The 576,716-nt window shown below is 38.1% G+C and overlaps 5 protein-coding genes across 12 annotated transcripts; 2 read left to right on the plus strand and 3 right to left on the minus strand.

The window, feature by feature from the left end:
• Positions 1–410: 410 nt before the first annotated feature.
• GLP1R (glucagon like peptide 1 receptor) lies at positions 411–86,833 on the minus strand. Of its 3 annotated transcripts, XM_074579714.1 has the most exons (14): positions 86,670–86,833; positions 56,291–56,387; positions 54,886–54,996; positions 30,264–30,373; positions 27,557–27,663; positions 23,951–24,104; positions 22,241–22,400; positions 14,125–14,185; positions 9,905–9,974; positions 9,086–9,174; positions 6,542–6,680; positions 5,599–5,640; positions 1,914–2,092; positions 848–1,790 (listed from the first exon to the last, which is right to left on the minus strand). In XM_074579714.1, the coding sequence occupies exons 1-13, from the start codon at positions 86,757–86,759 to the stop codon at positions 1,925–1,927; spliced, it is 1,398 nt and encodes a 465-aa protein (XP_074435815.1). In that variant the 5' UTR covers positions 86,760–86,833; the 3' UTR covers positions 848–1,790; positions 1,914–1,924. The 3 variants fall into 3 exon arrangements, with proteins under 3 accessions (XP_074435816.1, XP_074435815.1, XP_074435814.1); XM_074579715.1 differs by lacking the exon at positions 86,670–86,833 and adding an exon at positions 86,188–86,297 and having other exon boundaries at positions 411–2,092; XM_074579713.1 differs by having other exon boundaries at positions 848–2,092.
• A 10,360-nt stretch (positions 86,834–97,193) lies between these two features.
• DNAH8 (dynein axonemal heavy chain 8) lies at positions 97,194–229,594 on the minus strand. The gene is made up of 89 exons (XM_074579718.1): positions 229,472–229,594; positions 227,936–228,125; positions 227,403–227,566; positions 226,447–226,623; positions 226,001–226,114; positions 223,747–223,854; positions 221,147–221,248; positions 219,533–219,679; positions 218,380–218,577; positions 217,756–217,832; positions 217,189–217,288; positions 215,313–215,432; positions 213,179–213,314; positions 211,992–212,179; positions 211,373–211,453; positions 209,098–209,214; positions 208,277–208,396; positions 207,300–207,429; positions 206,052–206,161; positions 205,026–205,132; positions 203,509–203,611; positions 200,751–200,946; positions 198,818–199,014; positions 197,077–197,203; positions 194,707–194,942; positions 194,024–194,128; positions 192,869–192,982; positions 192,213–192,275; positions 190,955–191,055; positions 189,883–190,020; positions 186,629–186,869; positions 185,413–185,612; positions 184,909–185,062; positions 184,642–184,805; positions 184,384–184,486; positions 183,664–183,768; positions 183,227–183,388; positions 181,143–181,367; positions 179,868–180,040; positions 177,844–178,022; positions 175,735–175,922; positions 173,745–173,831; positions 173,540–173,647; positions 172,635–172,769; positions 171,832–171,993; positions 168,025–168,271; positions 167,218–167,459; positions 166,997–167,137; positions 162,080–162,317; positions 160,850–160,992; positions 158,125–158,259; positions 155,329–155,451; positions 153,357–153,570; positions 152,699–152,808; positions 151,974–152,137; positions 148,714–148,906; positions 148,180–148,302; positions 146,342–146,472; positions 145,874–146,027; positions 145,248–145,412; positions 144,464–144,690; positions 143,948–144,066; positions 137,990–138,093; positions 136,081–136,257; positions 134,589–134,756; positions 133,168–133,380; positions 131,640–131,777; positions 131,181–131,308; positions 129,952–130,123; positions 129,004–129,159; positions 126,720–126,875; positions 125,139–125,321; positions 123,501–123,606; positions 122,383–122,635; positions 122,094–122,284; positions 121,178–121,299; positions 118,458–118,573; positions 116,964–117,166; positions 115,936–116,009; positions 112,444–112,596; positions 109,816–109,971; positions 106,804–106,920; positions 105,977–106,078; positions 105,426–105,586; positions 102,172–102,328; positions 101,486–101,638; positions 101,202–101,391; positions 97,567–97,688; positions 97,194–97,481 (listed from the first exon to the last, which is right to left on the minus strand). The coding sequence occupies exons 1-89, from the start codon at positions 229,577–229,579 to the stop codon at positions 97,194–97,196; spliced, it is 13,488 nt and encodes a 4,495-aa protein (XP_074435819.1). The 5' UTR covers positions 229,580–229,594.
• Positions 229,595–236,245: 6,651 nt separating this feature from the next.
• GLO1 (glyoxalase I) lies at positions 236,246–245,562 on the plus strand. Its single transcript, XM_074579723.1, has 6 exons — positions 236,246–236,591; positions 237,725–237,807; positions 240,063–240,203; positions 241,033–241,100; positions 242,204–242,293; positions 243,508–245,562. The coding sequence occupies exons 1-6, from the start codon at positions 236,511–236,513 to the stop codon at positions 243,594–243,596; spliced, it is 552 nt and encodes a 183-aa protein (XP_074435824.1). The 5' UTR covers positions 236,246–236,510; the 3' UTR covers positions 243,597–245,562.
• Positions 245,563–247,700: 2,138 nt separating this feature from the next.
• BTBD9 (BTB domain containing 9) lies at positions 247,701–366,047 on the plus strand. Of its 4 annotated transcripts, none has more exons than XM_074579719.1 (12): positions 247,701–247,871; positions 249,801–249,967; positions 254,416–254,626; positions 255,722–256,085; positions 258,046–258,310; positions 260,529–260,748; positions 263,421–263,540; positions 320,565–320,674; positions 331,068–331,257; positions 340,914–341,021; positions 357,985–358,063; positions 363,370–366,047. In XM_074579719.1, exons 2-12 carry the CDS (start codon positions 249,886–249,888, stop codon positions 363,562–363,564), a joined length of 1,944 nt encoding a protein of 647 aa, XP_074435820.1. In that variant the 5' UTR covers positions 247,701–247,871; positions 249,801–249,885; the 3' UTR covers positions 363,565–366,047. The 4 variants fall into 4 exon arrangements, with proteins under 4 accessions (XP_074435820.1, XP_074435823.1, XP_074435822.1 ...); XM_074579721.1 differs by lacking the exon at positions 247,701–247,871 and adding an exon at positions 248,078–248,096; XM_074579720.1 differs by lacking the exon at positions 247,701–247,871 and adding an exon at positions 248,905–248,985.
• Positions 366,048–411,063: 45,016 nt separating this feature from the next.
• ZFAND3 (zinc finger AN1-type containing 3) lies at positions 411,064–561,105 on the minus strand. Of its 3 annotated transcripts, none has more exons than XM_074579725.1 (8): positions 560,671–561,070; positions 527,216–527,268; positions 525,301–525,341; positions 523,194–523,220; positions 467,244–467,423; positions 455,694–455,759; positions 438,824–438,994; positions 411,064–419,591 (listed from the first exon to the last, which is right to left on the minus strand). In XM_074579725.1, the coding sequence occupies exons 3-8, from the start codon at positions 525,326–525,328 to the stop codon at positions 419,437–419,439; spliced, it is 627 nt and encodes a 208-aa protein (XP_074435826.1). In that variant the 5' UTR covers positions 525,329–525,341; positions 527,216–527,268; positions 560,671–561,070; the 3' UTR covers positions 411,064–419,436. The 3 variants fall into 3 exon arrangements, with proteins under 3 accessions (XP_074435826.1, XP_074435828.1, XP_074435825.1); XM_074579727.1 differs by lacking the exon at positions 560,671–561,070 and adding an exon at positions 560,484–560,594 and having other exon boundaries at positions 527,216–527,341; XM_074579724.1 differs by lacking the exon at positions 527,216–527,268 and having other exon boundaries at positions 560,671–561,105.
• Positions 561,106–576,716: the final 15,611 nt, after the last annotated feature.

The following is a 576,716-nucleotide window of genomic DNA, read 5'->3' on the forward strand; positions in this document are numbered from 1 at the left end:
AAGAACCTGAGGTGCTTCATTGCAAGGTCAACTCTGCAATCAATGTTGGCCTGCGTAGAAGCCAGCACGCTAAACATACGTAAGCCAGCCTGAGAACTGTGGTGGATTTCTACAAACATGTCAGACTTTCCCCCTGGAGCTCAATTACAAGCATTATGTCAGAAGAAGGTAACCCATCCTCTGTAATTCAATTTTTACCTGATGACTGTAAAACTAATCCACCCTGTTGGCAATTTGGATTCTAATACAATGATTAAATAACACCATGCAAAGCAATCTAGCTTCAGGCAGGAAAGATCCTGAATTACATCCCAGAATATCCAGTCCACTTTCTTAGCAATGGGGGATGTGAATGCAAGTGCAAAGAGAGACTTGGAAATAGTTTGGATTTTTTTTTTTCTTCTTTTTTTCTCTCTGCTGAGTAGTCTAACTGCTATGCCATGGAAGTTACTTATTACAAGGCGGCTATGGACAGGGATATTCTCAGAGCTAGTCTTTAGCACCTTGTCTCTTTCTTGTCAAGGGAGGCCAAATAACAGCCAAGTAAAGCTATGTAAAGCTTGTTATTAAGTGATGCAATGGATCACGCCCTGCTTGTAAAGGTACCTCTCTTTTTTCCTTCCCCAGCAACTCTTGTAAACATCAGGGAGGGTAACAGATAATTAGCAGTGTAGACGCGTGCACTGCAAGAGCCCTGGCAGTTTTAAACAGAGAAAAAGGCCGTTGAGTTTAGGATAGCGTGGGGTTTTTTTTATTTGGTTGTTTTTCTGGGGGTGGATTTTTTGAATCCCACTGAGGGCGGATGGGCTGTGGAGGAGGAGGAGGAGGAGGAGGAGGGCAGCCCGGCTCAGGCAGGGCGGGGGCCGGGAGCTGTCCGCCGTGCTGAAGCCGCATCCTGCCGGAAAGGCGCCTTCCCGCCACCCTGAGCGCAGCTGCGTCCGCAGGCACCCCTCGTCTGCAGAAAAAGAAACCAAAAGCGAGCCCACACCGCGAACCACCGCATCTTCTCCAAAGAGGTGGAGGCTGGTAAAGGCCAGCTGTGGCCGCAAGCTGACTTCTGTGCGTTTGCCCCCCACAAGAAGCAGAGCACAGCTTAGAAAGAAAGTGTCCTCTTGAGGCGCGTGTCATTACCCTGTCCCTGTTAACACCCGTGTGCCAGAGGCAGAGTACCACATAAAAACAGGAGGGCTGTGCATTCAGGGGATATTTCCATCCATATCAAAAGAGATAATGCACACCTATTAATAACAGAAGAGGTCCCTACCAGATACTGGTTTTGGTTTATTTTTTTTTTCAAGTGAAGCTTAAAAAGAGCATACAGAATTGTGTGCCACGCTCCCTGCTGTATTGATAGACCTTCAGGATGCTGTTCTTCACCTACCCAGAAAACAGGTAAGCACATTTTCAACTTTAGCTTTAGGAAGCTCTTACCACAAAACTGATTTTTTCCTAAAACACAAGTTGTGTCCCGCTAAGTTCTCTGTTTCTAAAACTAGTGATAGCACCTTGCCTTATCCCCATAAAAGTCTAGATGTATTTTTTGGCAATAATCATATTCTGTATCCTTGTAATTTAATCAGCTGATCACTCAGCTCGCCCACTCAACAGTAATAAGCCATTGACCCTGTGGTTTCAGACTGGATCAATGCTATGCCTAAGTTTTGGACACCTGGAGGCCTTGTGTGCAAACAGGAAGAAATTCTTAACTTACTTTAGATGTGATAAATTTTTCCTCTGATGTGTTGATTACATTAGCAGATTGCTTTCCCTAGAAACCTTCGTCCAACAGCCTGCAGGCAATGAGCAGCATATGCTTAAGTTTCTTGCTGGAGATGGCATACTTAAGCCACTTGCTTGGGTATTTAAGGGTTTTCAGGTATATTATACAGTCCATTGTTCTCAGTCTGATTCACCTGCAGAAATCTTAGCTGAACGTGGCCTGACAAGTGGCAGCATAGACACTACTGCCTACCGTGCCTCCACTACTGATGCTATTGGCTGGACACTTTAGAGGTTTCATACTGCTGTCTCTCTGGACATACAAATGTTCCAATCTCCAGCGCTCCCAGCTTTTCCGAAACTCCATCTGAACCTAAGAGAAGCAAAGAAGGAAACAAAAGGAATGAATGTAGAACTAATCAGATCTTTAAATGACTCCACTAGAAAAGAGCAAGGAAAAATAAAGATACCAAACTACTGAGAAAAGCTGGCAATGCTCTAAACTGCAATAATATTGCTTAAAATTGTCCAGTTATCTCCTTAGTCCATTGTAGGGTATTCTATATTGAAAATAATGACAGCATTCACTTTTACTTGTAGAAATAAAACTCTTCTATGCACCAGGAAATCTTATCTTCATTATTTTATTCTAAATTGTACTCAGCTGCTATACTGAATGTACTGTATGCCCTACCAGTACTAACAGTTAAGCTGATTTTGCTTATCAGCCATGAAATGACTAAAAAGACTGGCTTCCTGCTCAGTACGGACCCCACAGGTATTCCTAAGAGTTCCAATTTTAACTTCTGGTTTGATTTAAACAGCATTATGTCTTGGATTAGTTTTGTTCTTTGAATATTTACTTTTTTTTTTTTAATTCCATATAAAAATTAAGATTTGTTCAGAATTGAAAAACCAGCAATTAAGCATGTTAAAGACTGTACTTTCCCCCCTCTTTTTAAATAACGATTGCAATATCTTGTTCCAGATATTAGCTTTTTTTAAGTTCGGAAGTTTATCCAGGGTCTTGTAATTGCTGCACAATCAAGAACAGAATTTAGATCTTCCTGTTCCACAGGCAGAGTTCTTACCACTTGACCAAAGTAAGAACCTCCATTAGCTTTTAACACATGAGGCAGAGGACAAAATTGAACCTTTTTTACTCTATTTAGAAAAAGGTATGAGTGCAACTATAGTAATCAATCACAGTCATTATGCTGTGTACTTCAGCCTGGAAGTAAATTCACTATAGGTGGGTCACTCAAGTGAGCCTTCTCTGGAGGCTCTTTTTGTTTCCCTTCAGGGTCTGGTACTGACCATCAAGAGACGAAATAGGTTGATGGCAGTTCCAGTGCAGGTCTGTCATCATACCCACGCTGCTGAAACCTTCATACTCAGAGAGACTTCCTAAGGAACCAGCTGCTGTATGTCTGTCTTGTCTGCTTGTTCATTGTGAAATAGTGAATCTGGGAGGCAGCCTTAAAAAAGGAGCAAAGCCTTACAGAACCACTTGTCTTCCCTTGGTGGTTACCTCTAGCAGTGCTTGTCAGCTCTGGGCAACAGCCATCACACTGAATACTGTCCTGGTGGGAACCAGCTGCATCTCTGCATTTCTGACAACAGAATCTGTCCCTCTGGTGTCACTACCAAATGGGACATAAAGAAAAGATGCTGAGATAGAAGCTTGTATTTTACAGTGATAACCGTGGGTCGTTGTGCCAAAAGCTGCACAAAGACACCAGAAAAAGACAGTGTGACTTGAATGGCTTGGCATAGAAGAATGAGTGAGAACAGCCCGATAAAGACAGAAAAGGAAACTGAAATACAGGGACCATACTGTCTGCAGGAGAAGAATTGACCGTATTACCACCCCAGCACTTGGTACTTTTTGTGGGCATGGAAAACAGCTAGTTTAATAGGCAGCACTGGGAAAAAGCAGTTTTAGACATTAACAGGCAGATCCTGAAAGAAAGCATGAACATACTTAATGACAGAATAAGTCAATGAGCAACAGAAATGGGTATCTTAAAACCAGTCAAAGGGAGGAAATGAGTCTTCAATCCGGCTGGACATGACAGGCTGTATCCTAGAGCTATGATACAAATAGCCTGCAAGATTGAGATGAAGCGAATGGGAAGACCTGAACAAAAGACTATCAGAGATGATGTCTTAGGAATGGATCTGAATGACAGAATATTATTTTTCTCTCCAGAGGTTAGGAAAAGGGTAAAGAACAGCTGTGCTGTCTGCATTGAACTGAGTTTTTGCCTAGATGCCCAGTGACAAGTGGCATTCCTCAGGGGTCAGTACTGGGACTGGTGCTGTTTAACATCTTTGTTGGTGACGTGGACAGCAGGATTGAGTGCACCCTCAGCAAGTTTGCTGATGACACCAACCCGTGTGGCGCGGTCAACACACTGGAGGGAAGGGATGACTTCTGCTTTAAAAGACTCTCTCCTGACTGCCGGACTCCTGAATTTTTTTAATTACTGCCCAATCTTCCTTTTTTCAAGGAAGGAGGCAACAAGGAGAAGCAAGGCTACAAAGAATGAAACCTGAATCACCTTAAACTAATTCTGGTGGAAATAATGGAAACTATTCTGGTGGAATATTTCTTATAGAAAGCAACACTAACAGAAAGACTGATCATATCAAGCCCAGCTTATTTTTCAGAGAACATTGGTGATAACAGACAATCTGATAAGACCCTGCCACATTTGCATCCGAGCAACATCAGAGAAAATTCAGAATCCTTCAGGTGAAATATAACTGAAATATGAACATATTTCAGACCTGTAAAACTGTACAAGGGATTTAAAACAAATATTCTCTAATTCATGCCTGAGCGAAGCCTGCTGCTACCCACCTCTGACTTTCGTAAGCAGTACAATTAACACGTTTGCTTAAACAAAATCTTACCCACAAGCTACAAAAGTGAACAGTCTCCTGCAGGGCTTAATTCAGGATGCCTGCTGCTTTTCTGTTGACTCCAGCCTGGCCATAATAACACAAGTAGAACATTTTTCCATTGATTCCAATTGCTTGATGAGGCCTATCTCTCCATAGGTGATCTTGAATTACTATGTCATATTTAAAAGTAGATTTAGCACGATTGTAAAACACATTGTTGTGCACTAAGCTTAATAATGTGATGCCAAATTAGTTTGCTTCCCTTGCAAACCTGGTTGCTGAATGAATGAACAATAACAATCACTTAAAAGGTAATATGAGAGATTCCTGCAATACAGAAACAGAACAATACTCTTTCCCCCAACAGGGCTGAGATTCAGCAGAAGCCATAGAAGGTGCTACTTGCAGTCAGTTAACTCAAAGCCCTGGCTACATTTCTTCTGGGCCTGTGGGAGACACCTCACCACTCCATGAAGTTCAGTTTGAATGAGAACGCGACAAAGTCTTCAAATAGCTGGGCCACAGGAAAACCAAACGAATCCAAACTATACAGGCATTAGCCAAGAGGACTCTCCAACCTCACCAGCCAGCTGAGCTGAATTCTCAGAATAAAATGGGCTCTGCTCCCACATTCACCCAAACAAGCAAATAAGAAGCACTGTGAGATAAATTAAGAACAGCAGCTATAATTCTTAATAAAAGAAAAGCTCCAGCAGTGCAAACTATACAACTGAGAGCAAGACAACTTGCATGATTTCACATCCACAAATAGTGGCTCTAAATTATACTGCCTGAATTTCCCCCAACAACATTTGTCTGAGGAGTTATCCTGTGCAGCTGTACAGAGGAGGGTCTGTAAAAAAGAGAAGTCCTGAACAAGGACAATTTAGCGGTTCAAGACCATTTTCAGTTTCCTTTTCCTATAGTGGATGTTGATAAGGCAAATTGGAATGCTAGTGTCTTTCTTACCTCATTATTGATGAAACAGTAGAGAATTGCAACCATCAGCCCCTGAAATCAACAAAAACCAGAAGAGCAGTGAGCAGAGCAGAGCAATTCCCCTGCTTTGCCAAACAAACTTGCAAAGGGCTAGCAGCTCCACACTGGCGTGGTCCCATGGTGAGAGAAAACCAAGATGGAGACAAATGGAGGCAATCTGTGGTCCCCAACAGCTCTGAGGGCAGAGGAGAGGTTTGACCAAACTATGTCTCAAAGCACACAATCTTAGGGAAAAGAAATTATTGGTTTTTTCAACCTGTTATTTTTTCTAAGGATTCCTTTCCCCTTACCTGGTTTCTAGTTACGAACACTTCATAAGTGAACAATTCACAGTGATCTTAAACAGAGCTCTGTTCTTGATAAATAGGGAATGAGTGGGTGAGCAGAGAAACTGGAATAATGATTCCCTTACACAAGGGGACTCTTTTGAAATGGCCTTACCTAAGGCAACAGCTAAATAAAAATCACAGTAAACTTAATCCTTCCTCACATGCGGTTACAGCCGTAGAGCTACCTCTCACAGCACAGATTTTTCCAAGGAGTATTAAAAACACTAGAGAAAGCACAAAATTTGCTTTCAGCAATGCCATTATACAATTACAGGAAATCACAGGCAATTTCATTATTGGCTTGAGGTGTCCCATAGGAAGTAGCTATTAATACATGGATAGGAATACCAGTTTATTACCGTAAATTTAAGACATTGAAAATAAGAGTATGTGACACTAACATCTAAGTTGGCTATTAAAAATTAGTCCTCATACTTTCCCTTCCACTGCCATAATCCTGTAATATCCAGTGCTAAATTAAGAAATATAAAGAACAGGGAACATGCAATGAAAGAGAGAGAAAGCAGGTCCCCAAACAGCAGTTAAAAAATATCTTATCCACATGGGCACAGTGTGAGCGCTACCTGGAAAGAAGCAAAGGAGAGTTCAGTAAAAAGCTTCACAAAGCGCAGCATCCCTCTGGCATGCTCATCAGTAATAAAGGCAAAGATGACCTCATGGGTCCCCAGCAGCGGGATCAGAGTCAACGTAGACTTGGCCAGCCTAAGATCACAAAGAAAGAAAAAAAACACAACAATGCCACTGAGTAGATCATTGTTGATCCCAACAGTCACTTCTGCATTCTGCTTCTGACGCACTGTCAACTTTAGTATGCCACTCCACCAGTTTATGTCGCAGGGTTCTCCTGCAGAGGCGGTACAAAAAAGAAAAAAACCAAATCCTCAAAATAACATTAGTAGGTTTCAATATGTTTTAACTGCCCCTGCCAATCCACTGCAGACCACTTCCTGCTGGGAGCAAAGCTCTGCATTCAGCTGCTGGCTGCATTTCGCCTGGAAAATCTTCTTCCAAACTCAGGAGCAGGTCATGTGCTTTCTTGAACCTGAGAGGTCATCTTGTTTATCCTCTTCCCCACCTGTAAGTGGGAAAGATGACCAAAACCTACCTTGTTGATGGCCTGAAAAAAAATAATCTATCAATGACTGGAGTCTTTCAAAAATACCTTGGCAAAGGGAGGAGTACTTGCTATTCCTTCCCACCTCTGTGGTGTGTTAAACCTTCAAAACGTTATAACTAACCGTAACTGCAGAACACTTTGTAAAAGCAGTTAAACTGTCTTAAAGTGAGCGATGACTGGATGATTTAAACAGCAAGTTCAAAGACACAGCTAGCAAAGGAAAAAAGACAAACCAACCTGAAATAAAACATTTTTCACCAGTGAGAGAGCAATGCTGAGGGATGCAACCACAGGAAAACATTCACAAGAATGGTCCTTAACTCTCTTTTGATAGACATACGCACCAGCCACCCAACAGGATAATGAAAGATGCCTGAGTCTCACGTGGGAGTTTATAGGGCTATCGTAGGCCACAGAACCTATCAAACATCTCACAACAACCTGTCTTGAGACAATTCAGTAGATACAAAAATCACTCAATCAGCAGGGCTGCCAGTACTTAGTAGATCTTGCGCACTCTAGGGCTGCTGGCTGCTATTCTGAATCATGTAACCATTCAGGTTGGAAGGGACCTCTGGAAGTCTCTGGTCCAACTCCAGTTCACAGCAGGTTACTCAGGGCTGTGTCCAGCCAAGTTCTGAATATCTCCAAGGTCCTCCACAGCCCTCTGGGCCTCTCTTCCAGCGTCAGACCACTCTCACTGTGATTTTATTTTTTTTCCACCTCTGACATGCAATTGGAATTTCTCTTGCTACGACTTATGACCTCTGCCCCTTGTCCCTTCATTGTGCATCTCTGAAAAGACTCCAGATCCATCTTCTGTATAACCACCATTAGGTAACTGAAGACTGCAATTAACTCCTTGCTTAGTCTTCTGTTCTCCAGACTGAATAAACCCGGTTTTCAACACCTCCTTCTATGTCACCTGGTCCAGCCCCTGAACTAGCTTGGTGCAACACTGATGCAAGTCCCATGGGGTTGGAGGGGCAGGACACGATGTCTTTCTTGTACTGGGGAGCCTCAACCTGGACACCAGAAGCAGTGTCAAAGGCGCTGAATGGAGGGGATCAGTCACTTTCCTTGACCTTCTGGCTATGCTCTTGCTAGTGCAGCCCAGTATGCTGTCACAAGGGCACACTGCTGAATCATGTTCAACCTGTTGTCCTGCAGCATCTCTGGGTCTTCTGTAAAGTTGCTTTCCACTCAGTCAGTGCCCATCCTGCAGCAGTGAAGTACTCAACTTCAAACTAGCTAAGTCAACCATCAGTAGCAGTCTGGCTACCACAGCACGTAGGCTCCCCACTGTTTAATTTACCCTATTGCTAACTTGTTATTTCTACATTATTTTTCAGTCTGTGGTACAGACATATTCTCCAAGATGAAGAAATGAAAGATGTGACCATGAATCTTAGCAAGGTGATTAAATAACAGGAATAATACACACAAAGACAGGATGAAGCCTAAAAAAAAAAAAAAAAAAGAACACTTCTGTGATAGATCTGAATCTCTCTTGAAACATCATATGCATTCGAGATTGAAAGTTTGTCCTAGTAACAACTGGGAAGAAGAACAAGGAGCAATACTCAAAATGATCTCCATCTTGATCTTCATTGAAATTAAAGCTTTTATTTCTATCACTCACGTGATTTTTTCAAATTATGTGAAGTACCTGCATATGCTACAAGTGTTTAAAAAATACCTGCTTAATTAACATTCATCCAGTATTATGGAAGACTGTAAAGAGATGAATTCAGAGATCAAACCTTTTGTTTATCTATAACGCAGGTATAACACCTACCCTGGCTTCACCAGAAAGCTTCTCTGGGGACTGATTGTCCAAGCAGTCATAGCAATGTGTGACACCACACCTGTGCATTACTCAAGGCCTGTGATCTTTAATCGCCTTTGCCAATCCACTCCTTTTCATGTACATCCTTGTCTACTTACATTTCGAGAGGCACAGAAAGTGTCGGACCACTAAATGACATACCTGCATTTTATGTCAGTTTTGCACATCAAATTAGCCTGTAGTTTGGAGATGATGATGCATATAACTCTGATAAAGATCAGGAAATTTACCTGGAAAAATGAAAGATGGATTTATGTCATCATAAAGAAATACACATGCATAAGTGTTCAAAAAAGCTGGTTCGTGTATGCACACGTAGGTCCCTGTGCATCCTGCTGCTCTGCAGCTGCAGAGCTTGCCACGGAATTCAACTCCTTAATACGGAATTGTGCTCTAAATACATCCTCTGGGAATGCACAAGTCACCTTTGAAAGTGCAGGCAGTTCACTGAACAAAGTAGGGGAGCTTACCTACACCTCTGGGGCGTGAGACACAGTAAAGGTGCGGGCTGTCCCACTTGCCTTCTCTGGAGGTCTAAGACTGCCACCGTATTGTGGCTGCAGAACATGGAATTTCTCCACAATACCACACAATTTGCTGCTCTTCAGTAGCCCAGTACCTGCAATATTATCTTCTGCCTCCCTGTACTACCTTGTCACAGCCTTCCCCACACTGGGGAGTTAACTGGATTGCTGCGGCACGCTGTGTTGTTATCATGTACTACCACTGCAGCAGCATGTGGCCAAATTAAACACACAAAACGCCAGTCGGGAATTCCAGTGACAGAAACCAATTTGGTTTCATAAAAATCACGTTTCTGAGTGAAAATGTCAATACCCTCAAAGGTTATTAGCCTTTGGACATACACAACGGCCATGTGCACATCTGCTCTCTGTACTGGACCGTGGTGTCCTGTTCCCATGGCAATCTGCCAGCTTGCTGCACGCGCCCCATACTTACCCCAATGGCGATGAGAATGGGCAGTCTGATGATCAGCCAGTAATTCATGTTATAGTTTCTGGTCCAGCAACTAGGCAGACGGCAAAAAGAGGGAGACAAGAAGAAAAAGTTTCAGTACATTACTAAAATCTCCCGCTTTTCGTTCTGTCAGAGCAGTGCAGATGGAAAACAATATTGAGGACTAGATACCAGGAAAGCACATCATGCTGACATGGAAACAAATGCATTTGCTTCTTAGAAACACTGAACGCTTTGTACTATTGCAGCTATCATAATCCAACTGGATACTACTCAGCTGCCCTTCTTGCCCACTAATGGCTAGCTCTCCTCCACAATTTGCTATGAATTATCATCAGTTAATTGTGAAGATTTAGTCCACTAAAACCAAGGTCAAATTTGTCATGCGGCTGAAAGGAGAAGGGGGGAAGCTGAGTCAGACCTTTCCTGTGTGGTTCCTATCCTCCTCTCTCTGCATTATTTTTTATTACTCTTCACTCTCCAATGCCAGGTCATCTTACTATTTAACTGTTTGTTAGTTCCTTATCCCATTACTTACTTTTCTCGTATCAATATTTAGATCAGTCATCTATTTTATTTGTTCTTATTTTCAAAATGGACCTACTAATTTCAACCAGGAGAAAGCAACTAAGGCAGCAAATTCCAGTTCCTTCAGTGTATATGGACAGGTATCAGGCCCAAAGGGAGTTTTAAGTTATAAACAAGTAAAAATCAAACAGGAGCAATAGTTCCCAACTTTTGTTGGCCAGCTGAGCCCTCTGCCAACTAAATAACATGCTGCAGGCAATATAGTACATCATTGTCCCCGTAAGTCTCACTTTAGCTTTTTAAATTCCTATGTCCTTGAGCAATATTGGAGAACAATCACAAGAGAAGTGATGCCTGAAAGCTACAGTTTGGGATCACTGGTTCAAAGTGAACTTTACACTGTGGGGTTTGTACATCTAGTTCTTTTGGGTCCCACCCTGGCCACAGCCAGCCACCCCGACTGTAGGATACACGTGTGTGTGTACAATGGCCCAAGTGTTGGGGCAGCGGTCACATGCCACTTCACTTGTTGCTGCAGTGATAGCATTCTTAATATTTCTATGAAATAACTTTGTTAGCCTCCTGCCATATTGCTCAGCATTACTCAAAAGCAACAGTCAGCAGGAAAGCCAGCAGGTTTCTGAGCTACGCAGCCTGTGAAACAAACTATGAGGGCGCACTACAGAAAACATAGGTTCCTTCACGAAACAAGTTTCCCTTTCTCTCCAAATCTCACCTGCCAAAACACATACGTGCTCAGTTTTCCTTAAGGTTTCTTAACCGGACTGTGAAACTTCAGCTTGGGTGATGTTGGTGGAGAGTAAACCGCTCCCAACCTTGTAATGGGACAGTCAGCTTGAGAGATACGAGCAAACCATGGAGCAAGCGGTAGGGATCCATGCCCCAACTGCACATCCAGAGGCGCTCACATACTGGAGAGTAACGTGAAGCAGCTTAGCTGTGGCAATTCCATATGCCCTTGCAGGTAATTTCATATTCCCTTGAAGGGCTCAGGATTTAATTTTTCCTTTCAATTTCAGTTTAATGCATATAACAAGCATATTATTGCAACCAGCAGCTCCACAACCTACAATTCAATTGCATCTTAGATACTGGAGAAACAAGGTGTACAGATTGTGTGCAGTCAGCGGACCTGAGCTGGAATCTGAGTAACAGAAGAACTTAATTGGTACGCAGGACTGGGAGCCTTTAAAAATAATTTTATTTGAACCTCTCAAGACTGGTGGGATAATAGGCATGCCTGGAAGTGGCATTCTAATTTTCTGACTAGCTGCAGTGGAAGCAGAGGCAATTTTTAGAAGTTCCTGATAATGACAGAGGCTGAGAAATGATTCTTTATATTAACTCTGCTACATCTCTGTGTGTATTAATTTGCTTCCTGTGGCACTGAGCAGTTTTAGCTACTTTTAAATTTATACAAATATGTGCAATAAAACTGCCATTACAGCCCAACTGAAGTGTCACAGCTATTAAAGTGTCCAGAAAATAAAATTGATAGATCTGTATGATTTCTTGTCCATTGGTCCTTTCTGGGATTGCCACACTGATAAATACACCAACATCTATGGTGTTTGGGATCTATCCCAGCACTTTGCGCAGCATCTCTCAGAAGATGCTCGGCAACTCATATCCTCAGAGCTGTGAATAGAGACTTGGTCCAGTGAAACAAATGCTACTGGGAAATTTCTGCTTTTGCTTACCAATCTAAAAATGAAAACACTGAAATTTTACCTTGAAGAGGTACAGCTGAACAGCTCCATTTTTAAAAAAGATTGTAAGCTGGCTGCCTTGTTCCCATAATTAATTGTAGATAGAAACAAAGATGTATAAGCATCAGCTCTTTAGGCACAGTCTAATAACTAAGCAGCACAGCTTGCCTTTAATTGTATTTGTGATGTAGACAAAGTCTTTTTCAATAGCTCACTTTTTAAAACAGCGATTGCTTTCTAAAGGAGTTTATGCTTGCACGTGTAAGGAAAGGAGGCAGCAGTCTGCGAGTAAGTCTTGCAGGCTTTGGTCCTTCATTCAAAGCTCTGTGTTCACAGGGCTGCCTCAGATTCCCAGCCACGAGCACATTTACCTCCAGTTATTCCTCGTAGCCGGGGAAGTAGTTAAGTCACAAATGAAATTTATAGCCTGCTGCACGTCCATGGTGACAGCGCTATGGCAAACAGCATGAAAGATATCCCTGCCTGCTCCAGCAAATGCCCGCCCAAGGCACAGAAATCTTGCCTTTCAGAGAAGCTGCTGCACGTGGTTATTTATTGCTGTATTTTACAAATATTTATACAAGATTTAGAAAATTCAATAAGGTGCAAAATTGCCCCTTTTAAGGTCTGCTGAAGGCAGTGAGTGACAGTTTTCCTTAATAGAAAACATAAATCAGCTCTGAGCACCGCATAATGTAGAAGGCTCAGCATGAGCACTTTGAATACATTTTCTACATCAATGGGAAGATATGCCCGTGGAACGACGCCTGTTCAGTGGCCGCATGTTCTCTACACCTATTCTGATAATTTCAACAAAACTCGCAATACATCAGTACGGCCACAATCTTCCTACAGAATATTATCAAGTCAACCTCGAAAAGGAGTCAGAAAATCCTAACATTGCTTAAGCCAGAAAAGGCAGCTTTGACTGACCTGGTTCAGAACAATGGAAGACACTTAAAAAAAAAAAAAAAATAATAAAAAAAAGCAAGCCAGTTCTTAGTACTCATGAACACCAGAAAAAAATGCCTGGGCGTGTCTCTGACTACACTCAATTTTCATATTGCAGCATCTCTCCAGCAAGGATTGTGTCAGGGGGGCTGGGGCAGGGAGGGGGGTGTGAGGAAAAAAAAAAAAGGACCCTCTACAAAAGCACTGGCTGGGCTGTTTGGAAATTAAGAGGAAGACCCAATAAATAGTACATTTACAATAAAAAGGAAATAGCATAAAGTTATTTATTTCATCACAAAGAAAGCTACCCAAATATTTCCAGGCAGTCACCGTCACAAAGAGGAAGCCACTTTCCTCCCTTTTGTTTCTAAAAAAACCCCCTATTTGCTACAAAAGCATATGCAATTTTTCAGAACAGCTACAGTAAAAGCAGACAAAAAGTATTTTGTGTTTTGCAGCAGTTTTGTATGTGGTATATTTCACTTCAGCAAGACTAACGCAAGCAGACAGAGAATGCGCCTTTATTACAAGAAGATCTAAACAATGGAAGCTTGAACAAGAGCAGGCAACCGCATCTCTGCTGCTAGGCATAAGCTAACCGCTACAAATCGCAGGCAGAATCCCGTGGGAGGATTTTGCCTTCCTCTGAAGCACAACTCAAAAGGCTACCGCCAAAGGCACAGTATCAGGAGTGGTCTTGGTTGGGTATGATGACTTCTACTGTTGATACTCTAGCTACAGAAAAACAAAACATACCTTTCCTTGACCTGCAAAAGGATAGATTCATTCAGACATGCAGAAAATTCTGATCAGAAAGAAACACATGCCCCTTTCTGAAATGTTATGCAAGACCTTCAGACAAAACAGAAGCAATTACGTGAGGTTTCCGCACACTGCCAAAGCAAACCGCATTGAACAGAAAGCAAACAGTGACCTGCCGGTGCACACAGACAGCACAAATGAGATAGCTAGAAAAATCAGAACTAAACCAACCCCTCATCTTCATAAAGGTACTTGACAGTTCCCCAGAGGATAACAAACAGCATTGGCACACCTGGGAAGAGAGGAGACAAGGTTGACACTGACATTAAGAGACAGGGAAAAGCAGAGAAAAGGACAAACCCCTCCCCCCCCCCCCCCATAATGATGAGCAACATAATTAACTGATGGCAGCTCCTACCCAGCGCAGCTGGCTGTCAATGGTGGGAGGAGGAATCTAACCTGCACGTAACTAATACACAAAACTCATTTTGCCTGGGCCCCTGCCTAACCCCTAACAGGCATGAAAAACAAACAACAACAGACCATCACTCCCATACTCGACATATACCAGCTTTTCCATGGAAAGTTTCACCGAAGGGCCAAGAGAATGAAGTTCCTGGAAGCTCTGCTAGCCTCTATATTTGCGCTAGAGAGGAGCATAGCATGCTCTGACCCGAACCTTGGCATCCACATTTCTGCCTGTGGGTCAGCCACGCTGTATGCAGGCAGCACCAAGCTCAGGCTTGTCTTCTGGCGCCAGGGCTGGAGCACACTCAGCCCCACATAGCCCCCATGGCAAAGGGGAGCTGTAGCAAGTGTGCTCAGGCCTCCCCTGCAGGGAAGTCCCAGTTTTGGGCTGCGGTATTGGCATGGATCTGAGTGGCTGCAGCAAAGACATCAGATGCAGCTGGTCTTGGGAAGAAGCCTGGTCCTACGCTTACCCGACAGTGCATGTGCTACGGCTGAGTCAGTTTATCTGGGGTGTAAAGGGAAGAGAGAAAAGTCAAATAAGCTGGCAGTTGTTACTTGCTTTACAACGTCAAAGGCTCTCAAATTATTTTCTTTCATTTATGGAATGCCTAGGTCTTGAAAAAGAATTTTAAAGTCCATCTACCAAGCAATACCGAGTATGGGGAATGCCAAAAAAGCCCACAAGGAAGGAAAGCAGGTTGAGACTCAGTGAGCAGGATGAGGAATTTCTACCTAAGGATGGATCAAGATGGGCTAATTCCTCTGTGTACCTCCTTGGACTGTGACAGATGCTGTCTGTACATTGTATAGGTAGGGTAACATTTAATGTGCTTTGTTATTGCATTCTTAAGAACCAATATGATCAGGGACCATAAGAACATCAGCGCGCAGCAGTAAGCACTGCACAGGGCAAATAAATACACAGTTCCTGACAGCACAAGCCACAGGGAAACTGGTGATCTCTTGCAGTCTGGAAATCTACAAGCAGTATCTGTAGTGGCTATTATCAAGAAAATCCTTCTCTCTCGTTGTACTGTATTCTTTCTCTACTACCAGAACAGCTGAATACTACAGACACAAAAAACCAACTATTCTCCTTAATCAGTTAAAAAAAAAAGGGGGGGGGAATTAAGAGCAGGAAGAAAAAAATACCAATAATTAGAATAATAGCAAAGATAATGAATTGAGTAGAGCTTATTGGGGCAAGCGGTTAAACACGTTCCATGGATATACCTGATACTGAGAGTACACAGTATTTCGGAAGCAAAGTTACTGAGAACTCTGTGCTGCTTTGATAATGGCATAAGAGATTAAGAACAGGGTCACTGAAAATCACTGCCAAACACAAATGAGCCTTTGATTCACAGAAACTAATTATAGTTTGAATTATTCCTTTCTTGACTTTACTGAGAACTGAGACATCTTAATATGAAACTTACAGGATAAGACACGAACACTGAGAGCACAAAGGCTGTATGTCAGTGGAAGTAACCGATGTATTGAGCGGTAACGATAATGATTTGTGGATATCTCCATCTTCTGGATACAGCAGAAATCTCTCCATATTTAATCGCATTACTTGACATATGAATTGAGAATCTGTTATTAATATTATATTTCAAAAAAGCCTAGCTAGAGAGAGGCTGGTATTGTTGAACTGCATCAGTATCCTGCTATGCAAATATTATACAAATGAATAGGCAGCATGTACAAGGTGACTTGTTCAACATCCTCCGCCCGTTCCCACTTGTGATGCAGGCCTATGGTGCCTTGGTGTTGCAACACCGTCAGTCATATCATTTTCCATGCTAGCAAGGCACATTTTAATGTGAGACGCCCAGACTTAACAGTGCAATACATACACATAAGCTTTGAACATCAGTGCAAATTCTGCATGGATACCATCTGACAACTACCGAATTCACAAAGTCTTGTCCTAAAAAATGGGTAGCTCTAACAACTCTCTGGAACACACTCTCAGCAGATGGGAATGCATCCAGTTTTCCAAAGCCCTAGTCAAGATCTAAAGAGGAGACTGCCCCAAGAACACTCCCTAATCCACCTCAAGTCTGTAGAAGTTGGTGACAACAGCAAAAGAGCAAGTCTCTTGCAAAGATCACTGAGGCTCTCTATAGATTAATTTACAATCTTGATACCTAATTAACCTGCATTAATTGGCACAAATGCAAATATTCTGGTTACTTCACTCAGTCAAGAGAAATTTGTCTGGCTTAAGCAGGCAGTGGAAGCAAACTGTATACAGCTCCTTGAATAAACTCTACAAATGACTATCACTTATTAACAGAAGCAGCGTTGTATTCCAGTCCTGGGCTCACAACATGCAGCTCTTTTGGTGCATCTGAGTTTCAGTCACACACCTCTTCATCTTGCTGCCGCTATTCAAAGAGAATCAGATAACTGAATAAAAAAAAAAAACAAACCACCTGCACCCGCTTATAGGATGGACTTATTTAAGATATAGGCTGAACTCTTTCTGATTTTGCTTTATGTCATACAGAAAGCTCCGAGACTGATTTTTTCGCAGATGAACTGAGCACAGAAAGGTCTCTGAATTCTGGAAATGGTAACGTCGACTCTTGTCTGCACTGCATCACTGCTGAAGATGCCAGAAACTGCAACAGCCTGCTCATAAGAGCCTCTGCCATGTTAATTCTTGCAGGCTGATAAGTGACTAAAAATCTTTGAACACTACATGGCGATTATGAAATCTGTCAAGTGTACTAGGAAATAAGCATGCCAAACAGCTCAGCTAAAAAAAGTTCAACTTCAAACAACAGGGGACAGGGCATCTGAATTATAGGCTGCAATAATAACGTGTATTATAGATGATGAGAAAGTAATGGAACTATCAAATCAACATCTTAACACCCCACTGCATAAATAAGCAGCACAACCTTCTTATTTTCACTCTAGCTTAAATATTCTGCACCTGGCCAGGTGTCTGCATAGTAAGAAAAAAATCAGTTGGAAAACCAGACATTATCCATAACGATAATAGGATGAGGTAGGTAAGAGAAGAAAGCTGTGAGAAATTCTGCACAGGAACCACCATTTGGTTGACATTTTCACAATGCTCCACTGTCCCTAGTGAGCAGAGAGGAGAGCAATTCGCGTTGCTGCTAGTGGAAGCTACCATGTCCTGGTAACACCAGGCAGAAATCACTCTCTCCATTTAATGGGTCTGAGGTATTTTGGAATAGACCAGAAAAGCTCAGGGTTGTTCTGGAGTCCACTAAGTAGCAGTTACTATGAAAGGTGTCACCAGGTGGTGCTGTTCCATACCGCCTTTCCTTATTTTCCTTTACCTCGATGTTCAAGCAAGTTTTCATTCTTACAAACACATGATATTTCTAGCTTTGCATCGTACGCAAAAGCAATTTCAGGGGAGAAAGATGTATGGGGAGAAAGATGTATGTGGAGCAAGAGAGGCTCCTCTCATCCTTACCTGCTGATTAGAGATTCTTCCTGAAGTAAATTGGTCTCTCTAGGACTAGAGCACTGCCATCCTGCCGAGACCCTTAAATAAGGACATATTCCGAATACAGCATTTTAGGACTGTTGAGTTTGCGTATAAGCTCCTATTTCAGATGTAACCTGACATCACTGATTTCCACATGGTAAGAAGTTCAACCTCTGACATAATTGGGCAGGACAAACCAGAAGGACACTACTGCCGTCGGAAGAACTCCGATCCTCCCCTTTCTCTCAGAAACCATCCAGGAGTCTGACTTGATCAACTGCCTGACATATAAATGCAAGAAATACGTGATGAGGAACTGAAAGAAGTGGTAAATAAATATGACTAGAGGTAGAAAGAGTAAAAGCACTGAAGACGTGAGAAGAAAAGATGAAATGCTTTTCTTTCTAAAAAAGAAAAAGCACAAAAGAGTTGAATCCACAAGACAAAGAGTGAAGAGAATTAAGAGAAACACCTGACAGGTGTGTTTCCTACCAGGATCAGTCTGGACACAAAAACAATTTTCACATTCTTGTCTGAAACACAGTTTTCATTTGAAAACAGACAAGAACTGGTTAGTGCAATGAATGCATCTCCTGTTGCCACAGAATTCACATGGGGCTTCAGAAGGAAGGTTTCTTACTGACTCTGTTCCCGTCAGATCTTCTTGGCAATCAGGATGGAGATTGACACCCTAGCTAGGCTTCCTGCCTTTAATAGCTTCATTCCCTCAAAAAATTCTTCCTTAGAACAAGTTTGGATTGCCAAGGGTTGGAAGGAGGGGAATTATTTACTTTTTATGGCAGTTTCCCTGCTGCAAGTGCAGCTGGGTGTAAAATTGCCATAGGAGCTCGGAGAATGTTTAGCTTTTTATTAACATTTTCTTCTTAGCCTTTAGTGCTGAAAATTGTCTCCTCCTGTCATTCTTCCTGCCTGGATGTCGCGCACAGTCACTGCGGGATGTTGCTGTTACTCCCCCATTCCTCCCTCCTTCCCCCTTCTGAATGCAAACAGGTCCTTCTTCCACTAAAAGCTGCTCAAAGACGCATGCAGCGGTGTGGTGTTACAATATAAACTGTTCTTCTCCGGAGACTGCTTTGTATGGCACTGACACAGCTGCCTGAAATCAGCATCAAGCTCAGCGACTCGTCACTTGGGCTCAGACACGATGAGCAGCGAGTTGGTGTCCCAACACCAGCAACACTTTTTTTTTTTTTTTTCTCCCTCTCCGAGTGATAATGACTATCTGAATCAACATCCTGTTTAGCTGCTGTTGTGCTGACCTCCAGACTGAAGGGAACAACTCATCTACCTGCTCTGCCATTAGCCTATTAAGAATTTTGTTTGTTGAAGCTGTTAGTGTTTCTGCTTTTTTTTTTTTTCCCCCACCCCATCAGCTTTGAAAACGGCGTTAACCATTGTTTCTGCAGTAAGATATGTGAACTCAGGGTTGACACAAATGTTTCAAAGTCTGCTTTTACAAAGAAAAAGAAGACATAAGCGAGGCATTTTCCCCATTAAACGAAATAGGAAAAATTTAACACTGCCATCTCAAAGCCTAGCATGGCGTGAAATCTTGGCAAGGAAGTAGCCATTATGGGCATAAAGTTACCTTACAAGTAATCAAGAAGGTTTATAGAATCCTATCAATATACATGATGTCGATATAAAAAACTCCCAGTTTGTAAAACTACATTAGTTTCCTGAGGTCTATCAAGATTTTATAACTTTTCTAGCTTTTGCAAAGTACAATAACACGAGATAAACAGATTTTTCCCCTTATGAAACACTTCAACAGCAAAGAATAATGACTCTTTTGAACTGATACTAAATGGAGTATGTCTAATAACATTAAGAATTGACCTGAAATTATGATATAGCAAAAACGTATTTGAGAAATATTTACTAATTTCACTTCACACTCTTCACTGGTTTGCTAACTGTTCCCAGGAAGACACAGACTAAGCATGGCATCTTTTAAATGCTTCTACTTGAAAAGCGGGTTTACCCTTTCCATGTTTTGAATTGATAAATTGTTTCAAAGAGCGGGACTCTCTCAGCTCAAACGAGAACCTACTGCGGTCTCTCTGAAGCCTTGGCATTATGCTGAGGCTGTCACACTGCTCATTGCATGCTGAGCATCGCATACAGCAGAAACGCACCTGGTGAGGGACCTGAGCAACCAAAAACATGGAATCCCCAGTGAATATGCAAGAAAGAGTGGAAAACAAAATAATCTTCATCTCTTTCCACTTGTTAGAGATGAAACTGTTATCTGGTATAACTAATCTGGGAGCACTGAAATAGCAGATGCTTCTGCATTTGACAATGGAGAATCCCTGGCAGGGCTTGCGCATGCAGCCATGGCTGGAATAGCAAGAAACTGCACAGATGAGGATTGAATGGCATGGGAAGAGCTCTTCTAGAAAGCTTGGATGAAACCCACGTATCCAGTGTGAACTTCTGGCACTGACACTCTTTTCTGCAAATTCATCCAGAAATTCAACATATGGTAGCAAAACTTCCATTGTGAAGAAAGAACAAAAAAAATTAGCATCTTCTGTCTCTGCCTTGTGCTTTTGCAACAGACAAACTGTAACTAAAAGTGATTCAGATCAAAACCATCCCAACCCTTACTTACAAAACGACAATATCCTCAGGATTTGGCTAGATATAATTTTGCTCTAATTTCTTTTCCATTTCTTCTCATGACCTCAGTCAGCGCTTCAGGATACCTCCCCCATCCTTTTTTTTTTTTTTAATTGAGGGTATGGCGATTCATAAAATATGATTAAAACATACATAGTTCAAATGTTATACAAGATGCTGTTGCTTTTGCTGCATGTCCTATATAAAACTATAATGGACGATACCGAACTTTTTAACTAAAACTCTCCAGAAGGAAACTGCTATTACTTTTATTTATTTATTCCCAACAATATGCTGAAAAGCCTTTGCTCCTCATATATCACACTTCAGTAGAATTGGGTAATTCACAGCAAGCCATTTATACGCATTTCACCAGTGAACTAATTTGCTAGAATATTCACAGTTGGCAAATCCATAGAGAGAGGACAGTCAAAGCAATTTAAATGTTCAAACTAGTATCTGTGAAAGTACTTGTAGTATTTACTAGGATTTACTTTCAGCTTTTCAAAAGTCACCTGATTTCCACCAAAAGGGGAGGGGGAAGAAGAGAAAGTAAGAGAATGCAATAAAAGCACACAAGAGATCACTCCAAAAATAAGATTAATCCTGAACAGTAATACATTTTCAGTCTGACTTGACAGTGAAAGAGTCAAAGTTTTAGCATATCTACAAGAAGGCAACTCTGGTTCAACCAGCTGATTTCAAGGCATTGCAGTCCTTAATCTCAAGCACACAAATCATAGAATGTGTTGGGTTGGAAGGAACCTTTAAAGGTCATGTAATCCAAACCCCCTGCAGTAAGCAGGGACATCTTCAACTAGATCAGGTTGCTCAGAGCCTCATCCAGCCTGGCCTTGAATGTCTCCAGGGATGGGGCCTCCACCACCTCCCTGGGCAACCTGTTCTAGTGTCCCACCACCCTCATCGTAAAGAACTTCATCCTAATGTCTAACCTAAACCTACCCTGCTCTAGTGTAAAACCATTTCCCCTCATCCTATTGCTACATTCCCTAATAAAGAGTCCCTCCCCAGCTTTCTTATAGGTCCCCTTCAGGTACTGGAAGGGGCTATAAAGTCTCCCTGGAGCCTCTTCTTCTCCAGGATGAACAACTTCAGCACTCTCAGCCTGTAATGCCCGTGGCACATGCACCCTGTCTACTCTTTGGCCCAATAATCATTACTTGACCTGGTCTGCCTGGATAACAAGCCTGACAACTCCCTGCTAGCCACCCCTTCTTCATCAGCCCCTTTTCATTTCCTGTCCCCCACCCCCCCTCAGCTCATGCTAACACCATTTCTCTACTGTTAACCTTGACCAGATAACAAGGTATCATCGCTATTTTGCGCCACAAGTAGTTAACACATCTTTGAGCGCAGCAGGAATCTATCACGAGATGAAGCAGGGCAGTCCAGGAAAGTCCACACTCACCTGGAATCACCCACACATCTTCTGCAGGGGGAAGCTGATGTCTTGCAAGAAAAGTACCACGCGGCTGCCACCGGCTTGGGGAGTTTCTGCGGTGCCGCGCAGCCCCCCCGTTATGAAGCCACAGCCTCTACGCTGCAAGCATCTGGGAGCTGGCCCAGCATCGTCCAGCTCAAGCAAGATAAGGGATGGGGAACACAAAGGGAATGGAAAGTGCAGGACTCAAACTGGGCAGCACTATGACAGACACACAGCATTTTTTCCTATTCCACCTTCTGCCTGTGCAGGCAGCCACAGGCAGACATACGGAAAGACCAACTTACCCCAGCCAATGCAGAGATAAAGCCGAAAAATCCTCTGCTCAGAAAAGACTGAAAGTACCAGCAGGGTGTAGAGGTACATGCCTTCCACCAGCAGCCAGTAGTAGTTGGCAGCCACGCAATACTGCATCATCACAAAGACCAAGCGGCAGCTGAGAGATTCCTGTGACGGAGGAAAGTACAGCCCAGATAAATGCAACAGGGGCTGAGAATAAAGAGATACTAACCCAAAAGACTAGTTCTCTCTGCTACTCTTACTTGCTCCTCAAAACAATGCTTGATAAATTGATCTCATTTGGGTACAGGAGGGACAGAAGCCAGTAACAGGTGCTACACACAGCAGATAGATGCTTTCAACAGCGTTCCTCTTTTAAAAAAAATTAAAAATTACATGTTCTGCATTTTCCCTCAAGCAACAGATTATAGTTTGAAAAGCACATCACAAAGATGAAAAGAAGGCAAGTGAAATGTACTGTATCAACTGCAGTCAGTGAATCTTTTCACTTCCCCAGATATTCTATTCCGCAGCTGAAAATTTCTCTATTAAAGAGCAAATAGCAGATGCCATAATGTTGACTATTTTCCAAAGAAAAAGATTTTTGATAGAACAGCAATATTGCCCACTGCATCACATTTAAGTGCAAAATCTCTCTTGGCTGCTAAATTACAGAGAGGTGGTCAGCAGGGCTTTAGATAAGTATGAAACCTGATTACCTAATTAACATATCCATCAGATCTGATGAAACCACTATTGGATAAACCATGTGTGAAAGCATAAAGCCTAGTTTTTTTTCGAAAGGAGGGAATGACTGACAATCCAATGTGAACATTTCCAAACCACTTAAGATACGTGTCACAAGATTATTTTCTGCCAATTAATACATTGCAGATGAGAAGAAAACAACCATCATATGTGACTCACTATGTGGTATTAGTGCTTAAGCCTTAGGCAGAGTGTCAGAAAAGGATGGGTACTAAGCATGCCTCAGAAAACATACCCTTTACCCTATATTGCAGCAGCAAACACTGTACCCGTGTTCCAGAATCAGGAGAGTTATACAAATAATGAAAAGCCTTTTCTTTGAAGATTAAAGTACATTTTTTATTCCAAATCTGAAGGGGGAAAGGCAAGCTTTCATCATATTCACAAGAGAGTTGTACATCCTCTCCTTCGATTAGAAGTATTTAATTAGCCTGTTCCTCCAAAGCTTTTCTAAATGCTTTCAAATTTGCATTTTAATCAGATGCTCCCCTTTTTTCCATCATTAACAGATTATAAAGATCTCCCAAGAACAACCAACTAATTTGGTCATTATACAAGACGGACGGTCTTATCACAAAAGGTGCTGGCTTAGGGAAATGAATGCCCACTTGTCACTGCTAGAGGAAACGAACCTGCAGCTTGGGAAGAAGATATGGGCATTTGTACGTCTATCAAAAATCCACCTCTTCATGTTTCCTCTATCTCCTAGGGGCAAACTTTCCACAGGCAGAGAAACATGCCACAGCATCAACTACTTGCCTGTACCAAGCCTGGGATGGCACAACCACAACCACATACACTGTGCTACAAGTTTCAGAGAAAACTCTGTGGACTAAAGAACAGCATTTTGTACAACCCTTGTTGTACAAAATGAAATTACCTGCTGCCATGCAGACACACCACAGTGATGACTGCAATACCCTGAGAACCACCACAGTGTCTGCCCCTACCTGGAAGGAGATAAGTCCTTCCCACTGGTGCTCCTGCGTGGCTGTGCTGTACATCCACTTCACCACCGAGTCTTTAATAAAGACAGATATAGCCCGGAGGATAAAAGAGGTGAAGAGGTTCAGGTGAATATAATTCCTCGTGCAATGCAGATGTCTGTAAAAAGGAAGAACCAGTCATGATCCGTTAGCTATGTAAAAGCTGCAGCATCACAGATAGGACTGAGGGAGGGAACAATGAGCCTTGATGGAAATGACGGGGTACCAGAGGAAAACCCATAGCTTCAGAACGGCTGCAGGGATTTCAAACTGCCTTTGGAAAGAAATCACTATCACCGAAAAGCCATTCAAAATTTCAGCACTAAGCGTGAGTCTTTGGGGGAAGGAAGGAGGATCCGTGTGCAAGGAAAAAAAATATTTTAAAAGTTTAAAAAATGTAAAAATAAAGTCATTTTCAGAAGATACATCTGAAAGGATTGAAAAAGTCAAGTTTCACATAATGCTGAATCTAATCTCCTTGAATTGACCCCAATGCCACTGCACAGGTTTGCCTTGGCAAGGCTCAGGAACTGGCGTGCAGTGCAGTTTCTGGCTGGGCTCAAGCTCGCAATGAAAAAACACCCACCTGTAAATTACGGCTTTGACAACAACAGAAAAATCTGTATTCAAATTGCCTCCTGGGGGAATTGTAAATACTTTCCTTAGAACTAAAAGGAACAGAATTTTCACCTCTGCATTCAGATTTGAAAACAGAAAAGAAAAACCCAAACAAAGCCCCAGAAAAAAAATCCTCTTGAATTTCAGCAGCCAGCTGCAAAGACAATAAAATTGCTACTTGTCAAAAAAGAGCATGTTAAGGGATAGCAAAAGAAACCGTAGTCATGTAAATGGCATCCAACGGCAGAGTGCTGCCAAAGTTTTACCAGCCTCATCCACAAGCTTTTTTCTGCCGGTACCGCAAGGGTACACTTTTTGCTTCAGAGGAAGTTACGCTGGCTTTGATTCTTTTTTGATGACAAAAGATACAGGTAACATATGATAAACAGCAATTGATCCAGCAAGAGTTTCAGTGAACTTATGCTTTAAATGTCTATTTTTACTGCTCTATAAATTTGAGTAGAAAAATAGACTTGGTCTGAAAGTCACCAGTTTTACACCGAAGAGGAAGAGCTTTTTCTTCACAGGTCAAATAGAATTTTTTGCACCACTTTTAAGTCACAGTTTATTTCAAAACTTACCTATGATTAATCTTTATTTTCCCTTAACTTAAAATTTATTTGTTGCTACCCTTCAGAACCACTACACATCTAAATCTGATTGCAAAAATTACGTAAATTAGCCTATTGAAGAAAATAGGTTGCAAGCAGTTACTGAGTATTTCTGCTACAGGCAATGCAAGTTATTCAAATTGTTTCGGTCATGAAGTTATGGGCCTAATTCAGCTTCCATCACTGAAATGACAGACTTTTCTTCCATCTCTTTTAGCGGATGAAAAATTGGACACTAGAGATATATTGTTTCCTCTGTTGTATCATTATTAAAAACAAATATAAAGGTTATTCTGTAGTCCAAGAACTTCAAAAGGCCTTCCTATTACAAAAGTGGAGAACATCAGCACCTTGGTGCCATTGAATTAGATTTCCATCCTCATTTGTTGAGGTTGCACAGCCACTGGGAGAGGGCATGAGTGGAGGTTCCTGTCAGAATCTCACAACTGCAATCCACGTAAGGGTAGGTCTCATGTATTTCATGAGATCAGGGACCAAGTTGACTCCAGATAGATAATTTAGACAGGAAAGCACAAAATGGTCTGATGGCATAGTTTTAACAAGTCTCTCAGCCCCTTTAACATCTCTGAAACCTCATTTTCAAAATCAGAAGCACACACTCGTCTTACACTTCTTCAGTCCCTGCTTCACAGCTAAAGGAAAAAATGCTAAAGCATTACTCTACAAAAGTCAAGGCATCAAAATTCCCTCTCTCCTACCAGTCCTCGGTGACAAACTTGCTCTTTGTTCCCTGCCAAAAACATGCACATTCTTCCTTCAAAAAGTATATGGTTGCGCTCTGTGACCTTTACATTTGGGCTGCTAAGGCTACTCAAAAGAGTGTTATTGATAGGAGAAACAAGGGGAAAGCACTTATCCTGGGAGACATTTGGAGACTTCAAGACCATCTGGTGTTTTGTCAGATGAGTCCCACAGTTGCACAGGTACAACAAGTGCATAATTATCACATGGCATTCACAGAGGGCGAGCATGTCTCTGCATTTCTGTAGTCATTTTAAGTCTTCTTTGAGATCGCTAGCCTATGCTTCTCCACTGGTAAGAGAAGGGATAATACAATGCTAAGAGGTGTGGTACAATATTAGAAGGCTTGGGTCATTTTAGTTTTGGAAATTAGAAGCTAAAAGGCATGACTGATCTTTTTAAGGGGTATAAACACTTAGGGGGAAGGAAAGGAGAGGGACTCGCATGCTAACAGAGAGTACTGGCACCAGAGCAAATGATCATTAATTGGCAATGAGAATTCTTTAGTCAGGGATGAAAGTTTCTTAAGGATCAGAGCACCGAAAGCACCTGACCTGATTTCAAATAAGAGTACCAGGAGATGGAAAACTGTACTTTTTTAGGAGGCAGCCTCATCAGCGTGTAAGAGGGATGATGGGACCTGGCCACGTTCAGCAGCAGGGAGCAGGACTTCATAGCAGAGGGACTTCTTTCCCAGAACACAGCAGGATCGTATCTTTGCATTTTCTAACCATCAGTCTCCTGTGCTCAGCATGCCCAAATGGCAAGAAAGCCTGGCTGGAATTAATACAAGCTCTTGCATTTACAGAGGGGAAAAAAAGACATCTCTCTGTTGGAGTCCAAAGTTGTCTTTTCTTCTTTTTTTAACCAAACCTACATAGTGTAGCATTGGCATGTACTACCAGTAGTCTCTTAATTTTGATGCACTCCATGCAATTTGCTGGATGAACCCCGCATGCCAAATCTGATCAGGTGACAGCAATTTATTTCACAGAACCTTTTCAAGTTTCAAAATTAGGTTGTCTTCCATATTGCAAAAGAAATAAGGATTTCTGAAAGTTCTCCAAAAAGAGAAATTATGTCAAAAACCCATTTCTGCACTGAAATACCCTGCATGTGAAGGCTGGAAAGTAGGCCAGACTGAGCTTTATGGACTGTGTAATTCCAAGCATGAAAAGATGAAAACTTCTGTCCTAAGTGTCCTCTCACACCCCAGACTAGTGCCCCATCTGCAAGGCGACAACACGAGGGAACACTGGAATGTCTGTCTTTTTCCATTTCTTCCGGTGGAAATTTCATTGAAATAAAAAACGTGACAACAAAATATTTCAACTGATAAAAAGCATCTGTTCCACACATTCATACTGGTAATACTTCAAAAATTCAGGAATTTTACTTGCTTTTTGAGAAGAAATGATCGTAGGAAGGAACACAGAAATGACGTAAGATAGAGAAATAATGAGGTGATGGAAGAAGGGGGGGGGGAAATAATCAAACATTTCTGTCAAAGTCTCATACTACCATATAGAAAAAAATCATAACACCTTTTCTCCACTCTCTTCAGAGCTTCGCCAGTTACCTGAATCCAAGAAGAATGGCAGTTGCTATTACAAGGGCAGAGAAGGAAAGAGCATATCCAATGGTGTATATGATGGACAAATTCAGGAGCTGTTCTTCTGGTGCATCCTGAGAGCATATAAGGGAGAAAAGATAAAAAAAATAAAAAAAAAAAAAAAGAAGAGGGAGGGGGTAAAAGACAGAGCTCATGGGCTTCAGTTCTTTTCTCTCAGCTGCTTTCTGACTTCTCTTAATGATAACCAAAAGTCATTCTCCTACTTCCAAGTTTAAATGCACATATCAAATCAGTTTTCCACTTCTCTTATGTTCTAAAGAAATAAAAATTTAATCTTAATTCCCCAGCTGCTCCCAGGTATTCACTCAAACAGTTGGGCTTTGCAGCCAGGCTAGAAAATAGATAATGTGACATTATTTCATAATAAAGTTGGAGAGGCATAAATTACCACACAAGCAAGCCTTAAACAGATGGCAGGAAGCATAGACACAACTCAGCCCTGCAGTAAAAATGGCAAAGCTGCTGTTTTCAGACTTGAAGACTTAAAGCAAGGAGGAGGGGGGTCCTTTGGCTACATCTAGACTTGGAAATATAACAAGCCAGGTCCCATTCGTTGATTCTGAGGCAAAGCATGCCTTGCATTCATGTAACTAAACTCTTTTCTGCCCCCAAATAGCCTCTCTTTTGCCTCAAATACACAACCTCCTGGTAACAAACCACAGCCCAACACCACCTCATGACCCAGGTGTTACAGCACTGGTGAGAGGGAAGAAGCCGACGTGAGCCAGAGCAGCAGGGATGCTCACACCCCCCTGACAGTCCTGGGCTGTGGCTCTCTTCAGGTTCACTGCTGAAGACATGACCACCGCGGCCCTTGCTTCAAAGCGCTGGCCAAAATCTTTAAGGGAGAAGCATCTGAAAAGTTACAGGCAACACAGGCTTATTGCTCAGGCTCTGAGGCACATTCATATTCTCTATCCTGGTTCATTTCTAAGCACGCATCCTTGTCTAAATAGACTCGGGCATTTTACTTCCCTTCTTCAAGCTGCTAATTCTGCAATTGACTCCCGAGACCTGTGCGGTACAAAGGAATATATTCCTTGCACTTCAGAAATAAGTACAGCTATTCAGATGTACTTTACACAGGCAGGAGGATTTAAGGTGAACATACAGGCTGTTCCTCAGGGATTTACTAGGTTAATGTTTTAAAAGGAATGATATGAGGACTGCCTTACGAAGAGAAAAATCTCTTCAGTATCAAAGCTCAGGCAAACTATTGAGGCCTGACAATTTAAAACATCTACGCAGATCAAAACCATATCACACACTTGAAGTAAACAATGTTACAACAATTCACTCACAAACCCTTTGGATCTTGTTTTAGCAACAGTCGTAACACAATAACAGCGAACTTATCAAAACAACCTCTTGTTCTCACGTACAAGATGCATAAAACAAAGGAGGTTATTAGGGGGCTCTATATACATTAGCTGGAAAACCAAACACGGCTGTTCACATTTCAGGGATTGACACCATGTACGCAGGGTTTCAGAATCCAGATCAGTTCATGGAAACTTGGAGGCAGGCGACAAATGACCAAGTGCTATCATTAGGTATCTCTCTCCTTGGCATGTCTCATCACAGCTCTGGAAGAAACCATAGTGGCAATAACAAGGAAAAGTCAAACGACTAGGCTTACACTTCGTGTTAAAATAACAAGCTCTGCTGGGATACCCAAGAACGTGGAAGGGACAAGGAACAAGGCTGCAAATTAAAGGATAAAGTGAAATTTAACATATTTGGAGAACTAAAAACTAACTCTTTTCCCATCTCCTTCTAGTCTGCAGCCATTTATTCCTTCTGAAGAACAAGGCACTGAGAAACAGGAACTCCAGAGGATACAGATCCCATAGCACTTGGGAATTTCATGTACTTGAAGTGTTTTGGCTAGGTACGTCCTAGTTCCCAGTACCCTGGGATGGAGAGAGTGCAATCAATTTACGTGAGGCAGAGCATCGCCCTTGGAGGCTCCCAGCAGTAACGGTATCACGTGTCATGGGAACGCACACAGTGCAATAGCTGACGCCAGTGGCTGACAAAAATCCCCTGGAAATCCCTATGCTCTCCTTCATTTGGTGCCAGGTGTCTCAGCTCCCTGTGGAGTATAAAGTACTAGGACAAGAAAATAACACTGACAAGCCTAATTCCATCACCCCTGGCAAATTAAGGTAAAAAGACCAAAAAAAAAAAAACCACAAAGAAAGAAAAAGCAGGGACCGCCCCCTGTCCAAAGGTGAAATGTAAATATCCTTCAGTTCAGTTCATCTTAATCGCCTTAATAGCTGCTAACAAGATAGAGAGAACAAACCGTCGCTTTATTGTAACGGCGTGACAATGGAAGAAAAGGCAAAGGAATAACATGAGGTCACTCCTCAGGTTTGGGTGGGCTGCAGTCGGGGCCCCTGCACCGCACCGCAGCTGGGACTACCCGGTTCACTTCTCTTGGCTCCCTCATGTACATTTAAACCTGCTCTCGTCTACCCTCCACGTTCCCTTTGTTGAAGGGGAGAGGCCTGATGTCCCTTACCATTAGGCTCGCTGAAGCAAGGCGATCACTTTGCCAGGACAAAAAAGTGTGGGCATCGACGGATGTATTTTTCTCTCTTCTGTTTTGTCCTGAACAACAACATCAGCAAGAGACGGAAACTCTTACCTGGTCAGAGGCCTCGCACTCAGACAGGTTCCTCCAGGGCAGGGTCGAATTCTCCTTCAGCAGCCACGTCCCCTCCGGGGTGCAAAACCGGTACACCTGCCCGTGCAGCACTGCCAGAAGCAAAACGAGCCACAGGGTTAACGGCAGGAGAGCCTGCTGCGGGGGCAAGGGGCACAGAGCTGTCGGAGGCTCGGTGCAAGCTTTCTTCCCCACTGATGGCTCTCCTGGCTGGAGGGGGAAGCCGCAGAGATGCTGGAGGAGGTGCTTTGCCCACTCCCTGCCTGTGTCAGTTGCTGCTGCTCGTTCTCAGGGCCAGGGCGCAGCTTGGGAGGACACGGATGCAGAAGGAGCGGATGGCGCATATGCCTGTACAACTGCTAACCAACCACCCAGCAGCAGCAACAGCCTGAAACAGTTGCTGCCACCTTTGTGTGTATTTTACAACACGGATAAATTCCAGTTCACTGAAATGCTAGCTTTTAAGTAAGACACACGAGTTTCGGAAGTGTTAAGCCTGAGCTACAAAATTCACAGGGAAAAGAAGGCACACAAAGAGTAAACATGCTTTGTCTTTTCAAAGCTCACGCAGACCCAGAGGCAGAGAAACCTCCCAACAGGTATGCTAACACAACCTCCCCAAAATGTAAATGCTTATACAAACACCTGTGCTACAAAACAAAGCTGTAAATCTTTGCCTAAACTACTCATGCATTCTTTTTATTCCTTCTGTCTACACGTTTGAATAACAAAACCAGGAATAAATAAAATGCCTTTCCAAAGCAGTTAGCAGATTGATCTTGTAAAAGCAGGTATGATGAAATGACTCATAATAGAATCACATGAGATCAAAGCACGAAAATAAAAGTGCAAAAGAGAAGGAGCACTCAACCATAGCGTACCAAAAGAAACCCTCTCTCTGGAGTATTGGGGAAGTCTAACAAGTTTTACCTGCTGTAGATAAGCAACCTGGAGGTGCCCCTGTATCAGAGCAGAGCTAGAGTAATGATGGTGGCTCCTTTGCAAACAAAGTTTCTCGCTAATCACATTTCTGACCCAGTAAACCGACCTATTCTACGTTATGAAGGAACCCCTCAGAAAGCAGTGCTGGGTCAATCACTCAAACGAGGGTTAGCCTCTACCAAGGCAATGTTCGGAAATAAACACTTATAATGTTTTGAGATATGAGAAGCTGAGTTAGGAGAATTCAGTTCTACACAGGTATCAAAATACCTCTCAATTACAGATTTTGCTCAAACCCAGCCTTGCCTGCTGCAGCCTCATCCTGTTGTCACCTCTCTCATTACTGCAAACCAGAACCCGTTAGAATTCGGTATTTCTGTTCAATAGGAGAATATTAAAACTTATTTGAAATTATAAAAACCCAGTAGGCTATTTACATATTAGTTGACATGTGGTAATTTGTTTGATAATTGTCAGCTAGTAGAAGATACTCTAAGCAAAGAATGATGTTTTAAAAAATAATACAGACATGCATATTCTAATAAGCCATTTCTAATGAGTATGCTAAATGGCATTGATAATGGTTTTGGTAGGCATAGTCTATTTGCTTTTGTAATTGGTGTACCGAATATACCAGTAAGAGATAATATAAAGTTATCCGAGATGCTATAAAAATTAAGTTATGCCTCATGGAGGTTTTTTCTTACTACGAAGGATATCTGTTGGCATAAGTTTACACAAAAACAGGAGGAGAGACTAGGTCAGCGCATGCAACACATACATTCATGTCCATTAACTTCTATGAATATTTTGTCGCTTGTTCTCGTTATCTACTGCCAGTGCCAACCACTTCCTTCAGTTGGGATGTTGCTACAGCATTAAGGATATCTCACCTGAGGGAGGGTAGCAAGTAGGAAAGCATCATTCCTCCCCCCCCAGGATTAATGGACAGTAAATTGAACAGATCCATAGAAAACATCTATGCAAAGGCAGCTCTAGGAATCAGTAAATATTACATATTAGAAGCTAATGAAGCTGAAGTCCAGGGGGCTGAAGTCCAGAGGGTCACAGGACTCAGCAATTCAGTCTGACTCTTTCTGCATGAGCTGTAATCAAGTAGTATTACAAGACAAAATTATTATGAGAAATAATCTCACAGAATAAAAAAATCCACTACAGTCCTGAAAAAAGGAAAAAGTTGCTAAAGGAGAATTGATTTTTTAAGAAATGTTATTTCACATTCTCCGAAGCTTTGTGAATTTTTTCCCCAGTATTTCTTACTGTCAGGGTCTATTTGGGATGAAATTTTAGCTTCAGGGTATTTATTTTCTCTCCAAATCAGTGACGCATTTTTAATTTTCTTTTTATTGATAACACTTCTTTTGAAACAATGAGGAACATCTATTGTATGCTGAAACCTGGCATATATTAGAGAATGAAAGAGTTTACAGTAAACGAAACATGAAATTTGCCATCAGACAGAAAGACAAGGCAACTCATTTAGATATGAAGAAAAACAAATGTAACCCTTCTACTCTGGAAAAGAGAGTTCTTGCCACCCCTAGGAGTCACAAACCCTCAAACTGGACTGACTGCTCTTACAGACTTCTGGGTAGCCACAAGCCAGCTGTGCCAGGTTGTTGTAGCCTCACCGCTTGCCAAAACAGTAGTGGGTCAGTGCAGGACCCAGAGGCACCTACAGACCACCCGCGCTGCCTGTATTCAGAAAGAGCCTTAATAAGCAACAAGAATTAAACAAACCAAAAATCCAAACAGATGAGACCGCACACAAGAGTGTGAGAGCGTATACATGTCTGGTCTATAGAACCATTTATCAACCAAAATGCTTACGAGATAGAAAAAGTTAAAAAAGAAAACCTAGACTTTAAGGCAGCATTGATATTCTGATTGATATATGGAGATGCTCATGAAAGAGCTGAGAGATCCCGCAAACCACGACATCAAGAGAGCACAGGCAGGCTGTCCTGGAGGCAGCCAGCTGCTCTCAGGAATGGGAAAACAAGTCTGATCATTGTGGAAATAGATTATTTTCAGTTACGCGTCGAACACCACAGAACTCATGCGACATCAGTAGAGGTTTACTACATGGCCCCCGAAGGGTTTGGTGGTGAAAACACCACACACAACAACCTTCATCCTGTGCAGCTGGGCACGTCTGACACCAGTGGTGTGTAGAACCTGGGAGGCAGCAGCCCATGAGGTGCTGGCATCTTTGCATGCTGCATGCTCGGCCGCAGAAGCCCCCCCCCAAACGAAGCCCAGAGCCTCAGCCCCACGAGCCCCAGCCTTAGTGCAGCACAGCTGCTGCGGGATGCACCTTCGGAGCACACCTCTCCTGAACTGCATCGTGCTGCACCTACTTCTGGTTTCTCTCAGTTTCCTAGAAGCACAAGGCAAACAGCCTCCATCTGCTCATCCTCAGGGCAATGGGCTCCATCACAGGCAGCCACCTGCTACCGCTCAAACACAAGAAAAAGGCTGTTAATGACTTACAGCCCAGAAGAGATGTTACCTTAACCGAACACTCTTCCCTGGTCTTGCTGCACTGAAGAGAGGGACTGAGAACAATCTCAATACCAGAAACTCTGCCCTGGTGCACCTCCAAAATAACTGATAAAAACCTGATGTGGAGAGTTTAGATATTTTTTGTTTCATATAAAAGCTTGTTATGGTTTCAGCTGGGATGGAGTTAACTTTCTTGCTAGCAGCTGGTGTAGTGCTATGTTTGGGATTTGGGATGAGAAACAGTGATGATAGCACGCTAATATTTTTGGTTGTTGCTAGGCAGTCAAGGCCCTTTGCGCTCCTCATACCACCCTGCCAGTGAGCAGGCCGGGGGGGCACAAGAAGTCCAGAGAGGACGCAGCCGGGACAGCTGACCCCAACTGACCAAAGGGACGTTCCCTACCACGTGGCGTCATGCTCAGTACGTAAAGCTGGAGGAAGAAGGAAGGAGGGGGGAGGGCATTCAGAGTAATGGTGTTTGTCTTCCCAAGTAACCGTTACACATGGTGGAGCCCTGCTTTCCTGGAGATGGCTGAACACCTGCCTGCCGGCGGGAAGCAGTGAGTGAATGCCTTGTTTTGCTTTGCTTGCACGTGCAGCTTTTGCTTTACTTATTAAACTGTTTTTATCTCAACCCACGAGTTTTTCCTCACTCTTACTCTTCCAATTCTCTCCCTCCAGTTACAACTGGGGGGAGTGAGTGAGCAGCTGCACAGTTCCAGCTGCCAGCTGGGGTTAAACCACAACAAAGCTAAATTCATCTTTGCTTAGTGAAAGCAGTTCCAACTAATTTCACAGGGATCCACTGGCTTTTAATCACGGACGTTTTGACTCAAGCACGGCAAGCATCTTGTCATTCATACTGCCCAGAGGAAAGCATGTGGTTTGCATTAAAACTACCTACAAGTGCTATTAAAATGATTTTTTTCACACGGACTTTTTACGACCCCCTCTCTGCACAGCTTGTCATGGTTTAGGATGGCAAAAATCTTCAACCTCCTAAAATGGATAAAGGGATAGTATTCGTACACATTCTCTCTTTGCTGTGGGCCTGATCCAAAGCTCACCAGGAATCTCATTCCCTTCAGCTTTCATATGAAGCCGTTGCTCAAAAAAATAAATAAATCGGTTATTAATACATAGGGAAGCAAGCTAACAATGATATGCTTGGAGGTTGCCTGCGTGCCATGACAGAAGCAAGGCACACACAGAGCTTCCCCCTCAACTGCTGAGCAGTTTCAGCTTCTTACTTGCAGGTGGTTTAGTCAGAGGTGATTCACTTTTGTCCGTGCCTGAGTTCTGCAGAGTGACTCAGGCCCTCTTACCTTTAATGCAGCGCAAATACCAAACATACAAGGATCAGCTTCAGTTCTAATAGACCAGCATGATGAACAATCATTTTTGAAGGTTCGAGTGGGTTGCTGTCTCCTCACAATCCTACAACAACTTTTTCCCTGTCTTGTAATGTTTTTCGTTACCATATAGTCAATATTTCAAATCACACTGATTATTACATTCTAGAACTAGCTATCATCCTCTGCAAATAAAACAAACAGACAATAATGAAATCTACAGCCAGTGCATAGGGAATCTGATTTTCTCTAACCTGTAAGATAGATGCATTCACTCACAGAGTTGCACAGCCTTTGGAACAGCAGCTTAACGAAGCCAGTTTATTTGAACAGTATCAATCTCACCTCGTTAGAATTACATGTTAAAACATGGGCTGATGCCCAACACTCGGTATTTGTAAACTGATAAAAGACGGAGAGGAGAGCCCAAGAGTTATCACTGAAGTTAATAACATCTATTTAGTTCTCTGATGAATCTGTAAATCAAATCAAATACTATATCTAGCTAAATACTTCTATATATGGAGAAAATATGTTATCGTATGGGCAGGAGGCTCACAAACATTACCTTATTAGCCCCCTTTTACTAGAAATAAAACCAAATTAAATGATTCCTCTGCTTAAAACAACCAACCTGATCTGCATTTTACAACATCAGGGTGCCAGGGTCGGTGTGAGATTACTCACCCAACTGTCCCTGAGGATAAACTGGAACATTATTCATTGTAAAAACAAATTACAACATGTCCTATCCAATCAATTCTATTCAGGCAGAGAGACGAGAGAATGAGAAAAAGAACAAGAGGGACCGCAGTTTTGTCTGGCTGCTGCGTGTCAAGTATTATAGACCTCTCCTCCGTTAATACCTCTCTCCTCTATTTCCAGCAGGGAATCATTTTGGAAGAGGCAGCAATTTTCTCAGTAAAACAGGGACCCTGCAGTATGAGAGCATCACGACAGTCTTCAAAGCAGGCTGGTTTGTTCCCGAAATCGGAAACTTGCCCTTTGATGGGGACCACAATTTATCAGAACTTAGGAGGTTGCACTCCCCATCAGCAGCTCTGTTCAGTTACCATTTGGTGTGACCAGGGCACTGCTCCTGGAAGGAGCCACTCTTGGGCTGTAAAAGCTGCTGCACAAGTGTCACTCAGTCCCAACCCCAGTGCTGCTTACAACAAAGACATCCTAAACCCGGGAGTCATGCACTTCGCCCATGAGCGTGCAGCTGGAAATAACGACGCCAGGGAGCAGCCTGATCACGAAGCCTCTGGGGAGCAGGAGGAGCTCCAGCCTGCACTACTGTCCAAGAATCACATTTATCAAAATGCGCATTTATGCTGGGCTCACTGCCACATCGTCCGAAATTATATTACCTCAACAGGCAGTTTAACTATGGGTACTTTATTTAGTATCCCTTCCCACTATTCCTCCTCCCTCACAGCGTATTAGTCATCCAAACCCCTTTGCTTTAGCAATGATAAAAAAAAAAAAAAAAAAAAAGAAGAGCTACGCCTTACATTTTGCCTTGAAGGCAGAAAGGCTGGTGGTTACTTCAAATTCTGGCAGCAGGAAGAAACTAATTTTCAATTATATTCTATGGTCTGGGTGAAAGGTGGGGAAACAGATCCCAACATCCCGATCACACTAGCTCCTAGCTTGAAAGATCCAGGAATCCCACCAACCTCTTCCAACAGAAAAATAATTGCTGCAAAGAAGAGGAGTGACAAGAGAAGACAGTCATGCATCCACACTCCTACCAAGAGATGGACGTGAGCTTATGCAGACCTAACAGATACCTTTATATGGTGCGAGGGGAGATCCATTTAAGCGGGCACAGGCCATGCCACAGGCTGCACAAGCCCACCCTGGGCGCCCTGCAAATCCTCAGTGCCCGAATGCTGTGCTTTGCTATCAAAATCACAAAGCCAGAGACTCTGCATATGGAGGTGATGCTGCCTCACGTCACCCAAGGGATATTGCCTACATAAAAATTCATATTTAAAAGTATTAGTTTTGGGATGTAATTAACACAACAAAACTAAACATTCAAGAATTGGGAAGTGTTAAGCTAAAGCTACTTATGTGGGTTTTAGTTCCACCCAATAACACTGTTTCTACACACACAGTCATACATTTTTTCCAACAGAATCCACTGTTTTATTCAGGATATAGACTAGAGGAAGATCATTAAATGAGAAATTATTCATCTTTAGCACTGAGAGATGTCAAGTCCTATTTAAGCATACTGAAACAAGTTTATACCAAATACAGTATTTTCTTATTTGTATGGTCCATTCAAAGACCACCAGTTCAGCTCCGCAATGAACACTGAATGCTATTATCTCATACGTTTTCACAGATGATCCAAAAAATAGAGCATGTTCTAGTCACATAGTAAAGCCAGATTTATACAATAAAGAAAATTATGCAGCCACAAAATTTGTTGTGCATGGGCGCTCAGTTTCTCTTAGTGCAGAGATCGCCCTTGCCAGCTCTGCAATATCTTGCCTCACTCAACACAAACTCCCACAGTTAAGGAGGCAATGATCCTGCAGAGAAGAGCCTTTACTATGTCTCTCACAAGCAGATCCATTCTGTATAGTGAAGGAATAAGAGATCTGTGGAGAAGTGACAGAATACAGCTTCATCATTAAAAACTACTTGCATAATGGTTGGCCAATAAAGGTTGTGTGAGCAGAGTAGACCATGCCAAATCACAAAGCATTCATTAAGTTGTAACCTTATACATCATTGTGTAAAAGTTAATATCTCATAAAAATTAAAATATCCTCCTGAAAAAACATTCCATTTTTTAACAGAGTATTACTCTATCCAAATATTTCAGCTGCGTAATTTGTATTGAGAAAGAGCTGAATTAACTATGCTAGACCACACTGAAACCTAACATAACTTTTTGAAATAGACTTTAAAAAACAACTCATAAAAATGCACACATGTATGCGTGCATTAGGTTTAATAGAGAGTGTTTATGAACTATAAAAGATATGTGAATCAATGTAATAAAAGAAGGTTGTTTATGAAAAACAAGTATTTATGATAATGGTACAGCTTTGTGAAGGTTTGGTAAGATACCAAAAAGCACCATTAAAAGTTCTGTTCAGAATAAGTAAAAGTGGGTTGGAATAAATTTATTGCAACAACGAACATGATTGGAAGTTTAATGCATAATAAACTTGTAAAAACGGTTCTAAGAGGTTTTGTGTTTTAAAGTTATTGGATCAGTTAGGTAATGTAATTAATAGAAGACATCTCATTAGAGGATGTTAAAATCAAGCAAAACAACATGCAATAAAAAGTTTTCCCAAAAGGCTACAAAAGACACAACTAAAGTCTTCCCAGGGCAGAGGACAGGTTCTATTTTACTATGCTCATGCTCCAAGGACTTATAAACACCCACCTCCCCCAAAAAACAAACAAACAAAACATGCAGACAGTGAAAGAAAAACAAGCTAAACGGAAAAGGAAACAACCAGCCAAATCATTAGCATGATGCTCGCTGAGCTAAAGCAAGGAAAAACAACTTTGAGAAAAAAACCAAACAGATAATTAGTATGTTAAACATACATACCTAGGAGGGAGAGGGACGTACACATGCAAATAAACACTAGTTGTTTGATGCAGCTTCTGAGCAAAACGAGAAGCTCCAGAAGATGCAGGCTAAAAACAATGCCAGGTGCTGCAAACAAACTGCCAATCTTTGGCAATAGGGAAATTAGTGGTATTCCGTTATCCTCAAAACCAGTAACACTAATTTATCACCTCTCACAGGATAGTTATAAAGATAAACCAAAAAAAAAAATCCTAAGCAACTGGAAGCTTTCAGCACAGGCAACTACAAAACATACCACAAAAAGGAACCCAAACCACCAAACTTCATTTAGAGATTACTATAATTCCACAAGCATTACCCACCATCTACAGAAAGTAAAGGAAGTGGATACTGCAAAGCAGAGCAAATACAATGAAGCATCTCATGCATTTCAAAGAGTGAAGACATACATTTTTATTGAGGAAGCTGTGCACTCTGGCATTGGTTAAAGGCTTCTTATCTCTGTATGCATGAGGTAAAGCACCTGAAGCCACAAAGAAAAATGCTATCAACCAGTAAAGGCTTTGCTACAGATGTCACTCTTATACTCTCCGTAAACCCAGAATTACAGATATAAGCTGCATCTATATGATAAGAAATAGTACTGTGCAATAAAACCCCAAGCCAGCTAGCTCAGGTGTAAGAAGACATACAGCCCTTGATTCCACTGCTGAGGACACTGCCCTGTGCCCCGCCGATACAGCCACATGCTTTGCCAATGGATTTCTCTGCTACACGACAAGGGGATACCAATTTTGAGTTTCAAGCTCTGTAGTAGATATATCCTAACACTATCATTCTTCTGTCGTCTTCTCCCAAATCCATCCTCTTCTCTCTACCTCCTTTGCCCCTCTCTCCTTCTAGCTACAGTTACAGTATTCTTCTTTCTCCTCAACTTGCATTCCTCTCCTTGGTCCTCCTCTTCAGCTTTATTCCTCCAACCCTCCCTGTTGTTGCAATGCTTACTTTTATGCTGCTGATCTGCCTACCCCACTGCTGACCCTTCCCCTTCTGCACTTTCCTATTCCTCTCACGGCTCCTATTCTGACTTGCCATCCTCCAAAAACACTGGAATTAAACAAAATAGCAACCTGACTGTAGCCTCTCGTATCTCCTTTCTTTCCGATCCATTCCTCAGCCTTCCTTACCACACCCCCAGCACCTCCTCCTGCTCCAGCCAAGCAGTGAGCAAGGGTGAAATCAATGAAGTGTCTCTGCCTTCCAATCTGGAGCCATATCTGACCAGCAAGGGCACGAGAAGTCCCACTCAGCCTGTCCACCAAAAGCATGTCTGGCCCAACAGTAACACAGGATTTGAAAAGAAAGGACCGCTGCTCTGCTGTCATGTGGCCTTTGAAAACTGTAGAAACTCTAGAAAGTCTAGGAGTGCGCATAAGAATTCACCCTCGGTGAGCAGCAAGAGCCGTATCACTAGTACCATAGGAGACCTCTTCTTCATCTACATGCTGAAATCCCAGAATGGTTTGGGTTGGAAGGGACCTTAAAGATCATCTAGTTCCAACCCCCCTGCCATGGGCAGGGACACCTCCCACTAGACCAGGCAGCTCAAAGCCCCATCCAGCCTGGCCTTGAACACCTCCAGGGATGGGGCACCCACAGCTTTTCTGGGCAACCTGTTCCAGTGTCTCACCACCCTCACAGGAAAGAATTTCTTTGTAATATCTCATCTAAATTTCCCCTCTTTCAGTTTGAAACTGTTACCCCTCATCCTATCACTACACTCCCTGATAAAAAGTCCCTCCCTATCTTTCCTGTAGGCCCCCTTTAGGTACTGGAAGGCTGCTCTAAGTTCTCTGGGGCCTTCTCTTCTCCAGGTTGAACAACCCCAATTCTCTCAGTCTGTCTTCACAGAAGAGGTGCTCCAGCCCCCTCATCATCGCTCCAACAGGTCCATGTCCTTCTCATGTTGGGGGCCGCAGAGCTGGACGCAGTATTTCAGGTGGGGTCTCACCAGAGTGGAGTACAGAGAGAGAATCACCTCCCTCGATCTGCTGGCCACACTTCTTTTGATGCAGCTCAGGATGCAGTTGGCTTTCTGGGCTGCGAGCACATGTTGCCGGCTCATGTTGAGCTTCTCATCAACCAACACCCCCAAGTCCTTCTCTGCCCAGCCTGTATTTGTGCTTGGGATTGCCCCAGTCCACAGGGACAAATGCAGAACAAGGTTTTGACAAAACATTCTTGAAAAACATCACCCTTAAACCAGAATTCTATTGTGTTGAATCTGTCAAGCAAAGTTCTGCAAACCTAGCAGCTACAAAGTACAAGCTCTTACAAATATTAAAAAGAGTACCAAGTGCTTTTTATTATGGAAAACATCATCTTTTCTGTCAATAATTACTGGAAACCACTAAAGCTGCAGATTTAGGTCTGGTTTACCTTTCAATTACACAGCCAATCTTTATACCAATCTCTGATTCTTACCCTCCATTCCAAAGTTGGGACCTACCCCAATCTAAAAATCAGGGAGTCTTGCACCATTCTATCGGTAATCTTCCACAAGTTTTCTATTCCATTTTTGTTTCCACTCAATTTTCATTGCTTGAAAGGTATTTGGATGAACATACCATCCTTTTGACTTCAAATTTTCTTTTCCTGCCAAGGTGCAATCCTTCCTTGAATAGCCACTGCCAACCCTACCCTCACATTTCTCAAAAGTTAGAGGCCCACTGTCATTTATCAGCCACACAAACGCAATCTTTTCCACATTTTTACCCATGCTTTCATTCTGTTTAAAGGAAATTGTTGATGCCCCGCTTCATTAAGCTCCAGGACAATTATCAGGCAGGTTTTGCATGTGGAAGCCAGTTTTTTTTGCTTTCAGAGGAAATATGCTGATGAGCACTTGATCCTTTTCTTGCTTAATTTGTTTCTGCTCATTTCAATTGTCAAAAAGTAAATTAGTTCCAGAAAGGTCAGAAGAGTCTGTCCAGGTGCCAACCACTGCTATCATTATTATTGTCATTGAACTAGTCATTTACCCAGGTTCTCTCATAAACATGTTGCCCAGAAAAACTTTGTTCTTATTCAAACTAAATTTAAAGCAATGTACGGGAATCCTAATAGTTAACATTTGGAGCATGTTTGAGGAGGATTAGGCATACTTTCAAAATTCATAGCAGGGACCTGGGTCTCTCAGGGAAAATCTAGTCTATTACAGAAAACTTTCAAGGGGAAAGTTACCATCAGAACAGGTGAGTGGAGAAGGGTAATACTGCAACAAAAATAAAACTGTGTACATGATTAACAAATACAATCCTTGTAGAAGTTAGCACGTTTTCAAGATACATCTGCATTTGTGAAATGGGCGTGAAAGGGAGGATGTCCTATAATTAAACTACTTACAATCTTTAAAGTCAGTCTACACTTTTTTTGCATGACTACTCTGTCAAATGAAAATATTATTAAAAAAAATAATCAAACACAGAGCTAATAACTTCAAAAGGCAAAGAGTGTGATTCACCTTTACAGAAAGTATGTACTTTTTTAGATATATAAGATTGAGTTGTATCTTCACCCAAATTCAACTGAGAATCTTGGGAGAAAGAAGCAACCTTTAAGCTCCGTATTGCAAAGTGTATTTGTTATGCGAGAGAACACACGTAGGTTGGATATGAGAGGAGCGTTTCCCGTCACACAAAGGGGAACTGCCAGGGATTCCTGAAGAAGTGTACTGCAGGTCATATGGCTCTTCTAGCAAGTTGGTCTCCACCTCTGCAGTTTTAAGATCAGGCATTCATGATTTATCTCATCTTTGGGACTTGGAAAGAGAAAATCAATACTTTACTAATTGGCAACATTTAAGTAAGCCAGAAAGATAATAAGCTGTTTTCAACAAGGTATTTAATTATGTAGCACACAAAAGTACTATGTTTATTCAGGCCCCTAATTAGTTCAATTTACTCTTTGTCCACTGTAATTAAAAACTGCAAGTTCTTAGGTGCAAGTAACATGAAGAAAGGTTTGAGGTTCCTCCATTTCACAGAGTATACTGCTACCACAAAGAAATAAAAGTGGGTAGATAATACGTACTTCAGTTATGCAAGACCTGTAATGAGAGCATAGATGAAGTTTAAGGTAATTGGTGAGCTCAAACATGTTTGTTGGAAGCTAAGCTACCTGCTAGACTAGCATGGGCAAGGCACAGAGGTAGTCCAGTAGCTTCTTTGCAGCTGGGTGTAACGGTGTTTATTTCTCACTTAAATGTCTTATTCAGTCAGATCAGCTGGAGGCAACTTCTTGAGCTGCCACAGCACCAGGCTCAGCTCTGTCTCTACAGAGACGTGCCTCGGTATCCTTGACACTACATCTCAAGGAATTATTTTTTACAAAACAAACACACTATACAGTTATAGCTGAAAAATTGCTGGGAAACACAGAGTCTTGCCAACTACTCTAACTCTCACAGACGCAGTCACAGCAAACTGATATCCTAAAGCAAGGCCATCCAGCTTTTATGCTATGCCTAGCAACGCAGAAAAGTAAATTCTTCCTAGAGGGCCTCAGGTGACCAGATCTGCACCTGATCGAGCAAAACGCAGCCGCTCCCATCACCTATACACAGAATTGCCTAGGTTGGAAGGGACCTTTCAGATCATCGGGTACAACCATCAACTTAACACTGACAAAAACCATCACTAAACGATATCGCTAAGCACTACGTCTATCCATCTTTTAAATACCTCCAGGGATGCACCTCAATATCTGGCCACGTGCAAAGTTTCCTTCTGTTCCTATCAGGATGAGGAATGCCCATGTCCTGGCTGCAGCAGAGTCGGAGCATACAGATTTCACTGTCCCTAAAGGAAATCACAGGTCTCACCCCAGCTGAAAGTTCATAAGCCACTGCTCTGTTGCATGTGCCTCGATCTGAAGTTAACCAGCAATTTATTTAAAAATACATTTTATTAGTTTAAACAAATAGAACTGATAAAATGGAGAATGGCATTGCCACATGGCCCACAGTAGATGCACATTAATATCTATCTGTTAATGATTTTTTAAAATTATTTCTTCCAACAATCCCTATATCTACCCTTGAGATGAGCAGCATATGTTCTAGAGTTCTCTGGTGTACTACCAGATGGAAACTAACAGACAGAGGCAGAGATGAACTTGAAAGACTCGAGGGTTTTATTTATTTATTTATTTTTAAGCAAACCGAGATTGCCAATTAGTTTGAGACAGCTTTTAGTGCAAGGAAGTATAAATTTTGGATTGCTTATGGGTTAGCAAATGCAAAGCAACATCTTTTTCACTGAAAAGAAGGTCACACCCCTTTCCAGCATTATGGAGAGCTTTCTGTAAACTTGGTTTTATTAGAGCAAAGAAGGGAAGAAATGTAATAAATGTCTAATCATCTTCACTGTATCCAATATTTGAAGTGAAATTTATTTTCTTGCATGTTAAAAGACAAACAGGTAGTTTAGCCATATGCTCATGTAGCCATCTGCTAACTACCTTGGTTTTAAAAAGATCTCAAACTATGGAACTGGATGATTAAACAAAAAGTGAGAGAGATTAAACCGGACAAGATTTAATCTTGTCCCCCGAACCAAACGTTCCAAAACTCACACAAATGTCTGGTTCCTCAGCTGTAGGGCTTTCTGCAGACCCCTCTAGAAAGCAACATATGTTGGTTCCTTTGGTGTGCCTTGCACAGGCGGCAGTAGAGTTTCACCACCCCAGCATCGCTACCCATAGAAGGTCTCGCAAACAAAATTGAGCGTCGTCGTTCTGTTTCTGCTTTTTGCTTGTGGCACTCTGTCCCCAGACTCCCTCCCACTCCGAGCCTGAACAGTGCCCAAACACAGGCAACCCTGGGGAAAGGGAAGAGGACCAGGACACAGTGGTTTTAATCCTGCAGCACAGCAGATGCCCCAGGAGTGCAGACACTTGGACATCAGCCCTCCACAACCACATTTGATGGCGGGATGCAGTGGGGAAGGCACTGAATCACTTTTAGGAAAAAGCTGGCTCCAGAAGCTTTTCCAGAGGCCCACACACGGTGCGCCCAGGAGACTGGTCGGACCACATTGCTCATGGGACAACATTTGAGCAAGACTTACAGATAGATGAAGTCAGCCACAGGACTCCCCTAACCCCAAACCAGTGCTTACCACCAACCTGCTCCCTCCTGACACTGCTGCCTGCCCAGTCCATGAGCATTCTGCTGTGGAGAGAGCATTACACTACGGGACATCCCCACCACCAGTCAATGACCCAAAAATCCCTGCTGAGGCAGAAGTCTACTTGTAATCCTCTCTCACCTAGGTGCAATATGGCATCTCACAGACCCAAAGCACTTGTGGCAACACCTTGGCAAACATGACAAGGCTCTCTTTTCCTTTTTCTGCCCTCCTCCTTGGTGGGCACAACCACTACAGGTGAATCTCTCAGATCCCAAAGTCCATTTCAACACTTATGTTTGTGCTGCTTGTGTAGCAGGGAATGGGATCTGCAGTATTGCCGTGCGTGATGCCATTACAACTGTGTAAGTCTATAACCACAGCCTTCGGGGAGGGGAAGACGCCACACAAGGGGCAAGAGTCAAGGCTTGCTGCATTCATGATGTAAACAGTAGCCTGGACTAAGCTAGACACTAATGCAGGGTGGGGACCGTGCAGACAATTTCCATCATCTCTGTTGCACCACAAGAAGGTCTGCCTACATCTCATAACCCTAGGGGAATTGCTTTTAAAAAGCATAACGTTCTCATGGTCAGACCAGTAACCTCCGGTGCTTGGCAGTTCCCAGGCAAATGCCCCATTTCCATCCAAAGCCTCATGCGGAGCCCACACTTACCTAAAGACACAGCAGGAAACGCAGTTCTGTCACCAGAGAGGGAATGGAGAGTGCTAGAAAAAGGGTTTCAAACGTAGGTTACAGCAGAGGGAAATGGGAAACAGCTGACCCGGATGTGTCCTTGCACCTAAAGGCACTCTGGTGCCGAAACCCAGTCTCCAGCTTCTGCATTACCACATCCCCACAAGAAGCTCAGTTCATGCAGTCTCTGTGACTGGCAAAACTATTGCGTGAAGTACAGCTGTGGTCCCAGATCTCCACAACACCCCCTTCGCTTTACTAGATTTAATCAGACTCTGACTGCACCTCTAGTAGCCAGAGGCAGCCACAAGGTTACTATCAAAGATCATCTGATATTACTGCTGGGTTATTCTGCCACTGGAGAGGCTTTCAGGTCTTTCACGTCACAGGCTGAAAAGCTATGTTGTTTTCAGGGGTCCCCAGGCTGTACTTTGCCTGGTCTTCTGGGATAACAAAGGACCAGGTGTCACCACTGCAGTATATAGTGTAGTAAAGAGAGGATAATACAGAAAATAAAATGAATTATAGGAGACGAGTGATTCAAGCAAAGGTGAATGACAACGGAAGTTATTAGTTAAACAAAGGAAAGGATTTTAAACTAGGAGAAAGGTGGATCTAGAGAGCATGGGGAATTACAAAGCATTGAGGCCTCACAGTCAACAGCAGTTAAAGGCATACAAACCATCCAGCCCTTTACCTGGCACAAGAAACATCCTGGATTTAACAAGAGCTTGGTAGTTCAGTCCTCCTCCAATGGCCCGTGTATGGTCACATTGGAAGAATTCAAAGTAATACAGACAAGCCATCAGGCCTTATGTCTCCATCCAGGACTGAAGAGAATCCTACGCACACATAGAGCACAGCATCTGGTTTAGTTTTTTTCCAAAGAAACAGACCCCCAAACTGCTCAAACTAGCTCAGTCACAGCAAATAGGACAACCAGGGGCTTGCTTCAAAATTCACTACAGTGCCAGAGCAAGATACCAACACAGACACAGACCAGCAGTCTTCCGATACAGTTATCAGACACCTCAAAACCAGAGACAGGTCCTAAGCTGAAACAAAAGCATTCAAAGAGATTAGAAGATTTTGAGTGGAGATCTGAATAACAGCCACATCTGTGTTAACCCAAGTTTGCAGCCAGCCTTTGTGCAGCCCAGTACGTATAGGAGCAACTGATGTGTCTCCTGTTCACATAACTCGCCTGAAACTAGTACCCCTGGAAGGTTTTTTAATTAAAAAGGATTTAATGCTATTAAACAATAAAATATCAGAACCCCAGAGGGGGCATAATTGCAAGATGAAGTGTGTAGCTCCATGGTTTCCAAATCCACATGGTGTTATTGGCAGCTGGCCTTCAATTATAAGAAGGTAACAAGAAAAAGCACACAGCCACTGACAGTGAGGCGACGTGCCCGCCGTCCCTTAAAGGAATACTGCTCCCCTCGGAGGTTTCTGCGCTGATTGGACTTTGGAGACAGCCGCTGCCCAAGTATAACTCATGGTAGTCTCACTAACTACAATGTCAATAGCAAAATGTGCAAAGTTTACCCAGTATTGACCTCAGTGCTACCAGAAACTGAGTAGGCTTTCCAGGTTTCCACTAAGGGCAAGATTTGGCCCAAGACATGAGACACATATGGGAAACAAGAGCTTCAACTCAGGCAGCCAGAAGTACATGAAATTTGCCTTCAACAAGCTTTGGCCATGGTCCAAAAAATCTGTGCTAGAAGCTTCACAGAACAAATCCCTCTAGCAATAACCTCCCTCCCCTCCTGCTACTTCAGCATCTCCCCATAAGGCCCTGCCCAACAGTGGGAGCACAAACAGAAGCAAAACAAAGACCTGGAGTGAAGTAGCTCATACAGGTTTGAAATTGCTGCAGTTTGCTGTTTTGACGACGTATAAGCAAGCTACTAGAAGTACAAATACAACCTTTCCTTACCAAAAGGAAAGGGGGGGAGCGCAGGGAGGTGGGTAAGCAAGGCATGGCATAAACTAAGCATGCATTTTTTTGGGTAATTAAGACATTTTCACTTCATATTTTCAAAGCACTTCAAAACACCCCTTTGAAACACAAGAAGTCTTCCCAAAGAGAAGGTTTATGAATTATACCTAATAATCCTGAAGAGAATGCTTTGTTTGACCAAAATTTGATTTCCCCTCCACCTTGTTTGCCCCTTTGCCACGGCTTCTCATTGTCCCAAAGGGCTTCCACACCACATGCACAAAGCTGTTTTATACAGCACCAGAGGGACGCAGAACTCCTACCACCCAGTTACAGCCCAGCAGTGACTGGGGTCCTTATTTTCAGTGACACCAAACCCCTGCACTGTGCTGTAAGACACATTAGCCACCTATTTCTCATTCTAGTGACAATTGTTTAACCTGCATTGAAGCAGAGGCTACTCTAAACCTCAGCTGCTTTGGCTTCAGTGTGATACCAAGTACCCAAATATGTATAATATCCTTATTTCATGATTTCTTGGTGAGTTAGGGCAGTTTCATAGAATACCATGGTGACCAATGTAGTTGAAATAGATACACGCTAACGCAGCTGCAGTCACGCCAATCAAGAAACTGATCTGCATGGAGTGGGGGGAAATACTCAAAGAAATTAAGAACTGCCCCAACATTTCAGTTGGTTGAAGTTCCCAACCTATTTTGCTGCACAGCTACGCAAATGCTTATTTAGCAATTAGGTGGGAAAAGGCAGCAGTGAAGTGCCACTGAAGAAACATGTAATAAACCAACCTTTGGGCCACATCCCAAAAGGGCACTGACAACTCAACGCCCAGTACTTCAGTGTGAGCAATAAAATAAAATTCCTCTAGATATTCAGTTTCAGTTTACTTGGCTGTCACAAAGCCAGTCTGTAGCAGTACAGGGAATACATGGTTTTGAGCATAAAATCTTGGTCCAATGTTCAGTCTTTTTTCTAACCAATTACCACAGACACATTCCCAGCTTTCAGACTGTCCATCCTTGCAGACAGCGTGCCAATACTGAGTTTGGCAGGGATGCTTACACACAGACTAAGTAACACAAAAAGAAAAAGTCTCAGACTCAGCATTTTTAAAGAGATCTGACCACACGCAGGACAATATTGATTGTCTCTGCTGTTCTTTATAGGCCACCTTATCAAGTGGCACTTTCAAAAAGGGCAGAAGACAAATGTTGTCATCACAAGGTGAGTGATGCTGCAAGACAAAAGCCTTGCAACTGCACCCATTGCTTAGCACAAGAGACCTGCAGGCTCATCCTCCATGGATTTGTCTTGTGAAAGACTGGTCTTGAGTCTCTCTACGCACACAAGTCTGGATAGACAGTGCTGAGGAAGCCAGTTCTATGCTCAAGTTATTCAATGAGCAGATTCCCATCTCCCCACAGTTGCTCTTGTACCTTGAGAGAAAGGAACAATCTGAAGACCTGGAGAAAGCATTACTGCTGAGCCCACACCCACAATGCAGGCAACGATTCCAAAGCTGCCACACTGAGGAGGCAAGAAGAAAGTGACACCTCAGTGAGCACTTCTGCAGCAGCAAGCAGAGACAAGAACCTCCTAACATCATGTGGGGCTGGACTAGTTGCACAGCACATACCTGCTGAGCAGGTAAGAAGTTCTCCATATCATTTTCAGCTTGCCAGTCTGCTAGGCAACCTGCTGAGCTACATCTGCTGTTGAGACTTGCAGAAGGACAGGCTCAAGACTGACAGCTGCTAGCACAAGAAGACTGGGACACAAACAAGAATAAAAGCTGTTAAAGTATAAGGTTTGCAAAACCTGTAATTGGTCAAGGAATGCTTCAGCATTACAAACTCTTCCCATACAAATTATTTTCCCTATCTCCTATTCTGGCTGACACCAATGGAAATTTGTAACATCTGACACTAACTAGTTACTGAGGCTTATAATGTTAAAAAAATTAACAGAAACAGAGAATCACAAAACAGCAAGGACTGGAAAGGGGCTCTGGAGATTTTCTAGTGGAAAAGTTCCTGCTCAGAGCAGGGTGAACTAGGGAAAGTTGCTCAGGTCCATGTCCAGTCAAGCTTTGACCATCATCTTCAAGGACAGAGACTCCAAAACCTCTCTGGGTCACCTGTTCCAGGTTTGACCAACCTGATGCTCAAAGGAAATTTCCTGTATTTCCATTTGTGACAATACGCATTGATAAGATCCCCCTGAGTCCTCCCTTCTCCAGGCTGAAGAAAGCCAGCTCTCAGCCTCATCTCATGAGGGACGCTCCCAACCATTAACAATCTTCATGATCATTTGCTGGACTTGCTATATCATGTCCATATGTGTCTCATACTGGGGAGCACAGAACCGGACAGAGCATTCCAGATGTGCCTCAACCCCCAGAGTAAAGGGAAAGGATCATTCCCCTCAAGCTGCCAGTGACACTCTCCCTAATACAGCCCAGAAGGTTGTTGGTGTTCTTCGCCTCAAGGCCACATTGCTGCTCCTGCTGAGCTTGGTGTCCACCAGGACCTCCAGAGCCTTTTCTGCCAAGCTGCCGTCCAGACAGTCAGTACTGGTGCATGCAGCTATCCCTGGACAGGACTCTGCATTTCCTTTTGCAGAACTTCACAGGATTCCTGTCGGCCCATTTCTTCAGCCTCTCAAGGTCCTTCTGAATGGCAGCACAATCATGTGGTATACCAGCCACTCCTCCCAGTTTTGTTATGGTCTGCAAACTTGCTGAAGGTACGCTCAAGTCCCATCATCCAGATCATTAATAAAGACGTTAAACAGTATTTGTCCTACTACCAGTCCCTGGGTACACCACTAGGGACTGATTTCCCATTGGACTTTGTGCTACTGACCACAACCCTATATGTCCAGCAGCTCAGTCAGTATTCAGTTTATCTCATGTTCATTTGTCTAATCCAGACTTTATCAGTTTTTCAATGAGGATGTTATGGGAGACAATGTCAAAAGGCTTTCTAGAGTCAAGATAAACAACATCCACTTCTATCCTCTTATCCACCGAGCTACTCATCTCATCATAGAAGGCTATCAGGTTCGTCAAGTATGATTTCACCTTCACAAATCCATGCTGACTGCTCCCAATCATCTCCTTGTTCTTTATGTGTTTGGAAACAGTTTCCAGGATTATTTGCTCCATCACCTCCACGGGGACTTACACAAGGCCAATCACCTATAGTTCCCCAGATTCTCCTCCTTGTGCTTCTGGAAGACAGTGGTGGTGGAATTGCTTTCTTCCAGTCCTCAGGAATCTCCCTCAATTGCCATGACCTTTCAAAGATAATAAAGAGTAACCTCATAATGGCATCAACCAGTTCATTCAGCACTTATTAGTGCACGCCACAAAGTCCCACAGACTCGTGTATGTCCTGTTTAAGTGTTCCATAATCTGATCCTTCTCCACCAAGGGTAAGTATTCCTTGCTTGAGATTTTATCACTTTTCTCAGGGGCTCAGGATTGCTGAAGGCGTTTTACCAGTAAAGGCCATAGTGAAGAAGGCAGCAAGTACCTCAGTTATTTCCCCATCCTTTGTCACAAGATTTTTCTCATATCTGTTTAGAAGCCCTTTTTGTTGCCCTTAAATCACTTGTCAGATTCTGGGTAGGCTTTGGCTTTACAAATCCTATCCTTGAATGATCAGCATTTCTATATGCCTCCTGGCTCACCTGTCCCTGCTTCCAACGGAAATGGGCAGGTCATAAAGACACTTGCACTCAACGCTTGTTCCATTTTAGTACCCCATCACGAGCAGTATTCAGTTTCAAGTGTTTCAATTTATTCCCTAGGGAACTTCTGGGGGTATGAAGTTGCCCAGCAAACTTTTCACTTGAAAACCTGACCCCTAATCAAGGGAACAGTAGTCTTAAATGAGTAAGCTTGGCTGAGCATTTCATACTTAATGATGACCTTCACTAAACATTTTTTGAAGGTACTTCCCAAACAAGGTCTCATCTTTTCATTTTCTCCATTTTCATCAAGTGAAGAGATGGAAGCCTTGCAGTGCTAGAATCTGTTTCAAGTTCCAAGTAGGGGGCTAAACAAGAACAAGTAATAAGCATGCTTTAGTGATTACTGTAAATCACAGGGTATCCAATTCCCTATTGCTGTAGATCTTCCATTAAAAAGATGTTACCTCTCCATTGTGGCAGCCCATTAGCATTCACTTTGAACATGACTCCACAAGACATCACAAAATAGTGTCAGGTAATTCAGGCTCCTAAATTGCGTACCTGGCACCAATACAAACTTCTTGTTTTATATTAGACAACGAAAGGCCTCCTTGTTCCATTCTTGTTCCTCACTGATAAAACAGAAACTGAAGTATATGCACAGTATGCACAACAAGGGAACACGTCCAGAGGTCTAATGCCTTTCTGAAGTAATTTTGCAATCCTCCCTAGCAAGGGGTTATACAAAATGCTGTTATTCTTTTCACTGAAACAAACACTGTTTTCAGGATAATTAATTTCATAAAAAACTTATTTCCAAAAGTATGAAAGATATTGCGCATTCCAATAATTTATTAATCTGCAGTACTGTGTTAAACCTTGGCTCTCTCCAGCGACGATATTTCAAGAGCAGTTGGAAGTCAAATAACTGTGTCCAGGGTCTTAAAGATTGCAAGTAAACAGGTTTAGAGGAAAGAAGTTTAATCCTGTGAAGAGTTTTTAGATACCCAGAAAGATTAGCATCACTGAAAAAATTCTGCAGCATTCAATAGTTTTGTGTCAATTAATTATGAGGTAAATATTAAATTTCATACATTTATAAAAGCTTGTTTATCCATTTTAAAAATATAATATCTTGATTAATAAACTGAAGAGGATTATCAAACAGCGTTTTAGTTTAAGAGGTTATCAAATTGGCAGCTACTACCAAGGCAGCTGAGATAATGCAAAAGTTGTGCAGAGGTTAGAAATATGGACACAGTAGTATAATATTCACCCAGTAGAATACAGGGTAATACATCAGGGGAGGGGGAGGTGGGGAAGTCACCCCAACATCAATGTTCATCACAAACAAGACAGGAATAAAACTGCCAAGGCACGCAGGTCACTTCAGAAGGCAGGCAAGGCAGAAGAGGTAACCAAGTGGCAGCAGGACCCCAGGGGCAGAAAGAATGGAGCAGATGATCTCTCCCAACACAGCACGCATGTCCCTAACCACTAAGTACACCGTAATGTTGGTTCCCATCTTTTCCCTTGAAACCCTAGTACAGAAGATGCACCAAGTTAAAGTGAAAATAGCAATCCAGACTTGGCAATCTTGTTTTAGAGACTCACCTCTGAGACGAGCTTAAAGCTAGCCAGACAGTGAAAGCGTTGTGATAGCTGACCTGACATTTCCCCACACACCCCATTACCAAATTTGTACATTTCCAAGCATCTCTCCCACTCAACAGTAAGCGCTATAAAGTGCCACAGCAGGTTACCAAGTGTCCTGGCTGTCTGTGTCTAGGTGCTGGCAGGGGAGGACGGCAGGGGAGCACGGCAGGAGAGCCTCTGTGAGGAGACGCTGGAGCTGCCCCATGCTGGACACAGATGGTTCCAACAGATCTACCGCAGGGCGCGGCTGACAGCCGAGATGGTGCCGCCTCAGGGGAAATGTATGTAAGAAAGGGCCAAATGCTGCCCAGCAGTGAGGGAGGGTGGGGGGTGCGTGGAGAAAGTGTGAGAAACAGCCCTGTGAGCACTGAGGTCAGAGGAGATGGAGGGGAGGAGTTGCTGCAGGCACCAGGGAAGAGACTTCCTTGCAGCCCCTGGAGATACTGTGCTGGATGTGATGAGTTGACCGTGGCCAGCTGCCAAATGCCCACCCAGCCACTCCCCCTCCTCCAAAGGATGGGGGAGAAAATAAGGTGGAAAAGCTCGTTGGGCAAGATGAAGACAGTAACCAGGAGCGGTAACAGGCAAAACCGGTACTGGATGTTGCCAGAGGAGGGAATAATTGTGGGGAATCTTTTGTGGTTGTGAAGCGGTGAAGGGACAAAGGGTGGAGTTTTACTGTGTAAATTGTCTGCTTTTGTCAGTGTTGTGATGACATTTTGATTTTGGTGTGAGCATTTCTCAAACCCCCCACCACCCCTTCAAGATGATGACAGTTTAATAAGAAAAGCAAACGCTGCGTGTGTAAAGCAAAGTAAAATAAGGAATTTATTCACTGCCTCCCATCAGCAGGCAGATGCTCAGCCACTTCTTGGAAAGCAGGGCTTCCGCACGCGTAATCATTACTCCCAAATTCCTGCAGACCCCCAGCCTACCAGCCTTAAGCAAGGCATGGGTTGGCGAGAGCTTTGATACCATGCAAGCACTGTTCAGCAACAGCCAAACCACTGGTGTATTATCAACACTTCTAGCCAGAAATACAAAGAACAGCACCATACAGGCTGCTATGAAGAAAGTCGCCCCCACCCCAGCCAGACCTGGTACAATCTCCACTCCTTATGCCATACCATTTACATCATGCCCAGGTCCCATATTATCCAGTACATCTAAGTGTCCTCTGACCATCCCATCCCTTTTCTTTCTCATTCCTGAAATCCCTTCGTACCAACACTTAAACTATATTTACATCCAGCAGTCAGATTTTATACATCCTTGCTAACCAGTATCCTCTGTCCCTTAACAGGGACCAAAGCCAATTTGCCACACCAAGGTAGCTAATTAATAAACTGTTTTGTTTAGACTTCAAAACTTAGAAAGGTCTTCACAAAGAAGCAGCCGTACAAGTCACTGGTTTCAAAGACAGAATACTAGGCGAAGCGAATTAATACACATTACCTTCAAGTGGCATCAAGTGTACGTGTACATAAGGGTGTAAAATCTAAAGGTGACATTCAGTCCTTCAGAGAAGAAGTCTTTGCAACCACTGACAAGGCCTTCATCCTGCAGCATTCTGAGAAATAAGTTTATCTCGGGAAGCAGCACAAACCTCTCTCACTTTAGACCTTTTTGTCTTTATCTACCACAGAACGACCTACCATCTAGCTTTGCTACTTTTATCTTAGTTTTCAAACTAAACCATTATTATTGTTAGATAGTCTTCAACAAGCACCACAGTACTATTTTATTAAGTCACCACTACTCAAGCAGCAAAAACAGGCGAGAGCACAAAAATACAAGTTAAACACGACCCTTAAGAACAGTCTCTTCTCTCATTTTCATTTTCTCTTGCTAAACAAAGATAAAGAGTGTATCATATTGAGCCTCATTCCTACTTTTATCTGCAGAGAACTGACTGCACTCATAGCCAGTTAAGCAAATTTTATCCTTGCTAAGACTGTGCAAGGAAACCAAGGTTAGTTTAAAGCTGTGCCTGTAAGGAAAGGTTCTCACCTGCATTAGCCCAGGGGAGATACCAGGGGCAGCTGACATTGACATAGGTGCCGGGCAGTCCATCCGGCCAGCAGGCGTAGTTGTCAAATGTTCTGTTGCAAAACTTGCCTTCTGCAGAGAGATGGAAGGGAGGGTCATGCCACTGCCTTGTATTAATACTGCAAGGAGGAAAAGACTGAAGAGCAGAAGATAAAAGGAAATGCGGACACATGCATTTAAGCCATAACAGCATTATGCAACTATACTTCGATGTGGAGTTAAACAAAATTTATTTTTCCAAAAGAGTTTATTCCCCACACAACAAGAAACTGTTGTTTCAGTCGGAAACTAAAGAACAGATTAGGGTCTTTGACTAAATCAAGGGACAAGAAAGGTACATCAATACTGATCCATTCCAATCTTTTCTCTTTTACACTCTTATGTGTCTCACTTTAAATTAAAATCATTTTTGCTATGAATACCATAGATAATAATTCCTGAGAATGGTTCACAGTCATGCAGTTCGAAAGTCTAGCCTAATATATAGATCCATCAGCAAAATACCTACACACAACCATAACTTTGCATTACAGCTTAATCAACATGAGAATACTTCAACTTCAGATTTATTAAACTGTCATTCTTAGAGGGCAGCACTCAACCACTCAACAGGATAATGGAGCGGAGGGAGATGAATGTTTCCCTGCCGTTGTTGTCATCAGCTACTGCTCTCGCTCTGCCGTAATAACGTACCTAAGAGAAGGATAATTAACCGTTTTGAGATAATTCTTCACAGATACAACTCAGACCCATCTTATCTTTCTCACTGTGTCACAAAGCCACTGAAGCATAAGAGAGGCCGTACTGTGTCCAGTTGTGAGCATCATTCACAAGTCACCAGTGTCCTCTAAACACCATGATGCTGGCACATCGCAGCTGCTCTCAGCACATTACAGCAGCCCAACTGCTAAGACAAGCTGCATTCTCATTTTCACTTAGGCACTTTTTTTTTTTAAAGACATTCCAGCATTTTACAACACTCAAAATAATTTATAAGCTTTAAGGCCCACAAACTGCTAGGTCAATATGAACAGCATGGCCCCACATTCCCTAACACCTGTGTGATCTTCTCAACCCTGACCCCTAAAAAAGCTTCAGGGGAATTGCATTAGTGTGCTGCCGTAATGTGCTACAGCCACCACTTAGCACTGCAAAACACTCTGGAACTAAATACTAACATCTTTACAATGAGATTATTCTATAAAATGCTTCCTCAGCAGCAGGAAAAGCCCCACAGAGAGCAGGTGGAAGCAAATGGACTGGAAAGCAAACTGGAGAAGTATTTTCAAGTTCATAATCACTCCTTTGCTACTGTTATAATGCATTTTAAAAATTAATACATCCTATTCCGACCAAGCAGGCTTACCTGCCGCAATGGGGGGTGCCTCATACAAATATTTCAGACACTGGAGCTGATACTCCTTCCACTTCTGCATAACCCCTGAGAGGGACCCGTCTGAACTCTGAAAGATAAATCATGAGTCTCAGAAATTGCAGGGATTTAAACTGTGTATTTTTCATGCAGACTGAGTGGGGTGGGCGTGAAAACGACTACCACAAGCCAAAATAGCATTGCTTATCGTAAAGGGTACAAGACGCTGCTATGCGTTTGCCTCATTGCATCCAAAGAAATCCTTTTCTGTTTGTACCACGAGGAACTCAGAAAAACCTCACAAACAACTATACCGTGTCCTCACTGAAACCCAAACCAAGCTAGCCCTGCTCTCTTGAATATGCCCCAATTCTATGATTTATTACCTCATGAAAATACGGGGACAGCAGAAAGTCCGTTTAGGAGAGGTTTTCTTTCCAACAGCAGTATTTCTGCTATCCCATAAATGAGAGCAAGTTAATTCACTGTATTCAGTGGATATTCCCCAAGCAGTCTTCCAGAAGGTGGATGAATGCTTTTCCAGCTCGGCTTTTCTTCCATAAACAACAGCTTTTCCCTGCATCCAGCATATTTTCCCCCAAAACCGCAGAAAGAGCAGGGACCTCCTTTCTTGCACAGTTTGACAGGCTGCGGGTTCCACCATCAGCTACCTCGAGTACTGAGCAGGGGGCAGGGGAAAAGCACGCACAAACTCTGACTGAGCACAAAGAAAATTAGCTGTTATTAAACTGCAAACTTCAGCGCTGGCTGCTCGCGCAACCCTAGCGGATGCCCCACCTGGCTCACAGAGGCCCAGCTTACTCAGAGCATCTAAGCAAAGAGGCGTCAGGCCTTCTCTCCCCTCTCCGCACTGGTATAAAATGAATTACGAATGTCAGGACTAGCAGGCTGTAAGCGATCAATAACGCAGCTAACTCGGCATTCTTTTCCCAGAAAAAAGGCCCAGCGTGGATGTCTCAGAGGTACAATCAACAGCATGAACCTAACGGCACAACACACTAACGCCGAGTGGAGGAAAATTCATTTAATCCTAGCTGTCGATCAGTTTATTAAGTGAAGCATGAGGGTTAACAATCCTTGTAATTTTACCCTTGCAGCTTCAACTGCTAGTTTTTATTTACCACTTGGTGCTTCTAAACCTTTTTCAGATTGTTAGAGGAAAGCAGGGCACGTAAAGGATTGTTTTAAAACAAGGAAGTCATTTTAAACCTATACTGCACTTCAGGAGAGCCGATCTCAATGCTTTCCACTACAATCAACGTGACTAAAATTCAGACACCAGGGGAATCTCCTTGGTATAAGAGAACAGAAGTAGAACTGGTATTTAGGGACTACAGACCTCTCAAGTCCTTTTCTCTTGCGTCCTTCTGATTTAAAAAGTGTTTGAAAAAAACCACACCACCATATGTGTCATGCTTCTGCCTGGATTAAGCAACTACATTTAATTACAAAGATTCTCTCTTACACATGATGAGAAGTATAACATCTAGTAGATGCATGTAAATATAGGCAGTTATTCTTGAAACACAACACAGGTAACTGAACTGTAGCTGGGGCCTCATGGCCATAGTTTTAGAAGAATCCATCCAGCTCTCCCTGAAGTCAAAACAAGCACAAGCCTGTGGATCTTTGAAACTCTGACCCTTGTCTGCCTGATTTAAATCATCTTATCTATGCCAATAAATGCGGCCAAAGCCTGTCTATGCTAAAGTCCCTAGTGTAAAATGAGTGCATCCTACTGATTTTTAACTCCATGGGCCTATGGAAACACACAAACCTGTAGCATAGTGGTGTATGCTCAACATACTTGAAGAAGAAAGAAAACACGATCACCTAGATTAGGTCTACAGGGGTGTAGAGATACAACATAACCAGCAACTCTAAAACTAGTATGCCATCTACAGATCTGTGCAGGCTGAATGAGGATGGATGACCGGAGTACAGGGAGAGGGAACAACTTCCAAACCTAAGTTTCTCTCAGGCAGTCTTTAAACAGTGACTTTCAGGTTATGCATTGTCCAAAAGGTCTTCATTTTACAAGTGTGGTTATTGAAGTTTTACAGGACTGTTTCACCACCCTCTCATCACCAGGTTAACACTTTAATAAATGAACTAAAGGGAAATTTTTCAGGATGAACTCTTAAATTATTGATTCAGAATAATTTCAGAAGCTACTAAGTATCACGCATCTTCCCAAGAAGTAACTATTGATCATGCATGCAGATGATCATATCATGTTAATCCAAATTCAGCTTTTAAAATCATTACAAGATAAAGATGCATACAGAGTTTCATTTAGAAACAAGACTCTGCCTTTTAAAATACCCTGAAAATATCCTAAAACTGTTTGCACTAAGAAAATTAGCTCTTTTGGAGTCAGCAAGTCTTGAAGTATTTTCTTCTAAATCAATTTTTCATCTACTGCCTTCATGAATGCAGGAACAACCAGCTTTAATTACAGCTTCAGAAAAAGCAAGCCTCTATCCCTCTATTTAATGAAAAAGTTGAAACATTCTACTTATATTGGTTTCTCATAATGTGAGAAGACAACTCTAACCAGGAGATTAGCAAACTATAAGAGTAAAATAATTAGACATGCCTTTTTGTGGAGATGACTGTTTTGGTAGACAGTTTTCTATTATCTGTAGTCTGTTACAATAAGACAATCAAATATAAATCCCAAGACTACATTATTTGTTCTCTCTATGCCTCAGTTTACTCTGGTTCAGCTAAATACCATGTTTTATATCAGACAAATTGCCTTAAATTTTATTTTAATATATACTAATCCTCATTTCCCAGAGATTTTGGCCTACATGAACAAGAATCACAAGTTATACAGTGCCATAGATTTATAATGTAAGTAGTTATTCGAATAAGAAATACTGTGCTTTCTTGAAAAGTGATTCAATCCCTTCTGCAGCATCGAAGAACTAAACACACATATACAAGGAGAAGGTTCCAGTACACAAAATTTGGGGCAAATTCCAACAGTTGAAATAGCTTTATTAAACACAGGACTATATTTTTGTTGCTAAAGGCACTGGTCCTTGCATTTTAGTTGTGGGTTTGGTTGTTCTGGCGTGCGTGCTGCGTCGCCTCACCCGCCCCGCATTCCCCCTCCAAGTTATACTCAACCACAGAAGGAAAAACAGTAGTAGTTTTGCTGTGGCAAAACTGTATCACAGAAGAATAGTGGAGGAGAACAGGATGGAAACATGGCTGACTGGTTAAGGTGGAGGAGTCAAAAGGTAAGAATGGATGAAGGACATTAAGGAGGTGAGTAATGGTGCAGCCTAAGTAGCAAAAAAAGAATGCAGAAAAATTAAGACAGGCAAGAGCACTTTAAATATTGGAGCCTTTCAGTGTACGTATATAATTCAGAGTAATTAATCTCTAGTGACAAATTTAGCTCATTCAACAGTCTGAAGACAGAATTCCTTAACGCCTTTATAGGAAAGCCTCTTTCTATAGCCATCGTTTGTCTTCATAGACACTACTGTAAAAGGAAGCATTTTAATCCCTTTTCCACATCTATGAAACTATTCCTGCTGTGACAAAACCTTCCAACCCAAACTACTCTATGATTCTACAAAAAACGGCACCCACACAGATCCAAGGTGATCGATGCTACAAAAGCACCGTTCTAATACAGTGAAATCTGAGTGCAGGGGGCTGAGACCAGACAAAATGCAGCACAAAATGGCACTGTTCAGAGTGGAAGAGAATTCTCAGAGGTTCAGAAGCAGCTGATGACTCCTGGGGTTATCTTCTTCCCTCTTCTCCCATCACCATATAAAAGGTCTTACACGCAACAGAATGAGAAATTCCTCCTTATGTTTGTATTTCTTATGTCTCTGATTGTCTGCGTTTAAATGGGACCACTTAACGTTACAGCTTTTTCACACTTTTAACATTTCAGGATAATAAGCAAGGCTTCAACTTGCTGCTAAAGGCTCATATGTAATGATTACAACCACTGGGACCTCCAAAATGCTAATCTTAAGTCTTCAAAAGCAAAAGCTAGGCAACCTGGCATTGAACCATACTTTGGTATGGCCTTGGTATTTTTCCCCTCAAATAGTAACAATGACATATCTACCTCGTGAGAGGAAGATTCAGATTACATTTACTGCCTTTTATCTCAGAAGCATCAGTGAGTGACTTTTAAACTTTACTGCCCTTTTTGAAAACTCAAATATGACACGTTATTTCAAGGCTCTTCTGGTTAGGATCGGCACAGCAACTAAGTCAAAGGCAGGTGAAGACTGCACGTTCCTAGCTTTACGCTCATTCTGACTTGACTTTTTTTCCCCCGTGTAATATGGATCTTATTAAATCATCTGTCATGTCCGCATAAATTATAGGCCTGCATCAATAAAAGCCAACACAGAGTAGAACTAAACTGGCCACCCTAACAGGTTTATTCAATTCACAGCACGGATTATAAGCTTGAATTTACAAGACAGGTTTATCGTCAGCTTACAGCCCAAATGGGGTGGAGCACAGCACTGCTACCCCAAAAGTTTTGCTGTGACCCAATATCACCTTGCATTTCTTGGGATGAGATTCCTCCTGTCCAAGAAAGATCAGTTTCCAGGTTTCAAACTTAAAGGAATTAATTTGTGTGGGGCTTAATAAATACAGTCACCTTCCTGAAAGCACTTTCCCACCTAACAAGATGCTTTGGCTTGCTTTGCTGTAGCACAGCACAACAGACCAAACCTATCTCCCCCTGCAATTTGTCATCACTTTTCTCCACTTCTGATTTGAAGTAAATACGAATGCATATGAATGGCAGAACGCTAATACTACCTCCCTAAGCCCATCAGTCAAAATCCAATTTCTTGGCAGTTACTATAAATTTGTCAAAAAAGTCTTGCAAACGTTGATGCTCCAACTACCACTTTGTAAGAACAGTTCTATTTCTGTAACTGTTTCAGAAAAAAAGCCCAACCCAAGACTAAACCAAAATATCCAACACTGAACTTCATATTAATATGGGGTCCTTTGACCCACTGTTCACCTCATGACAAAGTAATATGGTTGAGGATCAGTCCTTCAAGTACAACGCTTCGTGAAAACCAAAAATGATTCTGGAATTGTGTTAGCATGGGAGCAAGCTTTATTGCTCAAAATCTCCCTCCTCTCGCTCCCCCAAAGAGATGGGGCTTTAATCTAATTTTATAACTACTTAGTTCAACTTCTGTGTAATGAGCTAATCTGAATCCATCATAGGCAACATCTCCAATAGTCCAGTTACTGTCCTTTAAGCACTGAAGGTATGTCAAAGGAGGAGATACATCAAAAATGACAGTGCTGTCTCTACTATAGATAGGACAAAAGAAATATCATTAAAAGATACCTGAGCAATACCTTTTCCAGAGATCATAAAAGGAGATCATACTTTAGGACGTTTTGACCTCCCCCAGATTTTCGTATCTATTGCATTCTCTTCCCATATTACATTGCCCATATAGACTTCAATGTAGTCATCTGACATTATGCAAGACCTGTGAAGTAAAGTTGTCATTCTTGGTCCCTTCTGTAGGGCTGCTTGACTGATCAGGTGATATAATATTAATCATGCTTCCCAAGTCACATTTTACAAGGTACTCCGTCAGCAGTTGGGTCACTCTGGACAAATCCCTCACCCTTTAGAAAAAAAACAGGGGATCAAACCAACTTTTCTTTCAGAGAACTCTATTGCCAGCTTCTAGGAGATTTTCCTGTAAACACTTCTGTTCCTTAGTTACTAATGAACCAATGACTTCAGTAGCTCAAGAGCGCCAGAAAAAGAAACCTTTCAGCATCCTCCCTGCTAGTGAAAAGCAGCAAATGAGCTCCCACAAAAGCAGCTACTGGACTCAGTGAGAAACTCCCTGGCGACACCTGCCAGATGAGTTTTCTCAGCTGCAGCAGTTTAGCACTTGCAACAAGACCCTCAAGAAAAACAGAAAGTCCTAGGACTTCAATAACAGCAAATATTGAAAAGAGTGTTCCACCAGCTGTCTAACCATGGGAGAGCCCCCTATTCTGTCACTAAGACTTCAAGTTTCACGGCATCAAGCTTTTGAACTCAGAGCCACAAGAGCAAGCTCTCATCAGGCACATACATCTGATCAATGCATGGAAGAGACCCTCCTGCTCTGCCTGTCTCTTCAGAGCTCCTCAGCCCAGGCCAACAGCACACCTCTGGTCCTGAACAGCAGGGGCTTTCAGAAACTTCTCAACACACCCCAGATCCCTCTCATTCCATTTCATCCTCTGCCTGAGCAGCTTCAAAAACAGTATTTTGGCCCATCCAGTGAACATCCTGAAAGAATGAACGACACTCTTGTCAAAGACAAGAGCATGTATAAAAATACCCTGCGTGGAGTTTTTTTGGTTTGTTTGGGTTTTTGGTTTTGGGGGTGTTTGTTGTTCTTTCGGGTTTTTTGTTTGAAATCAGAGGCTGAATTCTCAGGATTTCTCTCTCTCAGCTGAAAATAAGCACTGCCCCACATGGTCCCACATCCTGGCCTGCCTGCCCTCATGCCTTTTTCTTCCTCTTTTGCACACCTGCACAGCTTCAGAAGGGAGGGTTGGCTGTGCTCAGTCCCATAGCAGCCTATAATAGCACAGGGCACTAATTACCCCCCCCGCCCCCCCTCACCATTCTTAAGACCTGTTCTTCCTAGATAAGCATACACATCTCCTAAAGAAGGTTTGGAAACACAGAATGCTTCTGCCCCGAGTCTCAAATAAGGCATTTCACAGAACAAAAACAAAACTGACTTGAGGCATATTCCTGATCTCAGGACTTCTGTTGACTAGGCACAGGCGGCTCCCAGTTGAGCTGACTTATCGTTTCATAGATTGTTCCAGATACATAAGCTGTCTCAACAGGCAGGAGAATTCAGCCCTGACCACGAGGGTTTCCACTCTGGGACCAAACATCCCAGGTCTGTCCTGGGATGCTTCATTCGTTCTTTGAAACTGAGCAGTTTTCTCATCCCCAAAATTTTTGTTTTGACAAGGTGCACTTCAATGGGAATAATATCTCTTGGCCCCTAGCATTTTCCGGATCAAGGCAAAGTATTTGGCATTCAGAGGCACAGATGTCAAAGCAAGCTTTTTTAACACCTAAATCAACTTGCGTAACACAGTCTCAAAATTAAGAGAATAAAGTACAGCCTTGTATTTCAGCCCGCTACGAAACTAAGCATACTCTTGTAAAGACGTAAATAAATAAAACCAAACTCCTGTAGGGCGGGTAGGATAGACTGAAAATGTGTTACAAATCTTCGTTCTAGGAGCTATTCTGTTTTTTCTGTCTTCAATGATGGACAGACTGGGACAAGAACAGTTACCTGCAGAGTTTTTCTGACCCATGTCAGAAGAGCTTTTTCCAGCCTGGAAAGAGGTTTCCTCCTTGGTCACTGTAGGACCCATGAACCCATATGCTTACAGTTGAAGCAGACACATATTTAGATTGACAGCTGTTGTTACCAGAATATGTTATTTTCATTATGATATCTTTCATCTGTTTAGTAAATGTTGCTGTCAAGGGTGTACTACATGAGCCAGTCATAAACATGACAGAAGACACTACTGAGCAACTGTGCAGAGACACAGAAGAAAAAAAAGCAAAATTCAAAAGCAACTATAACTCAAACTCTTGGAGAGCAGAATGCAATCCCACAATTAGTGGGAGACAGAGTGTGCCAGCGCTCATTAGAATTAAATGATCATAGGGCTCCTGTACAAGGAGATTTTACTTTGCATTGCAGATCTAGACACATGCTTTGTGAAGTGCTCTTTAGAAGAGGACTTTTATTGATGCAGTTATACAACAGAGCAAGCAAAACAGCAGAATAGAGTTTAAATTACATTTTTAGACAGATACAAAAGGTGTAGCATTAGAAACACTATGGAAGGAACAAAGGCAAAGTTGAGTAGTGTTGTGAGAGCCGGGCAAGCTACAAAGCTGAAGATGAGAAGAGTGCTTTAGATCTACCCTCACAGATTTAGAAAGAAAATGTAACCTACGCTACTGGAAGAGGAACTCAGCATTTCATTACAAGAGTTGTAATAACATAGTATTCTAGAATGGTTTGGTTTGGAAGGGACCTTAAGTTCTAATTTCGCTGCCATGGGCAGGGACATCTTTCACTAGATCAGGTTGCTCAAAGCCCCATCCAACCCATCCTTGAACACTTTCAGGGATGGGGCATCCACAACTTCTCTGGGTAACCTGTTCCAGTGTCTCACCACCCTCATACTAAATAATTTCTTCCTTGTATCCAATATAAATCTACCCTCTTTCAGTTTAAACCATTACCCCTTGTCCTGTCACACTACAAGCCCCAGTAAAAAGTCTCTCTCAGTCTTTCTTATAAACCCCCTTTAAGTACTGAAAGGCTACAATAAGGTTTCCCCAATGCTTTCTCTTCTCCGTGCTGAACTACCCAAGTGTTCTTAGCCTTTCTTCACAGGAGGGGTGTTCTTGCTCTTGGATCATTTTCATGGCCCTCCTCTGGACTCTAACAGGTCCATGTCTTTCTTGTGCCGGAAGCCCCAGAGACGGATGCAGTACTCCAGGTGGGGTCTCATGAGAACAAAGGGGGAGAATAACCTCCCTTGACCTGCTGGCTGGCCATCCTTTCTTTTTATGCAACCCAGGATACAGTTGGCTTTTTCGGCTGCAATCACACATTGCTGGCTCGTGTCAAATTCTTCATCCACCAGTATCCCCAAGTCCTTCTCTGCAGGGCTGCTCTCAATCCATTCATCACCCAGTCTGTACTGATACTGATGATTGCCCAATCCAGGTGCAGGACCTTGCACTTGTACTTGTTGAACTTCATGAGGTTCACATGGGCCCGTCAAGGTCCCTCTGGATGGCATCCCTTCCCTCAAGCAGGCCAACTGCACCACTCTGCTTGGTGCCATCTGCAAACTTGCCAAGGGTGCACTCAATCCCACTGTCTATGTCATTAATAAAGATATTTAACAGTACCGGTCCCAGTACAGACCCGAGGGACAATGCTACCGTGTACTATCACTATAGAGTACAGGGACAGTGAGGGGCATATTGGGCTGAAAAAGTAGAGGAGATTTAGGAATTCAGATGCCTGATCACAGGCACCTACTGTTCCTCTCAACATGCACAAAGTGCCTTGCTTTGTCTCCTGCCACAGCTGCAGAGAGAAGGTGCCGGGGAAACCTGCACCTTACATCATATCTGTTAGTGCCATACAGAGTCTTGAATACTGTAGCAGCACTAGATGCCTACATTTGGGCAACTGACTCATCCTGAAAGCCTCTGAGCTCCTGAAGCAAAACAAAGCAAAGACCATCTGCCAAAAGCTGGACTTCTGGCTCCTCTTGCTGTGGTTTAAAAGGCAATTAGTTAAGTTGGTTCTTTATGACATACCAGACCAAGTGCATTTAAAGGGATCTGTTTCTTAAGCTTGTAACTGACTGGTTTCTCTGTAACAGCCAGCAGTGGTCCGGACCCAGAGCTGGCTGAGCAAAGAGACAGACACAGCCCCACAGTGCCAAAGAATTGCAACATTTGAGTTTTCAAGCACAAAAAAAAAAAGAGGATTAAAAAAAATAAAAATCCCAAAAGTAATCATCACAACCCCAGGGACTGAGGGAACATCACTTTGTTGTAAATAACCTGTATTTTCACTCGGCAAGAAAAACTCTAAATCTTCTCACCTTTCACACCAAAGTGTCCTAAGGGAGTTAAGCTCCCCCCCCAAGTTTTCAAATGAGTATTTAACAGTCACTCTTCTTAAAGAGCCATGGTGCTGCATCAGAAGGCAAGGTGTAGTGGTTTCCCTGCCCGCCTTCCCCCAGGATCACAAATCCTATAGCAGTATAAACCTGTCACCAGTTTGTCATCCCATCACTGCAATCCCTCCAATAAGCTCGGTAACATGAAAAAACCCCAACTAAATCAGACATATTAACTTTCACAGACCCTCCTCTCACTGAATGCGTTTCCATTTACACTTTTTTTTTATTTTTAAACAAACTCAGTTCTCCAATTAAAAAAGAAAAAAAAGATTTGATAGAAAAAAAACAATTGCCACAAAGCTATTTAAAAAAAAAACCCACCATACACAAGACTAAAAGTTCCAGCATATAATTTCATGGGTACTGCATCCACTGTTGTATAGAGTGCTAGAGAAGAATGCAATCAAATCATTATGGCTTTTTGCAGTTCTAGTCAAGAGCAGTAGTTTATTTTTGTTTTAACTACTGCAAATTAACTCCCTCAGCAGCTCGTTGTCACAGTGTCTCAAGGTCCACTGTCCCACCATCTTCCATATTGCTCTTTCCTGCCTACCCATCCCCTTGCCAAGACAGTTACATGTAGCGCCCTCGCAAATTGCTAGTGTTTTCATCAACAGCTATGACACATTTGAGAACAGAGCATACAAGAGAAATTCTGCCAGTGAAGCTCATTCTCCAGACGTCATCCGTTTTCCTTCCAAATGTTAAATTAAAGGCAATGCAGACGTACAGCTGTGCAGAACACAACGACAGGACAGAACCCCAACAACGATATCTTTGCAGTACCACATCGTATACAGTGGAGTTCACTTTTACTTGGTTGGATGCAGAGTGGTGTTTTACAGCCTGCATATAACCTTACACTTCTCAGCGTTCAACCCGCACGGCTGCCAAGTGTTATGTTCCAAGGGCTTGATTTGTCAAAAGCAAGACAGGAGCAATGTTGCATAAAGGCTAGAGTCTTAACGCAGCCCAATATGGAGAAACACGGAAAATGAACAAAAAAAAAGAGAGTAATAAGACAAATGAAAAAGGTGCACTGAGATGGTACCCAGGGACTGCGCTCTGATCACATGAAACACAGAAGTCGCACAGGTTGACAAACAAGGACCAAATCAACACGCATGAAGTTAAGCTCACATTGGGTGAACATGTTATTTTATCCAAAGTTTGAAGGGAAGATCTTGCACTCCCTCGGCATCAGAATCAATAGGAGCCATAAGCTAGAAAAAAATAATCTGGTACCAAACTCAACTGCAGCAGCATCCTCAGAACTGTGTTCCCAGGCAGAGGGAGCCAGAGGACGTTACCACTTCCAGAGACCACCCAAGCATGGAACTTGCACTTGCATTGCTGCCTTCATCCCACCTCCCATCTCCCTCTACTTTCTTTTAAAAGAGAACTTAGAAGAGCTTAGCTTCCCTATACAATGCTGCCTTTTTTTTTTTTTATGCTCCTGAAAGCCTCTAAGCAGAGAGGTAATTTAAAGCATCATCTTAACTTGACAACAGCCTGCTGCATTTGTGAGGTCTTGGGAGCTAAGGCTGTATGGTCATCTTTCTGCAGAACTGATGGTACACGTAAGAGTCAACAGCTGGTATGAGTGTGCTACAATGTTTGCTTTCATTTTTTGCACAGTTTTGCATTTGCTTTTACTTGCAGAGGCCAATTCAGCTTCCTAGAAGGCAAAAATAAAACAGCTCCACCCTGAAACCTTAATTTTCTGCTTTCTCATTCTCTCAGGACAGTGAACACCGCCTTCTACAATATTTAAAGTTACAATCAGACAGAATTCATCTAATTGCAGGACACAGGAATGAGAGCCATTAAAACCAGAAGCCTTCATTAACACATTAATTGAAATTAGCTTTTTCTCTTTTTTTATTTGGGGGGGAGGGGGACGTCTCTATTACAGTACTGATTCCTTTAGAGCTCTCCATAGGACTAAGCAGGCTCAAGACTTTGAAATCAAGAAATTCCAAACAATTCTTAACTGGCTCAGTATTCACTGTAACATCATTTGTTATCACCTTTGACTCAAATGATTCGGAAGGTCAATAACACCCTCTCCTCCTCCCCCTTTATACAAGTAAAAGCACCTATCAAATTTATCCAGAATAGATTTATTTCCCAGTTTTTCCTACAGTCCGGCTCAGTCAGGGAAGCGGACTATGGAAATACAGGCAAGTCAAGTTGAATTACAGACTTTCCTTACTCTAGGACTGCAAAGCAACTTATGAACCATGCTATTACTATAGGAATCGGATCAGGCTTTTCCTCAAATCCGAATTAGTCTACCACAATACCTCTTTCAAAAAGACCACTGTAGTTTTTTCATTTTGGAAGTACAGCAGAAGTTATTATGAGAGATGCCAAGTGTTACAGCAACCAAATGGGTGACCAAGACACAAGCAGACTCCGGGAGTTCCTTCTTCTCCTAGTTCCCCAAGGAACAAAAGTGACAATAATATCAGTTCTGTGAAGTTGGTACCATGACAGATGCATGTGTAGATGACACAGAAGTTCATACAATTAAAAATCATTCTGTATGCTTAATCCCGAGATCTTGCTTCAGTACAAGCTTTCCTTGAGCTCAGATGATTTTGTAGTTTAAGAATTTTAATAAAAAAAGCAATCCTCAAACATTTCTTTCAGTAATCAATACTGGGACAGTTTATCAGACATCCTACACCAGGAGACTCTCAAACAAACAGAACAGCAATTTTCCCAATTCCCTCTCTGAGTATTTTGATTGTGTAAGAAATAAAATGGGCAAGCAGCCTGCAACCCATTTCAGTATCACACATATATCAGCGCTCTGTTCTCCCTATTCCTCTACATTCTCACCTCCGCTGCATTAACCTTGCATACACAATATTCAGATACTAATAACCCAGTCCCTCTTCTGCCCAGAGATCCTGGCACTGACTGCACAAGTTGAATCCGTAGCAAAGGGCCTATGAATTCGTTCTGCAAGGCAATCCCGGCAGTAGCAGAAGAGAGGAACTCAGATGCAAGATGGAACCTCTAGTTTTTCAGAAGTTTATCCTTACCCCATCTTCAGGCCACTTCTAACAGGCTTTGATCTTTGTCAGTTGGAGTCTCACAACATCATTTTCCCGATACATGGGAAAATGGGAGAAGTTTTCAGGGATGGAGCTTATTTCTTTACATCTGACAGATATCACAGCCTTCAGCCCTGCACATCTGCTGTGGCAACAGCTCGTTTCAAAGACAGTCATAACTCCCTACAGAAATCAGCCTGTCTCCCCCTCAGCCCCTCCTTCCTTTCCATACTCTTGCAGAGGTACACGGAGCTAAAGAGGTTTGTGGCTTACGCTGCAAAAGTGAACTGCAGTTGTACTGATGTTAAATCTGAGTCGACTTATATTTCTTCCCACCTTCTCCAGTGAGACCTTCAAAACAAAGGGGAAAAGTGAGCAATGGAGGAAGACTGCTGTTTGGGCAGCAAGCACCCTGGCTTTCAGAAAGCAAGAGATAAGATAAAGCCCAAGAGCAGGGTGAAACAACTCCATAAGCCAAGCAAAGAAAAACACGCAGAGAGCCTCTCAAGAAAGCTGTCCAGCCTGGGCAAATGGAAACCCAGAAGAAAGAGCTGCCCCTCCAGTCAAGTCTCTAACCTTTGTCAACACGAATATTTTAAGTTGTGCACAAAGCTTCCCCTCCCCCAGCTCCAATTTTCAAAGCACTGAGGGAAGCAGTGACCATGCGGTAATAAAGCTGAAAATGGATAGGTCACTTAAACGAATTAAAATCATTCCATTAGTTCCATGTTAGTAGTTTCACAGCCACATATTTCCCATCTGACATTAACCTTAAATCAAGCAGCACTTGTAGGAACAGAATAGATTCACAGAGAAGAGGCTGGAGAAAAAACTTGGGAACTTAAATTGCAGTGGCTTTATTTGACGTGTCTTTTCTGAGGAAAAGTGTTTTTTCTCTGAACTAACTTGCTCTGCAAAGGATTTTTATGTGTTACATCTCAGTTCATCCTTCAGACATACTTCTGGAGCACGGAGTCATCTTGCAGCATAACTGTCAGCATTAAAAACAGCATCAACCAGCACTGCTGTTGGAAGAAGTGGTTTCTCTGTCCCCAGAGAAAGGCCGTGACTTCCTCCCCCACGCCTCGCTCCCCTCTTCTCCTTATGCCACCATAATCACTCGTGCCATCACGCTGTGAGCTGGACGGGCGAGCTCTCCTGGGTAAAATTAAACAGACAAAATGTTTAAGAGGGTAAGAGTTGCTGCAAAGCAGGGGGGAAAAAAAAGCAGCACAGCTCACAGCGAGGTGTAAGAATAATCTTAATTATCCACCATCTTAGAACTAAGAGGAGCCTGAAATAATGCCCACTACTTGTATAAAAATGTTAAGCTAGCAGTCAAGTGTTTATTACTCACAGATAAGCAAAGACTTGAGGACTTCAGCTATTGGAGAAACAGCCCTCAAGGTCTCTTCATCTACACTTGTTACTAGACAACTCATGATTTTTCACTGTTTGGTGAATGGTACATGGTACCATGGCAACCTCGAGGCCAGAAGAACTCATGACAATATCATCATCAATTTCCTGCATAGTACCTTCTAGAGCCTCACATTAACTTCTCCACCCACCTCACACCTGCTAGTTTAACCAGAAAATACCCCTCAGACCCGCATCTAATCTTGAAGACTCCAAGTGCCAGAGACTCCACCGCACCCTTCAGCAAGCTGCTACTGTGGTTAGGTACCTTCAGTATTGCATTCTGCACTCATGTCTGCTCTGAGCTGAATTAACCATGCAAATAAGTTTTCTTAAAAGGAATTACCTTGCAAAACAGGAAGGACATCACAATAGTTTTAATTCATAAAATAGGACTGATATGATGAAGATACACCCAATTCAATTTCCCCTAGGTAACAGGTTGGTTAGTAACTGTGACGTTAGATCACTTCTCAGCCATTTTACAACACTGTTGGGCGAGTATCAGATTAAACAGCCAATAGTTATTAGTGAAAGAAAACACAAATTGCATTTTTCAGAGCGTTGCTGCCGTATGGTACCGTGCCAACACTCCAGAGCCCTGTGGAGGGGAGGCCAGGCTCCTCCAACCCACAGCTATTAAGACCGAGTTGGTTTCTGACAAAGGACCCAGCTGTCCTTTAGCTTCAGCTGCCACAGACTTTTCGGATACTTCAACCTTCATTAGCATTTTTTAAACTGTTGGTTTGTACCTGTTGCCATCAGCTCCCTTATCTTTTTGTTATACATTATCGCTGGAGTTATTTTAGCCATCACTTCCATTTCTGACAACAACGGTTTAAGTTGTTACAGAAGATGACCACACAGATGGAGGTACTTGGGACACCACCAGCATCTTGCACACCTCAAAGTTAAAAGTATTTGGGCATTTATATGATGATTTTTTCCTTTGACATAATTATTACACTTCGAAGAGGGACTGGATTAGGTAAACAAGATAAAATCTGTAGATGGAAGTGCTGCAGTATCAGGGCTGTCATCTGCTTCCAGAGATGGGTAAAAGTCTGGACTACCCTGCCCAAAAAATAAGTTTGTTCCTCGCAGCTAGCAAACTAGCACACAGATATACTACAGACAACAGCTCCTCTTCCACCTTGGGTAGCCTTTTGCTTTAGCAGCATAGATTTTTGAGGACAGAAAGTTCACCGAAACATCTGAGTTTAAAGCAGGCAAACTAGCCACTGTATATGAAAGTTCTGCTCAAACATCAGACCAGCCACATACATACGCGCGCGTGCATGCACACACACACATTCCCCTTTCACCCTTCCAAAGCACCCAGAGAATACAGCATTAGATGTCTTTTGACTTTCTCCTTTCTTGCTGTCTTCTTCCTCTCTTTCTTACTGAGTGTACTTGGAATCTAGGAAGACGTGACTCAAAGCACAGGGCTGTAAGTGGATTCACAGTTTGGAAGCATTAATAGCCCCTGTTCACTTTCCAGCTTTAATTATTGGATTCTGTCCAAGTTTGTCAGCCTTATTATCTTCCTTTCTTATACACACACCCACATGTAATACTGAAATTCATTTTTCCTTTGGATGTTATGAAAACGCAGCAAGTCTCAACCTTAAGATTAATATTTTCAAAGCTGTCCGAGATTGCTCTTGCAGTTTTATTCAAAGAGCACCTTTCAAAAGAAACAACGCAGATTCTCTCCTCCATGTGCTATTACTCTGTCACAGCTAGCTCTCAAAAGGCTGAAAGCAACCATTGATATTCCTTTAAAACAGACCAACACCACACACAAAATAAACCAAGTTATTCTTTATCACCAAGTAATAACACCACAAATTTTAAACCCTACAAGGCATAGTCAGTAGATCAGATAGACCCTTAAGATTAACATGTGGTACCATACACATTGTAGAATATGCTGCAATGAAGACTTTGGCTAGTGAGACAAACATTCTTGATACCCATGTAGAGTTCTAAGTGCTAAGTGGAAAGTAAAGGAAAAGAGAGCAAAGAAAGTTCAGCTGTGAGTATATTCCTAAATCCCGTAGCCAAAAATCAGGCTAGCATTGTCGGGTGCATGAAAAACCTTGTGCTCCAACAACCTGCAGGAACAGCTTCTGCTCAGTTCATCGTAAGGTGCATTCTCCTCCTTTACGACAACCAAGATTTATTCAGATCCTGTGAATAAGTCTTCGTGTATACAAACCTCTCTCAACCTCCTTTACATAAGTTTCCAATTAAAGAGAGTCACAAATTCATTAAAGTTTCATCCTGTGCACTTCCTATCTCCAAGACGAAGCCTCATTTTGCTGTATAGACTGTTTAAAAAAAAGAAAAAAAATACAAAAAAGGACATTTTTATTAGCTTTTCAAAAACAAAAGGAACACCAATGCTCATCACTACAACCCAGCAAGGCCCCAGTTGAGTACAGGATGTCACTAGGCTGATCGCTATATAAACAAGTGTTTCAGTCAAAAAAAAAAAAAAAAAAGAAAGAGAAATCCTGAAAGCCTCAGTCTTAACTGGAGCTGTTCAGAAGTGTCCAGTTTATGGGATTCAAGGACAGAAACAACACAACCGAAAAAGGCAGTAACTCAGTCTATGGAGGACAGGAAGACAATCTGGCCAGAGCTGGGACATGCTCCCTGGAGGAGCCCATTAGATGAGCGGCCTGGGCAACCGGACAAACACACAGCAGACCGGCCAGCTCATCTGCTTTGTTTCTACCAAAACTTTTAATGGAAAGGACACTAACCCGCAGAACATTTCTCTTGTCAGATTACTTGGACCAGAAATGGTCAAAAACTTAAGAAGGCGCCGGGGTGGAGGAAAAGACAGATGAGAGGGGAAAAGAAGGCTAAAGAGAAAGTGATTTAGTCAAGACCAAAGTAGGCTGACACTTTCCATTCCCAACTGTTCAAATACTTTATTTAGTTTTATGATCCAAACTGGAAAATAAGAGATGAGCATTGCAAAATAATCACAAAACAGTTAGCTTGCAAGGGTATTGAAAGTTGAATATTTCCACGTCGGCCGCCTGTCATCCCATACTTGACAGTCTTCCAAACTTGCTACGAATTTGCTATGAAATTATCTTCTCATTTCCCAGTGATACAGTCTGCTGCCTGTACTGCCTTTCAAGAAACACTTTTCTTTTGCGCTGATCCCAGCTGTCCATTGAGGAGGATACAGACACTTTGAACAGTGTAATAAATCTGTTTATTTCCAGAGCTTGATTCTGCTCCAAATATTTCCAGCATGACAAAAATAGAGGAAAGAGGGAAGAATAAGAACAGCTATAAATTAAAAACAAACCAAACAGCTCCAAAGGCCAAAAAGTAGCATCAACATAAAGATCATCATCTCAGATGCAGTTTGGGGACAAGAGAAAGTATTTGGAATTCAGGATTTTTAGGCAAGTTCTTTCTAGCACATTAACTGGAAATTTAGTCTCGATCAGCCAGTACACAGGCGCTCACCATCCCTCCCCTTCTCTGAAGTACAGGCAAATTCATGAATTACTTGAATGTATGATTTTTCTCTAAAGCTTTATTTAAGCATTGTGCCAAGCAGCCCAGATAGAATGGCAAAGCCAAGATTAAAAGAGGACTGTATGTGCTTCTGTTGAAGAAAAACTATAGAGTATTTTCAAAGGGGACAGCACACAAGCAAAGATTAAAGCCAGGCTGCGAACCAAGTAGCTGAACCCGAGGAGAACTCGGCAAGCAAGGGGCAATACAAGGGACAGACATGAAGAAAACTAATTATCAAAAGCTTGAGCAAGTAGAAAGTTAACCTCATGAACTATAAAGGATGTTTATATTAGCTTTGTTCTCTCAATATTACGGCCTTTAAGCTCCCTAAGAAGTACGCGTAGCACCGACTGACAGCTTACTTTGTTATTTAGTGCCTGGCTGTAAAAGAGTATACTGTTTGATAGTACAAATAGTCTCATTGATCAATATGTCCACCATGCAGCTGTAACCCCTCCTCCCCCCCAGTCAATTACACAGGAACTGAGAACATTTTCAGGAAAACATAGCACTTCAGTCCTGATTCAATATAAGGAGGGATTCATACTCTACTGCTCTCTGTAGCTATTACAGATATTTCCAAGGCACCATCGTATTAGTACCCAAGCATGCGGACTCGGCAAACTAAGTGCACACAGAAGAAACCTCATCACTATCACTCCTTCCCCAAAACAGGTATTTGGAAAGGGTCATCTCACTACATAGAGTACGGCAACATGCACCTGTGGTCATTCTACTTTGTAATTAACAGTGGCAACCGCTCCTATTTTCTATGCAAGATGCAAGACAACACTGTAATCCATTTCCCTATTTAATAATTAAAACATATGTCCACAGGAATGTTAATCACCCAGCTCAATCTCCCTAAAATGAAGATACCAAGTTTGCAACTTAAAATCTTTGTGCAAGATAGTCAAGGAAACAATGCAAAACACACACAACACACACCCACATGCCCCCCGCAAGCCCAAACTTGGGCATTTTTGTCATCGATCAGCCACAGGATGGTCCACCAGAATTGCATAGGGACCACAGAGACACATTTAGCAGAAATCTTGAGCCAGCTCTGTTTCTTCTCTTACCTGACTATTCCAAAAAAAAAAAAAAAGCAAATGCGGATTAAAAAAAGAAAACTCTAACAAGAGCAGCTTGTGAGCGAGCCACTAGCTTCAGTTTGGCCAGACTCCTTGCCATAAAGGACCACTGTCTTGGAAGACACGTCTCCTTTGATTGCCCAGACTAACCATGAATGGACAGCAACATGGACAGCTTGTTACCCATCTTGTCCTCCTTTCCTGTCTACAGCAGTCAGAGCCTGGTCCCCAAGGAGGACCCCAACTACTTGTTTTAGCTGAAAGCAGGTCCTTCCCACCCATCTCCACACAGAAATTTCTGTTGAAAACAAGGAACATTTTATCCTGAACAGGATAAATTGAAGGAGTTTGCCCACAATACACTCCCCCCTCCTCCCCCAAGTCTCTACTATTGTCCCTCTGGGAAAAGAAAGGGCACCCTGGGAGATCACTATAAGGGTCCAAACAAGAGACTGCTGTTGACATTTGAAAAGCCTGTGACACCCTTCTGCCAAAACCAAGCAGAAATAAACCTGCGCTAACTCAAGGCTTCTTTTACAGAAAACTAGTAGTCTACAACTGTAACAGCTTCCTCTAGAATGAATACGTAGGGGAAGAGATTAATCCGTGTAATCACGTACCCATTCACCTACTCATGTTTCATTGCTGGTGCAATCACATAAAGGCTTATCCGAGTCCAATCAGGTGATTGTAAGTCTGTTGTATGGAGATTTATTAGAGCCTCGCATCTCTTGGGGAAAAAAAAAAAAAAAAAAAAAAAAAGAGTTGCGGATGGTGAAACACCACCTGTAAACTCAGTTCCTAGCTAATTAAGAAGGATGAAGGGTGGTAGAGCGGGGAAGAAGGCATGAGTGAGGAGAAAGACGAAAGCTTCCCTGAACTGTCAGAGGATGTCCCAACACTCCTTTACCCTAAGCAGCAAGGAAGTAGGAACACAGATTAGGAAATACAGAGCTCTTTGGCTGCTCCACATGGATGCTATCTTACCACAGAAGTAAATAAGTAAATAAAATTTTCCACCACAGGGCCAGCTCTAGGTGGCTCTGCTTGAGCAGGGAGGTTGGACCAGATAACCTCCAGAGGTCCCTTCCAACATCAGCCATTCTGCGATTCCAGCCTTGAGACACCAATGTAGCTTAGACACCAAAACAAGTGGAAAAAAAAAAATAATATCAAGAAATGCAGTTTAAAACCCCAGCTTTGTTTCCTGCAATTTACAGCCAACTTAATAGCTTTGCAATAGTAGAGATAAGAGTTCAAACTATAAAGCTAACATTCTTTTATCCTTACATCTCATTAGTAATAGAATCAGTTTTATTCTAGAAAGCTTTAATAGCCTCATTCATTACCACCAGGTGTCTTAATCCCCAAAGAGCAATGAACAAATTCAGAGCAGACCGAATTATTCTACAGATACCTTCTAATGCAAGTTTATCCTTGAATGAACAATAGCTGCCCCCTACAAGTCCATAGGGAGCTGAACGGAATGAGACTGGATGCAGGTTTTCTTTCGCTGTTTGTGTCTTTTTGGGGGGAAGTTTTGTTCTTTTTTTTTTTTTTTGTCAAGCTTCCTGTGTCAACTTTAGTTAGATTCAACTAATAAACAGCACAGGAGTGCTAAGACATAAGCTTAAAGTGCATCTATCACAACACCAAGTATGTTGGAACCTAGTTTTCTGAAATACTGCCCGAATAGGATGTTTCTGAACACCTTTATACCTGAATTTAGAGAAATCATACATATTAGGGATTTGGGGCTTTTTGAAAGAAGCCCGCTACAAATAAAAATTTTTTGACATGCAATTTATAACTACGCAGTGTCACTGTAAACAGCATATAACAACTCCCTGTCTTTTTTCTTTCCCCCCCCCCCCCCAGAGTGTACTCAGCTTGCAGTGTCACCAAGTTTAAAAGGAATAGGATCCTTTTGTTATTCTTAGAGTGATGCACTTCAAATGGTACTTGATGAATTTTTCTTCATTAAGAAACAGTAAATGAGAAGGGCAATAGATTAGAGGACACCACAGCATCTGACAAAAGCAAAGACCAATAGCTATTTCAAAAAATTCAGATCAAATCCTATATCCTTAATTTTCCCATCTCAAGGGATAAAAAATAAAAGCCTCCTTCATTCTGTATAATTAGCTTTGTATAGCAGAATACTTTTTATTTGGCAGGAATGGGACTGAAGGAGGAAGATGGGGATTGACCTAACTGAGTATCATTGATCCAACGATAGAGGGCTGTATCTGTTATTTGTAACCCACGCACAACTGTATGTGTGCAATACCCACAACACTTTTAAAGGCGACTTACATGGAAGTGTAGGGGTTTTTTTCCAGGTCTGACTCTTTCCACAACAAGAAGGTAGGCTGTTAAGTTCCTAGATGTTGGCGTTCCCTTCAAACTTTGTGCTTCCTACTCAATTTCACCTAGTGAAACACAGTTGAAAATTCAAGCGTCGATACCTACATTCTCACCCTGTCTGAAAGGGGCTGAATTTGGATTTTTAGATGCAAAACTCAGCACAACGATCAGTCTGTAGAGGAGTCACAGCCAGCCATAAAGGCAACGGACTTCTGGACTTCCCAGACCAGACAGGTACCTTTCCCTGCCAATCTATTCCAGCTCCCAGGGGACTCGCTGTAACTGAGTCTAAACACCACAAAGATCAAATCAGGATGAGTAAATTCATTCATTTCATGAAGTAGTAACTAGAATAGAATATTCTGCAACTTATAAACCAAGTCTTTTGAAAGCTTCCTGGTCTTCCCCCTCCAATTCAGCATCAAGACACCTGACACTTGCCAGTGTCTTCTGTACACCCAACTCTGTAAGCCCAACCCTTTACTGTATGTCAACATGTCTTACAGCAACAGCTTCTGTACAGCATGCTAAATGCACCAGAGGAGCAAACAAAGTTACCAATTTCCATCTTGACAGGTTTTCTCCTCAAATTTCCATCTTGAACATTTTCTTCAATTTTTCCCACATTGCCAGGAATCTATGCATGTCAGGAAATGAATTTTATGAAACAAGCCGTCAGACATCAGGCATGTCAGTCTCTCCCAGAAGGTTTGAAATAATTACTAGTTTGTCACACGACAGCTGAGTAGTTATATTAACCCCATACTTCGGAATTTCTACCAGGCACCTGCGAAGCAGAAAACTAGACCAGAGATGCCCTCCAAAGGGAGCAAGGCTTCTGCCATTACTTTACCTGCAATAGTTCCGAGTCTCCTTTACAGGAGGAAACAAAAAAAATCTGCTGGGTTGCTGAGAGCACATATGGCATGCTGTGCCTGGGATTTCTCTTCTCAACAAAAAGCTAAGAAAGATCCAAATATCAGAGAAGGACACGAGACAGAAGTCAAGAGAAGGCTAGTCTAACGTTTCCAACCCCTCCCCAAAGATGGGGCTTTAGTGATGAACAGCAGCACAGAATACAATCTTCAGCCGCATTCACCGAGGCTCCTGCTAACATGCACATCAAATACTTTCTTGTATACTCTGTGCATATGTGGCCTCAAATCTAACAACCAACTTAAAAACAGTCTCTCGCAGACCCTATGTCCTTTCTTCTCTCCATTAAAAGCTGACTATGTCATCTTGAAAAAATAAAAGACTTTAGTGATGAGATCTCTGTAATTGCAGGGACACACCAAATCCTCTCACTTGCTATCGTCCTAATGCCCTGTACAGTGACAGCAAACTTCAAAGAAAAAACCTGATGTCCTACAATGCTATGGAAGTTCAGTTCTGTTTTAGGGTGGGGGTTTTGGTTTTGTTTTGGTTTGTGGGTTTTTTTTGGGTTTTTTGTTTGGTTGCTTTTTTTTTTTGAAGGGGGTTGGGTGGATTTTCACACCTATCAAGATAACAAGGTAATCCTCCAATTTCTTTGCTCTAAGAGATTTTTAGAGGACTGAGTCACACTTGCTGCAGTTCAGAAGTCATCTACTTGCCATCCCTCCTTTATTCCCCCCAGTCACACCCCTACATTGTCATGCAGTCCAGTTACACTTGTTTTATATTAGGGCTTTTTTCAGATTCTGAGAAAGACTGAACTGATGAAAGATGAGCAGATGCGAAATGTGACTCATAACCTGACCGCATTAAAAACAAACTCTTCGAAACTTAGTTGCAAAGAGTTGACCTGCAGTGAAACAACTGAAATATGCTTTGAGCAAAAAAAACCAAACAAAGACACACAAATATTCTTCAGAATGAAACAATACATAAGGATGAATACAGTATCCAGGAGATCCTGGTCAATACCATGAGCAGTGTTGCTATCTATAGAGCAGAAAGGGAATATTAGCAAACGCAAAAATAAGACAGTAGTTTCCTATGGGAAAGAAACACATGGAAGTTCATTGCTAGCAGAATTCAGAGGAAAAGAAAGTTTGATGCTACGTATCCTGAAATATCCCGAGTCTGATTTTAAGAGGTGCAATCCACACACTCCTTTGGAAGGTGTTTTGTACGTCTCCTTTGGTTATCAGAGCTCAGCAGACAACATGGTAAATCTTGGTTATGGTCTCAGCTGCCGTTCCTCAATTGCTTCAGCACATAAAATAATGCTCACAAGTAGTTGGACCATCTTTCAAAGCACCAAAGAAATACCCATTATGAACAACAGCCAGAGCACTCAGGAGGCAGCTCTTCTGGTAGCTGAGCTTCTCGCCTGCATTTGGCTTGCCCACACATAAGAGCAAGCCACAGTCTAAACAAACTACTCACGCTGCCCCAAAAACATGCTCAGGTTTAGGACTGTTCCGTAAGCTTCTGCCAAGCACCAGAGGTGCGCTCAATGCAAGAGTCTTGGTGGCCACCATTCTTCACATGTGGAGAAGGATCTATATGAGAGCACTGTTTTCCCTCCAGCTTCTCCCTTAGGCTGGCCACAGCAGTGTTTTGGTTTTCCTGGCACTAGGCCTTTCAGTGTGGCTCACTTTTCAGACTGATGTGCTGAGCAGCACCAGAACTGCAGATGTCAGAGGGGTTACCAAAAAGTTCTAGTCAGAAATGCAGCTCTTTAAGAGAGCAAGATTGTCCTATGCAGATACGTCCATACACACCCCTCTTCCTGTTTGCCCTGAAGACATTAAGTCTAACAAATTGGCAAGAAACAGCTTCTCAACTATTCTCAAGGAGGTCACAGTCCAACATTTGCAGAAGGTTCTTCCACACAGATCTTTACTCTTTAGCCACTTCCAAGGCACAACCAGAAAGCAGGTTCACTTTCCTGAACTCCTCCCATGGTACAGCAGAGAGAGCGTGTGGGAACAGCAATAGAGCAAGGCAAACAGCAGCAGCAAACAGCAGCTGAACCTACACACCAAAACAAGAACTCAAGTTTCAAAAGTTGTCCCAAAGGCATCAAAGAAGGCACTGGGAGAGTGGCAGGGCCTGTGCCTAAGTGAGACAAGGCAAGAACAGAAAAGGAGAAAGCACATGAGCTCAACAGACAGAAGAGACAGAAAAATATGGCGACAGGGAAAGCCAGCATATAACAATTTTGGAAAAAGACAGTGAGAGGGTGAACTAACAATGAAATACAATCAATTGCAAGAAAATCAGCAGTCAATGCCAGACTGCACTAAGACATCAAGCCATTAACAATCAATTATAGCGAAACAGCAATAAGACGTAGTCAGTAAAGTGATCAGCTGAAGGAACTATTCTTTTCGACGTGTGTAAACTACAGTTTCCTTTACCCAGCTACCACTTTTAATTGTTCATTCAATTGAATTAAGCCTGCGTCTATTCCATACATAGCTTCTGTATAGTATTCGATACACAGCTTTGCAAGCTGTATCAATTCATTCACATACATCGGAGGGCAGGGGCTGTTGCTTGTTTCTTTAAGAAGATAAGACCATAAAGACTAAGGGCAAGATAACTGGTAGAAAGCCACTCATGCCCTCCTCCACAAAGATCTGCCACACTGTACCCCTGGAACACTGTAAGGCTTACTGAAGTCCTGATAAAACTGCAGGGATTTTCCCTTCGCATGGGTCCACATTCATGGCAGTAAGAGTAGAGTCATCTACTTTCCTTCAGCAGTGGAAGAAGTGGACTTTACACCGTTACAAACCACAGACGCTGCTGCTGCAACTTTGCCTGGAGATTCTCTTCCTACCTGTGAAGATGGACACACATTTCATAAGCTCCTCCACATTCACACCAAAGGATCACTGAAATGCAGATCATACAGGCCAGCGTGCTTGCAATTTACAAATACCAGTTTCCAGTAGTGAACAGAAAGAAGCATCAAAGATCAGTATTCAGCCACCAGCAGCAAACCTATAGTCACCTATCGTAAGCTGACATTTGCTGCATTTTGTATAAACTATGACATTTGCAGGGGCTACCTTCCATTTGGCAAGCTAGAGATCCCTAGATACTGTTTACCTTATCCCTTTTCTGATGGGAAGCATTGGATGCAAGCATTAAACTTGGTCTTTTCTTGGGTAGCCGGGCTAGGAAGATTTGAATCAATTAAAGGAGTTCCTGAACAATGTTTTAATTCAGCCTCACAAGAAAACAAGATTGCAGGGCTCAAATGGAAGGTCTCTTCTCTGTTGAGCAGACAACTTTTTTCCATAGCAAAGACATATCTGCTATTGTGTAAACTTACTTTTGTTAAGACACAAACTAATAGAACCAATATGCTGCGCCAAGGAAACTTGAGCAGACAGCCTTGGCGGCAGTACACACGCTGGTTTACCACAGAGAAAGAAATACAAAAGCTTTTAATGAAAGAAGTGGAACGCAAAGATAATAGCTTTCATTTCACTACGGCACTGCAGAAGGAAACAATCAGGTTTCCAAAGGACTGCTCCAAGTTATAAACTAGTGAAGGCCCTGTGGATTTCAGAGATAACAGCTCCTCCTGGTTTGTCCTCTCAAGTAAGTGGCAATCAATCAACAGCAAATTAAAGCTCGATTTAGTTTGACAAGTTAACAGAAACAGGATATGATACAATACCTTTAAAAAAAAATCTCTTTGACAGCCAGCAGACAACTGTTTATGCTTTGTATATCAGGCCTGGTTTCACTGAACTTTACTGCAGCTACAGAGCTACAACTTTTGAAGGGCAGGAGTTTTAGTTATGCAAAGCTCCATCACTTTAAGACCAAGTGTTTCTTCTCACAGAAGAGCGCTATACGTGCTTCACTGCCGATACAGCCATGAAACGTGCCCTTCCATACCCAGCTGAATCTGCATACACTTCATCTCAAATACTTTTGTCCAAACTCTTTCAGACTGCCGCCTAGTTTGATGGGGGGGGGGGGGGGGGGATGTACAGTAATGGCACTAGAAATATGGGGAAAGGTAGAAAGATTTGACAACTGTTTCACTAACTTAAGCTTGCCCGGACCAGACGTCAGAACTTTAAAACAACACAAAGGGCCAAGTCATTGTTCTGCTGCGTGAAATACAGTCCTTTCCTTTGGCCCTTGTAGATCTGATATCCTAGGCTCCTTAAGCCTGAAGTGTTCTCCCCCTCGCCCCCGCCTTTAGGTTTGGGATATTATAACAAGTAATTAAGTATCTTCTTTCTAGTATGTATAATCACATTTGCCAGGTTAGGGCATCTGGTTTTATAGTACAGACACTGTTACTAACTTTACAGAGTTTCTAGAAAATTAGAGTTGTTTCTGACAAAAAAAAAGCAGACAACAAAAAAGACATTATTTTCTGAATACATAAAGGTGTTAGTCATTTGGGATGCCAATTCAATCTGTATTAATTTAGATGATTATACTATTAAGCAATTTAAAGTTCTATACCATATTAATATAGTCATGAATATAAGTGGCCTGCAAATATTAAGTTTTGAAGAACCTGGCCATATTCCCGGGAAAGGAGCCCATTGCCTAGAAGCCAGCCAAGTATCCTTTGATAACCACAGCAAGGTGGCAGAGTGTCAAACCTTGTCTCTTCATCCTTTTCTCCATTGCTTTCTATACCACTGCCAGTATGTGCTGCTGAGGCTTGTCTAGCACGTTTTGATTTTCAGAGTTCAGGCAACAAGCAAACCAGCTCCAGGCAAGATTTTGGGTGCAGAAAATAAAGGAAAAGAGGAACGCAAAACGTCCAGCCAACCTAAGCATGGAGGGGGTTTTGTCCAGGTGAAGTAATCAAGGCCCTTAAACTTGAAATTTAAACTACTTCTTCAAGACTTTGTCCAAGTAATCAAGATGCAGCCCAAGCCCCCATCCCTGCTTCTCCATGGACTCACTAGTCTCCGGGTCACTTTTCTATTTGTTTTTCAGCCAAACACCATAGCCATTTTCCCACCCTAATGACTTCTAAGGAACACAAATCTGCAGGGCAGTAGGAGTCAGGAGCCTTAGTTCAGTTCTCTCAGGATTAAGGGAACGCAACAGAAGACGAGAAGTCAAAATATGCATGGTCCCGGAAGCTTGTGGCAGCAGTACAGAGGCATTTGAAGCCACTCCTTCACATTGCATCTTTTCATTTTGGCTTATCAGGATTCAAAGCTAGTCCTCTCCAAGACAAGTACCTGATCCTAAATACAGGTGCTGCAGAAGGAGAAGCAGCCACAGGAGGCTTCAGAAGGCTGAGCAAGTAGCAGTAACTATATGCGCCCCTAACACCTGCAGCCTAAAGAAGTCATGCTGACCATTGCTTTGGAAAACAGACTAACAGCTGTATCTAAATAAGCCTAAAAAGCACAAGAGTAATTAAGAGAGTGCCAACAACATACACATACTTAAATGCTCTCACGCTCTAATTAATGGTAGCACTGATATCGATGCAAATACTTTTCTATTCCCATACAAGAGCACTTCAGAAATAATAGCTGAGGAGAGCAGAAGATCTGCAACCTTTCCACTGAATTCAATCGTTTGTACTTCCACCCAGGAGCCTGTGTTATTCACATTTCAGCCTGAGGAACAAAAGCACCAGGGCTGTTTGAAGAGCAGAAACCCCAATTAAGAACAGTGGCATAGCTCCTGTCTGCTCTTCACTGAGATTTAAACTACTTTCTTCAAGATTATCTTTATCAAACCTTTGAGCCTAAGTACTACATAGAAAACCGGGATCTGAAATCCAAGAGAGAACCGGATGGTAGGGAACCTGCTGTGTGTCAGCCCTGGCAGCAGCATGACATTGCTGCTCAAGGCCAAGCAGGGAAAGGACACAGGCTTGTCATCAGTAATAGGAGTCTGCAATGCAGCCATGTGCTACCAGCTCTTGGTCATTTTACTACTCTCAATGCAGCAAGGAAGATCTAGACAGTTATTTAGCAATTTCCAGTCACCCTGCATTTAAGATGATGGCAAGTACAAAGCACTACCTCAAATAAAAACTCTGGATTTTTTTTTCCCCGTCTATGTACATTTTCAGCTTCTTCTCTTTCTCACTTGTTTAAGGGGTTGTGGGGGAGAGAAGGGAAGGCGGAAGTGAAAACAGTAGTCACAGCACCAATAAAATAATTCCTCCCCCAACTCCGTATCAAACCATTCTGCCTTCCTCTCACACCTGTCTTGCCCATTTAAACCAGAAGACCTTGCAGCTGACTGCTATCACCTGAATTTCACTACCCACTACTAAGCAGTCCTATTTTCAGTTTAAGTATTACCTTTAACATTATTCTGAGGTGAACCTGAGGAAAGACCTCTGACCACAAGAGTCCCATGCTTTTGTATACTTAGGACTGAGCAGAGTATTCTGTACATTTTCTCAGCATACGACAAGCACAATCACTGCTCGAGACAAGTTGTTGGATAAGACCCTCTAGTGTCAGAAGAGGTTATAAAAGTAGTTGTTTTATTGCAAGGCTGAAGTCAAAGGGTGACCACAGTGTTAAGACTAGAGAAGTCTCTTTCTTCTCACCTCCCCCCAGTTCTGTGTCCAGTTAAAGATGACCCCTTTGCTAGGAAAGGTACCTCATGTGGATTCTCCGCCTCTGGCAGCCCCACGATTAGTTTGCTCAGTGCCTTATCCTGTCAAATAACAAATGCCTCCACGCATGGAAGCTCCCCTGCCCCTCTTGGGTCCCATTTCAGTATTTGATCCTCTTCATGATGGAGAGATTTTCCTGACTGGAATTTTCCTTGATGTAACTTTGTGCCTGTTGCTCCTTTAAGGGCCTGACGTCCATAACAAGGAAAAACAAACCCGCCAAAAAACCCAGAAGCCAAGAACCTAAGACAACCTTACAGACTTCAACATAGTTGGGAACTAAACAGATCACCTTCTTGCTGTTCCTTCTGTATAAATCAGTAACCTCAAAGACCTCCAGCAACTGAAAAGAAGTTGCACAGCCAATAAACATGGTCCATCATCAGCTTCGCTTTCCCTCCCTTCACCTCTGCAGCCCACCACCTCTTCAGACTTCTTCAGAGTCTGCCCTTGCTCACCCTACAGTAGCAGCCCTCCTCCCACCACATCCACACTCTCCTGTCTCTCTCCCTCCCCAACCCCACCGAACTGCAGTCACCCTTCTCTGTCCATTGCCCCTTCCCTCTTGCCCATCGCCTCTCGCTGCTCTTCACAACGAGTTAAGACTTTGTCTTCCCACCCCTCGCACCGTGTGTGCCCTACGCAGCCCCGCTCCTGCCCGAGCGGCCTCCCCCCGAGCCTGCTCCGGCCTCTTCCATGGCACAGCTCGGCCGGGCCGGCAGCTCCACGGCGCCCACGGAAGAAGGGGAAAACCCCAACGGCCTCGTTTGCTCCACCCGGCCGCTGCCGGGGGAAGCATCAGGGCGATTCTCCCGGCGCTCCGGCCAGGCAGCGCTGAGGAGCCGCCCGTGGCGGATCCTGCCCGTCCCCCGCCTCTCGGTTCCAGAAAAGGGGTTTCCCACCCGCGTTCCCTCCTCCACTTCTACCGCGTCCCCGCCCGGCTCGTCCCGCCTCACAGGCGACGCCACCCCGCTCCCCCTTTCCCACGGCACCGACTCTGCCTGACATTACCGACAAGCCTGTTATTTCCTGGGGGCGAGGAGGGGGAGGAACCGCTTCCTCGAGGGCAACGTCCTCGCAGCAGCGTCTCCGCTTCTTCCCTTCCCTCGCCCAGAACCCAAACTCTCCCCCAGAGACGCTCCGCCGGGGGGGGGAGGCGCGGAACGCCTCCGCGCACCAGCCCCGCGGCCGCTCGTTCTGCTGCCGAGCGTCGGCGCGGGCTCCCAAAAAAGTAACGCGTTTAACTTCTAACCCGGCTTCGAGGCGCACCCGGGGAACCACGAGCAGCTGCCGCCTCCCACAGCCCTCCCGCTCCGCGGGCGCGGAAAACCGCGGCGGAGAGCAGCCCCCCGGGGCCGCCTCCACAACGAATAACCTCGGGACGCCGAGCCGGGCAGCGGGGGGATCAGCCGGGCAGGTGCCCGCGCAGCCACAACGCCACAGCGCGGCCGCGCAAGTTGAGCGGAGGGCGCCGGCACCTCCGCGGCACTCACCTGCCTCAGCGGGAGGGACCTTCCCGCCGCCGCCAGCAGCAGGAGAGCGAAGCCGAGGAGCGGCGGCGCCGCCGGCAGGGAGAAGGGCATGTCCAGGGCGGCCCCCCATGCGCAGGGGCCCGGCGAGGCTCCGGCTCCCCGCGGAGGCTCCGCGGAAGAGAAGGGCAGCGCGGTGGTGAGAACTCCGGCGGCCGCTTTTGTAGCGGCGGCGGGGGGAGGCGGGGACGGGGCCGGCCCAGGTGCGGCCCGGCCCGGCCCGGCGGGGATGGGGAGTCGCCGCGGCGGGGGTCGGGCTGGTGGCGTCAGCGCCAAGGGATGTTTCGGGGAGGGGAAGGGAAAGCGAAGAAAAAAAACACCAAAAAAACCAAAACCTGAGAAAGCGGCTTTGCGAGCCTGTCACCCACCTCTTCCACTTTTTTTTTTTAATAATTTTAATCTGACTTTGTCCAGATGCTTGGGCATCTTGGTGGCCTTCACGCTGTTCGTGACGTCCAGGTTTTATGAGTTTTTAATAACAGTGAATGTAATTACCCGTTTATAACACGAATTTGCAGATCTGCACGTCAGATCAGAGCTTGGTTTCTAAGTTGAAGTCGGGGCACAGGTCAATTCTAGCAGTAGGATGATGTGTAATTTAGAATACTTATTTGCATAGCAAAAGAAGTCTCTGTTTTGTACTAGGTTTATACTATTGTCCTTATTTATTCACTGTAAAACTAAACCTTTACTAAATCACACATATTTGGTGAAATTATACACCAGAATCTCAACAAGAAAGTGTAGACAACCTAACAGATTTAGAAGGAAAGGTCAGAATTGAACTGGGAACCGGGGAAAAGATTTTACATCGGTCTGTTAGATGCTACTGGAATATAAAGAAGGTAATAGCTTAAATAGTAATGATGTATATTAATTTCAAATATACCACAGCATCAGGCTGATTTTTTGGGAATGTAACTAGTCTGAGCATTGATGCTGTGAGATTGTGAAATCATTAAATTCTGCAGTGCGTGAATTGCCACGACAGCAGTTACTTCTCAACAGCTAACTCCAATCAGAAAGATTTTCCATGGTGATTTGGTTAACTGAAAGGTGAAAAGGTATTTCCTTTGTTTTTTCCTAAATTGAGAGAAAACAAAGATTGAAGGAAAAAAAAAAAATACTGCCAAGAGGAGAGAAAGAACATACATTTTGGGTTGTTAAAAGAGATAATCCCCAAACACCCCAAGTTAGTTGTAACCCCTAACATGTGCCTCAGGTGATGCTTATTATGTTGTTCATTAATTCTTTTTTACTATCCCAGTAAAATAAAGACTTTGTTCCTGTAGAATAAGTATTGCTACTACAGATATTGCTGAAGACTTAAGGAACAGTTAGAAGGAATGAAGAATAAAGATCTAATTGAAAAAGCATGTTCACCCACAGCAATATCACCTGGAACAACAAAAAGACTCTGTGATTTTTAAAGAAATCAGTGATCCCCTGGATTTAAAAGATTTAAACCCACACCTAATGTTTGCCTCAAAGGGATGAAGATAATGAGACAGGGAAAAGCCTGCTTATTTTGCCTGAATCTGTATTCTTTTGTGCATGTGGGCTAAGACAAATTACACTTAGATATAAGAAACTCCTGTAAAAAACTTCATTTCTGTTACCTGTAGTTATCACACATCCTTGAAGCAAGCAACCAGAGAGCACCTGCAATACAGGACTGCTGAGAAACACAACTAGGAAAACTAATAATTGGCTGTTAACTATTTTATGTGGTTTGAATCCCCTGAAAGGCTACAAGACGACCCTGCCCAAGCCTGGTTACACCTCACAGGAATGTTTTACTTGAAGCCCAACACCTGATCCCATTTGGAAGTGCCTATGGGCTGGCCTTACTTCCTGGCACCTGAAAACCATGTATGTTACATCTACTTTCAGTAAACCAACAAAACCACCAAGCAGCTGAGCCAAATATCCTCCAGCTTCCTTCAGGCCAGGCAACAGAAACCTTTAAATAAAGGGAAAGAAACCTCTTCCACCTGGATAGCACCACCAGCCTAGCAGGGTGCACCTTCTTCACATGTAAATCTCTTCTGCTTTCTATTGCTTCTGTGCTAGGTCTTTTAATTAGGTTTTCCAGTTAGGACTTCTGCTCCCAAGATGATTCCCAGCACCTGTGTGCAGCAGAGGGCCAGCTGCTTTCGCAAGAGCTTAATAGGCTCATGTCTCCATTAAAGAGCTTTACAAGGGCTATGAGGGTGACATATACCAGTTTGGAAGCAGAGGTATTACTTTGGAATAATTCTGCTTTCCAGAAGTAATCGAAGGTAACTTTTTCGGTATGATGATGTCATACACTAGTGTTATCTACATGCATGTTTTTGGAGGGGAAAAAAAAAAAAGGATCAGAGTAAATTCTCAACAAGCACATTTTCATTGTGCTCATCAAGAAGCTATTATCAAATTTCAGAAGACTGAACAAATCCTCTTGACTTAAATCACTGTAATAAGAGAGAGGTCATTTTCCTCAAGATGGAAAGGTATTTGTCCAATAAATTTAAATCTCTTGAGAGGGAAATACTGATGAAAGTTATCTCTAAAACCTGGGTCTGCTGGATTTTTGTTATATTTAGTCATGGTTTTATTCGTACTAAAACAGAACTTGATCTTCTACCAGTGTTGATGTAAGAAAAGGACAGTTTGAAAATAGCCAAGTGAAGCATTAAAATGACGCTATCCACATTTGACAAGGGTTTTCAGTTTGGAAAATACAATGCAATGAGTTGAGGAAGCTTTGTCTGACTTAAGAATTTTGTTTGTTGAGGCAAACACCTCTTTTCCTATAGCTGAAGGACTGCAAATGCTATTTAAAATGCAGGACTTTGTAACTTCTCTCTTGTTCCTCTACGTCTAGGCTGGACCAAACCTCTCACACGTATTAAGGAGAAGCTATCTTTCAGTCACACTGCAACACAGGGATTATTGTAGTCCTATGACCGTTGAATGTTATTAATGCAATTTACTATATTTTGAGGGCAAAACTGCATCTTGAAAAAGCTCAGTGTCTCTTTTAATAACCTCCTCTGATAACCCTTTTCTGTGGAAACAGCGCAACCAGTGTCTTGCCATGGGAGGTTCCCATGGGTGAGAGAAAAAGCCTTTGCAAGAGTTTGGGCTCTCAGCTGCCTGGAAACACTATCACCACTAGCCTCGTATATGCAGAAAGTAACATCCCTGTCCCACGTGAGCCTGAATGCTTTGTCTCTGAAGCTTTCTAAAGAGAAAAATCTGTTTCGTAGAGGAAACTACATGTTTCTGCTCTGACATTTGCTGAGTAACAGACATTTTCCTATGCTGCCTTATGCAGTATCCTGAAGAATGTTACCAGTTTTCAGTGCAAGTTACGCACTTCGTGCTTCTCCACGACCAGTAATTATTCGCTTTTATAAACATTGTCTTTTATAATATGTTTGTTTATTGGATAACAATTCTTGGGGACAACTGCAGTGCAAATATATCTAAACTCTTAGCGGGAGCTGCTGCCCTGCACAGGGGCTGTGGAAGAGTTCTCATGTGCCTGAAAGGCTGTTAGCTCTTCTGTTTTGTAACTGTAGTGTGCCACAGCAGGGAATACACTTTGACTCATTTTTTTTCTTTACAAGGCCAAGAGGAACTGTCAATAAAGATCTTTCCAAGCACAATAAAAGCTGAAGTGTCTGACCTGAGTACCAGCACCTATGAAGTTATTCAAATATATCACTTAGAAATTTGAAATACGTGTTTAGGAAATGAAGCAGAAGAATTTTAGTGTTGAATCATTGAATGTGGATGGTGTTTGTAGAATTTTAATTCACATAGATACCTACTTAACTGAAATAAAAATTCATCTAAGATAAATCCTTCTGTAGACCTCCTGGAAAAAAAAAGTTAGCTTTGAGCAGTATTATGCAAATGACTGTTACAAACACGTAAGATACAACTGCGATTACAAGCACATTGGTGTTTAGAAGGGAGTTCATTTTGTCTTGGAGCTATATATACTTCGGTATCTTTGGAGAAACTAAATCATCTGAATTGTACCTTGAAACCTGGGCTTTGGGAAGTGGGTAATTTAAGCATCGTAGTAATATTCAAAATGATCTTACAGTATTCTGTATCAGAACAAGGCTACAGCAAACGTTGTGCATATGACAGACACAACACATCGATGTACAAAACTTTAAAAAGTGTAGTGCAGTAGAAAGCAGGAGAATTTCTTTTGGCTACAAAGTTATTGAGGATTCCTGTGGCCCTGTGCTGAGTAGTTTGTGAATCTGACCCAGACATTCCTGTATTTAAAAATCTTAGAAGTATAGAAATGTAAAGGTTATTTGCAGTCATGTAATATAATAGGAAACACCGTTATTACAGTTTGAATTACTTACAGTCTCTGACTCCTAATTCAAATTGCTTAATTAAAAATCCCCTGTTCAAGAATACTTTGTTAAGAATTGTATTTTGAACTATATAAGGCTGCTAGAGTGAACAAAATGGAAAGATGCCTGCACAAGGGCAAAGGTAAGAAATGCTCTGTAAAGCATTCAGTTTTCTTGTTTTTCACAAGAATAAAAGTAGGAAGCTATGAATCACAGAACAAAGGAAGAAAAGAGTAAAGTCAAATTATTATTTATTAAGTAAAATTGACAGAAATATTACCCTCCTCTATCCCTCTTCTGTAGTGGTAGCTTTTTTCTGTGAGGAAATTATTTGGAAATCACTCTATTCAATATCTTCTCACCAAGGGAAACCTTGATACAGAAAACTGCCTTGTACAGTTTGATATACGTCCTGTGCAATGATCATAATGCTGGTCTTTTCCAAAGAGACAGAGATGATTTCTGTCTACCGTGCTGCTAGATAGGTAGGTAGGACCTGGATTCCCTTGTTAAAAGGCTTCCCAAATGCTGAGACAAGCATTTAGTAGCTTGTCTGCAGCATCTGACGGGTTTTTGAGAAAACTATCCTTTGAAGAGGGACAAGATGTGTCTCTTGAGAAAGAGGTGATATTCTACAGCCTTGCATTTTGCATCAAAAAACATTCCCGGGATGAATGAGTGAGATGAGGAACCTGTTTCATGGGTTTCCCATGTGCTATCACGGCTAGAGGGAGAGAGAGGAATACTGTTTGGATTAAATTCTCTACATGGTAAATGTGTAAGTTAAATCCTTTCTGTTTCCATTTACTTGGCCATTTACATTACATCCCCCCCAAAAGAGGCTGACCCTAACCATCATTCACTTCCATTGCTATACAGCAGCCTGCTCATAAGTCACCTGCAGCTGCAAGGAAGAAGGACAATTATCTGTTTAACACAGTTCTCTGAATTACTATGTCTGTAAGGCAAAGAGTCATTCTGCCTTTGAGTATCTGTTCACAGAAATCCCACATTGGTGATTAGCCAGCAGACTTTGAGAAATTAATATTAGGAGTTTTAATTAGCTAACCTCTTGAACAACTACTTGCCTAATCCAAATATCAAATATAAACACTGGTAGGAGGAATTACTGATTAGTAAATCCATGCAGGAAGCTGCAGACAGTTTATCTGTTAAGACATGCTGCCAAGATTGCTTTGGAAAAACAGAACATAAGGTGAATTGGAGAAGTCAACCTGTTGATATTGTACGACATTAGAAGTTGCAGATCCACAAGGCAAGTCCAGTACTTGAGGCAGGGGGAAAGGCAAGGGATCAGAGAAGACCAGCTTTAACTTCAGATGTGTCGTTTTGTCCTAGGAAGATAAAAATGTTATGTTTTCCTCACATCCAGAGAGTGGAATCCCATTTCCCTGGAGCTGAATGAGGCTTAGGGGGAAAAGTACTGATTACTACATGTTACTTAAGGTAAATGTTGGAATAGACGTTAAGGATAAATTTTCTGTGAGATTTCAGTATTTATGAAAATAGTAATTTTGCTGAAGATAGAACCTCACCTGAATACTGTGACAAGTATCTTGATTAATAATAAAGAATACAAAAATGTAAGCAAATGATAGGTCTATCAGCAAGATATGGCTTAAGTTAAAAGTCCCAAAAAACTGGCAGACATTTGGGAATGTGAAGATAGCGGAAGTTGGAGAAGTCAGGTCTTGCATTCCTGGATATCTGTAAATTAGTAGTCATCTAAGTAATACCTTAGTTGACTCATTCCTTTATTAAATAGTCCATGCGGTATGTCAGAGTGTTCAGATATCCCCAAGGACCTTATTAGGATATATTTATATCTAATAAATTAGAAATTGTAATGGAAATAAAGAAGCATAAAAAGATGTCATACATAGAATCATAGTATCATAGAATCACTGCAGTTGTTTATTTCCCCATCCTAATCTCTGCTATATAAGAATCGTGTGGTACTTCTATTTCCAAAATCTGTTTCTGGATTTGACCTTTATAGCGGACTGTTACTAAGTTAAAAAAAAAGGTCTTCCTGAATTTCTAAGAGTTAATCTATGCAGGTTTCTTTTGTGCTCTGAAGCCAGCATTAAACACTGGAAAAGGTATCTCTTTTGGCTTTTATACAACTAGACTTGCCTCAGGAATACCCTGCTTGTGTGGTGCAGATGCAAGTACCACATCTTACAACGTCCAGTTTAGTATGCGTGATGTCTGCCCTAGGAGTACAAATAACACTAGAAGCTTCTGAAGAAATCTGATCAAGGGTCTTGTCATAGCAGTGCAATTACACTCCAATATGAAAAAAAAACAAGCAGAAACATAACTCTACTTAAAACTGCTGCTTGCACATTCTATACACTTGATTTTCAGTACTTGTGTCAACAGAATTGTATTTACATACTGCTGCCAAGTGTTATTCCAGACTATCAAAAATATAATGAATTAGTTTAAATATTAATACTAGATACAGTCAGTGAATGAGATTACCGAACAAGAAAACTGCAGGTCTTTCCATAAAATATTTCACCTTGAAAATGAATATTCGGAATCTCTGCTGAATAAATTTTATTTACAACCAACTAGAATCTAGAGGCAAAAACAGAAGGTGTGGATAAAGAAAATTATTCTATGGAATTAACAAATCTTTTAAGTGAAAGTTTAGCTGAAATCTTACGTTCTTGGCACAAGGTCATTCCAGTCAGTGGTTTTGTGAGATTTAGCAACCTGACCAGAAAACAAATCCCTTCCCCTGACATTTGTGAGCTTTTTTCCATAGTTTTTATTAACTCTACCCATTGTTACATAAAAGCTCATCATTCAGCCATGTTCCAGACTCCTCATAAATCATCACTGAAGAACAAACAATTCTACAAAAAGTGAGTATCTTGACATACTGGCAGATCAATGGCTCCCAATTAATGCGTCCACTCTAAAGCATCAGGAAAGGGTATGCCTTCCCTAGTCTTACCTGCTTGAACTTGCCTCTGAAAATCAGAGGAAATGGTAGGAAAACTCTTCTGAGTTTCAGTTCCACCAGGCAAGGAAAGAATAACACAGACTATGGATGCACCCACTGAGCTAATTCCGGACATGTTCTTCTTTACATACTCAAACACAGATCGTCATGAATTAGGCCCTTGCTTTCACAGAGACTAGTTCAATGTCATATTTCAAGTATTTGTCTTTTTTTGATCATCTGTTAAACATCTGTGTTTAGCTGACATGGCATTCTTGTCTCTGCCAATTCAGGGACCACAATACCGTCACACAACTTGAACAGCAGCATCTCAAATGGCAAATGAGCATAAAAAGGTTCAGGAAGCAACTTGATCAGTAACTTAAAAAAAAAATATGTTAATTTAGGAATTTGAATGCTTGTTACAATATTCTGGACGTATAGAGCATTCCTGGGAGTGAAAGATCTTGAATTGAGGTTTTGAATTCCTATAGATTATGTCAGCTGGGAGGAATAATTTATGGTGATTCAAGTAATTAACTGCACCTTGGTAAATGTTTGAAGAGCTGGCTGTCACCAAATTAAGTGTAAGAATTTACTATCCCATATATGACTAGGACAGAGAAATACTTTGTGTGTATTCTTAAAGCATGCAAAGACAAAAATGGAGTCTTTTGAATAAATAGAAGATTGTTGCTGTCACAAAACATAGATTATTTTCATAAACTAACTGGAAAGCTATATGGAAATTAACATTCATTGTAACCTGTAAGTAATGAGCCAGTGCATGGTACTGAGGAAACAGGATGGAAAGAAAACCCAGACAGGCTCAGAGGAGATGGGAAATGGCGACTGGACTCTGACAAAGAGAGGAAAGAGATGCTCTTAAGAATCTGAAGCAATATGTGAAATAGTTGAGATCAACAATATACAATTCATCTCTATTCTTGATATTATACAGGATGGAGAATAAAATCCTCTTTGGTGTAAGTTATGTATCTCAGCACATTATTAATTGGCATCTTCCCTGGTATTTTCCCATATAGAGTTTCACTTGTAAATGTGGCAATGCACATCTTGCACCCGTGGAGGCATTCACAGGGTTACACATTGTTTCCCTGCTGTAATTAAGCTGTAAGGCCAGACCAGGAAAAAAAAAACTTTAGGAATAAATACACTATAGTTGTTGTGCTGTTTTTTGGATGTGAACTTCTATCCCTCTCTGCTGCCACAGCAAGTCGACTGGGAGTGCACAGGAATGTGGAAGGGGAAAAAGCCCGGACAGCTGACACAAACTGTCCAAAGGGATATTCCATACCGTATGATGTCAAGGTCAGCACCAAAGGCTTGGAGGAAAGAGAACGAAGGGGGATATTTGTGCTTACTGCATCTTGTCTTCCCAAGTAATTGTTGTATGTGCTGAGGCCCTTTTTCCCAGCAGGCGGGAAGAACATCTGCCTGCCAGTGGGAAGCAATAAATAAATTTCTTAATTTGCTTTGCATGTGTGTGCAGCTTTGTTTCATATATTAACCTGTCTTCATCTCGACACATGGGTTTTCAGCTTCTGCTTTTCCAATTCTTTCCCCATCCCGCTGTGGCAGGGGAGCAACTGGGCAGGTACTGAGCTGCTGGTCAGGTTCAACCCACCACAAATACTGTCACCAATTTTTTGATTACTTGGAGCAAAATCTCTTGCAGTTGCACAGTCAGATTTTTTCCCCCCTCTGTGCATATATAGTTCTGTAGTACAACTTCTAACTTTCACAACTTCTGTGTAATTTTACCTAACGCTTTAGCTGGTTTGTTGTATTTTAATCTAAGTAAGTCTACAGAGGAGAGAGAGAAGAAACTTTTTAGCTAATTGCAATTGGAGATCTTCTTTTTTGTTACTCTGATGATTATTTTGTATCTATGTATTGTCATTTCCTATATGCCACCGCCTTTCTGCAAGAGCATATCCTGGGATGGTGACCTCCAACAGAAAGACGTAGGATTCTAACTCAAGAAAAGCCTTTTACCATCCCATCAGATGCCCCAGGATTTCATCAAATAGTAGCTGCACTTTGCCACAGCAGATGCATTTGATCAGTCTTAAACTGCAAAAGGAAGAACATAGTCCAGCCACGGGGTGTAAGTGAAAAACTGTGTTGCCACATAAAGCTATCGGAAGGAAGAACAAATTTTATGCAGATTATTAAAGAGATAGCATAGACTGCATATTTTGTTTAGTATTACATGCATAGAATTAGTTTAATACTAATTATGTCTGGAAAATTCATGGATGTTCATCAGGTTAATTGCGGAGTAATGCTGTAACGCCACTCCAAGGATTCCAGCCTGTATTTTAAGGCTAAGATAAGATGCAGGAAAATAATTGTACTTGTAGGTAATCTGGTTCTCTTTTTTAGTTACAAAAACATCCATATTAAGTAGCTGGCACTGTTCTACTTCTGTAGCTATTTTCCCACACAGCTAAACTGGACAGAGAACATATTGGTCTCTGTCAGACATTCCAGACACAAGCATTGCTGGTGTAGTTTTGCTTCAGCTATATATTTTCACAAGAACAAGTGAACCCTGAGAAACCCCAAGCAAAAAATATGGATGAAATAGACTTTTCTGTCTTAAATATAAAGTTTCCTGCAGAGTCAAAGAAAATAATATATGCATCATGCAGAATCCAGGAATATTTTAAAACTTGTATCTAGGAGAACTTAAATTTTGTTATGTTCTATATCGTCTTCTGTTGTCATCATGTGTCACTGGAACACAAGCTAAAAGCTGTATATGTGAAAGAATGTGAAAAAGCTAAGTTTTTCTCTTTTAAGGTTTAACAACATTTTATTTTGCATTAATTGTATTATTACACAAATACTCCTTTTTAAAGAAATACAATGGAAACATCAAAGACTATAATCGGTGAACTTATTTTGAAAACTTTTCTTTAAAACTGTGACCAAATAGCCAAGACAAACTGAATTTACTGGAAGCAGAGAAAAAAATTAATTTAGCCAAGACTGAAATGAAAGTTCTAATATGATGACCAACGGCCACCAAATAAAAAGCAGTAGAAAAATTACACATGTAATTGGTTACATGTGCCATATATATTCTGTTTCTGTTATGGTATGAAAAACAGTTTACTTTATGTCACACAGGAGAGCCACTCCTCTCAATATCCAGTGGTCTGGAGACACCGCTGACCTTAAATAGATGACTGTAATATAGTTCAGATCTGTCCTCTTGGGCTTCTTGTAAAGAGGACAAACATAGAGCTTGGGATCCTTAGGAGTGGTTGTGTTAACAGCATATATATGCACCACAGGCAGCTGCACAAAAAGAATCTTTGGTGTAGATTCAATGAGTTTGCTATTTCGTCTGTCCCAGCCTGCACCTTCCAAGTATAGCCCATAGATATATACTCCTTCCTGTGTGGAGAGTAAGTAGATACATCACACAAAATAAATTAAATACCAAAATTAATAATGAAACATCTTTGCATGTCATACGTACAGAAGGAGGTGCTGTAATTTCTTCTTTGTTTTGCTTTAGCACTTCGTTATGTATTGTAACTGTATCTAAAGCCCAGCCTTTATGTGCTCGAGTTGCTTCTTGTCTCATTGCTGTCAGGAATCCTTGAGAAATTAAGCCAGAAATTTAGTATATATCTCACATGACGAAAAAAAATAAACCCTTGCTCTGTTATCTGCCGTGGTTCTGCACCGGATGTTATAGACAGATATTCAGAGTCCTATTGAAAACAAGCACCTTGACTAATGACAGCAAACTTTGCTTTGGGGCTAAAAGAGAAACAAATGACAAAAGTGGCATAGAATGCATTACACTGAGAAAAATACGTTTAAATGGCGCATAAAATAATATACTTTTTAAAAATATACTATGATTCTATGAATTACTCAGTTAACAAATGTTTGCTCAGGATACTGATTTACAAATTATCATGAGTTAATCAACTATAGGATCCACGGTAGATTTGTATTTCAAGAAGGAATCTGAAGGCAGACAAGATGTCAATTATCTGAGCTGATATTTATGTAAAGGCAACTTACAAAAAAGGCAATTTTTATTTCAAGTGAAAGAAGTAGAAAAATAAAATAAATTTCACTGACAGAAAACAGAAAAGGTGTGTCTGAATGTGATAATAAAAATAACTATATGAGTGTGGGGAATCTAGATAAGGCAGAGCCTACAAAGGATGAAAAATTTATGTTTTGTTAGTGAAGAAAAGGGAGTCCTAGACAGAAATGATGGTAGAGGATGACACAACCAAGCAGCGGGTTTGGAGATTTTTTTGAGCACTGTTTTGAACAGACTTTACAGGGGTTTGCAATAAAAAAAGGTTTGAGAGGTAAAGAGCTGAATATTATAAGCACAAGATGACGAATTAACTGGTGAGCAAAGAGGTTTGGATGTGTTATAAGGAAAAAGCTGCAAAAACGGAACACTTGTAGCAAGTACCTGGTTGTTTTTGTATAAGTGGCTCAGAAGATGACAAGGCAGTCATCAAAAAAACACTGGCTGCTATTTTATGCTAACAGATGAAGAACTGCTTGGAGTTGTCAGAAAGAGATTAAGGCGAAGAGAGAAAAGTTAACAATAGAGAACTGCATACTTCACAGTGATTACTGTAAAGACTTGAAGATGAAATAGCATCAGTTCCTTCTTGATAATGCATAAAGGAAAAGATGACTGGCGTTTTGTGCGCTGTCAAGTACCTACAAGGAGGTGAAGTCACTGACTGAAACAGTGATAAGCCAGGGGGGAAATCATGATTGTACATGGGCACACAGTAGAAGACAGCATTTCAAGATTTAAGAAGCGGTTTAACATGCTAATTAGGACAAAGCCAATTAGAAGCTAAGATATTCAGCACAGCTAAAATATTCATATGTGCTGTAAATACAGTTAATGTAGTACTTGAAATGAGCATTTATTCATTTCTCAAATACCATACATTCTGATAAAAATAAAACAATGTTATCCAGGTGTTTAAATTTTGTTAAAAGTAATTATATTCTATAATATGATATTTGTTTTTTCATAAGCATGTTAATTCCAAGTGCCATGTCTACTGAATGGAATATTGCACCACCACTAACATACATTCTCCCTTAATAATGATATTTTATAGGAGACAAACACTGATAATTGCTAAAAAAATCACAAGAGGCTTAAATACGATAATTGGTGTTACTTTATAATACTAGAAACAGATTTTTCCACTAAACTGATAAAATACATTCCCCATAATGTATTTGCCAATGCTATGTTAGATTTAGAGCTTGATTCACCAGTGCAATCAGTCTAGATTTTCCTGCAATGGCAGCACACAGTAGTCCAATTTCTGATTTGCCTCAGTCAATTTTTAAACTTTACTGCACGAGTTGATTTACTCAGAACTTCCTGGTGAGCAGTATTATGAATACAGAAACTATACTTACCTCATCCCTAGCCATAGCACACCTTTTGTGCTGAGCAGATTTTTTTCTTCATCTACAGGACTATTTTTTTGGAACAGAGAGGTTGAAGCAATCATCAAGTTCAAGACCATCTGTGTCTCAGGTTTGTTTGCTATTAGGTATTTGCTATTTGCTAAATATTTCCTTTGGACAAAAGCATCTGGTCCATTATCTTCTTTTGCACCTCCATGTGCACTGCTCTTGAATCACCAGAGATCAGTGTGCTTACCAGCTGTGCCATTTATGATACAACTGGAATGATGTTTTGACTGGCATCAATACTATCTTTTAATGATAATTTGGATGTGCTCCAGGCACCTTAACTGCTTCTGAGAGTGACTCTAAAAAGGACTTGGGTATTAGTACTTTTTACAGTCCTGGTCATAGAAAGGCCAGGAAGAATAGAAGCATCATAAAGTGAAGGTAACTCATAAAACACTCAAGCATTTCAGAAGTTAATCCTAATGAAAAAAGCCACCTCGTAGCTGTTACATGGGAGAAGTTTCTCACAATAATTTTGTATGGACAGTTGTGTAGGCTAAATGAGATTCTTCCATAAACATGCATCTAATAAGGTGACAGGTTTTGTTACTCATGAAGATGGTTACAATTTGTTTTTCTTCCTCTTTCCTATAAAATGATAAATATATCAAGCTATGACAGATAATGATAGATAACATTTACTTGTACTTTGCAGTATATCTTTGATTAATTTGGACAAAATTCATTAAACAATGGATAAATGGAAACACTGTGAAAACTACAGTTTGATGATTCTCTGTCAAAGATAGATAACTGCTATAAATTCTGGTATAGTTAAATGTTCATAGCATCATAGAACAGCCCAGGTTGGAAGGGATCTTGAAAGACCACCTGGGTCCAGCCTTTCATTGCAGAGAGAGCTTAGATGAGATCATCTAGCACTCTGTCCAATTGCATCTTGAAAACCTCCAGGAAAGGGGGCTCTACCGTGTCCCTGGGGAGGTTGTTCCAGTCAATCATTGTTCTTACTGTAAAAAAATTCTTTCTGTTGCTACCATACAGCATATAAATAACATATTGCTCTAGATTAAAGCCCTTCCATATGCACAATTTACAGTTTGGTACAAGTTAAACAGTTTGAAAGCACAGGAAACGCGTATTTTCTTTAAGAGCGGTGTCATTATCATTAAGGATATTTTCTTTAGAAGCTGTATCATATCATGCTACAATATGTCAACAGGATAAAGCACTTTATTTGTTAACTACATGTTTTCCTTCTTTTAATATAAAAAATGTGTTTATGGGTCAGACTAAAAGACCATCTGTACAAGCATCCTGTCTCTGACACTAGACAAAGGCAGATGCTTAGTGAAATAATATTACAACAGGCAAAATGGCACATAAATCCTTTCCCCTCTGTGTTCTTCCAGATTCTGGCAATCTGGAGCTTAGGGACCTCCTAACTCGAAGGTTAAGTTTGGACAGTCATGTTTATTGCTACCATTGGACCTGTTTCCCATGGTCCCTAATCTCTTTTTTCAATCCACTTATCATCTTGGCTTCTATGACATATTCTGACAGTGATGAAAACATTTTTTCTAGGTGTAATATTAAATTAGATACGTAGTAAAAGCCATTAAATTATGATTAAATACATTATTACTAAAGTCTTTTCAGTACCCTTACCTTGTGGATTAAAGAATCCGGTTATCCAAAATGCATTTGGTCTTCCTTCATATATCCAAGTAGAGAATTGATTATTTCTTTCCAAAAGTTCAGTAAACCAGAAGCCAAGCGTTGAAGAATCCCAGGATGCTCTTCTCCATAGTTGAGGAATTCGAGCATCATAGATATTATCAAGTGCATCTCTCAAATTCTGAAGTAGTGAAATTATAGTATATGAACTAAAGCAATCAAGGTGATAGTTTAAAATAGACTATTCCATATGTAGTAAATATGCTTTTACTTGCCTCACTCATAACAATAGTTCCTTCTATGGCTAATTTAAGATCATTCAAACTGTTGCGGAGTATTGTGATCAGCTTTTGCATTCGGTCAATTTCTTGCCGAAGAAAAATATTCATAGAGTTAAGTTGTCCCATTTTAATGAAACGAGCTTTTACCTAAAATACAGGAGTGCAGAAGAAGGAATTTAGTTAAACCTGAAATGTTGAAATACTGTTGTCATATATGACACTTTAACTTTCTTGTGTTCAGAAAAGTAATAGACTTGTACTTCACCTTATTCAACTAACACTTATCCCCTTAAAACTGTTTTTATTTTTATTTTTTTGTCGTGATACTACCCAATTATTCATGATTTTGCTAGAATAGGACTTCATCCAGAAGGCCCAGGAGACTGCTGTCACGAAAAGTCAAGACTGGCTTTTTTTTTTTTCTGTGTTTTCACATGCAGTTTTGGAAGCCCAAGCACAGTCTCCATGACATATCTTGATGATCAATTGTTAGATGTCTTGATTTTAAATAAAAAAGCATCATATTGATTCATGCTGATAGCAATAAAGATGTTGGTTCCTCGCTTGAATCTGCTACTAGGTACATGATCTTTCTGTACAGTTCAAGGTTTCTTTTTTGGAATATCTTACACAAAAACTCAGCAGAAAGAACAATAAGAAAACAACTAAAATTAGCTTGCCTCATGGGGTATGTAATCTGGAGGAAGTTTCTCCAGCATGTCTTCAGCTAAACGATAAACAATTGCTTCACGAGTTTCTCCAGCTCCTGCACCACTTTCTTTAGGCTGAATGTTGGTAATAGTATCTAGAACATCAGCTGCTGTATTACTTTGGTATCTGAGAGGATAAGAAATATATTATAAATTACACAGGATTTTTTAATAGTTAAAAGGATTCTTTGTAGAACACACAACTTGAAAGTTGAGGAAAAAAAACCACATCCTGTGTCACCAGGTTAAATCAAAACTCCCAAAAGAAATTGTTTTCCTTTGCGTCCTGCAATAAGCTTAACACACTGATAGTGAACAACGCGTGGTTTTCCATGGCTGCAAAGAATATGAACTTCCTTCTACACAGCCTGCTATACACTTGTTTTTGTAATTCAGGGCTAAGAAGAAGAAAGAGTTCTGCAGGCTGCTTCTCAACCTTTGAGAATGTGAGTTGGCAGTAAAACCGATCATATGATTTCTAGGGATTCCAAGGAAAGGGAAGAAAACGGCATACGCCTGAACTTCTAAACAGCTACTTGCTGGGAAGAAGCAACAAAAGTTTTGTAACAAGGAAGAATATTTCCCTCATTTAGTTACTTCTTAAAAGTGGAATGCAGAAGGAGGAAAAGATGGCAGCACAACTCTGCAAGCTGCCCCTTTATTAAATAGTAAATTCATTCTGCCTTGAGGTATTTCAGGATTAATGATAAAAGCTGCTAGATTTACAACGTTGGAGATTAAAACCTTCTATTTCATAGTACAGCATGGACAGTGCTAATGTAAATTTATGTTCTGAGTCAATACAAAAAAGTGAATTAAATTCATGTGGCATTTGATGGTAAATGACAGTAGACCACGTCAGTCCTTCAACACAAGCATAATTATAGGAGCACTTTTGCTATAATGCTGTCTAGTGGCATAGAGCTACGAGAGGCAATAAGAACGAAAACATAGCAGTGTATGCGTTGGTACTGCAGTGCTGGCATTGCCTGCTTTTACCTTATGGAATCAGCCACATGAGGAACACACAGCCTCAGTGTGACTCAGAACACGAACTTATACTGACTCAAAGCATAATTTTGCATGTCAGTTTTACTTTTTGACCTTCATATGACACCTATCTCCTTCTATTACTTTGTCATACATAATTATATAAGAAATGAAACCAAGGATTGTGCCACGGGATAGAACACGTGAAGTCCTAAAGGGGACCGAGTTTGGATTCAATAACCTATCATAGTTTGATAGCTGAAGTCTCTGCCATCAGGAATTCTCTGTACTGGAAGTTAAAATAAGAAGTTTACAGAAACATTACCTCAGCTTTGTGTAGAGAACAGCAACACTGTATTCAACACCTCATATATGCCAAGGAACAATGGGAGATTCTGCTCTGTCTTCATCTGGTTAATAACAGCTTGCAGTAACTTTACAAAAATTCAGATAAATTTAAGGCTTCAGTATGGAACCAATTGGAGAAAGGGTTTTGACAGAAGATTGTGAGAATATTCCTCACCTGCTCAAGTATGTGTTAACTGTGTTGCCTTTGCAGAGCCTGTGGTTCACATAGCAAGTGAAAATCAGTTGCAATGACTTCAGGTTTTAATCCCAAGTGGATAAAATTATTAACATTCAGTGAAGTCTTACAGTTGGAATCAATGGATCAAGCTTTTGGCTGAAGAGGAAGACTGTTCCACTAAACCAGTGGGAGACAAGGTCTTTCTTGTCCTCAGTAACATGGAGAGGTCCTGGCTTTTTCAGGGTTCCAATTCTAGCATTTTGCCTTCTGCATACTCTGAGATGACTTGATAGGATATTTTAAGGAGAATTTGAATGACACTTTATGGAATTGTATGAGATGCTAATCCATTTGGTCTGTGTGTCAAAGATGAAAATCAGACAGACAGTACATGTGCATAGTTGCCTATAAAAGACTGATAAGACATGGAAAAAAGCATGACGCTGTTGAACATTTTCCCCAAACCCTAAAGAAATACCTACAAAGAAAAATCTCCAGAAAAAGGACTAAAGTAGCAGGAATATGCTGATGTAGCAAGTGGAAGAAAAACTCAGTACTAGAGAGACATGAAAGAGTTGTTCTTACTAAAGCTCCCCAAACACTGTTAGTCTCAAGTTTTCTTCTAAAAATTAGCCCTCCTACAAGCCTACTTTTGAATCTGAAGCATGTCTCTCTTTAGGACTTTATTTAGTTCTCTGTTAAGTCTTGGCTCTTCTTTAATCAGTTCTGGAAGGGAGGTCTTGCAAGTATCAGAGAATGACTTGAAACAGAATCTACTCATAGATAATTTTTTTTACAATGATAGGTGCTAGGCAGAGTTGCCAATAAAACTGTGTACTGTTCTCACAGCATGCTTAGAATAGTGGGCTTTTGATACAGCATCAGCCTCTCAAATTTGAGACTGAAAAATTGTGGTAAATTATTTTTTTGTCCAAAAGTGTAAGAAGATATTAGGTTTCACCAGCAGTTGCACATTTGAATAACTTCTGTCTTGCCTAAAAATACAAAAAGCTGTGTTAAGAAACAATGAATGTGGACATAATGAAAATGCAATAATTCATGTCAGAATTATTAAGAACTTCAGTGAAAAAAATATGATGATGATTCATATCCTTTCAAAGGGCATACAACATTAGAAGGAAATAAAAGCCATACTGTTACACACATTACTTGGAATGAAAAAGTGAATTAAGTCAAATATTCTAATGGAATTAGTACTTGGTGAGGTTGAAAAGCCTCTTTTAAGTAATGGGAATGGCAGGGCTAATAGCAACAATACATCCAAAGGCATGTTGTAAACCAAAAGACAATCCACAGAATCATTTAACAAGTTTGCACAAAATAATAATACAGCACTTGGAACAGAAGGCAAACATTAGAAAATTTCTCTAGTTGAACTGTATAGAACCTTGTATCACGTGTTCATATAAAAGTTTTATAATGCTTTCAAATTTTAAAAACATTTCTAAACCCATGAGGAGTAAGTAATAAGAATTCTGACTGGTTTAAAAGAACATACAAAACATAGCTGAAGATACTGCATTCATAATCATGTACATGCACATCATTTTTCCACTTCAATAGTGAAATTCACATCAATCCTAGATTTCCTATGAAAAATATACTTTACTTAAGCATTTCATAGGGATTTGTTTCCAAATACTAAAAGAAAGAGTCTTTGTTTTCAAATATGTTGAGACCTACTTACGTAATATCAGCATTAGGATGGAGACCAAAGACCTTTGGGCTGTCTATGACAGGGAGTGACTGGATGTATTCAAAATACTGATCCAGGGTTTTGCACACTGGAATTTTATATCCAGTGTGAAAACTGAAAGTGCTGTCAAACATCTTTTCATTAAACCAAACCTATGAAAAATCCAGAGGGAAAAAAAAAAACACAATTAATTTGCGAGTCAGAAGGTTTTTTTTAATCTCATTTTTATTCTTGGAGAACTAGTGGTTTTGTTATAGCTGCTACATCTAATTTTACTTGAATACATAAGTAAATCATGAAAAGGTATGTCTTCTAAGTTTGAGTTCCAGCTAAGTTTTTTTAATAGTTTGTGCTCCTCAGTAAAGAGAAACCTAGGGAAGAACCTCACTGCCAAAGAACTATGTTTTGAAAAATTCATATTACTCTGAAGAGTCTTATAAACTGGTGAAGAAGTGCATATTCAGCAGAAAGAAGGCCTTCTGATTTCTGTACCACAGCTGCCAATAAAAATGACAAATAACTTTATTTTCAAGGTCTCTCACCCTTGCAAAGCAATTAAGAAGACGCTTATCAAAGTCATCTGTGACTCGGCCTCCATATTGTACTTCTCCAATCATGTAGCGTACTGTGTTCCATGATATCCCCTGGATGCAAGTAAAGTGAATAAAAGGCTTTAACATAACCCTTTTAACATAAAAGAGGAAGGTATCCAGCCTGTAATTTTGATGTCATCTAAAGCTCATAAGGCTCTGAAACGTAAGCTGAAAAGAACATTGTTGCAAAAAACCCAAAACCCAACAACTTTATTTCTAACATATTTTCTGAGCTCAGCTCTATAATTTTATAGTAGAGATGGGTTTGATCCTGCTATTAGAAATGTATCTCATTATTTCTTCTGTGATCTGAAATCTGAAAGAAATCTGCTGCTTCTCCTCTTTCTTTTTCCCCCCCCCTTCCCCCAGTTTCTCATCTTTCTCTACTGACAAAGTGCTGCTTTGCAAGGAATGGCTGTTCCCTGACAAATAGTAGAAGAACAAATGGCAGCCATAGAGAAGTTTTATTGGCTCTGTTAAACTCTGTAAATATTTTAGCTGCCTTACCAAAACAAGTATTGTATAGAATTGTTACTATTTTAGATATGGTACTGAAAAATATGAGGTCTAATTATGAAGTTCTTAACTATTAGGTATTTTTACATGGATGATAGCACACAAAATATTCCAGCTTGACTGTCTTACCGAGAATCTGAACTTTGGTCGTTAGAAGCTGCACTGAAAGAACAGCTTATAAATAGTAACACAAAGAAAAAACCAATTACAAATGCTGTACAAAACAATTAAATATACTGTATGCAAACTTTAGTATTTACCTTCTTGATGTCACATTCGTCTAGGTGATTTTGTATAAACTGAATACTGGCTGTAAAGTCTGATGAGTTAAATTCATAGGGAATATTCCAACCCAAAGGCCCAAACTTGCGTCGTTCCTGAGGAATACAATTAAAACCAAGTATGTTTATGAAACAACGTATAATTGTGTTTCATTAATGAGTTCAATAATAATAATAATAGTGGAGTAAATAATTGATCTGAAGAAGAAAGCTAGCCTAGGAAACAGCTGTGTGTGTCATACACATCAGTAAAAAATGAAGTTTCTTATTATGTTATACTACGAGGGATAAATATTTATAGAAAAAGCAACAGAATCATTTATTGCTACCTTTACTAATCAATGTACTAATCAATGTATCAGTCATAGGTTTGAAATGTCTCATGTCTGTGTGGATGATCAGATTTTTATATTAATTAATTTAAAGAATTACCAAATCTCTGCATTTTCAGCATGCTCAACAATTCTGAGTTCTACTGTTTTTAATTTTTTTCTACATATACCGTCTACTAATGATAGTTCCAATTTTTCAAGCTCCTGTATTAGTGCTCAGTTACCCAAAGGCTTCTAGGTTGCCCTTTTGTTTTACTGTTTCACTGTATTGTTTTAATATACGCTTTTCAAAATTCACAACTTTATAATAAGGCTGCCACCACTACATTATTCAAATTTATTACTGCATACATATTTGAAAATAAAATTAGAAGACTTGCAGGAACAGAAAAATAGTTGACTATAAAAGTAAGAGAATATAATCTGCAGCCCAAACATCTTAAACATCCAACACTATTAGATTTCTCACAACTTTATTTTAATCACCTCAGTTACATCACTCAATGATTTTGTTTAGAACATAGAATAAATTAATCCAGGAAGTTAAGAATTAAATTGCTGAATAGTGCTGTCATTTATTAAATGAATAAACAGTACAATACTGACATTTTAAATTAATTAAGTGATAACATATTTATTACAGTTTCAATTACCTGGTCAACAATGACCAATAGTCTTTGACATCTAGTTAAGCAACATTTAGGTACCTTAGCTACAGTGTTTAAAAAGAACTAGAACTGAAAAAAAAATATTATTTTTTCAAAATCAGGTATTGGGTTTTTTTCAAAATTAGGTATTGTTTATAAGCAGGTGAGACAGCATTAACCAATAATACTCTGCAGAAAGGTATAATGATTTTCTGCCAAATTCTCTGAATTACTTCTTAAGCTATATTTATCATAGCATTCTTGTCACCAAAGGATATTAAGAATTGGTCAGTTTAAAGGTAGGGCAATGCATATATTTCTTACTGATTGACAATTCATAAATAAATCTTCTGAACAGATGAATAGCTGTAATATTTTTAAGAAGTACTGATGGTTGAATAAGCTTAGGTGTTCTAGTTCCACAAGAGCAGTATATTCCTGAGGCAGTACACAGAACAACTTTCTCACTGTTTACAAAAAAGTTGAAAGAGGAAAACAATGCAGAATACCATATCTTAATAGGGACCCTCAACAAATTGTCTTTCTCTTTCACCATCTTTGGTACACTGAAAATACAAGCAGCTCAATAAAGCATAAGGCTTAAATATTATTTTATAAGTATTTTGAGATCCTTGCAGAAAAGAAGGTATATTCAGAGAGCTCAAAACGTTGGTATTAATCGTGATCTCAAAACTTACATATCTTCAAAGTACACAGCCAAAATTCGATAAAAAGAAGATGCTGTCATAGCATAGGCTTGAGAGGTGGGCCTGTGCAAACCTCATGAAGTTCAACCAGGCCAAGTGCCAGGTCCTGCACCTGGGTCATGGCAATCCTAGGCACAAATACAGGTTGGGCAAAGAATGGCTTGAGAGCAGTCCTGAGGAGAAGGACTTGGGGGTGCTGGTGGACAAGAAGCTCAACATGAGCAGGCAATGCGCACTTGGAGCCCAGAAAGCCAACCGCATCCTGGGCTGCATCAAAAGAAGCATGGCCAGCAGGTAGAGGGAAGTGATTCTGCCCCTCTACTCTGCTCTGGTGAGACCCCACCTGGAGTACTGTGTCCAGCTCTGGAGTCCTCAACACAAGAAGGACACGAACCCATTGGAACGTGTCCAGCGGAGGGCCACGAAGATGATCAGAAGGCTGGAGCTCCTATGCTATGAGGACAGGCTGAGAGAATTGGGGTTGTTCAGCCTGGAGAAGAGAAGGCTCCAAGGAGACCTTATAGCAGCCTTCCCGTACCTAAAGGGGGCCTACAGGAAGGATGGGGTGGGACTCTTTATCAGGGAGCGTAATGACAGGACGAGGGGTAACAGTTTTAAACTGAAAGATGGCAGATTTAGATTGGATATCAGGAGGAAATTCTTTTCCTGTGAGGGTGGTGAGGCACTGGAACAGGTTGCCCAGGGAGGCTGTGGATGCCCCATCCCTGGAGGTGTTCAAGGCCAGGCTGGATGCGGCCTTGAGCAGCCTGGTCTAGTGGAGGTGTTCCTGCCCATGGCAGGGGGGTTGGAACTAGGTGATCTTTAAGGTCCCTTCCAACTCTAACCATTCTATGATTCTATGAATTTTAGCCATCTAGAAGGTAAACAGCTACTCTAAGCTAGGCATCTGGATTGCCTTTAAAATCAACGGACAGAAAGAGTGATCGACATATATCCAGTAAATGATTCACTCAGAAAATCAGAAAAGCTGATTTTCTTTTTCAAGGTGTTTATCTATTTCTATTGACTACAGAGAGAGCTTTTTCCTTTACACTGAATAACTAAGTTTTGTACAGTTAAAATTACATGAGAAAACCCTCATTCTAAATGCCCATACTATGAAAATTGTGTAAAATTTATAAAACAATTAAGAGAATAAAGAACCTTGAAATATAGATTACAGAAATTAAAGCTTTGACCCTGAAACATGATGCTACAATAAATTTCATAGTGGGTATTTTCAGGAACCTCTGTTAAAATGACTCCAAATACTATAACACTATTTGCAAACCTTATAATGAATACCTGAACAGTAGAATGCAGGAAAGCTACAGTGTAAAGCAAAGGTTTCCACATAGGCATATTGCTAACATCTAACAGATCCTGATTAATTCCAGAAAATGTTCTTTTCAAACTGGCACGTACACCTTGGGGAGGTTCATTTGTGAACTTTATCGCAATCTGTCACGTGAAAAAGATAAAAGAATTGGATTTGTTTAGTGAACGAAACCAGCAACATACAAAAATGTCACAACTATTAGTTATAAATAAAATGCAAATAGTTGAAGCATTGTAGATACAAAGTTGAGATGTACTTTTACTATAAATTGCATAAAAGGAGTACATATTAGATTAGGTCACAAAACTCTGTAATATACATTACTTTAAGATTTTGAACACAGACCTTCAGTTTATGTTGGTCAGAACCACCACTGACGCTTGTCCATGGATCTAAGTGTTTCCATCAACCGCCCAGAAGCAGTTGCCATGCTTTTCAGAAGGCATCATGTGGCTCTCTACCCCTAATCAATGACTGAATGATAGAAGAGAACTATCCAGAGTAGATGACAAGAACTCTTGTATTTCTGGTCCCACGATTTCACAGTAAATACCACTAAATTCCACCTCACCTCAAATCATATCTTGTTCACAGTGGCTACTCTTGTCTCTGTGGCTACATCTGCAGCAGTAACTTAGATTCATCTGAGAATGTTCCCAGGTACTCCAGTCAGCAGGCATGGAATCTGCATTTGTGCTAGTTAACTGCCACAGTCCCTTAGAATCCAACCCCTTAGTTTCATGCGAACTGCCTAACGGGAATAGTTTCTACAAAATTTTGTCAAACCATGCCTGCAAATTATTTGAAAGAGTGCTAGTTAGCACAGGCTTTCACATCAGAGAATGTTGTAACTACTTACCCCTATGGACTATTGCATTCCAGTGGTGGGAAACGTTCATGGGCACACTTGAATCTATTAGTTCAGACACAGACTGGCCTCATCAAAATCTGCATTCCTTGAGACATTTTCAAATGCTGAAGGAACCCAAATAAAAAAGTATTTTTCTGCTCCAACTTCCACTCCAGTAAGTACGTGTCTGACTGGCTTGGGTAACACGGCAGCATGCACTGAAAGGCTGCCTACAGGCTGAATGCAAGCATGGCTCTGAACTGTTTCTACTTCCGAGAGACACTTAATGGAAGATGCTCATGAATATGTACTTCACCTGGCAGTTCTACTATCTCCATATTAGTGGTAAATGACTTCAATTATTTTTAAGGAATGACTTTTCAACTTCAGTCTCACAAATTTATTTCTGGGCTGCAGAGCCCAGGCAAACTGTCTGAGCTCCAGCCTTCTGCAAGGACCTATCTGCACATGAACACACTAGAGTGTTGGACTGAATGGGAACACTTGCTAACCAGTATTTCCACATTTCAAAGGATATCTTGTTCAGTTTTTTATGAAAGTTCTGCATAAAGCCCCCCAATTATTCCCTCCTTTCTTCTGAGAAAGAGCTGATCTTTGGTCTGTCAGTTAAGCATTTTCTGGAATGCCTGGATATGTTAATATTTTAACACCTAACATGACAGTGAAATCACATGTGAAACATTTGAGATAAACACAGTGAAGATTCATCTAGCAACCCTCTGTTTTCTGTTCTCACTTCTAGCAAACAGCATGTTTATATATGCCACTATTCATAAACCCCTTAAAAAGATGTAGGATGATTTCATTCTCTGTTGAGAGAATACAAGAGAATGTAGGTCCATACAGCTAGCTTTCTATACACTGCCCTTTTCCATGGTGACACACATTTCTTACCGAAGGCTGTCTCCTAGATTCATCCGAGAAAGGAACCCTTCTCCCCCTTCACATCCTAGATATCAGGAACTTTATCTATTTTTATTTAGAGGGAATGAGAATCACTAAGGAGACTCCCACTGCTTTTAAGAGGAAAGGGGTCTATGAACACAGAAGTGTCAACACACTGCCATTACACTAGATATTAACTAGCATTATAGCCTGCTGTGAGAGTGCTAGGAATAAGTGGCTTAAATGCACTTCATAAGAGCTTAGACAATTTTCCTGGTACTGATGAAAAATGTCTCCTTGAGACCTCCCCATGGAAGGGGGGTTGGAACTAGGTGATCTTTAAGGTCCCTTCCAACCTAAACCATTCTATGATTCTGTGACCTACAGAATAACCATTTATAGTTTATCCAAAGAAAAACAAGTAACTTCTTGGTAGATGATGTCCTTTGACATGTGCTGTCCATGCGTGTTCTGTCCCCCTCATCCTTTATTTCAGATAGGAAAATCTAAAAGAGTCTAAGAACAGTTGCAGGCATTACTCTGTTCACAAAGGCATCTGGCTGGGCAAAATGGGATACAGGTAAAGCCTGATAGTATTGATTTGAGTGTTTCTGTGTACAGAATTAGTGTGATCTCACACTTAATGTAATGCATCTTCGAGAACTTCCATGTTCCATGATTAAACCTTCCTGTTTAAAGTGATATTTGCATTTTAAGGTAAGTTCTTTTTTTCCTTGGGCTTTGCGTCCCTCCCTACTATTTCTTTCATTTCCATTTACACACTTAACCTAAATAATTTTGATGGCATGAGGTACCTGAATGAAATATTTGAACAAACCTGTAGCAGTGTAATTGGGAATTTAGGATGTGGTTCAGTAGTTATCCAAACTCGAAACGTGTCATCCTGTATCTCAGCAGTAAGAAGCGTCTCCAGGAGTTCATCCATAAAATCCAGTCCAAGATGACAATTCTGAAGTAACACCCATCCTCCCTATAAAAGAATATTCACAATTACCATATAAAAAATAGAATAAGTTATTCATAATGCTAAAACCAAGTGTCTATATTAAAACCAAATCTGGTCTTGCATGTTTGGGATTTTTGGTGGGGTTTTTTTGTTATTGTTTTTGTTTGAGTTTTTTGACTTTTAGTCTGTTCCTGAATAGGTTCCTGAATATGAATATATATCATTTGATTTGTATTGGCACAGTTAAAGCAAATAGGAAATGTTAGTGCAAAAGTTATTTCCACATCCTATTGTTCACGATGAAAATAATATAACCAGAGCCAATATTCTAAGTAAAGTAGCAGTGCTACCTAGTGGCAAAAAGAATTCCTGTCCTCTACGAGCAAAACAGCGGTGATAAGCAATCCTGCCATAAGATCCAAAAGAACGTGGGAGGAAAAGTAACAGCTGAAATCTAAGGAATAAATATTTTTTTTAACTTATTTGTTAATAACATAATCTAAAGTAAGTGTAAAGTGTTGGTAACAAAGACTCTCAAACTTTTCAACTGCAATTAGTTTATCTGCAATAAATGCATACATATGAAATTCAACCTCTGCGTATTTAGATCTTATTCAACTCTCAAGTTGCCTGAAAGCTCTATTTTGATTATCATCTCTCTGCACTTCTGCTTATGAATTTAAATTCAATCAACTTTTGTAGCATCACTTTAGAACCCTGATGAATCAGAAGCCTGATATTAAAATGGGGCATTATTTAATCAGTTCTAAACAGTGATGTGTGGATTTCATTACAGCTTATAATTTCATTTTGGTAATTTTGTTTTAGTTCATTTAAAAAGAAATAAATAACATTTGGTGACAAAATATAATAGAAATATTTACGCTGAACTGATGGATATATATAAAAAAAGAAAGATTAAATGAAGGGGGGTTTTCCTTCTTTTCTGGTGAACCACTTTTTTGAGGAAGCTCTTTAATCAATTTGTCACATTTCTAAATGAATCAGGCTCATTTTTTAAAAATTATCTATGCGTAACACAGCACAGCAGTTTTAATCATATTATATACTCTTGGCCAGAGGTAGGAAAAAAAACCCAGACATTTGTCTTCATATTCATTAATTGTTTTGTTGTTGCAAATCTGATGTTCACATATCCTTCCCCTGTAAAATTCGTACAGCACCAAGGCATTTAGTTTGTAAATTGTTACTAGTAGCACTACTGGAGTGCTGTTTTGAGTATCCTTGTGCTGTTTATTGAGGGCAAAGAAAGGCAGGGATGCCCCAGTTTTCACCATTCCAATGAACTAGAAGTTCATGATGACCATTCTAGACACACAAACACAAACAAGTATGAGAGATGTATGTGTGCATTTGCACATCATTAAAAATGCCATCTGCTATAAAGAGATTTCTTTTTAATCTTTTTCTGAAGTGGTGTACATCTATATTCCAAGTACTGGTGTCACAACATTTGTTAGGATTTAAGAGGTTACTGGGATACAATACAGAGAACTTCCATAGCCAAGGCTGCATTAGCTAGAGAACCTTGGATTATACAGTAATGTCTAGCAAGTATGCAATAAAGGCCATACACAAGTATTACATTTGTCCATAATAGAGAAACACAAATTAAGCAGACTGTACTATGGTCAAATGAATAAATATCATCTGGCAAGAGATTTTTCTTTTTTTTTTTTTTTTCCCCTCAAATGAAGATATCTCACAGATAGCAGGCAATACAATTGGAATTCCCTGAATTGATTCTGCCTGACCTTTTCTTTTTTCTGTATGAAAGACAGGAAGTCCTGGAAAGACCCTGAAGCACTTCAGTCGATCAGATTAAGAGGACAGGACTTTGCAGAAGTCTAAAGAAAGAAGCATTTCCTGATCTCATTGTGATTAAACATTGGAGAATAAAGTGACAAAAGAACTGCTTAGTTCAGATGGAAATCTGAAATAATCGTGATAATGAATCCGCAACAGTCTCAAAAGTACATTTGCTCTTGAAGTGTGTTCTGTGTTGTGATCTCATTTTCATTGTTTGTCCTTCCAGAACTCTCATGGGTGAGGACAGAGACCTGGGAAATCTAATGGATGTCATATGTCATGAGAAGTTAAGTTTTAAATCTCATAATGAATCCATCTTTATTTTTTTATTTAACTTTTGATGAATATTCACACTGGAGGTATGAATGCATATACTGTTTAACAAATTGGTAATATGGCACCAATCAAACCTTTTACTTTTACTTTTTGCATTTTCACCTTACCTTTTACACAAGTCAGTTCAGGTTTCTTTAGGTGAATATTACAAGCAGTGCTGTACTCCTGGTTTAGTAAGGACTAAAAGACGGTTATGGTCAGATGAAAAATATGTTTACTTTATCAATACAGTTCTTACAGTCTTCTACTATTAGTAGAGATATTCTAATCCTTCAGAATACTGGAATAAAACTAATACCCAATATTTTGAGTTTACAGGCAACTCTGGCTGTATGTCTTCATTTGAAACACTGTCCACAACTCCTTGAAGTGTCCAGCTGACCAGACTGTGCTACCTTTACTCTGTAACTTTTATATTGTATTTGAAGTGTCAATTACCATCTTTCTGGAGCTGCTGCTTAGACTTTTGATGTTTTTACTGCCTGAGAATATCATCTGCCACAAAAAAATATGCTACAATATTTACAAGAAAAATTCTTAAATATTGTTTGGAAATTCTTAGATATCCTGGGACTCAAAGCCAAAAGGACTGGCAATTAAAGAAACAAAGAACTAACTGCCAGTGAGCAAGAGTCCCTCTCACTAGCACAGATGTGAGGAAAATGTGAGGCAGCACAAGGAGACAGCACATCCATCTGTATCTACAGCTTTAAGCCATGTGTGCACTCACCATTTTATCTAGTAGAAACTATGCAACTTCTAGGTAGCTCTCACAGGGGACAGTTAAAAAAAAAAAAAAAAAAAAGAATTTCAGTAAACAGGTGGGATCTGCAAGTCCTGCAGGATAGAACATGATGTCCTTTTACCTTTGGATAACAGCACAGTGATAAGAAGGTAATGTGCTACCTTTGAAAAGCTGCTCGATATTATTGCTGGCAGAAGTATTGACTTGGACTCCACTAGCATGCATATTTTTATATATATATATATATATATATACACACATATATATATATATATATATATGTCCCACAGTGGAGTGTTTTTAGGCTCAGGCACTCAAGAAGACACTTTTACTCTGAGATATGCCCGATAGTAAGGTGAAAATGCAAAATATTTTTTTTAAGTGTATGCAAAAGAGGTGTAAAAGAATGCTAAAACAGACAATCAGCTTATATTGCAGTGTTTTTTCCCCACCTGTTGCATTGACATCTGTATGAGTTTGCGTGCATGAACTTCTTGTCCTTGACCCATAGAGATGGTTCTACATTCTACAACACATTTCACAATATATGGTTAATGAACTTACATTCTTCAGAAAAAGTAAGAATTCAAATTCAGTCCAAAAAAACAGTGATATAAATACAGCACAATAAAGTAAATTTTTATGCAAAAATATATACTTATGAAAGTCGAATCTCTTCACCATCATATTCTGCTACTATATATACATGTTCTAAAACATGGAAACTTTGTAAAACAACATTGAAATATTCATTCACAATATTTACACTGTTTGTAGAAGTGAAAGACTGTGATTAATGTTATTATTGTCAATGGGCATTTGCGCCAAATTTTAATGAAGTAAGCCACAGTATTTGAAATATGAACCCAGATTATTCCTTAAGTGTAGGTAATGAAGCCACGTAAATGAGCACAATGCATAATTGTAAAACTGTATTTGTGGACGTTTTAACATGACTTATATAATGAATATATGTATCTACTTCCAACTCAGTTTGTATGCACAATTTTTCCAAATTTCCATATAAGGTAGCCATAAAGTTCAGACTATGCAAACACAGATCTTGTGGATCTTCTTTGTTAAAAAGTAATCTTGTAAGCAGATTGATGATTTTTGTGTTATTTGCAGTTAAGAGTTAAAACAAGAAAACAGCATTGTCACCATGCCAGAATATATATATATATTAAAAAAAAATTAATATAGTCTTATAGTCAGGAATTAAAAAAATATCATTACTGGGAAGGATGATAACAATTTATAAAAGAAGAACGGAAAACATTACTTTCCAACTGCATATAGAATGATCCTCAGCATACCACCTTTTATTTAAAATATTATTTGATCTGTAAGATGACGGTTCAGGAACAATCAATAGTGCAACAGAATTTAAGAAATACTTTTCAGGAAAAAAAATATTCCAGAAATTACTTACATTGCCCTTCTGTATCTTAAAACATGACAATGAATAATTACTTCATACCTAATTTAAGCTTCCTAGCCAAGGAATCAATCTGAATAGTTGGGTCAGATCCCATAGACAAGAAACAGATGAGAGGCGTTCGTGTGTCACTTTCCTCCCAAGTTTTTTCTAAATTCAGAATCACTGGTTCTGTATATTTCTCATCCAAGGAATTTGCAATGTATTTTCTGGCTTGGGAAAGCGTTCGGTCTGGACACCAAGACCTAGAAATAAAATATATACCAAGATACAAATTCAATGCCTCTTCCTGTTGCAAAGACCAGATTTAAATTAGAAATTCTATTTTTATCAAATGGAGATTTTTTCTTCATAATGTTCATATATATACACACACACGTATTCATATGTAAGTTTGTAGGCTTGTCTTTACAGATATAATAATAGTGCTAGTAGTCTTCCCTCTACTTATGACTGTCCAATACATTTCAGTTGCTTACAATTTTCTCATAAGCAGACTATTTGCACTGGAGTTTTCTGTTCTGGGTACCTTTATCAGGTTGGGACATTCTTTATTTCAAACAGACCTTTTGTATCTGAGGTCCCAAGTAGGGGAATGTAGGATTGTTTTTGCCCTTTAGTAAAATTCTGCAGATGTTTCATTGGGTGCGTTAGTCTTTTAATGTACAGACTCAACTCTTGCACTGGATTGCACTTGTGTCAGAGATGAGTCTTTATTTTTCCTGTGGGGAAAAAAAAACCCAAGCAACTACTTTTGGATAAAAGATATGACTTTGCAAAGCTTCAATTTGTAGGCTTATTACTTAAAGGCTTAGGGCTTAGATGCTCCCCCTGCCCCTTTGGGGTGTGTAGCATAGAACAGTATAGTGTGTCTTCCATCAGATTCTGGCCTTTTTTTACTGCACAGGTTGAATCCACTCCAAAGACAAATCATGGTCTAGTAATTAATGTTGTTGATTTTTTGTAGTGTCGCTGATTTATTTGTTGCAGCACTTGGAAAGTATACAATGAATGTAGGAAGATATGATCTCATGCTTAAGGCAGCTGAATGCTGCTTTGGGGAGCTCCATTCTATCCCAAGTCCTGCCTCAGAGATCTTAGCTGATGCAAATAAAATAATTTATAGCACACTTTTCACATGGGGCTTTTGAATACAAATATCTTTTTTTATATAATTACTTATTTAAAGCTATTTAAAATAGTTCATTTTAAAAGAAATGAAAAAAAATTTGAAAACTATCTGAATTATTCTTTTTCAGCGGCTTGTTGGAGAAGGCTGCAATGTGGTTTCCAGTTTCCATTTGTCATGACATAAAAGCAAAACTATAAAAAATATTGTCTGGAAATAACACTTTTAGACTCTTCAGAGGATAGCTCCGAAATGAGTAAATTAAATCATATTTCATGTGAGTGAAATAATATTTCATGTCACCCCAAAATTAATAAAAATTACACTGTTATGATAATAGCATACCGATAGACTAAGACACGTGACGCAACCATATATGCATTTACCAATTTTCTGAAGATGCTCACCTGATGAGTAAAAGCTTGCGAAAGGTATCAAGTGAATCATATCCATCAGGTATAATTTCTTCCTCAGGAGCATCCTTATCAAACCAACTTTTCCATCCCTTTTCATTACAGGCTATCTAAATTTATTACATTAACACACACATAAATAAGCTGTAGAAAAATCCCCTTTTCTATAAGAGTCTATAGCATTTAAGACATACACCATGTGAATTGCTATTAAGATATTACAAACAGAAATTTTAGTATTAAGATCCAAGCTCTTAAGCTAATCAGTTATGCATGGATTCCCCTCCCAAATACATGCAGCTACTTAAGAAAAATCAATAATTAGCAGAAGGATTCTATACTACAAGAGAAACATACTATGATTAACTTATTCCTTCTGATCACAAAGTAGTAAGAGGAACAGAGAAATCTGTTCCAGTACAGTCCAGCCAGCCAAAGAATCACAAATTAAAAACAACAGGTTCTAGTAAGCTTTTGACTTGAGAAAGAATATATCTGACCAGAGATATGATCATTATTTAGGCATGTCTTAGAACCTATGACCTAATAGGACAAGGGATACTGGCGTACGGAACGTAGTGAAAACTGCTATGCAGTTGAGTCTTTAATGCAGTGACCGAGAAAAGTCAGCTACTGCAATATTCTCAGATCACTGGAAAGAGAACAAGGAACACACCAATACCATCTGTTCTGAAATACAGTTCCAGATGCCTATTATAAACCAAGGAGATCTGTCCAGTTGACTGACTTGGTTTCAAAAAGAAGCAGTTTCAGAACAACCTACACAAAGAATGGACTAGGAGAGGAGTGAGAAACCAACACACAGGGACCTCTTCCAACCACATATTTCCTATAATGAAACTCGTTCAGAGAGATTCATAAACATCAAATGTGCCTTTCTCAACCATAATCCAAGTCTGAGGAAAAAAAATGACTTAATAAGCAAATAGCTCAGTTCTGCATTAACCGATCTCAACCTGAGCAAATGCTAGGAGAGTATTCAGAGGAGGTACCTTCTCAAAGCTAGGCCACAGCTAGAGATAGGTTACTGAGCTAAGGGACTTTAGTTGGGCTCAGTACAATCATTACGCTTTCATTACATATTTCTTTTTACCACCTTTCACTCAAACACAGCTGGAAGTAGTAAGAGTATGAAAATGAACAGGGTCATCTAAAGGTTTAAAGAGGAATATGTCTTTATTAAATTAAGTTAGGCATCTGGGACTGGAGGACTCAATTTTTAGAGAAGAAGCAAATTTGTAACTGACAAGAAAATAAAAAAATCATAGGCAACCTCTTGAGAACTGGGAATGACATTTTCAAGCTTTTTTTTTCTTTCAATCATTTTCTGTTTGTATCTAAATGAATAACGATACAGGTGTATTTAATACGATGAGACAAATAGAACAGCACATCTAATAAATAAGTAAAAGAGTATTAAAAAGATGTTATTTCCATCTTTGCATTTTCTATGGATATCCTAGTTGGCTCCCTCCCAGATTCCATCTCTATCTCTTACTAAAATCACCTAATTGGCACTTTTCAACTTGTAAATATATGACAATTTTAAGTTAGTGCTAAAAGATTAGTTAAAAAAGAAGCCTTTTGGGGTAATGTGGACACCTAAGTATTTTGGAGTCTAAAATTTTGTTTGCACCAATTCTAGAAGAGTCCAATAACAGAACCATTACAATCTACAAATTAAAAGGAAAATACATGCTTCTTCACCCCATGGCTAAATTTAAATAATGTTAGCAAGTGTGCAGTGGCATGCATTTCTGATTCTGGTGCCCTAACAACCCAGAGTGAAGGCCTAAGCAGAATTCCTCCAACCTTTTCCTAACTCAATATCCTGTTTTCATATCTCCAGAAACCAAACTCTGGAGTAAATGGGCTGGTATGTATCCAGATTTTGCCTTGATACAGAGTTGGGAAACAGTCAGGACTACAGCCAGCTACAACATTTATATAAAATCTCTGCTACCCTTCAGGGCACTAAATGCTGTCAGAAAATGGATTTGGCTGACCAATGCTCTAACAGCAAGAACTTAGTGTCCTGGCTATCAGCCCGATCAACAAGGAGTGCTTAGGAGGTACAGAAAGAGAAAAACTTCGGGAGTGTCGTAACTGCACTAAAAAGGACAAATTTACCAAAGTAAAGAAAATAACTGATGAGCACGTCACAAGCTTATGTGCATATAAGTTCACATATGTCTTAATGAAACAAATAGTATTTTTACAGCTAGCTCATCATATCTGAATAACATGTTAACCTTAGAATGGAAATTAGTATTTAAAACCAAGCAGCAAACAACTTACTTGTAAAAGTCTATCAGACTCAAGATATAAAACATTGTGACTTAAAACCTGACACTCACAGATTAACTTTCTGAGCCTTTTTGATGCCTCTACTTTTTTATCCTTTCTCCTTATTTCTGTCCCTCTTTCACTGGCTTCCTTTTTTACTAGTTCTTTGTTCCTGTTCTCTTTCTACCTCAATGACTATAATCAAAAATACAATAAAGCAGATAAAAAAAATGTAGAGCCAATAAATATACCCTCATTCATGCTCCCCAACTGTTAATTTCTATGCCTTTACTCTCTGTTCTCTCTGGCCTTGTTGTTAACTACATCTCTTGTGCATTCTAAATGGGACCACAATTATGATTGGTAAACCGGTTATTAACATAAAAAAGATAATTTGTAGATATCACCTGATCCAAAATTTCTGCAAACTGTGGGATTTTGCTCAATTCTACTAGGTTTAACCACATCATGTCAAGAATCCAGCGGAAAGGTTTGGGTGGGCAAGCCTGTAGATCCAATGCTGCACCTCCTGTAGATAGAAGCATTCTGATGAAATACACATGATTTTCCAAGGTTCAAGACACATTTGACATTTCTTTTTAAATTATGTTTTCTGGCCCATGTAATTTTCACTGGAGTACTAATTGCACTCTTGTGTACTTAGCATTTTTTTCATAGACCATGGGATAATTTAATCTGAAAGGGACCTCAGGATTCATTTGAACACTGTAAAATTCAAACAGGTTTTATATGGGCCTCCACATAAGCAATCCTGACCGCATTTCATCAGAGGCACAAATTCACAGAGGAGGCAGACACGGCCAACCAGGATACAGAAACATATTCTCTAAAAGTCAGTGTTAGCTCGTTGGCTAAAGTCAGAGAAAGCTCAAGCTGAAACTGATAAAAGACTGTAGCACCTCCTGGACTTTATGTGAAATTGTTCTGGCAGCTTAGAAGATAGCTTTATTCAGCTCCATCAAAGCAGAGAAGCAGAGGAGCAGGAAGTCACCTCATTTATAAAAATAAGGATACAAATATAATACAAAAATATGCAATTATTAAACAAATTGATGGGGAGAAGCAGAACTACCATCTTGATCTCAGGATAGAACATAGCCTGGGTAAATGGCAGAGATAGAACTGTAATGGGGAACTGCATTTAAATTCACTGGACCACAGTGGGGATAAGGACAGAGGCAGCTCTCACAGAACTGCATGGTTAAAAATATGCAGCCAAAAAAAAAATATCATACTTTGAAATGGTATCAAAGTTTAAAAATTGAAATTAGCTCTACATATAACACAATTTTTTAAACTTACCTCTAATGAGTGCATGAAACTCTCTGTTTTTCACGTGTCCTCTCTCAAGATCAATTTTTAATGTCAGGAGGAGGGTAAAGAGGAATTTGTGGGTTTCATACAAGCCTCTAACAGAATATGAGTAAGTTTCAAAGGTAAGATACTCAATAATATTTGAGATTCTTTTCTGAGGTAAGGGAGATTTCTTAGATCTGAATTATGAAACAAAGCACAAAGAAAGCATGTTAATAACAGCAAATACATTGGAAAGACAAACATCCGAAGAGTAGAAAAATCTGTATCTCCCTACTTGGCCATGGATTGATCAAATAACTTCAAGAACTGAGCCAGTGAAGTCTGATACATATTATTGACCATGCTCATTTCTGTAATAAGAAAATAAAGAATGCTTCCACGTGTAGCAGCAGGTCGATATTCCTCCTGAGCAGTGTTAATCTTCACTTCAGTTTCCGCTGCCACGGACAACTTTTCAGCTACTTCAGCAGCTGTTTGCTTAGTTGTTTGCAGAACACCAATCAAGGATTCATCATCTACTAGTGAACCTAAGAAGCCAAATAATGGATGTTTAGGACATCTTTATAACATTTTTTTCACTTCATATATGTAAAAATTGAAAGGTCAGATTACAGGAATTATTTATAACAAATGGAAATGATTTACTGAATTGCTGAAAGTTTTTATAATGGAGACCAAACAGGATATGTAACACTAAAAATTATTTTTATATTCAACATGCTAAACAAATGCATTCAACCTATGTCAATATGAATGTATCTACACTAATGGCTTTGCAGTATGTACTAGAGAAGTCACCTTTCTTACGCACATAACATACATATTTATACACATTACTTCAACTATTTTAAAGTCTGTTGATTGGTACACTCAAAGTCAAAAAGACTTGGGGTCCTAAAGGCAATGGTCACACAACAGTACTCCTGCATCTCAAGTACTTACTGATCAATTTGCTGGAAGTTACCACCTTCTTTTTCCACCAAAGAGACAATAATTGATCATGTGCAGTCTCCTAATATACTGCAAAAGACTTTCAACACCATTTAAGCTAGCCCATTTTACTTTGCATTTTCAATGGGTTAAGGATTTGCCCATGATCAGATACCTTATCTCATGTGAGGGGCAGAACACTCTCAAGAAATTGATTTGTTTCACAAAACTTTTTTAGGTGTTAAAAATACTTAGTGTCTTAGGGTTGTATATAGTGTCATGCTATAGTACCAAATCCCTCAGACACTGATAAATCACTGCAATTCAGATTTCTACCATTGGATGACCTCTTTTTGTATCTCGGATGGATAAATCAATTTCTGTATGGAAATATTCTATTGTGAATCAGCTTAATCTGCCTAATCTGCTTAATTCTGATTCTTTTATACTCTGATACAGAACCTCTAGTTGCACTTAGTTTGTACAGAAGGTTGTCTTCCAGTTCTTTCATCTTCCTCTTATTAAAAGTTACATCTTCCATGAGTTTAATTCGTTCTGCCTCTAGTTCCTATTATTAAAAAAGAAGAAAACAGCATGACACTTTATGGACTGTACCTATGAGTCATACTTAAAATTCAGTTGCTGATTTTTCAAGTTCATGAAACATGCATTTAACTTTTTCAGGTATGTAAAATGTGTTTCTATAACAACCTTTTTTATAAGCGGTGTTTATTCAGTATCTTATCAATGAAGTATCTTATCAATACCAAATGCTTGTGCTTAATTTTTTGTGTCATACTGACAGCCATACATAGAATATCCTCTAAGTGTACTTTTGTTATTTGGAAATTTCTATACTGAATCTGAAAAAAAAATTAGAAAATGGCTGCTATCTTTTTTCCATTTGAGCATTTCTTCATGATAGAATCATAGAATCATCTAGGTTGGAAAAGACCTTTAAGATCATCAAGTCCAACCATTAACCTAGCACTGCCAAGTCCACCAATAAACCACATCCCTAAGAATCACATTTACATATCTCTTAAATACCTCCAGGGTTAGTGACTCAACCACTTCCCTGGGCAGCCTGTTCCAATGCTTGACAACCCTTTCAGCAAAGAAATTTTTCCTAATATCCAATCTAAACCTCTCCTGGCACAACTTGAGGCCATTTCCTTTTGTACTTGGAACAGGAGATTGACACCCGCCTTGCTACAACCTCCTTTCAGGTAGCTGTAGAGAGGTGATAAGGTCTCCCCTCAGCCTCCTTTTCCAGGCTAAACAACCCCAGCTCCCTCAGCCGCTCCTCATACAACCTGTGCTCTAGACCCTTCACCAGCTTTGTTACCGTTCCTTGGACACAGTCCAGCACCCCAATGTCCCTCCTGTAGTGAGGGGCCCAGAACTGAACACAGTATTCAAGGTGCAGCCTCCCCAGTACAGCAGGAGGATCACTTCCCTGGCCATGCTGGCCACACTATTCCTGATAAAAGCCAGGAGGCTGTTGGCACCAGGATGCTCTTTCACCTGGGCACACTGCTGGCTCATATTCAGCCGTCTGTCAACCAACACCTCCACATCCTTTTCTGCCTGGCAGCTTTCCAGCCACTCTTCCCCAAGTCTGTAGTGTTGCATGGAGTTGTTGTGACCCAAGTGCAGGACCCGGCATTTGGCCTTGTTGAACCTCATACCATTGGACTCGGCCCATTGATCCTGCCTGTCCACATCCTTTTTGTAGAGCATTTCTACCCTCAAGCAGATCAACAATCCCGTCCCACTTGGTGTCGTCTGCAAACTTACTGAGGATGCACTCCATCCCCTTGTCCAGATCACTGATAAAGACATTAAACTGAACTGGCTCCAATACTGAGTCCTTGTGAATACCACTTGTGATCAGCCGCCAACTGTATTTAACTCCATTCACCACCACTCTCTGGACCCGGCCATCCAGCCAGTTTTTCACCTAGTGATGAGTATACCCATCCAATGAGCAGATAGTTTCTCCAGGAGAATGCTTTTTCTACATGCTAAAACCAGGTAAATTAAAAAAAAAAAATAAAAAATTAAGTACCCTATGGTTTGTGTGTACTGTTGGTTTACCTGTTTTTCAGTAAGAATTACTCTTCTCAGTAACTGATTCTCGAGTCCTTTCATTGTAACAGTAAAATCAATAATTGATGTTTTTGCATTGATTTCAGGAGTGAAAGCAGGATTAGGTAGCTTTGTAGTGATGTACAGTCTAAATGAACTCATAACATCTACTTCCTTATCACCAACTTTCACCTGTGGAGTAAGTTAGAATAGTATTAAGCAGAGCAAAAGGAGCTTTATTTGATTCAATAATATTGACCAGAAAAAAAATTTACATTATTTGAAATGTCAAAGAAAGGAAGTTTATTTCACAATTCAAATTTGTCATGAAAATAACAATCAAGGACCAAAAGTAGCATTCCCCTCCAGGTAAATATAGGGATTATTTCTGCTGTGGATTCTAATTAATGGCTCCAGAACCATTTGATTTAGGTTTTTTGCTTCTAATCACACCTCACATGAAGACAGTAGAAACAACTGACCTTTGGAGAAATCATTGTTCTCTTGTGTTCAGGTAAAAAAAAGAAATTATTTCATCCAACAATGGAACATAAATTATTGGAAATTAATTCTACATATACTAAGACTAAGTGGATCTTAAATTTTTTTTTTTTTCTAAAGGAACCACAAATTAATTCAGATTTTTCCACAGAATTTTTTACTAAGTTAAGATATTCCAGATCAGCAGTCTAACTTGAAAGCTGCGTGTGCACAAGGAAATCTGATTACTGTCTATGACCCTCCAAGGACACTTCAAATACCTGGCTTAAGAAGGAGTAGGACCAAACCACTCCCTTAAGCATATTGTTTGGTCTGACGTTCAAATTAAACTACTCCACAAAAATAGCAATCATTTTATTTTCATTATCATCAACAATCTGGTCTACCATCTCTCTCATATCCCAGGCAGTTAATTAAGATTATTTGAGAAAAATACATATGGAAATATACAGCATGTGCAGGCATTTTATTTCAGGATGTTTGAAGGGAGGTTGTTTTTAAAATTTGGGAGTGATTTCTTTATCTATTGAAGGTCAGAAAGACTCATGATTTTTCAAGGTTGGTAATATACTTAATATTATTAATAAAACTTCATGCTTTCTGGCTTGTTCCATCAGAAAACAGTTCTATTCCAGATTAAAGATTCTGTAGTTGCTACAACCGGCGCTCCACACTAGGAAGAGTGAGATCTTATCTAGTCTATTCTATTCTTATTCTATTAATTCTTATAATAGTAATAATATAATTCTTATAATAATTCTTATTCTATTAATTCTGTTAAAGGATATAAAATTAAAGTGCTTGGAAATCAATAAAAAGTATTGTAAACATTCAATAGGATAAAGATAACTGGTTCCAGTTTGGAATCTTTAGTAGTAAGTTCAGTAGTTGAACTCAAATTTTAGACTCATGAACTTAATAGTCAGCAGAGGCTCTGTCTACTATATTTTATTAGTTCAGTTTGATTATTCACAGTACCCTGCTGAATACAGTGTTTACCTGATTCAGCAGAGGTTTGGAATAAAAGGGTAAAATATAATTCAGCACAAAGCTAACTACTTATTCAAGGTCATTTGTTTGATTACTAACCTTAAAAGAAGTTCCAGACTTCATGAAATTCTTTTCTAATATATTATCAAGGACTGGATCCAACTCTTCACCTATGTCTTCAATCACAAGTGATCGTCCCAGTGAAAGACTATCTTCTAGGTGTGTACGGAAATACTTGTCATTCAAAGTTGTTACCTCAAAAAGTAAATTATAAATTGATATAAGAACAAAAACATTTCTTCAAAGTCTTACATAAAAACCACAGATGTAACTATGAAAATTTTTCATTGATTTTGTTAGTTGCATTTTAAAGAACTAATGAATGTTGCCCGTGCAGCTATTTATGCAAAAACCTCGTGTATACAATGAAAAATACCATAAAAAGGTGATTTAAAAGATTGGCTGTAATGGAATCCACAAAACTTCATTATGAATTTAATAATGTACTAAATAAAACTGGTACAGTTTATTGGGAGCTGAAGATGTCAGATATATTTTTGAAGTCAGAGATACCTAACTTTTAATTTTCTATTCTGTGTCCAAGGACTAGATTTTCTAATTTTAGCTTTGAAGTATTAAGAAATTCTTTCTGGAAACCTGAATTCAGTCTAACAGATGAACTGCATTTAGAGTATTATGAACTCCGATGTTTGAAATATCATGAAATGGTATTCATAATATCTGAAATCATTAACAGATGTGAATAAATAAATAAAACACTAATTTTGTATTGCTTCCTAGATTCTGACTTTCAGAAAGTTCTCATATTATTTTCAAGATCTTCTCCACAGGTATCAAATAGGGACATTCTCCCGGAAAACAGCTTTGCAGAAAAGGACCTTGGGGTTCTGGTGGACAAGTTGAGCACGAGCCAGCGATCTGCCTTTGCAGCAAAGGCCAACAGTGTTCTGGCTACATTAGGAGAAAACATTACCAGCAGGCTGAAGAATGTGATACTTCCCCTCTGCTCAGTACTGGAGACACATATCTGTAGCCCTCTGTCTAGTTTTGGGTTCCCTAGTATAAGAGAGACACTGAAGTGAATCCAGCAAAGGATCATTAAGATTGTTAGGGGATTGGAGGACTTGACATATGAAGAAAGCAAAGAGAGCTGGGATTATTTAGCCTCAAGAAGGCTCAAAAGGATATTTACCTATGTATATAACCACCTGGTAAGTGAGAATGAAGAACAGGGAGTCCAACTCCTCTTAGTGTCAACACAGTAACAGGACAAGGTGTAATGGGCACAAATTGAAATATAGGTAATTCCATTTAAACTGAGAAAAAAACTGAACATTTTATTGTTAGGGTGGTTGAACACTAAAACAGGTTGCCCAAAGACGTGGTGAGGTATTCAAAACCTGACTGGACACGTCCTGGGCAACCTGCTTCAGTAGATCCTGCTCTGAGCAAGGAGGCTGGACTAGATCTTCAGAGATCCCCTCCAACCTCAGCTTTTCTGTGATTCTGACAGTTTGCTTTATTAATGATAAAATGATAAGCAAGAACTTCACATTCACTTTACTCCAAGACTTAAAATCTTCAAAATCTAGAGATCCTGAAACCCCCCAGATTTATTGAGATTCAGGAGGACATGTGAGATTTTGCAACATTCAGGTTAAGGGTTTTAAAATACACGTTCCTTTTCCATTCACAAATGTGAAAAATCCATTTGTGATGCAAACTACAGGTGACATGTCTTTATGTTATATTTCATGAGCAGACATTTAACCCTATTGGCTTAGGCTACAAAAGAGCTATTAAAATAGCAGTAACGTTAGGATAGACTGACTTGTCTTGGGTTTGGTTTCAACTTGTTGTCCTCAATTTACCTCTGTAGCAGTAACTTCATGTATGAATTCCATCTCAGGTTCTAAATTCTGGACTGCATCAGTTTTGTCTACATTTTCAAAGCTGTAAGTTATCCTGCCTTTGTCTGTAATCTTATAAATAGTCGCCCACTTTAGTCTCATTAAATAATTTCATATTACACTCTTTTGCTATACTTTTTACCACTTTGTCCTCTGTATAGGGAATGTACTCACCAATTTTGAACACAAGGTTACCTCCTTCTCTTTCATACTTCTTGCTAGATTTCATAACAATATTTACTTACTATATAATCTTTTGTAAATCCTTGAATGGGATTTACAGCTCTTGTCAAGTATCCTGCTGATGCACCTACATCATTGTCAGTCTCCGCACAAGTTAAAGTTATCCCAGATATGTCTGTATGAGTTACAGCGACTCAAATGCAGACACACCCTAAAGCAATATTTGAAGAATGTAATAGAGCACATTATTCCGTTAAAACACTGCTCACCTGTAATTCATTTTCCTCTTCTTTCTTTTTAATCCATGATTTTCCCTGAGTTTGTGGGTCTACCAAAAGGGGGTATCTAGTTGCCTTAGTTACAATGATACCATTCTGAATTGAGAGATCATCTCCAGGCAGTCCTTGAAGATTCCACTCACTAATCTGAATAATAAGAAAGTAGTTCGGAATAAAATCTCACTGGAATTACCCTTCAGCTGTGTTTGTTTGACGAAATAATGGGGACATCAAGCCAAAGGGGATGCATATCTGAACCTGCTGAAAAGTTATTAATGCAGATGGAAAAATATTTCCAGGATTTTATCTTTATGGATGTTTCTTACTACATAGAATGATAAAAAATATATTTTAAAAGTGTAAGAAAGTCAAAAGGAAGCTTGATAGACAAATTAAACATTGGGATCAATTAAGAGAAAACCATGCTAAGAGAGCTTTTGGGGCTTAATATTTACTGAAGAAACTTGGAAGATTCTGGCATTGTGCTCTGTTTGGTTTCTCATACATTCACATTGAATGAAAAGACTTTATGCATTCTTTTTTAAATGTTATCTTTGATATAAAATTTATTTTTGAAACCAGGCTCAGATAATATTGGCAGAACCAAAAGCTAACAACCAAACCCACTGTTTTAGTAGATATGTGATCTATAGCTGTGGTGATGGGTTCTCAAATAAGACACTTGGAAGTGCACTGCCTTACTGTCAATTGTCTAATACTTCATTTGTTTACAAAATATAATTTGTTTATCTATCTAAACATTGCTTAGTACTCAGACGTTTAGTGGAAATTGCCAAGAACGTCTGGAAACCCCAGAACTACACTGCACAGCAATATTCGGGATTATAGTTCTGTTCTAACCAAGCATAATGCTGGCTAACAGTCACAAAGTATGTTCATTAAAATAAAAATGAAACGCACTAAGCACCAAGAACTTACTGTTGGCTGATCTACCAACATAGAAATCAGGTTCAAGTTTTCAGAAAAAGGGATTTTATGGGCTCTCATCTCTGCTTCCCATAAATCTTTAAGCAAAATATTCCTGAAGTTTTGATTAAAAGGTCCACAGTATGAAAGAAAACCTGTGCAGAGCAGTACATCTCCCACAAGTCTAGAAAAGGAACACAATCACAATTAAAAGGTGATGTACAATTTCAATTTCTATTGATTTAGACAACCAACTTTTGAAACATAAGATCATCTGTTCTGAGGACAATTTAAGGAGAGAACTGTTGCTCTTTCAGAACAACAGTTTCCTTGTGTTTCCAAAATATTTTTGTTGCAAAACTTAAGAGTAGTATGGTATGAAAACATTATCTTCAGCCCTACAAAGTAATAAAACCCTGATGACCATTATTCCATTTTTCATAACTGAAGCAAGGAATTAGTTTATTTCTTAAAAATATGCCTGCAATACAATATTTATCAAAAGATACAAAATTAATTCTCTTGGAATGAGCTAACCTCACCAGAAATGCACAATTTCTCCATAGGAAATCTATGGAAACAGAAGCATTCCACAGAAGCTGAGCCTAAACTTTCAGGCTCTTTACCTTTATCAACCATTTTGACAGGTTTCATGTTTTCTAGACAGCTAGGACCTCTGGCTCCTGAGCTGCTCAACATTTTGTCACTTGGAGAGCGGCACAATGGGGACTCCCAAGTTTCCAAGTTTCTCAGAATAAGACCTACTGTCCCACATGCGTTTCGACACACAGAACACAGACTATAGGACAAAGGTTACTGTCTGGTCTCTAGGCCTCCTTCTTTTGTTCAAATATGACATATCAAAAGGAATGCTTCTTTTCATATCCAGTATTAGGGCAGGAATCCTTCCATTTTCCTTCTCAGTGTCAGCCTTAGATCATCCCTAGGTGCAGTGTTAGGGGAGCAGGAGAGGCAGCTGTAATACAGGCACATAGCTGTGCCTGAAATAATCCCTTTTGAAATAAATTCCAAAATCGGAGGTATTCTGAACTCAAATACAAGCACTCAGCACTCAGGTATTCACTTATAGGAGAAAAAGTCAAATTTCAGGATACTTCACTTACTTGTGTAACTATATTAAGATTTCCAGGAGGAAAACGAAATACAACTGTTGAAACTACTAAAATGTTTACTAATTCTTCAGGTTTTACACACTTTTATTTCGCTGATAAATTTGATACCTGTTAATCCGAGATTTAAATTCTTTACTTTGCTGAGTCCACCTAACTTTCTCTCCACTCAGTCCATCTATAAGCGCAGAGGCTGCTTGCATCTTTCTTCTGCATGTTTCTGCATCATTCAGTAAGTCCTAAAATTGAAAAAATGTGGTACTTAATTTAATAACAGAATGAAAAACTCTAAAGAGTTATTTTATATATTTTTGCATCCTCTTACATTTATTATGACCATTTTATTTATTTAAAACTCATTTTTGAGAACTCTAAGCGCTTCTATTGTCTAATATGTTCCTATTCACAGAAAGAAGGAAATATGAGAGAACATAGATTGAAATCTCTTCTTTTTATACCTGAACCTCATCCATGTCATTCAAGGTAGCAGGCCCTAAATGCGTGTATCAGTTCCTGATTACATAACAGTATTGCATCCAAGCAGTTTTCATAATACTAAAATACTCTTACCATTTTCTCCTTCATTGCTGCATCAAACTTTGCCTGCACTTTATCCAGTTCAGCTTGCTTTTCATCTAATGCCTCCTGAGCCTTTGCTAATTCTGCATTCGCTATTTTCAGGTAGCCTTCCTGTTTTGCCAAGTTAGCCTGCAAAGAGAAGAAATATCAAATCATACAAGATTTGAATATATCTTGATGAATTATTTTAAGTCTGATTAGTTTTTATTCCTGAGACAATAATACATCAAAATTATTTATATAAATATTAAAATATTTAATTGGAAAACTATGTCACATGTATATTGCAGATATGATTTAGTTAAATATGACAATATTATGACAATATGACAATATATGACAATATAACAGATATGTTAGTTAAATAACAATGTAGTACTACTTAAGGTTCCTACTATATATTGTCAACATTTTGTCTTTTAATAAAATTTACATTTAAAGAAACTGGTTAAGGAAATAAGGTTTATGATCTGTACATATTCATTAGCTTAGAAGAACAATCACTCAATTGTCTTGCTTGATTATATGCTTTATTATTTCTTTTTTATTTGTACATTCTGCAGCGATCAGTGATCACAACAACAGGAAATTGGTCCTTTATCGGCTAACAGTATAGCTTTTACCCACCAGAAAAAACATGGCCCTAAAACAGTGAGTCTTCCCATTCCTCCTAAACTGATATTTATGCTGAACACAGGAAATCCATTATAATTTTTATGAATCATCCACTTGCAGTTGCTTTTCTAAATAACACTTCTATCAGTGACAAAAAATGTGGAAAAGATTTGGAATCACCATTCACATGTTTTTTCCTTTTACTTTTTTCTTTGCTTTTTATTTTTTTTTTGTAAACTGTGCTACATGTAGGGATTAAATACTTGTTTTAGAATCCAAAACGCACAATCACTGCATTTGAGTTTCTATATGGTCTTTACCTCTGATAAAAACTTTCATTCAAATGTTCACAAACATCAAAAAGAACACCCCCACTAAAGTAAAAATTACTCTTACAAATGCTTTACTCAGTTTGGTTCCCGCTACTGCAACATATCTCCTTTATTGATGTGAGCTTTGAATCTCTTCAGAATGGGCAAGGTATCAGTCTTCCACTCCAAGTTATCGTGTGAAAGCAAAAAAGGTAAAATAGCTGCAAACCAATGTTTGCAGGACTCTTTATAAAAAGAGAAGGAATGAAGATTCTCTCCCAGTACAAATTTTTGAAACAATTATAAAGTAATTCTAACATAATAAAAACAAAGACTGAAAAAAACTTTCACTGTACACAGTAAACCAGAGCACATAAATTTAATGTAGGCTAATTTTTTGCTCTGTGTTCTGTCTAGAATCAAGAAGAGGATATGAGGTTTTTTCTGCTCTTATCGTCCTTAGCCAATAAAGTCTACAGACAATTATGTCTGAATAGATTTATCTAAATATATTTTTTAAATCCTACTGCTATTAAAGTAAACGAACTTAAATTACATGGAAATCAAACACAAAGCAAGAGATGATGTATTACCTTAAGAGGTAAGACTTCTCTGTTAATACCATAGAATATTGCCATGGCTTGCGTCCAAGAGAGGAGTCCTGCCACATTACCACACACCTTTTTACCATGCTCCAGTGTGTAGTCTTCCATGCTAAAGTAAGGCTGGAGTAGTTCTACTGTCTCTTCATTTATTGTATCCTTAGGAAACTGCTGTAGACTCTGCAAGAATGGGCCACTCATAAGCTGCAAAAAACAACACAGGATATTTATAAGCTATTTACACACTTAACATTCAAAAGCTTGTTCATAGGAGAGTATGTTAAAAAAGTGTTCCTAAATTTTTTTTGTAAAAAGAGGTAGTTGATACAGTTAATATTATAAGTGGGCTATTCAATTGTAACTTGTCCCACATGCCTTTAATTATTTTATAGTTTCAACCAGTTACACTCCAGTAACTAGGCTTGCAAGTTTTTGATGTACTTTCCATCTTCTGTATTCCTGTATTGCCATTTAAGAAGCGGCATTTCATAAAATAAAAAAAAGAAAAAAAAAAGAAAAAAAAGAACCAAGATAAAGCCTCACAGATGTATTTGTAACTTATCTAAAGAATGACAAAAAAGCCTGCTTATGGGCTTATGCATTTGTGAAATGTGATCTAAATTCTGCTGGGAAAGAAAAAAAATCACTTTTTTCTAACAACCGTTTAACATGTTAAAGGCAACTCATGGCATAACTGCTTATCCCATTTCACTATGTTGGCAGAAAATAAAAGGTTTTGATGATTACTTAATTTCTGGAAAAGCTTAAATAAAAAGAAAGAGCTCTATTCATATGCAAAATATGTACTTTCTCTTCATTTGGATAACAAAAAAAAGTTGAGGCAATCATATTGGCAAATTAATACACTAATAGTGGTATAATAGAATTTAAAGAATGGCAGGAGAAGGCACGGAAATAAAAGAAGATCAAAGTCCAGTAAGGAAAAGATGGCTGGCTAATCAAGGAATTTGGGCCAGGAATACTGAAATGCAGAATGCGAAAACCTATCTCTTAGTCAGTCAAATAATCTTTCAAACAACCAAGGAGCCTGGAACGATCCGAAAAGACAGTTTAAATGTGAACATGGAAGTTCCCAAGGAGAAAGGGATTTTCCAGAATGCCTTTATCTGATATATGGTTAAACATGATTGGTATCATTTATTTATTTGCTACCAGGTCATATGCCAGAAACAGGACAAGGAAAACTAAAGCTCCTGCTGCAAAAGTTTCTGAGCAATTAACCTACTACTTACTACCAAATAAACCCTATTTATATACTATGCCTATCTTAAAACCGTATGTTTGCTTTTTTACAAAATTCTGTCCTGTTTTGAGTAAACAGCATCATAAAATCTCTGATATTCAAACTGCTATTTCTGATATTTAAGAAACACTGTTTGAAAACTACTTACTTTTAATGATTCTCCCCATGATGGCTTGCAGCAAGGCTTTTCTGGATCCATAGTAACTGGATCTACTGGCTTTTGGAATAGTAGCAAACAACAGTCCATGATCCTCATAATTAGGTGAGGAGGTTTTGCAAGTTTTCTAACAGTAGCGACATCCACTGGTTTGATGGTCTATTTGAAGAAAAAAGTAACAATGCTGCATCAATACCATTATTCTATTTTCCCATTCAATATCTTGATTTTAATGTTTGTTTGTCGTACTTCTCTCTGAGGCAAGTTTGTACTAAGTACATAAAAAGAAAAAAAAGAGTAACTGGGCTTACTTTAATAAATTTCATAGTTTCATGAAACTTAATAATTTTCCTGGTGCTAAAGACATCACTCAAAATTTAAATACCTGGAACAGCAGTATTTTTTTAACTTGTCAGTCTAAGTGACTGAAGAAAAAGCATATTGTAAAATTGTATAGGACTTAATTAAAAGCAGTTTCCTTGGTAAAATAGTGTTTTGGGTTTTTAAGGATTAAGTATCATCATTTATTCCGAAATGGATTTGGTTATTTTTGTTGGGTGTTATTATAGGTATGAGATACCTCTTTTCTACTTCATTTTCTCATAGCATCATTGACGCTTTGCTTAGTTCAATAACTAATACGATAATAATACGTGATTGTGAACTTCAAAACTAACACATTAATTTGTGTCTACAAAATACACGCATGTCACTACCTGTCTAGAAGGAGTAGTTCCAGACACGTTATAGAAATGACAGGATAATGTATGAGTCCGCACATTTTATAAGTGAATTTTGTCACCATTTTTGGAAGTTTCATCTATCTCATTATCTAAATGTCAGTGTAAGAGCAAACAATGCTCCTTTTCTGACTTTTTCCACTCAATATTTTTTGTCACACGAATTCTGGTAACTGGAACAGAAGGCCTTAAAAATATAATACATCATTGATTTCTGATTCCAGAGTTCTTTACTTTTTAATTGTTCAGAGCAGAATAATGACATTATTTAGTGCAGCAATGCCTTCAAATTTCTTAATCCTGATTCTGATCGCCCTGAATACCCTTTGTTTCTTCTTTCTCCTCCAATGAAATGGGGTTTTTTTTGGTGAAGGAAGAGATAACTTTTTATTCCTCTTAAAAGAAAGATACAACTAGTTGAGTATGATGAAAAAACATCCTTCGAGCATAAGAAGTATTTTCTTGAATTCAGAATAACAGATATTCTAAAGGCGTGCATGACTTTTTGAAAGATTTACACCTTCATAATAATCAAGTATTAGGCTGGAAGCAGAACAAATACTATAAAACAATCTCTAAAGCAAAATGTGGGCTTTTTTTCGTCAGACACATGACCACCAACTGTGAAGAGCTGGCAACAGCAGTCAAAACCAAGTGACAACTGCATGTTGGTGGCTCTAGCCTTTCTTCCACAGGTGACTCAAATAGTACTAAACTAATCAAAATATAAGAATTTTACTTACATTCAATGCAGCTTCTGCTTCTTCTAAGGCTGGTTTAGCTGCCTCCAGTTTAGTTTCTGCTTTTACTTTTTCTAAATCAATTTCATCTACGATTTTTTGTGCTTTATCTTTCACACCTTGGACTTCATTTTTTACTTTAGCCGCAGCTTCAGCACTTGCTGTGACTTCTGCTAGTACCTGGAATTGATAATAAACACATGAAATGTACAGATCTAAATGGTGGAATAAGTGATTAAGTTATCAGACACAAGAGAAAACAGCTATGTAAAGGCTATTATATAGAAAAATACAAACTCTAACTATATATGGCATTATATAATTATGGAATAAAAATGAATACAATTTACAGAATCCCCACAAAGAAATATCATATGAGTCTTTCATCAGGAGTTGGTTAGTAAAAAATGAATTATTTTTTATAATGGATAGAAGACCTTTCAGTGGCTTTTAAAGCCCGTTTTTTATCCTATGATGGATTTTTATCCTATTTGAACCTATACTTTTTCAATACAATAAGTGTTTGCTTTTTTCATTACAATTCTGCAGAGAAAAATAAAAATAGTATAGCTAATAAAACGAATGGAAGATGGCAAATGATCTGCACCAATGGTCAGCCTTCCTTTTACTCCTTTAGTGTAGAAGACTAACTTTAATTAGTCTACTCAAAGAACAGTCTCATGTGAATTCACAGACTGAAGTTATCCATTTCTGTCTGGTTCTTCAGCAAATGTATTTTTAATTCTCTTGTGCATGTGTGACATACAGTTCAGAATGTTTTTTGACCAGTATCAGCTATAGGGTCAAGGCTAGCACTCTACGGATTTACAAGAATATAAACAATGCTCTCAAACACCTGTGAGAAAAAAGAATTTACAGATAAAATCCCCAAATCCCTCAATTTTTTTTTTTTGTGTGTGAAATCTAATTCTGGTTTCTATAGGGCTCAGTACTAAGGGAAAGAAAGAAATATGTAAAATCTGAACAATATTACATGTAGTTTAAATAAAAGTCTGTTCTTTTATTATTTTTCCATACCTCTTCTATTTCTGATGACCCAGAAGTAGTGCCCAACTGAAAAAGTTGACAACTAAGAGGCTATGTGAATGATTGCCAGAGAGCTATTTCAAAACGTATATCAAATCTAAATATTAAACAATATGAACTCTACCAACATATCTGTCATACTCCTGAAACGTGAGAAGTATCATTTCATCCCTTTCTGTAATGATTTTCTCTCTTACAAGATAAAAGGCCTTGAAGAATGCAGGCAGTCCCTTAGTCATCACTGGCCAAAAGTTTCCTCTCCAGTGCATATTAAATATGCACCACCATAGCATTATGGCATCTTTCTGAAAACAGAATGCCTACATTAATCTATTCCCTAACATACATTTCCAGAGAGTAATTTTGGAAACTAGATTTCTACCAGACCACCAATCTCATGAACACATGGACATCTTGTTAATGTAAAAGACAAAATATGAAACTGCACTGTGATGAACTTTTTTCTAAGGAATTTTAAAATACTGAAGTCCTGTTTTTGTCTGTTAACTTCTTACCTCCAAATAAGTGCACGTATACCCCCAAATTTAATAAATGTCAATCAAGCACATGAAAAAACATGAAACAAAAAAATGAAACCTGATGCTTATAGGAGTGGATAAGAAATAGGAGGAGAACAAGGCAGGCACTCAACTTCTGTTGCAGTCTTAAAGTACACTCAGAAGCACTTTCAGAAGCAAATGCTGAACCAACATGCTACAGAGAGAGGACTGAAACCTCATTTTAGACCATGATGCACATTTTTTGGCTTGTACAAATTACAAGAAAATTCTCCAATAGCACTTTATGCCCCTATATATCCCAATGCTTTCCCCTGCCTTTTGCTATTTAACACTCAAGTACTTACTTTATCTGCCTTAACAGATGCCACAGCCAGTTCCTTCTCCTTTACAGCCAACTCCTGAGAGAGTTTAGCAACAGATTCACTGGCCTCCATCAGCTTAGACAGACCTATTAAGTAAAAGATAAAACTCAGAAAAATGAAAACTGTTCTTTTCCTGGTTAGATAATACAATCTAGCTCTAGGATCCCAAATGCCTTGTACCTTGTGTCCTCATTTAAATTTGCTTAAAGGAGAGAAAGTGGGTCTAAGCAGTCATACCATTATGATTGTGCTTACTATTCAGTTTTCATGGATATGAATAATTTCACAAGGTGCAAAATTATTATAAACAAGGTTGATTTTTCAAAAGAGAAATCCATACTTCTTAGCTTTAGTTTCTTATAGCTGTAAACAGTACCTAAAAGTGTATAGCTGGGACATTACCTGCAATAAAATACATCCTTATGCTCACAAAAAAATTAAAAAGAGAAACTTAAAAACAACTTAAAAAGAGAGGAGAGAGAGGAGAGGTATGTGAAGGATATGTTGTGTCATAAAGGCACAGGACAGTCAGAAAATCAGACTTGATACTGCATTTGTATTGCTGCATGAGGAAATGACATAAATATTATAATAAATAAATAATATTGATAAATAATATCTATGAGGCCTTCTACAGATAGCTGAAAGTAGCCTCACAATCGCAGGCCCTGGTTCTCATGGGGGAAATTCAACCACACTGGTATTTGCTGAAAACGCAACACAGACAGGCACGTACAGTACAGGAGGTTTCTGCAGAGCATCGATGATAAGTTTTTGACACAGGTGGTAGAGGAACCAATGAAGAGAGGTGCCCTGCTGGACCTTGTGTTGACAAACAAAGAAGGACTAGTTGGGGATGTGAAAGCTGGGTGTAGCCTTGGCTCCAGTGACCACGAGATGATGAAGTTCAGGATACTGCATGGAAGAAGCAGGGCAAAAAGTAGAATTACAACCCTGGACTTCAGAAGAGCTGACTTTGGCCTCTTCAGAGACCTACTTGGAGGAATCCCATGGGCTCAGGCTCCAGAAGGAAGCAGGGTGCAAGAGAGCTGGTTAATATTCAAGCACCGCTTCGTCTAAGCTCAAGATCAGTGCATCCCTATGAGTAAGAAATCAGGCAAAGGAGGCAGGAGACCTGCATGGATGAGCAAGGACCTTCTGGAAAAACTAAAATGGAAGAAGGAAGTCTACAGAATGTGGAAAAAGGGACTGGCCACTTGGGAGGAATGTAGGAACACTGTCAGAGTATGCAGAGATGAAATGAGGCAGGCTAAGGCCCACTTGGAATTAAACCTGGCAAGGGATGTCAAGGGCTTCTTCAAGTACATCAGTAGCAAAAGGAAGACTAGGGAAAATGTGGGCCCGCTGCTGAATGAGGTAGGTGTCCTGGTGACAGAGGATGCAGAGAAGGCAAAGTTACTGAATGGCTTCTTTCCTTCAATCTTTACTGCTAAGGCAGTAAAGGAACTCAGGAACCCCGGACCCTGGAGATAAGAGAGAGAGACTGGAGAGAGGAAAACTTTCCCTTGGTCAAGGAGGATTAGGTTAGAAATCATTTAGGCAAACTCGACACCCACACATTCATGGTCCCTGATGGGATGCACCCATGAGTGCCAAGGGAGCTGGCAGATGTTATTGCTAAGCCACTCTCCATCACCTTCGAAAGGTCATGGAGAACAGGAGAGGTGTCTGAGGACTGGAGGAAAGCCAGTGTCATGCTAGTCTTCAAAAAGGGCAAGAAGGAGGACCCAGGAAATTACAGGCCAATCAGCCTTACCTCCACAGAATCACAGAATTGCTTAGGTTGGAAGGGACCTTTCAGATCATCTAGTCCAACCATCAACCTAACTCTGACAAAAACCATCACTAAACCATATCTCTAAGCACTATGTCTACCCATCTGTTAAACAGCTCCCTTTAAATAGGGATGGTGCGTCAACCACTTCCCTGGGCAGCTTGTTCCAACGCTTACTAACCCTTTCACTGTAAAAATTTTTCCTAATATCCAGTCTAAACCTCCCCTGGTGCAACTTGAGGCTGTTTCCTTTCATCCTATCATCTGTTACTTGGGAGAAGAGACTGACTCCCACCTCTCTACAACCTCCTTTCAGGTAGTTGTAGAGACTGATAAGGTCTCCCTTCAGCCTCCTTTTCTCTGGGCTAAACAATCCCAGCTCCCTCAGCCACTCCTCATAAGACATTCTCCAGATCTGAGGACAGATTTTTGGCTATTCCTGAGGTCCACATTGCATGCTGAAGCCTCTCTAGCCTCTCCTATCTTCTTCATTACTGAATCTTAAAATCTTGCAACTTGCCTGGAAGCATTCCCGTTATCTCTCTCCCTAAAGGCTATAGTCAGAGCACACTTGCAGTTATACATTTGATGTGCGATGTTTCTCTGTGAAGTCTCTCCACCTTTCTGTTACCACAGCCAAGCATTCTCTCCTAGCACATGTCTTGTTCTTCTAACATAGCTGCCTCAGATCAGCCTACTGCCGGTCTACAGGCTCTTTATTATTACTTGCCAAAAGACAAGTTATTTTGCCACTCTCAACAATAAAGTTCAAAGGTATATTCACTGAAAGACATTGACTGGGAGACAAGAGAGATATTTTAGAATCTTTTCTTTTCCCAGATATATGCCACTTCCTAAAATACTCTGAGGGATAGATGTACATACACACTGACATTCTACTCACCCCTCCCACTCCTCCGACAGCAATTTCCAGAATGGTTGTTACTTCACTTCACTGCAAAGAAAAGTTCTGAAAGAGAAGCTATGAAAGGGAAAGTGATACCCTTTGCTGCATTACCTTTCCCTGCTACAATCCTAGAATTAGAAGAAAGACAGATGGACAAAGAATGGGAATACGCAGAACAAGAAGTGAAGAATTTCTGTTATAAACAAGAAACCGTTACAGTTTCTTCACGTCCCCTACATATTTCCAATCACAAGAAATATTACAACAGTACCATGCCAGTAGGTAATGCTTTTTTAGTGCCTGTAGTCATAAATGAATACCTGATTTAGGCATTAGAAACACGACTAGTTCTTTTCGAAGAGATATTTAGAACTCTGTAGTTTGATGCCACTGCCAGCAATAGATGCGCAGAGCCTGGAGAGGCATCACAGGTCAGCAGGTGAACACCTGGAGTGCAGTACAAAGGAATTCCAGTGACTCCAGCCAGTAAGACAGCTTCATTGGGGGCCCAACTTAAATGCCTCTCTGCAAACGCACGTAGCATGGGGAATAAACAAGAGGAGTTAGAGATGTGTGCACGCCTGCAGGGCTATGTTCTTATTGGCATCACATAGATGTAGCGGGATGGCTACTATGACTGGAGTGTTGGAATGGAAGGATACAGGCTCTTTAGGAAGGACAGGCAGGGGAGGAGGGGGTGTCACCCTCTATGTCAAAGACCAGCTAGAGTACATGGAGCGCTGCTTGGAGATGGATGAGGAGCTGACCAAGAGTTTATGTGTCAGGATTAAAGGGAGGGCAGGGACAGGTGATGACACAGTGGGGGTGTGACACAGGGTGGCGAGGAGGACGAACAGCAAACTCACTACCCTGGACTTCAGGAGAGCAGACACTGGCCTCTTCAGGGACCTGCTTGGTAGAGTACCATGGGATAAAGCCCTGGAGGGAAGAAGGGCCCAAGAAAGCTGGCTAATATTCAAGGATCACCTCCTCCAAGCAGTGGAAATTTTTTGAGAAAGTTTCTTAGGACACAGTAAACAGTGGAGCACGTTTGGAGTCAGGGATGATGAGTATTTTTGTTGTTTTGTAATACATCTTTTCTATGCAAGTGAAACTATTTAGAATATTTTCTAACTGGCATGAATATTGCCCATGAGCTGACGGACATAATTTTCTGAGCATCAATGATATAAAGATGCTGCAGTAGAAGATGTATAAGTACATGGTCATTTTGTTTTGAATACCACATAACGAATTAGTTATCATATCATGTGAGAGGCTATGAAAATCTAATCTACACATGAAATTTTATTGACAGTGATGAAGATACATAGGTTACTTCTTTTAAATTATTTTTGAAAACAGAAGAACTGGAGAAAGAACAGAAACAAAACCCCACCCTCAGAAATCTTCAAGAATCTCAGACTTTATCCTCCTCTCAAGAAGGACTAATGATAAGAACTGGCAAAAGATCCATACAGGGAAATTTGCATAACATGAAAATATTGAGGATGACTTGGCCCTCTACAGTCCACTCTAATTCAGCAAACAGTTTATGAATAAAATAAATATCTGTATGTTCTTATTCTATTCTTTTCTTCATGTGACATGTACCAGCTGCATTGTTAATAATTGTTTAAATGCTACATCCTTTTGGCTTTGCATGAAGAACATTATCATGTATAGTTCTCTATTCTGTTAGACTGATATACAGTATCTTTTCCAATAAAGACTAAGTTTCCTAAGCTGTTCAGTTGCCTTTGTAGATTTACAAAAGCATGACTAGATGCAAACGGGTGAAAACTGAAATTGTATTCTGAACCCGTTAGGTACTAATCTAATGCTAAAAATTAGGTCATTTCAAAGAGATACACAAAATTAGAAGAACATTTCAATCATACCATGCTGGAGGGAAGGGATGCCATTCAGAGGGACCTTGACAAGCTTGAGAGGTGGGCCTGTGCAAACCTCATGAAGTTCAACCAGGCCAAGTGCCAGGTCCTGCACCTGGGTCATGGCAATCCTAGGCACAAATACAGGTTGGGCAGAGGACGGCTTGAGAGCAGCCCTGAGGAGAAGGACTTGGGGGTGCTGGTGGACAAGAAGCTCAACATGAGCAGGCAATGCGCACTTGGAGCCCAGAAAGCCAACCACATCCCAGGCTGCATCAAAAGAAGCATGGCCAGCAGGTAGAGGGAGGTGATTCTGCCCCTCTACTCTGCTCTGGTGAGACCCCACCTGGAGTACTGTGTCCAGCTCTGGAGTCCTCAACAAAAGAAGGACATGGACCCATTGGAACGTGTCCAGCAGAGGACCACGAAGATGATCAGAGGGCTGGAGCTCCTATGCTATGAGGACAGGCTGAGAGAATTGGGGTTGTTCAGCCTGGAGAAGAGAAGACTCCAGGGAGACCTTATAGCAGTCTTCCAGTACCTAAAGGGGGCCTACAGGAAGGATGGGAAGGGACTGTTTATCAGGGATTGTAATGATAGGACACGGGGCAACGGCCTCAAACTGGATGAGGGTAGATTTAGATTGGATATCAGGAGGAAATTCTTTTCCTGTGAGGGTGGTGAGGCACTGGAACAGGTTGCCCAGGGAGGCTGTGGATGCCCCATCCCTGGAGGTGTTCAAGGCCAGGCTGGATGAGGCTTTGAGCTGCCTGGTCTAGTGGGAGGTGTCCCTGCCCATGGCAGGGGGGTTGGAACTAGGTGATCTTTAAGGTCCCTTCCAACCTGAACCTTTCTGTGATTCTATGATACCTTTCTGTATTTCAGATCCCTATTTATAAAATGACGACAAGTAACAGCTACTTATTCTACAGCAGAAATCTGAAATAAATCAACTGTGAAGCACTCAGACTGTGCAGTGAGAATTTCCATAGACAAGTCCAGAAGTAAATTAGTAACTGTGTTTAGAGCTACCTCTCTCTACACTAGTAAATCAGATGTTCTCTCTGGCCATTTTCAGGTTCTACTTTCTATTACAAATGCTAAATTGGAAAATTTAATATAATGCTGAGATGAATGATTAAGCTGGAAGCTTCTTTGAGGCATTTTTTTAAGAGAATCATTGTGAACTGGTGATAGCTGGAATGCTTAGAAATGGTCCTCATATGCCACCAGTTTTGAGCTGTGATACAGCAGAACTGGTTATAAGTGATCACTGAATAAGAAGTCAAATATTAAAAGCACATACAGAGACCATACATGGAAATATTTATCCGTATTTTGCTTACCAATTTGCATTCGTTCAGCTTGTTCATTAATAATCGCTAACTGTTCAGTATAAACTTCTTTGTAGCCATTGATGAAAGAGAGATAGGATTTAGGTGTTACATAAGTTCTTCTTCGATACCTAAAACATAGTATATTAGCAACATCAGCTTAGTACATATTTTTAATATGTACTACATTTGATTACTTCCAGTGAAACAAAAGATTATATAAATCAAGTCTTTAATTCAGTCAAAATCAAAATCAAATTTCTTCATAATGCAAACCCTTAATTCCAATTAGATTGTTTTTATCCACATAAGCAATATTAAAGATTTTTGAATAGTGGGAATGAAGAAAATGAATTTGCAACATAATAGTAATTACTTTTCATGGCCTTTGCATATATTGACGTAGCAGATTTATTTTTGTATTAGCCTTAAGAGACACTTATTGATTCACAGAATAAAATGAATTCAAAAAACACTATCAGTAGCTATACTTTTGGGATTAACTATTGCATTTGTATAAAATATTACCTTTGGAAATAATTCTCACAGCTTTCTGAAACTATATCATGAAAGATACCCATGGTTTCCACTACTTGTGTTTTAACTGATGCAGAGCAGACCATATTAAATTCTGAAAGAAAGTAACTGGCTACAGCTACAAGAGCCTCCTTGGGCCATCGACTGAACCAATCCATGGTGCACCCTGATATGAGACCAGGAAATTTCAAAGAACGTGCACGGAACTTCTCACCAACCTAAAGAAAGTAATACTGTTAATTGATGATATGACACTTATCAGGTTGATCAAAATTTTTAATTCATATAAACAACTAAATAGTCTATTTTTTTCCTTGCTAATTTTCTACTTAGAACACTCTGTACAGTTTTTTCTTGCTACATTTCAACATTCAATATTTTGTGAAATTTGAAGAAAGAAGTTTGTGAAAAATATAAATGTTTTTAGTATTTTAAAACTTCAATTAACTTATTTTCATTTCCATTAAATTCTTGTTGTCAAGTAAAGGGCAAGAATTTCCCAAAGACACATTCATTGATTTGTATTAGGAAAGAATATGTCAGGAGGAAAAAAATACTACTTTAACATGTAAGAAATGACTTAATTTTTAGGTATTTTGATTTTACGTTCTGACAACTGTACTTTTATTATCTCAGCAATTACAACCAGACTTCAGTAATCTTTTTATACATCTTCAACTCTCCTTAAAAATATAAAGCTTGAATAATTCTGTCACACCTTATAGGATGGTTTGCTAATGGAAGTAAGGAAGGCAGATACGAAAAAAAAACTCACTGGAGAAAAGCAGAGGACAACATGCAAGTTCTTCTTTGCCCGAGTTAAAAAATATTCATAAAGATTATCAAAGGTAGGAGGACACCGAGGCATCTCTTTTTTCATCACAGGTACTAATCCTTGGGTGATTTCATCCAATTCATCCCGAGCAAATAAATTAGAAATCTTTTTATAAAATTAAAATTGATAAGAAAATAAATCACATGGATGTAATTATTACAGAGTTTACAAATATTTGTCTGTTTACACCTGTATCTCTCTCTCTGCATATACAGAGTTCAGACAGATTAAACCCCCAAATTTTGCCTTGATTTAGACTTCATGTAACTCCATTAAAAACTAGTAAGTCTAACTCAGGAAGAGTACAGATCTTGAATGGCCAGTGAATACTCATTTAATAAAGGGTACTGAAATACCCACCATAGCTCCTTATCTTTTCCGAGCTTACATTGAAATAGAGATAAAGGAAGTCATACTAATAACACTCCTTATTCTAAAAGTTGAGATATTTTAATCATTATCGATTCTACAATTTATTACCAAATTAAATAGAAATAAACTAGTGGGAACAGGTTCTGCAGTTTCCTGCTTCTAAAGTACATTGCCTGTCATGTTGAGACTCTTACCTCGCCTGAAGACAGCAGATTATTAACATATTCCAAAAATGACTCCTCTTTTATTTCATTATCAGTGAAAATAAAAGTGATACCTTTTCCTTCTAGTCCAGCTGTTCTATACAATGATTTTAAATCATCTGAAAGATTGCTTACGTTATAGGATCTAGGAGGAATAAGAAACATTACCTGTTTATTCAAAGCAACTCAGAATACTGCTATTTTCAGAATATAGTGTTTTATAAATGACAGTGCAAACATCCTTTGTAAACACACATATTTTGGCTCAGGAATAGCTAACACATAGTCCAGCTTTCAAACTTAATCCAATGTTATATACAAACCAGAAAAGAATTTATTGTTTTCCACATTTTCAAATGGTGACAAAATTAAAAAAAAAAAAGGCTGTTAAAAACATAAAGCTATGACAGTGTAAAGCAGCAGAATAAATTTGATTTAAATATTACTTGCAATTCTTACCTGGTTAAAGTGATCTGAAATATTTTATAGCCAGCAATAAAGGAGGCCAACCTTGAAAGACTTTGTTTTCCAGAACCACCAACTCCAACAAGTAAAGCATTTCCATATGCTGTCCGAATTATCCGAGAAATCTATGTAGGAAGAAATAGAAGAAAGGCTCATTAATAAATTTAAATTAAAATGTTAACTAGAAAAATTTTAAATCTGTTATACTCTACACTTGATTTACCAGAGCACAATGTAATGATTATTAAAAGGATTCCTGCAGAAAATTTTTCCTCTCAAAAGAAGACTCACACATTCTTTAGGAATTTTGTGTGGCTAATGAAAAAGCTGCATGTAAGGATATAGGGTGGTTATAATTAGTTACAAATAGGATTTGAATACATAAAGCAAGACATTCTGACCTCGGTTTTATGTTGAAGATATCATCCTGAATGTGTTTAAAAATATCAATAAAAAAACCTTTAGCTACAAGAATAAACATACTACATTCCTAATTTTAAGAGTCTGAAAGATTTAGACAAATTTAAACTATCATTTAAGGTTATACTCTATTTTATAATCTACCTTCAACATTTCCTTCGAGATAGTTTTCTTAACAAGTCTCCCAGACAAAAAAGCTGGATTACAAATTTACTATGTTGCTTTTTTACACGTCTCCAGTATATACATCACATCTTCCTTGGTTTTATTATATATTAGTGCACTATTCTTTTAAGATGCTACAGCTTGCTCCTCATGTAAATTACGTACAAAATGCAAGACATCGGCATCTACATCAAGCCTTTGAATTCGGTTCATTTTTTCCTTCAAAGAAATTTTGGTTTTATGCACAGTTCCCTCTGAGACTATCCAGATAACTATATTAAAATAGAAGTCTAAATGTGAAATTATGAGGGTGACTAAATTTATTGTCACCATAGTGACAGTAGGGCTCCCTTCTACTACCTAACTGCATATTCCAGATATTCTGGTTAAAACTTGTCAATGGAAATGGAGCACCAGAGACTTTAAAGGTCTTCAGAAATTCACCTTGCATCACACGAACGCTATTTAAAAATGAAGTTATTTTCTTCTATTTAATCACAAAGCAAACAAAATCATCTACTTCACTTGAGTTCATCTACAGAAGAACCAAACATCTCATTCTGTTCTGGTTTTACTGTGGCTTCTATGTGTCTTTCAGTAAACCACCATCAAGTTAATGTAATTCCAGAAATAACTAACACAACTTCTTAAACCTGAGGCACAGCGCTTGAAAGAAATCTCATGCTTAGCCATTTTTTTTCCCCATGGCGAATTCGATTCTGATTTGGATGAATTCTTTCCTTACACCTTCCATTCTGAATAGGGGTTCAACTCATTATAAACCAAGACTTTCCTCTACCCTACACCCTGATTCTACTGCAAGCCTGATTTATGTTTCTTTTCATGCCTCCCATCCAATCAGATTCTACCTCATGTTGTTTTGGTCATTTGTCAGGTATAGATATCTTTGAAGTCTTCTCTGAATTCTTAACAATTAAAAATCATTCTATATACAAAATATTAATTTGCCTCTTTCTGACCTTAACTTTCCTGCTAAAGAAAATCTTTGTATCTCTGAATACACAGAAGCTTAATCAAATATATAAAATAAGGTATTTATTACAAAACATGAAAGCAGGTAAAACAACTGTAGCTCCTTCCTAGTTCTCAAAAATGACTTGGCAAAAATGGCAAGCCAGTTTGGGCATAAGAGTAGCCTTTTCCGCGTGGGTCCTCCTGCATAGCTTGCCCAAATCAGGAACACTGTTGCAACAGTTAAACTACGAAAAAAGTAACAAACCCCAAACCTTAATAAGATGTGTCATTGCATCCTTAAAAAACACCAAATCAAGAAATGATGCTCTAATACATTCATTGTATTGTCTCTGATACATTTGCAATTTTTCACAAAGAAATTCAAAGCTTGGAATCTGGAAAAAAAAATAATGAAAAATCAGAAACAACTAGCATGGACCTTCAGAATTTAAAATGGCACTAACATTTTTACACAAACTTGAGTTCATGTACTGGCCACGCTTAATGAGATTGTCTAGTTAATTCACTGTAGAGATTGCAGTTGTGTTTAAGCAGAAATTTTCAGCTAATGATGGGTAAAAAAGGAGCAAGGAGAATAGAAATGAATAAACTACATTTATATGGCATTATTAACATCACTAAAATGATTTATTACATACTAACCATAAAAATCTAGATAGATCTTCACAAAAAACGTGGTAGGCATTCAACAAAACTTTCTGTTTGACATAACTTTAGCAATATAACATACTTAAGAATTAAAGGAAAACTTCAGTGCCTGGTATTATAGGTGTAAAGTGAAATACCTCCTCATAAATTTTTGGTGCTTCAAACACAAAATCTTCTGGTTCATCACCAGTTGGTTCAGGCATCTCCCGTAAAAAATCTACAAAATATGGTTCAGCTTGAAGAACTTCTGTTAACCCTTTATCCACATATTCTTCAATTGCTTTAGTAACAGTTTTATCAAACCAGGCTGTATCTTCAGGAGTAATAAATCTAAAAATCAGAGATTAGTACAATTTTTAAAAAAATGATTTCTAGTTATATAGGGAGAAAACCAGATTACTAAATACTAATTACTAAATAGAAAAATACATAATAGGCAATATACACTAGACAGCTGTCACAGAAATGGATTAGGCAATATTAACAGATGTGAAATGCGTCCATACACTGAAGTATAATAGTCAATCACATTAAACACAGAAACAACTCGACTTTCCAACTTTCCAACTAGAACTAGGCAATAACAGACCATTTAATTTCTCAGATGAAAAAGGATGAAAAAGGCTGAATGATTTCCCACATAACCACGGCTAAGTGACCCTTATCTTTCAACCTGCAGCAGAATAGCATAATTTATGTTATTATAGTACTGCCTATGAAACTGCAATGAGATAAGGAATAGTGAAAGGAAGATAGTATATATAACTATATATAACTATAACCCGACTTGATTCTCGATTCCTCTTACACTAAAATCTGTAATCATAGAGGGGAATATACACTGGAGAAGGGGGCAGGGAGGAGGAATAATGCAGACTGAAATAAAACAAAGTCTGCAAACACAAATACTGGTGACTACATTTCACGGTTGAAACAACTGTATCTGCTTCCATTGATAGGTTCAAGATGGTTTTAATACAGATCAAGATCTTTGACTACTATGATTATCTATCTGAGACGCAATCAAGAATGACTCTCAGTAGTAACTGGTAAACATTAAAACACCTCAACACCAGAAAAAGGGAATGCCAACTGTGAATGTCAAACTACAGAAAAAAAAAAATAATTCATCTTTACTTCTTTTCGTTTTCAGTGATACAACTGAGAGGAAAATAGGACAAACATGAAAAAGCCATACACAGTACTGTGAGTTTTCAAATAAGACAAAGAACACTAAAGAACTGTGACACAGAGACAGCCTAGATATACACTATATACTTTATTATTCTTAGAGGTTCTTAGTGATGGCATTATAATACTAACCATTATGGAATCTAAAAGCAGCACGGAAGAAGAGACTGCATGACTGCACTTACTCGCTCCTTCTCTCTAATATATAACATATCTGTACAAATACATATCATCTATGTATTTTTAAATTCCCCAAAACAACTAATAAAAAAAAGAACATTTCCGTAAATGTCAGTGATATTGCTCCTAACTTTAAAGCAGAAAATAATACACTCAAAGCTGTATGATACTTTTTCATCAGTGGATATGATCCTAACTTCAAATTAAAATTAAAGTTTTTCCCCCCTTTTTATATCAACAGCATTCTATCACACACATAAATACATAAACATCAATTTCAGTAAAATTGTATGTTTACATAATATATGGTAGTTCAGGCACTCAGAAATATCAGCAATGTTAGACTTTGTACGGGATTTGCATTGAGTAGGCTTTTTCAGATTATAGAGAAATAACTATTAAAGTCAGCAGAAAACCCTGGCCTTCATTTCTATATTCTTGAAAACTGATGGACTAGATTTCCTTTTAGATTTCCTGCATGCATTTTCTGAATTCAGCATATGTATCCAAAGAGAGAGGTGAAAGTGAGCAGGATTTTCAAATTAGAATTCCTCTGGGATATCAGAACTGGTCATAATAGCAGTCTTACTTCCTTGGCTCTTAACTCAAGTTTGTTAATGCACCTTCCTGGGGAAAATAAGGAGGCACCTGCCAGCTGATTCAGAGCTCTCATGGAAGAAAATGAGGGATTCTAAAGGTATAGGTAGGGATGGTGAACAAAACTGCTTGAGAAGGGTCTGTGTTTCGTTTGGAACTGTTTCTAAGGTTTACTTGAAATGGAGGGCAGTTGTTTCATCCACCAGTTTTAGCAACGTGTAATTCATCTCTAAATTTTATACACCTTGTTTTGTTTCTGTTCCAACTGAGTACATGCTAAAGTCCACATACCAATGTATACTTAAGGATTTCACTTTGTCCCTCTTATCTTTTGAAAACAGAGATGGAACTTCTTACAGTTCTTTTATACCTTTGCTCTCTGCATTATTTCGACAAGTTACTAAAATAATGGCAATTAAGCCTGACTGTGTTTGAATACTATACAGTCATTATGTATACATCTTGCCTGCTACCACACCAAATCATCTGCACCAGACTGCAGTTGGCACTTTAAAATAGATAAATTCCATTTTAGACTCCTGCAACTATGTTGAATATTGAAAAAATTCTGGTCATGGCAGGTAACTCCTAACCACTTGCCAATTCAAGGCCTTTAGGTCTAACTAAAAGGCAAAGCAATATAGTAAGCCCTCTTGTGTCCCTGGCAAAACATTTTTCATTCCTTTCACTTTGTGATAGCTTTATAAAGTAAATGCAGTGTAACAAAATACACATACATATTTTTAAGTCAACATTTAACTTCAATGCTTTAATTATAAAGCATTAAATTTATAAAAATTATGAAGGACCTTCCTCAGGACATCAGAATAAGAAATAATTATATTCATGAAGATCCACAGTAGTGGTGGGTATATGTCAAGATTTTACTTACACCTAAGTACTACACCTAATATTTCATAAGAAATCGAAAAACAAAATGTAAACACAAAAATGTTACTGGATCTTTAACAGATTCAGCTCACAACTGTATCTGTTTTATGAAGACTTTAAAGGAGATTTAGAGGACACGGGCCATTTTTTAATCATAGGCATGTGACAATTTTTTCTGTGAGGAGATCAAAGCAATATTAAATTATTGTCTGTGTATAAATTTAGGACACCATACAATCCACTATTTTACAGAGGAACTGTCTGAGTGTAGCCAAAGAGAAGAGCCAAAAAAATGTAGGTTACAGCATAGAATATGCATGTATTTTTGAGTTCTCCATCCAATTACTGGTCTAATCTATCAGTACATAGCATGACATTGTTGGGATAATACCCCAATGCAGACTACATGTAAAATAAGGCAAAATTTTTACATATTGGCATAAGAAGGTTTATCATATTAAGAAGTTTTACAGATGTATGAGCATAAACAAACTAAATGGCTAAACCTACTAAATACAAAATACAATAGTTATTATACCTGTCAGCAATTACTCGGGTACATTCATGTTTAAAAAGTGTTAGAAGGACAGTGCTGTTGTTGCATTCTTCTGCCTTTATAGTTAACATTCCTTGCCAAATTCTAGAAAGGTCTCGAAGATTGAAAATATAGTGGAATTTAGATGGTGTAGGCAGCATCTTTGTCTAAAGAAAAATATTGTTAGTATTCAAAATCAGTAACATTTAGAAGGAATCAAGAATAATATAAATTATAAATTTGTAATTACTCACTCATAAAATATAAAAATAACAAAACTACTACTTTTCACACATAATATTGTGGGAAAATTCTTTCTAAGAAGTCATCAAAAATATCTCATTTGTTTGGAAGCACGATCTATCACTAAATGTAAAACCCCAACTCATATAACATGTAATTATTTCATATGCTGCTCTGGCCTTTATAAACTAAAAATTATAATGTATAAAGAATTTCACTCCCTGTTCCTTAGCTACAGTGACTAAAGCTTTGGGTAACATGAATAAAACTATAGGAAGGAATGGAGTGGTATTTCCATTCATCTGTCTCACATACTGAAATCTGATATTTTCCATACTGCATCTCCAAAACTTTTTTAGCCCATTTTTCTTCTGTGTGTTTTTTTTTTTTGTTATAGATATGTTCTTAAGGAATACGTGCCTAAATTACACTAATAGATACTCTGTTCAGACTGATTGTGATAAAACTTTCCCTGTAATTTATACCTTTGTCCACTGCCACAATATTCTGCTTGTTGGGACCAATTTTTTCACCATATCACATACTTCAGGACTGAATTTTCTACATGAATGAAAGTATCCACAGCCAATAGCACCTGAAAAGGTAAAATACAATATACAATTAAACTCCAGCTGTAGGACATAATAAAGTAGGTTGTGAGAAAGACATATAAGTACTTATTTAAAGCATTAATTTGCTTTTAAATTACAATGAAATAATTTTGTCTCTCTTGTCCATGTCTTTCTGAACCAGTGTAGAAATAACTGTCAGGAACTGCTAGCTTTTAATGATATACTGCATTGACAAAGTTAACAGAACTGAGAACTTTAGCAACAGAGGGCATTTCAGACAGTGCAGAGGTGGAATGGTAACCTACATAGCAATAGGAGTGCTCATATTCTTCCAGTAAATGCCATTATTTTTTTTATTAATTATTTTGTATGTCCAAAACTAGAAAGACAAGAATTTAAAGGGGTTAATTTCTGTTTCATGGCACCATTTTTGCTGTAATACAGCTTCAGTTGTTTCACTGGAAATACTCTAATTTGCATGATGAAAGTGAGAAAGAGAACATACTTTTATACATTTTGTCAATTATCAAATTATGAAAAAAGATTATACTAAAACAAGAGAAAGAAGTACCAAAAATTTTGTCTATGGATGCATTGGATGGCAATGTACAATTGAATACACAAAACTGTCTTTTTAAACGCTGGGGAATATCGTTACGGCCTCCTCCAGGATGTATCATTGCTGCTATTAATTGTACATCTACAATTGTAGTGAAGTCTCCAGGTTTATCCAAGCTGTACATTCCTTTCATTTCCATCATCTGACGAACAATTTCATTTGTTACCTGTAAGGTTAGGTAACTTGTACAAATTAGAAATTCAAACAAGAAAAAAAGAAAATATACCTCAATAATTTTATTTCTTCTTGTAATTCTACCACTAATCCCTAGAAAGAGGTTTTCACTTGAATCTAAACTCAGATTAAACCATCTTCCTTAGTCTTACGGGAGATCTCAGTTCATGTGATTTTAAACAGCAGGAAAATTCTTTCAGAGCTGTACCACCACATATTATCAACCAAATGTGTTTGTATTCCTTTTGACTAAAGAAAGTTAAGGCAATGAACTGGAAAAAAAAAATTGTTTTGTTCCATATTTTGCTGCTGGACATTCAGCTCTAGGTGTTCAAACTATGCTTTTCAGTTTTCCCTTTGGCCTCCTTCAAAGCAAAACAACTAATTATTTTTTTGAAACAGGAAGCTGTTTATTCTGAAAAGTTTATTCACTCCACTCTACAGATCAGGGGGCACCAGAGTTTGCCCCCGTAGCAACTGCTGAAATGACATTCAGCAAGTCTCATGTGCTTACATACCCTAACAAAGCCACATGATACGCAGCAGTGCACCAGTCACAAACCATCATCCCATTAAAAATATTTCAGCAATGTCTTGGGGCCATAATGGAAGACTTAGTGGAGGTCCTTTCATAATGAAGATCCTTTCTATTATTGAACACTATCTGGGCCTGTGAGGGTTCTTCCTCAAACACAATCACCTATGTTCTAGACTACAGTCAAGCAGCTCAGTGTTGTGGGTAATTCAACACTAGTTTCAATTTAGAAAAAATAATTAAAGTTCTCTCAAGTGAGAGCAAATGATGTAAACCAAAGAACTGATATATATTGGCATTTAGGTAGAAAGCCAGGTTCCACTTCAGAGATGCTAAAACCATGCTTGGCTTCCATTTTGACAAAAACAGCTTGCTAAAGTGAAGAGGAGGAACTATTCAGTCTACATAGACTCACTTATATCCATACTGCCACTTAAATATGTGCCCAAGCCCACCCTAATGACCAGACCTCCTACCCACACTGTTAACAAACCAGATCAATGCTATGAGCAGCCTTAACCCAAACTGTGAGCCTTGCAGAAGCCAGAGAGCCTGAGCTTTCAAAAGTGCACAGAGGCCCCAGATGTCTAATTTATTTACTCTGAGAAATTAAAAAAACAGTAATAGTAAGCATACTTGGTCTTTATGATAGACTAGACATTCCAGAAAACCCAGCATCCTGGGCTGGAAATACTTCAGACCTCCTACGGGAAGGAACTGAGGGACTTTTGCCTGATTTTGGGTCTGTATAGGCATATGAATGTTACACACCCAAGCTGTAGATGGGCTCATCATAGCCAAAAAATCTTTAATCAAGTTTGCAAGCCAATGTGCTACCTTTGAATTTGGACACAGCCTTTATTACTTTCTCCAAGATAGCACACTTTCACTTCGCAGAAAGTTTGTTTAATAGTGCTCTCAAATTAATGTCAATCTCGAATTTAGTAATACAGTACTTTAGTACAGTGAAGCTTTTTATTTAATCTTACAAAAATATGACAAAGTGGAGATAATCTAAGATATGACACCATTATTCTACCTGTCTTGTCAGTAAACCTTTCTCTCTTTTTTCTTCACCAATGTACCATAGTTAGAAAGCATTTCCAACAATTAACAGTTAATTAAAATATTAAGCAAGTCCACTGGTTCTCATGTATATATAAAAAAAAGTGCACCAATTTGAGAATAAGTTGTATTTTTTAACAAACAGTTTACCTGATCTCCCCATTCATTGATAAACGGCATATTGATATCATCAATAAAAACAGTCATCTTTCTGCCTCCAGGAGGTCCATAGGTACTTCCAATGCGTTTGTCCACATAACTCTCTATTGTCCTCTAAAAATTAAAGAAAGTTCTTGTTTTGCATCTAAAGCAAAAATGTCGTGTTAAAAAACGTATGTCTTATTGCTTTCTGCTACAGCACTTATCCAATGATTTCTTCTTTTTTGTTACTAGTTTCATCTCTGATTCTTCATTAAGGAACCCTATTCTCCCGTTCATCACACTCATTCCTATGCAAATCCCCAGCCTTAGAACTATGTCCTGCAACCCAACTCTGGCTACCAGAGAAGTTTTTAAAAAGTTTTCAAACTTGGAAATTATTATTTCATTATCAGCATTGAAGCCCATTATTACCATGAAGTCACCAAACTAAAAGGGCATTAATTTTAGTATGATGCATTATCTCTGTATGAAACATTACATCTTCTTGTGAATTGTATTTCAGTCTTCAAACATGTCAAGATTAATGCAAGAGAAACTGCTAAGAGAAAAGAAAACGAACAAATGAGAAGTTGTGAATTCTGTTGTGTATCTTTTTTTTTCCCCTCTTGCTTCACAAATCAGTAAGAGATAGTAGGAAGACAGCACACACAATTTGGGAAATGAAGGATTAATCAAAATTGTATTAATTAAGAATAAGCTAGAATACCAACAAGCAGAAATAGTATTTTCATTATCCACAGCATAATTTTTATAAATATCAGACTTATTTAGAAAGGCATTTAAGAATCTCCCTTCCAAAGGGTAGCTCTGGAGAGGAATGGAACCTGGTTTCAGAGAGTCTGACATGCACTGTCTGAAAATGTTTATTGCTTTGGATTTCCCCTAGTTAAGCTCATATTTGCAGTACAACTGCAGACCACACAGAGGCAACTTAGATTCCTTTGACAGTAATTTCCCAAATGTCTTGTAAGCTAAGTAATGCAATATTTTAACACCTTGGTGGCAATAACCTTTTAAGACTGAGTTTTGAACTAAATAAGAAGCAGGATCCAATCGACTAATTAGACGTTGATATGTAATTGAAATATATCTTCGAAGTTCTACAGCTTTACAGTCTTTCTAAATGTACTTGGAACATAAACAATGGCAGAAAAAATGCCATTGAAACGTTTCCCTTAGACAAATAATTTTTTAGCTTCACAAGCATAACTATCATCCTATATGAGTAAAGTGGCATGTACTGTCATAAAGATAGAAGCATTAATAGCATTTTTGAAAGAGAAAACAGATACAAGTTTTTTCCAATGTTTTTGTCCCATTTTTTTCATGACAGAAAATAACTGTGAGTATGCTAAGATAAACACATCCAGAACACTGATAACGTTAACGTGTCATTTTGGAGATATGTGATTAAGGTGAAAAAGAGAAACTGCTAAGAGAAAGAAAGTGATTACATAAGAAATTATGAACTTTGTAGCACATCTAACAGATCCAAAATCACCCAATCTTGCAAATAACCTGAGAATGACGACTCAAAATTAATAAACTATTTTGAGTGTGGCTATTTCAAGTGTTTAGAAGCATTTCAACTGTTTTGTTGCTACATCTCCTTGGACATCAACAGAGTGAGCTATGTATTCAGCTAGCTAGCCAAAAAAGAAAGCATATCTTCTGAGGTACTACAGGACTGTATCAGAGAGAAGACACAGTAAGTTCCTTTCACAGACTCTCTGTACCAGAGACAAGGAAATCTGGGTTTTGTTTCCAAGACAGTAATGTTCTAGGGACTCATAATACACTAAGTAAAGGACACCGAGACAGAGGTACGTACTGACTGTTCAATTAATCTTGCATGCATGAAAGGATGCCTGATTTACTCTGTCTCACAGTTTGATATAAACCATGGCCAGAGATCTTATGCATAACAGAAAAGCTCAGCAAACATTCTGTGAGTTTGGAATTAAAAAAAAAAAAAAAAAGAAAGAAGATATTTAGAGCCATTACTTTTCACTGTTACATTTACATTAGCTTTTTAAAAAAGCCGCTTAATTTTGGGATGGAGTTCATAAGATTGTCTCCATAAGCAGACTTTTCAATGAATAAATATTCTAATATGATTACTTTATCCTCCTGGCAGATTATCACCATGAATTCATTGCATCAAAGAGGTAATGTAGCCAATTCAACTTATAGGATTACATCCTAGGAAATTCATAGTATTGAATCATAGCACAGTGGTATAAATCATCCTTTTAATCACTTGAAAAAACTATCGGTAGCATTTTTTTCTATTTATATGGATTTTTTAGTAGTTATATTGGGAAAGGGAAATCTCTACAAAGTTATGATGATAGAGGACCTTAAAGATTGTATTCCTGATGCTGTATTCACTCCTGAGCTGAGGAAAAATAAGAAAGTTGAAAAATGTTTTCATTTAACAAAAATAAAAATTATGGTTATAAACTAAAGAATCAGGAAAAATCTGAAGATGTATAACCAAAAATTTTCATTAATCTAAAATGAAAAAGAAATGTCTTCAGCAAAAAATGGATTCCTAGAATTCCATAATGAAAAAGCATACAAATACATGTATCTCCCTGTGAGTGACTATACTTAATTCTTATCTCAAAAATTATTTTTTATGGAATTTTCTGAAGTGACTCAGAGGAAAAAGATCTTTTAGACTTCATTTCTAAATAACTTCTTTTATCATCAGAATTAAGTACACTTTAAATATTTAGCAAGGAAATGATATGTAAGAATCGCTTAAAATCTATATTTTACCTGAAACATAAATGGTTCTGTGGCAGATGAAAAGTTTAAACATTTTGACAAATGCTCTTCTGGATCATATTTCTTCATATATGCCTTAATCATGACTGTCTTTGCAGTCCCTTGTTCTCCTGTAAGCAAAACCCCCTGTAACAGATAGTTACATCACACAACTAGCATCAAAACATATTTTGGTAGGTTTTCCTCTAAACTGAATGTGTGAGGAGATAGATACATAAAATTAATTTGCAGTGAGTATTGTACTGTTCAGGTACCCTTTTAGACAGGCCAGTGAAACTGGTAGAAGAAGAAGCAATTTAACATTGAAGCTAAAATGTGTTTTATGGTCCACTCACAAAAGGAACTGAGAACTACTCCTACTTAACAGCAACAAAGGAAAATCATCTGTTTCAATGCAGGCAGTTGTTCTTCAACTTTTCTCAAGAGAACACCATCCTTCCTTTAAGGAGCACTGGCTCCCATCCACCGCTTCTCTTCTCCTAAATTGGAATTTTAAATCTGTTACCCAGGTTCCCCAGCCTAATTATGCTGATATAAACTGACCTAGCCAGAAAGGCCTTCTGGATCCTTAAAGAGTCCATGTGTCCTCTGATAGCAGTATGTTTTTCAGAACTGGAACCAAACTTGACCTGCGCTTTTTGTCCTGAATTTCATCAACTGCCTATCATGGGCATGCTTGATTCTTTCTCTAAACACCCATGGAGGAATATGAAACCCATGCATTTTTTTCAGAATACTTTTAAGAACAAGATTATTGCTGTTGCATAGGGCCTTTAAATCACTTAGTCAGGATATCAAGCTTTGACAAAGCAATTTCAGGCAAGGATGTTCACAAAACAGTCAGAAAACCTCAGAAATTTTCCCCAATTTTTTTTTTTTTCTGTACTGATCGTTTTATTACTGGAAACAAGCTCCCTTTTAATTAGACTATAATTATTCTGTCTCCTTATTACTGCAGTATTTACAACAGCAGCATTTGATGCTTCTAATATGGCACTCTTGGCTCTTACAACTCATACTATCTTAATGTGTGCCTCATTGTATATATTTCTATTTTTCAAAGCATTTTTACTCCTCTCTGATGGCTTATTCAAATTAAAGGTGGAGAAAATTCTTGTTTCAAGCTAATATTTTGATAGCAAGTATTTTATTTCTGCTTTCTCTTAATATTGCATATAATATATATAGCATTACGTAATATATTTTCTGGTCAATTTGTACATTAAGTGTCATTTCCCTGGGGAAAAAAAAAAAAGCAGTAATAAATGTCTCAAGAAGGAAGAAAGCCCTTCCTGGTTTCCTTCTTATTGTGGTAAAATCTGAATGTAAACAGAAAGTTGCTGAACCAAAGGATTAATACTTCTTTCCTTTCTCTTAAACCTCATATAGAAATCTCCCATTTCATCTCATGAAAGTGAGCTAGTTAAGAACCCTGCTCTTTTTTCAGGCATGTAAGTATCCTCCATGTGTTTTTTTCTAGCTCAGATTTTCATCCTACTGATATTTTTCACAGATGGTATTATCTTCATTATTATACCCATTCCGTGAAAGGAATTTTTTCAGTTTGCAAAAGGGAGGATGTATTATTTATGACTGAGAGCACTGAAGTTGATAACGCAGGAGATTCCTGCAAGAGATTTGAAAAGCTCAGGTACTCCTGACTGACTTGCTCCTGCTTTAAATTAATGCTCTCCAACAGACAGCCACAGTGATACCACACAGTCTCATTCTTCACCCTGTTTTTGAACATCCAAGTGATCAACTAACCATGACAACACAGAGGACACTAATAAACTCGCAGAACCAAGAAGGGAAGCCAGACCTGTGAAACACCACTTTGGTTTCAGCTAATACATGTAATTCAGCTGGAAAGAAAGTTCATGCTGCTGGGATCTGATCCAGGGGAGGAACAAAAAAAATAATAAAAAATTTCTATCACTATTCAATATGTGATTAAATCAAACCTTACCGAATAAAAAAATGCTTAAAAATGCTTAAAAACAAAGCAAGCCTACTGCTTCCATGGAGGGGAAAATTCTAGTCAACAGGGACGCATAGACAAGTCCCATTGCACACTGAATGCTGAAACTTTTCAACTGAAAAGAGTTCATTTTCTTTCTAGTGGTTGCTGTGTTTCAGATTTGGTATGACAGCAGTGTCAATAATGCATATCATTTTCATTGTTGCCAGGCGATGTTTATATTTTTTCAAGGACTTTTTGCAGCTTTCCATAGAAGCTGAGAAGTCTAGACAGAATGATGGAATAGCAAATGGGATATTCCATACATAGACATCATACCCAGTGTATAAATGGGGTTATCTGAGGGGCAGATACTCATGATCATTGCTCAGGAGGGTACAAATTCACCAAGTGGTGAGAGTGACTTGCGTCATTATTATTATTGTTGTTGTTATTTTCCTTTTCTGTTATTGTTCTATTAAATTGTCTTTATCTCAACCCATGAGCTTTTTTTCTTTTCCCTTTCCCCTCTTCTCCCTACCCTTCTGGGGGAAGGGGAAGACTGCACAAGTGGCTGCGTGGTCCTAGCTGCTGGCTGAGGTTAAAACCAACACAAGCAATATGTAAATCATGATGCACCTAGCAAGTAACAACTAGAGAACATGAAGAATTACTGCAACTCCCATTACTGTATAATGAAGTTTCTACTTATTTCACATAGTAGGCATGTCCTTCAATAAGTAATCCTGTACTTACTTTCTGTTGTTTTGCGATTGTGTTTATCAAAAACTGAGTTCTGACATTGTCAACATTTGGAACTAGAATAGATGCATAGTCTGGGACACTATCTGATGGATAAACATATTCCTGAACTCTTTTACTCCAGTGCTCCCAGTCACCTGAAATTACAAAAGAGGAGGAAAATAACTCATAATATTTTGATCATGTTCAAAATTTTGTTATTACAAAAAAAAAAAAAATCCTAGACTTTATGGGCGAAGTACTACAAAGTATAAAAATGGATAAATTTTCTCAAATCTAGCTGAAACACATCTAACAAAGGACATACTTAGTCATGACTTCTAATTAGTCTTATATATGTATACACTGTATATGTATATACATATATGCATATATATACACACATTTTATATACTATTTATATGGTATATGTATATATGTATACTACTAAACATACACATATTTCTTAAATTATATATAGCTATCTAAATAAAACCCCCCAGAGAATGTTTACCTAGAAACTCATTCTCACACTACTAGTGAGGAATTATAGAACGTGCAAATACAGATTGTGTGTGTGTACGCTAAATCAACACTGCTGGCCAAAATACCTGAATTTGGGTACAAGAGAAATAGACGTATTCATGTGAGAATATATTCTTAAAGAACACTAAGTTCTTTGTGAAACTGGTTGTGTGTGTGTTATTTAAACTATAAGTTCATTGTGGAAAATATCACACTACCTAAAATATCAGTATTCATAATATTCAAAATATCACACTATTCTTACAGTTTTATAAACTTTAAGATTTATTACTGATTATCAGACATGGATAAATAATTTTTATTAAGTGGAATTAAAATCAGATTATATTTTTTAAAAAATAAATACTAGCTGTGAGGAAATTAAATATAAAATTAATATTAATTTAGACTAAATCAGTCAAAGCATAAATTATCTAAAAAATGCAGGCTGATTAAGTTAATAGAAATCTGTAAGAATAAAATTAAAAACAAAAGAAATACTAAAATGTTACCAATGAGCACTCTATCCCTTGTTTCTGACATCTCACTTGCACAGAGGTGCTGCATATAGAATCTGTATTACTACTATACTGTCATCAAAAATCTGTGCTCATATGACTGTGTAATAAGGACTAAAGGAGTAATTTTAAATTTCAAAGAAGCTATAACTCATTTTTAAAGTGTCAGTATAAAAAAAAGAATGTTAGTGCTTTTTCTTACCATAATCAGTAACATAAAAATCATACATTGTTTGACTGGTGCCAGGGGAGATTTCTGGTAAGTCTAATTTGTTATCATGAGTCCTCATGAAAGCCTCAAGTTTATCTCTACTGTCCAACTCCAAAAGAGCACCTAAACTCCACATTATTGCAAAGCAGAACAATTTATGCAGATGAGATATAGTTGATAAGCCACCTTCTTCCTTCGATGGAATCAAACCCTCCAGAAGATTAATAGACTGAAAATATTTTAAAATATTATGCATTAAGAAAATATTACACAACCATCTTTTATTTTTATACATATTTGCACCTGCATTATTTATATGTATTCAAACTTTAAACCATAATTTGAAAACCAATACAGGTTACCAAAGAATACCACAAAATTCAGAACTACAAACTCAAGAAAACAGATTACAGATATCTATATAAAAGTAGATAAAACTTCCAAAATTACTTATATAAATTTGATCATCAACCATCCTTCGAAATTATGCCTATATAATAAAGGTCTTTTAAGAGCTAGGGTAAGAGCTTTTAAGGGATTTTATAATATCTACTGGGATATTCAGAACTCCAAAAGTAGGTCAGGCCTAGCCATTTCTTTCCATTTTTAAGCATGGAAAAATTTTGAGCATCTGTTTAATGTATTTATCTTAATTACGGTCAATTGATGCATCTATCACATTAACTTGTATTTTGTGTTTAAAAAAAATAGATTAAAATATCCTAATTTATGATTGCTTCACTTTGTTTCCAAGGAACTAGATTCCAGATTCCAGAAATCTAGTAACTTGCTCTGCTCATTTTGAATGGGATAGAGTTAATTCTTTATGTATTAGCTTGTATGGGACTATGTTCTTCATTTGTGCTGGAAACAGTGTTGATAATACACAGATGTTTTTGTTATTGCTAAGCAGTGCTTACACAGAGTCAAGGCCTCTTCTTCTCACACCATCCCACCGGCGAGTAGGGTGGGGGTGCACAAGAAGTTGTATCCCACAGACACAGCTAGAACAGCTGACTGTAACTGACCAAAGGGATATTCCATGCCATATGACGTGATGCTCAGCAGATAAAGCTAGGGGAAGAAGAAGGAAGGGGGGGACATTCCCCCTCCATTATGCATGATGGAGCCCTGCTTTCCTGGAGATAGCTGAACACCTGCCTGCCAATGGATAGTGGTGAATTAATTCATTGTGTTGCTTTGCCTGTGTGCACAGCTTTTGCTTTACTAATTAAACTGTCCTGATGCACGAGTTTTTCCTCGCTTTTACTCTTCCAATCCTCTCTCCCATCCCACCGGGGGAGAGTAAGTGAGCAGCTGTGTTGCTGTGAGCTTAGTTGCCGGCTGGGGTTACACCATGACACTTGCTATCTACAATTGTCACTCATGAAACCAGACCTTTGACTGTCTTAGATAACATGACTAATATTCCCTTTCGCTATGAGGCAGTGTCAAACACATTGTTTTAAAATATGTCTTTTTAACAGTGAAGTGGATTTTTAATCAGATCTTAGAATTTGTACTCTTTATGATGTCTTGGGTCTCATACTTGAAGTGGGAAGTAATGCAGTACTATACAGTTTTAATGCAGCCTACACAAAGGACCTAAATAGTCAGAATACTTTTGGTTACTTTAAAATTCGGTTTTAAAAAAATGATTAATCAGTATTAATTACACTTTATAATGTTAAAATAATGGCACTTCTTTTTTTTGGAAGACAATTGATTTCTCTAATTATTTCTGGAGAGACTGTGTCCCAGTTTATCTGGACAAAATCCTTTTGTTCCCTCAAATACAAGATTGAGTTCAAAATTTCCCATGATGCTCTGGGTTTTAGCAATATTCTGTAACTAGTCTTTGGAGAAAGAAAACAGAAAAAATTAAACTGACTTATAAAACCACACAAATGGTTGCAACAAATCATATGAAAACTTCAGCTTGTCCGGCATCTCGTCTGCAGTAGTAACCAAAAGTGGACACTTAGAGAAGAGTAAAAACAAAAAAAAAAAACCTCTCTTGGCTTGTGGTGGTACTGGGGGTGTAACTTCCTGCTAGTAGTCTCTTCAGCTTGGGGCCTTCTGAACCAAATACACTTTTTCTGGGTTTAGTAATCCTCTATGGATTTTTCCACTTTGAAAATACCAAGACTGGTCTTGAACCTATATAAACTTTTATCATCTGTAACACCCTTTGGCAATATGTTCTATAGGTCTGTTATTCATGACATTGAACAATTTGTTTTTCCCTGGGTGAACCCGTTCATGCTTATGTTCACTGAATTTCATTTGCCATTTTATTACCTATTTACTCAGTCTCATAAAGTCTGTCTACAGTTCTTCATGGTTAGCTGTTTTGTCCTTACTACCCTGAATAATTTAGAATCATCAGTAAACTTCACCTAAAACTTTTCCAAATTGTTTATGAACACTTTGAACAGCATTGGTCCCAGCAAAGTTACTTCAGGATCAGTGGTAGCCTCTGTTCTTCCTAAGAACTGATACTCCAATCACACATTTCCTATCTTCTTATTAGTTATTTTTCTAGAAATGAACCTCCTATTTTCTGCTATGACTGCTTAGCTTCCATGAAAATCCCTGGTAAAGAACTCTGTCGAACACCTTTGGTCCCTCATGTAGACCATATCAATCAGATCTCCTTTAGCTACAAATTTACTGACTTTTCCAATAGGCTTGTAAGGCAGAATAACCCTAAACAAAAACTGTGTTGAACCTCCTAAAATAAATTCCATTTGTCCACCTAATGAGGTGGGCCAGAGGATGGTAAACAGCCAAAAGAAAAACGTATAAGTAAAAACACCAGAAAAAAAAAATCAGCCAGGAACAATACTAGAACATATACAGTTAGAAAGTCAGTGGAAATTACAAGGAGAAAAGCTAAGGGGAGATCACTTTTTATATAAAACAATTATGAAGCTGTTGTAGATTAAAAAATAGGTTAAATTGTGAATGCTAACAAATGGCAGATAATTTGGTAGATGTGCGTGTGTGGGTTAATATCCAAACCTGAATTTTAGAACTCAAGTCTGCTATCTGCTAGACGCAACTGGTTTGAGATGGTTGTAAATTTTGAAAACACCTGAACTAAAAAGAAGTGGCACATCCTGAGTCCCACTATTAATAAAAAGGCATAAGACAGAACCACCAATAAGGAAGCTGCTAAGGTACAGTGCTTCTGCACATAGACCATTTATGGCAAAACTGGGATCTTAAGGCTCTGGAAAGGAGAGGTGGTGCAGAAAAGAAGGGCCCCCCAAAGAAACAGCCTTGGAAAAAAAGGGGCCCAGAAAGAAGGAGGTGAAGATCCTGGTTGGAGAAAAGATCCTGAAAATGCGAGAATATCCTGGAAATCACAGATATGCACGTAGACAAATTCCGGAGGATGCCAAGAAACCTTGTCAAGTAATGCGCAATCCTGGTAGCTGCAAGAGGCTGCACAGTACAGAAACCAACAAGACTTTTTGCCCTACCTTCCCACACCAAGAAAGAAATCCTTGCTGGGAAGAGAAATCATCAAGACTAAGTGAATGTAACACCGGAGGGGGGAAGCAAGTAGGAAGTGAATTTGTGAAATGATCAAGTAGGGTAAAAGCTCTGGTCTCACTGGTTCTTAGATAAACCCCAGCAGAGAGATCCACTAAAGGTTATTTACTCTGTTTCACCTATGACAGAAACTTAGTAGAGATTTTTATTCACTGGAAGAAACACTCAATACAGGTTGCATCAGGGAAATACTCATCAGCAGTATGAGTAGGACACTGACTTGCTTACTTAACAACCCCTGATCAAAAACAACATAGAAACCTCTAGTTCCAGAAAAAGTCTTTCATGAAGACACCACCAACTCAGTCAGAGGTTTCATAGATAACAAATGTAGAAGAAAAAATTATCTCTCTCTAAAAATTTTGCACATATCATGTCCATCTTGTTTATCACTATAAATTCACAAGTTACATAGTTTCTGCCTATAGACTTCAATTCTACAGATCCCCTACTTCCATTTGATACTGCACGGTTAATCTTTGCAGCATTTACTGTGGCTATTAATTTGCAGCAAAGTACTTCAAACTGTTGAAAATCTGAAGCTAAATCCTTAATGAACAGTAAGTAAAGAGATACTGGGTGCAAACTGACTACTTTAATGTTAAATTGAAGTGTTACCCAAAATATTATCTTCTCTACCCTCTTATTCAAAGGCACTACTGCTTTTGTTATGAGAGTACCCATGTAAAACTGAGATTACATGGACAAATGGAAAAGTCTGGAAACAGAATCTGCAGATGACAACAGACAACAAATCAACTGGAGACACGCAGTACAGGAGTGACAGTCTTGCAAAATCTGCCAAACACATAATTTTATTATTAATAAATCACTGATAAACTTTGGACTCCATTCAAGGTAGTATTCCAATTGATAGAAAGGGACAAGCAAAAATTACTACAATGACCTTGGAAGAGCTGACTGACAATCACAGCTATTACATCTCAAGATAAAAAAACAATTAGAAATATTCTTCACTTTTTCTGCCGACGCTACCAGTAGGGTTAGACTGACCCTTACCAGAACTTCTTTGGTATTAAAAGAACTGAAATGAAACCAGTAGCTTATTAAACACATGCTTCTGAAAACTTACTGAAGCCTGCAAATTCCAGTTAACAGAAGACTAGTCTACATGTGAAACAACAGAGAGAAGTAAAATTTTCTTCTGTACATCTCTAGCAGTTTGTCTTATATTGCCTAAGAAACAAATATTGAGTTTGAGGTTCTCTTTGTTAGGAAATAATCTTTTCAAATTAAATTTTATTGCTATCAAATGTTCTTTTTGCTATATCGGCACACTTACTATAGTCAGTCAATTCATACAGACTTACACAGTATCTGTTTTACCTGCATAATGTAGTTACATTCCAGAAGCTCCATTTTTGGATTAAGGTTTAGTTTCATATAGGTATATGCTTGTTCAAAGATTCTATCATACAAACTTTGTAAAACTTCAGCTTCTTCAGAAGAACGTTTTTTCAGCCATGCCTGAAAAACATCCACAATCATTTTCAGTCTAAAATGTATAACAAGGTAAAGGTAGGAGTAGCCAGCAATGATAATCTTACTTGCAATATTGGTCTCCAGCTGAGGGCAGAAGAACTGATGTAGACCATACCCATTCGAGAAACTGTTGCTGGAGAGGCATTCTCAATGTTGTGGACCTCAAATAACAGCTTACATGTAGGAGACATAGGAATTCGATCTCCATTTGCTAGAGTGAGGGTCTTGTTATCATCCAAAACTGAGTTTAGATTCTCAATCCAGATTGCATCTACAGGACCATCTAAAATCAGAAACACATTTTCACCTGGAAAAATAATCAGAAGAGACATAGTTCATATCACCATGCTGAAAGAGCAAGAAAATAAGTTTACAAAAGATGGTCTAGAACTGTGGCTGCCACACAAATACTGCACCACGCTCTCACTCCCCCTCCTCAAACAGGAGAGAGGGAGAAAATAAGGTGAAAATGCTCGTGGGTTGAGGTAAAGTCAGGGAGTTCACTTACCAACTATTGTCACAGGCAAACCAGGCTCAACTTGGGAAAAATTAATTTATTGCAAATTAACATAGACTTGGATGATAAGAAACAAAGACAAAAAACTAAAATATCTTTCCCCCTTCCCCTTTTCTTTCTCCAGAATCAACTTCTTCCTTCCCAACCTAATCTAACTTTCTCCTTCTTCTCCCCACCAACCCTCCTGAGAAGCACAACTGTTGCCCTTTCCCGAGAAGTGAACTATAACCTCATCTATGTTCTCTATAGTTTCTCTCAAGAGGGAACTTCACCACACTTGCAAGTTCAAGATGCTTTTCTCAACATATCATTCAAGAGGTATTTTTATGGTACCACACAAAAAGTATTTATTTACCCTTTTTAGCTTTCAGTGTTTTCCTCCACAGTGTAGAAAAGATTCCATCTGTCCAATCATTAGTTGCAGCATCTAATTTTCCAAACATTTGAGGAGCAGTAATAGCTTTGGGGTTCATACGCATTTCTCTATGAGGTTGGCCACATTCTGCCAGAGATCTCATTAATATAGTTATGACCATTGTTTTTCCAGATCCACTAGGTCCAAGTGTCATCAACCCATGACGTACTACAGAAGTTTCGTACAACTATTAAAAAAAAATAAAAAAAAAAATTTTAAGAAATATATGCTTTTGGAAGAGTTTTGCTTACATTTAATACACTTGATAGTCGGTGATTATAAATTTACTAGACATACAAATTATATGCTCAGAACTGAAATTTGCATGCGTTTGTTGATTTTTACATAGTATATACCTTCACATCCTAATCTTCTAAGCACCAAGCAAGTTTACTATAAAACAGTTTACAGAACTAAACCTTGCCTAAACTTTTCAAAGCAACTGGAAATAATTTTACTAGATTTTTAAAAGGATTTTTCTGTATTATTCAAAAGGAAAAATAAGCAGTAGCAAAACATTAATGCAACAGAAGAATGACTAATCAATACAGCCCTAAAACTCCTGATTACACGAAATAAACATAAGGACCACACTTCCTTCAGGATTGCGGATGGGTTTAGGTTCAGCACAGTTCTTTAATGAATTTTCTATTTTTCTTTTAATATTAGCTTTAGGCTTGCTATGGAAGTGGCAGGGTCTGCCTACACAAGTATCTCCTTTTGGAGCAACTGAAAGGAACAAAAAAGTGGTAGTCCTCCTGGACGACAGAACCTTGTAAGGGGAAGCCTGTGTAGCTGCTTTCTCTGCAGGCTGAATAAAGGTTTGTATCAGTCCAGGATGAAGATCTACAGGCACCACAAATCTGAACTACGATCAAGTCCACCATGAAGTTGACAATTTCAAACTTCTTATTCCCAGTGGAAGATGGAATTCGTTAAGGCACGAGCAACCTTCATATGACCAGTGCTGCCCCCAGAAATACTAAGCTGTGAATAAAACGGTGAACATGACCTTAAGCAGGATGGTCAAAAGTATTTTCTCTCACACAAAAAAATTCTGCTGGTCATCAGTGTGAAGCCATGTGAAGGACAATATAGATCCAGCCTGCAGAATGTGGAGCAAAACTTTCTATAAATTAGGTGGTGTCTGAGCAGAGACATAAATATACCTCTGGTTTGATAACAGAGACATATTTCAGTTGCTGTGAAGTAACATAAGGCAAAATGTTGCACTTTGTAGAATACTACAATGCGTTGTATCCCTTATTCTCTTTCAACAAATCATGTGACAGTTTTGTCTTTTAAGTGAGACAAGTTTGGAAATGTTCAGAAATCTGGTATAAGTACAAAGGTCACAGTGCCTTTCTTAGTTTACATCTAGTTTCTTTAAAGGTTCTTAGATCATAAGAGATAATGTAGTTTCTATTTTAATACTGTACAGACAACAAACAAGCCTAGCACTTCAAGACCTATAGCTTCACTAAGTCTCTATTCTGAGGTTGCATTTCAAGAAGATGCAAGCATATTTCCACAGGGTAAAATGTTCTTCAGTGTCAGTTGGAGCTATACTTCATCTTGGCAGTCAGCAAAATTACAAATAAATGCTTGTAGAGCAATATAGTTTTCAGCCATTAGAAATGGTAAAGGTTATTAATCTTAACCATCAACAGTGTTTAACAATTATTAATTGACTATTTATTCAAAAAGTAGGGATAAGTAAAATACGAAAATTAGAAGACAGCATAATTCTGGCTGACAAATTTGCTGACAAATTTTACAAAGCAGAATTCAATTTCATCAATTAATGGAATTTTAAAAATCAATAATCAATCTCACTAATTAAGGATACAAGCTCAATTTCAATGAAATTAAATTAAATTTACAGTTTCAATATAGCCAATAAAGTAAAGCAAAGCTGATCACTCTTTAAAGCATGATGTTACAAGATAAAGTATTCACACCTTGCTGCTGGCATGCAGAAAAAACCCCAAAGAATCAGAGAACACAAGAAACCAATAAAATCATAATGTTTAAAAACATCATTATCATCAATAATTAAAGTGTGTTCTCAAAAAAGAGTAGAGCAAAAAGACAGAAGAGCAACAATTCTCTAGTTACCTTTCTAGCTTATCAATTTATAATTGTTTAGTGATTGTCTAATTATTTATTTCTTGAGTTGTGAGTCTGCTGCATTTGTTATGTTTGCTCTTTAAAGAAGAATGTTTACAGGGAAGTGTGTTGGCATAAAGATCATCAAAGCATAAGTTAACTGTCTTTAATAATAAATTTAAAGTTAGTTTCAAACATGATTGCATGTCAGAAATACAACTGTCAGCCATTTAATTGTTATGCTGGAGTACAAGTCCAAAAAGCCATTTAAACACCTTTTTTCCTTCATATTAAATAACTACATATTCATTAATCAACATCACATCATAAAGATTATCCTACACTGAACACAAATTACTGTAATCCAAAATTACATGAAGTCAAAACTATTTCTTGCAACACCTTAACGATTTTCTCTCTTTTGCTTTTCCATCAGAACACACTCCAGGTCTAACGAGCTTGCAACACAAGGTAAACAAAACATACTACACTCCTGGCAAGCTGCCAGGGCCCAGGGTCTATTTCTGGATTCCTTAAGAAACAAGTATTATTCATGTCAAAAGGAAGCAACTTTTTGTTTTATGCGAACAACATTGTTTGCAACAACTTTTTGCTACACAGTCTCCTACTCAGGTTCTATGTATTTTCTTACTAAAACTCTTGCATTCAGGTAAGAGAAGGATACACATTCCACTTAGGTGGGGTCTTTCCACAGTAGTCAGGTGGGTAATGCACTTCAGCAGGATGCTAGCTTTGAACACTACAGATACAAATTGACAGTAGCTGGGCTTGTTCACATCCTTTGTAGCCTAGAAAGCCTCTGAAATCTCTTTATAATTTTAATCTTCCAATCATGCATGTCCTTGAGAGAAACAATTCCCTTTGTATGAGTGTCATTCTTGTTACTGACACTATTTTTGGTTCTTCCATTTTATAGTACCTACATACACGTTCACTTGCATGCTTAACCTCATTATAGGTTTCCATAAGCCTGTCATAGCATATGCTAAGATCTATACATTCTTATACTTTAATTCTTTCAACTCAATAGAGGTAAACTGGATGATTACCCAACCAGTGTATAGGTTCTCAAAACTTATGTGAGAAAAACCTTGTTTACTACAATGTCTGCTCAAACTCATAATGAAGACTCTTCTTCATTACAGTACACATTTAAGCCAGAAATACATACCTCTTACATTTTTCTTTGCCTTTATAAAGGTCTTTTAGTTCTCTCCTCCTACTCAGCAGAAGTTTTGCCCTGGCTAGGTTTCGTCTCACTCTTTATTTACTGCTTTGGCCTTCAAAATGCCTCCCAACCCTTCTTATACCCTACTGTCCCTACTCTAGACTAAGAAACTCATGTTAGAGACCCATGTACACACCTTGCTGCTTCATTCATACCATATCCAGGAAAGGTTGGGGTAACAGCATGCTTTAAGGTATTTCTTTTTCTTCTTCTGGATAATTTAAAGAAATAAAAACATAAGTCTCTTGGAATAGCCTTCCTTAGTATGATGCACCTTCATTTTTCCCCATATTAGAAGCACAGGTCCTTGAGTGAGACAGTGGTTTAGATACTAACACGGTATTCTGACTCCTGTTTGTTTAAAATGTTTTGGAAAAAAAAGGTTTTACCTGAACAAGCTTAAGATTCCATGGTGGATGATTAATCAATCCTGCCTCTTCAACCTGATTAGCTACTGCAGACTGAAGCTCAACATAGGTACTAGTGTCTAACTGTAACCCCGGAAAGAGATCATTGATAAGACTGAGAAACAAAGGCTCATCCTCATCTATCTGAAACAAAAAAGTTATTAAGTGCTTAAAGCATGGTTATCTAAAGAATGCTCTCAAACCAAAATGAATCTCTATTTTAAAATCATAAACTGTATGGAAAGATTTTTCTAAATACAGATTCATATGTTCATAAACACAGCCAGCCAATAGGACAGGTCACTACCAAAATAGTATTTTGAAAATGTCATCCACATACCATGTGAGAAATAAATTCAAAATTGAAAGAAATTTCCCTCTGAGTAGACACTGGAATTTATTTGTAAAATTGATTTGTAAATCACTTGTAGGATATATTGGAAAGAACATGCTATCTGGAAAGAAATCTTTAAAAGTCTAATTTAGTAAATACCCAAATTATTCAGTTTACTTATGTTACAGAATCAGTCTGTACACAAGTCAGTACATAAAATATCATGCCCACAGCTAAGCCACTATTTAACCTGTTTGAAACTTTGCACCCTGAGCACTGTTTACAAGTCTAATAAACTCCCACTGCTGTTTAATGATAACAAGATTATTATCATGTTTCAGTTTTTAAAGAAAAGGATGTTTGAGATTTTTTCTAATATTCCACAAAATCCCATAAAACATCTAGTAGCCTTGCCTATACCTGGCGCTAAAATATTAAATTAGATTCTTACCAGCTTGGAAAGATTCATATCTCTTAGTCCTCTCATAACAATACTTAATTCACTTTCATTTGGCTTGGCCCTCTTCTGAGATCCAAGAGTCCTCAGTACTGAAAGGATATTCCTCAGACCAAAGTCATAATGGACCTAGAGAGGGGCAAAAGGCTTATGCATCAGTAACAAATTCTCTATCTTTATTTATTTCATCAGTATGTCAAATCTTATTTGCATATTGCATAGTATAGTTGCCCTGATTGGAAAAGGTAGCTAAAATAGGAATCGTTGTTGTTGCTGTTGAGGAATTATTCTATTAAAATAAATGAAGGATACTAAGGTTATTTTCAGGAAAGGGGAAGGAAGTTATAAGGTTTTTCTTTTCTAATTTAAATTTAATCGACTTAGCCATTTATAATGCCATATAGCAATTATTTTATAGCTCTCTATAGCAGGGTTCTAAAAAAAATAAATAGTTATATTCCAGACTAGGTCCTCAGATCAAAGCAGCACTATGGGAAGAAGGGCAACTTAAATCAAACTTGAGATGTTCCTCCTGTGGTTTCCAATTTCCAACTACTTTCTCTAGCCCCAGATAATTCTCACAGAAAAATGACAGAACTGGGTTAATTTTTACCTGGCTGCCATGTTTAGGCAGAGAATCTCATGCACGTGCAACTACAAACTGTCATTCTTTAACAATTAACCAAACGCATGTATGTGACTACATATACAGAATTAACACGATTACTTGTTCAAAAATTTTTCGAGACATTTGTTTAAATTATATTTAAACTACTTCGGTATTTTGTAAAAAGCATAAAAGTGATGCTTCAAAAAACAATCTGCACAACCCAAAACCAAACTAAGGGGCTGTATTGTGTAAATATGAAGACAAAGAGGAAGGGAATACGTAACACTACCTGCTTAGTGAGCTGCTCCTCACAAAGTTGATAAAGAACAAAGAATTTCTGAGACAAGAACACATTATCAATAAATCCGTAACTTGCAAGCTTAACTCTTATAATTATCTGAAATACAATTTTTTTAGAAATTCCATTAGTTTTTCTGAAGATAGGTAAGCAAACTAAAATAATTTTTTTTTTCCAGTTCAATCAGTAATTGTACCTGTTTATCTGGAACCATCATTGCAACACTTCTAAACTGCATTTTGAGATTTTCTGGTAGTTCTTGGCGTCCAGCATATCCAGGATTCTATATAAGAAAACATACTGCATTATTATTTACAATAGTAAAAATAACATACTTTTTATTGTTCAATAAATTTATCCATAAATACCTAGATGTGTTGAGAGTTAGAATTCTTGTCTACTAATTATTAAAATGTGAAGAAAAAACTGCAACCATAAGTATGAATTTAATAACCTATGCATAATTGCCAGAGTAATAATAGAATTTCTTTATCATAACAAGCCAGCAATTAGAATTTTAAAATTTCATGGGATACAATCTAGCTGGTTGATTTCTTCTAGTATATTCACAATGCAAATAAAGTTCTCATTACCATTTTGCAGAAGAGGTAGGTTTGGTAACATATTAAAAATTCAGTGTCTAACAAGAGCCAAAATAATAATAAAAAAAATAAATAAAGGATAACAAGCAGTCTACAGCGAAGAAATATTAGGATGCCCTTCTCTATTTCTTGTGTCTAAATGGCTAGCCTTAAAGTACAGAATCTCACTGAATGTTTAATAATTTGTGAGTGAATCCTAGCCACCGAAGTCAGAATCATATAAGAAATCGAAATTATCTTTTAGTGATAGAACTGGTTCTAACAATGGTTCAAGAATATGCAGAGAATATTATGTAATGACACAGTAAAAATAACAGTCAAACTTAAAACACAAAAACCTTACAACAAAATCATATTAAAGTGAATTTTAATGACCAAGAAAGTTTGACTAATAGAAGATTTCTAGAAATTTGCTGCAAACATGAAGAATAACTTATGACAGGTGACATTAAGAAATTAGAAACAGTCAAAAGACACCTATGACCTCTTCAGTTATTACCCTGCACCCGAACATGCAGGTGAAGATTTTAATTTCCCATAAAGTCATCTTGGATTGCCACCTGCCTTGGCATTAGGAAACATATACTCTAAAATTCCCTGCCCATGAGAGTACATGAAGAATTATTGCTATGAAGCCTCAGGAACCCTATAGCACAAAGACAGCATACTCTGAAAGTTAATATTCTAAATGGAGGAGTTTGTGTTTCTCCCTTGGGTAATGGTTGGTAACTGGTGTAAAGTTATACGTACTGCCTTGCATACCTTTTTTGCACAGATTATCCATTCAGTTGTGGGACCTAATTTTGATCTATATACACTGTCAGTCTTTTTCACAAGTAGTCATTATAAGAAAGAGAAAAATGTATCTCAAATACTACCCATAAAAACTTCATGATATAAGAAGCACAGTTGTGTCACAATGCCTGCACTGATTCCAGGATTGATGCACAGAGCAGAATGGGCCCCTTTGCCACAAAAGGCCGAAAGTGGCCGTCCAGCATTGTATTTACCTGTTTAGACAGATCCTGTATCGACAAATGAAAAGATCTGATAATTTTTTGCACAGGTTTTGAAAAGACCTGTTGTCACCACAATACAAGGAGGGTGGTTTATTCCAGAATCACCATACTTGTCTTCTGTAAATCAGCTTGAAGAATTCATTTATATATCCATGATAAATACCCATTAGACAAGACATATGTCCTTGAAAAATCTCTTTCCTGTATATCCTGCTTTAAGTGAATGTTCTTTTTTTTCCCTACAGTATCTTTCTCACTAATACTGTAAAAGCATTTCAAGCTAAGGTAGTAAAACATCAGTCCTCTCGGTGAGCAAAGCAGCCTGGAAATTTGGCCAAACTCTTAACCTACATAATGAATTGCAATACAGTAATGTAGGGACGTAATTATGAACCTTTTCAATAATCTTAAAGCAAAACTGAAAGCATGCAACTCATGAATAATCAGATTATTTATGTGTTCCAGTAGTTTAGTCGAATTCTATAGCAAGAGCATCACCTTGCCATTTAATTAACTTGTATAATTGTATAATTTGTCACATCTCTGGAATTATTACTTCATTTACCATTGTTAGGAAAATTCCAAACTCTGGATTTAAATCTACACAATCTCCATCAGAAAAAATGAACTGCTTTTTTCTTTCTTTTCTTGCTGTTAAAATAATATAGATTTGCTGTGCTGCCACTGACAAGACAGGCAACTCGATTCGGTTGAATTCATCAAAACATCCCCAAGATCCTGACTGTGCAAGACCTAAAATAGGGACAGAAAAAATTATTACCTGTTGTTGTTCACACATATTTCAGACATCTGAATTAGATGACTTTTCCTTCAAATAAATAAGTAAGATTAGTTTTATTTATTGCCCTGTGGCCAAGGCCTATCTTCCTCTAGTCCACCTGACTATTTCCAGATCAATCTGAATTAATATTAGTTGATTTATACAAAAAGCTTAAAAGTGAATCAATATCAGAAAAAACCTTCTGATATCTTGGGGCATTTGGCAGATCTTTCATCCAGAGCTTTCTGTGAATGTAGCCTTTTATTGTAAAGCAGCAATTGAATTATTTGCTGAAGCTGTACTGTTAATTTAAAAAAATAAAAGTAAGTGACTTGGAGCTACAGAAGACTAGCCCTAAATGTTACAACAAAAAAAATCCCAAGTTTTTTATTTTCATTTGTGTCTTCCAGCCTTCACAAGGCTTTTAAATTACTTTTTACTTGCCTCTTATAAATCATAAAGGTTAGAATTAAAAATTGAAATTATTTTTGAACTAACTAGGAGTTTAACTAAAACTCTGAATCTCACAAGACAGAAAAAATTAATCTTAGAGCACGTATCTCTATGCATAAGCACTACCATTTTAAGTCCACACTAAACTACAAGCTTTTCGTGTAATGGTACAGGATATTAGCAACATGCTCTGTGTGACCTTGTCTATGGAAGAAAGAGAGGAAGACACAGACAGAAAATTAAATGGAAAGAGAAATCAAGCACTATATTAGTAACAATAACATTTTTATAAAAGATCAATTTCACAGTTGCCTAATTTCAATTTGGAAAAGTAACATGTGTTTAGTAGCAGCTAAGAGAATTGTTGTTCCTTTAGCAACATTTTATGAGAAAATTTGTAGCAGCATTTTTTTCCCCAAATTATATTAAAATACAAGTAGGCAGTCGTTTTCTTTCATGTATACTGAAAGATAGCTATTTAAAAGTGAAAAATTTACCCAATTCATTGAGGATGTATTATTGTTACACAGTCAAGGCTACATCAATTTAAAGGGATTCTGTCATGTACTCAAAGATTTTTTTAAAATCTGAATAGCTTGACTGTCAAACAGGCAATATGTTTATAAACCCACAGCTTTAGACACTCTCATGCCACAAGTATTTGCTTGCTAAAAAAAAATAAATTGTTTCACCGCTTGCTTCTCAATACATACAATACCATAACTGTGAAAAACGAGCTGACAGAAACGTCATGAAGTTCGAGTCCTTTATCTGGAACAGAATAACTCCATTGCACAGTACAGGCTTGGTGCTGAGTAGCTACAAAGCAGCTTTGCAGAAAATGACCTGGTGTCCTGCTTAACAACTAATTGAGCATGAATCAGAATTATGCCCTTGTAGCAATGGAAGCCAGCAGCATGTTGGGCAAGAGCGTAGCCAGCAGGCTGAGGAAAAACATTGTTTGCCTCTATTCTGCACTTGTGAGAGAGCAACTGGAGTACTGTGTCCAGTTTGGGGCTTATCAATAGAGGACAGATATTGATATACTTGCACGAGTCCAACAGATGGCTGCCATGATGGTCAGTGGCTGAAGGACATGACACAGAGGGAGAGAATGAGAGAACACAATTTGTCGAGCCTGAGGAGAAAGATAAGGGGAAAGCTCATTGCTAATAGGAGGCACTGAGGAATTGGAGCCAGGCTCTTAGAAGCGCAGTGGAAGAATAACAGAGAACAGACACAGGTTTCAATGTGGGAAATTCCAAGTCAATGGAAGTATAAAAAAATGTTACCATGAGGATGCATGGCCCAGAGGTGTTGTGGAACATCCATCCCTAGAGATACTCAAAATCCAACATGAACAAGAGCCTGAGGAACCTGCTCTAACTGCACCTGATAAATGACCTGTGGAGATCTCTTCTATCCTACATGAAGTCTTACCTTTGAAAATCCTGCCCAAACCTCTGAAGTCCATTTGATCAGAGCAGTTAAAGACTACTACGTATTTTCCCAGAGCCTTTCCCATGTCTTTTGTTGTTTCTGTTTTACCAGTTCCAGCTGGTCCTGCTGGAGCTCCTCCCATGTTCATTCCCAAAGCCTGTGCTAAAGTTATATAGCACCTATAAATGTTAATTCATATTAATTTATTAAATCATATGAAAGATACATGTGTATACAGATAAGATAACAATGAGTTATGCTATAGATTCTACAAGCTCTTATGTTGAAACAATACTTCTTCATAAAGCAGTTCCACTGATTTCCATGAGTGCAGGAAGTTCAGAGAGGTAAAAGTCACAAAATACAGCATTTAAACATTATTTATAAGAGCAAAAAAATTTATCTGGTGTTAATCTAGTTTGCTACAAACTGTGAATATTAGAGGAGGTAAAAAATTAATGCACACCATATAAAGCAATTTAATTGTCACTAACTCTTTTTGCAGCTATAAAGAGCAGAATTCTGCTGCCTCATCATTTTCTGCAGTATCTTAATGTGTATACTGTGTTAGGTTAGGCTACTTTTGTCTAAATCCTCAAGTGTGAAAGAATAAGGATATATGTCCCCTTCCACAATTATGTGTAAAATATTTTTACAATTCTAAGAAAAAAACCCGTAAGCTTTACCCCCCCCCCTTTTTTTTTAAAGTCTTAAAAAGTTTAGACTACTGTTTTGGTTCTATGTGAGTTATAGTTACTAAAATCTTAGTTAGAATTTTCATTTATGGTAAGGAGTATCATGAGTACCAAGAGTAACGCTAAAGGGATTAAATGACAAAGGTCCTATACAAATGATGGGGTATCTTCACTGTCAAATCAACTCAACATACTCAGAATGCATTTCTAACTAAATTATTTCTGGTTTAAATCCATAACCGAACAGAGTTTAATAACTAACTAGTTCCCAGCTTATCTTGAATCACTATAATACCTTATGCCAAGCTGGCACTGCAGGGCCCCTGATGTTTTTTTAAACAATAAGAATCTTTAAAGTGACATATACGTTTTACTTCTACAGTTCTATTGCAGTCAAGGCAAATTTTGGGGTAGAATTCAACTTTCTGCATCAAAAATACTTGATTGTTGAGAGCAGTGCAGTTCACTGCAGAAATGTACTGAACTTTCCATATTGTCACAATAGCAGTCCTACCTCTTTTGGAGAAATAAAGGTGTTCAAAAAGCTGTACAGACACATACTCCACATAAGTAGCAAAGTGAATGACTGTAGGTTGAAAGTTATTTTTGGTTGTTGAGGACATCTTTTTGCAAGTATTTTTTAGCCTTCTATTTTCTTATTTGGTTCAAAAGTGACACCTCAAGTAAGGAATAAACGGGGGGAGAATTGGGGGGGGGGGGGGGGGTGTACAGAAAGAGGCCAAGAAATTCCCAAGGGGAAGAAAAGAAAAAGAGTTCTCACTGTTAAGCCACACATGAAACAAAATTAATGGTCATTTGCTTGCCTGGCTATAGAAGAATGGCAAGTGAATGTATACAGCTGGGACTTTGTCAAGATCTAGGTTCTTATGGACAAATGTAAACTATTTCCCATGCTAATAAAACAACAGACACTGACTAGTTGTCTTAGACTTTCACACATTGGTAGCCACAAAATCTTTACAGAATCCCTTATAACAGAATTCAAAATATCTGACCTAATATTTTCTTCAGTATAGAAATACTGCTAAACTATACATTATTATATAACCTTAAAATGATTCATTTCTGTTACTAAATGTTTCTTTAAGACTGGGCAGTGATAAAACTTTTCTAGTAATTACTAAATGTACAAGTTAGCGAGACTCTATTTTACCTTTTCTAAAGGAGTATCATGAAGCAGATGTATAAGAAGATTTTGATGAATGACCTAGCCCACACAGGACTTAATTCAGAATGCATCTCTTTGAAGATATATGTTAAATAAACACTATATACATAGAAAATATTAATTATGTATCATTTTCTAACCTGTCTGTAAGAGGTGTTATGACCAGACGATCAGTGCAACCCAGAAATTCATTTTGGTAAACAAAATCCACATCTGTAATGGACACCAAGACTTGATCAAGATCCTCCTTAAAGTAGAATCTAGACTGCTTTAACCATTCAAAATCAGTTGGTGATCTGATGTGCATTTTTACCTTAAAAGAAAGTAAATAAATATATATGTTATAACTGAGCATCCACATTTGTCTTTAATAACTGTGATAAAATCTTATTTTATGAGAATAATGAGTGACTCAGGTTAAAGTTCCTACATAAGTAAACTGAAATACATATAAGCATCACATAATATGTTCAGATGTATGCTAAACTAATATTAAAAAATGTCCTTATCCCTTAAGCTGGTCATCACAACTTCTTAATCAAATAAATCTTAAATTGCTTTGGTAATGCAGCTCACCATCCAAGTGAAATAAGCAAACAACACACTGCTAAACCCACCAAACACATTGGAACAAAGGGTATAATGAAAGAAGGATCTGACTAAGGCATGGAAGGCAAATTGTGTAGAATCTAACCAGCTTCTGTTATCAGCAGTAAAAATATGTGAGAGATGCAGTGTTGAGGGATGGCATTCCTCAAAGAATAAAGGAATGTAAACAATTTAGCAGTTTAAAAAGTTCAAATATAGGATTGGCGTTATCTGTTGATTTTAGGAGGGTTTTTTGTTTGTTTGTCTTCTATGTATTCTCCTTAATAACCAGAAAGAATTCCAGTAGCGTGATATCCGAAGGAGTAGGAGAGACAGAAAGAAGGAACTAGAAGATACGGAAGATGTTGCTGTCATTGCTGTAACTCTAGAATGGGTGGAGCTAAAGCACAGACTACTGCCAACTACTGAGATTCTGTAACAAGCCATGAGGAAATTATGAAGATAAAGCTACAACACCCTCAGCAGACTCGACTTTTTTCATTATGCAAGTAAGAGTAATACAACAGTTTTTCAATGAAAGGACATACTAAAAGTTTTGGTCTATCAAAACAATTCTGTAGGAAGAAGTGAAAAATTGAAATATGCTAAGAAAAGTGTAAAAAATTGGAGCAAATATTTAGATGACAGTCCCAATGGATTTTATTCTAGTTTAAGCAAAAGTGTACTATTTTTACTACGGTGAGATTATGGACATCTCTGTTTTACAAACACATGCATACACATATATAACTGTAGTTACCACATATAAGAAAAATTATTATGACAGAAAATGCATTTAAGTGTCAGAAACCAAAATCTGTACTTACCAAATCATCAAAAATATCATGCTGGTGCACATGAATGGTAATAAGTGTTTCAAATTTCACTCTGTCAAAATGGGAAAGATCATGTGTGGTCTCGCTAATCAACATATTCAGAATCTCCAGAAATCTCCCATTGGTTACTTGCATGATTTTTCTGTCCTCTTTAGCATTCTGTAGAGCTGCTTCTGAATCATGAGTCCACAACATTTGAATTCCTAGTAATCCAACCTACAAATTTAATATGTGAAAAAAATACAAAAGAATAACTTGTTGAACCCTAGCCTTATTACAGAAGCCTTAGGTGTAACAGGAACAACAAATTGTGGTGTGGAGAGTCCAAATTATCACTACATCCAGCATGAGGCTGTCTCATCAGGATAATGTGCCTGAGCTAATTGGCTCTGCTGTCATACTGGAAACTCCTGAAAAAACATTTAAAAACTTACGCAAATTTGTCAGATACTGAGATATATACAAATTAAGGATGATTCTCAGTGTAATTTACAATCCCTTAGTGTACTCCAGTATCACAAACATAATCAGGTCTCAAATTGTGGGGAGAAGTCCTTCTGAAAACTTCCCATTGCCAATTCATAGCTAATTAAAGCACAATTAAAAAAAAAAAAAAAAAAGAGATGGATTGCTATCTTTCTAACATGCTGTTATGACTGGAGTACAGACTGAAGCACAACTATGAGCTATTTTGCTTCCAAATAAATCTAGAGAGTTACAGGATGTTGCATGTAAACAACAGTCTTGGATTGATTTTGATTTATAGTATCAGACACACCCATGACAAAACAGGATAGATGAGAACTGTATCAATACTTGCCCCACCCCCCCACCCCCATTACTACATTCACAAAGCACCAAGACCTAAAAATCTGACTCACCCACTCTTTCTACTTTCTTATCTCCCTATACCTGTAGTGAGTTCACAGTTACAGACATTCTGTAGTAGGAAATATCACACCATTTTAGAATCATTAAGCTATCATCAGTAGAGTCTAAAATAAATTTATTTTAGAATGACCAATTAGTAAGAGGAATAAAAAATGAAATCTTTGGATGTGACTTTTTCATGCTAGCTATAACAGAAGCTTCTAAGATAGGAAAAAGGCAGTTTGAAGGAAAGAAAACATTTCAAATATTTGACAGTATTTTGACCAATTTCTTCTCTGTCCTACAACACAGCTTTTCTTTCTCTGTACTTTAAATTTCTTCCCCTTTTCTAACACAAATAATTCTTTGAACATAAAAACATTTGGATTAACAAGACATGGAAAAGATGATCTCTGCAGATGGTAATAAAGGCACTTCAAAATGTCTGACATGCAAACAAGAAAGACAGTCCTTATCTGTGTAAAGAAAAGTAGCAGACTTTTGAAAATAAATACTGCTGAAATAATACATAATTACATCACAAATACAGCTTTAAGATAATTCTATTAAATATTTAAGTATACTTAATTGTTTTTTAAATTAGCAATGTATTGGCCAGCTTTAATATTTGCAGAATTTCTATGAAAAAATACACCCAGCACTGTACTGATTAGCAAATTACAGAATTTTTACAGGATGGGAAACAATTCCTTACTTGTTAATTAAATTTATGGATTATCAGTAAGATGAAGGAGTCTCTAGGCAAATAGAATCCTTCAAGATAGGCTTCTACTAGGACTGCATTATCATAGTGACAAATATATGAACTATGAGGTAAATCTTCTAAATGATGAGATAAATAATCATAATCATAGCTCTTGTGATCTTAAATTATGAGAGAAATCAATCTGCACATGAAATTTTATTTGCATCTGAAAGGCGTTCAATATCCATCACAGAAAATATAAGCTCTACTTTATATTCTCCAGGACAAGAAAAAAGTAATTTTAAAGTAGATTACATGAAAAATATTAAGCTATACATAGGGTACCAAAATTGAAGTCCGCCTTCTACTGAGTAGATCCATATCCTTACTTCCTCTATGAAAACTTCTTCATTTAGACAATCCAGTATGCTCTTTACATCCCACCTCTCCCCACACACTACTCAGACTGCACACACAAATCCATATCCTGTAATCTCACCTGTGCTGGGAAATGGTTAAGAAAATTCAGCAACTGATATCCCGGGTCACTAATTTGGTAATATGCTGCCCTAATTATACCATGCAATGACATCTGCTGCACATGCAATAAATCCTGCAACCAAAGTTCTACTGGTCCTTTTGCAATGACTGGAGTGTCCAACTGAAATATTAATAAAAGGTACAAAATAGAACTTAGTTACCAAACTTCTCTCCCCAGTTAGTTACCAAATTTCTCTTCAAGACAACTGCAGATTTAATTTCAATAAATATACTAGAAATTTATTTAATGAAGACATATTATAGTTTTGTTACACCAATCATTGAAATGTTAGTTTGTAATTAACAATAAGACAATTTAATATATACTTATATGTTTAATAACAGAATGATTTATCTATTAACAACATTCTGGAAAAAAAGTTTTCAGATAATTACTGGAATTTTTTCTCCTTCTCTTGATATGACTGCCAGTATGCGATCATAATCCTTTGTGTGAAACTCTACTTCATTTATATTGTCAGATATGGAAGGCAGATGTGGCTGTAAGGATAATTCAGAAGTCATTCAATGTAAATAGATAACATTAGTAAACAGAAAAAAATCTCATGTTAAGGTTATCCTGCAAAAGTTCATCTGAACCTACAGATGAATATCAGGCCATATGTAGGTAATAATTACAGAAATGGTTGTGTAGGATTTTATCTCAACTTGCTGTTATTTTACAGTTTCCAGAGGTGACCTAGCAGAACAGAGATCAGCTATTGTGTGAGATCAGCTATCTTATCTCAACCAACCCTCAGTAACAATGCAGACTAGTTGGACTATAAACTTTCAGGAACAATCCAGACTAGCTGGACGAATTCTGCAATATGCAACCCAGGAAAGTCTTAGAGGGTCCCTTCTGTTAGTTTAGTTGTGAAAGGAGCCATGCCACCAGCGACTCGCTTGATGGGACCATATTCTAGTGTTCTGAATTCGGAAGATTTTTTTGAATTACAGATACCCATTTCATATTTTGTTAAAAACTAAAGAACAGGAAACAAAAAATTTTCCCAAAGTTCATAAAAAGAAAGTGTTTACATTTTCATTTATTAAATGCTTTTCCATGTTCTATTTTTTTTTGTTATAAGCAGAAAAAAATCCCTAAGGTTGTACCTGAATTGTATGAGAATCACTTGCTTGTCCAAGAATTTCAAGAAGGACAGGATCAGAAACAAAAAAGAATCTGGGAAACAGTAGTCTTTTCTTCTCTAAGTATCTTTAAAATGGAACAAGATTTTTATTAGACTATTTCGGCTCTTCATTTTCTTCTACACAAGAGGGAAAGACTGAAATTCTATTAACATCTCATATAAACTACTTACAAAATAATACTGCATTAAAAAAAAAATAAAAAAATCAAACAATTCATACCCTGTAAGTGATTTCTGACATACTTCCAACTGTTCATGTAAATGAGGGAGAAGTTGCTCCATAGTCTCATCTCCAACACAACAGTTAATTACATTTGGGTTTTCATGAGCTCGTTGCATTATTCTTATCCATGATTTGTCAATATTCTGAAAACGCTTCGCTTCCTATATATATCAAAAAATAAGTACTTTCACAGCATAATCTGTTGGAAATTATTACACAGATAGCTTTTAATACACAATAAGATGCAAGCATTGTAAAGTTTACCTGGGGTAATTGTTTTGCGATATCTCCCCCTACAAAAACAGCTTCAAGATAAACCCAGAGGTTCTGCACAACCAGCCATTCTTCAATTATGTCTGTTGAGCTGCTTAGTTTATAAATCCAGCTCTGAATTTCCTTTTTAAATGGTGCATTGTATCTAGAAAATGATGAGAAGAAAAAATTATTTAATTCTAAATAAATCTATTATAAAATAAATACTTAAACGGTGAAAAAAAAACCCAAACAGCTCTTGTTTCACTTAGAGCAAGAAGAAGCTCGTAGAAAGTTTCTACCAGCTTGATTACATTCAAATATATTGAGACAATAGTTTTCTACTAATAAATGAAAATCTTCCAGTTGAGGATTTTTTTCATTAGACATTTTAATATTATTTTTCTTTAAAAAATAATAGTCCATTCAAATTTACTGCTGATTTAGCCTGCTAATAAGACAGTTGCTATGTCAGTGTGTTTCTGAAAATAACGCACACAATCAATTTTAAAGTACCTATTGGTCAGTAAAGAGCCAAGAATCATTAAACTGTCCTCCATCAACATTATAATTTCTGATGATTCAGTTCCCTTTAACAGTAACTCTCCTCTCCCTTTGAATGACGAAAAGCTCAGAACTTGGCTTCCCCAAATTTCAGCTATTTGAGATAGTTTGGCTTCTATATCTTTTTCCTTTGTAGCAGATATGCATATATCCTGCAAAGACAGACCCGTATTTTAGAATCTTCATTCTTCGGAAATGACATTTTTCCTAATATTAGACATCTAGTAATAGAATTTAAAGCCAATATACAAAATTCTATAAAATAGTACAGAAGTGTGACACACAAATGCAGAAACCACACAAATGATTTTACTCACTCAAATTACGTGTATGTATAACTGAAAAATGCAAACTTGGAAATGCATGGATATACCATTTCCACGGCTTCACATTTTGTTATTTCTGCGTAACAAGACTTCTGAACCGTTATTCCTACAAGGTTTAGGGTGGTGATGTAGACTCATCACCAGATGAGTCTCAATCTTATCATATTTCAATTTATAGTATCACAGAATCTAAGAATAGAAAGGTTGGAAAGGTCATCAAGTCCAACATTCTATTCAAATCAGAGCTTAATTCAAAATAAAGCAATCACCTTGGAATGCTTCCATATAAATCAAGTATGAATATAACAATAGCTTTTGAATGCTATTATATAAAATTTGCAAACTCCATTAAGAATTTTTTCAGTTTATGTGGGGGATCTTGAGAAGTTGTATGGTTCAGTTGTATGTTACATATTTAATTAATATTAAATATTAATATGCATGGAACCTTCGTCTAAAATTTCTGATTTATTTACAAATCTTTAAAGCAACCACAGAGTTAAAAAATTAGGTGACCACAATCATTTGAAGTTTTGTTTGTTTGTTTTTTCCTGTTTAAAAAGGGCTAAGAAAATCACAGAAAATAGGGACAGGAAGAATGTGAAGAGATTATCTAGAAATAAGTGTCCAAAGATTCCAGCTGCTACATCTGTCTTTGTTCATATGGATAAGAACTTCTAAATAAAATATAAATTATTTTAAACTACTGTGGTCTGATTGTGAGTCAAGGTCTTCAACAAAGTCAAAAATATTTTTAAAAAGTGATCATTTTATAAGTAATCATATTATTTTTGCTGGCAATATAAAATGAACAAGGGGGGGGAAAAAATGTATGTACCTACCTCAATATCATCTTTATATTTAAGAATTGGTGCTTCCATGATGTTTCGAAGGCAAAAGGAATCAGATTCTATATCAAACTGATGCCCTGTTGTTTCAGCAATGCGATCCCAGTGTCTTTGCTTCATTGCTTTGTCGCTCATCATTTCCAACAAATAACAAGACTCACTAAAATCATCAATTTTATTCTTGAGATCTAAAAATGCAGGCCAGTGTTGGAGTCCTTTAGGTAGTCTACGACACCTGCAGTGGAGTTAAACTGATTCAGTAGTAAATGCCTCTTTTGTCAAAATAGGAATTGTTTAAACATTTTATAAACAGACACGGAAATATGAAGTAGCTTCTTCTGAGATCAACATTTGCTATGGAAAATTCCAATTTGTGTCAATTAGTCTACCTTTTTATTAAAAAATAATGCAAATGCCCTACTAGCGGATCATAATATTTAACAGTTTTAACCACTGTTATGTTCTTTGCAAATAAACAGAAATACTGCAGTTTGCATTAAAAGATAGCTTATCTGCTGCTTATCGTCACAAACTCTTTATTGGCAAACAAAAACCAAAACAAAATTAGTTAAATTTCACATCCTTATACAAATATAATGGGGAGGGACTCTTTATCAGGGAGTGTAGTGATAGGACAAGGGGTAATGGTTTTAAACTGAAAGAGGGGAGATTTAGATTAGATATTAGGAAGGTGGATGGTGGATGGACCTGAGGATGGTGAGGCATTGGAACAGGTTTCCCAGGTTGCCCAGAGAAGTTGTGGATGCCCCATCCCTGGAAGTGTTCAAGGCCAGGCTGGATGGGGCTTTGAGCCGCCTGGTCTAGTGGGAGGTGTCCCTGTCCATGGCAGGGAAGGTGGAACTAGCCAATCTTTAAAGTCCCTTCCAGCTCAAACCATTCTATGATTCTCAAATATTTACTTCAATTTACAATACCAGTAATGCACATGGCAAATATTTACATACCGCTTTGGAGACAGACATGAAAATTAAAAACATATAACCACCTTCTCCTCTACTTTTGGTTAGTGGTCCTGAAACTATTCACTAAGAAAATGAAAATTATATACTTCTAATGGATAAAAGCCCAGCAAAAGAGTTAAATGAATATTTACCTCTTTCACCATGCTTTCACAGAGCCTACACATTAAGAATCAAGCAGTTGACTACCATAGGAATATCCTAATGTAAATGATAAAGTATATTCTTAGCAGGAAAAGTAATAAAGCCTAGATCAAATTTCCCTTGGTTTTGCATCCTTTATCACTTATCTCTCCCACTGATATAATTTCATATTTTCTGTAATCAGGTACAATACAGCAGTCTGTGTCTGGTTTAGAGCTCTCTTGGTGCTGTGTGGCTGACAGTACCTTCAGGTACTAGCTCCCTGGTTGCTGTCAAACAGAATGTTTAATACCTAGCTGCCTTTCCCTGAGGGGAAGAAGTATTTTGTGTTTGTTTCTGGACTACTGTGAAGTTCTGACATTTATAAAACTCATAAGCATTTAAAGTTAATTTGTGAAAAATCTGTTGTGTTGAAACTAGCCAATAGATTTAAGAAAAAAAAATGTATTTAAGAATGATGAAAAAGAGGAGCACTGACATGGTCAGACAGTGACATCACAGATTACTTTTTCCCTGAGAAAACCAGGCAAAACATCCGAATAGTTTATAAATTTCTCTGTTTGCAGCCATTGTTTTCCTTCACTGGTAAAGAGTTAATGTCAGGTTCAGTGATTTGGGACACTGGAATCAGATACAGCAAAGAAACAGATTTTGAATTACATGCTGCAGGTTCCAGAGCTGAGAGCCCTGTTACCCTTTTGAGTCTAGTGAACTAAGAGACACCATTTTACACAAAGACAAGATACTGACAAATAGGTGTCTGTCAACATCTTGCTCCTTTGAGAGGCTCTTAATTACTGAAATTCTATCAGCATATGTAACCTCAAATTTGGGAAAGAAAAACACTCTTTGGCACATGTTTCCTTGAAAGGTTATTAGTCTCTGGTTAATTCTTCCCACTTAGAAATTAAGAAATAATGCAAATCAAAGACACAACCTTCAACTCTGATTGTCGAAAGTGTAACTTCAAAACTATGGAAATTCTTCACTTACCAATTTTATGCCTTGTAATGACATATTTCACATATCAGTTAACCTTCAGAAAAACATGTTTACTAGACTACCATGACACTCTGGACTATAAGTCAGTAACAAAAAAAAAATTCAAGTAAAAAATTCCACATTCTGTAGCACGGATCCTCTTCCCCTAGTTTAGGAAGGTTATGCTACTATTTTTGGGTTACTTGAACCCACCAGTGTGATAGGCCATGAAAAACTGCCAAAGTAAGGCCAAGAGGTAAGATATATTGACAAAATGGAGAATGAAAGGAAATGACGGGTAAATAGGTAGGATGAATACTTAACAGCCTAAGAAACAACTATTTATACTGAAGGTCTTTCTCTTCACTGCAGATACAAAAGTAATTGCCATTTTATACACTTCTACTTGAACTACCTTAAATGAATGTCAATTTCAGACAGTAATACAATTTAGCTCCTGTGGAGCTCTGTATTTCAGCAATTAGATTTTAACATTATCTAAGCTTGATTTAAAGCTGTTTTAATAGGCCTGCACTGCTCTATAACTGTAGTATAGAAATACCGTAAAATACCAACTACTTGCACAAGTACAAACATACATCAGTTAGTCATGCCTTTATTTTGGAAATTAATAATTAAAGATTCTCGAATATTGTTCTAATAGGAGGACTGGGGGTGCAAAGAAAGCGCAAAGAAACCTGGAGTTGTTTTAGGATGGAGCTTGCCAAGCTTATAACAGGACTATCAGGTAGCAGGAGGGTTGGGGACTGCACTCAATGCACTTATTCTGTTGTAAAACAATCCTTGACCTAGTCTTCTATATTATATTTCTTCCCAAAATAATACACGTACTTTTGAAAATATTAAAAATAGAGTTAAATTAAAAGGTTAGAAAATACTTCTGAATCAAACTAATTACATCTAAATGTAAATTAGATGTATAATAATAATAATTACTACATGTAAAAGGCTGGTTAACTAAAAGTAACTAAAAGTTATTCCACACTCCTTTGAAGAATTTTATTACTTTATGATAGACCTTATTCATGGAAGTTTTGCATTTAAATATATCAAATAGCTTTACTGAAGTCACCTAAATCTTAATGCATTTAACATCAGTTATAACTCATATTATGAACATACCTGTTTCGAAAATCCAGAAGTTCATTATTAATTTTGTCAATATCTACATCTGTCCAAAGTATCTCATAATAACCATTGATATTGTTTATTACAGTATCATATAATCCATACAATTTCTGAAGCAAGCCTAACTCCTTCCTGGGAAAAGAAATAATCATACCAATAATTTCAATCAGCTATTTGGATATCTCACAATACTTAAATAAATGGTATAGGTAATATTACTGCAAAACAAATAATGACATAGATCAATTAGATTATGTTTCTTAATGCAAAACAGAACACTTCATAAATAAAAACCACAAAGAAGAGCAGATAGTTTGTGTTAAGGACATAATATCCACACTAAACGTATTTGGGGATAGATATGCTTTGGTCCAGTTCTATAAAACTTCCATTCATCCAAAAGGAACCTAGCTTATGTACCATGAGCTGGCTCTGCAGTGCAAAGCAGAGCATGGCAAGTGGGGACAATTAGTCAATTCACTTTGGAAGCACTCTCTGAATCTGGACTGAAATGCTGATATCTAAGAACGGCCAGAAAGGGTCAGATTCTCATCTGGTGTGAAGCATCTTCAAACCATTGAAACAGCTGATGCAGAAACTTTAGAATTCAATTCTTATGTGTGCAGCTGGTCAAAAAATTTAGACTTTCATAAGATTTCTACTTATATTTTTCGTATATGATGATACACTGACCTTTCCTTACCTCTTGCTTGTTCGCTCATAGTATCATATCTTAATACTTAATGCTATATTTACTCATCTACTTATATAAAAGTTTGGGGTTTGGGTTTTTTTTTTCCTCTAGGCCATGGTATTTTGCTCCTTTATATATTATTATTTACATGTAATAAAATAATCTGGTATGGTTCTGTTACCATAATAAACAAATACAATTATTTGTATTGGCAAATTCATTAGACCTCTAAAATTTTAATTTATTTTTTTGCTTTCATTTAATTTAAGGTAATGGAAACCTTCCATATTGTAAGATTTCCCTCTTTGGTGTACCCTAAGCCCTTCTAATATACGTAATAAGCACCTAAGACAGCTGTATTTCCACAGTTACCTGACTTTATGCAAAACTTCATAGTCTGTGACAGGCAATCCAAACAACTGTTCACCAGATGAGTATGTGACAAATTTTCTCCACAACTCGTCAAAGTTAGCCTGATAAAATGAGGATTCATACAGACAAAATGAAAATATAGATATGTTTTAATTCAAAATTGACTAATAAAAAAATCATTAAACCATTCTAAACTTGTCTTAAAATAGCTGTATTAGAAGCATATTTAAACGTCTGAAAATATTTTTGTTCAAAAATTTTGAACAGTTCTCACATAATGTAATACTCAAATCCATGTACTGAATTCAAACAGTGAAAATTTATATAACAAGCAATAATTTGAAGAAGAATTTTATAAAAAAGTGGGATGTGAAATGTATTCCACACCATTGGGAAAATAAAATAAAGGAAGTATCAGATGGTAAAATATACGGCCTGAAAAAAAAGCACAGAAGAGTGCCAAAAAATACAATTACTTTCAAAGTATAACTGCTGTCCAAAGGATATGATCACCATAGAAAAATGTAAAGAAGAATGATTTTGGCAGTTACTATTCATAAGTACAAAGCTTCTCTTGGCAAAATAATAAATATAGAAAATTCAACCAAAATCACTCAATTTTCAATACATATTAGATCCATCAGGAGGTTTAAGCACCTTCTGTTAGTACTTGCTTTTCACAAACTTTTCATTTACTTTTTACAGAGTCTATACAATATGTTTAAAGACTGATAAAAGTCCTGCTGAAAAAAAATCTTCGAGTTACTATAACTTGCAGAGAAAGGAAGAAGGATTAAAAATAGATTAAAAATTGGTTATGGACCCCATGAACTAAGGTTGATGACAAACAAACGTCAATTGAAAGGCAATTATCTAATGCAAAATGTGATCTTCACATGATTAAAAGATTGGCTTATGTGACTGAAATGTAACCTGGCTTCTTTTCAGTCTTTATCATGTTGTCATACTTGTCTCTTTCCTCTTCTACTGCTTTTATTACTTCCAAGATGACAATTTCTGCTCACAAAATGCAAAACATGAAGCAAGGTTACACAGCAATCAATCAATCAATCAATCCTTCCACATTAAGGAAAACATTGCCTGATAGAAACTAAAGTATAGTTAACATAACAAAACACAGAATATCCACCAAGACACATTAACTGAAGATTGTAAATGTGTCTTTTTCCAAACTTGTTTTGATAAGCAATAGCAGATCTAATTTTAAGTATTTGGAAACAACAATTTATTTTCTTACCTGAAAGATCTGTAGCCTATTACTGGCTTCCTGAGGTGCAATACTTGGAATCATAGGTCCTTCCTTTCAAACAAGCAGTTAACAAAAATTGAATATTAATTCTCAAAGTGACTGAAGGCCACTCTATATTTAGAAGTCATCACAAAATGCATCTATTTTTGGTAGTAAAAATCCAATCAAGTCATGTATCTTGGTAATGCAATACTTACAAAGGTATATCTAATAAAAGATAACTTTTATGAAATTGAAAATTCTTTAGCTTAATTAAAATTAATAGGACTAGCCTTTCATTTTTCATATTTTGTTCTTTTGCTGAAAATAAAATACCCAATGATTGGCCTGAGACAGTCTTTTTTAATGTCGATGTGTAAGCAAAGATGCTACATGTGATACAATTTCGAAATTAATTTCTAAATTAATGTCTAAATTAAAATTTCATGGCAGGTTGTACCACCAGGGATTCTTTTCTTTCCTTACAGAGTTGTGTGCACTGCTATTTCTTTGAAAAGTTTGACGTGCAATGATGACTGCTTAGCAACCATGGCATCGAACAGTCAGTAGCTCAGCAGAATAAGATTCTGGCACTCAACTGCTGCAAACCAAAAATATTGAAAAACTAAGTACAAGTCTTACAGGTAACTACTAAATTCATTTACCGTTTCATATGAAATTTCAAAGTTTGACACGTCCTCACGAAAAACTGCAACTGATTCTAGCAAGTTACTCTTAAATTTGGGCTGAACGTGAACCAACTCGTCTTGAACTCTGGTCTGACATACAAAAGATTAAAAACAAAGTTATTTCTTTGAAAAAACAGGAACAGATATTTAAGTTTATATATAAACCAAAATTATAAATAAAAAGTATTACAATTCTGAACAAAAATTAATTATTTGAAGCTAAATATAGGGTTTTTTCCTTTATGGTGCTTTATGTTCAATTTTTGAGATGAAAATTGGAAAGAAAAAAAATCCCAACCAAAACCCACAACAAAGTCTCCCCTCCACCTTTATGTGAACATATTCTATTACAAGGGGGTGGAGGAACAAAAGGACAAAGAAACAGGGGAGGGGGGGGAAGATCCCATTCTCTTCCTTCCCTCCCTCCAAAAAAAACCTTTCAAAACGCAAAGTGTTAGGGTCCTCTTCCTCATGGATGGGCTCAGCCTTCTTTTTAACAACTTTCTTATTCTTTGCTCAAAAACTTGAGAAAAAAGAACCAAGAGTTGCATGAAATGCAAATGCAAAACATACTCTTGAGCTCTTGATTCCTTTCCAGAGTGATTAATCTGTGGGACAGAATCTAACTTAATTGTTGCAACAATATATTTACATATTTCCATCTAACCTTCTACAGTTCAGGCAAATATTCAATAAACATCAAGCTTTTGAGGGATATAGGGCTGTCCTAAGCAATAAAGGTAAATGTGCAATCGTCACTTAGGGGTAAGGGCACTGGAAGAATATGCGGTTCTTAAAAACAGGTAATTAAGGGTAGAAATCTTCCTCATCAGACATGAATGACGCAAAAACTGGAAATGGAGGAGGGCAGAAAGAGCAAAGAGAAACATAATAATTTTCTCATTTTCTTGCAGGTTTTAAGCATATATCTAAAAGCTACAATGATATTTAAAGAGCTCTATAAAAATAAAATTAGGAAATTAACATACTAATCAAAGGTATAGACACTAGTGTGTAACCGAGGCCAAGAGTAAGAAGACAGCACAGTAACAATTGGTCCCACACTGTCATTTATACTCTGAAAAAAGCACATGAAGACAAATGGAAAATAACATAGTTTTATATACTTACAGCTTTGGTCTGTAATTTATTAAAAGAATATCTGAGTGTATCAACTCCTTCTGACTCCTCTTTTGTAACCTCAATTTCAAATGTATTTAAAATGGCATAGGCTTCCTAAATAAAAAAAATAAACCTTAGGAATTATGCATTTTAAGTTCATTTGCAGGAACATAGATCCAATTTGTGAGAAACGTTTCAAAGAAAAACTTTTCATGTAATTTAGGCATAAAATATCAATTTGTTTTTTTAAAATAAGGATGATGAATGAAGAACCAGGGAACAAAAGCAAAAAATATTTCTTTAAAGATGTCTTGGATGAAACACTAGAAAAATATATTCAAACACAATCAATTTAATATTAAAAAAAAAATATATAAAATTTTATCATCTCAATGGCAGTTGTTTATTCCATGCAGATAGCTACACTTAGAATTCTCTCCTTTTCAGCTTCTGAGGGAGGTATAGACTGAACCATTGAAGTTGAAAGGGACCTCTGGAGATTGGCTAGGCCAATGTTCCCTGCTCAGAGCAGGGTCACCTAAATCTGGTTTCCCAGGACCATGTCCAGTCAGGTTTTGGATATCTTCAAGGGTATCTTCAAAGATCCTTCAGGACAGTAAACTCATTGTTTGGGTTTTCAGTTTATTTTATGACTCCTATTAGATAATATTATTTTAATAAAGACATCTTACTTCAATAGGTCCCAGAGTCATATCCATTTGTATTCTATTATCACGTATAACAGATAAAGCTTCCATTGCAAATCTGACATCATCTAAGTCACACAGAGGTCGAGACAATTTCTTTAAATATTCAGATATGAACGACGTCATGTCTGTCATTTTCTTTTTATATTCCTCATTTAAATAACGACAGAGGAGCATCTTCCAGGCTTTGGCTTCAATTGCTAGAGCTATTTTCAGTGGTCCTGATTAGAAAAAAAAAAAATTAATTTTTTTTTTCTATCTACATCTTAATTTTTTTCTGTAAAAAAACCTCCACATCATCACATATGGTTCTTCAACAGCAATTTGGAAAAGCAGACAAGCAATCCAATTACTACATTTTGAAAGTTTCAGAACAATTTAACCTATACTTAAATATATTTCTATTGTTTTATTGCTTATTATGATATCTGTAAAATATATTGGTAAGCTTAACAGAACACATAGAGAAGAATAAAGAAGAAAAATGCCTACTTATGAATGTAGATTCTCAGAGAATACTTTTGATATATATTAACCAAATGCATAAAGATCAGTGATATTTCAATGGTTTATACCCATTGAGGAAATAGTATCTTGGGATTTCAATACTGGTACTTGGAATACTTCACAACTAAAACTGTAAAGTGTTTCATCATACCATACGCAGTTAATATATAAACACAAACCAACACTGAAGAGAGAGAAAAGCCAATCACTGGCACTCTAACTCATTATCAGAATAAATTAGGATTTTAATAGGCAACATTTTGTACTCTGGTGAAAGAAACCAAAAGATACTAACAGCATATAACCCTTCTGCTGACAAAATAAATTTTACAGCAGATATGGTTTCTTCTTTTAATAATGTGGATATTAGCATTAAAAATATGATTCCTGAAGGCCAGGGGTAATTCAAGAAAAGTATTGTACCCTATCCAGAAGCTAGAGTATGTAAATGATAATAAAGCAATTCCCAAACATGAACTGAGTCTGAGAAAAACACCTGCTTCCCCAGATCATAAAAACATTTAATATCCTTGCTCTTGAACCTAGGAGACTTGCATCTGATGCAGAGGTCAGAGATGAGGGAGTAGTGTGACCATCAACAAAATCCATATTCTTTTGGATACACTGCTTCTTATCACTCTTCATCACAGTATATTAGATGGCAAGAGTTTTCCAGAGTGAGTTAATTGGCTCCAGAGTGGCTTCTTTAATAAATTTTATCCAGAAACTAGATGAGGATATGCAGTCAGCAGTTTGACACTTTTGCTTATTCACTGAAAGAAAGCTAGGGATAGCACGCCACCAAGATCACGAAATGAACTCTAGTCATCAAAGTGCCTGGCTTCTGTCTTCTCTGATGTACAAGGAAGGCAAATTGTACAGAGATGATTTCTCAATCTACTCTTTCAGAACACAGGGGCTGCTCATTAGAAACATGGCCACACTGATATTTGGAACAGGATACTTTTACTACTTGTCCCTAGATAGCAACCATGATAACATCTGCCACAGAAAGTAAAAACAGAAGAATAGTAACGCTGATCCAGAGAAGACATCAGCTACATAATAATCTGTGAGGTGAGAGGGATAAGTGCCATTGAAATCCTTGCTTCTTTGTCATAGTGCAAATAGCTTAGTTCTTCGACAAGCAGTTGTTTGGAGAGAATACATTTTTCCACATCTGAATGTTCTTCAGAGTAACAAAATCTTACCAAGTTGTCAGGGCCCCATAAGGCCAGGTACTGAGGCACGGTGCTGTATGGAACAGAGGAAACATGCACTGTGTGAGGGAACATATTCCAACAGCAGGTCTTGATGCCAGCCTCTCTATCTTTAAAGACTAGAGGTGGACAGGAAAACACATGATATTCTGAGAGCTGCGGATGCTAAACACGGGAATGGCCGAGCAGCCGTATCTCCTGCTGACACAAACACCGATAGTGAAAAAGAAGCTAATGCAGCTACGTGCTAGTCTTGTGCCAATACCAGAGACGGTGATTTATGCTTCCAATGCTCTTTATAATCACTGGCTGACCTGGTGCCAGAGGTGAGTGCGAGGGATGATCAAATCAGTGTCAATACACATTAATTAATTATTTAGTAAACCTCCATGATAACTTCAACTGCCATGACAGAACTTAATTTCACCACTCCAAAGAGGAGAAGGCAAGGGTTTTTTCAAGTCATATTTCTTAGAAGTGTCTGAGTGAGCCCTGGCTGATGAGTCTAGGGGATCTCTTCAGTAATTTCTATTCATGTTGTAATCATTTATTTCAAAGAATAAACCAAACAACATGGGTATTATATTCACTATCTTACTGTACATACAAAGATAAGAAAATGTCGTACCTGTATGCAATTCAATTGGACCAAGAAGAATAATGGGTTTTAAATCTTCCATCTCTTTCTCAAACATAGCATAGTGAAGTATTTCTTCTTTAATTTCAGTCAGAGAAGGACCTCTAGCCAAAAATTCCTGTGTGTAGTTTAAAATGTCAAACAACAAATGTCTTTTCTCATATTTTTGGTAAAACAAGTGGCAACAGTTATTCAGGAATTAACGAAAACTTATACCGATATTATACCTGCTTTTAGCCTTCTGTAGCCTTGCTAACACAGTAAAATGCATGTGATGCATGTTCGTGTTTATCAATTTCTCTGCCAGTAACTCTCAAGCTTGTCAGGAAATTCCAATCAAATTTAACAGAGAAATAGATATCCAAGGCATATTAAGTGACTGGTTTTGCGAAAACAGGTGACAAAACAGAGAACAAAAAATACACATCTGCGCTTACAGAAAGATCACACCATTAGCCCAATTATGTGTGAAACAATCACAATAAAACACATTTTCTAAGTAGTTCCATAAGCAGAACTCAAGCGTAGAAAAGTTTTGTGATTCTGAAAATCTGCATTTCAGAAATGTTACGTAAGAGCTGTATTCAATATGCCTAATTTGCATGGGCAAGTAATGAATGCCAAAAGCTGCTTCCCACTTTTACTCTTTAGTCTGAGAGTACCCAGACAGGCAGTGGAAGGGTTAGCATAGTGCTAAAGAAAGAATGTAGAAACTAGGGCATGCGTGTATAAAACTTAACTGCATTATTATTGAGGCTTTCTCTGTAGCAGTATTCTTTTCTTCAGTAGTAATTAACTAACAATTAGTAATTAATAATATTTATTGGATTAGACTTGAGATTTTAATCAGACTAACAGTAAGTGAAGGTTTTTAGCCCACATAAACTGCACAACTTGCATTGTGACACTCAAAAGTTACCAGTGCTTCTGTAGTAAAACAAGCTGATGCGATATAATGTAGTCTATTAAATAGAAAAGATAAGAATATAAAACTCAGTTAAGCCAAGGCTAAATGAAGTAGACATAGGAGCCAACTTTCTTCTACCGAACCTCTAAATTAAAACTCAAAATTCAAATTCTATTGTATAAGGACAGTGTGAAATATTCTGAAGCAGAAGTCTCAGAGATCTCCAGTTCCTGGAGACTAACTTTTTCTTGCTGTAGTAGATGCTAAATTTTTCTACTACACTTGAAGATTCAACTTACAGTCGAAACAACCAAGAATTTAACAGAGGAGTCTTCTTGAAATAGAGAATGCAGAACTCACCTCCTAAAACAACTACAGGAAGGGTGGTGAATAAAAATATGTATTCAACTCAAAATAAACACTTTCCACAGAGAAAAGTGCACAATTATCAGCACTGATGCTGTGAGAATTTCTATGGGTTGTCATATACATCATGTCAGACACCTGTAGTTTCTTGTGGCCTAAAATCCAGAGTTCCACAAACAAAAATTGAAGCAATTGACAAATTAGGACCAGTTTATCAGTATCTAGAGTGGCACAGAAGCAGGAAAAGCCAAACCTCAGCACAAAAATTAGGTGGCATGCTATTACTTCTGCTTAGGAAATATACTGCTATTACTACCGAAAGACAAAATGAGAATTTCAGCTGTTAATGTGTTTTCTACATCTTTTTCTTGATTTCCCCCCCCCCCCCCCAATGTTTTCTGATTTCAAAAGATAACATTAATGAAGAACAGTCCTGTAGGTGGTCATCATTAAACTCACCTGAATTTTGGCGTCTTTATCTTCTGTCCACAGCACCTTATATCTCTGAAAGCCCTGCAGAACTTCACTAGCTCCTTCTCTTATAGAATTCACAGAAGAAGAGAGAAGCACAACTAATTTAGAAATATCTTCATGTTCTGCAACACCTGAGTAAAAATTTCTTAGCTTTCTAACAATCACAACACCTTCAACTCCTTCTGTAAAATAAAATAAAAATTATAAGGACATGAATAAATCATTAAAAGTCTGTTTAGAGTTCTTTTCTAAACCTATGCATGCCAAGTTAAGCAATGATGCTGTTCAGTAAGGCTGAATATCCTTCTTCAAATGTCTAACTACTTAATATGAAAGTACCAAGTGCTAGTTCAAGCCAGGCTCTATACAGACAGTGCAAATTCAATCTAGAGTGAATGTTTCCAAACGGAAAAAAAATAGTCTTCTTAATTAATTAATATTTTGGAGCTGCACTTGCCTTACAAACTGCTAATATCAAAGTCTTTTGGGTCTTGTCTGAAAGAGGTTAGAACTGAAGCAAGAAGAAAAAAAAAACTGAAGGAAGGAGAAGAAAAAAAACCCTCTTGCCTCCAAATACACTTTTCAAAGGTTTTTTAGACACTGGTAGCTGCTGCTCCAGTTACACTGTTGATGTTGAAACAGGACCCCTGTCTCAAGAACTACAAGTAAGCTCAAATAGAAGGAAAATAAAATGCAATTTATCATGTCCCTCCTTCATTTGTGATGAATTGCTGAGACAATCAGGATTAATATAGACACCAATATCCCTGAGATCTAATGAGCCCCTTCTGTCATAACAATGCTTAAGCGCCTAAAAGAATGAAGAAAAATCCACTCTTCCCATCACATACATTGTTTCATTGTGGGAAGGAATTTAATGCAACTCCACTTTCTCTGTTAGTCTGATGATGTTCTCATGGATCTGGTCACTGGAAACAAAGTCTCAGATTGATCTATCCTTGCCAGTGTACTCCATACACCTCATTGGCCAAACATTAACATATGCCCCCAGCTGTTGCTGATGAGAAGTTTAAAGGTGATGAAAACGTTTAGTTGCTGATATTGTATTTTGACACAGCGGAGGAAAAGGCTATGACTGTCTGATGAGGATCGTTTCCTGGCATCCTGCTTGAAGTCCGTTAAAGACGTTAAAATCATACAAAGCATATCAGTAGAAGAATAAAGAATAAAGTAGAAGACTATCAAAAAGAAATTTTTTCCAAGTTAAAGACTTTCCAAAGGACTCAGACCAAAGATACAACTGCACTGCAGATCACTGGCTCAGCCAAGCAGCTAGGAAAACTGATGGTAAAAATATATTTGGGCTTTTGTGGATGCTTGCAAAGCATACGGACAGGTGCTTAGACATAATAAGGAAAAAAGTATCTGACTAAAATGGGTGCAGGTCTATCTACAGTTTGAATATTCACATATGAACAAACACTTGAAGTGTTTTATAATCCACTCTAGAAATATAGCCAGCAATTAAAATCTTTGCTGAATTCTAATTATTAAAGTAACTCTTGTTCTATCTCAATATTCCAATGAGAGCTAGTCTACAATAATTTTTTATGTTTTCAACTATATTTTTATGGCTACATTCTACAGTAAGTAGGTTAGAAGATAAATTAACAAGATAACTTTGCCTCAAATTTAATAGGAGATTCAGAATCTAGCAATTTTTCTAAGATTTTTTTGCTTATTGTTTCTCAGAGTTCTAACACTTACGTAAGCCTTAAAATCTATTTCTGAAAAATACAGCTAATTAAATCAAAAGAAACCCAACAAATTAATTCAAGATAATCCACAGTTGGCCTCTTTTAAGAAAAGTGACCTTATTCACAAATACTTACATATGGTATTTTTATCAAAGTAAAAAGTTGAAATAAGTAAAAAAAACCAACCCAAAACCACTTACTCTCCACTTTTTTGCTTTTTTTTCCTGGTGATCCAAAGCCGGCTGAAGATACTTGCTGTGTGCCTGATTCTGCTTTTAAACTAGATTTTTGCAAATGTCTCTGTCCCCACTGAGCAACTCCACGACTTACTTCCAGTATTAGCTGAATCATGCGATTGATGGCTTGCTGTATATCGTCTAAACTGGGAACCATTACCTATTTAAAAAAGTTGAAATAGTGTTGAAATAAATGCAACTGATTGATTGTCATTTTTCTAAGACCTTAGTTTTACTCCACTCATAGTGAATTGTGGAACTTGCCCCCGAAGAAAAGATGGAAAATGGAACAGTTTGTCTGGCTCAGAATTGCCTCTGAAGAAATGAAAGGTACTGTACTGACCTACTATCTATTTGTACAGCCATAGTGTGGGTAAAATGACAAGCAAGTATATAAGTAGATAGATTTATTGGGTTTTTTACAATTATTTTTACAATTCCTACAGAATTCTAAACAGCATTTTTATAATCATTTTTATAGTGTGTGGGAATGCATTACAAGCCTTGTTTCCTGCATTTTAGAATCATAAAGCATTAAAAATTGCAGACCAAGATTTTCCTCTCTGTTGCTCTTACCCACTGGATCCTAAACTCTGTGAGAGAGAATAGTAAGAGGGATGGTCATAAAAATACACATGGACAGCTCATTTTAAAGATTTACAGCTATAAAACCTCTCCTTCTAAGTGCTTATCTATACATATATTCACAGCATGGATAATTTCAGGTAAACCAAATCAACTGGATCAAAGTGTCAATGGTCGTAACTGAATACTTTTTCCCCAAAGGTAGCATTACCCCAAAAACATTTGCAAGAGCACAGCATTCAGTAAATTAATGGAACTCCATGCAGTAGCCCTGAAGATCTCAACTTAAATATCTGGCAAGGATTTTTATCATAATTCTGAGTGCAATCTAATACTCAAGTCAGGAGAGGAACAGAACTCATATTAAACTACCAGCGTACATGATAAAAAGAACTGGAAGGAAAACAAGGATTCTTGATCTGAATCAAGAACAACTAGAAAACAGAACAGGATCAAAACACAAGCTCTGGTCTACCATCATTCACACTGTATAAATGCTAGTATGCTCCCTTAGCATAGTTTGCAAAAAAAAAAAAAAAAGCTCTCCCAGAAAAAAAATCAGGCACAGTTTGGCACATAAAACATGACAGTCTGTTCCAAACACAGTTTGAATGCAAACTCTTTGATCCAGGAGTCTTGATTCAGCTTTCACTACTGTGGATACACACCATTTCACATCAACTCACTTTGAGGTCAAAGAACAGCCTCTAGCCTGTTTTATTTAGTAGCACAAAACCAGCCATAAAGTCCTGAACCGAAAATTTGTATTGGCAGCAATAATCCTAATCGCAACTTCGTCCCATCCTTGTCTGAAAATAATTCTATGTAGGATAAGGTAGAGTAAAGGCACACATCAGTTTCTCCGAAATACTGAGCAGGAGGAAGAACCTACCTGAGAGTGATCCAGGAAAGAATAGAAAAACAGCATTTCTTGTTAAACTTCAGAGAAAGATCACTCTTATGATACGCTCAATCCTAAAATATAGTCCTTAGAACGTCATCTTATAAGTTTAATGTGCAAGCCATTATTTTGAAACAATGAAATCATGCACAGGAGTGTTCAGAACTGGGATTATAAACTGCTCAAAAGTGACTCTGGTGTTCTATAAATCGATTTCACAGATTGAGCAGCTGCATGCATAAAAGAAACGATCTTGCAAAGTCCTATTAGCATTAGCAAAGTAGTGTTTTACACAGCATCACTTGATTACTTCCCTGGATCCGCCAAGCATTTCAGAGGACTGGAAAGAAAGACAGATGCACTTCCCTTTGCAGTGGGTGGAGCTTGGGGTTTTATGCTTACACAAATATCAACAGGGTAAAATTTTTACACTTTAACAGACCTTATATATCATGTGTACCCACACACAGTGTGAAAGTACCACAGAACGCCAATATGAACACCAGTTCAACGTCAAAGGAATGTCACCTTAAAACAGAACCTTTCTTTGATTAGAATTTCATTAATACAAAACTTCAAATCTTTGTAAGACAATTGGATATCAAGTTACCTTCTCATATATAAAATACCATACATATTGCTGACACAGAGTTATCTTACTCTACAAAAGGAAAACAAATGCATGCATTAATTTTTTTGCAATCAAGCTGCCTTTTTGTTCTCTGCACACAGAAATCCACAGCTCTCTTCTTGGTTTTGAATCGTATAATTTTTGTTCAGTGTTCCTCCTCTCACCATCTTACTTCCTACTGACATGACTAAAGACAAACTGAGCAACGATAATTGTCATTATTTCTATTCAACATAGGATTTAAATCACACAAGGAACAAAACAGCTAAAATAAAAACAAATATGAAAAATCTATTCCAGCAACGCAGCTGCTACACATGAAGCAGAACTGTAATCATTCTGCAAAGAACACTGATGAAGAGATTGCAATTTAATTGCTGAAACACACAAAAACAATAAAAGGCTAGGTTCTGCAAGTACCACTAAGACAGAAACCAGGAACACATTTCATCAGTGCTCTCAGTGCACTGAAAGGCCCAAACAACTGTTCTCCTTCGGAATGGATGCTGGTTCAGTAGAAGTGTGCCCACACCCCGTGCTTGGGCATATGCAGAGATAACTATAAGACAGCGTATTTTATCTTACCTATATGACACATAACTTACCACATTGGGAATAGCAAGGTGTACTTCTGCTTTTAGAAAAGCAGCAACCTCTTCAGATTTGTTTGGACGACCAGAAAACTGTGTTCTCCCAAATGTAGTTTTGCTGAAAATAATTTTGAAACATGTAATAAATACTTCACCATGAAACCCCCTTAAATTGTCTTAGAAATATAATTTTGAGCTACTTTTTATGGGCAAACTCTTATGGAGAATTTTCAGACTAAGTTATGATTTACTTGACAAAACTTAGGAAAGCTTCTTGTTTAAAGGGTAAAGATAATAGGCAGAGCGCCATCATTCAGACAAAGGCTACCTTGGATCCAGCCACTGCTTTCGGAATTTTTTATCCAGAATATTTTCTCGTCCTGGATTTTAATCTCAATTTAAGAATGATAGAACTCTGCCAGTGCTTTGAATATGGCATAAAATGGTTTTACTGACTTTTTCATGTAACAATATATCAAGAGTAGAAGTTGCCTCATCACATTTTAGATAAATATTCAACTGAACAGAAAAAAAAAGTTTCAAAGATGACAAGCTAGTGCAACATAAATACATGACCTGAACCCACTCAAAACTAAAATTAAAAATTAAAGCCTAAAACAAAGTGCAAACTAAAATTTCTAAATGCTGACATGACATGGTGACCAAATAAGGGAGGATTCAACAATATGATACCATAGACAAATATAAAGAACACACCCAAATAAATTCCTATTGACTTCAATAAGATCTCTATGAAAGATGTCCTCAGAAAAAGAAAAAAACAATTCAAGCTTCAACACGCTTTAATGACAAAACCTTCACCTGCTTAAAATAAATTCTCTGAATAGAATTCTAAGTAGGCTTTTCAATATACAATATATTATACTGAAACAATTCTGTCTCTGAAGCATATGCCTGTTTGAGCAGAGAAGAATCTATAGAAATCATACTGAATATAGGAGAATGATGAAATCATATGGATCTTGCCATTATCTTATAGAATTCATAAAGAGTGCATGGATGATCTTTAACCTATAGGGAACAACTCTTGAGTCCATAGCCATGCTTCCAGAAATAAGCTGAAATGAGATGCACATACGCCATATATGACCTAGAATGGTCATTTAAGTTCTCATGATTTGCGTTGGACAATAAATTGTACTAACAGCATCTTTAAAGCAATCCCACGGGAAATATATGGGAATAAAAATGAAAGGGGGCAGGTAGAGGAGAAAAAATAGTAGAAATAAACTTCATTTTCTGCACAAAACAAAGTGCATAGACTATAACCAACAACATAAAGAATTAAAGCATAAAAGAAAAGTGTGAGCTCAAAGCATCACTGCAACAAAAAGTGAATGCTCTCCAGGTTTTGCTTGAGCTAAAAGGGCCAAAAGGTCTGGAACTGTTTGACTGATGATATACGTGCATGTATCATTACATGCGTGAATGTATATTTGTATTATTATATTAACACAGAAATAACTTTGTTCTGGTAATACTATTGAAGGAATCTTTCATTTACAACTTACTTTGAAACAAATATTCTTTTTTTAAGACTATCCAAAGACAGCCTGGTGGCTTTCTGGAGGCTCTCTAGCAGCTGGTGACTGAAATAGGCAACAATCTCTTTACGTTTCTGTAATAAATAAAATGTATGTTATTTAGTACTGTATACAGACAGGAAGCTGGAAATTATTTCAAAAGGTTTGAAGTCAAACATACTAGCCCTTGTCTGAAGGAATTTAGGCTGTAAGCTACGGGAGAAACAGAAGGGGAGAAGTTGGAGGAAAAATAGTTTGTAAGTAAGTAAAAGCTGCATGAAAAAGAGAATATAGCATCTGAGGAAACTCAATTTGTCTTATTCAGAGACAGAATACTGCGATCTGGATGAAGTCTCATACTCCTTCAGAAAAGCAGCTCTCCATATTAAAAAACCCCCATCATGAATTATCCAAGAATATTGGTACATATGTACCCTTTTCAACTAAGAGACAAATACAGTGAAATCTGACTGTATTGGATTAAGAACATAAAAATACAGGAACGTGTAATGATCACTAGCGCAAAACAACAGAATGCAACCTAATAACATTATTGCATTTGTGCTTGCAAGTTTGTAAGTCTTTGTTCTCTACTTCCACTTCAGTTCTCTACTGATTATGAAGGGATTGTACTCTTCAAGGAAAAAGTATGAAGGTGATCTTGGTGAAGTTGGAAGAGAAGGATAGCAAGGATGAATGTTTCTGCCCAGCCAAGAAGGAAAGCCTGTGTTACAGCTTAGGCATAATATTCTCTCCAAACTTTTACATGTACCACGCACGTATTGAGAATCTGTTTAATAAAGGTGATAACTGGAATAACATGGAATATATTTTTGAAAGCTAAAATCCACCTTAAACTCACTTTGTAGGGAAACTATTTCATCATTTTTACATGACCTGTGACATCCTCTATGTGATGTCCTTCTGTAACATGGATATCCAGCTACCAAAACTCAAGATACTGTATACTAATCTGATCAGTCTGAAAAAAATTCCCTTCTTACCACAAAATACCTTTTTAAACTCATCTTCTTTATCATTGCCCTTGCTACTATCACCACGAAGAGATGCAGAAGTATTCTCTTCTCTCTCCTCTTCATTATTTCCAAACGCTATGTGTTTTTCTTTTACTGCAAATTTAAAAAAAAATAAATGTATTTTTTGTTAACTGAACATTGTGTCTGCTTTGAACCATGCTTTCCTCCCTATTTACAGGCAAAACGATATTGCTTTTTATTTTAGTAGTAACTGGATCAGCTAATTGTTTTTATTTCACACCATATTTTCATGCCAGGAATCCGGTTAAGAGCCCAGCCTATAAGCCTCAGCCTAACAAACTCCATGCACTACAAATACGTTATTAAAGACAGGTAGGCATACATAGGTATATCATCTGGAAATGGCAAAAAAAATATACATATAAATAATCAATATAAATAATTTAACAAAATACAGAGCAGTATCTTTTCATCAGGTTTTTCTGGTTGCATCGTATTGAACTACCTGGAGTACTGACCCTGACTATGCCTCTACCTATACCTGGAGGAAACTGAACACAGAAGGAAAAAAATCCTATGTAAGTAAAGGAGCTCGATTACTGATTAAGTTTCACAGTATATTTTTCTTTAAAACAGAGTATTTTTCTCCAACTATAAACTATTTCTCCTATAATGGTACAGGACCTCCCAAAATCTTTGTGACGCACTCCAGAGCAGTGGGAACCAGCCATAGTGATCAGCTGTGAGCCTTGTACACTGGCAGTTGACAGTCAACTGACTGTACTACTTCAAACTGACCTGCAACTAAAGCACTAGTATTTGAGATACAATTCTACTGTGGCAGAAAAGTCACAAAGGGAGGGACAGTACCAAATGCCTGACATAGCTGAGAAGAGAGGAACACTGTATTTCACTTATGGAGAGGAAAAAAAAAAAATAAATGAAAAAAGTTATGAGTGACTAAGAGAAATGGAACCATAACCTTCTTCCTCTAGAGCAAATTCCTTGATAATCTAAACAGAAGGACAGAGTTTAATTCTAGGAATTCCACCAATACTGAATTACAATGTATTTCATAGGCTAGTGGTTTAATTTGACAGCAGTAAATGAAGGCAGGACTGTGACACAGATGAAACTATAGTGGGAGGGAGAAGTCTGAAGAAAATTAGCTAGAATTCAATTTTGATACGTATTAGCTAGATCTACAGAACTAGGGACAGAAATTTTTATTTAAATAATCAACATTATCTACCTGGTAATACACGTTTTTCTGAGGTTTTCTTAGGATGTTTCATTTCATAATTCTTTTCAAATACAGATATCAGTTCTTGAACAGCATCTTCAATGTGCATGCTTTTGTGGTTCAATAATTCAGCACATTCTTTAGTATAAGCCTGTTAAATAAAAATATCAATGAATTATCTTAGTATCACTGATTATCTTATTACTGTTCCTCTTTATGGAGAGCCAAAACATTTCCCTCAATATTGCATTCTTCAGACTGAAACTATTTCAATGAAACAGCAATATTTTTAAAAGAAAACTGAGAAACCAAACCAAAAATCTTTACTTAAAATGACACAACTCTTCTTTTATATTATCACTACATTTTTAATGATTTTTTTGTTGTTTTTTTGTTTTATTCATTTATTTGTTTGGGTTTTTTGATTTCCATTTTTGAGATGCAATGGTATTTTTAAGGGCCAGAAGAAAATTCTGCATATTGAAGGGAAGTCACAGTCTGAATCTCAAATTACCCAAATACTCTTTCGACTGTCCTTAATAATTTTATTTACTTGCACTAATTTACTAAATGAATACATTTTTAGCCTCATTTGTAATCAAGAAAACTTTTAAATTCTCAAATATACTTGTTGGAAAGTATTTTTTGCCTTCTCCTTTAAAAAAACAGTTTGGAAAAAAAATGGAGGAAAAAAAAAAAGGCTGCATATGTCTGAGTATCTTCATACAAAAAAAACCCTCATCTAATTGTGAAGCAGTTAAATAAATAAAAATTATCTATGAAATACTACAGCTTAAGTATCTCAAATACCTAAGAACCAATTTATCTTCATGTAAAATATTTTAATCAAATATTTTAACCCAAATATTTTAATAATAAAAAAAAGTTCTGTATTTCTACATTAAGAAGAATTCTTTTCTAGTTTTATATTAATTTAATAAGACATTGTTTCTAATATGCTCAAGAATTCAAGTTCAAAGATGTAAAGTGGCACACACCTCATTACAGGTCAACATATTCTCTACTTTGATAGGATCATCTACTGGTAAGACAATTAAGAGAGTATTTGATATTTCTTTTAATATCAAATCAATACGCACTTCACTTAAATCATTAACCTAAAAAGAGAAAATCATATTAATACCATACAACTATTTTTAAAAACTTGTATTCTGTTTTAGAGGGTTCTAACAGATATATGATGTTTTGCAGAAAAATAAAAATTATATCTCTTTACCCTGTGAAAATGCAAGAACCTTACATAGTAGAAAATCCTCTAAGAAAGGGAATCATAGCAGAAAAAAAACCCTGGAGTAAAACCACCAACACAAAAGACATCAAGATGAAAGCAGACAAAAAGGAAGCACAGCAATGCCCCGTGAATTATCCTCCTCTTCTGTTATCTATAGAGGGAATTAAGGGAGATAAGTACCCTACAAAAAATTTAGCCTTTGCTAACACGTTCTATTGCAGACAACCTGAAATATGAACAATGAAAGAACAGATGTAATTCTGGAAGTTATACAGTTAGTTACTATTGCCACAGAAAACAAGAACTTGATTGCTAGAAGTATTTATGTATTTAAATCCTGCACAGTGTGATAATACACCCTCAAACATTTGAGGGTAATAATGAGAGAGAATCATTGAATATGTCATTCTTCAAAAAAAGAACATACTTTAAAAAGCAAAAAAAATATTCCTATGTATTTCAAGTGCTACAAAAATAAGTACAGATTAATTTCCAACATGAAGAATAGTGTACTGGAAATAATTTATCTAAACTGTCATTCCATTCATATAGTGATCAAGTGTATACCTGTTTCAAAAACTGTTTATATATATACAGAACTTGATCAGCTTCCTGAAAGAAACTTTCCAGTGTCACTGATGACCAAGTCAACATGGTAAGTCCTTGCCTCAACACAGCTTCCATCTACGCACAAAAATATAATTTCATAGATTTTAAAAAAAGAACCAAGAGCAAAACCAAAAACAATTTAAAACAAATGCCATTATTATTAGAATCACTAATGTAACTAATGAAAGAAAGAGTTGTGTCTAAGTTCTGCAAGAAAGGTTACAAGTTTTCAAGGAAGACACCAAAGAAATTTATGCAATATTGGGGAAGGGGATGGTAGTGCATACTACAGCCTCTGTCCACAACTGTCAAATGTACATGCTCAGCAAAGATCTTCCTCTTCCTGTTCTCCTGGATAGTGTCTTTTAGTGGCTTCCACTACTTCCTAAAATTCAAATCAAGTCCAGTATTGATCTTACAATTTGTCCTTTAACATATATCTTGATCACTCTCGACAGCATAATTACTTGTCTTTCAACCTCATGTATCTATCTAATGACATTTTTCATCCATCCCTTTGTGAATGACACTGATCCTCTCCAAATTTTCTTATAGTCTCGATGCTATTTTTAAAAATCCTCTCTTCCTACTGTTTCCCTTATGGAATTCTTGGTTCTCCATAGTCTATTTCTTCTGGATTTGTCATCAAGATGCTCAGCATGTAGCTGAAATCAGCTCATTTCCCTGTCACTGTATGATCTACACCAATGTCCTGCCTTCATTGCAGATCCTGTACCTTCAAAGGAGATGGGACTCTGAGGAAAATGAAGTCTTATACTACTGCCAGGCTATGAAAATCAACGTTTCCAGACTCTCTTACAGAGCTCCCCTGAAATTTTTGCCTAGCACTCCAAAACTTCTGACTGATTTCCAAGTATACAGCCACCACAATTTTAAATTTTGCCATCCCCATCATCCTTAAAGTGACAGAAATTTGATTTTGCTTAATTGCTAAGAAACTTTGAACTGATTCCACTCGGTTTTAATTTTAAATAGACGCCTATCATATCTGCTCTTTTATCTTGACATTTACCAAGTCACTGCCTGGACTTCACCCACTCCCTTCACCCTAATGCTTCTTTTTGCTATGTCTATATCACAGCTAAAACAATGAATTTAACTCATATAGACACACAGCTATTTGCAAACACAGCCATTATTATCACCTTAATATATATGTTTTGGGGAATATGTTTAACTCCACAATGCTGGGATGGTACTGTTACTGGTAACCAACATAAGCAATCTAGAAACAGTTTAAGGCTCTACATGAGTTACTGTCAAATTATGGCCCCCATATAGCCATAGATTACATTTGCCCATTCCATCTTTGGATTTGTGGTTTCCTCTCTTCTTCCTATACACCAAAGACTTCTCTCCCTTCTTCAAAAAAGATTTTCATCTTATGTTTTTTGTACAGCACTCATCTTTCTCTTTGGACAGTTGTTTCCTTTAAAATACAGAGGTGTATGATACCCTCTATGATATAATCATGTTTACAGTAGTATCACTAAAGTGAAGACTATCATCACTTTATCTCTTTTGTTTTTAATATTTAACTCTTAAGAGCAAGGACAAGTTTTTTTGTTTCTCACACTTCAGCACATGCCAACTAGGTAGTTACACAAACTTATGCAAACTCTGCAACCTTCCAATGTCATTATTTACAATCAAAAAGGGAAGAGTTACTTAGAACAACCACATACATATGCTTGCAAGTGCCTGCCAAAACAAAATGGCTTGTAGGATAGACATTCTGCATCTCCAATAAAACTGTACCTTTAGTGTAGTATATAACCTTTCTACATCACTGAAGAGACTGACTCAATTCACAAAGCTAATAATTCTCTCCAAGCAAAGACGAGGATCATGACATTTAGTATTTCAGCTAAGTAAAAAGCACAACTTCCCTTGAAAACCTCTAAAACTGAAATAAGTGATAATTTACTTCCATGTCAAAGTCGGAGATTTGTGTAGATAAATAGATCCACAAAGTCCATATTCTTTGTTCTACTGGGTTTACATCTCATAGGCACCAAGATTATTCTACCGTAATACACATTATTTTAAGCACTGTATGAGGGATGCAAAGAGCAAATTTTTGGTCTTAAAAGTTTTAGTAAAATTCTTTAAGTTCACAACATGCATATCTAAATATTTTAAAATTATAAACTATTATTAAGTTATTCTAACTTCTTCTGAAGTATACCGAAGTGCATTTAGCAATACCAACCTTTTTCATTTTTGGTGCCATTACATTTACAAAATTCATTGGTGTTTCTTGACACAAATCTTCATAACATTGGAGAAGACCCTGTTAATTATTAGAAACAATAGTATCAAGAAGAATATTTTTAGTGCTTTCTTTACTGAAGCAAACAACTTATTATATAACAAATCATCAGAAAAAAAAAAAAACACGAAAAGAAGTACAAGACTACGTTTGAAAACAAGTGTAGAATTTTACACAGACATTACATACATATGTACATCACTTCTGGAATGTAATGAATCCATATCATGCCAGACAAGGAAGAATGAAAGCAGCCTTCGTGCAAAACGTTCTTTATGCAAAAAGACAGGCTAAGTATGATCTTTATCTGGTGGTAAAGACAGCTTGAGCTTTAGTGACCATAACTTCAATACCCTCTTGAAACTGAGTATCATATGCCATATCATAAAGCCACATATACATAACTCAGTTTTCAAATATTCTCTTATGTTATGCCTTTAACTTAAACTACCTCATACCCAGCTTTAATCCTTATTTAACCATAGAAAAATTTCTATGGTTAATCAGATTTAATTTTTAATTTTTTTTAAAGAGAAATCATGATAATTTTTAAGTTTACCTCTAAACGCAATTTGTTTGACTTCAGGTTACTTTCTATTTTTACTATCTTTTTTGCTTGCTCAGGTACTTCCAGACCCAACTTTATCATACACTTTGTCTCTCGGACAATCTCACGAATTTGGGGATCAAAATTAACCAGGAACTTCCCAGTATTAGGATGACGTGCAAATATTGTGGTTTGTAAGGCTGTAAAGACATTTTTACATCAGTTTCTAAGACAAACAATTGTTTCCGTTATATAAATTATTATGGAACATAGATTTCTAATATTACTATATAGTGATTAAATATGTATGGTTACTTGTGAAATAGCTTCATGTTGTTTCCAGTTAAAGAAAATATACAACTGACTTTCACCATATTAGCTTTCTGCTATGTATAACCTTTCTCTTCATAAGCTAAACAAGCATCAGATCCAGTCTTATTTGTGGCATATTTTTTCTTAGCTCTAGTTAGAAAATTAGGAAATTAATTTTCTAAGCACCTGGAAACACAGAACTTCTATGAGATGCTCAGTATCTTACAGGAATTTGTTAACCCAGACGATGAATGCCTACATACCAATACCGCAAAAATACAAGACAAAATAAAAGCCCAAAGAGCAACATAAAAACTTCTATTGACTGTGTGATGACAAGATTTCTTATAGATCTACTCCTAGTTTTGAAGCCCATAGAATGCCTACAATTCACATGAAAAATCTACTAAAAAAAATTACACAAATATAATATACTCAAATATATTTTTTATATATATATACACACACACACACTCAAAAAATGTTCTAAAACATTTTTCTAGGCATAAAGTAATACTTGTCCTGAGAGGGAGCAGGATAATACAACTGTATAATTTCTTATGGTAGAAAGAAAGCAGGAAGAATTATTAGATGGTATACATAAAGAATTTTAATACAAAAATGAACAACTGCGTGCCTTAAATTTGTTTCACTGCTGTTTCTAGTCATCTGTCAAACAATGTATCAAATCTGCAATCCACTGCATCAAAACCAAATTTCAAGGTCAGTAAGGGACAGAGATTTGTATTATTGGGCCTGCTTATTGGATCATGACTAATTTGCACATTTTAAGGGTAAATGAGGCTTTAAAAATTATCTGATTTGACTTGTGTTAACTTAATATTCAATAACAGTTAAAAAAGCCAATTACATATTTAATTACTTACGGTACTGTAATTGTGAAATTTCCTTCATCCATGCATTATGATAGACTACCTCGAATTCCACCAATACACAGGCAATTCTGTTGTATAATCGAACAACTGCTTTACCTTCTGGACTTGCCAAGATATTTGACTTTTTCTATTAAAACACAGTACATTTAAATTAAAACCATACCATTTGCGTTTTTCTCAATTTAACTATTGACTATACATTATACAAGTTAATATTGCAAATTATACGTAAGTTCTTAAAACTGTATCAAGTATTTGTGATGCAAATATATACAGTGATAAAGTCAGTAAGAATTTGTAAGTAATAAATACTAAATATTTAACACATGTAAGAACAATTACTTTATTATACCATAATTCACAGTGAAATGGATGCTCAGCTCTACTCAAAATTTAACAGTAACTAAAAATTGATTTTAAAAAAAAATCTCCTTTTTTATTCAGTAATGATATTTATGTCTGTTTTCTTTGGAGTGGATTTAGGTGATCATTATTCCCATCTGAGGGAAACGGGAAAGTGGAAATCTCTCTCACATAAATATTAACTTGACAGGAGACCCTAGATACTTTGTAGGAGAATCATTCAAACAGTTCAAGAACTACAATTGCTATAGTAGATCCTAGTATGGCAAGATTCTGACTATTCCAATGAAGGAAGGATATCCAATACCAAGAAATACCCAAGGGCCATAAATGTTAAAGCTTTATGTGGCTGGTACCAAACTTCAGCTGTATGTTAAGTGGTACAGAAAACATAGAATAAACAGCTCAGTAATGGAACTCCCTGTTCCCAGACTAGTTCAGAGATCATCTGTAGTGAAACTAGTGACCAAATTCTCAGTTAAAATACTGCAGCTATTGTGTGGGTTCTTACAATAAACTTGCTTTTTCAATGGTACCAAAACACATACACCAGACAATTTCAGAATGTCAGGCAGTCCACATTTGTGCCTTAAGCTACTCCTAGCAGCCGCTTGGTAGAGAGACATTATTCTCCACAGAGAAGGCTATGCGGCTAGAGGATCAGAAGAGGTGGGCGCTCAGTTAAAATACAGGACACAAGTCTTATGTATAAGCCCAGGTCTAGTCCATTACAAAAAGAGGAAGAAAAACGCTACTGTCTGGAATGACAAAATATTTCTCTGGGCAATACAAGGACAGACATATGAACAGTTCAGTGCATATTTCAAGCTTAGGGTGCAAGTTCAGTGGTAGGTCAAAGAAACAGTTCTTCTGGATTTTAGTAAGGCTTTTTATACTGTCCCTCACAGCATCATTCTGGACAAGTGGTCCAACTGTGGAATGAATGGTTTTACAAATGGCTGGAGGTCAGAGCTCAAAGGGCTGCAGTGAATGGGGCAACATCTAGCCAATGACTGGTCACCCGCTGTGTTCCTCCAAGTTCAATGCTAAGGCAGTTCTGTTCAATATGTTTATCAACAACTTTAGAAGGATGTTAAGGTCCTTGATGCATCCAGAAGAGGGCAACAAAGCTGATGAAAGGGCTGGAAGGAATGTCCTATGAGGAGTGACTAAAGACTTTGGGTTTGTCTAGTTTGGAGAAAAGGAGGCTAAGGGGTGACCTCATTGCTCTCTACAGCTTCCTGAGGAGGGCAGGCAGAGAGGGAGGTGCTGAGTCCTTCTCCCTCGTACCCAGTGATAGGACACATGGGAATGGTTCAAAGCTGCACCAGGGGAGGTTTAGACTGGACATTAGGAAGCATTTCTTTACTGAGAGGGTGGTCCAAACACTGGAACAGGCTTCCTAGAGAGGTGGTCAATGCCCCAAGCCTGTCAGTGTTTAACAGGCACTTGGACAATGCCCTTAACAACACCCTTTAATTTTTGGTCAGCCCTGAATTGGTCAGGCAGTTGGATGCTATGATCGTTGTAGATCTCTCAACTGAAATAGTCTATTCTATGCTATTCTAACACTACATCTTGGATCTATAACAGTGGTTACTGCAGAGCATATTTCTTTAACTAGATACTCACATACAAATAAAAAGGTTGCCTAGCATATGAGAAGTGGCATAATCATAGCCAGAAACATTATGGTCACTCTACTGAAGCAAGACAGTTCACTGTTACACAAAAAACCTCATTTTTCCTCACATGAACTTACATGGAAATAGTTGATTGGTTCATTTATCCTTCTGAATAGCTGTCTCACCCACAGTATCTTTCCTGCAACAGGTGGCATATTTCGAGCAAGAGGAGGGTCATCTTTCTGAATTTGGTAAAGCTACGATAAGAACAATATCACTAAACACATGGATTAAAAAAAATCTGTTGAAATGTTAAACTGTTTTTCCTCTGGTACCACAATTTCTTCCTCCTCCCAGATTAAATATGTGTGGAGTCACACAACAGTTCAGTGAGAGAAAAATGGATTGCTTCCCCCATCTGCAAAGCTTCTGAGAGGCACACATTGATACCACTGTTGGTATGTCTCCTGTCTTCACTATCTCATGCTGTTTCTTAGCTGTGCTTACTTACGACAGAGCCCTGAGTACACCAAAAGGCATTGCAAACCTAGGTGCTGAGCAGGCATATTCAAGGCCAAGCCTGACAGGTGCAGCTGTGTAACTTTGGAGCCATCTGCTGTGAAAGCAAGCTGTGTAACTGAGTGTTGTGAGAACCATTGTTGGGGCTTTTCCTCCTTTGCTTGGGAACTCCCCTCAGGAAAAGCCTCAGCTACTGAGAGGTTTTACCTGAGTGGAAATATCAACATTGTTTTTCAGACACATACAGCTGACTAATAGCTAACATTTCAGGAGATGGACTCAATGATTCTTGTGGGTCCCTTCCAACTCAGGATAATCTACGATATGCTCTTTTATACTAACTTCTCATCAATATGCATGTAAAGACTCCCGGGTACACAGACCACCCTTTTATCTCTGAACTGGTGAACTTAAGAGAGGAACTGACCTGGATGAAACCCCCTCAGAAAACATACCTATTTTTTTTTGGCTGGGAAAAAGCAGCCAGGGGTGGGGTCAGCAATTTCTTAAACAGGCAGTGCTGCTAAAAATAGGTTCATCAAATTAAACCAGTGATTAGAGGTTCAGGAAGTATTATATACAGTGAGTAGACAGGGAAGGGACAGTGTAAAGAGTGTTTCAGAGCAGCTGTGTTATGCTACAGTTTTAAGTCACTGCTTAGAGGAACCATTTTCTAATAAGTGCAAAGTTTACAGATACTTGGCTCCTCAAGTAAACATGTCATCCATCTGAAAAAATGGAAACATCTCTAAAAAATATTTGCATCAGTCTGGTTTTCCAGATTCTCTTTATACTCATTGAAGAAAAATGGCCATTTCAAGAGAATTATTTAAATCTTCAGGTTAACACATGAAATAGATCAGATGAATTGACTCTAGAATACTCATTTCTTTCTTGAGTAAAAAGACGTCTAGTTCTGATGCCGATGTTTATTTTGCAGACACATAAAGACAGGTTGATTAATTCCTCTCTAAAAATTTTAGGTCAACTGATGTGAACAGTCCCCACAAGTTAATTCTCATTTGTGATACAGTTATGGTACACTACAAAAATCATGGAAAATTACTTTTTAATGAACATAAATGCAATTTACCTACATTTTATACCTATTTTATATTGTTACAGCATTAGATAATAGCCATGTATAAATGCAAATTAACTGTAGAGACCTTACATAAAAAAAATGAAAGGTATGTGCAAATGATATACACAGCCAGTAAGGAACATACTAATTTATTCTATAATTGATGAAGGAATAACAGAAAATATTTTAGTTTAAAGAGTAAAACTGTGATGACACATTTGCCTGCAAGAGCACGTATATCATATTTGCCTACATACTCAAGTCTGTTTTCTGTAACAGGAAAATAGAAGTATGATAAATTGAGCATTTACAGTCAATGAAATAGGCAGAATAAATAGAACTATTCATATTAAAATATTTGCTCTTATTTTAACATGATGTTTAAAATTTATTGCAAAGAAATTAAATACCTTTTTAATAGCTTCAAGTTCTGCTACATAATGTTGAAGAATACAACCAACTGTATGTACTGTTTCTTCTTGAAGGCATGGCATTTTCAGATTTTGAAACCTGTATTAAAATGAGTACCCAAAATGATATTTCTAAAACACAAATAACTTTTTTTTTTATTTTATTTTAGGGTATATGAACATTATAATAAATGAAAAAAGCACAAATCTAGGATATACTTCTGGATCTGGCAAATTTTTTTGCTTTGAGCAAGTTTAAGCAAGTTGAAAAGTTCTGCTCTGGTGGGGTTTTTTGCTGTTGTTGCTGTTGTAGGGTTTTTAGGTTTTTCTTTTAGTATCCTCTAGTATATACAAAATAAACTGTAATGAAATTAAGAAACAGGTGAATATATTGATTCCCATAGGAAAGCTAAAATACATCTTTTATGATGATTACATGGTTCAGAACACCAATAATGAAAAAGTCTTGATTAGGCCCTTTGTTCTAAAATTAGCTGTGTTATTTAAATTGTGCTAATCAGTAATTTGAATTTACTTCTAAATATTTTAAAATATAACTGCCAATACCTGTGAAGTAACTGAAGTGCATGCTGTGAAGACAAAATTCTCCCAAAACAGGTACGCATAAAGGTCTGTATTTGTATCTAAAGAATACAAAATTTGGTATAGTTTTTCCAGTCATATAATAGTATTTTGATGTCTGATAATTTCTTAACTTAGTAGCATTTGGACTCGTTACTGCTTAAAGTACAAAATAGCAGCCTTCACCAATCTATAATCAATAAATAGCTAGTATCAGTCAAGTCATGTCTTAAAATGCTAGACAATTTTAGCAAAGAATCAAATCATGTTTTGAAAACACTTGCAGATTTGTTCTGCCCAAAATCTAATCATGTGTTTTCAGGCTACTAAACCACCTCCATGTAGATCACTCTCTCAGGTCTCATAATTTTTGTCATTTTGGCTGCAGATCTTCAGTGAGGACTGTATGATATATTTTACAGCTTCCTTTGGAAGGAGGAGAAAGAATAGGAAAAGCCTCCCTCCAGACAAACACAAAATCTTTGCTCTTTGGAAGAAGAACAATGTAGCCTATTCACAGTCCAAAGTCTCACTGACATTCAGGGAGATACTGAGTAAGTAGTGATGAGATTCTTCCCCAAGTAAGTTATAGGTAGCAATATTACTTACCTCTAAACCCTCAACTTTTGCCATGAAGTTCTCAAAATCCACATCAAATTCTGTTTTTCGTGGATCAAGGATGTCATATTGTTTCTGTTGAACACTTTGGTAGATACTTTTGAATTTTATTGACATAACATCTATCCCTTCAATGGTAGACAGACTCAGTGCACAAAATGTTTGTACTACAGTTATCATCTCTGTTATCTGAAATATAAACATTATATTCATCCTCATAAAAAATTATTTGTTACTTCCTCTATAAACTAAAACTTGAGTAAAATAAAACAAACAGTAGCCACTTCTCTAACTGCTGCATTCAGAAGTGTGTTGCTTCTGAACTTTTAAGTCAAGTATTTTCAACAGAGCATGGTTAATTCAGTTTTCGTCATCAGTTTTCACCACAACCCAATACAAAGTGAAATCATCTTCGGTTTTTTTTGATGGTAAAGGGTTTCTTATTTATATTTGACTGTTAGATTCAATATGGAAAAAAAAGAGTTAAAACATGACATATGCATACTGATTACACAAAGAGATTTCACAGAATAAAAATACCAACCATGCAGTATATATCATATATATATATATATATATATATCTCATATATGAAAAAGAAAAACATCAGACACTCACAGAATTCCTACCCTGTGGTGACTACTCCATTATCGTCTTATCCCTTGTCTGACCTCACTCTACACCAAGGAGAACCTATAATCTTTCCTATGAATGCTAGTTTAAAATCCTTTCATCAGGTTAGCAAACTAAATGTTAAGATCACACCAAGCAGCAGAATCATCTGAAGAACAGTGTTTGGCAGTAACTGGAGTTTTTAATGCGTTAGGACACTGTTCAAAAAAGCAAAAGTATGTTATTTTTAACATTATTTTAAACCTCCTAAAATAATGATCTAAGTCTAGGTCAATTAGATTATTTCTCTCCACTCTAACAGAGAGAAATTGAAAAATTCAGAAGGACATCGTGAGGTAATTACTTAAAATATTGGGATGACTTACTTAGGCAATAAAGTGCCTAATTTCTCTCAATAAAGAGTTATGAACTCCTTCACAGGATAATTAAGAGCATGTATGTTGACAAGTGTCCACCTTGTAAACCATTCTTTGCAGAAGCCCTTCTCTACTGATAATAGCAGTATACTCACTTTTTCTAATCTCCTACAAAAAGCTTCAGATTTTCCAAAAATGTACATTTCTGATACTTCAAATGTCTTTTCTCCTAGAGTTTCCAGAATCTCTTGTCTTGTTTGATGAAAGCATTTCTGATATTCTTTCAACAGAAACATGCAATCCTAAAAAGTGAAGGAATTAATACCATACTTGTTATGCTATGCTTATGGGTAAGAGACTGGAGAACTCAAACCTACTGTCATTCCAAAGTGGTTAATTATCACTGAATCTAGTTTCAGTCAACAGAAAGTAATGACTTACATGCAGTGGTTTTCTTTCAGTATGTGTAGCAAATATTTGCAACATACAGATGTACAACAGTACGTACAGTGAAAGACTTAACACTGGGAAACGAGTCACCAAAAAAGAAGGGGAAAGTAGAGGCCAGAAAAGAGCAGGTGATGACTCCTGCTCTAAAGAAAACTACTGAATATTAAGAAAAGCCATTAAGTTAATTAAGAATGGCAAGACTGTCCTCTGGGTAAGGATGGAATTTGGCATAACTGTCCATTTGGAACTCCCAGTGGACTTAACGGAAATTGGTTATACAAACTAACATGTGCTGACAAGTCTGAGTTAAAATGAGATTGAAAAATAATCCATCTCTCTCAGTATTTTAAGTAAATAATTGACTAAGACCTTATCAGATCTAAAAACAATGACTGGTGAGAAATGTAAATTCTATAATCACCACCGAATACTAAATTTTCTGTCAGTTCTTGGAAAACAGAAAGCAGATTTTATCACAATACACCAGCAGTCACCAGACTCTCTGAATATATAGTAGAATGAAGACTGATCACCATGACTAGAAACTGGGCTTATATTTCTCTCATAGAATAATGTGAGCTTGTCAGCTGTAGAACACTTACAGGATGACCTCAATAAAACAGATGAATTATTAGAATCATATCATCCTGTCAGGTCAGGAAAGATACATTCAATACATTTTCTTTTGTACCTCTGGACTTAATTTTTAAAGGACTATGAAATCCTACACCTTTCTGGTCAAGACAGGAAGTCAGCAGCTGAGGCCTGACACAGGAGAAGGTGGAAATGAATTCAGTATTGGCAAGCAGTAACCCCACAGCTGGACATATTTTGCCATGGCATATTGCATGTGCTTAATTAGTTCTTAATATGTCACCATCAGCTGAAGAAGAGGAAGACTCTCTTAGCACTGAACTTTCATGATATGCCAAGAGAGTCTGGTATTGGAAGGAGCTAGTGTAACAAGATGGGAGTCTATTCAAATACCAGGTTCCCCATGGTAGAGGAAGATGGTATCATATCAGATACCCTCAAGAGGGAAGAATGAGGATTATGCAGGATCACAAAATTCCTTGGTCACACATATGGTGAAGATGCCAATTCCAAGGTTATTGACAGACCACCCTGATAAAAATGAGGCCATTCTAATTTCAGCAAATGCCAATAGGCTAAGAGATGGGAAAACACTCAAAACATCATGAAATAAAACAGTGAAGGGGTGAGAAGTACTTGATATATATTGATATGGACTTCCTTGTGCATATCAATAGGTAATCAATAGGTTTGATAGGTAAATAATAAAATACCAAAATACAAACCTTAATTTTCCCAATGACTGTTGATGTCTCCTGCTCCCAGACACGAGACAAGCCACCATCTGTAATATACGCTCTACATGTCGTGACCATTTGATTTGTAACCTAGTGCAGACACATGAAAACAAGTAGGTCTCAATGTTCCGTAAAATCTAACAAAATTCCCACATGCATGTATTAGCACTATCAGTGTTTGGATAAACACTCCCAGAAGTGTATTTAAGTCCCAGGAAGTATTTGTAAGTACAGCAATACATATGCATAAACACAGAACGTCACCAAACACAACTCAAGAACAAAGAGAAGTTATTTAACTAAAACTAGTCTTCACTTACGTTGTCTCTTTACACTTTGTAGTGTGTACATCCTTATTTAAAAACTGATGTTAAAAAAATATCTTTCCTAGCAGTATGTCTTTACCTTGGTCTCCCATGGTTATGAAAAGGAGAGAACATTCTTCTACTTCTCAACCACAACAGTCCAAAGTTTGAAATGACAAAAAGAGACAGAGGAGCATGGGAGTGAATGCAAATATAGAAAACACATCTCAGAGAACAGCTACAGGTGGCTAATCTTTTTTGTTTGTTAATTAATGTGAACAATTCAAAACAGTTTTCCTGACACATGAATGTACTGTAAGCAGGTCTTAAGAATCCCTAACTGAATAAAGACTGAAAACTGCCACACCAAAGGCAGCCTCACACTGTAATACAATGACTGGTGAAGTTGTAGATAGGACCTTGTTATGATTTGAGGAACCCACAGCAATTTATTGTCATTTAGACAATTATTCTACCATCTGAAGACCCCTCCTCGCCCAGGACGGGGAATCAGGGGAAAAAAACAAGGAAACCGGAGGGCTGAAATATAAACAGATTTAATAGAATACAACTAAATAATTAACATTAATAATACTAAAGAACCAACATTGATCCTGATACCAATATAAGATATGCAAGGATTACACAGAGCCAATTCTACCAGTAGGAAGCCCCATCCCTGGAAGTGTTCAAAGCCAGGCCAGATGAGGCTTTAAGCAGCCTGGTCTAGTGGGAGGTGTCCCTGCCCATGGCAGGGGGGTTGGAACTACATGATCTTTAAGGTCCCTTCCAACCCAAACCATTCTGTGATTCTGTGTGAAGCTGTGCGCTCACAGCAATTGACAGCAAATGTCGGACACTGTGAGTGCTACAGCTTTGGGAGGAAAGGAAGGGCTCAGGGGTCCAGCACTGGGGGAAGTAGTTCTCAGGATCACAGCCATCTCAGAAGAGAGGGACTCCTCAGCAAACTTTCTAATTCATATTGAATGTGACGTTCATGGTATGAAATAATCCTGTTGGCCTGCTTGGGTCAAGTGCCTGGGTCTTGCTCCTCATCACCGCACCTGGCTAGTTCAAAATCACTGAGACCTTAAAACTCACATACCATACCTGGCTATAAAGTAAATTTTTTTCACAAATTCATATACTAGAATCTCCTAAAAATACAGTTTTCCCAAGCATTAGAAGAGACCTTACCGAAAAGTGAAATTATTGAAAGAGAAATTAGTCCTGTGTCGCTCAAACCAGGACAGACCTCCAGTGTCACCTCTGATCATCTTTAAATGGAAGCAAACAGTAAGTAGGACCTTAAACCACTGGATTAAAATAGAGCTTTTTCCTTGCTTCTTAGCACAGCTTCATGTAACCAGGTTGTTATTAACGTCTGTAGTGAAATGCTAAATCCTTTAAACCAAGAAATAATAGACACTAGCAAGTGTCAATACACAAACATATAAAAAACAATTACATAACATGCAATATAAACATTGCTGCATAATCCATACCTAACATCCGATGTGCGGAAAACGGCTCTAGCCATGGAAAAACATAGCCTCAGAAAAGCACATGTTTCTTAATAGCCTAGTTCAAACTGAATTGTAATAAAACTTTACACTAAAACCTGGGGTGCACTAAAATAAACACCAAAAAAGTGGTGTAATGAGGGTCTACTATGAATTTCCCCTATATGCTTACTGGAGGTGTGTATTTTAGGTATGAAGGATTTCTTTGTTTTAAAACCAGTACACAAAACATCTTCAGTGAATACCTGGATTCTGCAAAAGACATAGGTTTAATAGCTGGTCTTAATTTTCTGTTTAGGGTGGCAAAGTTTATGACCTAAGATTCAATTAACTTTTCAAGTATGACTTGCTTCTGAAACACGAACCTTTTGTCTTTCATGCATTTTGGAGGAACAGTCTAGTCGGACTGATGGCCATGAGCTTAATTAGGTCTTCAAGGCTGATAATAAAATAATCTTTGTGGATTCAGTGATTTAGGAAACAACTGAGCAGATTAATTCAAATCAGGAGATTAATCAAGAAGATAAAACCTGAAAAACTTGCTAAACCAAGAATAACAACAAAATTCCTTCCAGAAGGCAAGTCTCTAATCCAAGTTCAATCCTCTCCTGATCAACAGACTTCTCTTCCTTTCCTATGCAGACACACACTATTTATTGCCATTTCTTAACAAATGTCCTACCTATTTAAACAAAATGAGGTTTTTTCTCCTGAAAAACCACATAATTTTTATAATGAATATTATTCTTAATATATTTACCTTTATAAGCAATGATGTCATTCTCTCAGAAGTATTGTAATATCTTGAAGCACTGTGAATCATTCGTATAGCATTCATCAGGTTTGGTATTCCATCTGTCATTGATACCTTAAAACAGAGTTTTGATGATTAAAATCAAACATTGATCCAAAAAGTACAGTTTGCATTTTTTGGCACAAAAAGAAGTATTCTTCTAGCAGCTGACACTGTTTGTCTGTGATTAATGCTTTTGTTTTCCTTCAAATACAGCTGTTAAATATATTTCACGCAATTCCATTGTGACTACAATCATTACAATTAATGTTTCATTCAGGTATTTCACAAAACTCATGAAATAATTGTCACAATGTTAATTTCATTAATGAGCGTCTAATTCATTCAATCAACTTATGAAATATCTAAATCTCCCATGTTTCATGGAATCATTGTTCATATAATTAAAATCAAACCATGCTAATACAAGTGTTCTGTAATTCAATAACTTCCAGAGTATTTTGGAAAAAAAGAAAAAAAAAAGGTAAAAGGTAAAAAAAAAAGGTAAAAAACTATAAGTCATTAACATTATCAAGGACTCAGAGTTGCAATTCAGAACAGCAAGAAAAAGTAATTGCCCCTCAACACAGCAGCCAAGCTCCTGGAATTAACTTTGGGCTTCAAACTCAAAGTAAACACATTTATACTCTGGATAGACAGCGCAGGCATATGCATTTGGCAGAATAATGTGAAAGAAAGGCTATATAGTATAAAAACAAACCTCAGTGTCCACATGTTGTTCAACACCTTCCTCCCGCACCCTCCCACACAAAATACAATTCTGGGATTCTGAGTCTACTGGGTTTCTTTTCTAATCTTTGACAAAAAATAAAACCCTGAATACTGGACTATTCAAAGCCCAAGTTAAACGCTCACTCTGAATTTTCACATAGTAACCCACTTCAGCTACAAATGTGACTTTGTGTGATACTGCATACACTAAATGCCATATTTTATGCACACAATAAATATTATATTAAATCTGCATTCCTAAACCACTACTATTTAAAATACTTTTTAATATCAGATATTAAATTCACCTCAATACAGAATGTAGTTCTTTTAAAACAGGATATATGTAACTTGGATGTCATTATTTTTAAGTTGAATACAATAGAAAATCCTACCCAAAGTATCTTGATCAATGTTTCAAGAAATGAAACAGAAATTCAGATTTATCCAAATTGTTCCAGATTAAACAAAGCACTATAGTTACTGATCCTCTATTAGTAAAATGATGAACTCTTTAATGGATTTCCACCCACAAATGTCTGTCTGTGTTTAAGATAAAAAGAATTTTATCTTAATAACTTGTACAAAGTAGCTTGTTATTATGGCCTGGTACCTGGCACCCTCTAGTGATACTCTGAAGAGCTGAAGATAAACAGAGTCTTAGTAATACTGTTTATTGTACCCCTCTCTTCTACTATTTCATGGAATATCAGTTCTATATCATATATTATCACGGCCTTTTTGCTTCCCTCAGTTAAAACTTTGAAGTAGGATCCTAAGCTGCCAACAATTCAAAACAAATGCAACACTTACTGACAGAGGACAAGAGGTAAGGACAGCTAAAAAACAAAGCAGAACATGCAATTTTTGCTAGGGTATTTCCCCCTTCCACCCTATTTTGCAATAAGCGTTAGAAACATATACCTGTTATAATAATTAATAGTTAATATTAAACCTAGTAACTGTTACCTTGAACTAGGGCTGACTAGCCGACGTGGACAACCAATTATTTAAATTCTGACTAGCTGGTACTTCTGCAAATAGAAGCAGCTAATACTGTTTTCAATATCAAAATATTAATTTACCCATTTAGGACCTCACTAGGTTTCATTATTCTCTACATACTGAAATTTTGGTTATAGCTGTGTGATTAACCATTGACATATACGGAATTTTCAGTGAAAGACATATTTTGAGTATCTAGTATTATAAAATATGTACCTGTTTTAACAGGACTGACTTACAAGGCAATCATACATATTTAACTTTATTGATAAAATACATATTTTAAAATATTGTATTTTATGTAATATAGAATGAACTAACACTTTAACATTTAGTGTGACAGACATTTAGAAAAAAAATCAGGAAAAAAGGAAAAGTAAATTAGAAAAAAATACTTTTAAGCAAATACAAAGATTTCTTTTGCCCTGGGCATTCTATGTAAATACCTAAACTATGCTTAAAGAATGATGAAAGGCATACTTACAAGATCATAGTTGTAAAGTGGCTGACAAACTTTTTCAAGTGTGCATAAGTATTTCACATTATCTTTTGATTCATTTGCTGCATCTGTGATTCTGGCATCTAACTCCTGCCACATCTAGAGGGAAAACAGTACTGTAAAAAACTTCATACCTAGTGAACTATTTCTTTAACTTGCACTGATTTGCCAGAAGTAAACCTTGGTAAATTAATTTTTAAAAGGCATTTTCAAAGCAGGCAATAAAAGTTATTTTCATTTATGATACTTTTTGTCCTGTATCCCTAAAAATGTCTTGTTATTTCTCTTAATATATTAAGCACACCAGCACCATATCTAATTTTTCCTCTCTTAATTCTCCACAGGAAATATATCTTAGATGCCATGAAACAAAATAAATATTGCAAGCTTTGTCTACTATAGTAAAAAACAACAAGAAAAAAAATAATTACCCTTAGTAGTTTAGAATGTCCAACATTGAGAACATTAATGACAGCTTTGCAGTTTGGTCCTTTGATCTGCTCAATAATAAAATTAAATTTAGCAGACATACATTTCCAGTGCTGTAGTTCAGTCAGTGGACCTGAATCATCAGCTTCTTTCCTCATCTGCTTACTCTCAATCAGAACCTGCAATGAATTTGAAAAAAACCTCACAAAAGTCTACTATGGAGAACAGACAAATTATAAAGAAGAAAAGAAACACTCTGAAGGTACTAACTTGAAAAGGAACAATCTTGCAGTTATTGACACATGAAAATGGTTCTTATTTGGAAAAGCATCCTAAGTCTGAATTGAACTTAATCACATTCTTAAACTGAAATGAAGGCAACTAATACATACGTACAACTGCTGTCATAAACTCTGTGAATCTCAGCATATACCTTTTTTTTCTTTAATCAGAATCCATAGATTGAAATGCACTAAACGTAACTTCACTTGTAAAAAACTTGAAGAACTATTTTAATAAAAACATTAAATATCAGATGTTAAGTCATAAATGTACTCATTTGTATGTTGATAAACACACAGTCAGCTCTTTTTACATTTTTATTCTTGTGAGCTAAACACACAGAGTAGCCCTTATAAACAGAGTATGTCCCAGTCTAGCCAGATTATTTATTTTGACAAAAGGTTCTGTGCTTTATCATGGAAGTCCTGCATCCTTCTGTCCTCTCCTTCTTACTATTTGTTTATTAATTGTTCAGAAACTCTTATTCTTGGTAGATTGTAAGTTCCTAGGGATAAGGACTACCGACTTAACTTCACTTGTGCATAGAAGTGAAGCACTTGCCTTATTCAGGTGGAGATGCAGCTGAAGGCTTCAGCTAACTTCATGCAAGTCTCATACATCATTTATAAATATCTATCCATATTCATACTGGATTGATGTGTTAAGACAGACTTACCTGTTCAATTTGTCTATACCATATCATAAGTACTTCCTCTAGCTGGTGAACCATGTCAGGATTATCAGCTGCTGCAGTTACTTTCTCAAAGGACCGGAGTTTAGAAAAATTAATGTAATCTATTTTTTTCAACTCAACAGTTCCTTCAATGCTTATTATAGCCCCTGAAAAAAAACAACAACACAACAATTATAATACAGAAACAAGTAAGAGTCTAAAATTAATTTCTACTACTGTAAATTTGGGAATATATGTCTGCAATCAGTGTTGTTTCAATACAAAAGCCATTTCATTGCGCTTACATAAAGCAGAAAATCCTTATTTTTAAATCCAGTGTTCCTCCTTAAAAGTAACATATCACTAGTATTTTCTTAGGTAAATAATCTACTCATGTATTTACTATGCAAGTTATCGACCATTTTATTGTTCCTTGCAGAATGTGAAAAGTTCCTTACCTACATGCTACTGCCTTTAAATGGATATTCTTAAGTAGAATTCCTCTAGTTTGATTACTTCCTAAATATAATGCTTACCTTCTAAAAATGAAAGGTATCTGTTAATTGTTTCCATGAAATTCTGTTTGTCTTTCGTATCCTGTTTGGTCTGACTTAAAGCACCCCAATTATTTGTTGCAAAGATAGCCGGGACGAAAATTTTTTCTATCATATTCCTAACACCACGTAGGAGTCCTTCAGTGGCATCCAAAACACCAAAGAATATCTCCTGCATTGTAATAGAACGATTGTTAGTAATGCAGTAACTTAGACTGGACACAGTATTATAAAATCAGTGTATTTTTTTATAAAGGCACTCCAATTTGCCAATAAAAACTTCAATTTAAGAAGACAAAATCCTTACAAAATACCAATACCTACAATGTGACCATAAGATACCATTTAAAAAAAAAAAAAAAGATTTAATACAGTTTTAAATGGATGCCAGGTTATACTTTTGTAATTTCAGTTATTTCCCTATCATACAGAAAGTTTGGAAATTGTTTAGTAGTACATAACAATTAAAAATACTCTAAATGTCCCCATCTACAATTAGGTACTAAGTAATGAAATGCAAGTAGCAAAAATGCTCTGAAAGTCCATATCTGAAATTATATTGGAAGCAATTATCTGACTGAATGTATATTACTTCAGATCAGATAAAATTTTTATCTACTCTCCAAAACTAAACTTTACAAGTTCTGACTATTTTTAATATTCTAATATTTTAAATGTCCTTCAAATGAGCAAATATTTACATACTTCATGTAGCAAATTTCCTAGAACATAAATTTCCTTTTCTCATCACTTAAGAATTTGATGCAAAAGTAATATTTATGACCAATGTTGAGACTTTTGATAAAGACAGATCGTCTCTTACTTCTAATAGTCCTTTTTGCCCTTCGCCTTCCCAGCTCTCAAAAGGAATTAAATATTTTTAATACACAAAGTATATAGATTAATAATGGATTTTCTGTCTGAAGAATTTGAAATCACACTAATCAGTAGATACATATATAGGACTGATTCTTATTAATTTACAGTTCCTTGAGCACTGCCTAAGTATTAAGATGTGTAACTAAGATAAATGGAAATGAGTCCCACACTTATCTAAGAATTTGTCTTGTAAAGCAGAAAAACTCATGCTACGTAATTTACATAGGATAAATGTGTATTTCACACATTCAAAGACACATAAAAGAGAAAAGTACAAGTAAACTTTTCCTCTCCTGGTATTTGCAATAAAGTCTCCTCAGTGAGTCCTTCTACATCTAAAATGTATTTAGTGGCTTTAACCTCTTCAAAAACAGCAAAGAGAATGAGAAATTCATCTAAATGCTGACTTCTTTAACAAGAGTCCTGTCAGACACTGAATTCACAAGATATTCTGAGTATTTGCCGAGATAATACAGCTATTCATTGTCTACCCAGAAAGGAGAGCAAAAAGCATGCTATCGCTTAACATTAAAACAACAGTTACCAGTAACTTTAGTTATGTGACAACAGTGAAACAAATAATGGAATAAAAATAGCTACTTTTAAAGTTTTTAGTTTTTAAAATATACAAGAGAATACCTCATGTATAGTTTTTGCATTTATAGGGCTGTCATTCTTACAACGAACAAAAAATAAGCATAGTCCTACGAATTTGTCTGGTGTATTGTCCACATACAACTGCATCATTTTACTTCCTTTTGCAACTCCTGGGATTGTCCGACCACATTCTGAAAAGAATGTCATAGGTGTCACTATTTTTAAAGTAAGGATATTATACAATGCTTAAAATCAATATAGTGAAATAAACATAGAAATCATTTCTTCTCTTCTTTCGTGTGTAAGAGAATCAAAACCAGCAGAATTCATGGCTGTAATTGACAACATCATTAAATACCTACAACAAACATATAACATATATTTTACAAAGCAATTTTGGTGTATTGTACTGCACTGAAAAGGGAATTTGCTCAAGCCCATCATTTTGGGTTAATTTGCTTGTGACTGAGATACTTTCTTTGCTTATTTGCATTCACCCTATCAAACAAGACGTCACGCCTAAAGGAGAAAATAGAGAATATGAGATACCCTCAGGTCCTCTATGGATATAATCCTATGCAATTATTTTAGACATTGAATGCTAATTCTCTGCTGAGCACGTGAAAACTAAAAAATTTCAAATATTTATAATAAAAGCAAATTCAGACAGGTTTTATGAAAGTGTTTTCTAATGAGCTGGGGGCATAACTCCTTTAAGAAAAAGCTGCAACTGATTTAAGATTTCAAAAGAATTTATCTTTTTATAGCCTTCTTTCCAAGAATGGCTAAAATTGACTGAAATTTTTCTAAACAATTTGACTTCAAGTAAGCATTTAAAATATTAATTTTCAGTCCTTATATCAAAAGGCTGCAAAATTATGAACAAGTAAAAATTTTATTCTGGGAAACATTAAACAAAATTAACAATAGAAGCCACTATTACATCTGCCTGTATTAATATTACTAAAATTTTACCTATTCCTGGTGCTTCTCCTTCTTGATAGAAAATTTTCAGTGTTTTACTTCCTCCCTTGGCAAAAAAAGAATCAAAGGCTTCAAACTGTTAAATCAAAAAAATATTTGTTACTCAAAATATTTTTCTGTGCCTTTACGACATGCAAAAATTATTTGACTATGCCACTGTTTAAAGTTTTGGTGGCATATAATGTTCTTCCTCAAATATGGTGAGGTTGGTTAGCTGGTTGCTCCTGCTTGTTCAATCACTTTGAGACACTACGAAAGACACAACACTAAAGACACACAAAGAATGACTGAGCTTTCAGAAGTTCCACAGGTTTGGGATCTACTCACTCTACAATCCTACTGTATCTCATCTTTTAAGCATTCAAAACTGGAAATTATTTATGGGTCTTTCCAAATGTAGTTACAGTAATTAAATGGTGTAGGATTAATCTTCCCTCTAATTACTAAATAATAGTCTTAATTTTCAGAATGTTCCTATGAAGTTACACATATTTTTGCAGTATCTTTGGCATTTCAGTGAGGACTTGCTTAACAAATAAAAATGATCATCTTTAGAATATAAAAATGTCAGGCTGAGATGGGTGAAACTTGTTAGAACTGGTGGATGTGACAAGAATCCCTTGGGTCAAAATAACAGCAGCAATTATATTTTCCTTGAGGTCAGAAAGATGAAAAAGCCAGAATCAAAAACCTGATGAATATTTGCAAATCTGCCAGGAAACTAAACTGAATGATTTAGTCAGGTATCATTTTAGATAAGTTGCATGCCTTATTAATCATGCTTCCTGGCAGAAACAATCGAAATGATGGATAACACTTCATACCAAAGGGGCAATCTGCTACATATTTTGACTAATACTTGAAATCAACAAACATATGGAACAGACTCACCGAAGGGGCGTCCAAAATCATTTCTTCCACAGTTGTTAACTCTAAATCTAGACTGACACTGAGAACTTCGAATATGTATTTATATGAAGCATCAACTTTTGCTCTTCGATGTTCTCTTGCTTCTTTGTATCGAGCCTAAAACATTAAAGTCGTCCTTCAAACTAAAAATACACAGTGACCACAACGACCTGCTACTTAACTTGAAACTAATACTGAAACCTACTGTCTTGTATTGCAAGACTACAGAACTGCCCTACTCTTTAAAAATATCTATATTTTCAGAGGCTAATAGAAGAACAAGTTACCAAGAATTATTATAAAACGTAAAGTCAACTCTGAGGATATATCAAGGAAAAGCAAACATTAAATATACTACAGCTAGATTTTAAGATATTTGTGTGCCATATCAACTGATTTTATTTTTCACAATCAATATTTCAATTTATTGTATTAATAAAGGAAGGTCACAACATCAATTTAAAACTAAAGTATCTAGAGTGGGTAAATTTGCAGGAACTAAGCTGGGTACAGCTTTGCTTCAGTGTAAACTATTTAGTCAATATCTCCCACTTCCTTCCTCTATTACTTTAAAATAAAATGTTAAAATACTGCAAACATTGAAAACAAAGACTCACTCACTTTACACCAGCAATAATTTAATAAAAGAACTGAGTATAAACAAAACAGGAGGGCGGGGAGGGAAAGAAAAGAAATAAAAAATAAATAATTAATATAAACTGAATTTAATAGTCTGAGAAAAGATCCCTAAATCTATTTCAAGATCTAAGGCTGAATACTAAACCTGTTTTTCTCTTAGAACTTCTTGCAAGGACAGAACTCCACTAGCGCTCCGGCAAAATCTAGACAACTTTCGGCTTGCAATAGAAAAAGACTCTTGGGAAGAGGAAAAGCTTGTCGTTCGTCGAGTATTGCGAATAGATCTGGCTACAGCATCTTCTGGTACAGCAAGAGTAGGCACAGAACTCTCTGCAGTGAGATGAGGCCCAGCACTATTCGTGGCAGCAAGACTGGGCCCAGCATCTTCTCCCGTGTTTGAACTTACTTTATTATTTTTTTGTACTCCCTCCATCCTGAAATGTGCAAAAAAAAAAAAAAAAAAAAGCTGTGTTTATAACAGTCCAGATTTTTCAAGTCTACTTTTCAAGAAGATGGGAAGGAAGTATAAGGTAGGGAATAAAAACAATAGAAATGAGAGCATCTTAACTCAAAACTGACTTCACAGGCATTTTATGATAGGTTACAAATGTCAAGCTGAAGATGATTACAAAGATGATTACAAAAAGATTTTTTTTTTTAAATAATTTACCATACGTTTATATTTTGTGAACATCTTTCCATATAACAAATAAAATTTTTACAATATTAATACTTTCACTGAATATCTGATAAGAAATAGAAATGTTCTAGAATATAAATGATTTGTTTAAATTTTAGTTTGTAAAATATACACACATAATCAGCAACTGAGCTTACAAAAAGTCCTGTATACATTTCCATACCAGGTCTTAAAGCATTGCTCACATAAGCACTTACACATGATTTTTATACAAACGCCCCTGCCATGTATAATATTCTAAACCTGTGTAAGTGTTCGCAGAAATAATGCGAGATGGAGGGCGTCGAGTAGTATTTTAAATATAATTTAGCATCAAACATCTTCAGTGTAATGAAATAGCGTCAGGCTTTCTCTTAATTTTGTGCCTAATCCCTGCAGCACTGCAGTTCACATAGAACGGAGGCTATTCTTCAACAGGAAAAAGGAATTTCTCCATCCGTCTCCTGATGGCCAGGGACCAGCAAGTTAATTGTCCTAGTTGAGGATTTCTAATACGGCCCAAAACAAAGTATATTCATAGCTGACTGCTAAGCAGTAGGCTGTTAGGAAAAGGTGGCTCCTTTCATTTTCTTTCCCTTTCTACTACACTAGCATATAAGCCTAGAGAAGGTTTAGTTTCTGAATCCTAAGCCCATAATTCAGAGATAAAAAGAAGCATCTATATCCTCTCTTTCCATGTTTTCCTATTATGGGGCGTACTCATCCACTTGCATGTACTCACTGACATCAGTCCCATTCGGTAGATCTTAATACTCATAAATACATATAGAAAATTCAATGTTTCATTCAGTGTGCTCAAATCTACACATGGATTGAGCAACTAGTTTTAAGGCACTGTAATCATCAGGAGAGCTATAGCTGAAGTCCTTACCTTGAGTTTAACCTTTCCTCTAAAAATAGCTTGTTTATTTTCACAGGGATGTTACAATGGAGAAATATTTTATAAAACAAATGTTAAGATGTGCCATTAAGGTCATACCTAGAATAACAGATTAACAAGCATGTAAATGGTTATTCTAATCAGAGCACTATTACTATTAAAAATTAAAATAACTATCAAGAATTATGCAGTAGTACTTGCAAAGCCTTGGGGCAGCCAACCACAGGCATAACTGTAACATACTCTCCTAGACACTATTGCCTGATTCAGGAAATAGAAAATCAGAGGCAAGGCTGATGTGGTGCTAAATAATTATCTCCTTATGTTTGTCCAATATTAGCAAAGCAGCCACTGTTCTGTGGACTTTGATATGCAATCACCTCTTACAAAAAATGTTTGTCTCTTTCTCAAAGCAAAAATACTACGAAAAAACAACTTAGGAAAGTCACAAAAAAAAGGAAAATGAAAAATCCAAATTAATTAATTCCTTTCTTTTCCTTCATGTTTATCTGACTGGGCTGGTCACCTATAAAATTAGCAGGGGTACTTTCCTCCTTGACACTCAGGTGAAATAGGTTGATGTTAATTTCCCTGCCTTTAAACTGGTCCTCTTGAAGTTGGACAGCGAAGTTGAAACTTTCCCCTAAGGCCCAAAATGAGAGGTGGGGTTCTCACAGCTTTCTTTAAAAACAAAGACTACTGCCATCCTCCCTGACTCCCCAAGCACCTGTACTCAAGATATCTGGTGGCGCAGCTAAGATTTTCACACTTTTCAAAAAGCCAGCATGAACTCCAGCTGCCTACCTATCCTAGTTCATAGAATGTGTTGGGTTGGAAGGGACCTTTAAAGGTCATCTAATCCAATGCCCCTGCAGTAAGCAGAGACATCTTCAATTAGATCAGGTTGCTCAGAGCCTCATCCAGCCTGGCCTTGAATGTCTCCAGGGATGGGGCCTCCACCACCTCTCTGGGCAACCTGTTCCAGTGCCTCACCACCCTCATTGTAAAGAACTTCTTCCTAATGCCTAATCTAAACCTACCCTGCTCTAGTTTAAAACCGTTGCCCCTCATCCTATCGCTAGTTGTAGCAGCTAATGCACTTTTTCTATTAAAACTTCCTTTCCTCCTCTCCAGGGTTCCCTAAACCTTGCCTACAGGACGTGCTCATGCAAGAAAAGCGAGTCTGGTTTCCAGCACGCGTCTTAGAAGGTAGGAGGACGAGCTGAGGAAAGGAAGGAAAAGTAGAGGAGAGAGCATGAGGGGTACGGTACTGACTTCTAGCTTTGTTCGGAAAAATTGAGATGCCTGAACAGGAATTCCTGCTGTGGCAGAGAGATGCAAAGAGCCTCACCGACCCGACTAGAATTGCGTCGCACAACACGGGGAGAGGGGAGCAGCCCCCCAACCGCACAACCACCGACCGTAGCCCCCTCAGGCGGCAGCGCAAGCGGTTCGGAAGCCCGCCGCGGGGCGATCCCTCCGCCCCAGCCCCCCCGCGCCCGGGCGTCCTGCCTCCGTCCTACCGCTATGTAGCGCGGTGGAGGGAATCGGCGGGCCGTGAGGCTGGCCGTTAAACGGTTGGCCGTTAGGCGGTGGCCCGTAACGGCCGCGGCGGTCGTGGCGCCGGGGGCTCGCTTCCCCCCCCTCCCCGCGCCGGTGAGGAGCCGCGGGGCGGGGGCAGAGCGGCCGCTGCAGGCTCCTGCCCTCCGCCGCGGGTCCGGCCGAAATTCGAACCCCCAGGAGCTGAACCGGTACTCTGCGCGCCGAAGAGCTCTGCACCGCCCCCGTAAATTCCCTTGCTCGGGGGCTGGTTTTAAATGTACCTATGGAAGCTGCTTAAGTAACGCAGACAGAATTCTGCACTGCCAAAATGCATTCCTCTCAGTTACCTGAAGTGTATTTTATTCCCCGCCACCCCCCCACCCCCCCAAGAGTACTCAATCCTGTTTTTCATGCTGAATTTTTGAAGGAAAGATGATTCTCTCTTAGACCTGAAATAATCATTTATAATAAATGTCACTGTGTAACCTTGATGGGTGTCAAACGCCACTTGAAATCTTCTCCCAGCGCCTGAAGGCAAAGGCAGAAGCCAACATCTTGTGGTACCAAAATCAGCACCTGATCGGTGCTTTTGCAAATGAAGCTGAAGGGCCAGGGCCAGGTGTCCTAACCACCCCGAGATGCTGCCAGTTGGAAGGACCTGTTGGAACAGGTCCAGATGAGGGCCAATGAGGATGATGAGAGGGATGCAGTACCTCACCTGTGAGGACAGGCTGAGGGAGTTGGGGTTGTTCAACCTGGAGAAGAGAAAGCTCCAAGGAGACCTTATAGCAGCCTTCCAGTACCTAAAGGGGGCCTACAGCAAAGATGGGGAGGGACTCTTTATCAGGGAGTGTAATGATAGGACGAGGGGTAACGGTTTCAAACTGAAGGAAGGTAGATTTAGATTGGATATTAGGAAGAAATTCTTTCCTGCGAGGCTGGTGAGGCAATGGCACAGGTTGCCCTGGGAAGTTGTGGATGCCCCATCCCTGGAGGTGTCCAAGGCCAGGCTGGATGGGGCTTTGAGCAGCCTGGTCTAGTGGGAGGTGTCCCTGCCCATGGCAGGGGGGCTGGAACTACATGATCTTTAAGGTCCCTTCCAATCCAAACCATTCTATGATTTCAAAAAAAGTGGGGTGCAACACCCTCGGGCCTGCCAGTGGGAGTGAGAGGGGCGCATCCTCACAGCAACGTGAAGCATCACTGGTTTCGTTCCATGCTTCAGCTAATTAACTCCACAGTCGAGCGTGCGTGCGTGTATCCTTCCCGTTAATCCTTACAGAAACCACCAGGCAACCCCGCACTTTCCCCGACCCCTACGCAGCGATCCACGGGTGACCCCGGGGCGGAGGTGGGTGAGGCACCGCCTTCCCGCGGGCGCCGCCACCGCCTCTTCCTCCTCTTCCCTTTCCTCCTCCTCTCCCGACATGGCCGCTTCAGCGGAGGTCAGCGGTCTCAGCGACGAGGCAGCCTACGGCGCCTGCTCGGAGCCGGATGCCAGCACGAAGGTGGGGTGGATGGGGGTGACGAGGACACCCCGGGGCCACCCGCCCTTCGCCGGGCGGACGTGCGGTGGCTGGGAGGCGGCGTGGGGCCGAGTAGTATCCCGGCCGGGGATCGCTCGGCGGGGAGCTGCCCCGGTGCGGGGAGGCCGGCCCGGGGTCGGGCAGCCTGGCGGATTGGGGACAGCCCGGCTCGGTTTCACCATCCTGGTGAAGGGCGGATCCGCTGGGCTGGTGGTTGCGACCGCCCGTTCCGTCCCGCTGGGAGGCCATGGCCGGCCGCGGCGCGCTGGGCCGGCTCGGCGCCTCCGCCGTTGCGCGGAGCCCTGGTCAGGCTGGGGCTGAGGGGAGGCGGCGCCCGGGTTCCCCCCAGCCGCGGGGTAACCGGGCCTCCGCGGCCCTCTTCGGCCAGCTCGTGCCTGGGTTGCAAAAAAAAAAAAATCCCCCCAAAACTTTTATTTTTTATTAGGAGAACCTTGTAATTGCATTTCAGTTGTTCTACATCCCTTTTTTTTTTTTTTTTTTAATATATCTGTGAAGGATATCCTGTCGTTTGCTTTTCATCCACTTAGTTGTTCAGTAGCCCTTGGTATATAAAGTTACGCTGTGGCTTGAGGAAAATAGCCTTACAGAATTGCAGTCCACTTTTGCTGCCAAGAAATCATCAAGCTTGACAGAAATTCAACAACTGTGTAATGAAATAACAAAAATACTGAGTTCTGGAGTTCAGCTTTATTTAAATTCTGTGTCTGCAGTGACAGCCGATATCGACTGTTCATGTGCCTAGCATGCTTGCTTGCAAAGCTTGGCGTACTTGGTTCGTGTGCAGTACAGGTCCATAAAAGAATAATAAAGATAAGAATGATACCCTTTTTTGATACCACTGAAAATATATATTGAGTGATACCAGTGGTGATTTAGTTTATTTGTTTTAAGCATTGTGTTACAAAGTCATATTTATGTGACACAAATCTGTATGTGTAGGATCAGGACAAAGGGTTTTATTTATTTACACTATAGTATTCTATTTGTTACTTATAAACCTGCTAGTTTTAGATTCGTTGTTAACTAGCATCTTTGTTATCACCCATAATTAATTTCTGGTTGACGTATAAATAATAAAACATTTTTCCCCACAGGATTTTTTGTTTCAGCAGACAATGTTAAGAGTGAAGGATCCTAAGAAGTCACTGGATTTTTATACAAGAGTTCTTGGAATGACGTGAGTAGAAGTTGTATGCCACAATAAGTTTGTTTTTTCCTAGTATTCTTCTGAAAATAAAAGTTTTGTTATTTTGATGTAATTATACTAATTGGTGTAACTACATAAACAATGCTGGCCCATCAGCTGATGCTCAGTCGGACAGTCTGGCAGTCTCTGAGAACTCCCACAGCACAGTTAATGGCTAAGCTGCAAACGAACTAATATTGGCCTTGACCAGAAATTTCTTTTTTTCTTAAATAGGTCATTAATTATCAGTGTGCGACTTGTTTACTTCCTCCTCACTGAGGCTGCAGCTAACTGGTAGCTTTTATGACAGTGCTTATAATCAGGAGCCATTGCTATAAATCTTGAAATTAAGTTCTCTACTTGTTCTCAGAGGTGGCTTATGACCAACTCTGCTCATAAGAGAACAAGGCAGTGGAAGCTGAAGACAGAGTCCAAACTTTGTTTTATTAAAACTTTGTTTTATTTTGGAGAAGACTGTTGGGAGGCAGATGCCCTGCAGTTGTGTGACGTGTTTATGCTAAGGCGCTTTGGACGTCCTTGACATTTGAAATGAGTTATTTCAAAACAAAATTCTGGTGTATTTTTTTAAACATCTTGCTGATGATACAAAACTGGAAGGGGTGGCTGGCACACCAGCAGGCTGTGCCGCCATACAGCGAGACCTGGACAGGCTGGAGAGTTGGGCAGAGAGAAACCTTATGAAATTCAACAAGGGCAAGTGTAGGCTGCTGCACCTGGGGAGGAATAACCCCATGCACCAGTACAGGTTGGGTGCTGACCTGCTGGAGAGTAGCTCTTTGGAAAGAGACCTGGGAGTCCTGGTGGACAACAGATTGACCATGAGCCAGCAATGTGCCCTTGTGGCCAAGAAGGCCAATGGCACCCTGGGCTGCATCAAGAAGAGTGTGGCCAGCAGGTCGAGGGAGGTCATCCTCCCCCTCTACTCTGCCCTGGTGAGGCCGCACCTGGAGTACTGTGTCCAGTTCTGGGCTCCGTGGTTCAAGAGGGACAGGGAACTGCTGGAGAGGGTACAGCAAAGGGCTACCAAGATGATTAGGGGATTGGAACACCTCTCTTATGAAGAAAGGATGAGGGATTTGGGTCTTTTTGGTCTGGAAAAAAGACGACTGAGGGGGATCTTATCAACGCGTATAAATACTTAAAGGGTGGGTGTCAGGAGGATGGGGCCAGGCTCTTTTCAGTGTTGCCCAGTGACAGGACAAGGGCTAATGGGCACAAACTTGAACATAGGAAGTTCCATCTAAACATGAGGAGGAACTTCGTTACTTTGAGGGTGGCAGAGCACTGGAACAGGCTGCCCAGAGAGGTGGGGGAGTCTCCGTCTCTGGAGACATTCAAAACCCACCTGGACGCGTTCCTGTGCAACCTGCTCTAGGTGACCCTGCTCTGGCAGGGGGGTTGGACGAGGTGATCTCCAGAGGTCCCTTCCAACCCCTATCATTCTGTGAAATGAGTCCAAACTAAAGTAAAATAAACTACTTCCGCTTTAGTGAAGACGTGTGTGTGAGAAAATAAAAATTAAATACCTAGTAAGCTGAAAAAGAAATTAGAATCTTTTTTTTGCATGCCTGCTTTTTCTAATTAAATGTCCTACATAAAAATGGTTTGAAGTATGCCATGCCATCTCTAGAAAAGAGGTGAAAATAGAGATGTATCAAATATTTCACAGGAAAGTGGGTGACTTCTTGCATCTAGCAAAGGGATGCATTTTGTAAGCAGCTTTTTCTAACCTAAAGTATTTTTTAATTGATTTTATCATTATATCTATCTAAAGGTATGGTTGTTTTTTGTTTTTTTTTTTTTTAATCCTGCTGTATTCTTTAGCTTTGTCTGGTGCCAGCGAGGTCCCCAGAAAAGTGTAGTTTCAAAGTAAATCTTTTTATTCCTTGGTGATATTTTAAAGTGGATAAGCATAAAGATCTTCCTGAGGACAAGCAACAGAGTGACAGCCTCAAGATGTAAGCCTTTGTACTGGCTTTGCTATTCAGTTGCTTGATAGTTTGGCTTTTAAGCATTGATTCTTCTAATTTTTGTAGGCTTTTAATATGTTCTGGAGTGTTTCTATTTGATAGTTCAAACTGTAACTGTTTTAAGATGTGGATTACAGTCAGAAAGGCAAAAAAATCACAGCAATAATTATTCCATGGGGGAGGCATCTTGGTTTATTTGCAAGCTACCTGGTTACCTTTTAAAGTTACTATTTCAAAATAATTGTTGCCATTTAGACTGCTTCAAAAATTTGACTTTCCTGCTATGAAGTTTTCACTCTATTTCCTGGCGTATGAAGATAAAAATGATATCCCGAAAGATAAAGCTGAGAGAACAGCTTGGACCTTCTCTAGAAAAGCTACACTTGAACTGACACAGTAAGTATTAATATATCGAAATATGACATTTAGCTAATGGTGATTAAACAGAATGGATGAGTGTAAATCCTGTTGTATTGAATAAAAAAAGTCATCATTACTGTGGAAACATCTTCACTGTCATATAGCCGTAAAATATGTCTGAGATCTTGGATACTTGGCAAGCTTAATCTTTCTCTTTCCAGAGCCCTTCCAAACTGCTAGGTGAACAGTGGTACATAAATATGAAATAATGCTTGCTCTATTTTGAGTATTCATGCGGTCTAGGTAGGGAAGCCACAGAATTTATGAAAACTTGGTGTGATTAGAACTTTCTTTGGATCCCCGGAACATCCTAATAATGGATAACTATTGCTTTTGCAATCTAATCAAAAGAGGTATTAAGTCAAAGAATACACTTCCTGTAAACAAGGCAATTTGGTTGATGCTGCTAATGATTGTAATTGTGCAGAAAGACTCTCCCAAATACCCCACTGTCTTGCTTAGCTTAAGAACCTGCAACCCTCACCGTTTGTTCCCTAGTGATGGGTAGATAGACTGTCTAATGCAGCACAACCTTCTCTCTAATCCGAGTGATAACAGAAGTGTCTCAGATTTATTCAAATGTAGAACCTGAATGCTAATGAAGGACTGTGAACATGACTGTTATCCCTGAGACTATCCCTAGGACCTGTGGCTAGGGAAGATCTTGATAGCTTAATGAATGCAGCCAACAGTTCATATTCTTTGGTTTCTTAGAAGAAACAACTTATCCTCCTGAGGAAACTGAACATTTAGGATTTGTTAATTTTGATGCTTTTCTTCAATGTGTAATAATTACTTCTTACAGCAACTGGGGCACTGAAAATGATGAAAATCAGTCTTACCATAATGGCAATTCAGATCCCCGAGGATTTGGTAGGTCTTTAGTTTTGTGTTTGCAGTTTTTAAACTTTGGTTTATTGTGATTACATCTTTTTCTCTCATGCATTGGGGAAAAACAGAGTTTCAAGTGGTTTTTAGAAAACATCAATATAAATTCTGTGCAAGGGTTATTGGGTAAGTGTATGCTCTAGGCTTTATTTTCATGAGAACTAATAGAGAAAATATTTTGAAGTTGTTTGGATGAAGACTTTTTCTAGGTTACTTTGAAGAAAGCGTACTAGCACTAGGAAAGAAGGGAACTTGCATCTCATCCTTTATCTCTCTTTCCAGCATGTATGCTGTGAAAGATCGTGAAAATAGGTAAACAAATGTGTTTTGGAGTAATGAGACACAGTTACATTTTTTATGAAGAATCTAATCCTTTGACAGGCAAACTCATGCTAATAGTAACTATTGAATGAAGAACAGTAATTGCTTTTGTGTATCAGGTTATCATGGTGTTCAGGCTGATTTACGTTTGGATTTATATTTTATAATCCACTGATTACCTATTTTAAGATAGAAGGAGAATTCTGTAGCACTAAGAATAGTATTTCTCTGGCTCAATTTGATGTTTTGAGTGCTTGAAAGGTCACTGGCTAGTGAAATAAGTTTCATACTCAGTCTGGCCACTTGACATTTAAAGCTTCTCAATTGATTTGTAAGCTCAAGCCTTGCATAGTGCTAGTCTCTACAAAAACAGCGTTAATGATAAACTTGTACTGTTGAACTGAGCAAATGAAACAAAATGCTGTTATGTGGATACGCTTCGAGAAAGGAAATACAGATAAAACAGTTTGATTGAAAATCTTATTTTTTTCCTACTCTAGATAATATTCTCACCTAAACAATGAGATCTTTTCCCTCTGAAGTTCCTATTTTAAAAGGTATTATCAAAAAGCCAACTTTCTGAAGGAGAATAATGTTAATAGCCAAAATGCTTTTCTTTATGGAAGCAATGTTTTTCTTGTATACAATCATCTTAATGTGAACTACAGCATGTAAACTTTTTGCACAAAACGAAACGCTGAGCAAACCTTTTCCTAGAACACTCAGCAATACTTAGTGTGCTTTGCTCTTTTTACCGTGTTGCACAGGACACATTGGGATTGCTGTCCCTGATGTCAATAAAGCTTGTAAGAGGTTTGAAGAACTCGGAGTGAAATTTGTGAAGAAACCAGATGATGGTAAGTCAGAAACGCAAGTCAGTTTTCTTCCTTGTTTTTAATATATTCTGCCTAATAGATCTTCCCGGAAAGCTGGGTAATATGTTTCTAGTAGTAGTCACTGCTTAGAAGGTGCTAGAACCAGTTACCCCTGTGTTCTCTTACACAATGGGCAAAACTGAAAATGGATCCGTCTTGGTAACAATAGTTCATCAGTCTAGTTACGTGCCTTCTGTGAGTAGTCTGACCTTCACTAAAATTCACGTGCTCTGTTGATGGCATAGTTTACTATGTAAGCTACTGCCTAGAGTTACTGCAGTATTTCCTTTAACATGAATCAAATTCCGACATTTCATATTTGTTTGGTTCTTATCATATGAAAATAAGATGACACAGAAGACATAATTACTCCCACCCATTAAAATGGAGTAAATCTTGACTTTTCTGTCTGTTTTTCTTTAAATCTTCCCAATGCCACTTACTAGGTGTTATAATTTCAACTGTTCTGTCAGCTGTAGTAGAAATAGCCTCTATAGTCTGTATTATATTTGACTTGTATAACTTTTACTAAAAAATGAATAATGTATAGCTCAAATGTTTACAGACATTCATGAACAAAGAATGTCTATGTCAAAATAGCCTACAGTGCAGAAATTAGTGCTGAGGAGTCTTGGATTCTCTTTCATGAAGAGACCTCATGAGAGTTCTAGGATCGATGCATTCCAATACGGACATCTAATACTCAGCAGCATGCACAAACTGTGATACTTTTTCCTTCTGGATATAGAAACTAGACTGTTGCCTGTACTACAGCGGGTTTTTTTTTTTTTTGTTTGTTTGAAAGTAACCTTAGTACATGAAGTTTCAGTTTACACGTGTTGGAATTGATCTTCTAAATTCCTTGCAAGAGGAATTAGAAGAAGTAATTGACTTAAGTGAATTTAGAGGATGAACACTTACAGGGGCATATGCAGAAAACTTATTTCAATCAACAAAAGATAGAATTTCAAAGTGACTTTAAACTACAGCTTTGTTGAGAGCAAGATTGATAATTTAGCACAAAGATCTAATGCTGATTAAAAACTAATCTGGATGTTTCAGAATTAACTGTCTAAATTGGAACTGATTGCTATGCAAAAGGAAAAGAAGGAAAAATACTTTTAAAAGTAGTCATATTTGACATTAAGAACTAGTCATGTAGTCCTAACTTTATCTCATATTTTTTTTTCTAATAGGTAAAATGAAAGGACTTGCATTTGTTCAGGATCCTGATGGCTATTGGATTGAAATTTTGAATCCTAACCACATGGTGACTCTCACTTAGTTCTAATGAAGTATATTATATGGCAGATGCACACTTTCAGTCCCCTGGAGAAAATTGGTAACAGTGTTTTATGAAATTCTCGCTTAATGGAGAGGAATCAGTCGTGTTTAGAGTCTCCTCTAAAACTATCCCCTGGGACCTCAGTGTACTTGAATTCCTTTTTGTTGTCCTGTGATGCCACTGCAATCTTCTTGCAATTAGGAATACTCAACCATCTTTTGGAAGATCGTGTACACAGTTTCTCCTCTAGAACACTGATTATGCTAATATTTCAATAAACACTCAGAAGATATGTGACAGGAAATTCACTCTATCTCACGCTGTTTACATTTAAACTAACAGCAACAAAAAAAAAAATCCTGTGTTACTATTGATGATTTTCAACAAGGATGAAAAAACCCCAAACTTCTCTTCCTTTTTATATGAAGTCAAAAGATCCTGAAGGCTTCATGGCCTGTCTCGTATACTAGAAAATAAATGTCAGACTAACTTTGCTTTGAGTAGTAGCATGTTTATGAAAGTCCTAATATTATGCCAAGCAAAACTCTTTAAGGAGCAGGCTTAAACAGCCTGTAACAAGAAACTTTGTGGAGGCAATAAATCAGTCGAGCAGAAAGAATTCAGTCTTTCAGCTTCTGACTGCTGAATGACAGTCAAGATAAGAGGTCTTATAGTTGCTAACTCACAGTGATCCTTCTTGTCTCTTCCAACACTAGAAAGAACTGGCTTATAATTTCTGTTTCAATGAAAGTCTGGGGCTATATTTAACTTAAATGCTCTGTACGTTGGGCATTTAATGAAAAAGAGTATCTGAAACAACAGCTTCCTACTAGTAAACGTTTTGATCTGCCCTCTCAAAACGAGTGATAGTTATTGAAATGATACCTGTAAAGAGCAGGAAAACATGTAACATGTACATATGTTACACAAATTATTTGATTTTTATGCTGTTCCACCTATTATGAACAGCGCAAAACACATCAAGTTTTGAAACCCTGTTTTCCAACAAGGGAAAAAACCCTTTGCCCTGTCTCTGGTTCAAGTAGCACTTCACTCCTACTAAGTCTTCAGTTATGCGAGTATTGAATAGTGTAACAGCACTGCAGTTCGCTTCTGAATAAAGTATTGGTGCAATCTACAAAATAATTGTAAAGGAGTGTGACCTGTTGCTTTGCTAATTGTTGAATCATAGATAACTGAAAGGCTGTTTGTTTTGGTTCATGGGTTCTTGAGAAGAAATCTGTTGATAAAAGATAGAATAGGTGTTGTGAGTACAGCAGTGAGGAAGATAACTATGACCTGATCAGCAGGATGTTTTAGTAACTTAATGATAATATGCGGACTTCATAATAACAACTGTCAATAACTCCTGGTCTTATAAGTTAAAACAGAAATGCAGAAAGTATTGCATTGGATTTCTACTATGCTAATGTAGATGTTAATGACTTAAATGCTAAGTGTTACTGTCCTATCTCCTTACCTGAAAAATCCTTAATGCTGTCTGCCTCATCTTAATAAGATAGCACATATAAACCCATTAATTTTACAGTGCTCCACATGAACAACCATTCATAAAACTTGATCCAAGATATTTTGTTTGCCCTTGTAAATAAGTAAAATAGATTATATGCTTCATCTGAGCCTTAGGTGTTGGAAAAAGGAATGTGAGAACTATTTGCACTGCTTAATATCCCCTATGGATGTGCAAGCAATCATAAATTCATGGGAAGGTAGACACAGTAACTGAAAAGATATCTTCTTCGGTTTTCTATTTGTTATATGAAGCAACCCTGATACTTTAAATGATCATTTTAATGATATTTTCTGGCTGTTCTCTACAGTGTCTACAGATACTGTGCTTTAGGTGGTGCCTTATCAGGGTTATTCATATACAATAGATCTTTCCCTTTTTGAATATTTGCCAAGATGCCTTTTTTCCTGCAACAATAAACACTGATGGTTCATGGTTGCATTTTCTATTTCAGCCCTCCTATACTTGTAGAACTAATGTCTACCCCGTTCCCTGTCTCATTTCTTGTGCGGTTGATGATTCTCCTTTATGTTAGTCATTTTGATAGGGACAATGTAGTTACTACTGTTTGGAGTGAGACCTGAGTAAGTGAGCTGTCTTAATAGCTGTCACCACATGATCTCAGTGTCTTCTTCCTCCCAAATGTTGGGCTTCTGACATTGCACCCCCTGCCCCAAGCAGGCTTATACAGCTTAATAAAATGACAAAGATTTTCTTGAATGCTGGGTTAGTTTTATGCCAAGTTTATTAAGCAGAAATGAGGAGCCAGTTCAAGACTCCCTCAGTTTTCTGAATAAGTAAATAAGGCTGTTCCATTTAGCACAAAGATAGGTTGGCTCAGCTGACTCACGAAACCTTACCTTACTTTAAAAAAAGGTATGCAATATTGCAGAATACCTTACAGCATCAATTAAGAGAACTCTTAATTTGAAGACTATTGTAGTGTAACTTTAGTATGCTGTCTTTGGAAGTTAGTAGGATGAGAATAGCATCAAGAAGCATGAGAGCTACAGCAATGAGACAGAGTGCTCAGGTGTTAGCAGCTTACGTAGGTTTTGATGGCTAAACTGTGTTTTGCATATACATCCCTTCCGCTGCTAGTGTTCTGAAACAGGAACTTAAGTAAAGCTCAACTGAAGCAGAAGTGCTAACTGCAGTTCCTTATCATTTAGAATCTTGCACTAGGTTGTGAGTAGAAAAATTATTTAGACTAATAGTAATCTAAGTGAACTTGTCTAAAAATTTTATTTCAGTCAATACAGATATATCCTCTAAAGCTTTATGACCAAGTTGCAGGCAAGGAAAATCTCAAGGTTTTACAAGCGTGGAACTTGGTGGTTCATTTTTTATCAACATACAGTGTTTCATTCAGACTTGTTTCACTACACTTAAAAGTACAGGTATGACTGGAAAACCTACTGACCCAATTGTGTGGAATCCAGTAATTAAAACTGGGATGGTTCGTAAATCAGATGAGTAAGTCAAAGGATGTGCATAGGTAGTTCAGTGGTAACTGCATAAGGAGGAGCAGAGTATGTCGAAGGTTCTCTGCTCAGTATTCAAAAATTACTCTAAGCGCGTTTGCTAATCTTGGAATGACCCTTGCAATTTTTATGTGCTTGACAAAGTGTAGACAACATGCTAGATGATGAAGTAATAGAGAGGAAACTAGTGAAAAATCACTGCCATCTACAAACTAGTTAACAGCAGTATCATGAAGTTGGCAAGGTGTCTTAAAAAAAGAGTTACTGCTGCTTGCCATACTGAGAACTAAGTATTCTCAGTTATGAAATCCAAGAATAACCTACTAAAGACAAACATCTTATGATTGTTTTAGCCAGCAAAAGTTGTTAAAAAATTTTAGATGTAAAAACTTTCGAAATTACTTAATGTTCTCACTGATTACACACGATGTTATTTTTACTTCTTCCAAGGTAACACTTCTGCTAAATAAAGCATGGAATTAAACAGCATGTTGCGCTTTGCCACTTGGAGGGCCTAAATTCAGTTTAATGTGGTACAGCAGAAATTAGTGTAATGGTTATGTAGAGAAAGGCCAGGTCCCTGTTCTCCTTATGGACAAGACAGGAGGCAGTGTTAAGTGTGTTTGCTGGTCTCTTGCCCACCCGTATGTATTCCGCTTTCCTGAGACTGGCAAACACACCATAACTCTTGAAACAAAGGAAACGTGTATTTTGGATGTTGCCAAAGGTTTAAACGTCCCTGTTGTCTGCCCAAGTCCCGGGTTTCTGACAAAGGCTGGCATCCGCCGGCAGGACGACGCAGCCATGAAGGTCGCAGGCCTACCAGTGACACCGCTGTTCCAACACCCGCCTAGAGCAGCTCCACCGGCGCTGCCGCGGCCAGGGCCTCTCACGGACCGCGGGGTCACCCCGGCCTTCCCGCCGCCCTCCTGCCTGCCCCGCTGCGGAGGGGCCCGCGGACCCCTTCAGCCCTGCCACGGAGCCGAGCCCCGACCGCTCTTTTCCCGTCCCGGCGGGTGCCGCTCTGCCTCCGGCCGCCTCCGCCCTGCGGCCGGAACAGGAAACCCGGCGCCGCGCGAACGGAACTACGGAGGCCGAAGCGAGCGGGCGCCGCTACCGGGACCTGCTCCCGAGGGTGCTCGCCTACGTCAGCGCGCAGGACGACGGCTGCTGTTGCTAAGTGGCGTCACCGCGCCGGTTGACGTAGCGACGGCGGCGGGGCAGTGTGGGGGGGTGGAGGCCTTGTCAGCAGCGGGGCCGGTGAGTCCCGGGGGAGGGTTGCGGTCGGGCGCGTCCCCCAGCAGAGCGGGTTCGTGACGGCCGGGTGGCGGCTTCCGGGGCCTCCCCCGTGGTGGGCAGCGGCCCCTCGGCGGGCCGACCTGCTGTTGCCCGTGGCTCCCACCGGGCGCGGACAGGGCAACCCGGGAGCGGGCGGCGGTGGGGCGGGCGCGGGCCGAGGAATTGCTGGGTCGCGGGAAGCGGCGGGTGATAAAGGGGTTTCACCTGAGGCGCCTCTTCGCGGAGGGGAGGGAGGGCGGGGGGAGGCCGGGCGGGTGGGGGTCGTTTCCCCGGCGCTCCCAGGCGTGTAAGGTGGCGTCTGGGGAGGCGGCAGCGGCCCTGGCCGCCCCGGGCGGGCGCGACCTTGGGCGGGCCGCTGGCCCTCGGCCGAGGGTGCGATGCGGTTGCTTCACCTGCCTTCCCCTTTGCCCGCCCCTGCGCTTTGCAAGACCCTGTTGCGGTTTTATATATATATATATTTATATACACATATATGTGTATATATATAAAGTCTATATGTTGACACTGTGATAGCACATACAATAAATTCATAGGTTCTTCTAGGGTCTCAGTACTTAAACTCCTCTTGCAAGTTGTGCGCTGCTGTGATTCATTGAAATTACTTTTGACTTAAGAGGAAGTTGTCATATTGTCAGGCTTTAAAAAAGCCAACTTGATGTTAACTTGTTAGCCTGTAATCTTGCTGGCCTGGCAATGCTCTTTGCTCACAATATTTTTAAAGCACAGTATACGGACCCCTCCCAAAGCTCTGTGCTGGGATCACTTAATTTTTTTATGTGTTTTAAGATTTAATTTGAGCCTGCTCATAATGCAGGTGTGTTTGGCATGTCTTCTGTTACAAATCTGTAAATCAGATGCTTGAAGTATACTGTTCTGTTAGGGTCTGTTCACTCATGTTTCTCTAAAAAAGACCCACAAAGATTTTCATAAATGGCTTTTCAGTACATTTTGATAATACAAGCCAATTTGATAATATACATTACTTGTAGGAACAAATATTTACGTGTTACATGTTACTCTCCAAAATGAGGAGATCATCTTTGTCAATTACCTGTTTTCAATTTGCTCCATTAAGGTATGGTTACTTTCTGTTTTATGAGACTGCCTAAAAAATATTTTTTTCTTCTTTTTCCTTCCTTGCCCCCTTAAACATATACTTTAAAGAAGATTAGAGTGTCTCTTATGAGAGAATTCATAGATGAAGGTATCATCTGTTTAGCAAATTAAATACAGTTTATTTTTCCTGCTGGCAAGTATGATGGGAAGAATAACAATAATTTATACTTGTTGAGAGAGACTCATTATGTTGGTTATGTATTTAAACAAATAAAGCCTCTATATTTCTGTATTTCCTCACCCTACAGTTTTGTTTTGTTTTCTTGTTTGTAAAATTAAAGGCTTGTACAGGAGAAAGATCTTCAACTGTCTGAAGTATTGTAAAAATAACAACCACCAAGACCCAAACAAAAAACCCAAAACCTTTAGCTGGGCAAGAACGCTTTGGAGAACTTTGAATGTGTAGGGAATAAAATGTGTGTGGTACAGTTTGTGTAGATCTGGTTTAATTAGGACACCCAACTGGGAAAATGGTGTTCTGGGGGACATTAATGCTGTAGTAAGAATGTCAGGATGAAATTTTTGTGGCTTGTAGTGAACAAAGGAATGGCAATACGTTACCATATTCAAAAATGAATAGTCAAATGATGATGGCTCAAAAAAAAATTCTAATGCTATGTTCTAATGTTATTAGAAGTTTTCCCGTAGAATGGAGGCATTTTTTAAGAATTTATTTCACCAAAAATTTTAACTGAGAAATATGCATCTCACTCGGTTTTGCCATAGACTGCATGCCTCTGTTTCTGATGGTGTATATTTCATGCATTGTTTCAGGAAATGGTACAGTTGTTGCTGTGCAGCTGGATGTTGCTGAATAGCGTTTCTATGAGCTTGCTGTTCAATCTGTCTGTTGTTCAGAATGGCAAAAAACCCTAATTTTCAGGAAGTTGGTCACCTGCCTACAGGCTACGTCCACTGTAAATCTTCAGACAGCTTTACTGGTGAGTGGACCAATGTGTTTTCTTGAGATTTTATCTTAAGGGTTTAGTGGTATGACATTTTAACGAGGTTGTAGTAAATGCATTAATACCTATTTTACATGTGTGGTAACAAATAATCTGTGCTTACTATATTGATCTTTGTACCTAGCTAAACTTATTCTTGCTCTTCTGTCAGAAGAATACACCTCTGAACAGAACATAATATGTTAGCACCACAGCAGTTAAATAATGAGAATGTGTTCACAGATGAGCAGTGCATAACTTCGTATATGCTTTGAGTCAAAACACTTTTGGTACTAATTGTTGTTTAGAATGCTGTCATTGAATGGTGTGGTTATTTACCATTTCTAAATAAAATAGCAATGTAAGATAATTGTATTTAAGAAAATTCCCTTTGTATAATTTTGTCAAAACCTGTATTATCTTGATAGGCACAGACTAGATTATGAAGGATGAAATATTTCAAGGATATGAAATTATTTGCTTGGTGGTTAAAATCCAGATTTATTTAATAAAATTTTTAATTCTAGCAATAGTCTGTTTACTTGCATTTATTTCTAAAGTTTCAATAGGGTTATCTGTTATGTAAACATTTTTTACTCATTTTATCTAAAAAAAAAAAATTTCCAAATTGTTCATGAACTGTTTCTTAAATTCCTTTTTCTGCACCTGGTATAAAAACAACTCTTGCATGTTGCATTGAAATAGCAGTGCCTTTCAGAGGACTCTTGAGTGATAGCCCAGGTGAGGGAGGGGGAAGTGACTTTATACCAGTCTTTATTGCAGCTTTGGTTTGAGAGTTGTTTAGTAAAGATGTCATAGGTGTTTTGCTGTTGCTGACGTATTTTATAGATCACGTTTTTGTACGCCATAAAATGTTCCAGATTACTTACTAAAAAGAAATATAGCACACTGAAAACTGTGGGGCTTTTGTTGTTGTTTTTCTAGCCATGACACACATTGTGAAATATTGCGTGTTACCTTATGTAATAAGCACTAGGCCGCGATTTTCACATGCTTGCTGTTGAAGGTGGCAGCAGGGAGCGTGTCCTCCGGTGGGGTCTTGGACAGAACTGATTTGTAGCCCTTCTGACTTACCAGATGCCTTTTGAGGTTGTTGCAGTTTTAATGGTGCCTCAGACTCACTGAGAAGACTGTTTCGTTTTGTTTATTTCGGTGGCATGAACAAAGCTGCAGCAGCTGACTCCAGAAGCAGTTAATTAGCTCTGAATAACTCCTGGAAATAGGTTATGGTGTTGTAAGATGCTTGTATTCTGAAGGTGGTTAAGTGTTCTTTGACTGCCAGGAAGAGGAAACACCTGTATTCTCTGAAAGGGGTGTCATTGTTTGATGACAGAAGATGCCAGAGGGATCTTCATGGAGGGTTTTGCCAAACTCCCAGCACTATCTGTCCTTTTTTATCTTAAATAATACTTTGAGTTGCAACTAGAAAAATACATGTTTAGTTATACAGGGAAGTTGTGAGATCATAGCAGCTTGCCACAACTAAAGCAGTATAGTATTTTTTACTTCCCTCAAAGAAATGTGCAGATCACTTCAAGGCTTGACTGAATTTGTACCATTAATTAATCCAGTCTAGGAAGATCTGAAGTCATGTATGATTTGGTTTTATATTTTGAAGGCAGGACTGCTCTCACTGGCCTGCTTTATATGGAAAATCCAAAATACAGATGAAACTTGCCTTGGAAATGTGTAGTAGTTAAACAAATGAGTTTGAGTGATTCTTCAATATCCTAGTGTTACCCACAGAAAGCGTGTAAGGCACGGACATAGTTTCTTTAAGTTGACAGTTTCCAACGCTTTGTGTTATTCAAGCATTTGAAAGGCTCCTCCGCCAGAGGCTTGTAGCCATTGTATGCGTCCTGTATTTCCCGTGATCAGTGTGTTCTTGTTTTAAACTGGCAATTTAGGGTAGTACATTGTACCAGCAATTTGGAGAGCATGAAACAAATTTGGCTTGCAGCTTGCACACAGGGATTTCTAATTTTCTACTGTCATCGCTTGCTATAGTTTGGGGTCTTGATGTTCATAAGCATCATAGGCTTATTAGCGAGTGTCCGTAGTTCAGACTTTGCCCTCTTCTATACACTGATTCTTATTTAGAGAGGTTTGTGTACCCTTGAGAGGGAATTGTGCTTTCGATTTTATTTATTTATTTAACCTGAAATGGAAACAGTTTTCCCATGAACTTTTCACCCTGTTGGCACATGACAACATCCACAGCTACTGGAAGCAAAGTTAGTGTGCAGCTGAAGGCATTCCCTTATCTTTACTACTTTTACAGTCTCACAGTTTTCTGCAGGCAGTACCTGTTCTTATTTTTTAGGGATAAGAGTGGATGAAGGAAACAAAGTAGTAGAATGCAGAAAAAAAGGAGTTAAAAATAGATTTAAAATACAAAATGTGTCTCTGCTTCTACACGTATGAAATATTGTAAATGAACTTCCCAAATCAATCAGAATCAGAATTAGCAGAGGAGAGATAGTGCAGAGTTGCTTGATAATGTGTATGTAACTCGCACATAGTTGGGTTACCTGACTATTGTGAATGCAGATCAACAGCAGCAATTATAGACTTGCAAGGTACAGGAGTCTTGAAGGAGTATCAAGGCTTGAGATTTGCAGCTGAGTAAAAGATACATCCTTTAGTTTGTTCCTTTGGTGTAATAACGGGTTTTGTATTTTGCGGGCATTTCAATTTTTCCTATTGTCTATAAGCTCTCAAATAATGATGTTGTAATAAGTATTACTGCTGGTATAAATAGAAGCAACTGGAGTGATGTGAGTTAAGTTAATCTTGGTTGTTACACAGTAAGTGTTACTGGAAGTGTACGTCACATAAATCAGTTCAGTGCAGGGTTGCCTTAGCTAATTGTAGGTTAACGAGTGCAAGTGGAACAAACAGTCTGTTATTAGGAAAAACCATAAAAATTAATTTACCCTCATGTCAGGGTAGAAGAAAGGTACAGTATTGTGTGTTCCCATGGTTAGACTGCCTCCAGTATCTCAGCCAGTATGGCTGGTTCCATGCTGTGGTGACTACCTGGGCACACAGCTTCTAATTCAAGTAGCAGAGACAGCCTGAGGAAAGCTGGGGTTTTGTTCCCATTTGTGCTGTGATCTGTGTTATCAATTTAGTATGCTGTATTTTTCTCAAATCTTTTTTTTCCTATTTCTGTCACTTTTTCTAGTTTAGTTCAAAGTTCTTTGAGGCTGTTTCTACAGTATCTTGATTTTGGGTTAAGTGTTTCCAGGTGTTACAGAAATGCAAATAATACTTAACCCCATGTGTATGTGTTTTCTTTTTTTTTGGGGTAGAAATGACTGGAAACGGATGCATATTTTCTACTAATACTTTTTAAATATAGCTTAAAAAATGCATTCCTGTCATTAATATTTCACTTGGAAGATTAATGTGTTAGCTGTGTGCAAGGTATGGCCTCATCATTTGCCGGCTTCTTGTGGTAGGCTGTCTTTCTTCAGCACTAAGTATGTGTCCATTTTGAAAAGTGGCTGGTCGTTGGAGCATAGAAGGTGTTTCTGAAAATAATGATGGTGGTTATCTGAAACAGCCAACCTCTTTCTATTTAGAAGTAAACTGAAGTGTAACAACAGAAGCTGTTTTAAGACCTAAATTCTCCTGTGAATGCTCTTGCTCCTGAGACTACTGAAAGCCTCTGTTGCTGAAATAAACTAAACCCAACAAAACTAAAACCTCTTGTGAATTAAGAAGTAAGAAAATAATTCCATAGAATATATGACCCTTGCATTAATCTGTATCATATATTAGTGGACGGTCTCCTACTTTCATGACTGAGAGGTATTAGGGGATTTATTTTCTTAAATATAGGAGGGAACAAGAAGGTGTGAAGAAAACTGAGTGGAAAGGGTAAGAAAATTGAGTTGTACATTGTAAAGCTTTGCTCTTAGACTTTTTTTGTTATTTAATAAAAGTTATCCTGACTGTTTATTTTCTCCCAGTTCTGGAAGGTTGATTGGAACTCTGCATAAACACTGATTTCAGTAGAGACTTGGGAGTTAAGACTATGCTTAATTGTGCAAATTATTTATTTCTTTATAATTTATATACATTTTAATTCAGATAAAATTGCTTTCTAATGGTAACTTTAATTAAAATTGTTTAATTTTTAATTCCTTTTGTTGGAAGCTTTTTATTTTAAGTAAATAGATTGACAGAACAACAAGACGACAGAATTGTATGATATATTTTCTGTTGGCTAGAATTGTTGATGTAATCTGCATCGAGTCCTGTTGTAAATGAACTTTAATAGAAAACCTCTTGGTCTCATTTTTCTTGTAACGTACGGTAACTTACATTAGTCGCTTTTTTGTAATCACAGCTTGATCTTTGCTGTTTTTTAGTATTTGTGCCCTTCATAATAGTGGTGGTTTTCTTTTTCCCTTTAGTCTACCAATATCACCATCCCTCCAAGATGAGTAACAGCCATCCACTTCGTCCTTACACAGCTGTGGGTGAGATTGACCATGTGCACATTCTGTCAGAGCACATCGGTGCTCTAATGAATGGGGAAGAATATAGTGACGTTACCTTTATTGTAGAAAAGAAACGTTTTCCGGCACACAGAGTGATCCTGGCTGCTCGGTGCCATTATTTCAGGTGAAGTATAGCTTTTTGTCAGGCTCACAGGAAATTTTCATGCAGATAAGATAAACATTGTTTCTCGATGAACTTTTCAGGGTGTAATCATCTGTCCATTGAGTGTGACCTTTTCTGTGTGAATGTTTCCCAGCACATCAAATCATTGTGTCCAAATATAAAAAGATAAATACCATGTCATGATGTTATTCTTTTGACCTTCATTAAATTGGATTTTGAAGGTAGTTTCACAAATTCAAGAGAAACATAACTTCAGAACAGAAAAGTTCTGCTGTAAAATTGTTTTGGTTTCTCAGAGTATGGAATGTATGCTTCTATGGAATGTTCTCAATTAGAACGTTTAATTTTGGCATGTTTGAATTGAGTATTTAAAGAGGTCTGGCTGATACAGATTAGAATATATATTTTAAAACTAGGAATAATACTAATACAGGTATTTTAAGAGCTGGGCATTTTTCAATCTAAATGTAATTAATAGAATTTCCTGATAATCTTTTTCCCGTTACTTTTGTCAGAGGGTTAAGCTAATAACTAAACTAAAGTGTGAATGCAAATTGTGTTCAAACTGTCTATTGTATTTTAAAAAATTAATGTGAGTACTTTGATTTATCTCAAGATTCAGGATTTCGTTGGAGTTTCCGTGTGCTGGGTTTAGAGTAAGGAATAGAGGATCAAGAATCCTGAGATTTGCTCATCTGCCACTGCTGTTATAGTGGCGAATGAGTCGTTTCACTTGCTTTCTGAAAATTTTTCATTTTGTTTTCTTTCTCATGGATAGCACTGTATTTTAAAAAATAAAGGTATGAGAATCATATCTCAATTTATGCTTCGCAAGCTATTGTTCAAAGTGGAGATGGAGTAATTGTTGTGTAGGATTAAAAATATGATGCATTAGAATGTTATTCTTGTGCAGCTGCTTTCAGAGCAGAGCTGCACTTTAAATGCCAACTATAAGGGTTTTTCTTTTGTAGATTCTTAAACCATATCGCCTTTGCATTCCCCTTCCTGTAAATAGTCATTTATTCCTTTTTCTTTCTACTTTGCCTATTTTTTTTTTTCAAGATATAAATTTCTCCAATTTTATCTTCCTTATAGAGCATTATTGTATGGCGGAATGAGAGAATCTCAGCCTGAAGCAGAAATTCCTCTTCAAGACACCACTGCAGAAGCATTTACCATGCTGTTGAAATATATTTACACTGGTCGTGCTACACTACGAGATGAGAAAGAGGAGGTTCTCCTAGACTTCCTAAGCCTAGCACATAAATATGGGTTCCCAGAACTGGAGGATTCCACCTCTGAGTATCTTTGCACAATACTTAATATTCAGAATGTCTGTATGACATTTGATGTTGCCAGTCTTTATTCCCTTCCCAAATTAACTTGTATGTGCTGTATGTTCATGGATAGAAATGCGCAAGAGGTGCTCTCCAGTGAAGGCTTCCTGTCACTTTCTAAGGTATATCTTTTGTTTGCATGTTTTTCCCCAGGAATGTTGATTTTAATCTGCGTAAAACTTCATGATAAGTTTATATGTTGGTTAACAGGTATCACTTTATACTAGTGAAACTGTGGCAGTTGGAAATGTTCAAGCCAACCTGAACTGAAAATCCTGGTGATCTGTTCTAAATTTTTTTAGGTTTTTAGTTTTGACCAGTCAGTATAGCTAAATATAGTGAATTTGATGGAGTATTCTAAAAGGCTGGAGCAGGCAATTAATCTTAATTTGTCTTTTCTCATCTGTTCTTGAAATAATATAATTTGTCTTCTGAATGCTGCCCAGGGCATATAAAGATTTGAAAATAGCAGAAGATACTCCGTTCTATTAATTTCTTGATACAGGCTGCCTCAATGTTGGGTTATTTCCTACTGTACAAGCTGAAGATTTCTGGAGGTTGCGATGATTTATATTGCTGATTGTCACGATGTTCTGAAATTGCATAATGTAGTGGTGGCGTATGGTGGTTTTGTTGTTGTTGTTAGATGGATAAATATTTGTGTCCAAGTCAGACTGTTCTATGACATTGAATTTTTCCACTTACTCTGGAGTGGTCTTTGAGCTGGACATAATAGTGATAAAGTGTTTTGAAGTGGTGCTCACATGAGGCATCTGGAGCATCTTGAATGAATGGTGGCATAATTATTGTTGTTTAAAAGTATTTTTAGTAGAAAAGCTATGTTGGGTCTATTCCTTGAATACTGCTCCACTGACTAAATTACTAGCTGTGTAGGGAAAAAAACGTTTTTTTTTTTCTCTCTACTGTATTGTCATGCGCAGTTTGTTACATCTGAGCTCTGAGAGCATGTTACCAATAAAGAAATCAGCAAATGTCATTCATTGGGAAGCGCATACTTTATGACATCTTTGGCATACCCAGTACTGGTATATATGAGACATTTATCCTTTTCTTAGGCAAACTCCTAATTATTCTGCTAGCTAAGTGAAAATCAAAAAGCTCTTCAATTCTTTTTGTTCCCATTTTGCAGTCAGTGGGGTTTCTGCATTAATAACAGCCACTGAAGTTTTTTACCTGCTGATTCTAAGCTTGTACCATAAGAGAGAGAGAAGGAGAGGGGAATCCTAAATAGTTAGAAATGGTTTAAAAATGTGATTCCAAGCCACACTTTTTTTTTAATCATAGAATCGTAGAATCTTCATGATTGGAAAGGACCTTTGAGATCATCAAGTCCAACCATACACACACAAAAAAAACCCTACAATCTCTGCCACTAGAGCATGCCCTGAAGTGCCACATCTAGATGTTTCTTAAACACCTCTAGGGATGGTGACTCAGTCACCTCCCTGGGCAGGCAGTTCCAGCGCCTGACCACTCTTTCAGTAAAGTAATTCTTCCAAATATCTAATCTAAACTTCCCCCGCTGCAACTTCAGACCATTTCCTCTGGTCCTGTCATTTTTCACCTGGGAGAAGAGGCCAACACGCACCTCTCTCCAGCCTCCTTTCAGGTAGTTGTAGAGGGCAATGAGGTCTCCCCTCAGCCTCCTCCTCTGCCAACTAAACATGCCCAGTGTTCTTATACCAGCCTAAGTTTGAAGGAATGCTTTGAACTATACTACCAAATCCCCAAATATTTTTTTATATTCCAAAGTAAATTTGAAGTAGTAACTGGAAGTAAATGGATTTGAATAGTTCTCCACATTTCAATTCTGACTTATTTCTGTTAGTGTTTGTAATATTACCTGTTATTTACATGATGGATTCTGTAATTCCTGCGTAAGTAACTAAAACAAACTGCACTTTCAGGTAGTAACTCCTTTGGAGATTATTTTTAATAACTACAAGTTAAAATACCCATTAATTTTTGCCTTATTTTCATTTCCTTTTTCTTTTTTTAAAAATAAAATTAATTTTGTTTCTGTTTATTTGGTTTTTTTGTTTGTTTGTTTTTCTTTTCCAGGCTGCTCTTCTAAGTATTGTACTGAGGGACTCATTTGCAGCTCCTGAGAAGGACATTTTCCAAGCTTTGATGAATTGGTGTAAACATAACCCCAAGGAAAACCATGCTGAAATCATGCAAGCAGTACGTTTGCCACTAATGAGTCTAACAGAACTACTAAATGTTGTAAGACCTTCTGGATTGTTGTCACCTGATGCCATCCTAGATGCCATTAAGATTCGTTCTGAGAGTCGGGACATGGACCTCAACTACAGGGGCATGTTAAGTAAGCATCAGGTTTATTATTTGTTTGGGTTTTTTTCGCACTGAGTGACTGTAGTTGCCTGAAGGTTATGGTTAATTTGTACTTTGAACTTTTATCTATTATTATGTGTTTTAAAAGGCTTACATAATGAAATATCTTGTTATGTGCTGGTCTTGCCATTTCTAGTCCTCAAATAATATTAGTCAATGTATTTTCTTGCTTTGTATCTCAGATATTGCTCAAACATGAATGTTGCAATATGAGTGTGTTTTCCTAGAGGAAGTGCTATTTTAATAGAACTTTTCCAAACACATTAAAAATAAAAATGCATTGGCTGTGGGATATATGATATTTAAATGGTTTTATGTTGATTTTATCTTGTGGATGCCCCATCCCTGGAAGTGTTCAAGGCCAGGCTGGATGGGGCTTTGAGCAACCTGGTCTAGTGGGAGGTGTCCCTGCCCATGGCAGGGGAGTTGGAACTACATGATCTTTAAGGTCCTTTCCAACCCAAACCGTTCTATAAGTCTATGATTGTGACTTGTTTTCTACTTCATGAAGATATTTATCTTTTGTCCACTACTTTTGATTTTTCTCTTAGTCTTTGTGTGCTTGCCCAAATAGTATAAACGCATCTTCCAAAATTGTATTAATGGAAGCCTAAAAAGTATGAGAAGCCTTTCGTTTGACTTTTATCTGTGCTTCCTGTTAATTCAACAATATCTAACACTGAGCTTTAGAAAGATATTGTTAGTTTGCTATCTAATGCGTGATTTATAGAGAGTATTTGCCTCGCAGCAAAGAATAAAGCTAAATGTTCTTTGAGAGCCTGCACTGTAGTCTGCCAGTCATGCATGATGAGCCCTGAAAATGATAACTGCTTTCTCAGAACTTCATCTCCCTTTTGTTCTCTCTTAGAAGTTACAGATAGTAATATTTAAACATATGAGTTTAATATTAGGATATTGTAAGAATCTTATCATGCAAGAAATTCTGTTGACAGTGCAGTAGATAAATTTGAAAAAGTTAAATGTTGTTTTCTGACTTCTTTTCCTGCATATTTATGTCTCAATAATAATATGCTCCTAATCTCAAAATTTCTAGCTTTGTCAAAATCACAGTTTTTTAGAGAATTGAATTTTTGTGTTGTTTTAGTGCTAGTTCAGGCTCTTGGGGCTTTTTCTGTTTGTGGAAACATTGATAACCACTTGCAATTTCATAGCTGTGCATTTGATTTTTTTATGCAGCAGTACTACAATGGAGTTAAAATTTTATCACTTCGAATTCCCTTCTTTAAATGTTAAACTTAACATCCTCTTAAAATTCATACTCTTGCCAACCTGCCTGAATAATTCAGGGGCAACTTTTCATCGTGTAGCTTTCAGATCATGTTTTATAGGGTCTCTCCTCAAACAAGACAGTTAAAAATGTCTTTTTAACAGGGTGGTTCATCAGTGTATTGTTTTGTAGTTGGAGTTATTATCCCAAGTTACCTTGATGGAAGATCTGTTCCTAGGACATAACAGGTTTATTACTGTGAAATGGTGGCATAGAAAACTTGCTTTACCATGTTGGTTCAAAGCCCAAGTAGCCAAAAGTTTCCCATTTCACTCAGGTTTGTTTAGATTTGCAGAGTACTGGAAGTTTGTATCACTATCAAAATAGCTTGTATAGCTATGCTACTGTTATATATCACTCTGCAAATTTATGATGCCTCCACATCTTGAGCACTTTCTGTGATTTTTAGTTTCCTTCTGCTTCAAACAAAAAGAAAACCAAAACCAAACCCAGCTGAAATCAGAACAAGAAAATGGGAAAGAAAGGGCAAAAAAAATTATTAGAGGTATGGTGAGAGGTTGATCATAAGGAGAGACTAAATGGACCAGAACTTTAAAACCAGGAGGAAAGTGATGGTTGAATGAGGAAGGTGCGATAGAATTCTGTAAAATAATGAAGGGGACTGAGAATATAGATACTGCATACTAGTAAACTATCGCTACTTATTATTACTATTAAAAACCTAGGGGCATCAAATGAAATGGAAGAACCAATTTTTTTAAAATGCCTCTCTTTTTGTAGTTTTGTTTTTCCTTGAGCATGTGTTTGTCCTAGAAAAGATACTGGCAATAAGTCTTTGTTCTCACCTAGTACAGTTGATGTTCAGAACATCTAATTTGCAGTATGAGAGTGTAAAAAATTAAGCGATCTTTTTTTTTTTTTTTTTTTTTTTAATTCTTAGTACCAGGGGAAAATATTGCAACAATGAAGTATGGAGCACAGGTTGTAAAAGGGGAGCTGAAGTCTGCTTTATTAGATGGGGATACTCAGAACTATGACTTGGATCATGGCTTCTCTCGACACCCGATCGATGATGACTGCCGTTCTGGAATTGAAATTAAACTGGGCCAGCCATCAATAATCAACCACATACGAATACTTCTGTGGGACAGAGATAGTCGGTATGTGCCAAGTTGACATAAAAAGCAATGGTAATGCATTTAGTACTGGTCATAATATATCAGTGTGAAATATTCATTAAATATTTTATAGAAACAGTATGATACAATGTTGGAGATGACAATGACAAGTTTTGTTTGAAAAAATCATGGTTTTTTTCAAATGCAGTTTTGGTTGCTTACACACCAGACCGTACTTTGTGATACTAAGCTACCTCATGATATTTCAATCCATTTTTTGTGTCTTCATTAAATAGTTTATATTGCTAATGAGAGTTTACATAATTTCAATTGTTTTGTTTTCTATTCTATTTTCCAGTTAGTTTTCAACTGCTTTTATTTCAGTTTGAAAAACAATATTCTAGTTCTTTTGCAGAAACCATATTTTTTACATATTTACGTTCAAAACATTGGAGGAATGTTTGTTTAGATTTTTTACAATATATAAAAATTGTTAAGAAATAACAGACTTTGACAATAATTCAGAGATAGTAAAATGTATTTAGAGTGTGAATTATGGACTAACTACAGGAGTTACTGGAAGCCACTTCATGGTGAGACTGATGAAGTATGAACTATCATGGATGCCTTAGCCAATTTATGCTCAGCTACTTTAGATTGTTATGGAATGTATGGAAGATCAAAATATGCATATTTGAACAATTGAGTTACTGCCTAAGTAGGAAAATTACAAGGTTCTTTTTGTCTGACAAATTGTATATATTCATTTTATAACTTGCAATGACAAAAGATTTTACAATTTAGTAGACAGCTTATGCAGATATTCATAAGCAATTTTCTATTAAAAACAATAAAACAAGCTACTAACACTTTTAACACATTATTATCTTTCTCATAAAAGACTAATTTTATATTACTTCCAGACTAACAGTTTAGAATTGCAAAACAATTGCATTTTGTTTTCTTAATTCAACCAAACCATGACACCATGTTATTTTAGAACAGGGTGTGCTAATATTTTATTGATTTTTATTTTTCTTTTGTAAATTAAATTATTTTTAAAATATGAATTACAGTTATTAATCATTCAAAACAAACTGCATGAATTTTTAACTATTCAATTGTTTCAGGTAAGTTCTCCTGATTTAGTTCAACTGAAATGTATGCTTCTCCTTTATTCCTTTTGGGAAGATTGGAAAGTAAAACTTCGAAGGTACAAGGAGCTACTCCATACAGTATTATACTACTTGTCCCAGAAGATCGATGAAATTTATAACGCAATTATCAACCAATTTTATAAAATTTTAAAAAGTGCTAAGGAGAGTAGCTGTCCAAATTACCCCTGCAAAAAAGACACTATCCTTAAGAAAAACAAAAGGCATAGTGTTGTGTATGATAATGGAACTATATTTTGAGGTAATTTTTCTTTGCTTTGTACATTCAGAAACAGAAAAAATAGCATGTTGTTGATTGGTTACAAATTTACATTAGTCTGGTGATGGTGATTTGAGAATCCCTAAATTCTGACCACACAGAGGACAGTCAGTCAGTAACTTTTGGATCCAAACTGCTCAAACTCTAAATTGCTGGAGCCTAGTTCATTAAAATATGCATGGGCTAGAAATAATAATGTTTCTAAACCACAGTGTATTTATATCGGTTGTGAGTATTGCACATCTGGTTGGCGTGAATGTGAAAGCTGATTATGCAATTGGCATCTTAAAAACTCTCCATTACCTTTCTAAGTGCATAGATAGGTATTAACAGTGTTATCTAACATTTTAAGAGTTTTTAGACAATATCACGTTAGATGTCTACCCCTTTAAATCCTTGGCAAAAAGTTGTAAATATTGACAAAGGCATTAATAATTACCAAAAATGTCTATGTAGGACTCTGGAAGAGCAACTCTTCTTTTAGAAATCAGTGTGAAAGGAGGGTTAAGTGCTAACATGGTGCTGTTGAAATGCCTGTGAATGTTGCAGAGTAGTATGTTAAGAGAAAGAAAATATGCTGAAATAATTTCATGATTTGCTAAGCCACCAATGGAGTTTCTACTTCATTTCTAAGTATGACTATTGTAGGTATAATATGGAAATAGCTGTGGCTTTTAAGTTTTAGCTTGGGTTTGCTTTCTCCTAACAGCAAACTGTAAGCTGAATGTAACTGATAAGCAAGAGGAAGACACAGATTGTGTTGGTGACTTTTCATTTTTGATGAGGTCATTTTGGGGTGTGTAAGTAAGTAGTGAGAGTCTTAACAATGTGTCCTAAACAATGAAAGGGTCAGAAATGAAGAACATCAGTGAGAAAATGATCATAAAGTAAATTTGCTTTAGTCAAATGAAGGGTTTGAATTTGCATTTTTGATCTGCTGAATGTTTTTTGATTTTTCTTTATTGATATAGAATAGAAATAACAACTGTGTCACTGGTGCAGAAGGAATACAAATGATTATTTTTATGACTGAATTGAAAGTCTCCATTGGATTTTTTGAGGGACAATGGTCTCGTCTGATTAGTGCAGACTGCGAGTGTTAGGATGTTAAGTCATTCTGAAAACATGTCTTAACATAACTGCATGTTATACAGGTCTGTGGGTAGGAACAAATAGCCTTCTTTTCAGCACAACTGAAAATCCAGAAGAAAGTGTAAAATTTAATACCTAAGATGTGGCTGCCTGTATTCTAACCAGTGGGTTTTTTTGACAATCCATAGGTCTTATTCCTACTACATTGAGGTGTCCATGGATGAGTTAGACTGGATTCGGGTTATTGATCACTCTAAATACCTCTGTCGGTCCTGGCAGAACCTGTATTTTCCTGCCCGTGTCTGCAGGTTAGTTCATCAATGTAATGTTTCATGGCTCTCATGAAATAATTTAGACACCACAGTAAGTTGGTGGATTTTGTTACTGCATTATGTATTTCTGGTAATACATGATATACGCAATTTTCATCAGCTACCTTAAAAACAATTAAATTTGTCTGTCTTGGTGGAATCTTTTTTAATATAAATATAGGTGATAAATTGCAGGGATCCTATTTTGAAAACTCCGGCGCTTCCTTTTCTAACTGTGTATCTTTCTCCTTTTTGCCTGCTTTTTTGAGTCATACTCACATTTCCTCTTGCAGCTGATGTGTTTTTTTTTCACTCAGTAGTAAACATCATTCCTTGACTGCCAAAAGGTTTAAAATGTTTTTATCTACTTGCTATAAAACTTATAAATGTATATTGTAAATGTATTTTTATATATTTCCTGCTTGAAAGAGCGTTTTAAACAGTTGTGAAATAGAGAAAGGGGAGAGTGAGGACTAAGAGGTTTGAGCAATGCTTTGTGTAAACCAAAGCAGCTGGGTGGATTTAATCATTATTAAGCTGATGATGTCTTTTTATTGAAGGTGCTGGGAATTGTGGAATAAGTTTATTATTGCATTGAAGCTGTCTTATCCAGAAACTGAATCAAGCTTATTGATAAAGAGGTCACAGTGTCTAGATTCTAAAGATGTTATCATCATTAGGTTTTGTGTCATAGACTCAAAGAGGAAATGCCCTGTATTGTGATAATTATTTTGTAGACACGAACTTTCTAATCAGCACAGCAACTCTTAGAATCCCTAAGGAGGGGAGTGCTCCAAAGTTCCTCAAAGAATGACATCTTTCTGTGATCTTTACTGCTCTGCAACATGGGATTGCTGGCATACAGTTGTAGTCTATGGAGAAAGAGGCTGGAGGGGTCACTTGTGTCTCTCCTCAGATTACTCTTTCTCAGTTTCCCTGTCCTTTTAATAATACTGAATGTAACTGACTTGAAATGTATTTTTCCTGATACAAACAAATGCATTCTCACCTTTTCCTTCTAAGTTTTTATGGTTCTGATTTTACTGTTTTCTCTTTCTGAAATGGTTGTTGCTGTCCCCTAGTTTGTGTGTGTATCTGATATGTTTTTGCTTAAACATGTCTGTGATAAGTCATCCAACAATGATGAAATGCCTTGTGGAGTTTATAGGTGGTTTACATTTCCTGGGGATATTTTGTGTGTGTGTGATCTTAACTTGGTGCAAAGTGAACGGATTGTTAGTAAGCACAGGTTTTTTGCTTCCATTGTGTTAGCAAGAAGATTTGAAGAGATTTAGGGTATTGTGGTGGGACTTTCCTCCATCATCTTCCAAAACAGCAGCCATTCTTTGGCCTCATCCAAAGACGTGTCCAAAAGTGATTTTTCTATTTCAACATCAGTTTATCTGATAGTTTCTCATTTCTCACCCCCTGCCCCAGCTGTCTTCATCTCTGTGTGTTTGTGCGCTATGTTTTGAGAGCATCATTGTTCTGTTCTGATGAAAGCTTTTTGTAGCTTTGCCTGAAAGCGCAGAGAGTGAAGAATGCAGGGGAGAATATTATTCCAGAGTTTTAGGTGGTACCTTACTAATTTTTTGGCACAAAAGGGCCCCTTGTATATTCTAGCTATCTGATGATCTCTTAGTCCTCTGAAAGCGACTGGCCCTCTGTTGGAGGAGCAGATTATTAGGAGGGAGTTCTTTTCATGTGGTGTTTTTATAGGCGTAGCTATATATTATCTACTTAAATGCATGCACAAGCACACCTGGAAACCTCCCCCTTGCAGTTTTATCTTAGCAGATATTTGAAGTTGCCCAGGTAACTACAGCACAGATTTCCTTGTCGCATCATCTTCATGCCTCTTATTTTTCCTGTTCTGCTCAATGATCCTCAGTAAACCTGTTATTTTCTATAAATCTCTATCCCTCATTATCATATCCACAAAGTGATGGGGAATTCCCTGGAGGTGCAGCTACTTGGAAGAGTGAGTGAAAAAGCTAAAGAGAAAATCATGTAGCAGCGTAAGCTTATGAGTACTTATTGTTAAGGAGCAGTAACCTTAAGGCAGTATGAGTTCTTAGTTGTGAGTCAACATGATAATTCAGAGTAGTTTAGATAAGGCTGTTTTGTAATCTCTCTTTACATCACTGAATTGAAGCCTATGTTATATTAAAGGTGCATTTGCTAGTCAAAAGTAAAAAGTACTGTGACTATAATTTACTGTTGGTTTTATGTTTGTTTTTTTCCCCCTGTTAATAAGAAGAAAAAGCAATTTTAAATGTAATTAGAAACCTAAAATTGCTGACAATTTTTGAGGAGTTCCATTTTAAGAACTTTGTATTTATTTATTTGTATTAATATAAGTAGGTCCAACCTGAAGGTTGTCTCTGCTTTAATCAGAGGTTTGGACCAGTTGACCTCCAGAAGAGAAACTTTGAGTGGGGGAGGCTATATGCAATGCATGTTAGTATTTGCGACTTCTAGTTATCTGGCTTTTAATTAATATTCTGTATAGAAAGAAGTAAGCAAGGAGGACTAGGTTGGTTTTTTTTTCTGTCTCTAATTTCAGGTTTTTGTGATTATGTATTTAAAATAGTTTTGTTTACTTAAATAAGTTAAACTAGTTATCTCTAGGATACCAACATACACAAAACGGAAATCCTAAAATACGTAGTAGTTTTTTGTCATCTAAAAAGAGATGATCTCCAGTGTTCTGAGTACAGATTTAAAATATAGGCTAATACGAGATTATTTCAGAAAGTATTATTTTAATATTCTGTTTTTACAGATAAGTTATGCATGCTTATCACAGGACAGATATGTTTTCAGGGTTTTATATGTTCTGTTTAGAAAGAAATTGTTATCGGATTATCAATGGATAATGAAAAAATCCCATTTATTTAATTTACATATATACATTCATTTACATTTACATATATCCCAGATGTGAATGCCGGCCCCGTTTTTAAAAGAAGACTGTAATACAACTCAGCAAATCACTCACATTTATTAGCACTAGGTTAACCAATTCATTCTTTACATCCAAACTTAGTTTTTTTTCTTATTGCTCAACAGTGCTTCTGCTGTGTACTCTTGAGTCAGTGTGATAAGTCCCAGTGCTAAAATTTTCCTTTTCATAGACAAAAGTGCTGACTGAGGAGTGCACTACAAGTATCATGCTCTGCTCTGTCTTCTTGCCGTTGGAGCAGTAACCTTAAGGCAATATTAGTTCTTATTTATTTCCCTTTATTCTTATTTATTCCCCATTTATTCCCCTTCTGTTTTAGTAATGCAGATAATAATCTCTTCGCAAGCAACCACTTAGGGAATCATGCAACAATTTTTTTTAAAGGTTTGCATGCATTGTCAGTGGAAGATGCTGGAATAAGCATCTTTTCACAGTGCAGTTTCTTACCAGTATAGATTTGAGGTAGGTGCTGCTTTGGTTTTTTTATTTAAAAAAAGTTGATTTTAGCTCAGAGTGCTTTGTGACATCACCGTATAGGATGACTTCTTGAGTAGTAACGGTGAATTGGAGACTGGGATTATTGGCTGTGGTTTTTATTTACACACCTTATTTCAAAGCAAGGGAGTAGAACATGCCAGATTCTGTACACGTTGTTGAAGGACAGCCTGTTTGTGTCTGATACACTAGAGCAATTGTTCAAACATAGATTATAAAGTGAATATGAGCCCTGTAACATTAGACAGGGTTAGTTGTCTTTTTGAGTTACCTTTCACATAAATATTAGTTTTGGAAGGTGAGAGTTGTCAATGGCTGAACTAATGTGTTCACCTGAGTTTTAAGAAGCTATTTAAACATTTCCATGGGCATAAAAATTCATGGAGTGTATCTTTTATTTGCAGGTGTGCAGGTTGTTTTTTTTTTTGGTTTGTTTTTTTGTCTTGTTTGGAAACCTTTCACTTTTAACTTAATGTATCCATTTTCAAATCTACTATCAATGCCTCTTTCACACTAGCTGGATGAAAACAATGCAACCTTCTGGCAGTTAGTTGTTAAATAAAATAAGTAATTTGTACCACAGTGAATTAAGACCAGTTCAATCTCCTTAACAGGTAATTTATTGTATTATGTCTGTCACAATCTCTATCGTGACTTTGATATTTTTATTTTTTTTTTGATATGTGGAACATTGTGGAATATTCACAATAGTGTTAGTGGCATTATTGTGCTTCCCATGAAAGATAATTTGTGCTTGGCAAAGCGTGTACCAAACCATCCAAACTGATTAGGCAGAATCAAGTAACTAATGTGATAAGATTATTTACGCTCTTTTCTTTTTCCTATTGCTTGAGTGCTCCAATCAATGTTTTAATAGGTTCAGAATAACTTTAGCCAGCCGTATCTTTGTCTGGATTAATAGATGGAAAATAGAAGGGCAGTGACCAAAACTCTGAAATTCTGTAACAAAAAGGAGATGAGAAGATTGTTTATGCTTTTTCACACACAGGTGATTTATTTGTGATTTTGAGGATGTAATCCCTGTGGAAGGTGTCCCTGCCCATGGCAGCAAGGTTGGAACTAGATGATCTTTAAGTTCCTTTCCAACAAAACCATTCTATGATTCTTTGTTACTATAACTTAGATAGACAAGCTCATTTGTACAAGGAAGATTATTTCTTAGGCATGGAGGCTTAATATAGGTGAGAGGGTGTTGCTGTATTTTGAGGGTTTTCTTTAGTAAGAGAAAATGCTAGGTATAATACCTGGGCTTTTTATTGACATAATTGTATTTTAGAAAAACTTTTAATTTTTGCTTTAAATACTTTTAGAAGACAGTATTCCATCACCTTTAAAAATTGAACAGCCTTATACTACGCAGAAAAAGCAAACAAGAGAGCAGGATTACAGGGTATTTTTTCCTTTTTTAACATGGTACTGTTTTTTGTTTGTTTGTTTGTTTTTAAATTTCTTTTGGTCCTAGTGTCATTGTTTGCACTTATATAGCAATTTTCATCTAGAGCTGAAGGCTTTCTCTAGAGCAAAGATGGGAGACAGAAAATAGTCATGTAAGCAGGTTCCTGTCAGAATTAGGAACAAGTGTCAGGTTCATAGTTACTCCAGCTTCATCTTTTAATAGTAAGGCAATGTAGAAGAGAATGCTTATGTGTTTGTTATCCTTCTGTGGTTTGTTACTGATTTTTTTTTTAAGTGAATATTTTTCTTTCCAATGTCGAAGTATTTTTAATATGTAACTCTTAACTAAGCAAATTGCTTACCCTGTCATTAACCTGAAAAAATGAATGTCATTTTCTGAATTATATTAAAAAGTTAACTCTTTCTTGTATAGCACTTAATCCATAGTCCTGACAATGTTGCATTGTGTTGTGTTTCAGTGGTAAAATCGGTGATTAAAAATCAGGGAATTTTTCATAACCCATGTGGATATCAGTTTGAATATGGGTAAGCAACAATAGTTAATTAAAAAAAAAAGGCAGATTTTCAAATCAAGATAGCAATCAGATTTGCTATTCTAAGCCATAGCTCTTTTTTGGGGGGGATAAAAGAGTGCAAATACATTAAGCAAATGTTAGTAACTCTAAAGATCTTTGAACAGGCAATGATGGTTTTTGTTTTATCCTTCTCAGTTTCCCTTTTTTCATCCTTTCATTTTTGTTTTGCGGCTTCATCTTTATACTTTGTCCTAGACCACAAATTTTGAAGAACTTCATTAAAGCAATTAGAAGAAAATGAAAAATTTTAAGTCCTCTCGAAATGTCAAATGTAGCCACAAGGTGTCAGTATAATAAAAGTTTAAAAGACTTAATGTCTTTCTGTTTAAACTCCTTTAGTGAAACTATTACTCCTAGTGTATGTTGTGCTTATGTATGAAACTTCCCAGATTTATGGAATATTTCTGGTTTGATACTTTAACTAAAGAGAGAGCAAGTACAGAGATGGTACGTTAAATCCGAAGGAAACTCTCAATTAATTTTCCATGTTACATCTGACATCGGAGATGATGAGTTTTAATTGGAGGGAGTATTTGCCCAACCAGACTAATTTACAGTTTGAAAAGTAATGCTATTTTGTCAGTAATATCATAATTTGAAGAAGATAATGAAAGGGGAAAAGAGTCAATTTTTGCCTGCATTTGCTACTATTTTATTGTCTTATCTCTTCTTGAGATCTTTTAATCTGACTAATCAAAGGGAAATATTAATTAATTATTACTGCATAAATTTTTGGTCCTAAAGCATGTTTCTATTAAAAGAACTGATAGATGCCTGTAGAATAATGCTGTAAATGTGGGAAATGATTTAAGCATATTCTTTTTCCTGTTATTTAATTTGTTTTAAATTGAAGAATATTGAGGTTTTCTAATACCACTAGGTTGAATTGGTAGAGGTATAATATATCTAAATGCTTCGTGTTTCCCTTAAAGTACTTGGCTGCTGTAGAAAGCGTGGTATAGAATTATTTTTACTTTAGAAGGTGTAGTCGTGTATTAAATGTATTTATCAGTGCAGAGAGAATTTCTTGCCGTTCCTTTTATTAAGCATTGATGATATTGGGTGGGTTTTTTGTTCAGTGCTTCAGCAGTTTTTGCTACTAATGATTACACCATTTGTAATCCTTTGCCTGAGTGAAGACAAATTAAATTGCAGACCACGTCTCCTGAGCATTGAAAAAAGCAAAATGTAAAAAGAGTAAATGTTTCAGTACCAACACAGTTCTAAACCAAGAAATGTTCGCAGTTGTGCACAATTATTTTCCAGGTAGGAACATGCGAAGAGGTATGATTTTCAAGTATAGGCTAGACAAGGCTTTTTTTTTCTTTAATTCTCTTCTTGGTCAGGCAGCCACAGACAGCTGTGCTTTATACTGGTGATGGTGCAGTCATTTTCTTTTTCTTTCCACTTGGGAGAGTCACTCATTGAAATTAGTTGCTGATTAGACGGCAATATTTCACTTTCAGCTTTACCAGTAGGTCTCTGACATCCTTATCTGTAGTAGATACTCATTTTCCAGTTTTCCTGTGCTTCGTTGTAACCTAGTCAGCCAAAAGGTGTTCCAAATATGGTTCAATTTAAGATGATGTTGAAACAATTGAGGAGTTAACTCTTGAGGAAAAAGCAGTTGAAACACTATCCCAGGTACTTGAAATAAACTGGGAAGAAAGCAGTGTCTGCAGATCTAATTTAGCATTGGCTTTTTTAGCAAATAATTCTGTGTCCTCTTCCCTCCCCCAATAGAGAATGGTGGCGTTCAGAAGAAGCACTCAGACATCCAAACAGATCTCTTAAGCATTGTTTTAACTTAAAATGCAACCCTAGGATGTCACTGACCTAACTGAAAAAAAAATAGACTAAGAGTTGCTGGCAGGAGCTCTGGTAAGGCCCTCAGTCAGTCTGAAAAGCATTTGAAAAATTTTTCATCACTAAGTCATTAATATTCTTATAAAATGACTTCTTGCAATGATTAAACTTGGCCAACTGAAACCACCTTTACCTTAATTACCGCACTTGAGAAATACAAATGGTTGCATAGGCAACATGTTGATTAGTTACTTTATTTGTACTGTGCTTTGGGAAGCATTAACTGTTGTGTGAATATTTTATTTCTGACTATGCAGATAAGCTGATGTTTCTGATTTTAGGAAAAAAACCCACAAACCCTTGCCACACAATACAAATTATCTTTTCTTCATTTCTGGGTAACTGAAATCTTACAATATTAGAATTAAGAAAGGATTGTATTACATACAGTGATAATGTAATGTCCAGAGATAAGTAAAAATTATCTTGGTTTGTATTACAGAAACATATTATTAAAAGAAAGCAATTTTGAAATGTCACTCCAGACCTTTGTGGGTTTTCTTTTTTTTTTTTTTTTTTTTTTTTTTTTTGGCGCGGGGGGTGAGTGGGGAGAAGAGCTAATCACTCTTTCTAGTAGAAAGTGATCATATTGAGGAATATTTATTGGCGTGTTTCCAATACCTTGCTTTTGAAGTTTGTGAAATACAAGGAAATTATTTCCTGAAGTCTCCATTTTAGTGGCTAGGTGCTGCTTGAATATCTATCTGTCTGTCTGTCTATCTATCTGTCAGTTTTTTAACATGTTTTTTCCAGTGTGTGTTCAATATGGCATTTTTCTCTTTTCCTAAGATAAGGTGATAGTCTCAGATTTTTCAAACAATGTAGATCATCTACATAGGATCAAGGAAGCTATTGCTTCATCTGGGACAGAGTGTTTATTGATTTAAAAGATCCCTTTCTTCATTTCAGGTTATGTATACTTTTGATCTTAAGCTTACACATTTAATATTGGCTCCAAATGTGGTCCTGGTGCTACAGAAGCTCATTTCTCTACAGGCGTAATCAATAACATTTTTCATCAAAAACTTTATCAAGGCAGCTTTTTTCTTCTCAGATTCCTTCTCTGTCTCTGCCATAGCAATTTCAGTTATCCTAAGCTAAAGAGCCCAACTCAGCTTTGAGGAAAAGCCAAAAAGCTAGCGTGCGTTTAAGCTGTCGATGACAACCTGCCAGACAGCTCATCCTCTGAAAATGAGCATTTGTCTGAAAAAGTGTGTGTAGAGGGGTCAATATAACTTGGATAGAAATACCTGAGAAATGTGAGAGCGCGCCTGCCAATCATGTTTGTTGGATATGAATTACAAAAAAGTATAGTATATCCTTTTCCTATTTTTCAGTTTATAGTTTAGAAGAAACAATTAACTTTTTAAGAGATCTAAATTATATATTTCTCACGTTTGACATAATAAACATTTTTTTTGTTGTTATATGGTTAGAATTTCTATGTATTCTGAATTTTGATGTGTTCATTATGAGTTTCTTAAACTGTAAATTCTTTCTAGGTCTGTTTTCAAGCTGTTTTGTCTCATAAGAGATCTGCATAAATGAAAATTATCAGTAGTTATTCAACTTGACAATGATACATAGAGATGCATCTAAACACTAAATTATCAAATTGTTCATAATAATTCTCCAGCAAGTTGTATTTTAATGTTGCATAAGGCAAATCTGTGTTTGAAAGACATCTTCAACACTTTTTCTTTAAATCTTCTTTGATTTCTGTTACACTCTAAGAGCTAGAATTAACTGTGAAAAGTTGCTGTATATATTTACAAAGACAGGCTTTTACAAAAGGAAATCTTCTTTAGCCAAATTTGTAAAAAATCTGGTTTATTTTAGGTTGTTGATCAGTGATGGCCATCTGTCGAAGTTGTTTGATGGCACTGTATAAAGCATTTCTCTTTTTTCCCCATTTCTCAGCAGCTAATGGGCATGGTTTGTTGATGTGTATCTGAAACACTGTACCATGATTGCAATTACACATTATGAATATTCAAAGTGTATATGTAAAACCAAATAATACACTTAACGTGGATTCACTTTTCAGTTTTGAAGTTTATAAAGCCATCTGTCAACCAACACCAGGCCAATCTCAGTTGTGGAGTAATTTGGGTGACGTAAAAAATTTTACAGTAAAGCAAATTTGTCTGTGGTCAAACTTAACTTGAGGTTTGTGAACAAAGAATCCTAGAGGTATAAATCAGTGTATGAATGGGAAAGCCATAAAGTAAACTGCTTTATTCAGTGTCTTTTTTTCTCCTCAACAGAAGCTTGCAGAACTGGTGTTGAACTTAATTTTCTTGAGCTTGGGCTGTACTTGCTCTTTTTCATCTCAGTTTCAATTGGGAGTGTTAGGCTGATGGTTCATTTGATGCAGATTTTAAATAGTTTTCTGTTCCTCGAAAGGAATATTCACCCCCTAATATGGAAGGAGATAGGACATAAACAGTTGAAAATGAAAACTCAAGCTGAAAAGACTAATAAATAAAAATGAATAAATTAGGTGCTATAGAGAATCAAATTTATAGGAAATAAGACATGTGAAAGCGTGCATAAGCATCTTCAACTGACAGCAATGAATGAGTGAGGGAAAGCAAGCAACGGAAGAGAGAGATCACAGAGAAAATACAACATGTTTGGGGAAAAAATCAGTGCAAGTGAAAAATAGTTTCAAAGATAGTGGTTTTTTTCAGTAGGAATAACTTAAGGAAAACCACATGTGATTTATTGTTTTTGGCTGCTATGGGAAGCAGTCATTTTATTATTTGTAATGTCTTCTAAAAGGGAGAGCATTTGGGTTTTGATTTTTACCACGAAGCAATTTTTACAGCTTTATACTTTCATGCTTGTTTTTAATTTGTAAGATTGGGACAAATATTTCCGTGCTTCACTGGAGATGTAATAAAGATCTTGGACATTTTAGATACTGTGAGTAACATCATTAGTGATCAGTAAAGTAGTGGCTTCATTGCTTTTCTTCATACTACTTTCTTTGTTGTTTGCGTTGGGGAATAACAGCAGTGATGGAAGGTGTATTAAATATTGATTTCTAAATCTGTATTCTGTTCAATTCAATTATCCTGTCTCTTTTAACCGCAAATTGCAAAGTTGGCTAATCAAGCTGCATTCTCATTAACACCCTAAGCACCCTGTTGAGTCAGACCAACAGGCATCTCGCCCTGTGTCCTGTCTCTGACCTCAGGAGTAGGAGGTGCTGGTCAGGGAGGGTCTGTGAGCCCAGGCCTCCTCTCTGTTCCGTTCTCCTTATACTTCTTCCAGTCCTGTTAGTATACGTTCATAAATTTGTTGTCCATTCATTTATCTAAGGTCCTTCTCTGACTGGGCGGTTACCAACTGCTTTCACAGCTTCTGCTGGCAGCAAATTGGAAAAGCTCAGTAGCCACTGAATAAAGTAGTTTTATCTGTTCAGACAGTTCTTTTACTAGTTTCAGTGTCTTCTAGTTCCAGTATTGCGGGATTTGGTGAATAACAACACTGCATTCACATTTTCCACTCTTACTGTGATTTTGTGAATATCAAGCATTGCCCCCTCAACCATCTCCTCTTTGGTTGTGATCTACTCTGTTGCGTTTATGATTTTAGGTGACCTTCTTTGTGCCTCTGTGACTCTACTGTGCTCTCCTTGAAGTGTGGAGACGAGAACCGCACACCAGCACTTGAGATATGGGCACACTAAGCTGTTACAGTGACTGAACAACACTCTCTTTTGTTCTCAGCACCCCTTGCAATGATGTGCAATATTTCAGTGAGTTCCTCACCACCCCCTGGCATTTGACTACCTGAAAAAGCTAACTTTCATCTGCAGACTAGGAGACCACACACTGAGAACTTTCCTGGGCTGCTTAGAAACAAGATTATAGCTTTCATGACTCTTTTCTTGATATTGACAGTATTTTGCAAATGGAAAAAACTTCTTTGGCTTTCTCAGTTCTTTGACAGTGCGACTCACACAAGACTTGCATTTTTGTTCAATTTGTGTGTTAAAGCCTGAAAAAGTAGGTTTCGGCAATATTTCTGTGGGTTTATGTTGATGCACCGTTTACAAAGATAAATTCTCTGATATACTTTAGAAGCTACAATTGAATGTGTCTTTTTATTTTTTTTCTTTTTCCAAAAATATATCTCTAAACTTCTCCAGGAAGTTTCCCAAGTTGCACAATATCTGGTTTTGGGGGGAGGATGGACATGCATGATATCTGTGGGTTTTTTTCCATGGTTGTGTTTTGGTTTTTTTTTTGTTTTGTTTTGGGTTGTTTTTTTTTAGTTAATGACTAGAATTATAGTCTTTTAAAATGAGTGAAACATTCTGAAGTTAAAATAATTATTTTATTTCAAGTCCTCCTACATAGAGTTAAAGGTGGAAATTTAGTTGGTTTGCAGATATATTTTAAAGTGTTTACAATTAAATTGGATTGGAAAAAATCCTGAAAAGCCCCAATAAATTTGAAGAACTTAAGTTTTTTTTTTTCTGAGACACTTGATTTTTCAAATGTGTAGGATTTCTGCGGGGGGGAATTTATACTAACTTGCCATGTGACTTGATGTTACACTTTCATTTTCACATTAACTTATCAGATGCCCTCACTCTTTTTATACCGTCAAAATTTGGATAATGCAGTTTAAAAATAACTTTCTTTGGAATTAATTGCTCTTTTAAATAAAGTACTTACGTTTATGTAACAAGCTTTTTAGAGTCTACAAATTCAGAGTTTAAATGTCACCTGGTTGGATATTTGAAAAAATTAGGAGTAAATTACGAGTGCATAGTATTAAGGCATACAGTCAATCTTAATTGTGCCTTAGGGTGTTTCCACACAGCAGTTGTGTTCCTTTTGCATGTTAATAAGTTTTTTAACTGGTGAAATTCACTTCTAAGAACTCCTGAGATTGGCTTTTTAAAATTATCATTATTATTATTTTTATTACAGTATCGGTAGCAGGACAATTTTCTGTGTAAAATGAGTATTTTTGAAGACTTTTATTGATGTAAGCCAATTTAATTTTTTTTTCAGTTTAACTAGTGATGTTAATATTTTATCTGGAGGGTGAGGGTTATTTTTGGTATGTTTCTTTTTTAGGGGAGTATTCTTGATCCTGATTTAATAAGTAGAAAAACTAAGAATGAGTAGAATGCTGTGTATGCATAGGCGCTTTCCCCATTCAGGTTGTAGTTCATCCCCCTTTTCTATGGGAAAGATTTAATATGTATTTGGAGGAAAACTGATTTTAAAACTTCAGTAGATCAAAATAGGGTGAAGGGCTGGAAGACATTATTGCTGATTATTCCAGTTTGCAGTAAATTATAAAGCATATATAACAGCTGTAAAGAGAGATGACTTCCTGTGTCATATTTCATCTTGCCTTCATAGATAAGTGTGTAAGTGAAAGGGAAACAAATTGTTTCAATATGGCAAATCTGTATTATTTCTTTGGAATGAAAATGAATGAAATTGAAATAATTCACTCTTGGGTGAAACTAGAAACTATAAATGTATTTTATCCTCTCACTGCGGATTGACATACTGCAGATTAGTAATAGAATGTTCCTCGTATCATCAACAGTAGTCAGACATATTCACGAATACTGAATTACAATCATGAAAAAGGGGTTCACTGTACACGGAAGAGCATGTAATTCATCAGTTTAACAAAAGCTGTTGTTCACTGTTAGAAAATTTATTTTTTCAGACTTCTTAAACCCTTTTTATCCATTGCATTATGGAAAATTGTAGTTACCTGTGCATCATCTATGCATCGCCTGATTTCTGGGAAGATACTGAAGGCTCTTTACTGTCCTCTGGCATGCGGACGTGTGTTGGCACCATCACATCTCGCACCTAACTGGTCTTTCCCACAGGTGTCTGAAAATTAATATACTAAGAAGGTTTGGGGTCAGCAGCATATTTAGAATACTTTGTTTCCACAACTGACTGGCATTCTTATTATGTAGAGAATGAGAAAGTTCCATGTGCAAGTTGAGCTTGTGGGATTTGTAGTAATGATACACAAGCAAGCTAGCAGGAAAAGTATCTACAGACACTAAAATTCTTCTTTTTCCTATCACCTATGTAAGTGTAAAGAAAATCAAAGCCGGACTGTCTTGATTATTCAAAAGACATACCTTTCTGTCCTGCTGATGGGCATGGCAAAGTAGCTAGAAAATTACTATCTTCTAGAAATTTTAGTTAAAGTGTTTTTCAATTCTGACTTGCCTGAACTTTTACTTGATGCTTTTTCTCATTTTGTACTGTGCATGACCAGTGTTTGAGCTGATCAGAAACAAACCACCAAATATATTTAGTGGTTACATTTAAAAAAAAAAAAATGCAGGAGGGAAGAAGGCATCTAGTCACTGAAGAACATCTGTTATCCCATTTTATTTTAAAGTAAGCTCAGTGGTACATTATTTAAAATTGCCATTTTGGTGGAATTCATAATCTAATCTTTACTGTGTAGCTTCATGGCTTGCATTGTATTCAACTGCCGTGATGGAATTGAAAAACTCAAATATATTTGTTCTCCTCTCTGTTACCTAAAAAGGAAATGTTTCAGTATGAAAATGTTATGGTCATTATATCAATTACTTAAGTGCAGATGGGAGAAATTACTATTGATCTAATAGATTTAATAGTTTGTCTTCAAAATGTATGGAATAGAAGTAATATTTTTCAGCTGAGTAACTACTGAGTGTAATCCTTCAGGCAGAATTCTGAAAGCAGCTGTAAAACGGGAAAATGACATTATTTTCTTTTTCAGGCATAACTGGACTTGAATATCTTTGTTCATTCTAGCTTCTAGCGAATTATATCTGCATAAGGAGCTAAATTATGTATTTTATTTCAATCGTTCAGATAAGAATTTGTTTTGGGTATTAAAATTAGGAACTGTATGTGGTTACCATGGAAATTACTTGAAGTAGTTGCAGTACTTAAGAGAAAACAGAGGTCACCACAGGGGTCACAAACAATGGAGAGTGCTTTTATACAAAATGCATCGGTTCAGGCTGATAGGAGGGGACTTAAATTTTTTGGTTCTCTCTGCAGTGTTTTTCCTATTTCTAGTGGTCTTTTTAAAGGAGAGAAGAGTTTTTTTTCTGGGATCCTCTGAATGTCTCTTGTTTTGCTTCCTTCCACACTTTACTACTTCTCCTTGCAACTTCTGGTTTTTAGAATTGGTCGGTGCTACTTCAGACATTGGCTAGAAGAAGTGTCATGGCAGTACCATGGAGCCTTCCGACCCACCTAGTCTTTTAAGGAGAATTTTTATGTTGACTTTGTAGTTATCTTGATTTATAGGCCAAAAAGGTTATGTACAAACATGTCAGCTATTTGGTTATGAATAAGCTGTAGCCCATTTAATACAGTGTTTTCATCAAAGTTGGCTAAACTACTCTTACACTGAGTGAGGAAAAGTTCCATGAAGATGGAATAGACTGATGTGTCTCAACGATGCAAGACTTGTCGTAAAAGAGGAATATGTACAAATTAGCGTCACTTTAGGGAGCGATGTGCATGGTGTTTCAGGTGTTCAGACATGATGCTTTAGAGTGGACCTCTTCCATAATAATTATAGGTAAATATTTTCATAATTCTACATAAGAGTTAATAAATATGGGAGTTACAGTGAGTAGCTAAAATAAAGCAGTAACCACCAATATCAAGAGCAAAAATAGTGCATTCTGATCCAGATATTCTGAAATACACTTGTGCTTTTCACTTTGAGTAGCAGATTTTTTTTTTTATTTTAAGGTGTAGGAAGGAAATATGCAAGAAATTCTGTGAACTTACTTGCCATCATCTAATTAGAATATGCTGTGCCATACTTGGAGGCACAGGGGGAGGATGGTCTTAAAAATGAAGTTGAAAATTTTACTCTCTGTAGAATTATGGCCACACTTTAGGGTTAGAAGAATTGTCATTTATAGTTACTGTAACATTAAAGCTGTAACAAGTAATAATTTACTCCCGGGTCACTGGAGTAATTTTTGCAGGTTGTTTTCTAAAATACAGTTTCTGACAACTTCCAAAAGTAAAAATGGAACAGGTACCTGCTCTCGGGCATGCTTGATCATCGGCAGCTAAAAGACTTTTTTCTTTTTGACTCTGCTTTCCTCTTTGCAGTTTCTGTTGAGCAAGCTAAATGTAGTGGTTCACTTGCACATTAAAAATACCTTAATGCTCACATTCCTCCTCTATCTTTTTGGAGATCTTTATAGTTAGAAAAAATATTAATTCCTTATTTAATGTTTTAAATTCCTTTCCAGGACAGGATTGAATTGTAGCTGATTCACTCTGGTTCAGAAAAGCAAGTGTTAAGACAGATGGTTTCTTGGACTAGTGAGTAACACACAACTCCAGTATGCTATGCTGTCTGTCACTACTTCTTCTTCCTTCAGAAGGCCTTATTGAATGTTGAGGGGTTGTTCCTGCTGGTCCTCCTCTGCCCTGAGCACAAGGTTAGCACTGAGGTGGGGATTTTTGAGGCGAGACTCTGACCTTCCTCTGTTAACCTCTTACTTTTGGACTGGGACTTGGTACTCCCATTCTGAGTGTGTGGGGAACCTCTGCCAGCCTCTTACCGAAAGAGAAACAATTCGCTGACTTAGATATAGACAGGAGCTCCCACATCAAACTTGAGACTTCCTTTTTGCTTTCCCCCCACTTTCTCCACAGTGGGTAGAGACACATGGTGCATCATCAAATCTTTGGATTGCTGTTAGGTATCTTCTGCTGGCTGTGGATGCTTGACAGCAGGATCATACCCAGTTTGTGAGTGAAGAATAGTTCTTGTTCATACGCACAGTAATTAACTGAGGAAAACGCACTCATATATGCTTCTCGCCCTCAACGTGGTCCCCTTGTGACTGTCTGCAGGCCAGTCGTCAGTCAGGCAGGAAAGCGCTCTTCTTGTCATTCCCTGGAGCGGCCTGAGTCTTCATTTTGCTGAGCTACTGTCTTCCTTCTCTCTGCTGCTTCTCACAGGATTTCTGTATCTTGTCGCATCAATTTTTTTTTCATCTGTGGCTTTGATGTTCTTAATTCTCTGTTGAGCTAATGCCAGATAGTAACAGTTTAAAGCAATCTCATCTTTGTGCTTTTCCTTTGTTTTTAGTTTACCCTGCATGGCTTAATAGCCTAAACGTGTTCTCACATGTAGACAGAAGTGGTAAAGACAACCAGAGCTCATTGCTAATTTGTCTCAGTAAAACTGAGACCTGGGTCATACTTCAGGAAAGAGGAAGGGAAAAATGAAGAGGAAGAGTTTCATACTTGTCCCAGACAGGCCTTAATCCCTCCCTGGAATTGTCTTTTGTTATTCTGGCAGCAAATCCTGTCCTTAGTTGGAAGATGCTTAGAAAAATTTGCACAGCTAGGTGAATTCTGTGGTCAGCCATGATGCAACAGCTTGTAGGTATTGTGTTAAGGTAAAATGGGTCAAATGGTGTCAACAGAATTAGGAAAGATGTTTTCTTGATGTGAAAACAATGTGATGTTTGTGCTAGATAGGATTTGGAACTGTTTCAGCAAGTGAAATGGCAGATATATATGGCAGGTAGTCAAGATTATTTATAAAGTGTTTTTGTGCATCTTTGGATGGTATAATTGGATTAATACATAAATGCAGCATAATACAGTTCTTGTCAGTGTCACTCTTGATTTATTCTCAAAGTTACTATTAGAAAATCAGCCTGAAAATTAGTGTATTTAAAGGGAAACAAATGCTACATTATTTTCTTTCTCATCACAATTTTATGTCTCTTACTTGAAATAACAAAATGCTTATTTCATCCTAGATGAAGGCAGCTGGCTTTCTTCAGACTTCCTTCAAAAATACAGCATTAGCCTGATCAGGGGGATTAAATAAGATCTTAAGAACTGTGTAGCTTGTGAGTCTCAGAAGAGCTTGGAAAGGTTTAGAAAGCCTGGACAGAAGAGGGGAATAGGGGGATAAGCTTTTAAAGTAAAGAAAGCCTTTTAAACTGAGGGTATTAGCCAAAGGATGAAGTAAGCTGTATACAGAAGACAGGATTTGGAGCAAGTGTCATGTGCAAAACGTAGAAACATGGCCGTGCAAGACAAGCCTAGAGAATGCTTAGGAATGCTGAAAAATCTTACAAGATTTATCATTCTGCCTAGAAAGTATGTTTGTTTCTAATAACTATTCTAATAAACTTTTGAAACCTTTTCAAGGAGTCTACAACTGCATCCAAAAATTAACGAACTAAATGTCCCAATGCCCATTCTTTAGTCCTGTGGCCACATCCGTCCTACTAAACTCCTTTCACCTTCCAGAATGGTTTGAACGTCCTCATTGCCCACGGGGCAAATACCTTCTGGCCCATATGGACCCTCATTCAAGCAGTGCCTCAGAAGGGAGTGCCAATTGGGCTGGACTGGAATTGTGCCAGGGACAGGTCTAACACTTTAACAGTGTAGACAGTATGTCTGTTTCCATTTTCAGATGACTTTAAAAGTGAGTAGTGTAGCCAGAATAATGTCAAGACTGAGGTCTTGAAGAGTTTTTCATGTGCTTTTGTGCACAATCACTGCTGTGAAGAACAGGTGAATGGCATGGAGGTAGCAGAGCTAAGATGAGGGCCGTCAGGTCCATTAAAGGCATGGCTTCAGTTTGCTTGAACAAAGAGTTTTAGAGAGTGTGAAAGCTCTTTGCAAGAGATTGAACTTGTTAAATGATTGATTTGGAGAGCTTTGGTGGTCATTTTACTGACACACCAAAAGTATCTCAGTGTGAGCTGTTCAGTGACACAACAGATACACGTGTGAGCTAGATAGATATTTTCATTTTCCGTTATGATACAGAGTGAAGCAATAAATGATCTCACTGATTTATTTAGGTTTTGTAGAGTGCATGGGTAGTATTTATTTTTTTTTTTAAATATATAGGTTGTCTTAAAAATTCCTTTAGCTTGTAGTTACCATCCTTTTACAGATGAGAAAAATAAAGCTAAAAGATATTGGCTAATCTGCCAATTAGTGCTTGAATGAAGGTTTTGGGTGCTGTATATGAAATAGATGCAATGACTATTAGTTGCTGGATTTTTAATAGGATATGAGGTACTTAAGTGAGTGAAGCAAAACATGTGTTCAGCAATTGCCAAATCCAGGATCACTTTGTTTCTGCAGCATGTAGGGAATAAGAAGTGCACTGTCAGTTACTCTTATATAGAAAGTTTATTCTCTGGCCCAAGTTGAGATTTAGTATTTTAAAATCTTTTCTGTTTTGATCTTTGATGCCATTTCGTTAATCCCAAATTGTCTGGCATTTCTGGATTGCTTTTAGGATGATGGAATGAGTGATGAACCTGCAGAGATCTAATACTCTCTAAGGGGGAGTGGTGAAGCATGAGAATTACTACCTTTACAGAATGAGAAACCTTGTGGTAGCATGTTGCAGTGACAGAGTTAATATTCGGTTAAATAAAAGTGGAAGAGGAGCAACAGTGCAAGGGAAGGACTGAGAAATTAAGTGGTATCTTTTTAGAAGTCTGCCTTATTGCTGCCTGCATTGCTCCTCTGGGATTTTTCTATTAAGTGCAAGAAAAACAGCAAGCGCTTCTTGAAAAACCCAAGATGAAATTGCTGCCATAAATTTTTAGGTTTTTTTCACGGTGTAAAACCTTAATTTAGATGGGGAGGGTTTATTACCAATGTTTTCCTGGCATGGCTAAGTTCAATTAATTTCAGATGACAAGCTCCAGGGTTTTCTTCCTCTCCTCCCTCACAGCCTTCACTTCCCAATGTGTGGAAAGTACAATTTGTTATTGGTTTGCCGTGGGCTCTGGAGACCTCATTAAGGGCCCAAAAAGGGGTTTCTTTCTCTGCTGTTGGATGCTTTTCTGTTTTCTGTTGAGCTGGGGCCATTTGCATTCTCGCATGGAAAGGAATACAAGGGTGGAGGATGAAAACTTAGGTTTATATTGCCTGTCTGTTGATAAAAATTATAATACCAGGTTAAAAAACTGCTGCTCTTTAGACTCTAGTGCTATGCTAAAATTTGCATTGCAGAGGCAGATCAGCTTTGAGATGGGAATGTAAGCAGGACATCTAAAGTCATTTTTGTTCTCACAGTTTATATGCAGAATGTCCATTTGTTTGATAGTAAGGAAAGATGCCAGTAAAATGCTACATTTAGTCACAGTTGTGAGTCACCATGCTAACACTTCAAATTTCTATTCCTATCAAAATACTGTAAGAGTACTATTTGGAAGCAAGAGATTGGGTTTTTTAGTCTGCACAGTAGTTCAAGACACTGTATTGGAGCAGTAAGTATATACGGACTGTCATATATATACAGTGTATTTTCATAGCAAAAGCCAAATGCCTCTGAGAAACTATTTATTCTATCCTTACAGTAATTTTAAGGTTTAACATGAAATGTACACTGTCACATCTTACTTTGACTAGCAACAAAACTGTGTGCGTTATATATTTAACCCAACATAGGGTAGTGAATTCTAATTTAGAGCCTTCTTACTGACATAAAATAAAGTAGGAGTTCAGTAAAACTGGCTTTTTTTGTGTAAGAGGTTGATTCCCTTACGCTTTCTCTGGTGTTGTCTTGTAATAAAATAACGTGTAGCAAATGTAGACTTGATTGTGCCTTTAGTATTTTCACAGTATTTCACAGTGTTTTCAGGGGCAGTATAAAGTGCCTACGCACACATGCACACACACATTTGTATGTCTGTGTATACATGAAGCCACACACATAAGCCTATATAGAAGGATTTTAAGATTATTCTAAGGAAGATTAAATAAAGGGCCTTTACAAGTATAATCAATAATTGTTTAAATTCACATTGTATGCTAGAGTAACGCTCAGTTTATACATGTAATACAACACAAAATTCAAAAAGTTGCTTACAATTAAGATAAAACTGGGAATATTGAATGTCTCATTAGCTAGATAACACATGTAAATAATATTTTGAAACAAATGCATTTATAATAGAAGACTTCTTAAAATTGTTCTTTCTATCTAGAAGGCTATACATTAATAACTAGAATTTGTTCTAGTTCTGTTAAATAAAATAATAAAATAATAAAATAAAATAAATAAAATAATAAGAAATTCAGAATAAAGTACTGATAAACTTCCTTTCCTTCAGAAAATATTTTAATTTAGAATAAATGTATGACAGCCTGAAATAAGAATACTTTCTGTGAAACTTCGAAAAGGGTTAACATGGATTTTTATGGCATTAAAAATCCAACTTTCTATTTTTTGCAGTGAGATGTAGTTGCTAGATTTCGTAGTTGCTACTCTGTTAAAATGAAAACTAAATGGTACAAACTGTTTTAGCAGAGACTAGACAGTGGGAAAAGTTCTTTATGGGAAACCAGTTCATGGTTTAAACTTGCACGTTGACAGCGATCAATGCTTAATCTTATTGTGGAATTAAGGTTTTTTTTATTAGATTCCAAGAATTCTGTAACTTTTAATCTGTCAGAATGTTTATAATACAACTCTGTTAAAGGAATAAGCTGTACTTCTAAAGCTGTCATGAGCAATGAGTTCATAAAGAGATGCTGATGCTGTGCTCAAGGTAGTTCTCTGCCATTCTGGATACCTCTTAGAAACTGGTACGCTTCAGGGCTGGTTTTGTATCTGTGTTATTTTCCAAAAGTTGTGAAACTATGATACTAATGTGCTGGAAATACCTGTTTATTGCCACAGTAGCTTTTCAAAACAGTAAATATGCATCTTTACCTTCAGTAAATTAGTTTTGAAAAGGCTAACAGGAACTCCCAATAAAATCAACGAGGGTCTTCAGACGGGTGTTCAGTTCAGAGAGCCTGTATTCCCAACAGGAATTGCTTATTCCTAATTAATGTAAAAGCTTTAAAATTTAAAAAAAAAAAAGGGGGGGGGGAAGAAAAATATTGGTTTATTAGGATTTTCCTAGGTAGTCTCTGGGTAATAACATCAGGTGGAGAAGAGGTATTAGAAGTCAATAATGCTTCTGAGCTTGTACATGTAAGTTTTAGGCGTGCAAAGAAACTAACCCAACTGAGGGGTTTCCAGTGAATTGTACATTCCTCCAGCACTAAGTGATTCCTTGGACGTAAGCCTTTTGGATTGCTTTCTTGAAGCAAGATCAATTTTTAGAGACGTAAGTTCTTTTTGTGTGCCAGAGCCTATTGCATGTATGGCTCTTGCGTTTGCCATGGTCAGAGCCTGCTTGGCCCTTGCTGTCAGCAGTTGCAATACCCAGTTGCTCCCAGCTGCTGGAAAGACGGGTAAGCCCATCTAGGGACATGCCACGCCAAACCAGCAGAGCTCTAGTTTTCTGCTAGGAGGTTTGGGTAAGAGATAGAAAGGAGGCCCAAATAAATAATGAAAATGTTTTTAAACTCGTTTTATTGTGTAAAAATCTTGTTTAGAGAACAGGTTTTTGTGGGTAATAATTAATGCTTAAGAATGGGCCCTTTAAACAAGGAACTAACAAATGTGGTAAGTTGCTGTAGCTTGTAGACTCTGAATATAGTTCTAATCGTTTCTAATCTAATCTTTACACCTTCTTTAAAAAAAAAAAAAGAAAAAAATCCTCGTCTGTCTTCAGGTTTTTCATCTTGCTTTGCAATTTCTTCTCTAATAAAGTACATTGGAAGTCTGCTCACAATATTTATATTTTTAATTATTTTATTATATGATGTAACTTCACTTTTAATGGCTCAGAATTGTTGTAGACAGTTATTAACAGAATATTTACAATTTTGTCATGAAAGTGGATTGGCCAATCTTATCTGCAGTTGTTCTGTTGCTAGAACAAAGCTAGTATTTTACTAATCTCCCAGCAAAAGATGCTTGTTCCCAGAGAGTAAAGCTAAAATAGGTTGTTGCTGAAGTTCTAGCATAAAATGAGAGTTTAGGAACTAGCATATTCAGAGTCCTTAAATAATGTGTGGCTTGTTCCCTTTCAAACATAGTTGAGTTTCAGATGAATGTATTTAATGAATACAGAAATGAGTTGTTCTTACTTTTGAAAAATAATATAAACGTTTTTGCTTACATCACAAATATAATGGGAAATCTGCACTGTGGAGCACAGGGATCCCATTGAAAATTTGCTATTAGAAGAAGAGGTAGGGAGTAAGCTGATAGGAAGACTAATAAATTCCTCTGCACTTCTTGCAGAAACTAACCTCGTTTCTTTGTTCCCAGGTGATGAGTAAATTTGTGTTGATATGTGCAAAACTAATATTTATCTTAAAATAAAATTACTTTTAAAAATATAACATAAAATATCATAGTTCACATAATTTTTGTGCAGGTTAATGGATATAGGTGATCTTTGTCTTTATATGCATTAGGTACCGTTTATTATGTTTACAGTACAACTTGGTTCATGTGTGGGTATCCAAATCGTCATTCATAACCTGTGTGTCATCATAGAAATATACGTCAGAAAGAAGTATACCTGCAGATTGTAGAAACTATTTTCAAGCAGTTCAGAGTGTTTTGTACTTACAGACTATGCCTGAAGTCAGAGAATGTAAATGGAGAGTTATGCAAATGCTTTCTGTTTTGTTCATGGAATGTGCTACAAAAATAAGAATTAAAAGACGTAATTTAAAGAAAGTTTGAAATGTTATTAGATTCAGCATCAGTAGTCTTCACAAAGATGAGATTTGAAACTTTGCCATGAGAAAAGTTGTATGTGAGAGATTGTAAAGTAGTTAAAAAAAAAACCAAAACAGCACACCACAAAACTAACAAAAGCCACCATAAACCCAAGCAGTTTTCCCAAATAACCATATTTTTTCTCCAAAGAGAGAAACATAGATGTATATTAAGTCATATAAAATTATATTATAGTTTAAATAATAAATTCTTTAGTTAGACAGGATTATTCCAAAGATTTAATTGACTTGAACACCTTTTGCCACTAGAGAGTGCTATGCAATAACTAAATTTTTTTTTCTCTCCAGTAAGAAAATTCACGAATTGCATCTTCACATTAAACAGATAAATGATTGATATTCTTCAAATGGCAAATTAATTTACACTTAACATGCAAAGTTTAACTGTAGAAACTTGTTTGAATGATAGTAATGGTTTCATTGCAAGTTACTTAAATTTTTGAGGTTGTACTTTACTCAAAGCCATATAATTCCTTATTTGTATAGATAAAACAAAATGCTGCTGACATGCTGTTGGCATTAATTTAAATATATATGTAAAAAACCAAACCAAACCAAACACCCCAAAACCAGCAAAAAAAACATCCCAAGCCCCTAAAATAAGACTTTCTCATTTTTATTTTGCAGTCAGGTTCACGAGAAGTTACTTGTAAAGAGCGTGAAGATAAACGTAGTTTTGATTTCATTTTTTAAAGTTAGTGTTTTCTCAATGCATCTATTGTTTTCTTCCTTCTCTTCAGTTTTATAGTTCTTTATAATTCTTCCTGTTTCTTTTTTAGTAGACTTATAGACACCATTTGAAGCAAGTGCTGATTCGATGTAGGTGCTTGTTTCTACTAGATCGTGATTTTTGCAGACCAATTGTATAGGTTTTTTTAAGCTATATTATTCTTTTGTTGAGCAGAAGTGAACGTTGTGTTTGCTGAAATAGCAAAATCAGTGTAATTGCCAAACAAAGGACTAAAATATGTTGGCTTACCTGATAGTGGTATTACTTCAATTCCTGTCTCCCATTGCTGAAGTTAAAACCTCAGCATTCAAGCGCAGACATCTCATCAGGAATGTTTTTGCTATTTGGTATAGATTCAGCTAATAAAGGTGTACAAAAGGTTTGAATTTACTGAAATTAGACAACTGCTAGAATGTTGTAAGAATCTTGGCTGCTTTTCTTATTTGTAATTCAATAGGTTACATTGTGTGAGCACTCACTAGTACAGTATTTTGTTATCAGGAGTGCATAGCTATAGCAGTTGAAAAAAAAAAAAATACTCCCCAGCCTCACTATCAACAATGAAAATCGGTCATTTATTTATTTATCGGGGAAAGGGCAGGGGAGGAATTCATGGCATGTTTAATCAGTGGGGTTTGGGTAGCTTTAGAATGCCTCATCTCAGGTTGCCCATGAATAAAAAGGAAAAATGGTTATCTGGTTTATGGGAGTGAAAGTTTGATACATGTTTTTAGAACTACAATATGTCAGCCAAAACTCTCTCTACTCTCCCCAGTTTAAGCATTTCCCATATACCATAGGTCCATTTCAATTTTCTAGCCACTTCAACCAGATCATCAAACTGACCTTTATCATTGTTACTCTGTTTTGTTTGCTATTTCTAAAATGTTGGTATAAGCCCTTGCATAAGGTCTATTATTTCTGTTTTGGTAAATTGGGATTCTTTTGAATCTGCCTTTAGAGAAGCTGCCTTTAGAAGGCATCACTAATAATCTTTAGTCTGGGTGAGGAACAGCAGTGGTGGTACAGCCACCTGACCCAGTTTTCCAGGTGCTCAGGGTACTTCAACATGCCTCTGTTTTTCTTGTCACATACAGAAACAATATTTAAGAAAGCCTAAGACATAGTGAGCAATGAGAGTAAGAGTGAATGTTGCCATATGTCTTACCATAAACAGGTACATGATATAAAGCTCAGTATAACCTATTATGTTTATGTATTGAATGCATTTGTTACTGAACCGTGGGCTTTCTTAATTTTACAATCATCTCTGACAACTGTAAAGTTATTTTAGGGTGAGTTTTCATACACAGTAGTAGATGACATACAGGTTGTTTGATAAGAAATGCAGTGTTATCACAGTTTGACAGATAAGCTGTAAATTGTGGTGTAATATAGTCTTAACATTTCCTAAAGAGCTTTTGTATTTTAATCAGACCTGAAATGTCATAGCATGAATAAGAACAGTTGTGTCTCGGGGAAAGAACTAGTGAGTTCTACTACTAAATTTTTGGTAAAGGATAATTTTCTTAGTTATATATGTCTTTAGTAATATGTTTTAATGTTATCCATGTGTTTCATTGCTTCAGGTACATTTATATTGCAATTTCTCTTACATTCACATTTTAGCAAATTTGGAAGGAAATTCCTACTTTGTTCCCTTTCTAAAGAAAAGGAGAAGGACATATGAAATATATCTGAAAAACAATGCTTGTGTCTAGGATTCTGATACTTAATTGGGTTTTACAAAGTCATAAATAATTTTATTAAATTTCATTAGTTAGAATTATGTGTGTTCAGCTTTAAAGGGTGTGTAGAAATAGCTAGGGTATCTTAAGTATTGGAAAGCATGTAACATGCATTCGATGCTCCACCTAAGTCAGTTGTTCTGCGGCTTAGTGTGACCTGGTGACCTGCGTAAAGTTTTCTTGGAAGTACAGCTGCCTGGCTTCTGGTAACCAAACCAACCCATATAGAGCTAGCTGTAATAATACATCCACTGTGTATCATGCCATGGTGTTGCATCTGTTGGATCTCAGTTGATGACCCTTTGCCTTCATATTCATTAGGAAGATGCCAGGTTATTGTGCTTCAAGTGGGAGTTAAGTGTCATGGGTACAGTTCCCTACTTTGCTTTAGGTGCCTTATCCGATTTCAAGTATGTCAGCTATCATTCAGGTGCCTCAGTACACCAGCTTTAACATATGAATGCTGCTAGCTCCCATCTTCAAAGCAATGCTTCGAGAAGTGCATGAAGTTGGTGATGGGTGAATAGTATCTCCCCTCTTTATCTCCTGAGGTGCTCCACTGTTACAGTGATTTTTCTCAGCAGCGAGGAAATGTTTGTTTGCTACTACTTTGAAGGAATTGAGGAGACTAATCAGTTCAGAAGCTAGTTTAGCTTTATGTGCAAGTACAATCCTTAGCTGGATATTGGGAAGGGTGAAAAGGATGGGGGGGGTCTTTTTCTCCATTCTTGGGGGAACATTGTCACCTCTCTCCATTGTGCTGGCTCTGGTGTGTGTCTGGCCTCTTCACAAACAGCTTCAACTCACTGATCCATGACAGGGTAATTTTCTACTTACTAGTGGGTTGAGTTGATTAAGTGAATAAGCCCTGTCTGATAAGCACCAGAAGTGTTGCAAGGAAAGCGGTGGAACTCCTTGTCTGGAAGCGGAAGAAAGTGGTGGGAAGCCACTATATAATAGTGACTATAATAAATATAATAGAAATTGGAGTAAGACCTCCCCTTTTGGATGGTAGAGAAGTTGTCAGATCAGCTCAACTGGTTTTAGCGATTTTATTTTGAGGCTAGCAGATGAGAATTGATGATAGGAATTACCAGTTTAATTCAGAATGTCAGCAGTAGAAAGTTGAGCTATCTGATTATGAGATAACAAATAGTCACTTTATGAGAATTTGAATGTAAGGAAAAGAAAATATCTATGATTCTAACATGCTTGGTTCAAAGAGTATTTGGTCTTCAGCAAGTTCAAATGAATTCTTTTTCTGTGAAAATTTTCTGTAACATTATTCTGAAAACTAATGCGTTTTGACAGTATGCTCTTCTGTGTTCAGTAGAACTGAATCCACACTTCCACACTGCAACTATTGTTCCTTATCACTATACTTTGTATTAAACTACTTTATTTTAACTCTGTCAGGTGGCTAGACTGCTGTATTAATCCTGTGTTTGAACTGGATTTCTTTCCTCAAGCTGAAAGGTAGAGCTCTTGGAGTCATGTGAATTATTTAGGAGAAGTTCTGTCAAGTTATTGACAGAACTGGTCCTGGGAAACACCAAACCCCCTGAATTTAACAGCCTCCCACTCCAAACACCTGGCAGGTCTCCTTCACATATTTTTCTCTCTTCTTTTTCATTAAGTGATCGACAAGAGCCGCAGAAGTGTTGCATGCAGGTTGTTAGAAGTTAAGCTTCCAGTGCACGTTTGAAAGACGTTTCCCTGGACCGGTTTCATGGGCTTAGCTCCACCAGAGAGCCTACCATTAGAGCCTTTTTTCAAGAAAGTAGCAGTTCTGCTGATTAGCTTCCACGTAATATTGTAGGTTGTCTCAAACCAGGACAGCTGAGAAGCTGATGGAGGACTTTTCATTAACCATACTCTCCTTCTTTATCTGCTTTCTCATCTTGTAGTACAATATGACTTCATAATAATGTCAGTAATAAAAAACTTTCTCTAGGACCAGCTTCTGAAGTATTCGGAATAGGCAAGTCACAGGTATTTCCAGCCTGCTCATCTGTTTTACATTTTCTGTGCTGTTTGTAAGTGAAGTGCAACTTCTTCTGCTTCGTACAGTCTGGGTTTGTCTCACGAGCCTGCCTTATGACAACAGCATAACTATATTCTGAGCGGGTATTATTGTAGGTGCATTCATCTGTTTACATCAAAATGTAAGGGTTAACATTGCACGTGCATTGCCAAAAGAAAAACTGAGTCACTTGCTGCATAATGTAATGGAAACAGTTTATGTGGGAAGCCAGTCAAAATAGCAGTGCCGGTTCTTAGGTTAGATATATTGCATCCTTGAACCCCCTGAAATGAGGGGGAAACTGTTTTGGATTCTTGTGACTTGAGTGATTGATAACAAAGGAAATTCTGCTTACTAAGTGTTACTCGGTTGAACCTGAAACTTGTTTCTCTTTCTTCGTCTTCCTTCCCTCATGGTTTTTGTTGTTGTGACTAATGCCCTACATAACAGTTGCCTGACTTCTTGTTCATTCCAGAAAGTTACGGCACTAGAGGATCTACTTTCTTCTTCCCAGGAAACATATTTTTCTCAGGATGTGTTGACACTTTTTTTTCATGGATTATAGAGGGGGAAGGCTTGGATGAAAGGCTTTGGAAATGCATTTTACCCAATATTTTTGTTTTTAGGAACAAACCTGTCCAGTCAAAATGCTGTAGCCTGTGGTGGCTGTAAGCACTTTGCTGGAGTGACCCCTTTTTGCCCTCCCTTTCTTTACTCTTTTGGCAAAACTGTGAGGGATGAGATATTTGACTTCCACAGGGTTTTGTACTTGCCTTTGCAGGACGATCTGACAAGCCAGGCAATAGCCTGTCTCTGAGTGGTGGATTGGAAATTATGTATCAGGAGGTAACACAAAAATTACATGCTGTATTTAGCTGTGCAATAATCTACTGATAGGGTTTTTTCCAGTCATCACGTAGAGGTCAGAATATGCATCGGCGTGTGAACAACACTTAGGCTTTTGCCTATTTTAATCAATATTATTTTAATGGGTATTTTGTTAAGGTGTCTAGAAATCATTATATCTTGTACTGGTAGTGTGAACAATTTTACTGTGTTTCATTGTTACTTCTCTTAAAATATTTTACCTTTGAACTGTACTGACTTCATCTCTTGTTTTCAGATGAAGCTTTAGATAACGATGCACGCTTTAATCCAGTTGGTTGTACAGTTTATTATCATTCACTGTCTCATTTTGATTCTTAGTAATTCATAGGCCTATTAACAGAATGGGGAGATATAATGATTTAAAATGTCGGCGTGTTAAGTATGAAGTTGGGATCTTTGTATTTCAGTGGTAGTGGTATTTTTTCTACCTTTATTTTGCAGTTTAAAATTAGCAACATGGTTAATGTGTATCTTATTCTTAATTGGTTTCATGGTACATATCTTGATGATACCCTTCCAAGCTTGTATATTTATTTAAAATACAGGAGGATTATTAACACAAAGCAAATTTAAACAATCAAACTAACAAAGTTTACCTTTACAAATCTGAAATGAATATGAGCATAAGTAATGAAGAAAAAGCAAAATCAAAACTGCTAATTGTGCCACACTTCTATTTGTAAGTAATAGCACCTTCAGATATCTTGAACTTTAATAATCAAATAAGGCGCTGGTTTGGAAAAGGTTGGGTACAGGTATTTCCAGGAGGCAGGTGACTGACTGACTTGCTCTCTGTCTCTCATCCAGTTAATTTTAAAATAGCACCAAAAATTCTTGATTGTTGGCGTTCCTCTATCGGCAGCAAATGTCTGTGAGCCTTGCTGAGTGTCCCATTCACCTGTACTGATCATCTGATTGGAGAATGAATGGCTGCTGCTGTTCTTAGTTGCTCGTAGTTACCAAGTCTGCATGGTGAACGTGTGTGGTGTTGTCACCTGCATGGATGATAGTATCATACCATATGATAGACTGACGTATTGGTTTTAAAACTCAGAAATTCCTATTGAATTTTTGGTGTATATTTTCTCTGCCAAGTTGCAAATCCAGTAATTGGATCTTTAGAAATGCCAAAATCAAGGTAGTATCTCTAACCTTGCTTTGGCTCATTAAACTTTTGTTTTATAATACAGTATTTCATTTACTGTAGCTGCCATTTCACGTTCTTTGCCCAGCTTCTCTTGATCTCAGTTTATAATTCTGAATGTAAAGTGAAGCCACAGGCTTCAAATATTGAGGAGCACTTAATGGGCACTTCAGAAAACCCTGCTTTATCTGGGGTTTTGGGCATCACGTCACAACTCTGCACCCCTTGAAGGGGCTGTGCCCAATTCAACAGCGCAGCATTCAAATGCCTGAATAGTGCAACTTTCCTCTATTATTTCCATTAATCTTGTTCTTCTTTTACTCTGTTCTTCCTCGTAGTAATGGGACAGGTGCGCGGCAGTCAGTCTTACACTTTTTTAATGTACCAGCCTGAATGTCTCGGCTCCAACTGTATGCATACATCATCTGTGGACTTGTATAATATTTTACTGTGAGGAACCAGGGAGTGTACATCACGTTTTGACAAATGAATGGCCCTCTTCTTGCGATAATCTTAGCTAACCTAGCAGGCTCAAAATCACACCACAAGCATCAAATTATCTCTTCTAGCTAGGGAAAAATCTTGCTTTTTATAGCATTAAATGTATTAGAGTCTTAACTGGTTTTTAAAGACTGTTCAATTTTAAAATATGTTGAAATTAAAGCGCAGTTGAAAATGTGATATTTACTGATTATTGTACGCATGTGTATGTCTAACTTTATGACTCCCCAAAGCTTTATGGAATATATTGATAAAGAACATGAAGACTATATATAAAGGAAATTAGTTACTGTTACTAAGAGGATTCTAAATAAATACTCCAGACTTCATTCACTTAAAACTACAACTTTAATGTTTTGTTAGTATTTTAGGTGTTTTGTTAGGTATTTTATTTTATACAGATGCCATACAAGTTTCTAAACCCTACAACTGATGTGCGATTGCCTTTTTAACCCTACAAGGCACTTCATTAAAGGGACAAAACTCTGCTGTAAATGTTTTGCAAGGATTGAAAGGTGTAATTTTTTCTTCTTCTCATTGTAAAGCCTCTCTAAAAGAATTAGCAGAACAAATTGTAGACGTGTTTTCTCATTTACTGCCTTGCTCATTGCATATTGAAGCAACAGCAATGAATCATATAACTAAATGTGACTTTAATGTCTTTCACTGTGGTTTTCAAATTGTTGCTCACTGACATTTTAGCTGGTCTCGTTGAGCTGAAGCTTTTCAGGAGAGCTATAAATGCTTTTAAAAAGTGAAATAAGTGAGGGAGAATCATACTGGCACAGTTTGATGCTAATATTAGTTTAGCTTTGGCTATGCTACTGGAGTTTTTCCTGGATTTTGAATCACTCGTAATTCCATGTTGGATTTTTCTGTGAAAATTTGTATTTTCACGGAAGTGAAAACACACAAAGTGTGTGGGGAACAGCAGCCAGTACCCTGTCCTCTAGGTGATGATCTAGAACATTCCTACCATCTAGCTTACACATATAAAAGCCTAAGTTTCATATATATGTATAGACACCTGCAGTCTCCTACTGTTTCTAGAGAGGAATAAACATCAATAAATGTAGGGGAAAAGGCGGGGATGAACTCAGAGCTCTGCCATTTAGAGTGCTGCATTACCTGTCTTAGCATAGAAGAAAATGGTTGAAGCGCGTCTCTTAAGAAGAAGAGGGGTATTGAGAAGAAGTGGAAGCACTTGAGTCTCCGTGGAGGAAGGTGAATGAGTAAGTTGGTGGGGCAGAGTGGGGAATTGGGGTGTATGTAGCCCCTGGAATGTGGAACATAGGGAAGAGTTTTAGTTGAATACACTGAGGTGTGTGGGGATCAGATGAACAGGAATCTTTCCGGTAAGGATTCGGGACTTCCAGGATTTTTATGCACAATGCAGTGATTTAACACTTCTTTTCATCTTTATTTGCAGACTAAGGTGGTACTAAGGATAGCAGAAGTTACTTTTTCACAACTTTAGATCAGGCCGACACACAATTTGCACAATAAAAATACTAACTGATAATTTGTCATGGCTTAAGCTAACTTTCATAAAATATGGCATATTGAGAGAGCCCACTGTGCAGCTGTTGAGCCAGAAGAAGCTGTGAATAAAATGACAGAACACTGCTAATACCTGTAGTCTTCATTATTTAAATCTCTACATGAATGACAGGCAAATTTGAGCAGTGTATTAGAAATTGAAGGTTCTACTATTGCCAAGACTTTTGTGCAAGAGAAGAGGAAAAGAGAGTGTAGGTTTGCTGGAAAATTATCGAAATTTAAGTGACAGGTAGATATTGATATTAAATGTAACAGGGAAAGAAAACATCTCCTTTCAGGAATCTAGCCAAATTTCTACACTTTTTTTTTCCTTTATTTTTTTTTCCTGTTAGAAATTCAGCAGTACCAGTCTACTGTAGTGTGTGTCTTGTAAACGGCATTTTCTCTTTCTGTCACAGGTTTTATATGCTGTGAGATAGTACACTTTGTGGGATGTGGTATAGTAAAGTAACATTTATGAGGGGTGTAAAAAGCTCCTGCTCAGGCTGCACAGACGTGGGCAGGCAGTCCCAGGAGGACTGTGGAGGGAACCAACATAAGCGTGAGTGAGTGTTACATATTAGTTAAGGATCTTAAATCACCGGGATGATTCTGTCATGTGGAAATCAAGTAGCCTTGCTTAACCCTACAAGTAAATTTTAGTGGCTCGTTTGGGTCATTTAACAGTTTGCAATATAAATACACCATCATCAAACCTTTGTAAAGGAAGTATTGTTTTCCTCCTGTGTATTATACTAATTTCCTAACAATATTTTGCTGGTGTAGTTACACCCATTCTACCATTCTTCACTGGTGTAGACATGTTGGTCAGAGGTATAGTTTGGGTTCGGTTTCATTTTTTCTGTATACTGACATGGCTATACAAAAGATTGATTCTTAAGTGTTATTGCGCTGGTCACGGTAACGTGATAGCAAACAAAGAATGCTCCAGGCCTTTTCAGAAGATTAATTTTAATTTTTCTAAATTCCTTGTAAATGGAAAAATTCTGCTGTACAGTTTCATAGAAATATTTTTCGTTGGAAATTTTTGTTAGCAATGTGAATAATTAAGCTTTACATGTTGAATAGTAAGAGTTTGGTTTATTGGATAGCTGACATTGAGAGCAAAAGTGTAGATATGTATAAAATAATATGTAATGTGATAAATTTAGGATTTTTTTGGTGCATTGCAGACTATTCCTATATCTGCTGGAATGTCCAATTCCTTCAGAAAAAGTGAAATCTATTTAACAAAGTCCTGCCTTTTTTCTAAAAGACAGGTTTAAGGGGTTTTCTTTTGGGTTTTAATTGGTGTTGATACTTTCAGAATCAAACGTATTCCATTAAAAATATTCTTTCCATGTGATATTTCTGGTTTGGAAGCAATGCCGTAAATAGAGAAATTAACTCAAAATAGACTTTGTATCTTGCCAGAAGATAACCATTTTAGCTTAAAAATAAAACCGGTTTAAATACGTTTGCAAAGGTAAGCATTTACACTTAGTGCGCGAGCTTTGCAACTGTCTTACTTAAAGAAGTCTGGTAGTGACACCAGTGTATTCTTTGCATCTTGTTTTTTAACCTTTATCTTCTTTCTCTGAGAGGCCGATGTATTTGAGTCCTTGCCATTACTGCTAAGTCAATAGTGTCTGAGGCTGTTACAGCATTGTCTTTTATGTCATCACCAAAATTGACCCCCAGCTGAGGACAGTATGATAAGAAAAGTGACGTATTTGAGGTGATTGCTCTGAGTCCTTATCTCTTGGAGCTAAAATAAACACATTGAAAGTCGGAATGATAACCTGACATTGAGTGAGTTTGGAAACCGTGTTCTGTTGGATCTGGAAGTACATGAAATGTATGAAGTGTCTTACTGAAGGACAAGTTTGATTGGAAAAATTTGCCTGCCCACCTGCTTCTTTCCTACTGACTCAGGTAAAGAAAAAAAAAAAAAAAAAAGATTGGAAACGGTATTTGTGGAGATAAAGTACTGTGACTGGAAGCTGCAGAATGAGTTTTATTGCCTCTGATTTTATTCTTGCATCTGTATTATCAGTAAGATAGTATTGTAATGGGCAGAATAGATTAATCTTTGAGATAGGCAAAGGTTGAACAGATCGTTATGTGGTCTCTTATCGTATCATAACCAGAGTCTGTGTTACAAACAAGAAGGCAGTATTGTAACTAGCAAAATAATACTGAATCTCTGCTGATGTCTTTTCTACCACCCTTTGAAGGTGCTGGGTGATGGGAGCAGCAGCAGAGAAAGTCTTAGAAATATACTTAATAGAGTGGTAAAATAAATATAACTAGTTGTCATTTTGTGGACTTACAATATTTTTTAAAAAGTTAAATTTGTTGATGCTACTTGAAATTACAAAGCTACAGATCTAGTGTTTTTGAAGCTTCTTTTTTGTCAAGCAGTATATATGAAAATTGCTCTCAGGTGTTAATTTGTTGTTCAGTATTTTTGATTTCCAAATATGCTTTACCTGGTGTATTTTGCATGTTTTGATTGAGATATTAAGTGAAAAGGAGCTAATGCTGACTTTGAAATGAAAGATGTTTTTTTGAAAGTGTTTTTTGGATTGCCGTCTCTTGATCATCCATAAAACAAAAATGTCAATGAAGTAGAAAAAAGAACAAATTATAGCTGACTTTTCACAGTTGTTTTTTTTTTTTTATTCTCATAATGTTTGTAATGTTATGGGCTCTTTTTTGGTGTCTTTTTTGTTGTTGGTTGGTTGGTTTTGGTGGTGGTTTTTTTTTGTTTTGTTTTGGGTTTTTTTGTTTTGTTTTGGGTCTTAATTAAAGTCAGCAAAGAAGTTAAGATCACTGAAGCTTTGATGGTTGGGACCCCTCTGTAATGTCCAAAGTGCATTGAGTGTCTCAGAGTTTGATGGCTTTAGTCTAGACAGGCTCTTGCATTTTAACTCTGTTGTGGCTGGATTGTCAACTGGTAAACTATGCTCAAAGGCAAGAGCTCATCTTTATTTCATAGGGAAACAGCAAGCTACTGTCAGAAAACATGTATATATTAAAAATAGAGAATGAACTATTAGCAGAATAAGATAAGTTGAATTAGTTGAATTTAGTTGAACAGTAAAGAGATTTCCTACAAAAGAAAGTATGATCCCAGAGTGAAAATGAACTATGGAACAGTTTCTTCACTTTCATTTCAGTGTTCTTCTCCATAATTACATGAAAAATAGATGCCATAAATTCCTCAGTGGGATACAGCTATTTTCAGTCTTTGGTGTTCTAGTACTAAACTTTTATTAACAGTCTGTCTGATACGAAGGAAGACAAAACCTTGAAGCTGGAAAACTGTTACTGTAACTTTACAGTTTGAAGAGCCTGTTGACAAAGGAAAGACGTTATGTTTAACAACATGCAGACTTTATTTCTTAAAGTGAAGTATACCGGTACAGAGAAAGAGAGAGACATTGGTTTTCACTTTGGGAGTTCAAATATACCTTTACCTTGGCTTAAAATTACAGTGCAGTTATCAGTTAGGAAAATGGGGGGTCAGTAATATCATGGATAACATTCTTTAGTGCCTGCTTTTTAATCTCCCTTTGGTGCAAAGTTCAATGGGCATGTCTCCAGGGTACGTATTTGGGAGCTGCTCAGAGGTAGAGCAGGTTACGAGCACCATCTCAGCCCCTGTAGAGGCTCATCTTGCTGCCTGCAGACCTGCCTGGAAGCCTCTGCCCTCTGTTCCTTCCCACTCCATCTTAGTGGATTTTATCTAGCCTCTTGCTTTTTGTGAGGCTATTCTTGTCAGGAAATTGGAGCAAAAATAGCTTTTCCTGTTTTACACATATATTAATCAAACATAGGTACATTATCATCCCCTTATCTAACTAGTTTCTGATCATTTTCTTATTTGCTGCTGCTTCTGGTAGAGTGTAGATGCCTCTACCGAGATGCAATGATGTGTACTGCATTTCTTGTAATGCAGAAGAAAATGGCTTCATATGAAGAGCCTATAACTTCTGGTTGGGGGGCAGTAACTTCAGCTGCCCCAGTGGGATTGCAGGTATCTATCTAAACCAAGTATAGATTTTCAGCGATATTAGGATAAGAATTTGTCTCACAGGTTTCTGAGTTTTGTTCTTTTACCCAAAGATTACTGCATCTAAATAATCTAAGAATGCCAACATGAAATACGCTGATCCGTTACCAACAGCATAGGCTGGTGTTACTGAAGTGGTTGCCTAACCTAAAATGTTTTTTACACTTATTTAAAGTGGGAAGGCAGCTCTCAGCTCTCTTGCAAAGCATAAGAATTGTTATTGACACAGCAGAATTTTTTTTTACTCACTTAACTTGGGCCTCTGAATATTGAAACAATGGTATAAATAACATGCAGGTATTTGCATGAAACAAACAAATGGGATAGATCATCTCTCTTTGCTTGCTGTTTAGCCGTGTTATAAAACAGTTATCTCAAAAACAAACTCCGCATCATTTTACTTCAGCGTTATTACTTAGGTACAGTGGAAGAACAAGACAGAGCTAATTGCCTTTCTTTGGTTTGTTATGCCTTCCACAACCCAATTTACAATTAGAACAAAAAATCTTATTTTTATTCTTTTATTTTTATTTTTTTTTATTTATTATATTTATTTAAAAATTAAATATTTTTATTTTAACCTCCATATATGGTACAATGAGACAGAGTTTGAAAGACAGTTTTCTATAGTGCTTAGACTACCTTTTTGGTAGAAAACAAGGGATATTTCTTATGGACACTTTGCAGATACCAGCAGATCAGATACCACATTGTTAGTGATTTCAGTCACTAAATTAAAAAACAAGGTGGGCTTGTTTTTGAAAGGTATAAAACTTCCATCATGGTGTGTGTTGAACAGTATTTTCTGTGCTTTTTCTAGTAAGATGAGTGCTCACCTGCAGAGGTTTTTCTCTTGAGTGGAATCTCCTCAAGAAGCCAGAAAGGTGTGGGATTTCTTCTTGTAGTGTTTTTTTTTTTGGTGGTGTTTTTTTCTTTTTTTTTTTTTTTGTTTGTTAGTGTAAATAGCAGGGAGACCTATATCTTTTGGTTTGGGGACAGGGAGAAGGAGAGACATCTTAGTTCTTTCTGTAGGAAGGTTAGATTAGAATATGACAGTCTCTCACTTAAGGTCTTTTCCCCCTCCTCTGCCTGCCAGTGGAGGTCCTCAGTGGTGGATCATTAAGGACACTATTGCATCATATTAAGTTAGAGAACAAAGCTGTTGGCATTTATGGCTTATGTTCACTTTTTACCACTAGAGCTGAATATTGTCACAGAAAGGCTTTCTTTAAAACTGTTTCCAAATGATTAAAAAAAAAAAGAAAAAAAGAAAAAAGAATGAAAGGGTATTGTCACTTTTTGGTGTTTACCTCTTTTTTGTATATGTTCTTGATTACACGCCTTCAGGAATATTACATAGTAAGGCATAATTTGCCTTCTCCGTTTTGAAGTTTGTTTACTTTTATACTATACGTTATTTCATGATATGCAAAAGTTAATTCCAAAATTCCGTATTTATTTCACCATGAAGTTGTAAGGAGCAATAATCATGTTAGGGAAGGGGAAGTATTTGTTCTATCATTCAAAAAATTTTATGCAAATTGTGAAATATGACTAATAAGCTAAACAAACTATCAGATGCCGTCCTTGAAAATTTTTAGTATGTAATCCCCCAGTTTCTTGGTGGTAATAGTTGCAGTTAACAATTAGTAATTGTAGAACCAGAAATAAAGTTGTTCTGCTTGTACTTAAGATTTATATTCTAATTACCATTTTATTTATTTATGTAAATGTATAACTTGCTTTCTAGTCCCCAAAAACCAGCTTTTGAATTAGTAGTTGTAACTTACACTTACTAGCTTGGAAACACTATTAATTTTATGAACTCGTGGAAAATAGGTAATGGTACCAAGTTTGTCCTTTGCCCGTTTTTTAAAAGGAGCAAGAAGGGGGAGCTGAGGAATTGTGTCATACAGCACAACTTCAGTTTCCAGAAAAATATTGGAGCAAGTAATTGAACCAAATTGTTTGTAGGCACTAGAAGATAAAGAAATTACTGTCAGCTAAACTGGATTTGTCAAGAACAGATAGTCAATTTAGTTTCCTTCTGAGGCAGTAAAACGGGACATGGATAAGAAATAAATCAGTACATGTTATATTTTGTCTTTAGTAAAGCTTTTGACAGTAATATGCTATTTCAGTCTGCAAGCAAGGGAAACATGGTCTAAGTGAAAATATAGTAAAGTGGACGTAAAACTGGAGAGCACCTGTTGTAATCATAGTTATATGGAAATAGAAAATGGAAAGATACAAGAAATAGGATTTTTATGGGGTCTTTCTTGTGTTCCATACTAGTCAGTATATGTGTAATACTTTGGATGGCAAAAAAAACCACCATAATTTCTTAAATTTGAGGATAGCATGAAACTGTGAGAGGAGATGCAGTTGTGTGGAAGGAAAAAATTAAAATTAAAAAGGATCTTGACAAATTGGAGACAGTCTGAAATAAACAGGATTCAGTGTCCTAAGAACAAGTGCAAGAATCTGTACTTGTGCAGGAAAATATGATTTAAAGAATGAGGGTGAGGAGCAAATGGCTGAATAAGTGCTTCAGCACCGGAAGGATCTGCAATTTTTAGTGAATGCTAGGCTGGACCACGGGACTGCAGTATCAGCTGTTGCAAAAACTTATATTTGAATATATAAACAGGAGTATAGCTTCTAATATGAACCAGCATCATTTGTTCAGTTGAGTCATATCTTAATTGCTAATACCGCTTATTCTGGACCTTTGAGGAAATTACTGTTTCATACTTCAAGAAGCATGGGAAGAGTCTGGAAGGGAACACCAAGAACCAGCACAATTTGACCTACAAGAAAAGATGGATAAACTTGCGATTGAATGGTTTAGAGAAGAGGGGTCTGATGGGAAGCATGAAAAACCTCTCAAGAGATAAAGAACTTGTACAGAGCAGGGGATGAGTATATTCTTCATCTTCATGAGGAATAAGACAAGAAGTAATAGGCATTGATTAGAGCAACGAAAGGTTGAATTTGGCACTAAGAAACACTGTCATGCTGGCTAAATACAGGTTGTCTGTGAAGACTGCGAAAGCTTCCAAAGTGGAGAATTTTAACAAGGGGTTAGATATTTATCTGTCTGGAGTGTAATAAATGTGGTTTGATCTTTCCTTGTGACAGGAGGGATGGACTAAAAGACATCTTAAATTCTCCTTTAACACTTTTTTTCTGTGACTTCTGGACTCTGATTCCTAGCTTATGTGAGACTCAAATTGGTAGTTCAAGTAAAGGCAGCATGATGACCATAGGGTCAGTACGGTATTGTTTCTTAGAAGCTGATGTTTCTTCTGCGTTCTGGTTGTCAGCACATGTATCACGAGTTGGAAGTGATTCATGGCATAATCTAGCTCCATGGTATATAAACTGTGATTTAGTGATTACTGTTTGTGGGGACATAGTACGGTGAAGTACATTTCTTTTATAGTATATGTGCCTGATTCCATAAAGAAATGAAGTCTATGCTGACAGACACCAAATATAGGAAAGACATTCTGTTAACGCCTTCGCTGGAAAAAGGCCTAAATATTATCAGACATCATAGGATCTCCCTTCAGAAAAGGGTCAGGCAGAGACAGCAGAAGTCTTTATAAATACCCCTGCTTTGGAGAAACCTAATTTGGAGTTTGCATGTCTCAAAAACAATTAAATCTGTGATAACACGTCAGAAGAAAACCAGACTTCTTTCGTTGTGGGTACTCATAAGATAATTTTTTTTAATAAGTTTGACAGAGTTTCCACAGGTCTGAGAAACTTGGAGGATTGCCACTGTCATCTTGTCCAAAGAATTTAGGAACCTTTAATTTAACTGATTTGTAAAATGCCAAAGGAGAAGTGATCCTGCATTAATTTTTTTCTGCAATAGTATGTCACATTTTTAATATTCTTTTTTTTTTTTTTTTAAGTAGGATTCCCAGAAAGCTACTGGAATGTATTTTTACCATTAGAAGATAATTTCTGACTCTTTATGGGAAAGATCAGTTAAGTTCCTTCATCATACAGTCTTTAAAGTAGTTGTTGAACATGTTCATATTTCTCTTTTGACATCTGCATGACTATTTATGTGTTGCCGAATAGTCACAGCAGGTGTAATCATGCAATTTCTGACCAAGTTAGATACCTGCTTTTGAATGTGTGTGTGTGTGAGTCAAGGACAAAGGATATTCCAACCAGACTTGAGGAACTTGAATCATCCTCCGGAGCTTAGGTAGAATCCAAATTGCTAACTTAGGTCATGTGAATAGCCCTTTATATAGTGTACTGTATTGGTAAATTGATTTGCTTCCCAGGAGACTGTGTTCGTGGGCAGCAATATCATCTTTTCAGAAATCGTGGCCTTTGATACACGGGATGGTTGCTTCAAAGGTTTAAAAAAAAAAAGGGAAAAGAAAAAAGAAAAGGGGGGGAAAAACAACAGCAGAAAGCAACCTGATTTTATATGTTACCATGGGGGGGGGAAGTTTAGCAAAAGAATTAGTTAATTTATTTGTCCTTGGTAATTCCATTTTACTGTATAATTAACAATTGTTACTGTAGTCTGGGTTGAATAGGATATCATGGATAAAATTGTTTGCAACTGAAGTAAGTTTTGCTGGTCACATCATGTTTCTATTACAAAGAACACAGATGAAACACCCGATTTTCCTTATGATCTTCTGTGGATTCAGTTGATTCATTCCCGTGGATTTGTTCAAAATAACAACCTAAACCTCTTATTTTAATTTGTTAGATGATAGACATTACTGGGAGAGAAATGGCTGTTAGGCTGATTTGCAATGAAAAAGATCACACCTCTGTGTTCTGCTGCCCTCTTAAATTTTTCCTCCCATTCAGTGTACCATAAAGTGACATATTGGTTCTCTGTTTCTCTTTTTTGGTTCTTTTAGGAGAATTAAGTTAAATTTTTTTTATGCAATTATCTTTCATTGGAATTTTCTTTTTCCTAATCAAAGTAGTGCCACTCTCCTTTGTTTCTTCATCCAGTTTGTTTGTTGTCTGCTGCCTCTTCCCTTTGTTAGTTTCTTGTTCCCTTATGCTCTATTTAGTTCTCTTCTTAAGGCGTTTTATTTATGGTTTTTTCCTCCCTTTCTAATGACTTGTTCCCTACTTATATATTTATTACAGTATCTCTTTGATTTCCTCTCCTGAATTGCCTTGGTGGCAGTATTTTGAACTAATAGTAATGTGAAATTACAAACGTGTTTTAGTGAACAAAGCATAATGACAAGGCATATTCTGCAGAGTTTACAATTGGAGAAAGAGAGGAAACGATATGAATAACAGACCAGAGTAAGAGCTAATCAGTACAGATAACTTTTCAAGAAGAATAATTTTTAGGAGTAATTTGAACACTTAGTAATTTTCGGCAAATGAGGTAAAGGGGTTCTCTTGCAATTGTATGGGCAAATGAAGCGTGGAGCTTGATAGAAAGGGACTATTAGGAAAACGTGATGTGAAATGGCTTGATATACAAACAGTGTTCAAATATTTAAAAATTTGGAGGTAGAAATGATGTGTAAAGCTTTAGGATGAACATTCAACAGCATTTTGAATTTGTGCAACTGAAGACCATGGAAGTGCAGAAGAGAATGAGGTGGAAGAGGGGAGTCGGGCCATCTGCACTCTTTCTCCCAGCTGTGGTCTTTCTCTCTATCCATTAAAGATCTTCACAATAAAGATCCAATAAATAAAGGGTGGTACCCTACACCACAGATTCTTGTCTTGGGCAAATAACTAACAGAGATATTATTTAGGATTTGAGGTTTAGACTAGAACTATATAGGAGTGTAAGGTTTTGATTTTCCTTTCTCTTGGATGTCAGTTTAAAAACCATATGAACTCTAAAGCTCTAAAGATAGATACCTCAAATATTCTTTACTTTAGTGACCTGTTAAAACCATTCCATGTCAGAAGTGATGAATAGTTTTTGTGGGTTCTGAGCAGGTTCCTGATCGATTGGTTGCTAGTTAATGAGGGAGAAGAAGGGCAAGAGAAGCAGAAGTCCAGCTGACTGAGCAAGAGCACACCTGCCTTTCCTCTTTACTTCATTTTCTCTGTAATGAAGGAACCAATTGGTTTAGAGCGATCAATGCTGACCTATTAGGATCAGGCAGTGTTCTGGCATTGCCAAGGCAATTAAATTCAACAGAGCAAGGATTATAAAGAAGAAGAAAAAAAAAAAGGCCTGAGGCTTTGAATTAAATAAGAGCTACATTGATATTTTAAGGTTGGCAAAAAAGCCCGGCCCAATAAAGTTAAAAGGAATTAAATCATTATCATGTTCTCTTTTGTGTGGGATTGGGAATGACAAGATCATTGTCATTTGTCCTTTAAATTTGATAATCTCTGGTCCTGATTCTGTGACCAGGGATTTCTGCAGAATGTAATGTATGTATTTGGAGGAGGCAGTTTGCTTTGAAGTTTCGTATTTGTACTTGAAAGCTTCCCCCTTTGTTGTCTATTGTATTCTGTACTATTAAACTCATAAGCTGTATACCTTCATAAAATGATTCATTCCAATTGAGGGGATAAAAAAGAAGACCAAACCCATAGTAAATAATTGTAATACATAGTTCTTGTCAAGTGTTTGGTTTCAAAAGTTTGTCATATATTTTAAGATTTAAATAAGATGAAGTTTTTTATAATTCTGGCAAATCTTTTGTTGCCTTGTGTGGATGTCCTTAAAAGGGGATGAATTTGTTTCCTCTAAGAGTTCTGGCCTTGTCAAAACCAATATATTTGACAAGTTGGAATGAACTGGCATCAAATGTTAGATAGTTACCTGGCCCATATTTTAACTTACAAATTTATGGAATGTGGAGATCGACTGGCAATATCATTGATATTAAATTAAATGCCAGGATGTCCCATCTATGCTTTTTTTCCTGCTTTGAAAGATGGTAATGCATTGTTTTGTAAGACTCATCCATTCTGAGTTGAGAGATTTCTATTTTAAAAAAAAAAAGCAAAGCAAACAAACAAACCAAAACCCTGCAGGCAAACCAAAAATCTTGAAAAAATATTTTAGAAGTATAATATCAAAACAATAATACCCAAGTATGATTTATCTTTGTATCTGATATTCTCAGTTTTACTTGATTGACCCACATTTCTGCGGAAGTTAATCTTCTTCTCTTTCTACTCAAAAACATCAGAGAGGCTGAATATATATATATGTATATAAAGTTCCTTTAATCATCAATTGTATGTTGTTATTTTAACCTTCATCACATGAGCATCCTTTAGTTTATGCTTGCCCTTGAGCAGATGAGGTGGATAAACCTATTCTTTTAAGCTTTTAAAGCAATTTTTATTGGATCTTTTTAATTGAATGTTATGTTAAATCAACTTCTTATTCCGAAATCTGAAGTTCATGAACTAGTGTCCATTCTAGCTTTTAACTGTGGCTTTGTGCTAACTTCTTCAGTGATTTTAGGTTTTATGTGTATATATTTACATATATGTGTGTGTGTACACATATGGATACCCACCATTTAATTTTCATTAGGGAATCCCAGTGAATATGATCGCGTATTCTGTAATGGGTGGGAGGAGTGGAAATTTTTATAGTGCCACTTTTTGATGTGCTACTTTTTTGACATAATTTTTCCCCCCTTCAGGAGTCTCCACTAGTTAGTTTTCAGATACGGTTGTAGAAACTCTTTCTCTTAATGTTTGAATGTGTTGACCATGGAGTAAAATGTTCTACTTTAAAGCAAAATATCAAGTGTGAGGACTTCAAATGTGGTGGTTAGAATTGGTGCATTTCTGCCCTGTGCGGAGGGAGTGTGCTAATGATGGCTAGTGCTAATGACTTCCATCCCAAATGTATCCTCTTTTAGGATGTATCATCATTCTAATCTCCACTGGTACAGAAAGATTTTGCTTTTTTTGGAAAGTTTTTTTGCTAACTACATGGTCATACAGCATGGGATAGGTTTAATGTTAATTTTCAGACTGAATTTATTATAGAGTAAGAACACTATGCGTAAGCCTATATTGGTTATCGATAATACAGTGAATTCTCTATACTGTGGAGAACACTGATGTTAAACAGGTCTTGAACAGACGGTTTTTAATAAAGAAGAGCCAAAGGGTATTAAACCATTAACAGAAAGGAAAAGCAGGCTTGCTTATCCTGTCTGCTGGTGCAGAGCTTAATTGTGATCCTATGGAACTAACACTAATACGTGCATAACTATAGAAGAAAATTGGTAACAGAGCATCTCAAGTAATCTTTCTGCTTTAAAAAGAAAGGGGTACGGAGTACGTTAGCCATGTATGAACTCAGTCTCAAAAATAAGTAGCTTAAACCGTATGTTTCTTGTGGAAGCATGGCTGCTTTTTGGAGGCCAAAGGGTTCACCAGGTTGTCAGTCTCAGCCTTTTATTTGACTAAAGTTTGCTCTATAGTTCAAACCTTGTATTGAAGTGCAGGTCTGGAATGTCTTTCTGGGAAGGGACATCACAGCATAAAATTTATGTAATATCTCTAAAAATGTATTTTTGATGATGATGGTTTAATATTTCAAAAGTCATGAAGATTTAACTTTGAGTTCTAATTTAAATGTGTCTCAGGCCTTTAGCATTAGTATTTATGAGAATGTGAGTCATTTTGAGGTTGAATTTTTTTGGTGTAGAATAGGCATGTTCATAGACTTCACTAATGCAAAACAATCATGGCTAGAGTCATAGTACGGGTGCAGCTACAGTGCTTTCCATTTGCAATGTAATAAACCGTACTTTTGTATTTTATTTATTTATTTCTGTTTAGGTATGTGCAGTGTTATTGCTTTGAAACAGAGGTGGAATACCAAAGCTGTAGGTGTGGAACTAAAAGCATATGCACAGGGTTTACATCTTAGAATACTGGTATTCTACAACAATAGTGTATTATTTATAATAAAAATAATATTTGAATTCTTACAAATTAACATCAGCAGTGCACACCTGCCGAGATGTTTTCACAATTATACTGCACTTGTGCAGGAGAACAAGGTTTTGTATCACGAGAAACAAAATAAATATAGTAATGCCACTTTATGCTTTCCATCATGGCCTGATGGAGCACAGATGGGTTCCAGCCAGGTAAACTCGAACGCGAAGTCCCTTGGCTAAGGGGGATAACCAGTTCTGCTGAAAGAGCTTGCTTTTTTTTTTCCCCCTCCACAAAGCATGATGAATATTTTAAAGTCTGAAGCTAAATACGTTAAGAGGTGTCTCAGTAAAATCAAATCTCATTTGTATGAGGAAAGAAATTCTTTTTGGTTACTTTTTGCTTTGAGCTTAAATATTACTTAAAAACAAGTTCCTTTAAAAAAGATGTGTTGGAATGAGATATGTATAGATTAATACAGAACTGCCTGTTACTCATTTTCAGTGCAGTTTCTCTTTTTTCCTTTTTCTCCCCACTATTTTCTTTTTTTCCTACTATTTCTACTCTTTCCTTAGTTATAGTCATGCTTTGGGATTGTTTGGGGGTTTTGTGGTTGTTGTTTTGTTTTTTCTTTTTATCTTAAATACCTCTCCTGGAACAGAAGTAGATGTCACTGTATTTTTGGTTTACTTATTTATTTGTGGAAAATCAGCAAACGTAGTAGAATCCCTGAGTATAAGCAATCATTTTAAATGCAGTTTGACTCATGTAGAAATCCTGTTTCTATGGTATGTGTTTAAAACAAAATGAAAATGTGATCCTAACGTGAGTTAGGCATGCACATTTTAACTTTAATCTGGCTAGTGTTGATAATAACGGCAGGTGAGTTGTAGGGATGCAGGTTTCAGCTACTGAGATTCTGAGGGTTCTTTGTAAGACTTCTATGTGCTTTAATCCACAAAGTAGGGTGTAAAACCAATGGTGCTGTGGCATTAAAGTTACCATGACTTTGTTTCCCTATGCTTCAGTCACTTATGCAAAGTAAGCATGCTCCTGGACTCTTTTCTCTGAAACCAATTTAAAAGGTTTCTATAAACTAATGTTTCACTGACATTTTGGCACTATTGAATTCTTTTGGCTTACCCATCCCTTTCCTGAGTTGATGTTAAAAATCTGAAACTGAGTCAGCTGTATTTAGGTAGTAACACTGACCAGCCGTCTCTGGAGCAATGTATAAAAAAAATGGCAATATAAAGTAATATAAAAAAAAAAAATTATCAGGAAATTTGAGTTTGGGATTGATATAGTTGAGCCATTGGGAGTTGTAGGAAGCTAAGAAAGCTTTTCAGTCAGATATTAAATAGATGGATAGGGTATACATGAAAGGACATACATTACATAAATCAATACCACGATTACCTGCTAAATATGGAGGGAAGTAGGGTTCTTAAACATTTTATGATGAAAAGGACACAGGTTAGTTATTGAATTCAACTAAAATTTGAAGGCTTTATTCTAAGTATATCAAGATTCATTCTGAATATATCAAATATGTCATCTATTTCAGGATACGTGACCTAGTAGGGAAATGGGAAACACTAACACTAAGTGAGCTGCCAAGGTGAAGGAGAGTGGGCATGATCTGAGAGGAGGAGGTATATAGTAAGAAATGGAAATGAAGTGTGAAAATTTGACCTTGGGCATAGGTAAGGGAGGCCAGAAGGGCGTGTGAAAGGGGAACCTTAGTTCTAAAGTTCAAAGGTTCCACTCCATGAAGGGCATAAATAAGTCACAGTCCTGTATTCCCGGTAAATTTCTAGTTAATGAAAATATAGCAATAAATAATATCGATTGCTTCTATTTCCAAACAGAGATTTATATCATTATGCTGAGAATAATAATATTATGGAGGAAAAGATAGTATTAGCCTGATAATAGCCTCCTGGTCATAACTGACATCAATTACAGCTAGGAATAAAGCATTGAAGTATAATGAAGAGCTGCTTCCTCAAACATGTTTTCGCTACATTAATATATAAGAACGAAATACATAACTTCTCTTTTAGCTTCATATGAAAATAATGCAATACTGAGTTCAAATCATCAGCTTAATAAAGTGAGTAGATGGTTTATAAGGCAATACAGCACATTCAGGTAAATTGAATTGATATGCAAATGAAGGTTATGTCTACAGAATCGAAATTCACATAACTGCATGGTAAGATTCCTTTAAATGATACTCGACCAGAGAGCACTTCTGTCACTTCTGAAGCAAGAATTGTGTTATTTAGAGGTGTCCTCGTTTGAGGTAAAACAGGACCAATTTTCTTTTGAAGAACTTTATTTTCTATTACACTTAAAATAAAAGAAATAAGGTTTAAAGGAAAAGTCTTACTTTATTTTTCTGGTAACCATTTATTCTGTTCTTCTTCCATTGCCTCCAAATCAATTTTAGGATTTATGACATTAGATTTAAACCAGTTTATTAGTTTTAGATGTTTTACCTTATGAAGGGAACTATATGACTGGTTATTAAATCAAATTGTTTTTTGGTAAAGGAACCAGTTGAAGAGACCTGAGAATTCAGTAGATCGGTAAATATATTTCTGTCTTCTGCAGGTCTGCTCACAAGTTTTAGTGGTGTAGTGCATAGACATGTCAAACATAAATTATTTTAATATCATAGGAGATCAAGGACTACATTTTAACAAAATGATAAAATTTTGGGGGGCTATTTTTTTGGCACATGTACTCAGTGTACCACTCCAGCCTGATGGTAGTGTTTCAGTGAGCTAACATCCAGCTAAAACCAATCACCAAAAAAAGTGGAAAAAGAAGCAGCAAGAACAAGAAATACTTATGTTAAAGTAGTTGCCCATCTTAAATGCTCTGTCCTTAAAATAACCATAATTCAACTCTTCCCACAGCAACTTGAGTTTCTGGAGAATTTATTCTCTATATATAGATATTGGAAGTCACTGCCCTTCCCTTCCACCATCTCATGTGTGTTGCTGAGCTGGGTAGGAGTGTTTGTGCAGGTTAACGTAGACCTACTTGTAATCCAGATTTATGATCTTCTTTTACCATGTTATCTATTATTTCCAATAAAATACGATTTGATTTAAAAATAACTAGACTTATGAAGCTTACAAGATTGAATCTGCTGCACTGTCCGTGTCTGATGAACGGTCCCATAAATAATGTTTCTTTTGTCCTTTACTTTATAGCTTGGTTCAGGCCTGCAGTAGTTAGCAGTTAGGTCTTCAGTACACTGGAAAGTGTAAGGAATGCAGATTAGAGAGACTGATTAACTGAGTTAGCAAACATAGATATGTGTAGCGGCTGATACTACTAATTGGTACCATGTCAGATTTTTCTCATAAAATACAGAACTTAAGTGAATTTAGAAATAATTGGTTGATACTTTCACCGATCTGTCTCACATCAGATATTTGTTTCATCAATGCAAAAAACATGTCTCATAATTTCCGATGAGTCTTCTCTTCCATTTCGTAGTGTCTGTTATATGTTTTCATATGAATTTGCATCTTCACTAAATAATTTCTAAAATGCATCTGAAGTACGATCATAGTTAAGAGTTTGGTTAAGCTGTGTGTTGTCACGAGCAGTATAGGTGTTGCACACTTTAATTATATTAAAAAGAAACACCAAAGCAATCAGAACTGAGAGTCAACTAATTTAAGCAGGGCATTACTTGTAACTTTTAAATTTTTTTTAGGGGTTTTGGTCCTACAAACATTGCTCCTACTATTGAAGAATTTAAGTTGATGTTTCTTGTAAGGGACATAATTGCTGTTGGCATAGCATCTGTAAATCTGTAAATCACTGGGTAGTACAAGGGTTTTAATAACTGTATGAGCGTGTCTTTAGTTAAGGAACCAATTAGCAAAGCCATTCTTGCTTCAGATCTAAACCACTTGAATATTAACAGTAAATGCTTTATCATAAATGTTTTAAATATACACGGCAAGCTCAGCTTAATGAATTACCCTACATTTCAGCATTCCAAAATTGTTTGTGCAGCAAATTGAGCCAGCAGTACTTTGCATTGATTTTCTTACCACCTCCAACTACAAGATGTTGTATCCATAGGTACAATTTTCAAATCATAAAAATATTGATGAAGTCATTTTTATGTTGATAGTGCTTAGCTGATTCCACTAGGGTATTGCTTAGCACTTTTCCAGTATAATTTTAACATAGCAAATGGCAGGGTTCCTTGTATATATCATTGGATATATTTCTTAGTAGGTAAAAAGTTATACTGTTTGTGGGTTGTTGTTTTTTTGTTTGATTGTTTTTTATTTTTATTTGTTTATTTTAACATTTCATTCTGCGTGTGCATTTATGACCCCCTTTTGAGAACCCCAGAGTTCTTCTCTTATGGTCTTCTGCTTATGTGCTTAAATACCTAGAGTTTCTGAACAGATTCCTGCCCATATCTGGACAGATTTTGGGAAATAGAACTGTTTTGGATTGAGATCTGACCTGAAACAAAACCTGCAGAGCCAAGTTCAGATTTGAGAAGTTGAACGCAACTATACATGCACACAATATGAAGATTCAGATTCAAGCAAGCTTACCTGAAATTTGGGGGTTTCTATTTAAAATAAAATAAAATAAAACCTGGAAAACAGTAATGAAAAAATCACCGTTTTGCAAGCTTATTGTTCTTATGTATGGAATAAAAAAACGTATTATCACATCATGCAAATGTTACTTATGTTCCCATGCACATCAGTGTTAATTTGATTAAATATGTTCAGAAACATTGGTTGCTTGGTTTATATGCTGCTTATATATAGTAGACAAACAGTTACATATCCCGTGTAATTATTGTATATTGATATTTTTTAGCCATTTGAATGCTGCTATTTTAGCAAATTACAGAGAGAAATGTTTTGTGTTTACAAACTGCTATACTGGGTCTTATATTTGCATCAGTTGGGAAGGTGAAAATGCTACTGTACAGGCTTTGCAGGTGTTACATATGCTTTTCCTACTAGAGTTCAATCATCTTGTCTTGTGTAAGACAGTAGACACTGTTGTTTTCTTCATTTGCAGGGGGGATTTCCCTTGGTATAAAAGAGACTCTTATCAGACTTTCTCATCTAAGTGCAGGAAAACTTGTCTCCTGTCAAAAGGCAGAAATGCTTTCCACATTTGTTCTGACTTAATTCTTTATTTTATGTATTTCTTTATGTCCATTGTTTTTCCACGTGATTTAATTCTGGCAATAGATTTTTTTTCCCCCTTGCTTTTTTTTTTTAGCCTCCTGTCATGAGTCTGTTGATTCAGCTGTGTGAGTCTGAAGGATTATACATTTTACGGAATTGTCAATAAATGGGGTTTATACGGCAGTGAATAGCACTGTTTCCTTTTCCACTAGAAGACAAACAGAATGTCTTCTAATGCCCTTGTGTGCTGGGCTGTATCTCATGCATCTCTGTGGCAGTGATCAGAATGTGAATGTTAGTGGTTTCTGAGCAGTTAGAGGAGATATGAAGTATGTAGGACTGGCACTGGTGTCTCATACCAAAGGTTCCATGAAGGAAAATGAAATGCTGAGTTCTCAAGAGCTCGTTTTGTACATATTGGATTTAGTTCTTTATTTATTTTACTTCACTGTTGCTGTTCTGGGTCGCTTTGATAGCAATTTAGAGTGGATATCAGTGCAAAATACCAGTTCATTTCCTTACCTGTCTTTACTTAGTCTTCTGTCTCAATATTCTCAAGAGATTAGAATCTATGCTTAATATATTCCAGAGTTTGTCTGTATCTTACTGGTGTCATTACAATGAAGGATTAAAACAGATCCTGGACTATGCATATTTTTATGCTTTGACACATATGTCCTAAGTGCTGTTCTGATGCAGGCAGCTGAGCTTTGGTATTAGTAGTCCTCCAGGGTATCTGCAGCTGAATCACTGGTATGCTCAGCAACAGCTGTTATCTGAATTAAATATATCAGCTGTACAAATATAAAGAGCAGAAGTAAAACATAATGTAGTTGTTCAGAAATCTGAGTATTTGTAGTCACAACAGAGTGCCCGAGTCATAGTTTCATGTAAAAGTGAAGAATTGCTCTGGGAAAAATAGGGAATGGATGAGGGCATTGCCATGTGGGTGCCTGATAAATCAACACAGGTAGTTCTTCAGATTTCAGTAGTTAAGAGTCTACCAAGATCCAGTAGAACATATCGTTTCCCTCTAGTTAAAATAATTTTCTTGTTAGTGGGGGAAAATAAATTAAGAAGAATACAGATTTTTCTGGTATTCCCGCCGTGGGAATCTCCGGCCAAGTGTAGCATGACTAACTGTGACTATAGATATCTGTGACGTGTATGAAACTCGTAAAGCACTTAAATACTATCAATATCCGTTATTCTCAAACAGGGCCAGAAACCAAAATAAAATGTCTTCTAAAGGGGCAAAATTCTCGTGCTGCACTTCTGTTCATCTGCCAAGGAAGTACTTCTAAACCCCACAAAGTGATCAAGGTTTGGTTTTGGTAAAGAATGATTCAGGGTTCTTTTTGTCTTCCCCCCAGTCTATCAGTTGAGTCTGAAGTCCACTGACAGAGGAAGTAGTCTGGCCCTTGAACTGTTGTTCTTTTACTCGCCTATCACACAAGATTTATAGATAACTTCGCATTGTATAAAGCTGCTTTGTTCCTGACAGGAAGGTGAAAAAAATTCTAATTTCAGTGGAAAAACTACCCATAGTGTTTTTAATGTCTGCCCTCCTCATTTTTTGTCTGCCATGTCTCTTCCTCAGTGAGTGTTATAATTAAAATTCATAGTTTGGCACCAGGATTTTGATTATATAGTTAATTCTTCATCATTCCTATGTCTCAGCTTAATCAGGTTTGCCCAAGCTTGTGTCACCCACTAACAAAATGCTCTAGAAGGTTTTTTTGTTCATTTAGGGTTTTGGTGTTCTTCTGGTTTTTTCCCCCCCTCAATCTTGTGGTAATCAAAGCTTTTAAATTCTCTTGTAATTCAGCATACACAAGTAGGTTTGGTCAGTGGTCCTTTTAAACTAATGACATGCTTGCCAAGCACTTGTAGAAAAATGGCTCTGTGTGGTTATCAAAAATAATTACTATACACATTTATGTCAATTTAATCAACATAAAAGATACATGTATTTCAGGAAATGTCATCTGTTAAAAATATGATCTTTAGATTCTTTACTCTGTTTTTTGTAATTCAGAGGACTACAATAATTGTAAGCACGTAGCGTTGGAGGTGGAAAAACACCTTATTTCTTCTCGCTATTTGAACAGTAAAAAGTAATTGCAAAACTCTGCAAGTTTGACCTTTGACCTAGACTATGCAAGTTTGACCTTAAGTATCTAAAAGAATCAAGATCAAATCAAATGTTCTATTATGCAGTTGAAAGGTTTAGTTTATTTCCATATGGGTTGATTTATTGTTCGTAGCACACAGTGGGTACAGAGAGTGGAGAAGTTACTCACTCCAGCACGTCCAGTCCTGCAACTACTTGTTTATTATTCCTTTAGTTGCAAGAAAGAAAATACTGAGTTAACCGAGATTCGTTTGTTTTCTTATGGGATGTATTTTTTTGTATAAATATGTAAATAGAAAGCAAATGTTAAAGCAAATGTTAAATGAAGTTTCCAAAATTGGACTCTGAAAAGTACAAGGTTACTGAAATTGTTCGCCCCTGCAGTCTTAATTAAGATGTCTTATAGTCATTTCATAATGAGAGCCTTTGGAGGGAGGAGGGCGTTCAACCTATCACTTTTTCAATGCGTAGGACCTGATCTATGGTTCCTGAGTGAGGGGCTGTTGTATACTTTTCTGTGATTCACCGAGTGGCTGCACACCTTGTCTGCTGTGCGTGGTACAGCAGCAGAGCACGCCATGTCGCAGCCTCGCCTGGCTCCTGCGGGTAGGGGCCTCTCCTTAGGTGTGAAGTCCTATTAAAAAAAGGAATTGAACTTCAGCCTCTTTCTGAGGGAATGCCTTAAAGAACAGATCGTTATATAAAGAGGCATTATCAGCACAAGTGTTCACAGTGGTTCCTCAGAAAAAGGTCTCAGCATTGGAGTCCAAGTTCACAGAAAAGCCTCCCAACGCTTCATGGAGAGGAGGCCTGGGCACTTTCTTCCGAGCTTGCTGTAGACACTTGTACACGGAGCCTGCTCGCTGATCTCATACCTGGAGATAATTAGGTAACATTGACAGAGGTGATACTCTTGCCACTTGATGCAGATTTGTTTGTGGGAGCCAGAAGTGTGTTAGATTTTGTGGTGTTTAATTCTTAGGCCCGTTAGCAAAGTTGTAGAGTCATACGTGTTGCTGCACTGCCATTCAGAGCCAAACTCAGTTGCATTTCCATCTGGCAGGAAAAAGCTTACAAATTTTCAAGCGTGTCCTGAGCTATAATAGGGATTTTAAATTTCTGAAATCTCTATGCTTTGAATTAAGACTCCATTGCTCATATTGAAGTTGTCCACATCGCAGTTTTTCCTCACAATCGTATTTCTGAGCCAACTTCTTGTTTTCAGCCCGTTGTTCAGTGTTCTCATTAAGATGTACTACTTCAGTATTTACAATGTTTTCAGCTGATTCTTCTGAAACAGATTATGTACTACCTTCAATACCACTCTTCATTGGTGATATTTGAAATTCAGATACAGCTTGTTTACTTAGCGGTGCTGGGCATTTCTAATAAATTCTACCTTATTTGAAGAAAGATTATCTTCTCAGTCTCAGGCTATAGTGGCTTTAGTATCTTGCATCAAGTGGAATAATAAGCTACAATTTTATACAAAATCTGAGAATGTGATTTTAGAAGTTAGGATGTTTAAAGTAGTTTTGAATATCACATTATTTGAATTTCCGCCAAGTAGAAGAATGCAAGATTCAGGCAGGAATAATGCTGATCATTCACCTTGATAAGGAAGGAATAAAATATATTTATTTTATTGGGGAGGAAGGAAGGGGGTTGTCATATCCTTACGTTCTACCTTGCAATAATATTACAACGTCAAAATAATATACTTTAGAAGACTAATGCTTACATGATTATTTTAATAGGTGGGATTTTGTTTTACATTACCACAAAATTTTAGCTTTTCAGCAGTGTGAAACAGTCAGCTGTTGTTCAAAATAACTGATAGGCTATTTAGCATACAAGAATAAGCTTTGTTCCTTTATACCCGTTGGCAGAAAACTTTGGTAACGAGGAGGTACTATGTTATTTGACCTAAGTTTGCAGTATGATAAAGATGCTTTTCCCATAGCAAACTATTCAAGTCTTGTGCGTATCTTTCACCTGCTTGATATATTAAAAAACAAAAACAAAACCAAAAAAAAACCACAAATAAATTACCAAAAAAAAAACCACCAAAGAGAAAAGCAAAAAATAAAAAAGCCAAAACCAATCTAGAAGTTTGCTCTACTGTTACAGTTTCATAAGACACAAAAATCTAAATAAACTAGCTTTTAAAGCTAATTATGAAGCAGTATCTTGTGTTACTATTAATATTGTTACTTTGATTATTCTCTAAACTCTTTAAAGCAAGGAAGCGTAACTGAGGTGCGTCAAAGTATTGTCGTTAGTAATGCTCTGTTGGTTAGCCTGCAGCACGTTCTGTCCAAGCAGCACAGCTCAATCAATACCTTCCTCGCCTGAGAGAGACGAAGGACTCTTTCTGGCGAGCCAGTCTGTGTGCGCTTACAAACGTTCCAAGATTGTTCCCGTGTTTTGTCAAATTCTGTGCTTCTGATGCTGGATAGAACGAGAGCACTTATTGTTGTCGGATCCTCATCATTGCTTATCTATTTAGGGTTGATACTGTGCTTGTGAATTGACAAAAAGAAAGTAATCTGAAAAGACCGGACCAAAATACATCTCTGCCTGTAATTTCAAGGAGGAGGCATACCCTTAGCTGAAGGTGTCTAACAGACCTTCTAAAACTGAAAGGCTGAGGGACTTGGATCTTTTTAGTCTGGAAAAAAGAAGACTGAGGGGGATCTTATCAACGCTTATAAATACTTAAAGGGTGGGTGTCAGGAGGATTGGGCCAGGCTCTTTTCAGTGGTGCCCAGCGACAGGACAAGAGGTAATGGGCACAAACCTGAGCATAGGAGGTTCCATCTAAACATGAGGAGGAACTTCTTTACTTTGAGGGTGTCAGAGCCCTGGAACAGGCTGCCCAGAGACGTGGTGGAGTCTCCATCTCTGGAGACATTCAAAACCCACCTGGACGCATTCCTGTGCAACGTGCTGTGGGTGACCCTGCTCTGGCAGGGGGGTTGGACTAGATGATCTCCAGAGGTCCCTTCCAACCCCTATCATTCTGTGATTCTGTCAACTGAAAGATTCTTTCAAATTTCATGTTTACTTTCTCTGAACAGCAAACTGTTAGTCCCCTGAATAATTTGATTATAATCTTTTCAGTGCATCTTCAATGTCAGTTTTGTGAGTAGAAACCTTGAGGTCTTACTCCTGTGTGTCTACCGTGCTTTTGCTATGGGTGTACCTGACCGCGCCACTTGCAAAAGCACTGGAGATTGTCCTTGGCATATTAAGAAAAACTGAGGTGGATATGGGTTTGCCTTCATAATGTGAATCCCAAAATATGGCTTTTCATGTACCATCTTGCAGCAACAGACTGGTTCACATGGGCAGGTCTGGGGAAGGAACTGCTGATTCCCTGGCTGTCAACCAAGATTCCTGCGGTGCTCTTTGCAGGCACTTATCACAGTTACATAGTGAGGGCGAAGTTCTGCTTTACTTTTAAAATACAGGTTCACCTTTTCTCCAGTTTTTTACTTTTTCTACACAGAATGACTTGCAGGAATTTTGCTACTGTGATAACTAATTGATCTGGAAGTCAATATAAATTAGCGCATTTCTTTCTTTCAAGTCATGATAATAAAAGTAAGTTTTTAATGTGAAATTTTAAGCGTACTTTATATCAGTTTTGTAATTTTAATCAAAATATAATAGTTGGTTTATTTTAAATGAAACTATTATATAAACTAAAAGGAGCGGAGGTCAAAAACTGGCAATTTTAGCGATGTCATGATACTCAGGTAACTTAGTTGTCTCTTGCAGTCATTTGCATGTAATAGGTGTAATTTTTTAAATTAGTATTTTAGGCAGTTTTTTTTTCTATGTATGGTAAAGACAAATGAATATCAGTAATAACAGTCATTGAGGCTTGCTTATAAGAGCTCTTTCATAAGGCACTCAAGTCTTGAAGTGTCGGAGGAAGTTGGACATTAGTATTGTAAATAGCTATGAGGTTTTTTTATGTTTAAAGAAAATAATATCTCAGGACTGAAAGCTGTGTATCTTTTCAACTTAGTATGTTGAAGAACACAAGCCAAAACGATGCTGTTGGTGAATGGCCAATATGTTGGAAGTATAATTATGACATGTAAGCGAAAGGTTGTTTTATACTGTAGACGGGGGATATTGCTTAAGATAGATACATCCTGATACTTCTTAATTGAACTGAATTAATTTAATACAAAGCTTTCTGCAGTGTGGGTAATCCATTCTGTGGGGTAATGGTATTTGTTCTAGGTAGTTTTCTGTGTTGCTGGTTCCATGATTTATTGAGATGATGAACCATATATTCCGTTTAGGATTTTTCAAAATTTTTGTAAGAACTGTTGGATCTCTTCAGAAAATGTGGGAATCAGACTGAATCAAGGTTAATTATTGAAGGTGAAGCCTGCAGGGTATTACAGAAGGTGAATAGGTCACAGTGTTCAAGAGCAGCTCTATTTGATTTTTAATTAGAGTCTAGAAGTATAAGTTATACACCAGGAATGAAACCCAGAGATATCTTCGTTTCATAACATTTGACTGTTCAGATATCAATTTTTTCTGTTATTAATAAAATATACACCAACGAAGACGTTGGTATCCTGTACATCCGGATTTAGAATTAGAAACAGTCATAATAAAATGGAATGAATTTTTGGCTTCTGCAGAGAAGCCTTGCTGATTTACTGGGTTTATCCTGGCTGTATGAAATCTTTCATACAAAGAAAGGTGGTAAAAAGTATAGTTGGTAAAGAGATTTTTTTAATTATTATCTAAACCCTTCATGAGCACACATTTGCACTAACAGACCATTTCTGATCCAGAAGCCCCCTCATTTTTGTTCTGGCAAATTAGTCCAGAAAGATTTCTGATAGATTTCATAGCTCTTTAATTTTATTTCTTTTTCTTAAGTTGTACTGGAGCATCCTGAATAGTTGCAATTTTGCTGTGAAATTTATATTCTTTTTACTCCTTTCGCTATTTTAATTTTTTTTAACAGTTACTCAGTTCTTACAGACCTGTACAATATAGTCCAACTGAATAATTTGTATTTTAGTGCGTAGAAGTTTGTCATGCTTAACTCTTGTGCTACTTACCTTTTTTTTTTTTTCCCCTATAGGTATATTCGAATCGTTGGGACCCACAACACAGTGAACAAAGTTTTCCATATTGTGGCATTTGAATGCATGTTCACAAACAAAACCTTTACTCTTGAGAAAGGCCTGATAGGTAAGAGATAAAACTGTTTACACGAACTGTTGCGAATGCTTGCCTTTTAAGACTGGCCGTCGCTGCACTCTACTTCTGTTTCCTCACAGAAATCTCTAACTTGAGTTAAATGATACTGTAAGCGTAGAATTGGTTGGCTCGTCCTTGCGATTTCTTTGAAATTCCAGTTCTGTGGATTAACTAGTGATGCTGCAGGAATGCTAAAGTTCAAATTAAATCAGCTGCTGCCACTGGCAATTGAGTCACTCTGCTGCTAATCCGGTTTCTCTTTGCATGTCTTAGTATGCTTGCTCTTGCATCCCGCTAGGTTAGCCTGAATTCTGTAACGAGGATGGAGTAACCAGAGCTATTTATTGCAGTGAAAGATGGATTTGAGCATTTAGGGCCTCTTACACAGCTGAATTTCAACTGCTGAAAGTAAACTCTCATGTGTTGATTTTCCCCTAAAGAGTCGTACACATGCTTAGCCATGGCAGAACATTATATTGGCTACCCATATTCTCAGAAGGCCATGTTGATGGAGCTTTCTTACCTCTGGAGCTCCACATAGCTTATATAATACTGATTTAAGTACCTCTACGTATTACTGCTTTACTTAACGTAGAAATCCCCAACAGACCAACAATACTGAGTGATAGACTATGTCAAAGTAAGATTTTATATGGATTTTTTTAATAGTTTGAACAGGGTGCTTTCTGTGCTTTCTTCCATATAAACGCATGCAAATGAGATCCTAAAATTCATTGGGGAGAGTTTTGCGCACCTTTTAGTATTTGTCTAGGTGGGATTTCCCACAGTTTGCTACTTCTGGTATGAAGTTGAGAATTTCAGCAGAATTCTGAATTCATTCTGGTTTTAAACATATATTTAAATTTTAAGTATGTACCTACAATAGATGGAAGGGAAAACAGTTTTCAAAAAAGCACAAGACAGAAGATTTTGGTAAGACATATTTATTTTAAATGTTTTTCTGAGAAAACTGTAATATTGATCTGTGAAAAACTGGGACCCAACTCCTTCAGCCCGTTCGCTATGTGTTATGCAAAGGCATCGCATGGTTACGCTTGATCTCATGACGTGTGCTGTGTAATTTCATGGTGTCTTTTTAGAAGCATGGAATAAATAGCCTGACAAATCACACTTTACTAATTTTTATGTTATATAGCCCCAAAATGTACAAGTTGTCCCATAATGCAAATAGAAAGATTTCCCTTTGTTTTAGGGGGTTTGCAATAGTATTGCAGTTGCTGTTGACAAGAAAATAGAATAAGCAGTGAGGAGAAACTGTGTTTAAAGAAAACATCTACCTTCAGTAAGCTAGTTAGGGGAGAAACAAAATATTTCATAAAACCTTTGAGCTAAATTTCATATTTAGCACTGCCAGCTATGAACTTTTTAAGAACTTTATACAAAGTCAGAGTTACTGTTTGCAAATAAGTGATGCATATATCTATATATATTTGATTTAAGGTTATCAGTCTTATTTAGCAAATATTTAATTTAGGACTCAAATAACATATTTGCTTTCCTTTTTTTTTTTTTTCCTGTGTGTGTTAAGCCAAAGATTGTTTGGTTGTAACGGTAGGCAAGGTAGTGAATCCGTGTATGTTTTTGGAAGTGTACCTGTACCGTAATTGACTTGTCTTTCAGATAGTCTCTTGCTGTTTTGTGATTTGGTGAGCATTTTGGTGAGAAACTATTTGATCTGTTTCAGCATTTCATGAGTTTCAAAGATAATCCAGTGGATGGAGACTTTATATAGCTTTATTAAAATTTATCTGTTTATGAAATTTTTTTGTAGTTACAGAATCTTGCAGGTAAATAGAGTTTGGACTACATAATAGTAAGTATCCATTGTTGTTCATGATGATCAGCGGAACTATGCTGTCATTCAGTGTGGGTAAATGAAGCTTTTGTGCATGTAAGTCATTGGAAGTGGTCTACATAAAGCAAAGAGAGGCCTGTAGAGTTTTTTATATTGAAGGGATGATAGCATACTTACTGAATTCTTACTCTCTTAGTTTTCTATTGAGTAGTTAATTGAAAGAGGGATGTGGGCCAACTTCTGATTGTAAATGAGGTGGAAGCAGTTGGATACATGACCTTGCAGAATTTATGGTGAGAAAAGGACAAATTGAAAGACTTTGGAACTAAATGAGGGCAGTCCTGTTGTGAAATGGGGCAGGGGCACAAAGGTTGTACCTCCAGAATTTATGGCCATCAGTGTTACCTGTTCAAAAATAATCTCAACAGCTTTGATCCAGTGACCTTATATCCATTTAATGTTTTGGTTTACATACCTGTGGTTGTTACTGTAAGGTAAAATGTTATCTGGCTCCCTTGATCAAGAAGACTGTCCCAGTTCCACTTCTGTAATAAAATCTGTGTGACTACCAATAGGGTAGTTGGCACAGATTTATTTTATTGCTCTAATGAGGATCTGTAATGTTTGTTTCTATTTCTGCAGTGACTGGATAGGGTAAAGTGAAGTGGGATCAGTTAGGAAAGCTCCACGAAATATATGAAATGGCAGTAATCAGAGTAGGTTGCTTTTTAGATTGACTGAGTCTAGAAGCTTTCATCCTCAACTGTTGAAAAGCAGTATTAGGTAATACTATTGGATTACTTGTTTATGCAGTATGGTATTAAATATGGTGTTAAATTAGGTTGGAACAAACACAGCTGCTGTTTCTATAACTTGTTTTTTTAAAAAAATTAAATGTTGGTTGGCCCTTGAAGGCCATATGGTACTTTCAGAAAGACTTTGTGAAAGTACCAAAACAACACTGAAGATAACACGTAAAGAGTTTGTCATTTGAAACCTCATTCCAAAGAAATAAGGCCATTGAGGCATTTGTTTAGAGATCTTATATGGAGATTTAAGAGTAATTATTTATTTAATCTTCGTGAAACCTATTCAACTTGATCAGAAAGAGGGTATATATAAAGAGGGTAATTTATCAGATATATTACTACTGATACGTAGTATCTATGTAATGGCTGTCACTGTAAAGTGAAGATTAGAAGGCTGGTAAACACATCATAAAAATGAAGCACTGTTTCATGATAACAGTAATTTTATGTTTCTGTGTTTTTGCCTACAAGGTTTTCATGATAAATTATTTACTTGACATATTGTGTTTAAAAGTTAACATTGAGGATGATTTACATAGTTACTTTATCCAATACTGGATGAAGTACTGGCGTGACCCATTGGTAGCTGAGTAGCAGTTTTGAAGTAAAAGTAGCAAGAAATGCTCTTTCTAGCACTGTCTGGTGTTTTAGTGTTGTTTTACACTTTGTTGTCTTGTGAAATGAGGTAAGTGACAGAAATTAATTCAATCAATGAAATTATTCCCTAACGCAGATATTAGGGTTGAGATGTATTTTTCCTTTTGGCATAGTATTCTCTCTGAATGTGTAAGTTAGTTAACAGTTCTGCATATTGGACTCATGACATCAACATAACTGTTTCATTTAAAAGAAATGTAAATGTTTTTTAAATCTCAAAAGCGTAGTGTTTGCTTTTATTGAACTTCTGCTTCTGAAATCTTGAATGGTCTTTAGTCATTAATATTTAATGTACAATCCAAAAGAAATGAGAATTTTCAGAAGCAAGAGCTGATGTACTCCTTTGGAGGCAGAAGTGGTACCCAGTGGGATGTGATGTTTTGCAAAAGCTTCTACTCTGCCCAGTGGTAAGAAGCGGCAACAGTGGGCATAGGGCTGCTGCTGTGCACTCCCTTTTTTGTTTTGGATGTTTGTTGTTGTTTTTTTTCCCCACATAAATATAGGAAACAATTCCTCTCTTCTGCCTCAAAGGGGAAAAAAATGATAACCTCGCTTAGTGCTTTTACTGAGTGCAGTACTCATTGCTGCGGGGGAGTCAAGGACTCTGCAGGCATGTGGGTTGGACCAGCCTACCATCCTATTTTGAGCCTGGTTAAGGTCATAGGCAGTGCAGTGTGGAAGGCTTTTATATGAAGTTGTGTTTATCTGTAGTCTGTCTCGGTCTATCAGACTGTCTTGTAGCTTGTACGTTACACACGAAAGGAAGAACAGTGAAAAATGACTGAAGAGCAGGAGATGGATATAAAATACTGGAATGTCCTTGGTCACCCTCCAGGGAATGTTGTTTGGTACTTATGAATCATTGTGAACCTTCATTTGTGTGCTGTTCAATGCCTTAGGAGAACTTGTTTTAAAAGGGAAAAAATGAAGTGAATAAATAGTCATTCACTTGTCTTTTACTCACTGGCACTTACTGGAAGAAAAAAAAATAAATGTATAACAGAGAGAAACCAGTTATATCAGTTTCCTAGTGTGTGGTTCAGCTTTGTAAAAGATTGCTCTGTCTCCAAGGAAGCAGTGAGAGATGCTATTTTTGTGTCTAGTTTAATGTTGATTCCACACAAAGCTATCACATTTTGCTGCTTCTTTTTTTTAAAGGTTAGCCTTCTTTCAAAACCATGCAGGTTTACCCAGCAACGTAAGTCAGCCCTGTTGCAAGTTTAGCCTTAGGAAATTATGAAAATTTGAAGACAATCTAAACATGGCAGGGATTTTTTTTTTTCCTCTTTCTACAGGAAAGGACAGCCACGTGGTCAGTTTAGTTACTGCTACCCATTCTTCAACAGAGATTTGTTCATATGGTCCCAGCTACTATTTTTATTTTTATTTTCTTCCTATTTCCAGTGCTGTAATGAAGGATGCGTACTTCCTAGGGCTCTTTGAAACAATTGCTACTTCTGAAGGCCTTCTTCAGGCAGAATGTTTGATGGGAGAGCCCAGTAGCTAGCCAATCGGTTGGCAATTAAAAGTATGGCCAGTTCTAATGACTTGAATGCTTTTGTTATAATATATTTGATTGGAAATCATGAGCTCTAGCAGATATCAACTGAAAAATCAGGCTTCTCTGAAGTTATTCTAATCCAAACTGACAATTGGACGTAGACAAATATTACTGGGATTTTCTTCTCCAGCTAAATATGGCTTGCAGAAAGCTTTTCACTGAAACAAATGGAAATGCTGTTGGTATTTGTTTGAAGTTGATATTTCTTGAGTTCTTGATTGATTTCTTGATTGAAGGTTCAAATGAAATGTAGCGATGTCATCAGCAAGTTTCAGCTCAAGAAAATAAGAAAAGTATGTGAAAGGGGAGACAGGACTTTGAGAGTGTACTTTTAATTAACTGAAAAGTCTGTAGGCTTAGTATTTTCTATCATGTGAAAATAAACAAGTGCTAATTCGTATACTGAATAAAGATTAGACTTAGCAAATCTTTTGGCGTTTGGAAAATAATGAAAGCAAAATGCCCAACATCCTTTTAATTATTCAATACAACAAAATCAAGCCCTGGAATAATAGTGACGTCCCTATTTATTTATTTATTTATTTTCTTTGGTCTCAGCTTTCTTTTTTCTAACCATCACTTCCTAGTGAGGAAACTTTGCTCAGCTCAGTTCAGGTAGAGAAGGAATGCAATTTTACCATTAAAAATGGAACGACTGAAAGCTGAGCATTTAGCAGATGTCAGCACGAGAGAAAAATCACTCCTTCATATTAATTAAAACAAAAATTTATTCCTTCTGGTATAATTTCTTGTTTATAGTTTCTTCACAAAGTGCTGGATTTGTTAGTGTCTTAAGAGAATTCAGTAAAATGAACAGTTGTGTTGCAGTGATGACACTTTATCTGAGAACCTATGACTGCAGTATAAATATCTTCAGCAATCCGTAATGCTTTAAATTACTGCCTTCCTATAAAATAAGACTATTTAGTAGATTTGCTGTCTCTCTGTAAGTTTATTTTATTAATTGAATTAAGGTTCATGAATGGCTGGTTCTGTGAGCTGGTGCAGGACCCCACTCCATTCTTTTCCTTCATCTGTCATTTTTTCCCCCGTGTTAGCCAACTGAAGTTACAGTGGATGGGCAGAAAGCAAAATCGGACCTTTCCAGACTGTGAGATGAAAGGAAGTACTTCACACTCAGATATGGAAGTCAGTTAACAACGGCTGCATTTTTTTTTTCTGAGTACTTCAGGGGGGTGAAAAAATTCTTATGGAAAATCAAGTATGTGAAAAATAAAGAAAAAAAAAAAGGCTTAAAGAGTGATAAATAAATATGACTGAGGCTGGGGGATCTCTAAGGACAGTTGAATAACATATCTATCTTATCTTTAAATATAGCCAGTATAGATGGCCCTTAGGCCATACCTTGAAAATGACAACCCTTTATAAGAATACTATTACTAGAATTAAATATTAAATATGCTGCCAAACTGCTCATTGCTCCATACTGCAGCATAGGACAAGGAGACAAGAGAACAAGTCTTAATATATGTTTTGATGCTGCTGTCCTGTGACCTCAATCATCTTCTCCTTTTGTTGGCTTACAGAATGTGTATGCTTTGTTAACGCACATCTTTTCTGTTCCCTAAAAGCAAATCAGATTTGTCAGAGCAAAACTGCTGTACGAACAGTTGAAAAAACCAATTTCCTTATTTGCAAATCCCCTCTTTCACTTTCTCTTACAACATTGGTTACTGTAAAAGCTGGATAGCTGGTGGATTAAAAAAAAGAAACAAAAATGGAAACAAGACTGTTGGTTTTGGCAGTATGTTTTTGTAAACAGGTGACCTAAATTGAAGCAGAAATTCTAATGGGAAAAAGGAAGAGAACCAGAAGACTTGAAAATACAGCACAGAGTCGAGTCCCCTCCAGATGGTATTTTTAATAAATTTATCAAGCGGATATAAAAGATGATAATGAACATTCAAAATAGGGAGTGGCGGACCCCTCTAGAGAGAAGGAACAGTATGGCACCTTCTGCACACTGCAATTAGTTAGAATCACTTTCTAATTAACTGTTGTAGGGAAGACCATAGAATTATATTAAAAACACACTAAGGCAGTTTCTGTGTGGTTGTTAAGGAGTTTGACTAATCAGGGTAACATCTTCTTAGGAGGTCACAGATTAGTGCAGAAATCTAAATGTGAGAAGGAATGGGATGATGCTCAGAGGGCATGCGGGTGAAATACTGGATAAACTGAGCTGTGCTGTTTTCAATTAATGCCTTACATAGCTCAGAGGGTGTCCGGAATATGCCATAGGGCCTCAACATGAACAATGGTTTTGACACTTCATCTTTCATTTGGTTTTTGGTTTTGGTTTTTGTGTTTTTAACCAAGATTTCAGTACCTTCCTCTTCCTACAAAAAGCAGCAATGTATAAAAGATGCTTTGATGCCTATATGAAATGGATACTCAAAGAAGTTCCCTTACTGCCAAGGAATAGGGGAAGAAAAGGAAGCCAAGGCAAACTTTATTTCAACGCCAGCGCTCTTAGTTTGCATTGTTAGTCTTTGCTTTATGGAGATTGTTCCCAGTGAAGTACTTCTGATGTCTACCACCTGCTTCCCCATAAGAATCTGGGAATTTCTGAATGTCTCTTTTCAGTAATAGGGAATCAAGAGGTTTCTAGAATAATAATACAGTGGATTTAGTAATTTTTTATGAGCAAAGAGAGATGATAGTACATTTAATAGTGCAGTAAATTTTTCAGAAACTGTTGTTTTTCCACAGCTTGGTTTATTATTTGGCAACAAGCTTGCACTTTTTTCCCCCCTGTGTGTTTTATGGTAGTTTGGTTGGTTGGTGATTTTCTTAAGATAATGCTCGACACCACTAGCACACTTAAAACACAGAATCCTAGCTCTTTATGGAAAATAATGTCTTTCTTGGGTGCTGGAAACTCTTAAAATTACCTCTGAAATTCCACACACCCATATTTCAGCCATTTTCAAATGTTGTAGTATTTTAAATACATATTTTACAGACAATTATTAAAAGTATGTAGTTATCAGTGTGCAGTGGACTTAAAATGGTACATTTGCATCTATACTATACATCATTTGTTTTCTCGTGAAAATTCAAAAGTGTTGGGTTTATGTCTTCTGTATTCTCAAATTTTTTTGTGCCATTTTTGTTTTGGCTTATTTGTTGTTCTTTTTCTGATTCTCAAAAATGTTTAGTGTGAGGTGCTGTGAATTTGGAAATTTTGTTAAATTGATCATTGTCATTCAGATAATTTTTGGTAAAATTTTTTCCTCTCTCTTAAATTGCATTACCACACAGATTGGTTGTCCTTTATCAGAGGTTGACACGCAAAATCTTAGCTTTTATTAAATACAACCTGTGCTGAAAGACTTTTTGTTATCATTTAGATAAAACAATCAGTGCTTTTACCATTTTCTCAAAAAAACCCCAAAAGCTCAACAGGCAACCTTGATTTTTACGTGTTCAGAGAGCATCATATTTTAGCCTTATTAATTTTTTGATTGAGAAAGAATAGAGTTCGAAAAGTTGAGGAGGTTGGCTGAAAACTGAGCTTTTTAGGAAAGTTCTGGACTTGACTAGAGCATCTTAAATAGCTTTTTCTTTTTTTTTAATGTTCATCTGTCATCTTGTTGGAAGGTGACTTTCAAAAAGCTTGGGATTCTCTCTGGAATACAAACAGAAAGGAAGTACCATACTTGGTTAAATGTTAACAAAAGGAAATAATAGGTGATTCCAAAAAAAAGTGTTGAAGCACTTGTAAAACAGTGCTGGAAAAATGCTCTATGCACAAGAAAATACATGTCCTTCTTGCAGCGTGCTCCCAGAGGAGTTGCCCTTGTCTTGATCTTTGATGACATTGCTGAAATTATGTCAATTTCTAACTATACTATGAATGCTGTTTGATTTGAAAGGAAGGGGAAAACTACTTATTGTTGGATTTAAATCAGATTAAGCAGGACTAAGTAAATACAAGAACGTTCCTCTCCTTGGAAAGTTTTTTAGAAACCAACACTAGAGTTACGTCCTTCGCTAAAGAATAACAACTCCCAAAATTACCCTTTTTTTTTTTTTTTTTTTTATTGCCGAGTATGTGATGTTCCCCTGCTTCTAAAAATGCCTAGTAAAGGGTTATATTATCCTCTATCTAATTTGGTTTGTAACAGCAGTTTCCAAGCTAGAGCGTTCAGTTTGGGATGTACCAGGGAGAAGGAAGAACTGAAGTTAGATGATGCTGACACATAGAGTACAGTATTGGATGTGTACACTGACAGCAAGAGGGGCTGTAGAGGTGAAAGTTCATTATAGATGTTGCAGCACAAGGTAGTAGTTTAGCACTGGCCTAGAATTGAAGTCTTAGTGGTTTGGTTTGGGTTGGGGTTTTTTTGTTTGTTTGTTTTGTTTTGTTTTGTTGGTTTTTGTTTGTTTGTTTTTTTACTGAAAGTCCCTTCCTTTTGTCGTGATTTTCCCAGGAAGGCTTTTACTAATTTGAAAATACTTTGAGCTCCCTAACTTGCTCATTTTCCCCTGTAATATTCAAATAACTGCATCTAAGGTGAATGAAAGAACACAAATTTGCTATTCTGCAGTAATACCTTTGACTTTCTTTGGCATAGCAGGCTACTGCATGCTGTCATTTTTTATGGCTGCATATAGGATAGAAAAAAGAATTATCCAGCAAAGATCTCTGATGAAATTAACATAGGGGGGGCGGGGCAGGGAAGTACTGAATAATTCCATCATTATCTCCTGAGGAAAATCATTATCCTGAGTTTTGGCCTTCATTTTTTCAAGAGGATGGGTTCTAAGTAGTTTCTTTTCTTTTGCTATTGGGGTATTTATAATTTCTTTTTTGTAGCATTCAGTCATACCTTTTTCCTGTCTCTTGACTGAATAAGAAATACTTCTGTGCCTGCTGTTCCATTTGTGTGGCAGACCTCTTGTAGTCCTTCTTCCCTCTTGTAGTCCAATACTTGTATTGAAGGATTTTGTAAGTATTAAAAAGCATTTTCATTTTCTAAAGTCTGGGGTGCAATTTCTGATCACAGTCAGGCAGACTGTCAGAAGTACTAAGAGGTATGTGTTGAGAATAGTCTCCTGAGCTGTGAGACTTCAAGCCTTGGTTTTGAAGACTTTGAGTCCTGACTTCTCAGAGGTCCAGATCAGTCTCTCTCTCTCTCTCTCTTTCTTTTTCCCCCTTCTTTTTTTTTGGGGGGGAAGGGGAGGTTTCATCATGAAAACAGGAAGAAATTGTTTGAAAATTTCAAAAGTTTTGCTGGACAAGATTTTTTTTTTTTCCCCACTTGTATTAAGAGTGCTTTCATGTCACCAAGACAGAAATCCATCTGTTAATTTTCCAAGCTATTCTGGGATCAATGCTGTAAAAATTATATGTACCACTTGGTTCATGTTAAATAAGAGTTAAATTTCCTTGTGTTGCTCATACTTGCATCCTTTTTTTTTCTTGTTTCCAGTTCTTTGCCAGAAATAAAGATCATTGATATCTGAACTGTTTTCTGACTGTGTGTCTGTTGTCTTTGTGTTTTTACTTCACAGTTCCCACTGAAAATGTTGCAACAATTGCAGATTGTGCCAGTGTGATTGAGGGTGTAAGTCGCAGTCGCAATGCCTTGTTGAATGGAGACACAAAAAACTACGATTGGGATTCTGGGTACACGTGCCATCAGCTTGGGAGTGGAGCTATTGTTGTACAGCTAGCACAACCCTACATGATCGGATCAATACGGTAAGAGGGATTATTTTTCTCTAAATTAAGAGCAGCAGTGAAACTTTTGCTGAGCACAGTTATTTTCTTTAGAATATATGACATTTGGAAATGACGGCAATTAGGGGACTAGTTTAGTAGTTGCCATTTGTCTTCTTACTTGAGTATAATGGGCATGTTGAGAATTAGATGTGTGAATTATATATTGAGATACAGCAGTGTGATTCCAGAAAATATTATATTTCAGAGGCGTAATAATAGTAGTCAAATTGTAAGATTAAAGGTATATACTTACATTAAAGTAGAAATTTAATTGCAGCCTCACTTGTGGTCAAAGTGCATGCAGTTCCTCATATCCACCTCATTGTGGAAACAGAAATATTTATTGAAGAAAGCCCTCATCTTGAGTCAGCCACGTTTCCTTTTCACTATACAATTAGTACCAGGTCTTACTTGAACAAGGAGTGTATAATAAGGGTACAGTAACCTGAAAATTGCTTTACAGTGTTGGATTAATGAATGTGTTTAGATCTGGATTGAAGTTCATTGGGCTATTTCTACAGTGAATGTCTGTATACCTATGAAGAACAAACTTTTGGCTAATGTAGAAACTTTGGAAATAGATTGGAGAACGGGCTCGTTCACAGGTGAAGACAAAAACGTTCTTGCCAACTTCAGATCCTCTGGCTGTAAATGCTTTTTTTTTTTTTTCTTTTATAAAATCAGGCATAAACCTCGTCTTAATGGCTTCCTATTTTTTATAAATTTAGAATATGTTGTCAGGGAGTTAAGTTGTATTCTCTGTGACAATGAAAAAAAAGGGAAAGGTTTCTGAAGTTAGAATACCAGTGAGCAAAGGCTGAAACCCCAGGTGAGCTACTGGCTCTCAACAGAGACTATGCACATAGGAAGGTATTGCTAGGAGCGAGCTCAGTGCCATCCACCTGTTGGAGTTGCCTCTTCAAACTGACTGACGAGCAAGTGAGACTTGAAAGCTTTTATAGCTGCCAATTTCTGTTTTGTGTGTTTTGATTTTGGCTTGTGGCATTGTTATGCCACATATGGTTATAGCTCTTTGAAGATAAAGTTTAAAATCAGACAGCCAGACACATCTCTAACCTAATAAAAGTACTGTTTTGTCTGTTTACAAGCTATAGATGTTATGCATAATGCAAGTCCAGCATTGTTCTCACTGTGTGAAATAGGTTGAATAAGTGTAGTTGGCAGCCATCCATGCTCAATGTTTTATGCTTTTGAGTTTGGTGTTTTTAATGTTCAGTTAAGCATTGCGTCTCAAGTAGAAAAACAGGAAGACACAGTACTCAGATTTCTTAAGAGGTAATTGAAAACGTACTTACATCATTTTCATGCCACTTTAAACTTAAATTTAAGTAGCAGCAGAAGCTTTGTCCACATAAAGGAGTAAGAGGAGAATCTAAATGCATAGTTTCCCAGTTTATAGCCTCTGTCTTCCTCTCTTACTGTTCTCTGCCATCTTTCAATTGGTGAATCATACCAGTTTTCAAGTCAGTGCAAAACATTGATGACTTTTCCTATATTAAATACTATGCTAGTGTTTATTCTTGAGCAGATGATTTTTAATTAGTCTTTTTATTAAATAGTGTGTTAGGTGAACTAGAGTTTTGGTTGCCAAGAAATGATAGTTGTATAATCAGCAAGTGTGTAGAGCAGATTAAAAAAGAACCCCAAACATTACATAATTTAAGACTAATAAACACTTAATGATTTATGTGGTATTGCATTGTGCAGATGATAGGGTCAGAATCTCAACTTTCTTTGCCAGTTTTCCTGCGTGTATAGTACAAACAAGATGAACAGCTTGCCTTTAAAAGAAAACAATAATAAACATCATCTTCTAGGGTATCTTCTGACAGAGGAGACTACTTGCATTGCCTAGAGACAGAAGTGCTAGCACTATGTCATCTTTTCCTTTTCGTGTTCTGCCTAGAAGAACAAGTGTTTTGAGTTGCAGCCATGTCTGTTGCAGGTAATAGCCAGCCAAGGGAAAGATGCCCCTTTGAGTGGGGAACTGAGGTTTCACTATGTGGCAGCAACAGCTTTGGCACGCAATGGTCTAGAACATGTCCTGTACCGTGCAATGCTAAAGATGGTGACAATGGTCTCTTCATTTAGCACCAGGAAATCTGTGACTGGTACAGAAATTAAATTATATATAAACATAGATTAGAGCAAAAGCTCTTAATATTTCATCTTAATGAAAGCAAGAGATTTTTTTTGAGCAGAACATCTTCCGCAACTAATTGAACTGTATTCATTGCCTGTTTTCCTGCTGTTTGCTTGCTTGAAAACTCCCTTGATCTCACCCTCCCACATAATAGAAAAAAATTTCCAGGAGCATTTTCTTTAGTCTGGTTGTACACCATGACTGCAGAATGACATGAATTGCTCTACCCCCAGAAACTGACTCATTAGACCTGTGGGTTTGGATTCTAAATGAAGAATTAGGAATTAAAGTACGTATCTTTTAAGTTCAGAGACATGAATGTGCCATTGAATATATTTGTATCAGAGAAAGTAAATATAAGAGCCTTCGAAAAAAGGGTAGTAGCTGCTTTTAGTCCATAGAAATCAGAATACCGCTGGAGAGAGCCTCCAAGTCAGATTGTGTTACCATGGCAACTAAATTCCGAGTATGAAAAAAAAGCAGAACTGCTCTTGGTACTCAAATATGCATTAGAAATGAATGGAGCTCTGAATGTTTGAGGAGCGTATCCTGCATGCGTGCTTTCTGCAAAAGTCATTCCATTGTCTAGGAACCTTAGAACCATTCAGGTTGGAAGGGACTTGAGGACGACACCTAGCCCAGCCTGTCCCTCAGAGGAGGGTCAGCTATGAAGAAAGACGCAAGGCTTGTGCAGTCGTGTCTTGAAAACCTCCAAGGAAGGAAATTCCACAGCATCTCTAGTCCATCTGGAATGTTCTGGTTCAATTTTTGACGGTTGTCTTTTGTTTTTCATGTTGTGCACCTCAGTAAAGAGCGTGGCTCAGTCTTTTTGATAACCTCAGGTATTGGAAAGTGCTGTTAGGTTCTTCCTCGACCCCAAGTCGTCTTAGGCTAAACAAGACAATTTTCTCAGCCTCTTGCATGATGTGTGCGCTCCAACCTCCTGATCATCTTGATGGTCCTCTGCTGGACGTGCTTAGATCTGTCAATGTTTTATTTGGGTCCAAAATGGGGTGCAGTGTGAGTGTGATCTAACAAGTGTCAAGTAAAGGAGAATAATCTGTTTCCCTTGTTCTGCTGGCTCAGTTCCTGTTGCTACAGCTCCATATGCTGCTAGCGTTCATTACTGAGAAGGCACACAGGCGACTGATGGCATCTTCTGTTCAATACGACTCCCATGTCCTTTTTAGCACAGCCAGCCAGACTGTGTATCATGTACTACTGCAGTCTGTATGAGGAACAAGATTTTGCTTTTGATCTTGTTGAATTTAATGAGATTCTTTTTTGCCTGTGTCCTTAGTCTTCCCAGCGGCTGGCAATCAGTTCTCCTGAATAGCAGCCTTCTCTCGAGTGTATTGATTGCACCCCACAGTATGCTGTCGTTCGCAAGCTTGATGAGGGCTCATTCCATCTCCTTGTCCAGGTCATTGATGAAGATATTAAATAGGATAGGTCCCAGAACAGGTTGGAGGAACTCTTCTTGCATCCAGTCTCTGAGTGGATGATGAGCTGTCAACCGCGTGTTGAACGAAACAATCTAGCCAATTTTTACCCGTGTTGTAGTCTACCCATCTAAACTGTAACACCCCAACTTGGTTACAGGGATGCTATGGGAGACCATGTTCAAACCTTGTTAATATCAAATGCTTCTTCAGTATTTGTATATAAATTTGGAACTCTTGAATTCCACATCGAAATTTACTCAGAAATTCTGAAACAGATGTAATGATAGTCTGTGCTCAATATATTTTTCTACTACCAAAGACCTAGAAAACATTTTATTTTAAAATAATTGTAACTAAATATTGTCTTTTAGATTACAGAAATTAAAACATTTTTTTATTGAAGAAGCTTATTCTTTTATTAAGAGCCCTATGAAAGGAGGGTGTAGCAAGGCGGGGGTTGGTCTCTTCTCCCAAGTAACAGGCGATAGGGCAAGAGGAAGCGGCCTCAAGTTGTGCCGGGGAGGTTTACACTGGATATTGGGGAAAAAATTCATACTGAAAGGGGTATTAAGCATTGGAACAGGCTCCCCAGGGAAGTGGTTGAGGCACCATCCCTGGAGGTATTTAAAAGACAGGTAGACATAGTGCTTAGAGATATAGTTTAGCGATGGTTTTTGTCAGAGTTAGGGTTGATGGTTGGACTAGGTGATCTGAGAGGTCCCTTCCAACCTAGGTGATTCTATGATTCTGTGATTCTACATGGAACAGCTTACAAGATACTTGGAATAGTTAACAGAGAAAATATATTACTTTAGGTAGTTTTTCCACATTTTTGCCTGTCTGGACAGAAAATAACCTTGCTATTTTTCCTCTCTGAAAAGGCCCTTATCAATGACAGAAAAACTATTATATTTAACTAGGAACAGAAAGACAGCAATTGGTATGTTTAACACGGTAAACATAATTTAACTTTTAAATGGCTAAAACTTTAATATTGAAAATACTGATATATTACAATAGCTCTCTGTCTAACTTTCCCTGCATTTATCTGGAATTGAAATATAATACTATTATGCTACAATCTTTGGCTGATAACTCATACTTGGGGTTTTTTTTCTATGAATTTCCAAAAAAAGAAAGGAAAAAAAACCCCAACAAAACATACAGAAGAGGATTTGTTATAGTGCATGTAGTGGAGGGAGACGGAATTCTTCTGTACCATAGTGGGTTTCATGTTAAAAAGAAAAATAAATATTTTGCATCTTTGTAAAAGTAGATTAACCACTTATCCCAGTTTAATTTACTTGAAGACTTTATTGCTAATACAAATAGGTGATAGCCAACTGTTTTGCTTTTCATATTCAGTGTAATTCTTAAATTAACAAACAGTATCAGTTAGCTTTAATGTGTTTTCTGTTTGTTTATGCCACCATCATATACATCTCTTATGCTTTCTAATTTTCCATACCACTTCTGCCTATGAAGTTTTTCTTTCTTTGCTGCTCATTTTCTGTGCTTGCCTGACTTGAGAATGAAATCATAACTCAGAACAAATGATCATATAAGCACATAGCAAATATGCAGGAATTTTGTCTCCTTTGTAGGATCCTGAAGAAAGATTGGTTTCCTGCAAGTTAACTACTGAAACATAACTATCTGTACAAAATGAAAGGGCATGTAGACAACCAGAGGCAAAAATGCAAAGACAATTGTATAAAAATACTCTTTCCATACAGTTTTGGGTTTTCTTTCTTTTTCCGCCATCGGTCAACAAGTGTCACTACCTCATGTTTTAATTTCTGTCTTTTGGGTTTCTATAAGTATGCAAGTAGTTTATGAACACAGTACTATCACTTATAATGTATGTGGTAACTACTGACTTTATAGCGTTCAGGAAGCGGGTATCATCCTGTCAGGTGCATGACTATTATTGTTTGGTATTCTGCTAATGCCTTGAGCATATGTAATTATAATGCAGCCTGAACTAAACAGTGACAATCTCTTTTTCAGAAATCTAGGAATAAAAGCAAGCAGAGACAGCACAAAAAATGCTTATATAAAGGCAGAACAATCAATCAATCCTAGGGAAACACATGACACTTAGGGAAATGCTGTTTAAAAAGTACTGCAGCGTCTTTTGTTGTACCACGTGACCAATATCATCAGGTTCTCACACCTCTTGTATGAAATTTTATTTATATTTGAAAAGCTTTTATTTTATAAGATGAGGCATTTTCAACATGTGATGTAAACAACAGTACCATATTAAATGATTAACAGGCTTAAACTTTAGATACCCAAAGAAGTAGCATATGAGAAATCTGTTTAAATCTCACAATGTTGCAGGGAGTGAGCTGGGTAAAGCTTCATTTCACTTTTCCTTCTCAATCCTGAGGGTAAGATTTATGAACAAGAGCTAATTTAGCTTTTTATTCTAATATGGAAAGTCCTAAGAACATGGGCAATTTTGCTATAAACAGATGTACTGCCAATGAGTATACTTTTGACTTTTAAAGTGAAATATTCTCCTTCCTGTCATTTAATATCCATCTTAGCAAAACATCGCTTCTCTACAAAAGTTTAGCCTGGTAGTTTGCCTGGAATGTGTTTTAAAGATTACTGTACCTGGCATAAGAAGTGGCCCTTGTGCCCAGTGCGCGTTGGTGAATATTGATGTAATCACCTGAAAGTTTTTCAGTGCTTATCCAGAAAGGCATTTCATGCAGAATTAATTTCAAATAGGTTCTGTTGTCAGTCTCCCTCCCCAGCCTCTCCTAAAAAAGCTACTGCAGGAAGGTGAAGAAAGAACTTATTTTCTTTCACAAGTCCCAAAGAAACAAAAATCTACATTTAGCATTCATACTAAGTCACTTTGGGGAAAGATCCTGCCAACTTTAATTCACTCATTGTTTGGTTTGTAATAATTCCAAGCCATATGCTTTTTAAAACCTATTTAACTTTGGCTAGGTTGTTTTGGGAGACAGCAATTATACACATTCTTAAAAGGAATACATATGTCCTGTTAGCCTTTTGCTCTAAAGCTGAGCCAGTTGTGTTTTAATCACAGTACTGTTAGTTGAAATTACAGACACCAGTGTGCTTCTGATATTGAAACTCTTGATCATAGCTTTGAAAACACGGATCAAGGAAACAACACTGAGCCCCCGTGATGAAAGGATCCTATTGAAAAGCATAATTAGCAATATTTTAATAGCCTTTTAAAAAGAAAAGAAATTTATGTATGTTTTTGCTTTTCCCTCTTTTTATTATTTAGATGACTTGGTTTAAATATAGATGTTAAATCAGTTCAGGATGTGTTGATTATTAGTAGTTACCAAATCCATGATTTTAATCCATAAACTTTTTTTTAAAACAAAGCAAACAAACAAAAAAACACCAAAAAAGCCCCGTGAAACAAAAAAATGTTTCATTCAGTCTCTTCAGTGTTTGGAGACCTTCAAGCTATAGAAAAGCAGAACGGGGAGGATCTGATGAAGGCAAGGGAGAGGGTTTGGAGTTCGGTGGTTTTGTTTGGGTGTTTGGGGCTTTTTTTAATTCTTTCATCATGCCACAGGCAACTATTTTTATTTTTTACTAAGTCACGTCTAAGGTTTATTTAGTTTGCAAATAGACAGTATTAATATGTGCTAAAAGGCTTCTGTTTAAAGTGTTTTATTTTACCTTCCTAAAGCTATTTTGATAGCTTATTATTTTTGATAATGAGGTGGGTTCAGTTGAGAGCACCTAGGGAGTTTATTTGAAATCTGCTTGTCCAGTAGACCCGATTCCACTTTGAATGCTGGGTTTCCAAAGCGGGGAATAAAGAGCTAAACTAGATTGGTTTGAAAAGAAGGTAATAGCACTGATTTTTTTTTTTTTTTTTTTAGGGCAAAGATACAGACACATGTGTCCTTAATAACCAAATTGTGAAGACAGTCCATGTTCTGCTTGGGACACCTTCTCTCTCTAAGAGGAAGGATTCTGCATTTGGCAACTGGCTAGGTCATTTTCCCCCTCTAGCAGTATTGGGTTTTTTTAATGTTAAAAGTGAGCAATAATTTTTGCAGTTATTTCACTCAGCAGAGGTAGCAACTGAAAGGAAAAAGACTTTCAGAACTGGAAGAAAGGAATTTATATTATAAAACTTGGGCACTCTTCTGAACGATGATTAAAGAGAGACAGCTTGAAGCTCTGTGCTTGGGAAAGTCTGTAGTGTGTCACAGGTTCCTTTTCTTTTTATATACGTCTCAGCTATTTTCATTGACAATCAATGGATCCTTATCTATTGCACTTTGAAAAACGTGGATCTGTGGAAGTTCTTCCTCACAGCTGGAGAAAGAACCCAGCTTAGCTGTATTACCTGGCTTTCGCAGTTCTCTGGATGTGTCACTTTAGTGATTCTCATATGAAATAGAATAGAATATTTCACTTGGAGAAGACCGACAACGATCATCTAGGTCATCATTGCAGTTATAGCTATTTTGGATAGCTGACTGTGCTTTGTTTATTTGACTGCAGCAGGTTCATTTGCTTCTGTAACAAATAGTCTGATTTAAGCAGTAATCCTAGTAAGTGTTAGCTTAGCTAACTTTGACAAGAACGTGAGGGTCAAGAGACAGCAGCAGTTGCTAACAGACAAGATATTGCAGCAGAGTATTTATTTTCCATTGGTGTATTGAGTAATGGTTCAGAGAATAAGACAAACGCAAGATCAGCAAAACATAAATTTCCATGACATAATGTGTGGATTGTTCACTTAGAATATCACTATTCAAAAACTGCCTCCAGTCTCCTCAAACTCAAATAGAAAAGATTTTTGAAATTTTCTTTTTGATATCCCATTTGCCATTGAGTTTATATGAAAACAGTAAGAACAGCAGTTAATTTTTCTAAACTGTACCCTCCTCATCAGTGGAATGACACCAGCCAACAGTTTTATGTAAAATGCACGCAAAACCACATCTATTAGTTGAAATATGGACAGCATTTATTTAACTGCGTCTAAAGAAGAAATTGCAGGAATGTCTGCCTCTGTTCTTGGCCAGTCCATAGCTCCTTTCAGTTGTGTAAATCACACAATACCCTCTTGTCATTTGTGGATGCTTCATTGGAAAAAAATGATGCCCCATATTGGTTCACAAACATGCTGGATAGATATTTTGTGTGGTTTTTTGCTAAAGAAGGCATTCTGTGCTGGGTATTTTTCTTAAGTACGCATATTTCAACCCCATTCAGTGAGGGGGAAAGAAGAGGGGCAAGGTTCTTGGTTATGGTTAATACACATCCTTAGAAATAAAATGAAATTGAGGAACGATGTTGAAGTGTCAACTATCTCTTCAAACAGGAAGATAATCTCCATATAAAGAGAAGGAGTAGAGAGGATACAACATTTGCCGGATGTTTTTTGAGAATGAGTACGGAATGAATCCTTGAGACCTCTATTTTTTTTTTTCTTTTTCTTCTGTCTTTTTAGCAATTTGGTCAACAATTCAGTGCCTATTTCCTCATAATATGATGAACTAGGACTGGTAATTCCCATTTTCCTATTTGCTTTTATAAAAAATATTTCTGACATATTTACAAAAAAAAAAAGATAATACAGTTAAGAAGACAGTACAATCTTTTTTAGTCACCAGAATCTTTTTTATTTCACCTCTTAAACTGACCTTTCCACACAGATCTTTGATTTAGGTTTAAAGCAGGCAATGCCACATGCCAAATAAATTAGTTAATTTATTGACTTTCAAATAAATTAAAAGTAATTGGATAAGTGTAATAGATTAATGTTATTAAAGTGGTTATTATAAGCCAGTAAGTCTATTAGTGGCCTTAGGATAGTAGGAATAGAGACACCCAAGTTTGAGATGACAGAAACAGTAAAGATCTTGTTCAGTGTTAGGGGCACATTCCAAAAGAAACAGCTAAATTTAAAAACGATTAAGAGGAGGAAATGAAGGACTGAAAAAATTAAACAGCTTGGTTTAATGCTTATTTTACTTATCTCTCAACAACTTCTTCATACTTAGGTTGCTACTTTGGGACTGTGATGATCGGAGCTACAGCTACTACATTGAGGTTTCAACGAATCAGCAGCAGTGGACTATGGTGGCTGATCGCACAAAAATTTCCTGCAAGTGAGTTTTAACTTTTTCCACTTATTTGCACAAAGTCAGAACTGGAAAACTCCTTTTTTTAAAAAATCCTTTTACTTAATACTTACATGGGTAACTTTTTGACTGTGAAAAGAACGATCATTACATAACCTGTAGATTACTGACTCTAGGTCCTTGTAAATATTACTTTAGGAGATAGCAGCTTCTAGTGTGGCTGAACATCTAGACTTTCAAGCCAGAATCAAGTTCTGAAGATCCACATCGGTACTGGATCTTCAAACAACCAGTTTGGTTGTTCATTCTCAGAAACAGCCTGCCTACCATACCCTTGGTTTTGTGATTGCTGAAAGTTAAACCATGTTCCTCTGGTGTTCGTGTGTTTATTGTGACCCTGGTGTCAAATCACCCCTCCTGGAGAAACATGGTAGGAGCAGAAAGAGAGCAGGGTTGGTAAAGCATTTTCTTAATCAAATGCATTTTACACTTATCAAAGTACATAAAAGCATTGTATGATATTTGAAGGGAATGGGGAGAGTGAGGGTGGGTACCAGACTATAACAGATCAACCACTTACCTAAGCTTGACTTTGTTCAAAAGTAGAGTACCTCAACTATGTGCACTGACCACTGTGCTTTTGAACAGGACGTTTCCATAGAAAAAACATGCTTCTTAAAAAGAGAGAAATATTGTTTCATTTTAATTTCTATGCTTTGGTCAGGAGAAATCGGACATGAATACTCTCCACAGGTATACTCTCCATGGGCTCTGTTATTGTTGGGTCTGCTGATAAAACACATTCTTCTAGTATGGAAGAGTAACTCAGTGTTGATAGCCTTCTTAAACTATTTCATAGTTCTAATTCCAAGTAAAGAATGACCCAGATATTTCTCATGGGACTGAAAATATAGGCTGCAAATTTGTATGTTACATATCCAGAAGCCAGGTCTGCTTAGCATTCAGTGAATATTGATAGGACATGATCTCCTGGCTGATCCCTGGGGAAGCTCAGACTTACAAAAATGTTACTTCTCTCCTTTTCCCCAAGTCATTTTTCCACAAGGTATGCTTTCTTTCCTGGGACAAAATTTAAGTCATCAGCTCATACGGGGACAGCCCTCACCTAGCCTGTACTTGTGCCAACCAAAACCAAATTGATTTTACAAATTCAGAGATGTATCTCGGTTTGTCACATCAGTCGAGAGTTATTCAGTCCTTTCTAGCAATGCTGTGGATACACATTTTCCTAAAGTTTATATTCCACCTCTTAACAAATAGTGCAATTCAAACATGTTACAATGCAGTCTAGATGTGTTGGTGAAGGAGAACTTGACACGTCCTTTCACTGTCTGTAAAGGGCAGGGGATTGATGAGCAGAAAACCTGCGTTCGTTCTGCCTGCAGGTCTGCAGAAAGAGTAAAGAAGATTTACTCATTCTCAAAAGCATCTCAGCATAATAGATAAAATTCATCTTTTTGTCTGCCTCCAGCAGTGGGAGAACTAAAAGCTAAAAGGCTAAAACCACAAAAAAGAGAGGGAGAGAATCAGAATCTTTTTGCACTTTTTCCTTGTATCTGTCGATACTAATAGCCTATAACAACGGTCAAAAACAAGCACTTGCTTAAGTATGCACAGTGTGTGCTGGTTGACTGCCCAGTTCAAGTATCTACTCACCATGTTCAAACCATGCTTTTCTTTTTTTTGTAAAGCCTTAACCTTGGACAAGTGTAGGTGCATCCCTGAAATAAAGATAGCTGCCTTCTCAAGGTATACTTCAAGATCTTGATTCAGAACAGAGGTGCTCTGGAAATTCTCAAAGCGGTGGCTGCAGGAACTATTTTCATGTGAAATAGAAAAATGTATTTTGCCTCACTTCTTGCTCTGACAGACATGCATCCAGCTAGCAAAATCCCAGTCTTTAATCTTAAAGTCTACAGACTTAAACAGTGTCCAAGCACTGTCTGCAACTATCTGCTCTAAACAAATAGAACAACCAGGTCCTGAAGCTTACAATTACAAAAGCTTAGCGGACTCGAGAACAATTCGATTTAACAAGGACTAGAAGATTGTAAACAAAAAGCATCAATTTGAAAAATCTTACTTTTCTTTGAAAGTTTCCTGTCCTCTGCAGTTACATTTAAGTACTGTATGATCCGTAACCGAGATAAAATGAAAGGTTTGTGGCCCTCCACACTCCCCCATCAATTTTCAGGTGATTTCTTTGCATTTGACAGATTTTTTTCATTTCAATTGAAATCTCTTGCCCTTTATGATCAGCAAATTGGGCAGGTTGATTTTTTTTTTTTTTTGTGGTCACCCTACCACAGAAAAGAAAACCCTTTAAATATGTTTAATTTTCTTTTCAAGTAGGATTTGCAGAAATGGTGAAGTGACTTCAGCTCAAGAATTACTCTGATCATAATGGCATCTTGATAACTCTAAATACTACATCATATGTATATGTATAGTACGGAAAAATAAATATGTACAATAATATATTTATATGTTTTATATTTATATGTATTAAATACGTAAAATAAATATATTAAATACTATATAAAAGCCAAATGCTACAAATGTTAGGACTGGTCTGTAAAGTACAGAGGATCATAATTGCATATAGTCAGAGCTAGACCACTTATTTTACTGAAAAATACTGAAATGTATGGTACTACAACTCAAAAAGCCATGCTATTAGTGCTCAAAATCTGTTGAATGTAGAATGGAATAGACATCACCATTCAGTGACTCATGCACTGACTGAAGGCCCTCATTGTTAGGCAAGGTTTCAATATGGTGATGGAGACATCTTAATGAAGAAGAGAAAATTGAACCAGTCACTGGTAGGAATATGCGAAGATCCTGACTTTTTGGTCTGGTTTCTATAAGTTTTAAAAAAAAAAGGCATCTCAAAACAAATTGAAAACATGAATTTTTTGCCATAAAAACAAACAAGCTTCACTTTATTTAATTTTAACACCAGGAGATGAAGAGTTGGATTTTAACCAAAATTAGCAGATGCTGTAGTAAAGCGCAGGTGATACAGTTTCTCTGGTTTACCATCATAGTGTAATGGTAAAGATACTCCTGCAGGATGCAAGAGATTTTTTTAATTTCCCCCCCGTCTCTGTCCTTCCCCTTACCAGAAATACATTGGTATTTTATGCAAGCAGCACGGCTCCATCAGAGAGAAATCTGCCTCTAAATGCATTTTAGTCAAGAGATTCAGGCACTCCCCAAGGAAAAGCAAGAATCAAACTTGTGCACTGTGCCTGGGTTTGACTTATCATTAGGTTCAGGCAAACAGTTAAAGATTACTGCTTTTAGCAATTTGCCTTAACCAGACTCCAGTGGAATGGGGTGGAAGCAACAGTAGCCTCATTTCTTCATTCTCTGTTTGTTTATGAATGCCCGCACCCCTCTCTCACCTGGAAGAAATGAAACAAATCTTCTGCTAACGTGATCAAATTTTGCAGCTGTTTTTTGTCTCAGCCAAATCCTAATTTTTTTTGATGAATATTTGGACATCCCAGCCCAAAAAGGACTAATCCTGCATTGGTATAAAAATTGTTATCGCTTAGGCTTATGTGTCTTTGTCTAAGAAAATGAGAAGTAGATATTGCCGTGATTGCCTGTTTGACTACAAGTACCTCTCAGAATAACAATCAACTAAGAATCATTATACGTGTATTTGTGCTAGGCTGAAAGATTAATTTTTTCCAGAAAGTACACTCCAAATTATGTCTTTTTGTCTTAAAAATTTGGGAGATGTGAGTGCAGTCTAGGTGGTTGATAAGGTTTTGAAATCCTCGGTTTACCCTTTCTAGCATTAGTTCTGTGTTTAATATACTGCAGTAGACTGCAGAAAAATAACTCACTTGTCTGTGTATGATACACTGCAGTAGCAAATGAAAGTGGATGGAGTTAAAACTCAGGAAAATTTCACAGGGGCTCACATTTGAAGACACAGAATACTTGCAATGAGAAAATTTACTTTGCTAGTAATATTCTCCAGTTACTTTCCTGTCTTCAAAGACACGTGGATAAGAGTTGCTTCCTTTGCTGTTTGCTGCCTGGCTTTCTGTCTCCCCGGTCTTTCTGTGGAGTTACAATCCTTTGTGCAAATCATTAACGTGCTGTCTTGCGAGTGTCCTGTGAGGTCTCCAAATCATTTTGCTGAATCTCTGGCATAAGGGGTAGGATGAACCATAAAGGTAGCACAGACCTCAACAGACACCTTTGATCAGTAAGTGGCAAACAAAACGATGAGAAAGAAAATTAAATTATGTTTAAATAGCATATATTGGTTTTGGCAGTCTACTGAAGCGTGAACTTCCCCTTTAAACTATCAGTATGCTGCTTTGAGTTGTTTTAATGGTATTTTTAATGTAGTATTTTGTGTAAATTAATAATTCAATGCTCAAAGCCAGGAACTGACAGTATACTCCTACCCTCCTCTTCTCCCAGTTTTAAAAGGCTGAAGACAGAAACTGGATGTCTGTTATCTTCACAGGGGAAGCTTGCATATCTTCCCTAAGTGGAAGGCAATTATTGCATACTGGTTGTGTAATTGTCAATTTTCAAATGCTCTATGGGGGCTATTTTTTTTTCTTTTCCACAATAAGCTGTTTTTCTCTACACAGTATGACAGTAATGAAAAACAGTCATGTCCTGTTCTATTTTTTAAAACATTTATGGTAAGTGGGCTTGAGCGTGTTAGTGTTGAACCTGCACTCGTTAGAAGAATTTGCTGACAAAGAGTCTGAAAGTCAAATGAAAAACAGAAAATACCAAAGGCCAGTAGGATCAGACCTCAGAGATAATGACACTTTTGATAAAGTAAACCCTGTAAAGACAAATGTGAAACAGGCTGTCATGACGATTATCAACTTGCTATCATTCTTTAAAGTTCTCTTGTGTAGTTTCTGTGAAATGGATCTAATCCATTGGCAGCAGAGATACCATGTTCAATTCCCCAGTAGGAAAAAAGGATCTAATACCCTGGTTGATAGAATTTGAGAGACAATGAATATTGTTTATTGATGGTCAGTTCTAAGGCAATTGGTATCAACTGTCTATATTGCTGGTTTGGGACAGTTTTATGATTTTCTTGTGGAGGGCATGACTTCGTTTTCAGAAGGTTTGTAACATACTGCATTATATCTTTTCCCCCCCCCCCCCTTTTTTTTTTCTCTCCCTGCTGGACTCTTCTTTGTTATTCAGAGTATACTGCTGTTATGATAAATGTTTAAAAACTTCACAACTTAATTTCACATTTCCATTGCATATTATCTTTCTATTATATAATAGCTATTAACTTTGATGTTTACTGTTCTTGTCCAGTGTTTCATATTTCTGTCCTATGATGTACTATGTGCATTTCCAGTTTTCAGGAACTGCTGTATTTCCTTTGGTGATAAATCACAAGTAAAGGACACCTAGAGAGATTTTGGTTGTGCACTTAACAGTTCTAAAACACTTTTCAGAGGTATAGAAGAGTGTTTTCCATGTTGTCTAAGGACTTCAAGTGAGAAAATACTTCCACTTTACACAATGTTAGTGGCAAACTCAATTATGGACTTTTTTTTTTTCTGGGTATACTTTTGTGAAACCAGGCTAATCTCTGTCACGATGTGATTATTCCTTTTGCTATAGACATAATATTTGAAGTGTGTGAATACGTTTCGTCGTAACTGCACGTGGCATGTTACGTACTGTGTATGTGTAGTTCCTTATACTTAGCCACAAACATAGCAGCTTTTTTCTCCTGTCCTCCTATAGTTCCTCCACTCTGTGATCCCATCTCTAGAATTCCCTTGCATTCATTTTCATCCATCATTCTTCTCCTTAACCGCTTTCACAGGGCTTCTTTCTCTCATAATAAAACATATTAAATATTTCTCAGCCCGCTTTTTGCCTTTATGCTCACATTGCTTTTTCTGTTGCTTCCCATCAGTATTGCATGCATCTACTGTCCTGTCACACCTAGAATGAGAAAGTAACGTTTTTCCTAATTTTTATATAATCCTTAATTCTGGTTTATGCCTGAGCTCCCCCCTGGAGGGCTGGAACAGGATAAAAGGAACTGTTCCTTGTACCTGTTGTGTCGAACAGGGTATTTTGACCACACTTTTTCCTCTTTTACATGAAGTTGATTTCACAGCAAAACTGTTCTTGTACCTCTTCTGTCAAACAGAGTATATTGTGACCGTAGTTCATCCTATTTTACATGAAGCAAATTTCACAGCAACTCTGTGAAATCCAAATGCCTCCTCCAGAGTTGCCGAACTCAGCGTAGCCACGTTCATACAATACAAAGATGAAATATATTCAAGCGAGATGTCAGGGAAATTGCTACATTGTTAAGCTCAATTTCAAGTTTCACTTCACAAAAATAAACTGAGGGTTCTCATTAATCTGTTCATTATGCCGCTAGTAGTGCCTACTGGAGGAAGTCAGACAGATATAAAGGGTCATTTTGTGTAATTATTAAGCTTAAAAGCCCTGAACGATAAAGGCATTGAAGTACATATTTTGCCTTGTGTTTATATGCTCACATTTTGAAAGATTCTAATAAAGCAAAAGAAGAAAGAGGCACCAGCTTCACAGACCTGCCTTATTAAGCACGGAGAATTAAGATTTCACAGAGAGAAACCAGAGTTGTATTCCATTTCAGAGCGTTAGGAGCCTCTCAGAAGCGTGAAAACTCTGCATCTAACATTTCATTTGCTAGCTTTTATTTTAGCTGAGTCTAGTTTGATTGAAAAAAGATCTGCCTTCTTTTAAGTTGTGTTTCTTAGCAGCGATTCAGGATCACAAGGTGGTTTTCAAATTGTTAATTCGTCTTTTCTTTTTTCCACTTCTACCTTCAGTTCCTTATGGTTGCTTTTCAGCCACAAATATGCATGGATCTTTTGAACGAGCCTTGAACAGAGCAGCAAGGAGTTGCAAACTGCAGTGCCTTAGTCTCCCTTGAACATTTTGCCGTTGTACACTTACTGCAGCTCTGCATGTACCATACACATTGAAGTTTCACTTTGCTCTGCTTTGCCTTGTGACTGGCATGTTCTCAGCTCCTCTTCATGCACATTACTGTGAGGAGAGTGAAGAAAATGTCCCAGTAACTCTGACGTCAATTTGGATGTTAGCTCAGTTCTGCCTCGGAGAAAAGAAACAATACCAAATAATACCCATAGTATCACTATCTGTTTCTTTTAGGTATTCGATTTTTCTCCCATGCCGTCAAAGACTTGAATGTCTCGTTGGAGGCCTGTAAAAATTGTCAAGCTAACGATATAAATAGATGTATGTTTTATTACTTTGTAATATATTATCTAGAAAAAATACCTTTTGGTGAAGGGCGGAAGGAAACTTGAAATAATAAGTATCCCAAAATGTATCATTAATATACACAAAATAGTTTTATAAAAGAAAAACTCTGCAAAGGATCAAGCTGTGCCGATGAAACTGAATTACATTTGTTCTTTTCTGGGTTGGAGGGAATAAGCAGAGAGGGGACTTCAAATTCTTAGCCATCAAAAGTGAAATCCTAGGGAGTCCTCCAAACCCACGGTGTTCTTTAGGAATGGGTAACTTGGTTCTTATGTTACTGAATCTCTTTTCACTTTAACTGTGGTTTTTTTGGTTGTTGGGTTTTTGGGTCATATTTTTGAAATATTTCAAACAATAACATAAATCCTGAAGAAATGAATATGCCTTACTCTTCCAGGAGGCAATAATTGACTTCCGCAATTCCTGTTGATCATGCTTTACAATAACCCCTGGTTTTCTGCCTCTCTGGGATAAATAACAGGAAGATTGTATTGACTTTTCATGGTAAAAAATTTCAGTTTGAATGCATGTGTGAGCAGTCTGGTTTAGAATTTTTTTCAAAATACATAGTGGTAATTAAGTAAGTGTAAAATATCTGTTGCATAGTCTTTTTAAAACAAGCAAACATTCGTTTCCTTTCATGAATTATTATTATTCATTATTATAATTATTTTATAATTATTATTTATTATTACATCAATGTTTCAATAGAAATTAAAACTTCCCAATGGCATTGCCTTTTTGATTCTTGAGGAAGAAGAAGCTTCTGGGTAGGGACTCAACAATGCGGATTACTGCTTTTATGTTATGGCAGTGCATTGGATTGCCTTCATAGAGTTGTAATATTCCCTCTCTTGAAAACGTCTGTGCATGCATGCACATACCTACGTGCATGCAGGCACCCACACACATGCACACTCTCAGCACCTTTATAAATAAATACTACTACAAAAAGGTTATCCAAATTATAGATGATTCCTGTGAAACTGGCCCATTTATCTGCCTCAGATCAGAAAGAAATGCCTAATACTTGAGCTGTTGTTTTGTGGTTATGTTTGTTTACTTTGAAATTCATTGTTGTATAAGATCATCTAATAACCCAATGAATAGGAGATGACCAAATGTTCATGAACTGGATGGTAAATTACGATTTTGTCTGTAGCCCTTTCTCATAGGCAAAGGCATTAAATATAGCAACTGTTGACATCATCTTCTATAGTCAGGAGGTCACTCGGGTGTTAACGCATCAAATCTAGAGATTTGCCCTCATTAGATTGTGGATATTCAGGATCTAATTTCATTAAAACTCTGAAAAGTACACATTTGCTTATACTGGCCAAAACAGGTACGGTCTTTAGTGTTACAAATATCCTGCATTGAGATACATGCAGTATTAAGCCATTGTTTTATTCACAGTAATGTTTTTAGCAGGACAGATTATATCCATGAATCACAAAATGGAAGAATTATTATGTCTTTAGGTTCATTCTTTGGGGATTACTTCACTACATGGTATGTTGTGCATTTTTTTAGAATAATGCTCTGTCAGTTTGTTTCATATACTTGAAGGGATGGTGCTTCCATTCTGCTCTTTGCTTTTCTGTTACACCGAGTTCCCACAGTAAGAATTTTTTTTTTTCTGAATACCAGTACTGAACATCATATTACCTAATTTCATTCCATTATTGTTCTGGTATCCCTATAAGCCAATTTTTCTTTCTTAAGGGTTTCATACACTTCACCTTCATATTTCTAAAGTCGTTCTGCCTTTTTCCTGTTACCGCAGTTGCTACTTCAATAAGTTTTGCCTGACTTTTTCATGCTTTTTCATCATGCATCAAGTTTCCCCTATTTTTAAAATGATATTTATGACTTTTACCCAGCTCTCTCTACTTTGCCTATATAGTTTTCAAGGTGTATGGAGTTCTGAAATAAATACTAAAAGTTAGTTTATCAGAAACTAGTGGGAGGGGGGCTACATTTTCTCTGTTCTGTAACATGGTAACAGAAGCAAAAGTTGTATTTGTTATTTTTGTCTGTCTTAGTTTACTTTAGTCTCAGGTCTAAAATTAGTGCATTCATGGGTGCGGGTTCAGGTTTTTTTCTAGACGAGTTTCAGTCTGAGGTCGCAAGGCTTTGTTTTCTGCCCTTGAGGTTAATAGGTAATGCACTGTGGCAGTAGAAAGGGTTACAGTTTTCCTCCCTTCCATTAGCAAAGCTCGGTATGTTTGTATTGCTGTTATGAGGAGGCACAGGCTGATTTACTTTTTTTACTGTTTCGTTCTTCTTAGAGGCTGTGGTTCAATTTACTGCATTCCTTGGAGGTTTGACATGTCAATTAGATGTTATCGACAGTAATGGAAGGGCGGTTGCTGTAAATGTGAAGTTTTTACGAGTGGGCCATGAAATCACACCCAAGGGAATCTCTGAGAGAAGTGTGATAAATGCAGTGTTAGTCTACGTGCTACAGAGGAACTGATTAATAGGGATCATGTTCTGTCGCATAGCTCTAAAAATATTGTGTATATATTTGCTGTTAATGAAAAGTTATATAATCAAAAAAGCTATAAATAAAATAGCCTACAATCTGTTGTAGGATTATGGGGGAAGAAGTCTTCAAAGTTAAAAGCAGCCTGCTAGTTGTATTACTGGCTACGTTAATGTGTTGAGTGGCTTTTGCTGTCTTTGCTATCTGCATGAACATCAGGAGCAGTAACTATTGGTAATGAGGAAGCACAACAAAACCAATTCAGCCTCTAGGACTGTGCGTGCTTGACCTCTGCCTGTGTGCTCTGGTGTTCACAAAAGTATGTAGGTAAGATGAACTCATAGGTCAAGTTACCCAAGTTCACAGCCTCCGTCCGCCACCATTGCTGTCCCCCAAGGATGTACGTGTAGATACTACATGCGCAGCTCTTGACACAGCATAGAAATTTGGCTCCTGGCATTCTGCCAGCCAGTTGCCAGCAAATTGCTAATAATTTCATTTGGTGTGAGACTTTTAAATATAAACTTTATTTATGGAAGTACAAAAAGACAACCTGTTGAAGAAATGTGTGAGCAAGGTAAATTACATGAGTACACAGCTTACGCAGTACAAAAATGCTACTGGATGCCTACATTTTTGGCATGTGGATGTATTTGAAAATTGGTTACTACACTTAGAAAAATAATTACTACATTCAGTTTTACCATTGCTCAATTTGACTATATTTTAACATTATGTTATGTATTTTTCTAAAACGGCAAAAATGTCAACACTGAAGCTCTGAAAGCAGGGGTTACTATAAGGAGTTTTTTACATTAGAAGCTTTATAAAGATGTCAGAAAGTCAGTATAGACTTCATTAGCTCTATTTTATGTCAGTTTTTTTAGTTGAATAGGTCTGCTTTATCAAGCCCAGATCTGGATTCTACAGTAAATCGTATACCATAAAACATTTATAGCAGTTCAGTAAAGCATTCTTATTTGTTTGAATTTGTGGGGGGCACCAATCATAGGGCAGATACAACTACAAATTTTGTTCAGATACTTTGAAAATTATGTGTTCCTTATAGGAAGTATATGGAGAATAAGAACTTTTGAGGCCAGTTTCCCAAAAGGTGGGAATACGTATTTTTACTTGTCGATATACAAAGCCGCTACGTAACAAATACTGCGATAGGTGATTTTTAGTATTTATTATTCTCACGTTTATTCTAGACTCTCATTATATTTCTTTTAACGCTTTTTATTACCTCTGCCATTAGTACTTCAAGTTCTTTTGGTGGTTTTCTTCCTTATTAGGCTGAATAAAGTACATTTGCTACCTTGTCAATGGACTATAGTATAAGTATAACTATGATGCATTATTAGCTGAGTTTTGCCTCTGTCTTTGAAAGCTGCAGAGGGAATGTAGATGAAAACACAGGTTTAGGTCTCAGTTTTCAGTTCAGGTATACTAGGGGTAGAACTGCTCTTAATTTGACTTTAATTTATAAACCAAAATGCAGATGACCTTTGATTCCTCACAATATTTTCTTTCTCGTGCTTTGTCTTCCTTCTCAGTGGCTCTGGAGGCTGGATGGAGAGGTGACTTCTGTGCTTTTTTTATGGGCCTGACACTCTGAATTAGAACGTTAAATTACAGCTTTAACACGAGAGTATTACGTCACTTTATTGTATAGTACTAGTATGGTGGAAAACATGCTTTTTATAGGCAATTTATAAGGTAGCTGTAGACCTTTTTGGTATTTTATAAAGAAAAATGTCTGTATAACAATAACTGTTACAGCCTTTTTAGTGCACACTTCTGTATTTGTTTTGTAGGGTACTCCATAGGAGAGATCAGTACGGTGTTCGTTAATAAAGCAAGGGGTGTAACACATGTCATGCAGAACATATTACGGTACTTCTCGAGTCTCAGTTGGCTTGCTTATGTGTGCACGCAATTTTTTATTTGGCAGCATCACATGCTAGTTACTTGCTGTCTTGTTTACATCAGTACAGTCATCAAACTGATGTATGGAAACACAACATAACTTGTCCTTCCTTTTCCTCTCATCTGTTTTTACAAATATCTCCTCACTATTCTATCATAATGGAGGCTGTATTTCATTAAAAAAATATGTAGTCGCAGTTGAAAAAGTCCACAAACAAATAAGTGTTTTCTCACTTGCTATAGAACAAGGCATATGTGGACAAGCATTAGAAAGCAAAATGGAGGTTACTTGCTGGTAATTGACATTTTTCAGGCTGTGTTGTTCATTTCCACATTTGTTTCCAACTCTGCTTTGCTTTTCTTCTTGGAGTGAGGAACAAAAAATGGAGGTTGTATGTCACCTTGGGAAGTAAGAAGGCACAATGTGCACACACAAAATTTACGTGCTTAGCCCAAAGCAAGCCATGATATGAATATGATATGCTTCTTACAGCTTGATGAATGTTAGTTACACATAACAGCTTTTTCTTTCGTCTTACATCTTCGGCCTGAACTTGGTTTCAGCTATAATCAGTGCTGCTCTGGTCATCCCACAGTGTGGTAGTATTCTGTAGTGCCAGTGGCTCATTAGAAAACCTCAATAAAAGATAAAGTTCCACTTCTTTCTTAATTTGTTCTTTCTGGAACAGAAGGAAATAACAGGGAAGGGTCACTATTTATATCCTATTATATGTAATAAATCTTTAGAAAGTTAGTAGCTTTTCATAGAAGTAACCAGGCAAGGATTCTGAATGCGAGAAAAGCCATTAAAATCTTTAAGAGGTGAATTGCTATTTTGGAGCTATAGATAGTTTTAGCAATGGCAAGGTATTGTTATAATTTACCTGGACATCACCATTTCTTGCATTCTTCTTGCAATAGCCTAATAAAGATAAAGACAGGAAGAAACATGAAAGTGGAGGGGGTTTCTAATGATTTTCTTCTTCGTCTGAATAGAATATGGTGAAGAGATCGTGGGATGCACAAAGCCATTGAGGTTTCAGTGACAGCTGTTGCTGTTGGAGAGATGAAAGCACTTGGCCCAAGAGTCTGTTTATATGTTTGAGCAGAGAAAGTGATTTTCATTGCAAGGAGCTCTAAGTGAGACGGGCAGAGTCAGAGAATAAGAGAGCAAAAGATAATTATCTAAATTATGTTCAGGCTATTATAGAAGACGAATATAGTTAAAATGTAATTAAATATGACAGGCTCACAGGATGTAAGCATGGCTTTGGAATGCTAATCATCAATTACCACATCTCCATAGGGGAGTTGGGCAGAATGAGAGAGTTAGAAGTTGGGTGGCTGAGGTGAGATGTGGAGTGTTAAATAAAACACCGTAGGACTGTAAGAAGGCTAATTTCTTTTGGAAGATGGAGCTGTGGTATCGGGGGACCTTTGCTAGCCAAACAACTTGTAGTGCTACATTTCATCTTGAGGACCCTGGTATAAATCTGAGTAGGCTCCTAGTCCCGAGTCTTCTCTTAGAGCTGTAAACCTCAGCTTGAGATAGTGATTATTTCTGTTGTGAAAGGAATTACCAGGACTGCTGCAGATTGAGCAGAAAATCTAAAATGAATCAACCAGCAAGACAAGTGTGAAAGAAGGAAAAAAAAAAAAAAAATCAACACTTCCTGAATATTTAAAAAAGCTAAACCCTGAAAAATTAATTTGTTTACAGGGTCACTAATAAGGAGTACAGAGATACAGAAAGACCAAAGACAACAATATCAGTCTCTGGGAGAAGTAAATTCTGATAACTTCTTTATGACAGTGTCTTAGGTAAAGAAGGTGACAGTGTTATCAGCAGCTTGAAAGATTTGTTTGCTTGGCATATTGGGGGAGTAAAGGTGAAGAAATGGCATCTATTACATGGAAGTATCAAATCCCAGGCCAAAAACCAGGTGCTTCTGATATGTTTTAATGCTGCTGTTCCTGGAATATAGTGACTTATGTATGAAATCAATACCAGAGCTATGTGTAAAGTTTGGAGGAGATTTTTGTACAGACCATCAAAAGCGATTTTGAGGATAGAAAGATTTGCTCTTCTAAGGAAAGTATAAAATAAGCACATACATGTGACATGGCTACACAAATGGCATGACTACAAAATAATTTGCAAAATAAAATTTCTACAGAGAAACCAAAATTATTACAGTAGTACCAGAAGAGAAAACTAGCAGTAAAATAAGAAAATTAAAAAGAAACTTAAGACTTACCTATGATGTCTTTAATTTAATTGAGGAACGCCACTAGACAATTGATATGGCTTGATGCATAAATAGAAGTTTTTCTGAATTTGTTGTATGAGCAAAAAATGCAAAAAGAGGGCAGATATGCCTTGATAACGTTCTGTCAGTAATCTTTCTTCCCATATGTATATAGTTACACTGCATAAATTATCTCTTTGCATAATTATATCTGTACTGGAGAGGTATTGCTTTGTATATATTGATGTTCTCAAATGTACTGTTACAGTCAAAATCGGTTCAATTTTCTAGTGAAGAAGGTTTGCCTCACTTATTTCAAAACTTACTTTTTCCAAATCCATTTGGGGTTTTTTCTACTTTGTTTTTTCCTTTTTGCTAAGGAAATAAACTAAGAGACCTAATTTTCTCATCATCCCATCAAGTACTAATTCTCTAGTGGCAATATTCTTGAATTTTAATAACTTGAATTTTAATAACTCTTCTACAAATCGTCTATAATTCTGACTTACTTTTTCCAATGGGAAAGGAATAAAATGGGCACATACCAAACCAGTAAATATTCTTAGGACCAAATTTATTGAAAACCCTATCTCCCCTCAAATCTCCCATCCTCACGTATTTTTTATACTATTTTCTCTCATATTTTAGTATTGTTAAAGGGTAATTATAATCCATTCCTAATAAGATCATTGTAGCACAAAGTGAGGACTTCTAATCCAGTGGGAAGTGGCAGAATTTAGGAGCTTCCTGGAGGAGCTGATCTAGAAGTGTTGTCAAAAGGATCTTCAGAAGCGTTTTTCTCAGCCTCTCTTAATATCTGTCATGCTCTTCAGCTGTATTCCCAAATAGATGTGTCAGCTTCCTTGTTGTCACTTCACATGACAGACAATGGTATTTACTGACGTCTTTGGAAAATCTGCACTGAACTCTTGTGATGTGTATTTGACCAGTGCTCAAAAGTACTACAAATATATTCTATTCAATGGTCCCTAATTAACCTATTTTCTTGTCACAGAACACAAACTGTACCCGAGACGCTAGGAAGGCATGGGCTGTTCTTAGTAGCTTCTTTAGGATTTTAAACTCTTTTATTAAGAATAGCTTTTCCAACTCACTAAGTAAGGAAATCTGATTTTTACATCATCACTCTCCTTGCATAAAGAGTGTGCATGTAAATGTGAAAGCATATGCATAATGTAAACTATGGCAATACTTCATAAGGAGCAGTGTTGCAATCATCTGATTGTCTCAGCCACTCATCTTTGGGAGTCTATACCTGAAGGTAACAAGTTATGTCTGGCCATGAAGATTAACTGACTGGCTGCACTGGAGTAATATGAGAAGGAAGCCCAAGAAGAACTGTTCTCCTGTTTAGGGGAAAAAAATATTTAAATCATAACAATCTTTCAGATCTTGAGACAGTCAACAAAATAGTCCATTCTCATTTTATATTTTATTCAGAGCTTGAAGAAATGGCCCGAGGTTTAAAGTAAGGACATATAAAATAAGGGATATAAATAAACCATGCCATTAGATAGGTAAGTGCTTTACCTCTGAGGCCTGACACAGACCACACCTTTCTATTATGGTGAGTAATTCTAATTACAGCCATTACTTCATGCAGTAATACCAGTAAACTACTTGAGATTAGGTCTTGATTGGGCTCATAATCTTCTTTAAGCAAATATAACCTGACAGAATTGATAAAAGTAATAGTCAACTATATTAAACCCAGAAATGCAATGTTTGTGACAAAGAGGTTTTCCTACTACGGGAAAATTCAAGTGCCTGACAAATAGTCAGTAGCCAGGCTGTTCACACTGCCAGACTTTGGGGTAGTCTACCGGTGGCGAGTCGTGTTTCGTTCCAGTTTTGCTTTGGTCCCTCGTTTCTTTTATGAACACTTCTGAAGGTATTCTGAACGCATTCAGGAAAACTATCCAGTGTTTTTCTTCTGTAGTGAGTTAATCAAGTTATACTTAGCTACAATTTATTTCTGAAGCCTTCTGTGATAGAGTCTAGTTTTGCTAAAAAGTTAAATTCTGTATCTAGCTTTCATGTTTTATGAATATAAAATAATTTAAATTCCAATGTGTTCAAGCGCTAATCTAGTGCGGTAGAAGACTGGCATCAAACTGAAACTTCTAGTTCCTATTATTTTTTTTTGTTTCTTCTGTTTTACTGCCAGTGTGTTCTGTAAGCACAAAGGTATGATAAGAATTGGTGTCCTTTTCCTGCTGTCTGTGAGTCTGCTTGAGGTGTACCTTGCCCAGAGCAGAAGAGTATGAATGTGGAAGGAAGATGATAGAGGTCCCAGTCTACTTCTAGTGTTCTCAGTCTAGCCCAAAAAGTTATCCGCCAGCTCTGAGGAGATGATCTGTTCTCCCCACTGACTCTGTGCCAGGATGGGGAAATCCTCACAACCTGAACTGCGAAGAATGCTTTTATGTCACTTGTAATTTACCGGAAGGACCTTGGCCCACACAAGGGAGGCTTGGCTCCTCTGCCTCCTCTGCTCCACTTAGAGTGGGAGGAGTTTATTTGGGTTTTTTTCCCCTAGAACTGTAATTTTTTTTAACTAAGCTCTGATTTCTAATGAGCAGTTAACAGATAGATGCATTTACTTTTATTTATCTGATCTTTTGTTTACCTAATACAGTCAATATTAGTTAGGGATTTTAGACTTTGATTCAGGTATTTTTCTATTACCATTTTCTTAACTTTCAACAATATTATGAGTATTACTCCTGCATACAAATTATAGTAGTATAAGGTATGTATGGAGATACATAAGCAGAGTCAAGGCACTTAAAAATAAAAATGAACAAGGAGTGCTGAAAATTCAGGTGATGAAAAATGGTTCTCTATTTGCTGTATTAAGTGATAATAGTATGTACTGTTACTTGGATGGATTCTCTGTATATTTTGCTGCAAGTTGTTGTGACAGTGTTTAATATTTGTATGTCTTTCTGTACTTTTTTTGTAGATCCTGGCAAACAGTCACTTTTGATAAGCAGCCCGCATCTTTTATCAGAATAGTCGGAACTCACAACACAGCTAATGAGGTAAGGAACTTTTAAGAAGAGCTGTATTCTTCATGAATTTACAAGAGTACGGTTTTTCATGTCTTACAATGAAATCAATAATGCCTTCTAAAATGTACTTTTTTTTTTTTTTGGCTCTGGCAATCTAGCAAGATAAGAATGAATGCTTTTCTTATTCGAATATTTGTGAACTGTGTTATCATCTTCCCAGACTCTACAGAGTTGAAGGGCTGTTGTCACTGTGGGGGATATTTTGGGGTTTGTACAAAGTACAGTAAACTGTTTCTGGTTTTGACCCTTGCACAGTGCCATCAAACATTCCTATCGAGTTTGGTTTTAAATTATTCCTTATTTTGATGAATGATGAAAATACCATTTTAGTGCACTAGAGGAAGGTGTATAGTGTCTGATTACTTGTTTTTATCACCTTTATATTCTCTTTTGAATGAATAAAATATAAGAATATTGTTCTTCATAAAAAGAATTTTCCATGCATAAGATTCTGTTAAGATTCATTTTCATACCTGGTAAATTGGTTAACCAATAGTGGCCAAAGAAAGAGATTTATTTCAATTCTTTTTATACAGAAAAAATAAGTTTTGCTCTAACTGACCAAGTGCAATATCTTCTTGTTTACTTGTGCTTCTGTCTTTCGTAGTTGTTGTGTGTTGTCTAAGATGAAGTCCAGATTTTACAGTTGACTTCAGTGCAACAACTTACAATATGTGAATTTAAGAATACATGCAAGTCTTTGTGAGATTGGGACCTTATATAATGAGATTATAAGACGCACCAAAAGCAGCTGCTTTTGTGTGTATGCATGTATGTCTACATCCCACATGTGTAGTTCACCACAAAACGTTGTACTTGCCCACTTTACAATGAACTTTGGATAGCACTGTTACATTTGCAGTAATTAGAGTTCGTCAACTCTAATGGCATTAGGAGTCAGGATTTCTGGTCATATTTAGCATATGGGGATGATGTTGTCTTAGTAAGGCATTGGAAGAATTGTCAAATAGCATTGTTTATGTCCAATTCTAGAGCAATTATTGCCAATATATGTACTACCAAATGTCAACAGTAGTTCTCAGCAGACAGGTAGAAAGACGTTGATGAATAAACTGAACTGGGGATATCAATGAATTTTTTTTTTCTAAGCCCTGTCTCTTGTGGTGTATAGTTCAGTCTTCATGAGTGAGTTCTCAGAAATATAGTCAGAAGCTGCCTCCAGGATTGTTGTACATGCATGAAGAAGGCTTTTTCCATTACCAATCCCTGTAGACAGTCCTGTTGCTCTTGTGCCGGTCTCTTTAAGTTCTCATCTCTTTATTAAAAAAGAATGAGGTGCATTATGTAAAGTTACCAAATCAGCCTATAAGAAACATTACCTCCAACTTTTAGTTCTTAAAGGTTACTTTAAGTCCTGAAGAATAATGGGCTTTTAAACATAATTCCAGTTTCAAATTGCTTGCCATTTGCAAGGAATTTAATATCCTCTGTAGTTATTTATATGGAGCACTGCATAACTATAGTGAAGATCCGTATGTGCAAAGGGAGGTTACAGCTATTCATGTAGTGGCTGAGTGGAACTATAAACACATGCTGCCGTTATGGGTCTTTTCCCTCTTTTGTCTTTAAAATCTGTACCCACAGTAATTTTTATTTTTGACCAATTTATTTCTCCTAAAGCTTATAGAGGAGGAACATTACCAGCATACCCATGTTACTAAATTACATTGTTTTGATATATATTAAACAGTTGATCTATTACATATCGTCATAAAGTTTCATTTTCCAAAGAATGCAGCAAGGTATTTTTCATACTTCCAGTTTAAATAATAACAGTGTAACCAAAGTCTTGGTTTGTTCTGGAGCTGATAGTCTCTTCAGTAAGAACACAAGCAGTTTCTAGAATTATTTACCTACAGGTGGTTGTATTTTATATCAAACCATTTTCATTTTAAACACAAGATGCTAATGGCAGTGTGTTCTTATCAAAGAGTTTTACTGTAATAGGTACAAAAGTCCTCCATACTTGTTCTACCAACATATACCTTTAAACTTCGAAAGCACAATGTTCATACTTTCCAAAGCGTTGTGCTCATTTTTGGAGTTGCAAAAAAATCCCATAATATTTCTCCATTTTGCGAATGTTGTCAGCTTTTAAATTCATCTTTTCCTTTGCCATGCTTTCCAACTGTTGAAAGACATAATGGTCACAGATTTTTTTTTTTTACTTGTCATTTGAATTTTTTCATACGTTAGAACATAATAGACCTGTAACTTCTTGTTTTCATGAGCTTCTATCTTTTAGAAATAAAAGGATTATTTTTCCTAAGCCATCGCCATGATTTATTTGTCAGACAGGTCACCTGATACTTTGACAGTGTAAGTGTTATCTTGTTATTCCTTTCCAGTATTACTGACCTGGAAAGAGCACCTAGCTGCTAACGCGAGAGCTTTATTTTACAAATTACTGCACCAGTGTGTATGTACTTGGCCTTCCTGCTTTGTATGTCGGACCTTCCTTAAAATATCCATGAAAAGTATAATCCGCCGTTGGTCAGAGGATGATGCTGAACTGTCATCTCTGCCTTTTGAGAGAAACACACATAGGACTGTTTGGTTTAGTAAAAACTGTTCTGAAATATGTAATTCCGATATTGAATGAAGCAGATGAGCTCCTTTGTACTTCTCTGTCCTCTGCTTCTTTCACAAGCTGTAGTCTTGCGTATATTAAAGCAGCAGATTAACTGAAAGTCAGGCTGTAAATTCACAGGGTTGTTAATGCTGAGATGAACATTAAGAATTTCGCGTGAAAGAATTGGTAAAAATGAAAGTTACAGTTTAAGAATTGGGTACTTCAGACTTTATAGACTAGTATCAGCTAAGTTTCAGTGGAAACAATATTATATTTTAAAAAGGCATGCATCACTAGATAAAGAGAAGTTTTAGATGAAAAACACTATTGGTATGGGACACAGCAAAAATATGGAATCTCCTGACTGAGAGACCTCCATCCCATTCATTAGACTGTGCTGCCTTTCAAGGAAAACAGCATCTTATAGAGGTGCACTGATGAGATAATGTTCTTTTCTGCAAATCCTGATGCTGATAAGTGCTGCTGGAAACATGACAATAACTGTTATTTTAAAAATGTTGTGAGCAGGATGAGTTTAGAAGAGGCTTCTCAAGAAGTGTAGCTGAATGCAAAATTCAGCTTTTCAAGAACTGTAACAGATGGAAAGAATTCATGCCACTGTAGAAATTAGTTCAGCTTTAGAAAAAAAACTCCCCAGAAGAAATGCAGAGAAAACCCATTTTGTGCACATGTGTGTCTGTGTGGGTATGGCTGTAGATTTTTAATCTGTTCATGTGTGTATATATAAAGGCATAGCGATACATCTTTATGTGAGCGTACATGTGTGTATATAGAAATATGAACATGCATCACTATGTATAAAAATAAAGTGCGAGAATTCTTACACTGAAAGACACAAGAAAATATAATGGGCATAAAAAAAACCCCGTGACTGATATTTTATTTTTTTTTTAATTCCTTTCATGTATGCTGTCAGAACTTGAATTAACTAGCTACTTCTCAGAAAAGACTCAGGGGTACTGCAGGCATGTCATTGCAGACGTCTGCTCAATGTGCACTTGAGCAGGGATGGTCAAAAAGAATAATAGGATTTTTTGGTTGTATTGAAGAAAGGATAGAAAATATTCTGTAGTCTTGTATGAATATGTAGCATACTACAAAGGGCTACAAAGATGATCAAGGGCTACAAAGATGATTAGGGGACTGGAACACCTGTGTTATGAAGAGAGGATGAGGGATTTGGGTCTCTTCAGTCTGGAAAAAAGATGACTGAAGGGGGACCTTATCAACACCTATAAATACTTAAAAGGTGGGTGTCAGGAGGATGGGGCCAGGCTCTTTTCAGTGGTGCCCAGCAACAGGACAAGAGGTAATGGGCACAAACCTGAGCGTAGGAAGTTCCACCTAAACTAAGAAGGAGGAACTTCTTTACTTTGAGGGTGGCAGAGCGCTGGAAGAGGCTGCCCATAGAGGTGGTGGAGTCTCCATCTCTGGAGACATTCAAAACCCACCTGGACGCATTCCTGTGCAACCTGCTCTAGGTGACCCTGCTCTGGCAGGGGGGGTTGGACTAGATGATCTCCAGAGGTCCCTTCCAACCCTATGATTCTGTGATACCCATGTCTTGTTTACGGTATTTGATTTTGGCCACATTAACTTGAAAGGGCCTGGGAAAGGGCAGTTAAGATTATAAGAGATTACCTTTGTTTGTGAGAAGAGCTTTAAAGACATGATTTACCTGCAAGACGAATGATAGATGTCATAAAAGCATACCAAATTAAGTTAAAACAGTAATTTTAAAATTCATATTTTAATATTCACCAAGCTTTAGCTATAAAACTGCAATGCATGAGAAGAATAGCAAGTTTTGAATCAGTATAAGAAGAGATTTATTGGGCTAGTGTGTGGCAAAGCTGTGTGATTCATAGCAATGTGAAATCACGCAGAAAGAAGTTTTGTGAGTATTTTAAAGAGTTCCTCCCCCTTCTGCTCCCAGTCACTTCAAGAACAAGTAGAAGTAAGAGTAAGTACAGTAGAAAATAAATGGGAAAAAATGCTTAAACAGATTGTCCTCTTACTCTAAGATACAGTCACCTGCACAGTGGTGCCAGGTATTGTTTGAAACATCAGAAAATGATCACTGTTTGAATTGTAATATTTCATCTGATGAAGCAGCAGCCTCCTTGGACACTCTGAATGCCTTTATACATACTCCAGGATATGTCTGTAGAGCTACCATTGCGATTACAGCAGAGGGCAATCTTGAAATAGAATCATATTGGTAATGATTTAAATTTCATTTCTAGCGTGCATGAATATTCAGTTTTTTGAGGAAGTAATTAGATCATAAGATACGTTTGAGACAATATAATTGTTGTTGTCATCCGATAGCATGTAGAAGATATTTATGCTACTTGGGGGGGGGGGGGAATCATTTCCAAATATCTCTATCCACTTTGGAACCATCTTTCTGATTTTTCGTGCCATATATGAAGGTTGGTATACTTCGAAAGCCTTCTCTTGCTCCACTTGTATCACTTCCTAGTGTTTATGGGCCATGGACAGATGTTTTCAACCTTATGGTGAAACATTCTGATTTGACTAAGTACTTTGGCACCGATCTGGCCTGCATACTTCCATATAGACGACGACTTCTTACTTTGATCATGCATTTGCCAGCATTTAACTGTTTTCCTTTATATTCATTTTTTGTTCTCTCCAGGTGTTTCACTGTGTGCATTTTGAGTGCCCAGCACAGAACAGTACCCACAAGGATGAGAGTAGTAAGGAAGTGGCAACAACAGAGGTGGGGACTGGTGGACAACAGCTTGTTTCTCGCCCTGTTCGAGCTGCAAGCACTAGTTCCCTGCATTCCCCTCCCGGATCCACCTCCCGTTCACATGCTCACCAACCGTAAAGGAGATCGAAAGGGAGCTTTTGCAGCCCTGCTGACATTTTATGAAATTATTCAGAAGCTTCTTGTGATGGCACCCTTTCATTCTTTTTCTCTGTGAACAAAGGGGACCACATCTGAAAGCTGGAAATGCTGAAATGGAAAAGGCTTTTCCCAAGGACATGAAGAGACTGCTTCACTCTCCTCAATTTGTTCAAATCAGGCTGGTCTCTGAGGGGGGAGAAAATAGGTCTTCAATCTTCATCAAGTACCCCATTAACACCCTACCTCTCTAATCTAACCAAGGCAAGGAGAACAGAAGGAAATAAAAGGCAGAGCTGCAGTGGAAATCTAAAATGACTTGAGCAGAATGGAAGGCACATGAAATAAGTATTTGTTCCCTGAAGGCTTCCGTTAGCAAAGAAAATGTTTATGGAACGCATCAGTCCGGAATATATGTTATTTTTAAATTCATTCATATTCCTTTGTAACTACTAATCTGTTTTCTAAATCGTTTTGACTCTGTATTCCACTTTGTCTCTTATTTTTGGCAGTAGCAAATGCTGTGCAGTAGATTAAAGAAGTATCAAACATGTTTACCTGCTGAGATGCAAATTCCCTCATTCATCAGTGGGATGACCAGAAAAGCCTTCATGATATCAACAAAATAATTAATGGATGCTATATTAATCTTGACCTTAGTTCACTTTTCAAAGTACAAAATTGTCATTTATTATACTCAAAAAGGAAAAGTCCTAAATCAAGCATCCATCTTGAAGAAAAACATATTTTTCACTCCTGAAGATGATTACTTAAACTTTACCTATCTCTAAGAAAACTTGCAACAGATCATCAGAAATGTTTGGTTTAGAAAAGTGGAACTGTATCTGCTTCCTGACAAGCAGTTGGTCAGAATACAAAAAGAAGGATTTGCAGATACTTATTTTTTTCCCCAAGAAAAAAAAATGCTTTACAATCTGGAGCTAAAAATTCAAAGGCTGTATGTGCATAAACTTTTCTCATAATCTTCCTAGAATGTGATGCTTTTACACTGTATTGTAAAAGATCTGGCTCTTCACAATCACAGAATTTGTTATCCATCTGTGTCTGTCTGGATCACATTGCCTGCTACTTTGCTTTTTCTAAGTGTTTTCACACTGATGATGATGCAGTCTCTTACTCTCCAGATCTACCTGACTTATAGGAAGAGCTGCACGTTGGTCTTTCAGTATGGGATAAAGTGAGTTTGCATTAAGACAAACGCCGATGTAATTGGCAAAATTGAGTAGGAGGGTTGTTACTCCTCACAAAGTGTATTATATTGGAAATGTCAGCTATCCAGTTTTATGAACTTGGAATTTCCTGTGGTGACAAATAGCCTTGTCAGAAGAAAAGAAAGCTAGTGTAGGATAAATACGGTTTTCTTTTGCATAACCATAGTGATAAAATGAGTTATATCAACATAGCAAATAGTATGTTAATTTATCACACTACTTAATTTGAAAGAATTTCCCTCTTGGATACTAGTTGTGCTAAAAACAGGAAGAAATATAACAAGTGGTAGCAATGAATCAGTAGAAACTTTGAAGGAGAAAAGCGTCCTTTTTCTTGTTTCAAATAAAATTGATTAGGCTTTATCAATAATACTATAGTATTTTTCATTGCCAAATTGCAGTTGAGTTCTGACACGTGCATATAACTCCCTCCCGCGCCACTGCTGTTTTCTGACTTGTGAATTCTGTCGGAGAAGATGCACACCCATTGCGTCATACATAGCTTACAAGATGCACCACAGCTGCCTCCGACGGTCTGGAGTTCTGAGGCAGGATACTGCTTGTGCCAGCCAGCACCTAGCCTGGGCTGCGGATTACCTTATTGCTTAACAGCCTTTGGAGCATGAAAGAATTAAGACCAGCTACTGGGGACAAAACTCTCTTGTTTAAGTATAGGTCCAAAAAGTTGAATTTTTCTTTTCCTTTGAAAAGTAAAACCAGAAAATTTTTCTATTATGGATATAATCCATGCTGGAAGTACTGAGATGCATGCAGGTTGTCTTGCCTTTAGTAGGTAAGTCCTTCCATGTCAGTGGCAGTAGGTATTTGCAGTTTGATCAAACAAGTTTTCTTTTCTTAAGCTGTGGGTAAGCAAAGAGCATAACTTCCTAGCTGTTAGTCTTTAGTAGTCACCATTGTAGAGAATGTTTAAAAAAAATTTTAAAAGTTTGTGCCAGCTGTTCTGAGTCTAGGCTCTCAGAGAGAACAGGATTTTCAGTTTGTAATCTTTGATGTGCACAATTAATTTTTATGATACAAATAAGTCTTGTAGACTATACCATACTGCAAATCTATTTGATCTTGTCCTGTGACTCACTGTTGAACAGAAATGTCTGTTTATTTCCCATGGCATTCACTTCCTGTCAAGAATCTAAATGAACAGATCTGAGATTCCCAAAGTAAAAACTATGAGGTTCTATAGACCTTCCAGCTCCTCACCCCCCAAAATTGATCAAAACAAAAAAACAACTTTGCATTGTCCCTTCATACAGGTGAAGAGAAATTTTTAGTATTAGATTGATTCTCAGTCACACATGGCCTTTCTCACAGTCTTTATTTTCTTCTGGTAGAGTTACTCTTAGAACCTGTCACTGGGGTGTCACCAATGTGACCACAGATCTCCCAGACATTTAAGACAAGCCTCGCCACAGCTTCACGTTTCCTGAAGGGAATCCTTTACCTTTCTATTCAATGAAATAATGTTGAAGTGTTTAAAGGACCTGAACTCTGCTTGGTCTTCTGACACTACCCACCAACAAACACCCCTAATATCTGTATTGCGTGGCGTAGGTCTCTGTCTTAAACGTTGTGTCAGCAACGTATTACTAGTGACAAAGGAAGATAGTGCACAGAACTGATTTGTGGTTTGGTGTGAATGTTCTCATTCTTTCTAATTATTGTCTGTATTTATTGACTCCCAATTTCAGATGTAGTTCTTGTATATTCTTCTGAAATATTTTTTCTTTCTTTTTCTTTTTTTGTTCCTTTTAGTGGAATTAAGTTGTGCTGTTATGGCTTAATATCAGGGTTTATCAGGCTGATGACGTACTATAATTATTCGGAACTGGGTTATCACTTACTTGTATTTTATTTACAGCAGGGGTAGAGCAGAACTGACCAGGTATTCATTGCTTTCTTGTCAGAAACTTTAAAATAGACCTGTTGTTAGATTTCTACATAATGGAACTAACTGTATTGTCACTATTGAGCCATTATTTCTATTTAGTACTCTAGTATCTTTAAATTCCCCAGGCCTCATTTTCTCATTTTTTCTTCCATAGGTTGAATTCAAGCTTAGGCTCAACTCATATGGAGCTCAACAAAGCTCTTTCGAAAGTCTCTCTATTTAATTAACTTCTTCTAAGTGCATTTAAAAGATTTGCATTTGCAGAAATGTACAACCAAATATCAACTCCTTAAAACTGATTTATCCAGGAAAATTAACTTCTGAAGTGAGCAAAAATTGTGCAGCTCTGTTTTCAAGCCATTGCCAATCAGCTCTAAAACAATTTCAAATGGTGCGTTAAATGGAATTACAATGAGAGAAGTTAATCCAAGTCTAATGTAAAAGACAATACAGAGGAGGAATCGTGGATTTTGTTAGAGAAGGAACTATTATTCATTGCAGTTTCCTTCCTTTACAGCTCCATTTCTTTCTTTTTTTCCCCATAAAAATCAGTTTTTCTTGCTTATTATGACAACTCACGAAAGAGCTCAGTGCTTCGCAGCATTGTTAAAAAATTCAAATGAATTTAATGCATCTTCATCTTTACTAATGATAACATTAAATTAGAGAATTTTCAGTTTAGTATCTGACTTGATGAGGGTTGATTTCTGTGAAAGAAACCAAAAGATGTCTGTAATTGTTCCACTCTAAGTAAATTAAGTTTTCCAGCCAAATGCATGCTTGCATCTACTCATTATTCAACGATGTTTTCTACATCTAGTGTCAGTGCGAAAATTAGAAGAAAATGAATGCCATTCTTGTCTGATTGTTGTGCGTTAGTAGTTCTGGTTATACAGTGGTGCCCACTCAGTTACACTCAATAAGGAATTAGAACTTAAATGTGATTTCACAGAAAGTAACTCTGCTATACATCGCATTTCTCTATGAAAGTATTAATTGGCTTATATTTTGACAGGTGTTAATGTACTGTCAAATGGACAAGTGAACCCATTGGTTATTTTGTTGTGGTGGCTGGAGTAGTCAGCAAATAATCCGAGCCAGTAAGAATTAATGTATTTAAGAGTAAATGTTTAAGCTTGTATGTCATGATACCAGTTGCCAGAGGATTAAACCATGCTTTGGAACTAATAATTTGCAGATCCCAGAGGGCGCTTGAGGCCTGGTTTGCATCCCCATCTCTCAGTTAATGGTGTATTTGGGTTAGAATCCTTAGTTCTCGCTGAACTGATTGTTGTTGTTGTCAGTTGTACTAGTTAACTTGGATATATGTAGAAGCTCCACAAAGCTTTGTTTGGGATACAGAAATTAAAGTCCTGCATCAAGTTTTAGGAGTACCCTAATAGACGTGTATATATATATATGTTAAATCAAGCTAGTAGCTAATTATTTAGCTTGAATTTAGAACAGGTCCTAAAGCTCCAAAACTAAAAAAAAAAAAATAAAAATAAAATTCTGTGCAGGCAGAAACGCAACCATTGGGGTATGGCAGGATGCTGCCTCTGTTTTACAGTTGCTTAAAAAGTGCCAGTGTCTACACAAGGTATGGGTCAGCAGGTCCAAAGCTGCTTTTTGCCCAGTTGTTAAGCATTGGCGATTTGGCTGTAGTGAGGTGTATAAAATAGAGCAAGTTAAATGCCTATCTCAAAGACAGGGGTGCAGTCCAAAGAACACACCTGCATCCCTTATAGCTACCTTGTATGCTCTGGCTTGCAGTGTTTACAGAGTGAGCCGCCTTATGACTTTTGTTAACAGCTCAAAAACCCCTGCAGACATTTCTTTGGCCCTTCACAAGCTTTCATTGCAAAGCTTTGGCTGGGGTAATGTCGAAGTCCCACCCATATTCCATGATAGAATCTGGGTCTGTGTTTGATTTTGAAAATTCTTACTAGAAAAATAGTTTTAAAGTTGCCCTGCAACTTTTCTTAGATAAAGGAAGCCCAAATTAAAAACTGTATTATAATACAAGGAAGCTGCAGGTATCTGTCATTTACCATTAGACTGACTGCCAGAACAACTACATACCAGTTTTATAATACTGTATGTGTTTAATTACTACGATATATACAAATGGTGGAAGGAAGTGAAGAATCAGTCCGCACACCATTGGCATTAGACATTATCACCCAACCAGACATCAGAGAATTACTAGTTCTGCTGTTCCTTCCAGCCTAATAGAATAATACAGTTCAGTGCTCTGAAAAAAAATTATAATTGATTCATTACATAAACATCATGGGAATGGACGTTTGGATTACTTTCGCTAAAAATCTGATGAGTGGTGACTTTACCCTGCGGAGGTGTAAACATGCCTCTCCCGCTGGAGAAGCTACTGGAGTAGCCTCCTGCTACGTTAGGCCCTGGGCAGTCATGGAGGAGGAGAGCTGCACTGTTGGTGCAATGTGAGTACTTTTCCTCATTAAAACTCCTGCTCATCTGTTCTGTATTTATCATCTTGGCACATCTATTCTCTTTGTGCAGCTACACATCCCTGGATTAAAAGAAGGTAGCCTAGTTTCTCATGATTTTCAGAATTACCCAGTGACTCCTGACAACTGGCAGATAGACATCAACAAGCTCAGTCCGTATTAAGTAGTCTGAAGAATTTACAAAACTGACCTGTACGGTCTTTTACAGCAAATGCTGTGTGTCCAAAAAGTACCAAGTGACTCCTGAAATACCAAATAAGTTGTGCAGTATTACTGTTTAGATGAAGGTTTGTGCACTTAAAACTATGTGCCATGTAATCCAAGTGAACAGGAGTGTTATGGTTTGAAGAACCCACAACAATTTATTGTTGTTTAGACAATTATTCTGTCACCCGATGACCTCTCCCCACCCAGGAAGGGGAATCAGAAAAGAGCGAGGAAACCCAACGGTTGAAATAGAAACAGATTTAATAGAATAGGACAAAATAAATAACACTAATGATACTAAAGAACCAATATTTATCCTGATACCAATATAAAATAGACAAGGATTATACTCTGCCAATTCTACCAGTAGGAAGCTGTGCACTCCCAGCAGTGGACAGCAAATGTTGGACACTGCGAGCGCTGTGGCTTCAGGAGGAAGGGAAGGGCTCAGGGGTCCGGCACTGGGGGGAGTAGTTCTCAGGATCACAGCCATCTCAGAAGAGAGGGACTCCTCAGCAAACTTTCTAATTCATATTGAATGTGACGTTCATGGTGTGAAATAATCCTGTTGGCCTGCTTGGGTCAAGTGCCTGGGTCTTGCTCCTCATCCCCACACCTGGCTAGCTCAAAAACACCATACCTGGCTATAAAGTAAATATTTTCACAAATTCAGACACTAGAGTCTTCTAAAAATGCAGATTCTCCAAGCATTAGAAGAGACCTTACTGATAAGTAAAATTATTGAAAGAGAAATTAGTCCTGTGTCACCCAAACCAGGACAAGGAGTTACTACAGCTGCTTCCTGCAGAGGAAGCAGGGAACTTGCACACTTACCAGGAATCACGCACTTCCTTCGTATCGCTTTTGGTTTACATCACCTATCTGTTGTCTCGGTACTCCCGAGCTATGATCACTAGGTGATCTATGGTTAATACCTAGAATCCAGTAAGTGTGTTTAACAATAGATGCTAAGAACTTTTTGTCTTCACTTAAAAATTTTAGATTGTGCTTTTGAAGCATGGTCAGGCCACAGAATTGGGTTTTGGGCATCTTCTGTAGCTGTCTATTCAGGTTTTTTTAAGTTATTTTCAGCTGCTAAAAGAGTAGAATTGTTCACAGAAATTTCTCATAGAGAGACGAAGATACGATTCTTGTGGTCTGAGCTATTTCTGTTTGTCTTCAGTCCTCACAGCTCTTATTTTTTCCTACATGCTTCCCCCAGTCTTCTTGTTACTCCTTTTCTTTTCCTCCCTACCTAGCGTCGTATCGCTGTTGCTGTGGTGTTCCCTGGAACTTTTCTTCAAATTGTGATATATTAAGGATTTTTAAAACTTTATTTATTTTTACCTCTTTGTCATATGCTGAATAAAACATCCTCGTCCCTGTTCACTCACATCAGTCTTTAAAGGCAGCCACCACTAGGCTGTCAAGTGCTATTGAGCAAAATTTAAATTTGACTGTCTATGGATATGGGAAATACCAGCCCTTTTGGAGCTTGTACTTCCATAATCTGCTTGTTGCCCTTACGAGAAAAATCAAGATGTTTTCTGTTGACTTAAGTAGTAGGTCAGGCTTTCTGCAGGCTTATCTAAGTTAAGTTTAAATATAAATTTAAGTATTTCTGTCTCACCATGATGCACCTGATACACGCTCAGTTTGTTAGTTGTGCATTGCTCAATGTGTTAGTTGTACGTAAGTGGTGTTTTCTAAATAAACTGCATCATCAAAATTGAACCTCAAAAGAATTCGTAACTTTTCAGCGTTCCTGTGTGAAGGTATTCCCGCTGTCTGGAGATTCAAACATCACGCAGAGCACATGGACTCAGTTTGAGAAGTACAGCTTCACAATTCAGTGCCCATGTCTATTAACCTTGTCCAATATCTTGTAAAGTTTTCTTTCCATTCTGCTTTGCTCAGTTTCGTTTATTATCATTGGTTTTCTTTCTGAAGTGAATATTAATGTCGTTCCTTCAAAGATCATAAATGAAATATAAGGAGCCGGGCTAAATAGAAGTTCAGATTTTAAGGAACTTTTTCACTCATTTCTGTCGGTGCTTCTCTTGCCATACAGTAGTTTATAACTATATAGCTACACTCCCCTTCTCTGTAGCAATTATCATTGTATTTTGAAAGTTTTGTGCATTAAATACCTTTCCTTCTTTCTCATACTTCCTAAACACATAGTGGTTTTAAGCTACCTCAGACCTTGTTGTGAACAGGTACGAGTTTCAGCTAAAGTTTTCAGACTTTATTATATAGTCTCTGAACGTTCTTTAAGTGCATGTATATGTAGCGAAATCAGCCTGCCCAGACCCTGATTGCATTTTCAGGAGCACTCTCTGGAGCGCGATAGGTAACTGGGATGAATTCAGGCCACACTCATTCAGGCTTATACCCGTACCTCTTTCAAGGAAAACTATTCAGGAGCGCAACTTCCGATACGGGAAATGCTTCAACTTTCTGGTCTCAGCTCTTTGAAGGACCATGATATTGCCTGCGCTGGACCGCTTTCACCTCTCTTACTGTGACAACCCTCGTAGAAATTGCGTCGTCAGACCTCCATTCCTGGCTGTCAACAGGAGCTGTGCTATTGCATCGGACTGCTCTCATCAGATGATAATAAACCCCACATGGCGTGTACTGATGGCCTTGATAACGTTTTATACCGCAACGGATACGCATTGCCAACCGTTCGGGCTAATTAGGTTTCAGGTAAAATGATGGTTGCAGATTGTGCTGCAGTGATCCAATCAATAACTTTGGGAGTTGTCTGGTTTTGTAAGTTATCCATTGAACAACCTGGCAAACCTTGTTAGTACTGATTTCTTTTTCACCAGCAGACGTGCACATCATCAGACGAGCATTTTGTAACATGGAGTTTCCTATGAGCATCTAGAAAAAGCAGCATTGCAATTATATCCTTAGTAACGATGTGTGTATTTGTAATGAAAGTCATAGAATTATTAAATTGCTATAAACTATTCTGTGCATGCTCTAGCATTGTATTAACAGCTGACAGGCAGAAGGCTCTGGAGAGCAAGGATGGCTGGCTCTGGTTTTCTTTTGTAAGAGTTTCAAAGAGCAGCAAAACTCGCCGGAGCGGATGCAGGACCAGACAATGCTCAAAGCAAATCATAAAGTGAAACTGTTGTGCTTTGTATTTATTTCTTTGGGGATTTTTCTTTAAAGTATTTAACTTCACAGGAAAACAGAGAGTATATCCGAAACAGTGACAATTAGCGACGCACCTTTTCAAGAATGAGAGGGGTGTGATTTGAGAAATAAAGTGATCTTTTGTGTTTAACTGCTTGTCTGTCATTTTCTTAAAATAATGGTAGAGCCTGTCTGGTCCTGCATGTGTGAATTTTCGCGGAACTGGATTGATTTCCCAGCACGGCAAGGAAATTAATGTCATCATCACTGATGTATTAACTCATAACGACGCGGTTTTTATATCGACAGAGAAAATGCTGGTGACTTTCAGGCCAGTGAGCATCCATGAAGCTACTGTGAATATTGAGAACAACACCAGTTGCGAACAACACCAGGATGTGCCACTCTACTCTTTGGAGGGAGCATATGAATGAGTATTCACTTTATTTCACAAAAAAGGAGGAAAATAGTTTGAGACTTGGGAATCTGTTTTCAAACAAGTCAAAAAAGGCTTGATTTTTCAGAGTTATTTAGCACTTGATTTCCTTTGGACTGCCACGAAAGGCGGGAGCACTGCGTGTTTGATTCATGAATGTTAGGCCTGTATCTGCCTGGCTTCACATATTGAACAAAATTTTTGTAAGCCTTGCCTGGATTTCAGAACTCCACGCCCTAAAGCAGTGACTGTTCTCCAGTGACAGCAGTACATCCCTCGATCGTGTAATCTTTTAAGCAGTTGTCGGTGTGTCCTGCTGTTCCTTTCATATATATAACGCATGTAACTTTTGTTACCTAGAAACTGGAGAGGTCAAACTGGAACGATGGAAGTACAATACCAAGTCGTGAGATCAAGCTGAGGTACCACAGCAAACCATACAATGACATCATATAATCAGATCTAATTTCTTTTGTGTGTTGATTAGCCATACAATAATTAATAAGTTTGAGAGTTACTATTAGATTTTGAGAGTAAAAATGGGATTTTTAAGTGTCAGATCCTGCTGTTGGTTTTAAAAAATGGATATGTGGATTTTGGAGCATAAGCTGCTGCTCGCCTCAGTTACTAAATTGTGACATGTACAATAGTGATGCGAGTAAGCCTTACTTTTGAAACCGTGTTTGCCGAATAGAGTACAGGCTGAATGTAAGCCAGAAAGTTGTACAAGCCCGTCTATGAGAAGCAACGCATGCTGAAGCCATCTGCATTCCCAGGCCAAGTGTCCAAGTTAAAAAGAATTGTACATGCTTTTTGCTCTATCTTGACAAATCAGAGGCCTCTTGAGGGCTTTGGGAAATTTCCATTGCAGCCCTCAGGCAAAATTTTGGTTGGATTCAAGATAATGCAGTTCATAGCAAGTGTTGGATGTATTATACTAGAAGAAAAAATACACTTACCAAAGCATAGAGAGGAGAAAAAAAAGTTGGATGAGAGCAAAGCTAAGAAGAAATATTCTTCCTCCTTGCGCTGGTAAGGGTCCAGTTTATCTTTGTGCGTAGGCCTGCAAAATCACCATCGACAGGTAGGGATCATGAGGAGAGTGCAGACTGAAGGGAGAATACAGCTTCCTTTCCAAACAGCAGGAGAGGGCGGTCAGTTTGGATGCTGCAGCCTGAGGATTTATTTATTTATTATTTAAAATAGGTAAATTTATTTCTTTATTTTAAGTTGTTTATAATTCCAAATGATGGACTAACTTGTTAATGAGCAGTGGCAACTGAAGCTTAAAACACTGTCACACATCGTTTTGAGTATGGGTTGGAAAGACCAAATGTATATAAAATCTCGATCATTTTATCTTCGTGATATGGAGCAAAATGCATATAAACAGGACATTTTTGTTACTCATTTTGTAATTTACCCTCTGTTAATTGCTGCTTAAATATCCTCGTAGGCTGTGTGCTAAGCAAATTAAATCTCCTGGAATTGTTGCCTTACAGTTCAAGGCAAAAAAGAAATAATCACGTAAGATCTTATTTGAGTCTGTATTTCTGTGCTTTGCCATTCTCTTTCCCTTTTTCTCCCCCACTAATGTGCCAGCCTTCTATAACTGGAAACGTGTGTGGGTTTTGTCTCTAAAGCATCAGAAGAACCAAGAAAAAAACATATCCCGTTTAATAAGAGTGGATGCATCACAAAAATATCCTTTAATGCAGCTGAGTCATGGGGAAGTTGCTTGTGTCTAATCTACGCAGCACCAGCTTTAGTCCCATTTACGAACTGTTCTTTGCCTGGTTTTTAAGACGTTATGTTTGAAGGCTGATGTTTAAAGTGTTACGCCGCCTTCAAGAAAAAAGCTTGACTCGGGGAGAGACTGAAATATTCACAAATCTCTGCTCCCCTCAGCAACAAAGTGCCTGAGTGCTGCGCAGGTTCCCTTCTGGCTTGCAGAGAGGATGCGGGCCGGTTGTCATTGATGTGTTTGTGGAAATGCCTGCTTCGGCAGCCCTGTTTGGTCAAACACCTCCCTCTGGTTTTTGAATGTGAAGATTCACGGCATGTGTATACAGGAGACAGCGGTATTGCTTCGCACTGAAATATCACCGTCTCCAGGATAAAATCAAATTGACAACAGCAGGTATTATTAGAATATAAAAGGTATATTTGGTTTCCTATCTTTTGAACAGTTGTTTCTTTATGAGAGGATGTTCTGTATATCCTATGACAGCTCAGTTTCTTGGAGCCTTTTGTGAGTGATACAGTCTCTTTGCTCTGGTATCCTGCCTCTGATGGTAGCCCATAGCAGAGTGAGATTCTGTGAAGAACCTTATCAAAAGCTTTTTGGAAATCTAAATAGAATATGCCAACTAGATCACTGGCATCCTTGTGCTCATTGACTTCTTCAAGGCACTGAATGCATTTGTGAGGTAATTATTTCCTCTACAAAAGCCATCCCGAGTGTTCCCATTGTATGTTTATCGAGGAGGAAACAGAGACGACCCATCTTTTGTGCACTGTGGAATAACTTTTACATTTTCAGATCTGTCGAGTAGTACATGTGCTGAAACTTGCGTGTCTGTCCCCAGTTTCGTTCATAGTACTTCACTACTGCTTGTGGTGTGGTTTTTAGAGGACAGGAGCCACTGCTCGGGACCTGCAACATGCTGCGTGCAGGGAATCGACCTGCTCCCCAGCCAGGGAAGCACAGCTGTGGCATAGCCAAGGGGTTTGGCCATGCTCATGGAGAGACAACTGCTCTCCAGTGCATCTGCTCCCTTGTCTACCCTTAGCTACAGCCTCGTGCTTTGGTTATTCTCAAATTGTGCAACCTACTGCCTGGAGCTCACACGCAGGGCAACAGCATCGCTTGAGACACAGCTGTTCTTATTTAATATTAAGACTTCTTTACCCGTGGGTCGTGCGTACTTGCATTCCTGCATACCTGATGTACACAGATGGCTACAAGCAAGTCAGCTGTGTGCATACACACGCTTGGCTAATGAGAGATCCCGAATTTGATTCAGAGAATTTGTGAGCTTTGAAAATGTGGACTGTTGTATTCTTAGATAGTAAGCTTTGTTGCGGATTCCAGGATTGTTGCTTGAAAAGTAAATGTGATTCTAGCCACAGCTACTCCTAATTGCCCTTGCCTTGGAGACTGCATGAGACCAAGTCTAAGATCTATTCAGAGGTATTTATTTTTGACAAATGGCCATTTTGCAGCCTGATTTCATGGGTTCATTAGGCATAACATGTATGAAGAGATCATGCAGAAACAAATGTACTTGAATATATCAATGAGGGGCATGGTAAGAGTATTCTTGGTGCGGTTCTACAAATCCATTCTGTTTAACAAGTCAATTTACTATTAATCCGTCATTGCAATGTATTAAACTAACACCACTATAAGGATCTCAAAAGGTTTTGCTTTCTAACAGTCTAATGAAATGAACATGTAAGATGCATATTTTTAAGAAATGAGAATGTGGAACAAATAGATGCATTTCTGCCAGATGTGTAATTTTATGCTGATGCTCTGTGCTAGACCACTACATAAATATCCGTGTTGTTGTAATTCAAACGTGACATTATCACATTCTGTTATCAACTGTCGGGTGAAAATATATTTTTGCTAAGGTGCTGACTTAGTGTAGTTTTATTGCTACTTGCACCGTTCAGACTTCAGCATCACATAATGGAGGTGACACTTTTTTTTATAGAATTATTTATAAGCCAATAATTTCACTATTAATAAGCAGGTAAATTAGTTTTTATTAATATAAACTGAAAATATGTCATGATGCTCTTTCAGCCATGTTCTAAGTAGAAGTTTGCTGACAATAGGTAAGCTTACATTATAGTTATATTTTTATTTCTCTGATTATTAACGATAATATCAGACAGAAACAACTACCCTTAGAAGGGATTGGAATGAGGAATTACCTATGCTTTTGATGCTGTCACAGTACTGTCTAGGTTACAGCCTACTAGGGGGATGAAAAAGCACTGCCTTTGCAATTGAGGCTGTTAGAAGAAATGTGTTTTTCAGCAAAAACACAGGAGATAACAGTAGGGGTATCCAAACATTCCCAGTCAACAGCTTTTGAGTTGATCTGTACACTTAACTCTTTCCCATGTGTTAAATGGTACTGTTTTCTTGTCCTGCTCCTGGCAGCTCTCCTCCTCGTCGTGCTGTTTTACCTCCAGTGTGGAGGGCTTCGTACTGGTGACAGTTCTGTTCAATCTACTGAAAGGGAAATAAAATATGTCATTACTGCAAAAACATTTTCTTTGTCCACGTTCTCATGTAGGACTGGTGAACAGGTTGTTGGTTTTTTTCAAATGGAAGGAAATATAGACGGCTCCCTTGTCAAAAGCGTCGTTCCCAACTGCAGACCTGTAGAAGTATTTGGCTAGAGAAAAATGAATACAGGTTTGGTAATTTCAAAGTCTTAAAAACTAACCGGGGAAAGTTTTGGCACAATTGTGGTTTAGCATTAGCCACTGATTATAATAGCCAGCAAGCTCCGGTATTCTTTCCACTTTTCTGGAATGGGGAGCAATAGCATAAGCATCCATACATTATCCTGCATATTTAATGAGATCTGAATTCCCCATTAAATTGACCTTTCTTTTTGTTTCAAACTAGACTAGACCCTTGACTTACGGAAGGAAATCCTGCAATCTTCTGGCATTTGCCAGATTCAGGTTTGACCGATGGTGTGTTTAAGAACTTCCGCTGTCTCTCACACTTGCACATAATCTGTTTGGGTGATGGGCAAACATTTGGGGGTTCCAGTAAATTTCTAGGGTGATTAAAACGTCTGCTCAAAGAGGATGCTGTTATTCCCTTCATGTTGTCCTTGTTAATACTGGCAACCTCAGAAACACAAGCTGCAAGTTTACTAATACTCTGGGGCATTTTCTTCCTTGTTTTCCAAGAATTGACTCTGAACAGCTCCCAGCGGTAGCTGTTTAGGGAAATGACTGTCCCAATAACTTAAGCACAATGATTTCTAAGCTTAGCTGTCACACACCTCAGATATTCTCTCAGTGGGATAAGGAAAGAGGAAGAAGGCTTATTACTCGTCTTCAGAAAATGGTCCTTTGGCCGGGCTTATGTATATGAAGGAGCTTATGAAAAGGCTGGCACTTCACTTTAGGCTATCATGATCCAGTCAGGAGGTGCTCTTGTAATAGTTGCAAGGCTTTTTTACCTGTGCGAAGGAGATGAGACAGAAAGTAGCTGGTGAAACACGAATACTCAGGGCCACATCAACTAGCTGACCTATAAGTAACGTTGGTGTCTAATAACAGTTTCTAAGATCAGGAGACCACAAAATAGTTGAGATCATCTGCTTTCCAAGGCTGCCAAATCCTGGCTCACTGCCTAGTCAGTGGGAAGTAGGCTGAACACAGAAATTGGTAGAAATTATATTATGTGTATGGAATATCATCTCTAATTCTCCTCGCTGATTGCAGCAGCGGGCAGGCCAAATCAAGCATGCTGTTATGGGCTGAGGCATTGCAGTAGGCACATAAATCTAAAATGCCTCAGAGAATGCTCACGGTTGCCTGTAGCAATTCTACATCAAACTTAATGGTTGATTTTTGTTCAATTGAGATGCTTGTATAATATCTAAATCCAAAATACCAAATGTTTTCAACTCGATTACGAGTTTGTATCAAGGTAACAACAGTGCAGCCTCCATCACAAATGTCACTTGCGACACCTCCCTGTTTTTAATAAATATTAAGGGTGGCATAAGATCGCAGTGTCACTGGTGGTCTAACTGAAGACAATATTCTCTGCTAGGTGCTACGCAAAGCTGTATTTCAGGTGTAGTTTGGAAGTCTTGGCTGGTCCATTTTATGGCAAGGAAAATACATATTCTGTTCCCCTGAAAATATTGTAGAAACTATTAGGTATCAGGTATCAGCTGTTGTGTAGATTTTACTTATGAGAACATGAAGTAGCAAGTTGCTTTATAATCTTCTTTCTTAAGTGAATATGAAATTGCCCGTTGTTTTTTGAGTGATTTTAATCTTAAGGTTGATGGGCAGATCGCAGTCTTATTCTTCTCAAGATTAATGGTTTTCCTTACCTGTCTTTTTCCCCACCCTGTTTTTTTTTCCCTCCTCCTCCAGAGCCAAATTACTAAAACATAGCAGGCGCTCACAAACAAAAAGAACCCTTCATGCATTTTATTTATCATGAAAGTGCTAAATTTTTAGCTTTTTAGCTCACTTGATCATTTTGACAAGATGACAATACGATGTATCATCACCAGACAGATGACACTAGACAGATGACAATACTAATCCTGCAGCAGGTTCTCAAGGGAGATTTTTATTATAAAATTGACATATATTGTATCAAGGTGAACGTAACACATTTAGGAAAAGAGCAATTTGCTACTTTGGGCAGTTCAGCGTATCTCTGGGTCTTTATCACTGTTGAGTCAGAGCTTCTGCTAATCTCAGCTGCCTCAGAATTTGGGCTGTGGTAAAGCTGGCAGGTCCTTCATGTCAGCCCCCACTTCTGAAGCTGTTGAGATGCTGACAGATAGGAAGTACACAGATGTTTGCTTAATGGTTATTTCCCCAGGGGCTCCTGTCAGCGCTGTTGGCAGGGAAATAGGGGAATTACCTTGGAAATTGCTAACTCACTTTCACTGAATGATAGACCGGTACATTACAAACCAAATTTGACCAGTTTGTGAATGTATGAACTGCCTCCAGAAAGAAAGGAAACTATTTCTAGCGTAGATGTTGTCACCCATCTGTTGCTCTGTCAAATCTGTTATATTACTGTTGGCAGGGACTAGTGTCTGATGCTTCAATTGAAGGGAAGCGTTCTCTAAAACATACGTGACCTGTTGAGCAGTCCTGGACAGAAGATAAAGAGTCAGGAAGCAATTCGTAAGGGATAAAGAGTGGGAGAAGAACCCAACAGTTTAAATTTTATTTAAAGGGTGTTTTCAGAAAACATGATGATCAGCATGGTATAAGATTTGGGCAAAGAGAAATTCTAATTATCCCTTCATGTGATGACTGACTGTCCTGCAATATGAGGTCTGATAACTCCTTACTTCGCGATGCAAATACTGGCGGTCAGAAGAGCCGGCTGCGGGCTGGGGGAACTGAGGTGGCTGTAATCAGGTGTTAGAAGTGTCAGCTTGCAACACATTACGCTGCTCATTTTGCTCCGTAGATTACTTGCTGTGCCCATGGGTTGAGATGCTTTTAACTCATGTGCAGACTTTGATCTTACATACTTTTTTCCTGGCATTAGCATTTTTTCTGTGACCTGTGTGAGAAACACACAGCCCAAGCTGAGAGTGTCTAAGTCTTGCTGATGCCTGCCATATGTTGACTTATCCTGAGATATATTTTTCTTGATTTCTCTGATATATTCAGCATCACAATCCCCATATGGTTACTGCTTCTTTGGGTATTCCAGTGGGAGTTCATCTTTTGCTTTTCAAAGGTTCACAGTGGAACATCCTTACTGAAACATTGTTGTGTGCCTGGTTCATCTAATTATCCTCCCTGGTTAGAGATGCATCAGGGGCTCTGCACTAAATTGGTGAAGGCTTTTAAAGTTGAATATCTGAATACTGAAAACTGTAGAAATGCCAAAGAGTGAACAGAAGGCATCATATATGAACAGGAGCGTTCAAAGATGGGAGGTATCGCAAGCAGGCAGCTTTGGCTTCCTACTACCTGCAACTGACTATGCCTTGATTTCCACGGCAGAAATTGGGGAATCACAGTAGAGACACCTCCCCTCCCCCTGAAGTGACCAGAAATATTTTCTTCCATTACACCAAATTTACAACATGCTACATGCTCAAGGATCTTTGCTGAGCTATTGCAGTAATGTAGTACTGCGGCTTAGTTCCGCCCATGCAACATCAAAATAGGAGAGTTTCTTCATGATACTGGCAAGTCAAATCTGGGTGCTCAGAAGATTTTTAATAAAAGGAACCTCCCCCCCCAGTTTAAAACATAATAAAGCACTTATCCTGCTGTCTCACTTATCTTTTCCTGAAGACTGTGCCTTTTCACAGCCTCATAGTGGGGAAATGTCCGTATTAGTGATGTGATTCGAAGTGGGAGAGAACAAGTGCATTGGCCTGGTTAAAACTCATCTTGCAGAGGGCAACGGGAGTCAGTGAAGCCACCAAGTCACACTGACAACAAATCCTAAAACAGAGTCCAAAGAAATGCAAACTAGGTGGGAATCTTCGTAATGGGATCAGCACACTGCTCTGATGCAATGGTTTCCAGTGCTGAGGAAGAACCAATTCAGATCACAGCTGAAAAAGACACCCCTAACCAAAGTAGATACTGCTTTTTCCAGTTCCTAGTAGACATGTCACAGCACAGTATAGGATGGTTTACTGCATTAAATGTTTATCATTCAAACATCTTTTAGATTTTTCTGTTCTTAGCTATAGTAATAAAGGAGTTTCATATAATGTCTTATTACAAGGGCATCAGATGTTAGGAAGCGACACTGTGAAAGATGTCACCATGATTTTGAGAGGTACAGTGTATGGGTATCATCAACAAAGATGAAATAATGGTAACAAACGTTAGCGTGTGAAATTTATTACCTTAACTGCCTTTGGAATATCTTGCATGTGGTTTCAAGACAGAAAATACATAAACAACTGTCATGTTCTGCCCCTCAACCCCTAAATTCACTCTTCTTCCTTTCTCTCTTCTCCTGTTAGTCAAAATCAGGCATATGGTGGGTACCCAAAGGCTGTAAATCAGGAAAAGGTGTATTCTAAGGTCTGTGGCATATACAGTATTTATAGCTATTGCCTATACTCTATTAGTACTTCACACCTCTAAAGCATCAGATGCACCGTAGCATTAAGATAACAAAAATAGGAATAGTAGAGTAATAAAAACAGTTAAAAAAAATCTTCAGAGTTTCTTCTGAGAATGATCAACTGCTTAGAGATATTTAGATTGTACAACTATTACTGTATAAGCCTGTCTTAACTCTTAACTCACTTTTCAAGGTAAATAATGCTACAGATGTATGAATATATGCACGTGTAGGTATGAAAAAATGCAGGCGCACATACACACATGAGACCTTTCTGTGATCCAGCTCCCCAAGTCTCTCAGCTAACTGGCAAATACATATCGAAGCTCTAACAAAGTAGCGAAAACAAGCAAAGGCCATGTATTATATTTACCCACAGTTTCTGCTCTTCCAGTTCTGTCTCACACAAATCACACTGTTTGGCAATGTTCTCGCACAGTGTGAACCGCTGTAAATCCTGGAGTTCTGTATTAAAGTTACACAGTAAGCGCCAGTGTATTACGCACTAAATCACGGAGTTTTACCAAAGAAGTTGCAATATCAGCTGCTTTCCTGCATTGTTTGTATTTATGGAGAGTGTTCACCAGTGATAGATAAGGTCAGTTTGTGCTGCCGTTGTCACTGCCCAGAGACTGAGAACGCAGTGATTTCACAGAAATTCTTTCTGCTTCTGCCATGTCCCGTGTCACCCAGAAAATGAACTCTGGAAAAAGCAATCAAAAGAGTGGCTCCGCCAGTGTGGATTCTAGGCACATTTGAGAAAGACTTTTGATCTCATAACTGCACAACTGCCTGGTTACTACTCTATTTAGTCTTACTGAAAGCTGTTGCGGAATTTTCTGCCTGGGCACTCAGGTGCCATAGGAATGAGCACTGCCTGTGCCTAGCTAGATTAGACAGGCATGGTGAGTTGAGAGTGTTAACGTTAAACTCCGTGGATGAATCAATGTTAGTTTCTATAATGCAGAATTACAGAAAATGCTTGGAATAAAACCCCATGTAAAATCAGAAGGAAATACCAGTGTCCCAGCAATGGCAAAATTAGTGTCTGAGAAAGACAGAAACAGTGGAACATGTTTGGCTTGAAGGCAGCCTCTTTCCCAAAGAGGTGGTATTTTCACAAGGCAAAACAATCTTTAAATACTAAAGAAACACAATAAAAAGCCTCCTGAGTTAATGACTTCAGTTCTTAAGTCACGTCTGTGGCGAAAACACTCTTCTGATGAGTTAGCTGGGTGGAGAGATTTGTCTTTACTTACATGGGTGACAGCATACTAACAGATCCATATAACTAAAATATAAAATATTGTTAAAACAGTATGTTTAAAGTCTTTCCTCACAGTTTGCCCACCTTAAGTCTTTAATTCCAAGTCTAACACAGAATCCTTTGTATGAGAAGTAAAACTAGTAGAGATGTGCATTAATGAAGGCCCATGAAATTCAGAATCATTGCCATGTTACGTTTTCTTCTTTTTTATGTGTTTTTTTTAAATCACCTCAATGTATTCTAAACACCTCTCTGGCGGAAAATACATTATGGGATTCCTGTTTCAAGGAACTTGAAATCTAATTTCAAAGACAAAATAATAGGTAAGGTAGCAGAACAATAGACAGGTCTGTAGCAAAGCACTTATGTCTGTGCAAGGAAATGAAAAAAAGTTGATTTTTGTATACCAGAGCCTGGGTTATGGTTTTAAAGGGACTTGCCCAAATGTCTATTACATGAAAATGGAAACCATAGAACAGTGGTCTCTCAGTAGAAAACATATTATCCTGTTTTCATTGCAGTTTTAAATCTAAAGAAAGGAGCCAGTATATTCCATCCTGGGATGGCCTTTACTAAAGATTTGCTGCAACTGTCTGACAACATAAGAAACTTAACTTGGGGTGCTGGGATTATTTTTTTTTCATTTGTACCTAGAGGCAAAGGAGATTGTAACAGCTGCCTTTCATATTTCACTATTGTACGTCTGTGTTTCAATTACTGTTTTGTCTAAATTTCCCATTAGTAGGATTTAGATTACCAAAGACTTATGGCTTCACAAAGGAAAAAAATCAAGACTTTTATGGCAGTCTGTGTTTTTATATGGATGCTCAGCTGGGTGGGCTTCCACTAAACAGCACAACTAAATTCAGCCTGGGATGTCAGATTTACAATTTACGCAGGTTGGAAGGAACATCTAAGTTAAGGGAAAAAAATGCTGAGAGAGGGAGGAGAAACCAACAAGTGAAAAAGGGCATTTATATTGATAAATTCTAAGTTCTTCACGGTTTTTGTCTCCCCCTTCCTAGTTCTTGCTACTACTTTTTTGGGGCAGTCATTTTATGGCGTGCATTTGGTGCAAGTCTCCCTTTGGCACTAGTATGTGTCAGGAAAGTGGCTAACCCACAATATAACCAGGAGGGATCAATATGGTATCTCAGCTTGGTGACAGACTGTTTTACTGTGAATGGAGTTGCTAAAACATATCCAATAAACTTAGCTGAAAGGCTGTCAGGGCTGACAATCACTAAATTCAGAAGAGCCTTGGACTTTGTGAGAATCTTTTTGCTTGACAAGTGCACTAATTCATGATTAAAGGAAATGAGGAGGCTCAGTACATGAAGCAGAGTTGGAGGAAACTGCTGGCGTAATTAATAGCTGGTAAAAACATGAACTTGAAATAATTGCACTGTTCTTCATGCTCATGGCCTCTTTCTATTCGTGCTATACTCTTCTTTTGACGATAGAAAGAGAATAGGTTACCTAAGCCACCAGCTAGCCTGAAAGAGGTGTAGGAATTAATTTTGTGGACTCTGATCAAGAGGAAGCACTCTCTAATGGTCATAGCAGGGACATAGCAAACATGTATCCCTCACTACAATGTCAGGTCAGGGATATATAAGCCATAGCTGTAGGACAGTTGAAGTTCTCTCTAGGATACAATCTCAAAATCGGTAAAGCTATGCCTCATCTGATAGATTCGAGCGAAACTCAAAATAAACTTGCATTTCTGACTGCCAGACTGATCCCTACAGTCAGGTAGAGGATCTTGAATGACTGTAACTTGATTGCAGATGGAAAGTTACAGGCTTACGTTTTATTGATGTAAATTTTATTTGCCAAAACATAGTTTTAATTTTAAACATCCACCCCTGAAATGCTCCCTTTGGTGAATCTGGGTACATACCTCTGCATTCGCAAATGGATTTCTCAGCCTGTCAGATGCTACTGGCAGGACAGTGATTTGGCTAGGGAGATTATTCATTCTCCTATAATTATTAATCGGCTAATGATCACCTCAAAACTTCCTTTAGGCCTCAGAAAACCATGAAATTGACTTCACCTCTCAAGTGGGACTTCTGAATAAACACGACCGTGTCCTCTTCCTGGCTTGCCCAGGAAGTTAGAACAGTACTGGAGAATGACATACAGAAAGAGGAGGCAGTGCAGAGGATAATCAAATTGAAATATAACAAAGTCCCATGCTGTATTCAACTATTGTCGCTGACACCAAGGTATACTTTTCTACTCTAGAGGTAGAAGGCATTTTAAAGGTACAAGGCTTTTCAAGCAAAGCATTGCTAAGTGGAAAACCCTGCAGGACTGAGGAGGAGAAAAGGAGTTTTTAGTCCACAGTGGAGAGAAGCTGGAAAGAAAGAGGAAATGAAAGGGGGTGGGGTGGTGGGGTGGTGGTGAGGAAGAATAGGAGGAAAAAAAGAGATGTGGAGAACTAGAATAAACAAAAAGGGCAGTACAGATCCTTAAGAAAGAAATGGAGGAGGCATTACAAAAGAAAACAGCCAATAGAATTTCCCTGAAGAAAACAGTTATTTTCTGGTTCTTTCAAAAAGTTGAACCTCAATAAGCAAAGTTGCTCAGAATCTCAGATTTTGTTATCTCAGCCAAAAGAAAGAGAAAACTGAGAAGCTGTGGCAAAAAGCAGATACAGGAAGCCAAAAATCCCAAAGAAGCTTAGTTTGGGAGAAACTGAAGTGAAACGAAATGTGCATGCAAATATGCTTTCTATTAAATCCGTTTGAAGGAAACCACGCACACAAATGGGGCAAAAAGGTCAGACAAGGACTTAGGAGTAGAGCTAGTGGAGAAATAGCAGTCATAATCAGCTAGTTCAAGAAAGTATTTACTGTTGTTTCCCTCCAAAGTGTTGTTTTTCCTGAACTTGAAAGGCCCAAAGCATATCGAATGTATTACAAACTACAGCTAATTAATTTAGCACCCCTGCTGGAGAAACCAGTCCTTTTTTCTCTGTGTCAGGTGGCCTCTCCAGTAGCATCCTTAGTCTTGGCACTCTGCCTGGTCATTCCCTAGCCTCTTGGAAATGTAAGACAGCTGCTACTCCAGCTTGAATCTGTCTGTCTTACCTCTGTGTAAAAAAGTAAAGCATCAGGGGCAACAAAGGAGCCAAGAATGAAGCTGTGTTTGATAAAGTTGTATCTGGACAGTTTTTCATCTTTAGAATCTCCTGCAAAATGCATTCAACTAAGAATGGAAATGGGTGCACTGAGCTGCAGCAGTTGTACTGTTTGGCAAATTTGCAGATTTCAGCAGCCATATTTGTTTTTCTTCCCATATATATAAATCCTATTAGATAAGAGATGGGAGACAGATCCTATAGTAAAGTCCCCATTATCAAAGGTAATGGGGAAACTCATGAGACGAGAAACCTATACAAGTACTACTGGGTGCACCTGAGAGCACAATTAATACACCAGATGTCTGTGTCCAGAGCAGATCTGAGATGTTTTGAACCCGCCAGGGTTTATAGTTGGGGCTCCATGCAACACAGAACAGCTCTGTGATTTCCAAGCATGTAAGTGGTGTGTCCATATTCTCCAACAGTGCACCTAAACTATAACATAAAGTATATCAGAGCCAACTACCTCTGCAGCCATACTAAAGATACACCAGAATCTGAATAATCCAATCCCAGAAAACAGAGAGGCAATTCTTATAGTAATGCCCATGGCATTAATTTCTGCAAATTACAGCTCTGCAAAGCTAGGATGACTATGAAATGGAGGTGCAGGAGAAGATGAATTGCAAGGGTGTCTTGAGCTTAGCATGGAAAAATGCTTGTCTTCTACGCTGTCATGGTAAATCAGATACACAACTATCAGTATTTTCAGCAGAAAAATACGATGAGCTGCTTAGATCAACTGAAATGTATATGCAGAAGGAGAGGCAGCTAAATTAAAAATCCTTGAAGGGAATCCTGGGTACTCAAATATTTAGAGACAACCAAAGCAGGTTTCATTTACCTCCTGGATACATTCACCTCCCTGGGAGAGCACAGAAAACTGTGGGGGACAGCGGTAATCTGAAACATTCCTCTTCTTGGCTAATGAGGGAGGAAGGAAAATTCCATTATGAATATGTATTCCAAATGAATATGTAACCGACCACTAAAATCAGCTCCTTTGTCATTCTAAGGACTATGAAGGAGAGCTGCATTTTCACTACAACAGCACTAATAGACTATCCTGATTCTCTAATGGGTAAAGGAAAACTGAACACCAGCATCCCTCCCCCAAGAATTAACTTTTTCATCCCTTTGATATATCCTAGAGAGAGGACCCAAAGAAGATGTTAGTGGTGATGAGTTAAAACAAGTAGCTCTCAGACAAAGCAAACAATCCAAAATATTATGGACATCAAGTTCTAGATGTTCTTGGAAAAACACAGATGCTGAAGGTAAAAGTGTGGGGTTTTTTCCCTAATAAAGGACTAATTAATCTGGTTTCACAGAGCTTGAATGTAGAGTGCAATTTTCTTTCCTCATTTAGACTCAAAAGACTTTTAGGTGTCCAACTTCAGGCACTTCAGCCCAATGTTACCATTGCAGAAAATAAAAGCAAAACTAGCCTCCTTTTCCAATGCCTGTGCAATCCTGGGAACACCAAAATCCACTGGAAGATGTCATTTTACCCTTTAAAGAATGTCCAGAATTATAATGCCCAGAGCGATGAAACAGGAACCACACACACCAGGTGCAGGGTCTCATCTAGACGGCACCAAGGATATATACCTAACTCATAGAAACAGCTCTGAGTTCAGCACAGAGCAATGCAGTCATAAATTCATTAAACTGTTGTGGTTCTGATGGTGCCTCTAACTTTTAAAAAATCAACAGTTACAGCACTTGTCTAAAAACCTCGATAGCCAAGTTCTAGCTTCTCCATCTAAAGGATCCTCACAGTTACTCTCCAGGAGGGTGCCATAAAATGACATAAAGCAAGCTGCAGGAAGAAGGCACCTTTCTCTGGCCTGTTAAAGCTTGGCTGCTGTACAGCTAATAATGCAAGGTACATGAAATAAGCAAGCAAGACGAGGACAGAGCTCTTTATAAAAGTGATTCGTGTATGCCCTGGGAATGATGGGATTTTATGCCCTTCTTTCTGAAGCAATACTTAATCAGTCATAGCCTTTCACTCTGTCTCGGTTTCCTCATATTTAAAAATGAAAATAATGGCTCCAACCTATCTCACTAGGATTTCTGAGGCTGAATTAGCAATTATGAACTGTTATAAGATCTCTGGAGATCTGGCAGATAATACTATTATAATGTTTTCTGCTGTCTTAAGTACTGGATTTGGGTAACTCGGTGTGTGTATGTTCTGTTGCCCTGCTTCAGAGAGACAAAAGGGAGAAGATCAAGTCAGATACAGAATCAGAAATTCTTCTTTATTACTATATAATGACAGGTAAAGGCATATTGATTCTTTTGGCGTATTCTTCTGGTACCCACATGTTAACACAGTTGTGGGTTAGAGACTAGGATTTTGATTGATACCTCTGTGCCAGTACTTTTCTTCCATGAAGAATCAATTGTTTTACTTAATGTGAAGCAATAAACAATATGAGCCCAACACTTCACCTTTGTGGATAAGGATTCAGAACGAATGTTAATAGAAAAGGCCTGGTTAAAAGTTCCCAGCTTCAGTGAATATCCATTTACTCTGTTATGTTTGTGAGGACAAAAAGATGATTCGGGAGCTGGTAGAAAAGCCTAAGTCTGTGTTGTGGTTTGGGACAGACCGGCTACTGGAACGAATGACAGATGCGCTCCCCTACCTCTCCTTTCAGGGAGGGAGGATGAGAGAGAAAGAGACTCATGGGTTTAAAAGAAACTAAACTACTTTGATGAAATATTAACAATAAAAAAAATAAAAGATAATAATATATAAAAAACAAAAATAATGAAATATATACAATATATACAAAACCACTATCAAGCTCCCAGGATGATGGTCATGTTACCCACAGGCACTGGGAAAGTCCCAGACTGGACTCAGCAATGGATGGGAACTGAATTCCGGATCTGGATGCAGGAACACACAGATTGGGATCAAAGGCAGATGAACAGACACAGTCCTCCTCGGACACTGGCCGCTGAAGAAAGAGTGCTGACCCTTTGATCCCTCAGCTTTTATACTGAGCATGATGCAGATGGGATGAAATACCCCACTGGGGGGTCGGAAGCAGAAAAGGGTAGAGGAGTCACACCTGAGGGGAGAAGCAGACAGGACAGGTGACCCAAAACTGACCAACAGGAGGGTACAAAAGCCAAGTGTGCTCTGAGGGCTGGCAGCAGTGGACCAGAGATACAAGTGCCAAGATTCTTACTGATCAGCATCTACTTCATCTTGCTGCCAAGGCTGCTGGAGGCTTCAGGTTTTCTGCAGAGGTCAGATAAAGAAGTTATTTTCCTTTTCTGCGTGAGGGTGATGGGGGGAGTCACTAACCATCCCTCCTGGGTAGCCAACTGCCTTCACAGCAAGGCCCTGAGCACTGGGGTCATGGCCAGGCATGGTCAGCAAGAAACTGGTTTCAAATTGCCAAGGTTAGGAAGGACAGTAAGCAATAGGCTAATCCTATTTCTTTAATAAGAAAAGCACCATGTCGTATGCAGTCTCACAGCAGTTCTCTCCCCAGCCTGCCTGGAAGCTTCAGCTCCTCGTAAAAGCTCTGGAAGTGTAAATCTTATCTTTACCACCATCTACTGTGATGATAACACTGATATAGATATAGACTAGGTTGTCCATCTGCAGCTTCTTGGATTTATACCCTTTTTCCCATATCCTCCTCAAGCCCCCTCCTCAGAGTGAAACCAAATCATATTCCACCTCTCTTGAGCACACAGCCCTTACTGTTGGCCAGCTTATGGCCAGCTTACAGCCAGCTTACAGCCAGTTTATGGCCAGCAACTAGGGCGTTCTTCCATGTCAGTCCCTGATACTGATATTACTGTGTCTTACAGCAAATACTTCACATTCCCAAGTCACTCTGGGTTTTAATGAGCCATATTTAAGCAACTTGCCAGCATCAAAATCCCTGTTATTATTTCAGCTGTGCCTCTGAGATAAGGCAGGTGGTAAACAGATCCAGCCGGACGGCAGATTTGCCTGCAAAACGTGTGCTTGTTCTTTTGGAAATTTTAGAGACCGCTTGCTTGACTTGCCCTTTAGAAAAGCTTTGTTCTATTAAAGCTTCCTGCCCACAGCTTCATGTCATCTACTGGAAGCTGCTGACAAAAGCATCACATTCACTTTTTCCATAAAGAAAAAGCGTGATGTTCTGCTTGTCCTTTATGTTGATCTGCAGCATGTACCCTTACAAGTGGTTTTTGTGGGTACAGAGGAGAAGAGTGACAGTATGCCCAGACTACCACTGTCGATCTACCCAAGCTACCTGCAACAAATTATTTACCCACTGAGTCTGAATTTTGTTTCTGAGCAGATAACACTTTCTGTAAGTGGATCTTGCATCCAGAGCTACTCACTGAATATTTTCTGTGAAGAAATTTGATCAGAGGGACTGTACTCACAGCTATCACTGTTTGGTACTGTAATGTTTGCAATCTAAAATCAGATTGATATGGGCTTGTTCCATGAGGTCATATAGCTGTTGGAAAATAGCTAGTATCTAATCTAATCAGCTTTCACAAACTAATCATTAGCAAATAGTACAAGCATGGTTTAACTATCCATCCCAAGTGCTGAATGCTCTTTCCTCCTCAGATGTGAGTTAGATGAAAATGGCCACATTCTCTGTCAGCTGCCATCTGTCAGATGGTTTTGTAATGCGGAATTTTGAAAATAATGATTTTTCTACACTTTTCTTTTAAAAGGGCTGTTCTGTAGCGAGAGATGAGAGACACTGATCTCATTCCTTATTAGCAGACCTTGCATGGTAGAAAGACCTTTGTGCGTGGTTACACCCCAATACCACTCAGCAGAGATTAAGATGCTCTTCTTCTGCCAGCTTCTTCGCTAATGCCATTCCCGACATGGTGGGAGGCTCAAGGTGGTGGTGTTTCCAAAGCTGCTTTTCCTAGCGTGAAAGCAATGCCTTAGAAAACACACTTTATTATTATGCTTGTAATGCTCTTTCTCATTGGGAGAGGTGTTGAAAGCAGCAGGAGATTTTGTTTTCTGATTCAGTCTCTAACTAGAGTGAATTCTTGGCAAAGAAAGGCCAAGATGGAGATTTCTGGAAGATGGGACTGCTTGTAAATAGACAGTCTCCCATTTTTTCTGCTATTGCGAAGCATTTTGAATGGTTTTGGTGCATTTCAAACATTTTCTGTTCTTGTTCTCTATTTAGCAGTGTTGCATTCATAACTCTCTGCATAGTATTAATCATAATCATCAGATTCAACAATACTGCACTATGTAGCCAGAAAAGGTTTGGGAGGCGTTCCTCTTCCTTACATAGAGCATAAACCCAAAAAGCAGGATGACTAATGCACAGCAAAGCTTACTGTTCATCTAGTAACTACAGTGTGAAAGAGTATCCCAGAAATCCTTATAGATGGCAGTCCAGCAATAATAATACCAATTTCAGGTCATTCAAGAATAAATTTATAAGGCTATCCCTGTAAGGTATTACTATAAGGAACAGAGAAAAGAGCTTTCCACAGCCAATTTTAGCTATCAATCCTTCTGCCCTCTCTCCAAAGGGGACACCTCTATTAATGAGCATCTAAGTATTAACATAACAGAGCAGGCCCATTAATCTCCAGAGCACCAATTGCTACTGAGAAAGAAAAACTGAGTCATAATTGCTGCTCTTAACATTTGTGAAGAACAAAATGGGGATTATTTTTTTCCACGTGCCACATGGATCTTGCACTTGGCCTCAGACTGATGCTTGATAAAAATCATGGTCAAAATCTTCAACCTGGGTGCATAAACTAGGCTTTTATTTTCAAATTGATGCACTACCTGAACAAAACCACCCTAATTTTCGACAGTGCTGAGCAAATGCCCCTCCGATTCATTTCACTGGCAGTTAAGAAATCTCAGCACCTCTGAAAATCAAATAGTGCTTAAATTTACAGCTCCTCTAGTTGAAAATATCTCCCCCGGTCTCCATCTATTTAAATGGAGAAATGCGAAGCCAAGGGCACACAGTAATCTAGGCAGTTAATAATGTTTTTGGTGATGTAACAAATCAATGAAACGTCTGGGAATAATGGCATCAACTGGGATTTAACAGTTTCATAACAGTGTCACTTTCAAACAGATGGATTTGGGGATTTTTCCCCAAGTACTTCTGAACATATCAGTTGTCGCAGATCACAGTCATGTCCCTCCCTCCACCTCCATCTTCACTTTAATTCTTCTTACGAACAAGCAAGCAGTCTGGGCACGTTACTGCCCATTCTGTAAAGGTTTAGAAATCTGCATAGCACCTCCAACTTCCTGGACACATGGCATTAGGGAAAGGTGAGCATTGCCCTTCTCATCTTGGGGGAGGGAAAGGAAGAAGAGGGGACAATTCCAGAGTTCCCTGAATTGGCTTCAGTCATTATTGAGTAATGCTGTAAGACTTCTAGTGAACTGAAACAGCAGACTATCTAAATGCTCCAGGACAGTCACATGGAGGTCATCATTGCAGGTAGGAACTGATTCTCCTTTCCCTTGTGACCTGCAATTAGCATCTGTCTGACTGCTTCTGTGTAAAGCATTAATATTTCTAGCCCTGGAAGTGCTTCTGCCTGTGTTTGGAGTCTTACTGCATCTGCCCTGAGCAGTGGTAGCTTCCTCTTCCACGTCCTCTGTGCTGGGTGGCTCTCTGGGATAAAAAGCTATAGCGTTTGCTCTTCTATGCTCTCTTGGGCATTCCCACATCTTTATGGGCCCATCTTTCAGGGCCTTCTGCTTCCTCTCGTTACTTATTTATTGCATGTAGCTGCTTATTTGGCTGACAGTGCACTTTCTGTCCTTGTACACCTTGTCCCCTCCGATGAGCCTCATACATTTTAAAGACAATTTTATTAAAAAATAAAAGCAGTTGAGTTAAATAACAGTTTGTCTGGCCAAGACTTTAAAGGAAGATTTAGCTGAGCTACAGTACGAGCTTCACGCTGTTATGGAAGCTGAGGCAATATTTGGTTTTGCTTCTTTCACATAATTTGTTGCAGAGTATCACAAGCAAATGATGCCAAACTGCTGGGCAAGCAAAGAGGGAAGGGAAAACAACTTACAAGCGATTTAATGCTTTCTGATCGCCACACACCCAGCCGGATGGGTAACAGCGACATATTCAGGTTGACATTGTGAGCTTAATGCCAATCATGTATTTAAGGGTGTACTATTTTGTTCTTTGATACTCGGTGAAATACAGCTGAAAGAACCGAATGTGACTTTTTTGGGCGCTAGGTATAATTTTACATAAAAACCTGCTGTGGAAAGCCTTTTTCCCTCTGGAGATGGATGATCGACAATGGCCGTCTATTTCTTTCCCTGGCATTAATAATGTGAGGCGTAGATTGAGAATCGCTTTGTGAGAAACCCTTTGATATCTTTGTTAAACATTGTCCTTCGCTATAGCTTTATCTCTAGCAACAAATCTGGTGTGTTTTGTACAGACAGAACAAACGACAAAAACAACTTATTCTATTGAAGGAGCCCATTCAAATTGAAAATGAGATTACTTTTTACAAGAAAGGTGGTTTATCTGTCCCAGGGAGAGGTATCTTACTCTGATCAGACAGATACCACCGTGACAGACAGAACGCAGCGGCACCTCTCAGAAGTCCTTCACCAGGCGAGGGCCGGGCGGAGCGGAGGGAATTCCCTGGAGAGGCGATCTCCCGACCTCCCGCAGCTTCACAGCGGTGCTGGGGCCCTGCCCAGAAGCGCCCGGAGAGCGGCTGTCGCCGGAGGGCTGCTCCCCGCACCAGCCCCGCTCCCTCACGCCGTGCCCCGACCCCCCTCCCCGGCTCGGCCCGGAACAGAGCTCCCTCCTCCGGGCCCCGAACGAGGAGTCCGACCTCTCTCCCCCCCGTAGCCTTTCGGAAACCGCCGCCGGCTTTCCTCCTCGCCCGCCGCGCCGGGGCCCGCACCCCGCTCCCCGGCAGACAGCCCTGAGGCCGCTGCCCCCTCAGAGGGGCTCCCCCGGAGTCCCCGGGCCTTGCCCGGCACCTCCCCTCTTCCCCACAACCACGTGCTGGCGGGCGCTGCTCCAGGCAGCCCCAACGGCTGTTTAACGGTCGCCCCAACGGCTGGAGCTGCGCCCGTCTGGGCTGCGGGGCAGCCGGCCGCCGGGGGCTGCCCACCGCCGAGGGCTGCAGATGCAGAGACGGAGACGCGGACGGGGACGGCGGCGATTCGAGCGACGCTGCGGAAGGTGCGGCCCCGGCAGAGGGAGCCGGAGACCGCCGGCCCCGCGGCTGAGGTAAGGCGGGGCCGCCGGGCTGGAGAGGAGGAGGAGGAGGAGATGGTGGTGGTGTTTGCAGGGCTCCTTTTCGCCTCGGTGAAATAGGCGACTTTGCCTTTTATTTTCTTTTTTAGCTTAAGCAGCGCCACTACGGCAGCCGCAGGCAGGCGTACCGCAGTTGGTGGCTGTCGCTGCCATGGCCCGTCCCCATCACTTAACATGCCATCCCTGTCAGTTCTTTCCCAACTGGGTAATCACACCCATACCCAAGGACTACACCACGCTGGGGAGAAACAAGACCTAAAAGTAACGTGCAGTCCGAAGTACTGCATATTGCCTTAATATCATGCCATAAATGAAGTTGCCTCCAGGGTGGCTCATCCCCAGCTCGCTGCCAGGCCCAGCCATGCTGCCAGAGCCACAGCTGTCGGGTGAGGAGCTGCTTAACATGCTGGCGGTGTCCTCCGCCTGCTCCTCGTTTCATTTTGCGTAATCAATCAGGCTGCTTTGGAGCTACAGTTTACGATCTGTAATTTGTATAATTTGATTTGACAGCAATTCCATCGTCGTTATGTTTATTTACAAGAGATGCCCCGTGATTCATTCAGTTTTATCTGTTGTTTTCCTTGCTTTTCCAAGCATGGTTTCATAATTTCCCATCTAATTCTTGGGGACTGCCATGCATTATGGCTCCTGAGGTGGCATTCACTTGTTGGTGCCATGCTCCAGGGAAGGGGATGGGTCTGCACAGGATGAGCTCACCCTCCCATAGGTAAAACTGGTATAGTCTGACTGGAAATCTCTTCCTATATTCTCATATTACAGACGTTTTCTGCTTTATATCTATCTAGGTTTGTACCCTCTTTCCCCCATTTATTTTTGTTTTAAAACAGCTCCCTGTGTTTACCTTCAGATGCTTGTTAATTTTGAGGAAGGCAAATAAGTACAACTTCAGCATGTCAGTTTCCTAAGAGCTAGATACCGAAAATAATTCAGCACAAAGGATTGTTGTATTTTTTAATCACCTGCCCCTGGAGTTGAATATGAAACCTGTATCAAATTCCACTTGCACTCTTGAATGAGGTATAGGAAAAACTAGATACATCAAAATGACTTCCAGAACAGTGTTTTGAACATGGGACAGAGCTAACCAGTAGGAAATGGTGAGTGGAAGGGTTTACCATCCATCCTGTCTCTCTGTAGAGTTCTAGTGTTTAATTCAGAAACACGTGGGATATCATCTGGAGTTCTTTACTGAGCAGAGATGCCTACAAAGAGAAGAGAGCTTTTATTTTTTCCATAACATATCCTCATTGTAGGAGAAGAGATGAAGGTGTCACCTTGGTATATAACACCTTGTCAGAGAAACCATGCAGAAAGTGAGAGATTGTTTTCTTTTCAACCTCATGACTTTCAAAGTCACATCTCTCTCTACTCCCAGAAATACACTAAGCCTGTAGCTTTTTGGGAGAGAGAGGTGGAGTACTTGTTACCTGTGTTATTGAAGTTGTATCACCATGAAGAAAATAATACATGGGAAAAGGAAATTTGGCTCCCATGTGAAGTACTTCAACCATCTGAGTCCAGAGTTCTGATCCCTGCCTCAGGAACACATAATTATTTTACCAATTAATAACAGTCCTTGGACTAATACTCAAAACCAAACACTGTCTTCTCTCAGGTACATGTTTTAGTCCTCAGGTGTTCTATAAAAGCAAACCATTACCATCAATAGGCAACAGCTGAGTGAAAGCTGTTAAGTAGTATTTTCGGATCCTGGTATGTTAATTATCCCTAAGACCCAACAAGGTGTCTGTCTTTGTTTTCATCTTTAAAAAAAGTCAAGGAAATAATGATGTGATCCTCTTTTTCAAGATTTCCTGTAAATATAAATATTTCTGCATATATCTAAATAGTAAGATGATTTTTTATGTTTATTTCAGTGACACAAATGGCTACTTTGGAAGTAAGCAATATCACAACCCCCTAATTTTTTAACGGCTAAATCACACTAGTTTGTATAAGCACAGTGAAAATTTCAGGATGGAGATTTTAAAGCTAATGAAAAATATTATGTAAGCACATATATGTGTTAATCATGCAGATAAACTGAAAAAACTTCTTAAGTGTGATTTACATATGTTAACTTTGTAATTGTATGCACAACAGGCAATTACACAAGAGTTAATAAAACAATAGTAATGATTTGTACTAGGTAATTGAAATTTATGAAGCAGTTTTGGTGTCTCTAATAAAGCTGTGATGTCTTCAAGTAGAGCTAATGATAGAAGTGACTAGCATGAATAAACTTAATTAATGTTGCGTTTGTTAAACAAAGATAGTAAAATATTTTTTAAAGGTGTCTGAATCTTAGTTTCATCATTCTATAAATGGGAAACTGAGGTAGGAATGTAAGTCACATTTTGTTTTGCTGTGCAACTTAAGTCAGAAGTGGGATACTGCAGTCTTTCATCTCATCTCCCTTTTCTCATACTCAGTAAAACATTCGCTGTTCTTTACAAATACTGTGCAAAGTGCTGGGGTGCTTTGGCATAACTTCCATGCCTGTGGCATGTTCTCCAAACTACTGTTGTGTTTAGCAACTTGAAGGCTTTTCTCATGTTTGCACCACTTTAACTGTTTGTTACTATTGAGCTCAGGTGTATGTCTGTTACTCTGAAAAATTAAGCTGATTGCTCCTCGATCAGGGCGTCACTCTCTGTGCCTTTGAGGTCTGTGAAGAAAGAAAGAAATGAGATCTCTGAATGTGAGAATGTTTTTGTTTGAGCATGGCTTACTTTTTAGAATACTATTTCTGTGCTTAGTGTTTATGTTAAGGTTACTTTCTTTATCTGAGTTTTAATTCTGTATTCTTCCTTTGCTTTCATACCATAGGACATATTTTCAAGGTGACAGGAAGTGCTTTTTCTCACCAGAAAATTCTGTGTAATTTGCAAATGAGGTAATTACCATCCAATTACAATGGTCCTTGCTTTTTGTGTTTTGTGGGGATTTCATCTGGACAGAGAATTAAGGCCTTTGTGATGGGAAGGTCTTTTCTTTATGTTCTTGTTTTATTGCAATGTCAGTCTCTGAAAGAACGTATATTTACTGTAGGACAGAATGAAACAGTATAGAATGAATTCTTTCAGCTCTCTCTCACTGATCGCATAACTTTCTCTTGCTTCAGAAAAGTACTGCATCGTAAAGGTATGGATTGGTGGTGAGGAGTGATTTAGGGGGATGTAATTAGGAAGGACAGGGGAAAACTCCAAGAATAAGGTAGTAGAAGAAATGGCAAGCAAATCAAATTGTTCTTCAGATGTGGTGTTAGTAGTTTGGAGCTCTACTGACAGCAACGAGTAAGGACTGCAGGGGGCACAGAGATTATAAGATTATACATCAAGATTGACACGTATTGGCAGAATTATGTATCGGTATTTTTGAGAACTAGGAATTAGTTTATGGAATTAGGTTCTGTTTTCCTCCTCTCCCACTCCCTCCTTGCCTCCAGCTGAGCTCCTAATGGAAAGGCTGGGGGGAAGGGGATGGGAAGCAGCAGAAGGATGTTTATTGCTGCTTGGTAGGAATGTAAATTAAGTAACTAATGATGTGCATTGAATAAATGGGTTTGGTCTTCTTGTCTTAATTCTTACTGCAAATTGCTATGAACAGCGTGCCTCTGCCTTTCACTCACACATCAGCATGTGTAAATTTGACCTGTTCCTAGGAAAGTCTCACCAAACAGAGTCTCATTTTTGAACACCTTCCCCTTCTACAGGAACCAGAAGTTTCTTGAATCAGGTGTGATATGGCAGATCTCCACCAATACTTGTCACATTTAGGACTACAGTGCAATGTGGGAAAGGTAGGTCTGGTTGCCAAAGCTCTGGGAACCACTCCTTCCTTCCCCCCCCCCCCTTTTTTTTTTTGTAACGTAAGAAGGTGGGATTTGAAAGCCTATGAGAGCAGATGGAATGGTGATGCTCCTCCACCACTCTTTTTTTATTTCTTGGTAAATTCTGAAATGTCTGTGGGTGGAGGGCTGGCTGATGTTCATCCACTCACACAGGGAGTGACCTACAGTAAAAGAGCCAGACAGCTTCACAGGCACACCTTTTCCTTGAGCTTCGTTTCTGGAGGGAGTTTGAGCTGTTATGAAGGCATTGAAGTGGGAATGTTCCACATCCTCCTTTACTAGGAGGAAGTAAAAGGAGGAGTTCAGTGGTATTCATTACTAGGCATCCCATATATGGCAAAAGACAGAAAAAGGAAGCAGAGGGTTGATGTCTTAGGTAAGATAACTCTGATCTAGCTAATGGTGCTGAGGACCCAAGAGAATAATTGGACTGATACAAGCAGTAAAGACGAGTGAAGCTCTGCGTCATGCTGATTGTCCTTGGAATTTCATCTAGGACTTTGCCAGTTTAACCTAGGAATGATGAAGGAGTGGTTCAGTTCTTTCTGAAAACTGGAGGAGCTGTCAAAGTCCCTTTCCATACACCAAAAAATGCAGGTCAGTCGTCTGCGTTGTAAGTTTGCTTACAGCGCTAATGCCTGCTGCTTTAGGTTTAATATAAGATGTTGTGACCCAATCCTAGGGTGTAGTCTTATGACTGAGTTATCTCACACAGCCCTTTTAGAGGGTCAGGCTCAGATAGCTTTCTGATTGGTATCTGTTGCACGTTCGTGTTTATCATATAGGATTCTATTTCTCTTGCTGAGTAATCCAGCCTGTTTCCACCCTAACTTCACCAGCCAAGCTCAAGTCTTCCTTGCTCATCTAGATAGGAAACTGAGGCAGTATTTTAAGATTGGGAGCCGTCTGATGAAAACTACTTGGCTTCATTCAGTACAAAGACTTGCAAAATACAGTACAAAGCCTCGTCTGTGGCCTGCGATTTCTCTCTTCAGCAGATAATGAAGATGATGGGTGACTGCTTTAAGGGAGTGCTGGAAAAACATTTTGCCTGATTTCATTGTTGTTGGTTTTAAATCCTTTTCCTCCACTTCCTTGTTTTATCTTCTTTCCATGCTTGTTTTGCCCCTGTGCACAGGCTGACCCTGAGAATTAGGGATTATCTGCTAGGGTGGTAAATTCAGCTCCTTCCCAAACCACTGTCATAATCCTCACTGTTTCTGTGAGGATCACTCAAGCAGGAAGGTGTGAAGAAAATACTGCTGAGAAAGTGTGAAGAGAGGAAAGACTTGCAGTAACAAAGATGCTTTTGCTTTGGCACAAACAGCTATGATCTCTTCCTCCTTGTTGCATTTCTTCATCAACATCCTGATCCCTGAACTGTATATTCTCTGGACAGCCTGTCACTTAATTATTTTTCACTGGATGGAAAAACTGTAATTCCACTAAATTAAAAATAGAGCTGCAAATGGGCTTGGTTTGATCTCTGTGGCGTCTGAGGCAGAGGAACAAGATTAATTCCCACAATTAGATGTTAATTGATGTCTGAGCGTGTCTATTCCTAGAAAACAGCAAGACCACATATCGCATAACTAGCACCATTAAAACAGCATCGTCTACCCTCTGTGCTCAGCAAGCGCAGAACTGGAGGAGGGGGAACTTACTGGGGACCTGCGTCGAAATAGGGCGGTGGGGGGTGCTGTGAAATGAGCAGAAACTTGTGATGGGGAGGAGGGAGTGCAGCCTCTTAGAATGATTAAGATCTGGTGATTAAATACACAGAGTATTACAGAAGAACTGTGGTTTTGTTTGTTAAACATACATCCACTTTATTTTCATTTCATTGCTGGTCAAGTCTGCTTGAGATTCACATCATAAGCAACTACAAAGGTTTATTACAAACTGATGAAATATCTGATAAAGAAAAAAAGAGAAAAAATTCTTTGGCCTTTGGAAAACCATATACTAACAGTTTTGATTAAATAGAATAAGAGGTCACTGAACCTGGTCTTTTCCCTACTGCGTGTAACAGCTTCAGCTACATCCATTTCAATAATGAAATTCTGTTTCTGTGCTGCCTGTGCCTTATATATAAAGCACCATGCACTGTATATATTTCATTTTGTTTCCATTTTACAATACAGTAAAAATCTTTTTCAACTAGAATGGATGCTAGCCTTGGATACTGAAGTGCTGAATAGAATAATAAATCCTGTGCATCACTGGCTTCGCTTTCATCCAGGAGTCTCAAAGAGCTTTATAAACATCAAGTAATCTTTCCAGCATTCCCATCACAACTGGAGAGTATTACCACCATTCTGCAGCTATTATTATTAATTTGTATCGTTGCATCTAAGAGCTCCAATCAGACTCAAGACTCTACTGCGTACATAATGGAAAGTTAAGCCCTGTCCCAGAGACCTTTGAACACTTATAGAAAAATGGGAGGTATACAAGAGGCCAGAGGAAAATAGAATAACAGTAGAAGGGGAAAAAAAAAATCGAAACTTGGGGAGTGACCAGTGTTGGAATGGGATAGTCTGTCTAACCATTGTCATGTATCTTGTAGGCAGTTCAGTGAAGATGAGACCTGAAGAATTTTTTCGATGGCTGTTTGGATTTTACTGTGTGACTGCTTCCATGTTTAAAGGGCAGCACAGGAAGGGTATGTCTGAGGCACACTTGACTTGGTAAGCGATTAAGTTTGCCTTGATATTAGGAGAAAAATTTGTAGAGTGGATGTAACTGAAGGAGTAAAGATTGTTGCTTTATGTGTGGTAGTAATGCAAATGTAACCAGTGGGCTGAGGAGGTAAACAGAGCTGCCAACTCCTTGCCCCAACAGAGCTGTCAAGACCTGAATGTGCATAGTGGGTGTTATGACAGACTGCTGTACCTGCACCCTGTGATGATCTCAATTTTGTATTCCTGTTTCCAGACATGCTTAGTGAGGAATTTTCAGCAGAAAAAGGGAAGCCCTAAGACCATACCACCATATGTAGAATTTTGTATACAGCCTGGTCACCTGTCGTCAAACCAATTAAACTGTAGCAGATGTGAAGAGAGCTCTGATGATGATTCAACAACTGCAGAAGCAATTCTAGGAAGCAATGTCTGTCATGTTTAGGCTGTGTAGTGATTCTTTAAGTCTTCTGGCTTGTCACTTGGGCTTACCCTTGGATTCTTTGTGTAGTATAGTAAGTGGGGCACTGCTTTGGGGGAAGGAAGAACTTGCTTCTAGGATTTCCTCCTAGCCTGGTGGCACTTAACACCTGGGATAGTAGGGGGAGTGCTTAGCTTGGAGCACTCCCTACACAGACAGTTAAGGAATTGCCATAGGTCTCTGACCCCTACAGATGGGGCAGGGATGTGAAGGTGCATCTGAGCCATCCATGCTATGCATGAGTTCTTTACTTGCTAAACTGATAACTAAGTGGAATGCATCTTGTTTTACAGCTCCTCTACTGAAGACTTAGACTACAGAGCTAACTGGGGTTATAATTCAGCTTGGGTCTCTCAAGATGCAGAGTCTGAGGAGCATCTACAGCAGAGCTATTCAGTTTACCCTGAAATCCATTCTCCCACTTCTGAGATGCACATGCTCATGCCTAGCTCTTTATAAAGGGCAGAGATTGCACGTCAGTTTCCTCCCAGCTGTTGAGTACAGAAAACACCTGGAAGAGGAGACTGTTTGTGATTCCTGTGTTCCGTCTGTTGGACTAGAGCTCTCCTTCTCTAGTTTCATCCCGTGACCCCACCGCTATTTTTCTCATTCGTTTTCTGGTCACGTGGCTTTTTTCTTGGTAAAGCTCAAGCAGAACTTGGTTCATTGTCCAAGTCTAGACAGCAGGCTACTTTTTGAGTAGATGATTGCCTCTACTGTCTAGCTCCTTTCAGCAGTGTAGACAGGCTCAGGTCATCCCTGATGTAAGAGTACAGATGCCCAGAAACCTGTAACATTGAAAGTACAACTGTCTGTAGACTATAAGCATCTGTGTTAAAAACAAAACCAAAGAAAACCCTCAGAGAGCTCACTCTGCTTCTGCCAACCAGACTGTTGGATCCCAGGTGTTTCTTAGGTACGTGTCACGCTGCTGCTCCCATCCTCCACACCACCCAGCACTCCCACAGTACGTTAGGCTTCCTTTGTGCCACGACTGTAGCTGGTTACAGCTCAAGCTTGTTAGTGTGGACCCTTTTGCCATTCCACACCATTACTGCTGGCGAACCTTGCTGCTGAGGCCTCCCTCAGTGACTAGCCTGTGAGTTGGGCAGAACATATACCTGCTGAAAGCTTCGTGCAGGTCTAGCTCTTCGTGCTCTTCCTTAGCATCACCAGGAGGCTTAGGTGGCCTGCTGTGTCAGAGAGATGGGGTTTGTGAATCCTGGTCTGTGATTCTCTGTGTGTATCATATAAAACAGCTGTGCTTAAGAAATTCCTCTTGTGACGTCTGTGTTCCTTGTGTTCTGACATGTTATCCCTGGCTTTAATCTAGAATCCCAGAGACTTTGTGGTCTAGGGAGACGTCCTCCAACCCAAGGATAATGGACATGATATAAATATGGGGCTGTGCCTTGAATGTAACAAGTCAGGCTGACTTAGGAACACTGGCTGTTCGTTTGTTCTCATCCCGACAAGTGATCTTGCAGAAAGCTGTTAGATCTGTCTGGGACAGATGAAGGAAAAGAGGGGTGACACTGTGGGTGACTGCCCTTTAACATCAGCAGTTCCTCTTGTGTGTTTTGTTTGTCCATTCCAGTTCACATCTCCATGTTGGGTTATAATATATGCATCTCATTTTGATGCAGTGAGATTTCACAGCCATTCTAGTGCTAGTCTGTTGTAGTAATCAGTGTAATACCTTGCAGCTGTTGGTCTCTTTGAAGATGTCACTGGATCTGAGGACCCAGCTCAAAGGCAATCAGCGAAGGCTGGGAAGAAAGACACTCTGACTGCACAGATTGGAGTAGTATTTTACTTGGCATGCTGGCAGACTGCTGCAGCCCGTGATTCCGCTAACTTCTGTGAGGTAAGGCAAGTTCAAGCTTGGTCACTAAGGGAAAATCTTTTGCTGCAAGGAATGTTGTTTTTTGATGGAGGAGCTGGTATTCCTCTCTCTTCAAGGGCAGACAACACTTTGGTGTGATAACAGGGGGTGTTGTCCTTCTGAAGTGCCATCATTCATGCATGGCACAAAAATTGCATCGAGTTTACACTGGAGTCGAAAACTTCCCAAGGCACCCAGAGCCTTATTCTGCAGGGTCTGTTTAAATTTCCATGTAAACAGCTTCAGTGCCGCCTCCCTAAATCTACGTTCATATGATAACAAATGTTTGAGGTACTGTGTGGGAAGGACTATGTTTGAAGAGGAGGAGAGTGTGTGAAGTGTTACTGAAGTGCTGGTGATAAATGGTAACTTAGTACAAGATTTTAGCTTAAACCAGGTGGAAATGGTTTTACTTTGCCTTTGCAATGGGTTAAGGGCATACATGGCCTTGGCTACTGTTGCTCAATGGACAAGCTGTAATTTGCTGTACACCATGGTAACTCAATGACTTGCAGTTCTATTCTGGATGGAGACAGCAATCTCATTTGAACGCGATTGGTTTTTTTCATGCCAAAGAAATGTGTAGTGTTGCCAGTATGCTAGAGGGATAGTGATTAATTTGTGTTTAATCTGTGCATTTGATTACTTTTCTGTGTGAAAAGGGTTGGGCTTTGTTCACTTTAATGTAGGAAACACAGCAGAAGTAAAGTGCTCTTCATATTCAAGGTCTTCTTTCTGTAAGAACAAATTCTTTGTGGTCAGGCCCTTTGCAAGTGAGGCTAGGTCTAGCAGTAAAATTTCAGTAGCGGAGTGAACATTCGGATTTTTCTAGTGTAAAGGATAATGAGATGTACTGATGCCTGGTATTGTCTCCAAAGGGCATATGTCTGATGCTTCTGGCATTCTAAATGCCATGTGAAACATTTCAGTTCTCTGTTCTGGAATTGTTGGGCACCTAGGCTTTGTGTGGGATTTCTAGGACTTTTTTGTTGCATTTAGGCTTGGTATGACTGTAGAGACTCATAGCAAATACTTCTGATGATATTTTAGCATTTTTGCTGCCTTTTAAAATCTAAAATGAAAATCCTAATCTGTGCAGTACTTGCTGTCCCCTTCTTATATACAAGAGGAACTGCTTTTTTTCCTCTCACCACTAATTGACTTGATCTTCCCTTTATACAAGGAGGAAAAAAGGCATATGCAAGGTAGGACAGTTCAGCTACCACTGAGAAATTATACTAATTACACTGATTTCTCACCTGCATCTAGAATGACAGAATTGCTTGAGAGACAGAGGGCAGGGGCCCGAGATTAACCATTGTAACCTATCTTGCCTTTGAATGGGAAACATTCTGGGTAATTGTTTTACCTGCTGGGTGCCTGTTTTACAAAGTCAGTGAAATGATTCCAAATGAAAGAAATGAGCCTAGCTGAAATACACCATCTCAGATGGCCTATTTGGCTGGTGGGGAGATGAGAGAGAAAGAGAGGGGGGCTGCATAACTGTAATTAACAAAAAATTTATTCTTGCTATTCTAAAGGCACTTCTCCCAGTTTCATCTGCTGGGTTCAGCATCTGACATGGGTTGGCTTATGCAGTTTGACTATGTTTCTGGTATTCTGATCTCAGTGGAAATGTGTTGGAGAAGACAGAATATGGAACAAATTAGGCACCAAAGCCATCCCCACGCTAACTAATTGGATATATCTATAAACATCAAACAACCCCACAATCGCTGTTGAAGCTGTTGCATCAAACAATCATGAACATTCTCAAAGCTTGTAGATATAAAACATGTTGGCAACTGGGAAAGGAAGCTGTAAAAAGGGATAGCTTTTTAAAAATATTTGGATTACAGGTTCACATATCTCATTTAAAAACAAAACAAAAAAATATAGTTGTTACACAAACCATCTTCTCTGATTCACACACAGCTTCGTAAACACCATTTTACATTCTACTGTAAAGAGAAGCCATTCAGAATGAGCAGAGCCACTGCACAGGTTTTAAGGCCATCTGGCACGTGGTACTCAACTGTCCATCACTTGAGACCCAATGCTACCTCTGGGCTCATGGAGACCTGCTGTTATCTCAGTTTCTCTGTTACTGTCATTTGTTGACATCAAGAAAGGGAGGTTATGGAAGATGTTATTTATGTGACTAAAACCAATGCTACTTTATTGGCAGCTGCCTTCTGTTTAGTTTCTTCTTTGTAGGGAAGAAAAATATTGTCTTTGCAGCTCTCTATGGCTTATTTTGAAGTTGTGTATCAAATCTGACAATAAAAATCAAGGTTTAACATTCTGAATTAAATTTAGATAGCTCATTGTTCCCCGGTCTTCTGTCCATGCTAAATGACTTTTTAGTTACCCTTGGCTGCAGGAAATTAATTACCTTGTATGTACGGTAGTAATGCAGATTTCAGGCATGTCAGTTGAGCTGTGCTAGGACAGTTCTTGTTTGGTTTTTATTTATTTTTATTTTTAGTAGATGCAGACGGTACCAGAGGGAGGGCTTATGCAGCTAAAGGTATAGCTGTGCTTGGTTTGTTCAGTTTGTTTCAAGTGCTGTGTGTTGTAGTTGAGTAGCAGTGAGGAAGAGCTGCTCGTATATCTTGTAGCTGCTGCATGTGGTGAAATACTGTGGAAGTACTTGCACCTTCTCTCAGAAAAAAGTAGACATTGTTCTTGGTTAGGAAAACCTTTTAGAGGGAAAGAAGAGCAGTGACATGAGTGGGGAAACTCCAGCAGAAGAGACAAATCCCTCTCCCTTTCCACAAGGACAGAGTGGTAAGGAAGGGAGGATTTGCTTTGAAACTCTTTTATTGTCTGCCTTACCAAGCACATCTCAGTTTTTTATCTATTTGAAGAGAGGGCTTATTTTAGAGCCTAATAAACTAGAACATATTCTAGTTCAGAGACTGAGCTTCTTGGTGTGCTTTGATGTGCTCATTTGAAAGAAAAGGTGGGGAGTAGTTCCACATGAATACTCTCGCTGATTCAGGGTCTTGTCACAGCCTATTTTTCTTGTCTCCTTTTACATTAATTGGACAAATAGAAAATAATGAAGAGGGGACACAGAGCAGGCTCCCTGGATCAATAAAAATGTCAGTTTGGCTGTATCAATGTAATAGGCAGAGCTAATGTCATTTGGCTAAATAAATGGGTGTGTTTTGCGTAGCATTGTGGTTGTCCAGAGTGCTTTAAAAGCAAAGATGATGACAGAGCTCATCAGCTGCAGGCTAGTGAAGCCTGGTCATCTTGGAGCAGAAGAGACCTTGCCCAGTTTCCAACAGGAAATGGTCTTTACGCCAAAGCATCGGCCGTATTGTGGTCGGAGAGCGTGCTGTGAGGCTCAGCAGGGCAAGGCTGGGCACAGTTTAGCTGCCAAAATGGCGGTTTTGCTAAATATAAGAAACAATACAAGTTTTTACTTAAGACTGGTCGGTGTTGCTACTGTTGTGCTTGTTGCATGGTGGTAGTGTGTTGATACTGAGGTGTTGAGCACTGTATGGCTAGCAAATTTGCAGTCAGGAGATCTCAGCATGAGAGTTGTCCAAGACCCACCGGTTTAGGTGGAATCCTTGGCAGCAAGGATTCAATCAGACTTACTGTAGACGAGTACAGCCCTAACATGTTGGCCAGGTTTGCAAGCTAGCTTGATCAATGCCTCTGCAAGCCAAACAATACACATAATACACACCGAACAATACTTCAGTGAAGTACAGAACTGCTTTTGCATCTGCATGGAGTAGAAGGATGGTCAGTGCAACCGCGCTTATGCAGTTGTTTGTTGTGCCCTTAGGATGGCTGCTTCTCTCCTGGCATCAGATTCTCTTGTTGCTATAAAGAAGTGTTTCTTTTTTTGATCACTTTATTTCCCACAGCATTTAATTGTTGCAAGATTCTATGCATTTAATTTCTGTCTACAGAACTGTTATTAGCAATATCAAACTAAAACCTTTTTTGAATAGTGACATTGTCTGCAGTCTTTGCTGCTTAAAGAGATGGTAGTAAACTCATTTTCATGGTATTTAGTATTTGGTGGGGTTTTTTTAGGTTTTCACTATTAGCCTAGTAATTTACAGAAGTCTTGTGCAGTATCTCAGATGATGCAGCATTCCCAGAGAGGTTTTCTTTAAATATCAGTGGAAGAGGAGGGAATCTTAATGGTCAAACTGAAGGAGCTAGTTTATCTAGGAAGAAGTTTCATTTCAGCCAGATACCAGAAATCTTCATAGTTATTTGATACCTCTCTTAGTTCTCAGCTTTACTTTTCAGCTACTAAATGCTGAAGTTCAATAAATTTTATCCATTGATCATTGGATAAATATAGATGTGAAATTGGAGTGCCACCAAAGACCTGATCTATGGAAGAGGCAGTCATGTGAGATGGGGGAGAATTTCTACTTTCAAGGCTGCTGAAACTTAAATGAAAGCAAAGTCTTTTAAACTCTGACCTTCAGCTTCTGGGTTTACTTTATTCACATTCTCCTTCAGGAGCCACATACTGGCTTTATTTATACTCAGCAAAATAAATAAGTTTGTGACCCTTTCTGCTATACACAGGCAGCTTTTTTTCTGGTAGAAAAGGTTCTTTATGCTATACTGAAATTAATACTGACAGACAGCCTCTTAGTAGTCTGTGTGTAACACTTTTTTACAAGTATTTCGGTGCTTTACAAATATGATTGCATACTTTGATCCCTTTCCCAAAGGGCAAATGCCTCTGAGAGGAAACAGCCCCATTTGCAACATGGAAAGCAAAATCAAACACCCTCTTATTGCAAGAAAGAGAAGAACTGTACTCCAGCTAACCTTAGGAAACTTAAATGGCTTGTAAAGAAGAATTCAGTCTAGCATAGAGCCCAGTTACCCTGGTTAGTGACCTGTCCTTTCAGCAATCTTCCATGCCTATTTGTTTTTCATTTCTTGTGAAAATCAAATACTGAGCCAAAGCATTAGTTCAGCATGGAGTTAGGTATGTTATGTCATGTGCACTCACTGATGCAGGGCTCATTGTGAGTGAACAGAGAATGAAACTGTGGCAGAGGGATCTACTGTTTCTGTTCATGAGGAACAGGTTGGTCTTGCTGCACTTTCAGGTTGGGTCAGTAACTAAACTAGCTTCTGCAGGAAGCTCTGTGTCCAAGATGATGAAGTGAGCAGTGTCCATTCACTAAATTAACTGAAAGATTCTGCTCACAGCCTGGCTACCAAGAGAGGCTGCTTAGTGCTAATCATAAAAAACTGTCAAGCAACTGTCCTTGTTGCATGCCAGGAGGACATTATCCACCGAAGTCTGGCATCCCTCTCCACCTCCACCAAGCCTCCCAATACCATTAAATACCAAGCCACCACTGCAACTTTGGACAAGAGTTGGTGGGATGTAGGAAGGAGGCTTCTGTGGGGAGCATGTGTTCCCCTTCAGTTACTGATCTCTGCTTGCCAACTGCACAGGACCTGGAATAAGAATTGCGGGGTGGGGAGAGGGAAGGTTTCATCACGGATTTCAGCAGTCCAGGGTGGCAGAGGGAGTTCTACTCTTTTCCGTTCTCCTCTAGAGCTTTTGATCATTTACAACAGTGTTGATCTGCCACTTGTCTGAGAAAGTGGGTGGATGTTATTGCAGAGGAGGTCAGAAGCTCTTTCGTACTGCTGTAGGAGAGGGTCTGCAGAGTACAGGCAGATCATGGCCAAGTGGCGTAGGGGCAGAGCATGAAACTAATACAGGAGATGCCTCACTAGCTCCAGCGCCAAACAAACACTGTACTGTCAGTATCTCACACATTGCTACCCTTTTCTCCTGCCTGTCTACCAAAGTTGGTGCAGGACATCTCACTGTGACTTCTTTCCACAGTATCAAGGTTTTGAAGTCTTCTCTACAGAGGGTTTGGCGCATAGGTCTCAGCCTGGCCCAGTGACTCTGAACTTCTTGATACTGCCTGTCACTTTGGAGTGATGAGGAACTTGGGTGCCAGTCACACTGGGGATGACATTTCTTTGCTGGTTTGGCATAGTCAGTAGGACAAACACACAAATAGAGCTTGATTCTTGTACAGGGGTGCGTTTGGACTGTAAGTCCGCATCACATCATGTATAACCACATTCAAATAAATTCAAGGTAAGTGGATAGAGCCCAGTATTACTTCTCGATCCTTGCCAAATTACATGAACAAATTGATGAACTGCCTGCAGGTGAAGGTTGCATAGTCTGTCATCTCTGATCAAATAATGTCTGTGTGTGTGAGAGTATTCTGTGAGCGTCCTAAGCCTGTTGCAACTCCAGGAATGTGACCAGGTTCCATATCCTTGAGAAAGAATTTTCTTGTCTCTCTCTTGCTCGTGGTTTTTTTTTTGGGTTTTTTTGTGGTTTTTTTTGTCGTGTGTGACTAAGTCTTAGTTTGCTCAGCACCTCACAATAATAAAGAAGTTGTTACAGTTTCTCCATAAGGCCCACATACCACCAGGGAGGTAATAAAAACGACTGGTTAGAATAGCATCATGTAAACTCTTTATCTGCTGCAAACCTTTGAAGTTCAGCTGCCTTCATTGACTGTAAGAGTTGGCGTGCAATGCTTGTACTTTTGTCTGGTTATGCTGGCACAGATAGAGCCCCAGCAGTCATGGGTAGAAGACCGAATAATTTGTATGCAATAGAAGCATGGCATGAAGAATGTGCTTCTGGCTGAAGTGAGCAAGTCACTTTATCACTGGGGTATTTTTTAAACTGAAGACTATTTACCTGGCAGCTGTGAATTAACGTGCTGATGAATTCTGTGCAGGAAGACTTTACACAGGTACCTTGGAAGAATTTACTACTTCAGATTTCTCTGTTTTTCTGTATTTAGGGGATCGACACCTTAGCCATATGCTCTAAAATAAAGGATAAAAATTAGCGATTCTAAGACTTAATGCTTTCATTCTTTTCGTATGCTTTGGAGTAGCAGTTATCTAGTAATGGAATTACACAGTATCCACAAACTGTAGTTCACAGCTAAGCACTCTCAAACAGAAAATTACACCAAGAAATTCATAAACAGTAAGAATAGCAAGGGTCAGACTGTCTTACCGTGAAGAATTATATGGTGCGGGAAGCCTATTGCCTTTTATTCTTTCTGTTAATGCTCCAATCTCAGCTCTCATGGTGCTTTCTCAGAAATCAGAAATGTTGTATTCAAAACACATCTCAGAATTCTATTTTGGTGCATTTTACACAAAACCGTGTAATCCGTATGGTAGATATTTAGCTCTATCTGATAGGTTTTATCGTCAGACTGCTCTCAAAATAATTGATCCTCCTTGCCGTTAGTCTAGAAGGGTGCTGAATGTTGGCTAAGGAAAACTGATCCATGGTGACATTAAGTGACTAAATGAGGGCTGGTGTGAAACAAATGGTTAAAGACTGCATGAATCTTTCTGCCTTGTTGGATGTATGCAAGTTGCATAGGGCCTAACACTTGTTTCAGTTCCTGCGGATTTAAGTTCCATAGGCTGCTGAATTTCCTTCCCTACCTTTCTGCTATCAGCCAAAGGCTGATAAAAGAAAGCCACCACAGAAATCACAATTCAATCACAGATCATCACTGTCTTGTTTAATACATTATATCTCTTTATAAACAATTTTATTGTCTCACACAACAAACGTGATTAGAAAAAGCCGGTACAATGTACAACTGAATTGCCCTCAGGGACTCATGGATGATAGGATCTGTGAATCCTGAGATCTTTCAGGGCTTGGGATAACAGTGCAGAGCCAGTGGACAACTTGCACATGCCTGCAGCTGAGGCAGCATAACTGGCTTTCCCTTTATTATCCAGACTGAGAACAACAAAGGCGAGGAACTGGTTCTGATTTATGTAAGGAGTTTGACTTGGGTGTACTTGACCCATGGCTTCTACGTCAGTCAAAGCTGTCTGTTGCAGTAGTTGCGATGGTTGAGAATTGTCGTCGTGAAGCTTGACGTAAAGAAAACAAACCAACCCATAGTATCAACCACATGCTAATAATTTTAAATAATTTGTGTGATTGGTAAACATTTAGCATTACTTGGCAAATGAGCGATAACTTTCTATTTTATCCACAGAATAACAGCATTGGGTTAACAATAGAAAGAAAGATTTAAAGGCAGAACAAAGACAACATTTTTTATTCTTGGTCTGGATGGGGTTTCGGTACCTGTAAAGGTACTATTAAACGCTGCTTTCATATCTCTAGTGGCTGTAGTATCAAGCTAGCCTTAAGGTTCCTTGTATTGAGAAAGGCCACAGAGAAAGTTAAGAGCAATGAAGAAGGAGTTCAAATTGGAAGTACAACTCAGCCTTAATGGTATTTGCTACAGTGCATTAAGACAGCTCTAGGAATTTCATATACTAAACAGCAGCAGTCATTTAACACTTAAAAATAATGTTTTCATTACAGAAGGAAACAGCTACTGGCAATACAAACCTCAGTGCCTTATGTGCTTATCTCTACTGTTACGTTGTCTTCGCATAGACTCTGTCTTTGAGCACGGCACTGGCGTGGGGGGGTATTGTAGTTGATGAGGGAGATTCTGCAAAAGGGGTGACTGAGAAAGCCTATGGAAATTACAGCAGTGAAGTCAGGGAGTAGAGAAATGAAGGCCTGCACGAGGGATAGAACAGAGGCTGACAGAGGTATTGGGTAAGTTTCAAATAGCACGTATTTCCCTGCTCTCACTAATTCAGCAGGAGTTGCTGCCTCAAAGTATTGCTATTAAGCTGTAATATGGTTAGCAGCACCTAGCTGATCCTACACCTACACACACACACCCTTCATCCACCCTTTCACAGAGTCCCATGCCCCTAGGAACAGCATGAGACACAAATATCTGTGACCTAGTTGTTAGCATTTACTCAAACTTCTCAGCTGTTAGGGGGGAAGTATTATTAATGGCATTGGAAATGAGCATAATGGTGCATCCGAGACTAAGTCTGTGGTAATTCATAGAATACCAGGTTGGAAGGGACCACAAGGATCGTGTCGTCCAACCTTTCTTGACACAAGCGTGGTCCAGGCAAGGTGGCCCAGCACCCTGTCCATCTGAATCTTAAAAGTGTCAGATGGTAGGGAATTCACCACTTCCCTGGGGAGATTATTCAAATGGCTGATGGTTCTCGTTCTGAAAAATTTTCTTCTGTCCAATCGGTATCTCCCCAGGAGTAACTGTGTTGATAACGATTAAACTACAGCTAGTATTAAATAGGCAAATTGAGATATTATGACAGGCTATACTTCCCCAGAAGACAAGCCAGACAAGGACTGATTATATGTGTGTGGGTGTGCAGAAAGTGAAAGCTGTTTTTAGCTGAGAAGTGTAGTTCTGCTTCAGCCATGTGATGTCCCAGGAGATTTGTGTGTATGTATGTGTCCATATATGGAAAGATCCATTTGGAACTATTATTTTTGACAAGACCTGAGACCAAACACTCAAAAACAGAAAGAGAAAACACTGGGTGTGCAGTGTGACTTGAAGATAGCTGTAGAATTTGTAACTGCTGCTTACCTGATGAAGAGTATTTTAATCTATATAAACATGGGGGGTAACGAAGGGGGATGGCTGCATGCAGACAGCATAAAGGTAATGCCTCTGGCTGCTGTGCATGTGACAGACTATCCAAAGGGGCAGGATTCATGCAAAGGTGATACAGGTGGATCAGTTAAAACATTTTTTGCTAGCCCTCTTTTTAAAACTCTAGTGCAGACAAAAACAGTTGTACTAGCCATCAGTGTTTAACTGAAATTTTAACATTGTCGGAGCTCATAATCTTCCTCATGCTGCTGCTAAATGTAGTATGTTAAAAGATGTCTCCATAAACTGGTCCAGTTAAAGCTTTCAGGAATCTAAAGCAAATGTAGTATACTTTCAATTCTGCAGAAGAAGAAAAAAAAAAAAAAAGACAAACTATTGCGAGAAAGAAGAATGAACTCTGAATTTCTCAAGTAGAGGGCTCAGAGTCTCTTCTCCCTCCTCTGAGGCTTACATTTATTTGCTTCTTTGAAAACTAGAGAGATGATACAGAGCATTTCAGGAGTTAATAGTGAACCTTTCATTTAGGTTTCTTAATGCAGAAGTGCTGATCATGCAGGCCTTCCTTTCAAAAGATGATACAAAAAAACCCAAACACCAAACAGGCATGGCATTAGGGATTGCTACTTTGCCTCAAAGAGATCCTGAACAGTTTAAGAGGAGAAAAACACCCCAACATTTTCGAATGTGCTGAGAACCTTAAAGAGAGCTCCTTCTGGTGTTGCATCTCTGATACAGAGGATGACTTCAAAACTTTGCTTTCAGAGATGTCAACTTTTTTTATTTTTTTTTCCTCCTTTAAAAACCCTGAAGCCTTTAGAACTCTAGTTAGAATGTGGTTTCCTATCCCCCCGAGCACATTTGGTACAGGGCAGGAAAGTGTCTTCTGCAACTCACAAAAGAACAAACAGGCCTACGCAATGAGGAAATAGTGGGTACCATCTCCTGTCCTTTTGCGTGAAGGGAGAGCCGACAGACAAGAGTAGGTCTCTATAATTTTATTCTCATCACTTACACAGTCACTGCACCTAACTAGCTTTGCACAAACCTAGCAGAAAGGAACATTCTGCTTATGGTTAAACCATCGCCATTAACGCCACTAGAAGAACAAAACCCTTTTGTTAGAGGATGCAGTCATCATCTTTAAAAACTATATATAATTTCAGTAATCTCTTCCTAATGCTTCAGATGCATGTATTGAATTTGAAATACTTTACAGTTAGTCTTAAAAAGTTCTGCTTGTTTTTCTTCCACAGAAAATAGCAGCATACTGCAAAATAGGAAGGTCCTGTAGCAAAATATGTAGTTATTACTAAATAATCCATCAAAAATGTTTTCTGACAGTCCTGTTTCATTTCTTTGCATATAACATATGTTGCAGAATTGACTCAGACAAACTCTACACAGGTATATTCACAAAGATAAAGCAAAACAGTTTTCTGTAGTACCAAGTCAAGAAAGTTGGTGCTATTTGGCAAGTAATTCTTTGCCTCTTCACCATTTTATGCTCTGAGCTGACTTGAAGGGGAAGGTGGATGTGATCTCTAAGCACTTGTCATTTTGCATCCTCTGCCTCCTGCTTTCAGGCCTTCTTTCCTCCCGACTCAACTTCAGATTGGAAGATGGGGCATGCAGAGTTCACAGGAAGGTGTATGTGAACAGTATCATGGAACTGAAGTTCAAAACACCCATAGCCCAACATCCAGAACAAGTAAATCACGTCCACATTCAGTTAATTGAAGAAATAACCTATCACTGTAGTAAAATACAGAAGGAGGTTATCAATTCTATAGACCAACGTCCATATTTTAATCTGCTTGAACTAATGTGCAGGGGCTTGCAAGAAAAAAAAAAAAAAAGTTGATGCTTTTTTTCCTGTGGTGAGTACTGAAAAGCCAAAAAGAGCAGAACTACTTTCAAATGTCCAGCTGCGCATGCTGACTGCCTCAACAAAAAGGAAAAAAGAATGAAGACCAGGAAGAGAAAGAAAAGTATGTCCTTCTCACTGATGTCTTCGAGAACTGTCATTTAAGAGTGGCTCTTCCCAGCAGCATTAACGCATGTTCTTCTGGAAGAGCTGCTAATAGTGAGAGATACAGCCCACTATTGCACAGGTTCGCCATGTAAAACGTATTCGCCATGTAAAAGTATTTTGAAGAGTTTTTCCAGTGTGGTCCTTTCTGTAGCAAAGTGTGCACAGACACAGTCTCAGCTAAGCGTAAGATTGTGAATCGGTTACACTAGAACTGTATTCTTACACAGCAGCTCCTGCCACAGCAGCTTTTGAGTTGAATCTGCTTCTATTTATTTTTGTCCTGTGTGCAGACTTCTAATCAGGTATTTGAATGAGGAAATTAAGATCTGGTGCCAATTAATACAGTTCATTTTAAGCAGCGTTGTCTTAAATGTTTCCATTTGTTGTGTAGGTATAAAAGTTCCCAGGAGCATACAAAATTATCTCCAGCGTGAATTGGCTACAATCTCATCGTGACATTAAGGGATTACTTTGATTAGACCTTCTCTTCACTGTTCCACTGATGACTGACAATTTCAGTAACTACACTACAACAAAGAGAATGTTAATTCATTTGTTTGGGCACTTAGCTGTGTATGCTTCAGCTGTAAGCATAGGTGCTGTCAGTTATTCCACTGATGCATTTCTTGGAGTCTATTTTAAGACCTGCATTTTTATGACACCATTAGTATCAGTTTTCTTCCCTGTTGAGTCTTTGTACTGAAATGGTCATTGTAAGATCAAAAAAAAGTGCTTTTATCCCTTAGAGATTTATATCTAAATTGTAGCACAGTCACAGAAGGAACTGCTACAATTGTAGAATGAACTGAACACCACAATGAGTAATGAGAAATTAAATATAAACAGGACATTGTGTTCAAGAGGCCAGGGGATTACAGTTTGTCCAAAACAAGAAAGTCACGCAAAATTCAAGTTTTGAATGTATTTGTCACCTTCCATGGAGTAGATAAAAGCAGTAAACATTACCTTTTGGACCGCTATAATTGCACCAGGACTCGTTCTCAGGTACCTCGTTTTACAGTTACATTGCTTCTCATTCAAGACACTAAACTGCTTCAAAACAGAAACCAGTGCAATTAAGGACAGGCTCTGCCATAGCAGCCGTCATGGGCAATTCCTATTTTTCCTTGAAGCCTTGGCACCCAGCTATAGGTTTGAAACTTGATGAAAAGGCAGAGCTGTTTTATGTAACTTACCTTTACTATAAGACAGCCATCTTGTTCAAGAATCACGCAGAGTTTTATAATTGAAAGTACCATATGAATTTGAAGAAAAAAAATGGGTATACATGTCCCATGAATCAGGCACAATTTCAATTCCAAACAAATTTCAAAATTGTTTTTAAATAATTACCTTGATATTCTCTCTCCCTCTAATACAGTTCATTGTTTTTTAATTAGCCTTATGTTTCTACCATCTAAATGATTAAGAAACAATAGTTATTCCTCTACTTATCCATTATGAACACAGCCCATCATGACTTGGAATACAGCTACTCTAGGTGCAGAAGTTGACAAAATGCATGAAAGAACATTTAAGATTTTTTAAAACTTTGATGCCAATGATATAGTGCACAGTGTGCATTTGACTTAAGAGTATGAACAACTTGTTCATTTGATTACTATATCTAACCTCAAAATTAAATTGACCAATACTCAGGCTATACTAGATTTAGCCAGATTTGCTTACAAAATAAACTTGAACCCAGCAGAAATATTATCCTCCCCTTCCAAACTGGCGGAAAATAGTCCCACATTTCACCTATTGTAAATTCAACTTGAAGTTACTGACTAATGTTGGCATTTTTCCCATTCATATTTCTTATATGAACTTGCAGTAGAAATGGTGCAAAATAGCAAGACTTGTTGGAATAGGCAGAAAGGAATTCAAACTTTAATCTGATTGGTTTAATTTTTTTTTAGCAGGAGGAAAAAGAATAAAGTTACAAGATTCTTTTAATATTTTCACAATGTTAAACTAAAACTGAGCTCTAGGCTACATGTGTAAGTAAATCTAGAACACAAAAGGGTTAAATAAGATCTTCTTTTAAGATACAAGAACTTAAGCTTTCTTTACGTTTAACAAACTTCACAGAACAGATACTGCAAAGGAACAACCCCCTCCCCAACTTTTTTGTTTAAAGTGAACATTGTCCATAATTCACATGAACTTTAAGTAGTGTTCTCTCAAGAGCCGCCTTGAAACCGTCTGTGCACTTGTAATGAGATTAAAGAGAATATTAAGGAGGAACAAAATAGCATCTTCAGTATTAATGCAGAAAAGTCTTGTGTATCAATCAGAATGCCCATCAAAAGCTACTCTGTAGGAAAAGAAAGTGCATATCACAGCAGCCGCCAAAATCCGTGTTTTTTTTAAACTCCTCACGGCAAATGTAAATAATATCCTTGGACAGTCCCTCTCACCAGGACCATTTCCTGAAAATGTAGCACATTACAGAAGATTTTGCTGCTGGTTTCATATTCTTGAATAACCACAATAATAAAAAAAAAACAGCTTGCCTTTCGGATAGCTTGCATTTTATAATGACGGGACACTTCTGATTTGCTTCATGGTTAATTAATGCTAATACAGTCAGATGCTGCGTGTGTGTGTGTAGAGACATATATGTCGTCTTTTTTTTTTAAAAAATTAGTTGTCTCCTTGCTAAATGCTCCTAGCTGGCTACCAAAGTAACAATATAATTTGGCCTATAAGGAGTTAGTTACCTGTAACAAGTAGAATGCAGGATGACTCATACAAACTTACTCCCCAAACGCTGGCGTTTTTCAAGTGACACATTACTTCACCCCTCTGATGTTTTATATCTGCCCAGTATTTGAAAAGGAGACAAAATCTTCCCTCCCTCAGGTTTTCTTACAAATTTACCTGATTGTTAATGCCTTACAAATAGACTGAGAAGCTAAATTCACTCAGGATTAAACTGGGCCACATTGGTACTAATCCTTTTTACCTGCGTAAACCCTGTGTGCAGCAGGAGACGTGCTGATTATTCTGTTTGCTTTTTTATGTTTCCAAACTGACAAGACTGGTGCAATTCAGTTCAGCTCAGCTCAACGTGACATACTGTAATACAGAACCATAGGTCTAAACAGATCCAAAACATTCTACTCATGTAATGCTTTTCACATTCACTTGCTATACTTGCTTTGCAATAGATGCGGGCAGAGATTTTCATGAGAGCGTTCAGCTGCATAGAAAGAGGGCTGATGTAGCCCGTTTGATTATCTCATTGACACTCTGGAAGCGAGGAACACAAACTCAATCTGATAAAGGGTGTTTTACCGGTTGTTCCCCAATACTGTTACTGAATTCCGTTTGCTACAAAATGTCCTTTTTTTTTTCCCCAATATATAAGTCTAGCTACAGAAAGTCAGTCTGTAGAATCCAGCCATGGCTACTGTGCTGTGAATTAGCCTTATTTGATCAATTATCAGATACCTGCACTTAGCAAAAGGCAAACAAGAGCCAATCAGGTTTCGGCCGGTGGGAATGGCTGCACTGCTCAAGGTACGTGGAACCTGTTCACACAACTCGTAGAATCTCTGTGGATGCCATGTAAAAAGTATGCACCATTTACTGCTCTGGGATGGAGTTGGCTTTAAAGTGAGATCATAATTTAACTGAGAAGAAAGAAAAAAAAACAACAAAAAACCCTGATAGGTTCTTTATAGTAAGATAGATATAAAAATTTTTCATAAGAATCTCTGTCCCCCTTTCTTTTTGGCTTCCTGGGAAGAACCAGAAAGATGTTCCTACCCCAACAGAATCCCTGATGCTGGTGACACTGCCTAACTCAAAAGCCACACGCGATGAAGGCACGAGTGACCAGTCAGGTCTTCTGGGCTTAAGCAGCTGCAGTTGCTGCTCTTAGTAGTATTTCACCTCCTCAGGATTCACTAGCAGTGAAGAGGTGAAAGGCTGCACATTAAACAGTTTGTCTGAAAGCCATGTGCATAGCAAACTTTTACACCAGCTTCTATACGACTATTTGTTTTAAACTCTGCAGCTGGAATGTTTCCAGCGTAAGGCTTTTAGAGTGACTCCAGCAATAACAGAAGCCTTTGGATTTTTCTTGTTTTGTTTAAATCCACTAGCCATGCTCAAAAATAATATTTCTTCATGTTTTATTTTTATACGGTGGCTAGCAGGCACCTTAGTAACCAGCCAGAAATCAATTTCAACCACCATCAACCCCTAAACTACAGTACCAGGACGGTTGGCTAAAGAAAGGAAACTGATTGGCTGTAGTCTGAAACTTGCCTAGTACAAGGTGTCTGGCTGACTTTGTCCTAAATAAGGCTAACATTAGTGAACTAAGAGAACAGCATTTGGTTGCAGTCTTGCACTCAGGAACATCCTTCGCCAATGCGTTGGCAAGATCTCCCTACTTTCCGATCCAGTTTCACCATTTTCATAATGGCTTCCTCACGCCCACGTCCCATGTGGTCAAATGTGCAGTCATGTTGTTCAGGCAGGCGATGTAACATACAGAACACGTAACCTACCGTGGAAAGGGAGAAAAAAAAATACAGTTAGGGACTTGTGGTAAAAGTGGCAGAATCTTACCCAAATCAGAAGTGAATCCCTCTATAATCTCCCTATTGGGGGATTACTCAGTTCTCAAAAATTAATGCCAGCTTTAAGTTTTTACTTATCTTCCTTACAGGGTATTAACAAATATCTGATTATTTACTGCACTTCCGTGAGTATTTATCAATACAGTATCAAAAGCTCAAGTCATATTAGGTTTGTGGGGTTTTTTTGCCATCCTGTCATCTTAGAGCGGAAGCCCCCAAAATCATCTAAACTAGGTGTGCCCAGATAGTAAACAAAGATGATGGGGTTTTTTTTTTAAAAAAAAACAACAACAAAAAAAAACAAACCAAAAAACCCAAAAACCCAACCTGATCACCTTCACTGAACTCTTTTCTGCTTTATGTGGAGCTGGTTGTCATCTCTGAAATTCATGCCTACGGTGCTTCAGGTTTAGCTCCCAAGCAGGCATTCAGGTCAGAACTGTTAAATCTAAGCACCTTACTTCCTCCGTACTGCCAGCACCCCGCCTTGGCAGTGACTGCAGGAGAGTTCACCACTCCACCACTGTTCCAGTTTTCAGAAGCTTCTCTTCATGAACTGGTCTGACACTAACCACAGGGGGTGAACAGGCATTTGACACAGGGACATGTTATGCCACATCATCTTGCTCTGTAGCTGAAAAGATGTAGGTTATTGTCTCTCTGTCTAAAGCTAGTCAACGTTGTTCAGTTTTCCAGGGAGCATGTGATTCAGAAACATGGCAATACTTCTTCCTGTGGGTGAGGAGGGCATCTTCAGTAGCCACCTCTTTTTAGTCTACAAAGAAAATCAGCTTTTTTTCTTATTTGGCCCTAACGCTTTATAACAGTAAAGAAATTGCCTCAAATTTCCTACCTCTAAAATGAATGTTACATAGTGATAAATAGTATTAAGATGATAGGGAAAAGAGTCACACGGTTACAGGGTTCGCGTAGTCCACTGTATATGAAACGAAGTCTGGTAATTGCCTATGCTGCAATATTTTTCCTGCATGATGGTGCCAAGAGCATCACTCTGCCTCTCACTGAATGCTTTATGTTACTGCTGCTCCTTGAATGCTCAAAAGATATTAAAACCACAAAACAGTGATATGTGAGAGATGGAAAAGTGAGTGAATGATTGAGAATGTGTGTTTGTGCAGATATATACATGCACACATATATATAAAAATATGTGTGTAAACTATTTCCTGGACTATAAAACAGCAATTGTAGGAGAGAACAAGAGGCTACGTTTATGTTTGTGTGATTGTTAAGAAAACAGAAAGGGGAAGAGTATCACACATGGAATTATTAAAAAAAAAAAAGAAAAAAAAAAGAAAAATTGATTTATCTTTGCTCTTTGTTTCAATAGCACCAGCTATGAAATGACATGTCTATTATCTGTGGCTGGCTTTGAAATCCAAAGCAAAAAAGACTGCATTGGTGTATGTGATTCAGAAATATGGATGGAAAGATGCAGATTGAACTGATATATATCTTGCCCCTTGCAGTCATTGCCTCCACTTCAATCTCAGTCTGGGTCATACCACACTCAAGTGTGACAAATATCTTTCTTGAGGTGCCAAAAATTCAAGGTCTGATTGTTAAAATGAAAACATCCTTGGACTATAGTTTCAGTACTGAACAGGCATTTCACTCAATTCTCTCTTACAGAAAGCATGGACTGAAGGCTTCCCTTATTTATTGAAATAAGACTTCAAATTACTGAACCAACGGCCACTGCAGACACAAGAACACATAAATACCTGACTAGATGAGCTCAAAAATCAAGTTCGTCATCGTATCTGCAATGGATGCGTAAGAAGCAGATGCAAGAAACCCTGCAGATATGGATTGTGTTGAAGTCGTTTCAGTCCCTTGTAGGTAAAAAATGGTTTTAAATCCTGATGGTTTTACGGATTCTCTCCACATGGTTAAGAGCCATATGTAGAAATGCTATTTAATTTTATCTAAAAGACATCTTGAACATGTATACAATCTTCTGTGCAGCTTCAGTAAGACCCTTTTGACAATTCTGCATGTATTTTCCTATTAGATTTATACAACATGATTTATCACTTTTGAGCATGATCGTTCAATTACCACATCCTCACCTTCTACAAAGCCTCCTGCCTTTTGTAGAGCAGTGACATTCCTTTCTACTTTGCCACCCCTCCAATACAATCTATTCTGTGCTTTGTGGTATCTTTATTTCTTTTTTGAACACCTTTTAGTTCTTTTTAGAGCACCTGTATTCACGTAGGAAAAGCTGTACTGTATACTATTTTTATTCCAGATGAAACATATTATTTATTTTTTCTGTTTGTCAAGTATTTCCTTATGCATTCTTGAACAGAATTTCAATAACTGTCAACAAAGAATAGCAGGTGATTTTAATTCTCCCAGACTATGGGAAAAGTGTTTCTAATTTCAGCAACTAAATGATCAAAACCTGTTATTCATATATCTATTTAAATACATACTGCTAATTAGAACTGATAATACCTAATGAAAGAATACCCAAGCACATTTTGAACATTACTAAAGATAGTTTTGTATATATATTGGCTGTTGTTATGGAGAGGGTTTATTTGTGTTTAATTAGCAACAGAGATCTCTGGAAGTCTCATTTCCAAAAGAGACTTAAGATCTTCAGTCCCATTGCTGCAAATGCCTAAGTCGCTTTAAACACTGGAACTTGTATTTTTTTAGGTTTTATTTAAAATTTAAAGGACTTGAATACTGTTATACAGTAAGCACTTGGTTCAGTAACAGTAGTTCTGAGCATTTTTTCATTAGTTCAGAGTGGATATATTCAATTAAGTTATTACTGCTATATTCACTCCTTGCTTCTTCACTGGTCTGGAAATAAGAGTGTCCATTCTGTGGTCTGTGTGTGCACAAGTGCCTGATGTCGTATCGAGACCATCAGTTTTTATAATGGTTCCATTCTTAACTTACATGCACTGGGACAGAAGGCCAATATATGTACATCTGTTTTGATCCTTAAAACCAATCCAGATTGAGAGGTGATTTTTTTTCCTCCCAAGAACTCTGCTTTTTTGGTTATAAAGCAAGTTAGATTACTGAACTCTTGCAGTGTATTTACAGTTAAGTTCATTATGGGAGATACAAAATACACATTGTCTCCCCTAAAGGATTTTACTGCAGAAATGCTTCTTTTAATGCACTGTAACTAAAAGACGAAATAAATAACTTTCAGCTAGGGGAAAGAGCATTGGAAAAGGGAATCCATCTGCAAACTAAAGTTAAGTTTACCCTAGTCATCAACCAAAAACATGCCAGACTTCCACTCCAAGCACAGAAGATGTCAGTCTAGTAAATGTAATAATACATCTCCCAGCATTACAATTGTTGTTTTCCTGATATAAGAAGTAAACTATGAAGCACCGACTCCTCAGGCCTCTAATGCAAGCATCTTGGAAAAACATTATGTAGCGCCTCAAAACTTTTGAACTCCTCTAAGCACACCAGAAATTACTTCACAATATATCATCAAAAATTCACTTTGATTTCATCACCAGAGCATAGATGTTTAAAGTCGTAAGGCAGTGTACCATCTCTGCCTTACTTGTACCATGCAGGTGAGCCCTTTACATGCAAAAAAACATCATTCAAAGGAAGTCTGAGATTGCACAGAAGCAACTGTGAAGTTGCTTTCATCATTCCTGAGGAATCTGCTGGGAAAAGGCAATTGGAGAGGACAGAAAACAAAATAATCTTCCATATTCGAGACCAGAGAATACCACAGACCTACAGTTCCCTGTGTGTGGGTGATGATGAAAAATGACTGCGTTTTCCTCATTGTTATATGCAAGAGCACTGCCTAGATGGGAGTATGAAATGACAATAAGCAAATATTTCAACTAAAACCTACATTTAATTCTTAACTTTCTGTCCTTGAATTCTGAAAACGGTAAGCTGCTAAAATACCAACAAAATGGTACGTGAAGCATCAGAATCAATTCAACTAAATGGCATAATAATCCAGAACACAAAAGCCAAATTGTAATTTTGGAGGGTCCCTGATTTAGTTAAATTTCTTTTTTCTTTTTGTTAGCTCCACAGAAAGCAGTCAGACTTTCTGGAACACGGCACAAACACCCAATAATTGGATTACTGCAAACTACCTACAGGGAAGCACAGCACACTGGTGGGACTACTCTAGTGGATGTCCTTGGCCAGGCATGGAGTCCCAGACTCTTCTAATATACTGCTGGAGAACATCACGCTGTTACACAAGATACATAACAAATATAATGATCCCTGTTACACGAATAGCATTATGATAGAAAGGAAGCTCCTTTTCCCGCTCCAAGATTCTGGTCCTAATCTCATTGACGAGGCATTCAGAAAGCTGCAAAGGGAAGACTCAGAATACGTGAGCATATTTTGAAAAGTGGTATAAGTGCCAAAAAAGCTTATTAAAAGTTCATACATCTTACACATTTACAAAGTGGCTTAAAAACATTTAAAAGTGCCCCCATTTGAAACATCTTGACGTGTATTACCTAAAAAGTAGTTGCCTGCTGCCACAATTACCATACAAAATCAGAGCTTCCGATACTTCAAAATCATCTTACCTGTCCCCTAGTACAGCTATTTACCATTTTCATTCCCAAGTTAAAATGCAGAAGTAGAAAACTTCCACAATTTGCAGCCATTTCCAGATTTTATTTAATGAACAACTTGTGTTTGTATAGGTCCCCCTATACAAAGCCTATTCAAAAATGGTCTTAATGATGGCACAGACTTCTTCCTGTGCAGAATTCTCTGCTGTATGCGTTGGCTTCTTCACGTGCTTCACAAGAAATTTTACCTTCCTTGCTAATCTGAAATTCTAATCAGCAAGAGGTTCAAACAGAACTTAAAAATACCTTGTAACCCTAAGAGATAATGGTGCTGCAAAAATTCTCTACCAAAGGTGTATTATCTAGCAAGGTATGTGTGAGTCTTTATGCAGACTTCTGTGCAAGAACAGATTTTTAATCTATTTTTAAAGGCGAACATACCTACAGGATATCATACAACAGAGCAAACAGAGGCAGATTAGCCATCAGAGAAGATTAGCTCATGCAGTGATACATGCAGCTGCAGCACTGTTCAGAGTAACTGGACATCATTCCCCAAAAGCGTCTATTAATCCCCAAAACAATAATTATGTATCTCCTCCATCCCTTCCAACTGTCCATGTGTTGTAAATTATACTAACAATAAAGCTATTTTAAAAAGTGCGAGAGGGAAATCTGTTTTTTCCTCTCTTCAAGACATGGAATAGGTACGAAATGAATCTAAGAGTGGAACAAATAACTACCAAGACACAAAGCCAAGATCCTAAAGACTTGTTCATCAAGTACCTCACAAAACACTTGCTCTCTGGATTCCAGTACAATCCATCTCTTTCCCCTAGTATTTTGGAGATTGTTTGAAAAGAACATCCAGCAATGGAAGAAGTAAAAGCGTGCTATAGCCCAGCCTAGCAAGATTTCCAGCGCAGCTTGTATGCACTGCTATTTTACAGTATAAAAATGTTCTAGTCTGCTGATATCTTGTATTACTCTCCTTCTAGACAGCTCCATTCTTGCATATACTCTAATTATCTCTTCTCTTTCTTCTGTGGGGAATGCTCTGCACTGGCATTGTCAGCTTTCATTACACAACTCAAGGAACATTCAGTTTCACTGACATTTTCTATAAAACCAAACCAAATCCCAACAAGGTAAACAACAAGCATTTGGAAATAAGTGAGCTAAACTATTCTCCTGTTTCTCTTTCCCAGCTTTGCAAGATGTCACACACTTTGATTAAGTGCTAAATAGTTCAGAATAACTTGACTAGGAATCTTGTCGTTCCTTCCCATGGGGAAAGGGGAGTAAGCCACATTATGGGGAAGCTTTTTAACCAAATAGATGTATTTATTAAAACTGCACAAAACATAGCTTGAGGCAGTCCTTTCTATCATTTCCACTCCAAGAAGACTGGATGGGGAATGTTATCCTCTAAGTGCTCAAAGTTAGAAGTCTCTAAATAATAATGCACAGTATCTTAAATATTGCCATGTTCGTTCACAAACAGCACAGCTGCAAAAGATTCAGGAAAACACACAGTAGGAAGACCTGTACTTTGCTTATCAACTTGTTTTTCTAGCCATCTGCTATGGTCACTGAAATTTGCTTTTCAATATTTTCTTCTTTATATAGATCATCTATACTTACTCCTGACTACCAAAATGATAAACAGGAAAAGAAAAGAGGCGGTATAAAACACCTTCGAATGTTTCTTTTAATCTGCCAATCTGTCCCCAGGACTGGATGTGCACTTGGGACTTCCATCCTGCTCTTAAATCAGTCATAATCTCAGGTTTCATGCTAGAAGCACGCAGCTCCATGATATCTGTGATGCTACATAAAATTTTATGTCTGAGACTGAGGATGCTTACACGATGCTGCAGATTCATTTTGCATTTGTACTACTGGGTTTATGGTTTGGAGAAAAGAAGGGAACAAAGTATTTTTTTTTTTTCCTTTCTTGCTCTATTTTGCTGTCTGCCACAAAGAGGGTAAAGCAATACGTATGGACACACATTAGAGACAAAAAAAAGCTACTGGTGAAAAAAACTGCCCTGGAAATGAATGGAAGAAATTGTATACATCATCTTAATCCTGTAACAGCCACTGGACAGGTATGGTTAAAGATTCTGCAAGAATTCTTTAGACTGCAAGGCAAAAACTTTGTATTTCCAAGTTTAGTCACGTATAACCTGTGTTTCAAAGTGTCTTCTGTCTATTTTCCTGAAGATCGTAAACCTGGGAAGCTGCTTTAGGGAACACACAGGAGATGCGGTTTTGCACTGTGGATACTGCAAACAAACTACCTTTTATCCCAATTTGTGCTAATTTCAAATTCACTTTCCTATTTATCTTACTACTTTACTTGCACAGAAAGCTGTCAAACTATTTTTTCCTACATTAAATGTGACACAAATTTTGAACAGAGAATTTATATCACTTGAGGACAGAGCACATGCTGATTTTTAAGTATTTTGGGTTTTTTTAATCAACAATTCTTAAGGAAGTTCTATGTAAAACACTGTTCTACTCCTTGACCTTGGAACTAAAAAGAACTCAAACAGTTTCCTCCTGGTTCTTTGAAGACAGTGTACTTGGAGTGGGAAAAATTAAGAAACAGCATTCTCCTAGATTCAAGTCCTGCCTTTGCTCTAGCGGATACCAACTCCACAGAAGTAGGGAGCATCTCCAGGAACAGAACTGAGGTTTTCAGGAAATAATTTTTTAATTTCAAAGAATCCTCAATGAATCAAAGTGATAAAACCAGCATACCTGCTTTGTAATAATTAAACTGCAGGTCAGGTCTTACTAAAGTCATGATTATATCTCAGTTCCGCCACATACCACAGAATAACGGTGGTTAAATCTTTTGGTTTGAACCAAATATTTTTCTTGCTCTACAGAACACATACACATAAAAATAAGTACTTTTGTATCACAACTTCTTCGCCTCACTATTCATCATTCATGAGTTAAGGCCAACATCTATCAGAGACAGTCTAACGGAGCAACTTAGGTATGTGATTACTCTGAGGGATACAGCACGCAATGCTCTTTTCTAAACTGCTTTATACCTCAGAAGTCACTGGCCTACACACTTCATCTTGTATGCTCCCCTTCCAACCTTATACACTGTCCTCAATTTTTTGTCTAAGTTGCAATCCACAGCAGCCAAGCACAAGCAGTAGTTGTGATACTACAAGGTGACGTATCAGCTAGCACAAATGGGGAGTTACCACTGGTCTGAAACATCTATAGAACTGGGGTATAATCCCACTTCATCTGAGGTGATAGATGCAACTTCCCAGAAATCAGCATTTTAATTTATCCCATACTTTCTCAATATAACCGAAAGAAACATTTTTCTCCAAAAGACTTGCACAATTGCTGAAGCACAAAGGCAAAACAGTTAAAGTTTAATTTAAAAAGAGAATTTTCAAAGGAACCATTTTGCTCCCAACAACTTGCAGCATCAACAGTGGTGCCAGACAGTGAACACCAACGCATGACTAACTTGAGGGAGAGGACAGACTAGGTTCAAAATTAAAAGTTTAGACTATAGGTAGGTGAAGAGAGCTTGCTTTTTTGAATAATCGTGTGATCTTGCAGTGATGTATCCAGGAGGAATTAATATTCACTGCTACGCTTGTAAAAGGAACATTCACTGCCATGTTTGCAGGGCTGAGAACACTGAAACAGCACTGTATCTCCCATATAATTCCTAGTTTCACAAAGTTATATCCTGTAGGATGTGGAAGAATGAATACAAAGAACAGGATATGGAGTAAAAAAGCAGAATTACGGCAAAAAAGCATCCTAGTGTTCAAGTGTAGACACCTAAAAAAGTAGGGGTAAACCATAATAATAGGTAACACTAGTAAATGGTAGTACTTCCTATGACGTAAGATTTTCCATAGGCTATAGTAGCATATGAGGAAGTATTTGTTTCCCACTCCAAACATTTAGATTTTAAAGAAGTGTGAAATCTTTAAAAAAAAAAAAAAAAGTCTCCCAAGAAAGGGCAGGTGGATGACAGAGTGACCCAAGCATTAATGCAAGGCCCTGCGCAGTGTTTGACATTTTCAAAAATGCTGGAGGAGTATTAATACTTCTAGAATTCTCTCTACACCAAGCCCACCTGAGCGGATACACTTCTCCCAGAAGCTGAGTATTTAATTAAAAGCCAAAGTGTACACAGTAATTTAATTAAAATAGCAAGCAATAGTGAGCGATTCAATAATGTATGTGTATAATTTTGTTTAGCCCAATGAAAATGCAGGAATGATACGGCTACTAATAAGAACTGGAATGAATAATGAAAGGGTCTAACATACTGTATGTGTTCTATTAATTCTAATTGTTCTCCTGGATCCTGTCTGTCTTTTGAGTTCAAATCAACACATGCTGAATATGATTCCAGGTTTGACTTTCAGTATATTTCCTGAATTATATTATTTATGCTTTGGGTTTAAATAGCTTTCTAGAGGTTGCACCATATTGATCCACAGTCTGACAACGGCTAAGCTTGCTGGCCAAATCACTGGAGAGAAGCAGCTCTATTTCTTTTAAACCTAAATGAAATTTATTTTATGTCTTTATCCCCTATTTACACCTTGTGTCCAGGGTCTCTTAGATTACACATTCTGCTCCATGCAAGTCTTCTATTCCCGTAGCCTCTCGCTATTTATGTCAATAGTAATTCTTCTTCTAACCAGAGGGAAATAGAACTCCATTCAGAAGCTCTATGTATACCGTAAAGGAAAACAAATGCTTAGAGTGATGTACACTTCCACCCTTCCCCTTTTTTTTTGGGTGCAAAGACTTCCACAGCATTCCCTGCTCCTGCTTGTTCAGAATACGGCAGGACGCCCTGTACACCACTTCTGCACAGACTTGAGCAACTTTCAGCAACTCAGGAACATTTAACGGCTGTGAATGCCTCTGGAAGTAAACCTTTTCATTTCAATACATAGAAAGATACAGTTAAATAAATGTATTACTTTTAAAAACCCACTGAAGAAAATACTATACCTCAGTGATTAGAATGTCCACAAATACAGTTTCTCAGCTCTTGAAACTTTCCTCCAAGGCCAGAAATACTTAATATCAAAAGCCCCGGACACAGACTAATATTCTTTTAACTTTTGGGAAAACTGATGAACAGTAATTTTTATGCCATTGCCTTAGAAGACCCATGGCAACCTCGTGGAGAACTCTAGCAGAGAACCAGGTAGCCTCGAGTCCCTGTACCTAGCTTTAACACTTTCTTATACCTTAGATATGGAATTTAAGATGGTAGGTGGCATTTTCATTTAGGTAATATTTTATTTAGTTAGTTTGTAGGGAAAAAAACCCCTCTAGTTCCTGGAAAGAGTCATGACTTTTCAAGGCAAATTTTGACAATTCACTTCAATATCCTTTTCCCCACTCCTTCCTACGAAGAAGTCAGACTTTCACCAACAAAATTCACTGGGCATCATTCCTCCCTACCTAAGCCTTACTTCATGGTCAGCTGAACTAGCTGGTAACGTTCCCTCAGGATTTGTCAGATGATTATAGCTTTGGGCCTTCTGTGTTTACTTCAAATATCAAGCACATTACTGAAATCAGTACTTATGTGTGTAGCTATTTGTTAACATGTGGACAAATACATTTGATTCATTTTGAGGGGGATGCTTTCTAGGCAGTATCTTCCCTTTTGAGGACAGACTGCAGCAGCCTCCTGCCAACCAGCAGAAGCTTTCTAAGCGCACGGTCCTGGTGAAGCTATAACGTGTGCCTGTGAGACTCTGGATAAATAAGAACACTGTAAAGAAAGAATTTTGATTCGAAAGGGCAGAGCACTTTAACCTTCAAAAATGTTTCCTTTAACATCTGGCAGGCAGGTGGCTATTCCCTTCATTTTTTCTGATAAGAAAAAAAAAATGACTCAGAGACTGAGCAAATTACTTCCCTAAAGGTACTGAAAGAGATGGAATTAGAAATAAGGTAGTCAGCTGGATTTTTATGTTCAAGTTCACTAGGCCATGTGTCTCTTGTGCATACAAGACAATTAAAAATTGCATAATTTTTTACTTTACGCATATACTTCTTTCTTCTGTAACCACAGTACAGGTAGGCATGAAGGAAAAGATCTAATGTGGCACGCCAACAAAATGCTTATGCTAATTTTTTCCTCATACTGTAGTTTCCATGCGAAAACCACCTGAAGGCTATATACTGAAGGAATTACCGCATCAGTTGTGTCAAACTAAAATATCTTTTTTTTAAAAATTTTGTTTTTAAAAGGAACATGCTAACTTGTTTTATTTAAGGAGAACTCAAGGACTTAAGAGACCGACTGACCCATTTCAGTTACATGGACTGATTGGGACTAGAGGAAGGTAACTAACAGGCTCAGTATACATTACTAAATCAAGAGAGTCACCTGTTGCAGAACTTTAGGTAATGTGGTGGAAGAAATCAAATTCAGCACATGCTGTAAGAAAGCCACATCAGTTGAACAAGCTGGGGGAATATACTAGAGCCTTTTCAAACTCTATTTCATGATTTCTAATTATAAGCAGACCATGAAGTCCATTTACACTTTTAAAGCCGTGGACCGCTTTTCTAAAGCGTTTTTCTGGGTCCTGTCCTTGGAACCTATAGTACACCAATTAGTCAACTGCTTTTAACTGGTCAATTTCTAGTATTCGAGTTTTAATTCAGACTTTAATAGTTTTTCTTTCTCTCTTTTTTTTTTTTTTAAATACTCACAACAATGTAGACTAAGATGTTAGGCATTACTGGAATGGCTGAGGCAAAACTACTGTTCTGGGAGCAACTATCTTAAGAGAACAGTCAACGGAAGACATCTGAATATGGTACATCTTAAGGCCTGGCAGGAAGACTTGCCAGAATTATAGTATGTAACCACTTACTAATAAGATTTAATTTTCCATAAATGCTTCTTATTGAACTGGTTGACTCAATCTCCGGAAGCAGTGCACATATTTAATTTTAATCGATGGAAGCACATCTGTTACACCAATACATAATCATGTCCTGAAGCCATTTTGGTTGGTACCAGATAAACCTCATCCATCTAGAAAGTGAACTGACCAGTGCCATTACAAATTCTTCTCCACAGAAAAAGGTTCCATGGAAATGGAACCATGATTTAGTATTTTACTGAGTTTTAAGAGAAACATTAGTTTCAATACACATTGGACTACTTTTGTACAAAGATGAAAGTTGTCAGAGCTTTTTGGTTTTTTTGCTTATCTATTCAAGTTTGTTTCTTTCTTCCTGTCCTTTTGAAGATAATTTCTAAATTAACTGAGTAAATCAAATCATTCCAAATTTATTCTGGCACAATCCAAACAAGTGCCTCATCTCCTGTGTTTATGAACGAGCAGCTCTGTTATATAAGTTAAGAATCTGCAGCTGTTTTTCTTCCACCTGGTTTATTACTGAATCACAGTGAGACTTGCTGCCACAGCATCTGTAAAAAGGTACGGTCTCTTCTGTACGGACACATTTTGTTTCTGATGGCTAACAGAAATGCGCAGTGCTTGATGTCAGTCTGTTCTTTTCCTCCTCTTACCCCTCTGCTCAGCAGAAGACCAAAATAGAACTAAAGCAACAGACACTTTTAAGTAATCCCAAGAAAAGAATTCCACCAGGTTATTACAGATTTATACAGAACTAAATTAAAAACAGGGATGTGGAAATATAAGCATAGTAACATACCAGACCTCTCTTTTTTATGCTTATTAACTATGCTTATGTGTTTGTGTGTGTATATGTACATGCATATATACACATAATATGACACAAGTTTCTGAAATGGTTTAGAAGGTATGTTTGCCAAATATTTAAGACAAGTTTTGTTCCTGCCACTGCCAAGATTAGAAATTTTTACAACTTGTTTATAATGCTTTCTCATCATGGTTGAATCTCCTTTAATCTGCGTTTACTCATTAATGTTTCAAAGTCCTTTCCATTGTTAATATTTTAATATATTTTTATAATTTGGCAAGCACCAAATTGTCTTCAGAGCACACCAGACTAAAGTCAGGAGATGGTTTAGGATGTAGGATATCTCGTAAGAGGTATAATGCCAGTTTGTTTTTAACATTGTTCTAGTGGAAGATAAATGTGTTCCCTATGGGCTTATTTCCTTATCAGCTTTCCTTTGAGCTACTTTTTTCAAATGACTTCTCAAATTTGTAATTTTGTTCCCATGAGTAATTTCCCTCATGATCACTGTTCACATAAAAGGAATGTGGTGCGCCGATACCTGTATGGAAATTAATATGAAGACTTCACATGCATTTTTTGGACATACATTTTTTTGACGAGCTGTCTTAAGTTTTTTCCTCTTATTTTAATAATCAACCAGAGTACCTCTGCTTCTGTCAATGATTCCTTTCATCTGCTTAATAGACATTTATAATTGCCTGTCCCACTGCCCCTGTTTTTTCTGTTTGTTCTCAATCAATGTAGTTAAACATTCATTTACATGTTTTTTCCCCTCTAGGCAAGTAATCTTAAGATTACTCAAATGCTTAGTTTGTTGGTTTACCTCCCCATTTTATACTCTTTCACAGTTCTGCTTCTTCTTTACCTTTCTTTTATTTTCCTATACAAATGAATTCGTCATCTGAGCCAACTGTACTTGTATCTTATACTACTATGGCCTCTTCATTTTCCATTCTTTCTGTCTGTTCCTCTAATCTAAGCAAAGAATGAAGACTCTTAAGTGGTTTTATGCATTAACCATATGAGAAACAAGCCACAAAGTAGCTGGGGACAAATTGCATTATCAACTATTCAGACACGTTGATTTTCTGTGTTGCTAAGCTGTAGCAAGCAGCTTGCTATTGAACTTGTTAGAACCAGAAACCATTTTATCATTACAATCTTACCGACTTTGATCACATCTTGATGAGGCATTTCACCATCTTCTAATAAAAATTTAACAAGGCATTTATCTGGTTTGCATTAAAGTCACATTCAGCACCATCTCCGAGACACCCAGCACATTGTATACCGTGAAGACTAAAATCTGAGTCTTTTTTTCTAGAGACATGCTTTAGTAGTTAGATTTCAATCATAGCGAGAAGTGGACAGTCACGTATGTGGATAAAGTTACATCGTAAAGCTCCTAACTAATTAGGAATGAAAGTTATGTGCTTATTAAAGACCAGTCTGTGAAGCGGTCCAACAACGCATTGTGCCCTTACTCCACACGCGCAGCACAGGGAGGCAGCACTCTGCTGAACTGGTAAAGTTTGACTCCCATTTCTTGACTCAAAGCCTTACCACCATAGAGGCTGCTTGTGAATGTGCATCACTTCAAATCAAGAAACAAACAAACATCAATACTTGCCAACATCTCACAAATAAATGTTGCAAACCAACACATTTTGCCTTCACTCATGCCTGAGGTTAGTAGTTACTGCAAAGAGCAGCACGAATACATAACTGTTCAAGTCTGTCCACATTCTGGGAAATGATAACTTGTTACAACACAACCTAGGCCAGTAAAACTCCAAGAAAATCTTTCCTGTCCACAGAGGCAAAAAATACTGCTAACAACTGTTTGATCAGATTGCACCACAACTGAGCGGTTATTTTTTTAATACAGTTTGATCGAACTGGAAGGTTTTGGCATCTTCCCATCCTATTAATCATCTACTCTGGCCAAAGAACACAAAAAACCTTGAGATTCCTATCTGAGAAGCAGACAAACAAATCAGCAACACCTCTCTAAGGCACTGCTACTGAAAGCTGAAGACAGGCGTACTTTCCGGGGCCCCTTATCTTGGCCACACCATTGATTGCCAAGAGTTCTGGACAGGTGGAGCCTGAGCTGCAGACATGTCCATTAGGATGTGGTCTACAAATAGCAAACCATTCTACAGAAAAGCTGCTGAAGAGCTGGCGCACTGTACTAATTTTGCTTTAATTGCTGACTAGGGCTGGATCTAACATGACAGATGTGAAATTCCTTTACTGATCACCTAGAATATCCTCGCATGTCTTGTGCAATTCCAACAATACTAAAGACCACTGCAGACCTCTGTGTGTTGGCTTTACACAGCAAGCGATACCAGAACTACTTTTTGCTGTAAAATACTAAGCCTCTGCCATAAAATCAAGCTATGCTTTCTGTACAAATAATTTCTGTGGCTTAGAAGTTTGCAGCTCAGTATCTTTTGAAAACATACACAACTTTATTTAGTAGTGATACACATCTAGTCAAGTAATTAAGATAAGGCCCATAAATTTATAGCATAATTTGCAAATAATCAACCTGCGTTTTTCTAAAATATGTTTCCCGAGCTCTGTGTTATATAGCTACTTTCACTCACAAATTCGCTGCCTCTAGTTTTAAAGCAAGTTTGTTGTAACCACCTGAACTGACAACTGACAACTTAATTTTCAGATCAAGGTGATTGATTTTGGACTGCTTACACTTCCAGCAGAAATGCTGTAATACATTCTATTACATTCCTTGAAGAATGATTCCTGTAATTCCTTGATGATATAACTGCTTACTAAATCTAGTATTAAATAAATATGTTATTCCAATACAATCACTATCCATCATGAGACACTAAATTATTGAAAGGCCCACTCAAAGCTAGAGAACATCGCTGCCTGGAAAACATGACAAGTGTAACCGTCATCTAGAAACGTTTCACAGGAAACTGGTTTTGTTCTAGTAGTGTTGATTTAAAGGTTATCCAGTCAGAGAGGCACAAAATGAGAATTCATTTTAAAATTTCTCTTTCTCACTGAAGCTTGGAAGTGCATCACCAATTAACAATTCCTCTCACTTCTCCCAGTTCGCTGTGTGAAAAGGCTCAGAACTCGTCTTACAAATTGCTCTTTTGAAGATCAAAGAGAAGCCGAATTTGTGTGTCTGTGCTCTGGATGAGTTTGTAATTTACTGGAACTTTCAGAGGAGGCTTGGCAGCACGCTCGTTTGACAGCCCCAGGGTACAGGATTCAGGGGAGCTCTGTGACTCTTCCCTTCTGAGTTCCTTCCTTGCCTTTAATTGGCACCTCATTAGAAATTAATGAAAATGACATCCTCTGTTCTTCCTGCTCCAGGCACAGAACACTACAAAAAGGCCCATCACAATTCATAACACATTCAATTTATATAGCAATGGCTCTTAAGCATTATTTAAGAGATGTGAATTTCTTGTCAGCAGTTAATAACTTGTACAGACCAGGAGCAGAATGAAAAAAGATCTTGAGAATATGCGTGTATGTGTGTATGAAAAGAAAAGAAATGTATCTTTCTACAGCTGAAAAATGTTGTGTTTGAATTTGAAGAACCCTCACTGGAACTCCCTTCTCAGCAATGAATTGTTTTTCTTCATGGCAAAGCCCTGCAGCACTGTCAAATCTGTCTAAGACTCCATGCAGTGTCAAGGGAACGAGCTCAGCAACGTCGCCTCTCTCTGGACAGGTCTTACAGGAGACAGTAGAGCAAATACAGCAGTCACCCAAAGATCTCCGAATTTGGTGTAGAGCTTAGGTGTAAAGAGGCAGCCCGTTCTCTCTGTCTCCTTTTAGAATGGCTGTGCTCTGCTGGACAAGTCCCAGTTACGCTGAATTAATATCTATAAGTATTAAAACATTGTCCAGTATGTACAGATTTTTCTTTCCACTATGTATCATTAAGATTCTCACTGGAAGAGTCACCAGGACACATCAGCAGGATGTGTGAGGAGACGATTTCCAGTACTTTTGGCACTAGGACAAGATGATGTCTAACAGCAAACAATAAAATTGCTGTTCTGTGGGGTCCTAAAGAGTTAACTTGGATTTTAATAACAGTGTTTCAGACACAGCTATGGAACAATGTAATATTTATGTGGTGAATATTTTTTCCTTACATCCAAGCAAACACACACATTTGTCCTTCCAAAGATCGTGTCTGCCTTTTTATCGATTCTGACTGTTTTTTTAGTATTTAAAGTTTTTTCTACGTTTTTTCCCATTACTTCAGTTAAGGATTGAGATGCCAAGAATTTAATAGCAGTGGTCCAAAGTCCAGGTCAAACAATACTCTACCTTGACAATTACTTTTAAAGAATATACATCCTTATTTTACACCAGTTGATTATATTTCTAAGACTTCCACTTAAACATGCATCATTACCTGTGCTTCACATTACGACAAAAAGCATAACCTGATCACACATAGATTTAGAAAATATTTTAAATCAATGATAATTTTAATGTCCTTATTCGATCCCATTTCCCACCACCCCCTCCCCAAGGTTTTTGACCTGGCTTGTCATTCATGACCTCAAGCAACCCAATTTTAGGGCACAGTTAGTGAGAACGGTTTCTAAGGCAGCTGCTTTACAAATGACAAAGGCTACACGCTAATGAGTATTGGTAAAGCAGTTTAGGTGACGTGAAGCTGGGATGACCTGTGTTGCTCAGTGGCAGGGTTTTGTTTGCTCACTATTAAAACTAAGTAGTGCAGGGTATGCCTACTTTCACATCGCGTGTCAGCGTCTCATTATAGATAACACATGTACTGAATACAGCACTAATGAAACACTATAGATGCACAAATAAACCAAAGATCTCCAGGCTTTTCAGCCCTGTTGTAAGCATGGAAATAGACTCCTGCCTTCCACTTGTCTGTTAAATGGGTGGAATATAAGTGTTTATTATACATTCTTTAAACAATATAGGATGTAACGTAGGAATGCAAATTTTCCATTTTCTCACTTATTGCCGAGGAACTCAGATTTTTTTTTTTTTTGTTCCACATTCATGTTTTATTAACACATTTTATGAACTTTAACAGAAGTATTTCCATAAAGCTATGTATCTATATCCAGTGAAAACAAAGAAAAAATCCTACAACATTTATATTGCAACAATGTTGAATTATGGAACTACTTCAGGAAAACTTGAGAGGAACCAACTCCATATATTTGTCATCCAGTTTATGAAAAAAAGGCAGGGCTTATTTTTAAATTTTAAAAACTTTACTAGTCAGTGTAAGGATTTCTAAAAAGTTACTTTAGACTTCATTGCTCCTACATGGCTCCAACTTTGCAGAATTGCTAAGTCATCTTTTCTCTAATTCTCCCCAAACTTGTAAAACTCTCTTGGCTCCCAATATTAGGGAGGATTCTTCTATTTTAGTTGGGTACCTGAGAGCAGCCTCAGCCATTTGATATGTGACAGCAACAGACCAAGAACAGAAACTCCTGCCCTACCGTGCTGAGCAGAAAGAGCCATACCAAACCATGTCACTGACAGTGCTGAATTTCTTCAGCTTGATAAAAATCTTACTGGATACTTCAAAGTATCCAGACACACGATTTCCATAACAAGAATTCCAACATCACAGCTTTTGATTTCATGTCTGGTGGCTTCACAGGTAACGTTATTTTAGTTCCAATATCTGAAACAAAGCCTGTCTCATGTCCAGAAGAGCACAACACAACAGTCATCTCTACAGGCTGAAGACAGACAGATGCTGAAGAAAAGAACAAAGGATAACATGGAATCTTTGCAGCTTTCTATTGCTTCTCTTCACCTGATATTAGGTATTCAATATAGAATTCATTAACTGGGTCTTTGTAACTAGCTTAGCTGATCCTTTCGCTCCCCGCTGCTGCTCAGAAGGACCCGCCTTCTATCCAGAAAACATTTTAATACGATGTTCTACACTTCACAGGTGCAATATGAATTGCTCCTATGCTCATCTATTTCCAAATCCTTTGGAAACTATTCCCCTGGTAAGACACAGCGTAGTAACTAAACAAAATTCTCCAAATGTATCAATACAAGCATGGTCAGAGAGCGCAAGTGTAAGCTTTTGACACATGATTATATGAAAAAATAATCAGCAGATAAAACTACCATGTGCATTATCTCTGGGTCTGATGAGCACATTTAAACGAGTTATGAACACAATTGTTCCATGAAGGAGAGAGCATCTCCTGTGGAATCTAGTCACATTAATTATTGTTTCAGAAAGATTATTTGCATGTAATATGAAACCCCAAATTAGCTGTCTGCATGAGATTATCCTCAATTCAATTAGCTGAACAATGTCATCTACTTGGGAAAAGCCAGGTTGGACGATTTTAAGTGTATGGTGAACAACAAGTCTTCCCCCGCAACAGCTAACTCTGAAAATGAAAACATTTTCAGTTAGAGGTTTTTTTTTGTTTTAGCTAATAATAATGTAATTATAAAATGCAAAATGTAGAAAAACCTTGTCATCTTTGCATATTTAGTGATCTGCTTTGTGTTTCTTCTCCTGTCAAGTGGGTATGATGCTCTCCCGCCTTACAGGGACTTCTGAAGCTAAATTCATTAACATCTGAGATCTCTTGAGACAAGGCAGTACATCAAGGCCAAAGTTTTAAAGGGGAAATTAAGACAGGAACTAATTATAACTTTTTGCTACCAGTGGAAGCGACAGCTTCTGTTTAAAGTACATTTGAAAGATAAAAAAAAAAAATGCAAGTGTTCTCTGTATTTCCACGCCTGATACGGATCCGAGCACGGCTGTGTTAGAAAGCCGGACGCTACTGACAAACAGTACTCACCACAGCGACATGATCCCAGTTCCTGCTGTACTAGCTCCAGTTTTGTTTGGCACTGGAAGCATCGGCGTCTACTCTTCTGTTTGGATCGACTGGTTTCTTCAGGCCTGTCATTACTGTCATCCAGTAGCCGTGGCCGTTTCACAGGAGAAGCCTCACTCTCCGACTGTGAATCTGTTGTGTTCACAACAAATATTTTAGGAAAAATATTAGAACTTCCTTGCTGAGGCATCCCTTTGGGCAGATTGAAGGTATATTGCTTTCAGCTGGGGTTACCACCAGCCAGCGTGATACTTCCCATTCTATCGCATGTACACATTTTCTTAACAATCAAAATGAGCATCAAGTAAAGGACAAATTATCTTTGTTCCCTGTAAGAACCCCTCCTGCTGGCAGTGCTGAATAGAAAATGAACTGATTAGCTTCCTTCCAGCCATGGCTGGGTCATACAGAGATACATGTAGAGCACACTCCATCCTAAACAACTGCAGGCTTCATCTGTCATCTCATTTAGTTTCTCCTACGCACCTTCTTCCTTCTCCCTGCACAAAATGAAGTAGGCTGCTGATGAAAAACAGCTGAACATGGGTTCGACCTATTTCCTCCCTGGGCAGGAGGGAGATTTTTAAGGCACAGCATGTAAACTGTATCTCTCATGTCTAAAGGCGGTACATGAAAGCGCCATACCGTGCTTCCCTCTCTTTCCACATGGATAACAATTTAAATGTAAATTAGTATACACCAACAATGCAAACCCAAACAAAATAAGCGCAAGCTCTACATGCATGCTATAAATTCAGTGCTCAGCCATTTTTAAAGAATTAGTCAGAATACTATTTGCATTAATAACTTTATAAATTTCAGCTTGTAAGAAAATAGTGTGCGGAAAAACCTGAAGTTAAAAGTTCAGGACAGCGTTACTTCAGGTAGTGTAGTGTCTTTTTTTTTTTTTTTTGGTTGTTTTTTACAATGGAGAGTATGTTGACCAGGGCTCTATTGCAGCACATGAAAGGCACGTTAGTGACTGGAACGTGGGACGCCCGAGCCTTATTTTTGTGCCATCTCAGAGACAGTGGATTTCAGTAGATCTGCCACTCTGCAATCTGAGTGAGGTAAGGCTAGAAAAGACTTTTTCCCTTTCAAAACCTGTGCATAGCTGAATCAGTTCTGTGCTTCTTTTTAATAGAAGCTGCAAATAAATTTAATCCAAACTGTACTAAAAATGTAATTGTTTGTAGTAGTCCTGCAGGGAGGTTAACTGCTGAAAGCCATTACTGCGGTCAGTCAGCATTCTAGTACAAGATGGTGATCAAGGAAAAAAAGCATTAGTTCAGTTAAATCCATTTTGAAAGGACATTAATCCAACAAATAATAAGTAACTATATCTTTTTGGCAGGGTGGTAGCCTACTGAACATGTTTTTACCTTTATTTTAAGTTTCCATTGCATGCTGTCCTGTGCTTATGGAAAATACGTCTACTTTGCGTTAGCTGTCCTGGATTAGCCAGGAAAAGATAACTGCCATGGCTAAAACATTGTCCATATCCTTGTTATTTCGATGATTTTATCTGATCCACTGCTTATCAACATCATGACTTTCCTTGAGCAAATAGCTAATGAAGTCAGACTAGGAATACCTGCTAGCCTCTCCCTCCGGGGTATGCTCTATTAACTTTCCTCACATGCAGATAAACTAACCCACTTTTCTTACCTGTGTTTCAGACCTGGTCTCACAGTGTTTTTGCAGTTGTTGAACTCCAATATTACAGCCATTATGAATATACAACTTACCTCACTTGGGTTTACTTTATTTCTGTCATATTGCTCTTAAGATACACTGAAAGCGTGCCAGGTTTTTCAGTAAGTACAAAGTCCCCGCATCTCACATTTCACAGAAAAGTGAGCTGCTTCCTGCACAGTATACAGGTGATAAGTTTTTATTAAGCTGCAATAATTTTATCTGATGTGTGTCTCAATAGAGCCTTACTTTTGATCAATGCCGTAGATTACAACTTACACCTTACAAAATGCATCTATTAGGCCTAAACCAACATTCAGTACGTAATGTACTCCACCTCTGCATGCCTGGCTGCGCAGGAGCCTTGGCAAGGAAAAGAAAATAGTGCATAATGAATTAATACAGTTACGGAACAACTAGTCCTGTCTTCAATTAAATCTCTGCAGAAGATGATCCAAGAGAAAGATCAGACTGCAGAGATGCCAACCCATACTCTGAGGCAACAGTCCTATCACACGGACACTTGTTTTCAGAGAGCCCAGAAGAGCAGCCTGGCCTGGAAGGTAGGAGGCTGCACCCTTCAACACGTGGCTTGTCTACTGCGACCGGGCTGACTCAGGGTTCGGTAGAAATCTGTCCCAGCCCACCTCGTTGACAAAGATGGGGAAATACATGATTTGTTTATTCATTACTCAGAAAAACAGACACACGGCTATTTTGAAATAGCTACCTCCCACACATCTTTGCTTCTGGAAATATAAGCCATTCTGGTACTTCTCAGAAGCAAATCTGGCATTCTGAATTAAGCCGATGGAAACCATACTTGTCTGCTTATTATAAAGTCCAAATGAGGGATTCATGTGTATGAGTCAACCAGTGTCTAATCAGTTAATGAGGCCATGTGCCTTAACGAGAAAAATAGCTACCCCGAGTCAGGCTAGTAGTCCTATAATTAAAATATTTAATTATACATTTCCTGTTAATTGGTGATGACTAATTGAATATTAACATAAGATGGTTAATATGATAGAAATGAAAATTTAGATATCTCATTTTTTAAAATGTGTATCTTCTTTTGCCATAAATTAAATGGCGTTAACACTGAGGTAAACTTAGCCTGACTCTCAGGGATGGTACCAGCTATCTGATCACTGACTGCACAGCGCCTTGGGCACGCCAGCACAAGCTAATGCTCATTACAAAATGGACCAACAGCACACATGCTGACGCCTTCTTACGGGCAAGTACAAGGAGCGAGGAGAAAGGACAGATAAGAAATGGGAACTTTTAGATTCAGTCCTGCATGCATTTCTTCCAGATCATGTTGCCTTCCACAATACTGACACAAGCAATACAGGACGCAAAATAAATCTTCCGGCACCTGGAATCTTGCAACATTAAACTTCAGAGATCTGATAGCAAAAGGAAATTGTCACGCATAGCTTTACTACCTGGATTGCAGAAAAAAACACCCTACGAACAAGGTGAAGTGCTGCAACTACAGACTAGAGTAAATTCCCGGTGTGAACTATTAAACAATCACAAATGGCTACAGAGAATAGGATTCTTTCAGCCTGTGACTGACAGTGGCTGTCCTTAAGAAGGATGATTTGTGCAACAAGAATTACTTCTTGTTTGCTTTTACGAAACATTTTCCACGCTCAACTTGCATTTCAGCATTACACCTAAACCAACAAATACTCAGTCTGAGACAGAAAAAAAAGAAAAGAACACTATTCTTTTATCTGAAGATGTCAAAATCATAAAACTTTTCTGTAAAAAATGAAGAAAACCAAAAATAGCGATGAGACATCCCCAAAATTTCACAAAGAAACTGCTCAGCAGCGTAACTGCCATTGACACTCTCCCATTGCAATTTTAATTCAGACTTAAGAAATAAGGATTCTTCTATCGTTCTGTGGTTCTGTAATCTATATCTGATGACGGAGATTCTTCTAATTGTGGTGACTATCAAATTCTCACTTGAAATGAGAGAATGAAATAATTCAGCTGAGCAAGACAGAAACTGGAGGCTTGACTGGAAACAACAAGCTGAGTAGTGTTCTTTATTCTTAAAAATTCTGTTATGTCTTAGACAGAAACTCACATTCGTTCCTTACTGTCACTGTTCTCGTCTTCATTACTCATGCTCTCCCTTCAAAACTTTCCAAATAGATGGTGTTACGACTGTCAGAGCTGAATCCCCCTCTCTTACTCTCCCTGCCATAGAGGAGCTGCAGGCACAGTTTCACTGACAATCGTGATGGCTCTTCCATGGCATTTTGGGCAGAGGGTGGGAAGCTCTAAGTCCAGCAGAGACATGGGCTGAGAAAATGTAACAGGGAAGGAGGAATGAAGGAAGAGATGGGAGAGTAGGAAGAGAAAGAGGAGCCCTCCTCTGCTGCCACTTGCTTCATGAATGAGATGAATCTTTTTAATCTCCGATTTGATGACAGCGTTTGAGGCACTCAGTTTTTTTTTTTTTTTTCTTTTCATACAGAACCCATCGACACTGACAGACTGACTGACATCACGATCTCAGCTGCCTGTGCAAACATCAGTAAGAGCAATAATTAATGAACCCTCAAACATTACTGCCATCTCCTCAAACTATTTTAAAAGGAGCTTGAGCTGTTAAAACCTCTGTCCATGAAGAAACTTGCACGGTCACAGACAATAACTACATAACAGGGATTAACTAAAGTTTGAGCAATATCTTGTTGCTAGTTTCTAGATTGTTTTTTTTTCCCCCTTCATTATTTCATTTTTAGATGAGGGATTACTTAATTCTCTGGCAAGTTGACTATGCATTAGAAACTTCATCTAGAGGAAACTGCCTCTTCACGAATCTTTCCTATCACATTTACCAGAATCATCATTTAAAATCACCTCTACTTCAAATGAACCTAAATTAACACAGTTGTTCCAAAACCCGTTTGCTTGTTGACTATTAATGAAGAGACAGAAATTCAAGATTAACATCTTATGAGCAAATTTAGACAACCGTGACCACCTCAGTTCCTCCCTGTTGCTGTATAATGCTGTGGAAACAGTTATTTTACAACTCTGATACTTAAATTGAGATGAACACCTCGTCCCTTCACACAATCAAGACTGCATCTCAAAGCTCCATCAGAAACTTAACTGCCCATCTCTTTGGGAGCACACATTCTTTTGTGAATTCACCTCCATTTTTCTTAAAACACTAGAAACAGATATTGCAAAAATTCTTACATAAACCCTTTGGTAACATTTAACCACGCAAACTCTGTTCCTAGTATCATCGCAGTGCCCTTAGCACCACTATTTCACCAATTTATTTTTTCTGCTCCATGAGTTTAAAAGCAATTCTTAAAACTCATTGTACCCAATACAATGTGGAGTAGGGAGGCCGCATAGGAATAGTCCCTATAGAACTCAAGTTCCATCATCTGCTTTGCCTCAGGAGGCTCCCTGTGAAATCACTCTGGAGACTATAAATAACCCCCAGACACTGCATTACAGAAGTTATTTCTCTCTAATTTCAATTACCAAAACCATTCAACAGTAGTTTGTTCCAGCCTTAATGAGTAAAAACAACCATCGGAACAAGAACAGAACACCCCCAACTACTTTTAGCCTAGCTGCTTGAGACACAATGGAAAGACTTGTGCTGTTTGAGATACGCAGTGCAAGAGTTACGCGTGTTCCAAATGCAGAACATTACTGGTGGGCTTCAAACTCTGCCAGCAAAATTCACCTTCCCGCTTTGCAAATGAGATTAAGAAAAAGGCTTCCGTTACAGACAGTGACCTAAAGTGTGGCTGTTTGTATTTTTTTTTTAACGAATGCTAAAAAAAAAAAAAAAAACAGCGAAAAAAAAGAAATTTAGCATGTAAATTGCTTTAAGTGTAAGCGGTATTTTTGAGCTTGACAATAGCACGGCTTCATTTCCCCAAAATGACAGCTGGCACACACGACGCATGTGTTGTGAGGAAAGAAGAGGAGAATCAAAACTTGTGCCGTACCAAGCAGCGAGTTAGCGTGATGAGAACAGGCACTTGTCAAACACAAAGATGCACACTGCAGAGCATCACAAAACCCGCGTGTGTGGCTAACTGCCAGCACGTCTGCCAGCACAAGCACAGTGCTATACGTAAGCACATGTGCTGCACAACAGCATAGGGCTGTGGCTGAGCTAACGCAACTGGCACAGCCCAGGGGCTCCAGCTGACTTGAATCCGGACAACCTTGAACACAGGCAAGGCAAGGTGCGTCCCCCGACCACCAGTCACCCCCCCAGGAAGCAACCTGGCCTGACACGGAGGGGCTGGCAGCCACAGCTACAGGTGACTTCAAACAGGGACACTGATTTGCGTTGTGTCACACTTGTACCTCCTCCAAGTATTAAGCTGCCTGTTTTCATAAAACCCACATGGGAGATTAGTGCGTTCAAGACCTTGATAACTTCGTGAAATTTGATTAAAATAATCCAAGAGATTCAGAAGTTATAAGCAGGATAAACTATGGGGGGCTCATCTCCTTAGGAAACCAGGCACCTGCCCCCACCCCCAGCAGTTTACATGTATCAACCTCATTTGTGTTTCTTATCACCAGACTTCAAAACACTCCTTAGTTAAAAGGACTTAGTTAAAGGACATATGTGTGCGTGTATATATATATATATATATATATATATATATATGTGTGTATATATGTATGTGTGAATGAGTATTAATGCATATATTACTGCTGGCATGATTTCAGGAAAACAGAAAAGTGTGGGAGCATAACCATATAATTTTAGTAACATTCCACTTACACATAAGAAAACAGTTGTTTACTGTAGGGGAGACCTGACATTTGCCCAGGGGGTTTGTGGAGGCTCCATCCTCAGAGGTTCTCAAAACGTGACCAGACACGGCGCCCAGCCTCCTTCAGGCGACCCTGCTCTGAGTGAGGAGGTCGGATCAGACAGTCTGCAGGGCACCTTCCGCCCTCAGCTTTCTCTGAGATTCATGGATGGGGAAATAAAAAATAAAATAAATCATAAAAAAAAATATGTATATACTAATTCTTTCCTACCTCTCACATTTTTTGTTTTCGTCTAAACCCGTGCTGTTGGTATTATCATCCATCAAAAAGGAAGTATACTGTACCGCAGTGTACCTTAATGAGGCTATTAACTACCATCTCTAATGAAACGGAAGAGACTAATCTAGTGCCAGTAACCCAGATGAATGAGATGCAAGTTGCAAATTGCATGACAAATAGTGAACTACACAGGCTACTGCATACATTTTAGCTAAGTTATAATTAGAAAAAGTGTGAAAATGCTTATTATCCTTTCTTGTCAATAAATTTCATAATTGCTAAATTAAGGGAAAAGCTAATTAGTTTTCATCTCATGTTTGCACTCCTGTACTACATCTGGTTTATAGTTAAATTCTTGCATTACTCCCCTCTACACTCTCTGATGTCAGCTTGTCTTTAGTTAATGGAAGTGTTCATTTATTTATTAAACGTTTTTACTTCTATACCAAATTGATTCAAACAAATACTTATTTAAATGTATTCAGGCGCCTGTAACTGTACAGTTCCTTTGATGGATTAACTTAGGGCATTTCAATTAGCTGAAACACTTTCTAAGGCAATGGCCACCCCTATTGCTGCTGACTGAAAGAAAGACCTTGTTTATTTAAAAGACCAGGCGAACGGGGTTCCTTTCCTGAATCACACCCACGAGCAAAGTCTGTAAACCTCCGGAGCCCACAACAAGAGATGAGTTTGTGAAGAGAGAACCGGCTGGATGGTCCTGCCGAGCACTCGGGCTGCCGCTCGCTGCCCATCTCTTGCTACAAGGGTAAAGAGCTGAAGAACGTGGTTAAAAACAGCTGCTGACAGCAAAAACATCCACAGATAGCGACTGCTAGTGGGTGCAGGCATGAGACTGAATTCCCGTTGTCTTGATTACTGGGCACAATTTGTGCAGTGTAGAAGCTTGATACTATTCTAAGGATGTTAAGGGAAGTTGTTTGTCAAGGGAAATTGTTTTGGGTTACTTTTGTTTCTTGATAGCTAACAAACAGCATCTCAAGCCCCTCATATATTCAGACTATTATAAAGAACAAACCTTGAAAAGGCCAGAAGAGAGAAAAGGCCACAACACTGAAGTCACTAGTTTGTGGTTTTGTTGGTTTTGTTTTTGTTTTTTTTTGTTTTTTTTTTTTTTTTAATAAAAAAAAGGTACAGGTATCAATTTGAACTTATTTTCTCATTATTAAATTACATACTTAAGCAGCATAGAGTTAGGTTTGGGAGAGGGACAAACGCAGATTCTGATGACAAAGTTGGAGAACAAATGATATCATAAGTGGCCTAAATAATCAGAACAGGATTATTAAGTGAAAGAATAATGCACAAATACAGATAGCTAAAAGGAAGAACGGAAACACAAAAAGAAAGAAAAAAAGCTGTAACACAGGAAAATACACGATGAAAAAAGTTATGAAGGCAAATCATGAACATCCTGGGCGTTCCACAGCACCTGAAGACTACTTACTAGTATTCAAATATGTATATTTACATAAATGAATATGTATGTGCCAACACATACAAATACACTTATGTTGGTTCTGATAAAATGGGAAATTCAAACGCGTTCAGCAATATAGTAGTTTTGTTTTTGCTGACTTTAATGAGCGCCCTCTTATGCTTTGTGGAATTCTCTAATATTGGATTAACAAGAATAGATAACGCTATAAATATTGCATATTTGCTAGTCAGCTCGAGAGTGCATAAATAAGCAGTGCTGCTCTGCTTCAAAATCCTAGTAGTGTACTCCAGCTATGTCCTCATCAATCAGATGGTATACAGTATTCGGGAAGGTAATTCTTCAAACTAATAGCCTAAACCCAGTTCTATATAGAAACTACTTGCTCTGTTATTTTTCATTCATACACTGAGTTTTCCTTAGTACACCCTTCCCCCCGTTGGCGTAATGAGGGTTTTCCAAGGCTACGACACAGATTCAGAAGAGGAATTGTAAAGAACTCTCGCCTGCTAGCAGTGAAAAAATATATATTTGCAATATTTATCTTTCAAAAAACTTATTTGTCATTAACTGTAGAACCTCAGTGATGCCATCAGCAACAGAAATCTTGCAATGAGAGACTATAATTCCAAGGACTAACTGATTAATGTTATGGAAAAAAACTAAGAGCTATTGTCTTTGTCATATATTTTTTACTGAATGCATTAGGAGTAGCTTCTGAAATGCACAGCGAATCTATCTTCAAAAACCACTTAGTTTTGAGTCAGTTATTTTAAAGAAAGCTTAAAAGTCAGTTTATATTTTGATTGTGTTACTTTTTCCTAGCAATCTTTGTGGGGAAAACAACAACTGGCCCTGGTATTGAAGACAATTTCTATACACCTGATTGCTGTCTACAATACATCAGAAGTCAGGCTGGTTTCCTGGGCAGTTCCTACTTTTTGAAAGGAGATGTTTTGGAAGCACCTACACTAACTTGAACCAAGGACCATGGGAAAAGGTAGTACAGAATGATGAAACTCAGAGGATGCAATAGTACATGCACTGTCTGTCTCGTATCTTACGTCCAGCTCTTTTTCAACCCTCTTTTGCCCCAAGGTGTTGGTCTCATTAATTTATGTTATGGAAAATAATTTGGAGATGAAATAGGAAAGAGAGAGATACCTTGTTTGCCTGACAATTCAGTGAACATACAAATATTTATAAAACCCTCACTCTGTACAAAGATACACTTTCCCATGTGTATGTTTGATGGACTTAAACATACTTCCCAGAGACTCTAAAATAACTTCAATATATTTATAATGTCCTTGTGAAATTAATTTCTAAATAGGAAATAGTGAAAACCTGTTCAGAAAATTAACCACTGCATGAAACCACCAAAAAAAAAAAAATTCAAGATAAAGTTGTTTCATTTTACTCAAAATATACATAAAGAGTAAAATATTTACTTTTCTGTTTGAACACATCCAAGAACAAACCCTTTGTCATAATTCTGTAAGACTAAACATACGATTTTGTATTTGGCAAGAATTTCACCAACCTAACCAAAAACCATGTATCAGACCACAGAGAAACAGTGATGAGAAAGTAATAAGGGCAGCAGCACACACTTTCAGGACAGGAGAGCATCTTATTTACTGAAGCACACTTTGCTTCTCCTGCTCATGGCCACTGAGAACCCTGTGGCAAGAAATGCACTGACCATCCCAACTCTCCCACCTTTCCTAGAGTCTCTCTCCTGGCTCTTCTCTACAACGTCTGAGGCACTACACTGCCTGTACTTCTAGAGCCTACCTGCCTCTGCTCTCATTAAGTGCCAGGAATGCTATTGAGGTTAGCCTAAATACCTTTAGTCACCGACATCATATTTGGTTTTTGTTAGAGTCATTGAAAAGATTAGGTTGGAAGGGATTTCTGGGGGTCACCTAGTCCAGCCTCCTGCTTGATGCAGAGTGAACATGAAAGCTGGATCAGGGTGCTCAGGGCCTGGTCCAGTCCACGTTCAAAAATTTTCAAGGACTAGGATTTCACAGCCTCTGTGGGTACCCGTTCCAGTGCCAACCTGAGGAGGAAAATCCCTTCCGTTGATCTGCCAACTGCACTCTTCCTAACGCAGCTAATCCAGAGACAGTGTTTACTGTTCTCCTATCATCTGGTACTACCTTTAATTTGACATTCAAAATAGTTTTCCTACTGGCTTACAATTCACTGCGAACTCCTCTCAAGAGATCATCCTGTCCTCTTGACTTAAGCACATTTTCCTCAAAGTTGTTCTACTTCGAATGTGGGTCTTTTTCATAATGGGATTCAGGATATATGGAAATGAAAACAGATGAAAAATTTGAATCAAGAGTAGCAAAAAGAGATAAAGACAAGTGGAAGCTGAGGAATGGACTTACAAGTAATCAACAAAAGTCTTAAACAGGTTAGGTTTAGGAAGGTTCAAGCGCATATCTGAACATCACAAAGGATAAAAGAAGATGAATTTGGGTGATTTAAGAGGTATATAAAGGTAGTAAGAATAACAGTTTTAAGTACCTGGAGGACACTCTCTGTTAGAATGCTGGACTTGAAAACTTAAACTCTGAATGAACTGACAACACAGTAATGATCTCAAATAATTAGGAGTATTATGAGATACACAGAGGTGTGTGTCTCAGCACCTGCTGGGAGGTTATACAGGCCAGGAGACCCTTAATCCCATCCACATGTACATTTTGATTATTATTTTTTAATTCTATTGTACTGGTGTGTTTTTTCCTCCTTGCAAGGGAGGAGAAGCTTGTTTCTCATAACCTATGCACCCCTGTATGACTAAAATCTACATAAATTGGTACATGTTTCTGCACACACCAAATCCCACTTTCTGCGCAAGGTAGCTAACTGCAAAGATACACGGATAAACCCCACAATGAGCGAGCAGCAATCCTCTCTTTCTGAGGGCTTCCTGTTGTCTTTAGAAAGGATGCATTAGTAACAATGGAGATCAGATACAGCTGCCTTACACGCTCTTAAGAGAATTAATCTGAGTTAGTACAATTTTGGGGAATACAATGTTATAAAAGGGGAAACATTAATAAGCGAGTAAATTATCATATTCGTCTACTTATCCTATTCCATTACAGTAATTGTGTTTTATTTCTTAAGGCCAGCAATCCTTTCATGAATGGCTTCAACAGATTGATTAGAAAAAGGAGTTATTCCCAAGTAGGAATTACTAGCACATTTTACAAATGTCTTCAAAACACCGTAAGTATTTCTAGTTCATCTTTACAGGATGTGAAATAGGGCTTCCACAGTCACATTACACTTTTTGTCCCCTTGGCCACTTCAACTACCCAGCGTCCTCGCTTTATGAGCAAACAATGCAAAGGAAAGGAACACCTGAGAACCAGTGAGTGTGAAAGTTAATTTCAAAGAAATACCAACTATGAAAAGGATGAGTTACCATTCGTCTCACTTTAGTGTACTTTAACAGAGGCAGATGTACGTATTCCTATCCTGATATCGTAAGATGACAGAAAAATAATCTATTTACTTTATCCTGGCCATACTGAATAGACACGGATAGGAGTCACTGTTTTCACCTGCTGTCATGCTGCTGCACACCTTTTCATTTCTGAATGTTGTATTTTTTCCACTCAGGAGAAAATTCTCTTCAGTAGTAAACAGCATGAGCGATTAATGTATGAACTATGAAAATGCCTGCAAAACTTCTCTTTAGATTAAAGCAAGTACAGGCTAAATTTCAAGGCATTTTTTTCACTACGGTTTAGTAAAGAGACGATTTAGATGTCTAGCACAGAAATGTGCTAGACTGTGGTAGATAAAAGATCAAGACAGACTTTTTTGTGAATGTTACCAATTACTGTGTGCTAACAAGCTCTTAAAAACCTTCCCAGGAACAGCTGAAGTTTTTATAACTCAGAGGCAAGGATCATCACAGCTATAGCTGACTTTTAATAAACTTTTTGCTATATGGAGCTGAAACCCATCTCTTTGGATTCTCCAGCCACACTGGTTATAACACACTTAGTCTAAAACGCAGGGGATGCATTTAGTGTAAAAGATAATTCAGGTGACCATATCCACCATTTTTAATGAATGAGGTGATTTTTGTAATGTTGAACGAACAAGGTGATAGTGCAAATAAATCCTACAATTGCAGCAAGTCCTTAAATTTGTTTACAGGTATGACTACTATGATCCTTTCCATTAGGAGGATTTTAATCTACAATAATCATAACACTTTGAGAAGGCTCTTAGATAACCAGTAGTGGCAACTAATGCAAAGTATATGTGCAAAAAAAGCAAGCTTGAGCGTATGTGCTGAAGCTCCTTTGAGCAGGAGAGGAAACCAATCTGTCCATCCAGACAGATATGGAAGCACAGAACACATAATACAACACATCACAGAAATAGGCAGTAAGATGAGATAGTAAAAACCCATCAACATACATCATCTGATCATGGTACAGTGTCATCTCCCAGCCTCTATCAGCTCTTGCTGCATCAGTGCAAGTCCCAGACACTTTATCCTGTTTATAATTGCTGATGAGCAGTAATAAGGCCTCCATGCCTCAGCTCCTGTCCGTTCCACTCCAGCGCCCACCTATTAGGTTATAACTTTTATTTACAGCCTTGCTTGATGCGCTGTTCTATTAGTACAGCTGGAAACTGAGCAGGGGGGAAAAAAAATAAGAGCGTTCCTAATGGGCACTATTATTGCCAGGGCTGCCTGATTTATTATGCTGCTCGAAGGCTGTTCTATCATCACTTTCCTGTCGGTGAGAGAGCTCCAAGAAGGTTGGATTTCTAACACAATGCCCTCCAGAAGTCAAACGCTAAAGAACACCTTAAAATTCCCTTGGAACACCAATGAAAAACGTATCTCAAAGTTGTCTTAACGTTATAAACCCCCTTCAATAATCTTTCGTACATTTTTTGCTCAGGAGCTTAACACTTTAGAACAATTTGAGGGGGGGGAAATAATCTAATTATGGGTGTACCAGGTCTTTTTGTCCTTACTCAACACAAAGATTGGTATAAAATTATGATACAAACATACTGATTTCTTAGTTTTGGCTCTGGCTGAAGATTCGTGTACTTCTATTTCCACAACCTGCCCTTTCTATAACTCCTAAAAGGCCGTCCTCTCCATTCTACAGCTTCAGCCTCAAAGTGTTCACATTTCTGGCACTGCTACAGTCAAGCACACGCCTTAGAATAAGAACATCAATACATCAAAACACCAAAATACATCAAATACATCAACATCAAAAAGGACCACACACCTGCCTAACTGCTTTGCTCAAGCAGTAGAATAATTATTTGCAGCTTTTAGACTCAAATTTTAAACTCGAGAAAGCATAGAGCAATGAGACAGACACTGTAATCTTGTACAATATAAATGCTACCACACCCATCTAGGACAGATATTCTCATAAAATGTGAGCTATCTGCACATATAACTATACAAAATATTAAAGATGCACGTTTCTCATGAAGTGCTACTGAGAAATAAAGTACTTTAGAACTCCCTGACTTTATGGATATAATGTGTGAATTGATGGTATCATTACTGCATTTTATCTGCCTGTTTCTACTACCTTCTCTACCACACAATTAAAAATTAACTGAGCGCACTCACACAGTTCCACCAATTTTTTTCCGGGTTTCTTTAAGCTGCATGAAAAAGTTTTAAAATCTGTCCCGTTGGAATTGCGTATTAAATCATCTTTAAGCTGTACAGTAGGAAAAGAAGAGTAATATGCCACTTCGTACTGCATTTTCATGACACGGGCACCCAATATAAATGGGCTTTGGATGCCCTGCTGACTAGAGTAAGCCTCAAAGTATCCGCCATCAATCACAACATTACCTAACCATTAAGAAACAAATCAAAACCCATGAGCAGCTATACAGCAGGCCACACAGTCCCATCTTTTTTCCTACAAAATCTTCAGACCGCTGGCTCCCTAAAACCTTTGAGGCATCATCCAAACTAATGACGGCCAGGCTTTATTCATTCTTTTCATTATAATCCTTGCCCTATGGGCACACTTTGGAACAGAAATACTTTTTACCACAGCGATGATTCTGGTGAAGAGGAGGAGGAAAAAACTCGCTATTTGATGTCATAATACAATTTTTTATCTGAACGGCTCCTCCAGCATGCAAGTTGACAAGTGCATGAGGTAAAAGCTTCTTCTTGCAAGAGAACTTTTCTTGCGTCTTGGCAGATTTATTGTTTTGATCTTTCTTCAATGGTTACATTAATGCTAATAAAATATGAAAGGTTTATGTCTTCCTTAATATCCTCCTGATGGGAAGCTGCATACAACATAAGTAGGTCAAATTTCTAATTTTCTGTCTCAAATGCCGATACATGGCAGACTTTAGGGAAAAACTATGCTTGAAGGGGGGAAAAAAATTACACGGATGAATTTCACCAAAATACTCTTCCTTCAAAGCTCTTCAGAGCAGAAGAAATGTAGAATATTTACAGAACAGAACCTTGTACGCAATGTGTAGTATTGACAAATATTGCTTGTATCACTTAAATAGCTTCCTAGGAAGGGAGACTAAGCTGAAGTGAATATAGTGTGAAATATTCACTTACGTAGTCTGCTGCTTATGCCTGAAGATGTCACAGCATTTCTGGGTATATTTTGTAGCCAATGTTTTCTTGTCAATTCCCATATTTATCTGGATTCCCAAACGCAGACTTTGAAAACATGGTAATTTATTTTTAAAAAATAGAGCTTGCTCAAAATTCAAGCTCTGGAGAAGAAAACTAACTCCCGGTAACAGGTTTATTAGTGTAAGGGACTACAATCAAAATATGCAGATCACTGAGCAAATAATGTAAACAACACTCGGGGAAAATGAGGTAATATAAAATCATTAAGTTTAGTTGACTGAAGATGAAACTTGTGACATCAAATTAAGAACATCTCCTTATTTTCTCGCTAAACACACCAAATGATTAACATACAAGCATGTAGGGACCAAACATTAGCATAAACCAAAAATAAGAGAACCACTGAGAAAAGTTAGCCAACCATTTAAACGGATGTTTTTCATCTAGTATTCTATTCGCCTAGTAGCTTCATCTGCTTTATTCTAAGGAGCTTTTTCGGCTGCCATTTGACAACTGAAATAGCAGACTTACTTGCCTTTTTGCTGATCAGAAGCACATTTTAAAAAAAATATTCATACAGTACTCTCGGTTTTCAGTATCTTTAGCATCATAGAAAGCTTTTAAACTACCCTGCAATGCAAACCAGAGTTAAACATTACAACAGCTGACGTATAAAGAAAATCCTATTTAGTAATACCATGAGCAAAGCAGATCAGTTTGCAAGGGATACAGTGGCAAACATTTTGTCTTGTTTAGGTACACCTCCATGGCTATGAAGAAAAGAAAATCCAGTTTTCCCATTTTGGAGAAGTTGGATCCAGTATCTTCTGGTGCCAAACTTAGGAAGCTCTTTGGCAAACAATACTCACGGTGTTGTCACAGATTACCATGCGTTACGTGAGAGGTCTGCACCTGCACCAGGTGCAAGGTAATGTAGCTTCTCTTTAACCTTCCTTCGCCGCAAACCAAGCCAACTTGCATCATCACACATTCGCTGCAAGCTAACAATACGCATGTATAGAATAACTACAGTTCAGCTAACATACAGGAACTTGAAACACTTTTTTATAGAATAACTTCAGAGGAAGTTTACCTTGAACTTCTGAAAGAGTAAGAGCCCTTAAAACAGGAATACCCTTCCTTTCTACGCACTCAATACAGTTCAACTGGTATATAAATGCAAATAAAGGCAAAAATTTTTTTGGAAACACAGGCTGCTAGAACATTGCCACTACCTAGATGCCTGCCACTGCCGCTCCACAGGAGGTTATGGCTTCCCAGAGCGGTGCTGGTGGAAAGGATAATATGAGCTCTCCTTAATCCATGCAAAACCAAAGCCTGAGAAAGATCTGAACCAATGCGGGTGACCAGGCTGCCTGCCTGAATGAGCACTCGCACGATTCTTCATGACTGATCTGCTGCAGAAGCCGCAACTTCAGTCTGGCAATGACCTAACATGTGACTGCCAACACTAACTCTGTGAAAGCTTATCCATCTATATCCTCCATGCAGAAATAAAGTCATCGAAAGGACCCAAAGCAGGTAAAATTTAGTCTCAATGCAAACATCAGCTATCTATACCGCACCTTCAATCAGGGAAAGTGAAGTCAATATAGTCCAAACAGTTTTCTACTCAATACTTTGCATTTAAAGGGGGAATTTCCAGAACACTATCACAATCATTAGACTTAAATCAAATCGATTACTCCTGTATGTCTTACATTTACAATGATTAACTGAAAACATAGTATATTTATGGAATTATTTTTAAGAGGACTCTGAGATGAACTATCTGCCATACAAGTCCTTTCATATATACATTTCTGACAGCAAAGCAACAATATTTATTTTCATCTGGCATTCGCCAGATATAGTTGCTACCCTTGACTATTAAAGTATAACCATACAGCTACATATCATGCAAAACCTAATTCCTCAAACCCCCGCAAAACACATACCTGAGTCGCAAGATCTTTTGGTTGGTGTGGTTAACGAGGCATGAGCTGTACTTGTGCATGGCCCACCTGGAAACAGAGAAGATCATATGTCTCAAAACATCACCTATATTTAACCTTTACAACCACATCAAGATTATACTTAGGAATATAAAACGCTGAGGAGCGCTTGTCTTTGGAAAGCACATATGGAAGTAGTCTACTATTCGCAGTATTTCTTTCCCAGTCAAATCTGAGTATGTCTTGCACTGAAAAAACAGATGAGAAGTTGTGACAAAAAGACAAGTTATGTTATACTTTATAAATATTTCAAGAGGCAGTTTTAGGAAGATACACACTGCAATTGCAATTTTCCCAGCATTGACATAGGTACTAGTTTATGTCGGAACAAAGCTAGAAATGTACCTCACCAACCCACAAGTAACGCAGGGGGGTTGTGATCGCTTCCCTGATGTCAACAGAAGCCTCCTCACTGACTCCAGTGAGATAACGACTTTGCCTCTTATCTTGTCCTCATTATGTTTTCAAAGCGTGGCACAAGCATATGCTAACAAACTCTTTCCATGTTTAAGGGTTTTTTTTTGTTGAACTCTGGACTCTTGCCCGCTCATCTGGTATCTGCTTGGTAGTAAATTGCTTTCCGGCTTTCTTCTTAACATGCATCATCACTGAAGAGTTCTCCAGAGATCTTGTTAAAATAGCAACCAATTGAGTGTACTCAGTGACTTGAAGTAAAAATAAATAAATAAAAAAATAAACCCCATATAGTGAAGCCAAGACAAATTGACAATAGCATTACCAATGGTAATAATATATCATAGCTTTGATAATTGGATATTATAAATGGGATGATGCTAGAGAGCCTGAAATTAAGTTAGATGTAGTAGAGTTTGGCTATCAAAATAGCAATAATCAAGTTTGCACTGGGCTGCTGGTGATACGGGAGTACTGCGCTGGCAATACAATGAAGCTTAGTATGACAGGATAAACTTTAACATAAGTCTTCACGGTCTGAAAAATACTTTTTCCCTTTTTTTTTTTTTTTTCTCTCCAGTCTTTGCATATCTGGAAAACAGCACTGGGGCTCTGGCAACGTTCTTCTCTTTTCAAATATTTCCAAGTCTGGCCTGGTAGTAAACTGTTTCATTTTGCCTCTCTCCAAGATGCTCCCCCTTCAAGTTTTTCTTTCATTTCTATTTTTCAGTAAGCATCGGGTCTTGGCTAACTTTGTCTACCCTGTAAAACTTACAGCATTATAACACTACAAGAAAGAGAAAATAAACTTCTGCAACTGGGAGGGAAAGACGTGAGGAAATTATTTCAGTGCATTTGATTTCAATTAAATGCACTTGGGAACAAAGATCTCACAAGTTTCACACTTTCAGTTTTCCAGAGAAGGACTGTTAAACTTGAGTTTTCTGTTCTCCCAAAAAGTCCCTCCGGCAATATACACCATTTCACAGCCCTGCAACAGGTAATCTTTAAAGGAGTGGTTACAAAGGCCAAGGAGCCAGTGTTTGGCCTGCAGGCAAACACCTCAGGCATTCATTAGGGCCTGCCCTGAGGTTACACGAAGTGAACGGGACATGGGAAACTACCGAACAGGACCTAGGAAATGGCTGCGGGTGACAAGCAACAGGATAAGCAGCTGGCAGAAGTTACAGACACCACTGCGAGGGACGGCTGGGGTTTGCAGGCTGGTGAGGAGGGAGCTGGTGAGACATGGCTCACCGGTAAGTGGAGGGGAGTGGTGGGGACCTCTCTGCAGAGACAAGTCTGCCATGAGAAGAGCCAAGCTTGCTTCTGCAGTGAGGAGGACTGGGAGGGGTGGGGTGGATGCCTTCCCCGGCCAACAGGGAAGCATCCCGGATGGATGGATCAAGCATCCTGGTATCACCACGTTAGTGCCCACTCCAGGCCTGACAGCATTGGGAGCAACATCTGCTTTGCAACAACCAGAAACGGTCAACTAAACTCAAATCATTTTTTACAACATACCTTTTTCTAGGCTAGAATATAAAAAAAAAATGTAAATAACATCTTGATCTATGTTACTAATACTATTGTGAAAGGCTCAAAAAAAGAGCCTAGTCTAGAGTTTGGTGCATTTGGGAAGAAAATCAATACTGCAACAGAACCCTTACCAAATTCTCCATTGAAAACTTTTGGTCCATTAAGTCAGTCTCAACTTTCAAAGACCAAGTATACAGTATTTGGTTTCAATATAGAATCTGAGTAACAATATATCGAACAGGATGTGGTATATATCAAAATATATACAACAGGGTATGGAATTTCAGTGAACTGGCTTTAGACCACAACTGCCTCTTAAGATGCAGCAGCTCTTTAAATAATTTTAGTTATATGCTTCCAGTTTTCACTGAATAGACATTGACAGGCATCATCACTGTGGACTACCAAATAAGACTAATCCTTGCAATTATCATACAGTAAATATTTACACTAGTTGATATTTTTGGCGTCCAACTAGATATAAGATCTTTATTTTTCACTCTCTAAGTAAAATAAGCCGGTATGTATTCTGCAATTCCCCGTGTCAGAATTTTTCTTTTATTTAGTCTTCCTTCATTAGGTATTACTTTCATATAGCTTTGATTTGTAGAGCACAGCACCAGAGTTTCAACAAAGAATATCTTGGGATTTGCATGCATGTACACCAGTGCCTAATAACCAGCAAAGGCGGCACGTCCTTTGCAGCACTTCCTTCTGCTGCTGTTTTTGTTCCACCATAAAAAATGTCATGCATAATTCAATACTATGTAGTATGGGCTTGACCGTGCAATTCTACGTGGAAGTCATTATGTTGAGTCTTTTGGTATACATAATGGCTAGTACAGACTTCTTTGTATTATTTGAAACGGGGCAGTGTACTTCCCACAGCTTTGATAAAAATTCTGCATGAAAGAAAAGGGAAGCCAGGTACAGTAGAACACCAGTCCTTCCTTCTCGGCTATACACAAAGGTAGGCTTATTACTTAGCACAATTCAGGATATTTACTGTGTCCAGTTCTGGGCTCCCCAGTTCAAGGACAGGGAACTGCTGGAGAGAGTCCAGCAGAGGGCTACGAAGAGGACCAAGGGAATGGCGTGCCTCTCATATGAGGAAAGGTGAGAGACCTGGGTCTGTGTAGCCTGGAGAAGGGATCTCATCAGTGCTTATCAATATCCAAAGGGTGAGCGTCAAGAGGATGGGGCGACTCTTTTCAGTGGTGCCCAGCGACAGGACAAGCATCAACGTGCACAAACTGGAAGATGGGAAATTCTGTCTGAATAGAAGAAAAAACTTCTTTACTTTGAGGGTGGCAGAGCCCTGGAACAGGCTGCCCAGAGAGGTGGTGGAGTCTCCATCTCTGGAGACATTCAAAACCCGCCTGGACGTGTTCCTGTGCAACCTGCTCTAGGTGACCCTGCTCTGGCAGGGGGGTTGGACTAGATGATCTCCAGAGGTCCCTTCCAACCACTACCATTCTGTGATATGTCTGCACCTTCATTCCCCCAAATATAAGTGTTTCATGGGAATTTCACTGTGGTACAGCAAACACTTCAGTGCCCAGTGAAAGGCCACACATGTGTAGCTTCTAACATAACCCACAGGGCTGTAGATTGCTATTTTTTTTCCCAGCACAAAGAAGAGATTAAAACGGAAGAATAAAAATATCTTTCTACTCTATATCCAATTAACAGATTAAACAATAGCTTCTGCTCCTATTTTTTTCCTGTGTGTGGTTTCTGGCATTTGCAACTCCTCTTCCAAACAAAAGCAGCCACTGCCCAGCAATAATGTAATCCCAAGAGATGATGATTAAAAATGCAAAAACACTGAAAGCTACTTAAGAAATTAGGAGAATTGTGAGAATCACTGAGTTTGCAAATTCAAACACAGAATTAATAAAGGACAAAACACGATCCTGTAACTCCAGCATTATCATATATTAAAATAAAAGGTCTTGTTAATACAGCTGCTATGTTTTTGGTTTCTGATATTCCTAGCTTTCTATAACTTACTGTTAACTGTACTCTAAATACATCAATTTGGAAAAACAGGTTCAAAACCAGTTACCTTGCTAACTTTCTCAAGTAGTAAAATGTTAAGTATTACTTACATTTCTATATGTATGTTAATATTGTTATTATTTACTATTATAGACTAACATATAATTTCTGTATGTTTAAATTGACCTTTAGAATGCCTTTCTGCATTGTCCACCTCCCTTCCTGAAAGACAGCAACAATTGCCAAGGACCACCTGTCCTGCAGGACATGCCCCGAGTCAGGGCAACTTCTTGTTTCCCCTTCCCGAAGTTTTTGTAAAGTGAAGTGACTCCACTCAGTCAGAACATCCTGTGCAGGAAAAAGTGAAATACTCCGCCAACCCCCCCCTTCTTTTTGCTGTTTGAGGAAGTGCTAAGTTTGAACCCAGAGTACATGTGTCAGGTGTGTTTCAACAGCACTTGGAAGCACTTACTGAGCAGAGGAAGAGACGCAGATTGGAGCAAAGTCAAGCCTTTACAAGAGCACAAAGCCTAAGATTACGATAATACACTGAAACAATTACAGAGAACACAAGAACTGCAAGCCAGATAATGAACAAACATGAAAAATAAGCGAAGCAGCCTGAAGCTCAGTAGCAGTTGATCAGAGTGACAGAAGCATGCCCCAAACACTGCCTTAAGCTTTCGGTACTGTGATGGTTCCTTCCCAGAAAAAGCACACCGACTCCCCGCGTGCAATGGGCTGGAAGAGAGCAATAAGAGCGAGCAGAATTTCCTTGGACAGCTGCATTGTAGCCAGGACAGGGAGAATTTCATGGCTATCTGCAACACAGGAAAGAACCCACCTTTGGAGACCTGTCCAAACCAATAATCTAGTTGTGCATTTCCTGAATCGGTACAGACATAATCTAATTAATCTACACAATTGAGTTTGAAAACAGTCATTGATTACAAACACCAATACATAAACAAACGGGAACATAAATCTCTACATTCAGTCTGCACGTACAGAATACACTCCTTTAAGGGAAAAAAAAAAGCCAAAGAACTTTATAGCACTTAACTGCTTGTTTGCTGCAGAATGTGTAAGGTGCATGGTAATTTAAGTTACGTCATTATTAAACAGATAAGAGGATTATATCACATACAAACACATGCTTTTTGAATTCTAGTTTTACAGATCTGTCATTATTTGCTTTTGTGGATTTTTATCTACATGCAGCTTTTGGAGAATGAAGTAAAACTGGACTGCTGCGCTGCTGCTGACGGCTGGTAAATTTAAGAACCGTAACAAGGTAAATGGAGATAGGAATCAGATTCCACTTTTTTCCCCTGATATTGTCTCAGTCTGTTACCTGCTTTTCCTCAGTTTCCTCATTTGCAAAATAGACATGACACTTTCCTACTTTATAGCTATAAGTTGAAGTGTAAAAATGCGCTTTTGAAACCAGCAGCTAAATTATATTTTTATAAATAATTTTTATGCAACCTTGATAGCTCTGCAGCTCTAACCCACATTTTTCTTACGTGACTGTGTTTCCGTTTCATGTTCCATGGGGTCCTTTCACTTAATAAATGGGACCCTAGGATACACAGTCTACTCTGCAGTGTGAGGCGACTATAAATCAGAGGGAACAATTAACAGCGGTAATGTTCTGCTGGTCTTCATTATGTTTCAAAATTATCATGCCACAGACGTGGAAAGAAGTGTTAATTTCATAAATCTGCATGCCAGAGCTTTGCTTAAGATGTTAGAAGAACCAGAAATGTTCTTCAAATGAAACCAGGACTGTAGGGATTAGATTGAAACTTACAGAAAGATCCTCACACCATGAAATGATGTTGAAGGTGCCACTTCTACTAGACACTGTTTTGTTCAAATCTCTAACTGCCTGTATGTTCTGTACTGGCACCTAATACTAGTGCCATATCTCAAAAGACAACTCAAATAGCCCACAACTGAATCTGGTTTTATATTTGAAAGCATTCTTGCAAATCCCCAGAGAAAAAGTGTTTGCATCGACACCAAAAAAAAAAAAAAAAAAAAAAGTATTTTGTGATGATTATCCAAGAAAATCCAGGTTTGATGATAATACAAATGAAAAACTGTATTACTGTTAATTTTAACATTAAAAGCGGTACCAAAAGGTACTATTTATACATAGCGTCTAATGAAAACAACGTTAAAAAAAAAAATCCCTTAAGATGTAAAATACCTCATCCTATTATCTAACTTAGTAAAAGAAAAAGCCTAAGAAAATAGCTAATTCTTATTCTGTGGCATAGAAATCCAAAGATGACTATAATATCAAAACCCACCCAGAAGGTGCTCCTTCATGCTCTGATACAAGACACACAAAATTGAGTATAAGAAGAAAGAACACATGACAATCTCATGATCTGATAAGGAAAATTAGGATTATTCATCATCACCATCACCTAGCTGCAGTTTTCTCAGTTAGGTTTGGGTACAAGTTTAATTGCAATATTAAATCATGTGGGTCAGGTAGTTTTGTAGCTCAGCATACGTTTAACAGTTACTCTATTCTTTTGGATCAGAGAAAAACCTACAAATCAGTATCAGAATAAATCATGTTAGCAACAAAGCAAATTATTTTCCACAACCGTGTATGACAAGCAAGACAAAAATAGGCAGCTATCTTGGTCTGTTTATACATCTAATACTTTATAAAAGTGGGTATGCACATAACTTTCAGTCACAGATGAGCCAGAAAACAAAGTTTCCCAAAGCCAGAATTAGAAAAAAAGATAGGATGTACAAAAGTAACTCTTACTGCAATGAGCAACTGAATTCTCAAAGTCAGGGCATTTAGAAAATTATACAATGGATAGCATCCAAGAGCAATCGTCATCTTAAAAATCACTATCCTTATTTAAAAGGCACAAAGCACAATTAAGGATAACACAATAATAATTCAAAATACGAAGTATTTTCAGAGCATACATAGGAAAGCTGTCATCTCTGACTCTGCTGACAAAGCCAGGCAAAATGCAAAAACTGTGAAGTCGTCATAAATTGGTAGTGTCAGAGAGAAGGCCATTCAACAAAAAAAGAAAGAAAAGAAAGGATGCGCTTGTTTATCCATTTTTCATAAGGTTGTGCTGAAAAAACTGACATAAGATTTTTTTTATATTCCAAACACAGAAAAAAAACTATTACTTTTCTAGTACTATAGCCTATGTGGCTTTTTACACAGTCACACTTCAACAAACCATGAAATTCAGAGTAGAAACATCCAATAGGTGCAGCAGAAAAAACCCCAGTCTCTCACCTTTCTGCCAAAGATGTTTTAGAGAAGCCTGGTGCATCTCTGTCTCAGATGTAGTACACTTTATGTACGTAACGTAACTTCACTAAAATAACTTCATAACTGGGGGTATTTCAGTGCTTGCAGTGCATGCAAATACTTAATAAAACCCCAATATTTTAAAGCATTCTTCAAACTTGTCTTGCAAATTTAAGTGTTTGAGATAAACTAATTATGTCTTAAACACTTAGCTTGACATGCAACAGTTCAAACTCTAGACAGAATACAACAATTTACAGCCAAAATTTACAGGCATTCAGTCCTGAAAATTCACATCTAGGCATCTAAAATTCAGCACACACAGAGGTAAGGTGTAGTCAGTGATCACATCACCTTCTTTCCAGGCTGAAATCTTCAGGGTATTTTTTGACATTTACAGCAATATCTCATATCTTTGTGTATCTTCTTATAAAGTCTTCATAGTAGAAATGTAGAGCATTTAACTGTTCTAGAAAAATCAGATATTCCTTTTGTCCTTTTTCAATCGTGGTTCTTGCTAATTCAAGGAGGCGAGGAAGAGTTAAGCACATAATTAAAATAAAATCGTGTCAACTGAAGCTAAGAACTACTAAAATATCAAATCTCATCCAGCTGCCAGAGTCGGAATTGTTCACGCTGACATTTCTCCTGTCACATAACAACACAGTTAGTTTTAAACCTGCACATTGTCAGCTTTAGGTCTACTCATATAGTGACAGAAAAATAATATGACAGCCCCAAAGAAAGCAACAAAGGCCTGAAACTAAGCAAAATTATTCCAAGTGCAGTGTGACCTTTTCTTTACCAAAATACATAGAACCTTCCTTAATAAGCTAATTTTTTTTTTTTCAAGGGTGCCAGCGGCTGCAGGTAGGGAGCGAGAGAAGCGAGGGCCGTTGTCAAACCCTTTTTTTCCTGTCTGTTAAAAATAAACTAAGACCCTGCCCACCCAATAAGAAAAGGAAATCTTTGACAGAGCAACCGGCTCATATGGTGACTGAGACTGAAGTAACTACCATTTAAGACCTCCAAAATGAGGAGAGTAGATGGAAGGGAAAAATGAGAACAGACGAAAACTATACAAGAACTGGAGCAGAGAAACTTATCTGCACGTAAAGCAGCAGCAGAACAAGAGTTAGACTGGTTTAGCCATCTGCTAAGAAACAGATCAGTAAAATCCATACTTAGACTTAGTAAAGCTATACCAGTATCAATATACTCCCTGTCTGCAAAAGTTTATTTCAGAAAACGTACTGCAACTGATGAGACCTGAACGTTCTGTATAGACAAAGGCAACTCAAGAAGCATATGTGAGAGAAAAAAAAAAATAAAATAAAAAATTCTTAGAATGTCTCCCCCCACTCCCCCCAAAAGTAGCAACAGCATTTTTTTTAAATCAGTGGTAAGTATTACTTCATAAAAACAAAACACATGTGAAGGAGGAAAAAAGTCCTGAAGTTTGCATTGCTGTCTCTGGGCATAAATCTTTAACACATTTTTGTAGACTGTAACTATAAGACTGAAAACTACCTTTCATCTAACTCGGGGAAAGATATTAATCAGCAAAGCAGCCACTGGGGTAGTTCATTGTTCAGAACTGAGGGTGACAGGAGATGGAAAGTCACTACAACCTGGTTGTGTATAAAAGACACTCAGGAATGCAAATGCAACTCTCACAGAAAATCAAAATAGTAATGAAAAAGGGAGAAATACTTGCATATTGTCAAACTGAAATCCTGCAAGATCCAGTCCAAGGAACTTTTCCCCTATATCATTCGTTCTATATTAAAAAAAAAGGAAATGGCTACTTAAAAACAAGTACAAAAAAAACCCCTTTCGCTTTCTGTGACACAGAATGTGAATCTTACCACATGAGATTTCTGTGGTTCTCTTCAGTTGTCGTAACATGAATGGAATTTCTTAATTGCCTAAACGACTTGCTGCAATTCTGTCCAATCTGTTTACCCTACGGACTGAAGTACTACGGCAAATGCCTTGATGCGAGACTCTTCTCAAAAGCTTAAAAGGGAAGAGAGGGGAGCGGAACGTACCATGAGAATCCTTCCCAAGTACTCCAACCTTTCCATGCTTTGATAGGGATTACCATAATGATCTCATACATTGATTTCTGGTGAATTACCACAATTCTATTCAGACCAGCACATAGCTGTACGTCATCACACAGCACTGCAGAATACCAATCTTTGAAAAGCACAGCTGAAACGAGAGCAGTGCATGCTTTATAGAACTCGGTGCAAAATAAATAAATATTGCACAGAAAAAAGACACCCTGAAATTAAAATCAAACAGACATTTAAAGTTTGGGCATTCTTCATTACGGGACAAAATCTTCCATGCTGAGGCCATTATCCATCCGAAAAGCTCCATCTGCGTATAATTATTTCTGACAAATGATATTAAGCTTCATTAAAGAGGTAGTGGGGATGTGAGAGAAGACAGAGAGAGCTTAAGCTGTAAATAAATTTCTCCACCGTATTTCACTTAAAATCACCCCAGCAGGATGTCATAAAGAATTTTTTTTTAAAGGTAATATTTTCAAATGCTCTGCAGGGTGTGCGGTCTAATATCCATCACCTTCAGTATATGTTCACAAGCTTACAGCAATTCAGGATGAAGGACACTATTTAATTTCCTTCCCTCTTTCCCATCCCTCTAATCACCTTCCCACTTACCCCCAAGTCCTTCAGCCACAACAGAAACACTTTGTTGTAACCCAATTTAATTCTTAACTGAACAAATTTTCAGAAAACCGGACACGGTAAGCACTGGAGAAGCACCCTGTAACACCAAACTGCAGATCCTGGCTAATACGCCAGCAGAGGCGCTGAAGTCCCCTGCCCTGTGAAGGCCCAAATGGGCTGCTGAAACATAATGTTTTGCTGAATTGTCTAGGAAGGTTGTGTTAAGGCCTTGTTTTTTACAGGTTTCCCCTGAAGAAGCGCTGGACAGAAGGAAGAGATGATGGGTGGTCAGCAGCAACTGTGTATGCGAAGGAGAGACAAGAGTTACACGGCAAGTTCACTCTTATTACAAGAACTGGTATCAGAACACTCACATCTGAACTCTGCTGTATTTCTGACAATATTCTCACATACAGATACAAAGCAATAATTCAAGTTAAAAATTTTACTTTAGTTAGTCTAATAAACTACCACAATCCCAAAATGACACTTTGTGCTTTGCCTACAGCCAATCTGCGGAAGTAAAAATAATATATATGCAAAGTCTACATACCTGTAAACAGAATAAATACTTCAGCAAAACCATTCTATGCAAACAGTTAACACAACTGAAAACAAGTGTAGCATATCAAAGATTTTTTTAGTGTTAATGCTTTTTAAGCATTGTTATTTCCAGTAGTTGCCTCAATGTTCAAGAACCAGAGCAGCTCTGTAAGATTCCCTAACTAAAAAATGAGCATGTTTTTCTTGTAACGTGTATGTCTGATTACCAACCAAGAGGCACAACCAAACTCAGCTCAAGAAGGATTCTCTCCATCAACCATCATCCAAAATAAAAAGTTACAGCTGGAGGAAAATGAAACTACAAATTACCCAATTGAGCTTCAGTTGTAGAATGCAGATTTTAAAACTCCATATATTAGACATAGAACATATATATATAGGTTTAGAATAACTTAAAAGACGACTTTATCTCATTGTGTTTGCTAATCTTTAGCATCTTAGCTTACCTTCACGGAGAATTTTTGCCTTACAGAGTTCAATAAAAAAGAAAGATGGGTCATGAAAGAAGAGATGGATTACCACGTGAAACTTAAGTTTTATGCAAGTAAAACAAGCAGCAGTCTAGAGAAACGTGCATTACGGTCAGTGCTATTAATTGCAAATATTAAAATCCAAAAGCTTTTAAAGGAAAAAATTACAAGACATTGGTGTTTATCCTAGAATATATATATTAATTTACCAGAAATACATGAAAAAGTTTCTCAAAATGAGAGTGCCTCAAAATTGTAATTAAATTGTACACTGCCGTTCAAACAGCTCTAAAGTTAGTTAGAAACTCCTGTGACCCCTTTTAACTTGTTCTTCAGTTAAAGCCATCAATGTCTATTTTGTGAGTAACTTTTAACCTTTCCCTTTGCCCCAAAAGCCAGGCCATTTACTTCCAAGAGGAGTCAGTGAAACATAAGCCTGAGAAGAAAACAAAACGTTTATGCCTCCTTTGCTGTCACTTAGGACTTGTGCACTTACATTCCTCTTTGCTCGGTGAAGTTACATTCAGTTCTGTCAAAAGTTGCTGGTTGGAGTTAGCGGCCTGCGTGGTTAGAGAGGTATTGCTGTTGTCACTGTTCGTTTCTCCAGGGTACAAATCTGACTGGCTGTTGCTTGTGCTGGGAGTAGAGTCATCGTCTGGCTGCTTCTTCTGGAAATCTATCAAAACCAAGATTTCATACGTCATCCCACTTGCCCAGACTAATTGCCTGATGTTATGCAAAAAAACTGAGCATAACAAAAAGAACCCCAGAACACTACCAGAGGTATCATCATTTGTGTATCTCAGACAACACAAAGCAGCCTTCAAGTTTTTTATTTCAGATGTAAAGTATCTTAAAAGTTATTTGTTGCTCAAGAACAACAAACAATTTCAGAACTACACAAAGTTCTTGTTTCCCACAGCTGTTCCAGAGCATCCAAAGCTCACCACTGTGTATATGAGTGCAGAGCACATAGCATCATTTTAAAAACAGTTCACACAAAGCACGTGCAAAGCCATAAAGGAGTAAACATCAGATGAGGGAAGAACTAAGTCATGTAATACAAGTATAAAAAAATGTTACACTTCTCTAAAAACAATACTTCTCACTGCTGTTTTACAAAATCCCACCTGTAACAGTTATGGTGAAGCCAGTGTAGACAGCTAGGGTTCCAGGTTAGTGAGGAGGAGCTGGTGAGGGATTTGCATCACGCATTTGATGGGGGTTTGGTGTGTGTGTGGAGTGCCTCTGTGTGTTGGGGCTCCCCCCCGCCTTTCCTTCATTTACTCCAGCATTGGTGTTAAAAGTCGTTCATTGATCTATGACCATAGAGTTAGATACGGGAAGTAAATCACTACAATACATTAAAGCTATAGACTAATGATTTGGCTTCAAAGTTTTCCTTTTGGTCAGCAAGCACCAAGTCACACTAAGTCTCCAAACTGCCCCGATAGTCCAGATTCCACGTCTTCGATGCATGCCATCCTCAGGCTTACCTTGCCTCCAAACCAGATTCAGTTTGAGGTGAAATACTTATTTCCTTTTTACATGCAAATCCTCCCTCGTGGGCTTTCACAAACCCACAATCCTAATACCTGATTAATTACAAAATCAGTCTCAGTTCCTACCAGGTACACTACTGGATTTCAGTCCGGCACAGCTCTGCCACTGGATGCCCCCAGGGAACATCCCTCCCAGCCAAGTGGATTTTGGTCTGCTTAACATCCAGTTACTCTCACAATGCAAAGGCACCTCTTCCTCGTAAAGTGACAGCTGAAGATGAAGTGCACCACCTCTTGGTATCCCTAAACACATCTTTCTAAAAAATGACATACAAAGGCAGAATTTATTCATTACGCGAACACATAGATAAATCAGTATCGGTTGCTCATTACTATGTCATGACAGAGAGGAAAACAGAGCAGTCCATAAATATTTGCAGATGATGATGTCTTAGAAACACAAGTCATCAACATGACTCACTGGGATTAGGAAGCTCTACAGTCAAACAGTCCCTAAATGCTGATTTAGGATTTAAGCGATTTGCCAGAGAAATTAAACTTCTGCTGTGGAAGATTCAGCCAGGAGGCGGCAGACAGGAAATCATCCACCTCCACAACACCGCTCTGAAAAACCAGTGGGATGCTTTTTGTCAGGGATGAGTTACTGGACCCAGAAAGATGTCCTACTCAGGCCTCACTACTTGTCAACAAAGCTTCACCCAAGTTGGGCTCCTGGATATTATTAGTGTGTTCGAAGCAATGAAGAAAGCTTCAAGCACTTGGGATCGAAGCCACAGTCAGACAGCTGCAGCCATTGCAACTAGAGCCACACCTCCACCGAGGCCACAGTCCTGATGGAAGGGGAGCTCACAGATGGGGATGTTTTGGGAACCACCAGGCTATAAATAGCCAGTACAGAAAAATAAATGAAAATCTCACATGTTGCCTGCAAATACAAGGCGGCTACAGAGACTGTAAGTGTTCTATGTAAGATTGCATCCAAGGCAGCAGGCAGAAGCACAGCTGTGTTGTGTGCATGCATCAGAAATGGGAGCAACTCCATCCTTCAGGGAACAGAGCAAAAATAATGGTTCTGCTCAATACTATATGCCATGACAAATCTATAAAATGCATTAAAAAAGAAAGTGTGGACTTACAGAACAGCAACAGATACTAAGAAATATATTAAAATTCAGCAAGTTAAAAATTCTCAGCCAGTTATTTTTATTTTTTCTGCTACATAGCTGAAAATACTTTACTCGGGCCGCACTAGCTCAGTGTCATCCACAAAAGGCATTTACAACAAAATGTAAAACATTTTTACGAAATAGTCTGTATAATAAAAGTCCTTCCAGTCCTTTAATGATAGTATGTTAAGTACTAGTGCTACACTGTGTCTCCCAAAGCTGCAAGTTTAAGAGCGCATTGACCAGGGTGGGTTTTTTTTATTATTTTTCCCTGAAAAACTATTCACTTTTGCAACCTATTGATGAATTCTCCAGCTTCAAAGAGAGAGCATAAAAAGCTGTCAAAAACGGTCATTCAGTGACAGCATTTCCCAAGAAGCGGACTAGCGAAACAGTTCAGAGCTGTCACACAGCAGCAAAATCCAGCATGGCAGTTAAATGCTCTTTGCGTTCATGAATCCAGGACTTCGTGTTCAGAACCAACTTTTACTCAGGCTGCAAATCAATTAACTTTCAAAAAAGTCTTATCCTCCTCAGTTGTGTGGAACACGAGAATGTCTCCTCTCTCCCCTTTTTAACCACTTTTTCGCTGCAGACAAGAGCAATGGAGGAAAGCGTTGAGAGTGCTGATCTCAAGCACCAGAGACGTACTAACTCTAACTGAAGTTCTACTGCTTATTTACACTACAGCAAGTTATTAACAGTTGCCTTTGTAATGTGGTATCAACAGCAATACAGAACCTATGCAGTGACTATAGTTTGCATCATAAATTTGGCCTAAATTATCAACAGATTTCTGAAATGTTGCTTTATGATCTGTGGTCCAGTATTTACCCGGTACAAACACATACCTAATGACATACTGGATGAGCTGTATTGTATTTCTTCTGTGTATCACTGAATGGCCTTTGGCTTCGGTGAACCAGGACACTCATTAACACAAATAACTTGCAGATCACCTTCGTCTCCCCCCAAGCCCAATAAAAACTGGCAACAGTTACAGGAGAGCTGTGTCTGAATAAATCCAGTTAAGCCCTAACTGTTTAACAAATAAAACAAAACAAAAATACACACACAATACAGGCAACATCCTGGCAAGTTCTGAAGGGGAGGATTTATCCTGATTAAAATCAGAATGTAATTCTGTTGACAGAAGAATGACCTCTCCTAATAGTCTCAATGAGGAAAAAACAGAACAAGAGTTGGCAAGACATTAATCATTATTTCCAGAAGTTTCTATTTAACTAGAGATGCGTACAAACCACTTTCACTTAAATTAATTTTTTCCTTCATTTTTTAGTGGGACTTTCACTATGCTAGCAAAGCCAAATTGCACAATGACTGACCAAAATTCCATCTAATCTTTCCTAGTTAATGAAACGCGACTTTGTAACTTTTTACAGAACTTCAACTGGTACACAGGTTTAGCGGAAACAAACTTTCTCCATTTTTCAGAAAATATGTTTTCTTTTTCATCTCAACACTGTCCCCTTTTCTCCACTGCCTTTAGGTTTGCAGGTTTTTTTGCGGGATTTTTTTTGGTTGTGTTTTTTTTTGTTTGGTTTTGTTTTGTTTTTGGTGGTGGTGGTTGTGGGTTTGAGTTTTTTGTTTTGGTTGGGGTTTTTTTGTTTGGTTTTTGTTTTGTTGTGGGGTTTTTTATTTATTTATTTTTTATTTTTTTTTAAGTGCAAGATGTCCTGGTGTTAGTTACAAGATGCAGCCAGCACCAAAATAAGATGTGAAAATTAGCCATTCCCTGCATGGGGGAATAATAAAAGGAAAGATCTATCAAAAAAATACACGAAATACATCCAATAAACTATTACTGCATGGAAGAGAAGCTGCTAGTTGTAAGCAGCAACACTGCCAGCATTCTAGCTCCCAAATCCTTCTGCTTTCTTGAGTTTAAGGGTTGCACCCAGCATCTCAACTACCTGAGCAGGGGCAGAAATTCTCAGGTAAGGCTCTCATGCACTAAGAGTGACATTTTTGTTTTGTTAGTGAGGATTTCTTTATAAACTAAACAATGACTATGGACATACATAGACATGATACAAACTTTTCATATTCTATATATATCCAATGAATTCAAATAGTTTAGACTAAAAGAAAGCCAAGAAGCCAGATTTGTTTCCAGACTTCCAAAGACAAGTTGTTTTCCAAGACAATCTTTTGTCCATTTGTATTCACAATATAACATTGATGATGAAAGCCATTACCTTTACAGCTTCCGAATCTAACCCGTAAAACCAGAGGTGTCACACAAAAATCACGTCTTTTGCACAGGACCAAAACTCCTTCATACATTTGCCCTGTTACTGTTACCAGGTGTGGGTGAGCAACCAGAAAGAGCCTGTCTTCCTGATACATTCATTTCACCTGTTACCTCAAGATCGAACTAACAAATATTGAGAACATCCAACCTTTTCCCAGTTCTGTGACACAAAAAACCCAGACAGTCCCAACTCCAGTATTTAGTTAACTTTAGCCATCAATATCCAACAAAATACCTATGTAAATATTAAATCCTCAACTTTTGCTTAACTCAAAGGGGTCTGTAACTAAGCAGGAAACAATCCTTCAGCTTCTGATAGGTAACTTCCGTGATTACAATCAGTTGAAATTTGATGTAAAAGCAAATTACAAGCAATATCAGCTCGTCATATAGCATTTTCTTCTCTAAAAAGACAGGCACGTCAAAATATTACATGAAATGACTTAATATAAGCCGGAGCTTTTTCTCATTTGCACTCAAGCTATGGTATAGGAAATCATAAAATTTAGGAAACTCCCAAGGGTCTTAAGTTTAAGCTGTCCTTTTGACTTATTTTAAGGGTCAAGGTTACAAACACTTTCTATTCGCTGGTCTATAACACATGTTTTCATTAATAAGAAATGGGTTCATTCAAATAAATTATGGATGTTGCAAGAAGCGTCAGAGTAAACAGCATGCTAACAGGACAAAATTAGAGTCTTTATGGTAATTATTTTAGTTGACAGGCAATATTACACCCCTTCTCTATTCTTCAGTCCTACAGCTCCCATAACTTAGCAGTGGGAACTAGCCAAAAAGTTACTTGGAGAGTGTTTGCTTCTTACACTGCATTAAATGTTCAATCTGCACATTTTTTATTACCAGAGGATCTTGTTCTTTCACAGAGCATAAATTAATGCGTGTCACATCAAATGTCTACTAGTCCATTAGTAGCCCTACATACACAATAAGCTTTTACCTTACTCTGCCCTAACCAGAAAACAGTTCCACACTTAGAAGAAAATGCATTTTGAAAGTACTCTCGGGGAAGTAACACAAATATTATGACATTGAAACTGCCACAGTGAAATGTTTAAGTTATTGCATAACTTCATTTTTTTCTTCATGTACCTGGAAAAACTGTTCATACAGGACCATGGAATAGCATTGCATTCCTAATTTACTTATTTATTGAGAACTCTTCACTGGACTTTTCTGGTTCATAGCTTACTGAAGGCATTTCATGTGTCATTCACATTCAACTACATTTTGCATAATAAATTAGTGTGAAATGGATAAAACCTTTCCTATAAGTACATATCTGAATGCAATCTAAAGCTCCAATAACTGACTGGCAATAAAATTCCACTTAGGAGGAGAAGATACTTTTTTTTTTTTTCTTTTTAAATAACACACAGGGAGAAAGATGCACTATCCCACTTGCGGAACAAACACCGAGACCCTGCCCTAAGGGGAATACACCATAAAAATTGCACAAGCATTTGTATTAGGAGACGACAACCAAAGTCATAAAACGCAATCAGAGGTAAGTACTGTACAAAATCATATTAATAAATATATAAACAATATATTTTAAAATATATAAACAATATCCTTTTATATATAAGTTATATATTTCTTAATACATCCACAATAGTAACAGCAACAATAGGTGGATGAATTGAAAATTAGACTGGAGAGTAGGAAATAACTATCACAGTATATTCTTGTATGAGCTATCAGCAGAGCTCATCACTTTCACAGTTAAGCATAAAGTACAGGGAGAATTAATAAACCAGGAAAAATATTAGAAAGATTATTTTCTATACAACTGAACTTTATTTAGAATTGTGAGCACATGTGGTACAGGAAAGCTATTCAGCTCTTGGGGGTTTTATTAATAAATACAACTTTTTCATCTTTTCTTCATATTTCTGAAAAGATGAAATGAGTTGTTTATGCTCGGTTATCCTTCATGATTGCTATATTTTTTTTAAATGGCAGCACATTATTAGTAAGAATTTCAAATAACATTGTGATTTGCATGTTGCATATACTGAGCTTTTCATATACATTTCATTTTCTTTTCAAGTAAGCAGTAAAAACACTGGAAAACGGGCAAAATAAACATAAAAAGTAATAAAGAAAGCTGGATGTGCAAGGGCGGTAACCAGACAGTGAGAACATGGCTGCAATTACCTCTATATATCATTCAGGAATTAGGATCAAGTCATATAATAAGACCATCATATTTGTAAAATAACTGGGATGTTTAACATGATCAAGTTTTGGGGTTTGTTTTTGGTGGGGTATTTTTTTGGGCTTGGATTGGGTTTTGGGGTTTTTTTGGGTTGGGTTTTTTTTTTTTCCAGGAAGTCTGATGACATTGTGTTTTGAGGTGTTTTTCTCTCAAAAAAAGACACGCCTTGCTTAAAGGTGACATTCTGTAACAGCTCGTCTTTCTCCTGGCTCTATAAATGATTCTCCCCCAAAGCCACACAGGAAGCCCCAGATTCGACTACCAGATTTTGCGGATTACTTAGTAAGAAAATTCATGAGTAACTAATAAACAAAGGCTAGCAAGACAACAAGCATAACGTTATTACAGATGATCTTCAACTTAAGATCCAGGTCATTAATAAATATATACGCAGATACATTTTTAAGAAGAGAAATGCAGTTTTGTATAAGAGTGAGAAGAATCTGTATTAATCAGACTTACAACACCATACGACTGCCATGAAAAAAGTTGCCATTTTTACAGTACATGATCCCACCATTTCTAAAGTACTTGTGACATCCTGAATTGATGAAAAAGGAATTTCATTATCATCTATGAAAGTATCCTCTGACAGCAGCTTCCCCACAGAGCAAACACTTCTTGCTCTGCCTGATAGCAACAATTTGCTTACCATAGCTATTTCAACACTGACCAGGAACAAGGTCACTGAAACCTCCTGTAAATAACATTTTAAAAACCCTTGTGTCACATTTCCTTTTGTTACATGAAGTAGCGTACTTAGATTATTTCAACTAAAATTTCCTTATTCCATAAAACTCACCAACATAAAGAATAAATATTCTTGCCTGCCATCACAGGATCCAAAGTACTGAAGCTACGAAGAGTTAACTACTATTTTAACAGTCCACTTGAAATTTCCTGTTACAGAATCCCTCAGGTCTGCAGTTAGCATTCATACTGTAGTGCATTGCAGAGCATGTACGGTAAGAAAGTACTATATAAAGGTACTATTACATTGCAAAACCTAAAGCCAATGAGGGGATAGCTATATAGCACCTGCATCTGACAGTGGAACTAGGAAATTAAGACAATTTATTACCCAACTAATTGAGACTGTATGGATTCTTGAATCCATATCAAAAGATATTAATAATAATTCAATTCAAGGGGGAAGCATGAACTTTAAATTAATTGTGGAAAACAACACGACCGCTCCTTGATCATGACCGCAAGAAATACTTTATTTTTCAATGAGATGTAGAGTGGGGACTCATTAGGAAGAACATCTACCAAGTAAAACACCTTGTAGTAAACAAGTAAACATCTACCAAGTAAAACATCTACTAGTAAAACACCAACCGAGTGGGTAGCTTGCCATGGACTCTTACATGCTGCCGCTGCAAAAGATGGCAATGACAATCATTTGACCAACTAGCGAGAAACAAGAAAAGAAACTTCAGTACCCAACACCCAGGAAAAGTAAATTGATATAAGGTTAAGGAATGAGTCTGTAAATCTAATTGGTTGCAGCTATTTGAAGGGTCCATTTGGCACTTAAGGAGAGCAATCATTTAACGTGATCTGAGGGTAATACAGCAGTTGAGATATAACAGAATAAATATAGGAGAGTTCAAAAAAAAAAAAAAAGTACCTGGGGAATACATCTAAGCAGCTGTGATCTATAGAATTTATTCTCAAAGACGACTTGGAAAACATGTAACACGAGCATTTAAAAATGGACAACACAAAATTCTAGAAAATACTCAAAAAGTGTAAGTTCGGAATTGATTAAGAGCAGCACACAACATATAAAAAACACTCCCCTAAACTTCTGTATCTCTACCCCTAGAATTCTTTTAGTACTAGTACCCCTTTATGAAGCAAAACAAATTAATAAGAAATGCCCCATTTTAAATTAAATTCAGAGTGATGATACATCAAAACCTATGCACAGAAAGGGGGAGAAATATTCATTTTGATTAAAATAATCTGATCCATAAACCCATAACCCAAGCACTTTGCAACAACAGCGAGTCATATGAAATAAACTAATGAAATGAACTTCTCGAGGTGCTTTTGTAATAAATGAGAGATCTTGAAAATGGGACTATTAACTGATAGAAATAGAATTTAATTACCATTTATATTTATTCTGGACCTTCATTCACCAGGCACATAGGAACTAACATTGTTTTAATAAAAGAAATGTTTCAATTAGCTTTTCTTGTCCTGGAGCTATCTTTTAAGTCACCTTATCATGCCCTTTCCAATACCTAGAGAGAACCCTCCAATTTCAAAACACACGTCTATTATTTCTTAATTAATTCCTCCAGTCTAATTTACGTGGTTCCAATTAAAGTGAACATTTGCCTCATTTTCTGTCAATAATAGTCACATTTATAGTTTAAGCATTCCCAAATATTTGACTATACTATAAAATACCAGGATTTTCACAGGGGATAAAAGGCCTCTACAGTAAATTAAACCTTTCTAGTGCTAAGCCACAAACCCCTCATCAGTTCTATCTCCCTCAACTCCAGTTAAGGTGCCTGAAAAACTACCATTACAGAAACTCTCAAAACGTCCCTCAGAATTACTCATTTATCAGACTCTTTTTCCCCAATCTCCTTTAAATAGCCAAGAGGCAGAGCTGAAGACCATTACGGAAGAGAAGGGAGAGCAGGCACTCTCATTTCCCGGCATCACTTCCCCACAGCCAACCCAACCCTTTGAAATGGGTGCCTATGAAGAAGACTTAGTATTTTATCATTATTTAGGTTTTACCACCAAAGCAATGAATGGCAAGACGAAGTATAAGGGGTGAGCTTCTTCCCATTCTTCTCAACCTTTCTGGACTCTGATGCTACTTGTTGTAATTAATACCTGCCTTTCACATGCAGTAGCTAGAGAAAAATGTGGAGTGGAAACTCCAGGTCTGACAGTCCTCAGTTGTGCGGGTAAAAACTTTGTAATGGTTGGAGTTTATACTAGCAATTTGTGACTGCGATAATCTACAATAATATGAAAAAAACCCAGGCCATATTTTAATCACACAAGTGAGAAAGCTCACTGGAAACTCATTTGCGCCTTAGCTTCAAGCTCCACATTTCACCAGCTTCCCAAAGGAGTCCAGGAGCTTACGGGAGTAGCTGCGCTCTCCCACTTACCATCCCCTCCATCCTATTCTGTAATCGCACAGAAATGCGGGAGAGCACAGTGTTCAACCTGCCAACAAAACAACCGCACAAGTTCAAAGACCAAGGAAAGGAAAGTTGATCTAGATTTATGAATCCAAAAGGCCAAACGCAGCAAACTCTTCCCAGATGTGGCTGTTGCAAACCACTGTGTTACATTAAATTCTGACTATGGAACTCTATGGCTCAGAAACCCAACCCCAATTTAAGCACCTCTTGCTTATTTTCAGCAAGCTTGAAATACATAGATTTCTTTTCCAGTCTTTTAGGAACAAAAATATGAATATGCGCAGATATCAAAGAACTGCCTACATAAAATAAACATTGCTTAGGCATCTCTGTAAGCAACAAAACATGCTGAAGTTTCAAATTAATAAAACCTTTTTTTTTTATTCCTACTTATTAAAATTGTCTTCTAGAAGAAGATAGTAGAAATGTTGAATTCAAGTCAATGACAACATGCATTTCCATTATTAGCCAATTAATCCCAAAGAAAATAGCTGAAGCACATCTCAAAATTTGAAATCAGTATAAAATGTCTGCAAAAACAAGTCATCTAGTGAGTTCATATCTAAAGCTTATGGATTTTTTAAATGTTTTTTTCTTACAGATGCTGACTATTTCAATATTCAGATGCTTCTCTGGTTTCTTGATATTAAAAGAAGTGTAGAAAAAGAAAAGGAATAGTCTCCTCAGAATGATGCATTCGTGTCCCCCCAGTGGAAAAGGCGGATAAATACGCTTTTCCTCAATTCACTTATTTTTATATAGCAAATACATGAGAACTTAAAGCATTCCTTATGATGAGGAAGTGATCCTTCTGCCTGTCAGTGCTGGAAGATCGCTGCTGAAACTGGCTAGAACACGCAGTCTTGTGTATGTCTTAATATGGAAATAGAGAAAAAGTGCAATAAAGAAAAAAAAGCATGAGAAGAAAGTGGCCCTTTTGCTTCTTATATCCATGATTTATGATTTGATGTGATCTGACTTCTTGTGCTACCACTTGAAAGCTACTGGAGATGAGAAAACCAGCCTTTCACCAGTGCTGTTCCAGAGCTCTGGGTTGCAAATGCATGTTATTGGGCACAACAGATCTGGAATCCCTTAAACAGAAGTCTTTACTAGCAAAGCATAAAGCTCTAAATCAAAGCAGCTATGTGCTAACCTTGAACAATACATTAATTAAATGCTGGTAATGTTGGGATCCTGCACATGAAAACAGATTCTGTGGCCAGTCCTCCATGTTCCAAGTTTTGTTTCTACGAGTTTAACAGTGTCACAGCCACAGAATTAGGACTCCAACTCAGGGAAAGGCCCCAGCTGTTTCTCTTTTCATCTAGAGCCTTAGAGAAGATTTACAAGGTTGCGCAGGTTCTTCTATAAATGACATACAAAAAAAGCAAAAACTAAAAAAACCAAACTATTTTGAGTGTTCGACCTGGGAAGCTAGCCGGGGGAGAAGAGCGGTTTTCATTATGCTCTGAAAGAACAACAGGAAAAAAGTCATCCTAAAATGCTTACTAAATAGAAAGGAAAACAAGGATGAAAAATGTTATTCTCACACATTCAGCTAGTTTGTTACACTTTCTGAAGTGCAATGGCCATGAAACGCAAGGAACTAAAATATGCTTTCAAGAAGCTTTGAAAGCACCCTTTCAAGCATTCATTGTTATGTCTAAACAGAGCTAGAAATAACAGTTACATAGCTTCTTCAAGGGCTCGTATTCTATAGATTGACAGATTGAACCCATCCCTGGAAAGCTTACAGAGAAAAATCTTAGAAATTATCTGTTTCTTGTCATTAATAAACTACAAGATAACCAGTTAACAACAACCTTTCTCCTCCAGTTAGCGTGCCTAATTGTGTTTCAAGTACAAGTAATTACAGGCATTACTTTGGAAACTAACTGAGGACTAGCATGTAAAACTCAGATCAAACAGCTAAATACGAATAAACTAAAGGATGAATAAACTTTCAGAAAGAGCTGAATGATTGCTAGAAGCTATTAGCTGTCTGCTGCATGCTGTTCCGATTACCTGCTTAAAGCACAAACATCCATAGAGCCTATACTTACAGCCCAGCAAAAATGGCAAAATGCAAGCGATCCCAGAAGCAAAAAGGGAGGGTAGCAGAAAAATTTAATTAACTGACAAGCTCAGAATAAACCGGGTCAAGCAGCCCAACCCTCCCCCATCATGCTCAAAGAGCTAGAATGGCAGGAAACCCTATATGCAATTCATTTATCTTTAAAAAAAAGTTCTACTAGTTCTTCAGGAGCAGTCTGAGAGACAGCCCCCACCATGAAGTTTCCAGTTCAGTGTGTGACACAGCAGATTAAACTATGTAATGTCTACCACCAGAGGGAGGTGTTCTATTATAATGCATTTTCCAAAAAATTCCTTCCCTGCACATTGATTTCTATTCTATTAATAATCGTCATCAGTAGGGAACAAGCTTCCTTTTTTTCTGTAAAGACGCTTTGAAGAGTCTCGTTACATATATCCACTTTAGACTAATTACTGCTATGGCAAATCTGATTCTTCTATTTAACAGAAGCAATTTGGTAACTCTAATCCATCATTTCCATCTCAAACAATCAACAAAAACCCTGCTTATCCTCTCTTTCCGACCCATAACACAAAAACAATAGAAATGCTCTTCTTCCATATGACTGGGGACCATTACAGCATTTTTTCCAAAGCAGAAACAACTACTACTTTCTTCAGAGGGGAGAAAGGAAAAAAAAAAAAAAGTGTGAAGTGGCATCACCTTGCTATGAATCAGTTCAGCAAATCATCAAACTTGAAAGATATATAAATGAAATAGGAGAATAAGAGAGAGTTGCAGAAGCAAAACTCATGTAATTTTATCTTTGGTAAATTCTGCTGTATAAATTTGTGGGAATAACCAGTAGCACAGTTTCCTAAAAGACAAAGGAGCGGAGCCAACAAAGTCTAACTGCAAGCATTGAACTTGTGCACAAGTGTGGGTGGACAGAGGCAGACACCCCTGGAAAAAGATTCAGAGTGCCTACACGAGGAGAAAAAACTGCTACAATACAAAGTGCCTAAATCGCTCTCTTGAAATACTTGCCTTTATTGACTACAGTGGGCAACTCAATTATGCATGGGGGGAAAAAAATATCCCACAACCCAGCCATCTTGCTTTACAACAGTTCCACCTATTTGGCACAAGCAAGGAATAAAACCAACCCCTTTGTGTTTGAAAAACGTGAGTTATATGCTTCCTACAGAGCTGAACAGCTAATACCTGCAAGACTCAAACCAACAGCAAATAAAAATACAGATGAAAAAGAATGCATTAGGTTTTCTTGTGCGTATCACTTCAAATACAGGGTTACAGCAGCTCCAGTCTTCAGGAAAAGAAACCCGTCATCCACTGCATTGGATATTTCTAATTAAAGTCTGCAAGTTCTTCAATATGTGAACGTTAGATGGTAGCTTTTATCAGGAGATTCTCCAATGCTAAATCTGATCTTGCTGGAGAAGCAGAGATGTACATAATAAAAAAAGGGGAGTAAAGCTTTCCCTTTTAAATGGGTTTTGCTTGGAAACAGCGACAGTAAATCTAACAGGTAATACTCTGTGGCTGACTTTCCACTGTTCTTCCTCATCTAAAATGCTGTAAGGTAATATTTTAATGCTGCCTAATTGTCTGTACATTAAAATATCTCTGAGGCAAAAAACTTCATAAGTTGTTCTTCTGAAGGATGGATTTTATTCTCATAATCATACAAGTAAGCCCATAGTGACACATATAACACCAGATACATTTTCATGCCTATATATAAAATAAACTTCAACAAATGAAATATATTTAGTGCAGGCCAAAATGGAAGAAAAAGGAATTTTTTTTCTATATGGGAAAGGAACACTAGAAGCATTACTTTTATTCATACCACAGGTTTGGATTACCTCTAGAAATACTACTTCTACACAAAGATTTTTAGTATGTTTATTCAAATGAGCTGCACTAGATACTGAAAAAGTCAACTTTAGGGAACATTTCTCTTTCTCTTACTTGTCCAAGGTGTCTGTAAACATTAATACATTCAGGTTCGCGGCAAACAATACTGGCAGCTCAACTAAAAACAGAAGTAAAATGAAGGTATTTCAGGTGATTACATCACTCCACAGCCTAACATTTGAGGTTTTTTTCCTAGAACGAAAGTCCAAGTTGATGCACTTTTTCTGCAAGCTTTTAACTTACAAATTAATTTGTAGACTTGCATGCTAACTGCAGTGATATTCCACAGGAACTCAAAATTTGAACCTTAAATCTTGCTTCATAAAGGCAAGACTTCTGCAGGTCTCCTGCACTTGACTTCATAAAGGCCCAAGAGCGTTTCTGGTTTTGCCCTGTCTTTTTCCTGCCAAATTCAGCAATGACTAAGAACACATTAGCACTACAAACACCATGATATGAAACCCATGTACTCAATTCCATCAGCATACTCCCTTACTAATTAATTTGTGACCTCCGCAACACACTCCAGGACTTCAGTCTACAATCTCCTCCAGTTCCCTGTTCAGAACGTAATTCAATCTTGACTGCAACACTGGTCTGGCTTCCTGCATTTTTCTTCATTTCCAAGTTCCCCAGGCTATATTAGAACGTGTCGGCTGCATCTGGGATAAACAGTGTGATTACAGAAGCTCAACTTTCAATTACAAGATTTCAATACCTCATATTTAATTTTAGGAAGAACACTCATTTTTATATTTTGCAGACATTTACACTAACAGCTGTGCTACTTCTGCTTTGCCTAGTCTGTCCCGAGTCAAATTCTGCTTTATTAAATTACAAACAAACTGAGTTCTGGTTGTGATGCTGCTTGAAATAGTAGATTTAAATTTGCATATTTAAAAGAATTTTTGAAAAATAAAGACAAATAAATCAGTGCCTCCAAAGAGACCATAGTGGCAGATGTGACAGACAAAAACCCAAGCTTCTGTAGTATGTTCAACTGGATTATTTCAAGCTGCTTTATACTGAACTTTACACCAGAGTGAAAAATGTCTCATCTAATATGTCTGAAGGTAAAGTTTGTGTTTATTGTTGAGTGATCTTTTCAGTATTTGCAAATACACTTGCAGTGCTGTTAGTTACATTTTCATAACCATTTTGTAAGGGTATCCAACTGCTTTTAGAGATAGGGAAAAGCTGTGCATGAAGAAAATTAAGCCACTTGCCCAATTTCATGCTGGAGATGCATGACAAAGTCAGGAAGCCTACATTCATTTCAAGTTTAGGAGGGTTTTTTTGGTGGCTATTTTTAGAATTTTTGAGAACAGTTTGCCCTGTTTTCTTAGTCTGGCACTCTTGGCCACTACTGATGACAGGGTGCTGGCTAGTCATAGCTTTGGCTGGCCCTGCAGACATTCTTTTATTCAATTTCATGAATTATTTAGGAATTGTTCACTTGTGCACAGGAAACAGTTTGAAGAGAGCAAGCAATACTGTAAAGAGCATGGAGCTGAGGAAAGAAGAATAGAAATCAGCAAAAGACAGACATAGTTAGGAGTATACTGTGTGAAGAATTCAATGCCACAAATCAATTAATGTAAATATTCTGATATTAGCCACTTTCCTTGCAAACTGTAAAGTCTGCCATTTATATCTTGCTTAATCATACTGACCCTTCTAGACAAACAAAACCTGTTTTTAAAAATTATTTCTAAATAAGCGCTCACCCAGTCCTTCTGAAAAGAAACTGCACTTATAACATCTTTGTAAACATTACACAATATCCGAGTAGCCTATTATTTTGCAAACAGCAGAGTGACTAGCATAAATTCAAGTATAGTAATGCCACGGCTGACATCAAGAGCTTTTCAGCCCCTGACTTTTGCTCTCCTTTTCCAGAGGACTCTGAAGTAGCTCATCAAGATGTATGGAAAAATTACCACTTTCTGGTTCTAGAGCTTCTTTCTCTTTATCTTGCTCATCAAACCTGAAATCTCTTCCCTTCTCCACACTTCCTCAAAAAAAAAGTACTTTTAGAAACACATGTTCTCTGCTGAATTTAAACATTATTTACACATTCTGTATTTCCCATCAAACTTGTTTTACAAGAAAACTGCACAATGATATTGATTTGCAATGCCATGAGAATAACTGCATCAGTCTGACAATCTGCAGCAAACCTTTGTGTTGAATACACAGCACCAATCTTAACAGTTTTCAGACTAGTTTTCACATCAAAATCAAGTAGCAGAAGAGTAATGACTTTTTAAAAAAGCATTACAGTCACAAAGACTGCTAGGAACAGGTTTGTCTGTCAAATTCATTGCAATGTCAGATTCTCAGGCTTTCTGTTTAATTCATGCTAAAGATCGAGGGAGTCATTGGTCAGTGGAGAGTGGTAGTTGTATGTGCCCATGAATGATGTGTTACCAGCTTCTAGACTCAAGACTCATGTTTATTATTTTCTGCATTACCTGCCTGTCAGACTTGATTCAATGCTGTAAAAGGTATTTTATCCTAGTGATAGATGTATTTTCGTCACTTATTTTTAGGGAGCCAGTATCAGTTCTTACACTGATGGACGCTTCTGCAACTTTTTTTCCTCCCTTTTGGAAATATCCTCAAGCAAATGGTATCTTAGTTCTATAAAAAGGAAGTTAAGATTATTGTTGGTCATACTTGTATTGTCTTCTCACTTGAGCGTAATTCTACTTTCTTTTTCTTTAGTCATTCTCTTACTTTTGCTAGGAAGCACAAGGAAAAAAAACAAGGCTAGAAGCAAGTAAGAGCAACTTTATTCTTAATGTGCTGTGTTAGCAAAACCTGCTAACACTAGGCAAATGCAAAGCAGTCCCAATGCACCTGAATCCTGTCAAAAGCAGAGCACGCTGACAGTATCACATTTAGGAAGATCTGGAAGCTCAGTCAATGTACAGAGCTGTCCCTCTGCTATTCCAAACTCATTTTCATAGTTTCTTTAAGGAAACAAATCTCAGCCTCCTATTCTGATGCTGAAAAAGTAGAGTTTCTATTATCTTCATTACCTGTTCAATGACAGCAGACTGAAAGGCTTTCATCAAACCTCATGTCGTGAAGAACGGAAAGCTGTAGCTTTCCACCTGGATGCCTGATTAGTACTAAAATATCTTCAAAAACACCTGCTTTTAAAAACAGAAGCTGTAAGCACAGCTCTCCACGTTAATACAAAATGACTGTCTAATTGAAGTTAAAATGAAACTGATCCAAAACTGCCAAGCTACAACTACTTTGCAGATTTTTGTCTTACTGACAAAGTCACAAGTTATTTTGATATTGCAATTTTTCACAAGAAGAGACGAAGAATTACCTATATCAGGTTATGTCATAGACCTATCACTAATGCCGAGAAATTCCTCCAAGCTCCTGTGCTCGGGACCTACGCTTGCTCAGTTTTCCAAAAGCACTGGGAAGCAGGAAGCCCACAACTGGGAATTTCTGCAATTTTTAAACTAAGGTTACATGACTTGTTTAGGAAAAAGACAACATCTATTCTGTATGCAGCTGCAAGCAACAGATTTTTGGAAATACTATCCAAGCTAAAGAACTAGAAGTCACATCAGAAAAATAAAGAACACGAGAATATATATGCATCCACTTAAGAACAGTCACTATTTCTTGAAAAATGTCCAGAGTAGGTACCAATACCTTATATAGTTTCTTTACAAAAATCACCAGATTACCAGATCACCAGATTACTCCGTAATTCAATTATTCTATTAGAAACCTGTAGATGCAAATGGAAAAGCAGCCATATGATAGCAACATCAAGTATTTTTTCCAACTAAAACTGTCCTAAATATTATTTTTATTTAAAATGCCGTTCAACAACTAAATATAATGAGAACAGAGAGAATAAATAAAGAGTAATTAGCTATACCAAGGGAGAAAGGATGCTCCTGAGGTATCATGCACCTGAAAGTAATTTTATTGGGAAAAAAATTAAATCGGAATGGGCCTCACAATGAGACATTGCAGTAACAGCATGCAATTTACATACTGCTTTTATTTAAAAAAATAATCATTTGTTATCTTTAAAAAAGCGCTAAATATTCCTAGGTTAATTAAGACTCAAAATTATTAGAGAAGTATATATACACCAAGCACTCACTAAACTACCCAAAAAAGCCATTTAGTTTGGTTAGTTTGCTTTAAAGCAAAATTCATCAATAAATCTCTCTTCAGTTTAATGAATTTTAAGCACGTGTCTTGCTCTCCTAAAAGTCATTTGGCAAGCAAAATTTTTGTGAGGAAATCCAATAGGTCCATTCTCTTCTCTGTTGTCCCTGTAGAGATTTTGAGTAGGCTGGGACACGTCTCCTCATCTAAACTCTACCATAGTCCTCCTTTTCAAATGTAAATGGTGCATGAGAGCAGAACTATTTCATTTGCCCATTTAATCCTCTTAATATTTTAAATATGCCAGAATTTGGTCACAATGAAGAAAGCTTTTCTCTTGTGGAAGAGAATTACTTTTATCTACTGTATTTCAGTATCTATTTTCCATGCTCATTCACCCTAATTAGGGCTTTACTGAGCAAGAAGGTAACAATTACTGGTCTCTCTAGCCAGTATAACATTGCTTCTTCTAATCAGCATGTTGTAAAAAGACCAAAAAAACCACCTCAAACCCCACAACAAAGCGCCCAACCAAAAAAAACCCCAAAACCTCAAAACCATCAAGTTATTTTAACACAGCACCATGACAGGCAGTTATTACCAGAGATTGTGATACACGCTATACCGTCAAACCATACTCTTAGTAAATAGACGAGCTAGAATTACAAGAGATGCTACTCTGCCCTTTTTAAAATCCAAGTCCACACTCAAATGCAAAACTTGAATTTTTCCACTGATTGAAAAGAAGCCAGAGCAATGAAGAAGTGCAAAAGAGCAGCAACCTACATTTGGCTTCAGAAGCATCTACTACTCGAACTGTTTTTTCTGACTTCATGACATCTCACTTCTACAGATCAAGAACCTTCCCCGTCAGGTATCCATACTGGTTGGACAGACTCCACTGAGAAGAGCAGTCTTTTGTATAAAAAGTAATGTTTTACACCTACAAAGGCAGTCAGCTGTAAGAATCAGTTTTTCTTCAAAACTTTATTTTGATTTTCCGTGGCTCCACCCTGTATTGCATAAATTGAGTTAGCTACAGGATTCCACTGGGATTGTAATCTTTCATACGTTCATTGGTATTTTGTATTCTTAATTATAAGGATAAAACAAAATATGCATTCAAAGTGTTTCTATATACAAAAAACATGCTTTAGGAGATACTGTGTGGCAAAGAGCTCTGTGATGACACTTGAGGAAAAACATGCCTCCAAAGTGAATTTTATTTTTTCCCCTCTTTATTGCATCAGACTCGAACAAAGTAACGCCTTGGTCACCACTCATTGTTTTCATGATTTATGCTGTTCACTTGCAGATTTTTGGAATTTAAAAGCAACTTAACTATTCAGAACATCTTCTGACATTTACATTTAACATAGCCATAAAATGTTCACAGCACTCGGTGAGTTATGGTCTGATGAAAAAAGGGGAAAGTGGAAGAAAAGCAATTTGGAAAACACACAAATATTGTGATTATACTGATCAAACCCTCAGAACTGACAAGTTACTGAACATGTCTGACATTTGGATTCAATACTTCGCTTTAAATCTGACCATCAATTTGCAAGTTACAATCAGTAAAACATATGGAATATATATAACAATCGGTAAATATACAGATCTGTGTCAGACATCAGTTAAACATTCATCAGATTTCAGTTACAAGCAGCTAAATGAAGACAGGTTTAACTTGAATTAGTACTTTCCAACTTTGTAACAAGTCCTTATACTTGTGAAATATCTTGCTTCCCTGTGCTAGAGTCTCAAAGATCTTTGATTAACATATTTGTAATTTGATGGTTTGCTATTTATACTGTTAGAAAGTCTTAACCCCTCTTTCTTAAAGCTTCCAGAGTTCAACATTTTCCTCAAGCCCCAGTGACATTCAGAACATACGATACAATCTCCACATAGCTGAATATATATCAGCCTTCAGTGTACAGGGCCAGAAGTACAGGTTTGGAATACAGAAAAATATTAAAAAAAAAATTTTCCTGTTTGTTGAGATGGTATACTGGTTAGTGCAAAGACCACCCTATTTTTGTTTACATGGTACTCAGACCCTATATCTCTCTATATATTTACACATTAAAAGCAAAAGAAATTATAATTAGAGACCCTAAATGACTACAAACCTGTGCGTCCTACCATCTTTAATCTAAAGAAATCTACAAATCACTTTTGAAAATGTGACTTTTCTATTCCTAATAGACAATTTGATTGCATTTAAAAGAGCTCTGCTTTCACCTCCAAGGGATTTTATCAATGGGAAACAACAGTTATTATGGCTGTCATTTTCTAGAAGACTTTTTCCCCATCTCAGTGAAAAACAGTCCTGGTTTTGATTGTGTGTATGTTTTCTATGTGTACACTGAAACACAGATGTGGATACACATCAGCACATCTGCTCAAAGACCGGAGGGTGTTGTGGGATTAAATCGATCTTTATTCTTCATATAGCTTCCAAAACTGTTGGGACCATATTCAAAATGCCCCGTTTTAAAGGCACTGTGCGAGAGATGGCCCTGACATTGCAGCTGACAGATCTCTGGAGTAACTTTATAATAAAAATCAGATGAGGGAAACGGAGGAGGCAAATTGTTCACCAAAATCTGCAATGAACTCCCTCAGGAACAGTGAATCACTACCAGCTCACTTCATTCCACTACATACACCCTTCTAACATGTAACATACATATATACCCTTTCACTTGCCCAGCCCCATTCCTTCCCCAAAACCTTTCAAACCAAAACCACTTATATTGCCTGCGTATGGTTTTACCCCAGGCAAACCCTGAGCGGCCTGGTCTAGTGGGAGGTGTCCCTGCCCCTGGCAAGGTGGTTGTTACTAGATGATCTTTAAGGTCCCTTCTAATTCTAACCATTCTCCGAGTCTAAAAGAACAAGGGAAACCATCGGCGTGAAAATATCGTACTTCTTCCGCACTATTGGAAAATGCTCAAAATAGACACTGGTACATGGTAAAGAAGCCCATATAAAATAACATGTCATACAAATGTGCCTTAGAGCTGATTTAACCCTATTGCTGGACAAGATGGAGTAGTAGGCATCTCAAAGATTTTGAGAGGCAATATAAGCCGTGAAAAAGTTTTTGCAATATCAGTTTACAGGAAAATTCGAAGCAGAAAATGGGAGAGTTAAGATATTTAAAGGGTTTTTTCCTTTGGGTTTTTTGTTGGATTTTGTTTGTTTGTTTTTTAAATTACTTGGAAGTAGAGCATAAGAGAATTTTTAAGCATGTCCAACAAAATTTAGAAACTTCAGTGGACCTTTTTCACTATTATGAAAACTTGAGTACATAACATTCATAAGATTCATTTCTCAAAACCGGTGCATGCAGCAAAACATTTTTCTTCATTACCTATCATGTTTCACCCACTAAACTACGCACTTCCTCAGAGGCTAGAAACAAATCACCAGCCATGTTTAATGTGCAAAAGCACCAAGAATAATTATGAAAAACTACAGAAAACCCAAGAGACAGTATTTATTTTCAGTATTTTGTTCAGTATTTTGTTTTCTGTGCAAGTCCCACCGGAAGGGGAGGAGTAGATGGATAAAGAAACACCAGATTTTTTTAGGAGCAATTATATGTTTAATAGGTAGGGGTGTATTTTTTTCTTTTTCTCTGTGAAAGTGACAATGACTCTGGAAATTAAATGCATCTTACAACACAGTGAGGGCAATCGTGGGAATTTCCATCAAAATGTTTTATAAGCAACAATGCAATGATTACTAAACAGCAGAAAGGAACTCAAAATATTTAGGTCAGATGATGAACATGGTTTTATACTGGTACCTTCAAGAGGCCTAGAATCTATTAAGAATAGAATATGCCTGACAACAAAGCTGATTTTAGTCCTACACCAGGATTAGGTTTATATCTCTATATTTGTACGCAGCATTGAGATGCTGGGTAGAAACACTGCATAGGGATAAAACACAGAACACACAAATTACTACGAGAGAAGGTATTAAAGACCTTAATCATCTTTAAAAATTGCTTACTTCACCAATACGCTGCGACCAGTGGAAGTTGAAAGCTTACCCCCAGCAGGTTTAGCAGGAGAGGTATCTGATCATTCAATAGTAACCTTAGCCGGCTGCTTGAAAAGCAACACTGACCAGCCCTCAAAAGACCAATTCAATGATACTCGTCAAAGAGTATAAAGAACACAGATTCTGAACAGAACATCACTGGGTAAAAAATTCATGGTCCTGCAGAGTGTGAGAAGACAGAGGAAGTGGAATGAATAGAAGAACATTTATTGCAGTCATTTTTAGAAGGTTGCACCATCCAGTGCAGAGGATACGCATTTGTATCAAAGCGTTAGGAGCTATTCTGCTCTCCAAAACTGACTTTCTGGGTGATGTTGCACAAATCACTTCAGCTGAGTCTCTTTTCACTTTCTCCATATGCTGATCTTGTCAAATAAGCTTCCAAACTCATCAGCAAAATTATTTGCTTTGAGAATTCACCTACGAAGGATGCTAAGGAAAGTTAACTCAAATTAAAATGAATTAAAAGTCTGAAGTCACTGACCATAAGGCTAAGTGTAGTAAAGCCTCACCTAAATTTCTCAGAGATACCAAATCTTTAGATTGAACTTCACACCTCCAGTCAATACACTTAAGTTTTCTCATGTCTTGCATTGGCCTTCTAAGCATGTTCACCAGTAGATTTCCACACTGAATGTTTTAAAAAAGGCCTGGATGTACAAAGTTACTACTTTATTACTTACTTATTAATTATTGCTTCTCCTGCTTCAAGTAGTACTAAAGAAATTTCGATCAAAAAAAAAAAAAGCCTCTTTGTCTTAAGAACTAGAATCAGAATTTCCTATTCTGCAAAAATACACCATATTTACATGCAGTGAACTATCTGCAGCCCACCAAATTAACCTAACACTCCTTCTCCATTTTAGTACGCCTCTTGGCAAGCCTTACACTAATAACCCTACTACGTATACTGACTTTCATGGACAAATTATTAATCTTCCCCACACTGCTTTTCTCTAGGATAATGTTTGATCTAATTCTAACAGATTTTCATTTCAGAACCAATTGTAAATTTCAGCATGGGATTATATACAACTTCAATGAGACGGCCTCATCCAAGAATCTACTGACGTGCGCTTGTTTAGATTTGCAGTATTTTCCTTAAGGGGGTGGGAGCTCAAGGAAAAAGGCTAGTTGAAAAAAGAAAATTTAAAAAGTGATACTTTCCTGCTAATCATATTGATATGACTACATATGAAATCTGACTTAACTGCTCATGGCACTTCTATTTACCTTTAGAAATTTCGAGGCAAACTCTGTTGCTCTCTCTTTATAGGTGCTTTTCACTGCATCTAGTCAGTTGCAGCGATTAATGCAAAGCAAGAAAGCAGCTCTGTAAACCTGCTGACAGCCGTTTAATGGGAGAGGTGGCAAGTGGTGGACATGTCCTGGCAGTGTGCTTAATGGATACACAAACACCCACAGTCGTCAGCCTAAAGTGATGCTGGCAGAAAATTAACTGAGAGATACAAAGCTCATTTAACAGAGAGACCCACGGCAATCTGGACAATGTAAGACTGTGTAAAGGTTGGGAGAGGGAAAACGAGAAGTTGCATTTCTTCGAGGAGATGGCAGTCTTTAATTTCACAAGTCATTTTATTTAGCCTTGTTGCTTCAGTGCACAAACCGTTGCCTCTGCTTTGCAAAGCAAATGCTATTGTACGGATCTGTAAGCTCCCTGGATAGAGCATGTCACAGACTTGCTTGAGTTAAAAGGAGATTTTCGTGTTAATAACACTGCCACCATATCATGTTTTCTTCAGACACTTCAGAACGTGGCTGTAATAGAAATGATAGCCTCCCCGCTCACATTATGACCATTTCAAAACTCAAACCACAACCACTGTCAGACCCATTGTAATTACTGACAGAAAAGCAAACCAGTATATTGACTTATGCCAGCTACTGGCACTGGGAAATAAAAAGCAAGACCTACCAACAGTGATTAAAAAATAAAAGAAAAACTGTACTACATGCTTAAATAAGAAAAAAAACCCCAATTCTTTATCTATTCATGCTGGTAATAACCAGCCGCCTGAACAGTGAGGGGCTGCTGTTCTACCATACAAGGTACGATGTAAACAGAAAAGGACATGCAGAAGCAAGACTGCAGAAAGCCTATGTGAGATATTACAGGATACTTCAAATATTGGGAGTGAAATGACAAGTTCAGCGTCTTCTGTAACATTTCTGTGGGATTCCGTCTTTGTGGTGACTAAGATAAAAGAGCAAACTACACTGGTTTATGATCTAGCATAAAGGGTAATCATCCCATTAATTAGCATTTTTAAGCAACTTTCTGTGGCACTGAGAGCATGCTTCTTATTGCAGAGTAATGAAATTTCAAGTCCATGAATCCTCTGCAATAATTAAAATGAGGAAAGTGTCAGGTTGTCTGTTTTCTGGGATCTGGCACTTCGCAACACAAAACACACAATCCTGACGTGACCTGTAAATCCATTACTCGTTCTCTTCCTCCAGACCTCCTCTTTGAACTGTCTGTGTACCAAAAGCTAGAAAAAAGTTTATAAACCCCCAAATATTATAATGGTATAAATAGCCAACGTTCCCTGAAGTTTTAGAATTACGCAGCTAATGGTAAGCCTTGTCGTCCTCCCTTCTTACACAACATTAAGAAAAAAAAAGTTTTATATGCTGCAATAGTAAAAAAAGTTTTTGCCCTTAACAAAAATAAAACTCCCTTCACTTTTTAAGTCATTTTTCAAATACAGTTCATCTAGTCTCTAGTTGAGGATGATTTTATTCCTCAAACTGGGGAAAAAAAAAAACAACTCTAAACCTATCCCGCCCCATTATCTATAGAAGCCAAAAGCCTCAAATTTTGTCCAATGCAAAAATATCCTAAGCACTTTCCAACCAAAGCGTATCCAAAACAAGATGACTGCATCATTTAAAAATCTCATCTTTAAGAGAGAAAGACGCCACAGTTCAGAAAACATTTCTTCTAACAGCTGCGGCATTTTAAGCAGCTCTCCCTGCATGTTCCTCAGCCGACTGTCCCACACTGTGCCGATATTACTGTGTGATGAACCACACCAGAAAACTGATCTGAATTTGGAAAAAATGCACCACCTCCTCTCATCCCAAAGAACCTCACACACCAGAACAAGTACATTTTTGTCATTTCCCCCCCCCCCCCCACCTCTGGTCAGCATCACATAGTTCTCAGCCCAGCTACATAACAGAACGAGGTGGGGGGGGCACACTGAGGAGGGAACAAAAAAAGAGGGAGTCCTTGAAACTGTATCAATTGCAGAAGAAGCGTACTTGAAACCCTGGCTGTAGTTTCATACATCTGTAAAGTAAGAACTGCCACAATTTTCAGAGCAGTCATGTTTTGAGTGCTTGAAGCTGTTTGTAAAATCCAGTAACTTAGTTATCTTTGCTTCAGTAGCTTTACAGGGAAGTTTTCTTAAATTAAACTCTCTTCCTATGAGGCATACATATTTTAATATCTGTGAGTGGCGCTACAACTGGGAAATAGTACGTCAACACCCTTCACCCGTCTCCCCCTCTCTCCATGCAGCTCTATCAACTTTCTAATAGCAACACTTTAGAATACCTTTCTTTATCCTTTGGTACGACGGTCTCAAGTAAGATTTTCAATGTGCTTTTCATCTAGAAGTAACTCTACAAACCATAAGCAAGCATTACTGTCCTCCTGACAGAGTTAAATATTTGTAACAAACATTCTAAAATCAGCCACACATCTTCCACAAATATCCCTTCCTTCATTTTTTAGCTAAAGGACAAAATTCCTTTCTTTGTAACCATGAATGTCTTTGCCAGTGTTATCATGGGAGCCAGCATTTTAGACAGATGTAAAAGAGGCAACATTGTCAATGCTTCTATCTGAAAGAATAAACAAATTATAAATGAAACCCTCCTGCTCCAAAAGGAAATCAGTTGCCAACAAGGGTCAAAAATAAGTCTCCTTTTGCTATCAGTTATTAGACAGTTGTGCACTTTGTACTCTAGATAATTTTTTTTGCTCCTTTTCTTAGGAAAAGTCATGGATATCTCCCCCTCAGACAAGGTTCTCAATGCAATCTGACTCAATGCAGTAATTTCCATGATTTCTCTCAGCAATAATGAAGGAAACGTATAAAATTTATTTTTACCTTTTGGCTTTCACTACTGTATTACTTTGGTTGGAAGGCACTTCTAAGCATTGCCCTGTCCAAAACGTATTAGAACATGTCATTAGCATTGATTCCCTTTTTCTAGGTTGCAGAGATGACAAAATTGAGACATCTCTAGTTATTCCTAAATTGACTTTCAGACAATTTGACAATATATCCTTAGTTTGTAATTAGCTTATTAATTTCCACTGCCCATCCACTCTGACCCATATGCAATTGCCCTCTCCCTTGCGGTCTCAAAGCTATTTGTTGAGGTGGTAAAATATATTGAAATACATTTTACTCATCCGGGTGTTTGCATTTTGATGGGCTATTTTTCCCCTGGCTCAGCCTGCTGTGTGGCAAAACCAGCCATACCAGCAGAGGGAAACAATAAGTCAGGCTTTTTAATTCAGTTTAGCTACACCACCTCATATTGACGGTGGAACTCTATAAAGTGTGACTTAAATTTTGAGTTAAATTTGAGCTAGCTTGACTTCAATTATCTAAACATAGAAAGCTTAATCATGTACAGCTTCAGATGAAACTTCCCTACACTGAGTCTGGAACCTGGTACTGAGAGGGGGTGCAAGATTGGTCCAAATAGAGACAAACTTGACAAAATAAAACCAAAGCTGACAAGTCTAAATAGCAAACTGGACAACTCAATAGCTTAAGCACTTTGAGGCGCAGTTACTGTTCAGCAGGTAAGAATGGGAAAGAGCAATGAAATACATAAAGTCTAACAAAGCACTCGATACCACCATTTGTCTAATTCTACATGACATGTAAGATGATGTCCAAAATTAAAACAAAATCAGAAAGATTAGAGTAGAAAGATACTAGATAAGAGCAAGTTATTAAATCAGTAGGCATAATAGGCCTTCTAAAAGTGACTTACAGAAAAAGTAGCAACCTGAAACATAACATGATGCCTCTAGGGGATGGTTTTATCTTTGAGATAAAAAAATTGAACACATCACAGTGTCACTTCGCTATCTGATGAGAAATCTGTATCCCATCACCTGCCCAACTCAAAGGACAACACTAGGAGAAACCTGAGCAGTGAGCTCCACAGCTTCTGAGAGGTTATGTGACTTTCTGTTCTTCCCTTCAGGTTAGGCTATAGCTCTCACGATGTAGAATTTACTTTTCCTCCTATCGCTTCCACATTCTCAAAAGACAGTAGAAAAAGCTTTTAGAATAAATATACATTTCAGAATTTATCTTGAATCCCTGCATGACAAAGCAAAGAGAGACAGTTAAGTGTTTTCAAAAACAGGAACATTGATAATAGTCGAACTAAGCAGATCAGGCTTTCAGACTATTTTAAAAGCACTGAATACATGGCTGGCTGGGCACACTAATAACCAACTTCAAATACTAGCCGAAGCAGCTCTATGATGGAAAGACAGCATAACTAAATGAATGCCAAGCAAGAAAAACAGCTTATTTTTCCACTACTCCTATTCGCTTGTCCACAAACCCCACAATAGAGGTCTCTAACAATTGCCCTCTATCTAGTTTATCATATTGAAAACTAATATACACAAAGTTGTGTAAGTGGAACTTCAGAACTAGTTTGTGTACAAGGCTAATAACTTGGGTTGTATTTCTCAGAAGTACCCTATTGTTTTGGTTGTTTTAAAAAACGCTACCCACTGTTCTAAAAATAAAGTCACAATTATTGAACTATTCTGAATCCAGATAAAACTTATTTCTTTAGATTTAGAAGTACTATAGTAAACATTTGCTTTTTATTTTCCTTATATCCAGAATAGTGAGAATGACTTCCTTCTGTTTTTTCCATGTCCACATGAGTTATAACCTACAGCTACAGTCCTCATTTAACTGTCTGAAGAACAACTTGGGATACCCAAGCATGTTCTCACTAGGGATGGTGCAGCACTTCTGTTACTACAACTATTTTTTTATCTAAGCTCAACACACAATCCTGACAACGTTACATGATGCAAGTCAGAATGGAAAGAATCAAAACATACGTCCCAGGCATCAATGAAAAGTCTTACCGATATGGTCAACAAAAAGTACTTTTGAACCATTACGGCAGAGTAACGGGAATTAAGAGATGTAACACTGTGTAGATTACAGCAGAACCCAAGATAAACATCTCACCTCCTTAACTGGAAAGCCATGCCTGTTCTCAAAAAACTCCCACACTGTCAAAAACAAGGTAAAGCCACAAGACGACACATGAGAAGCAAGAGAATTAGCAGCTAGTAGTGAAAACAACAGGATAATCTCTTGACCATATGCATATTAATTACCATACTGGAACAGCGTCCAGTGTTGGCTGTCACTCAAGCTACAAACTACTTTTTCTGGGAGAAAACCTTGGGACAGAAAGTATACAGGACACGTGTTCTTTAGCAGCGATAGGAATTTTAGGATTTGGTATTATTCATAGTTGTGAAATGTAGTGGCGACCAGCATAACGCAAAATATAAAATTCAAGTAAGGAAAGCAGTGTGGCTTACAAGCTTTGGTTAACCATCCAAACATTTATCTCATTAGTAGTAGGAAGCATGGTAACAGACGAGAAAGCTGGGGATTCCTAAAAGGAATTACAAGTTTACAGGACCACAACAGAGGTCCCAAAGCACAGAAATCTGCTTTGACAGGTTGCTGCAAAATCAACAGATGTAAAAGAGAGATTTTAAAACGTTATATTGTTTCATCTGTTATTACAAATTGCAGTGTATTTGAGTTGCATTTGGTGAGCTGGGAGATAAATATTGTTCTCAATAGATATATGGCTGTGTTTTGGAAAGGATACCGCTCCACAGAGATGGACTGTGAAATATCACCCACAACTAAGAAATAATAGTGTGCGCAAGAGAGATTATATAGGATGCTGCTTCTGTCACTTGCACACTGGACATTAGCAAATATTTTCCCCATGGCATTATATAAAGACGTTCAAATAAACAGTAAGAATTATCATACCAGTGATGGCTGTCGATTGTTTTGGAAGGCACAGATGCAGCTACTTTCCCATTCATTTCTGTTAGTATGACATTAATATACAGTTAAGGAAACTTTCGATAACAAGTGTGAAACAATCAGCAGCCATTTACCTTAAGGGATTGACAATGCAGACACACTTGAGAATTTGTTCTTATCACTTTCCACAAAATGAGTGTTCAAAATAAAAGGATTGACAGATGTCATCTGAGCTTCTTGATAAGTATTTCTGTTCTTTAAATATTTCAAGTCCAATAAATTCAAGATGCTTTTGTACTGTAATTCTGCTCAGTCAGAAGACAAAATAGGTAACCAAACAAATATACCATCAGGGTCCAGCTTACGAAATGTAGTATGGATGTCCCCACTCACAGAACTTGGCACATGCTTTGAACCAGCAGAAACACTTCCTATTCCTCCTTCAGGAAGGAAGGGATTTTATTATGCCTAATACAATCATCAGCTTCTCTGCAAAACAGCCAACACCACATCAGCGTTCCATTAGAAACAGACAAGGCCACTTCACACCACCCATGATCAGTGGTTATTTAGTGGCACAGCTACGTGTGCTGCTTGAAGTACCTTCCAGTATGTAATGCACAGTAGCCAGAATTTAGTATTTTTAAAGCTACGCAGCAAGGCAGCAAAAGATTACGACTTTTGCCATTCATCATGTGGACAGGCTGTTGTGGTGGGCATTAGGGAAGAGGCGAGAGCAATAAAATTATGTTTATATAAACACATATAGTAACTGTCATCCTTAAGTGAAGGGTACCTTTATTTTGCTCACTCAAAACCCAGGAATATTCTTTGAAAATATTTCCTTCTTGCAATTTCAATGTTTCTGAACCAAACACTGATGACATTTAATTGATTTGGGACTATATCACACAGCCAGTTCACTCATCATCTGACCAACTTAACACTAGGTTAAAACAGTTCATAGAAATTATTTAATACTTAACCAAGAACACGGGCTTTGGTTTTCTTGTTGTTTTTCCCCCTCCTAAGTTCTTGATACATAAAAACCAGAAAACATGAGCTAACTTCCTAATAAAACATTACTTTCTCAGTTACAAAGGACCTCAAACCACGTAGATAGTTAAAAAAAAAAAAAACATTACTGAAAATTTAATTCACATTTATGCCAAGGCTAGATTCTGTACATGCCAATCCCTTATATAGTTCTCTTGCATTTGAACCATTAATATCTCAGGCTCAACACTAGATAAGATAAACCATACTCACAGCGCATATATATATGGACAGGTTTCCATTTAATTCTAGGTAACACTGAGAAATGAACACTATTTTGATTATAACACTTCCAAAGAGACTTTGAAACTAAACCATTGATTTCCCCTCCAATACATCTCAGCTTGAGGGTACTTTTCAACTAACATGTTGATCCCCAAAGTAACTCTGATTTTTAAGAAGTGTTCTTGTATTACAGATAGCAATCACCTCCTCAAGAGGGCTCTCACTTAAGGTGCGTGACTTCATTCTGGACATTCTTCAAATTAGCTGACATTGAGATGCTACAGCTTCTCATAATGAGGAAGTGCTATTTATTCTGTTCGCATATGGTCCAGCCTTTCCACCATCCATCGAGGAATACGGGAGTTATCAAGGGACAGTACCACTTCCTAATTATTTAGGGTCTCCGAAATTAACACCTTCATCACCATATTTTGTATATGGACAAAATTCTTCTGAATTCCATTTCCTGTTGATTTCTTCCTGAAAATCTCCAGTTAGCCCTGTCACCTCAAATACAGGACCAAAAAAATCACATTTAACGGCAAATTACCAGGATTTTGAAAAACTATGCCAGTTATTATGCAGCTATCCAAAGTAAAATAATCCAGGACAAACTGTAATCTGCTAACCAATGCAAATCAGTCAAGAAATGAGAGAAAGGCACCTCAGTTGGCACCTCAGAGGCACTGTTTGCAATGAAGTTCTGTTTCAACCCAGTTATGAAGTTACGTATCGTCCCTTCAAGGCATATCACTGAAGAGGAGTGAATGTACTTTGGAAATTAGTTCGATTGAACCTCTGGGTTTACATTTAATTTCGAGAGGGCATTCTCGTAATTGCAAGAGCCTTTTCATGCTTTGCATAAAAAAGAAACAATTAGAACAATTTGAAACAAAATGAGGGTGAAATTTCTCCACCATCTCACATGCCACTGCAGCAAATGCAGAGACATGTAACAGATGGTCAATTTAACTTACATTCTCAGTTATTAAACATTACCTGCAGGTCCATTAAACTGCTTTTCTACTGGAAACACTATATAAATTACTTAGTGCTTAGTAATGCAGAGGATTAACTTGACCTTTCTCTACGGTGTGATACATGCTTGCTCAAAGCCATTCAAATACAGAACTAAAAGTGATATTAGCTGTTCTTCTAGTGTCAAATTTTACAGTTACATCTTTAGTAGGTGAGCTAGAGAATGTCAGTCACCCACCTTATTGTTTCTTTACGACAAACACCACCGAGTCAATGGGTACTAGAAAAAAAGCACAGTGACAGATTGAGGTACTACAAAACAGTTGTGTGAACCCAGGAACTGGAAGTCCTGGGTCAGTGTAAGGAGGAGAGAAAAAGGCTGAAGTACCATTTTACACTGTTGCTATCTACGCCTGTTGTGTGCAATTTACACAACAACTTTTGCCCCTTCTTACGACACGCATCAATAGCTCCTGGAAGTGACAATACACAATACTGGGCCACTGCTTTTAATCCTCTGCCTAGAAAAATTAAAATACCGAGAACTTGATCAAATACTGATTTTACCCAAAGTAACTGCTTGCCTTATGGCAAGCTACAACTTATTAACTATGTATATCACAATAACTGTATGTAAATTAACATGACTTCTGAAATCCATCATTACAGCTCGCCTAATTATTTGATTTAATGTATTCAGATCCCTGTAAATAGTATATAGGATGAAAACCTGTTCGTTACTCTTAAAAGCTCAAGTAAAACTACTCCTACTTCAAATGACTGCAGTTTGGGAAGTATGAAGAAAAATTCTCCCGTGCTTCCTATACGTGGCCTTTAACACCTGAACTCTCAAGAAACAACAAACTCTTTGATCAGAAACTACACTTCTGCTTGACTGAACTCTAAGACACAGAAAATTAGGTGAAAAGGAATACTGCTGTGCAGCACAGAAAGAAGATTCAGGCATATATTTGGCTGGTATACCATTATGCATTCAGATATATGGCAGTGTCACAGCAAACAGAAGTTTGAAAACACTGTTCTTCCCACATAATGGCTTCAACACACAACAGCCCAAGGAAGCAATAAATATTCCTTGAAGCAACCTGAATGATGAAGAACCTAACTATATTTTTCCTCCTTCACAAATACTTATTTTGGAATAGCAAAGATACTTATTTAGACCATTTGCTCATCCTGCTCCTTGCCTGACAACTACATTCCTTCAAATATGAGCAATGGGCACAACCTGACACACAGGAGGCTCCATCCGAATATCAAGAAACACTTTTTTGCTGTGATGGCGACTGAGCACTGGCACAGGTTGCCCAGGCAGGTTGCAAAGTCTCCTTGCCGCTGCTGGGCAACCAGCTCTAGGTGGCCCTGCTTGACCAGCTGACCTCCAGAGATCCCTTCCACCCTCAACCCCTCTGTGAAATACACAGCAGTCTGACCAATGATGAAGTATCCCTCTCATTAATCATTAATTGCTGGAAGAGCTCTCCATCGTTACTAAGACTGTATTCCTGATGCTACTGTGTGAGCATAGAAACAAAGAAAAGATTTGGACAGCATGTGGAACATCAAATCAACACCATCCATGAAAATTATGGAAGATCTCTTATTGCCAGCTTACAGGAAATAATGATCTATACACCAACATCTACAAGTGAAAAAGCTCTCTAAGAAATGGCTGCATTAGGGGAAGCTGCATCCCATCTAATGGTGACGATCTGGCCTCAACTACATTCATCTTTGTCATACCCTGGATGCTCTACAGCAATGCTGTCAGCCCAAACCCTCAGGGAACCACAACTAGTGCTGAACGCAGCAGTCATCATCATACTGCAAGTAGCACATGAAATCTGTCCATACCTCTATACTGGCTTTTCAGAGAGGAAATTCAGGTGAGATCTCAGATCTTATCTTCATGAAACCCAGTTATCTGCCAACACAGTACTAGAAGGCATCTGAAGAGAACCATGCAGTGAACACCACAAATTGCCTAAAGCGAGGGTGAGGCGCACCTGCATAGCACAGACTCTTCCCCACAGTCGATTCAAGTCTGAGTAACGAGCTCCTACAGAAACTAAAACCACTGCAAATATTATCACTGTCTTCTCTAAAGGCAAGGTATACTTTGGTGATCTGGCTTTCACTAACAAAAATATAGAGCAGAGAATAAAATAACACATTTAACAGCCCTACAGGGTTTACCCTGGGGAAAGAAACAAACCACCCATAACAGATGTTAATCACATTGCTTAATTAATTACAGGCATGACAATAAAGAGAACTATATATGAAACAAAAACCCATACCAAGGAGGTAAATTCATTACAAAATGCCACCTTTGAGTCAACACAATTAGCAGTCCAGGACACTATGAAAACACTATGTCTGAGGGAGACAAGTAGCTATGCTGGAACACAATATCCCCTAGGAGATCACGCAATGCCACAGAGAATTAAGAGAGCATCTGTGCTCTTGCTGGGTAGAACATTAACATGAAGGGCTGCCAATGGCTTAGAAGCATTATTCTGTAGGTATTTAAATACAGATAGACACACTTTAAACACTTCAGGCAAGAATATTTGTAATTCTTACAATAAACGACAATAGTACCAGGGAAAAAAAAAATCCAAATACTTTAGTATTGACAGAGAGTTTATTTTAAAGAATGTCTCTGGATTTTTCTCAAAGACATCATGTAATATTGTTTAATTTCTCTCATGAATTTTAACTTGTTTCCCTTTTGTTTACACACACTTTTCTGTTAAAACAGAATTTTAGTTTGGGGTTTTTTTGTTTGACTTTTATTACCCTGAAAACTAACTTTTATTTTGGTCTTGTAATATTGACAAGCACTAAACGTATATGGAGTATAAGTGTGAGATTGGAAGGTTTTCACCGAAGCAAATGATTTGCAATTTCACACTTTGAGTAAAAAAGCATTCCATCCCATATTCTACATTCAAAGCTAGGGTATGGCAACTGATAAATTAAAGCAAATGTATGTATAAGAATCTCTGGTCTTCAAAATGGGCAAAAACATTTTTTTTCTTCTCTTCACACAGAAAATACTTTATAGATATATGTAATATTAACCACACATTCATTTTGTTTAGCGCAGTTAAGAGCAAGACTCAACTCCATTATTAATTACTCTTCGGTGCTACTGTCTTGCTTTGGCATTTATTGCATCTGTGGTCACAATGACGATGCCATCTTCTCTACTGCTATGCTCATCTTTCAGATAATGAAAATTTCACTTTTGGAACAACACTTTAAAACTGTACAGTTTCAGTAATTCTTAGCATCTTTTAGCAATTCTTGTATGTTAAAATTTTTGTATTGCTCAATTAGTCTAGCAATGACAAGGGCCTTATTTGCACTGAGTCAAAAATGATAGTTTAAATGAGAAATTCACAGGAGAGTAAAGGAGTGGATATTGTGTGGAAAAACAGGTGGATATTGTGTACATGAGAAAATTTAAGTACTATGAGATAGATTTAAATGCTATAAAAGTGGTATAAGTTTATCTTTTAATTTGCTGCTCAAAACCAAAAAGTAAAATACACAGTTTTAATTATAATATCATTGTCAGAAAAACTGCTTTGAACTATGCCTATTTATGTCTGCAGATAGGAGATTTTCATAAAGGAGGATGAAGGCCCAACTTAATATTGTATGTAGAGGTTCTTATGCAAACAGGAATTCTTTTTTTTCTTCTCTTTACTGTTTCACTATACAATTCTGTAAAGCATATTTTCTACATTCCACATCTGAATCTTACCTTCCAGAAAAGAAAACCTGTTAGCAGCTAGGGTATACATTCACACACAGCAGAATAAATGTATGCTAGAAACAGGACCAAACAGAACTCAATGCCGAAATTTTTAATTTGATTTGCCTAAGGCAACTGAAACAGAATTTTATTTCAAAGAACTTGAACTAAAACTCTGAATAAAGCATCTGATACAAATTAATTTCCTTACACCAATTCAACAGAGGCAAAGGGAGAGGTCTGTGTCAGGTTAACAAATTAAATTTCTACTGAGAAGCTTCCTAAATCGAGAAAAATCTGGTTAATGGAATCTGTGCAAGAGTCAATAGCTTCCACTATGGCCCTGACACAGGACGGTGCATCAATAGACCTAACATTCTTTTACAAATGTCTACAGTATTATGATGCTGTCACCTTCCCTTTTCTGTTTTCACCTCTCACTTTCCCATTCATTCACTGTCACATCCAAGGTAGCTGATCAATTCGTATTTCACTAGCAGCAAGAGAGACACTTTCTACCTAGAACTGTTGAAATCTTAGAGGGCACATTTCTGGCCATGCTCAACACACTTTTCCCTCCCTTTTTAAACAGCTGCATGACATACATACATGTTTGATGAGCCTTTTGTCAGGGGAAAAAAAATAAAATAGGTATTTATGTATAGCACAGAATATGCATAAATCAGACTCTCGCAAAAGTCCATCCAGAATGCCAATAAGAGTGGAACTATAAACACATTACATTATTCTGTTACGCATTTCATATATGTTGTTAGAACTAAGTTAGAAAGCTGATGACATGGTATTTTACTGATAGAACATTCTCATTACTGTAAAGCACAACGATAGGTAACGAGAAAAAATTGTATCAATATTTAGTCCTAGAAAGGAAAGTATCTTCAATCAAGGAATGAAACTTGAAATGAGGAGTATTTCCTCTTTCTACTGAAATTGAGATAATTGTCATTTATTTCTATGGAAACACAGCTGAAACATAGAGGGGGGAAAAAAGGGTCTGAGAAACAACTCTATGTAATTGTGAGGGAAACAAATGTAAGTAACTGTGTGCACACACGCGCACACTTTTCCTTATCTCTCCTATATCAGCCACAACAGTCTAATATCACTTGAAAACGATTTGGAAAGTATTTGGAAAGAAGCTGCTCTCAGAGTTAAAAAATACATTATATCCTAAGAAGAAGGAAAACAAATTAAAAGGCAACAGTCTCAATGGTTTGCTGCCTTCAGTGTTTTCAGCAGCTATTACAACCTACACGGTTGTAATAACAAGCCTTTTACAGCCTCAGGCAGAGCACCCTTCCCCAAAGCCACCTCTACCGAGTCCTGCACTTCCACTACTCTGACAATTCCTTGCTTTGGTGAATGCAAGAAAATCTGAACACTTACTAAAGGACCTACTGGTCAGAAAGCAAGTAAAGGAACATCTCATTTTAAAGCAACTTACTTTAATGAATCCAATACATGTTATATATAGGGCCATCTGATCAAGAAAAAAAAATATCTGATGTGCACTTGTCTATATACTCCAGAAGCATTAGCTGACGACTTTTGCTCACAACATTCCGGGTTTCACCTCATGAGTAAAAATCATATGTCCATTACAGAGTCTTCAATGAGTTCTGTACCGTGCTTTAACCTGCACCTACATTTTTTTGTAATGCATGACAGCAGAGGTCAAAAAGGAAAAGAGAAAATGCTGCTTCCATTTCTACAGAGGCAGTTCTTTGTAAGGTGGTACTCCAAGCCAAGTATACATTTGTGATCAAAACTCATCTCGCTCTCTGGCACCATGCAGGAAACTCCCCTTTAAAAGCCCACATGAGCTCCACCTTGAGAGGAGGAAATAAACCTCATTGTTTCAAAAAGAGCTGCTCTTCTTACATACAGTCTATTCTATGTATTTTCCCTTCTCCACGCTACTTGTTCAGGATCACAATCTAAGAGAAGAGCAATGGTCACTGAACTATGCCAATGGAAAGAACAGTCTGTAAGCAAGGTTTCTACGCAGACTGAGCTCTGCTGAAGCACCTGTCCTCTCGCCCCCTTCCAATGTTAAGGAAATTACTCTGTGCCTCTGAACCCCAAGAGTCAACATAATCCCGTTATGTACCACAGTAGACAAGAGCTAGACAAAAACTTCTTATACGAATGTTTTCCACTAAAAATACCGATGTAGCTTTGATTCATTAGTTACTTAAATATAGCGATTTTAAAAAACTAAAATAAAAAAAACTTTAAAAATTAATCTCAAAATGCAACATTCAGAATTTTATTATGCGTGGAAGTTTTTGCCACTGACATGGAACAAAATTTCAAGACGTAAAGGACTTTTCCCACTGTGTGTTCCTGGTACCAGTGGCCTCTAGCCTCCCCAGCGCGCTGCCAATCTCCTCACTGTCGCAATTGAGCTCAGGCTGTGAATCATCACTTTTATGTGTAGAGTACACAGCTGTATTTTTGACTGCAACACACAGAAATGACAAAGCCTAAGCAGTACAAAATCTACACAACAGAATTCCATAAGCCCTACTGTCATTGTAAAACAAAATTGAAATTAGCACCAGTTTTTATTGTTTTTACTGAAGATCATCTAGAAGATTTATGGTGACTAGAGCACTAGGGAGTAAAGAATTTTTTCTGGCTTGCTAATAACTTTTCATCAGCAATGGTATCACATGGTACCACCAACTCATGCAGACTCAATTATTTTTAAATTTACTAATTACTGAATAGCTTTGATGGGTTCTGAAAGAGTAGCGTGATTTTTCCAACCCAGCTGCCAACCCTACGTGAGTGAGTGCAGCACTACTGCTTAGTCCTTTCAAGAAATTTGACAGGAGTGGCGTGACATACTGCCAAACTGTAAATAAAGAGCAACTCAGATTTTTGTTAATACAGTTAGACTGAATCCTAAGATTCCATATGAATTCTCAAACTTTTCCTCTTTATTTTACACACTTTTGTCATCTCTTCTGCCCTACGGATGAAGCTCTGCATCTTCACTTCACTGGCTACTGGCAAAAGAGAAACTACAGCTGTGATTCCCCCAGCTGTACAGGGGAGCCAGATACAAGCTACTAAACAAAAAGAATAATTAAGTGCTAAAATTTTTCCAAAGTGAGCATAGTTTCTCTATGGATTCTCTTCCAGTTAGCTACCACACCTTTCACAATCTGTTTGTCAGTACCTAGTAACTTAACCTTACCCTAAATTCTTAATCATGGAAGAGTTCAAAATCACACAATAGCATACAATATTACTAGGTTAGAGTGAAGATTCATTTCCATTTCCTTTGGAAAAGTAATAAGCATAAAGAAAAAAAAATATTTACTCTACTCGTAGCCAAGTACATTTCAAGCACGAACATATCTGAAAGCCTTGATCAGAAACTAAAACAGTTTTGAAACCTCATTATAAGAGTTAAAAGAAAAGGCCCAATCAATTTAAACACCAGACAGCACAGATGCAGAAAACCATTTCAAAAATGCAGCTCACATTTACCATTTATACCTACACGGAAGAAGATGACAGGGCGAAGGGAGAAGCATTATCACAAATGACTTACCACGTTAACAAAGAATAAAAACTGTTAATGTTTCACTTACTTTCTCCCAGTAAAGAACACTAGGAGCACGCTGCTTAACATTTTAATGCACATCTGCTTCTTAGAGAAGCTTCATAATATTGGTTCTATGATTCTTGAATGCTGTGAGTTTGATTTCAAGAATTTAAAAAGGTTGCCACAGAACGCCTGATTTGTAAGGAACACTTATCACTGATCATACAAGACAGGCAATGTATCACACCTTAGGGATTAAAGCTGCTCCTCAGAAAGCTATCAGACATACAGATGCTTTCCTTTAACCTTCTTGTACCGCACTCTGTAAGGTATTACCACACTGACAGATGTGTAACTATCACTCATCTTCTGAATCAAACCAGAAAACAACAAAAAAGTGGGGGGACAGGGACAGGACGAAGAACTGTCTAGTATAAGGGAGTTGTTTCCAGCAGACACACGAAGACCTGGTGGATGGCAGCACAAACCATTGCCATCTGCAACACAAAGATCCCAAACTCAGTCCCTCATTTAATGAAGTTTTTTTCTGTTCAAACAGATCTCCCATTTTCTTCTGTGCATTTCTGTAGATCAAATCGAATAATTTGAACTTTCACACAAATCTTTAAAAAATAAAAATAATAATGAGGGATTCTGAGTTGGGACCAATCATGATTACACTCTGGCTAAGGCAAGAGCTGTAGCCTATGAGGTCGAGTGAGAAAAGTTAAGTTCAACTGACAGCGCTATAAGAATATTTGAAAAAAGGCAGCTCCAAAGTAAGGTATGCCTCAGATTCTTTATGTCTACTGAAAGCCAAGCTATATTTATTAAGGTCTCTCTTCTCAGAAGGAAGAAGATTAAGGAAAAAAAGAAAAAAAAATTATTTTTCTTTTTAAAAAATCAGTGTTACCATCACTTTAACCCTGGAAAGCTCACACTCATGTCTGGCGCTTTTTTTGGTAAGCTAACATAAGCACAAACCTTTTTTTTTTTTAATTATTTTTTATTTTACTAACTCTTTAAAAGCCTCTAGGACCAAATTTAGCTCAAGTGCAAAAATATCATGGTGTTTGACATGAAAATAGAGGAAAGAATGCTATTTTCTTGCAGAGCAATACTCAGATTTTAAGTATATGTATTTCAATTCCTCTTGATATCTCATTTGGCAGACATCGGGGAAATAAGCATTTTTCTTTTCGTAAATATAAAGCAATTCCATTAACTTATTTGCCTTTTATCCTCGAAGCAATTTCTGTAGCCCATATTACATGCCAAAAGTACATCAGAAAACCTGTATCGTCTGCAGATGGACTAGGTGATCAAACTGGTTTTACTTCACTAGTTTATAGCTTGCAACAAACCAAAACTGCTTTCTTCACAAATGCCATTCCAGCAAGAGTCAGTCCCACCAGAAGAGACAAACAATACAGACTTTGGGCAGAAAAGTTTCCAACTGTCCCTTTCATGATCTAAGTTTCAGCAACATGGGTCAGAAGAAAGAAGCTAACTCTAACGCTAACTTTCATATGTCAACCTATCTCTCCGGCCAGTGCATGACTCCAGTTTAAGCAGCAGTTAGCAGCAATTTAAAGTGTTTTAGGCACAAAACTATTGTAGTTTACTTCACATTGGCTTTATTTTTATATCTGAAACAGAGGAACATAATTCAAATACATTAACTTTAACCAAATGCATTAAAATATGCCTTATGTGATTCTGATGACGCTCTACAGAGAGCAAGCAGAAGACAAGACGCTAGAAAAACTGGAAAGACACAACTGTCCCTCAGAACAAAATGAAGATAATTTTCTTTTTTAATATAATTTTCCTCAGCTATCACGTATTCCTGGCCATCCCACCATGATTAAAAAAAACCCAAAAAACAAAAACCAAACAAATACAAAGGAGTAAAAGCAAATCATCACTTGCCTAATGAATATTAGCAGGTTCTGAAATGACAAATTTAAAAACCCTCTCTCAGAAAATGGAATGCTGCTGTCTAGGGCTGTTAATTAGTGAATTATTTGCCATTCGCCTTTTTTTTGTGTAAGTGTTGTGTGTTTTCCTTGCGTCATCCCTTTTGGCAGAAGTCTGTGCTCCACCACTTCTGTCAAATACCAGGTCACCTACATTTATGCCTAAGCTTTGTCTGAAGGACTGTAAGTCTCCAAGTAGGGTGGTGAAATTATCTTAAAAGCAAAACAAATAATTTATTTCCACTTCTCCAACCCCAAGCTCTTACTGGTTATGCTGAGCACTCTATCTCTATAGATCTACCTCTTTCCTGCAAGTTAAAAGCAAATGCTGTATCTGGAGTATTCTGAAATTTTGATAGAAGTATTGAATAGAAACTTGATTATAACGCAAATTTGTCTTCCACGGGAAATCAGAAATTCCTTATCAATAACTTCTAGTTAGGGTTGACCCAAGTTGAATCAGAATGAAAAGCAAGCATTTGTAAAATACCAGCTCCAAACTTGCCTGCTCCAAACCTGCACCCAGTTTTGCAAAAAGGCTCTTTTCAAAGCAAACAAACAAACAAAAAAAAAGAGATCCAGCCACCAGGACTGACATTTAATTTCAAACAGCTTTTCCACTTCTCTGTACATCACATGAAATTCACATCACCAAATAACAAACAGTGTCACAAGGCAGTTATTGAAAAGGCATTATAATGTTTACTAAAGGCAGAACTCTCTGAAGGGTTACTATCCCTTGCAATACCGCCATGGACGAATACAGATACTTCCTTCTGCAGTTTGCCCTATCTCACTGTGATTTCAATCCATCCTTACCTCCTGCGTTCTCCTGATGCCCCGAATGCTCCAAAAGCACTTTTTCACACATGAAAGCAAATCCAAAGCAGAGATTGATCTTACATTATAATCCTTCTAGAAGAATTCTACTTCAAGCAAGGAACTGCTTATCAAACAATTAATTTTAATATTCCAGCAATAAGATTTTTTTCCTTTATGTTCCAATTTGAAGACAAGAACAAATCCAGTAATAGAATGTCAACGTTAATTCAAGAGGAGATGAAAAATGACTCAATAACACCGCAGCAGGATAACATTCTACAATAGGTCATGGAGGCATAAAATTTTCAACAAATTCATTCTTGTACCACTGTATATTCCTTCTAATAGACCAGGGCACAACTGAAAGATTGTTAATACCTTGCTGCACAAACTCATATAGCAGAGAAAAAGCCAGCTTTTATAGTCTCAGTTTCCCTAATCAGCAGTAAAACTGGGAAAAGAAGCAGGAAGTCTTCTACTTGCTTTCCCTTGAGCAAAGGGCAGAAAATGAGGTGCAGTTAACCACAAAATTAAACTCCATATTAAGCCTCTATTTAATAAATGATACTAAATAGTACCATAGAAAGGTTTTAGAAAGTTGTAACTAGAGAGCCAGAACAGCACAGGCCAAAAAAGCCGTGACAGTAATTTGCTACTAGTTTCACTCCATCACCCTCCAACTGGAAGCTGCGGTATAGTCAAAACTCAGGAAACTTTCCCTTCATTAACCCCGTTATGCATGAATTAATTTTTGTAGAGGTGCCCATGTCCTTACTAGATGCTTATACAGGTTCTACAGCTACTCAGCCTCAGACTTGCTGGAGAATGCAGAGCAGAACACGGGATTTCTTCACCTGCTCAATTATATAATCTCACACTACTTTATGCTTTTCTTCAATTTTCAAGTCCTGAATTCCCTACAATTTCACTAGGAAAGGACAAATGGAATAAATTGGTTCTAACCTGGCAGATCTAGACAGAATTGTCATATATGAAACTTAGTAAATGTTAGTCTAATCCAGTTTCACAAAAGACCAATTTAAACCAAAAGGTTTTATGAATTGGTGATCAGAGTTTCCAGACTGATTCTGTCACTGTTCACGTTTAAACGTACCAACTTGCAATAAAAGACAGTTTTATATTAAATTTAGCACTTCTTTTTGTTAAATAAAAAAGCTAAAGGATATCTACACACATTTACAAAATAATTAAGCTTAGTATTTGTCCCGTTTTGTTGCAGATTTCTTGTTTGCTAGCTTATTTGTCTATTCATAGTTTAGGAATACATCTGAATGCAAACTGAAATTCAATAGAAAGTTTACAAATACAGGAATTTAAAATGGATTACTTAGTCAACTAAGAAGTTACCTGAAATGCTTTGGAGACAGATCTAGATATATCTATCTATATAGATATATAGATATTTTTAAAGTTTAAGACATGCTTTGTATTTAGTTAGAGGAACTATTTCTGCTAGTAAAAATGACTGTGTCTGACTGTCACATCCTGCATGATATTCCTTCCCAACACCCCTGTTTACAGATTAAAGCAGAGGCGCTGGGAAGCTAGTTTTCATTCTCAATTGTTTCACACTTTCATGTTAATCATTAAAATAATTAAAAGACACAAAAATTAATAAAATACTTTCTCTGCACTTCCATAAGAGGTTAGTATAACACGAGGTGGTTTAGTATTTCCATACAAGCACTTAGCCAGTGACTTCTGTAACTTCATGCCTCATCCATTCCTTTGTAGCATCTAGCTGGTAAAAGCTAGTTGTTTAGTGGGATTTGGCACACCACGGAGGTCTTTCAATTGCTGAAGGATTATTTTCATTAGGAATCTGAGAAGTTAAGATAAAATTCTAAAAAAATAAAATAACTTCATAATGGGAAATATTTAACATACAAATCAGAGTAAAAAGTCACTTCATAGCATTTACATAAAATACAGAGCACATTTTGGTTGGACTAGATGATCTGAAAGGTCCCCTCCAATCTATGCAATTCTATGATTCTATGATATCTAGAGAGAACATATATACTTCTAAAAATAAAGAATGTGAATGTATACGTGTATATGTTTATATAAACAAAGAACAACATTTTAGCTTATTTCCCCACTAAATATGTAGACATACAAAATATATGGTCCAGATTGAGAGATCTTTGCTTTATTCCTGACTGTCATGGAACAACACCACAACATCAACTCAGGCATAGTTTAAGAAGATGCAACGCTTCTGCTTGATAACACAAGCCTTGAAATGCCACCCTAACACACATTTATATGGGTAAATATATTAAAAATCTGTTTCAAATTTTGAAACCTTTAGAATGGTTTCAAAGTCTTCTTCTTAACTAAACCCTTATAAAATCCATGACATGGATTCTGATCAATTTTACTAGAGTGCAGAAAGGGTTACAAACTTGTTCTTCACAGAAATAATTTATATAAATTCAAGTTGAAGATTATAGATTATCTGCTTTTTTTTTTTTTTTAAAACAGTTAGACTTTCATTTGAATACCTTGGTAAGCCTAACTATAGAACAAGCTGCCATAATAGTATACAAGGTTTAGTACTTTGATTATTTTCTGAAGTCTCCTAAAAAGAGATACACTTTCAAGTCCTAAGAACAACATCTTCAGAAGACAAAAGTGAGTGAGCTATAAATTTTCCTTCCCTGTAGGTTAAGGCACGATTTAATCTCAAGCTCAGGTGCGCGTATGGAAAGAGTCACAACTGACTATTCATTCTTTCTCTACAGGGAGTTATTATTGCAGCTTGCTGTGTGGAAGAGAAAACGGTTTCAAGTTAAAAACAAAACAATTACTTCTGCTCTCCTGTAAATGGACATTCTGTACTATGCTACAGTACCTACAGAAAAGGCCCCGATAAATATCTTAAAATTCCTTTCACCATTTGCTAGGGCATGGTCGGAACATAGAGCTGCTCACGACGTCAGATGTGTATGCGCTACTAACTCACAGTAAATATCTTAAAAATCAAGGGCAAAATAGCTTTCATTCTGTCAAAAAGAGATCAAGCGGGAACAAATACATGAAATCTGACCTTTAGTTCAAAAAAACCTCTTCTGGTCACGACTAAAAAAAACACATTCTGTTACAAAAAGCTTCCAGCACTCTGCATTTCTAAACCTGTTTGATGAATATTTCTACAGATTTCCTCCCAACTGAGCCACACCAAGACCCAAAGAAAGAAAGAAAGGGAAAAGAAAAAAGATGGCCTGAAATGCACTGGAGACCTACTGCTATCCACAGCAGATCTATTGATTTGGAGAATATTGCCAGCTATCTTGATTTTGGATTCAGACACACTCCTTTTTCTTTTTCCAGTTCAGTTGTTCACGGATCCAAGAGGCCCCCGCCCCCCCCAAGTTATTCATATTGTAACCCATTCAGTTACCTCTGATTAGCAGCAGTCATGCATCAGCTATCATGCATCAATAATCAGTGTTGATTATCAAAACAAGTGACTTCTATGTCTATCTTAAATTAAACCCTTACAGTTAAAAGTTTCCAGTTATACAATAATTTTAACTCTTAAAATGATAATTACAGACACTAACAGAAATGGTGCAGAATAACGATTAATATTTGAGGCATTTCTAAACATTAACTTACCTTTGTCTAGTGGGTAGATGTCAACACCAATTATAGGCTTCTACATTTCTAGGATTATTTATCTCTATCACAGTTTTCTCTAGATACTAGTGAGTCTCATTAAATAAATAAATAAATAAAAAAGGAGCCAGCATCATCAAAATCTACCTTTTAAATTGCCGCTCAAAGCTTTTCAGCAGATGGAATTTCCACTGAGGACCTGAAGTGATGCACAGACTTTGCTGAGGCACAGAAAGTGTCATAGTGAAAGACTGCACTCACCTACACCGGGATCAGCTTTCTATTTCTTCACATATTGCAGGGCAAGACATGCCAACAAAGGTGAACAAAAGCTTGTCTATTAAGAGTGGTAACACTATACTAAACATCACTAAAACACAATGGTAGATAGCACAATATATTCCATTTTCAGCCTAGAGATGAGCCAGACTCTGCTATTTACCTTCACAGAGCAAAAAAAGACAGAAGGCAAAAAACCACCATCTTTGGTTAAGACAGCAAAGCCTGTAACTTATACAATTACCAGTATTTTTATTGTACCAACTTTTATTGTTGAATTAGCTCACTGCAAACAACTTTCACCTCAGCTAAAGAGAATTTAACTGGAAGCAAGTAAATACCAGGTCCACTTTGAGCAACCCTGAAGTATTAGAGATGCACAAGTTTACTTTTGGTCATTTCTAATGCTTACAACCCCCTAAGACACCTTAACTTGCTCTCCATTTATATGGGACCTTTCCAACAGAGATAGAAATACCCCTATCACAAAATATAAAAAGCTCCTCTTATTTACGATCAGAGATCAAATAAAAATGCTACCAATTTTGCTGAACTGCTAATGTATATAAACATACGTAAATACAAAACAAAGTTTAGAAAGATCCAAGTTTTCCTCCTTGTACGCTTAAGTTCATTAACCTCGTTCATCAGGAAATGTATGTGTTCGCTTATTCAAGCGAGAACAGTGATGCTGTGGGTAACATTAGTAGTTAAAAATATCCAAACCAGAGCCTCCCTCCAAATTTGTCCCATGACAAGTCTTAATGCAAAGGAGAGAAAAAAAAAAATCTTGCATTATGCTCTGAAGAACATTACTAGAGCTACTTTCCTCTTTTGCTGCAACAGGAAAAGAGCAATCTCAGAAGGTGGACTCTATAGAAGGCTACCACTGGACTGCTCCTTCAGCTTCAGTACTTCTGATCACAACTGAGACAGAGCATTTGGGTCCAGCTTGAGACCTTACTGCAGCTCAGAATCAACACTCCTGACTCATGGTTTACAAACACTTTGGCCCAGTAACAGTCACAATTCCACATAACTGGATTTATTCATGTCAGAAGGATGGGGGGTAGCATTACAGGATGGCAAAATCCTACACTAAGCTTGAAAAGTCAAGCAGTCTGAAATCGGGAAGTGTCCAAACTAATAGTTTTTGTTCACTTGTGATCTGACCTCGTTATTTAATTTTAAACAATTCTATAATGCATGCAAACAATCACAGAACTTCTCTTTCAGAGGACCCTTAATTTGCTTACTAAATAAAGAAGTTCAAAACGTGCAATCAGAATTTTATAGAAAGCAAAGTTCCTTTCTGCTAGACTTTTGACTTCATTTTAATCCCCAGGAAAATTCTGAAGAGAAATCAAAGAGAACTAAATTCTTCCCACTGTCTCTGCCACAAAATTCCAACGTGACTTTTCTAAGTTCCTCCTACTCATATTTATTTTCAGCATGTTCAAATAGGTAATCTTGGGTCCACTAGCAGAAGCATTCAATACCCTTGACAGTTCCATAAAGGTACAGAAGGTACTTCAATCTTTAGAGCATCATAAAATTATATGCTTTGGGGGAGGGAGATTAAGAAAGGACTACAGTCACAAGGCTTCTCAAAGTTGATATCCAGTATCTGTGGATGTTTGACATTTGTGCTTTAGATTCTTATCCATGTATACTGAACAAGAATATCACCACCTCAACTCACAGAAATGTCAAGATGTAAATTACTTATTTTCTTGAAGCACTAGGGGGCTAATTAGTTCTCTAAAGAAATTCTGTAAAGAAAATAATTATTCTCCATTCAGGTCAATGTGCAAATGCACAGAAGATATAGGGTAAGAAGATATAGGGTATGACAGAATGTCTTATATTGCTTCCTATTCAGTACAATGAATGAGAGTACAACTATGTGGAAACGTCCCTACAGTGTTGCGATTAAAAATGTGTACCTTATTTCTTACTTAATAGCGAGGGAGGTTATGCATTAGACATACTAGCACCCGTGGTGCATGCAGAACCCCCAGCGTCTTCACATCAGAACAGGCTATCTGTTTAAAGGAGACATTTTCAGCAAACAGAGTTTATCTAGATGATATTTAATGACCTGTGATTTAAACTAGGAGATTACAAGAAAGCATAAGATTACTGGGCTAATCTTTTATCCTTTAAGCACAGTTAAAAGACAGTTATAATACATACATACAATTTGGATTAATTATTATGGCACTGTGACCTGTCCTGTCATTTCCTAAGTCTTCAGTGCCAGATTCAGTCAACAGTCTATGCTTTCTGCAAAGGAAAGGTATAAAAATCTTACACGTTCAGTTACTATAGATGCAGTTATTTTGGATATCTTTTCAAGAAAGGCCTTATCTACACCTGCAGGCTTAGAGATCTCCAGGATAAGATTTCCACTCCCCAGCCCCGTTATGGAGATTCATCTATTCATGATTAAGGTTAAAGCCAGATTCCTGCTGGAAGCTATTTTAACCTACTATTATTCTCCCTGAATAATAATTAAATGATATTTTGATGTGATCACAAGAAAAAAATTTTATCTAAAGGGGAATTTTTTCCCCCAAAGTTTGCAAATTAGTCCAACAGTTTAAATGTTAACTTTTTAAAATTCCCTCTTTCAACATAAAGTACTAACTTCTATACCTCTGAAGAAAACAGTCATCATACCTTTCACTTTCCACCTAATTAATACTACATGTAAACTCATTCATGGACAATTATTTTTTTAATTTTTTATTTTACAAAGGCAAAGTTACAGCTGTATTGACTAAATCTGCATGAGCAGTTTGCCCTCTGGTGACTAACTTTGTGAGAACATACAATATTTGTAATAGGTATATGAAGACTGACATGAATAAAGAATGACTGGAATGTTTGTTAGGCTCCACAAGAAACAGCATTAAAAGTGTTAAAAGAAATAGTACGCATTAATTCCAACAAACGCAATGTGATTTCATTCAAATTAAGAAGAGACACAAACTGAACTAAAGAGTCAAGAAGATGAAGAACAGAACTGCAACCACAGAACAGCCACATATAGGAAAGAAGAGAACTGAAATTCCAGAATTTTGCCTAAGATTTATGAGGGCTAAGACAAAATAAAGAGGCAAAAGGTCCCTCACAGCATCCGTTCCTCAAGGGTATAAAAGGCAAGTCCAAAATCAGCTTGTTGTCACAGTGAGGGCCCAATAGCCAGAACTCCTTGTTCTCCATGTCATGCATAGATGATGTTGGTCAGACTAGTTGGACGTGCATCTTGGGGCTTGTGAGTATAAGGGTATGAAAGCATAACTTGACAAAAATCAACTTAATTACAGATTTTGTGAAATAAGATTGCCTTCCTCCTTCATAAGATCTGACACTAATTTGTTACACTAATTTCCTGCACTGTAACTAACAGTATGCTAGAGTTGGGGAGTGGGTGTGAGTCTGGATTACATACAACCAAAGGATCAAGCTTTATCCTAGAGTTTGGGCAATTTACTTAGCCTGAGGACCTTGACTGACTTTGAAGACAGCCAATTTGCATTTTAATCTAATATGTGCTAACGGCATGCTTAATTCAACTTTATTTGGAAGAGGAAAGTACAGATATTGTTCCTCAAAACAACCTCTTGTTTCCCAAGATAGGGCTTTAGATTTATCTCAGTTCCATAGACGACCACTGTTACTGTACTGAACATCATACATATTTTATCTTCACTAACGTTCCAGTAAAGCAGGGAAATATTATCATCTCTCATGAGGAACAAAAGTGGAAGACAAAAAAAAAGTGACTTGTCTAGTATCACAAAGAAATGCTCCTTGGTCTCAAGCTCCTAGCTGTCTAGCTGCTAGATCACATTCCTTTCATATAAAATGGACAGGCAATTGAAGAGTCATTGGTTACATTTTGTTCTGTTATCCAGATCACGTCGGTCCTGTACACCTGCGTACCTAACAGCTTAAATCACCTTAGTGAACAGCTACAGTTCCCTTGCAGGTAGCTGCTGAGCTAAAAGGTTTTCACAAGAGAGGTTTTTCTTGGTCTTGCCGTGTTTGTGTATGCAAGGACTGCTGAAATGTTGTCTGAGTCAGTCACCATGACTGTTCACCTAAATCCTTTCTCAGAGTCCTTAGCTGAAGGTTGTTGGTGAACATCAACTTCTTCCCTTTGAAGAAGGGATGCACAAGCATGTAGAATGTGCAAGTTAAGAGTGAAAAGAGGGGAGAGGAGAGGAAATGTTTGGGCTGGAATGCAAGAAAGAAATGCAAAGTAAAGTCGACTTCTAAATTGGTTGTTGTGTCTTGCCTGAATTCACCATGAAGTTCAGTTAGTGTAAAGACCAGTAGAATGCCAGATAATTTCTGCAACAATCACAAATATTGATAGTCACAGAGGTACCCTTTTCCAGTTCCCTCAAAATGGCAGCGTAACAATGAGCCCTTCCTCACGGTCACCTAGCACATAACCTTAGTACACTTATTTGATGAAAGTTGCTTCTAGATTCCTTCCCTTGTAAAATACATTTTGAAACTAGCTCTTTTACCACCTGGTATGCTTCCTGTCCTACCTCAGCCTCTTGGAAAAGAGAGAGCTTAGCTGCTAGTCCTTTACTATTTTAATGCCATATTAGCAATTAGAATCCTAGAAAATACGCAGTCAACAGCAATCCTTGTGCATTCCTAAATACTCTGCAGGCAGTACTGCGTAACACGTCTCCAATGACAAACTAAATTTTATTTGCAAGATGAAACACGAATCAGCATCATACTTCTCAAGGGAATGAGCTGAAGGTTTCTAATATGTGCTTACTGATACTGACCTGTCTTTTCAGAAAGAAAGAGTTAAATATCCTTTTTTATTCCCTGAATGCTGCCGGTCCCATGCAGAGTTGCCATGTTTTATTTAAAACATGCTCGCTCTTAGTAACCACTTGTTCTAATTGGCAAGGCAAGGCTGGGTCCCCAAAGCACACAGCTCGTTACATTCAGTTTGGATTACAAAAACACGATGAAACAAACTGCATCGAAATGTACAAATTAACAGCTCAGGAGTGCACGACACGGACATGGAATTAGATTGTAATATGGAGCAAACTCCACAGGGAGGCTAAGGAACAAATCACTAGTGTCTCTATAAACTATAGAAGGTTTCCAAACGAGCAAATACACAAAAAAGAGCACAGACTTTTCTATAACTCAAGCAAATTGCTAAATGGGAAAAAAAGAAAAACATTCCCTCTCCTGTCTTATGCACGCATTTATAGGAGAATGGAGTCACAAGAAACTTTAATAAATTAACGCTGAGGGTTGTACATTGTAAACAGGTGACTCTGCTTCCATGCTGGCAATGTGCAAACATCATGGCAATTAAGTCATATTTCTAAACATTTTTTTTGTATCATCAGAGAACCTATACACAAGAGAGTAAATTACAGCTGGTGTTTCAACAAGTCATTTGGAAAGGTTACGAGTTAGAAGGTGAACAAGGTATTAACAAAAAGAAACTGGCTTTACCATAAAGAAGAAAACATACTAGAAAATAGAGCTATGAAAAACTAAAAATAATGCCAGTCTGAGACCAAAAAAAAAAAGGCTGAGCTCCTTCCTTTGCTTGCAGATCAATCTGTACAATGGGACTGGCAATCCTCTGACATAAGAAAAAGAAAACACACGGAAAATATCGCTGATGTCTTGTCAAGACAGAGGAGAAAATTAAATCAAGACTATTTGGCAGTCTTTTCAGGTAGCCAGTACTGAGAAGAGATCATATTTTTGTTTGAGTGGAATTTATATTTTTAAACAAATGAGCCCCAGACTATAGATTTAGCAAGATGCAATCCAATGAAACAGCCACTGATGTCCTACAGGGTAGTTGGCTGATAGGATTGGCTGACTGTAAAATGTTAAATTTCTTAATTAAAAGGCATTCAATTTTCCTAGGCTCTGTTGGTGAAAAGACACTTTCAAATGTGACTGGAAAAAGCCCTACCAATTTGAAGTTAGTAGTAGCCAGAAAGAGGAAAACAGAGAAAGGAAAAAAAAAACAAATCCGACTTCAATACACAACATCTGAGTGACAACTGTGAAAGAAACTCTCTTTCTTCCACTAATGATTGTACAAAAGTACTTCATGGGTCTGTCCTCCATCAGTCCTTGCCCCTTCCCACTATTTTATATGGGAGAAGATGAAGGAGGAGGAAAAAGGAGAAAATAATTGAGCAAATCAAAGCAGCAGCTGAGCCGTTGGCCCTACTGACACCCTGTGATGCATTGCTGTGCACACAATACCTTCACACAGCCAGGTCCCAGGCAGATGAGGGATGTGTCCTCCACTCAGCATCTTTAACGCCTTTCTATATAATGTATAGCAAAATCATCTCAGTATTGCCACCAAGCAACATAGGAGCCCTGTACTCCACAACTTCCATGCCATGACAGTTTAGAGAAAAAAAAGGGACCCCTCAAGTAATGTTATACTAACTTCACACAAAATGTGACCCCTACTTAACTCTTGAAACTCCAGCAAGCCTAGAAAGCTTCAGGTATCTTTCTCTCCCATATTTCCAATTCTCCCGTACAATTAGTTCTAAGCATAGATAATATAACTGTATTTGAATAAACTAATTTTCTATTAATTTGTACTTCCCCTCCAAAAATTTTAAGACAGGTTAGGGGAAGAAGAATAAACTAAAAACATATAGATCTTTTCACAATCCTTCCACAAAATATTGCCCTGTTCTAACAACCCAAACAGAGCTATTACTCAGATCTTTACATTTTTTAAAGCCACAGAATAATGCATACTAACAGAATAAAAAGAATCTTTGGGGCCAGCAGTGCAAATCAAGCTGATAAGTGAAGCCCAACTAAAGTAATTTATTCTTCTTTTTTTTTTTTTTACTTAATTCCATTATATGGTGATTGTCTTTCTCAAGCTTCGCATCACACATCTCACCTTTTCAAGTTTACTAATAATGCTAAAGACATCTTTTCCCTACCAGCATTCCCCTTTTAAAAATTCTTTGATCGTAGAGTAAAAGAAATTACATGTATGCCAAACAGTATCTATGTTTGTAGCTGGAATGCTACAGTTCTTTATTAGTAGGTGCTCTAGAAATTAGAAATATCTTTGTTGCCACTGTAACCAGCTATACAATTTTCCAAAGAATTATTTAGCTCCAAGCCTGGCTGTGCAATAAAAGTTGAAGATGAAGCTTGACGACTTTCAAGTACAAGCCAGTGAGCATGTTTTTCATAGCAAGCCGTCCATGTACTTCAAAATACAAAGACAGACATGAATACAACAACAAATTCTAGTCTAATGAAGCAACAAATTGAGGCACCGGTTTCCATTAGGAGCCAACAAAGGGAATATCATACTGAAAAAGAAACATTTTGTGTACAGATAGAGAGCTAGTACTTAGTGCTGTTTTCAAAACTTCTGAAAATGCTTGCTGCTTTTCTAGCAAAGTACTAAAACACGTGGATTCACATCAGAAATTGTAAGGATATGGAAAATGCAAACACAGCAGATTTTTAACCATTCATTTAGGAATGAAAACTTCATGAAGAGAAGGGCTGAATAAAGCATAATTTATCATTTATCATACAACAGGACACAGCAAAAATAACAACATTTGGACTGGCAACATGCAAGATGGACCTGTTGAAAAGGTTTCCAATAAACAAGCTGAAAGCTTGACTGAGGATCAAATCAGCAGTTGATTAACAGCAAAATCTCTTTACGCAGGAACACCGATTTTTGCCAGCTCATGCTTACAGTAGGTGTTATTACTGTCAGACAAGGCAGCATTCTGAATAGCTCCCAGGATTTACAAAGACTGATAGAAGAGGTAATTGTATTCTTCAAGTGACTCTGAGTCACATAAACCCCCCAATTTTCTAAACTCCGAAAACTGTGTGTGACTTAGGCATGACAAAATAAAGGTCTGCTCAACAAAGCAGAAAGGTTAAGATACACGAAAACATGAAGTAACACTACAGTCAGACGTCTGAGTGAGTTGAGGAAACACAAAGAATAGCGAATAATCTGATACTTCTAGAATCAGATTATATATAGATTATACTAGTGTCTTCTCTCCCCCCAGATCTTTCAAGTTCAGGAGAATAAAAGATACTATTGAAGTTACAAAATTTCATAATCTGGCATAGAGCTAAGCATAGGTATTGAAAATACCTATGTGGTTCCAGCAATACTGATTTACTACTTGATAGATGGAGATTAAAAATCTCTAACTTTTACTTACTTTTACAAGACACCCTTATGTCAAAAAATGTGTTTGATTTCAAACTAAAAATAAAACTGAACTAAGAGTCGAGGCCCTGAAATTCAGAGAATTTTTGGGTTATGTGGTTGAAGTATTTTTTCTAATTCAGTGATGCTGATCTAGTGCTTCACAGAACATGAACATAAACACTACGGAGCTGGATTAAGAGATGGACACCCACCTCTGGAAGTTTCAATTACACCTTCAGACAGAAGGGCTATGAAATTGATTCACAAATCCATGAATACTCTAATCATCATTTTATCTTCTTTCAATTTTCCAAGTGCATCTCTCCATCAAACCACACAGCGCTACACTTACCTTCAGCTTCACACCTTATTCAACAAGCAGAAATCCACTTCCTGCACCCCTCTTTCCAAGGCTGATTGCACCATAACCTAAATTAAACTTTCTAGACTCCCAATGAAATGGATTACAGGCAGACTGCATTTCTTGGGGTAATTTAAGTAGAAAGCCTAGTTTTACTGTGTTCTGTATTGAAATATTTGTTCTTACTCTGTAATAGTTTGTTCTGTGACTCTTCCCAAAGGTTCCAATTAAAATTGAGTACTTGAGGTACCAGGTGTTGTTTCCAGGAATGTTGGTAGAATTCCTGCCTGAAAGAGCCTACTTTGTAAACGTGGCTTTTCAAAAGTACTCAAACAACGTCCCTACCTGAAGTTGATATTAAAACTTCCATAAACCTAATGGAAGCAAAGACAGATTAATAAAGAGCACTTTTGGAAAATATCACTCATCACTGTCCTGTATTTTAATCACTCAGATTTCGCAGTTTACCATATTGAAAGAAGAGAGGTTGCAGTATTAGCAAGAGATGTGTCACTAAGGGAGACAGTCTGGCCGAATTTGCATTTTTTCACTTACCAGCCTATATTCTGATTAAAAAAAAAAAAAATCCACACTTCATTGCATTTGTATTCTGGATGTGCAGGAAGTCTGAAGCAACTATGCCTTAACCATCAGAAGAGCAAATTTATTTGAAGTAATTTGATATGTAGGATTACACTTCTACGGTATCTGGAGACTTTGAGGCATTGATAGCACGTGGTCAGCACTGAACTGGAGACAGAATGTTGTAAAGTACTTCGCAGAAGCACAATTAACTTGAAAAGATTTCAGAGAGACTCTCGAACATTTCAGAGTCTGCTGCTTCTACATGGCTTAAATAAAACGAGTCAGGCATTCCTTCTTGAACAGGCAGATGGGGTGAAGAGGAGGCAAAGAGGGCTGAAGAGGATAGCTAACTTCAAGCTCCTCTCCAGTATTTATCAACATTTACATGCAAACCAAGGAGTAGCCTGTGGCAAACAAACAACAGATTTGTGGTTGAACAGAAGAGCTTAGTTAACCTTCTAGATTTAGATCAAAACACTGGGCTCTGCTAGGCGAACAGCTGCATGCATCCGTGCAGTATCCAGCTCACTCTTGCCATAAAAAGCTGAACAACTTAATCTCTAACATAACCTATGAGAAGTATTCCCATGTTTAAGAAAACACAAAGATACAAAGCTGCAAAGATAGCCAAAACATGGAATTCAGTTTCACTGCTACATAATCTGGTTGGTTTTGCTGGTTGTTTCATCTTTGGACAAATGGAAGTGAAAATTCAGTGAATTTATCTTGATAATAAATTTAGAAATCACCAGTATTTGGTCAAACAAGAAGGCAAAATTACAGCCCCTGACTATTGCCCTTTGATCCATTTCTGTGGTAATTAACATCACAGACATCAAACTATGACCATTTTTCCCAGGGAATAGGGAGGAAAGGAAGGGCAGAAGCAAACAAGAGCTCATCATCATGTATTTACAAACGTGTACACAGTTCAGAAAGTCTGAAAAACCAGTAAAGATAGGAAAGTTCCACATAATAACTCATATTGAAATGTAAACCAATCTCTGGCTGACTTGTTGCCCTTCTCCCTTGATCTATATAAAAAGGTAGTACTTACACAAATGTAAGGGGCTTTGCTGCTGTGTGTGTCTGAAATTAATTTAAAAAAAAGAAAATAGGAAGACTGAATTCTGTCCCTTCCCTCTGGAAATAAAAAAAAACAGTCATTTAACAAAGTTACTAACCTTTTTCGTTGTGTGGATTTCTTTTTTCTAAAATAAAAGAGAAAGGAAATGACGGTCAAGAGAAATAATAATTCCCAATTTTCCCTCACATACAAATCTGCTTCAATACATTTTGAATAAATAACTTGCCATGCTAAAAGAGAAACAAGAGGAACTTTTTTCACATTGTATCTTTGGAGTGCCTGGAATGGTGAACAACATATTTCAATAGCTTACTTGCCCAAAATCTTGCTATCTGTGGTGGTTGAATTTACAGGAACAAGAGTATACATCTTTCTCTTTCAATACTGTGGCTGGAAACCCAGTATAAAAATATGCTAAAAATATTTCAGCAATATCACCAAAAAAAGAAAGAAAGAAAGAAAAAAAAAAAGACAACTTATGTTTGAATGATGACATTAAGAGCTTTCAAGGTACTACTGTGACAGAACTGGTTATTTCAATGCTGCCTGTTGAAGGAACCACAGTTAAGATCTAAAATGACAGAGTAAATTTACTTTTTTCCACAATGTTTGGTTTTGTTCCAACTAGCAGTAGCTTTCGAAGTTACTCAAACTCTTCAAAAGTCTTATTTCATTAAAATAAACAGGCTATAAGGAAGGTCTTGAAAATTTTAAAAAGCTAAGATTTCTCTCCCTTGCCCCCTCCCCCCCACCCCCCCAAAATGTCACACATATTTAGATATCACCTTGTATTTTTACAACAGAAAAAATGAACTTCATCAGAGGCAATGGCATTTCAGGAGAATTACAGAGTAGAAGCCAAGAATGCTGCTTCTTCTTAAAAACAAACAAATGAAAAAACAACAACAACAAAACAGTAAAACCAAAATAAATGATGTTTTGCTTAATGCCTGGTCTGCTGGCTGTGAGGTTTTGGGTACTCTGTTAATATCAGAATATGAGGGATGGGCCATTTTGATATCTCAGAATCAGAAAGTCCACATTTCTGAAGTACACAAACTGCAGTTGTTTACTGTGCTAATATGAACATAACATTTGTACTGAGTCAAATCAAAGACCGAGTAGCTCGTTTCTGACTATGGTCAGTGGAGGAGGAGTACAAGAAAGGACTTGCACTTTCTTCAATATACCCTTTCCAGTGATCCATGGCTTTGGAAAACCGTCAGAGAAATACATGCATCATTTTTGCTGAACCACCTTTGACAATCTTTATTTGCTATGTCTTTGTTTAATGAAGTGATGATGAACCCAAGATCTGAAATCTACAAATCAAAATTTATTTTTTGATAAAAAATTCAGAAAAAAAACTTTAATTTTTTTTTTTTTTTACGTTTTGCCTTAATTTTTAAAGATTCTAGGATATTGCCTTGGAAACCAATGACCTTAAAAAAAAATTCTGCAAGCTCAATATTAAAGTAATGTTTCATAGACAAGCCAATGACCGAAATTAAAAAACAAAACAAAATAAAACTGAACTTTTAAAGATTGTAGGTGTTGCCCCAAGAGAAATTAAAAATCATGGACTATGACAGCACTTTAATTACAATTAAAAATAAGTTTACAATATTAAATAATACCAAAAAAAATCAGAAAGGCAAAGCTAGAAGATGCTAACCTGAAAAGGTCAATAGCAATTCCTAACGTTTTACACAGTAGCAATGACCTTGCAATAAGAAAATAATACGTAGTAATTAGAATTAGACTATCAATGAGCTACTGATGATTTAATGTTCAAGGGCTGCAAGTTAAAAAGAAATGGAATAAGAAGTGTTCTATACCAACATTTCATTTTTTATCTATACCATATTTCAGAGGATATTACCAAATAAATCCTACAGAATGCCAAATTACAATTCAGACTTATGCATTCTGAAAGCCACGTCATCTGTATAGGAGCTGTGCTGACAGCAGAGCTCTGTAGTTCAAGGGTGTTCCAGAATTCCATGAACTTCAAGAACAAGGTTTGATTGGTACATTTACACAAGAGGTTCTTGATTAGAAAATAAATGAAGCACTAAAGCGAGGAAAATCTGATTACATATACACACTGAAGGAAGAGAAACCCATGCACAAATCCTGAAGAAGATGCCAACAATGTGGTTTCGATAATCTAACAAAAACACAAAACCTTTTACTGCACTTACCAGCAAAGCATTTGGAACAGAGATTCATAGTCTTGCTGGACCTGAGGCAAAAATAAAAAAAAAAAAAAAGAGCTAAAAAATTCATTGTAATTCTAATCAATACAGGGAAGTTTTCTGGGGAACGAAGCAAGGGTATAGAGAGGCTAAGAACTTAAAAGGCTAGGAATCAAAGGTAAGTGGCTAGAAGTGGCTGAACTAGGAACACGGTCAGGGGAAGAGACTTCATATGGCAATCTCTTTCCAATTTAAAGAGCTTCTAAAACATGTCTTTCACACATTTACCTCATAAATGAAAATAAGTTTACTTTACCATTCAATGTATACGTTACATGCTCCTCATTCAGATCTTTCTATTGCAATATGATAATAATGATAGACAGGAAGAGCCAATACATTCCACTTGAATATTAGACACCCCTTGGCAACAGCTCTGCAGTCCTGACAAATCCTGAATACAGTACAGCAATAGAGAGATTAAAGTATTGCACTTATAAGGACACAAACAGATGTGCTCTTGGAAGTCTAGCTGGAATGGCTTAAGAAGTTATTACCTCAAGCCGTTCATTTCTACCCTCGGCTGCATCCAGCAGTAATTTAAAATAACCTGGATGACTTTGCACTGACATGGACTAGGATAGTTCATATGATCCATTAGTGCGGCTCAACTTCGAGGGCAGCAACCGTCAGCCGAGAGAAAAACAGCTGGAGAATGGCAGCAATATCTTAAGCCTCCCAGATGTCTCCAAAGTGTTTGTGCAATTATGCCACAAGTATTTCCCCTCATAAAGAAAGTCAGTAGGCTCACCAAAAAAAAAAAATAAAAAATTTAAGGTTATAGACCTCTCTAGGGCTACCATGAAACTACCCAAAGCTATATACTACAGGAGAACAAGTTTCTCCCAGTTTACAAAAAGTTCTCTGCTAACATCACAACATCTCCTTTACAAAGTGAGCTGGAGAATATCTCAAAAGCTCTCTAAGCGTCAAAATGTCTTTAGGTAAGAGCAATCCAGTTTCTGTGCACGTTGCCCAATAGTTGATTTGTTCAGCATTCCTGAATCATCTCCGCCATTATGTATAAGCATTAACACCATCCTCAGCAGGTCTGAAAGTACATACTGACAGGCAAGGTTGTAACAAAACTGTCCGTGCCCAAAAGACCTTTTTGCCTCCTGAGGGAAGCCTCTAGCTGGAACATCTAATTTAGCCAAATTAATTGCATCTTTATCTTTAGAAATATGCATACACATAACCAATTGAGACTACCAAAACAGTTGTTTTCTATTTCCAGCCCAACATGGATGGAATTTTGAGATGAGATCTGCATCTTACAATATACAAATTACAAAATTCAAACCTGCTTATTATGTCGAGGCAAAAATTTTGAAAATTTTTTCAAAGCAATTGTCACAAATGAACACACCTATCAGAATTACAGATTATTTTTACCCCCAGAGTTTGCAAATTAATATTTTGAATTACTTTCCAGTAACAAAGTAAATCCAGACTTGGTCAATCATATCTTAGTATTAGTCACATCAAAACATTACAGATGCTTTTCAGTTCATGCACATTTGAAAGCTGGTTTATATCAGGCTCAAGAATTCTAGAAGAACACAGTTCACTGCAGATATGAGACATAAGCATTTGCCAGCTATAGCAAGAGCCACAGACACATGAAAGCTAGTTTTAAATGCAAACAGTATGTGCACAAGAGAAAAGTTAATTCCCAGAAAAAGAAAAGCAGAACAGCATTCGTAGCCATACAAATACATCATCAAACTGGTATATACTCAAAGATTCAATATCTGTGTTGAAAGTCTGCACAGATTATCTACCTTCAAGAGAACTGCAATTAAAAACAGCATGGTGAGTCAACACCTACAGCATTAGTGTGCTGCAGTTCAGTACTCACTGCTTATGGGTTAGACCTTCTGGAGCAGCTCAATATGCCAGGCAGGAGCTTCTCTGCAAAGCCATTAAACCCCAGGGGCAGCAAAGAAAAAGAAAGGCAGAGTTCAGATGGTTCATATTGATGACACTGGAACGGGCAACGACAAATATTTTCAGTGGTATAGTCAACCATCTCTGCTGTTAAATATCAATCCAAAGCCTCGTATAATATTTACTTATCAGCACACCAACAATGGAAAATGCACACGCACACACAACATACAGCTATGTGAAAAAAGAAAAAGGCTGCCATTTACTCATAACACACACACAAAAGAATTCTGAAAGCACAGTGCTATTGGACAAGTGACCTTGTAAGCTAAATAACTTCAGCTCACTGTTACAGTTTCAAGGATCACTTTCTCTCTGATCCCTTTACATGCTTTTTCAAGGCATCCAAGTCAGTCTGAGGTGACTACTTAAGATGAGAATCTAAACCCTGAGTAGGTTTTTTCTGTCTTAGTTTCTTCTACACGGTCACTTGCCTCACTGCAGATCCATCAACATTACACTAGAACTAAGCAAATGGCACTTTTATTAGAGACACAGTAACAGTGTTGATCAACAATCAGTCCCTTTTTGAAAGTGCAATATTTAATTAGAGCAAATGCTTTACAAAGAAAATGCATTAAGCAGCTTACAGACATCAATATCTGTCAAGTAAAATGTATGTTTGACAGCTCTTTGTTACACTGCAAATCCCTCCTCTCATCGCTAGGATTTCGTCTTTACAGCAGGCAAGGGCTCTCTCACCAGACTCTTAAAATTGAGCAAACCTGCATATTGCTGTTTTCTCTGTGAAGTAAATCTTGCTAACCACATCGCTGTTTTACATTAATTATTTCCTAGTGACTCAAACATTCACCAGAACCTCATACTGCCAGGCAGGAACACCAAAATATAAAATCTCTTTGCTCCCGATAGCCTTTTCCAGTATATCATACATTTGTAATATCTGTTATTTGTAGAGGTAATTTTATTTAAAAACTCAAAGCTCCAAAATATCAGACAGCCCTGGTCATGATACAGCCCTCTGTTTCCACTTCATAGGAAAGAGGTGGTCACAGCAGCCAACCCTATCTAGAGCCAGTGGCTTCTAGGGAAAGCAATACATTTCAGATTTCTAGGAACGTACAGGAAAATCCTAAGTGTAAAGGTGAATAAGGCACAGTGAAGCTAGAATTCGAAGTCAGTCCTGGCAAAGACACCCAAGACTTCTACACCCTTCTGTCACAGTTAGGTTGAGGATAGTCAGCATACTTCTGAATCAGATAGCCAATCACCAGTTTTTAACTGGGCATACTAAGGCAATTCCCAGATTTCCCTCATAAAAGTCAGCTTCATGCTTAACAGCACCTAATACAGAATTATTACAGTATACATTCTGTATGTACAATATCCCTAGAAAGCCAGTTTTATACTGATAATTTACAATCTCCACTTGTACATAATTTAAGCTGGTATTCAGAAAGACATTCATATTTATAGATAAATCAAGGCAAATAGAATGGTATTATCTCTGAGGAAGAATATAAAGTTAAACCCTATTTGAAGGTACTTCCATCTGTCAAAAAGAAACCATTTAACTAAAGGGTGACACACAAAATGATTATGTAGATTGGAAAGCACAAGGTGAAGCAAGCTCAGAAGGTCAAGCGGCAGAGCAAGTTAGAGGCAGAGGATACTTCAAGCCAGCTGGAAAACCCCAGTGGCTACAGAATGATTGCATGCAACAGTTCCACAGGGCTCGGTCTCAAACAAGTGTAGGTATTAAAAAAAGTGCTTCCACTGCCAAAGAAAAAAAACCAAAACACTCCCTTAAGAACAGCCATGAAAGCAGTACCAATGACATAGGGACTTTGAAAGAGGAAGAAATTTACAGAAATGGGAAGTCCTGGAAGTTTAACATATTTAAGCATACTTTAAGCAATAAATAAGTCACATGTAAGGATAAAAATAAAGGACACGTTTGAGGCTATTCAAGCCACCATCCCTTACTTGCACTGTTGTGCCTACAAATCCCCATAGCAAAAGAAACCTCGGAGCCTTCAGACAGATGCACGTGCAGACAGGCATAAGGTCCTAACTTCAGTCAGATCAACATCTGCCTCTCCATTTAAAGGTTCATAATGCAAAGCGAGAGCCAGCAAAAGGCATTAAATATCAAAAATAACATACTTCAAATCCTGTGTATTGGTATGTAACTAATTAATAAAACTGAAGAGATTGCTTCCTTGATTCCATTTTCATATGGTACTTCCAGTACATTCTTATGAAGGTGTGGCCTTGTCTACTCCACTAAAAGCACTGAAAGTTACATACTCAAATTTATGCCCTTTACTACTCATTATTCCTTTTATTTCTTGCCATTTGGGAGTATACCATTGCGAGGCACCATCCAAATCAATGCACATTCTACTCTGTCTTCACCGGCAGTTTGTTTTTCCTTCCACCTCTCCCAGTAAATGATTTTATCAATACGAAACCAAATCTAGAGAATGAAGTTGAAATTCTAGCCATAAATCTCAAAGATGTACAAAAACTGCTAAATGTACAGTAGCTGATCAGAATTACCAGAATCTAAAAATGCCAATCTCAATCTGAAGGTTCAAGAACACATTACATGTGGAAATTTTGTGCATTCAAAGAGAGTTAAAAAAAAAAAGTATATGGAAATCTGTCCAATCTCAGGATACTCAGTCTCCCTAATGAAAAGAAACTGCCAAGAAACTTAGATAGGCACCCCTCATAAATACTGAAGATTTTGTGACAAAATCCTACATTTTCCAGCAAACTATCAGGCACTTCCTAGCTTCCCCATCCCATCTTTAAGAGGAAAGAAAAAAACGCAAACCAGAAACACCAAAAACTAATACTAGCTTAACACCACACAAGTGCCAAAGGGCAATAGAAAATGATCAGTTTTATCTGAATTGGGGTGTCTCCTACACTTTTTAAGGCAACAGTAAACTCGCATTATTAATGTAAATGCTCACCAATAGCAAGATCATGCAGCTGCACCAGAGTAAAATACGTAAAGATTCTAGTACAGGTGTATATTCTTAATGCTTGAAAAATGACACCAGAATAATAGCCATTCTTGAAAATAATTTTTGTTCAGTTGTCTTTTGAGGATGGAACAATAAGGAGTTTGGAGAAAAAAATGCTTTCATATAGCATGTGTGCATGCATTAGATATTTAATTTTAAAGATATTTAAGCTACAGATACTAATTAAGTATGACGGCAAAATCCCAGATTCTGCATTTTTATTGGGAACAAGGTTTGCCAGAATATCTAGTAGTGATTCTTTATGATTTAGAAGTTCCTATGGCTTGGTAGTAGGAAAACATATTTGCATCAGTGGTACTATAATTGCATTGGTGATTAAACGCATCATGTTAAATGCTTCTTGATCCCCTTCCAGTATAGCAATTAGAGCAGGACTGCAGTGTCACTACAGTACAAATATATCTTAGCCCCTGAATGATACCTGTCCAATCATGTCAGGGGCCGTATATTTGAGAAGCCTTAACATAATATGACTCATGTCATTAACTAGTTAAAACTACAAAGAAGCCTCCTCCCTATACATTCAGCACATACTGTTTCATGTATTTGGCAACTTAGGACAACTATACATATGATAAATCAATGCATTTATACTACTGTAGTTAATGGTCTGTCACCATTTCCATTATAAAGCAATTTTCAAAGGTTTATATCTCTGCTGAAGAATTTACTCTGAGCTGAATCCTGGCACACAGTAAAAGCAAAACTATAACCCACATATGTTTACTTTCATCCAACCAGACTAGAAGGATTATTTATCATTAAAAGAAAATTGATCCAATTCTGTATTTCCCTTACACTTTTCATCACTTGTTTAGAGCATATAACACTTCACCTTGTACAGGAAGGAGGTTAATTAGACCGTGCTAATAAAACCCTCAAATCGTCCTTTGGAAGTTCTGTATATCCTGTACACCAGCTTCTGAAGAAAGCCATTTTACTTTGCTAGATCAGAAGTCACCTCATTGATTTCATATATGCTGCATATTTAATATTTATAGTTCCTCCTTAATTTATGACCTTGCTAAGGGGATACAGGCAAGGTTTGTTGGACAGTTTAAACAATTATTCGTATTTTTAGGCTGAGGCAGCTCAGTTATTCTTTAAGAATGTGTGCTGAATTCTTTTCAAATAAAAGAACAGAAGCAGAGCATGTCAAATGCAGGTGGACCCGTAGAGAACTTAGCAACCAGAAACATTCACATACACCCAGAAACAGACTTTTAAGTGAACTAAAACCTGAAATTAAGTATCCCACGAATGTAATCAATGTCCTCTACTTCATCAGCTGTTCTGTACCCATACGCTCAGTGATAAGAATTCTAGGTCAATTAGAAAAGTGTTATCAGTAAGATTTTATTATTATTACTAATACTAAAAGGGGTTTTGCTTGGAAAATATCGAGTATTCTGGTTTTGGGATTCCTCATTTTCACCACAAATAATTTAAGTGTTGCTTATCATTTCAAGATTTTTGGTAAACTGCTGAAAATGATGCTTCAGTTACTGAATCACACATTCATAAGGACACCTCATCATCCTGACCTCAATCTGAAATGAAATGGAGGGTAAACTCTATGCAGAGCACAACGTACCAGTGCAATGCCCTTCTGGCAGCTTTCCACACTCAAAAGATATGCTGATGCATCCCAATGAAGTAGCTGTGTCCTGATTTATTATTTTTTTCAATGGCTACACCAAAACACTCTTTTAAAACTCTATGGCTGAAGCACTTTTTATGTTTTTAATATACAAAGACACTGAAGTGCTTTGTGGACAATAAGGCCAGAGAAAAGCACAAGTACACAAGAGTAAGAGGGGAAAATGGGGAAAATACACAGCAACACAGTAGCTCCTTACTCTTACAAAACATATTAAGGGTTCTGACACAAAAGTCCTGACAAGAGTTTCAATTTAAAGCCTTCTCCAACAATTCATACAATAAACTGCAAAGAATCCAACACATCTAAACTAGGTAAGACAGGTTGTAAAAACTTAGATCAGATTCAACTGGGTTTCTAGCTCAGCTTACAAAATTGCTGCCCTCCAGTCAAAGCTAAATGCTTGATATTCCCATGAATACACGTCTCTGCGCTTTCTTTAAAAAAAAAATAAAAAAATCTCAGCAGCAAAATCCTATACCATACATTCTTCTACAAGTCTTCGAAATCTTTTTCACCAAGATGTGTAGCCTACTATTTAAAGGACAGTAAAAAACCTGAAATAATAAGTAGGCCTTTAGTAAAGTAGGAATAAAATTTCAAAGTTCTGATCTACCCTCCTTCCACGAATTCCTCATTATTATTTATGTTTATTGCAGGTAATAACTAACATTGCCCTATAACAACACGATCATCATCTTCAGATTTACAATATGAAATCGTATCAACTTTACCTTTTTCTTCAGATCAGACATTCCAATGCTCCACTGATAAGCGGCGCTTAAAAACCCTATTGCATTTTACTACACGTTTTACCATTCCTTTTACCCAAGGGTCAGTAATAGATACTAAATAGTAAAACATTCTTAGAAAAAGAGAAGCTGGAAGAAACCTCAAGAAAGTATCTATTTTGTACCCTGACTTAAAGGCATGGTTAATTATGTATTTCCCCAGGAAACCTTCCTGAAAAACTTCCTGATGTGAACAACTAGATTTAGCTTAGAAAATAGGAAAAATTTTAATTTTTGCTCAATTTAAGCCCAGATGTATGCAAAAGCATAGAGAAGCATTAATATATTTATTTTTTTTAATCAAAGTTATTTTTCTGTGGCAAGAAAGTACTTTAAATACCTGGCATTATAATGGTTTAGAATTGTTAGAACTTCTGAATGAAAGGGGGGGTGGGGAGCAGGGGGAAGAGCCTCACAAAGTATTTCAAAGACATTGTATGTTGTATGCATGTTAAATAACATTTACAAGGACAACACGTAAACCAGTTAAAAAAATGTTGCACAGCATTAACAAAACACACTAACAAAGTCTGCTTTAAGTACTGTGCCATAAGTGTTCTCTCAAAAGCTAGCAGAGTACCAAAATTTTAAGATAAACTCCTTCATTGCAGAGATTTACTTTTAACATCTAACAAGTCAAACATTACACAGGCAAAAAGGAGTTTAAAGTGTAGGCCAGCCCAACTATGCAGAGAGAAAGCACTTGAAAGTGCACTATATGCAAAACGTGACAGGAAGAGTCCGAACCCCAAGAGTTATTTTGACTATTCATTTCTATGAGTTAAAGCACAGGAAGCTAGGTTCAGAAATAAAGCAGCCAGAAAGGAGAGGAAAGAGTATCCCTTGGACAAAGCAAGAAAGCGCTGCGGTTCCAGGGCTGGCAAGGAGCAACGTCCTATCGAGTAGCAAGCAGGTTGTCCAGCAGGATACCTCACTTGTCTAGACCTCCCTAAGCCACCCCAAAAAGCAGCAATGTAACTGTGTGTTTTCATGAATGAGCGATCATCTCACTTACAGAGTTCTTTGCACTCCTTGCTTATTGAACCCTTCTGGAATTGCATGCCATGGTAAAATCGTAGCACTTCTTGAAAAGCAGTTGAAGAATTTTGACAAGGTGCCTGCAATCCTATCTTATTACACTGTTCATAAACACACACATCTAAAAGAAGCTACCGGTATGTAAGTTAGCAGGCATTCTTCCTCCTCCCCATTTAAAACAGGTTTCAGTCAAGTCTTCAAAAAGTTAGCTGGAGGTTCATTCTGGGAAATTCACTGTCTTCCATCCTAACTACCCTTGTACCCAACCGCACAGCCAGGAAGCAACATGGCTCTTACTTCAGTCAGTGCTGCCTCTACACCTGACTACGCACAGTCATTTTCAGTTCTCAGGTGGGAAATTGTAGCCACATCATATAATGCTGTTCTAGAGAAACACTTCAGCTCTTCCTTCAGGAATCTGAAATGAATTGTATCAAGGATATGTCTACACCAGGAGCAAACTGCCAGTTAACTATTTAAACACAACGCCCCTAAAAGCAGATCATCCTATGATGGCAGAATGCATTTCAACCCTGCTGGTACAATGAGGAAAAAAGAGAGAGAAATAAAAATAGGGAAAAAAAAATACAGGAAGAAGTCATTTTTAGAAGCAAAATAAACCATGGTTAACTCATCATAATCGGTGCAAAAAACCAGTAAGGTCCTTTCTGGCAGGATTCTGTCAGTTGTATTTCAACAACCCAGAACTATTATCCTGCTGGTAACACAAGCAGGTTTGACTGCTTGTCTTAGTCACCCAGAAACTTTGGTCAACTTCCTAATCGTTCGCAGGTAGAAATCTGTACCAGATTTTACATCTCTCAGGTAATGAGCAGAGATTCCCAGACTCAAAAAACACCCCAGAGTAAGGAAATAGAGTGCCGGTTGCTTGCTATACTGCAGCAATGTTATAAAATAATATTTGCACTACATCTTATACAAAGTTTTGACCCAGAAGAATGGGCCCACTTCGGATTCTTAAACTTGAAATCTCCTCTCATATGTAACTTCTGTTTTTTCTACCACAAAGCCAGTTCAGCATAATTCCAAGGAACATAGCATTTCTAACCAGCATAAAACTGCTTCTAAACAATTCCTTCAAGATGTTTACGTTAAACATTCAACTTCTGAAGTATTTGGAAAAGACTAAATAAATCAGGTAAAACTTACAACAACAAAGAGTTCAAGGAACAAACCAATACAACATAAATGTTTGGCAACACCGCTTAAAAAAGCAAACAAGCCCTCAAAAAACAAAATAAATACTGTAAGCAAGATTTAGGCTGATGACAAACAGAAAGATTTATACAAAGCAAGGCATTAACCTGAACCTAGGAGAAGGTGGGAATTTTTTTTTTTCCATAAACGTGCACCTAGGCACAAACACAAGTAAAGAAATACAAAAGAAGCCGCACACTAAGCAGCATTAGTTCAGTGAAAGATGACATAAGTTACCTACAGCTCCATTGATAGCTTGTATCAAAGTTGCATCTTCTTTTCTGAGAAGTTTTTGGTGTAAAGTTCCTTTCTAAGACACAGTGGATGTTGGCCATGAAAACTGCCTCCCAGACCCTTCACTTGTTATGAATGATGTATGCTCTATAAACTATCCCAAATCATCCCGTTAAAAGGCAAATGCCAAAGAGGGGGCATCTACACAGTTAAGTCAAGATATCCAGAATGAAATGGAAGTGCCTGAAAGACCAAGTAGCAGAGAGAACACTGCAAACCATGTAAGTTTTGAACCCTTTACCCAAGACAGCATGCAGTACATCATTATGCTTGTTTCTCTTCCTGCTATCTGTGAGAAAAATCTCTGCCCTCCCTATCACTTGTGATCCATTGATCCATACAATCAACATATTCTTAATGATAATTAAAGGATATTTTTCTTTAGGGTTTTTTTTTTTTTTGGTTGGGGTATTTTTTAAGGCATGATTAAAGCATTAAGCATACAAAGGATATTTTAATGTCTGAAAACCTCATCTGCTCCCTACATTTTCAATGTGATTTCTGAGACCTGAGTTTGACTCAGGGAATACTGGTCAACTCCATTCTCTTTCTGAGTAAAGGATGATGGAAAGTTAATGACTCACCGATGTAGAGTTCATCAACTGGACTGCAACTAAATGCGTTACTTCCCTCAAATAGTATGACTCATGTGCACAGCAGGGCTGCAGCAACTTTGCACTTTATCCAGATACGTTATTTCAAAACTCTTCTCAAATTTATTTTGAACAGAAATATCCTTCAAATGCATTCAACTGGGCTAAACAACTACACATTAAAATATAACGTTACTGTAACACGCATCCTGAGCCCAAATCACTTCAGCTATAGCGTCCAGAATTTATGTGGCATAAAATAAGAAACACCTTTAAAATAATGCAGTGTTCCATGGTGTCAGTGTCTTGCTTTTTCAAGCATTCCAAATGCAAATGCCTGACCTCCAAGAGCAAACACAATAGAAGTAGTAGTACTCAAGTTTTTTCAGGAAGAAAAAGCACCTTAAAAGCTCCACCCCAATTCTGACAGGGGAAGTTACTTGCAAAACACAGATTTAAAACCTGCCCATGTCTGATCTAACAGCAAATACTAAGTTATTATCTTCAATCTTCTCATGAACTACAGTTAGCCCATAGGTCTAGCTACTTGTCTTTCTGCAATTGTAACAATACAATTTAGTTCAAATACAGAACAACTAAGCATTAGAAAAGCTACTTCAGAGCATCAGGATGAAGAGCCTCCTATGCATTCTTTTAGTGGACAGTATTCTGGTCTTTTATCATATCCAAGATAACCTGACTCACTGAATAAAAATGGTATATTATAAGCCTATGTTTACGAATTTCTTCCACAGAGAAAGCTGAAAGCCTTGAAAATAAATACCTGACAGAAGAATAACATTCTGTAATGGGAAAGTTGACTCTACGTACATCTGCATTTTTAACTTTCTATGTAAACAATGAAACAATCAAAACAAAAGGATACAATTAAAGAAAAGTATTTTGAGTAATAATATGTAAATGTTGTTAATAACTATACAGCTGCTTTTCGTTTTTTCTTTTATATAGGCAAATAAAATCTTTCTCTTCTCTTTCACAGCTATATTGTCTCTACCACAGTCACTGTGTTGACGAAGAAGTGAACAGCACAAGCTATCTTCCATAGGCACTGAAATAGAATGAGCACAGTACCCAAAAACCAGCCCAGACCAAAGGCACCAGCACTGAATTGGATCTAACAGACAAGTTTCTTCCTTATGGAGCCGCACTAGCATTTTTACGCTAGATTATTCTGAGTTTATCTTATTTTTTCCACCTTTCATGCTCTCTATACCTCTTTTATATATATATATAAATAAATACATCTTTCTCAAAATTCCAAAAGAAAACAGCAGCAATTCATTCCCAAATATTCAAGACTGAATAGTTAATATATCTAGCTACCCCAATAAAACATTCTTACTAAAGTATTCAAAGTGCTAAGGACTTTGTCAGAGGCCTCAATAGTTTTCTTTCTGACTGTTATCAAGAACTGTTCTCTCTTCTGCATGTTCAATTGCAGCATGCCTGAAAATTAATCCCTTACATTCCAGTATGAGTAGCTGTACCCAGGGAAGGGCAGAACACCACAGATACCTTTCAGATATCTTTCCCCATAAAGCCTATCTTTTTCATAATAATAAGAGTTTTTTTAAAAAAGTAAAATAAACAAAACAAAAAAAAAAAAAAACAAAACTGGGACAGTTCTCTTCCAGTGTTCTTCACTTACTACTCCCACCCTCCCAAATCTTCTTTATCAGAGAGCAAGGCAAAACGCTGAACTAGATACAGAAGAAAAACATTAGCAAACATAATCTAATCTAACACAGTCCACCGGTTTTGGACAATTACTAAAATAAAATATATTGAGGGGAAAATAAATAAATAAATAAATCTTAAAAGTTAAAAATGAAACACAGATCATTACAGATAAACACTCTGATTTTGCTTTTAACACCCTAATCATAACTAGGAAGGATTCTGTCCTCAGTCTAAACTCCACTCCCTTATTAAGCTTGAAACGCAAGTAGTCTGTCACATTAAACTGTTCAAAAAAGTACCCTTGCCTATATAACCTGTCTGCATAGGTGGAAGATATAAATTTTGCAAGGCAACCTGCATTCTACGAGCTGAAGCTTAAGGGACTGAAAAATGAGTGATTACAAGAACGATCAGTCAGCTCCCATGCCAGATTGCACAGCCCTCAATTTACTTACTAACGTGAGATCGTACAAACCACAGCACATATTAGGGCTACCAATGCATGACTAACACCAGGATATGCACTTTTGCATTCAAGTTTTAGGCGTTACCTTCAAACAGAGCATACAAAATTAAAGTTGTAAAACTTGGACATTAAAAACTAAAAGACTGAAGATCTGGTATTTTAGCATGTGCTTATCTCACAGGCTTAAAGGAAGTACTATTTGAAAACACTTGTAACTCACACCTATCACTGTAAAAGTTTCTATGCTGCTCCTGTTATCCCTTACAAGAACAAAACAGCGTACATAATTCCTGATGCTGTCAATCAGTACTATTCCCAATCTACTGCAAGCATATTCAAATCACTTACCCACAGGCCTACTTCCAGCTACCACCCATCAAAATCGGAGACATCCAGAACTTGTTCAATTAGAACCAGAAGCATGAACATCAAACCCTATTGCTTATTTACTTGATTATTGGCTGTAAAGGCAGTCAGATCTACAATGACAATATTCTCTAATCAGAACTCAAATCTTTATTTTCTTAAAGGTATTAGGGTGATTGAGAGCAACAGAAGTAACGCAGGTGGTGTGATATGTATGCAACTACAGCCAACTTTAAAAATATCTTTTAAAAATAATTCTTACGCATTCTTAAAATCACTTAATTTCCCGAGAAAGGTTTCTGGTATGAGCTAGGTATGGGTTAAACTGAAAGAATTTCTTAGAACGACCAGCTGTGTCCCACAGTGCTCTCCACTAATACGGGAGGTTATTCAATAGTAACTATTCCACCTGCCTTTTCTTCAGCACATCCTATGAAGAACTGTCAAATTGTTCCAGTGTCTAATTGACCTTCTCAAAGAAAGTGGCCTGGACTCCATATCTCAGTTTAGCTCCTTTTAAAAAACAGTCTGAAGAACTCTTAAAAGAAAAATAAAAATCAGACTTAGCAATAGGAAAACTACAAAGGAATTTAGAGGCAGACTGCTCATCTTACGTTAAGGGGTGCCCACCTCCCCTTGGCCTTCACACATAGCCAAAGTCAGATGACCCTATCCTTTCAAATATACCATAGGTATAACCACTCAACAGGTTCTACCCAAGAGCCCTACGATGACAAGGCATTACAGAGAAGTACCCATGCAGGACACAAGTTAGCACACTGCTGTTCTGTTGTGTTACAAAACCTGCACTCTGTGGGTCTCCCCCAGTTTGCACTGAACATTTCTAATTCCCTAGGTACACTAACATCTGTGAAACATTTCATAACTCAAACTATCAGCACACAAGGGGTCCTGCTGTTGTAAACACCGAATCAGCTGAACTACTAGCAACACGAATGAGAATTTACTGCGTAACGGAAAAGTATTACAGAAAACAGGTTACTGCACTTCAGTACCTATGGATGACTCACAGTAGGACTCACACCAAGTTCAGAAGATCATCCCTCAGCTCTACAAAATCCAAGTTAAATCACAGTCTGCTTACATTTGTATTGCAAGGCTGCAGTGAATGCCATCTGCAGTAGGCACTACTATATGATAATCGAGCCTGCAATGTCTGCAAATAAATCTAGAGGGAACAAATACTACTCACAAAAACTGGACAGTACTACTAAGAGTATATCAGTAGTACACAGCAACCAAATACATTTATTGATGTGGTGGTCTTGTACATTATTCATAGAAGGGGAAATGCTGAATATTATATCAAGAGAAACAGAATAAATCTTATCTTATTACAGGATTCAGTATCACGTATGCAAAATAACCCAGAAAATTTCCACAGTAAATAAAAGAAAATATGAGTAATTTACACAAAAATGTATTTGTTTGCCCCCTTTTATACTACATTACAAGAGTTCTATGGGCTATTTTTTTCTGCTTCTCTTTTCAGCATAAGAACTAGCAAATCAGAAGGTGGGAGAATGAACACACTGGGAGGTATTATCACCAAAAAAAAAAAAACAACCCACAATTATCAAAATCCAGGAAACCAAACATGAATATTTAATCTAAATACAATACGAGAGGCATTCACAAAATGCTTGAGCAATGCTAAACTGAACAATACCATATATTTCAACTCACTTCCTGCTCCCTCAGTAAAGGTTTGCAAGAATTCCTACTTCTGCTCTTGAGACTTTATTAAATTCAACAGAAGCACAGAAGTGGTTTGACAGTCCCAACTGTTCTATTGATAAGACAAATTTCAAAGCCTTTAAGTGCCTCTATAAAGGTTAAAACAGCACAGGAAAAAAAAAAAAAGCAAGAGAGACATTTCCTTTTAGCAGTCCCTTTTAAAAAACATAACTGAAGACCTCAGACTTTTCAACTGGCTGAAGCTTCAGACTTCAGGATTAAATTTTCCACAAAATTTAAACTGTGGATCACCTGAGAATTAGAATTACCAGAATTGACAAACACTGATAAAGGTTTTAATTTTCTATGCATCATGCAAGAAGGGACCAAATTTTGTCTCCCTATATTCTAAAGTTTAAAAAAAAGATAACACAGCTTCTTTGCTAAAGTCAACTACACAGATTAAATGTTTGAGTTAATAAGAAAGTACTAAGGCCCATGGCTTCAATATAAGTGATCTACATATAATACATATTGACAGAATATCAGGATACCGTTAGTATCATCAGTTTACAGCTTGTGAAACATGGTCTCTGGAAACCCTAGACTGACTAGAAATGGTACAAGAGACAATGCACTACAACGGTCAAGCTCATGCACTCAGCTCTTGGTTTCAGTAACACAAGAGTACAAAATAATATAAAGATATATTGCTTAATAGTAATTTTCTCTGGACAACTTTCTAAACGTACTTAAGAACCACATGGTTCTTTAAACCCTCACATTTGAAATGAAATGCCTTAACATCATAAAACAAGTTCTTCCCTGTTAGAATACTCTTTCGGGGGGGGGGGGAAGAGAAAAAAGAAAAAAAACCCAAATCCTCCCATATCCCCAACAATTTCACCTTACTTTTGCTATTTAAACCATATTTTCTTACTAGTTGCAAATCAGTGGCCAACACTGTCCTAAAGCTTAAGACACAAACACAATTCCAGCTTGCATTTAAGTAATTCACCTATCATTGTTTACCCACCAGCTAGAGCAATACAATCAGCCCTGTGTTAGCAGTTTCAGGGAAACAAAGGTCATATTCATTTTTTGTATTTTTGCTATTGTGCAAGAGAACAGTAGCTACACTGCAGTAGCTTTCATTTTTCCTTTGTAACACCTATACTAAAACTGGTCATACAATGCAGGCAGGGTTTGTTTCTGTAATACACCGTGAACATTTCATCCCAGAGCATACAAGAAGGTCCAGAAGCCCCCTCAGTAACAGTGACAGAATGGTCCAAAGGAAAAAAAGAAGAGTTTTTGAACAAATTGCCTCCTTCCTCTCAGCTGCCAGTGGGACAGACTGTCATATCTGTCTTTCCTTGTACTGGTTTTTGTTCCTTAAAGGTGAGCATCTTCTTTTGAGTCATCACTTTTAGTTGGAACAAAAGTACTACATGGTTTAAAAAAAAAATAATAATGAAAGCCTATGAATTGGACTAACCAAATGAATACTCTGGTCTTCACTCTTGAGTGAAGTTTCCCTGATGTACAAAGCAATGCCCTTTATATATCAGGCCCAGAGGTTTTGAAAACTTTCCTCTTACCATTATACAGCTGAAGGTCAGTTATTGTAGCTGTATTTCTGGCATTTATAGCATATAATATGAAAAAATGCTGTATGATTTTACAGAAGCGTCTCAAATAATTCAAATGTTGGTTAGGGGAAAGCAGAACACCTAAAAACATTAGTCTTCTCCGTAGAAGCTATGTTGTGTGATAGCTTTAAATTATCGCGATATTGCATGTAATTATGAAAGCAGAATTTTTGTGCATGGAAAAATGCATTTTTTTCATTAATGACTCATCTTCCAAGTTACTGAGGCTTTTGGAACTGTACTGTATCACAGATCACATCCTGGAATGTTAGAGCTTACAGCGTGTCTGGACTCAGGGACTATTTTTCACTCATTGCAGGCATCCGCATCTCAATGAAACTAAAGGGGCTTTTTTGGGTGAATTTATCAACCGTTTATCATGGCAAAGACTGGTGGTAAAAGTAAAAATATTCCAAACTACTTTTAAGTTCATAGTATTGAATGTTAAAACATCCATACTAATGACAGCCCCTTCGCCTTTGCCCTTCCTCCAAATTTAACAGGAAAGTATGTGAATTTGATAACCTGCTGATTCAGGATACCTGAACTTAAAGATGTATCTTAAACACCTTTTTTTCCATTACCATCATCTAAATTGCTCCCCCTACACTGGTCAATGTGATCAGTAATCCTGTTTTGTTCCCTGCCGCAAGCAACTTGATTGCCCTATTCAGGGGAAATCCTATTGCTACCAGGGCTCAGGACAGGCTGTTAAGTATGCATGCTAAGGCACAAGGAAAGGGGATAAGGGATTGAGAAAGTTTCCATCAGATACTTAAACATATTGCACGCTGAGGCTGCAGAGAAACTTGTGCAGGAGTTAAAATGCAACAGGAGAAGAGACCTACTAAATTTAGGATCTCCAGATTTTTCCCCTTGAACTTGTAAGACCATTTTGCAGGCTCCAAACACACGCAACAGATCTGTGTCTTTTACAGAGAAAAATAAGTATACCTTTTTGAGGCACAACAAATACCTGAAGTCATTTCCAACTCAAAACTATTTGGAAATAGGTCAAATGATACAAAAATTAGGTATACTGCTACAGAGCCTGTCAAAGAAATTGTCGTAAACGGAATGTGAGCATAATGCTGAGAACATACTTTTCCCGAAACAGTTTGTGAGCAGAAATGATAAAATTACTGCAGAGTGATGTATCTTACTAAAGGTGAAAATTTATATTTTTTTTCCAATACACAAGATGATTTCTGCCATTAATTAAACACACAAAAGAGTAACCAGTAAGAAGCCAAAAAAATAGTGTCTTCTGACATTAAATAATTATTGTATATCTACAATGAAAATAATTACATTTCTGTCCCCCACCACAGAAAAACATTTCATATTGATATTTAAAATACTAATAAGTCATCACGTATTTATGACTCATTTTCACATGTGCAAACTATGGACTGAGTTACAGTTAGTTATCCTGCTTCATGGCATTGCTTCATTTGAATGTTCTCAAATTTTACTACAAAACTGAACGCGAACTACAGATAAACATACAACAGTTTTTGCTCTGTTATCCTACCAGCTGGGGAAAACATTAAAACGTAAAACTATATTACGTTTTCTAACATGTAGCTCATTTCAAAGTTATTAAAAACTGCTGCAAGATTAAATGTGTACATGTTTTATAAAAGAAAAGGACTACATTTTAAATGCGCTTAAGTGAAGACATGCACAAGCCTATCAAATGCTGACTCTGCTACTGAACTAAATCACCCCACTAAGATATTCACTGCGTTTTTGGCTTTGGCTTCAGTCCTACAAGCCTACAGTCACTGTTTGATCACATTACATAAGCATTGATAGTAACATAACATTTCCAAAGGCTCCCGAGTGTCAATGGGATTTGACACAAGAGTCATTTAAATGCTTTGAAATCATTTACTATATTTGGAATTTCAGTGAAGGACACTCAGTTACAAGAACTATGTTTGCCTTGTTACCCATGCAAGATAAAGAGTTCTTTTTGGTTTTAACCCAGTCATGTTACTTTCAGGGCTTCTCTAACTAGGCCCTCCCAGTAAATAAATGAAAACTCAACTTTCACGAGGAAAAAATACATTAGATCCTATGTTACGTGATCAGATGTCCATTGATTCATGATTTCTGTCAATGTAACTTAATTTTGTCCATTTTCATGCTCCAAGGTGTAGAAACAAGTTTTAGTTATTTTTATCACAAATCTCTTTCAGCCTTGTGCATTCAAGTATCATCCTCACTCCTCTTAATGACACATGAGAGGTAAAATAAAGTTTGAATCCTTTCTTACTGTTTGTCCCCCCAAAGCTGAGGTTTGACAGCACCCACCCACTGCAACAAAAAGCTGTTCTGCACTTCCTCTGGAATTTAGTTTCGATGTCTGTCGGGGCGGCTAGCTCTCAATCGCGGCAGATGTCTACCCACGGGTTGTACGGTGTATAAGCAACTCTGCCTTCTGCTCTCACCCAGTCACCATATTGTGATTTTGCTCCTCTAAGTAGCAAGTGACATACCCAGCGGAGAGCATTCAGCATTCCCCATACACACTTTCCATTTATAAATCTCCCTTTACGTTTGCACTAAGATAACAAATAACTTGGTTTTCAATCTCCTATGCATTTTCACCAACTTTATAACTACACTTTTGTAGCCAAACTCATTTGTACTTCTACTAGCCTCAGGTATTTCCTGGTCTACGTTGTATGACATTTCTCCTCTTTTACCCAACTACTTTGGGAAGCAATTCCATTTTAGGATTTTGAACTATTCTAGTGCATAACACTCTGATTTATTATCAGTTGACAATTTTGCATAATGTCAACTTGATAAATTATTTTTCCAGTTTAGGGGGTTCTTTGTGTCTCTAAAGTACAAATAAATATTTTCATATGATTGCTGTTCCAAATTTAGGTTTAGTAAAATCGAAGTTTTAATGAAAAACGTATTTATTTCGTATTTCAGTCTCTCTGTGGCAGCTCTGCAAAGCAGCATGTACATGACTAGCACTTACAAATAATAACAAATCTTGTAAAGCTCAAAGAAACAAGCAGAAGGCTTTTTTTTTTTTTTAAGAAAAACACTCCCACATTTCCTATTAATTTTATAGTCTTAGCAGTGCAGCACTACAAGAAAGTGCTATACAATGATCTGCCAAAACATAAATAAAACCTGCTAATCTCGTCTCCTCTCAGCATCTAACTAATGAGAAATGCAACTAAGTAAACACTATGCATGCTAAATCACAGAGGGGTTAGTTAAGTGTTTAGCTTAATAATCAAACGTGCTATCAACAGCAATAAGTCTTGTTTGGAAACAACTTTGACATAACCAACAGGTTGAGTTAATCAGTGACCCACAATTCTAGGCTCCCAAATTTAACTAGCTTGACCTACATCGGTCCACTTCTGCATTTTAAACATGCAAGTTCTGTTAATTCATATAATTAATTCAAGGCAAACACTAGGTTACTCTTCTGAACTACATAAAGTCCATTAGTAGCCTGTTTTAAGTAAATAAATTATCAGGATCTCTCAAACATCTTAAACATTACCCTCCAGCATGTTACCTATTCCCCCAACATCTAAAGTAAAATTGCAGAAAGTATTGGTATTTACCATTCTATAATGTGTATCCTGCTTTGTCATATTTCACATAAGCAGTGAGGTGGTTTTTTTCTAAAGAGTAAGAGTTTTAAGCAGTATGTGGAGAAGTTTGCAGTGTCTACATAATTAACAAGATAGATCAAATTTTGTACCTATCCACTTGACATTTTCCTTATAAATTTATAACTAAAGCCTTTATGCAAGTACAGCAGATCTAAAATTTAATGGCTGGAGGACAGAGAGAACAAGGTCACCCAAAACTGTTAAGTTTCATTCTCTGACAAAAATAAAAATACCTAGGTTTTTTTTCTACTTGTAAGGATGCAGAAGAAAAAGTAACAAGGAAACTAAAGGAATAATCAAAATGTGAATGTGCTTTACCCTTACCCTCTTCCCACCTCCTTCAAAGTTTTGCCACAGTCTAAATTAATTCCTGAGTGTAGACGTTTGTGAATAGCCTTTCTCATGTTGTGCCTTGAAAGCTCGCTGTCAGGAACTCTTATTCCACCGCTGTTGAGGTGAAAGACCCCCAACTACTGCAGAGGGCAGTGGGGACCAGCTGTGCAGGTAACCCACTTTTCTCCACTAAATTAGTACTGGTCATCTAGCCATGAGAAATGAGCTGCTGCAGTGGGTGACAGAGCAGGGAACAGCACTTTCCAGAAAGGGTGCCAGATGTATGGTTGGAATGAGACCCCCCCTACTTAATGCGTTGAGCCTTTCTCCTATTTTACACAGCACACTTCCCAGGTCTCAGGCAACTGCATTTCAATTACCAGCGTAGAAAGAATTCAGCATGCACGTTTTGCTTTAAAGTTCAAGGGTTTTAAACATCTAGTGAAAAAACAATCCTTCATTGCACATCCTTCATCCCATGATAGGAGAAGGAAACCTTTACACAGACTGGTATTTTGGCTTTTCCATCTTCGGTGATCCAGATTAATGCAAATGCAAACTGTAATCTTCACAGTTGTCATTTTCACAAGGTGGCTTTTACTATTGTCTAAGTAAAGCAGACAGTCTGGATGTATTGACACGAACAAAACCAAGGTATCACAACACTTGCAGAAATCATTATGTTATCCTCATCATTTTCCTATTCTGAAACAACACGGAAAAAATGTGGGAAACAAGCCTCAACTTCTTGTTTTCCTGTGCTAATCAAGACTGAAAGGATAAATCACAATCAGTACACTTATTTCATCTATTTCAGACAGTGGGAAATCAGGGCCAAGTTAAATATTTCATTCGCCTGCATGCAGAGCAAACAGCAAAGGCTTTCGTTAGATCAGCTTTTTACGCATTTCTAAAGGTAATCTTAGGCAAAGGCTCAGTAACGAAGCACAGAGTGATCATTAACAGTAGGTAATAAAAATGAGCACCGTAACATTACCTCATCCTGAACTCTCATCCAAACTATGTGTAACCTTCTCAGTACACAAGGAGAACGAGCAAGTCCTACCTAACCACTGTGACAGGCTGCAGCTGCAAAATGCAACTCTACTGCTTCATTAACTATGTCAAATTAATTTTGAATCCTAAATAGAAGCAGGACTTAAATAGAGTTTTAAAAATTAAGTGAACAAGCAGAGTATCAGCCCGTAACTCTTCAGGCATCTCTAGTCTCCAAGAAAAATAAAAGAAAGAAAAAACAATGTTTCCATGATTCTACTTGACTTTAAGCGTTTAATCATGCAACGCTACACCTTCTTCAGCTGCATTCTTTGCTCATGGAAGGCCCCTTCTGAAAGGGGACCCACAATCTTCTCTCACTCTCCGTTTTCACCAAAGGACCACAGCAGTCTGGGAAATTAAGTGGCAGGTAAAAGGATTTTTTTTTTTTAAAAAGGTGTCTCCAACTATGAAACTAATGAGTGCATAAATATTCATTAGTTATTATTGTACAACGTACATATTTAAATATGTAAAAATTTGCAAATATGTAAACTATGAACTTCACATACATTGTTTTCTTGCTCTCTGGCTTCCCAATACTTTTAATTAACACTCTACCCCCTGCAAACAGGAGACCAGCAGACAAAAAATTTGGATTTTTAGCTCTCTAAGCATCGTTTTTCTCAAGTCAATTTATGTAGATGTTTTTGTTCTGCTATGGGAAGGTAAAATGCTACCTATACCCTCTCAAAGGAAACGTTTACATTCGACTAATTCAACTAGAATCAAAGTGCATTAAACATATCTTTATCTTTAGATAAAGAGCTATCTTTAGATACTTTAGATACTTTAGCTATCTTTAGATACTACAAACTGAAGTAGCAGCTTGTATCTTTTGTGGTAAGGATAATACCACATTCAGTAACTTCTTTAGGTATTAACTCATTTTTCAGCTTTCAAAAGAAAGCAATTAACAACAGTATTTGAACATTTCAAACATCCTTTTATTGGCATTGGGGCTTTGTGACTAACATCATTTGCTGCATATCATGCTACATGATTTCCGCAGAAACAGTGGTTTCTGAACAATATCCACAAGTAAACAGTTGAAAACAAACATACAGAAGCATTAACTCAGGCTGTCTGTCCAGCTAGCTGGTAGAAGACGCTTGTCTTCCATGTCCTAGTAGTAGTTTTGTTGCAGCCATGATGAATTAAGGATACAGGCAAGATTGATTTTGGGGACAGAGATAATATCTAGGTATACACTTAGAAAAAGCAGACCAGCTTCTCCATATACTGAAGAAAAGCCTGTGTCTCCAAAAGCTGGTGTATTTTTCCAAACTAGGTACTCAGTTGTGCGACTAAAAAAGTAGTATCTGATCTTCAGGATTTGTCCTGCATAGATGATGAGGGACAAGAAAGCCAAGCAGAAAAAACGAAAGCTCTGTTGATTAGACAGCTAATAATAAATCCCAAGATAAGGATCATCTACACCACTTCCCTTACCCCTTTCTCTAACTGCCTTCACAGACACCCAAGGAATACAAGTCTCTGGAGCTCCCGCTTATGTCACAGTCTTACTACATAACCTTAAAGAGAATACAAATCCATTTGGACTGTAAATTGACTACAGTATTTATTGGTTGAGTGGCCTTAAGTAATCCTCAAAAATAATAATAAAAAAACCACCAAGATAATCTCTGATTTTATTTTTATGACATTCATACCAGGAAAAATACTATTAGAATAGTTAGTCAAAGTTGTGTTCAAACAAAAAATGTTTCTTTTACAGCTGTTTTCATCCTGAAAGTTGATAAACACGTGATTTCTGTGCTACAGTAAGTCATTAGCTACACAGTCTATCTACATGAGTGTTGCAGAAGAAGCCATTTCAGTTTTTATAATTCTGTATCAAAAGTTGCAAAGAAATTAAAGTTATGTTTACATGCATATATATATACACCAAAATAAAAACCCCCACACAACTTCAACATTTCCAACCACAACATAAAGACTACTTAAAAGCACTTCTATATTCAAGTTTGCAACAAACACATTGCTAACGGAAGTCAAAAAACCACTACTAAATCAGCAAGCTGAAATAATAAGGACCGAAAGAGTGCTAATAAGAAAGCAGCTAAATCACTTTCCATCTGAATGGCATCTAGCAATGTGCTGGGAAATGGATCTGAAGGAAAAAAAAAAAAAAAAAAAAAAAAAAAAGAAAAAAAAAGGAACTGAAAATTATAGTAACCTCTGAAAGCTATAGGCTTAAGTTTCTTAAGCCCTGGTCTAGTTGTTTAGTTTGGGTTTCCAGTTACAGCAGTTTCAAAAGCAACCACTAATTTCAGTTATCTGAATTTCAGATGCACTTCACAAGACGTATCGGCTCAGGCAACTGAATTCTAACCTGTAATGCTAGAGTTCTTGTTATGCCAGTAAGTGACGGAATTTCCCATATTTTAGTTTATTTTGAAAGAACAATGCAACACATCAGCTTAGTTCGCTATGTAACGATATATGTGACTGTGTTTTACCTTTTGAATCTGTCTTTACAGGCCACTTCAGCAGGACAGGAAGCGTTAATTATTCACCAGAAAGATTTCTGGTCTTTCCTGAATTAGTCACACAAGAACATTAATAGTCAAAGGAGAGACTGCATCACAGAATAATGGATAATAATGGGGTCCTATCTTCATCAAGAGAGTGCTGCAAAACCACCTGAGACTTGCAGACGTGTAATGCAGGCGGTTCTTGCTCTTCTAATTGCATAGCAACTCTTCTGATTGAAAGAGACTTCCTCCACCCACCACAAACACTTCCTTCTACACAAACATCCTTGGAAACATGTCAATGGGTCAATATTGTCCTAGAACAAGTTCCGATTTAAAACAAACACCTCTCTCTAAAGGACAGAGCTGGAGAAGCTGTAAATACTCCTTGCTACCAAGTCTTTCATTCAAGGCTCCTAGAGCACTATGGAATTAAATGAAGAGTGATATATCATCCACTAATGAAGGAATTCAGGGCATGCTCTAGATTCTATGATTCATTGTGGCAGAGACTGTAGGGGGGTTTTTTGTGCGCATATGGTTGGACTCAATGATCTCAAAGGTCCTTTCCAACCATGAAGATTTTATGATTCTATGAAAACATGCAGAGGGAAAAGCATGGACCGACTGCCACACGGTGCATCACTGGCAGAAGTAATAATAAATCCTTTCCAAACTTAAATGCCAAGAAGCAGACTTTTATTTTAAAAAAGGAACATTCCACTGTCCTTACCTTTATGGATTTATAGTCTCTAAACTCTTGTAATAAATCTAAGATGTATAAAAAAAATCAGCATTAGAAGAACAATGTCTATATATTTGTAATCACAGTATTCAAGCCGAAAGTTAAAACAGGAACGTGTCCAGCGTTCAAAATAAAACCAATTGCTAGCAAACTACAGACAAAAGAAGAGAACAATATACAGTGACATTCAACATTTCCATTTCTAGCATCTAACTAATTCTGGAAAAGAAATATACTTTAAAACAAGCATGTTAAAATTATCACATGCACTCCATGTATTACACAATACCAGGAGTTAGAAACAGCAGAGTTAGTCCACTTCCTCAAATCAAGCGAGGAGTCAATTTGCTCCATCTTAAGTTAATTACTATTTCCAAGGCAAGTTTAATTTCAATTACTTTGCAATGAAGTATTAATCACAAAGCCCCAATGCCAAGAAAAGATATTTGAAATGTTCAAATACTATTAATTGCTTTCTTTTGAAAGCTCAAAAATGAGTTAATACCTGGAGAAGTTACTGAGTATATATGGATTAATCCTAAAAGCCCTTTATCAGTTACAGCACAGCTGACTGTTCATCCACACATCTGTCTAAAAATAAAATAAATAAATAAACCCCCCAAGATTTCAGCTGCCTCAAAGAACTACTGTATTTTAAATCTTCCAAATTTTTGAGCATTTTTAAAAAATCAAATTGAGATGCTCTCTGTATCATTTTTTTTCCCTATTAAAAACTGAATAATTACACTACCGTGCTTGCAAAATAGAACTGGAGAGAACCTTTATTATGGAAATAGACAATTTTAAAAGTGCCTTCACTCACCCCGTACTTCACTGTACAGAAGCACCCAGTCAAAACTTGATTCTAAAAATAGAAATTATCAGATTTTAAATTGATTAATATGTTAACAATTCAGGGGAACACCTGAAACCTATCTGGATGAATAAGCAAACATCTGTTAACACACAGACAATTTTAGAAACCATTATTGTCCATTAGTTCACTGAAAGAGATTACTAAAAAAGGAAGTAACACTAGGACATTAAACAACGAACAAACATTACTGCATCTGACACTAATGCCTCTTCTTGCAAACTGGTGTCAGCAATACCTGACCTAAGATTCACCTTTCTCCAGCTAAATACGCATTTCACTGAGTAATATTGGGTATTTGTTACAGAAAAGTTTCAAAGGCAAATAATTGATTTATGAAAAAGCTAGACTCCTTCATATTGACAGTACCTTGGACCAAAATATCGTCTAATCAACAGTTAGAAGGACAACACAATTTCCAATACTGAGGGACTCTTGCTAAATGACAGCATTTTACCTACTTTATACATGCAACTTCCTCTGAGACACTTCTGACAGCATATAATTAGAGATCAAAATGCTGCTGTTATGGCGACAGGGCTGATCTCAGTAACAGTCATATTGTGAAGGCCGGTTGTATTTTAGCAATTAAGTCAATGAGGACATGACTTTGGATTCTGCTTTTCTAAGTGCACAATTAGGAGGTTATCATGGAACCAGCCAGCTGTTTTTTTAAAAAAAAAAAAAAACAACAAAACAAACACTGCTTTCAATCTAGTATTGTGCTCCTTTCTTCTCCCTCTTCCTTAGGTGCCAAGGAATTAAATAGGACTTCTACATTCAAATAAGGAGAAGTTAAATATACACATTACTAAAACAGGCCCTCAAATTAAACAACTCACCCAGCATCAGATACTACATAAACTAAAGAGCTAGAAACTAAAGACAGTAATTATCAAATAACCTCTTTTTCTCTCAGTTTGTCTGACTGCTTATTAAAATTATTTTAGGAAAATGAGTTTTTGCCTCCATTCAAAATTTTTTACTACTTTCAGTTAGTCTCTTTAATTTACACCAAATAAACACTGGAAATCCAACACTAGCCAAAGTACATTTACTAAAGGACATAATGCCAGTGAAAGTAATTTAATAAATTCCCTTAAACCACTAATAAAAATACTACAACACTTAGAAACTGGAATTTATCTTCCTCCCACCGACCTGCATTGTTCAAGTTCAGAGCATGCATATGGTGGTCAGATTAAACAGCAGGAAGTGAACAGGATACCTACAATTCTTTCATAAATAACGTGGGGCAGCAGTCACTGCTGCAGGGAAGACCCCAGAGAACAGGTTAAACATAAAAATCCATCAACAATTTCCTAATACAACTCCTCTGTACAGGCAAGTACTGCACTTACCACAATGCTACTACTCAGATGCTATCGACAGAGAAATTGAACACATAACTGCAAATGTCTTCACTCTTCAATTCATGGAATACTAAAACTCTTCATGTAATAAATTTTCCTGAGCACGGGTAAGGAATAATTTACAGGGAATGGATCTAAGTATTACAACACACTGTTTGACTCTGGGTTACAAGATTTCAGAAAAACATGTTTAATTTTTTTTTTTTTTTTTAAATTTAAACCCACACTCCTTAAGCATATAAAATTCTCACCAATTCAAATAAACGATCCATCCCTATCATTAAAAAAAACAAAACCAAAACACAACAGTGTTATTTCAAAATCTTAAATTAGAAGATAATGGTTCAGCATTTTTAAGAATCTAAAAATACCAACCCAATTCTACTGTATGTTAACACTGTCTCTACAGTCTGAAACCATTGATCATGGTCATCCACACAAAGGTTTCGTTTTCAGAAAGTGTTTTTCAGAATAATTTTACATTCACTGCATATAGCGTCCTCATCAGTATGTTCTTACGTGGTTTTCTCAGTGTCGTGAGAAGATGTCTTTCCAATATCTGCAATAACTCTGACTTAAGTTCCTTCACAAATGTGGCATCTAGAGAAGTCAATTCATGCTGCAGCTATTGCTTGATTTTTAATTCTTCTTTCAAAAATAGAGAAGGGACCCCGTGCTAATGAGCGCTGCCTATACTCAATAGAGAGGAAGGATCTTTGCCATTTGAGCAAAAGAGAAGAGAAAAAAAAAAAAAAAGGCAGAACATACCTATGTAATTTACCCGCCTAAACTGAATACAAAGTTTATCTCTGAGATCCAAATAAGGGTTTCACCATAATCAAGATCAAATACTGTCCGAAAACATTCACAAGACATTTGTGGTAACACAAATAGCAGATACTAATTTAGTCAGTCAACGCTGCATATTTGAGGAGATAGAGAATAGTGACATTTTAAACTTCAAAGAATATAAGCAGTATCTTTCTGAGAAAACAGATCGCATTCATCATTCCCACCAAACACATCTAAAGAAAATGGTGTCTAGTTATATGTACAAACTTCTAATTTTAAATAATTTTAAAATCCAGTAATAATTGGCATACCATGTTAGTGAAAATATTCAAGTCAATACCAAATATCTCCAGTGATTATATACATCAAGGATCATCCTTTGAAGTTAATGCTTTCCATCGCTGATTTCAACACCTTAAAGGAAATACCGGGTCACGATGCTTCCATCATTTCAAGATTTCAACAGCTCTCCAAACCCAACACGGTCTCCAGGCTCTCCAAGCCCAACACGCATCAACAACGTCATCACTTTGTGGAAGTTTGATGTTGAAGTGGCTAAAATTTACACAGTTAAGAACAGCAGCTGTATTTCCTTAAAACTGATTCCTATTTCTGAGAACTCAAAGCATGTTCAATAAATGAAGCAATATACAAAACACAACATATCTATTCTACCATACAACAGTTGAAAATTTTACTAATTAATGTTAAGTCAGGTATTTTGTATAACCGACTGTGGAATAATCTTTAGCACTGTCCAAATCACAATACCTTCAACTACTCACAGTTTACAAAAGACATGACGAAGGTACTGACTGACAGGAAGATTGAAAGAAATCTGGGAGATGACCTAGACACAGTAACTTTTAACTCCTCTGAGCTTCAAAAAGCAGCACACAACCTACTTCTTTCCTGTTAGTTCCCCTTGTAGGAGCAGCAGGTATGACACTGAATTTCACTCTAACCAATGAGGAAGTTAACAGATTAAAAGGTGCTGGATACATCTGTCTATATTTAGCACTGCATTCATCTACAATTAGAAAATATTTCTAAAACATTTTCTATAAAGTTTTGGAATAAAAACATGGTATAAGCATGTTTGTTTTCTCAAATTCTGGCTTCACTGAAGATGTGAACAGACATTTTTAATCAACAAGGCCTATTTTTGGATCTTCTTAAACTAAACACCCTCATACAGCAGCTGTTTGAATTTATTCACTCCTTAGAATTCTCACACAGCAAGACTGAAGGAAAAAAAATCAATTTTTTTTTTTCATAAAGAGAATGGTTAAATTATGGAACTACTTGCTGCAGGATGTTGTGAGGGTCAAGAGTACATACGGATTCGTGAGGTCATAATGCAAATTCATGAAAAAATAGGTAAGACCTACTAAGCCATAAATCTACAAAACAGAGGACAACCTTATGTCAGACTGCCAGAAGCAAAGGAGGTATACCAAGATAAGCATCACTGCATGCTCGCTATGTCCTAATGCTTATTCCCTCAGCATCACTTATCACCCAAATCAGAAACAGGGCTCGATGCATCTTTGGTCTGATCCAGAACAGCTGTTTTTCATTAAATAACAAAATCTCCTTTCTGTTTTGTCTATTCTATTAAGTACTGCAAAAGAAAACATTGTTTTCACATTCCTAGAAAAGAGCTTATTACAGTTAAAGTATTAAATCCAGTTCATCTGCTTTTACTTCCGAGTGCCAATAACCCCTATTCCTAAAGGTAAGATTCTGCAGCAAATAGCTCTGATCCAAAATGTGGTACCTTCCAACTGTGGTTGCAAGAGACAATCACTCACTGTATAGAAAAGGGAAAAAAAAATTATATCTTTTGACTTTAGTTGAGATGCTTTTCCAGTTGTATTATGACTGAATTTATCATTCTTTATTCTGCATATTCTTTATTCAAGCAAGGAACATGACAAAGTCCAATTCTCCCTCCCTCACTCTCTCCTCAGATAGAAGCTTCTCTATGTCTCATAATTCTCAATAGCTTCTAAAATTAAGATCCAAGCAAAGAATTTCGGTGTCTCTCCAATGCCTGTTACCATTCTCTGTAGCACCTCCCAGGAAAATTTGTTAATAAATCAATTCCTCATCAGACTCTTTGTGTCTGTCAGTTAAATAATGTCACTTCTATTTGTGTAACACCAGTAGATGTGTTACAGCAGTTAATGATGGCTTTAACGACAAACTGCTTCAGGTTCTTTTACCCATACATAAGTTCATGCATAACATATAAAAAAAATACAATATTCAAGTATTTTTAGTCTTAACCTAAACAGAGTACAAGGACCACAGCAGGGAAATTAATTTATTCCAAGCAACTACAGTTTCCCATTATAGAAGGCCTATAAAAGTTTGTAATAAATAAAAGCAAACCAGCTGTTATTTTACCCCAAAAAATTGTTCAGGTCTTGTACAAAGTAGTAAAAAATTAGCCTTCCTAAAACATAAGTTTCATCAATTTATTGATTTAAATCAATTTATCACTTTAGAGGGAAAAACTGACATTTCTGACCATCAGTAACTTCAGAGAAACCCTGCCCCTCAGACAGCACTACTCACACACAGCTCTCCCAAAGCATCTTATTTGATCCTCACTGCTCACTATTCACTCAAAGACCTCATTTAATACTGCAGTCTAATAAACAATAACCTATTTGGTAGCACATACACTGTCTTGCATAAACTGACATTCATTGCTTATTCTAGCATCTGATCCAAAGCTCCAGAAAGTGAAAGCCTGGCAAAGTAACTGCATGATACAACCCCAGTGAAAACTAACTCTCAGAGGGAAAGATACATATTTCAGCAGTTTACTCAAGCCTCATTTAGAAACATCTATGTGAGGTTTCCACAGTGGTTAAAGCAAAATTAGGTTTATGAAGGCATTATGCATTCACTATGACCTACACAGCCTATGAGATTAGAAAGTATTTATTAAAAAGACAGTCACTGAGAGTGCATATGGAATAAACAGCTGCAATCACCAAAAAAAAAAAAGGAAAGAAAAGACTAGCCAAAGAGGAGGCTTCTTAATGGCCTAAATACATAGAGAGATATATATATATATATAGTGTCATTATTTGTTTAGAAGCTAAAAGCAAGCTTTGGTGATATACAGTCACAAACTAATCATGCTTATGTTAAATGATTCATCATTTGATCAAATGTTTAATTTTAGTAAACAAAACTGAGAAAAGAGCCAGATTGGCATGGCAGGGACCTGATGATACATAAGTGACTGGAAAATCCAGACTCAGAAATAAACTCTGGATTGGGCCTGCACAGAATGCTCGGGGCACAGTGTCTCATCACACATATGATGCACACAGTGTCAGAGAACAGCAGAACAAATGGTAACATCCCGCAAAACCCCTCCTGGCATGTTCTCAAACAATATTGCCATCAGTTTTAGCTGACTACAGTACCTTATAGTTGCCAGAAATAAGATGAGATGAAACTCATCATACTGTGTTTTCAATCAACTTCCTGCTGGCTGCCACCATTTCAAGAATGGAATTCATTTGTTTTATGGCCATTAACATATTTCCTTCTTTTCTGATTCTAAGGCACTGAATGCCATGGTATGGTATGAGTCTGGACCATAAGAAAAATAAGCAGCAGTCAGTACAGTACAAATAGTATTGTAAAAGCATTGCCCTCTCTGACATACACCTTCACAGTGTATGCTTCTACAGCCAAGGAATATTTTAGCTTACAAGTCTCGTCTATGCCTATAACCACTTAATAGTAAAAGCCCCAGCCCTTTGATGAGCTATACACAAGTGAAACCTTCGTGGAGTCCTTTAAAAGCCAATGGGGAACTGCCAACATGTAGTTCATTAAAGGATTACGCCTCATCTCTAATAAGCAAAATGGCTTAACTGGAATATATACATATAGTAATATTTTTATGTATTTATTAACTTAGAGCTGAAGATTTTATATATGCCATAAAGTGATACAGGTTTCTGAAATCCACTAATGTAAGAAAAAACAACATTACACGGTCTGTTAATCAGGAAAAGAAGAAAGAATTTTTCCAGATTGCAAGAACGAGAAGTTAAGCACAACATAAACTCTAGATGAAGTAAAAAAAACAACTTGCATACTGCACCCTTTCCAAACTTTTCCAGACTATTCCAATAAAAAGTGAGATATTTGCAACTGACAGGAGTTTAAGATATAAAAATAGGAAGAGCAGCAAAATATTTCCAAGCAGTAAGTCATGTGAATTTTTCATAAATAACATGAATACATATGAGGTTTCCCAGTTGAGATTATCCGGGTAACTGAAATGACTTTGTAAAATACAAAGATCATTTCAGTGCTCCATTTGAGCTTTGCTTGAGCAGAAATGACAGACTGGACATTTTAAAAAAGTAGGGCAAGTCTGCAGAAGATTTAAGGATAGACTCTGTGATCTTCAACAAAAGGTAAGTAAACGTTAGCCATTGACCTTAAGCAGAGGTTTCAGAAGTTCTGAACAGTCTCACTCAAGTCCCTTCTTTCAACTGTTCATTTTTTAGTCTCTTAGATCTTGAAACATCATGAGTTTAGTAGTTTTCCAGTCACTAGAGATTCTTACAACCTACGGGATCTGAATTTCTAATATAAAACCAAACATGTTAAAAGAAGAACCCCTCCAACTTCAATGCGCGAGTATGTACTAGTCTTCTCCTGTAATCTCTTTGCATGCCACCACTACCAACGTGCATCTCAGGAGCTACTTCTATCATTGTTCACCAACAGGCAAATTTTAGCCCAGAGACCGACAGCTTACTTTAATTTTAATGCTCCCTTTCAGTATTTTTCTTAATGATTCCTATCTTTGTGGATTAGTGCAGAAAGCGTGCATCTTACTGCAAACAGTCCTGGCTAAGCATTACTAAAATCAAAAACAAACAAACAGAAAATCACCATCATCATACATGCCAAAATCTAGACCCTATTGTCTGACCCACAGACACCAAGTTGTTCTGCCACCTACATGGTTCGGGCTCACTCAAGAACAACCACGAAAGGATTCTGAACCATTGGATTGATGGGGACCAGGAAACATAAAGCAACACTATTCCATTCCATTACTTTATTTACAAATTTCAGGCAAACTACTATATTAAATTACAAGTTTCAGAACTTTTCACAGCCTTTAATGTTCTGCAGATAAAGGGCAAACATGGCCCTGTTATTCCAAAATGTGACTTGACAGACATATAAAAGTGATATGAAAGTCACAGATAAGACTCTTGTCTTATGACATGTTGCTGGTAATAACCCTAGCTGACACCTAGAGCAGCAGAATTCAAACTTCAGATGCATATAAGTGTTTTTGCTATCACGATTTACTTTCTTCAGAAAGCTGGTATAAAACTGTGACCCTTTAAGCACTAGAAGGGCACGTCTACATAGATTTTCCAGCCAATCTTCTCAAGCACTAGCAAGGCCTAGGTAAATAAGGACAAGGCGACACTTAAGTTTCTTCAGGACTGAAAAGTACAAAAAAACCCATCAAACTCTGGAAGCTCAAAGCACAGTTTTGGGTTTTGTTGGGTTTTCTTTGGGTTTTTTAAGTGACAAAATAGATATGTAGTTTGCCACTGTGTACCAAAGTGTACCTGGCATACACTTAGAAAAACAGATTAATTTATTCACTGTATTCATGGAGAAACTGACCTTTTTTTCCCCACAGTGTTGGGGAAAATATCTTCAAAAATGTCTTACAAGAAACACTACTGCATGGATAACAACCTGGGGGGGAAGAGGGGGGGAAATCATTCGGATAGCAGCTTTTGCAAGGGAAATGTATGTTAAAAAAAAAAAAAGCACTAGCTTTAAAGGCAATGGGTTTTCTTGAGAGTCTCCTGTTGCCATTAAGCAGATCCTTGAACACAAAGCACCAGATTTTCTTCTCATTATCGCAACACACTGAACTAGCCAAGAATTTCAGCCCAACGAAAAAGTTCACTTCCAACTTTCTGCAACTCTCCTTTCACATCAGTATCACGTTACAGAAGTCAGTATGCTACATTAGAGATAACAGCAACTTGCTTTTCACATTACAGAAAACATCAGGTCCAAATATGGGAGTCTAACAAAACAAAAATAAACAAAATAATTTACTGTATATTTATAATCTGTCTTGCAAGATCACTCCCAGCAGGGCCATAGCATTTGTTGCAGTTCAGGCTTCTGTCATAACTCAAAAATGGGATTTCATTTAAAATCCTGTCACTCCAATAAACCAGCCAAGTGTACAGTGACATCACTAAATCACTCTTATTGCATCTCTTTCCTCTCAGCCTCCACTCCCCCAGAGTACCTTAAATTGCATGACATAAATCCCAAGAAGGTACAATCACAGACAAGTGTAAATCTCAGGTGGGACCTCAAAAGTCAATTTAGTCACATATTCTTTGAACTTTCCATAAATAAGAACATTAGGGACTAATGTTTCTGTGATATACATTAAAGACCCTTTATGATTGTGCGTATCTGCCAGCATAGCAGCTGCCATACTACATCTGATTTAAAAAAAAAAAAGAAAAAAAAAGAAATCAATAATGGAAACATCTTCAACAGACAAGACCCTAGAGGTGATAGGAGTTTAGCAAGGAAGAGGCTTACTTTTTTTTCACCTTTGGCAAACAGGAATGACCCTACTTCCTTCTTTCTAAAAGGGGATCAGCCAACAGCTAACAAGGACCTTATCTATTATGACCCTCCCTGCCTTCATAAGGTGGAGAAAGATGTGTATTTTTGTCCTTAGCCTTTTTCCTTCATGAGTTCCGCTGCCCTGCGTGAAGAGCAGGGAGAGCTCCCCGTTCCCGGTCGCAGGGCAGGGACGCGTCGGGCACGGCGCTCCAGGACACCGGGCGGCCAGGGGTCCGCATTACCCAGCCGCGCCTGCGAGGAGCTAAAGGCCAGCCCCGCAGCGCAGCCCGCAGCCCCAAAGGGGAGGCAGCCGCTCCAGGAAACCTGCGTGCCTGGGGAAGCGAGCAGGCCTCCCCCCGCCGAGCAGCCGGGGACGCCACCGGGACACCGCCCGCGGCCAGGCCGGGCTCCCCCCGCGCCCCGGGGGTAACGCAGCCACCTTCCCACCCACCCCCCCGGGTCACCCGCTGCCTCTAAGCCAGGAGCCACCGCCGCCACCCCCACCCAGGCCCCCCGGGAGGCGGCACCCCCCACCACACGCCGAGAGGCGGGGGGACACCCCTCTTCCCCCAAGGGCGGCCACCCCCTGCGGCCCGCCCGGCGGGGGCCAGCGGCCGCCCCCGCCTCGGGGCGAGCTGCGGGCTCGGCCCCCATGACAGGCCCGAGCCCAGGGCTGTGACCTGGCCCGGTGCCCCAGCCGTCCGGCCGGCCTGAGCGCCAGGCCAGGCCTGGGCCCTGACCCCGCCCGGCCGCGGTCCCCCGCCGCTTCGCCCTTCGCCTCGCCACCCGCCCCCTTCCCCTCCCCGCGCCGGGCCAGGCCGGGCCGGCTCCAGCCCAGCCCCCCCCTCGCCCCCGGGCCTGGCTTACCCCCAGAAGCCGCAGGGGCAGCGCGGTGGCAGGCTGGGCGCCTTGCTGCGCTCGCTGCCGGCGTCTCCCATGGCGGGGCCGGTGCGCGGGGCGGCGGCGGGGGGGGCGCGGGGCTCCCAGCCGGGATTCCAGGCCGGTCAGCTGGAGCTGGGCGCGACCACTGGGGAGGCGACGGAGGGGAAGGCACGGGAGGGGGGGGGCGGCCGCGCCCTACCGGCCGGGCCCGCAGGGGAGCGGGGCGGCGGCGCGGAGCTCTGTGCGGCGGCCTCTCCCGCCCGCCGGTTTCTGTGACGACCCCGCTTGTCGCAGTGGGGCGCGCCCGCCCTGCCCCGCCGCTCGGCCCCTGACTCAACAATGCGTCCCCGTGTCCCCCCCCCCCCGCCTGCTCCGGCGCCTTGTTTCCCCCTGTCCTGAGCCGGATGGTTTCGCCAAGCCACCGGATCAGCTGGGAGTGGCATATACCATATCCCATCGCCGGGGGGAGACGTGTTAGATCGGGGTCGGGAACGAGGAGAGGAGCAAGTTTGGCAGGAACCCACAGACTCGAGAAGGGAACTGACTTCTCCGTGGGGAGGCTTAAGGGGGTCTGAGGCCTGCAGAGCTACGTGGAGCCGCCGCCCTCTTTTGCCCCTACCCACACGTTAGGCCCATAGTGGTACAGCCAGGGAAGACCGGCGGGGTGGGGGTGCCGGTGTTGGCCGCGCATGCGCGGAGGGCCTTCGACGCGGAAGTTGGTCGGTGGCGAGCGGGTCCCCGGGGGCCGCCCCCGCGCTGCCCGGGTACGGGGGGGGCCGGGCAGGCCCGCAGCGCCACCCCCATTCCTGGGCTGGGACCTGTCTGAGCCGCCGCGGCCGGGACTCAGGCTCAGTCTCTCGGCCGGGAGTTGCCTCGCCGAGAGGGGCTGGTCGCTGTCAGCCTGGCGTGCGGCCTGTGCGCGCTCGGGGTCTGTCCCTGGCCGCCGCTGAGGGACCCCGGCGGGGCGGGGGTGAACCGGGCCTTGTTCTCTGTTTGCTTTTGTGCCAGGCCTCTCCGCTGCCAGCTGGGAGGGAGGCCTGGAGGCCGGGGAGGGCCCGGAGGGCGACGGTCCGTCTGCTTGCTCCTGCTTATTCTATAGGTGTTGGTTCTCGGTTCCCATCAGTACGAAATAAAATCGGTTAGGTGTCTAACGTACGCGGGGAGTTCTTTGCCTGTGGTAAGCAACACTCGCTGGCTGAGGACGCTAAAGCTGAAGGCTGGCTGAAGCTGGGAGGGGGGTGTCATATTGGCCCTCGTGTTTTGGCCGCAGGGAAAGGGACCTGCAAGAGGTAAGGTTGGCAAGCAGGGGAGCGTGCAGCGGGCACGGTGCAGGCGCGATTAACGGCTACTGCCCTTTGACAGACAGGAAAGGAGAGGGTCATCTCCAGCATCTGGACTTGAGGGCTGAGTAATGGGGATTGCGCTTCTCGTGCGGGTTTAGCAAATGGCCTTGAGCAAGTTACAGTCCTGCACTCGCTGTACCTTGGTGGTGTCTGTGAAGTGGAAATACTGATGACCCCCTGCTAGAAACTGCCTTTTGATCAGAGTGAAAAATGCTATGTGGAAAAATACTGGTGTGGTAATAACAAAAGTGGAATCTTGATATATTCTTGAGGTGCTGTTACCCATCTTATACTTCGATTTCTGCATTGCACTTAAAAGCCAAGATTGCTGAACATTGAAAATAATAAACATCCTTAACAAAGCTTGGAGTATGTAGGTCTTTGTGAGCAACTAATTCTGCCAGCATCCTTTTGACTTGAATATGCAACCCTCTTAAAGAGTTTCGTATCAAATTAATTCATGGCAGAGAAAAACATACTAATGGAATACATATACACACATGCTTAAAACTTTTTAATAAAAAGTTGGAATTTCATTGAAATCGTGTAAGCAGGTTTCTTTTGAAGAGACTGGTTTGTGACAGAGTTTATTAATAACGGTTGTTTTATCAAACTGTTGGGTCTGGGGTTATCTGACTCCCTGTTGATGCATCAAGCGGGCCGTTAGTGCTGCAGTAGCTCAACCAGTCGCCGCTCTTCCTCAGCAGTGACTTTGAATGCAATAATGTTATTGAGTGTAAGACCGACGTGGTACGATGGAGATGGCATGTGTGTTGAGAAAGTTTTCATTGACACATTAACCGGTCCAACTCCCAGCCCTCTGTAAAGCGCCTGTGGCTGCATACCACCCTGTGTACTGAAGCATGAGAGCTTCCTCTTGGCACAGCTTTCTGAGGAGCCTACCTGCTGAGGCAGCACTGCTCAGTGCACCAGGAGAAGTGAGTGCTTGAACAAAATAACCCCAGCCTCATTAACTCAGCACTTTAAGTCAATTGAAAATTAAAATTGTCTCTTATGTGCTGGCTACCTGTACTACTACCAGAGTCTGTAAATTCCCCTCAGATAAGTAGTGGCTTTTTAAAGATGATTTGATAGTTTGTATGTCCTTACTTGTTATTAAAGCAAGCTCCTGTTGAGTAAGCTTTCAAGTATTACAAATGTCATGGAGAAGCATTCTCTCTGCTCAGTACTCTTTCATGTCATTTCAAATAAGCCTTTCTTGATTCTGTAAAGTTATGTTGTGATAATATCAAAATTCTAGTTTTCCAAGCAGTTCAGATTTTTAAAAATCCTATGTTGGTGTGGTAATTGAAGTGCTGGAGCGTGTCCAGAGGAGAGCTACCAGGCTGGTGAGGGGTCTGGAGACCAGGTCATATGAGGAGAGGCTGAGGGAGCTGGGCATGTTTAGCTTGGAGAAGAGGAGGCTGAGGGGAGACCTCATTGCCCTCTACAACTACCTGAAAGGAGGGTGTAGAGAGGTGGGTGTTGGCCTCTTCTCCCAAGTGAATAATGACAGGACCATAGGAAATGGTGTGAAGTTGCGGCAGGGGAGGTTTAGATTAGATATTAGGAGGAATTACTTTACTGAAAGAGTGGTCAGGCACTGGAACAGCCTGCCCAGGGAGGTGGCTGAGTCACCATCCCTAGAGGTGTTTAAGAAACATCTAGATGTGGCACTTCAGGGCATGCTCTAGTGGCAGAGATTGTAGGGGGTTTTTTTGTGTGTGTATGGTTGGACTCGATGATCTCAAAAGTCCTTTCCAACCATGAAGATTCTATGATTCCCTCCAAAGTTAAACATAAGAAAAACATCAGTTTAGGGATAGCGTTATTACACGAAGCAAACACATATTAAGCATGATGGAGACACCTGAACAACTTTAACTCTGCCTACTACTGATGTCCTAAGGAGGAATAATCTGTGGGGTAAACTTCAGGATTACAGTACAGTTGAATACTGTGGAACAGTGAAGAGGGAGCGTGTGTGCTTTGATGCTCTCATGCCATATGCTTATAATAATATATTTGGTCTTTTTTTTTTTTTAAAGTACGAGTTTTGCAACACTGCATAATTGTGGCATTTCCTATTTTGTTTAAACAACACAAAATTTAAATTAATGATGTATCCATTCAGTGTTGTTTCCTGAAAATTTAGTGTCTTGATCTTAATCTATAACTGCTTTTCTAAACCTGTTAATGTTTTGATTTGTGTCATGCTTCTTCTAATCACATCCATCTATTTGCAACCATCAGAAAGTGTGCTTTTGTAGTGCAACATGGCAGCAAGGGGAAGTACTGGTGTGTGATGCTTCTTTGGAGGCTGGCAGGGAGAGAACTGGTTCAGCTGATCTAAAATGAACGCAGTAACGAACAGGGCATTGCGACCTCCATTCAGTGTTTGGGCTCTTCCTCCAACAGATCTCCTGCTGAGCTTGGCCTCTGGCTCCCTGAGGAGTTTTGGTACTGACTGACATTTTCTGTAGCTTGTTTTCATCCAGAGTCCAAGCCCTGGATGCTTTCTAAACTAATGTATAAGTATCCAGAGACAAATGGATAAACAGCATATGCAGGGTATTAGCTGGATAGGGCTGGGAATATTCATACACAGAGAATCATCATATGGTCCAGATATAGCAAAGCATGTTTCAACCTTGGGAAGCAAAGATGTGTTCTAAACACACATTGGGGTGGGGAAAAGTCTACTTAGTATTAGGAAAGTAATTTAAAAACCAGTGATGTCGGAAGAGGACTAGTGAGCAACAGTTTAACTATACGGCAACAGAAACAGTTAATGTAATTTTAGTTTTGCATATCCGAAGCATGAAATAGATAGGGAAGGTGGTAATCCTTCTAATGGGACTCTAGTGGCCCTGCAGCTCTTCTCCAGGCATCTTTTTGCAGATAAATCAGAGAGAATGCAGAGAAGAACAACCAAAATACAGCCTGCAGACACTGAAGCACTTAAAAAGTTTAATGTTTACAATTTGACCAGGGATCAATTGCTTTTGGGGAGAAATCATAACCATACATTCGTGTTTAAAATTATAAACGAAAATGGAAGGTATTTGTCAGCAGGACACAGAGTTTAGTAAAAGATGTAAAAGAGATGTCTCTAGGGTGAGAAATGCTTAGGACGTACAGAAAATGTTCTCATGGTGAAGTCTGATTTTTATTTCTCATTGAGGTGCTTCTGGCTCATTCTCAGTGGAGCCCTGTTGCAGGTTTAGATGTGGTAAGAGACCTCCCAGGATCAGGAGGTGAAACTCTACCAGATTTACGAGACGCAATTAAATACCATTGTTTCTCAAGTGCTCCCTTTTTTTCAGGTATACTAGAAAAGGTTGTACCTGTATGTAATCAGAACATTTGGGGGTTGTTTATTTTAGTATAAACATGATTGCCCGATTGAGATACACGTGCACAACCGTAAAGTGGAGCAGGTGGAGACTGTCACAAGTATTGTGCACCTTCCTTCTCATCTTGAGATCTAAATTACCATAAAATGATAAAAGTGACTCATGTGGTGCCAATCTGTTAGAGAGACTCTTGAACTGATTGAAATAATCACCACTTTTTATTCCTCTCCAGTAGGCAGATATTCTTAGTGAAATCTTTTCTTTTGGAAGATCATTCTTGTTAAACCCTGTATTGAAGCTGAAAAATAAAATAAGCGTGTAGGAAAGGGCAGTGGAGAGGACATGCCTGAGCTAAAGTCATAGCTAACGATAACGGTGAACAATTACGGGGTTCCGCTAGAGCCCAGGGCATAGGCTACAGACCATGAAGACATTAACCTGCAGCAAGTCAGCAACACAGATGTGACCCCAGAAAAGGCGACTGAGCCATGCCAAAGACCGGCTGAATCGGGGACCAAGGCTGCCAGGCTTTCAAATGCCTGCTCTTCAATGCAGAGCTTACCTCGTTTTCTACATTTGCAAAGCATAACTTGGTTTTTGTATGCACCTGGCATGGCGGGGCGTGATCCAGCTGAATGCCTCAAGATTTGCTTATTCATTTCATTTAAGTAAGTTAGGTGTCGGTGCATGCGGTCTGATGAGAGGACTGCCCGCACCTTAGCCTCTGGCTTGGGCATCAATGAATCCAACTCCAGTTTTCTTTGCTGCTTGAAGGAAGTCTCCAGATTAAAGAAGGCGAGCCGAGTTCATCTTGGCTCTCGACATTGGTTGTGTTGACAAAGCAAAAAAAAAAAAGAAAAAAAAAAGAAAAGTAACCGGCCAACTCATGAGTCATGTGGATTAGACAGTTTTTGTAGCTGTGTCTTTTTAAAACATAAGTTTGAAAACTAAAGGACAAGTTTAAATGGTTACAGCACAGAATTTAGAGTCAGGACTTTGACATTCTTCTGGGTATTTTAAAACTCCCTGTGCCTCAGTTTCTTTTTCTGAAATGGAAACAATAATAATCTCATGGTCAGTCTGGTAAATGAATCTTTATTGGCTGGCATTTTTAGAAGTAAGGAATTGCTGCTGTTATTATTCCTGTGATTTAGAGAGTGACATTTCTTTACAATTAATGGCTGGATGGAGGGTCCAAGGTGAAAGAGAAAACTCTTAACACAGCCAGTAGCAATTTGCATGGATACGACTAACCCAGAGGCAATTATTATTAAGAATACTTTTATTTATTTCACAGATGTGTTACTTCCCCATTCTGCCCCTTATGTAATCCAGGGCATTTTGAGAAAAGGACAAAAGCAAAAAATGTAGTGCAATTAAACAAACATTCTAGGCTAGTCTAAAAATGTCAGATAAAATATTTAAAATTAAAAAAACCCAAAACATTAAACATGATTTAATAAAAGAAGAGAGGATGCCTGGAAAACAAAAGCGGGTAGTGACCCCACACAGATGTGACAGTGACTAATACTGAAATCACTCACAGAAAAATAAACCTGCAGATGTTCTATGTAAGCTGAGACTTTTATTATTATTATAAACCATGAAACTTATGAATGTTGTGCTAGGCATTTCCCGATGCTGGATAGCAGACTCAGCAAAGACCATTCTTAGCCTTTGAAAACTCTTTTTAGCAAATGATCTCCAGCCAGCACCTTTTTTTTTTTTTTTTTTTTAAATGGTAAGAATTGTTACAGCAATTTTATCAGGAGGAAAGCAGCCCTGGAAACTGAAACGAGTGGCCCAGGGTCACACAAGAAGGCACCTGCAAGGTCTAGTAACAACATTCACGTCGCTCAACTCCCAATATAGCAACTGGTGCAGAGTCTGTGCCCTCTTGCAGAGCTCGTGCCTTGGGTGCTCCTTTAGCAACCCCCAAGAGCTGCCTCCTCTGCCCCAGGGTCCAGGTTCACTGAAGAGTGGCGTCCCAAATCATTTTGGATGCGACTGCTTGGTTTAAAAATTAAAGACTTAAAAATAAATACAGCCCTATATATGTCCCTCCATTTAAAAAAGGAGGCCAGGCCAAAATAATATGGTTAAATGGAAAGGTAGGAGATCAGTGATATTTAGCTATTTCCTGTATTCTTTACCTGGCTTCTCTTCTGCATTTTCATAATGCCTAGCACAAAGGGTCCTCATCTGCACCTAGGTCTTCGGGGTCTTACTGCAGCACAGATAAACAAGCATAATAAAACCCTCATCTTGTATAAATGTAAAACAGTTCAGCCTTCATTAGACGGGAAGGTGCCTGCCCCTGGCAATCTGTTTGAATATAAGCTATTTCTGCTCTTTCCTCAGCTGCTCTGAAGATGTCAGACCGGGGACTTGGCAGCTGAATGTATTTCCAGGCTCCTCAATAGGTTTATCGGTTCTCTGACTTCTGACCTGGTGTTTCTGAGCACGGCTGAGATGAGCGGTAATTCCCTCATAAACGCTCCAGTGTCAGGGAGGTTTAATTGCTCGGCAGCATGAGAAAGTGTTCGGTAGTTCAATGACAAAAGGCCTTAAGAAAATGTGAAATGGGAGCCTTTAGTTCTCCCTTGCTGCCCCTGCCTGCTCCCCTCCATAATGTATTCAACATTTAGCTTTTTTCAGGGCTGTGGCACCAACGTTAGCTGAGAAAACCGTGATCTTGCCGTTTACGGTATCCATGTGATCACAGCAAGATCAGAAGTTAGAAGTTGTAAGTGCAGCCTGGGTAATTTTGTAAACAGCAGCAGCACCAATTTCTTTTACAGCAAGTAAAAAAAAAAATAACCCAACAAAAAACATTGCTGCTGGAAATGAAGAGCATATAGAGCAGCTGTTTCAAATTTGTCTGACACTGTTATAAAACAAGTTTAAAGTGTTAACAGTTGTACCCATTGCACAGTTTCCCCTGCTGTGTGCACACTGACGGCTTTCCTTTATGCCGCACGACTGAGCTGCCGCAGTTGTACTCAGTCCCCTTGCCTTGCAGATCAGCTCCTCCGAGAAATGTTTCCCCAGCTGCTGGCTGCAAATGGCCGGGCAGGCTCCGGGTGGACACGCAGGCTGGCGAGGAAGACGCCGTGCAGGCAGCCACAACTGTCACGCCACGCAGGAGCATCTGCTGGGCTGACCAGTGCTTGTGGTGGTGCCCAAACCTTCTGCCCCACCCCGTTAAATCTGTGCCTTCTGACTCCAGGCTGGGAGCCCCAAAGTTTCTCACTCTGCCCATTGCATCGAGGGGATGGCAGAATACAATCAGGAAAGCTTGGAGGAGGTAGTGGCCATGAGCATCTTGGTCCTCCCCAGGCCAGGGCAGCAGCCTTGGACAGAGGCTGAAGAGTGAGGAAGAGGAGGTGAGGTGGTGAGGGGCTGCTGGAGAGTTTTGCCCTGCCTCCTGCAGTAACACACGTGCTGTGGCGTGGTCTGCTCTCCTCTCCCCGGGCTGGAAACGCTGAGATCTGAAGGAGTCTTTTACCCCGAGGGGAGAGCTGCAACTCCAGTTTGGAGGAGCTGGGGTACATGCCAGAGGGCAAGGAGATGGTGACCTTTGAAGGTGAGTAAGGAGAATGCTGAGGTTTTGAATTTTCCTTAGAAACGCAGCAGGGGATCTCTGTATCTCCCTCTGTCAAGCTGCAAAGCATTTCACTTTAACAGACTACCGCTGAAGCCAGGATACTCTGTTTTGTTTCGGAGTCAGGCAAGAAACTTGAGGAGAACATAGAAAGCAAAGCAGCAGATAAGAAACCAGAGCAGCAAGCTGTGAAAGAATGTTTTTCAGGGAACTGGAAGAGTTAGGACTGGGAATCTGGAAGTAAACCAGTTCTGACCAGATACCAGCCATGTGGAGAAAACAACTGCAAGAGGAAGAAATTGACTTGTCCAACAACACTGTAGTTGGACTGGATGAGTGAGAAGTCGCAGCACCTGAGCTGCAGGAGCGTGGTCCCTGGTGTGAGCAGCTGTGAGACTCCAGCTGCTGATCCTTATTTTGTTCCTGCACAGCTCTGTTGATGCTACCACTGGGTGCAGAAACGGGGATGGACTGTACAGTGTGGGGGCTGCTGCTGGGATGGTTGATGGCTCCCTGTAGCACAAGGAGCAGCCCTCCTTCTCCTTCCTGCAAGAGCAGGCGTGGCAAGCCTTGTCTGAACGTCTTTTGGACTCTCCATCCCAGATTGCATAGCGTATAACACACACCCCAAGTACATAGATAGTCCCAGAGTCCCAGTCAGCTCCTGCGAGAGGGAGTACTTTCTATGAGCAGGTGGGAGGGAAAGAGACTGTAGGCGTTTGTGGGGATGTAAAGATCCTGGAGTGGGGAGCGGAGACGGAAACAGACTCATTGCAGCTTCTTAACTTAATTTTCTGAAAGTACACTCACCCCTCCAGCTTCCCAAACCCACCTTTGACTTCATCAGTGAGTCTGCCCTGTATGGGCTACAAATGTGTGGATTCGTGGGACAAATGAGAATGTCAGTGGAGTAAGCGTCTGGCCGGAAGACCAGTGCAAATACCTACATTCAAGTTTGGAGCTCATTGCTGGCACAGGAATGAAACGCTGGATGATCATGTATGTCTAACCACCCCTATCCCATGTGGGAGACAGAGGATGAGTCACTATTTGGGTTTGCAAATGGGTTTCAGGAGGATTATTGCATTTTACAGACAACTAACTTTTCAACAGAGGGACAGGTTACAGGGTACCTCTTGAAGGCTGCTGACAGGAGGAGACGGCAGGAGGTGGAACATGGGGACAGGTCAATGGTTAACAAGCTGAAAATAGCTCAGTGAAATACCACAGGTGGAAACCATAGCAATGGAGAAACGAGTAACAGGATGATGGGGAAAGGGAATGTATCAGCGAGTTCATGGGAAGCAATACAAAAACTGAGACACTTCTGAGCAGGGATCCTCAAGCCCTTACCATCGCAATTAGCCTCCCGAAGCTGGTCATTGTTGCTGGGACTGTCACTTGTTTTGCCTGCTGATTTTATTCATTCCTTTATTAACGCCCCCAGCAGCGGTTAACAAGGACATGAGAGGTTTAAGGAGGCCAAGGGAAAAGCTGGCACAGTGTCTTCGTCTGTAATAGCATCTATTTCTGAAGTGATACGACAGTTTCTCTTTAACACCTTGAAATGGGATCTGGGACAAACTTCTTTGTTTTCGTATTCTGTTATTCATAGTCAAGGCTGGATTAAGACCATGTCAGTGTAGGCCTATTTCTAATCAGTTCTCCAGGTGAGAAAGCTTTCTGCTTTCCTGGTTTCAAATAAAAGCTTGAAAAACCCTATCGAGGAATTTCTACCAGCTTTTGAAGCCGATTTATAGGCAACAGTTCTGAGGTGTGAGCTGAAGTACAGTTTTTAACGAAGTACTCTTGTTACCTGCAAGTAGTAGGAGGGTCTCCTTAATGTGAGCTCATTCACGTCTGTGATCAGGAGGGGACACAAGTCCTCCAGATAGTATGATTGGGAGTAGGCATTGATAGCCATTACTCGTTCTCAGCGGGGCTCCCTGCCTTTCTGGGACAGGCACATCACCTCCCTACTTTGGGCTCCAAGGGAAGGCCACACACTGTGACCCTCTCGCTTCTACCCCACCACTTTCTGGCCATGCTGATTTATTGCCGAGAGGGAGATAGCTGCTCTCACACCCAGGGTCTTTCACCCAGCCCTTGGTTGCGCGAGGAAAAGGGCTACAGCAACCAGCAAGGGACTCTGCGTGGCGCATACTGCAAGCTGAGTATCCCTTTTTAAATAAAACCAGACTGTTCTGCTCTGTTTCAAGATGCTAAATGCCAAAAGCAAGGCACCTGGGAGCAGGCGGTTTATACATGCTGAGCTGGCGCTAGCACACACATCTGATGCACTGAAGGCACAGCCACGCTGCCTGCAAAGCCCACCGGGTGCAGCTCATATTTACTGCAGCACAGTACATCTGCCCAACATCTGTGAGAAGGTCAGGAGAGGTCTCCAGCAAGGGGTTCAAAGCCTCGCTAGTTCGCATGCATGCATGGGCAGCCAGCAAAGGCACTCATCTGCACTGTGGCTGGTCCAAAGTGTCAGAGGGGTGACCTGTGTCCTCACGTTCAACATCTTGGGATGGCCTCTGTGAAGCTGTGATGGGGGAATGTGATGCTGCATACAGCCATCAAGGGCAGAGGAGGACATTATCCTTATTTTTATACTGATATAAGAGTTTGATGTCTTGTTATAAGCTTTGGATACAACCTCCTTTTTTTTTTTTTTTTTGCTTCTTTCTCCGGCATATATGTACAGATCTACTGTCTGATCTAACCAATTTATGCAGGCATAACAAAGTTTTAAAATAACGAATGCGATACTGAAAATCTTTACAGCTGCCAGTAAGCAGTATACCTAGCCAAGAATGAAGGAAAAGAGTGCATCTGGTGTGAAAGGATCCGTGACACCAAGCGGTGTTTCGTTGGGGCTGCAGGTTGCCTGGTCTGCTCCTGTGGTGACAGGGTAGTGAATAGGGACTTTTGCCTGTTTGAGGGGAATTCACCACCAGCATCCCCCACTTTCAGGTGCTTCACAGGATGTACTTGGTTGCTACAGAGGGAGGTGGCACTGTCACAAGTGCTGTATCTGGGGTTTTCACTTCATGGGCATTTAAATGATGAGCCACTCGTGCTCCTGTGGCTGCTGTTTGTCCTGTTACCTCTATTCACACCCTGTGTACTGTGTACCTCCCTGTCTCCACTCCCCCTGCTCCTGCATCCTCTCTCACTATCCCTCTCACCCTCCTGGTACTCAGGCACATGTACAAAGCCACTGGACTTTCCTTGCACCTCATTTCCTCTGAGTTCATTTGCATCCCTCTCTGCATCACAAATCTCTTACTGAAAGGCCGGAATAGCTGCCGTAGCCAGGCTGAGGTGGCCAGTCCTATCAAAACAATGAAATGTTCTTTTTTGTGCAGAGAAAGGAAATTCTATTTTAAGGCCTACAGCACGGCATGGCCAGAAGTTAGTATTTCTGCTTACTAGGCATGCCTACATTTAATTCCTTAACCTGTGTGAAAGATATTAGTAGCCTGGTTGCCAGCAGAAGTCACACCTATGCTATCGTCATGGTTTCAAACGGTTTCATTAAACAAATTAGGAAAAAAAGGAAAGGGGAATAGCTTGAAATGTTAAGGCAATCAGCTGTAGGGACCATTGCCATGGCTGTTCTACTGCTTCTCCAGCCTGGGGAAACCCTGCAAGGATAGTATTTTCCTGTAGACCCCTAAACTAAAGAGTGGATAACTTTTCTTGGGCTTATGATAGAAAACCACCTGCTTATTCAGAGGGAACATTTCGGCACCTGTTGACTGAACATCATATGAATGAATGGGGAGAGCTATCTGGCAGCTGTTGGACATTTATCCTGCTTATGAATATCATAGCTTGCAGCAAATCTTTCCTCTGTAAATAACCAGAAGCATCCAGTCAGGAATAAGGAATAACTGGGGTGAACGTCCAGGTGGTGCTGAACTGAGATACCAAAAGATGGTTAAAAAATTATCTCTTCTCCAGCTTCCTGCATTATTCCCAAGCAGCAGGCTGTGAACAAATAATCTCTGGAGACTAATATTTCTGTCAGCAGCTTCATTTAGTATAGCCCTGGGACTTAAAACAGCCTGTGCGGGACAATGTTACACCACTGGTATTGGCACATTTGTCTAACAGTGCACTGACCTGCTAAAAGAAAAGAAATTTACCCATGTAGACCACGGTTCTCCGTTTCCTTCTCCATGCTAACAAATGCAGTGATAGTTATCTACATAGCTACAGATCCAGCCCTGCTGCTGCTTCTATTCTGAGCCCATTCCCCAGGAGATCTTTAAAATACAATTATCTCCAGCTCCACTTAATCACACAATCTGTCCCAAGGTCTGTTCCTGCTTTTTTTGGTCCTCCTGTTGTCAAGGTCTCTCCCAAGGTACTCTGTTCTCTCTTCTCTTTGACCCCGTATCAACACTTGGCCGCGTGTGTGCCTTGTCAGCCACCTTGCTGTGGGACAACCTCATGGCCGCTCTTGCTGTTGCAGTACTTTCCCTTGTAAAGCAGATAGTGAGACGGTCTAATTGCATTTAATCTACCCCGATTCAGGACACCCATCTGCCAGAGCCTTTCGTTTGCCAGCCTTCCATGACTGTTTTCATGCAGGTGTCAGTGTGTCTCCCCAAACCACGTTCTTTCCCCTTCTCTTACCAGTGACCACCCAGGGCTGAGCACTCAGCCCAGCGAGCAGCCCATTCAGGGAGTGTCTTTTTAGGCTGTTGAAGAGAGCGGAGGGGTGAAGAAATGGAGCGTATTGTGACATTTTGGATTTCAGCTTTGCTAGAAACAGGCAGGTGGCTTCTAGTAAGCTGGAGGAAAACGAGGGGCAATAGAGAGGCTGGAAAATACAGTGGCATCAAAGGACTACTAAAATTAAACTCCGCTCTCCAGGTTTCAGCTGCGTCCAGTTTGGCTTCAGCTTACACTGAAACCCAGGCTCTAATTCATACCCCTGCAAGAGGTCTATGGCTAGCTTTTTTTTGCCAGGAGGATGAAAATAAAGTTTGAAGTAAAACGCATGAAGACTGCAGCCATAGGCGAGGCGGTACGAAAACGGATGAGACACAAACTATCAATAGTTAGCTGTTGCTTAATCCATAATTATTTGCTGCAGAATCTCTTACACCCATGTTTGTCTCGTAGTCTATTTCTGGAGACAGGCTGTTAGACATCGGTTAAGCAGGTGGTTTGCCGATGACTCCCACATTATATATTGATCTGTTCCTGGCTGGTAAGTTTATCAAGGCAGAATAGCCCTGGTGCTTCATGTTTTGAGAGTGCCCAGCAGTGCTGGGCTCATGAATGAAGCACATAAAAGCCTCTACATGTATAAAACCACTAAAAAAAGCAGGCTAAAGTACCCATTTATGAAACTCCCTCTCCCCTCTCTTGCCCTCCCATGCCGTGCAAACCCTGGATAAAACCTAACAAAAAGCTCAGCTCTTCCCCAGAATATCTGGGAGCATCCATTCTCCTCCCTCAAGCTGCAAGGTACTAAAGCTGCTTCTCAGTCCCCCACCAAAGCCCCTGCCCAGGTGGCAGCACTTCTCAGGAAGGGCCACCCAATTAGACATGGCAGTCCTATAAAATACCTATGAGTTTTCTTTGTCCCTTCTGCTATCTGATCCTTTTGGCTGTCCATGACCCATCCTAGACTGATTTCCTCCTTTACCGAGTACCATCACCAGCTTCTTCTTGGTGACTATTTGCCCCAGCTTTGGATGTGATGACAAATAAGACAGCATGCAGCTTTTTTTACTGCCTTTTTCCCGTCTTGTGCAGGCTGATGCATGAGCCAAGGGGAGCTCTGCCATGCAGCGTGCTTCATGTTTTATGCTGTGCCTCTGTGATGCTTAGGCATTTAGAATAACACATCTCTTCATCATTTTCCCATCTGAGTGCTGGAAGGAACTAGCACTAATACTTCATATTTTGGGTCTGTTTAACACAAAGCAGTACTTTCTGCATCGGATAGCACTGACAGTGGTCCTATATTTTCTTAAAAAGACAGAACTGGACCTTTGATATCCGTTGTCTGATTTACCTGGCTGGATTCTCCTGACACCAAACAACTGTAGGAGAGCCCAAGGGCACAAGTTCAGCATTTTGGTTTCCAGAGTCAGATGCTCTGTCCATAGGTGAAAAGAAGTCATGCTGCAAATCTGTGCATTAGGTGCAGGGCACTAATTGGTTCCTAGTCAGACAGAGCTCAGTCAGAGCTATGTCCCTCCTCACACCTCAAAAGTCACTCAAAAAAAGGATTGTAAATGGGCTTCTTAGGAGGCAGAAGGAGATAATGACCTTGGGGAAGGGTGGAGTTCATATATTGGATGATAAGAATAGTTTGAATCCTCAGACCATTTTTTTTTCCACTGCTTAAGTTTAGTTATAAACTTTCTCTTTCAGAGAAAAACTCCTTTTGCCCTTTTTGTGCATACCTTTTGCTCAGTCATACCCTTTCCTTCCAACAGCTTATTTTACATGTCACCTTTTGCCTGGCAGCAAAATGTCTGAGAATGGTTTGAAAATCAAGGAGGGCAATCTTAAAGCAGAGAAATAAAAATGCCTTATTTCCAAGCTCCGTTCTGCATAATATCTATAAGCTGCAGTTACTTATGCTGTCTGAATCAAAATAATTTATTGCCATTATAAAAAAATATTTTAGGAGTTTCAAATGGGAACTTGTAGCTTGATGCACTGATTGGTGCTCACAGATTTATTAGACATGGGATAAGTAACTTGAGAATAGGAAGCTAGCTGTAATCATTTGAAGACGCATATAACTTTTAAAGATATGGAACCAAAAAGTATATATTGGTTGTAATGTTCAGAAAGCATGTGCCCTGTTTCCTATTGGAAAGCATGACCTGTCTTGAACTTTACAGCCACAGTTCAGAAGCAGCTTTCATCAGCTCGTGCGGATAGCCAAGAAATAGGTTTCCTATTCCATTGAAAAGAGGTAAAATCTCTTACCAGGATCTGTTAAACTGTGTTTGTAAATGTTCTAAACATTTCGGCAGCTCCTTGTATTCTTGTTTCAGGTGGTCTGCAAGATGTTTCCAACTTGGTTTTTTTATTGCCAAAAAACTGGACTGCTCAGGAAACACAAGGTTTGGTTCTTCTGCTTCCTTGGCTTTAAAAGCATGGCATCCTATTGATGAAAAGAAACGACACCTGCTTTACAGCAGCTGAAGGCTACAATTATTAACATTATAGTATCCTTAATAGCACATATATAACCCTTCTTAGGATTAGGAACAAACTCAAAGAGAAGTCATGCATGTGACATATTGGCCTCTGGGAGTTTCAGAAAGCTTCATTGTCTAAGGGGTAGATGAGGAATCTGAGAACCAGAGCTCCTGGGTTTCTGCTATTAGTACTGCTATGAATTCATTTGCACAGATCATTTGGTCTTTATGTGTCTTGGTTTGCGATAGCTATAATGCTTTTGCTACCAGGGAGGCGTAACCTGTTAATAGCTGTAGAATGCTTTGAGAATGTTGTATAGAAGGTACTGCATGAAAGCTCAAAATTGCATACAGCAAGCCTGACTTCAGACTTCCTGTCACTTTTCTGGATGACTTATTTTAATTACAGTGGGTTAAGCAGCTGTAAACATGCAATTGTTGCATGTTGAACAAAGGTTTTCATTCCTGGGTTCCCATCCAGGTGCGTGGTTGTAAGTTGATCCATGCTGTCTCTGCTGATTCTCCCCTGGCTTCTCCCTTG

This window comes from Larus michahellis, chromosome 3 (genome assembly GCF_964199755.1).
Source record: "Larus michahellis chromosome 3, bLarMic1.1, whole genome shotgun sequence".
Lineage (NCBI taxonomy): Eukaryota > Metazoa > Chordata > Aves > Charadriiformes > Laridae > Larus > Larus michahellis.

Bases quoted from the DNA above. Each gene is read 5' to 3' on its own strand.
- GLP1R (XM_074579714.1), bottom strand. From the start codon at position 86,759: ATGCCCTTCTCCCTGCCGGCGGCGCCGCCGCTCCTCGGCTTCGCTCTC. The intron at 56,388-86,669 runs GTGAGTGCCGCG...TTTATCTTTCAG, and splicing joins GGTCCCTCCCGCTGAGGCAG to AGTTCAGACGGGTCCCTCTC. The intron at 54,997-56,290 runs GTAAGCCTGCTT...ATCTCTCTGCAG, and splicing joins GGCACCCCCCATTGCGGCAG to AAGGCAAGTTTTGCAACAGA.
- GLO1 (XM_074579723.1), top strand. From the start codon at position 236,511: ATGGCCGCTTCAGCGGAGGTCAGCGGTCTCAGCGACGAGGCAGCCTAC. The intron at 236,592-237,724 runs GTGGGGTGGATG...TTTTCCCCACAG, and splicing joins AGCCGGATGCCAGCACGAAG to GATTTTTTGTTTCAGCAGAC. The intron at 242,294-243,507 runs GTAAGTCAGAAA...TTTTTCTAATAG, and splicing joins TGTGAAGAAACCAGATGATG to GTAAAATGAAAGGACTTGCA.
- BTBD9 (XM_074579719.1), top strand. From the start codon at position 249,886: ATGGCAAAAAACCCTAATTTTCAGGAAGTTGGTCACCTGCCTACAGGC. The intron at 256,086-258,045 runs GTATATCTTTTG...TTTCTTTTCCAG, and splicing joins GCTTCCTGTCACTTTCTAAG to GCTGCTCTTCTAAGTATTGT. The intron at 358,064-363,369 runs GTAAGGAACTTT...TGTTCTCTCCAG, and splicing joins CTCACAACACAGCTAATGAG to GTGTTTCACTGTGTGCATTT.
- DNAH8 (XM_074579718.1), bottom strand. From the start codon at position 229,579: ATGATGCAGTTGTATGTGGACAATACACCAGACAAATTCGTAGGACTA. The intron at 200,947-203,508 runs GTAAGTTATGTG...TTTTTTAAATAG, and splicing joins ACCTTGCTATTCCCAATGTG to GTAATGGTTCCCAGTTTAGA. The intron at 130,124-131,180 runs GTATCAAATTTA...TTCCTTTTCTAG, and splicing joins TTTAAATCTCGGATTAACAG to ACTTGTGGGAGATGTACTGC.
- ZFAND3 (XM_074579724.1), bottom strand. From the start codon at position 560,741: ATGGGAGACGCCGGCAGCGAGCGCAGCAAGGCGCCCAGCCTGCCACCG. The intron at 525,342-560,670 runs GTAAGCCAGGCC...TTTTTGCCTCAG, and splicing joins TGCCCCTGCGGCTTCTGGGG to GTCCAGCAAGACTATGAATC. The intron at 419,592-438,823 runs GTGAGTACTGTT...TTTCCACGGTAG, and splicing joins ACTGGGATCATGTCGCTGTG to GTTACGTGTTCTGTATGTTA.